A 568,623-nucleotide genomic window follows, 5' to 3' on the forward strand; every position below is an offset into this window, starting at 1 on the left:
ACAATGCGCTGACAGATGTAAATGTGTTTAGTTTATTAAAGCGTTGTCCCATCAGTGCCTGTATTGATTGCTGATGGACTTGACTTGTATTTATATTTTGAATAAGAGTTAGCGTATTAATAAAATGCATTATCTAATATGACAGTCATAGAAGTTGTTAAAACATCATTATAGTTTTGCCATTATAAATGAGTTCACAGTATTAGTGAAATGTGTAACGGACATTTTCTTATTATAAAACAAACGATGACATTTATTTCATGACTTCATGTAAGAGCAGGAACGGGATACGCAAACTACAGTAAAAACAACAAAGGTTCAGGTCAATTGTCGTGAAACAAAGAAGGAAAAAGTGAAGGAAGGAAGGGAGGGAGGGAGAATATAGAGTCCTGAAGTTGATTTCAGATGACATTTCTGCCGCGATTAACATACTGCAAATGGAGAGAACTAAGATTAAATCAAATAAATGTTGGTAGTTTGATAAAATTTAATAAATAAAAAACAAATTCATTAAATTATATTGACATGAATTACAGCCTGTAGTTACGATATATCTTAGGTGTGTGTTATTCAAGAGTCCGTGTGTCTGCCAACTTTGCAGCATCCACTTCCACGGGTATTTCAATACTTCTTCGATGCTGAAAAAAAGCAGAAATATTAGCTAATGCAATCCTTCTGCATCATAAATTCAAACCATTTTACTGTATATTCCAATACCACCCACTCACCAACAACGGAATTCACCCCACCCCAACCCCCAACACCTTACATTAACGAAGCAAACCTCGTTAAATATATGATGTGTTGGCTACAAATAAAAAGTTTGGTGAGAAAATATGTGAAAAATAAAATAATTTTAATTTAATTTATATGTATCAAACAACTGAACCGCTAACATGGAACCTATTGATGGGAACCAAGGATCAAGTCTCCCACTTTCATTTGGATACCTCAAGAGCAACACGACTACAAAGTTTCATGAATTTCCACCCAAGGGTTTAAAAAGAGTTTATTGATGGCCTGACGGATTGACTGAGAATATTCCAATAACCCCGACGCTTTCTAAAATAAACAACATGGAAGTAAATTTGGACAATACATTTTATTAAACAAATATCAAGCTTCTAAAATTGTATCTATTTTAAAAATGGCAATCTTAATAGTACTAGGAAAGATGACGGAAATTATATTATAAAATAATAGGGAATCTCTGTGGACCAGTCGAAGAATGTAATTCGCTTTATTGATACATAAAAGCAGTACATTTAAAAATCACACATACGTAGCCTTTGTGGAGTTTTCATGTAATTTTTTAGCAATCTAAATCATGATCATGATCTTCATGAAGAACGACGTTAAACAGCCCCAACATATTTCAGTGAATATGGATATATAAGTGTGTTAGACTGAGGTATGTGTGTGTGTATTTTCATCACTTTTCTTCCCTTTTTATGTCTCTATGCATATAATAGATGCAGTTGTACTAAAGAACCGGTTCAAAATGGTCGTAGGTATCGAACATCGGAAAGACAAAAAGGAAATAAAAGCAGACACAGTTATGTTTTTTATATTGCACGTGAAATTAACAGCATTATCGTCTGTATATTTTTGATGTAGAATAAATATTTTCCTTTTACAGAAAAAGATGATTTATCGTTTTAGCTTCCTTCAAATCTTTAAGGTACTTACGAAATTTCCAGCTATATCCGATTCCACCGCCATAACCTCCCCCATATCCACCTCCATATCCGCCACCATAACCTCCTCCATATCCAACTCCGTATCCGCCACCATAACCTCCACCATATCCTCCTCCGTATCCGCCACCATAACCTCCACCGTATCCTATTCCGTACCCACCCCCATAGCCTCCACCGTAGCCACCACCGTAACCGCCTCCATATCCACCTCCGTAACCGCCGCCATATCCACCCCCGTAACCGCCGCCATAACCTCCACCGTATCCAACTCCATAACCACCACCGTATCCGCCTCCATAACCTCCGCCGAATCCACCTCCGTAACCGCCTCCGTAGCCTAGATATTTCTTATAGAAGGCATTGGCGGAAGCCAAAAGGACAGCGAAAAGCAAAACTACGATCTTCATTTTGGATGGCTGCAAAAGGGAATATATTTTGTTGAATTCTTTCTTAATGTAAACGTTATGTATCCTCTATTTAAAATGTGTCATTCAAAGAGTTTTAAATATATTTCAACTGTTTATAATGCATTTAACTTTCAAAATATTTGCATATCTGTCAGAGTTTCAGTACAAGTTGTAATAATTAGATTAGAAATTTTCTTCTTTATTCAAACATTTAAAGACCTTTCAAGAGTAAAATCCAATTGCATGTATTTTAAAACTGACGGTGAATATAATCTTTTACCAGTATGTACCATCATCCATCCACACGCAGAAATTTTCAAATTCGGATTCTTTCGGCTAAGTGACTGAGAAGATTTCGCTAGCATGACGAAACGTCTGCATATACATACTAATTCGAAATAATGACGTAAGTCATAACTGTTACAACTTTGAATGAAAATAAATTTATAAAGTAATTTAATTCTGTGAATATTCAAATTTCGTAATGTTATTTAAATAAATCATGTAGTCCTTAAAAACCCACATTTACAAAAATAACAGAGTCAGCTCTCCCATGTGCGCATTTGGTAACGGTAATGATTTGAATACTATTCTTCTATTGCACCTTATTTAATCCCCAAAAGAGTACAGCTCTTTCACTCTATCTTTCAAAACATTTCATGTGTATCTCGAGGTTTATTATTGATAGGTGAATCAGCAAAAGTAAAGAAACAAGTTCTGTAATATTCATCAATGTTCAGAACTATATCCACGAAACAAGACTTTAGTAGTACTTAAGATTTTATCCAAAGAACATAATCTATAAATTAAACTTAATGGACAACAGGGTATGTCATCAGAACATCGTCCTTTCTCCCTCTGTCATTCTCACTCGTTTTCTTTCTCTCTGTGTTTAAAGTTCACTTTCTCTCTCATTCTGTCTCGTTCTCTTTCTTTCTCTTTCTCTCTCAGTTTCTTTCTCTCTCTGTCTTATTCATTAATTGTTTATTTACTTAACTACATAAGTGTTTCTTTGGTTATTTCGATATGTTATGTGTCTTTTAATATATTAAAATTTTCACGTTGCTATCCTCGAATCTTTGTAAAATGAATTTCATCTTTCGATCAAATTTGAATGTTGTGGGAAAGAACGTTGATATGTTAGACAACTCCGGTCCAATCCGATATTGTTTATGAAATTTAAATTATAATATGCTTACCTATGAATAATAATCATATTAACACTCATTACAAAATATAACAATTTTGCATCTTCTTGGTTTTTAAACATATTTGGTGACAATTTTTCCAGGAAACTAGATCGGTTACAAAACCTTTAAGTCAAATTCATCGCAATACATATGTCAATATTCCAATAGAGCCAATAAACAATAACATACATTTAAAACTAAATGATGCATCTAAATGGACATTGTAGAGAGATTTTATCAACTGTATATTTTTTATCACAGTATTTTACGTTTGAGCTTCATGTTTCCACAACTTGTTTTGTGTTCGATAAACACATGATGATTAGAGTTTGTTTGTTTAAAATCCAACGCTTCCTGCTAGTTGAGTTATAACTCACAAAAAATAGACAACGAGAAACCCAAATACGCAGTAAGAAAGCCAATAGAAACCCTAAACTAGTGACACATTTAAGTGTCAGGCGAATATAGAAAAGTGAATTAAATAATGGAGCTATGATGAAAAGAATCGTCATATCTATACATATATAAAGAGAGAGAGAGAGAGAGACAGGTCTGACAGAAAGACGGAGAGAGAAATATTACTTACCTCTTGGAGACGGTGGTCCTCTCTGATTTCACAGCAATCTAACGCTCTATTTATATAAAACTTTGTCCACTTTTTGAGCCATAAATTCGGCGTTTGTTATAATTGCGTAAATCAAACCGATTTCTTTATTTTAAAAAAAAGACCTGTGGTTTAAAGTATGTCATGTATGACCACCTGCACCCATCAATAAAACCCAGATCTGTCTCCTAAACAAAGACTGTGAAATCGGAAATTGTTTCCAAGCAAGCCCACATGTAAATAAATCAAAAAGCAAAACAAAGCCAGTAAAAGTCTCGTATGTCATTAGGTGGTAAGATTGGTATGTATAACGAGAAAATGTTTTACATCATCAGTTCAATGCTTTTTCCTTAAAGTCCTCATGTAAATTCCAGTTGAATTAATAAGAGAGCATTTGATGACCACTTGAATTAATTTCAAACTTATTTGGTCAGGAAAACTTCAACCTGATGATACGTGCTATTATTTTAGTGTTCAAAAAAAAAATAAACCAACTCGTAAACAAATAAATGTTCATGGATAAAAAGTCACTTATAATTTATTATGCGTCTATTGAAAACAGCCTCATGCCTTTCTGATTTCTATTTATGTCAGTTATCGTTATCGAGGAAACTCTTAACATAAGAACCAGTCAAATCGAAACGCAGTAGTAGTAGTAACAGAAGAAGAAGAAGAAGAAGAAACAGAAGAATTATTGTGTTAAGTTTGTACTGAACGTTAACCAATACCATAATAATTAATGTGTTAAGTGTGTACTAAACCTTAACCAATACCATAATAATTAATATCTTAAGATTGTACTGAACCTTAACCAATACCATAATAATTAATATCTTAAGTTTGTACTGAAGCTTAATCAATACCATAATAATTAATTTTTTAAGTTTGTACTGAACCTTAATCAATACCATAATGATTCAGGTTTTATGAAAGTCTACCCTTAAATATATTTTAATGAGCAATCCTGATTTTATGATTGCGTAACACGTGTTAGCTGTTATATACCTATATGCTATTAATATGTTAACCTTGTATACATTGGTATTCATTTCTGTTATATTTGTATTCTTTTATGCCGCAGATGATAACCTGTTATACACGTAATAGTTACATGTATATTTGTGTTAACTGCTGCGCCATCCTGTAAACGAGCAGTTATCTAACAAAGTCATCTTGGACAAATAAAGATTATTATTATTATTATTATTATTATTATTATTATTATCAGTGTAGTTTATGGATGCATAAATAAATTAATAGAGGAGAAGATTGACAAACGTAAATAAAAATATATAAATATTTAAAGATAAAAGAAACAACTTGTTTTGCTTGCTAATGGTTTAAAACAGGAATACATTTAAAAACATTTGATAGAATGTGGTTCGTCTAAAATATATAAATATCATTATCACGTGCAGAGCTGCAATATGCACATCAATTATTTTTTTTTGCATGCTTATATGCAGACACACGCATGCGTGTTGTGCAGATTGACCTATAGCATGATAAAGCTTTCAGTGTTAATGTCTGTTTATGAAATGTATTGCATCAATCATTTTGCCCGTGTTTATGTAACACCAGATTGGATGAGGTAATTCAAGGATGTAAAAACAGAGCCGATATCGAGACATTGCACAAGGAAAGACGATTATTTCAGTTCTTGATTTTAAATCGCCTATTTGCGACAATATTAGTGCGGAAGAATTTCACAATTTCACAAGTGACATTAACTTGCATTGTATGTTTTCTAAAAAGTAATTTACAGTGACATGGGTCGAGGACGAATTATGGCATTTACACGGAAAATTGTATGCATTATTCGTGTGTCGTTGACATTCCAACAATCATGTGCTACACTGAGCCAGCGTAGTTGATAATTGCTTATGATAATCTCGTTAAAGTATATGAAGGCAAGTTGTCGTTGATAATAGTCAATATAACTTCTTGCATTCAAAACAGAGGAATATTCTGCTCTTTGTTAAACTGCAAGCTAAGCTTTCATTTCTTACAAACTGTTGTTACTTCTCGGACCAGTCCGTGCTGGAATGCTTCCCAAAATTAGCATAGCATGTACTGATTTATCTATGAAGAATATAGTAATTTGCTTTATACGGCTAAAATTAAATGTTGTTGTTGTTGTTGTGAGGTTTAACGCCATTTTTCAGCACACGATAGGCTATACATGGCGGCCAATATTAATGGTGGAGGAAGAACCCGAGAAAACCCCGGAAAGAACCACCGACCCACGAAAAGCTGCTGGCAAGCTTTCTCACATACCCACATTGACTGAATCCGAGACTCGAACCGGCGCAGACAGAGGTGAGATGGCAGTGATCCGTAACGGTGAACGCTTTAGACCACTCGGCCACTCGGGTCCCCTAAAATTAAATCTTGCGGCACTTTAAGTGAGAAAAGAAATGCTGTTTTAGTTTATTTTGTTATGGCACAGTATTGAAATCAAAACTGATGAAATAAATTATAAGAAAATTTCATGCACTGTAGAAAACAGTTTTATAATAGGATGAATAACCAATAATAGGATGAATAACCAATGAAAAGTTTTTGGTGAATTTAGGAGCATCATTATAAAAACTACTCGATGAAGGAGAAAGAGTTATAAAACTTAATATTAAATCGAAAATTGCTGAATGCAATAAAATAACACACCTGCTTATCGTTATGAGAAGAAATTATCAAAAGATCTGAATGAAAAACCAAATTCGCAAAAAACTATATTGGCCATAATGTGTGGCTCATGAGGTAAAATGGACTATCAAACGAAATAATTTATATACTATTTACTTTGCAAATAATGAAATCAAATACTAAAACTATTACGATTGCGCATTGGGCAATCGCTTTGCTTTTCATAATATGTCCCCCACCCAATTCCGACTTCCACTCATCGGAACGTGACGTACAGGGCAGTCACACAATTATGTGACAAATATTATGTTTCCTTCCCCTACAAATGCATTCCCAACATCAAATAAATGTCACTGTAATTATAATTTTAATATTTTGATCTCCGACCATCTTCCAGAAACCCAAGGGAAGGGAACAACAATCATGCGATCTCTCACAGATGGCCCCTACAAGGATAGTCTATATGTCCATTGTTTTGTGAATCTCCACATTTTAATTTAGAAGGCGGTGTGATTATGATCACATTAAAGGAAAGACGGACGGACGGACGGACAAATCTTGGTTGTCATTATGTCCCCTTGCGAAAACGTAAAGATAAAAAGCATATAATTTGTATCAAGACTAGCAGTTGAGTATTATTGACTAACAGGATATCAAATTTATATTTCAAATGTCAAATAAACCGGTTTATGTTTAAATTTTCAAAATCGGTTATCTTGGATTAACTTGTAAACTTTCATTCACTCATGCATTCAAGAAGCGTTATGGTTCCATATTTACAAAACTCCTCATTTGAATATACACTCAAGCGTACATTTTACATGACGAGTAATGAACTTCATGTGCAAGATAAGTTTCAAATATTGTAACTTATTTATTTAATATGGCTTCTAATTAAGCATATTACACTTGGCACAAAGATAACAAACGAGGAGGTTCTGAAACAATAAACAAGTACAGCATTCCCTCATTATATAGCTCTCCCTGGGAGCCATACGATATACCGCCATAGAGACCGCCATATATAATTAAAGTACATTCTAAATCAATATCATTACTACATAATGAAATTTGACCCATGACCTTACAAGCTGTATAACAGGAACCGTGTTATAATGAGGGACATTATAGTAAGTGAGTACTATACTCCATATTCACTATTTTTGTGACGTATCAATATTTGTGGATTCCTGGTTTCAACAATTAGAAAATTTAAAGATTGAGTTAATCATAATATTTCTGTGGAGAGGATAGGACCCATCCCAAAACACGTAAGTAATTACTATTATGTATCATTTTTTGACAAACACGATGATTGATATCCACCAAAATTGACGAATTGGCGGTAGTTGAAAATCTGAAATCTTAAAAACTACTTTTTAGTTGCCAACGCTTTAACTCTTGCTTTACTTAATTGCATGATTCTTTATTTTATTATTGTTTTGGCATGGTGTATTTATTTGTAATTGAAGTATGCAGTATATATATATATATATATATATATATATATATATATATATATATATATATATATATATATATATGCACATTTGCTCAAATAGCGTCATTCACTTTATTGTTGCTGGTGCTATATTTATTTTATTTTATTTTAATTTACTTTCATGCTGGGTTAAGTTTCTTGCAGAATGTAATCTAGGCACAGCTTTGCATGGTTTTATACGATGTATTATTTGCATCATAGGGGAGAGCTACAGGTAATGTTTTGACAACTGATAGCCTCAGTGGCGGCGCGCGGATTCGAGACGCCTTGGGACTATGTTCTTTAGTGGCACTACTACAAATGACCCCGGAGGCAACATTCTTTAGCTTAGTGGAGGCAGTACTTTGCCACATAGAATGTCTTTTTTATGTCAGCTGCCAACCTCCATCTCCGGCCCCCTTCTAAATATAATTTTTGTGAAGAATTGACCCCATTACAGTAAAGTGAGGTGAAAAAATATGAATATTTCAGCTGCAAAAATGCTCTAGACGGCGCACCCCTTCGCCTGGCACCTAGGTGTAATTCGCCCTCCCTTGCGGATCTTCTTACGTTTCGTAGAATCCCCACTGCTACAACTATTTGGATTTCCATAGCAACCGGTAATATATGGATTTTTGTTTTCGTATCACCAACAACTGTATATCCATCGTACCATCACCTTACGGTTAGTCATTGTAGTAATCAGCATATGGATATTCAGCGTATACTGATATCAACCGTATCAGGCACGAGATGAATATTCTTCGTAACCACCACCATCTGAATATCTTTTGTTCCATCACCATACTAATATCCGTTGCTCCATGAACATATGGATGTCCATCGTATTTACAACTATATATCGATATCCGCCGTATTCACCAGCATTAAGATATCTATCTTATTCAAGCCCATACTGTAATCCATCGTGTCCCATACCCAAACCATCCGCCGTATGAATAACTCTACCCGTATCCACCCAGCCATTAAACCCGTACGGGTATCAACAGCTGTTTTACCATATTCATACGGACAGCCGCATCTACCTTAACTATCTAAAATCCATATTATCAGCTAACTCCTCCAGGATAATGGCTGTACCGACGTACACTATAAAGCATGGTAGACAATGTCTAATATAGAATGTAATGAACCATGGATTTGACGAGTGGAGAAGAATCCAGAAGGTGCCACTGCAGTTAAAAATACCTGATGCGAACTTCCTGAAATTCTGAGAGAATATCCGATCAGCTGAGATTATGGATGATAGAAAGAAAATTCACGTTGGACCATAACAAATACTGATTGGAACCGAGATGGATCGGCAGGCTAAGTACAAATGCTGTTCTTTATTTTTGAAATGATGATAAACATTACAAAACTTGTGCCATTAAAAAGCTTAAAATGCTGAGAGTGCACCGTAAAAATTTAAGCATATGACAAGCATACGAATCTTTGTCTTTGAAAACTATTCACAAATGTAGCCGAAAGAAAAGCTGAATCTAAACCCTGGGGGAAAGTCATTCTACAAGGTATCTATGTTGAAGAAAAGGATATTTAAACAACGTTCAAGACGTCAAAACGCTGTGACTAAAATGGTGGAAATAAGATAGGAATTTTCATATTATCTACCATTGCATTATTTGCTTTTTTCAACCTTAGAAATAACACGGTTTTCGAGCTTTTGGCAATCAGCCGATGCGATTGACAAATAAAAATGGATTAGTATTCATGAACAATCGTCATCTAGACATTGTACATCTTGACCAGCCTTTGCTTATGTAAAGACTCCTGCAGAAAATATGTACCATCCAGTATTCTCACTGATTACTACTTACGCTAGTTCCTTTTGGAGACGTTCCCTCAATGTATATACTACAGATATTACACTTTGCTGACATGGTCAAGTAACAAACACTGAGAGTAGAAAAATGAACGTCTCAAAAAGGCACTTGTACGATGTCTGCTTGACACATGTACCAAATTTGGTTGAACTACCTTAAACGTTTCGAGAGCTACTCTCCAGAAACCAAATATGTACGAAAAGACGGTTCTATTAAGGATATACAGATAGACGAACATGACGACAGCTATACCCCCTTTATCACATACCTGGGAAAACAAACGTCTATCTTTAATAATGAAATTGTATTTCTCATACCTTCTTTCCTATTACGGCTTAAGCAAACAACTTGATAAAAATATTACAGTTAGATATACATGAATGTGTATATCACTACAAGACAAGGAACCACTGACTGCCTTATCTTCTGCGTCTTCATCAAAAAACGAAACACCTCGATCGAATGTCATTACCTCAGGTGCATATCCGATTTCAATTCTATTATATTTTCCATCATCACCAAGCATCTTGAAAACAACGATCTGTCTCGAGGTTATTATGTGAGCCAACTGACCTGGAGGATCTAATGTAAAGATAGAATTAGACAGAGGAGAAAGAGATCCATGAAGCAATCTGCCGTATTTTAGGTGATGAGTTCCATTCTCGAAGACTGATATGAATACATTTCCGAAAAATCTGTGTCCATACATGCCAACATAGTTGTAGACGGGAATATTTTCTGTCGCTGTTTGGACCGTTTTTGTCAAGTCTTTGTTTCCGGACTCGTCCACGCTTACGACATTAAGAGTAGTCTGCAAAGGGAAATTCTGACTAACTCGAATTTCTTCGGTATAAGTCCTAGGTATTTTAGTGGATGGAAAATTCGTGATATTTAAACTCATTGGTGTATACGTGATATTCGAAGCACTCGTTTTCAGCGCATCCTCACCTTCCTGTGTAATGGAAGGAAATTGGCACACATTGTTGATGGTTATCCAGGGCTGGTATCCGAGAAGTAGGTCAGAAATAAAGTACAAAACGGGATGAAGGCTGTACCCTCCCCTGTATTCGTCAGGACCATTGACATTGCCAAAAATCCCAATTTCATTGTCTAGAAACAGCAAGAGTCTCGAAGCGTAGGAGTACAAACCACCACTGTGACTGAGCTTCAGGTAACCTAAAAGAAGGAAATATAATGGTTACTAGGTTACCAAGCAATGGTCGAATTTATAAATTTAGATAGACATGCTTAGAAACTGTCAAGAGAAATAAATTTTGTACATGGATGATCTTAATATAGAGTTCATTCAGCCAACCTTTCTGAAACGAGTTAATAAGGAATTTCATACGTGCTGCTTGCATTGATTAGTTTATTTATTATTTTACAAATTTCATAACTTCATCTTAAAGTGACACGTATTTGGGATTCTATTCATCACATAATTTGCATATCTCTATGATTAACTACACGATCTTCTTAAGTTTACTTTAAATAGTTGTGAACGATTTTCATAATGTGACGTTAGGAGGTGAACATTACTTGACCAATGCAACAGAGACACACACAGAACACAGCAAATCATTGCATAGCAATATCTGGATAATATCTATTAGTATTTCTATATTTGATTTTGCTGAAGATGTAAGAAAAGGACCGCACGAGATTTTATCATTGTCTTTATGCACAATGCATTAAATAATACCTTTTATTGATATTTTTTAAATTAAATAAAACAAAGCGATAAAACCAACATACGAGGAATCATTGATAATGTCGCAAACTTTTCTAAACCAACGGGTCACGTATCGAAATATAGAGCACAAAATGTTAGACATCACAATCGCTAAAATTTTATGGGACATAAAGCGCATTCTGGCATTCAAAAACTATGAAAGTGTAGTTGTCCCTACAGTTTATCCCCGAATGCAGGACCAAGACTATGATAGATGATGATAAATTACACAGCCTTGAGTGAAGATCTTTTGCGTTCTGTCGTTTGAAGTTTAATTTTCTGAGTTTCCTTTCTTTTCTTTTAATGGCAGATTCAATCAATGTACTGTTTTTGCTTAACTGGCCTATTCGATGTGAGAACTGTTCTGTTGTTCACAAGTCTTTAATTTCCCTGAACAATAATAATAAATTAATCTGGATGTCACATATGTACGTCTGACGATAAAAAAAATAATTTTAAAAAGATGTTTATTAGTAGGGACACCGCCAGATTTTGGGATTATTAGAAAATGGGATCACATTCGCAGTACACGTTAATTCTTGCTTAACAATCAAAGGGATATATTCTAGTTATATTCTCCCAAAACAACCAATCGGAGGGGTATATGTTAAATGGACATTATGTTCTCCCTTAAACGACAAATGAAAGAAATGCATGCTAGTTGGACGATCTGTTCTCCCCAAAACAACCAATGAGAAGAATGTATCTTAGTTGGACGTAATGCTCTCCAAAAACGACCAATGAGAGGAATGCATGTTAGTGGGACATTATGATCTCCCCAAAACGACCAATGGGAGGAATGCATGCTAGCTGGACATTATATTCTCCCAAAACGACCAGTGAGAGGAATGCGTGCTAGTTGGACCTAAGACACTGTACTAAAATGACCTCTTTTATTAGCAGGCAACAGTACGATACAACTTTTTGGATAACACACACACACACACACACACACACACACACACATACATATATATATATATATATATATATATATATATATATATATATATATATATATATATATATATATATATATATATATATATATATATATATATATATATATATATATATATATATATATAACAATTGTCTAATTCAGACAATAAGAGTTCCCAACAGATAGTTATTGCATATGCGCGTGTCTTAGGCGGCGTATTCAGTTAGGATTCCTTTTATTTCCTTGCTTCGGAACTCCAGTTCCGGTTGTAGCTGATAATAGTTAGAATAACATCACCGAAAGTATGGCCAAGGGAAGAGAAGTGTTCTGTTACTCGATTTCTTTTCAGCTTCTTATCAAACCATATCCGTGAAAATTTATCCTTTCTCATAGTCGTTTCTTTCTCTGACGTCCTTGAGACTGAAAACAAGTGGCTTAAACCGATCATTATCTGACAAGGGCCGAATTTATCAAACAAATAATTCCTTGAACTAATTCAGTATTCATTCACTTACTTAAAATAATACTGTTTATGTTGTTATTATTATAAGTATTGTTGCTATTGTTGTTATTACAGAAGCAACGAATTACTGGCGCTATACTCTACGGAATACACCATTTTATGTTCAGAAATTAGATGGGGGTATTCGCTCGTACTTTTTGTGCGTCAGTACCAGCTCGGATACCATTCTGTTATCGGAGTTCATACCAGTTAGGAGTAATATGTACAATTTTCAAACAATATTCGATTTTAACTACAATTATGTAAAACAATTTAAAGTTAATGATTTCTTTTGTGTTTATTGTTTCTGTTATGTAATTGTCTTCGACGAAGACGTAAAAAGGGCCGAAAACGCTAATGATAGTTACAAGATAGTTTTGCATTGCTGGTTATCAGTTGATTACGTTATTCAAGTTTGTTGTCATGTAAGTTAGTTGTTAGGTGATCACGTTTATATTAATCAAACACGAGATTCCTTGCTGGTTTCTGCACAAATTAATATACTGTAATTACCCATATGTTTTGTACAATGACAGAAAATGGAAAAGGCTCGGGGAAAATAACATTGTTACTCTACATTTCGACCTAAACGTAGGTGTTAATCAGGGGACAATAGAGCAAAGACAGACGGACACATACACACAACATAATGATGCGGCATAAATAGAACAATAATTATTTACATTTTTGCGCAGTGAAGGAAAACATTCCGAATAAAGAAGAGGTCTATACTGAAGTAAAATAACAAAATTACAAGATAAAACTACACAGTAAAGTTCTTTCTCTTCTTCTATGTTTCGTGAAACGTATTAAAAAGGGAAAGAAAAAAAACTGTTCCACTGCTAAAAAAAATTTTTAATATTGTTCAGCACCTCAGATCGTACGTGAGATGTATCCACATTTCTTCTGTACTGTACTACTCGCTTAGAGTGGATCGAGTTCTTTACGAATTCTCGTCGTAATCAATGAGACTGTACTCTAAATGGAAGTATGAAAACAGTATGAAGTATAAAAACAGCATCAAGTATAAAGCGGCATAACACAACTGTTGCAAGGAATTTTGACATTTGGTAAAAATAAATTATAAATAAGTATTTACGACGTAGTTATCACAGAACTCAATCGAACCTCTGTATCTAGATTGGAACCATCCCATCCCGTAGGTGATGACGTCATCCGTGACGGGATACCGCGGTTTCTGCAAGGACATGACTAGCTGATACAGCTCTCCTATAGATACCTGACCAATCATAGTGTCTCGTAGGAGTCTGCTGCTAACCAATCTTTCTCCTGCAGCGGTGACTCCTTTTGACAGCAGGAAACGTATCCATTTAGACATGTCTGTGGCAGAGGAACAGATGGTTCCAGCTGGACCTACAGGATATATGCTGTAACGAAGAGGACAATCGAAATTGTACATTTTGTCGGCTAGAGGGAGGAATTCTTACCTTCTAGTAAAAAGAATGTGAACAGTTTATAAAGTATCTCATACGTTATAAAATGAAAACAATTTGAAATAACATCATCTGTTTCATTGTTGTCAGGAGAATGACAAGGAGCTTTCATTTTCACAAAATCCAGCTCACTGAGTTTTTGTTCAGACAAACTTAGCCCTATTCCATTTTATCCGTATCATGTTGTTGACGCATGTACATACTTGTAGGTGCGTAGGTTAACTTGTGATACGCAGAAAGAAAACGGAAACAAATAAACAGAAAAATGAAATATGTTGCAGCATTATAAATTAGGTGTCCGTTTTATATTTGGCATGCATGTTTGGAGTGATATAGAGATGGGAAAATATTTGTTCGTACCTTGGATAAAATTTCAGTGTTCACAATTAATTTGTAACATCGTCTCATCCGATACTTAAACCATCTGAGTCACAAAAAAAATCATAAAAACCAGGATGTTCTTAATTACTCATAATAATCTTTTTTCAGACTTGTATGTATATATATATATATATATATATATATATATATATATATATATATATATATATATATATAGAGAGAGAGAGAGAGAGAGAGAGAGAGAGAGAGAGAGAGAGAGAGAGAGAGAGAGAGAGTTGGCCTGAAAGCACACTTTAAAATTTACAGTAAGTTTTCTTTTAACAAGAGCGTGTACTTGAAAAGGGATTCATCCAAGATTCCGAATTTTGCAGTGTCTGAGTCGTAGAAATAGGGACGAGCATGGTTGTCCACCTGGTGTACGTCAGAGATGAACATAGTATCTGACATCCCCAAAGGCTTAAGGATGCGAGAGGTCACGAGGTTCTCCCATGTGTCTTTGCCAATGATTTCAGTCACGTGACCAGCAAGCATGTACATAAAATTGTTGTACTGGAACTTGTTGCGGAATCCGTCCGTTTCCGGCAGATACTTGATTCGTCTGCAATTAGATGTTATAACTGAAATAACAGTCAAAGGATCACGGTGTGCTTAACGATTTGTTTTCATTAATCAAATTTAGTAACTTTCGATGCACGTTTTGTATAACTGATGCACTGATGCAACAACTAACAAGAAGTTAGATAGACACAAATAAAACCCCAAATCTCGTGATTTTGGTACAAGTATAAATTAGCGAGAGATCGAGGATAGCTGAAGATCATAATCATCAGTATTGGTTTGGTTACAGTTATATGCTATATAATACAATCGTATAACCATTAGAAGTTGTTTGTTGATTTTCGCTTTTAAACTTTGCTTCCTTATTGTATACTAATACATTATTAATGTGGACGTGAGGTGGAGACTGCGTTCCTGTAGACTAAACAACAGATCATTTAATTACGGGGTGGGGGTATGGATTGTGAAATTGGAAAGGTCGGAGGTCTGAAATTTTCTTTTCAACGAGTTTTTTTTCAATATAATTAAAACAGAAGAAAAAGCCTGGTATAATGAAAAGAGCAAAAATGTAGACAATTACAAAATATGTTACGCTGTACTTTGTTGTAAAGTAACATATTGTATTTCATTAATGTAAATGATGTTAATTCTTATTTATTATCACAAGTATATCTTAGCATAGAAAAGGTACAAAAATGTCACATAGACAATAATTTGTGACAATGACCGAAAACACTTCTCAAAACACATCTCGCTCATTACCGTCTGTGATAGCTTTCATTGCTCGTCTTCTATTTCTAATGCAGCTAGCAAGAAATGTGACAAACGTGTATAACATTACCTCGATTGGTAGTGAAATCTAGAATTCGCGTTATTTTAATATACTTACTATATTTGTATCAACACATAAATACATCAATCACCTGCTGAGCTTTGCTCTGGTGACATTGAAGGGTACTCCAGCTTGGATGACAAGGTCAGCTGCCATTAGCCCAACCCGATGGCTGAGTATGTCTTTTAGTGTTGTCTTCTGACTGCGATACTCGTCTACAAACTCAAAGTCAGAGCCTAAAATTGCCTGCAATGGAGTATCCCACGTAATCCTATAAAGGTAAGAATGTTTTCAAGATAAATAGTATTCAGAAATGACACACAAAATACAATATTATACCCATTCGTCAAAACAGGCCATGTTCACAAAAACAAAGGCGCATTTTGTTTTCCTCAAAATTGACAGATGGAATCGAAAAGACTGTTTTATAATATCAGTTTTTTACACAAAGAAAGTTACCTAGAGGTTTTTTTATTACTTAGGGACCGATCATTTCATTTTTCGGAGGGTGGCTGGGATATTCTTTCGAACTTGAATATTTCTTTTCTTTTACTTTAAACTATTTTTAAAACTAAAATAACTGATATAAGCAACTCTTTCTTCAACAGATCAGATCATGAATATTTTTTCAAACCATTTGGGGGCAGGAAATTAAAAATAAATCAAGATCATCCAATCCCGAACAGAAAGTTTCCTTAAGCAATCTCCCTTCCCCCCACCCCCTCGTCAAGCATTCATTATATCATGGGTATAGCTAGGCATACTGAAGTGCTTTTATTAATGCATGATGTTGCTTATTCCGAATATCGTCTGACCTTTCCTTGCAGATGGAGCATTGCTAAGTGAGTTTCTTTACAGTCAGTGGTTAACGTGCCAGACTCAAGACCGAAAGGGTGCGGGTTCGAATCCTATTATCAGACAAGCCTGGGTCTGCTACCACTTTTCTCCAATTACCTCGGCACTAATTAACCTACTTGTACTGGTGTGCCGTCAAGCATCAAACCAGTCCAAAATTCCTTTTCCTTTGGAATAGGGTTGTCGGTTTAAATGGAGGCAATCAAATTTAAGCTACATATATTAAACCCTACCAGCCTGATGTTGATCAAAATGAATATTTATCTTAAAATTATTTCGTCTGTTTAATAAAGCGACGTATGATTCAAATATACGACGATTCAAATAGACGGCGTTTACAAACTGGACGTCGTGCTTTTTTTCCATTTCTAACATTATGCATAATCAAGTGATCCAAATCTCGTAAGGTCGGAGGTCAAAGGAGCACATCATACAAACAATCTATATAACAAAAAGGCAATATAATACTGAAATATAATACTGATGGCGAGAGAGTTGGCTCTCTTGTGATCAAACAATGCTGCATGAAGGAGAAGATTGTTCATAAATACCGGATAACTGGCTCATGTGTCAGCTTATTAACATTACAAATTATATGCAAAGTGCCATGTTTATGAGAACATAAATGTTCTACATATACATGTCGATGTGATACTGCCAAAATTTGATAACCCCTTAAAGCGACTACCTTATTTCACTACTTTGCTATTGTGTCAGATTATGTTTTCGATTGGAAAGATGTTCTAACCTTCTCAAACCAATGTAACTGTTTGACCACTTAAAAAGGGATAGAAAAGTCAGAGAAACTCAGAACAAGTGTTTCCAAAATTTTAATGGAAAAAGTACTGTTTTATGCCTATAGCACCTGTGTTTGATATGCCATGCATACGCAACTTTCATACCATAATTACTCTACTTCATATCACTTGTCCCCATGTTGCTGGAGGGAGAAACCAAGGATTAGAGGTAGGTGAAACGTTTTGATCAATTGGACTTCTATTATACCCAGTTACAGAACAATATTTGCGTAATTGCATGATTAATGTGTGAATTTAAAAACTCGAACCAGCAAAGTGGACGCTCAGACTGCAATGACACTGCTTCATATAGTACAAAACAGTTTCCTATGATTTTTCATGGGTTCAATTGTTACTGTTAAGGGCGTGGGTAAGTTATTCCATAGAATTTCCATCAATATTAGTAAAGGTATCACGGATGTATGTCCACCTGCATTTATGGTCACGCTTGTTATGGATATCTGCCCAGCTCAAAAATAACAAGGAATATGCACCTACCTGGCAATTCTTAAAGTAAGTACTTTTGTGGCCAAAAATTAGTGGTCGACCTTTCTACCGATTTTTGCCTGATAAAAGTATACACCTGGCATTTCCTCAATTTCGTGTAATAGGGTCGAAAATGTAAACTCTATAGTTTTACTGACTTTCAGTCACTGTTGGTGTGGGTGGTAGGTGGATGAATGTGAAAATGGATGGGTGAAATAACCTTAGGAAATGTTTGTTACGCAAATTTTGTATTTACAGAGTTTATCCGCCCTCGCCTGAACATAAAATATATACATGTTGATGATTGAATTATAATTTATTGCTGGGGGAGGATTGTATCCGACATGATGCATGCAGGTACGTGAAGCTTGTCTAATGACGTTTAGAGTTATCTCAGGGATAATATAAGAAAAATAATTTTTAGCTCTCTACCAATCAGTCGCCAAGAGTTTTCTCCCTTGAACACAACGATAAGTTGAATGTACTCTCATTACTGCAGCTTGGCGACGTAATTATTTCATTTTCGTATTGCTAATCAAAGTGCTACATTGCGAAAACTTCGTTCACTGGAGATTTGTGAAATAGCCGAAGATCTAAATACATAAAACGATTCATATCATTACGAGGAAAGGAAGGAGTGTTTGTGAACAAGTCCGTTTAAAATATCCAACATCTTAAAATAAAATAAAATAAAATAAAATAAAATAAAATAAAATATAAAATTGGTTTAAATATTATTTTTAAAAATAGAGAACGAGGTCAATACATATGGTATTTTTTTTCCCCCTCGACATATTACAAGATTCCCTTTTTGTTATCGGGCCATACCGGTACCACGATTGAACTAATCACACAAATGTCTTATTGTTTACTTTGGTAACAGAGAAAACTGGTTTTCAGATCTGAAGAGTAGATATCGGTCCAAAGAACCAATATATTGTCTTACCCACAAACAGATGAAAATAACACTAGTATACTACACTTAAAGGTAAATATATGCGGCAATATTGCCTCATTAACGATATCCTTTAGTAATAGTTGCTGCATATATTTTTCTTGAAAACTAATTAGAAAACTTAATTTGTACCAAGAAAATTAGGGTATAAAACATAACAAACGAAAAGATGAATTGTTCTATGGAGTATTAGTATTTACTGCTTTTCTGTGATACCTCTGACCGAATAACAATTAGATATTTATTTTGTGATAACACTGACCGAATAACATTTAGATATTTATGGCCATTTAGTGATAACACTGACCGAATAACATTTCAATTCTGTAAAGGATCAAGTTTACATAATACTCGAAGGTGTCAGACTGTTCTCCAACAGCTCGAAACAGCTAACCCAGTTTTCTAAAACTAAATCCTGTACAAAGACTTCAAATGGTGTACAATTGGCCGTTAACATTTTGTTTCATGCTCAAATATATTTATATCATATAGGTACCGCTTTTTCAAAAATTTTCATCAGAGAGGCATTTAGCGTGAGAAATATGGCTTTTGTGACTGCCACTTTAGGAATCTAAATGATTCTAATTTCATTGACTTGAGCAACATATTAAAATATATTTATTTACAATAGGAAGTTAAATATAATTAAGTTACAAGTTAAATTAGGCCATGTACGATAAGTATTATATGATACATCATGATAAATAAATAAATAAATAAATAAAGCTACTTTACTTTCTGTTGGGATCTCCTTGCAGGTCTGTGAGCTGTATGGCCAGAAGCGTTGAGGTGAATGCTTTAGTCAGGGATCCAATACAAAACAGTGTATTGTTATTCACAGTCCTCTGGAGTCCAGCCATGCCGTAACCCTTGGTCCATACCATGTTTCCCTTGACGACAGAAAGCGTCATCCCTGGTGAAGATACGGATACAGCTGAAATTGCAGCCATCTTTTCCATAGCAACCAACTGATTATAACAACCTCCTATATTTCATATACCAAAATTTCGAACTTCAATCATACGACGTCTTCTGTGACTTTTATATTCATTATGCTGACAGTCGAACTTTAGCCATTGCTATTTACTTATAATCTTGGGGCCCCGAGTGGCCGAGTGGTCTAAAGCGCTCTCCGTCACGGATCACTGCCATCTCACCTCTGTCTGCGTGTGTTCGAGTCTAGGGCTCGGCCAATGTGGATATGTGAGAAAACTTGCCGGTAGCTTCTCGTGGGTCGGTGGTTCTTTCCGGGGTTTTCCCGGGTTCTTCCTCCACCATTAATACTGGCCGCCATGTATAGCCTACCTTGTCCTGAAAAATGGCGTTAAACCCTATAACAACAACAACAACAACTTATAATTTTGTAACTTTTTATGAAACATACAAGGATGGTTTGTTTTTGTGGAAGACTTGTTGGTGACGAATAGTGCGAAAATAAAACCATCACGAACATAGTTTGCTATAAAGCACGTGAAACCTGAAAAACGGTACGAAAACGAAAACGGTACACATATGGCAAAGCACTATAAACAAAAGGCCAGAAACAGCACGAAGATGAAATTGTACGATTTCGAAATAGGTTTCTTTTATTACACACTGATGAGCCGTAAACAAGCCACGTTATCTCCCTTAGCGTGACCGACAAGGCTCGTGTGTATAAAATAGTTGTTGTGGGTTTAACACCATTTTTAGCGCATGATGCGCTATTCATGGCGATCAGTATATCTGGAAGAGGAAGAAGCAGAGGAAACCCCGGGAAATACCACCGACCCACGGGAAGGTACTGGTAAACTTTCTCACATGCCTACGGGCCGAGCACGAGACTCGAACCACGCGGACAGAAGTGAGATGTAAGTGACCTGTAAAGGGCGAGCGCCTTAGATTACTCGGACAACCGAGGTCCCAGTATAAGACAGAACATATACCCTGTTATTCATTTTGACAAGGGCCAGTATCTATTTAACTAAACTTTCTGTGACTCGGAGAAACACTGATGATTGATATAAAAGACTTGTAAGTTCAATATTTATCAATACCTTACTATTTGGCGTACATAATGTATCGACATAATGTGTAATTGTGTTTTCAGCTTAGGAACATTTATTTTAAAGGTCCTGCATTATGAAAAGTCTTCTACACAGTCCTTAAGTTAATCAGTCATGGTAATCCGGAAGATTGTTTGTATTTTAGTTTCAGCAGAACTTCTAGGTCTCACTTGACGGTTTTAATTCTACATTAACGAAACAATAGAAACTAAACAATGATATTTTTGTAGAAAACATGCTTGTAATATTTACAGTTTTATTAAAGATTAATTTCAACTACAATATATTGCTTCGACTAGAGGTATTTGAATTTTTTTGAATATTTTGTTATAAGTTTTCTTGTGGCTTCTTTGCATTTGATAATAAATGCAGTGCCGATTGATAAACAAAATGATGTTCTACACAGGGATCTCTCACTGGAAAGATGGATCCTGCATTTACAGTGATGTTAAAATGTCCGAGAAGGAGATCAGTTCTTCAACTTCTACTTCAATAAAGTTTACGCAATTCATTTTCTGTCGTATCGTACGATTTTATCGTGGTTTCATCGTTTTAAAGATTGTTGCAAATCCTTGGAAGATGACCTCGTTCTGGAAGACCGTTGTCTGCGATGGTTGAGTGGTAAACGACATCTTCAAGGAAGTAGTTGATAAAGATGTTCGATACACAGTGGAAGATATTACTATAATCACTGGCATGAATTTATCAGTTATTTTGAAATATTGAAAAAGCATCTTAGGCTCAGAAAGATTTGTGCAAAATGGGTCACACATTTACAGCTGATCAAAAACAGACATGGGATGAACTAGCAAAACAGCTACTCGTCAGATCTGAGATGGGTGACCAGAGACGTTTGAACGAGGATGTCACAAGTGATTAAATATGGATTTAATTATTTAACATGAGTCAAAAGAAAATAATAAAGTTTGGATCAGAGAAAACTACCAGAGACCAAAAATCGCCCGGCGTAATCGAACTGTCAAGAAAGTTTTTATGCATTATTTTTCAATGTAAAAGGTCGGGTCATCCTGGTACCTGTACTTGACTCTGCTAGTGCCATGCGACATTTTTCTGCCTTCAAAGATTTGGTAGGATTTGTGAAACTTTACTCAACCACCCGTCCGTGCACCGGTGCACGAGGTATCCATCTACTCCATGACAAAACATCGGAGTAACAATCTTTCATGACATACTCCACGACAACACACCGGAGTACCATTCTGTCATGACATACTCCACGACAACATACTGGAGTACCAACCTGTCGTGACAAACTTCTGAAGGAGCACAGCATTCAAAATTTGCCACATCCTCCACGAAGCCCTGTTTTAGGTTCAAGTGATTTGATGTTTAGCTGAATCTAGTTATCAAAGATTCGCTGAGGAGTAGCAGATTCAAAATCCGTCATGTGGTTCGATGTTCAGTTTTCAAATGTATGAACAACATACCAAAACTTGATTACACAGTGGCAATTAATAATTGGATAATCAGACTGAGAAAGTGTGTGTAGGTGCATGCGACTTACTTTGAGGGGATGTAATGACGAACTGTTCACTAATAAAGAACTTTGTTGAACAGCACGCTAATATTCAGAACTTTTTAAATATTCCTCGTATACTTAATTGACATACTAAAACCATTCTTTAACAATTTTCAGTTCCGACAGCAAAGGGTAAATGTGGATATTCCCGTGACAAGGCGGCTCAGGCCCATAATACTGGACTTATCCATTATTAATATTCACTATTTTCGTAATAAAATGGTGAGCCGTATAGACCACGTATAAAGCCATGCATAAACCTTGCCTTGCCATGGTGTGGTATGGACTGTTTTAAAGTGGATTATACTTAATTAACAAGTATGAACTTTTCCCAAAACAAATACGGTGCTCAAACGAACAGACGGGAAGAAAACTTTTAGAACAGAGCGAAAAGGAAGCGATAAGCTAAGCAAAAATACAATACATAAATCAGTTATAAACTTGTCAAGTTCAGTTTCTGCAACTCCCGATATTGATCTTTGCAGAGAGATTTAATTATTCTACTGTTTTCTTTAAGTTCTTTGGAGGTTCTCATGCAAACAATATTCTGTTTTGAATCACAAAAATATCTTTACGATAGCAACAACTATTAGAAGTGCCGATTATTTTGGAAAATACCTCTGTTGGGGGTGGGACATTAATAGCTTTATTAGAGGAATAGATATTTAAATCGTTATTTGTAGGTGCATTTGTTTTAGTGAGAATAATAATTTGACTATATTTTTGAGCTGAGATTTAAAAATTGATTGCTTATGGTGCAAGGGACAGATATGCATTTATTTCGTATTAATTGATTTTGTGTGTCTGTGGTATAAGACAGTGATAACAAAACCCTGACAATAAATTCACAAAGTTAGTATTTTAAATCCATCTTTAAAAAATCCGTAAAACAAATATGACTTCTCTGAGCAAGAATTATATTTTTCTGACATTCAGGAGCCGACATACGATTGTTATCTTTCTTCGGTTATAACACATTTATCTTTACTTCCTTCCTGGCTTGATTTATGCATAAGATAACTTGAATGTCAATCAATGTAACCTGTTTCACGATTTTAAAAAAAAATATCTTATGGGGGGGGGGAATTAAACGTAGCTTTTACTAAAAACGAGAAAATCCGTAAAAATGACCATTTCCGCCTCTAATCCTCAAAATTGTGGAAATGGCTGTTTTTGTGGACCAATCCGTTGGTGTTGTCACCTTGGTATAGGTGAAATTAATGACCCATTCTCGGAAAAGAATCGGCTTTGCAAGTACATAATTTGCATTTACGACAGATGATAAATAGATGTTATAACTTGTATGCAAAGAGTACCAAATTTAATGTCTCAAATAAGAATTGTTGATTCTTTCTACGATATTCCATCACCATGTTTTACATCTGGTCTTTCATGCCGGGTATAAGATCATATCACAACTAAGGGTCTTGTATCACAGTAATTGTCATGTTCAATTAGTTATTGACATTTTGATAATAAAAAAATATCTTATTCCAGATAACTTTTCTAAACTATACGTACAATCTGCATGCCGTGCGTATGACTATTGATAAGTATAAAGGTTCGGCAAAAACCCGGTTACTATGCTAATATTATTTTTTTTTCACTCTCTGCAGAATGGCACGCGAAATCGTTCGAAATGGATGAGCTGGAGCGATCATAGCGTGAACAGGAGTAACTCGTAAGGTAAGCTGGAACGATCATAGGGTGATCTAAAGCAAGCTGGAGACAGCATTAGGCGATCTGCCAAGATAATACTTTTATCTGGAGTAATCCTAGGATGAGCTGGAAAGATTGTAGGGTGAACTGGAGTAATCGTATGGTGAGGTGGAGTTGGTTGTTGTTGTTGTAGGGTTTAACGCCATTTTGCAGCACACGATAGGCTATACATGGCGGCCAGTATTAATGGTGGAGGAAGAACCCGGGAAAACCCCGGAAAGAACCAATGACCCACAAGAAGCTACTGGCAAGCTTTCTCACATACCCACATTAGCCGAATCCGAGACTCGAACCCATGCAGACAGGTGAGATGGCAGTGATCCGTAACGGTGAGCGCTTTAGACCACTCGGGCACTCCGGGCCCCGAGGTGGAGTTGGAAGTGATCGCTTCATAAAATAAATGATTCTAACATGGCATGTCTTTTCATATCTGTCGTAATTGTGCTTGAAGTAACCTCAGGGACATTAGTTATATGAAATGTACATGTGTTCGGATATTTTGACTGTCAAAAGATTATGTACCGATTTTGACTAGCAAACATGAAAAATACAACTTATATATGGACAAAACCTACAGGAAATACATGTGGTATTGGTTGATTGTGATTGTATACTTCAATTTTCCTGTTTGCCACCGGTTTTGAATCACCCCTTGTATGATTTCTGAATACGCTTATATGAACTAATAAAATCAGTGAATTTTTACTAAGGTTCAGCGATGGTGTTTTCTGACAGTTTTTGAAGACCTTAATTTACAGTTTCCTGATAGAATTTTCCATCGATTCATTCCCCATTACAAATAATTATAATTATAAGATTACTTCAGTTTGTCCTCTCTTACTAATTACCCTCTCAAGCTGATCCACCCCAGCATACCCTGCGACTACACCAGCTCACCCTACCATCTCTCCAGTTCGTCTTCTGCATTTTACATTACGATTACTTTTACTGACCCGACGATGGCTCCAGCCCATACACTTTGAACGATTTTGGCGTGCCGTACTGCGGGATATTTTGAATTTGTTGATGGAGCATTTCACACATGGAGTATGTAACTAACAATATTATAACATATACTAATAAAATGAACAAGTGTGCGTTAACCTGTTCGGTGCGGTAGCAGGCCATCGTCTATAGACATACATCGGCACCGTGCTTCTAATTTATGATAGATAGATAGATAAAGATAGATAGATAGATACAAATAATGCATGAAGGATTTGCAAAATGAATTTTGCCTCGTAAATAATTGCAAATAAAGCATAAGCTTTTATTTATACAAGGGACAGTAGCAATTGCATTAAAATATGAAGTTTGCTTAGCTACGATGAGTATCTTTAGATAAATTATTTCAATGTCTTGAAAAGTATCATGTTTGTTGAAAATTTAAAAGTTTTCTGCCTTTGAAGTAAAGTTTATGAACCTTTTTGGTGTACAGATATAACTTTTGTCTGTGAAACTTGAAGATATCGGTTGACATACTCCACCATTAACTAATGCTAAGGAAATTTAAACATGATTTTAAAAGTTAACTCGAAAAAATAATCACCATTTTAAACAGTCACTTTTATAGATCCCTTGAATACAATTTAGTTTTAAACAAAACATTGTAAAACGTCATTTTTTTCTCTCTTCCAATCGGTGTTTGCTTGAGACATGCTTAACTGTTTGTTCTAAATTCTGGAAAGCTGCTGGGTGTTTAACTTACCTGGTACGTGCTTGCATTCCATTATAGTGTTAACAACTCTATCGATATTTTCGACCTCCGATTCTGTGAAAATATCATCTTCCTCTGCTGCTGCTGTTATTGTTTCCACCAAATGTACGATCATTCCCGACAAGAATGCACTAAATAACAAACAACAATCTGCTCTCAACATAGTGCATCAGCTAACAAGTTCTAATGTTAATGATCAAATGTGATGTTTTTCCTTCTTGACCAAAGTGTTGCATTAAAGTGAATTTTACTGTAAATCTCTGCTTGATTATTGTATGTGATATCAAGCACCCTTCAGCTCACGTCCGTATGTTGTCTGCATTCACTGGTTAGCAATTGTCTAAATCGCTTCCGTTCAGTCTGTTTTTAACTTCGGCTTCATAGAATGGAGTCTCAACAGCTGAGACTAGTTTTGTTGGATATCTCTAGAATGTTTCGCATTTTTCGCCGGCTGATTATTGCGTGTGCATAGCATATCAAGCCGAAATATTCAGAATAACCACGGCAGCAAATGGTGAACTGGCTGCCGATTCCTGTCTAACATCATTTTCACTAGTTCCTGTGTTTTCATCTTTGGTACCTTATATATCTGCGAATGAGTATCGCTATCATTCTATTCCTGTACATCTTTGAAGTGGAGAAATTGCAAATGTGGCAGTGTAAACACGAATCAAGAAGACATATCGGGTTTCTAAGAGAAATGTTTTAGTATTCAAAAACCACCATGCAGTCACTTTAGTTAATCGAATGCGTTTATCGTCTGCAGACGGCAAAATAGGTGTTGAAGTAGAGAGTACATTACACCTATCATTCTAATCCAGGGAGTCTTTATAGCACTTCATTTCTCGGAAAATACTGTTGAACGTTCTCTATTTCATGATGGAGATGAGAAGGAAGGGTTTATTTTACCATTACGTGAAAGAATGGTTTGAATTTGCCAATACGTGAAAAGGTGCTGTTACGTAATCGTTGACAGCATGAGTATGTCCGATTTGAACAACTTTGTGTCAAATTACTCTCAAGGCAGATTAATCGAACTTTAAGAACAAAATTCAGAATTTCACTCTGCCTGTCTCCTTCAGAAGTAACTTTCGATCGATCATTTATTTTATTCCTGACAGTACTGAACTGATTTTTGTTACCTCTTAGAACAACAAACTTATTGCATGAAATACACATTTTTTTAAAAAAAGATTTTTAAAAAAATCTGATTTTTATTTCCAAATGATGCAAGGAAGGCGACACCTATCTATATATTACAACCAAGGGACAGAACAACATGTCTGTTATACGCAGGTGTCCTTTATATGGAAGTATCTCCGAGACTGCCATTATGCTTACATTAACTGAAATACAAGTTTTTCTTCTTTTAAATGATATACTAAATGTCAAATACAGATTCATCTGGTACAGAAGTTATTATTAGCTTGCTAATTTAAGGTCCGAAAATGTATCTTTAGCAGAGATGTCCAAGGTAAAAACCGATTGCAGTTATCCTTTTGCGACTAGGTACATCTTCAATTACATGAAGAATAACTGTTATTTTGGTGACGAAAATAAGTGTTCTTCGTCCACCTTGGACAGGTGTCCCTTATTTAAATAACAATTACACCGGCACCTCATCGTGGATTCTGAAAGTGTCCGTTTTCGACATGGATGTTTTATTATAGCTTTTTTTGGTTGACATTGTCATCCAGTGAAAAGAAGTCGCCATTTTGAAAAGTTCTTATTCCAGAGTCTCGTCTCATTTTAGTTAGAATTCAATATCTTTGGCGAAAAGATGTATTTCATACATTTATTGAAGTCCTAAATATCTTGTTAGTATATGATTTGACTACGATAAAAAAATTATTATTATCTGTGGAAAAGCCTATCGTTTTGTCACGAAATTGTGAATAGTACCCGGATTGTATAGTTTAAGCCTTAGCTGTTTCAAAATACTGAGTTCCGTTAATCCACTGCTGAAACTACAAAGTGCCGGAGGTGAGAAAGCCTATTACCTCGAGTTTTTTGTCAGTGGATTTTACCAGCGTACGTATAGCCCAAATTCTCTGTATCGTCACAATATAAATGGGTTTTGTCAGGAATTTTGTCTTTTTTGTTGTCCGTTCTATGTAGAATTGTTTGTATATTGGCCGTTTCATAATTTAGACTAATTTTTGAGAGTCAGATATATGTTTGATAAAGTTGTTAAACAGAATATAATTTGTTTCAAGCTGGCAATCTTTATAGATGATAATACAAGTTGGATTTAATTAAATGATGCATGCATTAGATGAAGAGTTATTTCGAATTCTTATAATCCAATACAGTTATTCTGATCTTTGTATAGTTGTTAATTTTTTAAATAATTTCATGCGTAACGAAGTAGATTCAACTACGCGCATATGTAATGTATATGATTATATTCGTACTTGACCATAGCTCATGTACTACACGGCTCATTCATTGTATTTTTATCTGTTCACGGATAGTCATCAAACTCTTGGGATTTGTGTAACACCGATATTGCAGTCGATGGTGGCACTAACTCGAAGGACGGAATTAGTTTCCTCAGCGTGAGGATCAAAGGTTCTTGATCAGCTCGTTTGCGGGATAAGGAGACTCTCGATGGATTCTTCGGCAGGATGGGAGGAGCGGATCACCTTGGACAGGAGTTGTTTAATCGGAAGCTTCTTGTAATTGCCAACTGGACGGCACGAGATAAATATCATCATACATTCCATTTTGGAATCATATAATTCAATGTCGCTAGACTTTTGAAAATCTAATTCAACGTCGCCTATATGTATGAAAAATCAATAATATGCGTGTTAATGAGTCATATTTTGCTTATATATTTCGTACATTGATTATATCATGTCGATAGATCTGTATGTCAACCATATATTTTTAGAACTTCATATATTAATCCTATTTTATAATAGTTCCTTACGTTGATAATCTGTTGATATACGGGATGATTTTATTGTGTGGAAATTTGATACTTTGATCGGTTCCATTTCAGAATGATATAATTTTCTTATATCCATTGTTGAACGTCGTTTGCATCAATTTGCCTCATCCATTATTGAACTGTATGCGCATATCCAGTAAAAGCGGATATCTGGAACACATTAAGTGTCATGAGTCCATACTAGACAACATTCTTTACATACAAAATAACTGTCGAGTTCTTTATATGCAAAGCACAATCATATAAGCATTTTCATCGAGAATTCCGGTAATTATCTTTAATGTGGTATTTATGTAAGTTTTGCCACATTAATCACGTGCTGGGAGTATTTACAGCAGATTTCAACATACTAGCCAGGTGGTCACAGTATTAACGTTTGGTTTCAGCATACTAATCAAGTGCTGACAGTATTTACAGTAGGTTTCGCCATCACGCGATGGCAGCATTTACAGTAGGTGTCACTATACTAATCACATGATGGCAGCATTTACAGTAAGTTTCGCTCTACTAATAACGTGGTGGCAGCATTTATAGTAGGTTTTACTATACTAATCACGTGGTGGCCGTTTTTACAGTAGGTTTCGCCATACTAATCACGTAGTGGCAGCATTTACAGTAGGTTTCGCCATACTAATCACGTTGTGGCAGTATTTCCGGTAGGTTTCGCCATACTAATCACGTGCCGGCAGTATTTACGTTAGGTTTTACTATACTAATCACGTGGTGGCAGTATTTACAGTAGGTTTCGCCATACTAATCACGTAGTGGCAGCATTTACAGTAAGTTTCGCTCTACTAATTACGTGGTGGCTGCATTTACAGTAGGTTTTACTATACTAATCACGTGGCGGCAGTATTTACGGTAGGTTTCGCCACACTAATCACGTGGTGGCAGCATTTACAGTAGGTTTCGCTATACTAATCACGTGGTGGCAGCATTTACAGTAGGTTTTACTATACTAATCACGTGGTGGCAGCATTTGCAGTAGGTTTCGCCAAACTAGTCACGTGGTGGCAGCATTTACAGTAGGTTTCGCTATACTAATCACGTGGTGGCAGCATTTACAGTAGGTTTTACTATACTAATCACGTGGTGGCAGCATTTGCAGTAGGTTTCGCTATACTAATTACGTGGTGGCAGCATTTACAGTAGCTTTCGCTGTACTAGTCACATGGTGGCAGTATTTACGGTAGCTCTTGCTATACTAATCACGTGGTGGCAGCATTTACAGTAGGTTTCGCTATACTAATCACGTGGTGGCGTATTTACGGTAGGTTTCGCTATACTAATTACGTGGTGGCAGCATTTACAGTAGCTTTTGCTATACTAATCACGTGGTGGCAGCATTTACAATATGTTTTGCTATACTGATCACGTGCTACCATTATTTACATTAGGTTTCGCCACGCTAATCACGTAGTGGCAGCATTTGCAATAGGTTTCGCCATACTAATCACGTGGTGGCAGCATTTACAATAGGTTTCGCCATACTAATCACGTGGTGGCAGCATTTGCAATAGGTTTCGCCATACTAATCACGTAGTGGCAGCATTTGCAATAGGTTTCGCCACGCTAATCACGTAGTGGCAGCATTTGCAATAGGTTTCGCCATACTAATCACGTGGTGGCAGCATTTGCAGTTGGTTTCGCCATGCTAATCACGTAGTGGCAGCATTTGCAATAGGTTTCGCCATACTAATCACGTGGTGGCAGCATTTGCAGTTGGTTTCGCCATGCTAATCACGTAGTGGCAGCATTTGCAATAGGTTTCGCCACGTAGTGGCAGCATTTACAATAGGTTTCGCCAGAACATGACCCTTATGTGGTCGCTGTCAGATCTTCATGTATAGCAGTGGAGATCTGATTTCAATACGTTTGCAGTATTTACGGTAGGTTTAAGCAAGTGGTCACTGTATTTACGGTAGGTATTCATCAGGTTATTAACGGTAGTTCATAAACATATCTGATAACAAGTGCACTTATACACTAGTCTTGTACTGTAATGAAATCCATGTGTTTTGTGTAAACTGCAAGGAACAACTAACTGCTTTATGTCAAGTAAATTGTTTGAAACGGTGATAAGTTGCACCAACTTATCCTTAAAATAAACAAAGTGATGTGTTTGATTACAGATGTTGAGTGAATTGTTGGGGTCTTGATAATGTTGAAGGGTACTGACACCTGCATTGTTCACGTATTAATTTGCATTATATCACGTAGTAAATATTAACAAGGTTTTCCGTGCTGAAAAACACTATCTTATTTTCAGTTTTAAAATTTAATTCAACCTGCACAATCTCATACACAATTGTTATACGAGACCCAGAATATTTGCGAAAAGTATATTTATAGACTTTGCATTGTTTTGTAAATGAAGTCTCTAAGTAGCAGATATAACAGTTTCTGAGCAATTACTTAATTCAGTATTCTTTCTTCTTTCTTTCTTTCTTCCTTTCTTTCTTTTTTTCTTTCTTTCTTTCTTTCTTTTCTTTCTTTCTTTCTTTCTTTCTTTTTTTCTTTCTACCGTTACTATTTTCATTCTTGCTACCGGTTCTTTCTTTCTATCTATCAGTTCTTTCTTACTTTTCTTTTGTCGTTTTCCTTCCTTCACTCTTCTTTGTGTAACGTAAAATTTATGTACAATACACGTATTTTTGTCAAAAGCCGATTGATCTATTACTCGTTATTTTCATTGACGTAAAACTGCTATTTTTCATGTTATGTGTTCCTTTTCTTCCTTTTCTTTTCGTTTAATGACTGTTTCATTCAAGTCAAATTTCCTCAATAGGCAAGGATACTTGCATGAATTCATACATACGACTAGAAGGACAAACTTTTCTTTCTATTTTGTAATTATAAAAGTAGAACATGCCTTAAACGTTTCCCATATATATATATATATATATATATATATATATATATATATATATATATATATATATATATATATATATATATATATATATATATATATATATATATATATATATATATATATATATATTACGAGGCCAGCTTCTCTACTTGGATGAACAACACTTTGTCATGTTTGTTTCCTGCGTATTTTTCATTGACCAACGATATCCTGTAGGTGTAGTGGATTCGAACAGATTATTATTAGCTATCTATATATCTCGAAATTAACGGCATCTATCACACAGCTTTCATGCATCAGCGCCCTTATCCTCTCGGCAATGCACTCGTCACCAATTAATGGTGGAACAAGGTCGATAGTGACGACTGGAAGTGCACGAGAACTCACTATCTAGTCATGCGAAATTTAGTACGCAGCAAAAAGCACAAATGCACATGATTTCAGTTTTAGAAATACGAGGTATGTGCAGGAAAGTATATTTTTCAATTGATACGTGAATAACAAACACGGAGAACTGCACTCATCCCTGAATTCCACATTAAATGTTTGCGACATGACAACTTGAAATAAAAGAGTTATATATAAAATACAACTAATATAATCAAACAGGTTAGAGAGTTGTAACTCGTTATGTGCAGGAATCGGACCTGTGCCGAGTGTAACGGAAAAATGTACCGTCACAAGTACAATATAGTTAAATTTTATTTTGAATCTGTTAAGTATTATTAAAATGTTACCATTATGTTTTCCTCTATATCGTAATAATTAGATTTATGAAAGTGTGTTAAATGTTTGGTCTTGTACACCTAACGTAATGATTGCACAAAACCTTATGATCTGATTAAGTCTGATTATTCCCTGATCTGTTAATCCATAGCCATCTTGCAGAGAGAAAAATAAATGCATCCAATTTTGTTTTGTGGTTTGTATTTTTTTGCGCGCGTGTGTGGGGGTGGGGGGTGGAAGGAGAGGTCATCTATAGATGCATTACATTTGCTTCGTTACTTTTTACACCGTGTTGCTCTTCAGTGTAGTCAGACATTTGATCCCTTGGTATTTCCATTACCTTATTGAACACACATTTTTTTACCCGTCAGGTATCTCCAGTCATGTATATTGGAATTCAAAATTGTTGCAGATCAAATTAAACTTCTTTATATCGATGCTATTGTTATTTAATCTGAACGCATTGCAGTCCAATATAGGTGTTTTGCAGTCAGAAATCAGCTTATCATCTGAAAATACACTGCAATTTGTATTATGATTTGATTAATTCTAGTACAGTTTTGTTTATTAACTGAAAGTAGGAAACCTCGCAACCAAACTTTTACAATCCCCAATGCCAAGTTAAACTGATTCTGACAGAATCTTATATCCCAGTGTGATCTGTATATTTTTTACAGAGTCATTATTGTAAAGTTGTAAATCCTTGTTATAAAAATGTCAAGGGCTCATTGCATAAATTTTTTATTTTGTTGAATCTTTTAAATCATCCGGATTCACTATAGCATTAAACAGTTCCAGGGCAAGTGTAAGGTCGTGTACAAGACTTTTATATGAAGTCCATCTCAAGAAATGAGGTCTCCAGAAGGGAGAAATATTAGCAGTATAGTCTTTAGCACTGTAGTCTTCAAACGTTTCTCTTTGGATTACATAAGCAGTATTGTTTCTGCGCATTGAAGAAAAGTTTAGTTAAGATACAAAATTATCTTTGATAACTGGCTATATTCAAGAATTTTGTATAAACCTTGCTCACTTTATGCAAATATATTGACCATTTATTTACAGTTTTTACAGAAACAAATGCAAATCTGTAATTTTTCCCTTATTTTATTTTACACGTTCTCTGTTGTAATGCCTCGTTTGTTTAAGTCTTTACATCTTTCGTATAGTGTATTTCATTTTTCCTCCCATTTCTTCTGATGTTTTCTTTGTTACATTTGTAAATATAGTCGTTCCAAATTTATCTGCTGTCAAGAAATATAAAATAGTAATCCATACAGCTGATGAAGTTTCATCATCGCATGCTTTATTTGGAGTCATGTCTATTAAACTATGGTAAATGCTTCTGTCATCTTCATTTTTCGTTTTTACATTTTCAGTCCAAGCTTTTAATGACACAATAACTAGTATTGTCAAGATGATTCGAGTCATTCTTGTTCTTTTCCTATGCTTGCATGTAAAAAAATGTCCACGTGACAGACTCTTGTAAGGAAATCTGTCTGGCTTGCTTGTTTAATTTGTACGTGAACTGTTCAATAACCCATTCTTTCTTCGGTTCAGCGTAACAATCTTTCTGTCGCGTTTAATTATTCTCACGTTTGACTGATATTTGTGTACACAACTGGACTTTTAAAATGGTAGTAAATATCCCTTACATACTGTTACTTTTATTGATTTGTAAAGCGCACATTTAGTGAGGCTACGCCGGTGGCTATATACACCCCCCCCCCCCAACCGCCTCCCCCCGAAAAATCAGAGAATACTTTAGGCTTGGCTGTAAAAGGACATCAACGAAACGATTTTATTTTTAGTAATTGACAATGTTTTTTCGTGTATCTTAAACACGTGAATGATTTCAAATTTTTATGTCAAATTTATCCTTTTCTGTTGTTGAATACAAAATAGTTGCTTCATATGAAAACTCATTCTTGTTCGAAGTCTAATGTTGAAGTCTTCAGAAATTGACTTTGTCAAATTTGATAGAACTTCAAAATATACTCGACATCAACAATTTAAAATGTGTTTTCTCTTAAATCTGATTCTGTAACAGAGCTAGTTTTGGCCACATCTCATCCCATCCAGATTCTATGAAAACTGTTGAATTAAATACACTGTGGCTGTTTGTGTGCTGTGCTGGTTATGTCACGGTGCTAGAATTGGTTGTAACACTGATCTGACTCTTCAGAAACATTTAGTGCTGTTTGGGGAGTTAATAATTTATGTATCTGGATTTCAATGGCGAAGAACGAGAACAAAATTACAAAGGTCTTTGTGGTCAACACACACACACACACACACACACACTATATATATATATATATATATATATATATATATATATATATATATATATACGACAAAGTCGGTTTATTTTCAACAACGAAACGATTTTTTTTAAATTTTTAATTTTTTAAAACATATTTCATGTTCGAACGTTTTGCAAAATAAAACATACATGAATATTTTCAGAACTTTCAGAATTAGATGGTTTTATATGATTGACATAAATAGAGTAGAGGTTATATGAAATTACTAATGATTTTGAAATGTAAGGAAAAATATTCATACATGTGTTTGCTTTACAAAAGTGTGTATTGTGTAGTCATGTTAATTTGCTAAGCACCTTAACGCAAGCAGCAGAGAGGGCGATCAGACCACTTAAGGGAGTGGTCACCCTTGTGTTTGGACCAAAAAAAATAGTGACCCTTCATAGAGGTCAATACCACGTCTACGATTATTGTTTGTCCCAAACAGAATTGTAGACGCCCCCTCTCTGCTGCTATTCATGTTGTAAAATAAATTTTAAGTTTGATGAATATGTTTCTTTTCATCTGAATCATGGGAATCTTCGGAATCTTCGGAATCATGGGAATCTTCGGAATCTTCGGAATTTGTTCTATGTTTCAAGTAATATTCAAGTTCTGATGGTGGTTTTTCTATTTTTGGATTTATGTTCTTTCTGTGTTTATAATATATCATCAAACTTCTGTATCGATCTCCACCGCAATTTTTGCAAATCTGATATAATCCTCTAACGCCGTTGTTACATCCAACACAACTTTGTGGACCAGCATGAGGATTTTTCTTTATAAGATAATTATGTTTCTTGCAATATTCTCCACGACATTTTTTATCACATTTGTTAGTGGTTCCTTGACGCAGCCACGCACAGTTGTTCATTATATGAATGATATCTTTTTAATTAAATTTACACCTCTTCTGCTGATATTAATTAAAAGATTGTTATATTAAAAATAATGGTACATTCGGAATCTCATACTGCAAGAATAGCACGAGAACGATTAGAAGCAATTAAAAAATTTCTTCCTGTCAGAGACTCATTCAGAAAAAATCTGCAAGCGCAGCAAGAAGCACAAGTTGAGTATGAAGAGGACACTAAAAAACTGTTTAAGCCCGTCACTGCAGCTACTAAGAAAGTTACAACTGTTATCAAAGAGGATCTTCTTCCGGTATCAAGACAAACTGCAGCGCAGACTGAGGAGATAGCAAGAACAACTAGACAGACAGGGGAGATTTTACGAAATCTTCCACCTGGCATAGCTATGGAAATAGCTGCGGCTCAGCCTCCACCTGTTGGTGAGGAAATACTTGAAGAAATTGGAAAACTTCGTGCTGAGATAGGTGATATGAAAGATCGTGAATTAATAAAATCAGAAGAGGAGAAAGATGATGAAAGAAAAATAATTACGCTGAATAATAAATTTACTAGTGCGGGTATCAGATTCATAAAAGAAATTGGGAATATTGATACGTTATCAAAACTTGCAGTAGAAAGTTTTGATAAAAAAGAAAAATTTTTAAGACCTGAATATAGTCCCGCTCGTATTAGTAATCCTGAAATCTGGTATAAATGGATATATCGTATATATTACGATAAAGATAGAGTTTACTCCAATGATGAGGTATATAATGATTATCGCAGAAAAATAAACATGTATCTTGCACAAAAAGAACCAAAAATGTCACAATCTCTCAGAACAATAAGTGAGGAAGAAGAAGAAGTATCACCCTCAAGACTATTTAAGAAAACAACAGAAAAAAATCACCCTTAAGACTATTTAAGAAATCAGAAGAAGAAGGAGCAACGGGAAGTGGTCTGGGAAATAATTTTGTTTGTCCTGATAATATCATCAATGACGTGTCACGGTTAGAAGTTCTCATAGGAGGAAAACGAGCTGGAAATAATTCACCAGAAATAACTAATGAAGCAGCTGATATTTGTCGGCGATTATTTCAAGGTGGTATCATGGATATCGGCGTTTACCGAGAACTTATCGATGAACTTGCTGATGACTAGTTGTTAGATAAATGGTAAATAAAAATAAGATGATCATACATAATAATCATCGCAAATCTGTACAGGTCAGAGCGGTAAACTCACGATTACCAATCCATAGGGTTATTTACGGAGATGGACTTGGTGATGTTATTCAGGGTCTATTTAGAAGGATGGCTCCAAAAGCAATACCGATTGCAAAACAATTAGGTATGAAGGCTATTGAGGCTGTTCGTGATAAAGCTCCTGGTGCAACTGTCAATGTTGCTGGTAAGGCGTTCTCGGCGATCAAAGAAAGACTAGCACGATTACTGCCACGAAAACAACAACCACCAGTAAAATTACCAAGTACTGAGGTGATGCCTGCAGATGTCAGTAAAATAATAAATCAAGCTGCAAATCAAAAACTAGCGGAATTATCTGAAGAAGCGGAAAAAATATAACAGCAAATTTAATAGCAGGAAGCGGTCTTCGTCGACGATGATTATCATTTGGAAAAATGATAATTACAATAAAATGTTTAAACGCATATCCGACCCAGCATTTGACATGGATACACCGGTCCATAAAGATGAATCGGTACGTGATTATCAATTTTATTCCTATGACGCAAAACAACCAGATCAGCGGGTGAGAATCGAATTACAGGTTCATGATACAAGTAGATATTTCTTGCCCACTGAAGCGTTTATTGAAGTAGATGATGAACTTGTAAAGGAGGATAATACGGCATATGGTGACAATTTGCGTGTTGGTTTTGTCAACAACGGAATTATGGCACTGTTTGATAGCGCCACATACATGATTGATGGAAAAAATATTGAATCAGTTCAGAAGGATGTTGATGTTGCTACAACAATAATTGGTCTAGCGAGATATTCTGACGACTTTACAAGATCAGCCGGTCCAACAATGATGTTTGCCAAGGATACCACCGACAACGCCAACCATAATCAGTATATCAAGTTACTCACACCACGGGATACTTCTGTTGCTAATCAGGCAGAAGCTGCCAACCCCGATCGTGAAACTAGACCAGCAGGTGAATTTGAAATCATAAAAGATATTGCCCCGACTTTCAACCTAGGATTTGCAACACGCCGAGCAGCGTTGACGGAAGATAGAAGAACTTTTTCATGTGCAATTCCATTATCTCACATCTTTGGATTTTGCAGAAATGTTAGAAAGGTAATCTTTGGAGCTAAACACACAATTGCACTCGTAAGAAAGGGTAATGATAATGATTCAATCTGGCGAGGTGCTGGTGTTGCTGATGCTGGTAAAGTAAATATAACAAAACTTTCATTGTGGATGCCAGTAATAACACCATCAATTACTCAAGAACAAAAATTACTATCTTTTATGGATCAAGGCGGTAAATCATTGATATCATGGTTAACAGTAACCACAGATGCTGTTCAAAGCAATGTTAATGGTTTATTTGCATGGCATATAGCATCACAACAGGGTGTTTCTGCGCCGCGACATATTTTTATTGCGCTGCAAAATAATGACCGGATAAATAATCAAGGACGTTCACATATGATATTTGATAACTTTGGAGTTAATGAAGTTTCCTTGCGGATAAATGGACATCAAGAACCGGCTGAGGATATATTGTTAAATTTTAATCAAAATCATGTAGCGCGTGCATATCATCGTTTGATGTCATTTATGGGATGTGATCAAAATGTAGATACTGGTTTGCAAATATCACAACTAGATTTTAAAGGTCCATATCCGATTTATTATTTTTCGCTTGAGCATCTTGATTTATCCAAGCAATCTGTCGTTGATATACACTTTCGAGCTCATGTTACTAACCCGCCAGGTGGTGGTGGCTTCTACATAGCAATCGCGGTCATACTTAGCGATAAAGCCATGTTACTTGAAGGGGGTAGTGGTCGAATGAGAGTCGTTGATGCACCAGTGGAAAATCTTTAATTATTCAGAAAAAATATTATTTATATAAAAAATGTCGTATAGTCATGTTAATGTTACTCTGACTCCCGGTCAGGTCAAAAAGCTTCAATCAAAAACCGGCAACAGATGCGGAACTAAAATATCACTAAAACGAGATCAGATTAGTGGTGGTCCAAATAAATTATCGTTGACAAATAATCAGATTAAACATTTCAATAAAGCCCTGGAATCAAAAACTGGAGTTCAATTTCATTTTTCCCCGAGCGGCATCAAAGACATGGTTAAAATAGGTGGTATATTTCCACTTCTCGCAGCGCTACCAGCGATAATAGCTGCTGCTGCTCCAGCCGTAGCAAAAGCAGCCGCGTTAGGTGCTGTTGGAACAGCTGCTGAAATGGCTCTAAAGAAAGCAGTAGGAAAGGGGTACAAAAAAAGGGACGCGGTCTAAGATTACCGGGATCTCGTTGGGGGAGAGGTCTAAGGCTTCCAGGATCACTTCGTTAGACGTTCCAGCATCAAATTTTTATTTACTTGATGCTGCTAAAAAATTAAAAATAAAAGCTTTTAGAGGTGTTTTTATGCGAGATCAATTACCGAAACAACCAAACAAACTCGAAACAGGTATTATTAATCTAGACTCGAATTCAGGACCCGGTACTCATTGGGTATCATACGCGGTTGATCCACGTGGAATCGTTTATTTTGATTCGTACGGGTTAGCTCCACCCGTTGAATTTATCAAGTATGTTGCACCACTTCACGCAAGAACCAGAGTTTGGTATTCAACGTTACACACACAAACAATGACAGATCCGCCAACATGCGGCCGTGAAGTAATTAATGTACTCGACGCTATATCAAAATCATCCAAACCACCACATAATGTTGTGCATGATTATACAAGTAACCGATTCGTTGCGCGTAAAGCGTTTTAAACAACAGGTCTTATTATAATGGTTGACATTTACGGAAGATCTTCTACCAGTAAGAAAATAAAATCCGACGTTGATCTGTCGAAGTATGCGACTAAAGATGACCTCGCTGATGTCATGAACCTGGCTGGAGTTGACCCAGATGAGGTTGTTATTTTTCAAGATCGATATGGTAAACTAAAAACCAGCAATATCAAATGGAATGATATAGTTCGACGAGTACTTGGTGCAGTTACGGATTATATTCCCGTGTTTACTGACGGTGGTAGAATCAGAGATTCAAGTATATCGTTTACAACAATTAGAAATGAAATTGCAAAAAGCGTTGCTAATTGTATGAAAAGCACCGGCGACACAATGACGGGTGAACTCAGCACGAACGGAAATAAAATAGTAGTTTTAAGAGATCCAACATCTGACGAAGACGCAGCAACAAAAAAATACGTCGACAACGTGGATGGAAAACTATCCACACTGCGGGCCGAGTATGATGTTCACGTGGGCACTTGTGCAAGATTTCGCAGAAATTTTCAAAAAACCGACGAATCCATAAATAAATTCTTTGGCACTCCGCAAACCATTGATATAAAACTCGTTGATATCAAAAGTAACGTAGACACGATCAAACAAACACAGCAAAACATCGTAGCGGGAATTCCTGAGATCGTCAACAAAACCAATTTGATTAAAATTTCAGCTGGAATAACTCCCGGGCATATCACAAACATCGTATACACGGTATCATCGGGTTTTGCAACATGGTCCAAACAAAATAATACTATCAAATATACCGCAACAGTCACTGGCGTGTACAGGCTGTCTGTGTTTAGTGCTGCAAAATTTGAAATATTTACAACGTTTCCATGGCGTCATTCCACCGACAGGTTTTCCGGGGTTGTATCTGTTATATTAAATAGCGGAAACGAGGAAATATTTATTCTGGAAGCAGCTGATGAGAAATTAACCGCAACATCTTACTGGTGGTGTTTGGAATTTGTAGCTGAAACACCTCAATTGGTTACTGCATAAAAATATATATGGACGGTGCACAATACAGGTACAATCAAGCGCGTGAATGGCAGGCGGCGCTAAAAGATCAAGTCGATCAATATACAGTAAAAGTAAAAAAATATCGACGACGATTAGTTATCGTTGATGTGATGGTTTATTCAGTATCCGCTGTTGTTGCTGGGACCGGTGTCATATTATCAGCGGTGACAATGATGGCACCAGCAGCTGTAACTATTTGTATTTCAGCAGAAACAACTATTGCAGGTGTGCTTAATATCATCGCAAAAAAAATATGTACTTGCACGAACGAAAAATTATCCGATTACAAAATAAAATTACACACAGCGACGGTAGCATACTCGAAATTATCCTCGTTGTTATCAGCGAGTCTTAGTGATGGAATTATATCTGATTTCGAGTTTTCAATGATGACTAAAATATACGAAGAGGGTATCGGTATTAAAGATACAAGTATTAATAATGACAGAATTACTCCAGCAGATCGTGACCAACACAACTCCGCCAAAGATAACGATGATCTCGGTAAGTTCGTCTAATCCTGAATTTAGTGTTAATTTTCCTACTGCAATTCCAGTAAAAGAAATAGCACTAGCGCAATTACGGGTATATTACAGCTGGCCAAATATCAGATCAAAATCATTTCATGGTACACCAGCAAATAATTCGCTTGTATTTGCTAGTAAAAATAAACCCGATGGAACACCTGACTGGGTTGTTGTTGCAATACCAACTGGCAGTTATGAGATCGAACAAATCAATGATGAATTTGCGCGTAGAATAAAATCAATAACGGGAAAAGAATCAAAAATATCAATTAATGTTCATGAACCGACCCTGTCCTCGACGGTTGAAATACATTCTCCCGATTATGCCGTTGATATTTATCAATCCACGATAAGATCCGTACTAGGTTGGCCGGATGTCCCCCCGGTGTATCATGGACCACTAGAACCGAAAAAATCTGATTATGTCACAGATATACAATCATATCATGAAATTAATCCATCATACAAACAACATCTACTTAATATAAAAAAGCAACGTTGTTGGGTTATAGTTTTTTATTTGTTGATAAAGACCGCATACGGTGGAGTTTTATTTATGAACAAAAACCTGGAGTAAGAACCGAATCTTATGTTATTCACCTGATTGAACTAAAAACATATTTTGAGATCATTAATCGAGAACATAAGATACAGCTAGAAAAACTACAACTAGCTCTTCAAGAGTATCAACTTAATTTGTCATCAGGCAAAGTTTTCCTGGATGAAATTATCAAACAACAAGAAATATTAAATCAGCTTGTATCCGACATGGAATATTTTCACCAGCGAGTAATTGATGCAACAATAAATTATACCGACGGCGACAATAAAGATAAAGAAAGATTTTTAACCGCATACAATTTAAACCAACCTGACCTGGTGAATTTTGAATTTCCAGGATATAACGTAGACAAACTAAAAAAATGTGTCAGTGATGTCATTGATGAGAACTTTCCTAAAATACATGATGCATGGAGAAAAATAGCACCACCTCCAACTGTTCTTAGATATGATAATGATCCACATGGCGGCGGAAGACACGTATCTCCGGAAATCGTTAATATAACATCGACAATCGTGGTCAATCTGGTTTGTGACGTAATCGATGGCAGCTATCAAATAGACCTCGGAAAACCAAATCAGGCTCAACAAGGATACATCCTATACACATTTACACCACAAGTTTCCCCTGGAAGTTTAATCGTGCAAGAACCAACTAATCCTGTGTATCTACGGTGTCACAATAATATGTTAACACGAATAAATTTTAAACTCACAGACCACATTAATCGCTTAATTTGACATACGTGGAGAAGAACTTGTGATAAATCTGTATGTAAAATCTTAATTATTATGTAATGGAGTGTTTTTATACACGAGGATTTCAAACTCAAATTCGATCAACTTAAAAAAAAAATTTTTATTACTGATACAAATTAATCGGCCTTGCAAAAAAATATGTTTTTATTTTTTTTTTCTGAAAATTTGATCATTTTACACTACACGTTGACAGGGACCCCAGTTACCAAAACTTTCATTTTCATTATTACTTTGGATCTTTTCACGATCTGACATAATTTTTCTTAATTGTCTTATACGAGTACTAATCGTTTTCTTTGCCTCGTACTCTTGGGATAACAGCGATTTAATTCTTTCTACGGCGGCAGAGAGAGGAACGAATTCCTTCACCTGATTATCTTCTACGGTAGCTAGCGACTGAAACATTGCCGCTTGAATCCGTTTCATGAGCTTGTATTGAGATGATAGTGTGTGTGTTCCCTGGTTTTTACGTTCTTGTAAAATCTCAAAATCAGAAACTATTTTTTCAGGATTTAGTTCATCGGATACATTAATTCCATCTTTTTTCAATTTTTTAATAGCAATAATTACATCATTGATATTTTCATGGCTCATTATGTAATATATAAATCTTTAAAATAAAAAAAAATTATCCCTATAGAACCCCTATCGAGTCTTTAGCGAGTTCGTCGGGATGTTTCAAGGACAGCACAACATATACAATGAATGAAGAGCCCCTATCGAGTGTATTAGCGAGCTCAGATTATGAATGAAGAGCCCCTATCGAGTGTATTAGCGAGCTCAGATTATGCATTGGACGGCACAAACATATAACTTAACTAAGGAAATGTATATATACAATGAATATATGCAAGGACAGTACAAACATATACGCTCAGCAAAATCCCACCCACAATAATTAATCCAGTGGGTGATACGAAAATATGTATCAACCACCAGTCAATATTGTGGTTGAATTTTGCTGAGCAGGGGGTTTTGCGGTTCCCCCATTATTATAAAAATCGCAATTATGCGTACCACCGACAAATTGTCAGCGATGGGGATTCGATCCTGGACCACAGTCCAATACCATACTGATTGAGCTATCGAACCTTGTTACGAACATATGTTTCGGAAGTTAATATATAGCTAAGGAACCAATATTTATACTAAAACAGCGGTTTCTGAATAATAACTACTTCTGCATTAAAATAACGGTTTCTGTATTATAAAAACAGTTTCTGAATATAAAACAGCGTTTTTCCTAAGCAGACTGCAAATACAACCTGCGAATCAATAATAACAGCGGTCCTAAGCGGCATGAACACACCTGCAGATCGATTTATACCATAACAACGGTTTCTGTTCTGTACCTATATTACAGCTTCCTTGCGGATCAATAACATTATCCTGATTTCTCGTAATGTTGTATGATGGGAAATATTTAAAAACCATAAATATACTTCTACGAGTAATTAATTACGTCGTAATTAGTTAAACTGACTAATTACGATCATAAAAAATCAAAAATCTACGAAGAAAACTATATATTAAAAAGTAATCTCCCTTTTATATAATCAAAAATTCAGTAGTATACGATCAGACAGTACTGGGTCCCAATGGTTTTGTCTCGTTAACAATACTGAAAGGTAATTTTCTGTTTATATTTTTTCGAGAAATCGGTTTTATATATATTTTTTGCCACTTTTTGTACTGAATGCGGGTGAATATCAAAATATTTAGCAGCAGAAGATATTGAACGAAATATAATTGCTTCGCCAGTGTCTGTGTTTGTGGAATTTACCGCCCTTCTAGAAACTGTCTTACATCTTCCAGTATTACCACGTATATTATTCTCACTCCGTGATATAGCTTGAAGGTTGTGCAGGGAATTGTTCTGAGGATCTCCGTCAATATGATCAATAACAAGACCGTCTTTGATCAAACCCTTGTGACACTCATACGTGAATCGATGACAATGATATCTTTTCTTCCCAACTGTAAATCTAAGATAGCCAGTATTAGAAACAGTACCAACCGGTCTCTTCAACTTACAGTGACTGATGACACCATTAATAGTTGATTCATAGTTTGTTATGACAGGATGTGGGACAAATTTATTTTGCTCCATTATAATAATATTATTTGTTTAAATCATTGTTTGTCTGAAGTCTTGATATATAATCCTCCACGGATTTTATAGCGTTTTCACCGTTGTTATTTTTTTTGTCATAATATCTTTTAAGTTCTCTGAACCGTTTTCCACCGCACTTTCCACATAATCCTGTTTTTTCTCGCACTCCAATACCACACCGCAGACATGGTATTGGTCCTAGACTTCCTCTTCGTATGCTTTGTGAGGGCATCCAACAAAATTCCTTTCTGCAGGATTTGTTGCATCGATTTACTGAGCCGATCATCAACCATTTGCATTGAGACATTGTATATATAATATTTTCTTTATTTAAATATTTGTTTTAATTATATGAATGAGTTTGAGAGATTATCCCAAACTAGGCCTGTTAAATATAAATTCAACCTCGACAGATTATCTCACTTGCCAGTGCGAGATTTGGTTGATCCAAAAAATAAAAGTCTGATCTCGAAAATTCACGACGCCAAGAAAGAATTTTACACGGATGGTGCATCTCATACATGGTCAACGTTCAAGATTATACGCAATACTGACAAAGTCAGTGTCAACTCTGTCACGGACGCCACAATGAACAACAAGCGAGCGGCAACTATCATTAACTACATCGCTGAATACGAGGGCAATCAAAAATATTTCTTCAGAATTACCCGTACCGTTGTGTTATAGACCATCAGATACACGAAAACAGAATATTAATGTTGATATTCCAGGACAGACTGAAAAACAGAATCTCGTATTAAATGATATTGTCGCCGTTGATATCAGTGTGGTCGAAGATGCATTACGCGCTGACAAATCTCCATGGGTGTTGGGATACGCTATGACGATCCACTCTTCTCAGGGATTAACTATTTCTGATACACGAGTCTGGATTGTAGACGATCGTATCGCGTGGTCAAATTTAGTTTATTTAGTGGTATCGAGGGTCAGAAAAATATCTCAATTACGTAGAATTATAATTCCTGAAATCGTTGATAAATTTAACATCATCGATGATGATATAATAAGAAAAAAATTAATCGGATACAAACAATCTGATAAAAAAAATAAACGAGACTTTGATCTTGATGTTGAATTTATTATTGAGTTAAAACAGCAGCAGAATAATCATTGCGCAAGTTGTAATTGTATAATGCTGTGGAGGTATTCGAGTAATGATTCAAGACAATGTACCGTAGATAGAAAAGATAATAGTCGCGGTCATACACGAGAAAATACCATGTTGACCTGTCTTGAGTGTAATCGACCTAGAGGCGCTAGTTAAGTGATCGCGGTGGTAGTTGTGTATCCGCGGTGATTATTTCTGGTTGTTCACGTACAAATCCACGTTGAGGAGCAGTCGAATCTAATCTGTAGATTGCAGGTCTACCTGAGGATCTTGTCACGGTGGATATTTTGTGTGTGGTAACACTCCAAAAAGGATCAGTCGCTCTCGCGCTACCACCTTCAAGTTCACCAGGCTCATATAAATATCTAACTGTAACATCACCCAATATTTTTTGTTTTTCAACATCTTTTCGTTGTGTTGGTATATTTTTTTTTTGTAATTGCATTAATGGGTTTCATGTTGGTTGTTCGTGTAATCTCATTATTTAATGCAGCTATCACGCTTGGTAATCTTGTAACCCACTCGCGAGATCTCGTATCCTGAATAAATTCCCTCGCGTATTGATATCCAAATAACCGCTCAGCAAGTGTTCGATTAAATCGCTCAACAATTGCTTGATCACGATGAATTGCAGTATGACCTCGTCGTATTTTGGTATTATGTTGTTTCATCAGCGATGATACTGGACCAAGAAATTCCTTACCAGGATCAACCTGTAGTAGCTGTGGCCATCGTAATGGTCCTCGTTGATAAATTCGTTCAAACGCATCGGCTACTTCAGATGATGTTTTCGCTGATAGCGTCTCTGCTTCTTTATATCTACTTGCAACATCAACTACGGTTAACGCGTATTTGTATGTTTTTCTACGCACAGTATCATGCGGTAAAAACAGAATATCAGCTTGATGAACTTCATTAGGAACACTGACATTGAAATACGCATATTGAATTCGTTTCGGTGGTGGTAGATAAATTTGCCATATTGCTTGTTTGGATAACCACGTTTTAGCAGTAGAATGTTTAACCGCTGCTGCATCAGCAAGTTTACCAATTGCTGCTTTGCCTCTCCAGTATCCTCTTGGTGAATAATAAATCGATTCCATTATTAATTACCAGCCCCAAGCGCTAATTTACCTTTCATCGAGGATCTTACTAACCAATTAGCTAATGATTCTCTAATATTTTTATTTTTTATAGAATTTAATGCATGAATTAATTTCACATCTGCAATATGTCTATCTTGTAGATTTTTACTTTTATAAGCTACATCATGAGCGTGACAAGCTTTATCAATAGCGTTTATTGGTTCCTCGCCTGGTTTTGGTTGATCTTGATTATCGAGCCTGATATCAAGTCTGGTACCAGGACCGCAATAATTATATCCTGGTAGATGTTTTTCTCCGCTGTATTTAGCCCATGGAGCACCTGGAAACTTTGACATCAAATGAGCAATATCACCACCGCGCTTATTAGGTAAAAACGAAAATTTCTTTCTACCGCATACAGAACATTTTCCACCATATGCTATTTTATTTTTTGTTGTAACCGTAGCTAAATCAGTAGTTGGAGTTTTAACTCTACAACGTAAGCAATATAAATTCATGACATAATATATATATATATATATATATATATATATATATATATATATATATATATATATATATATATATATATATATATATAGATAGATAGATATAATTGATTTCTCAGCAACAAGAAAACGAGAGCCAGTTAAACACCACCCTGCGTTACCAAATTCCATCAGAATGATTATCATAGGACCACCTGGATCGGGTAAGACGCAGTTATTACTTAATCTGATAATGAGATGGTTGAAATGGGATAAATTGTATTTAGTAGCACCATCCGCTGATGATCAACGATGTTATGATGTACTTAAAGATTTCAATGAAAACGCGCGATTACTGGATGAGGGTAATGATGTTATAGAGTTTATAACCGATATTAATGAAGCACCATCCGTAGATTCCATAGACGGATTTATTAATAATTTAGTTGTATACGACGATGTGATGCTAGATAAACAATCAAATCCAGCCAGAATATTTTCCCGAGGTAGACATAAAAATACAGACGTGATCTATGTTACTCAACGATATACACAAATTCCGAAAGTGATCAGAGACAACTGCAACATTTTAGTTGTGTTTAATGGCGTAGACACACACACACTTAGAAATATTCATCAAACTTGGTGTGGTGGTGACATGGATATAATTAAATTCAAAAATTTCTTCTCACGAGCGCAAGCTACTCCGCATGGATTTATAACAATAAATTTACATGATCCAAAAACAAGATATCGTGTGGGTCTTGATAAAATATTTGGGTAAATTTAATTAAAACGATATCATTCACATAATGAACAACTATGCGTGGCTGCGTCAAGGAACCACTAACAAATGTGATAAAAAATGTCGTGGAGAATATTGCAAGAAACATAATTATCTTATAAAAAAAATCCTCATGCTGGTCCACGAAGTTGTGTTGGATGTAACAACGGCGTTAGAGGATTATATCAGATTTGCAAAAATTGCGGTGGAGATCGATACAGAAGTTTGATGATATATTATAAACACAGAAAGAACATAAATCCAAAAATAGAAAAACCACCATCAGAACTTGAATATTACTTGAAACATAGAACAAATTCCGAAGATTCCGAAGATTCCCATGATTCCGAAGATTCCGAAGATTCCCATGATTCAGATGAAAAGAAAAATATTCATCAAACTTAAAATTTCTTTTACAACATGAATAGCAGCAAGGAGGGGGCGTCTACAATTCTGTTTGGGACAAACAATAATCGTAGACGTGGTATTGACCTCTATGAAGGGTCACTATTTTTTTTGGTCCAAACACAAGGGTGACCACTCCCTTAAGTGGTCTGATCGCCCTCTCTGCTGCTACGCAAGATCATCAACAACCTTGTTGGACACTAAACCTAACCTGGTTGTGCAACCGCCTGATTCAGTAACCGAGTATATGCGGTATCTAAAATATATTTTAAAAAAAAACAATAAGTAAAGTATCAAATAGAATATAAATCATTCTTTTTTCAGGCTGCTTGTGAATTTCTCTTCAAATTCTTTCTTATGATGTTATAATTATATTATACAGATGGACTGTCGTTATAATACTTGTAAATGTATGGGGTTTGTAAAATTACCATTATGGAAACTTCACCTAGGTTGCCTCTCTAAGCCACGTTCTTCTATTTCTCTACCCTAGTTGTTTAAACGCCACCAGACAAACAAAATTTTGTTCCAACTGTTTTGACAGACTGTACATTTATTCCCTCGCAATTCGCATTGTGTAACTTTTTATAGTCCTAACAATCTAACCAAAATATAGAATTTCGTCGTTCAGTTAAATTCGTTTGTTGCGGCAAAGCTACGAATAAAACTGAAAAGTGATCGAACGAATCAAACACATTCGCACAGCTGCCTACTTATAGTGTATGACTTTACAGCGGATAGGTCAGATGATGCCCACCCATAAAAGAAACAAAGAAAACCCCAAAGCAAACCAAGCAAAGACGGAAAAATTAAAGCTCACACAGGTTGGAAGGGATAGTCATCATAAGATACGGAGTATGAACTTATGGGTTGTTATGAAGAAATGCTCCAGATTTATGTCCTTGGCGCTGGCAAGAGGGAGTGTATTCTAAAAAATATTAACCGAACAGGGGGTTTCAAACCGTAACGTCGCCTTCTTAATAAGAGGGGTGATTAATTCGATTTGGCTGGCGTTATCTAGAGGATGACCTCCCTCGATATTATAACCCGGTGGGAGTGGAAATATAGAATTTCAAAAGAGAACATGGCAATACTATTGGGAAGCAATAATGCAATACCAGCCCCCTTAGACCTAATAAATGACAAAATTTAATTAATAACAATTAATAGCAGCAGCTCCAATTCAGTCTAAGTAATGTCATCAGAATTTAATAGCAGTGTCTAATTTGGATTTATTTCATCATAATAGCGAGTGGTGAAAAGAGGACAATGTTACGACTAATTGCATCACCTTCTTCCCTTGACCGTATATCAACGTCTTATATTTCCTCGAGCCTTCCTATTCTCTACGCTTCGATCCTTTCATACTTCCTAGTCCTTAATTCTAAACTCGTCATTTCTATATTCAGACTTCCATCTTCGGACTGTCCTGTCTTTCCCAGAAAGCTGTTCCTTAATGCTGTTCTCTTTCAGAAATTGTGCGTCCTAGCAATAAACCCTGTCTTTTCTTACAAGACAGCCACCTGGTCCCCTTTCCTTGTTTAACGAGGAAAGCACTATTCATTTTAGGTAATGCATTCAACTTTAAGTTTCAATACAATTCAAAATGCGGCACTCTACAAAGAACAATACTTCCGCCATATGACGAATTCTTAAGTTCAGTTTATATTAAAATAGTGACTAAAATTCTATTTTTCTAAAAAAATATTATTTAATTCATTTACTATTTTTTTCTACGATCGAATGAAATTACATTAATCGGTTCATATCGGTTGCATGTCATGGTTGATATAAAATTTTAATTTCAAAGTGTGATCATTTATAGTACACGGAAGAAGATCATACTAATATATATAATATATATATATATATATATATATATATATATATATATATATATATATATATATATATATATATATATATATATATATATATATATATATATATATATATACATACATACATACATACATACATACATATATATATATATATATATATATATATATATATATATATATATATATATATATATATATATATATATATATATATATATATATATATATATATATATATATATATATATATATATATATATATATATATATATATTTCCAAAATGTGTCATCAATTTCTTGACAATTGTTGCGAAAACATACCAGGAATCATTATAATGGTTTATAACAGTGCCAGCAAACGTCTAAACGTCTAAAATATTTTGTGTCACAATACACTGAAGTCATTCAGTTGGTCTATATTACGATCAGTAGATGTCTAAAATATTTGTGTCACAATACACTGGAGTCATTCAGTAGGTCTATAATTGTGTCAGCAAATGTCTAAGGTATTTAACATCATTATGTCAACTTTTACAATTATGTATGCCTTCAAAATTCACGTCTTTAACGTCACTAAGTGCATTCACTAACTAAATATTAATCAAACGTATTTTTTGGTGTAAAAACTTACTTGAAAAGTATATATGTAAACCTTGATAGAAAGAGAGCGCAGCTACGGGATTGTGGTTTCAACGACAACTAGCTCTGCCAGCAGACTGTAGCTGAGTCATAACTAGCATTATGATTTGTAACTGCCTCCTATCGGAAGCAGTTCACCAAGAAGCAGAGGAAAAGAAAATATCGGCGCTAGTTATCTGTAGAAAATAAGCAAATGTCGCACAATGCTCATGAAATTTCACGGAAGAAACTTTTATTCTACACGTTCAAGTGCAAATTGTGTGACGTAACATATTCTAAAATAGAGACTATAACTAATTTTCCGATTAGCTGGACCCCTGCTGTCCCGATAAAATTCTTTCGTGCAAGGGAATATAGTTAATTTTTCTATATTCTGCCAAGGAAAAGCCAACATTCTGCAATAGCATTTAGATGGGGACAACAATAATCAACGCGTTTCCTACTGCACCAATTACAGAAGATTCTCCACTTTGCATCGTAAACCTTGGAAGCTGATTGACTCCTAGCCTGCTCAATGCCGTCGGCAACATTGCTTGAAAACTGGTATTGGTGGAACGATCGTATTAGATGAGACCAGAGTGAAGGTGGAGAATCTGTGGGATGTTGTGTAGGAGAGACCCCTTTGCTACGATATCAGGTCACTCTTCTGTGCTACTCTCCTCGGCTCATCTACCAGCTGGTTTGTATATTACAAGGAAAATACTATTGGCAGCATCGTACACTATTTTACAGTGATGCTATCATACATAAAACTCATTTACTAGTTTTGAGTGATGTAACGAAGCAAAGGCCTTTTTAAAAAATCGATAAAAACAAAAGTGAATCTGTAATCAGGTGTACTAATGCACCAAAGTTTGAAGAACTAAACTTGTTATCTACGGGAATGTACCCTTTTTGGAAAAGAGACTAAGGTTCGCCGACTACCTCCTTTAGTTTATCATGATGTTAATCTGTTATTTAAGATGCCGGTGAACATATTAAAAGCTGAACGAGTGAGATTTTGAAACCGGTAATCGCCGTGTATGTGCCTCTGTGTGTGTGTGTGTGTGTGTGTGTGTGAGAGAGAGAGAGAGAGACACACTGGGAGAGAGACGGGTTTGTGATGAGATTCTGTTTTAAAGTTTTTGAGATTAGTTGGAATCGGGGAAAGGCATTGGGAAAGTTGCTTGCTCAACTACTCCGATAGTGTAGAAAAAGTTAACATAAACTTACATGTCTTTTAATTTCTTGGGTTGACATTTATTATATATCACCATTAAGTGATGTCTGGGGAAGACGGCTGGCAAAAATAAATGCTTCTGTGTTATGGAGAAAGTTAGAAAGATTACATCAACTTTGCCTGACCGTGAAATACAGTATTGACTTTTCACAGTGTAGCCATTTTTTATTTTTTTTTCCATTTATTTAAGATAAAAAGAAAGGAAACCCCAAAGAAACAAACAAAACTTTAAAAGGATATCGGCTCGTTTTTTTTAAACATAATTATCTCAGATGTAAATGAGTGAAAATAGCCATGCAGAACTAGCATTATTCAGTTAGATGCACCTACCTATATTATATGAAATCCATACCATCCTTCAGATATCAAAATTAAAAAGTGTAGGTTCTTTAAACCTCTCATTGAATATATACTTTAATTTTCAAAGGACGGATTACCAGTGGGTAAAATGAGGGGAATTTCTTGACTTTAAATTTGAACCCCGTGCAAAAATACAAAACCCCAGAGCGGAGCCGTTAACATTAAGTGCATGGATGGGGTGGGGTGCGAGAAATGTATTACTTCAACACTTAACCATTTTATGCGATCAAGAAGTGTTCCGGTCCACATTAAACCGCTGGATTCGATTATATGGTCAAGGTAATTCCAATTAAAGGTCCTATCCAGGGAAATACACTTATTGTTTCGGATCTGAACATTTATTCACTGTCCGGTTCTGGTGGGTTTGGAATCTCAGGCTTCAACATAAATTGTGTTTTAAACAGCTCTGACGATCAAGAAACTGTCGCTGTCGCACGGAACTATGAAGTAAATGTCACTTGAAATGCGGAATCATATAGATAAAATAAAAAGGGACTAGGTGACAATAAAACAGTGTTATCCAATTCAGCATGTCCGTGAAACTGTTCCCCAATTGCCGTCCAACCGGACTGATGCATTTTCCTGGTTTTGCTATTGTGTGATTTCTCTCGTAGACTGTATTTGTTCCACACGGCTAAGGTACCTGGAATATTTCCCTCGTGTTTAACTTCCGGTTCCGTTTCATCGCATTTAATTCACACATGACATGCAGTTGCTTTGTGAATTTAATGAGATGTTTTCTTTTGTATCCAGATGCAGATCAGTATCACCAGAAATGAAAACACTTTCACAGAAAGAGCTGGAATATTTTTCCTGTAATGACCTATTCCCATATGGCAATGATGAAAGGTTTTTAGACTTGGCTCATCACACTTATAATTCGAATTCTTTTTTGTGATTCTCTTGCGCCCCCCCCCCCTTATTTTTGTATGTGTAATTCTGTCGGACTCCCGTTTATCTCACATTTGCATTCGTTGCTGAAGTTTGGATCTCAGCATGCATGTGTGCAATTGATCTCAGTTGGGTTGGTGCTAAAATTAGCAGATTATTTTATGAGGTAACTGTAAGGGATGACCCATCCATGCTTTTAGTCTTATCTTTGCTTGTCATTACATCCCTTGTGAAGAGTTTTGCAGTTATTTTCATTTATGTCACCATACGTGTTTCATTAAGGAGCAAACGCCCTGCGATGGAAATCACGAATGGTACAGAATGTCGTTCATAAAGAGACATTCTCAAATTTATGCAGTGTGTAGGAGGAAAGAACAATTAGCAATATTTTGGCTTATGTGCATCTTGAGTTTCCATTACAGCCGTCACAGGCCCTGGGGTAAGAAACACCCGGGCCTCTCCTAGTTCTTGTTCAAACAAAAATTTTCTTTTATAAAATTAAAAAGTGTTGTTCGGCTCGTGCCCCCTTACGGGCCAGTGCCCCGGGGATATATTTCTGATTGCCCTCCCCCTTCTTCGTGTAAGTACTCTAAGTCTTATCTTATGTACATTTTAAATAAACTGATCATAAGAAAAGCTTTGAGAATATATATATATATATATATATATATATATATATATATATATATATATATATATATATATATATATATATATTCATTTTTCAAGATAATTCAGTTATTGATTTACCATTATCTTGTTTCATCGGATTGCACGGAGAGCAACAATTAGGCCATATATATGTTTATACATATTACACGTCATTAATGAAGTTCAGAGTTTCACTTGCCTGTCAACACGTGACCAGACTCTAATTTGGGCAAGATACTCCTCACAGGTAGTGACGATACGACATCGCTTGATACACAAGGGCGTAATATAATGTTTCATGTGCAGCAGTTTTGGATAGGAAATTCCCACCAGAGAGTCAGAATTTTGTATCAGACACGGCTGTACCGAATCTCTGACGCACAGTTTTGATCCAAAAGGTGGAAGTTTCCTATACCATACTAACGCATAACGATGGATTCTTTTTTCATACATGTGTGGACAAAAAGTGAGGATCTTAGCAATAATAGCGTATTGTAATTACTGCTGTAATTTTCAAACACCCATTGAAGATTTTCATACCATAAGCCTACAAAGTTAGGTTTACAATGAAATGAAGTTTAAACATATTTTAGCTTTCTAAGAGATGTACTTCAGTAGTATTGGTAATACACAGCGTCTTTACTGTGCACTTCAGATAGCTTGCGCAATGATACACGCTTGTCTATAAGATTAATCAAGATAGACAAAAAAATAGTCCTCATTTCATCTTTGATGGATAATTGGCATACCTATAAAAAAACAATTATAAAACTATGAATTTAAAAAAACAAAAACATTAACAACAAATGCTTTTCAGGCTAGTTATGGACTTAAGAAGCCGTCCATGTTTAAGTCAGTCGGTGCGAAACGGCATATTTGTCAAACACTTAACTTCAACAGCTGCTGTTTTTAGAATCAATGTGTTACAATTAATATTTATCTTGATTATTGTCAGATGATGATTGACATTAGAAAGTGTTTATTACTTTATATACACTATGCTTGCAGTAAAAGGTCAAAATAGTCTTAGAGATTAGATTATGGTCACGTGCGGGGCAGGATAGATCTATTCTGCACCTGTGTTCCACACTGGAAAACACGAACCATACACATATTGGAATGTGAGAAAATGCCACTATCACCAATAAAGCAAATATTGTGGTCAAATGCCACCTGGAGAAAACCGTACGCTTTGATAACTGTATGAAATATAACTGAGTTTGCATTGCGACATTTTCTCCTGAATGGCTTTAGTACAGACTGGGAAAATTTTTCCAAATACGTAATAGGAAATAGTTAGGAAGTCTTTCTTTGCCACGATGGAGCACGGAATAGACTAAATTACGAGTTAACAAGTAGGAATGCGTCATAATATATTGAATACGTCATAAGGTAGCGCATCTGAGTAACCACAAATAGTCAAGACCTGTTTCCCTTGGTTTTGATTGAATTTCAATCTGATCAGAGATGTAATGTAGGATCGAATCAACCCATTAATGCGTGGAGACGATGTGTTGCAAGATTAGATGCCACAAGGTCAAAACAACCTTATGGAGTGCAAACCAACAAGTTTTGTAAAATTTACTTTATAATTTGATTTTACGTACCTTTAAATTGCAATTATTCACTTTATGTGGATCTTCATACATCCATATAACTATGTCAGGTCATTATTTAGACGCTCGGAGAAGTACATACGGCAAAATCATTGTTAAAGTAAGTGGACATTTTTAGACGAGATCAACCTAAAAGTGTGATATAGTACAATCCGGATTGAATATCACGCGCGTTGGTGTCGCAGTGAAAGCTACGAAAGTTGATAAAGAAACTCGTACTGCTCTGCATAGTGACGATTTGACTTGATGTGCTCATTTCTTGGCCCAGTTTTGTACCTGGCCAGCATTGTGAAAGTCCATAGCGAACGTTAATTTTCGTTTACAATAATTAGGATTGAATAGTCTTTGATTAAGCAAAAATATATTATATTTTAAAACAACAATTTCTATTTAATTTCAATTGAGTAAATACATGATTTGTGTGTTTTTGATTTTAAATTGATCCAACAGCTTTTTCCTGACTGACATAGTCTTACTTCAACTTACCCAGATTTTGTCAATGTGCATTGTTTGTTTTAATTGTTAAATTAACTAACCTTCAACATTCAGAGGACCGTGAAGCGCCCCAATATTTGGGACGCTACGCTTTTATTTTACTTCGTTGTCGACCAGGCCCTTTCTAGGGTTTTACTGCACAGCGATGCAAGCCAATACGGGCAGGGTGACCAAGACCAGCACGTAAAGAATATAACAGCATCACAATGGTATGCGTCTGAGCTGCTTCATTTGAATCTGGATCGTTTTCGCTGGATAATGATGGGATTTCATGCCAAGGGATCAATTTATTGACTATGTTAGGCTCCTCGTACACTTATCAATGGGAACAATGGATTATGTCTGAGGTGGCCCAATTGTGTGGGGGTGGGGTGGGACGGAAGTGGCATTGCTATGACAGTAACATTAGCGAGAACACCTTGTGCGGGGCAAAAACACTCGCGAAATTAACTCCTGGGATAACGCGTATATGCAAAACAGGGTATTACAAACTATTCCATGGCTGTTTGAATACAGCGTTTCCTGAAAATTATATAGTCTTTGCCATGATTTTCTGGTATTTCGCACATGCTTTATTACGGAAAAGAACCAAGAAGGATTGGTAAATTTACTTAAAGTTCGTCTTTTATTATATTCTTGGGCATGGGACCTATTCACCAGAAAAATATTTAAGATTTGATATCTGATTTTTAATGCAGCAACGGTGACAAAACATATTTCTTCCAACTCAGACACTTACTGTTCACAGGCAAAAGACACCCACGAGACACAATGCACCAAATCTATATGTCATCACCAGACACGAAACAGAACACGTGTGCCCAACAAGCTTTAATGGATATTAGATATTACCTATTTCATATCATGGTTTGAAAAAGTATCAGCTGAGAGGAGAGTGCCGGTTTATAATAATTTTATCCTTAGAGTACTTCAGTAGAGAATACCACTTTAAAAACCACAAGATCAAACAAAACGAAGAATATTTTTTTTCCTTTTACAAAATGTAATTGGGTTTTAAACATGTTGTATTTGTTAAGTACACAAAAGGATTCGGGCTACAAGTTATCACAACAATATAAATGTTTTTTTTTTCAGAAAAAAATGGTACAAAACAAGATAAGCGACAAAAGAAAGAAAAAGAACCACATAACAAATATGATGCTCTGATAATTAAAATATATTGGTTCGATAAAGAAAAAAGATATCCAAGGCAATTAAAGAATGGTGCTACCAAACTCATGAATATTTTTCCTTGAAATTTCTACTCAAAGAGTAATTTCATTCAACTCATACCTTATTTATGTCAATAATAAAAACAAACGAATTCTGTAAATTCTTATATATTCTTTATTTTGTAGAAGCTTTGAACATAAACTTTATTATTTAATAGAAATAATTAAAATTATCGATGTATCAACTGATTTTCATAAGTATATCTAAAACATTTCAAACAATAGATAGAAAATTACTATTGTACAACTAAATTAATAAATGTGAGCAATTCAGTTTCAAAACATTCCAGTTTATTTTGGATAATTCCATCTCAAAAAGTGTAGCATCATTTTAGAAACTATTTAAATATAGGTATGACTGGAGGATTTTTCATGGTGCATATTATATATGTATCTTTAATACATTAGCAATATAAAAAAAAATACACTGCATGCTTCTAACATAGCGACAATTATTCCAGTAACTGAAAAGGTATGAAGGAAATTAGTGTTGTTTCTATACCACTGGCTTAAATCATTCAAAAACTGCTTTACAGCTGCACAGTCCTAAAAAAAGGTGAATTAACGTTTCAGGTGAATCCATACAAAAAGAACATCTTGACACTAAAAATCCCTACACTATATAAAAATTGTACACAGACGGTATCTTACCTGTAACGATACAAGCCTCTTTGAGATTACGACGAACGGACTAATTCGTCAAACAAATCTCCTCGCTTTTTTATACACAATTTCTTAGGACCCAGCCAAATATGGTCATACGTCTATTTCTCGAGTTACCCAGAATCTCAAAGTGAGGCTTCATCGTTTCTTGCAGACTACCATCTGGATCTATGTACGTCATTAGACAATTTTGCCACATCAGCTTATTATCCACTCAGAAGGAAGTTTTGGAATTCGTGAGTTCAGCGACCTACACGACTTACCGAGTGTAGTTTTTTTCTGACTTTATGATACAAGGTAACTGTATAGTGCAAGAGACTTTTGCCTTTTTGCTTATAAGGGCGCAATCTTTATTAAATAGTATATAATTGTAATACCGAAATTAAATCTCAATATATTTTAATAGAAAATTACTTTCAATATAATTTAATGAAAACTTGCTTTTAATACAATTTATAAACAATTTCAATCTTATTACTCTGACTACAAAATTATGTCCTAATAGAACTCTACGAATAATAATGAATTCACAGTAGTTCATTTTAGGGGGCAATCATAACATTAAAACTAAAGCTAGTATATAGAGTTTATTATACAAGTGATCCCTTTTAATGATGACATGAGGAAAAAAACATATAGTCACAAGAATTAAAAGGTACAGGTTTCCAGAGAACATGGATACGTAGAATTGTAGCTAAACATAAGCCATGTCAGTAGCAAAAGAATCATCTTGCAGTATTATCTATAAGTTACGAGAAATAACCTAATAATTCTAGCGGTTGAACAATTACTCTAGGATTTCCACCTTCTTTATAAGCTGCAACAGCTGGACCATTTCTGTTGATATGAACATAAGAGATAAAAAGCTAGAATTTTTTTCTTAAAGTGCTCCTTTTATAACGGTGGTAAACAAAGCCACTGCTCTCACATACCTTTAGAGCTATGTATTGCTTTATTACGTAATTGGTCTATTTTTGTTTTCGATCTTTATAAAGAACGAATGTTAACAAAGACAGTGCAAGATCTCTTGGCTGATGTTAAAGTGTCTACATTTTCTGCCATCTTATGACACATCCCTAGTTATCAAAGGGAAAAAAGTAGCTTCTGGAAAGGAGTTTGATCTTCGACCAAGACAGAGATAAAATGATTCCACCTTTTCAATAATTCATGGAGATTTTTAGCATTCCGTTGGATTATTCTTAGTTATGTTGTCATTTGTTACGTAATGCTATCAAATACTAAATGCTAACACGAAACATTTATGTTGCCGTTTTAAATATAAATATATTTAAATTTGACATTGAAAGAACATTTTCCACACAACCACATCTTTTACATAAGACCAAGTAACGCATACGTAAATGACATTATGCTTTAACAATAAAAGGATAAATTTAAACGTTTTCTTACTTTTAATACGTAATCTCTTATAATCCTTTGTCTAAGTATTTAAGTCTTTAGAAATATTATTTTCGTTACTTTTTCGACGATGTTATTTCTGTATGTAAACAGACTGAAAAAACAATACATGACAAAAATCATCCAGGCAATTGTCCCCAAAATTTAAAAAAAATTCAACGTCTCAAAATTACTGTTATGTTCAAACAATCCTGACATTCTGCATTCCGTTGCCAAGGTCCAATAATTTTGTAAAAATTATTAAATTTCAATATTTAAACTTTGTTCCCTAACCCGTGCACATGCCGCTTCAGCTGTCTAAGCTTACCGATAGAAAGTAATTATTTTCGTTCTGTTTTTACTTATGAAATTGGATAAGTATCTTTCATATTCGATAGCCATTACCACTCTTAAACAGTCTGAACAGGAATAAACATAGTTTGAGCAGTATAAACACAAACATTGACATTTTCCCTGATTGGCAACTGGTTTAACATATAGAAAGAAATGCTTATTAGCTTCATACATACTGGATAACTAGTACCTCTTCTATCACTGTGAGTGTATTACGTTTATACAGGCCCTGAAGCGGGTAATTTTACCAGCAAACCGAAAACCGAAGCTAGAATGAACTCTAACGAAAATGAGATGCAGAATGCAAAATTCTGCAAGACGAATGCTATACGAAAAAGGATGAAAGGATTTGATAGTCTATTTACAAGCATTTTGGGCTGCCGCTAAATATTTATGAGGATCTGGAAGAAGATGTTTTATTTATTCCGTGGAATGTTTTTATTACTTTCAAGCTGTGAAATTGTTCTAAGAACAATCAACGACGTGACGATATCATTTCAAGTAACTGGATCTATACACATTCTATCTGAACGACATAAGATATAAAGTTTTTCTGAAAATAATTCCTAAAAGATATTTTTACATTATTGCAGTTGCTATTATGTTTTCATTGATCCTAAACATATTGTAGCCTTTGCATTGTATTTATTTTCTATGTTATGAAAGCAACTGAATAGCCCCCACTCCAAAAAAATAAAAACACAACCGCATTATCTCTTTCCATCTAATGCTATCACAACCAGAAATCCTGACGTTGACCAATTAATTTCATATGGAGGATAATAAAAAGGAAATGACAAATCAGAATGCATTTCAGAGAATGTAAAAAAAGGATGAGATAATATATGAGTGGAGCGTGAGTGGAGTGTAAATGGAATGCAGATGCAATGGTCAATAAACGGAAATGAAATGCAAAATGAAGCTTAAATGAGATGCGGATTGTGTAAAATTACCAGTTTTCAAGGTCTGTAGCTTTTGATTAATATTTCATTTACATGTATGAAATCTCAGGCTACTCTTCTGAGGTATATTCAGCCCACGAGGATGAAAGAATTGCTGTAAAACTCGTGACCTTGATCCCAAGGTCATTGAGTGAGCATTTCACAGAACGATGTTCACGTCATAATAATCCATCTACTGCATGAAGAAAATCCATCAAAAAGTTTATGAACTATGAGTAAATCTAACGATTTCATCAAGACCTTAATGCAAAATATTTCTCCGGCTATTCTTGACGCTTAGAAGAGACAAGAGGGCGTTGTGCTGTATGGACTGTATCAACTTTATTATGATTATTCCAAGTATGAAGAAAGGTTCATCAGTTTAAGAAAGGCAAAGAAAGATGTTAGCCAAAATCGCAACATAAGCTTTTTATGAATGTGACCTTGACTCCAAGTGACAGAGGCGCGGAGATATGTTGTATAATGAATTTTCGTGGATTCACAATGACTCATGCCAAGTATGATTAAAGATTTAGTAAAGGACTACCAAATATAAGCAAATAATAAACTTTAACCAACTATTGAAAACGAAGACGATATCCGCACAATAAGTGTTTTTGTCTTGCCTCCCGCTAACTATCAAAATCAGACAGAAATAACAAAATAACAGATTTCTCTACATATCCCTCCAGATAATCAACTGATTGCCTTAACCTTTTGATCCAGAGACCGACTTTATCTTAAATAAACACATGATGTTCGCTGCATTTCAAGAGGTTTTAAAAATGTTCGAATATTTGTGAAAGAAATTTTCTTTGTCACAAGATGTAATACATGTAACTCTTTGTTTAACCCTATATGTTTGTCTCTGTCAATACTTTACACAGTCAATACAACGTTTTCAATTGTTCCCTAACTACGACAGAAATAAGTCAACAGGAATTATTCATGTGGAAAAGTTGATCTTAATGGAACGAACTGGTGTTCAGTAACAGTGTCGAAATGCCCAAATTTGACTTGAAGACACCGTACTTTTTGCCATTATCAATAGCTTGATGAACATGATAAATGTCTTCAAACATACTGTACATTTCCTGGTAATAAATAAGCACATGAAAAAAGTATATAGTGTTTCTGGGCAGATTCTAGTGCTGTTGATCTTCATGGAGCTTATATACGTCTCCAAATCTTCATGTCGTCGAAACTTTTTTGAACATGGCATAATTATAATGATACATACATATCATCATATTTCATGTATTATATATATTTATCATAACAAACACAAATTTAACATAATACACGTGCACACCCATGCATCATATGGACACAAGCACGAATATAATTGTATGCGTGAACACATATATGTTTGTATTTTCAAACTGCATTTGTAAATCAGATCAAGACCGCTCCGGTGGCCTATTGGTTAGAGCGTCCGCCTCGGATGCGAGAGGTCGCAGGTTCGAACCCCGTCCGAATAATACCAAATACTTCTAAAAATGGTACTAACAGCTGCCTCACTAGGCGCACAGCACTATGAGGATAGTGTTAGGAATTGTCGGTCTGGTGTCAGGATAATGTGGCTGTGTGGGACATCATGCCACATATCTGCGGCATGATGCCCCAGTGCTAGACATCCCTATAAACTGCCACACTGCAGAGATCGCAGCGATATGACTGAAATTTTTTAAAAGCTACATTAAAAATCCAAATCACACACACACTAATAAATCACATAATCTTTTAACCGTATATATTGCAGTGATATGCGCACGTTTTGGAAAGCTATATATACTACAATACTGAACAAATAATAACATTTTTTCTTCTGTGATACGAGACAAAAGTTTCGTCCAGAAATTGTTTTGTAAGCATTACTAATTAGTACAAGATGCAAGTATGGCAACTGTAATGGACTATTTTACACATAAAGCTACTGCTACTACTACCATTGTGGAATACGAATTTCAACATTTGTATAAGTCAAAAAAGATTAAAGGGTAGGAAAAATACATATAAACTTCGTACAGTCAAGCTATTTTCATTACCTCATTCGTATATATATATACAGTATCTATGTATATTCTTTGCCATCGCATTTATAGTTTTTGATAATAGAGTTCTCTTACCTATCTAGCATCTCATGCTAATCTTGTGAGATCTACGTCATTAATTTTCTTCATGTAACCTGTAAATTGAGTATCAGTATGAATGTAATCGAATCTGGATGTTAGTACTGAAGTGAGTGTCAATTTTAATTTCACAAGGCATGGTGTTGCGGTGGAACTTCTTTTCAATCTAGCTGAATTTATAAATACACTCTTTGTAAGCCTAATTGTGTTTTTTTAATCATCCTTATTAGTCTTATGTACCAGAGACTAGCTATTTTCAGGGTTGACCCAATGTGGAATGCAAGCTGTTTTAATATCCTTATTTCATCGAATTATTTCCATTTAAGTCTTCACGACAACCAGTTTGCTTGACGAGTCGTAGTTTTGTACAGCATAAACCTGAAAGTAGAGAAGCGAAAAACAAAGCTATCCCCGTCAGACAAAACTGGTTAGAAACATAATTTGTAAATCAATGAAAGCTATATAATTATTTTCAATTTGTTTAGTAGTAAATAAAATTAACAATAGACCAGCTTAAGTCAAGATTTATAATACAGTATAAGGGTTATACAATCGTGATAAAACCTACACTTTATGGAGATATCAAGATATACATGAACCGTTAAAACATTAAATACTAATTTCTATTTCACAGATTCCCGAGTGGAATAATTCATATAAGGACTTATTGTAAAGCGGTCAAAAGGAACGTAGATTAGAAATTAATGACGCATTTTACACATAAAAATACGACGCTACAAAATCCGCTATAGAATAACTTTAAATTCAACTTCATTGATAAGCCTTATAAAAAAAAAATAAGCTAACTTCAAAAGGTCGCGTAACAACTCAAGGTTAGATTATTTGTTAAATGTCGCCTAAGTGGTATCAATGCCTACAGTATAGTGAAATTCACTTTCTTTACTATTCGTGTAGTAGGCCTAATGGGAAGCATGCAAACTTATGTATGTTCCTGCATTTTATAAAGTTACATTCATTTTAAATATATTTGAACATTTATGTATAAAATCCGTAAAGATAAGGTGAAAATAAGTTATATAAAATGGTTTCCTGTAAAACACTTTCTCTGGTTGTACTTGAACATAAAGGATAAAGGCTCTTCACTGTGCAAACATAACAATTTATATATAGAAATAAAAACAGGGACTTAGAATTCGTCTGTTTGTCCGGGAGATTCAGAACTTATTCTTTTCTCTCAGATAAGGCATATTGTCATATCTTCAACAAAGTATCACAATGATCTCTAATTCATCAGCTTGCTTCTAATATCATCTTAAGATCCTAATGCTAAACCTTGTACATTAAGAGTCTAAGTCACATGCCATATTTTGACCACGAATTCATCCTTACTTAGAAACAGCAAACCTCAGTCTTGTAGATATTGGCAAATTCTGTATTCCCATTTCACCACGGGAGTGATAAAAACCTCGCAAAGTAATATTAATGTTTGCCAGTTCAAAGTTCCTAATCTTTTTCAACAGCAAATTCAATGAAATCCGAGGCTCTTAACACCTCATGATATCATCTCAGTCTGGTCACAGGATAAAACCTTCATATTAAACGTTGAAATTACATCTTTGAACAGCGTTGATCCCCCGACACAAACACAAAACAACAAAAGCAAATAAACAAACAAACAAAAGCGAAAGAAAAAGAAAACAACAAAAAGAAATCCATTAAAAATATTATCTTTTCGGATTCTCTTTCCACACTGACAGCTGTGCACAACCTGAAATTTGAGACCCCGTTTTAAATCCAAGATGTTACAGAATATGATTTGCTCAAACGATCTGCAACAATTATTACGTACTGTTGGCTGCCTGGGCAGTTTCGTATTAAGGATATATATACAGCGTCATCGTGAGCAAGGTGCAGAGCCTGCAGTCCACCTGGGAACTTTGTCATTGACAGTTGTTCACAATGTGTGACATGGTCTGTATTGTTTCACAGCAACAGGGAGTCAGTGGCCTGGCCCAATCGGACAAGGTTGACTGCACAATGACCATGTCATGTCTGAAAGCGGTTCAGCATGGTCCACAGATGACGTGAAATGTTGAAGCCAGAAGGGCAGACATATGGCTCAACTATGAGGGCGTGGTTTACGATATCTGTTGAAGACCACTCGGCACTCCATGCCGAAATAGCTGTCATATCCTCCGACATCAAACCTAACCAGACTGGGCGTCTAGAGTCAAACGGACTGCTGGATATGTGGTGATGTCCATGTACAATGGAAGTTTCTGACTGGCATATACCTTAGCCAACACTTTTGTTGTTGCTTCCTGGCGACGCAGATGTGGAGAAGGAATGTTGCAGAGTACTGGCAGTCATGGTAAAGGAGCAGGGCGTATTGATTCAGAAATTATACGCATTACTGATGATCTAGCCCAGGCAGCAGCGTAATACTCGGCTGTTGAATAACAAAGGGCCACTGCTGATGTCTTGAGTGTCTGAGCACTGGCGCCGCAGGTTGAGCCAGCCAGTTTGTGGAGTAGGTTGTTTCGAGTACTAAGTTTTGCTGCAGTTTTCTTCAGGTGCTTGTAGAATGTCAGTGATCTTTCCAGAGTCACACCAAGGTATGTTGGTGTCGGGTCGTGTTTTATTTGCTGCCCCTTGAGGAGGATGCTAAGCTCACGGTTCACATTTGCTCTATTAAAGTGGAAGACGCTGAAGACTGTCTTTGTTGCACTTGACTGTAGACGCCATGTCTTGAAGAAATCCGTCATATCCTCCAGATCCTAGCACAGGGTAATGAATGGGTACACAAAGCAGCCAAAGCTGCCATGCAGTCGCCCGTTTCTAAATGAAAAATTTGATATTCTGACCTCGAATATTATTCATATCCGCATGTTTCTCATATGTGACAAGATATGTGAAATGAAAATTCACAGAAAAGGTTTGGACCATCACACCGATCAATGTGGCGAGTGGCATCCCTCATGTAGGTCTAATCGCTGATCTGAGGTGATATTTTACTGATCTGGTATTGGACATACCTGATTCATGCATACCTTGTGAAGGCTTAGCTGGGCATTATTCAATGGATCACACTCTCGAACGCTAGAATAATACAAAAGGTGCGCAATACAACAATATGCTGGGAAAGGACGGCATATACAATCGCTTGAGGAGACTAACTGTAGTCAAAAGATAGCTTTCACTGTCACGTATTTCAACTTCAATCAAAGACAAGAGATTCTAAATCTAAAGTTTAATAATAATCTTTTTGTCACGCTTAGCCTTATTCTGACTCCAATAAAACTCATATTTCATAAGAATGGCAAGAATAAAGAGTAGGTAGATTTTATAGAAAAACATTTAAGTCTAATGAAATAACATAAAAGAATACAAGAAAATAAAATATAGGTTGATATGATATGATTTAATTAATGACAAAGATGACATAATAGAAACACAGGTAATATCAAACGAATACATACCTCTTAACAGTACAGATCAGCTACTAAAACAATGTACCATTTGGCGATGAAGATGTGTCAGGGGGCTCCGCCGGCGATTTTGAACCCTCCTTGGATTCTGTAGGAGGCTCTGGACTAGTCATTATTTTCATCCCGATGGCTTAAACAGATGAATGGCATTTTTTATCTTAAAAGAGAAACATTTGCAATTGGCAAAATGTGATATAACTAAGATTACTGAAAAGTTGATAAAGTCACTTATCAGTCATTCGATCAGGAAAAGCATATGAATATGCAAGGACATATTTTATCACTTTTATGATATATTTTTCTTTTTATTCCTTCATCAGCTTGAAAAAGATAGTCCATTACCTTTCTTTGCACAAAATGTATTCACTCTGACCAATGCATGACAGGATTTGTACATACATAACAAAAAAGCCACTACAAGGCCTGGTATCAACAATGATATATCTACCTTTATGTTCAAGGTTTGCTCAGACAATCAATAACATTTGGCATGGTGAGTCACAAACTCCTAATGCTGGCACATACATTTTTTTGGAAAAGAATAAATTTCAGGTTGATTGCAGTGAGAAAGCGAAATGACGATAATAACTTTCCGAATACACTAAAAGTTGGAATTTTATAAATATAAAATATAACAATTCAGTATATTAATGCAAGTGGGGAAAAACGTAAAGAACACATGGTAGGAGAGTAAAATCATATAATTTAACTGGAATTATTGGAATGGTTATGCATTTTTAAGGGAACATATTGTCGGAGTTCTATGCACATATAAAATATACAATTAACCTTTTGAGGGTAGCCTACCAAATTAATAATATGTAAAGTTTACCATTTAATGAACATATTTATTCACAGATCTAAATGTATTGGTCAGAAAGGCCCTTCAGAGCAGACTAGGATGAATATATCATGGAAGAATATATTGGATCATAGACACAAATACAGAAAAAGACAAACTCTACATCACATTGACCTTATTTAGTTGAGATGCTGTAATACTAAAAAAAGATACATGAACGTCTCATGTTTCATGGAATAAACGCAAAAAGCTACAGATGAAATGTAGGTTACTGGGAGCTTCTATTGTAAGGATGTCATGGTAACAGCGATGCATTTCGTAATCAATATCATCATTCTAGCGTGAACAGTACCCGATATATGAACATCAAACACACAAAATGTAACTGAAGCGTAAAATATAGACCGCAATGTCCTATTACTGAAAAGAAGGAACGCTGATTCTTCCCTTATATAGTAGCATATACAGATCATGAAAAACCCGTGTGGTACGAACTCGTGCAAAAAAGTAAACAATGCCAGTAAAATGTGAAATGTAAGTCACACTGACTTTGAGGAATGGATTTGGTATTACAAGATGTATGAATTCGACCAGAATGATTCAAGCATGAAGACTAAAATCACAAAATTTCAATGAAGAAATATGGGTGAACCTACTTTTAAAATGAGGATGTAGAACACATCAAAACATTTCCCCTCACGATGATTCGTCATTCCAGGTGAAAAAATATGTACACGGGAGAAAGAAACCAGGTACATCGTAATGAGCTAAAGGACCCTCCCCCATTACCATAAGTCAGTAAAATGCTAAGTGCAGGTCACAATGAGTGTCTTTTGCTGTAAGCTTGTGGAACTAAAAGATAGTCATGCATTCTAATATGAATAGAGCTTGGGAAATAAACTTAAAACACACAAACTACCGAAGCTAGTGACGCATGAAAAATAGGTCGGTGCCTTTCTTTTGTGACAAGGGTGTATTATTCGATGATGACACCAAAACTGGTGGTACTATAACAAAGCTTTTCTGCTTTGTAGAGGTGCGTTAACATAGAGTGCTGAATAATAGGGATGAAAGCAAACCCTAGATGATTCAAGCTCATTTTGAACAAGCTGGACCAAGATGCAACCCTCATCAAGTGTTATAATCATTCAATGTTTAAGTGTATGTGTACACTTTGTGTGACAAAATGAGTTAACGAAAACGAATGTACTACTGATCTACATATAAAGGCAAAGTTAGCACAGTAACATGAGAGAGAAGGCATGCAGGTAGCTCTTCTAGATGGAGGTGAGCAAAATCTGACGAAAACTTTGCAATGAATTGAATCTCTTCAAATATGAAAATCATAAAAGACCCAGGAGAATGACTTTTGTATTAATATTCTACATCCCCTCCCCACAAAAAATGATACATGGAAAAAAAATCACAGAGAAACCACCCAGTGGCGTGGATAAGATGATAACAAAGGCATTATGGTTTCTTACTTTCACGCGTTCAAAAACTGTAAATAGAAATGAAGCAGACAGGCTAAATATGGAGATAATGCGTGATATTCTCCAAATTACCCGGTATGTTATAATGTGGGATATAGTTCTTATCAGGTCCGTCTGTCTCCATATGTATTTTAGTTTCTTGAGCATAGGCCAAACGATTCAAGGTATTCAACCAAACTTGGCATACACATTAAAAAAGTAGCGTGGCGGGGTCTTTTGATACTTAGAATTTTCTACCTAGTATTTTTATGATCCCTTGGAAATAAGGTATAGCCTAATTTTTATATTAATGACAGTACTAGGGACCATTGTACTAACGTGAGTATTATAAACGTTAAAAGTGAAACTGTTAAAGTTATATCGACCAAATGTGGTACACATGTCAACAAGAAGAACTATGTTAAGCAAGTAGGAAGAGGTGCCTTTTAACACTTAGAAATGTTCAGACTCCAATAATTTCATGATACATTGGAACCAAAGTGTATAATTCTTAGTATATAACTATGAATATTGGAAAATAATGTACTAAAATGGCTAGTACACAAATTAATATTGAAATACAGAAGACAATGCAGTACATGAAGATGGACACTTTAGATGTGCAGGAGACCAAGGAAATATTTTATTTCTGTATGATTGTTCTTCATTTTTGGCTTGAAGCAGTAAATGACATGCTGGAAATGTGGTAGCAAGATTACAGATCTCGTTATATATTCAAATTATGAGAATAAAGATAATTATTATTTTACTATTACTGAAAATATTTACACAAAGCAAATATGATGTGGAACCTTTCTTTCCCCTCCATATAAACAAATGAAATACACTTCACTCTCTAAAGGAAGTAAGATGCAAGTGAAGTGTATCGCCTAGCTATTAATAATGCAATACTGTCTCAAGATGATAGTGACACATAGAAATGTTACACCTGTATGAATACATTTCGAAATAAGTAAGGCATGAATGTGTGTATGTGTGATTAGGATTTTCAACGTAGCTTTTAACAATTTGTCAGTCAGATAGCTACGATGTCTGCAGTCTGGCAGGTTATAGTGATATCTAGCACTGGGGCATCATGCCGCAGACACAATGCATGATGTCCCATCCAGTCACATTATCCTAACACCAGGCCAACCATTCCTAACACTAACCTCTTAATGCTGAGCGCCAAGCGAGGAAGTTGTTAGCACCATTTTTGTAAATCTTTGGTATGACTCGGCCGGGGATCAAGCCCCATGACCTCCCGCTTCCGAGGCGGACGCTCTAACCACTAGGCAACTGGAGCGGTCAAGGCATGAATGGAATAGTCTATAGAATATTACAAATATCTATCAACACTGCAGAAACAGAAAGAATAGAAGAAGGCTTGTTACTGCTAATTACAAAGATGGTCACAAGAAATAATAACTTCCCAGAACCATTCTTTTGCAATACATATCATGTTACTAAGAAAATGTAGTTATATTTAATTATATAATTGATTTTGCAGAAACGAATTTGTGCTTCCTATCATCTTCTGCTGCGACTATCTTTACTTTTCTTTCAGATTTCTTACTTATTTCAGAAACGCTTAATTACGCGTATTTGGACGCCGATTTTTTAGCTGGGACACAGAAAATCACTATGGTGGGAGTCCTCCGTATGCATGTAATAGGTGTGCGGCACAATTCAAAGACTTGCCAGTCCTGCTTCAGCCACCTGCTTTGTGGGAAAATGTCTTGATCAGTTAGCTGTGCTGATATTTACAATGCCAGAATTCAGTGACTGAAAGACCCTTATATACATACATGTTGCCATTTTATAAGAGTACATAAAAAAGAACATAATGCAAAAGCTGGGCGGCAAGTTCAAAGGCTTTGACAGGCGGCCGGGTAGTAAATGTAGATATTTACAGTGATTGATTTCCGAGGCAGAAAGACCCAGAGATGTACATGTGGTCATTTATAAAAGCACATCAAATAAACAACTTTAGCTTTCGTTATCGTGTTCCTTTCTGAATGTACCGGAATAAGCAGTGCACGTGACCTCCAAATCAAGACATGTTGACAATTATACAAAATGCCATTCGTAAGTGGGTGTCACGTCGCCTAAAAATGTAAAACTTAGCCTTCTTCTGTTAAGAAAGCAAAAACGACTTCACCCTGTGATTATTTAAAAGGTACATTGACTGACCATACCATATTTTTTTTAATGCCCCTCGCTTTAGCCCGGTTATTTCTAGCGTTGTAGCGAAATGTATCAAGGCATCAGTAGCTAGGCTTAGTTTTTATATCAATTACGTTGACAAACAAACTCTTGCCCATTCACAAGCATTATGTTTTGTTAGCTGATTGACCATTAACCCTTTTCCGAGTAAGGTAGCAACTATCGATTTCCTGCATGCTATACTTTGATGATAAAACATACAAACTTGTGTTTTAAGATCAGAATCGGTGATCTGGATATATATTAACTGCCTCGTATACACTATTGCGTCATAAAATTAGTTTGAAACTGTAAGTGAACCAGTAGGTCTAACGGGAAATAATGGGATGTACCAGTTTATTTGATTGTCTGTTTTCTTAAATAATCATGCAAATATATTCAGAAAAAATATACAGATCATTGAAACCAAAGCCTAGATATTATTTTATTAAAGATTTAACTTTAAAATGCAAATTATATAAGTCAGAAAAATATGGGACAATGCAATGTTGATTAATAAACAAACACACACACACACACACACACATCGGTATCAGGGGCCCAGAGTGGCCGAGTGGTCTAAAGCGCTCTCCGTTACGGATCACTGCCATCTCACCTCTGTCTGCGTGGGCTCGAGTCTCAGATTCGGCCAATGTTGGTATGTGAGAAAACCTGCCTGTAGCTTCTCGTGGGTCAGTGATTCTTTGCGGGGGTTTTCCCGGGTTAATCCTCCACATTAATACTGGCCGCCATGTATAGCCTATCGTGTGCTGAAAAATGGCGTCAAACCCTACAACAACAACACATCGGTATCAGATATCACCCATTAACAGAGTACGTATAAGAGATCTAGACATGAAATATATAATGACAATGTTGTTCGCATCTCCAGTTAGACGATGACCATGACATCACTAACTGGTTTTGTTTCTGTGAGTACTTGAGTTACTGATTTGGCCAATTTGGTATCTTAACTGTTTGTCGGTACACGTGACAGGTGATGCCACTTGGGTTTGTTTGATCAGTAAAGGTGCTACAGATCTGAGATTTGCACTGCCACTGTAATCCCCCTAAATTCAAACCTTGTAGCTCAACTATAGATGAGGTTTCCCCAAGTAGAGATCCCGTGTGAGATCTTCCAAAAAATCAAGGTAAATTTTGAAGTGTTTCAAGGATGATTTAAAATAATCTCCGAAGTGTTACTTTAGATCACCATGAGATCGCTTTCCCTCCTTCATCTTGCCTTTGAAGAGCTTTTTGGTAGTCGCACTTCTGACACCCCAATAGCATGACCTGCCTATATGAATGATTGGAATGCCTGTCAGTGTGAGTACTTCAATGTCTGGGATCATGTCCTGCCATATAATTCTCACCAGTTTTCTCAGACAACTCATGCAAAAATGGTTCGGAATCTTGGCATGGCGTCTGTAAACCATCTAGAATTCGCAAACTTAAGTAGGGTCGGCAACACAATGTCTTTGCATATGTTGAGGTTTGTGTGAAGGCTAAACCCTTTGCGCTCACAGACACAGACACACACACACACACACACAGACATGTACATGTTGTCTACCAAAGATCAGAGTTGTGACGTGTGTGGGGGGGGGACCTGAGGAATATGGCATTTGCAGATCATTTATGTTAACACTTGCAACAAATGATTTATTGGATGACTGGCTGCACATTTTAAATTATGTAAGGTAGCATTGTTACTGCTGATTAAAAAGATGTTTGGAACAACGAACAACGACATGTATCATTTTAAGCCAAATTTTATGTTGTACAGGTTTAATAATAATAAAATTCTGAGATCACGTAGGGCGCACATAGATAATGAAAGTTGTTTATTGTTACTGATTTTGAAAGGGACTTTCAACCTTGTTTTGAACATGTGACTCTGCATAAGAGATGGACATGGGGTAAATAAAGAAAATGGACCATATGTCAGTACAATGTGAAAACTGTATCATGCTGTATATTTTATGTCACTGTGGCTCTAAAAGAGGTGTATACAATCATTGATTTTAAAGACTCACAATGAAGATTAAAAGATCAACCAAAATGCATGCTGAATTCAAGTTTCCTCTCAATTCTTACTCGTTCATAAAGTGATAATATCGAACAATGTATGTGGTTTGAGGGAAACACATATAATTGAAATATGTCTGTAAGGTATACATTTTAAGGTACATTAACGCAAGCTTGTTGTACGTTATAGTTCTAGTATAGATGGATACAATACTATAGTTCTAGTAGAGATGGATACAATATTAAGGATTCATAATTCAATTCTACACAACTCTTATGTGGTTCCACAATTTTGTAATCCAAATCTCTGTCAGAAGTTTCAGTTTTGTTTAGTCTTTCACATCAGCTTTCGTATGTTACTCCGTCTTGTTCAGTACGATCATCATCTCCAAAGTCATTCTAATTGATGTCACAATCTAAAAGTGATATGAGGGAAAAGGAAATATGTTATCCACTGTTTCATTTATACCTCTTAGTAAACCTTTACAGCTTACACACTAACAAATTGCGCTATGTCAAGGTCGCATCATGTGGCTGGTAACATGTGACTAAACAAAATGCCAAGACTACAGATTGGCTCAGACCTCAGTCGGAGTCAGACAGGAGTGCCTCCTTTCACCCATTCACGTCAACATCTACCTAGAAAGGATTACGTCAGATGGCACAGAAGACCATGAGGGCAGTGGCAGTGTTAGAGGCAGAACAATAAACAGCCTGCACTTTGCTGATGATATCGATGGTTAAACAGAAGATGAAGAAGAACTGGAGACTTTAGTGAACTGTCACAACCAAGAATCATTAAGGCATGGGATGGAGACAGCATAGAAAACACCAAGATAATGAAAAGTAGCCCGAGTGGCATCCAAAAAAACAAATAAGAGAGCATGGGCAGAAGCTGGACAAAGTGGCAAGCTTCAAGCACCTAGGTGTTTACGCCTCTGAAAAACAAGTTCCAAACCGAGCGTTGTTTCCAGGATTGCACAGACAACAGCTGCACTGGATAGGCTAAAGTCTATTGGGAAGGACAGCAACATCACGCAAAGTCATAGTTAGTGCCCCTACGAACAACCAGTTTAGGGGAGAAATGAAAAACTGAATTGACTTGCACGTTTGTGCATACCTTCAGACCATCGCTCATACCATTCAAGACATCTGATTCAAACTTTGCAAACTAAATGGCGAGGGGTACATCTTCATTCTTTACTACACTAAATATTTATTATTACACATTTGAGACAAGATGTGGCATAAACACCTATATAATTGAGAGTAATGAATGTAATAGAGCACTGGTACGAACAGTATAAAATCTGAGATTGAATGGAAATACAGTACATTGAGCGCGAGTCTTTATATATGCAAGGTGCCAGGAGAATCTCAAATCTATCTGATTTATGTTTACTTTGAATGAAGCGGTAGATGTCTTGTTGGGGATGTGGTAGCACGTTGCAGATTGGAAAAATGTTACAAAGTCTACATTATACATTACATAAACTGACTCTGAATCTGATAACAAAGTGAAAGGGATGTCACTGTTGTCATTTTGCACAAAACGTATATCCTGTGAAAACCCAAGACATATAGCAGAGGAAACAAAGTATGTTTGCTAAGGGATAGAAATGTAAGTGAAAGATATCACTGTGTCACTGACAATAATATGCTGTCTCACGAAAATCGTGAAACTAATATACCGTTATAAATCCAGTTTGAATTGGGTAAGGTATGATTGTCATTGCTGATTGTAAAGATGTTTGGAACAACGAAAGGTATCATCTCAAACCACTTCTTCTATAGTAAGACACACATCAGATGCGAAGATGCGACATGTTGTTTCTTGTTACTAATCGTGCAAGAGATATTCAACCTTGTTGGTAAATATGTTGCTCTATACGATAGCAATGGCAACGGGTAAATAAGAAAATTGATCCGATGCCAGTAAAATGGGGTGCATATAACATTGACCCAGTTCGATAGCTTTTGCGAAACACAGACAATTAAACTATGTTAGTGTGTCTGTGTGTGATTTGGATTTTTAACGTAGCTTTAACATATTTTCAGTCATATCGCTACGAAGTCTGCAGTTTGGCAGTTTATAGTGATGTCTAGCACTGAGGCATCATGCTGCAGACATGTAGCACGATATCCCACCCAGTCACATTATCCTGACCCCAGGCCTACCAGTCCTAACACTAACCTCTTAATGCTGAGCGCCAAGCGAGGCAGATGTTAGTACCATTTTTGTAAGTCTTTGGTATGACTCGGCCGGGGATCGAACCCACGACCTCCCGCATCCGAGGCGGACGCTCTAACCACTAGGCCACCGGAGCGGTACAGATTATGTTAGTAAAGTATAGACTGTAAGTCACAGTGACCCTAGCTAGTTGGAAGGAGGATTACTACGGTAGTAGAGATGCACAGAATAATAAATATTCGTAATACATTTATTCACACTGCATAGTAAGAGATACTGAATCACACAATTTGGATAAATTCACTAGTACATGAATTATAACTGAGATAGACATTTTTCGCCTATGAGGCTTTAATAATTATGAAGACGCATCATGTTGATAGTGGGGCAGAACTCATGAAGACGTTTCAGTGCACCAAGATTACTTAGTATACTGTTATGTATATTTAACTTGTATTGTTCGTTGGTTTTTCTCCATGATTATAAATTATGCATATTTGTATTTTGCAACTGACCTTAGTCCAAAATCAAGTTAATGGTCTACCTGACTAGTGACATTTATTTTGTAAACAACATAATACATAGGTAATATTTGTCTATTATCGTAGATTAGATATCCAGACAAATAGTTTTAGAGGTAAACATCCTTATTTGAATCTGAATCTTGTGTAGTTTTTAAATTCGGTGAGGAGCTCATAATAAGAGTTATGGAAGATAAAAGGGTTTGCATAATATTTTATTTTTCATCGTGTAACGTAAAGAGTACGTTTGGCTGCTTACATAGCCAGGGAGGTGTTTTGGAGATGGACGTTTTCTGAATTTTAGAAAGATCAATATTTGTACTATCAAGGCTGAATGATATTCTATTGCCAAACGAAGGTATGGCATTTGGTTTATTTTCGTAGAAGGTTTTGTATTTGGGTTGAAAAACAGCCGAAAAAGCAGGGTTCAGAGGGTTTGATTTTAATTTGAGAGCATACTGTGCGGAAAGCATTTCTTTACGATATGGTAACGATGGTTCGTTTGCTTCAGCAAAAAGGATTTCATACAGGAATATCTTAAATGCTCCCAAAGCGAGTCTTGTTCCTTGATGATGAACTGGATCAAGCATTTTCAAATATGACTTTCTGGCTGAACCATACACAACACAACCATAGTCCAGTTTGAAGCGAATATGACTTTTCTATCAGCACCCAAGTCAGTGTGCACTAGTACTTCAAGTAGATCTAGAGATTTTAAGCATTTAGCTTTTAAGTTCTTTAGGTGTGGAATAAAAGTCAGTTTTCTGTCGAAGATAATACCTAAAAATGTTGTTTCCTCAACAACTAGAATAGGTGTTCCGTCCAGCGTGAGTTTAGGTTCATCGTGAGGTCTTCGTAACTGACAGAAATGCATACATACCATGTTTTATTTCGAAAATTTGAATCCGTTAGTACCGGCCCAATCTTGAATCTTGTTTATATTTTGCTGTAGTTGTCTTTCAATTGTAGGCATATGCTTTGATCGATAACATATTATAAAATAATCGACATATAACGAGCAATCCACACCAGGAGCTAAACAATTTGTGATGCTATTGATTCTGATGTTGAAAAGCGTCACAGATAAAATACTGCCCTGGGGCACACCCATCTCTTGCTCGTGCAGATCTGAGAGGGTAGAGCCAACTCGTATCTTGAATTCTCTGTCTGAGAGAAAGTTTGATATGAAAGAGGGCAGACGGCGTTTTAGACCCAGATCGATGCAGGTCATTGAGTATCCCGTACTTCCATGTCGTGTCATAGGCCTTTTCTAAATAAAAGACAACCACTACTAAGTGTTCCTTCTTGATAAATGCATCGCGAATAAATGTTTCCAATCTAACCAGATGGTCTTTGGTACTCCTGCCAAATCAGAAGCCACTTTGGAAAGGAGATATTAAATTGCTAGTTTACAGGTACCATACAAGCCGAGAATTGATCATTCGTTCCATCGTTTTGCACACACAACTTGTGAGTGCAATAGGTCGGTAGTTGGCAGGATCTGCGCTATTTTTATCTAGTTTGGGAACTGGTATAACTGTTGCTTCTTTCCAAATCTTAGGTACATTACCAGTAATACAGAAATCATTGGAGATTTTCAAAAGAGATGTTAATGATGATTCTGGGAGGTGTTTCAAAAACTGGTAATGTATTTTGTCAGGCCCTGCGGATGTATCATGGGCCTTGTCTAAAGACTCCATAAGATCCAATAGTGAGAACAGTTGGTTATAACTTTCCGAGTTGTTGGATGTGAATTTTAAACGTGACTTTTCTTTTTGAGTTTTTAATCTTCGGGTGGCTTCTGAATAACTAGATGATGAGGAATTTTTAGAGAAACTGTCAGCAAGAATATTTGCTATGTCTCGTTTTGAACTAAACGTGTTATTGTTAAGTTGCAGATGTCGGAGAAAACTGTGTTTTTTCTTTCCGTTTATTTTACGAATAGTGTCCCAAACTTTCTTAATAGAGGAACGAGAGTTTAAAGAAGAAATATACTTCTTCCATGATGCTCGTTTACTTTCTTTTATTGTGCGGAGAATACTACATGAACTTAAGTTTTCGGTTGTCAGACGATTGTTAAATTATTTTCCAAGCTTCTCGGAGTTGTCTAATCGCTTCCTTACATTCCTTACTGCACCAAGGTTTTAGGGTTCTTTTACAGTTCGGTGAGGACTTAGGAATGGATTCCTTTGCAATCTCGGTTAATAGAAGTAAAATGCTGAATATGGTCATTAGCATTGAAAACTATATCCTCATTCAGCCTAGTTTTACATAGTGTTTCAAACTTAGCCCAGTCGGCCTTCTTTAAATTCCATTGTGGAATTGCGTCATCAATTGTAGAGTTAATATTTTCAAGGGAAATTGGAAAGGAATCACTGCTGTGAAGTCCCAAAGTGATCTGACAAGTTGTTTATTATTACTGGTCTTGAATGAGACCTTAGACGTCATTAAACATGCTACTCTAGATGTTAGAAATGGCAATGGGATAATAAAAAAGTAGTTCCTATACTAGTAGAATCTGCAGTTTATATCACATTGCATATTTTGTATGGCTGTGGCACTAAGAAAGATGTATATGATCATAGCTTTAAAATGTTTAATTATGATGATTAAAAAGATCATCTAAAATGCATGCTAAATTCTGGAATTCATTCAAGTGTTAGTCACTCCAAATGCACTGGTCATAATGTGGTGTATATAACATCGACAATTTCAATGGTTTTGGGGAACCATGGATAACTGAACTATGTCCATAAAGAAAAACTGTCAAAGTCACAGTGCCCCAAGCTTGTTGTAAAATACAGTTGTAGCAGAGATGCATCCAATGATGATGGAAGTACACAGCACATGATAAGAAACACTGAATCACAAAAACTGGGAAATTCACTAGTACATGAAATATAGCTCACAAAGACGTCTTTTTCCTCTGAGTATGTGTGAAGCGCCGTTATACACACACACACACACACACACACACACACACACATACATACATACATACATACATATATATATATATATATATATATATATATATATATATATATATATATATATATATATATATATATATATATATATATATATATATATATATATATATATATTGCATGCCAGATTTACAGCACGTATGAAAAAAATGCATTTAGTTTTGCCACTAACCTAGTTCTGCAAAATTTCTGTCACAAAGGGCAAAATCAATATGGATTAGATCCAGAATACAAACACGAAATATATTGAAAAATTATTTATGATGAACACTCACTTTAACGAGTCTACGTATCTAACTTATATTGTATGATCGCGAAATAGAATTTTGCAGTGCGCATTATCATGCGCTGTATTACAATGTTCTCATATTCTTCTTTTAACGTTTGTAAATGGTATTGATTCGTCCTTTTTCTGATCTGATATGTTTTGAGGTTTGAAAAAGTCCATCTGCTCTAATATGTTCCATCATATAGCATCCACAACTCACACAGCAAAGCCTTTTGTTAAGCACCTGGCGCCATGTTCTTTAAAAGTATAGACTGGTCTGCTAACTACCTAGCTTATCAATATCATCTATCCCGAGGCAAACTTCATGCTTGAAGAAGCTCTAAAATGCATGAAACATTTGATATTACAATCGTGAAAAAGGATGGAATACATTTTCTGCTACAAGTAAAAGCTTACCCCAGCCCACCACAGGTTATAAAGGTGATATACAGAAAAAAAATAATAGCAGATGAAAGATGCAGTTTCATGGGTAAGAAAATACTAAAATCTTTTTTCTTTTACCTTCCAAAGATCGTGTCAGGCCTGAAAAAAAAGAAATGAAACATTAACCTAAGGCTAAATGAGATAATACATCTTGTCTGGTCGTATCGGTGCTTAATGCGCACGCAGTGCATATACTTATCGGTGTACCCATCTAACTGTCTATATGTTCGAAAATAATCCAATGAAACTGCTCAAGCATCTGTGTCAAACTTTGTTCTAGGCTGAAAGACGTGGCGTAGAGGTGCGTCCTCAAACGTTTCCAAAACCGAACATTGATTTATGATGATAACTTGGAAACAACATTTAGCCCACTTTATATATAACAGAGAGTAATCGAGAAAATAACACCGGTAACTTGTAAGACTGGAGAGTGAAACAAATAGTATACGTTCATTTGGAGATATGACACGTATGGTGGTCCTGGGGATTATTATTATTATTATTATTATTATTATTATATTCTAACCTTTGAGACAACGTGTGGCATTACTCAATTATTAACTCCAAATGCACTGGTCATAAAGAGGTGTATATAACATGGAACAGTTTCTATTGTTTTGTCAGAGCACAGCTAACTCAACTATAAAAAGTATAAATTGTAAGTCACTTCACCCAAGCTTTTAGTAAGGTAAAGTTCTAATACAGAAGATTCCAATGATGAAGACTCATAGTGCAATTACGTACAGAACACAATAAGTTACAGTGAATCACTGAATTTTGAGACATTAACTAGTACATGAAATATAGATGACAAATACACTTTTTTCCTTTGAGGCTTTAGTAATTATGAAGCTGCATTATGTTGACAGTGGCACAGTACTGATCATAACGTATTAGTGCACCGAGATTGCTGAGTGTATGCGTAACAAGTAATACAGATTGACAAGAAAAACAAAGTCATGAGATCAATGTGAAAGGAAAACCAATGCGGAATGTATGTTCTAGGATGGATGGATGGAATGATCTAAGGTGATATTGCTAGCAACTGCACCGATTAAGACAAAGGACTTTAAACAAACTTTTATCAATGAAAGTGAAACGGGATACATAACTGAAAGTGACTGGCCTTAGTAATGTTCGGCTTATTGATAACTGTTCCGGTTTAATAGCATTCATAAATTGTACGAGAAAGATAGAATCTGCCATTACTGCCTATGTATATTAACATTTAACACATCTAGCCCCATCTTCAGGTTCTAGGGTCTATAAAATTCAAGACACACTGTTTGATACGTTCTATGTAGAAAGAATGTTTGAGATGAAGCGAGGCTGGACATTTGGATATGTATTCGTTTGTGCAGACGACAACGACTCTGGTGACGTCAGGGTTCTGCTAGGCAGATATTAGATTAAAATGGATTAAAACTTTAGAATACATACAAACATTTGACCTACTACAGTCGTAATATACCAAGGAGAATATATTTCTGGTTAGATGATGACCTTAACCCATGTACCAACTCCTACCAGCATCGGTTTAAAAAGTGATAAATGAATAAAGAAAGCAGATGAATCATACAGTGGAATGGATAAATGTATGAAACGGAACTGGTTTTACTACATTCATGTGCTCGTTGTAGGCGCCCTATTAACGAGAAATGAAACGTTTGAAAGGCTGAATAGTCATCACCGCGTTACCCACCTGCAAGCATTTTTAATATGTTGGGAGTGAATGTGTTGCTCTATCTCTTGACCTTTTTGCATGTCAGTTAATAGTTCCAGACCATATCTGAAACCGTTCAAGGCATTGGAATCAAACTTTTCAAAGATATAAAACTACTGGTGAGAGGTACTTCTTCATGCTTTTCTACAGAGAATATGTATTCTGATACCTTTAAAGGTGTGGCATTATTCGTACATAACCCAAAGTAATGGTTCACAAAGCAATGGCACGAACAGCATATAATCTGAGAGTGAATGGAAATACAGTACTTTCAGCTGGAGTATTTACATAAGCAAGGTACCTGGAGAATCGCAACTCTTGTCGATACTTGTTTATTTTAGAAGCAGTAGATGTCTTATTGGAGATGTGGTAGCACGTTGCAGACGTGAGAAAATGTAGGGCAATGTACATTATACATTATAGGAACTGACCTTTGAATCATATAATGAAGATGGGGAATCATTTTGCACTACGGTTGTCATTTTTCACAAAACGTATATCATGTAGAAATTCTAATTTCAAGAAACATAGCAGATAAAGCTTAATTGGCTGTATAAGGGTGGGATAGGCAAGTGAAAGATATCACCGAGGAACTGAAATTAATATGATGTCTCAAGCAAAATGTGAAACTGTTACACCATAATAAATCCAGTTCGAATTAGGTAAGTCTTTCCATGAGGCTTTAGCACTTGTGAAGATGCATCGTGATTTTCATGGCGCAGTACACCACAAGTTGTGTCAGTGCACCAGCTTCAAGAATATATGCATAAGAGTATATACTTGGTGACAAGTAACCCAAGTCATGCTCTTAATGCAAATATTAAACTAATGCAAAGAAATGGAGCATGTACATTACATCAACATTCATTTGTTGCAAGTGTCAGATACTAACAACAGTGGAAACAATCATCTAGTTTCACGCTTGTAATATCAATAGAGGGTGAGATAAAACTTGAACACATACTTGTGTCAATAACAGTAGAGGTTGGTATATAACTGAAAGTTACCTACTTCAGTGATGTTAGTGGTACGATACTATCCATTTACTGTACAGATACGATTGAACGTACAATCGATGCGAATGGATATAGAATCTTAGCAAACGAAGCAGTTTTCCAGGTACTAGGTGCTATAAACCTCTACACACTACACACCTTTGCATCAGTCCTGGAAATGTGTAGTGATGTGATTTGGATTTTTAACCTAGCTTTAACAATTTTTCAGTCAATGTGGCAGTTTTTTAGTGATGTCTAGCACTGGGGCATCATGCCGCAGACATGTAGCATGATATCCCACCCAGTCACATTATCCTGACACCGGGCCGACCAGTCCTAACACTAACCTCTTAAAGCTGAGCGCCAAGCGAGGAAGCTGTTAGTACCATTTTTGTAAGTCTTTGGTATGACTCGGCCGAGGATCGAACCCACGACCTCCCGCATCCGAGGCGGACGCTCTAACCACTAGGCCACCGGAGCGGTTAGTCCTGGAAATAAGAAATGTTTGAGAAGCAGTCAGAGTGACATATGTACACGCTTTAAATTGTGCGGGCGCTGACGGTAGCAGTGAAATCAAGGTCCCTACCATAAACACCCACTTGATAGAAATGAGATAAAACCTTTTGGAAACGTTATAATGCACGAACAATATTTCTGTATTACAAATGTGAATAAAGGAGGAAACACATTTTCTGCAACAAATAAAGACAAGTAAGTTTTTCTTCACCTCCACCACAAGCTAGAAAAGGGATACAAATTAAAGGAGATGAAAGATGGAGTTTCATGGGCAACAGTAGACAAGAATCGTGTATTTTTACCTTCCTTTTGTCGTAGCATTTATGAAAAGAAAACATTAGATCCGTTGAATAGAGATAATACATGTTGCCAGAGCCGGTCGGTATCTCAAATGCAGACAGTACATTAGTTCTCGTTTTACCATGTATCTGTAGGTATGTTTGGAAATAACTTATGTTCCAGACCATAGCTGAAAGAAGTGGCATAGAGGTACATACATTTCTAAAATTGAACATTTATTATCATACCTTTAAAAGAACATATAGTCAAATCAATATACGACGGAGAAGAGACAACTTGCACCAATAGTTTAATATTTGAGAGTGGAATAAAATATGACAATTTCATTAGGAGGCGTGACAAGTGCTGGGGTCCCGGGAGATATGGAATCTGTATATATTGTATACTGACTGTGGTCATGAAGCAGCAAATGGCTTATTTTTCTTTAGCAAGAACACTGAATCATAAAGAAATAGAACACCTATTGCCTTTGTTTTAACATCGATGACAAAATCTAAATACTATAGAGCATCCAGTTTGAGGCCCCCGAAGGAAATGAGAACATCTAAATACTATTGAGCATCCAGTTTGAGGCCCCCGAAGGAAATGAGAACATCTAAATACTATTGAGCATCCAGTTTGAGGCCCCCGAAGGAAATGAGAACATTTGGTACATATGGTACGAAGCAAGCTAGCGAAATGCATCACCTGTTATCATTATAAATATCACGGTGCTTGATGAAGGTGGTCACAAAAGAAATGATTCCACCTGTATAAATGCATACCAATCAAGGAGGCTATGAAATATTAAATGTAGGTCACAATAACTTTCACTTGTTTCAAGAGTAAGGTTCTAGAAAGGATGGAAAGAGTAATTTAGTTTTCAAATGTATATTAGCAGCATAGACTGAGACAAATTCTTGACATTCAAACTTTTATAAATGAGAGTACAACGTGATATATAGCTGAAAGTTGCAGATTGGAAAAAATGTTGAGAAATCTACATTTTACAGTATAGGAACTGACCTTTGAATCATATAATGAGGAACGGGAATCATTTTGTACCACAACTGGTATTTTGCATAAAACGTATATCCTGTAGAACCTGTAACCTCAACACATATGACAGATCAAACTAAATTGGCTGTATAAGGGAGCGATATGTAATTGAACGGTAATTGAACGGTATGACCGAGGCACTTGAATTAACATCAAGTCTCAAGAAAAACATAAAACTATTATAACATTATTAAATCCAGTTCGAATTAGGTAAGGTATGAGTGTCAATGCTGATTAAAAAAAAAACCGTTCGAAACAAAGAAATGTATAGTCTCAAAGGAGTTCTTCTATAGTAGGATTAAAAGGCCACACCGAGATAAGCAAGTTGTTTTTGTACTGGTCTTGAAGGAGACTTTCGACCTTGTTAGTATATCTGTTACCCTATACGATAGGAACGGTCATGAGCTAAATAAACAAATGGTTCTGAGGACAGTAAAATGTGAAAAGTATATCACATTGGAAATTTTTTATGGATGTGACACTAAAAGAGATGTAAACAATGAGGTTTGTGGAAGATTCAGCATGAATATTGAACTGATCAATAAAATGGATGCATATGTCATGTGGACATTGAATTATTAATAACTGCAAATGCACAGGTCGTAAACGGGTACCTTTGACATTGAGAATATTGTAAGGTTTATAGGAAACACAGATAATAAAACTATATTTTTAGTAAAGGACAAACTATAAGTCACATTGCCAAGTTTGATATAAAGCACAGAACTAGTATTGATGCATAGAATAATAAATATTCATAATGCATTAAAGACAGCACACAGTAAATAACAACATTTCGAAAAATTAACTAGTATAATAAATGTGGCCAACACAGCCATCTTTCCATATGAGGCTTTAGTACTTGCAAAGATGTATCAAGTTGTTAATGGTGCAGTACTCCTAAACCTGTGTCAGTGCACCAAGCTTCAAGAATATATGCATAAAGCATATAGCTGATGACAAGGAAAACAAGTCATGCTGTCAATGCAAAAATTAAACAAATACAAAGAAATGGAACATGTAAATCATATTAACATTTCTTGCTTGAATGTGTCAGGTACTAACAACAATGGAGTCAATCGTCTAATTTTATGCTTGTAGCATAAACACAGATTGAGACAAAAGCTACTACACTAACTTGTATCAATAACAGTAAAGGTTGTTATATAGCTGAATGTTACCTACTTTAGTGATGTTGGCGGTACTGATAATTCTTGAGGCACAATACTATCCAATCACTGTGCAGAAAAGATTAAAGGTGCAATCAATGCAAATGGATATACAAACTTAGCAAACTAATTCGCTTTTCCAAGTAGCAGGTACTACGAAACCATTACACACCTTGGCATAAGTTCCAGAAATTAAGAATGTTTAATAAGCAGTGAGAGTCACATTTGTATATGCTTTTATCTGTGCGGACGCTGACGGTGGCAGTGACATCAGGGTTCCTACCATAAACTTGACAGAAATGAGATAAAACTGTTTGGAAACGTTATAATGCATGAAACATATTGTTATAATACGAATATGAATAAAGGAGGAAACACATTTTCTGCTACAAGTAAAATTTTTGCCACCTCCACCACAAGCTAGAAAAGGGATACAAAATAAGGGATATGAAAGATGGAGTTTCATGGCCAAAAGCGTGCTAGAATCTTGTATATTTACCTTCCACGTTTCGTCGACGTTCTGAAAGGAAAACATCACACATTAGATCTTCTAAATAGAGATAATACATGTTATCCGAGCTTATCGGCATTTCATACGCAGGCAGTACATATTATATCTCGGTTTACCCATGTATCTGTAGGTATGTTTAGAAATAACTTGTGTTCCAGACCATAGCAGAAACCACTCATGCATTTCCATCAGACTGGAGAAAATGTCGGGCAATGTACATTATACATTATAGGAACTGATCTTTGAATCATATAATGAAGATGGGGAATCATTTTGCAGTACCGTTGTCATTTTTCAAAAAACGCATATTCTGTAGATATTCTAATTTCAAGACACAAAGCAGATGAAACTAAATTGGCTGTATAATGACGGGATAGGTAAGTGAAAGATATCAACGAGGAACTGAAATTAACATGATGTCTCAAGAAAAACGTGAAACTATTATACCATTATAAATACAGTTCGAATTAGGTAAAGTACGAGTTTCACTGCTGATATAAAAAATATATCGTCTCAAATGAAACTAGAATGAGATTAAAAGGCCACACAGAGGTAAGCAAGTTGTTTCTTGTTATTGGTCTTGAAAGAGACCTTCGAGCTTGTAACTAAACATGTTACCATCTACGATAGGAACGCTCATGAGCTAAAGAAGAAAATGGTTCCGAGGCCTGTGAATTATGAAATGTATATCACATTGGATATTTTGTATGAATGTGAGACTAAGAGAAATGTAAACAATGAGGTTTGTGGAAGATTCAGCAAGAATATTAAAATGATCAACAAAACGCATTCATAGGTCATGAGAGCATTTAATTATTAATAACACCGAATGCACAGGTAGTAAACGGGTGCCTTTGACATTGAATATATTCTACTGTTTATAGGAAACAGATAATTAACCTGTATTGTTAGTAAAGGACAAATTGTAAGTCACATTGCCATGCTTTATAGAAGGTTCAGAACTAATATTGATGCATGTAATAATAAATATTCATAAAGCAATTAATGACAGTACACAGAAAATAACAACATTTCGAGGAACTAACTAGCATCTTAAATGTGGCCAACATAGCCATATCACACTAGTACTTCAGAAGATGCATCAAGCTGTTAATTGCGCAGGACTCCTCAACCTGTGTCAGTGCACTAAGTTTCAAGAATATATGCAAAAGAGTATATACCTGGTGAAAAGGAAAACCAGTCATGCTGTCAATGCCAAAATTAAACAAATGCAAAGAAATGGAGCATTTAAATCACATTAACATTCTTTGCTTGAATGTGTCGGGTACTAATAACAATGGAGACAATCTTTTATGCTTGTAGCATCAACAGAGATTGTAATTTTACCTTTCATATGTCGTCCAATTTCTGAAATGAAAAAAACATCACACATTAGATCTTCTAAATAGAGATAATACCTGGTATCCAAGCCTATCGGTATTTCGTACGCAGGCAGTGCATATAGTTCTCGGTTTACCCATGTATCTACAGGTATATTTGGAAATACCTTATGTTCCAAACCATACCTGAAACCACTCATGCGTTTTCATCAAAAATGGTTCAAAGCTGAAAGAAGTGACATAGAGGTGCATACGTTTCCAACATTGAACATTTATTATCATACCTTTGAATGAACGTCTAGGTCAACCAATGCATAACGGAGAGCAACAGAGAATATAGCACTTGTACCAGTAGTGTAACATTTGAGAGTGAAAGAAAATATGATAATTTCATTAGGAGATGCAACAAGTGCTGGGGTCCCGGGAGATATGGAATCTGTAGATAATGTATACTGATTGTGGTCATGAAGCAGGATTGACTTGTTGTAGGTGCAATGTTCTAGAAAGGATGGAAAGAATCATTTAATTTCAAAATTTCTATCAGCACCATAGACTGAGACAAAGGCATGCAATACAACGTTTTATAATTGACAGTGAAACGTAATATATCTGAAAGTCAGAGGCTTTAATGATGTTGGTGCTACTCATAATCGTTCTGGTTTAATAGTAATCATAATTTGTATGAGAAAGATAGAATTGGCACTTACTGTCTACGTATATTCGACTTTAACAAATATAGCACCATTGTCAGGTAGGAAGACCTATGAAACCTACTTCACACTGCTTGATAAGTCCTAGGAAGATAGAATATTTCACATGCAGCAAGGCTGGACTCGTCGAGATAAGTAGATCTGTGCTTACGATGATGGCGCTGGTGACGATATTGGTGTAGTAGGTAGAATTTAGATTCAAATTGTGGACAACATTCAAATACATACAATACTGTGCTCTGTTAGAAACGTAAAATACCGAAGAGAATATATTTGTAGTAGAAGACAATCTAAATCCTTGAAGTACTCGTACACAATATCGAGTTCCAAAGTGAAAAATGAATAGGAAACTGACAATATGAATCATAGCTTGGAATAGATAAAAGCATGAAAACGAACTCTTTTTCTTACATTCATCCACTCATCGTAGGCGCTCTAATCAAGAGTAAAGAAACATTAGATGGGCTGAATACTGATCCGTGTGTAGCATCATCCGCATTGGTTTTTAATACCTGGTGAGTGAATATCTTGCTATATCTCTTGCCGTATCTGCCTGTCCGTAAATAGTATCAGACAATAGCTCAAAAAGCTCAAGGCATTGGAATCAAAGCTTGCAAACACATAAAACTAATGGTGATGGGTGTAGTATAACTCAAGTATTACTAACTCCAATTGCACTGGTCATAAAGAGGTGTATATAACATGGAACAGTTTCTATCGTTTTGAGAGAACACAGGTAACTGAACTATGTCCATAAAGTATAAATTGTATGTCACCTTGTGCCAAGCTTTTAGTAAGGTAATGTTCTAGTAGAGATGATTCCAATGAGGAAGAATTATAATGCAAAGAAATGTAGAACACTGTAAGTGGCAATAAATCACTAAATTTGGACATTTTCACTATTTCAAGAAATATGGCTGACATATACATGTTTCTCCTATCAAGCCTTAGTACGTATGAAGCTGCATTATGCTGATAATGACACAGTACTGATAATGACGTATTAGTGCACCGAGATTTCAGAGTAGTAATACAGAGAGAAAAGGCTTTAAAGACAAACGTTTATGAATGAAAGTGAAACGTGATAAGTAACTGAAAGTGAAAGGCCTTAGTAATGTTGGTCGTATTCATAACTTTTGAAAGTAGTCATAAATTGTGCGACAAAGATAGAATCTGCCATTACTGCCTAGGTATATTTAAATTCAACAAATCTAGCGCCACCTTCATGCACTAGGACCTATGAAATCCTAGTCACACTGTTTGATATGTCTTAGGAAGAAAGAATGTTTGAGATGAAGCGAGGCTGGAGATTTGGATATGTAATGGTTTGTGCAGACGACAACGACACTGGTGACGACCAGGTTATACAAGGTAGATATTATATTAGAGGAGACTAGAGTAAGGTTAAAAGACCACACAGAGGTAACCAGGGATACACAGATGCTATACTCAGTTGATAAATTTACCTATGATTGACCCGTAAAGCCACCGCCTTCTAGGGTCGGTAAAATTACCTCCTGAGTGACCTGTTAAGCCAACTCCTTCTAGGAAGTCTTCTAAGACTGGGGAAAGGGAAATATAAAGGAATAGAATGTAGGGGCAACTGTGGTATCAAGAGAGATACAAGAAGAAAGATAAAGAAGGTGAGCGAATAGATAAAAGACTTCATAGGGCACGGCGTGACCAGCCGATTTGTCGAGATCGGGTCCATCCCGACCACCCGTTTAAGAGAAGTAGAGGCCAAAGTAGTGTATTGCATCGGAAAGCCTCTGCTCAACTACCGGGATCCTTTCCTCCCGCGACACGGGACGCAATCCACGACAAACAGGTTGCCTCTACTTAGTCGCCTCTTACGAAACGTAGTGAGGCACGTCGGGTCAATTCTACAACCCCGGACCCGCAGGGGGATATAAATGAGAAAAAACCCGTTTGGAAACGTTATAATGCACGAACCATATTGTTATATCATGAATATGAATAAATGAGGAAACATATTTTCTGCGACAAGTAAATTCTTCCCGACCTCCACCACAAGCTAGAAAACGGATACAAAATAAAGGATATGAAAGATGGAGTTTCATGGGAAAAGCATAATAGAATCTTGTACATTTACCTCTATTTGCTCGTCGTATTGCTGAAATGAAAAACATCACGCATTAGTTCTTCTAAATAGAGATAATACATGTTATCCGAGTCTATCGGTATTTCATACGCAGGCAGTGTATAGTTTTCAGTTTACCCAGGTTCAAAGCTCAGAGCAGTGGCATAGAGGTACATCCTTTTCTAAAATTGAACATTGAATATCATACCTTTGAAAGCACGTGTAGGGCAATCAATATATAACGGAGAATTTCGCACTTGCAACAATAGTGTAAGATTTGAGAGTGAAAGAAAATATGATAATTTCATTAGGAGATGTGACAAGTGCTGGGGTGCTGGGAGATATGGAATCTGTAGGTAATGTATACTGATTGTGGTCATGATGCAGCAAATGGCTTATTTGATGTGAGCTTGCACGTTAAAGGTCTTAAACTGTAGGAAACTCTAGATAGAACATTCAATCTGTTGATATATCAAAATGATAAAGTAAGAGGAGAACACATCTGGCACTTGTATTGACATCGTTAACAAATTGTAAATGCTCTTTAGAATGTATTATCAACCCGGATGAAACGACATGTGGATATTTATTCATTTGTGCGGACGATAATGACGCTGGTGACGACAGGGTTGTACTAGGCAAATATTAGATTGAAATGGAAGAAAACGTTAGAATAGATACAGAGCTCCTACACACTATCGACGTCAAAACTGATAAATAAAACAAGAAAACAGATGAATCATACAGTGGAATAGACTAAAGCATGAAACTGCGGTATTTTGCCTACACTCATGTGCTCGTCGCATGGATTTCATTAAGGAGAAATGAAACGTTTGATAGGCTGAATATTGATCAGCGCGTTGCCCACATGAATGCATTTTTAATACGTGTGGAGTGAAAGTCTTGCTATATCTCTCTCCCTATTTGCATCTCCGGAAATAGTATTATACAACAGCTCATAGAGTTCAAGGCATTGGAATCAGAGCTTTGAAACACATAAAACTGGTGGCATGGGGTACTTCTTCACGCTTTTCTACATTGAATATATATTCTGATACCTTTGAGACAGGGTGTGGCATAACTCAAGTATTGCTATATACAAATCCATTATTCATACAGAGGTGTATATGATATGGAAATGTTTCTATAGTTTTGAACTATGTCCATAAAATATAAATTGTAAGTCACCTTGAACCAAGCTATTGGTAAGATAAAGTTAAATTATAGATGATACCATTGATGAAGACTCATTATGTAACTAGATACAATACTATACGTGACAATGAATCACTAAATTTAGAGACATTTACTAGTACGTGAAATATAGCTCACATAATATGATACATAATAATATATAAAACAATTTGTTTTATTCCAAACGTGAATAAAGGAAGAAAAACATTTCTGCACCAAGTCAAATTTTATGCCAGTCCCTCCACAAGCTAGAATACTGATACATATAAAAGGAGATGAAATATTCAAGGGTAAGAGGATGCGAAAACCTTTTATTGTTACCTGCCAACTTTAAATGCAGCTCTGAAAAGAAAGAAATGACACATTAGATCCACTACATATTAATAATGCGTGTTGTCCGGCCCTATTCGGTATTTAATACGCAGGTAGTGCATATAGTTCTCGGTTTATCCATCTGTGTGTGTCTGTATGTTCGGCAATAATTTATCTCCCAGACTATAGCTGAAATCAAATTGGGTTCAAAGCTGAAAAACGTGGCGTAAGGGCAAACGTTTCTAAACTTGAACATTATCATGCCATTCAAAGAACGTGTAGACCGATCAATATATATCGGATAAAAACAGAGAACGCAGCACTTGCACGTACAGTCTAACATTTGAATGTGAAAGAAAATAGTATACTTTAATTTGGAGATGTAACAAACGTGAGGGTCCGAAGGATATGGAATCTGTAGAAAATATATGCTTGTTATGGCCATGAAGCAGCAAATGGCTCATGCTATGTGCGATTGCACAATAGTGATTGAAAACTGAAGCTAGAAAATTAATCTGTTGATATATCAAAATAGGAAAGAAATAGAATACTTCTACCAGCATTAACATCGTAGACAAAATGTAAATGCTGTTGAACATATATTTTGAGCCTCACAGGAAATGGGATGAAACGTGCAAGTGAAATACATCACCTGGTTACTTTATCACTATACAATCACGCTTCTTCATGAAGGTGGTCAGAATAGAAATGATCCTTTACAGAGCAAGGAGGCTAAGTAATGTGAAGAAATATAGAGCACAGTAATATATATATATATATATATATATATATATATATATATATATATATATATATATATATATATATATATATATATATATATATATATATATATATATATATATATATATATAAATGAAATTGAGAAGCGTTTGTGATATTCGTGGTTCTCGTAACAGTTCAAGAGTATTAGTATTCATAAATTGTGCGAAACACACAGAATCGACACTTACTGTCTATGTATATTGAAACTTAACACATCTAGTGCACTGACAGGTACAAGGACCCACTTCACACTGTTTCATAAGTTCTAGGAAGATAGAAGTTCCTCTAGAGTAAGTTTAAAAAGGCCACACAGAGGTAAGCAAGTTGTTTCTTCGTTTTGGTCTTGTTAGTAAACAGGTTGCCCTCCAAATAATATGGATTGTCATGAGCTAAATAAGAAAATGGTTCCGACGCCAGTAAAATGTGAAATGTACATCACATTGGATATTTTGTATGAATATGAGACTAAGAGATATGTAAACAATGAACTTTGTGGAAGATTCTGCACGAATATTAAATTGATCAACAAATTCCATGATAGGTCATGGAAGCATTGACTTATTTATAAATCCTAATGCACAGGTCGAAAACGGGTGCATAAATAATTAAACTAAAATTCAGTAATGGATAAATTGTATAGGTTGATATAAAGTATAGAACTGGTGTTGATACTTGAAATAATAAATATGCATAATGCATTAAAGACATCACACAGTAAATAACATTTCGAAACGTTACATAGTATTATAAATGTAGCCAACATAGACATCTTTCCATACGAGGCTTAAGTATTTGTGAAGATGCATCATATTGTTAATGGTTCAGTACTCCTCAACCTGTGTCAGTGCACTAAGTTTTAAGAATATATGCATAAAGTATATACCTGGTGACAAGGAAAACAAGTCACACTGTCAAAGTTAAAATTAAACAAATGCAAAGAAATGGAGCATGTACATTACATTAACATTAATTGCTTGAAAGTGTCAGGTACTAACAACAATGAAGACAATCATCTAGTCTTATGCTTGTAGCATCAACAGAAATTCAGACAAAAGCTTGTAAACAAACTTGGATCAATTACAGGAAAGGTTGTTATATAGCTGAACGTTACCTGCTTTAGAGGTGTTGGCTGTACTGATAATTCTTGGTGTACAATACTATCCATTCACTGTGCAGAAAAAATTGAATATGTAACCTATACGAATGGATAAACAAACTAGGCAAACTAAGCCGCATTTCTAGGTCGAAGGTACTACAAAACCACTACACACCTTTAAATAAGTCCCGGAAATAAAGAATGTTTAAGAAGCAGTGAGAGTCACATATGTATATGCTTTTATCTGTGCAGATGGTGACGATGATAGTGACACCTGGGTTCCTACCGTAATCACTTGCTTGACAGAAATGAGATGAAACCGTCTGGAAACGTTATAATGTACGAAACTTGTTGTCATATTACGAAAATGAATAAAGGTGGAAACACATTTTCCGCTACAAGCAAATTTGTTGCCACCTCCGTCACAAGCTAGAAAAGGGATATAAAATAAAGGATAATACAAGATGGAGTTTCATGGGCAAAAGCATGACAGAATCTTGTATTTTTACCTTCCACATCATCTTCTTCTTCTGAAATGAAAAAACATCACACATTAGATCTTCCAAATAGAAATAATACATGTTATCTGAGCCTATCGGTATTTCATACAGAAGCAGTGCATATAGTTCTCGGTTTACCCATGTATCATTAGGTATTTGAGTAAATAAATACTGTTCCAGAGCTTAGCTGAAACCACTCATGCATTTCCATTAAAATTGGTTCAAATCAGAAAGATGTGGTGTAGAGGTGCGTAAGTCTCCATTATTGAACATTTATTATCATACCTTTGTAAAAACGTTGCTGTTGTCGGTGCAGGGTTTAACGCCATTTTTCAGCACACAATAGGCTATACATGGCGGCCAGTATTAATGGTGGAGAAAGAACCCGGGAACATCCCGCATAACAGTTCAACTAAATTGACTGTATAAAGGCAGGATAGTTAAGTGAAAGATATCAGTGAGGAACTGAACTTAATATAATGCCACAAGGAAAACGGCAAAAACTTTTATACCATTATAAATCCAGATCGAATTCGGTGAAGTATTTGTCACTACTGACTGAAAAAATGTATCGTCTCAACAGAGACTAGGGTATGATTAAAAGGCCGCACAGAGGTGAACAATTTGTTTCTTCTTATTGTTCTTGAAAGAAACCTTCCAGCTTGTTATTAAACACGTTACCCTCGACGATAGAAACAGTCATATGCAAAGTAAGAAAATAGTTCCGGGGCCAGTAAAATGTGAAATGTATATCACATGGGATATTTTGGTCTCATTTGAGACTAAGAGAAATGTAAACAATGAGGTTTGTTGAAGATTCGGCACGAATATTAGACAGATAAACCAATCGCATTCATAGGTCATGTGAGCACTGAATTATCAATAACTCCAAATACAGACGTCATAAACGGATGCCTTTGACATGGAATATTTTCTACGGTAAAGAACTACTATTGATGCATGGAATACCAAATAAATATTCATAATGCAATTAAAGACAGAACACAGTAAATAAAAACATTTCGAGAAATTAACTAGTATCTTCGATGTAGCCAACATAGACGTCTTTCCATATAATAATATAGCACTTGTGAAGATGCATCATGTTATTAATGACACAGTACTCCTCAACCTGTGTCAGTTCACGAAATGTCAAGCATATAAGCATAAAGTATATACCTGGTGACAAGGAAAACAGGCCATGCTGTCTATGCAAAAATTAAACAAATGCAATGAAATGGAGCATGTAAATCACATTAACGTTCATTGCTTGAAAGTGTCAGGTAATAACAACAATGGAGACAATCGTCTAGTTTTATGCTTGTAGCATCAACAGAGATTCAGACAAATGTTCTACACAAACTTGTATCAATTACAGTAAAGGACGTTTTATAGCTGCAAGTTACCTACTTTAGTGATGTTGGCGGTACTGATAATTCTTGGTGTACAATACTATCCATTCACTGTGCAGAAAAGATTGAAGTTGCGGTCAATGCGAATGGACATTCAAACTAGCAAACTAAGCCACTTTTCCGGGTATCAGGTACTACGAAACTACTACACACCTTTAAATAAGTCCCGGAAATAAAGAATGTTTAAGAAGCAGTGAGAGTCACATATGTACATGCTTTTATCTGTGCAGATGGTGACGATGATAGTGACATCTGGGTTCCTACCGTAAACACCTGCTCCATAGAAATGAGATGAAACCGTTTTCAAACGTCATAATGCATGAAACTTATTCTTATATTACGAAAATGAATAAAGGTGGAAACACATTTTCCGCTACAAGTAAACTTTTTGCCACCTCCGTCACAAGCTAGAAAAGGGATACAAAATAAAGGATAATAATAGATGGAGTTTCATGGGCAAAAGCATGATAGAATCTTGTATATTTACCGTTCATAAATCCTCGAGGTTCTGAAATGAAAAACATCACACATTAGATATTCTAGATAAAGATAATACATATTATCCGAGCCTATCGGTATTTCATACACAGGCAGTGCATATAGTTCTCGCTTCACCCATGTATCTTAGTTATGTTTGGAAATAACGTACGTTCCAGACCATAGATGAAACCATTCATGCATTTCCATCAAAACTGGTTCAAAGCAGAAAGACGTGGTGTAGAGGTGCATAAGTTTCCATCATTGAACATTTATTGTCATACCTTTGTAAAAAAAAAACGTTGTTGTTGTTGTTGTTGTAGGGTTTAACGCCATTTTTCAGCACACGATAGGCTATACATGGCGGCCAGTATTAATGGTGGAGAAAGAACCCGGGAAAATCCCGGAAAGAACCACCGACCCACGAGAAGCTACTGGCAAGCTTTCTCACATATCCACATTGGCTGAATCCGAGACCCGAACCCATGCAGACAGGTGAGATGGCAGTGATCTGTAACGGAAAACGCTTTAGACCACTCGGCCACTCAGGGCCCTTTTGCAAAAACGTGTAGTCCAATCAATATATAACGGAGAATATAGCACTTGCAACAATAGTGTAACATTTAAGAGTGAGGAAAATATGATACTTTTATTAGAACATGTGACAAATGATGGGGTCCCGCGAGATATGGCATCTATAGATAATGTATACTGATTGTGGTCATGAAGCAGCAAATGGCTTATTTGATGTGAGCTTGCACGTTAAAGGTCCTAAACTATAGGAAACTCTAGCTAGAACATTGAATCTGTTGATATATCAAAATGATAAAGAGGAAAAGACCTCTTGCACTTGTACTGACATCGTTGACCAAATGTAAATGCTGTTGAGCATGCATTTTGAGCCCCAGAGGAAATGAGAAAAATTCGGTACATATGGGACGAAGCATGCAAGCGAAATGCATCACCTGGTTACATTATCTTTATAAATATCAAAGCAATAAATCACTAAATTTGGACATATTCACTATCACAGGAGATATGGCTGACATTTACAGGTTTCTTCTATCAGGCCTTAGTACTTATGAAGCTGCATTATGTTGATAATGACACGGTACTGATAACGACGTATTAGTGCACCGAGAATGCAGAGTAGATGCATAACGGTAATATAGAGACGAAGGGCTTTAAAGACGAACTTTTATCGATGAAATTGAAACGTGATACGTAACTGAAAGTGACAGGCCTAAGAATCGTTGGTCGTATTCATAACTGCTCAGGTTTAAAAGTATTCATAAATTGTGCGAAAAAGACAGAATCTGCCATTACTGCCTAGGTATATTCAAATCTAACAAATCTAGCTCCATCTTCAGGCACTAGGGCCTATGAAATCCTAGTCACACTGTTCGATATGTCCTAGGAAGAAAGAATGTTTGAGATGTAGCGAGGTTGGACATGTGAATATGTATTCATTTGTGCGGATGACGATGATGCTGGTGAGGACACGGTTGTACTAGGCAGATATTAGATTGAAATGAAAGAAAACTCTAGAATACATACAAATGTTTGATCTACTGCAATCGTAATATGCCAAGGAGAATATATTTCTGGGTAGAGGATGACCTTAACCTTTGTACTCACTCCTACACAGCATCGATTTCATAAGTGAGAAATAAATAAAGAAGAAAGCAAATAAATCATACAGTGGAAAAGATAAAAGTATCAAAAGGAACTCGTTTTCTTACATTCATGTGCTCATTGTAGGCCCCCTATTAAAGAGAAATGAAACGTTTGATGGGCTGAATATTGATCAGCGCGTGCCCCCTGCAAGCATTTTTAATACGTTGGGAGTGAATATGTGTTGCTCTATCTCTTGACCGTTTTGCATGTCCGTTAATAGTTTCAGATCATATCTGAAACCGTTCAAGGCATTGGAATCAGACTTTGCAAAGACATGAAACTAGTGGTGAGGGATACTTCTTCATGCTTTTCTACACAGAATATGTATTCTGATACCTTTGAGACAAGGTGTGGCATTATATGTACATACCTAAAAGTAATTGTTCACAGAGCACTGGCAGGAGCAGGATAAAGTCTGAGAGTGAATGGAAATACAGTACTTTCAGCTGGAGGTTTTATATAAGCAAAGTACCTGGAGAATCGCAAATCTTCTTGATATTTGTTTATTTTAGAAGCGGTAGATGTCTTATTGGAGCTGTGGTAGCACGTTGCAAACTGGAGAAAATGTCAGGCAATGAACATTATACACCAAAGGAACTGACCTTTGAATCATATAATGAAGAAGGGAAATCATTTTGCACTACTGTTATCATTTTCCACAAAACGAATATTATGTAGAAATTCCAATCTTAAGACGCATAACAGTTCAACTAAATTGGCTGTATAAAGGCTGGATAGTTAAGTGAAAGATATCAGTGAGGAACTGAAATTAATATAATGCCACAAGGAAAACGGCAAAAACTTTTATACCATTATAAATCCAGATCGAATTCGGTAAGGTATTTCTCACTACTAACTGAAAAAATGTATCGTCTCAACAGAGACTAGGGTATGATTAAAAGGCCGCACAAAGGTGAACAATTTGTTTCTTGTTATTGTTCTTGAAAGAAACCTTCGATCTTGTTAGTAAACACGTTACCCTCGATGATAGCAATAGTCATAAGCTAAGTAAGAAAATTTTTCGAGGCCAGTAAAATGTGAAATGTATATCACATGGGATATTTTGGTCTCATGAGAGACTAAGAGAAATGTAAACAATGAGGTTTGTTGAAGATTCGGCACGAATATTAGACAGATAAACCAATCGCATTCATAGGTCATGTGAGCACTGAATTATCAATAACTCCAAATACAGACGTCATAAACGGATGCCTTTGACATGGTATATATTCTACGGTAAAGAACTACTATTGATGCATGGAATACCAAATAAATATTCATAATGCAATTAAAGACAGAACACAGTAAATAAAAACATTTCGAGAAATTAACTAGTATCTTCGATGTAGCCAACATAGACGTCTTTCCATATAATAATATAGCACTTGTGAAGATGCATCATGTTATTAATGACACAGTACTCCTCAACCTGTGTCAGTTCACGAAATGTCAAGCATATAAGCATAAAGTATCTACCTGGTGACAAGGAAAACAGGCCATGCTGTCTATGCAAAAATTAAACAAATGCAATGAAATGGAGCATGTAAATCACATTAACGTTCATTGCTTGAAAGTGTCAGGTAATAACAACAATGGAGACAATCGTCTAGTTTTATGCTTGTAGCATCAACAGAGATTCAGACAAATGTTCTACACAAACTTGTATCAATTACAGTAAAGGACGTTTTATAGCTGCAAGTTACCTACTTTAGTGATGTTGGCGGTACTGATAATTCTTGGTGTACAATACTATCCATTCACTGTGCAGAAAAGATTGAAGTTGCGGTCAATGCGAATGGACATTCAAACTAGCAAACTAAGCCACTTTTCCGGGTATCAGGTACTACGAAACTACTACACACCTTTAAATAAGTCCCGGAAATAAAGAATGTTTAAGAAGCAGTGAGAGTCACATATGTACATGCTTTTATCTGTGCAGATGGTGACGATGATAGTGACATCTGGGTTCCTACCGTAAACACCTGCTCCATAGAAATGAGATGAAACCGTTTTCAAACGTCATAATGCATGAAACTTATTCTTATATTACGAAAATGAATAAAGGTGGAAACACATTTTCCGCTACAAGTAAACTTTTTGCCACCTCCGTCACAAGCTAGAAAAGGGATACAAAATAAAGGATAATAATAGATGGAGTTTCATGGGCAAAAGCATGATAGAATCTTGTATATTTACCTTTCATAAATCCTCGAGGTTCTGAAATGAAAAACATCACACATTAGATATTCTAGATAAAGATAATACATATTATCCGAGCCTATCGGTATTTCATACACAGGCAGTGCATATAGTTCTCGCTTCACCCATGTATCTTAGTTATGTTTGGAAATAACGTACGTTCCAGACCATAGATGAAACCATTCATGCATTTCCATCAAAACTGGTTCAAAGCAGAAAGACGTGGTGTAGAGGTGCATAAGTTTCCATCATTGAACATTTATTGTCATACCTTTGTAAAAAAAAAACGTTGTTGTTGTTGTTGTTGTAGGGTTTAACGCCATTTTTCAGCACACGATAGGCTATACATGGCGGCCAGTATTAATGGTGGAGAAAGAACCCGGGAAAATCCCGGAAAGAACCACCGACCCACGAGAAGCTACTGGCAAGCTTTCTCACATATCCACATTGGCTGAATCCGAGACCCGAACCCAAGCAGACAGGTGAGATGGCAGTGATCTGTAACGGAAAACGCTTTAGACCACTCGGCCACTCGGGGCCCTTTTGCAAAAATGTGTAGGCCAATCAATATATAACGGAGAATATAGCACTTGCAACAATAGTGTAACATTTAAGAGTGAGGAAAATATGATACTTTTATTAGAACATGTGACAAATGATGGGGTCCCGCGAGATATGGCATCTATAGATAATGTATACTGATTGTGGTCATGAAGCAGCAAATGGCTTATTTGATGTGAGCTTGCACGTTAAAGGTCCTAAACTATAGGAAACTCTAGCTAAAACATTGAATCTGTTGATATATCAACATGATAAAGAGGAAAAGACCTCTTGCACTTGTACTGACATCGTTGACCAAATGTAAATGCTGTTGAGCATGCATTTTGAGCCCCAGAGGAAATGAGAAAAATTCGATACATATGGGACGAAGCATGCAAGCGAAATGCATCACCTGGTTACATTATCTTTATAAATATCAAAGCAATAAATCACTAAATTTGGACATATTCACTATCACATGAGATATGGCTGACATTTATAGGTTTCTTCTATCAGGCCTTAGTACTTATGAAGCTGCATCATGTTGATAATGACACGGTACTGATAACGACGTATTAGTGCACCGAGAATGCAGAGTAGATGCATAACGGTAATACAAAGACAAAGGGCTTTAAAGACGAACCACTTTTCCAGGTAGCAGGTAATACGAAACCACTACACACCGTTCCATAAGTCCCAGAAATAAAGCATTTTTAAGAAGCAGCGAGAGCACATATTTATATGCTTTCATTTGTGCGGACGTTGACGGTGGTAGTGACATCAGGGTTCCTGCCATAAAGATGTATTTGATAGAAATGAGATAAAACCGTTTGGAAGCGTTATAATGCATAAAACATATTGTTATATTACAAAAATGAATAAACAAGGAAACATTTTTTCTTTTACAAGTAAATTTTCCCCACCGCCATCGCAAGCAAGAAAAGGGATACCAAATAAAGGATTTGACAGATGAAGTTTCATGACCAAAAGCATGCTAGAATCTTGTATTTTTACCATCCTCTTCTCGTAGACTTTCTGCAAAAAAAACATCAAACTTTAGATCTTCCAAATGGAGATAATACATGCAGCCAGAGCCTATCAGTATCTCAGACACTGACAGTGCATATAGTTCTTGGTTTACCCATGTATCTGCACGTATGTTTGGAAATAACTTAAGTTGCATACCATAGCTGAAGCCACTCATGCATTTCCATCAAAATTGGTTCAAAGCTCAAAGAAGCGGCATAGAGGTACATCCGTTTCTAAAATTGAACATTTATTATCATACCTTTGAAAGCTCGTGTAGGTCAAACAATATACAACGGAGAATATAGCATTTGCACCAATAGTGTAAAATTTGAGAGATATGGAATCTGTAGATAATGTATACTGATTTTGGTCATGAAGCAGCAAATGTCTTATTTCATTTGAGCTTGCACGTTAAAGGTCCTAAACTGTAGGAAACTCTGGTTAGAACATTCAATCTGTTGATATAAAAAATGACAAAGAAAGAGGATAACATATCCTGCACTTGTATTGACATCGTTGACAAATTATAAGTGCTGTTTACCATGAATTCTGAACCGCGGAGGAAATGACATGTGGATATGTATTATTATGTACGGAAAACGATGATGCTGGTGACAACAGGTTTGCACTAGGTAGATAATAGATTGAAATGGAAGAAAACTTTAGAATAGATAAAATCTTTTCATCTTTCATCTACTGCAATCACAATATGCCGATAGGAATATATTTCTTGGTAAAGGAAGACCTTAACCCTTGTACCCACTCCAACACACTATCGACTTCAAAAGTGATAAATAAAAAAAGAAAACTGATGAATCATACAGTGGAATAGATTAAAGCATGAAAAGACACTCTTTCTGCTACAATCTTGTGCTCGTCGCATGCAGTTAATTAAGGAGAAATGAAACGTTTGAGATGCTGAATATTGATCAGCGCGTTGCCCACATGCATGCATTTTTAATACGCGTGGAGTGAAAGTCTTGCTATATCTCTCTCCGTATTTGCATATCCGGAAATAGTATTATACAACAGCTCATAGAGTTCAAGGCATTGGAATCAGAGCTTTGAAACACATAAAACTGGTGGCATGGGGTACTTCTTCACGCTTTTCTACATTGAATATATATTCTGATACCTTTGAGACAGGGTGTGGCATAACTCAAGTATTGCTATATCCAAATCCACTATTCATACAGATGTATATGATATGGAAATGTTTATATAGTCTTGAACTATGTCCATAAAGTATAAATTGTAAGTCACCTTGAAACAAGCTTTAAGTAAGGTAAAGTTCAAGTAGAGATGATTCCACCGATGAAGACACATAATGTAACAAGATAAAACACAACAAGTAACAATGATTCACTAAATGTAGAGATATTTACTAATACGTGAAATATAGCTCACATAATATAATATATAATAATATATATAAAAAATTGTTATAAATTCCAAATGTGAACAGAGGAGGAAAAACATCTCTACACCATGTCCAATTTTACCCCACTCCATAAATAAGCTAAAATACTGATACTTATAAAAAGGAGATGAAATATTCATGGGTAAGAGCGTGCTAAATCCTTTTATTGTTACCTTCCAACTTTAGTTGCAGTTCTGAAAAGAAAGAAATGACACATTAAATCCACTGAATATTAATAATGCGTGTTGCCCGGCCGTATCAATATTGAATACGCAGGTAGTACATATAGTTCTCGATTTATCTATATGTGTGTGTTTCTATGTTCGGAAATAATTTTTCTCCCATGCTATAGCTGAAACTACTCATGATTTCCAATCAAATTAGTTTCAAACCTGAAAGACGTAGCGTAGAGCCAATCGTTTCTAAAACTGAACATTATCATGCCATTTAAAGAACGTGTAGGCCAATCAATATATAATGGATAGAAATAGAGAACATAGCACTTGCACGTACAGTCTAACATTTGAGTGTGAAAGAAAATATTTTACTTTAATTTGGAGATGTGACAAATGTGAAGGTCTCGGAGGATATAGAATCTATAGAGGATATATGCTTTTTGTGGCCACGAAGCAGCAAATGGTTCATGTGATGTGCGGTTGCACAATAATGTTTGAAAAGAAAATTGAATCTGTTGATATATCAAAATAGGGAAGAAGTAGAATACTACTACCAGCATTAACATCGTAGACAAAATGTAAATGCTGCTGAACATCCATTTTGAGCCCCACAGGAAATGGGATGTGACGTGCAAGTGAAAAACATCACCCAGTTACTTTACCACTAAAAAACACGCTGATAGAATAGAAATGATTCTTTACCGATCAAGGAGGCTATGAAATGTGAAATATAGAGCGCAGTAATATATATATATATATATATATATATATATATATATATATATATATATATATATATATATATATATATATATATATATATATATATATATATATATATCGAAAACTGAAATTGAGAAGCTTTTGTGATGTTCGTGGTTCTCATAATTGTTAAGGTTTATTAGTATTGTTAAATTGTGCGAAACAGACAGAATCGTCACTTCCTGTCTACGTATGCTCAAATTTAACACATCAAGCCCTTTGTCAGGTAAATAGACCTATGAAACCCACTCCACACTCTTTGAAAAGTCCGAGGAAGTGAGAATATTTTAAATGCAGCGAGCCTGGAAATATGGAGATATTTATGTATGTGCGGATGAAAGGACATCTGGATATGTATTCATTTGTGAGGATGACGATGACGATGACGCTGCTAGCGACAGGGTTGTAATACGCAGATATTAGATTGAGATGAAAGAAAACTCTAGAATACATACCAACGTTTGATCTATTACCATCGTAATATGCCAAGGAGAATATATTTTTGGGTAGAGGATGACTTTAACCCTTGGACCCACTCCTACGCAGAATCGATTTCAAAAGCGATAAATAAGGCAGATTAATTATACAGTGAAAACGATAAAAGTATCAAAAGGAACTGGTTTTCCTACATGCATGTGCTCATTGTAGGCCCTGTATTAAAGAGAAATGAAACATTTGATGGGCTGAATATTGATCAGGGCGTTGCCCCCTGCAAGCATTTTGAATACGTTGGGAGTGAATATATGTTGCTATATCTCTTGTCCTATTTGCATGTCCGTGAACAGCTTCACACCATATATGAAACCGTTCAAGGCATTGGAATCCATCTTTGCAAACTCAAAAAACTAGTGTTATGAGGTACTTATTCATGCTTTTCACACTGAATATGTATTCTGATACCTTTGAGACAAGGTGTGGCATTATTCTTACATAACTTAAAGTAATGATTGACACAGCACTGGCAAGAACAGTATAAAATCTGAGAGTGAATGGAACTACAGTACTTTCAGCTGGAGTTTTTTATATAAGCAAAGTACCTGGAGAATCAAAACTCCTGTTGATGTTGCTTTATTATAGAAGTAGATGTCTTGTTGAAGATGTGGTAGCACGATGCAAACTGGAGAAAATGTCGGGCAATGTACATTATACATTAAAAGAACTGACCTTTAAATCATATAATGAAGAAGGAGAATCATTCTGAACTACTGTTGTCTTTTTTCACAAAACAAATATCCTATAGAAATTCTAATCTTAAGACTCATAGCGGATAAAACTAAATTGGCTGTATAAAGGCAGGATAGTTAAGTGAAAGATATCACCGAGGAACTGAAATTAACATGATGTCTCAAGGAAAAGTCAAAACTTTCATACCATTACAAATCCAATTTGAATTATGTGAGGTATGAATGTCACTCCTGATTGAAAAAATGTATCGTCTCAAATGAGACTAGAGGAAGATAAAACGGCTACACAGAGGTAAGCACATTGTCTGTTGTTATTGGTCTTGAAAGATACCTTCGAGCTTGTTAGTAAACATGTTACCCTCTGCGAAAGGAATGGTCAAGAGCTAAATAATAAAATGGTTCCTAGGGCAAAAAATGTGAAATGTATATCACATTGGATATTTGTATGAATGTGAGACTAAGAGAAATGTAAACAATGAGGTTTATGGAAGATTCAGCACGAATATTAAACGGATCAACAAAACGCATTCATAGGTCATGTGAGCATTGAATTTTAATAACTCCAAATGCACAGGTCATAATCGAATGCCTTTGATATGGAACATATTCTACGGTTTATAGGAAACACAGATAATTAAACTATATTTTCAGTAAAGGACAAATCGTTAAGTCACATTGCCAAGGTTGATAAAAGATTCAGAACTAGTATTGATTCAAGAAATAATAAATATTCATAATGCAGTTAAAGACAGCACGCAGTAAATAAAAACATTTCGAGAAATTCAACAGTATCTTAACTGTGGCCAACATACTTATCTTTCCCTATAAGACTTTACTACTTGTGAAGATGCATCATACTGTTAAAGGCACAGTACTCCTTAACCTGTGTCAGTGCACTAAGTTTCAAGAATATATGCATAAAGTATATACCTGGTGACAAGGAAAGCTAGTCATGCTCTCAATGCAAAAATTAAACAAATGCAAAGAAATGGAGCATGGTAATTACATTAACTTTTCTTGCTTGAATTTGTCAGGTACCAAAAACAATGGAGACCATCATCTAGTTTTAACCTTGTATCATCAACATACGTTGAGACAAAATCTTCTACACAGACTTGTATCAATAACAGTAAATGTTGTTATACAGCTGAAAGTTACGTACTTTAGTGATCTTGGTGGTACTGACAATTCTTGGTGTACAATACTATCCATTCACTGTGCAGAGAAGATTAAAGACGCAATCAATGCGAATGGACATTCAAACTTTGCAAACCAGGCCGTTTTTGCAGGTAGAACGAACTAGGAAACCACTACACACCTTGGCATAAGTGGCTAAAATAAAGAATGTTTACGAAGCAGTGAGATTCACATATGTATATGCTTTTATCTGTGCGGACGCTGACGGTGGCAGTAATATCAGGGTTCCTACCTTAAACACCTAACTCATAGAAATGAGATAAAACCGTCTGGAGATGCTATAATGCACACAAAATATTGTAATACTACGAAAATGAATGAAGAAGAAAACATTTCCTGATGAGAGTAAATTTTTCCCACCTCCATCACAAGCTAGAAAAGGGATACAAGAAAAGAATATGAAAGATGGAGTTTCATTGGCAAAAGCATGAAAGAATCTTGTATTTTTACCTTCCATACGTCGTACAGATTCTGAAATGAGAAACATCACACATTAGTTCTAAATAGATATAATACATGTTATCCGAGCCAAACGGTATTTCATACACAGACAGTGAATATAGTTCTCGGTTTACCCATGTATCTTTAGGAATGTTGGGAAATAACCTACATTCCAGACCATAGCTGAAACCACTCATGTATTTTCATGGAAGTTGTTTCAAAGCAGAAAGAAGTGGCGTAGAGGTGTATAAGTTTCCAACATTTAACATTTATTATCATATCTTTAAAAGAAAGAGTAGGCCAATCAATACATAACGGAGTATACTAGCTAAAACATTGAATATGTTGATATATCAAAATGATAAGGAGAAGAACACCTCTTGCACTTGTATTGACATCGTTGACAAAATGTAAATGCTGTTGAGCATGCATTTTGAGCCCCGCAGGAAATGAGAAAAATTCGGTACATATGGGAAGAAGCATGCTTGCGAAATGAATCACCTGGTTACTTTATCATTATAAATATCAAGGTGCTTGATGAAGATGGTCGCAATAGAAATGACTGGACCTGTATAAATGCATTACCAGTCAAGGAGGCTATGAGATGTGAAATGAAGGTCACAGTAATCTTTACTTCTTGCAAGTGTAAGGTTGTAGAAAGAATGGAAAGACTTATTTAATTTCAAATTCCCATCAGTAGCATATACTTAAACAATGGCTTGAAATTCAAACTGTATAAATGTATAAATGACATTGCAATGTGATACATAGCTGAAAGCTGAAGACTGGAAACATTGTTGAGAAATCTACATTATACATTATAGAAAGTGACCTCTGAATCATATAATGAAGAAAGGGGAATAATTTTGTACCACTATTTTTATTTTGCACAGAACGTATATCCATATACTTTAGAACCTGTAACCTCAAGACACATGGCAGATCAAGCTAACTTGGCTGCATAAGGGAGGGATATATAATTGAAAGATATCACGGAGGCATTGAAATTGATATGATGTCTCAAGAAAAACGTAAAACTATTATACCATTATTTATCCAGTTCGAATTAGGCAATGTATGAGTGTCACTGTTGATTGAAAAAAAATGTATCGTCTCAAAGGAGTTTTTCTAGAGTAAGATTAATAGGCCACGCAGAGATAAGCAAGTTTTATTCTTGGAATTGGTCTTGAAAGAGACCTTCGACATCGTTAGTAAACATGTTACCTTCTACAACATTGATTCTCATGAGGTAAATAAGAAAATGGATCCGATGCCAGTAAAATGTGGAGTGTATATAACATTGGATATTTTGTATGAAAGTGAGACTAAGAGAGATGTAAACAATGAGGTTTCTGCAAGATTCAGCACTAGTATTAAACTGATCAACAAATGTATGCATAGGTCATGGAAGCATTGAATTAGTAATAAATCCAAATGAGCAGGTCGTAAACGGGTGCATTTGACATGGAGTATATTTATATGGTTTATAAGAAACATAGATAATTAAACTATAATTTTAGAAATGGGATTCACCTTTCAAAGCTTGATATAAAGGACAGAACTAGTATAGTTGGATAGAATAATAAATATTCAAAATACATTAAAGACAGCACACAGTAAATAACAACATTTCGAAAAATTAACTCGTATTATAAATTTAGTCAACATAGACATCTTTCCATATGAGGCTTTAGTATTTGTGAAGATGCATCAAGTTGTTAATGATGCAGTACTCCTCAAGCTGTGTCTTAGCACCAAGCTTCAAGAATATATGCATAAGAGAAGACACCTTGTGACAAGAAAAAAAAAAGTCATGCTCCCAATGCAAAAATTAAACAAATGCAAAGAAATAGAGTATGTAAATCACATTAACATTCATTGCTTGAAAGTGTCAGGTAATAACAACAATGGAGACAATCGTCTAGTTTTATGCCTGTAGCATTAACAGAGATTGAGACAAAAGATTCTACACAAACGTGTGTGAATAGCAGTAAAGGTTGTTATATAGCTTAAAGTTACCTACTTTAGTGATGTTAGCGGTACGATACAATGCATTCACTGTGCAGAAAAGATTGAAGGTGCAATCAATACGAATGCATATACAAACTTCGCAAACTAAACCATTCATCCAGATAGTAGGTGCTATAAACCACAAATCACTACACACCTTTGCATAAGTCATGGAAATAAGAAATATTTGAGAAGCAGTCAGAGTGACATATATATATATATATATATATATATATATATATATATATATATATATATATATATATATATATATATATATATATATATATATATACATACATATATATATACATACATATATATATACATACATATATATATACATACATATATATATACATACATATATATATACATACATATATATATATACATACATATATATATATACATACATATATATATATACATACATATATATATATACATACATATATATATATACATACATATATATATATATACATATATATACATACATACATATATATATATACATACATACATATATATATATATATACATACATACATATATATATATATATACATACATACATATATATATATATATACATACATACATACATATATATACATACATATATATACATACATATACATATATATACATACATATACATATATATACATACATATACATATATATACATACATATACATATATATACATACATATATATATATACATACATATATATATATATATACATACATACATACATACATACATACATACATATATATATATATATATATATATATATATATATATATATATATATATATATATATATATATATATATATATATATATATATATATATATATATGCTTTTATCCGTGTGGACGCTGACGGTGGTAAGTGACATTAGGGTTCCTATCATAAAACCTACTTGATAGAAATGACATAAAACCTTTTGGAAACGTTATAATGCACAAAACATATTGTTATATTGCGAATGTGAATATAGGAGAAAACGCGTTTTGGGCGACAAGTAAATTTTTCTCCACCTCAGCCACAAGGTAGAAAAGGGATATAAAATAAAGGAGCTGAAAGATGGAATTTCATGGGCAAAAGCAAGCTAGAATCTGGTATTTTTACCTTCCTTTTCTCGTACTATTTCTGAAAAGAAAAACATCACACATTAGATCCGCTAAATAGAGATTTCATATGCAAGCAGTGCATATCGTTCTCAGTTTACCCATGTATCTGCAGGTATGTTTGGAAATAACTTATGTTCGAGACCATAGCTGAAACCACTCATGCATTTCCATCAAAACTGGTTCAAAGTTGAAAGTGGCGTAGAGGTGCATACGTTTCCAACATTGAACATGTATGATAATACCTTTGACAGAACGTATAGGTCAATCAATATATAACGGATAGTTATTGAGAATGTAACACTTGCAGCCATAGTTGAACATTTGAGAGACAAAGAAAATATGATAATTTTATTTGGAGAAGTGCCGGTTGCTGGGGTCCAGGGAGATATAGAATCTGTAGATCATGTATACTGATTGTGGTCATGGAGCAGGAAATGACTTATTTAATGTGAGCTTGCACGTTGAAGGTCCTAAACTGTATAAAATTTCAGTAAGAACATTGCATCTGTTGATATATGAAAATCGTAAAAAAAGAGAACACATCTTGTCTTTGTATTTACATCGTTGACAAAATCTAAATCCTGTTGATCATCCATTTTGAGGCCCCGAAGAAAATGAGAACATTTTGGTATATATGGGACGAAGCATGCTAGCGAAATGCATCACCTGGTTACTTTACCATTATAAATATCACGGTACTTGATGAAGGTTATCACAATAGAAATGATTCCACCTGTATCAATGCATTAGCAATCAAGAAGGCTATGAGATGTGAACTGTAGGTCACAGTAACCTTCACCTGTTGCAAGTGTAAGGTTCTAGTCTGGATGGAAAGAATTATTTAATTTCAAAATGTCTCTTCGCAGCATATACTGAGACAAAGGCTTGAAATTCAAACTTTTATAAATGACAGTGCAATGTGATATATAGCTGAAAGTTGCAGTTTGGGAACAATGTCGAGTAATCAACATTATACATTATAGGAACTGATCTTTGAATCATATGATGAAGAAGGGGAATCATTTTGTACCACTGTTATTTTGAACAACAGGTATATGCTGTAGAATATCTAACCTCAAGACACATCAAAGATCAAACCAAATTGGCTGTATTGAAACATATCACCGAAGCACTGCAATTAATATGATGTCTCAAGAAAAACGTGAAACAATTATACCATTATAAATCCAGGTCGAATTAGGTAAGGTATGACTTTCACTGCTGACTCAAAAAATGTTCAGAACAAAGAAATGTATCGTCTCAAAGGATTTCTTCTATCGAACTTGCCAGAAAACATGTTACCCTATACGATAAGGATTGTCTTGGGCTAAATAAGAAAACAGTTCCGAGGCCAGTAAAATGTGAAATGTATATCACTTTGGATATTTTGTATGAATGTGAGACTAAGAGAAATGTAAAGAATGATGTTTGTGGACGATTCAACACGAATATTAAACTGATCAAGAAATGCATGCATAGGTTAATAAATCCAAATGCACAGGTTGTAAACGTGTGCTTTTGACGTGGAATATATTTTAAGGTTTATAGGAAACAAAGATAATAAAACTATATTTTTAGTAAAGGACAAATTGTACGTCACATTGCCAAGCTTGATATATGGTACAGAACTGCCAGTAAAATGTGAAATGTATATCACTTTGGATATTTTGTATGAATGTGAGACTAAGGGAAATGTAAAGAATGATGTTTGTGGACGATTCAACACGAATATTAAACTGATCAACAAATGCATGCATAGGTTAATAAATCCAAATGCACAGGTTGTAAACGTGTGCTTTTGACGTGGAATATATTTTAAGGTTTATAGGAAACAAAGATAATAAAACTATATTTTTAGTAAAGGACAAATTGTACGTCACATTGCCAAGCTTGATATATGGTACAGAACTACCAATGATGCATAGAATAATAAATATTCATAATGCATTGAAGACAGCACACAGTAAACGTTTCGAAAAATTAACTAGTATTATAAATGTAGCCAACATAGACATATTTCCATATGAGGCTTTAGTACTTGCGAAGAAGCATCATGTTGTTAATGGTGCAGTACTCGTCAAACTGTGTCAGTGCACCAAGCTTCAAGAATATATGCATAAAGTATATAAATGGTGACAAGGAAAACAATTCAAGCTCTCAATGCAAAAATCAAACAAATGCAAATAAATGGAGCATGTAAAATCACATTAACATTTCTTTCTTGAATGTGTCAGGTACTAATAACAATGGAGTCAATCTTCTAGTGTTATGCTTATAGCATGAACAGAGATTGAGACAAAAGCTTCCACACAAACTTGCATCAATTACAGTAAAGGATTTTATGTTGCTGAAAGTTATCTACTTTAGTGATGTTCGCGGTACTGATAAGTTTTGGTGTACAATACTATCCATTGACTGTGCAGGAAAGATTGAAGGTGCAAGCAATAAGAATGGACATTCGTAGCAAACAAAGCCGCTTTTCCAGGTAGCAGGTACTACGAAACCACTACACATCTTCGCATGAGTCCCGGAAATAATGTATTAGAACCAGAGAGGGTCCCACATGTATATGCTTTTATCTGTGCGGATACTGACGGTGGTAGTGACATCAGGGTTCTCAGGGTTCCTACTATAAACACCGTTTTCAAACGTCATAATGCAAGAAACCTATTGTTATATTACGAACACGAATAAAGGAGGAAACACATTTGCTGCTACAAGTAAATTTTTCTCCACCTCCACCACATCCTAGAAAAGGGATACAAAATAAAGGATGTAAAAGATGGTGTCTCTTGGGCAAATGCATGATAGAATGTTTTAGTTTTACCTTTTCGTAGACTTTCTGAAAAGAAAAACACTACACATTAGATCTTCTAAATAGAGATAATACATGTTGTCCGCACCTATCGGTATTTCATACGCAGGCACTGTATATAATTCTCATTTTATCTATGTATATGCAGGTATGTTTGGAAATAACTTATGTACCGGACCATAGCTGAAACCACTCATGTGTTTCGTTCAAAATTGGTTCAAAGCTAAAAGAAGTGGTATAGAGGTGCATACACTTCCAACATTGAACATTTATTATCATACCTTTGAAAGAACGTGTAGGCCAATCAATATATAACGGAGAACAACAGAGAATATAGCACTTCCACCAATAGTTCAACATTTGAGAGTGAAAGAAAATATGATAATTTCGTTAGGAGATGTGACATGTGCTGTGGTCCTTGGAGATATGGAATCTGTAGATAATGTATACTGATTGTGGTCATGAAGCAGGAAATGGCTTCTTTGATGTGAGCTTGCAAATTAAAGGTCCTAAACTGTAGGATATTCTACCTAGAACACTGAATACGTTGATATATCAAAAACATAAAGGAAGGAGAACACCTCTTGCACTTATATTGACATCGTTGACAAAATCCTGTTGAGCACGTATTATGAACCCCGGAGGAAATGAGAAGAATTCGGTACATATGGCATGAAGAATGCTACCGAAATGCATCACCTGGTTACTTTATCATTATAACTATGAAGATGCTTGATGAAGATGGTCACAATAGAAATCAAGTAGGCTATGAAATGTGAAATGTAGGTCACAGTAACCTTCACTTGTTGAAAATGTAAGGTTCTAGAAAGGAAGGAAATAATAATTTTAATTGCAAAATTTCTATCAGCAGCATGGACTGTTACAAAGGCTTGCAATACAAACTTTTATAAATAACAGTGAAACGTGATATATCTGAAAGTCAGAGGCTTTAGTGATGTTGGTGCTATTCATAATTGTTCTGGTTTAATAGTAATCATAATTCCTACGAATCTGTTTCATATGTCCTAGGAACAACAAAACTGTTTGAGAAGCAGCGAGGCTGGACTCGTAGAGATAATTAGATCTGTGCATACGATGATGGCGCTGGTGACGACATTTGTGTGTTAGGTAGAAATATGATTCAAATTGTGGACAACATTCAAATACATACAATATTGTGATCTATTACAAACGTAATATACCGAAGAGAATATATTTGTAGTAGAAGAAAATCTAAATCCAAAAGTATTCCTACACAATACCGAGTTCCAAAGTGATAATTGAATAGGAAACAGAGAATATGAATCATACATTGCAATCAGTAACAGCATGAAAACGAAGATTTTTCTTCCATTCATGCGCTCATAGTAGGCGCACTATTCAAGAGAAAAGAAACGTTAGATGGACTGAATACTGATCAGTGTGTAACCCATCCGCATGAGTTTTTAATACCTAGCGAGTGAATATCTTGCTGTATCTCTTGTCGCATCTGCCTGTCCGTAAATAGTATCAGACAATAGCTCAAAAAGTTCAAGGTACTGGAATCAAAGCTTGCAAACACATACAACTAGTGGTGATGGATAGTTCCTCATGCTTTTCTACACTGAATATATATTATGGTACCTTTGAGACAAGGTGTGGCATAACTCAATTATTACTAACTCCAAATGCATTGGTCATAAAGAGGTGTATATAACATGGAACAGTTTCTATCGTTTTGGGAAAACACTGGTACCTGAACCAAGTCCATAAAGTATAAATTGTAAGTCACCTTGACCAAGAGCTTTTGATAAGGTAATTTTCCAGTAGAGATGATTCCAATGATGAAGACTCATAATGCAATGAAATACAGAACACAGTAAGTGGCAATAAATCACTAAATTTGGACATATTCACTTCTATGTGAAATATGGCTGACATATAATGGTTTCTTCTATCAGACCTTAGTACTTATGAAGCTGCATTATGTACATAACGACACAGTTCTGACAACAACGTATTAGTGCACAGAAACTGCACAGTAGATACATAACAGTAATAATACAGAGACACATGACTTTATAGACAAACGTTTATCAACGAAAGTGAAACGTAATACGTAACTGAATGTGACACTTCTTAGTAATAATGGTCGTATTCATAACTGCTCAGGTTTAAAAGTAGTCATAAATTGTGCGAAAAGACAGAATCTGCCATTACTGGCTACGTATAATCAAATTTAACCAATCTAGCCCCATCTTTACGCACCAGAGGCTATGAAATCGCAGTCGCCATGTTTGATATGTCCTAGGAAGAAAGAATGTTTGAGACGCAGCGAGGCTGGACGTCTGGATATGTATTCATTTGTGCGGATGACGATGATGCTGGTGAGGACACGATTGTACTAGTCAGATATTATATTGAAACGGATGAAAATTCTAGAAAACATTGGAATCAAACTTTGCAAACAAATAAAACTAGTGGTATGGGGTACCTCTTCATGCTTTTCTACACTGAATATGTGTTCTGATACCTTTGAGACAAGGTGATGCATTATTCTTACATAACTTAAAGTAATGGTTGACACAGCACTGGCAAGAACAGTATAAAATCTGAGAGTGAATGGAACTACAGTACTTTCAGCTGGAGATTTTATATAAGCAAAGTACCTGGAGAATCAAAACTCCTGTTGATGTTGGTTTATTATAGAAGTAGATGTCTTGCTGAAGATGTGGTAGCACGATGCAAACTGGAGAAAGTGTCGGGCAATGTACATTATACATTAAAATAACTTACCTTTAAATCATATAATGAAGAAGGAGAATCATTTTGAACTACTGTTGTCTTTTTTCACAAAACAAATATCCTATAGAAATTCTAATCTTAAGACTCATAGCGGATAAAACTAAATTGGCTGTATAAAGGCAGGATAGTTAAGTGAGAGATATCACCGAGAAACTGAAGTTAATATGTCTGAATAAAAAGTGAAACTATTAAACCTGTTATAAATCCAGTTCGAATTAGATAAGGAATGAGTGTCACTGCTGACTGAAAAACATGTATCCTCTCAAAGGAGATTAGAGTAAGTTTGAAAGGCCATATACAGGTAAGCAATTTGTTTCTTGTTGTTGTTGTTGTTGTTGTTGTGGAGTTTAACGCCATTATTTTGTTTCTTGTTATTGGTCTCGAAAGAGACCTGCGAGCTTGTTAGTAAACATGTTACCGTCTCCTAATGGACTGGTCATGACCTACATAAGAAAATGGTTCCAAGGCCAGTGAAAGGTAAAATATATATCACATTGGATATTTTGTACGCATGTGAGACTAAGAGAAATGTAAACAATGAGGTTTATGGATGATTCAGCACGAATATTAAACAAATCAACAAAACGCATTCATAGGTCAAGTGAGCATTGAATAATTAATAACTCCAACTGCACAGGTCGTAAACGGATATCTCTGACATGGAATATATTCTAAGGCAAAGAACTGGTATTGATGCATAAACTAATAAATATTCATAGTGCACTAAAAAAGCACACAATAGAAAACAAAATTTCGAGAAATTAGATAGTTTCTTAAATGTAGCCAACATATATATCTTTCCATATCAGACTTTAGTACTTGTGAAGATGCATCATGCTGTTAATGGCACAGGACTCTTCAGCCTGTGTCAGTGCACTAAGTTTTAAGAATATATGCAATGAAATGAAGCATGTAAATCACGTTAACATTCATTGCTTGATAGTATGAGGTACTAACAACAATGGAGACAAACATCTAGTGTTATGCTTGTGCATCACCTAAGATTGCGACAAAAGCTTCCACACAAACGTGTATCAATTACAGTAAAGGATGTTATATAGCTGAAAGTTACCTACGTTAGTTATGTTGGCGGTAATGATAATTATTGGTGTACAATACTATCCATTCACTGTGCAAAAAAGATTGAAGGTGCAATCAATACGAATCGATATACAAACTTAACATACTAAGCCTGTTTTCCAGGTAGCAGATACTATGAAACCACTACACACCATTGAATAAATCCCGGAAATAGAGAATTTTCAAAAAGCAGTGAGAATCACACACACACACACGTATATATATATATATATATATATATATATATATATATATATATATATATATATATATATATATATATATATATATATATATATATATATATGCTTTTATCTGTGCGGACTCTGACTATAAGTAAATTTTTCCACCTCCATCACAAGCTAGAAAAGGAACACAAACTAAAGGATATGAAGGATGGAGTTTCGGGAGGAAAGCATGGTAGAATGTTGTATTTTTACCTTCCGTTTCTCGAGGTGTTTCTGAAAAGAACAATTTCACACATTAGAACGTCTAACTAGAGATAATCCATGTTGCCAGATCAGTATCTCGTACACAGCAGTGCATATAGTTCTCAGTTTACCCATGTATCTTTATCTATGTTTGGAAATAACATGTCTTCCAAAGCATAGCTCAAACCACTCATGCATTTCCATCAAAATTGATTCTAAGCTGACAGAAGTGGCATAGGAGTACTTCCGTGTCTAACATTTATTATCTTACCTTTGAAAGCACGTGTAGGCCAGTCCATATATAACGGAGAATATAGCACTTGCACCAGTAGTGTAACATTTGAGAGTGAAAGAACATAAGATAATTTCATTAGGAGATGTGGCAAGTGCTGGGATCCCTGGTGATATGGAATATGTAGATAATGTAGACTGATTGTGGTCATGAAGCAGCCAGTGGCTTATTTGATGTGAGCTTGCACGTTAAAGGTCCTAAACTGTAAGAAACTCTAGCCAGAACATTCAATCTGTTGATATACCAAAAAGATAAAGAAAGAGGAGAACTTATCTTGCACTTGTATTGACATAGTTGACAATTGTAAGTGATGTTCAGCATGTATTATGAACCCCGGAGGAAACGACATGTGGATATGTGTTCATTTGTGCGGAAAACGATGATGTTGGTGACGACAGGGTTGCACTAGGCAGATATTAGATTCAAATGGAAGAAAACTTTAGAATGCATACTAACTATTCATCTATTACAGTCGTAATATGCCAGTAAGAATATATTTCTTGGTAGAGGAAGACCTTAACCCTTGTAACCACTCCTACACACTATCGACTTCAAAAGTGATAAATAAAAAGGGAAGAAAACAGATGAATCATACAGTGGCATAGACAAAAGCATGAAAAGACACTCTTTTTCCTACATTCATGTGCTCGTCGCATGCATTTCATTAAGGAGCAATGAAACGTTTGAGAGGTTGAATATTGATCAGCGCGTTGCCCACATGCGTGCATTTTTAATACGTGTGGAGTGAATGTCTTGCTATATCTCTCTCCCTATTCGCTTGTCCGGAAATATTATTAGACAATAGCTCATACAGTTCAAGGCATTGGAATTAGATCTTTCAAACACGTAAAACTAGTGGTATCGGGTACTTATTCATGCTTTTCTACAATAAATATATATGCTGATATCTTTGAGACAGGGTGTAGCATTAATCAAGTATTACTGAATCCAAATCCACTGGTCATACAGAGACGTATATGTCATGGAAATGTTTCTATACTTTTAAACTAGGTCCATAAAGTATAAATTTTAAGTCACACTGAACGAAGCTTTTGGCAAGGTAAAGTTCAAATTGAGATGATTCCACTGATGAAGACTCATAATGCAATTACATACAACACAATAAGTGACAATGAGTCACTAAATTTAGAGACGTTCTCTAGTATGTGAAATATAGCTCATATAATATAATATACAATAATATATAAAACAGTCTGTTATATTTCAAATGAGAATCAAGGGAGCAAAAAAAACATTTCTGCACCAAGTCAAATTTTACCCCAGACCATCCACAAGCTAGAACATTGACACATATACAAAAGAAGATTAAATATTCATGGGAAAGAGGATGCTAAAACCTTTTATTGTTACCTTTCAAATTTAGTTGCAGTTCTGAAAAGAAAGAAATGACATATTAGATCCACTGAATATTAATAATGCGTGCTGCCCGGCCCTATCAGTATTTAATACACAGGTAGTGCATATAGTTCTATGTTATCCATCTGTAAGTGTTTGTATGTTCTGAAATAATTTATCTCCCGGACAATAGCTAAAGCTCTTTTCCATCAAATCAGATTCAAAGGTGAAAGAGGTGGCGTAAAAATTGAACATTATCATGCCATTCAAAGAACATGTAGGCCAATCAATATATAACAGGTTGGAAATTGAGAATATAGCACTTGCACGTACAGTCTAACATTTGAGTGTGAGACAAAATCTTATACTTTAATTTGGAGATGTGACAAATGTGAGGGAATCAGAGGATATGGGATCTGTAGAGAATATATGTTTGTTATGGCAATGAAGCAGAAAATGGCTCATCAGATGTGCGGTTGCACAATAAAGATTGAAAACTGAAGCTAGAAAATTGAATCTGTTGATATATCAAAATACGGAAAAAAGAGAATATTTCTCCCAATATTAACATCGTACAAAAAATGTAAATGCTGTTGAACATCCATTTTGAGTCCCACAGGAAATGGGATGAAACGTGCAAGTGAAATACATTACCTAGTTACTTTATCACTATAAAATCACGCTGCTTCATGAATGTGGTCAGAATAGAAACAATTCTTTACAGATATATATGGAGATATTTAAGTCTATGCGGACGATGATGACGCTGGTGACAACAGAGTTGTCCTAGTCAGAAATTCGATTCAAATTCTGAGGAACCTTCGAATACATACAATATGCTGATCTGTTAAAATCGTAATTCCTGAAGAGATTATCTTTGTGGTAGAAGAAAACCTAAACCATTTAACTAATCGTACACAATACCCAGTTCCTAAGTGACCAACGAATAGGAAAAAGAGCAGATGAATAGTACATTAGAACAAGGGCGGGGGTCCAAAGAGATATGGCATCTGTAGATAATGTATACTGATCTGATTGTGGTCATGAAGCAGCAAATGGCTTATTTGATGAGTGGTTGCACGTTAAAAGTTCTAAACTGAATGAAACGTAGCTAAATCTTCTCAACTGTAACCATCACATGTCGCAAGTGTAAATTTCTATAAAGACTGGATAGAATCATTTCAAATTTCTATCAGCGGCATAGACCGACAGCAAGGCTTGAAATTCTAACTTTAATAAATGACATTGAAACGTGATATATAACTGAAAGTGAGAGGATTTAGTGATGGTGGTGCTCATAACTGATCAGGTTTAATAGTATTTATAATTTGTGTAAAAAAGATAGAATTGGCACTTACTGTCTTTGTGCACTCAAATTCAACAAATCTAATCCCATTGTCAGATACTAGGACCAATTTAATATACTTCAAACTGTTCGATGGGTAGTAGAAAGAAAAATGTGTTTAAGATGCAGCATATATATATCTTGTACATACAAGGAAGACGTTAGTGACGACATGGCTGTACAAAAGGCGGAAATTGGATTCAAATTGTGGGTAATCTTTGAAACATACAATATATTGATGTATTAGATCGTATTATTCCGAAGCGAATATATTTGTAGTAGAAGAAAATCCTAAACCCATGTACCTACTCCTACACAATACCGTGTACCAAAGAGATAAATGAATAAGAAATAGAGAATATGAATCAAATACTGGAATGGGTAAAAGCATAAAAACGAACTCTTTTTCTTACATTCATGCACTCGTCGGAGGCGCTCTATTCATGAGAAATGAAATTTTAGATGGGCTGAATATTGATCAGTATGTTGCTATCCACATCGGGTTTTCATGCATGGGGAGTGAATATCGTGCCATATATCTCTTGCCCTATTTGTATGTCCATAAACAGTATCTAAAATTAGCTCAAACAGTACAAGACGTTGGACGCAAACCTTGCAAACACATAAAACCAGCGGTGAGGCGTACTTCTTCATGGATTTCTACACTTAATATATATTCTGATACCTTTGAGACAAGTGTGGCATAACTCAAGTATTACTATATCCAAATCCACTGGTCATACAGAGGTGTATATGACATAGAAATGTTTCAATAGTTTTGAACTATATCCATAAAGTATAAATTGAACCAAGCATTTGGTAAGGTAAAGTTCAATTAGAGATGATTCCACCGATGAAGACTAATAATGCAATTAGATACAACACAATAAGTGACAATGAATCACTAAATGTAGAGACATTTACTAGTACATGAAATATAGTTCACATAATACAATATATGATATTATATAAAACAATTTATTATATTCCAAATGTGAATAAACGAGGAAAGACATTTCTTCACTAATTCAAGTTTCACCCCAGTCCATCCACAAGCTAGAATATTGATACATATAAAAAGGAGATTAAATATACATGGGTAAGAGCGTGCTAAAACCTTTTAATATTACCTTCCAACGTTAGTTGCAGTTCTGAAAAGAAAGAAATGACACATTAGATGCACTGAATATTAATAATGCGTGTAGCCCGGCCCTATATATATTTAATACGCAGGTAGAGCATATAGTTCTCGGTTTATCCATCTGTGCGTTTGTATGCTCGGAAATAATTTATCTCCCAGACTATAGCTGAAACCGCTTTTCCATCTAATTGGGTACAAAGCTGAAAGACGGGGCGTAAAGGCAAACGTTTCTCAAAATTGAACATTACCATGCCATTCAAAGAACGCGTAGGCCAATCAATATATAACGGATAGAAATCGAGAACATAGTACTTGCACGTACAGTCTAACATTTTAGTGTGCACGAAAATATTATACGTTAATTTGGAGATGTGACAAATGTGAGGATCCCGGATAATATGGAATCTACAGAGAATATATTCTTGTTATTGCCATAAAGCAGAAAATGGCTCATGTGAAGTACGGTTGCACAATAGTGATTGAAAACTGAAGCTAGAAAATTGAATCTGTTGATATATCAAAATAGGGAAAAAAGAGAATACTTCTACCAGCATTAACATCGTAGACAAAATGTAAATGCTGTTGAACATCCATTTTGAGCCCCACAGGAAATGGGATGACACGTGCAAGTGAAATACATCACCTGGTTACTTTATCAATGTAAAATCACGCTGCTTCATGAATATGCTCAGAATGGAAATGATCCTTTACAAATCAAGGAGGGTATTATATATATATATATATATATATATATATATATATATATATATATATATATATATATATATATATATATATATATATATATCGAAAGCTGAAATCGAGAAGCTTTTGTGATGTTCGTGGTTATCATAACTGTTCAGAATTATTAGTATTCATAAATTGTGCAAAACAGACAGAATCGTCACATACTAATATATTCAAATTTAACACATCTAGCCCATGGTCAGGTAAAAGGACCTATGAAACCCACTTCACACTGTTTGAAAAGTCCTAAGAAGAGAGAATATCTGAGAGGCAGAGAGACTGGAAATATGGAGATATTTAAGTCTGTGCGGAGGAAAGGACATCTGGATATGTATTCATTTGTGCGGATGACGATGATGCTGGTGACGACAGGGTTGTACTAGGCAGATATTAGATTGAAATGAATGAAAACTTAAAAATGCATGCGAACGTTTGATCTATTCCAACCGTAATATGCCAAGGAGAATATATTTCTGGGTAGAGGATGACCTTAACCCTTGGACCCACTCCTACAGAGCATCGATTTCAAAAGAAATAAATAAAGAAAGGAGATGAATCATACTGTGGAAAAGATAAAAGTACCAAAAGAAACTCGTTTTCCTACATACATTTGCTCATTGTAGGCCCGCTTTAAAGAGAAATGAAACATTTGATGGGCTGAATATTGATCAGCGCGTTGCGCACATGCAAGCATTTGTAAGACGTTGGGAGTGAATATGTGTTGATATATCTCTTGCCCCATTTACATGTCCAGGAATACTTTCACCAGATCTGAAACCGTTCAAGGCATTGGAATCAAACTTTGCAAACAGATAAAACTAGTGGTATGGGGTACCTCTTCATGCTTTTCCACACTGAATATGTGTTCTGATACCTTTGAGACAATGGGTGGCTTTACTCGTACATAACTTAAAGTAATGGTTCACAGAGCACTAGCAAGTACAGTATCAAAATCTGAGAGTGAATGGAAACACAATACTTTCAGCTGGAGTTTTTATATAAGCAAAATACCTGGAGAATCGGAACTCTTCTTGATATTTGTTTATTTTAGAAGCGGTAGATGACTTATTGGAGCTGAAGTAGCACGTTGCGAACTTGAAAAAATGTCAGGCAATATAAATTATACATTAAACGAACTGAGCTTTCAATCAAATAATGAAGAAGGGGAATCATTTTGCACTACTGTTGTCATTTTTCACAAAACAAATATCCTATAGAAATTCTAATATTAAGATACATGCCAGATAAAACTAAATTCGCTGTATAAGGGCAGGATAGTTAAGTGAAAGATATCACCGAGGAACTGAAATTAATATAACGTCTAAAGAAAAACGTCAACGCTTTCATACGATTTTAAATCCAGTTCGAATTAGGTAAGGTATGAGTGTTACTCCTGATTGAAAAAAAATGTATCGTCTCAAAGGAGACTAGAGTAAGATTAAAAGGCCACACAGAGGTAAGCAAGTTGTCTCTTGTTACTGGTCTTGAAATAGACCTTCGAGCTTGTTAGTAAACATGTTACCTTCTACGATAGGAATGGTCATGAGCTAAATAAGAAACTGATTCCGAGGCCAGTGAAATGTGTAATATATATCACATTGGATATTTTGTATGAATGTGAGACTAAGAGAAATGTAAACAATGAGGTTTGTGGATGATTCAGCACGAATATTAAACGGATCAACAAAACGCATTCATCGGTCATGTGAACATTGAATTATTAATAACTAAAATTCCCAAAGGTCATAAACGGATGCCTTTGACATGGAATATATTTTATGGTTTCTAGGAAACAGATAATTAACCTGTATTGTTAGTAAAGGACAAATCGTAAGTCACATTGCCAAGCTTGATATAAGGTTCAGAACTAGTATTGACGCATGAAATAATTAATATTCGTAATGCAATTAAAGACAGCACACAGTAGATAACAACATTTCGAGAAATTAACTAGTATTTTAAATGTAGCCAACATATAAATCTCTCAATATAAACCTTTAGTACTTGTGAAGATGCATCATGATGCTAATGGCGCAGTACTCCTTAACCTCTGTCAGTGCACTAAGTTTCAATAATATATGCATAAAGTATCTACCTGGTGACAAGGAAAACAAGTCATGCTGTCATTGCAAAACTTAAACAAATGCAAACAAATGGAGCATGTAAATTACATTCACATCCATTGCTTGAAAGTGTCAGGTACTAAAAACAATGGAGACAATCATCTAGTTTTATTCTTGTAGCATCAACAGAGATAGAGACAAAAGCGTCTACACAAACTTGTATCAATTACAGTAAAGGATGTCATATAGCTGAAAGTTACCTAAGTTAGTGATGTTGGTGGTACTGATAATTCTTGATGTACAATACTATCCAGTCACAGTGCAGAAAAGATCGAAGGTGAATTCAATACGAATGGACATTCAAACTTAGCAAACTAAGCCGGTTTTCCAGGTATCAGGTACTACGAAACCTCACACAACTTTGCATAAGAATGCTTAAGAAGCAGTGAGAGTCACATATGTATATGCTTTTATATGTGTGAACGCTGACAGTGATAGTGACATCAGGGCTCCTACCAAAAAGATATACTTGATAGAAATGAGATAAAACCATTTGGAAAAGTTATAATGCACAAAACAGTTTGTTATATTACGAAAATGAATAAAGGAGGAAACACATTTTCTGCTAGAAGAATATTTTTTCCACATCCATCACAAGCTAAAATAAGGGATACAAAATAAAGGATACGAAAGAGAGTTTCGTGGGCAAAAGCATGCATGAATCTTGCATTTTACCTTTCTCTTCTCGTAGACTTTCTGAAAAGAAAAACGTCACACTTTAGATCTTCAAAATACAGCTAATACATGTTTCAAGAGCCTATCATTATCTCAGACGCAGGCAGTACATATAGTTGTCGGTTTAACCATGTATCTTTGGGTATATTGGGAAATAACTTATGTTCCAGACCATAGGTGAATCCACTCATGCATTTCCATCAAAATTGTTTCAAAGCAGAAAGAAGTGGCATAGAGATACATACATTTCTAAAACTGAATATTTATTATCATACCTTTGAAAGTACGTGTAGACCAATCAGTGAATACCTGGGAATATAGCACCTGCACCAACAGTGTAATATTTGAGAGTGAAAGAAAATATGATAATTTCATTAAGAGATGTGACAAGTGGTGGGGTCCCGGGAGACATGGCATATATAGATAATGTAAACTGACAGTGGTCATGAAGCAGCAAATGGCATATTTGATGTGACCTTCCACGTTAAAGGTCCTAAACTATAGAAAATTCTAGCTAGAACATTGAATCTGTTGATATAACAAAATCATAACAGGAAAACAAAACGTAAATATTGTTAAGCATGAATTTTGAGCCCTGAACTAAATGCGAAAAATCCGGTAAATATGGGACCAAGCATGCTAGAGAAATGCATCCGCTGTTTATTTTATCATTATAAATATCACGATACTTGCTGAAGATGGTCAAAACAGAAATGATTCCATCTGTATAAATGCACTACCAATGAAGGAATCTATGAAATAAGAATGGTAGGTCACAGTAACATTCACTGCTTGCAAGTGTAAGGTTCTGGAAAGGATGAGAAGAATCATTTAATTTAAAATTTCCATCAACAACATATACTGAGACAAATGTTTGAAATTCAAACTTTTATAAAAGACAGTGAAACGTGATATATATAATTGAAAGTGAGAGGCTTTAGTGATGTTGCTGCTACTCTTAACTGTTCTGATTTAATAGTAATCATAATTTGTGTGAGAAAGAATGGGCACTTACTGCCTGTGTATATTCAAATTTATCAAATCTAGCTGCATTGTCAGATACAAGGACCTACGAAACCTAGATCACAGTTTGATAGGTCCTAGTAAGCTGTTTGATATGTCCTAGGAAGAAAAAATGTTTGAGATGCAGCAAGGCAAGACAGAGAGCGATACTTAGATCTGTGCGTACGATGATGGTGCTGGTGACGACATGGATGCAGTAGGTAGAAATTAAATTCAAATTCTGGGCAAGATTCAAATATATACAAAAATGTGATCTATTATAAACGTAATATACCGAAGGGAATTAATTTGTAGTTTAAAGAAACACTAAATCCTTGAAGTACTCCTACACAATACCGTGTACCAAAGTGATAAATGAATAGGAAATAGAAAATATGAAATATAGATTGCAATCGGTAAAAGCATGAAAACGAACTCTTTAACTTTCATTCATGAGCTCATAGTAGGCGCTCTATTCAAGAGAAAAGAAATCTTAGATGGGCTGAATACTGAACAATGTGTTGGCCATCTGTATCAGTTTCAAATATCTTGTTATATCTCTTGCCGCATTTGCATGTCCTTGAATAGTACCAGACAATAGCTCAAACAGATCAAGGTACTGGAATCAATGCTTGCAAACATAAAACCAGTGGTGATGAGTACTTCATGCTTTTCTACACTGAGTATGTATTCTGATACTTTTGAAACAAAGTGTGGCATAACTCAGTTATTACTAACTCCAAATGCACTGGTCATAAAAATGTGTATGTAACATGGAACAGTTTTGAACTATGTCCATAAAGTATAAATTGTAAGTCACCTTGACCCAAGCTTTTGGTAAGGTATCGTTCTGATAGAGATGACTCAAATGATGAAGACTCATAATGCAATTAAATACAGATCAAAATAAGTGACAATGAATCACTAACTTTGGACATACTAAGTATTACATGAAATATGGCTGACACATACAGGTTTCTGCTATCAGACAGTAGTACTTATGAAGCTGCATTATGTTGATAATGACACAGTACTGATAACAACGTATTAGTGCACCGAGATTGCATAACAGTAATACAGAGTGACAAGAAAAACAAGTCATCAGATCAATGTGAAAGGTAAACCAATGTGAAATCTTCAGGCTAGGAAGGATGGATGGAATGATCTAATTTGATATTTCTAGCAACTGCACCAATTCAGACAAAAGGTTTTAAAGACCAACTTTTATCCATGAAAGTGAAACGTGATACATAACTGAAAGTGACAGGCCTTAGCAAAGTTGGTCGTATTCATAAGTTGTACCCACTCCAACACACTATCGACTATAAAAGTGATCAATGAAAAAGAAGAAAACAGATGAATCGTATAGTGGAATAGACTAAAGCATGAAAAGACACTCTTTTTCCTACATTCATGCGCTCGTCGAAAGCGTTTCATAAAAGAGAAATGAAACGTTTGATGGGCTGAATATTGATCAGCGCGTTGCCCACATGCATGCACTTTTAATACGTGTGGAGTGAATGTCTTGCTATATCTCTCCCCTTATGTGTCTGTCTGGAAACAGTATTAAATAACTCATACAGTTAAAGGCATTGGAATCAGAGCTTTCAAACACATAAACTGGTGGTATGGGGTACTTCTTCATGCTTTTCTACACTGAATATATATTCTGATACCTTTGAGACAGGGTGTGGTATAACTCAAGTATTACTATATCCATATCCACTGGTGATACAGAGGTGTATATGACATGGAAATGTTTCTATACTTTTGAAGTATGGCCATAAAGTATAAATTGTCTCAGTGAACCAAGCTTCTGGCAAGGTAAAGTTCAAGTAGAGATGATTCCACTGATGTAGACTGATAATGCAATAACATACAACACAATAAGTGACCATGAATCACTAAATTTAGAGACATTCCCTATTACGTGAAATATTGCTCACGTAAGATAATATATAATAATATATATAAAAAATTGTTTTCTTCCAAATGTGAATAAAGCAGAAAAAAAAACATTTCTGCACCATGTCAAACTTTACCCCAGTCCGTCCACGAGCTAGCATATTGATAAATAAACAAAAGATGAAATATTCATGGGTAGGAGCGTGCTAAAATCGTTGATTGTTACCTTCCAACTGATGCAGTTCCGAAAAGAAAGAAATGACACATTACATCCACTTAATATTAATGATGAGTGCTGCCCGGCCCTATCGGTACTTAATACTCAGTTAGTGCATATAGTTCTCGGTTTATCTATCTGTGTGTGTTTGTATGTTCGGAAATAATTTATCTCCCAGATTATAGCTGAAATCACTTATGCTTTTCCATCAAGTTGGGTTCAAAGCTGAAAGACGTGGTGTAAAGGAAAACGTTTCTAAAATTGAACATTATCATGCCATTGAAAGAACTTGAAGGCCAATTAGTACATAACGGATAGAAATAGAGAACATAGCACTTGCACGTACAGTCTAGCATTTGAGTGTGAAAGAAAATACTGTACTTTAATTTGGAGATGTGACAAATGTGATGGTCTAGGACGATATGGAATCTGTAGAGAATAAATATTTGTTGAGGCCATGAAGCAGGAAATGTCTCATGTGATGTGCTGTTGGACCAATAATGATTGAAAACTGAAGCTAGAACATTGAATCTGTTCATATATCAAAATAGGGAAGAAAGAGTGCGATGTGATTTGGATTTTAAATGTAGCTTTAACAATTTTTCAGTCATATTGCTACGAACTGTGCAATGTGGCAGTTTATAGTGATGTCTAGCACTGGGGCATCATGCCGCAGACAAGCAGCATGATGGCTCACTAAGTCACATTCTCCTGACACCAGGCCGACACTAACATCTTAATGCTGAGCGCCAAGCGAGGCAATTGTAAGTACCAATTATGTAAGTCTTTTGTATGACTCGGTCGGGGATCGAACCCACGACCTGCTGCATCCGAGGCGGACGCTCTAACCACTAGGCCACTAGAACGAGAATACTTCTACCAGCATTAACATCTTAGACAAAATGTAAATGGTGCTGAACATCATTTTGAGCTCATGAAGGTGGTCAGAATAGAAATGATCCTTTACCGATCAAGGAAGCTATGAAATGTGAGACAAGGTGTGGCATTCTTTGTACATAACGTAAAGTAATGGTTCGCAGAGCACTGACAAGTACAGTTTAAATTCTGAGAGTGAATGGAAATACAGTACTATCAGCTGGAGTTTTTATATAACCAAAGTACTTGGAGAATCTCAAATCTTCTTGATATTTGTTTATTTTATAAGCGGTAGATGTCTTATTGGAGCTGTAGTAGCATGTTGTAAACTGCAGAAAATCTCGGCCAATGTACATTATACATTAATAGAACTGACCTTCGAATCTTATAATGAAGAAGGGGAATCATTTTGCACTACTGTTGTCAATTTTTACAAAACGAATATCCTGTAGAAATTCTAATCTCAAGACATATAACAGATAAAACTAAATTCGTTGTACAAAGCCAGGATAGTTAAGTGAAAGATATCACCGAAGAACTCAAATTAATATGATGTTTCAAGAAAAAAGTCAAAATTGTCAAACCATTTTAAATCCAGCTCGAATTAGGTTAGGTATGAGTGTCACTCCTGATTGAAAAAAATGTATCGTCTCAAGAGAGACTAGAGTAAGATTCAAAGGCCACACGGACGTCAGCAATTTGTTTCTATTTATTGGTTTTGCAGACTGAAGGTGAATCAATGCGAATGAACATTCAAACTTAGCCAACTAATGTATCAGGTACTACGAAACCACTACACACCTTTAAATAAGTCCCGGAAATAAAGAAAGTTTAAGAAGCAGTGAGAGTCACTTATGCATATGGTTTCATCTGTGCGGACGCTGACGGTGGTAGTGACATCAGGGTTCCTACTATAAACACCTACTTGATCGAAATGACATAAAACCGTCTGGAAACATTATAATACACCAAACCCATTGTTCTATTACGAAAATCAATAATGGAGGAAACACATTTTCTGCTGCAAGTAAATCTTCCCCACCTCCATCACAAGCAAGAAAAGGGATACAAAATAAAGGATATGAAAGATGGAGTTTCATGGGCAAAAGCATGATAGAATATTGTATGTTTACCTTCCATGCGTCGTCGAGATTCTGAAATGAAAACCATCACACATTAGATCTTCAAAATACAGATAATACATGTTATCCGAACCTATCGGTATTTCATGCACAGGCAGTGCATATAGTTCTCGGTTTACCCATGTATCTTTAGATATGTTGGGAAATAACTTATGTTACAGACCAGAGCTGAAACAACTCATGCATTTCCATCAAAATTAGTTCAAAACAGAAACAAGTGGCATAGAGGCACATACATTTCCAAGATTTAACATTTATTATCATACCTTTGAAAGAACTTGTAGGCCAATCAATATATAACGGAGGCTATAGCACTTGCACAAATACGTCAACATTTGAGAGTTCGGAAAATATGATAATTGCATTAGGAGATGTGACAAGTGCTAGGGTCCTGGGAGACATGCCATCTATAGATAATGTATACTGACTGTGGTCATGAAGCAGCAAATGACTTCATTGATGTGAGTTTTACGCTAAAGGTCCTAAACTATAGGGAACTCTAGCTATAACATTGAATCTGTTGATATATCAAAATGATAAAGAGGATAACACTTCTTTCACTTGTACTGACATCGTTGACAAAATGTAAATGTTGTTGAGCATGCATTTTGAGCTCCGGAGGAAATGAAAACAATTCGATACATATGGGACGAAGCATGCTAGTGAAATGCATCACACGCTTACTTCATGATTATAAATATTCAAGTGCTTGATGATGATGCTCACAATAGAAATGGCTGCACCTGTATAAATGCATTATCAGTCCAGGAGACAATGAGATGTGAAATGTAGTTCACAGTAACTTTCACTTCTAGCCAGTGTAAGGTTCTAGAAAGACGGAAAAAATTACTTACTTTCAAATTTCTATCAGCAGCATATACTGAGACAAAAGCCTAAAATTCAAACTTTTATAAATGACAGTGAGATGTGACATATAGCTGAAAGTTGTAGATTGGAAAAAATATTGAGAAATCTACATTATACATCAAAGGAACTGACCACTGAATCATGCAATGAAGAAAGCGTAATCATTTTGTACCACAATTGTTATTTTGCATAACACGTATATCCTGTAGAACCTCTAACCTCAAGAAACATGGCAGATCAAATTAAATTTGATGGATAAGGGAGGGATATATAATTGAAAGATATCACCGAGGAACTCAAATTGATATGATGTCTCAAGAAAAAAATGAAACTATTATACCATTATAAATCCAGTTCGAATTAGGTAATGTATAAGTGACACTCCTGATTGAAAAAATGTATCGTACCAAAGGAGTTCATCTTGAGTAAAATTAATAGGACACACAGAAGTAAGCAAGTTGTTTCTTGGTATTGGTCTTGAAAGAGTCATTGGACCTCGTTAGTAAACATGTTACCTTCTACAATATGGATTGACATGAGCTAAATAAGAAAATAGCTCCGAGGCCAGTAAAATGTGTAGTGTATATAACATTGGATATTTTGTATCAATATGAGACTAAGAAAGATGTAAAAAAATGCGGTTTGTGGAAGATTCAGCACGAATATTAAACAGATCAACAAATGCATGCATAGGTCATGTGAGCATTGAATTATTAATAAATCCAATTGCACAGGTCGTAAACGGGTGCATCTGACATGGTGTATGTTTCTATGGTTTATAGGAAACATAGATAATTTAACTAGTATCTTAAATGTAGCCAACATAGACATCTTTCCATATGAGGCTTTAGTATTTGTGAAGATGCATCAAGCTGTTAATCGTGCAGTACTCCTGAACATGTGTCAGAGCACCACGCTTCAAGAAAATATGCATAAAGTAGTATATACCTGGTTACAAGGAAAACTAGTCATGCTCTCAATGCAAAAATTAAACAAATGCAAAGAAATGGAGCATGTACATTACATTAACATTCATTGCTTGAAAGTGTCAGGTACTAACAACAATGGAGACAATCATCTAGCTTTATGTTTGTAGCATAACAGTGACTGAGACAAAGTCCTCTACACAAACTTATCTCAATAACAGTAAAGGTTGTTATATAGCTGAAAGTTACCTACTTTAATGATGTTGTTGGTACGATACTATCCATTCACTGTGCAGAAACGATTGAAGGTGTAATTAATGCGAATGGATATACAAACTTCGCAAACTAAGCTGTTTTTCCAGGTAGAAGGTACTATAAACCACTAAACACTACATACCATTGCGTAAGTACTGGAAATAAGAAATGTTTGAGAAGCAGTCGGAGTGTCATATGTATATGCTTTTATCTGTACAGACGCTGACGGTGGTATTGACATCTGGGTTCTTACCATAAACACCTATTTGACAGAAATGAGATAAAATCTTTTGGAAACGTTATAATGCACGAAACATTGTTATATTACGAATGTGAATAAAGGAGGAAACACATTTTCTGCGACAAGTAAATTTTTCTTCACCTCCACCAGAAGTTAGAAAAGTGATACAAATTAAAGGAGATGAAGGATTGAATTTCATCGGCAAAAGCATGATAGAATCTGGTATTTTTACCTTCTCTTTCTCGTACTATTTCTGAAAAGAAAAACATCACACATTAGATCCGCTAAATAGAGATAATACACGTTGCCCGAGCCTATGAGCATGTCATACACAGGCAGTGCATATAGTTCTCAGTTTACCCATGTATCTGTAGGTATGATTGGAAATAACTTATGTTCCAGACCATAGCTGACACCACTCATGCATTTCCATCAACATTGGTTCAAAATAGAAAGAAGTCGTATACAGGTGCATACGTTTCCAACATTGAACATTTATTATCATACCTTTGAAAGAACGTGTAGGTCAATCAATATATAACGCATAGTTATGGAGAATGTAACACTTGCACCAATAGTTGAACATTTGAGAGTGAAGGAAAATATGATAATTTCATTAGGAGACGTGACATGTGCTGGGGACCCGGGAGATATAGAATCTTTAGATAATGAACACTGATTGTTGTCATGAAGCAGCAAATGACTTATTTGATGTGAAGTTGCACGTCAAAGGTCCTAAACTGTAGAACATTTTGCAAGAACATTGAATCTGTTGATATATCAAAATCATAAGGAAAGAGAACATCTCTTGTCTTTGTTTTTACATCGTTGACAAAATCTAAATACTGCTGAGCATCCATTTTGAGGCTCCGAAGGAAATGAGAACATTTTGGTATATATTGGACGAAGCATGCTAGAAAAATACATCACCTGTTTCCTGTATCATGATAAATATTACGGATCTTGATGAAGGTTGTCACAATAGAAATGATTTCACCTGTATAAAGGCATTACCAATCAAGGAGACTATGAAATGTGAAATACAGGTCGCAGTAACGTTCACTTGTTGCAAGTGTAAGGTTCTAGAAAGAATTTAAAATTATTTAATTTCAAATTTCTAGCAGCAGCAGCATATACTGAGAAAAAGGCTTGAAATTCAAACTTTTATAAATGACAGTGCAATGTGATACATAGCTGAAAGTTGCAGATTAGAAAAAATGTCGAGTAATCAACATTATACATTATAGGAACTGATCTTTGAATCATATGATGAAGAAGGGGAATCATTTTGTACCACTGTTATTTTGAACAACAGGTATATGCTGTAGAATCTGAAACCTCAAGACACATCACAGATCAAACCAAATTGGCTGTATCGTGGAGGGATATGTAATTGAAACATATCACCGAAGCACTGCAATTAATATGATGTCTCAAGAAAAACGTGAAACTATTATACCATTATAAATCCAGTTCTAATTAAGTAAGGTATGAGTGTCACTACAGGTTCAACATATGTTCGGAACAAAGAAATGTATCGCCTCAAAGAAGTTCTTCTATCGACCTTGTTAGTAAACATGTTACCCTATATGATAGGGGCTGTCTTGAGCTAAATAATAAAACAGTTCCGAGGCCAGTAAAATGTGAAATGTATATCACACTGGATATTTTGTATGAATGTGAGACTAAGAGAGATGTAAACAATGAGGTTTGTGAAAGATTCCGCACGAATATTAAACGGATTAAAAATTGCATGCATAAGTCATGTGAGCCTTGAATTATTAATAAATCCAAATGCAAAGGTCATGAACGGATGCCTTTGACATGGAATATATCCTACAGTTTATAGGAAGCATAAATATTTAAACTATATTTTTAGTAAAGGACAAATTATATGTCACATTGCCAAGCTTGATATAAGGTTCGGAACTAGTATTGATGCATAGAAAAATAAATATTCATAATTCATTAAAGACAGCACACAGTAACAAACAATATTTCGAACAATGAACTAGTATTTTAAATGTAGAAAACATAGACATCTTTCCATATGAGGCCTTAGTACTGGTGAAGAAGCATCATGTTGTTAATGGTGCAGTACTCCGCAACCTGTGTCAGTGCACCATGCTTCAAGAATATATGCATAAAGTATATACCTGGTGACAAGGAAAACAAGTCATGCTGTCATTGCAAAAATTAAACAAATGCAAACAAATGGAGCATGTAAATCACATTAACATTCATTGCTTGAAAGTGTCAGGTACTAACGAAAATGGAGTCAATCATCTAATTTTATGCTTATAGCATCACCAGCGATTGAGACAAAAGCTTCTACACAAATTTGTATCAATTACAGTAAAGGTTGTTATATAGCTGAAAGTTACCAACTTTAGTGATGTTGACGGTACTGATAATTCTTGAGGTACAATACTATCCATCCAATGTGCAGAAAAGATTGAAGTTGCAATCAATGCGAGTGGACATTCAAACTTAGCAAACTAAGCCGCTTTTCCAGGTAACAGGTAGTACGAAACCACTATACACCTTTGCATAAATCACGGACGAAAAACGAATGTTTAAGAAGCAGTGAGAGTCTCATATCTATACGCTTTAATTTGTGCGGATGAGGACGGTTGTAGTGACATCAGGGTTCCTACCATAAACACCTACTTGATATAAATGAGATAAAACCGTTTTCAAACGTCATAATGCACGAAACTTATAGTTATAATACGAGCACGAATAACGGAGGAAACACATTTTCTGCAACAAGTAAAAATTTTCCCACCTCCATCACAAGCTAGACAAGGAACACAAAAGAAAGGATATGAAAGATGGAGTTTCATGGGCAAAAGCATGATAGAATCTTTTCATTTTACCTTCTCGTGCATGTTCTGAAAAGAAAAACATAATACATTAATTCATCTAAACAGAGATAATACATGTTATCCGAGCCTGTCGGTATTTCATACGCAGGCAGTGTATATCGTTATCAGTTTACCCATGTATATTCAGGTATGTTTGGAATTAAGTAATGTTCTAGACTAGAGCTGAAACCACTCATGCATTTCTATCAAATTTGGTTCAAGGCTGAAAGAAGTGTCATAGAGGAGCATACGTTTCAACACTGAACATTTATTATCATACGTTTGAAATAACGTATAGGTCAATCAATATATAACGGATAGTTATGGAGAATGTAACACTTGCACCAATAGCTGAACATTTGAGAGTGAAAGAAAATATAATAATTTCATTAGGAGATGTGACCTTTGAAAGAACGTGTAGGCCAATCAATATATAACGGAGAGAAAAAGAGAAGATAGCACTTCCACCAAAAGAAAATATGATAATTTCATTAGGAGATGTGACATGTGCTAGGTTCCCGGGAGATATGGAATCTGTAGATAATGTATACTGATTGTGGTAATGAAGCAGGAAATGGCTTATTTGATGTGAGCGTGCACACTAAAGGTCCTAAACTGTAGGAAACTCTACCTAGAACACTGAATCTGTTGATATATCAAAATCATAAAGGAAGAGGAGAACAGAACTTGCATTTGTATTGACATCGTTGACAAAACACATGTATGGTCATGTGAACATTGCACAATTACTATACCTCAAATGCACAGGTCGTGTACGGATGCCTTTGACATGGTATATATTCTATGGTTTGTAGGAAACAAAGACTATTAAACTATATTTGTAGGAAAGGACAAATTGTAATCACACTGCCAAGCTTGATATAAGGTACAGAAGTAAAACTGATGCATGGAATAATAAATATTCATAATGCAATTAGAGACAGCGCACAGTAAATAAAAACATTTCGAGAAATTAACTAGTATCTTCAATGTAGCCAACATAGACATCTTTCCATATAATAATATAGCACTTGTGAAGATGCATCATGTTATTAATGACACAGTACTCCTCAACCTGTGTCAGTTCACGAAATGTCAAGCATATAAGCATAAAGTATCTACCTGGTGACAAGGAAAACAGGCCATGCTGTCTATGCAAAAATTAAACAAATGCAATGAAATGGAGCATGTAAATCACATTAACGTTCATTGCTTGAAAGTGTCAGGTAATAACAACAATGGAGACAATCGTCTAGTTTTATGCTTGTAGCATCAACAGAGATTCAGACAAATGTTCTACACAAACTTGTATCAATTACAGTAAAGGACGTTTTATAGCTGCAAGTTACCTACTTTAGTGATGTTGGCGGTACTGATAATTCTTGGTGTACAATACTATCCATTCACTGTGCAGAAAATATTGAAGTTGCGGTCAACGCGAATGGACATTCAAACTTAGCAAACTAAGCCACTTTTCCAGGTATCAGGTACTATGAAACTACTACACACCTTTAAATAAGTCCCGGAAATAAAGAATGTTTAAGAAGCAGTGAGAGTCACATATGCATATGCTTTTATCTGTGCTGATGGTGACGATGATAGTGACATCTGGGTTCCTACCGTAAACACCTGCTTCATAGAAATGAAATAAAACTGTTTGGAAACGTTATAATGCACAAAACATATTGTTATATTACAAAAAATATTAAACAAGGAAACACATTTTCTTTTACAAGTAAATTTTTCCAACCTCCATCGCAAGCAAGAAAAGGGATAGAAAATAAAGGATATGAAAGATGAAGTTTCATGACCAAAAGCATGCTAGAATCTTGTGTTTTTACCATCCTCTTCTCGTAGATTTTCTGAAAATAAAAACATCAAACTTTAGATCTTCCAAATAGAGATAATACACGGAGCCAGAGCCTATCAGTATCCCAGACGCTGACAGTGCATATAGTTCTCGGTTTACCCATGTATCTGCAAGTATGTTTGGAAATAACTTATGTTGCATACCATAGCTGAATCCACTCATCCATTTCCATCAAAATTGGTTCAAAGCTGAAAGAAGTGGCATAGAGGTACATCCGTTTCTAAAACTGAACATTTATTATCATACCTTTGAAAGGACGTGTAGGTTTAACAATATATAACGGAAAATATAGCATTTGCACCAATAGTGTAAAATTGGAGAGAGAAAGAACATATGATAATTTAATTAGGAGATGTGGCAAGTTCTGGGTTCCCTGGAGATATGGAATCTGAAGATAATGTAGACTGATTGTGGTCATGAAGCAGCAAATGGCTTATTTCGTGTGAGCTTACACATTAAAGGTCCTAAGCTGTAGGAAGCTCTAGCTAGAACATTCAATATGTTGATATATAAAAATGATAAAGAAAAAGGAGAACACATCTTGTACTTGCATTGACATCGTTGACAAATTTTAAGTGCTGTTTAGCATGAATTCTGAACCGCGTAGGAAATGATATGTGGATATGTATTCATATGTGCGGAAAACGATGATGTTGGTGACACAGGGTTGCACTAGGCAGATATTAGATTTAAATGGAAGAAAACTGTAGAATAGATAACAACGTTTCATCTTTCATCTGTTACAATCACAACATGCCGATAAGAATATATTTCGTGGTAGAGGAAGACCTTAACCCTTGTACCCACTCCTACACACTATCGACTTCGAAAGTGATAACAAAAAAAGAAAACTGATGAATCTTCTGGTCGAATAGATTATAGCATGAAAATACACTCTTTTTCCTACATTCATGTGCTCTTCGCATGCATTTCATTAAGGAGAAATGAAACGTTTGATAGGCTGAATATTTATCAGCGCGTTGCCCACATGCATGCAATTTTAACATGTGTGGAGTGAAAGTCTTGCTATATCTCTCTCCCTATTTGCATCGCCGGAAATAGTATTATACAACAGCTCATAGAGTTCATGGCATTCGAATGAGAGCTTTGAAACACATAAAACTAGTGTCATGGGGTACTGCTTCATGCTTTTCTAAAATAAATATATATTCTGATACCTTTGAGACAGGGTGTGACATAACTCAAGTATTACTAAATCCAAAATCCACTGATCATACAGAGATGTATATGACATGGAAATGTTTCTATAGTTTTAAACTAGGTCCAGAACGTATAAACTGTTAGTCACCTTGAACCAAGCTTTTGGTAAGGTAACGTTCAAGTAGAGATGATTCCACCGATGAAGACTCATAATGTAACTAGATAAAACACAATAAATGACAATGAATCCCTAAATTTAGAGACATTTACTAATACGTGAAACATAGCTCACATAATATAATATATAATAATACATAAAACAATTTGCTATATTCAAAATGTAAATAAAAGAGGAAAAATATTTCTGCAACAAGTCCAATTCTACCCCAGTCCATCCACAAGCTAGAATATTGATACATATAAAAAGGAGATGAAATATTCATGGGTAAGAGTGCTAAATCCTTTGATTGTTACCTTCCAACTTTAGTTGCAGTTCTGAAAAGAAAGAAATGACACATTAAATCCCTTGAATATTATCAATGCGTGTTGCCCGGCCCTATCGAAATTTAATAAGCAGGTAGTGCATATAGTTCTCGGTTTATCCATCTGTGTGTGTTTGTATGTTCGGAAATAATTTATCTCCTAGACTATAGCTGAAACCACTCATGATTTTCCATCAAATTAGTTTCACACCTGAAAGACGAGGCGTAAAGCCAATCGTTTCTAAAACTGAACATTATCATGCCATTTAAAGAACGTGTAGGCCAATCAATATATAATGGATAGAAAAAGAGAACATAGTACTTGCACGTAAAGTCTAACATTTGAGTGTGAAAGAAAATATTATAGTTTAATTTTGGAGATGTGACAAATGTGAGGGTCTCGGAGGATATGGAATCTGTAAAGAATATATGCTTGTTATGGCCATGAGGCAGCAAATGGCTCATGTGATGTGCAGTTGCACAATAATGATTGAAAACTGAAGCTAGAAAACTGAATCTGTTGATATATCAAAATAGGGGAAAAAAAGAGAATACTTCTACCAGCATTAACATCGTAGACAAACTGTAAATGCTGCTGAACATCCATTTTGAGCCCCACACGAAATGGGATGAAACGTGCAAGTGAAACACATCACCTGGTTAATAAACCAGTAAAAAAATCACGCTGCTTCATGAATGTCGTCAGGATAGAAATGATTCTTTATTGATCAAGGAGGCGTGAAATGTGAAATATAGAGCGCAGTAATATATATATATATATATATATATATATATATATATATATATATATATATATATATATATATATATATATCTCGAAAACTGAAATTGAGAAGCTTTTGTGATGTTCGTGGTTCTCATAATTGTTAAGGTTTATTAGTATTCATAAATTGTGCGAAACAGACAGAATCGTCACTTACTGTCTACGTATATTGAAATTTAACACATCTAGCCCTTTGTCAGGCAATGGACCTATGAAACCCAGATCATATTGTTTGAAAATTCCGAGGAAGAGAGAATATTTGAGATGTAGCGAGGCTGGAAATAAGGAGATATTTAAGTCTGTGCGGATGAAAGGACATGTGGATGTGTATTCATTTGTGCGGATGACGATGACGCTCCTGACGACAGGGTTGTACTAGGCAGATATTAGATTGAGATGAAAGTAAACTTTAGAATACATAACAACGTTTGATCTATTACTATCGTAATATGCCAAGGAGAATATATTTATGGGTAGAGGATGACCTTAACCCTTGGACCCACTCCTAAGCAGAATCGATTTCAAAAGCGATAAATAAAGGAGATGAATTATACAGTGGAAACGATAAAAGTATCAAAAGGAACTGGTTTTCCTACATACATGTGCTCATTGCAGGCCCCTTATTAAAGAGAAATGAAACATTTGATGGGCTGAATATTGATCAGCGCGTTGCCCCCTGCAAGCATTTTGAATACGTTGGGAGTGAATATATGTTGCTATATCTCCTGTCCTATTTGCATGTCCGAGAATAGTTTCACACCATATATGAAACCGTTCAAGGCATTGGAATCAAACTTTGCAAATTCATAAAACTAGTGTTATGAGGTACTTCTTCATGCTTTTCACACTGAATATGTATTCCGATACATCTGAGACAAGGTGTGGCATTATTCATACATAAAGTAATGATTAACACAGCACTGGCATGAAGAGTATAAAATCTGAGAGTGAATGGAAATACAGTACTTTCTGCTTTTTATATAAGCAAAGGACTTGGAGAATCGCAACTCTTCTTAATATTTATTTATTTTTAGAAGCGGTAGATGTCTTAGTGGAGCTGTGGTAGCACGTTGCAAACTGGTGAAAATGGCGGGCAATGTACAATATGCATTAAGGGAACTGACCTTTGAATCAAATAATGAAAAAGGGGAATCATTTTGCACTACTGTTGTCATTTTCCACAAAACGAATATTATGTAGAAATTCCAATCTTAAGACACATAATAGATAAAACTAAATTGGCTGTATACAGGCAGGACAGTTACGTGAAAGATATCACCGAGGAACTGAAATTAACATGATGTCCCAAGAGAAAAGTCAAAACTTTCATACCATTATAAATCCAGTTTGAATTAGGTAAGATGAGTGTCACTCCTGATTGAAAAAAATGTATCGTCTCAAAGGAGAATAGAGGAAGATAAAAAAAGCCACACAGAGGTAAGTAAGTTGTCTCTTGTTATTGGTCTTGAAAGACACCTTCGAGCATGTTAGTAAACATGTTACCCTCTGCGAAAGTAATGGTCAAGAGCTAAATAATAAAATGGTTCCGAGGCCAGTAAAATGTGAAATGTATATCACATTGGATATTTTGTATGAATGTGAGACTAAGAGAGACGTAAACAATGAGGTTTGTGAAAGATTCCGCACGAATATAAAACGGATTAAAAAATGCATGCATAAGTCATGTGAGCATTGAATTATTAATAACTCCAAATGCACAGGTCATAATCGGATGCCTTTCACATGGAATATATTCTACGGTTTATAGGAAACACAGATAATTAAACTATATTTTAGTAAAGGACAAATCGTAAGTCAGAGTGCCAAGCTTGAGATAAGGTTGAGAACTAGTATTGATGCAAGAAATAGTAAATATTCATAATGCAGTTAAAGACAGTCACATTAAATAACAACATTTCGAGAAATTCAACAGTATCTTAACTGTGGCCAACATACATATCTTTTCATATAAGACTTTACTACTTGTGAAGATGCATCATGCTGTTAATGGCACAGTACTCCTTAACCTGTGTCAGTGCAAGAATATATGCATAAAGTATATACCTGGTGACAAGGAAAACAAGTCATGCTCTCATTGCAAACATTAAACAAATGCAAAGAAAATGAGCATGGTAATTACATTAATATTTCTTGCTTGAATTTGTCAGGTACCAAAAACAATGGAGACAATCATCTTGTTTTAGGCTTGTATCATCAACAGACGTTGAGAAAACAAACTTCTACATAGACTAGTATCAATAACTTTAAAGGTTGTTATACAGCTGAAAGTTACGTACTTTAGTGATACTGGCGGTACTGATAATTCTTCGTGTACAATATTATCCATTCACTGTGCAGAGAAGACTGAAGGTGCAATCAACGCGAATGGGCATTCAAACTTTGCAAACTAAGCCGCTTTTGCAGGTAGCAGGAACTACGAAACCAATACACACCTTTGTATAAGTCTCGGAAATAAAGAATGTTTAAGAAGCAGTGAGAGTTACATATGTATATGCTTTTATCTGTGCGGACGGGGACGGTGGCAGTGACATCAGGGTTCCTACCATAAACATCTACTTGATAGAAATGAAATAAAACCGTCTGGAGATGCTATAATGCACAAAATATATTGTAATACTACGAAAATGAATAAAGGAGGAAACACATTTTCTGATGAGAGTAAATTTTTCCCACCTCCATCACAAGCTAGAAAAGGGATACAAAAAAAAGATATGAAAGATGGAGTTTAGTTGGCAAAAGCATGATAGAATCTTGTATTTTTACCTTCCATGCGTCGTAGAGATTCTGAAATGAAAAACATCATACATTAGATCTTCTAAATATATATAATACATGTTATCCAAGCCTAACGGTATTTCATACACAGACAGTGAATATAGTTCTTGGTTTACCCATGTATCTTTAGCTATGTTGGGAAATAACCTACGTTCCGGACCATAGCTCAAACCACTCATGCATTTTAATGAAAAATGTTTCAAAGCAGAAAGAAGTGGCGTAGAGGTGCATACGTTTCCAACATTTACCATTTATTATCATACCTTTGAAAGAAGGTGTAGGCCAATCAATACATAACGGAGACTATAGCAATTGCACCAATAGGTCAACATTTGAGAGTGAAAGAACATAAGATAATTTCATTAGGAGATGTGGCAAGTGCTGGGATCCCTGGTGATATGGAATTTGTAGATAATGTATACTGATTGTGGTCATGAAGCAGCCAGTGGCTTATTTGATGTGAACTTGCACGTTAAAGGTCCTAAAATATAAGAGACTCTACCTAGAACATTGAATATGTTGATATATAAAAATCATAAGGAGAAGAACACCTCTTGCACTTGTATTGACATCGTTGACAAAATGTAAATTCTGTTCAGCATGCATTTTGAGCCCCAGAGGAAACGTAAAAAATTCGGTACATATGGGACGAAGCATACTTGCGAAATGTATCAACTGGTTACTTTATCATTAAAAATATCTTTATAGATATCTAGGTGCTTGATGAAGATGGTCATAATAGAAATGACTGCATCTGTATAAACGCATTGCTAGTCAATGATGCAATGAGATGTGAAATGAAGGTCACAGTAACGTTTACTTGTTACAAGTGTAAGGTTCTAGAAAGAATGGAAAGAATTATTTAATTCCCATCAGTAGCATACACTGAAACAATGGATTCAAATTCAAATTGTATAAATGTATCAATGACATTGCAATGTGATATATAGCTGAAAGTTGAAGATTGGAAAGATTATTGAGAAATCTACATTATACATTATAGAAACTTACCTTTGAATCATATAATGAAGAAAGGGGAATAATTTTGTACCACTATTTTTATTTTGCATAGAACGTATATCCTGTAGAACCTGTAACATCAAGACACATGGCAGACCAAGCTAAATTGGCTGCATAAGGGAGGGATATATATTTGAAAGATATCACGGAGGCATTGAAATTGTTATGCTCTCTGAAGAAAAAAGTAAAACTATTATACCATTATTTATCCAGTTCGAATTAGGCAATGTATGAGTGTCACAGTTGATTGAAAAAAAATGTATCGTCTCAAAGGAGTTCTTCTAGAGTAAGATTAATATGCCACGCAGAGATAAGCAAGTTTGTTCTTGGAATTGATCTTGAAAGAGACCTTCGACCTCATTAGTAAACATGTGTATATAACATTGGATATATTGTATGAACATGAGACTAAGAGAGATGTAAACAATGAGGTTTGTGGAAGATTCAGCACGAGTATTAAACTGATCAACAAATGCATGCATAGGCCATGTGAGCATTAAATTAGTAATAAATCCAAATGCACGGGTCGTAAACAGGTGCATTTGACATGGAGAATATTTCTATGGTTTATAGGAAACATAGATAATTAAACTATAATTTTAGAATGGATAAATTGGAAATCACCTTTCAAAGCTTGATATAAAGGACAGAACTAGTATAGATGCATGGAATAATAAATATTTATAATGCATTAAAGACAGCACACAGTAAATAACAACATTTCGAAAAATTAACTATTATAAATGTAGTCAACAAAGACATCTTTCCATATGAGGCTTTAGTAGTTGCGAAGATGCATCAAGTTGTTAATGATGCAGTACTCCTCAAGCTGTGTCAGAGCACCAAGCTTCAAGAATATATGCATAAGAGTAGATACTTTGTGACAAGAAAAAAAAAAGTCATGCTCCCAATGCAAAAATGAAACAAATCCAAAGAAATACATGATGAAAATCACATGAACATTCATTGATTGAACGTATCAGGTACTAACAACCGTGGACACAATCGTCTAGTTGTATGCCTGTAGCATCAACAGAGATTGAGAGAAAAGCTCCTACACAAACTTGTGTGAATAGCAGTAAAGGTTGTTATATAGCTAAAGGTTACCTACTTCAGTGATGTTGGCCGTACGATAATATCCATTCATTGTGCAGAAAAGATTGAAGGTGCAATCAATACGAATGGATATACAAACTTCGCAAACTAAGCCATTTATCCAGGTAGTAGGTGCTATAAACCACTAAACACTACACACGTTTGCATAAGTCCTGGAAATAGGAAATGTTTGAGAAGCAGTCAGAGTGACATATGTATATGCTTTTATCCGTGCGGATGCTGACGGTGGTAGTGACATTAGGGTTCCTACCATAAACACCTACTTGATAGAAATGACATAAAACCTTTTGGAAACGTTATAATGCACGAAACATATTGTTATATTACGAATGTCAATAAAGGAGGAAACATGTTTTATGCGACAAGTAAATTTTTCTTCACCTCCACCACAAGCTAGAAAAGGGACACAAAGGAGATGAAAGATGGAATTTCATTGGCAAAAGCAAGCTAGAATCTGGTATTTTTACCTTCCTTTTCTCGTACTATTTCTGAAAAGAAAAACATCACATATTACATCCGCTAAATAGAGATAATACACCTTGCCCGAGCCTATGAGCATTTCGTACGCAGGCAGTGCATATCGTTCTCAGTTCACCCATGTATCTGCAGGTATTTTTGGAAATAACATGTTCGAGACCATAGCCGAAACCATTCACGCATTTCCATCAAAATTGGTTCAAAGCTGAAAGTGGCGTAGAGGTGCATACGTTTCCAACATTGAACATTTATTATCATACCTTCGACAGAACGTGTAGGTCAATCAATATATAACGGATAGTTGTGAGAATGCAACACTTGCACCAATAGTTGAACATTTGAAAGTGAATAAAATATGATAATTTCATTAGGAGATGTGACATGTGCTGTGGTCCTGGGAGATATGGAATGTGTAGATCATGCACACTGATTGTGTTCATGAAGCAGGAAATGACTTATTTAATGTGAACTTGCACGTTAAAGGTCCTAAACTGTAGAAAATTACAGTAAGAACACTGCATCTGTTGATATATGAAAATCCTAAAAAATGATAACACATCTTGTCTTTGTATTACATCGTTGACAAAATCTAAATCCTGTTGATCATCCATTTTGAGGCCCCGAAGGAAATGAGAACATTTTGGTATATATGGGACGAAGCATCCTAGCGAAATGCATCACCTGTTTCCTGCATCATTATAAATATCACGGTACTTGATGAAGGTTGTCACAACAGAACTGTTTCCACCTGTATCAATGCATTAACAATCAAGAAGGGTATGAAATGGGAAATGTAGGTCACAGTAACCTTCACTTGTTGCAAGTTTAAGGTTCTAGAAAGGATGGAAAGAGGCCATTAATTTCAAACTTCTCTGAGCAGCATAGAATAAGAGAAGAACTTGAAATTCAAACTTTCATTAAAAAAAAACAGTGCAATGTGATATATAGCTGAAAGTTGCAGATTGTAAAAAATGTTAAGAAATCTACATTATACATTATAGGAGCTGATCTTTGAATCATATAATGAGGAAGGGGAATCCTTTTGTACCACTGTTGTTATTTTGAACAACAGGTATATCCTTGAATGTGTAACCTCAAGACACATGGTAGATCAACCTAAATTGGCTGTATAGTGGAGGGATATATAATTAAAACATATCAAGCAAGCACTGAAATTAATATAATGTCTCAAGAAAAATGAAAAACTAGTATAAATGCATTTCGAATTAGGTAAGGTATTACTTTTACTGCTGACTCAAAAAATGTTCGGAACAAAGAAATGTATCGTCTCAAAGGATTTCTTCTATCGACTTTGTTAGTAAACATGTTACCCTATACGATAGGGATTGTCATGAGCGAAATAAGAAAACAGTTCCGAGGCCAGTAAAATGTGAAATGTATATCACATTGGATATTTTGTATGAATGTCAGACTAACAGAAAGGTAAACAATGAGGTTTGTGGAAGATTCAGCACGAATATTAAACTGACTAACAAATGCATGCATAGGTCATGTGAACATCGAATTATTAATAAACGTGTGCTTTTGACATGGAATATATTCTATGGTTTATAGGAAACATAGATAATAAAACTATATTTTTAGTAAAGGACAAATTGTACTTCACATTGCCAAGCTCGATATAAGGTACAGAACTAGTAATGATGCATAGAATAATAAAAATTCATAATGCATTAAAGACAGCACACAGTAAACAACATTTCGAAAAATTAACCAGTATTATAAATGTAGCCAACATAGACATATTTCCATACGAGTCTTTAGTACTTGTGAAGAAGCATCATGTTGTTAATGGTGCATTACTCCTCAAACTGTGTCAGTGCACCATGCTTCAAGAATATATGCATAAAGTATATACCTGGTGACAAGGAAAACAAGTCATGTTCTCAATGCAACATTAACATTTCTTTCTTGAATGTGTCAGGTACTAATAACAATGGAGTCAATCTTCTAGTTTTACACTTGTAGCATCAAGAGATTGAGACAAAATCTTCTACACAAATTTATTTCAATTACAGGAAAGGTTGTTATACAGCTGAAAGTTACCGACATTAGAGATGATAGCGGTACTAATAATTCTTGAGGTAGGATACTATCCATTCACTGTGCAGAAAAGATTAAAGTTGCAATCAATCCGAATGGACATTCAAACTTCGCAAAATAAGCCGGTTTTCCAGGTAGCAGGTACTACGAAACCACTACACATCTTCGCATAAGCCCCGGTAATAACGTATTAGAAGCAGTGTGTGTACCATATGTATATGCTTTTATCTGTGCGGATGCTGACGGTGGTAGTGACATCAGGACTCCTACCATAAACACCGTTTTCAAACGTCATAATGCACGAAACCTATTGATATATTACGAACACGAATAAAGGAGGAAACACATTTGCTGCTACAAGTAAATTTTTCCCCACCTCCACCACATCCTAGAAAAGGGATACAAAATAAAGGGCAAATGCATCATATAATCTTTTAGTTTTACCTTTTCGTAGACTTTCTGAAAAGAAAAACATTACACATTAGATCTTCTAAATAGAAATAATACATGTTGTCCAATCCTCTCGGTATTTCATACGCAGGCACTGTATATAATTCTCATTTTACCTATGTATATGCAGGTATGTTTGGAAATAACTGATGTACCAGACCATAGCTGAAACCACTCATGCGTTTCCATCAAAATTGTTTCAAAGCTAAAAGAAGTGGCATAGAGGTGCATACACTTCCAACACTGAACATTTATTATCATACCTTTGAAAGAACGTGTAGGCCAATCAATATATAATGGAGAACAACAGACAATATAGCACTTCCACCAATACTTCAACATTTGAGAGTGAAAGAAAATATGATAATTTCATTAGGAGATGTGACATGTGCTGTGGTCCTGGGAGATATGGAATCTGTAGATAATGTACACTGATTGTGGTTATGAAGCAGGATATGGCTTATTTGATGTGAGCTTGCACATTAAAGGTCCTAAACTGTAGAACATTCTACCTTGAACACTGAATATGTTGATATATCAAAAACATAAAGGAAAAGGAGAACACCTCTTGCACTTGTATTGACATCGTTGACAAAATCCTGTTGAGCATGTATTATGAACCCCAAAGGAAATGAGAAGAATTAGGTACATATGGCATGAAGAATGCTAGCGAACTGTATCACATGGTTACTTTATCATTATAAATATGAAGATGCTTGAAGAAGATGGTCACAATAGAAATGACTCCACCTATATGAATGCATTACCAATCAAGGAGGCTATGAAATGTGAAATGTAGGTCACAGTAACCTTCACTTGTTGAAAATGTAAGGTTCTAGAAAGGAAGGAAATAATAATTTTAATTTCAAAATTTATATCAGCAGCATAGACTGATACAAAGGCTTCCAATACAAACTTTTATAAATAACAGTGAAACGTGATATATCTGAAATTCGGAGGCTTTAGTGATGTTGGTGCTATTCATAGCTGTTCTGGTTTAATAGTAATCATAATTCCTACGAATCTGTTTCATAGGTCCTAGGAACAACAAAACTGTTTGAGATGCAGCGAGGCTGGACTCGTAGAGATAATTAGATCTGTGCATACGATGATGGCGCTGGTGACGACATGTGTGTGTTAGGTACAAATATGATTCAAATTGTGGGCAACATTCAAATACATCCAGTATTTTGATCTATTAGAAACGTAATATACCGAAGAGAATATATTTGTAGTAGAAGAAAACCTAAATCCAAAAGTACTCCTACACAATACCGAGTTCCAAAGTGATAACTGAATAGGAAACAGAGAATATGAATCATACATTGCAATCAGTAACAGCATGAAAACGATGTTTTTTTCTTCCATTCATGCGATAATAGTAGGCGCTCTATTCAAGAGAAAAGAAACGTTAGATGGGCTGAATACTGATCAGTGTGTAACCCATCCGCATGAGTTTTTAATACCTAGCGAGTGAATATCTTGCTATATCTCTTGTCGCATTTGCATGTCCATAAATAGTATCAGACAACAGCTCAAAACGTTCAAGGTATTGGAATCAAAGCTTGCAAACACATACAACTAGTGGTGATGGGTAGTTATTCATGCTTTTCTACACTAAAGATATATTATGATATGTGTGGCATAACTCAATTATTACTAACTCCAAATACATTGGTCATAAAGAGGTGTATATAACATGGAACAGTTTCAATCGTTTTGGGAAAACACTAGTACCTGAACCAAGTCCATAAAGTATACATTGTAAGTCACCTTGACCCAAGCCTTTAATAAAGTAATTTTCTAGTAGAGATGATTCCAATGATGAAGACTCATAATGCAATGAAATACAGAACACAGTAAGTGGCAATAAAACACTAAATTTGGACTTATTCACTATTACGTGAAATATGGCTGACATATAATGGTTTCTTCTATCAGATAACAACGTATTAGTGCACCGAAACTGCATAGTAGATACATAACAGTAATAATACAGAGACAAATGACTTTATAGACAAACGTTTATCAACGAAAGTGAAACGTAATACGTAACTGAATGTGACACTCCTTAGTAATAATGGTCGTATTCATAACTGCTCAGGTTTAAAAGTAGTCATAAATTGTGCGAAAAGACAGAATCTGCCATTACTAGCTAGGTATAATCAAATTTAACAAATCTAGCCCCATCTTTACGCACCAGAGGCTATGAAATCGCAGTCGCAATGTTTGATATGTCCTAGGAAGAAAGAATGTTTGAGATGTAGCGAGGTTGAACGTGTGGATATGTATTCATTTGAGCGGATGACGATGATGCTGGTGAGGGAACAGTTGTACTAGGCAGATATTATATTGAAACAGATTAAAACTCTGGAATGCATACAAACGTTTGATTTATTACAATCGTAATATACCGAGAATATATTTCTGGGTAGAGATGACCTTAACCCTTGTAAACACTCATACACAGCATCGATTACATAAGTGAGAAAAGAATAAAGAGGAAAGCAGATGAATCATATAGTGGAATAGATCAAAGTATGAAAAGGAACTTGTTTCCTACATTCATGTGCCTGTTGTAGGCGCCCTATTAACGAGAAATGAAACGTTTGATGGGCTGAATATTGATCAGCGCGTTGCCCACCTGCAAGCATTTTTAATATGTTGGGAGTGAATACGTGTTGCTATATCTCTTGCCCTATTTACATGTCCGTGATTAGTTTCATACCATATCTGAAACCGTTCCATGCACTGGAATCAAATTTTGCAAATACATAAAACTAGTGGTATGGGGTACTTCTTCATGCTTTTCTATGTTCTGATACCTTTGAGACAAGGTGTGGCACTCCTGTTGATATTGGTTTATTTTAGAAGCGGTAGATGTCTTGTTGTAGATGTGGTAGAACGATGCAAACTGAAGAAATGTCGGGCAATGTACATTATACATTAAAAGACCTGACCTTAAACTCATATAATGAAGAAGGGGAATCATTTTGAACTACTGTTGTCATTTTTCACAAAACAAATATCCTATAGAAATTCTAATCTTAAGACACATAGCGGATAAAACTAAATTAGCTGCATAAGGGCACGATAGTTAAGTGAAAGATATCACCGAGAAACTGAAGTTAATATGTCTGAATAAAAACGCGAAACTATTATACCGTTAAAAATCTAGTTCGAATTAGATAAGAGATGAGTGTCACTGCTGACTGAAAAACATGTATCCTCTCAAACGAGATTAAAGTAAGTTTGAAAGGCCACACACAGGTGAGCAATTTGTTTTTTGTTGTTGTTGTTTTTGTGGCGTATAACGCCATTTTTTTCTTTCTTGTTATTGGTCTTGAAAGAGACCTGCGAGCTTGTTAGTAAACATGTTACCGTCTCCTAATGGACTGGTCATGACATACATAAGAAAATGGTTCCAAGGCCAGAGAAATGTGAAATGTATATCACACTGGATATTTTGGATGCACAGGAGACTAAGAGAAATATAAACAATGAGGTTTGTGTAAGATTCAGCACGAATATTAAATGGATCAGCAAAACGCATTCATAGATGAAGTGAGCATTGAATTTTTCATAAATCCAAATGCACATGTCAAAACAGAATGCCTTTGACATGGAACACATTCTAAGGTAAAGAACTAGTATTGATGCATAAAATAATAAATATTTATAATGCATTAAAAACAGCACACAGTAGATAACAATACTTCGAGAAATTAAATAGTATCTTAAATGTAGCCAACATATATATCTTTCCATATGAGACCTTAGTACTTGCAAAGATGCATCATGCTGTTAATGGCACAGTACTCCTAACCCGTGTCAGTACACTAAGTTTCAAGAATATATGCAATGAAATGGAGCATGTAAATCACATTAACATTCATTGCTTGAAAGTATGAGGTACTAACAACAATGGAGACAATCATCTAGTGTTATACTTGTAGCATCACCTGAGACTGAGACAAAAGATTCTATACAAACCTGTATCAATTACAGTAAAAGATGTTATATAGCTGAAAGTTACCTAACTTAGTTATGTTGGCGGTAATGATAATTATTGGTGTACAATACTATCCATTCACTGTGCAGAAAAGATTGAAGGTGCAATCAATGCCAATGGATATAGAAACTAGCAACCTAAGCCGGTTTTCCAGGTAGCAGGAACTACGAAACCTCTACACGCCTTTGCATAAGTCCCGGAAAAAATGAATGCTCAAGATATGTACCTGCTTTTATCTGTGCGGACTCTGACGGAGGTAGTGACCTCAGGGTCACTATGAAACGTTATAATGCACAAAGCATATTGTTATATTCCGAAAATGAATACAGAAGGAAACATACTTTCTTCTATAAGTAAATGTTTCCACCTCCACGACAGGCTAAAAAAGGAATACAAACTAAAGGATATAAAGGATGGAGTTTCATGAGCAAAATCATTGTAGAATCTTGTATTTTTACCTTCCGTTGCTCGAGGTGTTTCTGAAAAGAACAACATCACACATTAGAGCTTCTAACTAGAGATAATCCATGTTGCCAGATCAGTATCTCGTACACAGCAGTGCATATAGTTTTCGGTTTACCCATGTATCTTTATCTATGTTTGGAAATAACATAGCTTCCATACCATAGCAGAAACCACTCCTGCATTTCCATAAAAACTGATTCAAAGCTGGCAGAAGTGGCATAGAAGTACTTCCGTGTCTAACATTTATTATCTTACCTTTGAAAGCACGTGTAGGCCAGTCCATATATAACGGAGAATATAGCACTTGTACCAGTAGTGTAACATTTGAGAGTGAAAGAACATAAAATAATTTCATTAGGAGATGTGGCAAGTGCTGGTATCCCTGGTGATATGGAATATGTAGATAATGTAGACTGATTGTGGTCATGAAGCAGCCAGTGGCTTATTTGATGTGAGCTTGCACGTTAAAGGTCCTAAACTGTAGGAAACTCTAGCCAGAACATTCAATCTGTTGATATACCAAAAAGATAAAGAAAGAGGAGAACTTATCTTGCACTTGTATTGACATAGTTGACAATTGTAAGTGATGTTCAGCATGTATTATGAACCCCGGAGTAAACGACATGTGGATATGTGTTCATTTGTGCGGAAAACGATGATGCTGGTGACGACAGGGTTGCACTAGGCAGATATTAGATTCAAATGGAAGAAAACTTTAGAATAAATACTATTCAAATAATACAGTCATATTATGCCAGTATGAATATATTTCTTGGTAGAGGAAGACCTTAACCCTTGTAACCACTCCTACACAATATCGACTTGAAAAGTGATAAATAAAAAAGGAAGAACACAGAAGAATCATACAGTGGAATAGATTAAATCAGTAAGAGTCACTCCTTTTCCTACATTCATGTGCTCGTCGCATGCATTTCATTAAAGAGAAATGAAATGTTTTACGAGCTGAATATTGATCGGCGCGTTGCCCACATGCATGCAATTTTAATACGTGTGGAGTAATGTCTTGCTATATCTCTCCCTATTCGCTTGTCCGGAAATATTATTAGACAATAGCTCATACAGTTCAAGGCATTGGAATTAGATCTTTCAAACACATAAACTAGTGGTACCGGGTACTTATTCATCCTTTTCTACAATAAATATATATATTCTGATATATTTGAGACAGGGTGTGGCATAACTCAAGTATTACTAAATCCGCTGGTCATACAGAGGTGTATATGACATGGAAATGTTTCTATAGTTTTGAAGTATGGCCATAAAGTATAAATTGTAAGTCACACTAAACGAAGCTTTTGGTAAGGTAAAGTTCAAGTAAAGATGATTCCACTGATGAAGACTCATAATGCAATTACATACAACACAATAAGTGACAATGAGTCACTAAATTTAGAGACGTTCTCTAGTACGTGAAATATAGCTAATATACAATAACATATAAAACAATCTCTTATATTCCAAATGAGAATCAAGGGAGAAAAAAAAACATTTCTGCACCAAGTCAAATTTTACCCCCGACCATCTACAAGCTAGAACATTGACACATATACAAAGGAGATTAAATATTCATGGGAAAGAGGATGCTAAAACCTTTTATTGTTACCTTTCAAATTTAGTTGCAGTTCTGAAAAGAAAGAAATGGCACATTAGATCCACTGAATATTAGTAATGCGTGTGGCCCGGTCCTATCGGTATTTAATACACAGGTAGTGCATATAGTTCTATGTTATCCATCTGTAAGTGTTTGTATGTTTCAAAATAATTTATCTCCCGGACAATAGCTGAAACCACTCACGCTTTTCCATCCAATCAGATTCAAAGGTGAAAGAGGTGGCGTAAAAATTGAACATTATCATGCCATTCAAAGAACGTGTAGGCCAATCAATATATAACAGGTTGGAAATAGAGAACATAGCACTTGCACGTACAGTCTAACATTTGAGTGTGAGAGAAAATATTATACTTTAATTTGGAGATGAGACAAATGTGAGGGAATCAGAGGATATGGAATCTGTAGAGAATATATGCTTGTTATGGCAATGAAGCAGAAAATGGCTCATCAGATGTGCGGTTGTACAATAAAGATTGAAAACTGAAGCTAGAAAATTGAATCTGTTCATATATCAAAATAGGGAAAAAAGAGAATATTTCTCCCAATATTAACATCGTACAAAAAATGTAAATGCTGTTGAACATCCATTTTGAGCCCCACAGGAAATGGGATGAAACGTGCAAGTGAAATACATCACCTGGTTACTTTATCACTATAAAATCACGCTGCTTCATGAATGTGGTCAGAATAGAAACAATTCTTTACAGATATATAATGAGATATTTAAGTCTCTGCGGACGATGATGACGCTGGTGACAATAGGGTTGTACTAGTCAGTAATTCGATTCAAATTGTGAGGAACCTTCGAATACATACAATATGATGATCTGTTAAAACCGTAATTCCTGAAGAGATTATCTTTGTGGTAGAAGAAAACCAAAAACACTAAACTACTCTTACACAATACCCAGTTCCTAAGTGACCAACGAATAGGAAAAAGAGCAGATGAATAGTACATTAGAACAAGGGCGGGGGTCCAAAGAGATATGGCATCTGTAGATAATGTATACTGATCTGCCTGTGGTCATGAAGCAGCAAATGGCTTATTTGATGAGTGGTTGCACGTTAAAAGTTCTAAACTGAAAGAAACGAAGCTAAATCTTCTCAACTGTAACTATCACATGTTGCAAGTGTAAATTTCTATAAAGGCTGGATAGAATCATTTCAAATTTCTATCAGCAGCATAGACCAACAGGAAGGCTTGAAATTCTAACTTTCATAAATGACATTGAAACGTGATATATAACTGAAAGTGAGAGGATTTAGTGATGGTGGTGCTCATAACTGATCAGGTTTAATAGTATTTATAATTTGTGTAAAAAAGATAGAATTGGCACTTACTGTCTTTGTGCACTCAAATTCAACAAATCTAATCCCATTGTCAAATACTTGGACCAATGAAATATACTTCAAACTGTTCAATGGGTAGTAGAAAGAAAAAAAGTGTTTAAGATGCAGCACGGCTGAATATATATATATATATATATATATATATATATATATATATATATATATATATATATATATATATATATATATATATATATATATATATATCTTGTGCATACAAGGAAGAGGTTAGTGACGACATGGCTGTACAAAAGGCGGAAATTGGATTCAAATTGTGGGTAACCTTTGAAACATACAATATATTGATGTATTAGATCGTATTATTCCGAAGCGAATATATCTGTAGTAGAAGAAAATCCTAAACCCATGTACCTACTCCTACAGAATGTCGTGTACCAAAGAGAATAAATGAATAAGAAATAGAGAATATGAATCATACATTGGAATGGGTAAAAGCATAAAAACGAACTCTTTTTCTTACATTTATGCACTCGTCGAAGGCGCTCTATTCATGAAAAATGAAATTTTAGATGGGCTGAACATTGATCAGTATGTTGCTAACCACATCGGGTTTTCATGCATGGGGAGTGAATATCGTGCCATATATCTCTTGCCCCATTTGTATGTCCATAAATAGTATCTAAAATTAGCTCAAACAGTACAAGGCATTGGACTCAAACCTTGCAAACACATAAAACCAGTGGTGAGGGGTACCTCTTCATGGATTTCTACACTTAATATATATTCTGATACCTTTGAGACAAGGTGTGGCATAACTCAAGTATTACTATATCCAAATCCACTGGTCATACAGAGGTGTATATGACATGGAAATGTTTCAATAGTTTTGAACTATATCCATAAAGTATAAATTGTAAGTCACCTTGAACCAAGCTTTTGGTAAGGCAAAGTTGAAGTAGAGATGATTTTACCGATGAAGACTAATAATGCAATTAGATACAACACAATATGTGACAATGAATCACTAAATTTAGAGACATTTACTAGTACGTGAAATATAGCTCACACAACATAATATATAATAATATATATAAAAAAATTATTATATTCCAAATGTGAATAAATGAGGAAAAACATTTCTTCACCAATTCAAATTTTACCCCAGTCCATCCACAAGCTAGAATATTGATACACATAAAAAGGAGATTAAATATTCATGGGTAAGAGCGTGCTAAAACCTTTTCATATTACCTTCCAACTTTAGTTGCAGTTCTGAAAAGAAAGAAATTACACATTAGATCCACTGAATATTAATAATGAGAGTAGCCCGGCCCTATATGTATTTAATACGCAGGTAGAGCATATAGTTCTCGGTTTATCCATCTGTGTGTGTTTGTATGTTCGGAAGTATATTATCTCCCACACCATAGCTGAAACCACTCATGCATTTCCATCAAATTAGGTACAAAGCTGAAAGACGTGGCGTAAAGGTAAACGTTTCTCAAAATTGAACATTATCATGCCATTCAAAGAACGTGTAGGCCAATCAATACATTACGGATAGAAATAGAGTTGTTCTAGGGTTTAACGCCATTTTTCATCACAAGATAGGCTATACATGGCGGCCAGTATAACTGGTGGAGGAAGAACCCTGGAAAACCCAGGGAAGAACCACCGACCCACGAGATACAAATAGAGAATATAGCACTTGCACGTACAGTCTAACATTTGAGTGTGCAAGAAAATATTATACCTTAATTTGGAGATGTGACAAATGTGAGGGAATCAGAGGATATGGGATCTGTACGGTTGCACAATAGTGATTGAAAACTGAAGCTAGAAAATTGAATCTGTTGATATATCAAAATAGGGAAAAAAGAGAATACTTCTACCAGCATTAACATCGTAGACAAAATGTAAATGCTGTTGAACGTCCATTTTGAGCCCCACAGGAAATGGGATGAAACGTGGAAGTGAAATACATCACCTGGTTACTTTATCACTATAAATTCACGCTTCTTCATGAAGGTGGTCAGAATAGAAATGATACTTTACTGATCAAGGAGACTATGAATATATATATATATATATATATATATATATATATATATATATATATATATATATATATATATATATATATATATATATATATATATATAATTTATCACTAAATAGAGATAAATAGTTTTATCAATATCTGCATGATGTTTAATTCACACTTTTTAAAGATATAGAAAACAAATTTTAACATTTTTTTAAAAAAAAATGAAAAAATATATCTTAATATATTCTTGTCAAACGATAAATAGTTTATCAGAACTCAATTTATATAATAAAAATTATGGTGTGCATAACGCATACTATCAAGTATTTTATAAATAAATAATCATATTATATTCAGAATAATTTAGAATGCATTTATATTTTTAAAGAATTAGTAAACTTATTTTTATGATATCAACTTGTATTTTTACCAATTGAGTTTTTCTGCAAAGTAGAATAATATAAAAATATTCTTATCTAATTGTAAACAGGGGACATAATTCAGAAAAAGAGAGAAAAAGAACAATAGAATTAATGAATGTCATATAGTAGTTTTGAATTTAGATCTTTTGGATATACCGTATTAAGACGGTGAATCCAATAAGTTTCCTTTAGCAGACGTTCCATTTCAGAATCAGCTTTAACAATAGGTTGGAAGGAGAAATCTTGCAATGTATGGGAATTATTGTTAAAATGTGCGGCAACACGAGATGAAAATGATTGATCGATATAATTTTTTATATCTGAACTATGTTGGTTCATACCTTTAGATATTTGTTGACTGGTTTGTCCAACATATTGGATGCGACATTTTTTGCATGTTATCAAATAAATAACAATTAATATTGCACAACTAGTATCACAACGCATATTAAAAGTTTCTTTCCTATTATTACTATTGAACAAAGTATTTTCATTAATAAATGAACAGTGTGAACATCTGGGTCTATTACATTTAGTTGATGATCCTATTTTATATGGTGTTTTTTCTAATTTAGGATTAGTTAGGAAATCTTTATGATTTTTAGTTCTTTTATAAGCAAGTGTGGGTTTGCTTTCGTGTAGCGATTTAACACTTGCTTTACATGATAAGTTTAAAATCGTAAGCAGTGATATTGAAATCAGTTTGAATTCAGTCTGATGAAGCGAAACCGGTCACACATTCTACGTGTTGGTGTTGTTTATTTTATATTATATTATATTATATTATATTATATTATATTATATTATATTATATATATATATATATATATATATATATATATATATATATATATATCGAAAACTGAAATTGAGAAGCTTGTGTGATGTTCGTGGTTATCATAACTGTTCAGAATTATTAGTATTCACAAACTGTGCAAAACAGACAGAATCGTCACTTACTGTCTACGTATAATCAAAATTAACAAATTTAGCCCATTGTCAGGTACAAGGACCTATGAAACCCACTTCACACGGTTTGAAAAATCCTAGGAAGAGAGAATATCTGAGAGGCAGCGAGGCTGGAAATATGGAGATATTTAAGACTGTGCAGAGGAAAGGACATCTGGATATGTATTCATTTATGCGGATGACGATGACGCTGGTGACGACAGGGTTGTACTAGGCAGATATTAGATTGAAATGAAAGAAAACTTAAAAATGCATGCCAACATTTGATCTATTCCAATCGTAATATGCCAAGGAGAATATATTTCTGGGTAGAGGATGACCATAACCCTTGGACCCACTCCTACAGAACATCGATTTCAAAAGCGATGAATAAAGAAAGGAGATGAATCATGCAGTGGAAAAGATAAAAGTACCAAAAGGAACCGGTTTTCTGCACACATTTGCTTATTGTAGGCCCCCTTTAAAGAGAAATGAAACTTTTGATGGGCTGAATATTGATCAGTGCGTTGCCCACCAGCAAGCATTTGTAATAAGTTGGGAGTGAATAAGTGTTGCTATATCTCTTGCCCTATTTATATGTCCGTGAATAGTTTCACACCTTATCTGAAACCGTTCCAGGCATTGGAATCAAACTTTGCAAACTCATACAACTAGTGGTATGAGGTACTTCTTCGTGCTTTTCCACACTGAATATGTGTTCTGATACCTTTGAGACAATGCGTGGCATTACTTGCACATAACTTAAAGTATTGGTTCACATAGCACTGGCAACTACAGTATAAATTTGAGTGAATGGAAATACAATACTTTCAGCTGGAGTTTCATATAACCAAAGTACCTGGAGAATCGCAACTCTTGTTGATATTTGTTTATTTTAGAAGCGGTAGATGTCTTATTGGAGCTGTAGTAGCACGTTGCAAACTGGAGAAAATCTCAGGCAATATAAATTATACATTAAACGAACTGACCTTTGAATCAAATAATGAACAAGGGGAATCATTTTGCACCACTGTTGCCATTTTTTACAAAACGAATGTCCTGTAGAAATTCTAATCTCAAGACACAAAACATATAAAATTTAATTGGCTGTATAAAGGCAGGATAGTTAAGTGAAAGATATCACCGAGGAACTGAAATTAATATGATGTCTCAAGAAAAACGTCAACACCTTCATACCATTTTAAATCCAGTTTGAATTAGGTAAGATATGAGTGTCACTCCTGATTGAAAAAAAATGTATCGTCTCAAAGGAGACTAGAGGAAGATTAAAAGGCCACACTGAGGTAAGCAAGTTGTCTCTTGTTATTAGTCTTGTAATAGACCTTCGAGCTTGTTAGTAAACATGTTACCTTCTACGATAGGAATGGTCATGAGCTAAATAAGAAAATGATTCCGAGGCCAGTGAAATGTGAAATGTATATCACATTGGATATTTTGTACGAATGTGAGACTGAGAGAAATGTAAATAATGAGGTTTGTGGATAATTCAGCACGAATATTAAACGGATCAACAAAACGCATTCATAGGTCATGTGAGCATTGAATTATTAATAACTAAAATTCGCACTGGTCATAATCGGATGCCTTTGACATGGAAAATATTCTACGATTTATAGGAAACAGATAATTAGCCTGTATTTTTAGTAAAGGACAAATCGTAAGTCACATTGCCAAGCTTGATATAATGTTCAGAACTAGTACTGATGCATGGAATAATTAATATGCATAATGCAATTAAAGACAGCACACAGTCGATAACAACATTTCGAGAAATTAACTAGTATCTTAACTTAGCAACAGGGGATGGTTTTTTCTTAATTATAGAATATATAAAAATGGAATGTTTTCTGCTTAATTTGAGTGTGCGGATTTGAAACATGAACCCATCTTTATGATATCTTTGAAAATAAATTCACAGGAAGCATTCAAACACATGTACCGTCCACCATTTTTAATATTGATCTTTGGCAATGTTTGCAAATTCTTGACCTCATCTTATCTCAAGCTGAAATTTGCATATTTCTTACATATATTTTATATGGAAATGTTTTGTGAACATTCAGCTTTAAGAATAAATTGACTTTTTATATGCTCCAGGTAATTCAGAAGCCCCTCTGTGCCTTTTTAACACCCCCCCCCAACTTTTTTGCATGAAATACTAAATTTTGAGTCATACACAAGTTGAAATTATCTGTTGCTTTTAAATTGGAATGTTTTCTGCTTAATTTGAGTGTGCAGATTTCAAAAATAATCCCATCTTTATATCTTTTCAAATAAATTCACAGAAAGCATTCAAACACATGTACCGTCCACAATTTTTAATATTGGTCTTTGGTAACTTTTGAAAATTCTTGACCTCATGTTACTTCATGGTGAAAGTTGCATATTTTTTACATATGGTTATATTTAAATGTGTTGTGAACATTCAGCTTCAAGAATAAATTCACGTTTTCTATGTTCCATGTACTTCTGAAGACTTTCTGTGCCTTTTTATTACACGCACCCTAACATTTTGCATGAAATAGCATAATCATGAGTCATACCATGTTGAAATTGTACGTTACTCTTAAAACCAATAGTGCATATTCATTACAGTGTTGTTGTACATATATACATTTATCTGAAATCACAATTTAGTAAATAACAATTGCTATTTTAGAATTTAGTTATCATAAGATATATTTAGTCAGTTTTCATATCTATAAAAACATCAATGGAAAAAGGTTTTCCACCAAGTTTTCAATACAGTAAGTCAGGATTTCTACAGTGTCAACTCAGGATGGTGCAACATTAAATTTTGGATGTCCTAACTTTGCGATATTTTCATAATAATTCTGACCATTGTTTTGAGCAATATTACATAGTTCGTGAAGTAAAGACAATTGTGGTATCTGAGACAGAGAAGAAACTGGCACTGAGTTGGTTCTCAAAAAATATTTATGATTATGTATTTGTTTAAATCGAGAAATACTACAGATCGATTCTCTATTCTTTGGCTTATGATGACAATATTCATACTGATATTCACAAATAAATGGCATGATAATTTTAAATGAATTTGTTTTCATTCTTCAAAATTCTGAAAAATAGTTGAACTTTTATCTCTTTTCCTCCCTACTAAACATGAACATTTTAATTTTAATACCAGTGTCTCAAGATAAGAATCGCACGTAGAACAGATGACCTGACATTGATAATATCTCAGTGATCAAAATCACATACACATTATCAATACGTCTAGTATCACCGAGTCGGTGAGTGATACTCCCGACGAGTCTCTAACCTCGAAATTATATTACACAACAACAGTTGTACAAATATTTTGTAATAAGTTTGGTATAATGAATGACAGTACGTATGTATAATCCGATTCCTTGCTATAAACGTCTGCCTTTTCATACAATCAAGCTTTCGTGTTTTTCTCAACCCAAATTATGTCATATTGTTTTTGTTTACATTTTGTACGTACCCATGTGCCGGGAAGAGTTACCGTTCTTGCTGGCATGGGTGACCTTTGAAAAAGACGTAATTCGTGGGTTTTCCGCAAATATTAGCATACATTTTACCATTATTCTCGTAAAAGGAACTCCAAAGTATTTAAAAAGTAGGCTTAGGTGAGCGTATATGATCGTTTATTTAGTTTTTCAGCGTTTTGAAAAATTCGGTTTTCGTTTTTTTCCGCTAAATAAGTTATAGAAATGGCCCAGTGTCATATACGCTAAATATAGACATTTGACCTTTCAATCATGAATACATTCGGATGTAATAATGTCGGCTTTTTACATATTAAAGCGGAGAAAGTACCGGGTGTAATGAGGTTGACATTTTGAGAAAAAGTTAATCTTCATAGCCAGTGCCCTCTAGTGGCGTCCCCTGTTGCTACTTAAATGTAGCCGACATAGACATCTTTCCACATAATAATACAGCACTTGTGAAGATGCATCATGATGTTAATGGCTCAGTACTCCGCAACCTGTGTCAGTGCACTAAGTTTCAAGAATATATGCATAAAGTATATGCCTGGTGACAAGGAAAACAAGTCATGCTGTCCTTGCAAAAATTAAACAAATGCAAACAAATGGAGGATGTAAATCACATTAACATTCATTGCTTGAAAGAGTCAGATACTAAAAATAATGGAGACAATCATCTAGTTTTATACTTGTCGCATCAGCAGAGATTGAGAGAAAAGCTTCTACACAAACTTGTATCAATTACAGTAAAGGTTGTTATATAGCTGAAAGTTATCTACGTTAGTGATCTTGGTGGTACTGATAATTTTTGGTGTACAATACTATCCATTCACTGTGTAGAAAAGATGAAGGTGAACTCAATGCAAATGAACATTCAAACTTAGCAAACTAAGCCGGTTTTCCAGGTATCAGGTACTACGAAGCCACTCCACACCTTTGCATAAGTCCCGGAAATAAAGAATGCTTAAGAAGCAGTGAGAGTCACATATGTATATGCTTTTATCTGTGCGGACGCAGACGGTGATAGTGACATTAGGCCTCCAACAAAAAAGATATACTTGATAGAAATGAGATAAAACCATTTGGAAAAGTTATAATGCACAAAACATTGTAATAATACGAAAATGAATAAAGGAGGAAACACATTTTCTGCTAGAAGTATATTTTTCCACCTCCATCACAAGCTGAAAAAGGGATACAAAATAAAGGATATGAAAGATGGAGTTTCGTGGGCAAAAGCATGCTAGAATCTTGTATTTTACCTTTCTCTTCTCGTAGACTTTCTGAAAAGAAAAACGTCACACTTTAGATCTTCAAAATACAGATAATACATGTTTCCAGAGCTTATCAGTATCTCAGACGCAGGCAGTGCATATAGTTGTCGGTTTAACCATGTATCTTTGGGTATGATAGGAAATAACTTATGTTCCAGACCATAGGTGAAACCACTCTGCATTGCCATCACACTTGTTTCAAAACAGAAGGAGTGTGTGTGTGTGTGTGTGTGTGTGTGTGTGTGTGTGTGTGTGTGTGTGTGTGATTTGGATTTTTAACGTAGCTTTAACAATGTTTCAGTCATATTGCTACGATGTCTGCAGCGTGGCAGTTTCTAGTGATGTCCAGCACTGTGGCATCATGCCGCAGACATGTAGCACGATGTCCCACCCAGTCACATTATCCTGACACCAGACCGACCAGTCCTAACACTAACCTCTTAATGCTGAACGCCAAGCGAGGTAGCTGTTAGTACCATTTTTGTAAGTCTTTGTATGACTCGGTCTGGGATCGAACCCACGACCTCCCGCATCCGAGGCGAACGCTCTAACCATTAGGTCACTGGAGCGGTCCAAAACATAAAGAAGTGGCATAGAGGTACACACATTTCTAAAACTGAACATTTATTATCATACCTTTGAAAGAACGTGTAGGCCAATCAGTATATAACTGGGAATATAGCACTTGCACCAATAGTGTAATATTTGAGAGTGAAAGAAAATACGATAATTTCATTAGATGTGACAAGTGGTGGTGTCCCGGAAGACATGGCATATATAAATAATGTAAACTGACTGTGGTCATGAAGCAGCAAATGGCATATTTGATGTGACCTTGCACGTTAAAGGTCCTAAACTATAGAAAATTCTAGCTAGAACATTGAATATGTTGATATAACAAAATCATAACAGGAAAACAAAACGTAAATGCTGTTAAGCATGCATTTTGAGCCCTGAAGTAAATGCGAAAATTCGGTAAATATGGGACTAAGCATCCTAAAGAAATGCATCCGCTGTTTATTTTATCATTATAAATATCAAGGTGCTTGCTGAAGATGGTCAAAACAGAAATGATTCCACCTGAATAAATGCATTACCAATGAAGAAATCTATGAAATAAGAATTGTAGGTTACAGTAACATTCACTGCTTGCAAGTGTAAGGTTCTGGAAAGGATTAAAAGAATCATTTAATTTAAAATTTCCATCAGCAACATAGACCGAGACAAATGTTTGAAATTCAAACTTTTATAAAAGACAGTGAAACGTGATATATAACTGAAAGTGAGAGGCTTAAGTGATGTTGCTGCTACTCATAACTGTTCTGGTTTAATAGTAATCATAATTTGTGCGAGAAAGAATGGGCACTTACTGCCTAGGTATATTCAAATTTAACAAATCTAGCCGCATTGTCAGATACAAGGACCTACGAAACCCACATCACACTGTTTGATAGGTCCTAGTACGCTGTTTGATATGTCCTAGGAAGCTGTTTGGTAGGTCCCAGGAAGAAAAAATGTTTGAGATGCAGCAAGGCAAGACAGAGAGCGATACTTAGATCTGTGCGTACGATGATGGTTCTGGTGACGACATGATGCAGTAAGCAGAAATTAAATTCAAATTCTGGGCAAGATTCAAATATATACAAACATGTGATCTATTATAAACGTAATATACCGAAGGGAATTAATTTGTAGTTTAAAGAAACACTAAATCCTTTAAGTACTCCTAAAGAATACCGTGTAACAAAGTGATAAATGAATAGGAAATAGAAAATATGAAACATACAATGCAATCGGTAAAAGCATGAAAACGAACTCTTTATCTTACATCCATGCCCTCATCGTAGGCGCTCCATTCAACAGAAAAGAAATCTTAGATCGGCTGGGCTGAATACTGAACAATGTGTTGGCCATCTGTATCAGTTTCAAATATCTTGTTATATCTCTTGCCGCATTTGCATGTCCTTGAATAGTACCAGACAATGCCTCAAACAGGTCAAAGCTTGCAAACATAAAACCAGTGGCGAGGTAAAGTTCAAGTAGAGATGATTCCACGGATGAAGACTGATAATGCAATAACATACAACACAATAAATGACAATGAATCACTAAATTTTGAGACATTCACTAGTACGTGAAATATTGCTCACGTAAGATAACATATAATAATATATAAAACAATTTGTTATATTCCAAATGTGAATAAAGCAGGAAAAACATTTCTGCACCAAGTCAAAATTTTACCCCAGTCCATCCAGAAGCTAGAATATTGATACATAAAACAAAAGATGAAATATGCATGGGTAGGAGCGTGCTAAAATCTGTTATTGTTATCTTCCAACTGATGCAATTCCGAAAAGAAAGAAATGACACATTACATCTACTGAATATTAATTATGAGTGCTGCCCGGCCATATCGGCACTTAATACGCACGTAGTGCATATAGTTCTCGGTTTATCTATCTGTACGTGTTTGCATGTTCGAAAATAATTTATCTCCCAGACTATAGCTGAAATCACTTATGCTTTTCCATCAAATTGGGTTCAAAGCTGAAAGACGTGGCGTAAAGGAAAACGTTTCTAAAATTGAACATAATCATGCCATTGAAAGAACGTGAAGGCCAATTAGTATATAACGGATAGAAATAGAGAACATAGCGCTTGCACGTACAGTCTAACATACGAGTGAGAAAGAAAATACTGTACTTTAATTTGGAGATGTCACAAATGTGATTGTCTCGGAGGATATGGAATATGTAAAGAATATATATTTGTTGAGGCCATGAAGCAGCAAATGTCTCGTGATGTGCGGTTGGACCAATAATTACTGAAAACGGAAGCTAGAACATTGAATCTGTTCATATAACAACTTAGGGAAGAAAGAGTGCGATGTGATTTGGATTTCAAACGTAGCTTTAAAAACTTTTCAGTCATATTGCAATGTGGCAGTTTAAAGTGATGTCTAGCACTGGGGCATCATTCCGCAGACATGTAGCATGATGGCCCACCCAGACACCAGGCCGACCAGTCCTAACACTAACATCTTAATGCTGAGCGCCAAGCGAGACAGCTGTAAGTACCATTTATGTAAGTCTTTGGAATGACTCGGTCGGGGATTGAACCCATGACCTGCCGCATCCAAGGCGGACGCTCGAACCACTAGGCCACTAGAAAGAGAATACTTCTACCAGCATTAACATCTTAGACAAAATGTAAATGCTGTTGAACATCCATTTTGAGCCCCACAGGAAATGGGGTGAAACATGCAAGTGAAATACATCACCTGGTTACTTTATCACTATAAAATCCCGCTGCTTCATGACGGTGGTCAGAATAGAAATGTTCCTTTACCGATCAAGGCGGCTATGAAATGTGAAATATAGAGCGCAGTAATATATATATATATATATATATATATATATATATATATATATATATATATATATATATATATATATATATATATATATATATATATATATATAACTGAAATTAAGAAGCTTTTGTGATGTTCGTTGGTCTCATGCCTGTTCAGGTTTATTAGTATTCATAAATTGTGATAAACAGACAGATTCGTCATTTACTGTCTACGTATATTCAAATTTAATACATCTAGCCCATCGTCAGGTAAAAAGACCTATGAAACCCACTTCACACTATTTGACAATTCCGAGGAAAAGAGAATATATGAGGCAGGGAGGCTGGAAATATAGAGATATTTAAGTCTGTGCGGAGGAAAGGACATCTGGATATGTATTCATTTGTGCGGATGACGATGACGCTGGTGACGACAGGGTTGTACTAGGCAGATATTAGACTGAAATGAAAGAAAACTTAAGAATCCATGCCAACGTTTGATCTATTACAAACGTAATATGCTAAGGAAAATATATTTCTGGGTAGAGTATGACCTTAACCCTTGTACCCACCCAAACACAGCTTCGAGTTCAAAAGCGATCAATACTTAAGGAAAAAAGCAGATGAATACATACATGTGCTAATTGTAGGCCCCCCCCCCCATTAAAGCGAAATGAAACGCGTGATGAGTTGCATACTGATCAGCGCGTTGCCCACTTGCAAGCATTTTTAATACATTGAGAGTGAATATGTGTTGCCATATCCCTTGCCCTATTTGCATGTCCGTGAATAGTTTCACACCATATCTGAAACCGTTCAAGGCATTGGAATCAAACTTTGCAAACGCATAAAACTAGTGGTACGGGATACTACTTCATGCTTTTCCACACTGAATATGTGTTCTGATACCTTTGAGACAAGGTGTGGCATTCTTCGTATATAACGTAAAGTAATGGTTCACAGAGCACTGGCAAGTACAGTTTAAATTGTGAGAGTGAATGGAAATACAGTACTATCAGCTGGAGTTTTTATATAAGCAAAGTACCTGGAGAATCGCAACTCTTGCTGATATTTTACTTTAGAACGGTAGATGTCTTATTGTAGCTGTGGTAGCATGTTGCAAACTGGACAAAATCTTGGACAATGTACATTATACATTAAAAGAACTGACCTTTGAATCAAATAATGAACAAGGGGAATCATTTTGCACTGCTGTTGTCATTTTTCACTAAACGAATATCCTGTATCAATTCTAATCTCAAGACACATAACAGATAAAACTAAACTGGCTGTCTAAAGACAGGATAGTTAAGAGCAAGATATCACCGAAAAACTCAAATTAATATGATGTTTGAATAAAAAAGTCAAAACTTTCGTACCATTTTAAATCCAGTTCGAATTAGATAAGGTATGAGTGTCACTCCTGATTGAAAAAAATGTATCGTCTCAAATCAAACTAGAGTAAGATTAAAAGGCCACACTGACGTGAGCAATTTGTTTCTATTTATTGGTTTTGAAAGACACCTTCGAGCTTGTTAGTAAACATGTTACCCTCTACGATAGTAATGGTCATGAGCTAAATAAGAAAATGGTTCCTAGAACCGTGAAATGTGAAATGAATATCACATTGGATATTTTGCATCAATGTGAGACTAAGAGAAATGTAAACAATGAGGTTTGTGGAAGATTCAGCACGGATATCAAACGGGTCAACAAAACGCTTTCATAGGTCATGTGAGCATTGAATTATTAATAACTCCAACTGCAAAGGTCATAAACGGATGCCTTTGACATGGAATATATTCTACAGTAAATAGGAAACATAGACAATTAACCTGTATTGTTAATAAAGGACAAATCGTAAGTCACATTGCCAAGCTTGATATAAGGTTCAGAACCAGTATTGATGCATCAAATAATAAATATTCATAATGCAATTAAAGATAGCAAATAAAAACATTGCGAAAAATTAACTAGTATCTTAAATGTAGCCAACACAGACATCTTTTCATATAAGACTTTAGTACTTGTGAAGTTGCATCATGCTGTGAATGGTAGAGTACTCCTCAACCTGTGTCAGTACACTAAATTTCAAGAATATATCAAAAAAGTATATACCTGGTGACAAGGAAAATAAGTCATGGTGTTCTTGCAAAATTTTAAACAAATGCAAACAAATAGAGCATATAAACCACGTTAACATTCATTGCTTGAAAGTGTCAGGTACTAACAACAATGGAGATAATCATCTAGTTTTATACTTCTAGCATCAGTAGAGGCAAGCATCAAGTTCTATGCTTGTAGGATCAACAGAGACTGAGACAAAAGCGTCTACACATACTTGTATCAATTACAGTAAAGGACGTTGTATAGCTAAAAGTTACCTACTTTTGTGATATTGGTGGTACTGATAATTCTTGGTGTACAATACTATCCATTAACTGTTCAGAGAAGATTGAAGGTGCAATCAGTGCGAATGGACATTCAAATTAAGCAAACTAAGCCACTTTTCCAGGTATCGGGTACTACGTAACCACTACACACCTTTAAATAAGTCCCGGAGATAAAGAATGTTTAAGAAGCAGTGAGAGTCACATATGCATATGGCTTCATCTGTGCGGACGCTGACGGTGGTAGTGACATCAGGGTTCCTACCATAAACATCTACTTGATAGAAATGAGATAAAACCGTCTGGAAACGATATAATGCACCAAACATATTGTTATACTACGAAAATGAATAAAGGTGGAAACACATTTTCTGCTGCAAGTAAATCGACCCCACCTCCATCACAAGCAAGAAAAGGGATACAAAATAAAGGATATGAAAGATGGAGTTTCATGGGCAAAAGCATGATAGAATATTGTATTTTTACCTTCCATGCGTCGTCGAGATTCTGAAATGAAAACCATCAAACATTAGATCATCAAAATACAGATAATACATGTTATCCGAGCCTATCGGTATTTCATGCACAGGCAGTGCATATAGTTCTCGGTTTACCCATGTATCTTTAGGTATGTTGGGAAATAACTTATATTAAAGATCAGAGCTGCAACCACTCATGCATTTCCATCAAAATTAGTTCAAAACAGAAACAAGTGGCATAGAGCTACATACATTTCCAACATCTAACATTTATTATCATACCTTTGAAAGAACTTGTAGGCCAATCAGTATATAACGGAGACTATAGCACTTGCATAAACAGTTCAACATTTGAGAATTAGGAAAATATGATAATTGCATTAGGGTCCCGGGAGGTATAGCATCAACAGATAATGTATACTGACTGTGGTCACGAAGCAGCAAATGACTTAATTGACGTGAGCTTTTACGCTAAAGGTCCTAAACTACAGGAAACTCTAGCTAGAACATTGAATCTGTTGACATATCAAAATGATAAAGAGGATAACACTTCTTTCACTTGTACTGTCATCGTTGACAACATGTAAATGTTGTTGAGCATGCATTTTGAGCCCCGGAAGAAATGAGAAAAATTCGGTACATATGGGACGAAGCATGCTAGTGAAATGCATCACCAGCTTACTTCATCATTATAAGTATTCAGGTGCGTGATGAAGATGCTCACAATAGAAATGACTGCACCTGTATAAATGCATTATCAGTCAAGGAGACTACGAGATGTGAAAAGTAGTTCACAGTAACTTTGACTTATTGCCATTGTAAGGTTCTAGAAAGGATGGAAAGAATTATTTAATTTTAAATTTCTATCAGCAGCGTATACTGAGACAAAGGCTTAAAATTCAAACTTTTATAAATGACAGTGCAATGTGATATATAGCTGAAAGCTATTGGAACAAAATGTGGAGAAATCTACATCATACATTATAAGAACTGACTAATGAATCATATAATGAAGAAAGGGGAATGATTTTGTACCACAATTGTTGTTTTGCATAAAACGTATATCCTGTGGAATCTGTAACCTCAAGACACATGGCAGAGCAAACTAAATTGGATGTATAAGGGAGGGATATATATTTAAAAGATATCACCGAGGAACTCAAATTGATATGATGTCTCAAGAAAAACATGAAACTATTATACCATTATAAATCCAGTTCGAATTAGGTAATGTATGAGTGTCATTCCTGATTGAAAAAATGTATCGTCTCAAAGGAGTTCATCTTGAGTAAAATTAATAGGACACACAGAAGTAAGCAAGTTGTTTCTTGGTATTGGTCTTGAAAGAGACATTGGGCCGCGTTAGTAAACATGTTACCTTCTACAATATGGATTGACATGAGCTAAATAAGAAAATACTTCCGAGGCCTGTAAAATGTGAAGTGTATATAACACTGGATATTTTCTATCAATATGAGACTAGGAGAGATGTAAAGAATGAAGTTTGTGGAAGATTCAGCACGAATATTAAACAGATCAACAAATGCATGCATAGGTCATGTGAGAACTGAATTATTAATAAATCCAAACGCACAGGTCGTAAACGGGTGCATTTGCCATGGTGTATGTTTATTTGGTTAATAGGAAACATACATAATTAAACTATAAATTTAGTAATGGATAAATTGTAAGTCAATTTGCCAAGCTTGATATAAATTACAGAACTAGTAATGATGCATAGAATAATAAATATTCATAATGCATTAAAGACAGCACACAGGAAATACCAACATTTCGAAAAATGAACTAGTATTATAAATGAAGCAAACATACACATCTTTCCATATGAGGCTTAAGTATTTCTGAAGATGCGTCAAGTTGTTAATGGTGCAGTACTCCTGAACCCGTGTCAGTGCACCAAGCTTCAAGAATATATGCATGAAGTATCTACCTGGTGACAAGGAAAACAAGTCACGCTCTCAATGCAAAAATTGAACAAATGCAAAGAAATGGAGCATGTACATTACATTAACATTCATTGCTTGAAAGTGTCAGGTACTAACAACAATGGAGACAATCATCTAGCTTTATGTTTGTAGCATAACAGTAATTGAGACAAAAGCCTCTGCACAAACTTATCTCAATAACAGTAAAGGTTATTATATAGCTGAAAGTTACCTACTTTAGAGATGTTGATGGTACGATACTATCCATTCACTTTGCAGAAAAGATTGAAGGTGCAATCAATGCGAATGGATATACAAACTTCGCAAACTAAGCTGTTTTTCCAGGTAGTAGGTGCTATAAACCACTAAACACCACACACCTTTGCCTAAGTCCTGGAAATAGGAAATGTCTGAGAAGCAGTCGGAGTGACATATGTATATGCTTTTATCTCTACGGACGCTGACGGTGGTATTGACATTAGGGTTCCTACCATAAACACCTACTTGATAGAAATGAGATAAAATCTTTTGGAAACGTTATAATGTACGAAACATATTGTTATATTACGAATGTGAATAAAGGAGGAAACACGTTTTCTGCGACAAGTAAATTTTTCTTCACCTCCACCAGAAGTTAGAAAAGTGATACAAATTAAAGGAGATGAAAGATGGAATTTCATCGGCAAAAGCATGATAGAATCTGGTATTTTTACCTTCTCTTTCTCGTACTATTTCTGAAAAGAAAAGCATCACACATTAGATCCGCTAAATAGAGATAATACACGTTGCCCGAGCCTATGAGCATGTCATACGCAGGCAGTGCATATAGTTCTCAGTTTACCCATGTATCGGTAGGTATGATTGGAAATAACTTATGTTCCAGACCATAGCTGAAACCACTCATGCACTTAAAATTGGTTCAAAACAGGAAGAAGTGGCATACAGGTGCAATACCTTTCCAACACAGAAAATTTATTATCATACCTTTGAAAGAACGTGTAGGTCAATCAATATATAACGGATAGTTATGAAGAATGTAACACTTGCAACAATAGTTGAACATTTGAGAGTGAAGGAAAATATGATAATTTCATTAGGAGACGTGACATGTGCTGGAGATCCGGGAGATATGGAATCTTTAGATAATTACACTGATTGTGGTCATGAAGCAGCAAATGGTTTATCTGATGTGAAGTTGCACGTCAAAGGTCCTAAACTGTAGAACATTTTGCAGGAACATTGAATCTGTTGATATCTCAAAATCATAAAGAAAGAGAACACCTATTGTCTTTGTATTTACATCGTTGACAAAATCTAAATACTGCTGAGCATCCATTTTGAGGCTCCGAAGGAAATGAGAACATTTTGGTATATATGGGACGAAGCATGCTAGCAAAATACATTACATGTTTACTTTATCATTATAAATATGACGGAGCTTGATGAAGGTTGTCACAATAGAAATGATTCCGCCTGCAAAAATGCATTAGCAATCAAGAAGGCTATGAAATGTGAAATACAGGTCGAAGTAACTCTCACTTGTTGCAAGTGTAAGGTTCTAGAAAGAATGGAAGGAATTATTTAATTTCAAATTTCTAGCAGCAGCATATACTGAGACAAAGGCTTGAAATTCAAACTTTTATAAATGATAGTGCAATGTGATATATAGCTGAAAGTTGCAGTTTAGAAAAAATGTCGAGTAATCAACATTATACATTATAGGAACTGATCTTTGAATCATACGATTAAGAAGGGGAATCATTTTGTACCACTGTTATTTTGAACAACAGGTATACGCTGTAGAATATGTAACCTCAAGACACATCACAGATCAAACTAAATTGGCTGTATAGCGGAGAGATATGTAATTGAAAGATAGCACCGAAGCACTGAAATTAATATGATGTCTCAAGAAAAACGTGAAACAATTATACCATTATAAATCCAGGTCGAATAAGGTAAGGTATGACTGTCACTGCAGATTTGAAATACGTTCGGAACAAAGAAATGTATCGTCTCAAAGAAGTACTTCTATTGGCCTTGTTAGTAAACATGTCACACTATATGATAGGGACTGTCTTGAGCTAAATAAGAAAACCGTTCCGAGGCCAGTAAAATATGAAATGTATATCACATTGGATATTTTGTATGAATGTGAGACTAAGAGAGATATAAACAATGAGGTTTGTAAAGATTCCGCACGAATATTAAACGGATTAACAAATGCATGAATAAGTCATGTGAACATTGAATTATTCATAAATCGAAATGCAAAGGTCATAAAAGGGTGCCTTTGACATGGAATATATTCTACGGTTTATAGGAACCATAGATAATTAAACGATATTTTTAGTAAAGGACAAATTGTACGTCACATTGCCAAGTTTGATATAAGGTAAAGAACTAGAATTGATTCATAGAAAAATAAATATTTATAATCATTAAAGACAGGACGCAGTAACTAACAATATTTCGAGCAATGAACTAGTATTTCAAATGTAGCCAACATAGACATCTTTCCATATGTGGCCTTAGTACTGGTGAAGAAGCATTATGTTGTTAATGGTGCAGTACTCCGCAACCTGTGTCAGTGTACCATACTGCAAGAATATATGCATAAAGTATATTCCTGGTGACAAGGAAAACAAGTCATGCTGTCATTGCAAAAATTAAACAAATGCAAACAAATGGAGCATGTAAATCACATTAACATTCATTCCTTGAAAGTGTCAGGTACTAACAACAATGGAGTCAATCATCTAATTTTTTGCCTGTAGCTTGAACAGAGATTGACACAAAAGCTTCTACACAGACTTGTATCAATTACAGTAAAGGTTGTTATAGAGCTGAAAGTTACCAACTTTAGTGATGTTGACAGTACTGATAATTCTTGAGGTACAATACTATCCATCCAATGTGCAGAAAAGATTGCAGTTGCAATCAATGCGAATGGACATTCAAACTTAGCAAACTAAGCCGCTTTTCCAGGTAGCAGGTAGTACGAAACCACTATACACCTTTAAATAAGTCCCGCAAATTGAGAATGTTTGAGAAGCACTGAGAGTCACATATGTATATGCTTTTATTTGTGCGGATCCTGACAGTAGTAGTGACATCAGGGTTCCTACCATAAACACATACTTGATAGAAATGAGATACAATCGTTTTCAAACGTCATAATGCACGAAACTTATTGTTATACTACGAGCACGAATGACAAAGGAAACACATTTTCTGCAACAAGTAAATTTTCCCCACCTCCATCACAAGTTAGAAAAGGGACACAAAAGAAAAGATATGAAAGATGGAGTTTCATGGGCAAAAGCATGATAGAATCTTTTATTGTTACCTGCTCGTACACATTCTGAAAAGAAAAACATCACACATTAGATCATCTAAATAGAGATAATACATGTTATCCGAGCCTATCGGTATTTCATACGCAGACAGTGTATATCGTTCTCAGATTACCCATGTATATTCAGGTATGTTTGGAAATAACTTATTTTCCAGACCATAGCTGAAACCACTCAAGCATTTTGGTTCAAAGCTGAAAAAGTGGCATAGAAGTGAATACGTTTCCAACATTGAACATTTATTATCATACCTTTGAAAGAACGTGTAGGCCAATCAATATATAACGGAGAGAAAAAGAGAATATTGTACTTCCACCAAAAGAAAATATGATAATTTCATTAGGAGATGTGACATGTGCTAGGGTCCCGGGAGATATGGAATCTGTAGATAATGTATACTGATTGTGGTCATGAAGCAGGAAATGGCTTAGTTGATGTAAGCGTGCACATTAAAGGTCCTAAACTGTAGGAAACTCTACCTAGAACACTGAATCTGTTGATATATCAAAATCATAAAGGAAGAGGAGAACAGAACTTGCATTTGTATTGACATCGTTGACAAAACACATGTATGGTCATGTGTGTATTGCATAATTACTATACCTCAAATGCACAGGTCGTAAACGGATGCCTTTGACATGGTATATATTCTATGGTTTGTAGGAAACAAAGATAATCAAACTATATTTGTAGTAAAGGACAAAGTGTAAGTCACATTGCCAAGCTTGATATAAGGTACAGAAGTAGTACTGACGCATGTAATAATAAATATTCATAATGCAATCAGAGACATCACACAGTAAATAAAAACATTTCGAAAAATTAACTAGCATTATAAATGTAGCCAACATAGACATCTTTCCATATAATAATATAGTACTTGTGTTGATGCATCAAGTTCTTAATGGCGCAGTACTCCTCAACCTCTGTCAGTCCACTAAGTTTCATGAATATATGCATAAAGTATATACCTGGTGACAAGGAAAACAAGTCATGCTGTCAATGCAAAAATTAAACAAACGCAAAGAAATAGAGCATGTAAAAATCATTAACATTCTATACTTGAATGTATCAGGTACAAAAAACAATGGAGACAAGCATCAGGTTTTATGCTTGTCGGATCAACATAGATTGAGACAAAAGCTTCTACACAAACTTTCATCAATTAGTTACCTACTTTAGTGATGTTGGCGCTACTGATAATTTTTGGTGTACAATACTATCATTTCACTGTGCAGGAAAGATTGAAGGTGCAAACAATAAGAATGGACATTCAAACTTAGCAAACTAAGCCGCTTTTCCAGGTATCAGGTACTACGAAACCACTACACACCTTTACATAAGTCCCGGAAATAAAGAATGCTTAAGAAGCAGTGAGAGTCACATATGTATATGCTTTTATATGTGCGGACGCTGACTATGGTAGTGACATCAGGGTTCCTACCATAAATATCTACTTGATAGAAATGAGATAACACCGTTCGGAATCGTTATAATGCACGAAACATATTCTTAAATTACGAATGTGAATAAACTAGGAAACACATTTTCTGCGATAAGTAAATTCTTTCTCACCTCCACCAGAAGTTGTAAAATGGATACAAAATAAAGGATATGACAGATGGAGTTTCATGGGCAAAAGCACGATAGAATCTTGTATGTTTACCTGTAATAGATCGTTGAACTGAAAAGAAAAACATCGCACATTAGATCCTCTAAATAGAAATAATACATGTTATCTGAGCCTATCGGTAATTCATACACAAGCAGTGGATATATTTCTCAGTTTACTCATGTATCATTAGGTATGTGTGTAAATAACTTATTTTCCAAACCATAGCTGAAACCACTCATGCATTTCCATCAAAACTGGTTCAAAACAGAAAGAAGTGGCTTAGAGGTGCATACGTTTCCGACACTGAACATTTATTATCGTACCTTTGAAAGAACTTGTAGGCCAATCAATATATAAGAGAAAATAGTACTTCCACGAATAGCGTAGCATTTGAGGGTGAGGAAAATATGATAATTTCATTAGGAGATGTGACAAGTGGTGCGGTTCCGGGAGATATAGCATCTATAGATAATGTATACTAATTGTGGCCATGATGCCTCAAATTGCTTATTTGATGTGTGATTTCACGTTAAAGGTCCTAAACTATTGGAGACTCTACCTAGAACATTGAATATGTTGATATATAAAAATGATACGGAGAAGAACACCTCTTGCACATCGTTGACAAAATGTAAATTCTGTTCAACATGCATTTTGAGCCCCAGAGGAAATGAAAAAAATTCGGTACATATGGGACGAAGCATACTTGCGAAATGTATCAACTGGTTACTTTATCATTATAAATATGAAGATGCTTGACGAAGATGATCACATCATATAAATGACTCCACATGTATGAATGCATTCCCAATCAATAAAGCTATGAAATGTGAAATGTAGGTCACGGTTACCTTCACTTGTTGCAAGTGTAAGGTTCTAGAAAGAATGGAAAGAATCATTTAATTTCAAAATTTCTATCAGGAGCATATACTGAGACAAAGGCTTACAATACAAACTTTTATAAACGACAGTGAAACGTGATATATCTGAAAGTCAGAGGCTTTAGTGATGTTGATGCAACTCACAACTCTTCTCGTTTAATAGAAAGCATAATTAATTCCTATGAAAAAGATAGAATTGGCACTTACTACCTACGTATATTCAAATTTAACAAATCCAGCCGCATCGTCAGGCACAAGGACCTATGAAACCCACATCACACTATTAAATAGATCCAAGGAAGCTGTTTGATAGGTCCTAGGAACAACAAAACTGTTTGAGATGCAGCGAGGCTGGACAGACAGAGATAATTAGATATGTGCGTACGATGATGGCGCACATATGTACAGTATGTAGAAATCTGATTCAAATTGTGGGCAATATTCAAATACATACAATATTGTGATCTATTAGAAACGTAATATACCGAAGAGAATATATTCGTAGTAGAAGAAAACGTAAATCCTTGAAATACTACTACACAATACCGAGGTCCAAAGAGATAAATGAATAGGAAACAGTGAATACGAATCATACATTGCTATCGGTAACAGCATGAAAACGAACTTTTTTACATTCATGCACTCATAGTAGGCGCTCTATTCAAGAGAAATGAAACGTTAGATGGGCTGAATACTAATCGGTGTGTAGCCCATTCGCATTGGTTTTTAATACCTAGCGAATGAATATCTTCCTATATCTCTTGTCACATTTACATGTCCATAAATAGTATCAGACAATAGCTCAAAGTTCAAGATATTGGAATCAAAGATTGCAAACACATACAACTAGTGATGATGGGTACTTCTTCATGCTTTTCTACACTGAATATATATTCTGATATCTTTGAGACAAGGTGTGGCATAACTCAATTACTACTAACTCCAAAATGGCCTGGTCATAAGGAGGTGTATATAATATGGAACAGTTTCTATGGTTTTGCGAAAACAGGTAACTGAGCCAAGTCCATAAAGTACAAATTGTAAGTCACCTTGACCCAAACTTTTGGTAAGGTAATGTTCTAGCAGAGATCATTCCAATGAAGAAGACTCATAATGCAATGAAATACAGAACACAGTAAGTTGCAATAAATAACTAAATTTGGACATATTCACTATAACGTAAAATATGGCTGACATATAAAGATCTCTCATATCAGACCTTAGTACTTATTGCGCTGCATTATGCTGATAACGACACAGCGCTCATAACGACGTATTAGTGCACCGAGAGTGCAGAGAAGATGCATAACAGTAATACAGAGACAAATGGATTTAAAGACAAACTTTTATCAATGAAAGTGAAACGTGATACGTAACTGAAAGTGACAGACCTAAGAATCGTTGGTCGTATTCATAACTGCTCAGGTTTGAAAGTAGTCATAAATTGTGCGAAAAAGACAGACACTGCCATTACTGCATAGGTATATTCAAATTTAACAAATCTAGCTCCATCTTCAGGAACTAGGGCCTATGAAATCCCAGTCTCACTGTTTCATATGTCCTAGGAAGAAAGAATGTTTGAGATGCAGTGAGGTTGGACATGTGGATATGTATTTATTTGTGCGGATGACGATGATGCTGGTGACGACACGGTTGCACTAGGCAGATATTAGATTGAAATGAACAAAACTCTGGAATACATACAAACTTGTCATTTATTACAATTGTAATATACCGAGGAGAATATATTTCTGGGGAGAGGATGACCTTACCCTTGTACCCACTCTTAAATCATCGATTTCATAAGTGAGAAATGAATAAAGACGAAAGCAGATGAATCATACAGTGGAATAGATAAAAGTATAAAAAGGAACTTGTTTTTCGACATTCATGTGCTTGTTGTAGGCGCCCTATTAAAGAGAAATGAAACGTCTGATGGGCTGAATATTGATCAGCGCGTTTCCCACCAGCCAGCATTTTTAATACGTCGGGAGTGAATATGTGTCGCTATATCTCTTCCACTATTTGTATGTCCGTAAATAGTTTCACACCATATCTGAAACCGTTCAAGGTATTAGAATAAAACTTTGAAAACACATAAAACTAGTGGCAAGGGGTACTTCATGTTTTTCTACACTGAATATGTATTCTGACACCTTTGAGACAAGTTGTGGCATTATTGTAATGGTTCACAGAGCACTGGCAAGAACAGTATAAAATCAGAGAGTGAATGGAAATACAGTACTTTCAGCTGGAGTTTTTATACAAACAAAGTACCTGAAGAACGCAAATCTTGTTGATATCTGTTTATTTTAGAAGCGGTAGAGATCTTACTGGAGGTGCGATAGGACGTTGTAAACTGGAGAAAATGTCGGGCAATGTACATTAAAATTAAAGGAACTGACCTTTGAGTCATATAATGAAGAACGGGAATCATTTTGTACCCCTGTTGTCATTTTTCACAACACGAATATCCTTAGAAATTCAAATCTCAAGACACATAGCGGATTAAACTAAATTGGCTGAATAAGGGCAGGAGAGCTAAGTGAAAGATATCACCGAGGAACTCAAATTAATATGTCAAGAAAAACGTGAACCTATTATTCCATTATCAATCCAGTTCGAATTATGTCACGTGTGAGTGTCCCTGCTGATTGAAAAACATGTAACGTCCGAAAGGAGACTAGACTAAGATTAAAAGGCCACAAAGAGGTAAGCAATTTGTTTCTTGGTATTGGTCTTAAAAGAGACCTTCTAGCTTGTTTGTAAACCTGTTACCCTCTACGATAGGAATGGTCATGAGCTAAACAGGAAAATGATTCCAAGGCCAGTGAAATGTGAAATGTATATCACACTGGATATTTTGCATGAATGTGAGACTAAGCGAAATGTAAACAATGAGATTTGTGGAAGATTCAGCACGAAGATCGAACGGGTCAATAAAATGCATTCATAGGTCATGTGAGCATTGAATTATTAATAAATCCAAATGTACATGTCGTAAACGGATGCCTTTGACATGGAATAAATTCTACGGTTTATAGGAAACAAACATATTTAAACTATATTTTAGTAAAGGACAAATTGTAAGTCAAATTGCCAAGCTTGATATAAGGTACAGAAGTAGTATTGATGCTTGGAATAATAAATATTCATAATGCAATTAAGGACAGCACACAGTAAATAAAAACATTTGGAGAAATTAACCAGTATCTTCAATGTAGCCAACATAGACGTCTTTCCATATAATAATATAGCACTTGTGAAGATGCATCATGTTATTAATGACGCAGTACTCCTCAACCTGTGTCAGTGTACCAAGCTTCAAGACTATATGCATAAAGTATATACCTGGTGACAAGGAAAACAAGTTGTATGCTTGTAGCATGCACAGAGATTGAGACAAAACGTTCTACGCAAACCTGTATCAATAACAGTAAACGTTGTTATATCGATGAAAGTTACCTACTTTAGTGGTACTGATAATTCTTGGTGTACAATACTATCCATTCACTGTGCAGAAAAGATTGAAGGTGCAATCAATGCGAATGGACATCCAGCAGGTACTACGAAACGACTACACACCTTTGCATAAGTCCCGGAAATATAGAATGTTTAGGAAACAGTGAGAGTCACATATATATATGCTTTTATCTGTGCGGACGCTGATGGTGATACCGACATCATGGTTCCTACCATAAAGACCTACTTGATAGAAATGAGATAAAACCGCTTTGGAAATGTTACAATGCACGAAATATATTGTTTTATTACGAAAATGAAAAAAAAGGATGAAACATTTTCTGAGAAAAGTAAATTCTTCCCCACCTCGATCAGAAGCTAGGAAAGTTATAAAAAAATAAAGGATATGAAAGATGGAGTTTCTTTGGTAAAAGCATGCTAGGATCTTGTATTTTTACCTTCCAGATATTCGCGTGCTGAAATAAAAAAAAAAACATCACACATTACATCTTCTAAATAGAAATAATACATGTTATCTGAGCCTATCGGTATTTCATACACAAGCAGTGCATATAGTTCTCGGTTTACCCATGTATCATTAGGTATGTTTGGAAATAATGTATGTTCCAGACCATAGCTGAAACCACTCATGCACTCAAAATTGGTTCAAAACAAAAAGTGGCTTAGAGGTGCATACCTTTCCAACATTGATCATTTAGTATCATACCTTTGAAAGAACTTGTAGGCCAATCAATACAAAACGGAGAATACAGCACTTGCACGAATAGTGTAACATTTGAGGGTGCGGGAAATATGATAATTTCATTAGGAGATGTGACAAATGGTGAGGTTCCGGGAGATATAGCATCTATAGATAATGTATACTAATTGTGGTCATGAAGCAGCAAATGGCTTATTTGATGTGTGCATTCACGTTAAAGGTCATAAACTATAGGAAACACTAGCTAGAACATTTTATAAATGACATTGCAATGTGATATATAGCTGAAAGTTACATATCTAAAAAAGTGTTGAGAAATCTACATTTCACATTATAGGAACTGACCTTTGAATCTTATAATGATGAAAAGGGAATCATTTTGTACCATTATTGTTAGTTTGCGCAAACCGTATATCCTGTAGAACCTGTAACCTCAAGACACACGGCAGATCAAACTAAATTGGATGTTTAAGGAAGGGATATATAATTTAAAGATATCACCGAGGCACTGAAATTGATATGATGCCTCAAGCAAAACGTAAAACTATTATACCACTATAAATCCAGTTCGAATTAAGTAATGTATTAGTGTCAATGATTGAAAAATGTTTGGAACACAGAAATGTGCCATTGCAAAGGAGTTATTCTATAGTAAGATAACAAGACCACACATAGATAAGTTTAGACAAGTCGTTTTTTGTACTAGTCTTGAAAGAGACCTTCAACCTTTTTAGTCATCATCTTACCCTATACGATAGAGATTGTCATGAACTAATTAGGAAAACAGTTCCGAGGCCAGTAAAATGTGAAATATATATCACACTGGATATTTTTATGAATGTGAGACTAAGCGCAATTTAAACAATGAGGTTTGTGGAAGATTCTGCACGAATATTAAACTGATCAACAAAACACATGTATAGTCATGTGAGCATTGCATAATTACTAACCTCAAATGCACAGGTCGTAAATGGGTGCCTTTGACATCGTATATATTCTATGGTTTGTAGGAAACAAAGATAATTAAACTATATTTTGTAGTAAAGGACAAATTGTAAGTCAGATTGACAAGGAAAACAAGTCATGCTGTCAATGCAAAAATAAAACAAATGCAAACAAATGAAGCATGTAAAAATCATTAACATTCTATGCTTGAATGTGTCAGGTACTAAAACAATGGAGGCAAGCATCAAGTTTTATGCTTGTAGCATCAACAGAGATTGAGACAAAAGCTTCTACACAAACTTCATCAATTACAGTAAAGGATGTTATATTGCTAAAAGATACCTACTTTAGTGATGTTGGCGCTACTGATAATTTTTGGTGTACAATACTATCCATTCACTGTGCAGGAAAAACTGAAGGTGCAAACATTACGAATGGACATTCAAACTTAGCAAACTAAGCCGCTTTTCCAGGTATCAGGTACTACGAAACCACTACACACCTTTGCATAAGTCCCGGAAATAAAGAATGTTTAAGAAGCAGTGAGAGTCACATATGTATATGTTTTTATATGTGCGGACGCTGACGATGGTAGTGACATCAGGGTTCCTATCATAAACAATTACTTGATAGAAATGAGATAACACCGTATGGAATCGTTATAATGCACGAAACATATTCTTAAATTATGAATGTGAATAAAGGAGGAAACACATTTTCTGCGACAAATAAATTCTTCCCCACCTCCACCACAAGCTATAAAAGGGATACAAACTAAAGGATATGAAAGATGTAGTTTCATGGGCAAAAGCATGATAGAATCTTGTATGTTTACCTGAATTAGATTGTTGAACTGAAAAGAGAAACATCACACATTAGATCTTCTAAATAGAAATATCGTTTTACCCATGTATCATTAGGTATGTGTGTAAATAACTTATGTTCCAAACCATAGCTGAAACCACTCATGCATTTCCATCAAAATTGGTTCAAAACAGAAAGAAGTGGCTTAGAGGTGCATACGTTTCCAACATTGAACATTTATTATCATACCTTTGAAAGAACTTGTAGGCCAATCAATATATAACGGAGAATATTGCACTTGCACGAATAGTGTAACATTTGAGGGTGAGGAAAATATGATAATTTCATTAGGAGATGTGACAAGTGGTGCGGTTCCGGGAGATACAGCATCTATAGATAATGTATACTAATTGTGGCCATGATGCAGCAAATGGCTTATTTGATGTGTGCTTTCACGTTAAAGGTCCTATGCTGTAGGAAACTCTAGACAGAACATTGAATTTGTTGATATTTCAAAATGATACAGAAAAAGGAGAATACCTGTTCCACTTGTACTGACATCGTTGACAAAATGTAAATGCTGTTGAGCATGTATTATGAACCACGGAGGAAAGGAGAAATATTCGGTGCATAATCGCATCAGCTGGTTACTTTATCATTATAAATATCACGATCGTTGATGAAGGTGGTCACAATTGAAATGACTCCACCTGCACAAATGCATTACCAATCAATAAGACTATGAAATGTAGGTCAAAATATCCTTTACTTGTTGCAAGTATAAGGTCCTAGAAAGGATGGAAAGAATCATTTAATTTCAAAATTTCTATCAGCAGTATAGACTGAGACAAATGCTTGAAATTCAAACTTTTATAAATGACAGTGAAACCTGATATATAACTGAAAGTGAGTGGCTTTAGTGATGTTGATGCTACTGCCAACTGTTCAAGTTTAATAGTAATCATAATTTCAATGGGAAAGATAGAATTGGCCCTTACTACCTATATATATTCAAATTTAACACAGCTAGCCCCAACGTCAGGTACAAGGACCTATGAAACCCACTTCACACTGCTTGATAAGTCCTAGGAAGAAACAATGTTTGAGATGCAGCGAGGCTGGACACAAAGAGATAATTAGATCTGTTAGTACAAAAATGGCGCTGGTGACGGACGACATGGGTGTAGTAGGTACAAGTTAAATTCAAAGTGTGGGCAACGTTCAAATACATACAATTAGAAGCGTAATATACTGAAAGGATTATCTTTGTAGTAGAAGAAAACCAAAATCCTTGAAGTACTCTTACACAATACCAAGTTCCAAAGTGATAAATGAATAGGAAACAGAGAATATGAATCATATTTTGAAATGGTAAAAGCATGAAAACGAACTCTTTTTCTTTCATTCATGCACTCGTAGTAGGCGCTCTTTTCAAGGGAAAAGAAACGTTAGACGGACTCAATACCGAGCAGTATGATGCCCATCCGCATTGGTTTTTAATACGTGGTGAATGAATATCGTGCTATATCTCTTGTAGCGTTTGCATGTCCATAAATAGTATCAGAAAACAGCTCAAAAGGAACAAGGCATTGGAATCGAAGCTTGCAAACATAAAAACCTGTGGCGATGGGTACTTCTTCATGCTTTTCGAATATATATATATATATATATATATATATATATATATATATATATATATATATATATATATATATATATATATATATATATATATATATATATATTGTGATACCTTTGAGATAAGGTGTGGCATAATTCAGTTATTACTAACTCCAAATGTACTGGTCATAAAGAGGTGTATACAACATGGAACAGTTTCTATAGTTTTGGGAAAACACAGCTAACTGAACTATGTCCATAAAGTATAAACTGTAAGTTACCTTGACCCAAGCTTTTGGTAAAATATAATTTAAATAGAGATACTTCCTATAATGAAGGCTCATACTGCAATTGCATACATAACACAATAAGTGACAATGAATCACTAAATTCAGAGACATTAACTAGTACACGAAATATAGCTGACATGTACATGTTTTTCCTATGAGGATGTAGTACTTATGAAGCTGTATTATGTTGATAATGACACAGTACTGATAACGACGTATTAGTGCACAGATCAAGGCATTTGAATCAAAGCTTGCTAACACATACAACCAGTGGTGATGTGTACTTCATGCTTTTCTATGCTGAATAGGTATTCTGGTACCTTTGAAAAAAAGTGTGGTATAACTCGATTATTACTAACTCCAAATGCACTGGTCATAAAAATGTGTATATAACATGGAACAGTTATGAACTATGTCCATAAATTGTAAGTCACCTTGACCTAAGCTTTTGGTAAGGTATCGTTCTGATAGAGATGATTCCAATGATGAAGACTCATAATGCAATTAAATACAGATCACAATAAGTGACAATGAATCACTAACTTTGGACATACTCATTATTACCTGAAATATGGCTGACATATAATGGTTTCTTCTATCAGACCTTAGTACTTATGAAGCTGCATTATGTTGATAATGACACAGTACTGATAACGACGCATTAGTGCACCGAGATTGCAGAGTAGATGCATAACAGTAACACAGAGAGAAAAGGCTTTAAAAACAAACTTTTATTAATGAAAGAGAAACGTGATAAGTAACTGAAAGTGAAAGGCCTTAGTGATGTTGTCGTATTCATAAATGCTCAGGTTTAAAAGTAGTCATAAATTGTGCGATAAAGATAGAATCTGCCATTACTGCCTAGGTATATTCAAATTTAACAAATATAGCCCCATCTTCAGGTACTAGGACCTATGCAATTATTGTCACACTGTTTGATATGTCCTAAAAAGAAAGAATGTTTGAGATGTAGCGAGGTTCGACATGTGGATATGTATTCATTTGTGCCGATGACGATGACGCTGGTGACGACAAGAAAAATTATCATCAGATCAGTGTGAAAGGAAAACCAATGTGAAATGTATGGTCTAGGAAGGATTGATGGAATAATCTAATTTTATATTTCTAGCAACTGCATCGAAAGGGCTTTAAAGACCAACTTTTATCAATGAAAGTGAAACGTGATACATAACTGAAAGTGACAGGCCTTAGTAATGTTGGTCGTAATCATAACTGTTCCGGTTTAAAACTATTCATAAATTGTGCTAAAAAGATAGATTCTGCCATTCTAACCCAGCCCCACCAAAAGCTAGAATAGTGATACATAAAGAAAACTGCACATGAAAGAAAGTTTTGTGGGTAAGGGCATGCAAAATGCTTTGTTCTCTTACCTTTACGGTACCTTATCGTCTTGTCTGAAAAAAGAAATGACAGATTAAATCTACAAATAGAGATAATGCGTTTTTCAGACCTGCCAACCCTGACAAGTCCGTCTCAGTAAGGCAGTTGATTTTTTTCAGTAAGATTGACCACTTTTCAGTAAGGTGTAACAAAATATCAATAACTGCTATTGTAAGCTGGAGAACGTAATTAAATTTCGACACATCGACGATAAACATTATGTTTAACTAAAACGTTTGTAAAGTACACGCAGACTTTATTTACCACAAGAATAATTGCACAACTCTAGTTCCATGTCCTATGCAGCTCAATGGCTTGTTGCATTATCTAAACTTGACATAATTCTTGGAAATTCTTTTCCATTTCACATGACGACGGCAATCATATCTCCCGTCACGTGACATACTCAAGTTGGCACGTGATGTCCAATAAACGTAATTGTGTCCCTTCCAGCTTTTATTCACAAGAATCTGAATACTCCTTTTTATTCGTCTGTGTCAGAAGCTTATTACCCCTTGCGTCTGGGGTGCGGCTGTAACGTTAGTTTGGTTTCCTGACTAATTTCGTATTTCGCTATCGCTATCTGGACGCCATTTTTAAAAGTTCTATTAATAACACTTTGATCATGCAGACGCTTTGCATGAACAAATAGGTGCAATTTAAAGCGTCTGGTGTGCTGCTGTAAAGTTAGTCCGGTTCCCTGACTAATTTCACTAATTCTATAGATGAAACCCTGATCCAAATAAAACAGGGATGAACAAATCATCCAGATTTGTCGGCAACGATCAATTTTCCTACTTTTTGCTAGTATACCGTAAGTCCGTATTTTAAGGGCAATTTTCTTAAGATTTACTGAAAAATGGTAAGAGTTGGTAGGTCTGGTGTTGCCTGGTCATACTGGTATGTAATGCGCAGGCAATGCATATAGTTCTCGGTGTACCAGTCTATCTGTCGGTATGTTCGGTAATAACTTATGTTCCTGACCATAGCTGAGTCCACTCAAGCATTTCCATCAAATCTGGTTCAAAGCTGAAAGACGTGGCATAGAGTTACTAACGTTTCAGAAATTGAACATTTATTATCAAACCGTGGAAACAACGTGTAGGCCAAACAATATATAATGGAAAGGAACAGAGAATATAGGAAGTACATGAATATTTTAACATCTGAGAGTGAAAGAAAATTGTATAATTTTATTTGGAGATGTGACTAGTGCGAGGGTCCCGGGGGGATATGGTATCATTTATTGTCATTGTGGCCATGAAGCAGCAAAAGGAGTATTTGATGTGAGGTTACACAATAATGGTCCAAAACTGTAGGAAACTCCACTAAAACACCGAATCGTTTTACATATAAAAGTCATGAAGAAAGAGAATACCTCTTCTACTAGTATTGATATCGTAGACAAAATGTAAATGATGCTGAAGAGTCACGTTTAGCCCCATAGGAAGTGAAAAAAATTCCCTACATAAAGGATTAAGCATGCAAGCGAAATGTATCATCTAGTTAGTGTATCACGCTTAATATTACGCTGCTTCACAAAGGTGGTCAAAATAGAGACAATTCCACATGTAAAATATAGGTCACAATAACCTTCACCTTTTGCAAGTGTTAGATTCTAGCGAGGATGGATAGAATCATCTCAGTTCATATTTCTAGCATCAGCACATTTTGAGACAAAGGCTTCAAACACAAAATTTTATCAATAACATCATATTTCTAACCTCAGCACAGTTTGAGACAAAGGGTTGAAACACAAAATTAATCTATAACGGTGAAACGTGATATATCACTGAAAGTGATAGATTTCATTAATGTTGGTGTAATTTATATTCTGGTTTAACAGTATCCATACAGCATGGCAAAAAGAAAGAATCTGCAATTACTGTCTATCTATATTCATATTAACAACATATAGCCTCGTTACCATGTACTAGGACATATAAAAAATCCACATCACTGATTAAATGGTCATAGGACGCCGCCTCTGATGACAACAGTGTTGTTACAAGGGAGATATAATTTGCAGAAATCAGATCAAAACTGTCGCAAACTTTCGAGTACATACAAACTTTTGATATACCAGAGTTATAATACACGAAGGATAATACATTTTCTGGTGGGAAAAAAAAAACAAACTTGTACTAACTCTTGCACAATACCAAGTTCCAAATTGATAAATGAATAGAAAAGAAATCATACAGCGGAATAGATAAAAGCATAAAAAGACCTCTTTTTTCTACATTCATGCACTCATTATAGCGGCTCTGTTAAAGAGAAATGAAACGTTAGATGTGCTGAAGACACCAAAATGCATGTTGCCCATCGCCATCGGTTTTAATATGGGTAAAAGCATGACAAGTACGTCCTTTTTCCCTAAATTCATACGCTCGGCGTAGGTGCACTGAGAAAGTCAAATTAAACACTGGATGGGCTGAATATATATAATTCGTGTGGCCCGGCCGAATTTGGCTATTATTACGCGGGGAGTGAATATGTCTTGCTACATCCTTTTCCCTATTTGCATTTACTTGATTAATTTTAAGACCACAGCTCAAACCGTTGAAGGCATTTAGATCAAAATTGGGCAGCAAGGTGAACCTAATGGCGAGGGGTACTTCTAACAGATTTTTGTTTTTTTTTTCGACGTGACAAGGTAAATGTTTTCTTTGAGCTGTGGTAGCGTCTTAAGGTTTGAAAAATACAGGCAAGTCTACATTGCATATTATGTAATCTGACCTCTGAGACTTATAAGGAAGTAGGTGAATCGTTTTCTACCAATGTTGACATTTTTCAAAAACAAAAATCTGTGGAACCTCTAATGTCAAGACATAGCAAATGAAACAAAATATGCAATATAAGGGAGGGATATGTAAGTGAAAGATGAAAAAAAATATGCAAAGTGATATACATTTCACAATTTACTGGCATAGTATACATTGAATAAAATGAGGATAAATTACATATATTATAGCCAACATATACATCTAAGAAGATGCATCATGTTGATAGTGGCGCAGTACTCATCAAGATGCTTAAATGCACCAAGATTCCTGAGTATAATGTTAGGTATATGAAGTTTGTATTGTTTACTGGCTTTTATCTATGATTATAAATTATGTATATTTGTAGTTTGTAATTGCCCATAATCCATGATTAAATTAATGACCTACCTCACTAGTGACATTTATTTTGTAAACAACATAATACATAGCTAATATTTCTCTGTTATTGTAGATTCAATATCCAGATAATTATTTTGTAGGCAAACATGTGTGTTTGAATCGGAGTCTAGGACATTAGTTTTTCACTTGGAAATTGCTACACCTGTTGGTATCTTTGAATGTTTTAGAAATGATAATGACCTACATCCTGGCTCTATTATTTAGTGTAGTTTTTTATATCAATGTTGTTTAGTTAAAAAATTAGTTGATAAAGTACTCATTCCTACCTCAACATCCAAAGTGGAATCCGTCTTATTGTTGTATTCATTTTTTTTTAAATTTGGTTGGATTTATTTATTTAAATGATTCACCAAAATAAGTTGGAAACTCTACATTTATTATTATATTAACTGACATTTGAATTTTATAATGAATAAGTCGAAATAGCTTTTACCCTGTTGGCATTTTGAAAAAATTGTATATCCTGGGGAACCCCTAATCTCAATACTCATATCAGATAAACAAATTTTGCTGTGTAAGGGTGGGAAATGCAAGTGAAAGATATCACTGAGGCATTGGAGATTCCATGATGTCTCTCAAAATCTTTAAATTTTTATACCGTTATATATCCATTTCAAATTAAGTAAGGTATGAGTGTTACTAATGTTCGAAAAGATTTCTGAAACAATGAAATGTATCGTCTCAAACCAATGTTTCGATTGTACAGATTTTAACAATTAAGTTGTTTCTTGTTACTGGTCTTGAAAGAGACCTTCGATCTTGTCAAAAATGAGGTCACTCTATACCACAGAGATTTCCATGGGTACATAAAAAACGGATCCTATGCCACTTAGATGTGAAACGTATATCAAAATGTATATTTTGTATGACTGGGACACTAAGAGAAATGTATACAATCATGCTTTTAAAGACTCAGCACGAATATCACAACGATCACCGATGTTGCATGCAATGAGATTTTTCCTTTCAATTAATACCAGCTCCAAATGCACTGGTCATAACTTAATCTATATAACATGGAAAAATGTATATGGTTTTAGTGAAACAGATAACTAGACTATGTCAGTAAAGCATACATTGCAAGTTACAGTGACCCAAGCTTGATGTAATGAACAGTTGTAGTAGATGCATAAAATATTGAAGGTTCATAGTGCAATTATACACAACACACCATCATCTGCAGCATAGATTGTTTGTTCGGACATATGGGGAGAGAGATATTCAAAGATATACTTTGGAGTTTGGCTTATTTTAATGTTGTAGAGTACTTGTAATATTTCTCTTTTTCTTCTAGATCGAAGAATTTCCCACCATTTGTGTTAAGGACAGTAAAATGTCATATATGACGGAAAGTGACCTACGTTTCCTGATGTTCCTAAAAGGTGGTAATAACCTAATATTCTTAGTAACATCAAAATTTTAATTTATATGTAGAGTGGTGATCTGCTTTTCACTTGCCAGCTCCAATTCTTTTAATCTAAATTGATATTCCCTTTCTTCTCTCTTTCTCGCTGCAATTATATCTTCCTTTTCTTTTTCCATTTGCCCCGCTCTTTCTCCAATTGCATTTGCATTTGTTTCTCCCTCTACACTTTCTCCAGTAGCATTTGTTTTTCTTCCTTCTGTAACTGCATTTGTTTCTCTATCTCCTCTTTCATCACTATCATTTTTCTCTCTTTCCTCCTTATCTATTTGCATTTGCTTCTCCTTTCTCCAATTGCTTTCTCCTCTCTGTCCTCCATATCTAACTGCATGTTTCTCTTATTTCTCCTTCTGAAGCTTAAGCTTTCTTTGCTCGACTTCCATCTTGTATTTTAATTGTAATTCCCTTACTTTTATTTCAGAGTCTGATAGAGACTTATTAATCAAATCCAAAGCAAGCTGATGCAATTCATCTTTTCTTAAGAAATCTAACTGTTCCTGGGTTGCATTTGAAATAAAGATCCCCACTTTAGAAGACATTGTAAAAAGCTTGCTGAGTTAACTTTAGATTTCTAAAATGTGAAATAATACTTGGGATATTAAAAATTCCGAAAATTTAAATTTCAAAAACAAACTTTTCTCAAAATTTTTAGAGAAATTCATATCCCAAGGACAAGCGCCCAATTTTCTGTTACGAGACTATGCTCTTAAAATATGTAACACAAAAGAGTGGAGACAACAAGCTTTGTATAATTTACCAAATAATTTATTTCCCTAGAACACAAAGTGAAAATGAGAAAGAAAGAACTTAGGGTAATGCGAAAATTAAATCTAAAAATAATCTAAGAATTATAGACACAAGTCCTAATAATAACATATCCTGCATAAACTCAGTTCAAGTCCCTAAAAGATTCCAAACAGAAGGCGATGACGTATCTGTTATAGCCTACAGAGTGCTGATGTGTCAGAAGTCTCTTGCTGAATCACAGAAAAGATTTCCACCTTTGAATTCAGTATAAATTCCAGTGAATGTCTTTATCCAAGAATTTTATCAGATCACTTTTGTATTTCCAGAGAAAATCACTTGATTTCAATCATTTGAAGAAAATAAAATTCAGCCCAAACTGGTCACAACCTACTACAACTTGAAGATACTAGATGTTAAAGCACGAATGACTAAATCCTCACAATCACAAGATTATATAGTTCTCAAAAGACCTCAGGTCATAATAAGCATTTTCTAAAAAATAAACATTACCTAATGGAAAATTGCCTTCTAGAATGATCTAATGAGCCTTGTTTACTTACAACACAATAACCTGTAAAATTCACTGAGGAATCTCCAAACCCCTGATTCAAATCAACATATTTACTGCTTGTTTACCTGAATAATAATTCTGATATTAAGCTCATACACACGGATAATAATTTAGCCATGTATTAGTTCTTGACATAAATGAAATAAGAAAAGGTCAGTCATGTCAAGCAGAAATGACCTCAATTTTGGACAAGGTCAAAAGTCCAGCATACAATGTTACATTACAGTAGCATGTAATGAAATAAAATTATATTTTTTAAACTGCCAAATACACAATTAAATTAAATATACATAACAGTCAAAATCAATTTAATGGTCCACCTTAGGAGTGACCTGTATTCAGTAAACAACATAATACACAGTGAATATTTGGTTATTAATATAGATTAAATAGTGAGACCATTATTATTGAAAGTAAACATGTTTATCTGAATTTGAGTCCGGGACATTACTTTTTCTCTTGGAAATTACTAAACTTGTTGGTAACTTTGAATGATTTGGACAGGAAATTTGTCTACATACTGGCTATATTATTGTGTCTTAGTTTTATTGTGTCAATATCGTTTAGTTGAAAGAATACAATTATCCCGACCTTAACAACTGAAATAGAACCAGTCTTAGTGTTGTCTTTAGTTTTTCATTTGGGTGGATTTATTTATTGTAATAAGTCTAAAAGTCGACATTATATATTCTATGAACTGACCTGGGAATCGTACAGCGAAGATGCACAATTATTTTTCTACCAATCTTAACAATTTGCATAAAATGTATTTTCTGTGGAACTTCTAATCTCAAGACTCAAAGCAGATGAAACAAAATTTGATCTGTAAGGGACGGAAATGTAAGTAGAAGATCCCCCAATAAGACACTGGAGAAGTTACGATGTGTGTAAATGTTATACTGTTATTCATCTGTTTGAAATTATGTCCGGTGTCAGTATCAGTGCTATTAAACAGATGTTTGGAATAATTAAATATATCATCTCAAACCAAATTTTATTGCGTACAGATTTTAATAATTTAAATATCTTTAAAATGCTGTAGACCAGACAGATAAGTTAAATTATTTCTTGCTACTATTATACCATTATAAATCCCGTTCGAATTAGGTAATACATGAGTGTCACTGCTGCTCGAAAAAAAAAAGTATTTTACATGGAATATATTCTACGGTTTATACGAAACATAGATAATTAAACTCTAATTTTAGTAAAGGATACATTGTAAGTCATATTGCAAAGCTTGATGTAAAGTACAGAACTAGTATTGATGCGTGGAATAATAAATATTCATAATGCATTAAAGACAGCACACAGTAAATAACAACATTTCGAGAAATTAACTAGTATCTCAAATGTAGCCAACACAGACATCTTTCCATATGAGGCTTCATTACTTGTGAAGGTGCATCATGATGTTAATTGCTCAGTACTCCTCAACCTGTGTCAGTGTACCAAGGTTTAAGAATATATGCACAAGAGTATATACTTGGTGACACGGAAAACAAGTCATGCTCTCAATGCAAAAATTAAACAAATGCAAAGAAATTGAGCATGTAACTCACATTAACATTCTTTGCCTGAAAATGTCAAGTACTAAAACCAATTGAGACAATCATCTAGCTTTATGCTTGTAGCATCAGCAGAGATTGAGATAACAGCTTCTACACAAACTTGTATCAATAACAGTAAAGGTTGTTATATAGCTTAAAGTTACATACTTTAGTGATGTTGGCGATAATTCCTGAGGTACGATACTATCCATTCATTGTGCAGAAAACACTGAATGTGCAATCAGTGCGAATGGATGCATAAACTTAGCAACCTAAGCAGCTTTTGCAGGTAGTAGGTGCTATAAACCATTACACACCTTTGCATAAACCCTGGAAATAAAGAAATGTTTGAGAAGCAATCAGAGTGGCATATTTATATGCTCTTATCTCTGCGGACGCTGACGGTGGTATTGACATTAGGGTTCCTATCATAAAGACATACTTGATAGAAATGAGATAAAACCTTTTGCAAACTTTATAATGCACAAAACATATTGTTATATTACGAATGTGAACAAAGGAGGAAACAAATGTTCTGCTAAAATTACAATTTTACCCCAACCCCACCAAAAGCTTAAAAAGATATACATTAGGAGATAAGAGATGGAGTATGCCAAAACCTTGTATTGTTTTACCTTTCATCAGTCGTAACATGGCTGAAAAGAAAAAAATGACACATTAGATCTTCTAAATAGAGACAATACATGTTGTCGGAGCCTATCAGTATTTCATACGCATGCAGTGAATATGGTTCTCGGTTTACCCATGTATCTGTGGTATGTCAGGAAATAACGTATGTTCCAGACCCTAGCTGAATCCACTGATGCATTCCCATCAAAACTGGTTCAAAGCTGAAAGAAGTGGCATAGAGATGAATACGTTTCCAACATTCAACATTTATTATTATACCTTTAACAGAACGTGTAGGCCAATCAATATATAACGGAGAGTAACGTAGAATATAGCACTTGCACCAATAGTGTAACATTTGAGAGTGAAAGAAAATATGATAATTTCACTAGAAGATGTGACAAGTGCTGAGGTCCCGGGAGATATTGCATCTGTATTAATGTATACTAATTGTGGTCATAAAGCAGCAAATGGCTTATTTGATGTGCGGTCGCACGTTAAAGATACTAAACTGTGGGAAAATCTAGATAGAACATTGAATATGTTGATATATCAAAATCATACAGAAAGAGTAGAACGACCCTTGCACTTGTACTGACATCGTTGACGAAATGTAAATGCTGTTGAGCATGCATTTTGAGCCCCGGAGGAAATGAGAAAAAATCGGTAAATATGGGACGAAGCATGCTAGCGAAATGCATCACCTGGTTACTTTATCATTATAAATATCATGGTGTTTTATGAATATGGTCAGATTAGCAATAACTCCACTTCTATATATGCATCACCAATCAAGGACGCTATGAAATGTAAAATGTAGGTCACAGTAACCTTCACTTGTAAGGTTCTAAAAAGGATGGAAAAAATCGTTTAATTTCAAAGTTCTATCAGCAACACAGACCGAGACAAAGGCTTGAAATTCAAACTTTTATAAATGACAGTGAAACGTGGTATATAACTGCAAGTGAGAGGCTTTAGTGATGTTGGTGTTACTCATAACTGTTGTGGTTTAATGGTATTCATACATTGTATGAGAAAGATAGAATTCGCACTTACTGCCTATGTATATTCAAATTTAGGTTCTAGGAAGATGTTTGATCTGTCCTAGGACGCTGTTTGATAGGTCCTACGAACAAAAAAAATGTTAGAGATGCAGCGAGGCTGGACATATAATGATAATTAGATCTGTGCGTACGATGATGGCGCTGGTGACTACATGGATGTAGTAGGTAGAAATTAAATTCAAATTGTGGGCAACAATCAAATACATACAATAATGTGATCTATTAGAAATGTAATATACCAAAAGGATTATATTTGTAGTAGAAGAAAACCTAAATCCAGAAGTACTCCTACACAATACCGAGTTCCGAAATGAAAAATGAATAGGAATAGAGAATATGAATAATGCATCGGGATGGGTACAATCATGAAACCCAACTCTTTTTCTTACATTCATGAACTCGTCGTAGGCGCTCTATTCAAGAGAAAAGAAACGTTAGACGGCCTGAACATTGATGAGTGTGTTGCCCATCTGCATGCATTCTGATACGTTGAGAGTGAATATGTCTTGCTATATCTCTTGCCCTATTTGCATGTCCGTAAATATTATCAGACAATAGCTCAAACGGTTAAAGGCAATGGAATCAACGTTTGCAAACACATAAAACTAGTGGTGAGGGGACCTTCTTCATGTTTTTCTACACTGAAAATATATATTCTTATACCTTCGAGACAAGATGTTGCATAGTTCAAGTATTATTAAATCGAAATGCACTTGTTTAGAAGTATATATCACATGGAAAAGTTTCAATAGTTTTGAACTATGTCCATAACGTATAAATTGTAAGTCACTTTGACCCAAGCTTTTGGTAAGGTAATGTTCTAGTAGAGATGATTCCGGTGATAAAGACTCGTAATGCAATTACATACTGAACACAATACGTTGCAATGAACGACTGAAGTTAGAGACATTCACCAGTACATGAAATATAGATGACAAATACATCTTTTTCCTATAAGGCTTTAGTACTTATGAAGCTGCATTATGTTGACAATGGCACAATACTGATTGATGAGCATATGTGTGACAAGTAATACAGAGTGACAAGAAAAACAAGTCATCAGATCAATGTGAAAGGAAAACCAATGTGAAATGTACTTTCTTGGAAGGATAGATGGAATGATCTAATTTGATATTTCTAGCAACTGCATCAATTGAGACAAAGGGTTTTAAAGACCAACTTTTATCGATGAAAGTGAAACGTGATACATAGCTAAAAGTGACAGGCCTTAGTAACGTCATCGTATTCATCACTGTTCAGGTTTAATAGTATTCATAAATTGTCAATAAAGATGGAATCGAACACTACAAAATCCAAGTCACAATGTTTAATAGGTTCTAGGAAGAAATAATGGTTGAGATGTAGCGAGCCAGGACATGTGGATATGTATTCATTTGTGCGGATGACAATGATGCTGGTGGCGACAGGGTTGTACTAGGTAAGATATTATATTGAAATCGAAGAAAACTTTTGAAAATATACCAACGTTTGATCTATTGCAGTCGTAATATGCCAAGGAGAATATATTTCTGGGTAGAGGATGACCTTAATCCTTGGACCCACTCCTATTGAGCATCGATTTCAAAAGTGATAAATAAATAAAGAAGAAAGCAGATGAATCATACAGTATAATATATAAAAGTATCAAAAGGAACTAGTTTTCCAACATATATGTGCTCATTGTAGGCGCCCTATTAAAGAGAAATGAAACGTTTGATGGCCTGAAAATTGATCAGCGCGTTGCCCACCTACATGCATTCTTAATAAGTTGGGAGTGAATATGTGTTTATATATCTCACTCCCTATTTGCATGTCTGTAAATAGTTTCAGACCATATCTGAAACTGTTCAAGGCCTTTGCTTCAAACTTTGCAAACACATAAAACTAGTGGTGAGTGGTACTTCTTCATGCATTTCTACACTGAGTATGTATTATGACATACCACGTACATAACTTAGCGCAATTGTTCATAGAGCACTGGCAAGAACAGTATAAAATCTGAGAGTGAATGGAAATACAGTACTTTCAGCTGTAGTCTTTATATAAGCAATGTACCTAATAAATTTCAACTTTTGTTGTTTTTTGTTTATATTAGAAGCAGTATATGTCTTATTGGAGATGTGGTAGCATGTTGTAGATTGGAGAAAATGTCGGGCAATGTACATTATACATTATAGGAACTGACCTTTGAATCATATAATGAAGGGGAATCATTCTGTACTACTGTTGATATTTTGCACAAAACGTATATCCAGTAGAATCTCTAACCTCAAGACATATGGCAGATCAAACTAAATTGGCTGTATAAGGGAGGATATATAACTGAAAAATATCACCGAGGCACTGAAATTAGTATGACGTCTGAAGAAAAACGTGAAACTATTATACCATTATAAATCCAGTTCGAATTAGGTAAGGTACGAGTGTCACTGCTGATTTAAAAAATGTATCATCTCAAAAAAGTTCTTTTAGAGCAAGATTAAAATGCCACACAGAGAGAAGCAAGTTGATTTTGAATTGGTCTTGAAAGAGACCTTCGACCTTGTTAGTAAACAAGTTACCATCTACGATCGGGATTGTCATGACCTAAAGAAGAAAATGGTTCCAAGGCCACTAAAATGTGAAATGTATATCACATTGGATATTTTGTATGAATGTGAGACTAAGAGAAATGTAAACAATGAGGTTTGTGGAAGATTCAGCAGGAATATTAAACGGATCAACATCGCATTCATAGGTCATGAGAGCATTGAATTATTAATAACTCCAAATGCACAGGTAGTAAACGGATGCCTTTGATATGGAATATATTCTACGGTTTATAGGAAACACAGATAATTAAACTATACTTTTAGTAAAGGATAAATTGTTAGTCACATTGCCAAGCTTGATATAAGGTACAGAACTATTATTGATGCATGGAATAATAAATATTCATAATGCAATTAAAGACAGCACACAGCAAATAACAACATTTCAAGTAAGTAGTATCTTAAATGTAGCCAACACAGACATCTTTGAATATGAAGCTTTAGAACTTTTGAAGATGTGTAATATTGTTAATGGCGCAATACTCCTCAACCTGTGTCAGTGCACCAAGCGTCAAGAATATATGCATAAGAGTATGCAAAATATAAACAAATGCAAAGAAATGGAGTATTTAAGTCACATTGAGATCGATTTTTTGCAAGTGTCAGTTAGTAACAAGACAATGGAAACAATCATCCAGTCTTATGCGCGTGGCATCAATAGCGATTGAGACAAAAGTTTGAAGTACAAGGCTTATATCAATAACATTCATTATAGACTGCTTCATTTGAATTGTAAAATATGAACAAGTTATTTATCGGATGAATACTGTACGACCTGTGGGAGTGTGGTATCCATCCGACGAAACAAGCTCATGTTTTCGAATACAAATGGGGTATCGTCTTTATTATATACACATTTTATTATTTTACTTAAAGCTTAATTATATAAAAAAAACACACTACAAGAAACAAAGTAACTGAATTTATGCTTGTTCCAAAATAAATAAACAAGCGCAGATTCATCAATACACAACAACAATATTAATGTGCACATAACTCCGCCTAGCGATATTTGAACTGAATCACGCGCTCAGCATCATTTTAAAAAGTTGTCGCTTTGGTCTAATCAAAATTGAAATTTTCAGTTATGATATGAATGAACGAACATAGCAACAGCTTGTCTGTAATTAACTGATTTTGTTTTAATCTGTTTTTGTCGATTCTTCTCAATTTCCCTGATTATCGACCTTGATTTATTAGCTTGTCAATTCCACAAAAAATACATGTATTTGAGCACGGAGAGACGTGTCTTGACTCAGCTGCGTGTGTGTTTCCGTTCTGTCATTGAATGTTTGGAATCTTAATGTGGGGAAAAATATGAACTCTTTCAACTCTAATTATCAAAAAAGATGCTATGGAATATCACATTATTTCATTTTCAGTGCAGTAAGGAGAACGTTACTGCACTTGGAACATAGTCAAAATAACAGTACAATGTCGATAAATGTGTAAATAAGCTTTAGAATCTATGACATAACTCATGTAATTTGGATTTGCAGAACTATGAGAGTAAATTGTGATGACATTGCCATTCTTTTACCAGCTAAAGAAGACGTGTATGCGTGGTCACGTGCATGCTCCAACAGCTATGTTCCGACATGCATGGCGTCTATCGCTAGCCTAAATCAGAAACACTGTATCAATAAAGTTAACGTGCAAAATCGCAAAGCAGCTGGTGCGTCACAATCCATTCACCCAGCGGAAATAATAATTCTTCGTCTCGGCTTATTGGCTCTAAGGGTCCTTACTTTTCTACCAAAACCTTCAGTTACATTTCTTCCAACGAATTTAGTACTTTCACGTATAAAATGGTACATATCTGATAGATATGCAATACCCCTTACCCTCAATATGCTTTTCTAGCCTATTTTTATATACCCCAGAGAGCACTGGTCATAGTCTGAACCATTCCATTAACGAAAAGTTATGAACATTTTTTCTAAATAACTGTTGAAAAATATCAGAACGATATTTTTAATACTACGTCTGTCAAGTTTGCTATGGACGTTGCGAATATCACGTTCATTTATTTACCGTTCATTCATTTACTTGTTTGGAAGTTTCATTGGTGAATCAGTAAACTCGTTCACGTTGTTCACTTTATCAAATTTACTTTCAAATTGACGAAACAGCCATTTTATTTCATCCACAAACAATTCTAATAAACTGAAACCTAAAGTCTACTACATGAGTGTACTTGTTGTTTACAAGGTAGTTCCTAATGCACTCTGTTGTTTTTGGTCACACGCATTGTACACGTGCGTACAATATCAAGGTGTTCAGTACCGTAGAATACGGCACAATTCACACTACGTAAAATAATGGAGAACAAATGTAGTATATAATAAAAGCTGATATATAACTAATAAACACCTACTTGATAGAAAAGAGAAAAACCTAACGGAAACTGTATAATGCATGTAACAGCTTGTTATATTACAAATGTGAAAAGGGAGGAAACACCTTTTCTGCAAATAACATTTTACCCCCGTCCCACCACAAGCTAGAAAAGTGATACATAAAGCAAGAGACAAAAGATGGAGTTTCATGCTTAAGAGCATGCAAAAATCCTTTTCTTTTACCTTCCACAAGTCGTTCGAGGTCGGTTAAAAAGATATGACACATTAGAGCGGATCTGTTGGTATTTAACACGCAAGAAGTGCATTTGGTTCTTGATTTATCCCTTAATCTGTCCGTATGTTCAAAAATAATTTATGTTTCAGACCATAGCTGAAACCACTCATGCATTTCCAACAAATCTGGTTCAAATCTGAAATAGCTGCAAACGTTTCCAAAATTGAACATTATCATAGTTTGCAAACAACGTATAGGCCAATTAATGTATAACGGAGAGTAATGGAGACTATATAGCACTTGCACGGACAGTGGCACATTTGACTGTGCAAGAAAATGTCATACTTTCATTTGGATATGTGACAAGTGTGGGGTCCCAGGAGAGATGGCATCTGTAGAGAATGTATGTGTATTGTGGTCATCAAGCAGCAAACGGCTTCATTGATGTATGGTTGCATAATGATGGTTCAGAACTATAGAAAACTCTAGATAGCATATTGATTTTCTTGATATATCAAAATCATGAAGAAAGAGCAGAGTACCTCTTCTATTAGTATTGACATCGTCACAAAAGGTAAATGCTGCTGAACATCCATTTTGAGTCCCAGAGGAAATGAGAAAAATTAAGTACATATGGGACGAAGCATGCAAGTAAAATGCATCACCCTGATACTTTATCACTAAAAATACCACGTTGCTTCATGAAGATGGACAGAATATTAATGATGCTACCTGTATAAATGCAATATAACACAAGATGGCTACGAAATGTGAAATCTAGGTCGCAGTAATCTCGACTTATTGCAAGTAAAGGGTTCTAGGATGGAAGGATAGTTTCATCTAATTTCATATCTCTATCAGAAGCAGAGACTGAGACAAAGGCTCGAAACACATACTTTTATAAATGATAGTGAAACATGATATATAACTGAAATTCATGTACTAACGATACTGGAGACAATCAACCAGTGTCATGCTTCTAGTATCAGCAAAGACCGAGATAAAAGCTTGAAACTAACTTATATCAGAGCAAAGTGTGACCTACTTTAGTGATGTTTGTGGTGCTTATAACAATATATACAATAATAACCATACACTGTCCAGAAAAGGTAGAAAGTGCAATAAATGCGGATTTGTACACAAACTTAGCACACTAAGCCCCAAGTATTGGGTGCTATGAAACCAGTTCTTACCTTTGCAAAAGTCCTGGAGTGTTTGAGATTCATATATATATATATATATATATATATATATATATATATATATATATATATATATATATATATATATATATATATATGCTTTTATCTGTGCGAACGCTGACAATGGTGGTGGCATTAAGGTTCTTACAATAGTCACCTATTTGGTAGGAATGAGATAAAATCTTTTCGAAACTTTACAATGCAATATTATATTACATTTCTGCTGCATATAACTTTACCATAAGCTATTTGATGGATGGTTGCATGTTAAAGGTTTACAACGGTAGGAAACGTTTGCTTGAACATTGAATCTGTTGATATATCAAACTCATAAAAAAGAGAATAGCTCTTACACTATCAATGACATCCTAGACAAAATGCAAACGCCGTGGAACATCCATTTTCCAGTGTCAAAGCAACTGAAAAAATTCCCTATATGTGGGACGAAGTATATAGACGAAATACATAGCATAGCAAACCTGACCTATGCATGCGTTTCGTTGATCTTTTGAATATTCGTGCTGTATCTTTCAACACCTGATTGTATATATCTCTCATAGTCTCGGAATCGTACAAAATATGCAATGTGATATACACTTCGTATTCTACTGTCATCGAATCCATTGAAGCAAAACATTCGGGCAAATTCACTAGTATCGTATTTGCCAGCATATAAGTCCATGGGGGGAGTAAGTCGAATTCACTAATTTTGTAACTTTTCAATCTTTCGTCGATTCGGAGTGTAAGACGAGGCCAGGTTTTTTACACTAGTAACTTCCTGTTTCATGAATATTGGTGGTATCACTGCATGGTATTCCATATTACCGGCAATCGTGAAATTGCAACACCAATGTTAACATGCTTGTGATTTTTCTCCTGTACGAGGCACTGCTATATTCCGTTACCAATTGACACAGCTGAACAAACAATCCATGTCTGTTTTAATTATGATATCCATTTCAACAAGAGTCACATGGCTGTGCATGCTATGTACCTGTTAATTAAAGGTCTAAAGCTTTAACCTGATCATTCCAGTTGAAACCAGTCCTGAGTGCAAGATTCAACAGATGAGATAAACTCAATGAGGCTAACAATTGGGAAATGAGGCTATCCATAGGGAAATCAGAAATGTGAAGAAAAATAAGAGACAGAAAACAGAAAAATTACAACAACAAAAATAAATAAAAATACTTTTTATTATACTTTAACATATTATTGAAATGCTGTTTCGAATTTACACAAATGAACAACTTTATAATACATATTATTTAACATATCAATTATCACTGTTGTAATTCATTTTATTACATGTAGCAGAACTGTTCCATATTCTAATTAAGAAAATAATGATTAAGAGTTCACTTAATCATCTCCAATATCTGAAATACCCTCGAAGTCTTCATCTTCCGAATCGGAATGAAAAATGGCGGCTATCTCAGGGCTCAGATCATTGGAAATGTTCTCATTATTGTCTGTCTCCGTCTCATCATCCTCATCTGGCTTCTCTATCCTGCTGAAAATTTCTGCCCTAGCAAAGCAATTCACAATAGCCGATTCAGGAACCCTGTCCCATGCGTCCTTAACCCAATGTGCAACCTGGGAATGCGTAGTGTGCCACATACGTCCCATGTTTGTGAAGCTGTGCTCGCCTGCCTCATCCATTGTTCCCAAATCTTCCAAAGCTCAGCTCTGAAACAGCGATTAACGGAAATGTCTAATTGTTGTAATAACTTTGTCATACCACCTGGGATGATGCCTAACGACGTCTTCTTGGTTTCAATCTAACCTTTGTATGTGCACTGATGTGTGCACGCATAGATTCCATAATGAGGAGAAACTTCTTAGTGAGGAAAAATCCACCAACTTGATGTGCGAAACATCTAACCACTTCTCCCATCATGTTATTGTCCATCGAGCCTTCTGGATTTACTTCAATCATTATTCCACTGGGGAATTTCTCCTTTGGCATTGTTTTTCTTTTAAAAATCAAAATTGGTGGCAAGTTTCTGCCATCGGCAGAACATGTGAGAAATACAGTGAAGTTTGACTTCTCATGACCTGTTGTCCTAATAGTAGCACAGATAGATCCTTTAAGATCAACTGTTCTGTTCATTGGGATGTTGAATGTTAACGGCGCTTCGTCCGTGTTTATCACGTTAGTCATTTCCGAATTGCCAGTCTTAATCTTGTCTTGGACGTACTCATGGAAATTGTTCAATTTTTCCAGAAAGTCTACTGGTAGTTTCTGTGCTAGAGTAATGCGTTGTCTTATCCTACAGACCCTTCTTTGCATGAACCTAAAACACCATGACGTACTTCCACTGAAACTGAAACTTTCAATTCCTATTTCAGTGGCGATTTCCTATGCCTTGAGTCTGAGTTCAGCAGAGTTCATTCCACGCGTTGTGTCAAGACATATTCTTCAAATTTATCTTCAATAGTAATCCATCTTGCTTTGCAGCCACGATTTGCGTTCTTTTTTTGTTTGTTTTTTTTTTGTTTGTTTGTTTTTTTGTTGTTTTTTTTTTTTTTTTTTTTTTGTAGCGCATAATGCAACCTCAGCTTTACGCCAATCCCGGACACATTTTTCACGTACACCATATTTCTTGTAAGCAGCCATATTCCCACCTTTCTCTTCCGCAAACTTTACAACTTCCAGCTTAAAAGCCACTGTGTAAGACTTGCGCGATTTGATGGGAGGCATTGTGAGATAAGGTGTATGATTTGTACAGGGATATTTATATGAATGTTTATGACTGCAAAGATTGGTCAAAACATACCTAACTCATTAAAATGTGTCAGTACTATAGCAATGAAAACAATACCCATGGCTAAATTCATTATTTACATCCAAAGAAGGGAAGTGGGCATCATTTCCTGGAGTTCTTAATCCACTTGATAGTAAAACTGGGTAGCGTAATTGATGCGGATTAATGATAAAGAACTATGGAGGTACCAGCAATACGGTAACTAGTATCGGTAGCCAAAGCCAATATGGTTTAAACAATTGCGGCAACTGGCTTTGATTGTTGTTGGAAACTAGAGACCAATTTATCAACTACCGGTATGATCAAAAGAGAGACACCGAAACGACATCTGGTTAAGAATGAATATAGATGACGTGTTGACATTACAACTTGCTTTAAAATGAAATGCAAAATTAAAAATGGATAATTGATGATCTATGAGTAGTCCATCAATATATCTGATTTTAGTTTAGTTTAAACCATATTTATTTGAGAAACTTTGTCAAATACAACAATAAACATATGATTTTGGGAATTCAATAGAAAGCGAAATCTACGGTATTGTATCAAAAATCATAGAACGCTCGAGTTAATATGGATTACATCCCTCTGTAGGCTCAATTATATAAATGAAAAAGCTATACCGGTAATCGCTCGCGTGTGTCCAACAGTATGTCCAACAGTATACTGGAAAATCAAATATCAATGGACCAGTTGCTAAAATGTGATCAAGAAGAATGAGGTATGGTTAAAAAGGATGATTAAAACAAAATTATTTCATATCTTTTTTAGGAACAAACAATATGCTTTAAATTAGTACAGTACACTATAGAGTATAGACCGTAAGTGTGCTATGCGGCCAAGTGAATATTTTTTTACCGATAATTGTTTTATTTCATGTTTGAGAAATAAGAAAATACACGCAGAATGCAAACTAAATAATGACAAAAATTATAAATATAAACAACAGTCATATTAGTTTATAACAATTTATTGACAGTAATTGAACAAGAATTGGTACTTCTACGTGACCTGTTTTCGACTATGCCGATTATAGAGTAATTTTAATAGCATACCGGGTACCGTAATCCATAAATAAGTCGATGCAATTTAAATGAAATAATCCATATACAAGTCGATTTGGAGTATAAGACGAAGACCAGACTTTCAAGTAAATAAATATCGACTTATAGGCCGGAAATACCGTACATAAATTATAAATGACAGACATCTTTTCCTTATAAGGCTTTAATAATTATGAAGACGCATCATGTTGACAGTGGCGCAGTACTGATGAAGATGATTCAGTGTACCAATTTATCCTAAGGATATTGTTAAGTATATTAATGTTATGTTGTTTGCTGTTTAAACGGATATGCATAACATATAATCATAAAAAGTTTAGACCCGTCACAACACCTCCGACAGAAAAGTGATGCACACAAAAGAGAAGAAAGGAGAAGAAAAATGAAATACCAGGGGTAAGAACTTGGTAAATGCAATATGATCTTACCTTCAGGCTTAGGTTTCGATTCTGTAAAAAAAAAAAGAACTGACACATCAGATGGGTTACATAGAGATAATGTTTGAGCCCCGATATTCACGATACTTAATAAGCAGGTAAATTATATAGTTTTTGGTGTATCATTCTATCGATCTCATGTTCACAAATAATATATTTTCCAGACCATGGCTGAAACCTCTCAAGCATTTCAATCAAACCTGGTTAAAAGCTGAAAGAAGTGGCGAAGGTGTGCCTCCTCTAACGTTACCAAAATTGAACATATATTATCATGCCTTGGAAAACGACGTGTAGCTCAACCTATATACAACTGCAATTAATGGAGAATATAGCAACATTAAGGATTGTGTAAAAATTCTGAGAGTGAAAGAAAATATACGTTCATTTGGAGATGTTGCATCTGCAGCGTTCCCGGAGAATATGACATCTGTCAATTATTTATGTTCATTCTGGTTATGAAGCAGCAAATAGCTTATTTGCTGTGAGGGTGCATTAAAGGTTGAAAACTATAACTAGAATACTGAATCTGGTGATATATGAAAATCATACAGAAAGAATAGAATACCTCTTCTACTGACATTGTAGTAAAAGGAAAATGCTGCTAAACCTCTATTTTCAGCCTCGTATTGAAATATTAAAAAAGCCCTCTATACGGTACGAACCAAGCAAGCGAAATTCATAACCCATTTCTTTTATCTTTATAAATATTACACTGCTTCACGAAGGCAATCAGAATACAAATGATTCCACCTAGAACAATACATTACCGATCAAGGAAGGTATGAAATTTGAAATGCAGGTCACAGTAACCTTCAACTGTTGCAAGTATCAGGTTGTAGCAATAAAGGATGTAATGATTTAATTTCATATATCTAGCATCTGCACGGATTGAGACAAAGGCTTGAAAAACAAATATTTATCAATGACAGTGGAACATGATATACAACTGAGAGTGACAGGCTTTAGTGAATATGGTGGTACTGGGTTGTTGGTAGTTCACGTATAGAAGTATTACTGTCTACTTACATTCAAATTTAACACATCTAGCCCCATTCTCTGGTACAATGGCCTGTGAAATCCACTTCACACTTTGGGACTAAACATGCAAGCAAAATGCATCAACTTGTTACTTTATCGCTATATCCACTGCTACACGGCACCGAATTTTCGGGGGGCCCGAGTGGCCGAGTGGTCTAAAGCGCTCTCCGTTACGGATCACTGCCATCTCACCTCTGTCTGCGTGGGTTCGAGTCCAGGATTCGGCCAATGTGGGTATGTGAGAAAGCTTGCAAGTAGCTTCTCGTGGGTCGGTGGTTCTTCTCTGGGTTTTCCCGGGTTCTTCCTCTACCATTAATACTGGCCGCCATGCATAGCCTATCGTGTGCTGAAAAATGGCGTTAAATCACACAACAACAACAACCGAATTTTCGATTGATAAATGAATAAATCAAAGCAAGAAAAGGATATAGTTTTTCCTCAGTTCATACGCTAGTCAAAGACGCTCTGTGAAAGAGAAATAAAACGTTAGATGAGCGGAATATGGATCAGCGTGCTGCCCGTCGACATCAGTTCCAATACGCTGGGAGTGCGTATATATTTTGCTATATCCTTCTCCCCATTTGCTGAAGCTTCTGAACTTTGCCACCTACAATAACCTAGTACTAACGAACACCCTTGGCCCGAACAAGCCATTTAGAAGATAGACCTGGCACAATCCAGACGGAAAACAACAAAACCAGATTCACTGTATCTTGGTGAGGAAGCGCTTCTGCACAAGCATCAACCTTGCCAGAACATTTAGCTTCTCAGGAGCTGTCACTGGAAGCGACCATGACTTGCTAATGATGATTATCAAACTCTGTTTTAGGAAAATTAAGAAGCCAAGACAGGTTAGGATTAGGTTTGAACCTTAAAAACTTGGAGATCCCTGCGTGGCATAAGCATTTGAGGCATCAATAGGTGGCACATTTGTATCACTTACAATTCTGGGTGCTAAAGAAATAAATCTAGACCACCCACTTCATCACCACCTTCAACGCAGCAGTTATTGGCACAGCCAGCAAGATCCTAAGCAAGCATCGTAGGATAAAGAATTCCCGGGTCACAGCATATATCCTCAACCTCAATGAGGAGAAAACTATGTTAGTAGCGGAGAGACCTAGAAGAAGCTAAAAACTCCGGGGATATTGACAACAGGACTAAGAAGAGCTTCAAGAGAGTGAAGGAGAGCTTGTTACAGGACCAATGTAAGGAAACAGAGAAAAGCATGAACCAAAATAAAGTAAATAGGGATACCAGTTGGCGAAAGACCTAATAACAGAGATACAGGTGAGATCTACCACAATCCAGGACAAGGCTGGCAAGAGTCACACAGAAATATTCTTAACAGATGGATGGAATACTGTTTTGGTGCTTTACTATCAGGAGACTTCTAGATACCAAGCTGCACTAAACATTCTACTGGCCACAATACAGGTTAGCGTTAGGCACTAAAGAAAGGGAAGTCAGCTGGCGTAGATAATATAATAGCAGAACGTGTTCAAGCAGGAGAAACTTCAGTAAAAGATGTCCTCACAACAATCTGCAACAAATTCTGCTAAATAGGAGAATGGTCCACCCCTTGAATCCAGTTTCTGATCATCACTGTCTGTAAGACTGGAAATCTGCAGCTGTAACAGAATTACCGAACAATCAGCCTCATCATTCACCCAAGCAATGTTACCCTTAAGATCATCCTCAACAGACTGAAACCCCAAGAAGAGAACATCATTCCCGAAGAACAGGCTGGTTTCAGAGCAGGACATTGCAGCACCATAGAACAGAACTTCAACATAATAATCCTGTGTAAAATGTATCGGCAGTATTAATAAGATCTCTATGTCTTCATTGACTTCAAGAAGGCTTTCGAAAATGTATGACATGCAGCCTTGTTGGCCAACATGCATAAATGCAAAACTAATCAGTACCATAGAAAACCTGTATTACAAGGCGAAAATTGCAGTTCTCGTCAATGGCAGTGTTTCAGCCAGGTCTGAGATTCATTTGAAAAATGGGACCAATGTTGTGCTCAAAATATGCCAACTTCATAATAAAGTGAAATCATTTACATCTATTGTACCTGTTATTTGCACACAAAAAAACGATAAAATTACCTTCTTTACTTAAATATTCATCTCTTTATCATTGGTGCATCTGACCACGCAGTGACAGCATGGAAAAGTTTAAAAAATATACTGTCAGTCCTGCAAACGTCATGGTAATCAGTCCCTGCAATGTTTAACTTATAAGCAATTTCTGGAGGGTACATGGATTTTGTTTTGTCAGAAAAAGCACTGTTCACAATCAGCTGACTGCAAAACATCGTCTCGAAGTTACTGTTGATGATCGATGAACTTAATAAGTTAAGATCATACAGTTCTGACATCCAGTGGTCATGCAGTTATTTTTCATGAACTTCTGCATGAGTTACAGTGCATTTTATTTTCATCTGCATCATATTCTAGCCAGCTATACTCACGTTTCCAGCCTTACTGGAACGTGTTCGTCATGTTTTTATAATCCAACTCTTAGAAGTTTCGTGTTTGGTTCGTCTTTCATCTCGGTTTTCATAGGTTACTCCATCTTGTTCAGTGCCATTATGTTCTCCAAAGTCAATCTCAGTGCTGGCACAATGTAAGCATGATTTTGGGGAAAAGAAATCTGTTATTCACCGTTTCATATATGTCTCTTAGAAAAACTTACCACTCATACAATTGCAAATTGCACAATGTCAAGGTCTCATCATGCAGCTGGTAGCAAGTGACTTAAAAAAACTGCCTAAACTATAGATTTTCTTTGATAACAAATGTAAATTAAACAGAGTCGTAAATAACCTCAATACGTTATTTGAAAAAAATGTTTGGTATTTTCACTGAGGCTTCTACAGTTCTAAGCCTAGACTGGTTCCATGTCTATACATATGGATATTTACCGGTCTAACACGAGGCTGGAAATATGTGACACATCGCATGTTTTTTTTTTCTCTCCGGTGAATGAGGAAAATGGCCTGGTTGAGCGTAGGTGCAATTGGAAAAGATTGCTAGATGCAATTTATCCTTTTTCATTAAAAAAAACATAGAAAATTAGGATCTTAAATGATTGATTGGCGCAACGTCTCAAATTAAAAATAAAAAGCGCACCTGTCCATTTTATTTATGCCACATTTGGCGCATTGAATTTCTTTTTTCTGCGGGATATAGTGTCCATTTTACGCAAATCCCACAAGAGCTCATCCTGGTTGAAATAATGCAATGGCAACAGGAGATTGGTTTAGAACCACAGTCAGAGTCAGTCAGGGGTGCCTCTTGTCACCGGCTCTCTTAAACATCTACATCGAAAGGAACATGTCCAATATTATGGATGACTATGAGAACGCTATCAGTGTTGGAGGGAGAATAACTGCCAACCTGCGCTTTGCTAATGATATCGATGGCATAGCAGAGGTGAACAAGAACTGGAAACCTTAGTGTACTGTCTCAAACAAGTATCACTAAGGAATGGGAAGAAGATCAACGCTGAAAAGACCAAGCTAATAACAAACAATCCGAGTGCCATCTAAAAGGAAATAAGAGTGAATGGACCGAAGCTGTGCACAGTGTCAAGCTTCAAGTACCAAGGTGCTATCGCCTTTGATAAATTTCCAAACTTGAGGTTTTTTCCAACAATGCGCGGACAAAAAAATGCATCGGCTAGGCTGAAGCCAATTGGGAAGGACAGCAACAGCACATTTGGATCCAACATCAAGCTTATATGCTCATGTCCATATTCTTGTACGCATGTGAGACATGGACCCCGATAGCGGAACTAGAGAAAAGGATTCATGCCCTAAAGATGAGATATTATTGAAGGATCTTGAACATCACGCACTTAGACCACGTTTCTAACGAGGAGTGCACATTAGAATCTAACGTGCAATTGGGACATATAAAGATATGCTAACCACTGTAAAGAAATGCAAACTATTCGTGTCTGGTCATATCCAACATTCATCTTGCTTGTCAAAGACAATCCTAAATGGCACAATCAGAGGAAAGGGAAAATGAGGCAGACAGAGGAGATGAGAAGGTAACATCAAACAGTGGACAGGCATGGACTTTGCAAAGTCCCAAAGAGCGGTGAAGAACAGGACAACATGGAGACAGATTGTCGCAAAGTCATAGGTGGCGCCCCTACAACCATCAAGTTTACCAGAGAAATGTAATTACTGAAATGATTTGCCTGTTTGTAAATAGTTTCAGACCATAGCCCAAACCATTCAAGGCATCTGAATCAATCCTTGCCAAAACGTGACACTAGTAGTGAAGGGTACCTGTAACTGATTTTATTTTGGATATGAAGCGGTAGATGACTTGTTGTAATATTTAGCACGTAGGTTGGAAAAAATGTTGGCAATACTAGATTATTCGTTATATGAACGGACCACTGAATCTTATTAAAAGGAAAGCGAATCATTTTGTACCACTGTTGTCATTTTTCAAAACAACATGTATCCTGTGAAAACTCTAATGTCAAGACACATAGCAGATCGAACAAAATCTATTGTCTAAGGGATGGGAAATGTAAGCGAAAGATATCACTGAGACACTGAAATTGATATTGGGTCTCACAAACATCTTGAAGCTGTTATAGCATTATAAATCCAGTCTGACTTCAGTTAGACGTGAGTGTCATTGCTGATTGAAACGATGTTCGGAACAAAGAAATATAAAGTCTCAATAAGTTTTTTCTATAGTAAGATTATGAAGGCCAGACAGAGATTATGCAAGTAGTTTCTTGTCGGTCCATGTGTTTACCACAAACCACCACAGACCTAACGCAAATCACCAGTTTATATTGTTATGTATATCTGTATTTTTTGTAACTCCTGGTACATGATGCTATCAGTTTTATTCATGGCTGTTATTACTACAGAATATCTTTAGTTAAATTTTGCTTGCTTGACTTCAGTATCTTAAGAGCTTAGTATTGCATAGGATCTATAAATGAATGTATTGATAATTATTAACAATAATCTTAATAATAAGACTGAAATGGTGCTTATGGCTTAATTTCTCAGTATATTCTGTCACGTGGACTCCATTGCCAAGTAGCAATAGGCAGTAACAATAGACAGTGTATACAAAAAGCAATCAGTTTCATTCTGATTTTGGAGTCAATCACATTTCTTGTGCTTTTGTTGTATGTCTGCAGACGTGTTTATGTTGTGCTTAGATATTATTCGAGAGGAAAAGTATTTGTTTGGACTGTTCAGTGGAAATAGAAAGTGCTCATTATTTGGACTGTAAATTTAGGACTTTCATACCTTTATATGGATAAGTTGGGATAATACTTCATAATACTGCAAGTTCCTTTCACATTTTCATGTATAACCTTGATTATTAAATTGTTAAGTTTTGTAAAACTTCTTGGGTTTGCTTTTTTCTGTTACTTAGTTTGTGACAATATTAATATTGTTGTACCAATATAAATTTAATCTCATAAAATGTGCTTGGACGGATCAAAATATATAGACAACAGAGTATTAATGTTACTCAAATGCACTCAAATATACTTGAAAATATCAAGTCAATCTGAATAGGTGCATTATTTTACATTAGTTTCCAGTGTCAATAACATGGATCATTGGGTAGTATATGTGTGTGTGTGTGTGTGTGTGTGTGTGATTAAGATTTTTAACGAAGCTTTAACACCTTTTCAGACATATCGCTAAGATGTCTGCACTGTGGCAGTTTATAGTGATGCTAACACCAGGCCAACCAGTCATAACACTAACCTCTTAATGCTGAGCATCTTTGACATGACTCGGCCGCGGTTCGAACCCACGACCTCCAACTTCCGAGGAGGACGCTCTAACCACTAGGCCACCGGAGCTGTCTCATTGGGTAGTAGTTTATTGATAATAATTAGATGGGGGTTTTTTTCAAACATATGTCAATTGGCCGTACGGTATGGTACTGTCATGCTTAGTATAAACATTGATAGCACTATGCATGGGTCTATTTCTGTTGTAGTCTTTGCATACATATCTGGAGAAGATCTTAAATGAGTGAACTGAGGTGACTCGCCACCAGTATAATAAAAAATTGTACCCAGCCGTGTTTCGTCAGATAAATAAGCGTTTTCTCGACTCACAAATATATCTCGCTTTGTTGCATCGACGATTATGAAATCATATTCAACATCGTCCATAACTAATCGTGCATAATGTCGTTTATGATCATATGCCCCACCTTCAGTAAACTTACCGATAAATCTTCTGCTGAGATCTTCTGCAGTTGGTAACCAAACTTCGGTGTGCTTCTGATATGGTATAAATGCCTCACCTACAATCAACGATATCAGTATTTTACAATTAAGCATATATCGTAACAGCACTATTGGTGCCCAACGTTTTTCTGAAAAGTGTCTGCCAAACCAAACATAACAAATAGGATGAAGACTCTTAGCAAACTCGAATGATACAGTACGAGCGAATCCGGTTAGATCAAAATCAGGTAGTGGTCCATTTATCGATACTCTTGTCATCTCGTGTGTGGGGTGTCCAAATCTTTTAAAATATCCAGAACACTCCCCCAATCCAAGGAAACTTCCTGGATAACACGCAACCATAACAAAGGTAATAACGTCGTTGTAATTATACTTAGTATCCCAGAATCCGCCGTGTCCGTATTCACAACTTAATTGTACGTCTTCGAGAAATTCAAATCGTGTTGGCTTCCACAAATTTTTCTCTCTTCCAAATTGAGCTGCAACTGACGGAACGGTAAAGCAATTATTTAGTAATTGCTCGGTATTCTCTATTGAGAATTCCTGCGCAAGATTTTTCATTTCTTCGTGGAGAGATTCTTTACGATTCACTGTTAGGTCGTACAAATTGATCATATTGTTCATCATCTGAACTCTAAAATAGCCACACTGACACAGGATCGTTTTTACTTATTTCGTTAATAAAATCAAATATACCTCCTTGGTAAAATCTTACAGTTCGATCTCCTGGAAACAATGTGACTGCGTTGGTCCACGCGTGATCGTTACGATAAATTATATTTATCGGAGCTCCTTTCGATTTATATTTCGATTCATACAATACTTCTCCTGTTATTGTTTTTACAGTTATTGGGAATTTTAGTGTTTTTTTTTTCTAACTCGGCAACATCGTTTATTGTAGCTCCCTTATCCTTTCCACGCATCGCGTTTGTAAAATGTTCTGTTACTCGTTCGGCTACGCAATTTATTTTTGAAAATTTCATTGGCTTCAGATTATCAGCACTTGGTTTTTCATTTATCGGATAGAATCCATAGATAACTGCTGTTACAGGATACGCTTGCTCATAATACGGTTTGCCAATACCAGTCAATATTCCTGGTTTGGAATTTTTACTCAGTATGGCAATTTTTTCATTATGATGTTGGAGTTAGGAGGAAAAGGCAACTGTGTGCACATTGTGGTCGTAAAAAGTACAGGGAACTCAAAAGATATTATCATTTTAAAAAATGACAGTGACGGGGTTTTAAAGAATGTAGAGAATTATCTAACTAATTTCTCAAAGAAATCATTTAGGCAAATTATGATTTAAACAAATGATATATATATATATATATATATATATATATATATATATATATATATATATATATATATATATATATATATATATATATGGAGAAAGCAATAAATCAAGAGTTTGTGAAGCATCCTATAATAACGAACTACAAAACATCTCGTGATGATGTAATCAGACAATGTAGGTTGAAAAAACCAGTTGGTTTTGTTAATAATCATGATTATCTAATGTTCACATACGAAAGGAAGAAAAAGTATAACTGCCATCGATTTATATTCGAGTGTTTCAGGGGAGTGATCAAAGATGGTCTTGCGATCGATCACATCAACGGTATAAAAACCGATAATATTGTATCCAATTTACGAGCTATCACACAAAGTCAGAATTGTAGATTTGGAAACACTGGCTGTAATGATAAGAGTGCCAAAGCAGTTGTATCCATAAATTTAGAGACTGGCGAAGAAATAATATTTCAATCGACATCTGCAGCTAGCAAATATTTTGGTATTTGCAGGTTCTCAATATATTCCGTAGCAAATAAAATACACAAATCTGCATTCTCAAAAAATTAAACAAACAATTATCTTCCATTATTGTTAGAGATAATTATCAAACTAAATTATCTCTGGTAGAGGTATTATAAATAAATATGCCACTTATATTTATAAAACATCTTATTTTAAAAAAATTTTAAAAATTGTATTCTACATCGCTAAAATCCAAGGATATTTTTATACATTTTTCAGGGTTATTGAAGGGAGATAACTCCGTTGAGCAAACGTCATGCAATAGAGTTACCTCCCTGAAATATATATATATATATATATATATATATATATATATATATATATATATATACACACACACACACACACACATACACACTGTATAATGAACCATGAAAATATCAATGATATCATTTCTGCTATTAAAAAAAAGGAATTAATATATCTGCTGAACTGAATCCTGAAAAAATTATTTCTGATTTTTCAATTTTAGAAGAACATAAAAATGAGGAGGGATACACGCTACCATCTGAATACAAATTCGTAAAACGAATTCAAACGCAGATGTTTCAATCACTAGCTGCAATAAAGGATAACGAAGTGAGGGAATTTGTCCCTCTCTCTACCGCAGTAGAAAAAATTAGATCAGAATTATCCCGTGAATACGAAGCAAAGAAAACAATTAATACTCGTAAAAGACAATTAAGAAAAATTATGTCTGATGACCCAAGGTAATGAAACGACCGTGGCTGAGTACGTGTAATCTTTCCGATTTTATTTTTTCAAATATTGTATTATTATTCAGAATTTTCATAAGAAATATCATCACCATAAATATTTATCAGAAATATTTTTATTATTATTCTGAAATATTTATCGTCAGAAATATTTATTATTCTGAAATATTTATCGTCAGAAACATTTATTATTCTGAATTATTTATCGTCAGAAATATTTTCATTATTCTGAAATATTTATTGTCAGAAATATTTTATTATTATTCTGAAATACTTTTGATTATTATTCTGAAATATTTATCAGAAATATTTTTATTATTATTCTTAAATATTTAATATCAGGAATATTTTATTATTATTATGAAATATTTATCATCATAAATATTTTTATTATTATTCTGAAATATTTATCATCAGATATATGTTATTATTATTCTGAAATATTTTATTATTATTCTGAAATATTTATCGTCAGAAATATTTTATTATTATTCTGAAATATTCATTATCAGAAATATTTATTATTATTCTGAAATATTATTCTGAAATATTTTTATTATTATTCTGAAATATTCTGAAATATTTATTATCAGAAATATTTTTTTTTTCTCTGAATATTTCATTTCTGATGTTTACACTATCAGATCTACGATTAGAAATCTACGATTTCACATACAGATTTATAATCAATTCCTCCCCACGCAGGTCAATTAAGTGTCCTAAATGATCAGCGAGTTTGAAATTTATTTGTGATAATATACTATTATGACACCGTAGATAAACAGGATTGATTGGTTCTTGCAGAATCAAATCCGCAGGAGGTACTTGCGGAATGAATGTATATAAAATGTATACGTGTTGAGCCTGATTTGACTTTCCAGGATCTATTTGATAGCTGCCATCGATCACATCACAAACTAGATCAACCGCGATCGTTGATGTTATACTGACTATTTTTGGTGAGATATGATGGATCATTGTTATGTTTGAGAATAACTGGAGGTGGAGCTATTTTTTCCAGGACTCGACAATTTTAGGAAAGTTCTCATTGATAAGATTGTTGAGTGATTTTGTCAAGTCATCGGTGGAAAATCCTGGAAATACAAATGTTTGAAATTCAGCTTCAGTTGATTTATGAATATCAGTATATGTTTGCTTGATGCTTTTTCCGCCTGGGAGTATAATAGTAGAAGTATTATTTACTGACTCAATAATAACCTAATTAGTGTATCTGAGGTCTAAAATAATCTGATTTAAGTGTTGTTTTATCTCAATGATTTTCCTTTTCAGATCATTATTAGGATACTCCAGGATATAATTTCCAAATCAATTTAATAATAATGTGTATGTAGTTGTGTATTCAGTTTTAATATCACTTTCTAATGAATCAAGATAATTGTGATCAATAACATGACCATCAAGATAAAAATCAATTAGGTCAAATGGTACATTAAAATATTTTTTTCATCGGTATCAATACGAATAAAATTTATAAATTCAGATCATGAATAAGACCTTCGATATTATGGTTCAGTTATAAATTTTGCTTCATTAGTAAAAAATAATTCATCTCGTTTCGGTTCTGGTATTTCATACGCAGGTGCTACTTCAGGCCAACCTAAAATAGATCTTATTGATGATTGATAAATATTAGCAACGTAATCTTGCGAGTGTATTTCAATTGCAGAGGATAAAGTTGGCTCATGAACGTTTATTGATGTTTTTTACTCTTTTCCGGTTATTGATTTTATTCTGCGCTGAAATTCATCACTGATTTGTTCAATCTCATAACTGCCAGTGGGTATCCCAATAATTTGCCAGTCAGGTGTTCCATCCGGTTTGTTCTTATTAGCAAACACAAACGAATTATTTGCTGTCAATCCAATAAATGATTTTGATCTGATGTTTGGCCAACTGTAATATACTCGTAATTGTGCTAGTGCAATTTCTTTTACTGGAATCGCAGTTGGAAAGCTAACGTTAAATTCAGGGTTTGTCGAGCTTACTGATATCATTGTGGTCTTCAATGGAGTGGTGTTCGTTACAATTTGTTGAAGTAGCTCTTGCGATGTCATTATTGAATATACTTGTACCTTTAATACCAGTGCCATCATCATATATTTTAATCATATCTGAAAACTCAAAATCAGATAATTTGGAGTATGTTGTCGCTGTATGTAATTTTATCATATAATCATTTAATTTTTCATTTGTGCAAGTACATATTTTTTGCAACAATATTAAGAACACTGGCAATTGTTGTTGTGGCTGAAAATACAGACTGTTACATCCACTGGCACCATCGTTATTGTTGATAATAACATGCCGGTTCCAGTAACAACAGCGGATACTGAATAAACAATTACATCAATGATAACTAATCGTCTACGTTATTTCTTTATTTGTACCGCGTATTGTTCGATGGTATCTTTAATTTTGTTTGCCATTCACGTGCTTGATTATACCTAAATTTTTTAACGTCGATCGAGGTACTCATTATACTTTATACGGTAACCAATTGAGGTGTTTCAGCTACAAATTCTAGACACCACCAGTAAGATGTTGGGGTTAATTTCTTATCAGCTGCTTCCAGAATAAATATTTCTTTATTTCCTTTATTTCATATGAAAGACACAACTCCAGAAAACTTATCGGTTGAATGACGCCATGGATACGTTGTAAATATCTCGAATTTTGCAGCACTGAACACAGACAGCCTGTACACACCAGTAACCTCTGCGGTATGTTTGAGAGTTTTATTTTGCTGTGACCATTTCGAGAATCCAGATGATAATTTGTATACTATGTTGGTAATCTGCTTGTGTGGAATTTTAATCAGATTAACTTTGTTAAGGATCTCAGGAATCCCACTTACGATGTCTTCTTGTGGTTTTTTTTTAATCGTGTCAATATTCGTCTTGGCATCAGAGAGTTTTGCATCAATGGTCAACGGATCACCAAAGAATTCATCTGCGAGTTCATTAAGTTTTCAAGAATTTCTACAGAGATTTGTAAACACGTTTACGTGAACATCATACTCGGCCCGCAACGTGGTTAGTTTACCATCTACGGTGCTGTAGTTAACGTCAATGTATTTTTTTGTTGCGGCATCTTTGTCGGATGTTGGATCTCTCAAAACCACTATCTTATTCCCATTCATGCTGAGTTCACACGTCATTGTGTCACCAGTGTTTTTCAAATGATTAACAACGCTTCTTGCAATTTCATCTCTGATTGTTGCAAACGATATACTTGAGTCTCTGATTCTACCGTTGTCGGTAAATACTGGAAGGTTATCCGTGACCACACTGAGGACTTGTCCAACTATATCATTCGATTTGATGTTGCTCGTTTTTAAAACACAGTATTTATCCTGAAAAACAACAACTTCATCTCGGTCAACTCCAGTAAGATTCATAATATCAGCAAGTTCATCTTTAGTCGCGTACTTCGACAGATCAATATCTTTCTTTTTTTTAATGCTGGTAGAAGAAGATCTTTCGTAAATATCAACCATTATATTTTAAGATCTGTTTAAAACGAAGCAGTTACTTGTATAATCATGCAAGACTTTATGAGGTGCATTGGAAGACTCTGATATAGCATTAAGTACATTAATTACTTGACAGCCGCATATTGGCAGATCTGTCATTGTTTGTGTTGGTAGCGTTGAATACCAAACTTTTGCGTGAAGTGGCGCGACATACTTGATAAACTTACGCAGTGGAGCTAACCTGTACGAATCAAAATAAACTATTCCACGTGGATCAATTGCGTATGATACCCAATGAGTACCAGGTCCTGAATTATCATCGAGATTAATAATGCCTGTTTCATTATTGTTTGGTCGTTGTGGTAATTGATCTCGCATGAAAACACCTCTGAAGTTTTTCATTTTTAGTCGTTTAGCAGTATCAAGTAAATCAAAATTTGATGCTGGAATAATTAATGAAGTGTTCCTGGAAGCCTCAGACCTCTTCCTTGACGAGATCCTGGTAATCTTAGACCCAGCCCACAAGTGGACTGCTCTCTTTTTTTAATCCTTTTCCCATTGCTTTCTTTAATGCCATTCCAGCAGCAGTTCCAACAGCACCTAATGTGGCTGCTTTCACTATGGCTGGAGCAGCTGTGGCTATCAACACTGGTATAGCTGCAAAAAGTGGAAAATTACCACCTGTTTTAATCGAGTCTTTAATCGCACCCGCAGAGAGATTAAGGTTGACACCTGTTTTTGATTGTTTAGTGCTGTTGAAATGTTGAAATTGACGTTCTGATAATTTATTTTGACCACCCATGATTTGATCTCGCTTTAGTGATATTTTCATTCCGCAGTTCTTTGCTGAATTTGATTGAAGTTTTTTAATCTGACCAGGAGTCAGACTAACACTAATTTGATGATACAACATTTTATGATAATACTAGTATTTTTTAATTACGATGATTAAAGATTTTCCAGTAGTGCATCAACGACTCTCATTCGACCACTACCACCTTCTAGTAACATTGCTTTGTCACCGAGTATAACCGTGATTGCTCTGTAATTAACACCACTACCTGTATTCACGCTGGCTCTAAAGTGTATATCAATGACAGATTGTTTGGATAAATCAAGATGCTCCAACGAAAAGTAATAGATCGGATACCAAGTTTTAAAATCATGTTGTGAGATCTGTAAACCAGTATCTACATTTTGATCACGTCCCATAAACGTCATTAACTGATGGTACACACGTGCTATACGATTTTGTTCATAATTCAGTAGTATGTTTTCTGTTGGTTCTTGTTGTCCATTTATCCGTAAAGAAACCTTGGTAACACCCAGTCTGTCAAATATCATATGGGAGTGAGTGTGTGAGTTTACTCGATTATAATTCTGAAAAGCAATAAATATGTGTCGCGGTGCAGAAACATTTTGCTGTGATCCTATGTGCCATGTAAATTGACCGTTAATATCAGTTTGTAAACTGTCTGTGGTTGTCAACCGTGACAACAGGGACTTACCACCTGTATCCTCGAAAGATAATAGTCACTGTTCTTCTGTGATCACTGGAGTCATTACCGGCATCCAGAATGACAGTTTTGTTATTTACCAGGATCTCCAACAGGTCTCCAGATAGTGTCATCATCTGTAACCTTTCTCACAAAAGCAACAGTGTGTTTAGCTCCAAAGATAACTTTTCTAACATTTCTGCAAAATCCAAAGATATGTGATAGTGGAATAGCACATGAAAAATTTCTACGAGGCCCTTCCAACATTGTTAGGCGTGTTGCAAATCCCAAGTTGAAATTTTCATTAACACCATGAACCACTGGCCACACATCAGCTCAGCGTTATTGATGTTGTTTCTTGGTGGTCTTTTTTCATACTGATTGTCGTCGTGGGAATCATTATTATCTTTGTAAAACATCATTGTAGGACCAGCTGATCTTGTGTAATCATCAGAATCCCTTGCCAGTCCTATTATTTTTGTAGCAACGTTGACATCTTTCTGAATTGTCTCCATATTTTTTCCATCAATCATATAGGTAACGCTGTCAAACTGTGCCATGATAACGTTGTTGACAAAACCAACTCGTATTTCATTTGCGTATACAGTATTATCTGTTTTTATGATTTCACCTTCTACCTCAATAAAAACCTCAGTGGGTAAAAAGTATCTACTTGTATCATGAACTTGCAGTTAAATTCTTCCATGCTGATCTGGTAATCGTGCATCATAAGAATAAAACTGATAATCACGTACAGACTCATCTTTAAGAACCGGTGCTTCCATGTCAAATGCTGTGTCAGATATGCGCTTGAACATCTTATTATAATTATTTTCATCTAACACGTGGATTACCACCTTTCAAAAATCTCTGCTTCCTGATATTAAACTTAAAATATTATTCCCCAATTCACCGAGTCCTTGATCTGCTAGCACCAGTTTTTGATTTGCAGCTTGATTTATTATTTTACTGACATTTGCAGGCATAACTTCAGTGCTTGGTAATTTCACTGGCTGTGATTTTCGTTGTATTAATCGTGCTAGTCTTTCTTTGATCGCCAAGAATGCCTTACCAGCAACATTGACAATTGCACCAGGAGCTTTTTCACGAACAACATCAATAGCTTTCATCGATAATTGTTTTGCAACAGGTGCTACTTTTGGGGCTAACCTTCTAAATAATCCCTGGACAACATCACCAAGTCCATCTCCGTAAATTGCTCTGTAGGTTGGTAATCATGAGTTTATTGCTCTGACCATTACAAGTCCATAAAGACTATTGTGTACGCTCATCTTATTTCACTTGTTATTTATTTAATCACCGTGACAACTAGTCACTATGATAATCATCAACGAGTTCATCAATAAGTTCTCAGTAAATGCCGATATCCATGATACCACCTTGAAATAATTGCCGACAAATATCACCTGCTTCATTAATTATTTCTGGTGAGTTATTACCAGCTCGTTTTCCTCCGATGAGAACTTCTAACCATTGTACGTCACTAAAAATACTATCAGGACATGGAGTAATAAAACCACTTTCAGTAAAACCATTTCCCGTTGCTCCTTCTTTCTCACTTGTTGTTTCCGTCTTTTTCTCAAAGAGTCTTAAGGGTGATCGTTCAACTTTTGCTTTTTTAAGTAGCTCTTCATAACTTTTAAGTTCCGACATCAACTTATGCTGCGGTGAAGAAGATTGTTGTTGTTCTATCTGTTGCTGCAGTAGAGGCAGTTGTTGTTCATTAAGCTCTCTATCAAGTCTTTTTATTTCTTCAACAAGTGTATTGAATTTAAAATTATTACGTCTGACTTGTTTTTTGTTGTAATATATATGATATACCCATTTAATAAAATTGTCATTACTTACGGTTTCATAACCGGGTTTTAATTTTTTAGATTTACCATACATACCAAATAGTATTTTTTCAGGTAAATCATCTTGATTAGTATTTCTAATATCTTTGATAAACCCTTCCTTAAATTTTTTAATCAATTCAATGTTTTCTATTATTGGTTTATACGCAAGTACTTTTTTCAATTCAGCAACTTCAGTACAAATTTTTCCAATACCTTCAAGTATTTCTTCATCGACAGGTGGAGGTTGAGCTGCAACTATATCAGTTGGAAGGTCTCGTAAAATCTTTTTTGTTTTCTTGGTTCTTCTTGCTACTTTTTCAGTTTGTTCAGCAGTCTGTTTTGATATTGGAAGAAGATCCTCCTTAACAGCACTTACAACTTTCTCAGTAGCTGTTGTGACGGGCTTAAATAACTGTTCCGTGCCCTCTGCGTATTCAACTTGTGCTTCTTGCCACACCTGTAGGTTTTTTCTGAATGAGTCTCTAACAGGAAGAAATTTTTTGATTGCTTCTAGTCGTTCTCGAGCTAACTGGGCAGTATGATTCTGGATGTACCATTATTTATTATAACATAATGATTTAATTAAAGCAGTAGAGAGGGCGTGACCTCAAGTTGGTTCGTTTTGTAATATATTCCACCTATCTTGACGAGTTTTCAGTCAGAGAAAAAAAAATTTAAAAAAATTAACTAATCTCTTCTAGGGAATCCTCAACATGGTTAGTTATTTTTATTTTTTAACGTCATTTTACGTCATTTTAATCTTTTTTTAGGAAGGCTTATTTTGGTATTTGGACGCTTCTAAAATTGGTCTGTTTGCCCTCTCTGCTGCTAGGGGAAAGTGCACTAAACTGTTGTAATAGCCATGCAACAAAAATACAAAGGAAATAATAATAATAATAATAACAGAAAATGTGTATAGAACAAACATCATAAAACACTGATGTAAAAGTAAACAAGAGATTCAAGTTGGCCTGAAATCGCTCATCTGATAGACATTTGTCTAATAACCAAAAACAGGAACTTTGGCCAATAAATCTGGGTCAGTAGTGTAGATATTTCATCCATTGCTGCTGACTGCATATGTTATTAAGACAACTGCTTCAAAGTTTCTTTAGCTTTCTATATCTTTATCGATATCCATATTGTTTGGATAATCAGCATCATTTGGCAATATTTAAAGGTCTCTGTGACAGAACCCTTTGTGACAAAGTTGATCAAATTCTGTTCAGCAGCTTTTATAGACAAATAAAGTTGTCCCATTTTTTACTTTTTTAATGGGTGATGAATCTGACAGTGGATCAGCATCGTTTGCATACATATCTGAAAGGCCTGCAAGGTACAGCACTTTTGGTTAAATCTGGTCAAGTTCTGTTAAGTGTCTTTATTATAAATACTTAAATATTATTTACTTTTTTAATGGCAGATACAATTGATGTCAGAATGGAGTAAACTCTTAACAGCACCTCAAGCCAGGACTTCTTTCAAAATTGAGTTGAATTATATCTGGTGGTCTTGGAGAAGAATTTTATCAAAAGCTTGTCTAATTTTAGTAAAAGTGGCCATATTAGATGGAGAAACATTCTTAATATCCAGATTTGAAATACCTTAATAATAAAATGTTTTCTATCACATTTAATCATATTTTGCACAGCATTTTCTGGAAAAAGTCGTTTGAATTTCTTTTTTAAATTGTTTTAACAGTGGCTGTATTTTAGTATTTTCCATACATGGATATGACATTTACTTTAATTAGTCTACAAATCTAACCACATGCGTTGTAACATAGTGGCAAAGTTGGGTGGGGGAGCCATTCAAAATATTAGTAATACTTTACTCAATATGTTAGTGATACTCTCTGCTAGTATGTCCCTTTATATTTAGCAGCTTATTTCAATGGATATCCATGCATACCTGTACAGCCACCGTTAAAATATGGGAGGTCATAAAGTATTGTGACATGGTATTGGCATACATTAGTATACGTAATAGCAATGGTAATTTATCTAATATGTTATTATATATTACCACAATAATTTTGGTATATCACACATTGAATTAGATGCTGTGCAAGTGATGAAATGGTATTTGTGTTTCCTATTCTACTATCAAATAAATCCAGCCTGCAAGTTTTATTCACAAAATGATATTTCATGAAGTTTAAAATATAGTTCTTATCATAAATTACAAGAATGACATCTGTTACTTTTGAAAGAGAGTTCTTTGTTTGCCTTAGACAGCGAAATAAAATAATTATAGTCTTAGCTAGTTTCCATACAGATAATAGTTGAAAGATCTCTAATTTCATATTATTGCAAGTGTACGCAATAAAATAAGCCTTCATTTTATTTAATGTTACATCATGAGGCACCGGCAGAATTATTTTCAGAGATGGGTGGGGGCAAATATGCAGTTGTCAGTTTTAAGGTTGAAAGGCCAAAAAATGTTTACAGATGAAATCGGGGGGGGGGGGCGGGGTAGCAAGTGCCCCTTACCTGTATGTGCAAGCATCTATATTCCGATCTGTGTTTATTTTACTGCTACGTCATTTTGTACACATTAATATGATAACAGCGTCATAACTAAAATACAATATTTGACAACAATCTGATGGGATAATACATGGCTGCCTTGCTTAAATATAACTTTGGTAAAATGAATACTTGTCCATATTTTTATTCATGAAATAAAAGTATTACAGAAATGAATATAAGCCAAAGACTATGTAGAGTCTAAATATTCTCTTCTTCTGATAATTTTTTAATTGCCTACTTGTTACTGACAGGTTTGTTCCCTTGAGTGAGACCTGTTAAGTTCTTATGGGATTGACTGTTATTTTAAGGACAATGGGTATCCGCTCAGACAACCTGAAAAATTTTATTTCTGAAATCAAGTAGCAAGTATTTTGGTCTAATTATTTCAACCTACTGTGATTGATTTAATGACACAAAATTTTATTTTGTGGCACATTTATCTTTTTAAAAATCAAAACTTCATCGAAGCTACCAAGTCAAGATCTATAAATTAACTTTGTACAAAATCAATCTTGGAGTCTAATGTGCTTTTTTCAAACATAAATAAAGTAGGTTTGGTGATTTGCAACAAATGAGGTAAAACATGGAAATTCTTGCACAAATAGTCCATTTTTACAAGTCACTGTGAATAATGCTCACCAAGTATTATGGCTATGACTGGTAATAGATTATCATTTTAATCTGTCACTGGTGTTTAGATTAGCTAGTTAAAGTATAACATGGTACTATTCTACCCCAAATACCATGGAGACAAGTAACCCAAACTGAATTGTAAGAATGGTCAACTTACTTGCTCTGCTTTAAATAAAAACTTGTAATCGTTTTTAATTTTCATTTACCTATTCAAAATAACTGCAAATTTGTGTTAGTGGGGCTTTTAGCCATGATTTTCAACTTTTAGTAGCTTGTCAGTGCACTGGAAATATTTACCTACTAAACATTGTTGCACTAGACTTTAATCAAATACAAAAATAAATCTTTACATTTATTTTAAGAGCTTAGGAAAATGTTTGCATGTCTCATTTAAAGTCAGACGAGCACTTTCTTCATGTTAAGGGAGCAATTAATCAGTGTCACTAGAACAGAATAAAACTATTGTCCTTATCACACCAAATAACCACTCAAAAGTAAATGAATCTAACATATCCAGTCGAATTGAAGCAATTATAAAGTTTTAATTAGTATTTTGATGAAATGTAAGAAAATCAACTTGGCACTAATGAAGGAGCAAGTCTGGATAATGTAATTAAACGATCCAAAACCAAGAGGCGATTAAAAGGAAACTCCTGGTTTTGAAAGAAGTACAAGTTAGGTCCTCCGCTTTATCTGTCTCAACCCTGCAATACATTCCTATATAATGTTTCCATTTTACATAAACTTTAGTAAAGGATATGATATATGCGCTTTAAGATTTATATAGTGCATTGAAAACACATTACAGCCATCCTCCAAAGATTATTTGTTCATACCTTCATCAATAAATGTCATGGAGAAGGAAAAGAGTTTTTGAAGACCACCTCCTTTTTCATATGAAACCGCTGCTCTCTGTCCCAGCATCTCTTCTTCTTGAGAATGGAATTCTTGACGTTTCCCGAAGACTTTGTTGTATACATATGGATCATTCTTCTCACAGTATTTTTCAAGCAGTTCATTACTAGAAGTATAAATTACCAGCTTAAATGAGAGAGCTATAATCAAAATTATTTATGTGCATGCTTATCTTAAACTTATGTAAACACATGTTGTTCAATAAGCTATGTGTCTTGTTCCTTTGATTAGTTTCATTAGTTAGTTTCATTACATTATTTGAAAGTAATGCAAATGTAAACTTAGAATAATGAGAAACAGATTTTTTTAGCTACAAAAACACTAAATATTTTTGTGGCATGATTATGAAGCACATTTCAGATACCTAATACATTATGATCATTTTGCCTCATTTTTTATTTCAAAAAAACTTCATTATCTGATTTATAACATACATAAAAAGGAACCTCGTTTATGCAGACAATTTCATTCTCAAAATATATGACCCAATTAATATCCTACACAATCGAGTTACTTTGGAAGCATGAAAAATATGGCTCATGAAATTTTTTCTCTCTGCAGTATAAGCTATATAATCTTTTATATCAATACTAAAGAACATTAGGAAAATAGCATTTGAATTTTTTTCTGCAATAAAAGCAATTTCAATATTAAAAATTCAAATATAATATTGTTATTGTTCTGCAAATCTCTATTCAAACTACAAAATCAGTGCATTCACACAGGCCCTTGTCATTGTAGTACCAAAACAAAAAATGAAAATAGTCTGATACTTATTCCTGAAGTATCATATCCTTAAGTCATGTATCAAAATATATGGCTTTCAGAACTGTCAATTTCAGTAAAATCTGTTGTCTGCCTCCAATTTTTGTAATGTTTAGTCTTAAAATTTCTAAACAACTGAACAAATAAAAAGGATGAACTCTTGTATACATGTGTTCAAAGAGATATAACTCCAACATTTACGGAATTATTCAGATTATCAATAATGGGGAACTACATTATATTTACTGCTTGAAAACATACAATGCAAATAAGGTGACCATGTTGCTATGGAAACTCCCGTTTGATACGAAACACCAAAATGTTAATAGTGTTTGGACCCCCTGACGAAAATCAATTTAGAAATTATAAACTGATGAACTAAATGACCACGTTTTATGTATTTTTCACATCTCAGATGACTTTTGTTTATAAAATGTTGAGGAGAGGGTCAACAAACAATGGGAGGGTGTTTGAATACTAGAATTCAAAACTCAGTTTCAGGCAAGGGTAGTTTAAAAAAATTTTCAAAAATGTTTGTGAAAAAGTTCAAAATGTTGCACTATTTAAAAATTTATGTATTGAGCATGTTAGTGGATGATTAAAAGAAACAAATGTTCAATGTTCAATTACTCACCTTAAAACACATGCAAAAATTCTAGTAAGGCCATACGTCCAAGATTTTGGTTTTCTGCTTGCATAAATACTAATAATTCCATGCAAGATGTTATCATGTGAGTACATGGTATGTTCCAAATATAGACATATTGTGGACTCCAATGTTATTTTCCAAAAGGCCAATAGCTTGTCATGGGTTGATGGTTATAACTGGGATTTTTTCGGGTTCTTCCTCAACTAGTTATACTGGCCACCTTATATAGCATATTGTTAGCTGCAAAATGGCATTAAACCCAAAGCAACAACATTTTCTGAAAGGTGCTTAAAGTTACCTCCCTTGTAATTACGCCTAATGGGCTCAGGTTACAATTATTACTTCCGGTTCAGTACCCACGACTGTAGTCCGAGCCTATTTTTAGATCATTTTCTCTCTAATTTAGGCAATTGCAAGAAATAAATCTAGGCATTCTTGATATGGATTTAGAGGTAATTGTTTGTTCTTTAGAACATGATCACTACGGTTTGGTTGTCTGTGTGTATTTATGGCCACAGTGCACAGTGAGTAATGATGCAATGATACTGATTCAGAATTGAAATCTGTGACCCACTGCAGGTTGCTTTGTCTACAGTCCAGCCTCTCAAACATATGCTGGATAACCTATAACAAGAACTTCACTGTGAGTGCATCTTTGAAGGTAGTTTAGAGTAACATATGATTTATAAGGATTTGTACACAGCTGAAAAATCAGTACTGAGAAACAAATGTAAAGACTGTATAGGAAAAATAATTCTGATCTGAGTACAGATGATTCTGTCAATGGGCCGTCATCAACAAAGTCGTCTGCGATCCACTGAAAAGTCAGTATTCCGAATGGCATCTTCGAATTACATTTATCACTTAAATCAAAACTTTTCCATCCATTGTGTAGTATATGTCTTATTTCTATGAATAAATTACACGATACAATGACACACCATGTTGCTACAAAACCATATACTGTGTCGCATCCAACCCACAAGTGACACTATTGTCACCATCTTCCGGACTGTCCAAGAACACAGCTACTATTTAATTCTAAAACATAAACCAGTTTGTTTTTGAACTTGATTTGATTCTTGAAACCCAATACCACTCCAGTACTTTACATGAACAAGTTGAGGTAACCACTAAATCAATTTTCTGTGCAAGATTGGTGGTAGAATTATGATTAATTTAACTAGAAATTATGTAAATTAGTATTAATTTAACATTCAAGCTGATTTTCACTGGCTATTTGCCACTGCTATAATTTTTGTCATCTTAGCATTCTTTGATTACCACATATATGTTATATACAACAATTTGTATCGACCTGAAATGCACATTTCCAGATTATTTAATCAATATTTTCGTTAAAAATATCTTCCCCAACATTTTGTTCAGATTTGAACTTTTGAGATTAATGGAGCCCCCAGGCAATAATGTTACACTGTAGATACATGCATGCACGTGTATCTACTGGTTTTATTATGTGAACCTGGAAAAATTTTTTGGGATTAAATCAAATGCATAAAATAATTGCTATTATGATAAATGGTAACCAAGAAGTAATAAACACATTGCATTATGCAGTGTATGAAGACACTACTATGAAATAAATTCCCCAGTGTGAAGACATCCATGATAGAAGTAGCTGTTTGAGATAAAACTGTATAGTTTTCCCACCATACAAATGCAGGGTTTACATATCAACCAGATAGATTCGCGACTGAAAACTTACAAAACAACGATTTAGGATATTGTAACACTTGGTTTAAATATAACATTGAGGTTACTTTTAATTTATTAAAATGTTTTGTTATGTAATGGCATGTAGGATTTATATTATGTACTTGGTCATAACTTTCACTATTTGTTTCAAGTCATTATATTTCTGATAGCTTCTTTACCTTGTAAATTGTCTGCATTTTATAGAATGAGCTGATGCTGCAGCTACCAAATTTGTATTCAGCCTTTTCGTATTAGCAATGAATCTGCAAACTCATGGATTTAATTTTACAGAGTTATCGTCATTGTCTTATCATTGTCAAAACTGCACATATGCATGAGAAAAATGGGATCAGTAAATATGGTGGTTTTTAGTACTCTGCTACTTCTGAATCCAGCTATCCCTGACAGAAGAAAAAAACGTCTTTCCATCTATATATCATCTACACAAAGGGACCTAACTCTTGCAGGTTAAATCCCTTTGTTCACGGTCACCAGTAACCCAGATATAACCAGTTTAGGCTTAAACAAAACCTTTAACATGATGCTCATACTTCGGGGAAGAGACAGAGAGATTTGTAGTAATGTAATCCGTCAAATACATCGCATTAGCATTATAAGATTAAATAAGACACAGAGGAACTGTTGGAGCATCCAACCTTTACTTGCATCACTCTGTAGGAGCATGATGATTGTTCTGCTGAAGAATGAACTTGTCCTAACATGATTTTAGCACATATGAAGACCATATCTTTATGCATGAGAGAGGTAATTTCCTCTGGAATCCCGCACTTGGTTATTGCCTCACATTCTGACGTTTTACAGGTGAATACAGCAAAAGCTGTAAGATCATGGGCCGTGGTGAGGTTGTGCTTTCATGAATGACGCGTGGTAACAGTCTGGGCCAGACGAGATTCAACTTTCTTCTTTACGACTCAATGTCACACAAATAAACTCTGGAGAAAGTAAACAGGGAGTGGCAGTCCATTGACTCAAATACATATTGATTAGACCCATTACATTCGAAGGCCATGTAAATGGAAACTGTCCGTATTGCATGAGCTGAAATCTTCATGTGTAGTACCTAATCATGTGAGAATTCAGACCACACTGATTTAACACTGTAGTGCTGTGTTGTTTTGCTTGACCTTGAAACCAGTGCTGATTTGTTTCTAAGTGCCCCATCTGTGCATGCTGAATTGTTTCAGAACAATACATACTTTTTGGGCCAAATCCATATAATAGCTTCAGAACTATTATTTATAATCTGATTGCTGTGAAATTGTACAAAGTGACGTATATATGCATGCAGATTGCTAACACAAAAAAGGTCAGTGAAACTAGTGTGTGTTCATGGTTACCATAGCAACCAAATAAAGAAAAAGAGTGGAAAAGACATTTTTGACAATAAAATTAAATATAATATATACTTTTCCATCAAATATATTTATTCTGAATGTGTACATGGACAGTTAATTTTTTTCTACATATTACATATTCTCAGTTCATTACTGTTAGGCCTATGCTAGATAATTAAAACTTGACTTTCAACTATGTCTCTACATTTCAGTATGTTACAATATTTAGATGAAATATTTATGAAGTTATTATTCACAGATTTTCTCCATATAAAATATAATTCTATTCATTTATAATTCATTGATAAGGAGCCAATACTAATCATATTGAAAATGATAAATAATTATAGATTTACTTTAGTTGCCATAGCAACCAAAAAATAATGTTAGTGTTAGAAAGGTTTAATAGACTTTAAAATCATATTGTTGGCAGAATCTTTTATCCAACTAAATACAGCATTCATTTTTCAAAGAACTTAATATTATAAAGCTGTCATAATTATGAAGATAAAATACTAATTATCATAATGTTGAGAAAAAGGGTGAAAGAATAGAACAATTATATTTCCCATGGTTTAGTGTACAAGAAATACTGTTTCTGCAGTGTAGTCAAACTAATGGGAAACTAGTTTTCTCATCTGAAAATTGCTGAAAGGCAGATGTCTTACAGATGTTTAAATAAACCCATCTATAAGCAATTGCTATTGCTTGCAAGAATAAATTTGAGGAATACAAGTCTATGCATGTGACAGATGTAAAATCCATATGCAGGTTTGTCATCGACTACAGTGGGCTACTACTTTTTCATCATTTCATGTAAAATGAAACATAAATTTTTCTTTCAAAATAAAAAATACTGTTAAAAAAAGTTAGGATTTCATTCATGGATGAATGACTTTTAGGGTTATTTCTAGACTCATACTACATAAAATGTTATTTTGCCAGCTTCATTACTAAATCTTATGTATGTCTTAACTTTCCTTTACTATCTATTAACTGAATGATAATCAATAGTATCAGTTATATTATGTCTTTGATTTCCTTTAATAGCTTTTATAATAACTGTGTTCTTTAATATATGACAGCACTTACAGTTTTAGCTTAACTTTCTTTACAACTCAAGTTGTTTTAAAATCTTATTTGTAATGCATCTTCTGATGTTCAGCAAGTCTGAGCACAACTGTCAATGGCCTACCAAATACACATATTTAATTCTGTAATGTTCTAGTGTCTACATCTGAATGATTTTAATGTAATATCACCAGGTAGGGCAATATTATGACAGCCATTTGTTTGGGTCTTCTCTCTGCACAATAGAGTAGTGTACTATTTTTAGTTATATATGGTATGAAACATCCGCTGAGAAATTCCGCTGTGTTACGAAGTGAGCTCTTTGATCTTTACCGCCAAGTGTGGTAGATATAAACAGCAGTATGAACACCGAGATGCGATTTTGCAATGATGGATGGGAGTTTTTGTGTCCAGTACACATATTATATGATAGTGACATTGGTTGTCAGGTATTCTTTTTAGTGTAGATGTAGATCTGACAGGCCTGAAAGTAACTGTTACCGAAAATTAATTAACAATTATTTCTCACTGATTATAAATGACAGCAAGATTTGTGAGGTTTTCAATGATAATTATTAATTGCAACCTACCACAAATATTTGAAATAAAATAGATTTTTCAGCAACAATGTTAACATTGTTAAACAGTTGAGTAAAAAAAACCAAAAGAACAAGTTGTATATGTTCACTGGCCTTCATCTGAAACTAACTCAGAGTCTGTAAAAAAGGAACAAAACAAAAATCATGATGAAAAAATGAGAAAGATTTCCACCAAAGGGGGAAAGTACAGCAACTGAACAAAGGTCGTGGAAGTTAGTTTCCCAAGTCACATACATTTCACATTGCTGTCATAGGAATGGGTTAATTAAGAAATGGATCTCTCTCTCTTTCTTCCATTTCCTTTTTAACTTGATTGTTGAGAGAGAGAGAGAAGTAAAGCAAAATGAATTTTGTAGCATAAGAAGAGTATTGTCCTTTTTATTATAAAAAAAGAAAAGAATACCTCGGTATCAATATATGACACCCACAAAAAATGAATGGTTAGTCCCTTTCATGCAAGTACAATTCTCACTCTTGATACAATGTATCCCGCAATATAAGAAAAAGTTCTTTAGATGACAGACTCATAGATACACTTGGCCATTAGTTTAAGCTTGATTTAGTGGATCTTGAAGCTGTTACTGAATGGGATGGCCATGTCATAGCACTTGAATACCAACATGTGATAGTGTCAGAGCACTTTCATATCAACGTGTGTTGTATTCCTGCAGAAAATTAATTCTACACTTCCACAAAAAGCCCATATCAACTTTATTTTAATTCAGACTATAACATATATATATATATATATATATATATATATATATATATATATATATATATATATGGTAATCAGCAGCAACTGGCTATGAGACAGCTGCAAGACTGCAACTACTTAACAGCCACCGTACTGTTTACATCAAAGTCCACTGCTGACAAAAGTCTTTCCTGGGTAAACAAGTCTGTTTTAATATTTATTTCACTGATGTTCTGTTAAAGTGATGCAGATCCATGATCTTCGAGGCTATTACATATGCTATCTCCCTGCTATTATTAGCGCACGATCAGTGATTGCTCTAGATTGGACATCCTTAGACGTCAATGTCCTGTGCCACAAAAAGGCGAGGCGATGAACCTTGCCATCTCCATCTTGAATTTCCAGACAGTAATAGATTAACTGAGTCTGTTCAGGTCTACGTCAGTTCCCTCAGTATCCTGTTCGTAACCAGAAAGAGTCTGGAATATAAACCCTGGGAAATCTGGTTTTCGGATTACCTCCACCAACCTCTTTATGAGTAAAGGTTCTATCTCCTTTTGTAAACAATCTGGATTTGCAGGATCACTTGGGATCTCTGCAATGAAGGGGAGGGGTTAAATTAGGGTGGATGGATAAACGAGATCTGAAGCTCCTCCGAAACAACTTGCATTACCAAACCGTTTTTCGGAAATAGCCACAGGAGGGTCGCCATCAGGAGGATGGGAAGCAAGTCTCTGATGGTTGGTAAGAGGTTTTACTTACATGAGTAAATCATGCAGAGAAGAGACATTTGCAAGGTTGCAAAATCACAAATATTCAGAGACAATAATTAATGATTCTTATTTTTGTAGGATAGCGTTCCCCTTCCATACTTTACACAGACCTGTTAGTCATTTTCGAACTACCTAACATTATGCATGTTATAATTCAAATCATTTGACACTTTTATGGACAAGTTAAGTGGCATCTTAAAAAATCTTATACTTCTGACATCTTGTTACCTCTTTGGAAAACATATACCAAAAATGTAAGAGGTTGATAATCATTTGCCACATACTTCTTATGTATTTTCTGTAACTAAACTTACGGAACATCGCACTGTAAGAAATTTGACATTATTAAGCTGATTGTGAAGCTTTTATTTTAAAATCAAAAAGTCTTCCTTACCCATTTTCAAGTCCATAAATTATATCTAGAAGTACTGTCATCTCTTCTTTTCTAGAATGCCAATGTTCTCTAAGTTTGCTTTCCAACATATCCCTGTGGATCTTTTGTATGCAAGGTTGATCAAACATCCATTGCTTCAATCGTGCAGGGTTCATTTCCTCTGACATGATATTTCTGTTTCTAATTCTCATCTCAGCTTGGTGATCTAAAAGCAGAAAAATAAAAAGTTTCTATGAGTGACATTTGTAAAAGGGATGTGGATTTGTTTTTACTTTAATTAGTGACATAATTTTAATTCCATTTAGGTATGTATAGTCATCAAAATCTGATTCCTGCTCAAACTAAGAAATATTAAATCTAGAGTTTGTGCATACCTTTACATGCCAGTAAATACAAGCAACATAAACATAACCAAGAACTGTGGGGAATAATGTTGGGGAATAACATAAGTAGAGTTAAATAAATTAATTCTGGCATGTTTATCTTTGGATATTTTCATATCATGTACATTATTTTGTTTCTTATTATCATTATATGTTGATTTATTGATCACAAATGGATGTGCATACATACAGAACAGTCCAAATCAGAGACTACCCTGCTTCTAAAGCAGCATTTTTTCACAATGATCTGAGTAATCCATGTATCTTGTCCAAGACATGATGATCCATAAAGTATTAAAATCCAGAAATAACACATCTTATGAATGTAAGATAAGTAATCATGTGCTTAATGCAAGCTGGTAACACTGCTTTACAGTTATACAATTCCTTTCAATACAATGATCAGAGGAAGCAGCCATTGTAGTTGAAGTAATGTACCTGTGTGGCAATGACTACTAAAACCACATTTTTTTTTAATGAAAAGACAAGACTACAATTAATAAATCTGTAGAAAAATCAAGGCAATCATATGTGATTTTGTAAAAGAATTATTTATTATTTAGCTTTTAGTTTATGTCGATAATAAAACTAATTTCGTGAGTCATTAAAAGGTCAATAAACAGGTCATACATATAGAATCTAATTTGGGGTATGGACCGAGACAAGAAAGTCACAGTCAAGGGGTTACATTATTTGTCTCCCCACAAGGCTTGACGAGGGGGGAGACATATCAGGTAACACCACAACTGGGATTTCCTTGTCTCTGTCCAAAACCCAACATAGATTCTTTTTCTCACCCAATAATTTCCTTTAAAGTAAAAAAGACATCTCACTTTTGCAATATAGTTCACGCACAAATGATTACATGTGGTGCATTAATATAAATATGATTACGAAAACTGTGGCGTGACCGTGTCATCTGAAGTACAGTTTTTATGCGCAAGCCAAAAAAACAAACATAAAATGTTGCATAGTATTGAGGTATTATCACAATAATATATGGATGTTATATGAAATTAACAATAAATAATTAATATTTATTACAAGAAAATGTTTAATTTTCATCAGTTCCAATTTAGAAAATTATTTTGTAAATAATGAAACGATACTGGGCCCACGCTTCTGTTGTAGTAGAATAGGCTATTATTATAACAAAAAGTTAGATGTAGCGTGAGTGTCCATGCTTGGGTTATTCATAGGTAATTAGTGATCTGTGTCCCTATCATATATAACTCTTCTTTTCTTTGTAGGAGGTGAAACTGTTTGAGACATACTTGTGTTGTCCTTAATATTGATTGTCAAATTACCCCCGTGTATAAAACACTCTCCAAATATGGACCCTAGCAGATAACCATGTGCAAAACTTTCAAGTTCATGGATTCTTTAAAAATTTATTTTTCTGTCTTGGAAATGTGGCAAGTGCTACCATGAAATTTGCTTATGGATTAATGTGTTGATGAATAAATCATTTCTTCTGGCTGGTAAGTTCATTATTTATCATTAAATATTATAGGTATATTTTTTATTGAACTGAGGCACAAAGGAGATGCTTAACAAAATTAGAATAAAGCATGTTTGTTAACATATTTGATATAATTTATATTTTTTTTAATTTAATTTGATTGTTCTTGGGTTTTGGAATCTTTTTATTTTCTTTACATGTCAATATAATGCAATTTTGTTTACTAGGAATTTGATATTTCCCAGAAAATTCAGTTTTACCTAAGTTTTCCTTAGATACCTAATAACAGAAACACTTTTTTCTATTTTTGACTTAGTTCCTGGCCTTGAGGGTCAACTAAACAACTTTTTCTGAGAATAAAATGATTGGTTCTTATCAAGGACATACAGGAGCTATGTGACTTTTACGTGTAAACATGATCACGTAATCCTCTATTTCACTATTAGGCATTTCCGAAATTGCAAAATACTTAGTATTAATAGTGATGTTTAGAGAGATCGATCTCAGAGAGTCCATTCTTTTAAACACTTGATGTCAAGTTTTCTTCTGTTGTGACCAACTTTTGAGTTTTTTAGTTACATGTTAATTTTTCTTCAGATTACTTGGACTCTAAATGATTAATTCATTTCTCTGGAAATATTATTATATTCATACAGAATTCTTCAGCAAGGACATTTCTTGAAAATTTTATTTGGATTTCCAAAACCGGAGGATAAATTATTGGGTTTGTACAAGGAACTGTAGATTTCAACACAGTACAGGCTACAGCATATGTCATCACCTTCCATCTTGGATTCTTCATCGGGACTTGAACTTGGAATCATTAGAACATTTCAATATTAGGACTTTAAAACTTTTATTAGTGGTTTATAATTGGATTTTTTGGGGATTCAATTCTGGAAACCATAAGCTCATATATTTTCATTTTTTTACAGAATTTTTCCAGGGAAATAAATTATTTATTATATTTTTCAAAACTTGTTGTTTTCACTCTTTCTTGTGTTACTGTTTATTCGAGCCTAAACAAGTAACATAAGATGTTTGACATAACACATCTTCTGGCTGTTACTAAGTTTTCTGTAGTTGTTAAGAGTGTTGGGAGGCTGTGAAGTGTATAGGTCTATAGTCCATGCGCATGGATCAGTGTTTTCTGTCATAGTTCATTTCACACAGCATTGAGAATTTTATCCTATCTGTAGCAGTCATTTTTCAGGTCAGCATCATTAAATGTAGCTAACAGTATATAATTTGTTTCACATGAAGTATCTAAAACTAGTTATGTAGCTTTAGCTACATTTAATGATGCTAACCTGAAAATGTATTGAGCTAGGCCTGCATATGGAATAAAACTAACCATGCTGTGTGGAACGAACTAACATAATACCAAAAAGTTTGACACTGTATGTGTGTGTGTCTTTGTCTCTCTCAAAATGTTTTTGTATGGTGTGTTCTCAAAGATGGATTTAACTTAAGTTAATACATTTATATTATATATCTGTTGTTCTTGTTGTTTGATTTTAGAACAACTACGTTAGGCACAGCAGAAGATAACAAGGGTTTCTTTTTTTAAGAGACGACTGGTCTGAGATGACTAGACTGAGATAAGAAAAATAAGGTTAGCAAAACAGCTAGATTTCTCTCTCTCATGGGTGAGAAAGATGGATATCCATTGAGTCCTTTCATTTTCCCAATGTTATTTTCAAAAAGTGCAAAGATGTTAATACTTCAAATGATCAGCAAAAGAATTCTAAAGTAATTGATAATATTATCCTCCATGATATCAATAACACAAAAGAATCAGTCATAAATAGTGCAAGCTTAACTGTATATCCCTAAATTTTGATTATGGTAAAAACATGATTGCACATTCTTTATAATTTTAGGGAGAAAATAGTCGCAAGCTGAAAATCAGAAATTGGGGTAAAGATCATATGTGGAATATATCCATGCAGTTAAGGTGAAGATTTGTTTGATATAATCAATTTGTACAAAACAGAAGTGTAATACTTACTCTTAAAAATTGCAAAAACAAACATTTATAGTTTTTAGTCCAAATATTGCTTAGCAGTTTTTATAAAATGGAGCTTAACACACCTCTTATGACCAGTCACAATTAAGGATTCAGCAAAATTAAAAGAGTTCATGCTAGCACAAGACACCCATATACTCATCAATGCATGTATTTAATTTTTTTTCTTCAAAATCACATATGAAGCAGGAGTTCAAAAATGAAAAGATCAGACTGTATTTTGGTAAGAAATATAAAAAATGTCACTTGCCTTCTGTTTCGATAGGCATGTTGATGGTATCAAAATTTATGTAGATATGGATATCTTCTTGCCCTGTAAAAGAAACAGCTTTCTTTTGTCTATTCCACTGTCATAGTTCTATATGCAATACAAAATTAGAATTTGTTTAAATTTTAAATTTGGAACAAGAACTGCTGGTTATCTTTATTCTTGTCAACATTGTTCACTTTTTACAAAACAAAATTTAATACTGCACCATCGTTAAAATTTGTCTTCTAAGTTTAAACTGTATATATGTTTGTCATCTCAGAAGGCTTAATATGGTCTCTCAAGGCATGGCAAATTAAAAACTCACAAGTACTTTTTGTCAATATATGCCTCCTATGCATAGATGCCTTAGCTTCACCCTGACTAGGATGTCTTTCAGGTCTAAACAAACGAACTGTAATGACCTACTACAATATATAGAGAGAAGGTAAAGGTTGATCCCATACCATTTATCCTGACCAACCATCCAGACAACCCCTAAGTAGGTAAAATCATAGGGAAACACTGGCCCATAGTGGAATCATATGGCACACTAAAGTTAATCCTCCTGAACAAACCAACAGTAGCCTTCCGGAGACCAAAAACCCTCAAACCCCTCCTAGTCAGGGCAAAGCTAATGGCAATCACTAACCAAGACCACCGTTGTAAATCTGGCCCCTGAGGCGATAACAAGTGCAAAATCTGTAAACATATGATAGAGACCAGCACATTTTCTAGCACAGCAATTAGCGAAAAACTGAATTTAAATGGTCCAAACAGAATGTGCAAAACAGAGAATGTAATTTACCTCATCACATGTAAGAACTGTAGCCTACAATATTCAGAGAAACTGAAAAGTTACGCAAAAGGATCAATCTTCACAGATCTGATTGCATGACAAAGAAGTTTTATAGAAGTCCCATTACAGGACACTTCTCCTCCCATGGCCACACATTCAGTGCTGAAACACTTAATGCAATTGCTCACAACTACAACAGGAGTTCCGAAACCAGGAAGAAAAGGAATCTTACAGGATTCCCCACCTTAGAACACTGAAACCAAGCTGTTTAAACCAAGAATACTAGAAGACAAAAATGCCACACAAAAATAAATTCATATTTTTTAGCCAGCACATTTTAATTTCATTTTAATTTCAAGAATTCAATAGTGTAAAACTGCTATATAAAAAAAAGGGCTCATCGATTTCTACGTCAAATGTAAAATATGTTTCAGCATCAGCATCAAGTCAAAGCCAACTAGTAAAAATTGTCTCAATGCTTTTTTGTGTATTATGTTTGTCAAGTCTGTGTTTTGTATTTGCCTTTGAAAAAGACCAATTTAAAGTCAAAAGCACTCTGACTATTCAGAAACTAGTTTTGCACTGTTCTTTGTCAGTTTATTGCATTGATATATTGATATCAATTATTTCTGGGGTCCCGGGTGGTGGAGTTGTCTAAAGTGCTCGCCTTTACCAATCACTGTCATCCCACCTATATCTGCGTGGGTTCGAGTCTCAGCCTCGGCCAATGTGGATGCGATGGTGGTTCTTACCGGGGATTTTCCTGGTTTCTTCCACCACCTGCTTTACTCCTTGCAATGTATAGCCTATCATGCGCTGAAAAATGGTGTTAACAACAGCTGCCATGCATGTATTATATATTGTAGAGCTAATGTCCTATATATTTCCAAATTCTGTATAAGCATACCCTTTTTTCCAGGAGACTCAATGTAGACAGTTACATGTGCAGTTTCATGTTCAAGAAACAATCTCTTCAAAAGAATTCTTATATTCCTCTTCAATGACTCTGGATTCAGTAAATTTACTGAAAAATTCTTTCCAGCATGAAATTTCAAAATAATGGAGCCAATTTCTGCTTCATCGAATTCTATTTCCTCATATTCAAAAATGGAATTCATCACACTCTTAGATGAACATATCCAACGAAGAACAGATGCCCATCGACCTGTATGTTAAAACTGTGTATTAGAAAATGCAATAAAAAGAATTTAATAAATGTTGTGTTCTTGAAATAGTGTGGTAGTTCAGATATCATATTGATAAAATTACATCCACTCATCTCAGTAAATAATCAAGTTGCATACAGTTATATCCCTTAATCTATTTCAACACTGTGCACCATAAAATAGTAGAAAGTTAGTTGACTAACTATAAATGTAGTTACATTCTCTCAGGTACATCAAAAATATATGCGTGTTATGAAATTCCAGCACATATATGGGTAAAGGCTATATATACCTAGTCGTAATATTACACACAAAGTAGACAATGAGTCACATGTAGGGTTTATGTTGAGTCACACGTACGGTATATGTCGAGTCACACATAGGGTATATGTTGAGTCACTCATACAGGTATATGTCGAGTCACACATAGGGTATACTTTGAGTCATGCGTACTGTATGTCTTCTTATATGTTGGAAAGATTCATACATGCAATGAAAGAATAAACCATTCCAGATCTGACTTAATGATAGAATATTTGGAAGATGCATGGCGGCAAAGCATTTCTAATCTCGCATTCATACTTTAGATTATATTGATGTAACTTGACTTGCCCACAACCTCCATCAGACTCCAGAAACTAGGAAAGAAGAACCATAATGGATCCACAGACTATGGATACTCAAACCAAACCAGGAAGAATAGAAGTAGAAGGGATATTTTAAAGCCCATGAAACATTACTTCCATTCATCATCATTCATTCATTCATTATTAATATTATTATTAGGGGTAGTAGCAGTAGTATTTAAATGGTTATCATACAGCTGTATTTATATGATTACATAAATAAATACTACTATGATAATAATATATCCAGAATAAAATTTAGAAAAGGACTTGTATGTACCCCTTTTGCAATCGAAAATTATTTTTTTTTTATATAAATGATAAACAATATCTTTACATATATATATCATGAATTAATGAATAATGCATCGACTGTCAAATCAAGAACTAATAAGAAATAATAAATATTGCAAAACATTTGGCACTTCTTCCTATCATACTTAGGAATCTTTTAACAAGCTTGTGCAGACTGCATGGTAATACAGAGAAATACTGACATAAAGAGACCAGTTCTACCATTTGTAGACGGCAACCGATTTTTCCCATGGAGGCAAACAAGACTATATGGGGTTATTTGATTTTAAGACATGTATATGGCCGACATTCTACTTAGTGTTGAAGTAATGATGATATTTATCATAAAATGCATTGAACTCATGATGTCGGGAAATATTTTGTCATAATTAGGCAAATATCTATCCTGTCTGTTTTCTAGATTACATTAGTCTCTGTTGACGGATAATTATCCTATAATAACCGAATAAAGAACAGTAGAGCTGAGTCGAGTACCTTTGTCTTGAAAATTATATGCATACACCTTCATTTAAATTTGCAAGTCTTAAATTATTTATAAGAGGCTTAATGTTTCAAAAATGTATTTTTAAAAGCCAATATCAATCTAGACAACTCCTAGAGCAAGTAGTTTTGGAGTTTTGTCATGATCAGTTACTATTTACACAGTAATCCAAATGTTTGAGACTATTACACAAGCAAAATTAATTTAAAATACCAAATACAAATTACATTTTTCCTATTTCATTACCTGCTCTTCTTCTATGATGTATCCATTCTTGATACAATTTAGGATTCAAGAAGCCCTGAAGCTCTGATGCAACATCCAAGCTTCGTGACTGCAGTGTACTGAACAAAGCCGATATCTTTTCTACAGTTGATTGGCACCCAATTATAATGGAGTGATCCAGTATACTTAAGTGTATGCGAGATAGCAAGACATCAGCTATATTATCAACAACCTCCTCAGATTCACACAGATGGTATTGGAAAAATTTGATATCACGATCATCAATGCTGGAATTCGTTGTTGGAAGTAGCTCTTTGGAACCAATTACATGTCTCTTAAGCTCTATAAACCCTTTAACAAGACAGAGTACATAATGATATTTAGTCATTTCAAAACATTTTTTCAGTAGAAAGTACTATTCATTATGTTTTAATGTTTCTAGTATAACCTTGGAAATATCATGCTCTTCTGCACTTCGCAAATATTTTTTTCTTTATTCCTTTCTGAATCCATTGGCCATATACAAGGATGTTTATGATAGGTTACAAGAAATTATTCATATCCAGCACTGAAAATTATATTTCCTTCCCTTGATCATTTCAAATGATTAACATTGTACTGTATGATTGAAATTCTCTTCTTTTCCTTCAATCCTCAAAGCTCTTGCATGCCTAAGAGTTTCATAAATTTTTAATTTAAAAAATCTTCATGGCAAATAGATCATAAGGTAAATTTTACAAATTCAATCTTATTGTTATTCATACAGAAAGGGTTAATAACCATCATTTCCCTATGTGCAGCCTTTATTATACACCTAGTCCCTCTTTAGCATCTGTCTGCATATAAAACAACTCATTTCTTTGCAAGGATTTACAAGCAATCTCTATATAATAGATCTACATATCTATTAACCACAAATAATGAAATTATTTAAGCGGAAAATAAGTAAATAAAGTGAGCATACTTTAATTTTATTAAATAGAGGATAATGAAAGATAATTCAGCATTCTCAGACTACATTAGTCACTATGAAAAGCTATGTACTGCAGTATATCATCAGACCAAATGAATAATTATAGATTTGTAACAATTTGTACACTCACTGATTTTGTTAGGTTTAACATTAAGTTTTGCACTCTTTCATGATCTTACTAGAATTATGCAGAAAATCTCGATGCACATGAGTATATGCTTTATATGAGGTAAATTCTGAATTTTTACATGGGCATAAGCATGTGCTTTTCTTTACGTTGCACTCTTTCTATATCAATTAAAGACTTCTGATGGCAATTTGTTTTTTAAAATGGGTAACTTAAATAAAAACCACTATCTTACTTAATTTCTCCGTACGTGTAATTTTGGTTTCTTTCACTGCTCTGGCTATCTCTGGGCACTCAACTTTCAGACTCTTGAAAAAGGCCCCTAACACTTCATCTGAGTTTCCATGAACGACCTTCTTTAGTAGTATATCAATTGGATGCCTTCTTGCACAGCATATGTTTCCCATCTGGTCAAATGCATCTTGACTGAGAAGCTTTTGTTCCCAAAGGCATTTAGCAATTACCAATCCACTCTCTCTTGACAAATTGGATTTTATAAAAGCATACTGCTTTATAATGGATAATTTACCATCCAGACCTGAGGCAAGATCTGAAATTAAATGAACCACATTAGATAAAAACAATGTAATACTCCTTGTTTCTTGAGAAAGCATTAAGTTTATGCATATCCAATGATCATTTGTATCAAATAAATCTTGAATATTAATCAAATCTTCATATTCACAGAAATGTTTTCAATCCATCTAAGTCCTATATATACCTTTTTAAAAAAACAAGTAAATACATGTTTTCTACTTTCAGTGACATAATAGGAAAACTGCTGCTGAACACTGAGTAGTGCAATTGATTCTCATCACATTGATTTGGTTCAATCCTGATGACTTTTCAAAATGATAAGAAACATTCTAATAAATTAGTTGCATATTCCACTCCTTTCAAACCATACAGTAGTATCCTGCTTAATTAAGCTTCCAGTTCCTTATAAATAGATTTATTGTTTTTCTTCGATCTAAAATTATGATGAGATTTCAATTTTTCTTGTGTACAAAGAAAACATTAATTTATTTTCCAATTTGAGGGAAAATCTTTATCAACAATTATATTTAATGTTAAGGGTTTCCTAAAATGGCGATACCTGATCAGAAGATCTTGACTGCTGATGACAATTTATACACTATTATTTGTTATAAATTTCAGTCAGAATAACCATAAAAATGTTTAGATTTATTGCTTTAATATACCCCTCAAAATATCCAGAGAAGTTTACAGTCACTATGTACTTTTCTAAGATGTTTGGTTTCAAAATACAAATGATCATGTATGAATTTCAATTTTCTTTGTCGTTTGACACGCATTTTAAACTTTGTATTGTAATAAAGAGGACTACTGTACTGGTTTTTTGTACATTTTTGTTATTTATGAGTAAAACAAGTTAATGTTCCTTTCAGTTGATTGCGGTATTTTCCAAAACCATTTTGCATACTTAGCCTGTGCCATAGCTTCCTGATCAACATGTTTGCAGAAATATACAGGACTAAATATAACCACTAATGTTCCTTTGCCAGACAGTTTAATAAAAAGAAATAATTTGAAGGTAATTGAATGATGTTCCTCTTTCTATTCCATGTTGCTAATAAGGGCATGTATTTATGTCGTTATTATATTTCATCCAAATCGTAAACAATGACAGACCCAACATTTCTTCATCCTGTTTTGTTGGAAATTAATAAACCATAACAATCATGAAACCAACCGTTTATGTTTCTTAAAGCTGACCACTATTATGATGTGTGCTGAAATAATACAGAGTATGTCATTGGCACAAACAATGGAACATGAACCAGTAACAGTGTTCTAACAAGCGTGACCATTTTGTTTGAACTCCTGTGTAAAATTGTGCCTATGAAACCAAAATTAGCTAGTACGGTGGGCAACCATGGAATGTGTGTGTGTGTGTGTGTGTGTGTGTGTGTGCGCACATGATAAATCTTATGAATGATGCTGTGTTACGCTAGAAATTGACCTCAATCAATGTTTCATCAAAAAAATCACAAACCAAATTTGGTTTAAATCCAATAAAACTTGTTAAAAGTATGTCATGGAAATCATTGTCCTGAGGATGGGTAACCAGGGGCCATACCTTATGTAAATGATCTCTTGAAATGCTGGAAATAAAACTTATTCAAGTTTTATAGATAGAGAGCTGTATAAAAAAGTCTGGTTGGAATCCAACAAATCCTGGTAAAATCAAGCTGTGGAAACAAAAGGTTAGGAGGACGAGAAATCGGGGGCCATAATTGCTCTAAATTAGGACATGAAAGGCTGGAATTTGAATTCTGTTCAGGTCTTATTAATATAAAGGTAGATACAAAATTTGGTTATAATCCAAGAATTACCAAGAAAGATATCTCGTATAAAGAAAATAGTTAAAGGACGGACAGACAGATGGATGGACAGCATGAATAGCAGTCTAGTTCTTAAAGTGTGCTCATAATAAATGCTTTTTGACAGATTGGAAGTCAAAGACATGTTTACTTTATGATACCTGATGATTGTTAACTGATATTAATAACTTCATAGAAGTAAAATCCAAACAGTCTAATTGAGGCAACGACTCAAATCATTTTACTAACGACAAACAAAACATTTATGGTGACATGATTAGATTACTTTATTCCTTTTTATCCAGGTGAATGAAATTCATCATATAATACTTGTTTGCCAACTTACCACCAATTTCTTTTTCTCCAATAGTATCCTGATTTGCTTCAGTATGAGAATCGTTCTTTTTTAACTGGACCTGTGCAGCTGAGGATCCATTCTTGCTGCCTCCATCTACATCTGTTTTTTCTACTGTTTGCTTAGTGCTATCAGTGGTATTCTCTGATTCTCCATCGTGATTTGAAGTACTATTTTCAATTCTTTCTGCTTGGGTAGAGCTTAACTGTGATTGTTTTTGATCAGTTTCTTCAGCTGAAAGGCAAAATATATTGAAGCAGATGTAGAAATAAAACTAAAGTTAGAACATGATTTTCACATGTTATCTGGTTTTATACGCTTTTTATCCAGCACATGACATGTCTGCTAGTGATCTGTATCTAATCTTGTCCGATGATACAGCAGTAGCAAAATGTATGAGATGCCTCAGGATGAGCCTGGCATATACATGTATTAAGTCTGCCCTTCAAAATGCAACACAGATAATAATCAATATCAAAGACAATACCTTTGACCATTCATAAAGCAAAGCTTCTAGAACATAGAATATTAGGTTTTTAAAACAAAAACCATTGGCATGCTAATATCACTGAGTTTTTACTTAGGTCTGAATTAGTGTCGGAACCTATGACAGATATTGGCAGAGCTACAAAACTACAAGTTACCCTTAAAATACATACACTTAGATGTAAAATCTCTTTTTGCACACAAACTGTCTAATAATCAATTTTTAAAGAAAATTAGCAAAATTATTAGTTTTTGGCAAAATCTTGATCAACATGTTTAGGAATGTGTCCAGGATTTTATAAAAATTATTGTCCAATATGAAATGCTTAAAACAGAATATTTACTTCCAACTATCTTCTTAGAAACATCCCATGTATTGGGTCACTGAAACTTTTCTTTCGTAGTTTGTGTCTTTACCGGTCTTTAAATAATGTTTTGACACATAGCCATTGGAGGATATACATGACTTTAAAGTACATATTTGTTACAGTATAAAAATACATATAAATATAAAAAAACTGATTACGACAGGTCTTAACATTATTGATAAAATTGAAAGATCTGTTACCTTAAATATGTTGATAGAAAATAATTATGTACAGAAACAAATTTATAAATTATGTGTACAAAAGACTTTTTAAGGCACATGAGTCATTGTTTAAAGGACGTTAAAATAATAAATGGTTTAGGTTGACTTTCAGATTAAGATTTCTTTTTCATGTACATTCTACTGTTACACAATGAGACTTTTGCAACGAAATAGATAAAAGTCTTTTATGTTGCAAATATATACAACATATATAAAATGTCACATTCATGGCGACTTTCACATAATCCAATAGTGACCATATTGACAGATTTAATTCGGTGACAAGCCCCCACCTTTCTCACTTGGATATATTTTCTATGGACTTATTTCATTCAATATGAACAATTTCTGGATGTATATAGATCTGTATTTGGAAAAATAAAATACAAAAACTGAGAAGATATATGGCATGAAAATTTATTCTGGTCTTCCATTTAGGCATACAGTATAAACAAGATACAAAATTTAATTTCTCTCCATCAATTTTTTCCTAACGTGAGTCACAGAGTTTGTATTGAAACTTTTTAAAAAAACTTCAAGAATTAGTTCAAGAATTAGTTTTTTATTGTTATAATGGCCTGAAAATCCAATTAGGTCATCTACATCTGAATAAAACAAGACTTTTGAGCTTTTATTTCTATATTGCAAGTATTATTTGCTAATTGTACTAACAAGCTTTCCTCTGAAAAAATAGAACTTCAGAATATGCCCATAATGTTAAGAAATACTGCCTGTAAATCTAATAAGGTCATCTACAAAGACCTTTCAGATTTTAATTGCCTATTAGTAGGTAGTGCTACAAGGTTTTTCTCAACAATGTCTTAAGTCAAAAGAGTTTTAAAAAAGAATATAACAATGAAAAAATGCAAATTTTAAGTAAATGATGTTTCTCCAAGAATACTTACATAATCACATTATATTAAGAATACTTACCCAATCACATTACATTAAGAATACTTACCCAATCACATTACAATAAGAATACTTACCCAATCACATTACATTAAGAATACTTACCCAATCACATTACATTAAGAATACTTACCCAATCACATTACATTAGGAATATTACTTCATGAATCCAACCCTACTAAAATATGAAAATTTGTCTTTCATTGTCTATATCCATAGACAAATGGCAATATCTCTTGTTCATTACCTCCCCTTGATACCACCAGGTGTCACCAGTTTTTAGCTGAGTGACATACTAACGAGGATGTTCGCATGTCAGGTTGGTTGGAAGGATTTTTAAGTAATGTGATTGGGTGAGTAATCACGGAGAAACATAACTTACTTAAAACTTTGCTTTCTCCTTTGAATGCATTCCCCAATCACATTAAATTAGAAGAATAAGTAACAATAAGAGCTGATGCTGAGTATCTGACCTCTACCTCGAGTATCTTTTGAGGGAAGAATGACTGAATCATAACCCGTTCTCCTAACTACATAAGCAACACAACCTGGGGTGACTTGACCTGTGACCCTAACACTGAAATATTCTAACCTACAAAATTTCACCAGCAAATCAAGCGAAGCTAAGAGACTGTGTTGATTGTTCCAGTTGGGTCTGGTGGCCGTCTGTGCTGCTGCCACTGGACCCATCAGAGTCTAGGTTTCCTCTGCGATGCCAAATCTCTGAAATGGAGGCATAAGAAGGTTGACTCTGCCTGACAGCCAACAGCTTCTATTATATCTCGAGTTGGAACACTGCATTCAAATGCAAGGCTGCAGATATTGCTTGAAACTTCTGAGCAGTAATCTATGTAAGACATCTCTGATCGGGTAAGATGTCAGAATACACCAAGTGTACGACCTACTTCAGCAAAGAAGAAAGGCTTGAAGGCTTGAAGCATGATAACCTGTGTTCTGGGTAACAGACATTGCTTGAAACTACAAAGCAGTGAGTTAAATGAGCGACGCAAGTGACTCTGATCTGGTGAGACAACTGAGTACACCTAGCGTGCAACCCATTTCCGCCCCAAAGAAAGGGCTTGAAGGGTGATATCCTGTGTTCCAGCTCACATATGAAGGAAGAAGCATTTGCTCATGCCACAACCTGTCTCTGTGCGCTTCAAGTTAGTTAGCGTGAACAAGATCTTGCATGGCTGCTGTCCTTGACCTAGCTATGGAAGAGAGCAAGTGACGACTGTTTGACTACCAAATGACAGTAACCTATTTGAGGCTATAAAGCCCGATGAACCTTTCAATCTGAACTTAAGCAAATTCGGGTCAACATAAAGGGGCATGCAGTTCTCTTACCCTGCATGTAGAAGCTAAAGCTGTCAGTAAACATGATCTGTATGATAGTGACTTTAGCTAAGTGTAGGCTGGTAGTTCTAAGGGATTCGAATAAAGTCATGTTAAAACCCAGATTGGATCCATTGAGGGTTATGGGTCAATTAAGACCAATATTATCTAAAAGATCCGATAGGTCTCTATCCCGCCCAAAAAACATGTTAATGCCAGAATGTGTCCAATATCATTGGGCAGTAGCCTTTGGTAGCGATTGAGAAAACTGTTTCTCCTCAAAGAGCCAGAGAAAAGTTGGCCAGCTGAGGGATTGAGGCACTCAAAGGGATGATGTGATGGAACTGGCACCAGTCCCTAAACACGTGACACTTCCCCTCGTTAAGCCTTCAGAGTGGAGGGACTTCTCACTCTCCAGATTATCTCCATAATCGAAGGTTTATATTGTTTGTCTCATAAGGTTCATAAGAGCCAAGTGTGTAAAAGAACAGGATCTGCACATGGATGGAACACCCTTGACCGTAGTTACATAAGAAGATTCGGGTTGGCCAGGGCATTCCTGGCAAGATCTATCGCTAGATCCAGTAGATCGGTCACCCAGGACTTGTCCCATTGTTGAAGGGCGATCAGAATCATCTTGCAATTCTGACCCCGTAACTTCTGGATTATTTTTGGTATCAGGACTATGGGAGGGTAGGCAAATCCCTGCAACCCCTTCCAAATGATCGACAATGCATCCACAGCCCAAGCTTCTGGGTCTGAAACTGGAGAGACGAAGTATGCAACTTGTGAGTCCACCTCATTGCTAAAAGATCAAACATTGGGCGTCACCAAAAGGTACAGATCTGATGGAAGACCGATGGGTGGAGAGATCATTCTATGTGAAGGACTTTCCCTATCCTGGATAGAGTATCAGCCAAGACATTGAGTCTGCCGATAATATGTCTGACATGTACTTTGATATGGAGATTGTCACACCAACATAGAAAATGCCAAATCAGGACTCACATTTTGGGTGATTGGTACCCCATGTTTGATGAAATAAGTCACACTACCGAGTTGCTGGGCATCATGAGGAAGATTGTGCCTGACAGTCAATTTTCCTAGAAGTGAGAGGCCTTGATGACAGTCTTCATTTAGAGGATGTTAATGTGCAGAGGCCGCTCCTCTGGCTCCCATGTGCCACTGACGGTAGTAAAGCCTGGCAACAGGGCGCTGATGTTGATGCCAAAGAGAAGAATGGTGAATTGATAGACAGTGTCATGGTAAGCAAAACGGAGAAACTTGTGAGAGACGGAGTGGATAGGGACGTGAAAATATGCATGTCAGATTGAGACTGATGGCATACTCGCCCCATCTGATGGAGAGGCAGACTGACCTCACCATCTCCATCTTGAATTGGGTGAAGCGACTCCAGTCGAAGATGGGCCTCAATTTGCTGTTTGCTTTCTGAAAAAGAAACAGCCTTGAGTAAAACACTGGCTATTGTGGATCTTGCACAAGCTCCATAGCCTTTGTATTTTTTATGAGCGACCGTATCTCATGTTGTAGAAAGGCATCCATCTCCCAATCTGAAGATGTATTCGAGAACAAGGGAAAGGGGATCATTGATGAACAAAACCTGAAGCTCATCCGAATGACCTTGATCAGTCCGCCCCCTTCTACAGAAATGGTGAGGTCCAGTGGGCTCAAAATCTGGTTTCATACTGCCACTGTATGATTGCTTCCTAGAGATCGATGTTGGTACATGTGTGACTGAGGAGATTCCCTGTCTTCAGGCCATTTAACATCCCTTCACACTGACGGGATTGAGTGGTTACAAACACCTGTTTGGGTTGAGCTGTGAGGTGGAGGGGAAGTTACTGTGCTGCCTGCCTCCGAACTTCCTCTATTCTTTGTCCAAAGTAACGTTGACCTGAACAGGGTTGTCCAGAAGAAAGGGTATGATAAGGTAGGAGCGACATGGATGCATCCATGTGACATGTCATATCAAGAGTAGAGTTGCTGAACCCGATAAATAATTGGCCATAGTATGCTAAGGAGGTCTAGTAATTGACCCTAGCACTCCTGGCCATCACCTCCCAAGCATGGCTATTGCCAGTTGTCTGCAACAACATCCCAAACCAGCTCTGATAGGCATGGATCAGATTTCTCCACCATAAAACATAGACAAGCGTATTAAAACATACGTAGTATTCTTGTCAAATGCTGATGGGTTCTGAAGGCGTCTGTCACTGAAAGTCCATTTCTTCCTCCTCAATGATATCTACTGATTCTTTAGAGCAACTATACGGGTGGGGGGCATTCTGAAGTAGCCAACACCTAAAAAAGAAATTGTCCTATACAGCGGTTTGAAAGCTAATTTCAGTACATTCCATGGTCGGATCTGATTAAGATGAGAAGGATGATGGATTTGAAGAAGTTCTGTCGCATGCACTGTGCGACAAGGTTTAAGTGGGTCTACTTACAGTGCTAGAGAAAACATACCAGGTAGTATGAAGACTCAATTCCACCCCAGTAAAACGTCACTATCTCTCCTTTGAGGACAAGCAATGAACATATTATGTCCAGCACTACCAGCAATGTTGGCTGGTTTGCACGGCAAATGGTCAGCCTGGAAGCTGGCGGTATAGAAGGTGGTCCGGTTATCACCAGTACTGCCCACTCCAAAGGCCTGGCTGGACTGACAGATTTCTCACTGAAATCTTCATCATAGAAAGGGCATGTCGCTGAAAGTACAGTTGGACGGTCGGATCTGTCACTAAGTACCCCATAAATCACAGTTGGCTGGACATTCTCAGACATGAAACGGGGACTTATGCCTCGTGGGCTGCCTATAATTGGTGCATTCTCCCCAATGAGGTGGTATCGCAAACAACGAAGTACATTTCAAGAGTATAGTAAACATTCCTCCTAAAACAATACAAGATGAAAAAAAGCATAAATTAGCAAATTAATGTGTGACTAACTAGCAACTAGCATAAATTGTCAAATCAGCATATGACCAACTGCCTAACAAGGAAACCCAGACTTCCACTCACTATGCAGACGATGATAGCAGAAACAGTGTATACATAGTATAGACAAAACAAGTGTCATGGTAGACTTCCAAGTCTGCATTTAAATTGACATTATGCTAAAATGAACACAAAAAACACAAAGTAAAGCAAACACTAGTGATGTCAAGAAATTACTAGGTTGCTAAAACACTGGTGTAACTAACCTAACTAACAGTTCAGCAAAAATGTCATCATAAACCTATGCACCATGCTTAGTTAATAATTAAAACATAATTCTATCAAAACAGCATGAAATATGAATAAACTAAGCACAATTATCAAGTAGCACTTCATAATTTCAGTTACAAGAGCTCCATAATGGACAGAGTAAGCAAATAAAGTCAAAGGTACACTACCTCGTAATGACCTTGTATAAGGTTAACTATAGCGTGGTGGGATGGTGGTCATGCAAGACCAAGTCCCGACAAGTGACAAATCACTCAAAAATTGGCAGAAATTGCAAAATAACGCATACAACCGACAATAGATCGATAAATTGACACAAAAAATCCAAAATGAACGTTAGATGGGCTAATAGGAACACAAAAAAAGGCTGCATTATCAGAGGATAAACTGTACACTGTGTGGTCTGTACAGCAGCAAAGCTAAAAATTTGTGACACCACATGGTATCAAGGGGAGGTAATAGGCAAGAGTCATTGCCCTTTGTCTATTGACATAGACAAGGAAAGACGAATTTTCGTCTTTTAGTAGAGCTGGATTTATTCGTAAGGTAGCAGGCTAATATTCCTAAAGTAATGTGATTGGGGAATGTATTAGAAGGAGAAATTGCTACATTTTCACTAAACTTAAAAAAGTCTGAAAATGACTATAGAACCTTTAAAGCTTGCTTATGTTGAATCATACATGTACAGTGTGAAATCCATCATTTACGGACTGCTATAATAAACTCTTTGTCAAAATGAAATGTAAATTTTAACAACCTTGTCCCAAGACGTTGTAAAAGAAAATAAAATCACTAGTTGAAATAATACAATTTCCTAATAAAAATCTGTATTTCTTCACTATACAAGTTTCATTAAAAACTACTGACAAATGTCATCTAATCACTAATATCTCACGTTTTTCTATCTTTTAGTGCATTGTTCAATACCTGAAGTAAACATAAATTGAAAATTGGAAACTGAAATAAAGACATATTATACATCTTTTTAATTGTGTTTGTTGTGAAGCTGGGGATATATGTAATAACATTGGCAAGAATAAAAGATAAGAAAGTAAAGATGAAGTCACACTGAACTTGCATTTTTACAGGTATATAAAGTACAAATGAATCAAAATGGGACTATGTCATACAAGTGCCTTGAGATGTTGATTACATGGAGCAATAAATTATGGGTTACCATGACTGATTTACATGAATGGATATCAAAGGTTATAACTGCTGTACCTTTTTTAATCGGGATTATTAGTTACATAGTTTATTATTATAAACTGCTACGAATTTACCCCATCCATTACATTACTCATCTCCCTGTGAACTATCTCCTGTTTTTTGTAGTAGAACCGCTCCGGTGGTCTAGTGGTTAGAGTGTTCGCCTCTGACATGGGAGGTCATGGGTTAGACACACCCCCAAGTCATATGAAAGACTTATAAAAATGGTACTAACAGCTGCCTCGCTTGGTGCTCAGCATTAAGAGGTTAGTGTTAGAACTGGTTGGCCTGGTGTCAGGATAATGTGACTGGGTGGGACATCATGCTACATGTCTGTGGAATGATGCCCCAGTGCTAGTCATTACTATAAACTGCCACACTGCAGACATCGTAGCAATATGACTGAAAAATTGTTAAAGCTACGTTAAAAATTCAAATCTCTCGCACACACACATACATTTCTTGTAGAAGAATGGCTGGAAAATATTGAGCGACCTCATGACAAATTAACGTCATCTGTGACATCAGGCACCTAGCTGCCGTTTTTCCAACTGACTGGTATGGTCTCAAACTAGATCTATACATAACTAACTTAGACTAATTAATATGCATGAAACTAGTCCAAACTAGAATGAAATTACTAACGTATGTTTCAGTCATTAATTTTACAAGCTTGACATGAATGCCTTTTGTGGAAAACATAAAATTAGCAAAGATCCAATCTAGGAGACATGAAATTGTGCTTATTCTAAAAAATCTAAAATCTTGTCGACATACTATGTTGCTCAGAATATTTTAATTCTAAAGTAAAGGTAAGGCGATGCATAAAAAGGAACAATATATCATCCTGCATGTAACTGCAGTGTCCTTTAGAATACATTGGCAGGATTTTTATCAACCGAAGGAAACCATTTCAAATTTCAGTTCAGAATTGTACATGAACTATTAAATTGTTCTAAATATCACAAGATTTATGTTTGTGTTACAAGCATGAATTTGAAACAAGAATAAATCCACAAACAATTCTGTAAATATGCATGTTGCTAGAAAGGTACGAGCATATGTGAGATCATCAACAAAGATAGTATGATTACGATTTTGTTGAAGAATTAAAGACAATTTTCTTCTTTGTTTCGTTACAAAATTGTATACCTGTATAATGGGTGAGGATAATGGTGACATATGTAGATCAAAAACATCTTTTCTAAGCTTATTTATATAATGAAGTATCTATGGTAGCGATTTCTGTTGTAATTAAAATATTCATTTATCTTGATGATCATTATCCTTCATGAGCACCAGTCCATAAAAATAGATAATCTCCATTATTCTCAAACTTAAGATTTCTTTCTTCCTACTGACAAATATTGGTACCTACATCTGCATTCCAGGAGTTCATGGCTCCCTTTGAAACCATCCTTGTTGTTGCAATATAAGATCTGCTTTTTCTTCATTTCCTTTACGTCTTCAGCAATTCGACATAAACCACGTTCAGGATCCTTCAGTAAATCTAATACTTCACCGAAATTCTGATTCTGATGATCCACAGATGTCTTGATATCTGGCAATATTTCAGTTCTGGTCTGCACAAGGTAATGTAACTGTTCATTATTTGCTTTTATTTCAACAAATCCTTTGCTTTGCTCTGCTTTCAAATCCAGCAGAGCTTGACCTTGTTGATGTTGTTCAGCTAGATTACAAAGGAGAAAGTTATACACAATGTTTTGAATAATAAAATATAAATATTAACCTATGCATTGTTTTTATCATTTGCGTTTAATATTGACTTACTTTGCTGCCTACAGTATGCACTAATGTGTGTGTGTATATATATGTGTATATATATATATATAAAATAAAGAATTTCAGAAGGAAATTACTAAAGGTAAAAACTCAGTTAAAAAAGGAACTTCATTTTATATTTCACTGCAGTTTTCTTTTTGCAAATATTTATTTGGTTATTTATTAAGTCAAGTCTAATAACGACGTTTTTCATTTCACTGTATCAATAAATTGAATGTACAAAAATAAAACTAATTCCAGCAAGAACAAACCCTGAATGCAAAATTTTAAAATACAGTATTTAACATGGAATTTTAATATAAATGCCATATTTTAAATTACTGTTTAATTGAAATCATCCTAAAGAAGAAAATTCTCAAGTAAGCAAAAGAATACAAAATGAGATCACTCTATGACAAATTCGCATAAGATTACACACTACCTTGCAAAAGTTGCAATTCGTTACGGAATGTTTCAATTATCCTGTTGGCGTGTTCTAGATTCATATCATCTGTTCTTAATTGGTCCAATCTCTGCTGGTACTTTGTGCCCCCTAATACTGTTTCAATATCAGCGATACATTTTCTCATTTCAGTCCAGTGAGAATTAAAATCCTGATTCGATAGTCTCGGCTCTTTTAAATGAATGACAGTATTTCTGAGTTTATGTAATCGCTCCACATTGGCTCCAAGGGAGATGTCTTGTGGGTTGTTTTTGAAAAGCTTCCCCCATCCTAACAAAGGTGGCTGTACTGAGGTAACATTTCTTATAAGAGAATAGAGCAGAGACATGTCACACTCTGAGACTGAAAAGTTGGGATGGAGCTGACTGTTTTGGAAGATAACAGAGTATTGATATTTCTCCAGATGCTGTTGTAGCTGAGGCCTTTTAAATGAGATTGCCTGATTGATGTCTTTAAACCCTAGGGGGATATTACGTAGTATTACATCTCTAAGACTTTCAGCACATATTTCGGTAATAGCTACACAGAGACGAGCATAACTAATTTTCTCTGGAGTAACTGACTGTGCAGCCATGACAACTGTCACATCTGTAATATCTAAAGGGCACACATATTTATGCCAGTGGTTTACTAAACCTTCTCCATATTCCACACCAACAGATTTAAATCGTATATCTGCCTCTTCCTTTTATCGCATGCTTTCTCTGCAGAGTTCATCCAAACAATCTTCCATGAAATATCTTTATGACAGGCAGACTAAACACCAACAGTATTTTCAAGTGAACCTGAAAAATAAGTGATATGCAGTATTTATTATGTTCCTATAAAGAATAAATTCTATGATTCTGTCATGTTTATTGGCTCATTACATAATATGTAGTAAGTTCTCCAGTGGACAAAATTTATAGCGACTTTTTCCACAGTATTTAGTGTGTTCCCATGTCATAAAATGTCTTTGATGTAACATGTTTAAAGACCTGCTGTACTTAAATTAACAAGACTCTACATCGTTCAAAAGAGTTGTGTAAAAAAGTTGACTATTTGAAATGACCATGCTCAGCTTTCTATTTTCCCATACTCCACCGTGTTTCTCTAATCTACGTGGTACGTTATTTATAAATTTAATCTATTTATTTTTGCTTGTTTTTGATCATGCCCTTTAACAGAAAGCAATTGAAATAACAAGCATGTCATATTCAAACAACATGTGAATTAATCTGATTTCGTAAACTTTTCATTTTTAAACATTATTCCTTCTTTGATTGGTGACTCTTCATTTTCAAGCAATAGCTATTGCAACATGTGCATGTCAAAGAAAAAGTAGCGGGTCAATTTTGCTATTACAATCATAGCAACGTTCAATACTGACTATAGTTAGTACCTTTCTCTGCCTAGTTAAAAGAATGATTTCAGTAACGATGATGTAATACTGAATTGAATACATGGTAAACATGAATTAGACATAATGCATCGTTACTCACTTGGTCACACCAAAACATAAAAATAAGTTCCCCAAGGGTCAAAACATCGTTGAAAGAAATGAACAGAGGAGCTAATTTTAGTTCTAAATTTGAATTCATATTTTCATATCCAGTAAGTATTGTTAGGACTAAAAGTTAGGCTCTCAAAGGTTTACACATTATGACAAAGGAATTCAGTCCCTAGGGGTTGCAATGAACTCTGGTGTATATAGTAGTTGAATATGTCTCTTCATGCTAAGTAAGAGTATAAGTGTTAAAGAATAGAAATTGTAGTCCCCAGACCTGAGATCTATTTATCTGCCCTTTCATGTGTGGGTTAAAAAAAGCTAGCTATTGAAATTTTTGGTAGAATTCCCCTTCAGTCAATGACAGACTTCTGGAAGGGATACTCAGATTGAAGCAAAGCTGTGTCGCCCGTGTAATTCCAATAGGGTGCATGAAAACCCTATTTATGCGGAAACTGGACTAAGGGGTTGTTTGGTGTTGAGATGTGTCAGCTCGTAGAGGTCAAACCACCTAGTTAGAGACCTATCTGGCGTAAGATATATCCAGACAGATGACATATATTGACGACAATGTATATAGATTTACTTTAGTTGCATTGGAAAGGTGCATTCAGCAAACAGGATCTCAATGAAGTGTGAAAACGTTTACACAGAGTTATTCTGTACTAGTCAAATCAGAATGATGGACTGTGGTGTTTGAGAATAACTAGGTCAATTTCAGGCTAAGGGCCACACAAGGGGACTACACTAGCATCTCATAAAATGATCCAGTGTACGACCTTCTTGATGAAATCTGCAAAGAAATAGCAAGATGACAAATCTCATGACGTCAAAACCAATCCATACATGATATAACTTTATACTGCTCTCAGCAGTGTAGTTCTATCAATGCTGGGATAACCCAAAGATCTGGTTTAGAAACAAACTTCTTCCTGGCATCGCAATTGATATTCATGGTAAAAGCACTGTCCGCTTTGAGCCAGAACTGTGCAACACAAATTCAAAGCTGTCTTTGCCAACAGAACAATTAAGACTGAGTTCCCACCATGAAAGGACATGGAAAAAATCATCTCATACCAGTGGCCTCGTGCTAGCCACAAGAAAAATATAGTCATTCTTATCTACAGGGCTGCCGTGAGCTTCCATTTTCTGGAGTTGGAGTCTCATTGGCTATTGTTCCCTCAGACTCCACAATTCCAGTGGCACAAACTGCTGCTGGTTCATCATGCATTTTTTTCCTTGGTATTGCATAGCCAAGTGAGCTGCTTCTGTTTTCAGGTCTCTGCAACATTTTGTCCAGCCTCCACCGTTTTATTATCTCCAGTGCAATGTCAGTGTTACCCTGTTTTTGTAGCACCATCCACATATATCTACACTTATGCTTGCTGCTGTTGTCACCCTTGTTGAGTGTCATTCTGATGATCTCAGTGGCATTATTCAGTACATTTTCTTCATGTCCTTTTGTTGATATTAATCTCCAAATTGACAATGTTTGTAACTGATTAGTGCCATGTAAAAGGTGATAAGAGCATGCCTTAGCATTGATAAAAATCGCAGGAGGCTGAAATAAGCATGCATGAAACAAAGAGATATTCCTAGAGGTCACCTTTTAGTTTAAGACAATATATATAAGAAAATTCAAAGGAGCATAGATTGGGCAATCCATCGAAAACTGTCGGACTAAGACTGTGTGCCATATGGAAGGACTGACAGACCCGAGATTTCCATACTTGAGATTTTCAAAGCAACTGAAGTAATGAAATAGATTATTTCGCTGAGAGCATTAGCTGTATAAAAAATAAAAATATTCAAATTTTTACAAGTGATGGATTTTCTTGAATAAATCACACCCTATTAGTGCTTACATACAACACTCCTACATACTGGGTGGGCGTATACTGTACAGTTATTTGAGTTTTTTTGACATGCTGTAGGCTGAAAGAGCTCCATGTAGATAAGTAATTTAGTCAAGGAAAGGAAATATACCGTGAACAGTGTATTATACGTCTGTTCCTTGATAAGTTTTCATGTCGGCACTTGTAGGGTATGATTTACTCAAGATAATTCAGCTCAGTATCATGCAAAAACCATTATTTTATTATTAGATGCATTGCAAGTCCTCCATTAAGTTTGGTCAAGATATGTGAAAAACAACTGAAAAGTCTGTGCACAACATATATAATAAATAAATAATACTCAATAGTGAGATATATAATTCGATAATATTTGCAGTGATCTGAAAAACGTTTTAAATGTCGGAAATATGCAATGGTAGGAAGTAAGCAGTTCTGTAAAACGAGAAATGTTTCCCTTTTGAGCACAGCAGAAAGTTTCTCTATTTATTTTAACTATAGTTCGTTGCGAACTTCTGATCAGACATAATTAGCTACGATGTCGTAGCCTCCTCTTCAGGTAGGAGTAGGGGTACTATTATTAGTGCTAACATAATAATGAGAAATATTTTAATGATTTTTTTGTATGTAAATACATCAATAAATAGAAACGATGAACTTTCGAAGAAAACGATCTTAAAGCCCGTAGAAACTTACGTGAAATTTGCTGCTCTCACAAATAACGGATTTGCGTTTCTCCAACAACCACTTAGTCGCACGATAGTCGCCATTTTTCCCCAATCAGCAAACAAGGTAAATATTCAGGGTGAAATGGGACGACTAAAAATGCCATTGTCCAGCACTTGTTTGAATTATATGAATTATCTGTACTCATACAGTGTCATAGATACCTTTTTGAGCCCAACAAATCGTTTTAAAAAAAAACAACAGAAGAATACAGATGGTTAAACCGTGTACATTGACGTCAAAATAGTCGGTTCTAACCAGTTGGATTACCCAAGGACAACCTTGTTAAGCGTACTCGGTGCATAGGTAGAAGGAGTAAACAAAGACAATATTTATATTTTGTGTGCCGACATGGGTGTTCTTTTTCTACCTGATCTCGCAGTTGGTTTCTTAGACTTTGAGGAATTTAAACTTAATGCGCTTGATGCACTGGCTGAAAAACTTAGATCGTTTCTTATTTTAGCTAGATCGCGAACGAATTTTGAAAAGAACGATAAAAGTGGCACTGAGACTTTATTCTCATCTTTGTTTTTGAACCTTGTGAGATTCATTTCTCTTGTAAGCAGTGTGGCCATTTTACCACGCTGGGGTTTACTTCACGGGTGGTGTCTAGATAACTGACGCCTGGTAGGCGTCGATCCGCTTTACTAACTCGTGTTCCACTAACACATCCTCAAGCTCTCTTAGCTTTTGATTGTATTGTTAGGAGTCTTAGATAAATTCTATGGTGCTTTGAAGAGTGAATTCCCGATGACTTTTGGGCGGCCATAACTCTCCTCCACTCTATCCCGTACTATCTTCATTCCGGCTGTAGGGTTATTTACATGTACTGACCTGATCCTCTTTACAAGCTCTGAATTATCATTTCCCATCCATTTTGCCAATGAGTTGAGCTCCTCACTTGCAGTAACATTGAAAACTCTGATGGCTTTTGTAAATGTTGACTTCCATGCTATGTTGTTTTTCAAGATGGTTGTCGAATTTGAAGCACACCGAGTTGACAAGTTAATGGCGAACAAAGTATTTTGACCATGTCTGTCATATCTTATACTTCAGCATGTGAGCAGCGAGACACGTGCGGGGTGCGATCAGTGGGCGACGCAGCATTGAATGGTGGGTTTGGGTGTAATTGTTAAGATGCATCTAGTCTGAGAACAGGAACAAAACCCAACTCCCTATAGCCATAGAGATAGTCTCATGTTAACCTGGAGAAAGGGAGGAGGGATATCAGCTCAATCCCTGTCTCTAGAGCACCAATCAAAGCCCAGTGTCCAGTTGCTCAAAAAGCATTAGCAAGCGCCTGGCACCCAGTGAAGAATATCTGACAAGAAACTGTCTTTCTGGCGATCCATAGAATTGAAAGCGCTGTTTTTTTTACTGTCTTCGGGCAGGCTTAGTTGGCTAGCATCGGTAACCAGCGCTTTACCTCCTGCCATTAAATAAATAAGCAGACTTGGTGGAGAGAAAAACCTGCGGTAAAGTTGGACATATAAAAAAAACACAGAAGAAAAAAAATAACGTTTCAGTCCACGAAGCGGACATATACATTGGATTATTTATTAAATATGTCCAGGTTAAAAGATAGCTGATGATTGATCAGGTTCATTCTGAAAGACGTGAGCTTAGGAACTATGGGTTGGAGTTGGAACAGTTGAATCTGATTGACGGTGTTCTGTATTATAGAAAGGTGGATCCTGTTCGAGAATAAGATTGTCAGCTGGTAGTACTTAGGCAGTTCTTATACTGGTCACCAAGGGATTAACAGTACGAAAGATGGGGTGAAGCAGAACATGTACGGGTATTGCTTGACTCAGGATGATGAAAACGTTTTGTCAAAGGTTGTGACCTATGTTCAAGGTACGAAAACAAGCAAATCAAATTGCACTTCAGACGTACCTGTGTGCATCATCCAAGGAACCAAACACACTTATACATGATATAGTCATTAGCAGAGAGCACATGGGTAACACATATTGGCTTGTTATCATTGGCCAGTTCACTAAATGAGTGGACTCGTTCAGTGTGCACAGTTAGTGGCAGAGAAATTCGTTGATGAGTTTGTGGCACATTTTGCTTCACCATTAAAACTCCACACAGATTAGGTAAGTAATTACCAAAGCAACTTATTGAAGGAAGTGTGTCGATTATTGGGAATGTTACAGATTTGAACGAAACCCTATCATCCAACCTCTAATGGCCAAGTGGAGAGGTTTCTTCGGACAATTTTGCCCATGATACGTTGTGTCACAATACTAAGAGTCATTCATATGGTCATTTATACCGTATACCATATTTCAAAATATGGTTTGACTTTGTTGGGATACAGAAGGTTATTCACTAGGTTGACTAGTTACTCACGTTATGCACTTGTGCCCAATAAGCACATACAGTGATTGAGTACTATGTCCCTCATACAAGTCCCTGCTTTTATAACTAAGGGCTGATTCTTAAAAAGAAATGCCTAATGTATTTTTAGATAGATAATAGAATCCATCTGGCATGTTAGTGTGATGTTTTATTTTATATGTATCCTTGTCTCTTTTGTAAAATTCACTTATTCAGAATAATGTACAGTCATTTCACTGTTTAATTATTAAATATGTTTGTTAATATTGTTCTAATCGAATTTTGAATCCATGTCTGAGTATTTGTTAACAAATAAATATTGTCAGGTTGTATATAAATTCTAATAAGGTTCAAGAGAAACTAGATAATTTATGTAACTTGTATGTAACTCACGTTATGGTAGAATATTACGTTTTCAGCTGATAATTTCAGGTCTGCCGCTTTCTCTCGTCCTGTATGATTACAACTATATGCCATGGACCCATAACAATAGTACCAACGTAAACATGTAACTGAGCACATATTTTCAAATGTTGTTAAAGTTGACAGTGAACGACTTAAAACTTGACCAGACTTAGAAAGCTTGGTTCTTTCAAGCACTATCCATATATTTACTGAATAACTGGTGGCAGGATCTCAAGACATTAACCATTCCAACTGGAAGGGATAACAGGCAGCAGACAAGTCTCTTAGACGAGTTATTTATTGTATGACTCGGAGTAACCTATCAAGAGGTGACAAGTTAAAGATGGAAACTCCCGAGGTAAGACGTTATTTCTTAAAATGGAAAATAAAACGGGGGCTTGTCAATGGAGTTCTTTATCAAACTTCCAATATCCTAGGGGAAACCACCGGTCAACTCATTTTACCACTTGCATACCGTGACCTTGCTTTGAAAGGACTAAGATAATCTTGGTCACCAAGGTGGCGACAGAACTATGTATCTGGTTCAGTCTAGATTCACCTGGCCTTGACTTGAGACAGATGTTAAGCACAAGGTTAGAACCTGTCCTTGTTACATACAAAGGAAATCGTCAGTTCCGACTGCAGAGTTGATCACAATATGGACCACCAGACTGATGGAATTAGTCTGTATTCCCTTTCACTTGAGAAGTTCAAGGGTGGTTATACAACTATCCTGGTGATGACAGACCATTTCACAAAATATGCCCATGCAGTTTCAACTCGAAACAATGCTGCAAAACCTAATGCAAACGTGGGGGGGGGGGGGCGAACACTTTGTTGTACACTATGGATTTCTAGAAAGGATGCACAGTGAACAGGGACCAAACTTTGAAAGCGCACTCATAAAGGAACTGTGTAGCCTGGCTCTTGTTGAAAAGACCCGAACATCTCCATATCACCCCATGGAAAATGGAATGGTAGAGCGTTTTAATCAAACTTTACTGGGTATCTTGGGAACTCAAGCGAACAACCAGAAAGTTGATTGGAAGTTCTATATGGCTCCTTTGATCCAAAGCACGATAGCACAGGATACGCACTGTACTATCTAATGTTCGGGCGGCACAGAAAATGGCAAACAAAAACATTCGAGTTCAAGAATCCACTCTTCAGAAAGGTGATGGTGTTCTAGTAAGAAACGTTGGTATTAATAGGTATACCGAAATTAGCAGATAAGTGGGATAGAGATACTTATACTGTCATTAAATAGTCAAACTCCAATATACGGGGCAGCGAGTACAAGGTGAAGAGGGAGAGTTACGCTACTCTCATATTTGTTTATTTACAATCATGATGACGATGCCATACAATCAATACGACGTAACATTTCAAAACAATAGAGTGCAAACCAGGTAACTGAAGAAGATAAAAGTATGATGGGTGAGCAATATGTGCATAAACCCAATGAGTCAGTGTCTGTGTTCGATTCTGACTCATAAACAGATGCTTCTACTGGGGTATGTAAGTTTTATGAGCGTTGAACACGTAATCAGACCAATTTCAGTTCTGCCTCTTGCCCTCTTTCTTTGTATTTACAAATATATGACATGGACCCATAACGTTAGTAGATGTTATGCTTTTCCTCGCTGAATATGGATGGAAATGTATCCTGTGACAGTTGCTAAATATATATATTTATCACATAGTGGGTACACCTTGCCTATAGTGTGTGCAGTTTCATGTTTTTAATATTATAACATGTGAACATATCACTTTATGTGATTGTAAATGGTCCAAACAAGCCCATGAAATTATTGTGCAGTATTCTCTTTACTGATTGGCTGCGATCGTGGGAAAACTTTTTTTAACTCCGCCTTCTGGAATGTTTTGATGTCAATGAACATTCTAACCGCCATTTTTTTTTATTCGATTCATGAAAGGAATTGGGGGAAATATGGTCTCGTCTGTTTCAGTTTGGCCAATTTACCCCCAGATGAGTTTGTTATGTCATAACATGAAAAATGGCTAAAACCCCCAAGACAAGAACAATAGCGAAAAAAATAAATTAAAAAAATATGGATAATGCTTAGTTGATGGGGTGGGGGTGGAACATGGAATCCACCTTATATACAAGAGTGGATTAAATGTGACCTTACAGAAATAAAAAAAAACTCACCTTTGTTTACAGAATAATGTGGACATAAACCGGTCACCACAACTGACAACTTTATCCAACCACTGCATATTTACACGGTAGATAGGTGATGCAAGTCTGACTCAAAAAGAGATTTCTTTAGGTCTTCTGTACAGTCTAATGTTCCATACTAAATACTACAAATACCTGGTCACAAACATATTACGGTAAGTATGTGTATTTCTGCATCCAGTAATCTTCTTTTCACAAAAATATTGCAACAATGTAATGTTTAATTGTGATGTAGTATTTAAAGGTAAACACTGGCACTGTTTTGTATAGGCCAACTCGAACTGGTACTATGCGCACTGTTGAACAATGTGACATCACACGCACAGGACATTTTGTGTTGAAAAATGATTTTGTCTTCTGTAAAATGTTATGTTTATTTGGATGGATGCTCATTCTTTGATTTAAAGTTAGCAAAATGTATAATATACTTTTACTATTTCAGCTTTGCTTGGGACTATTTTTATGCACAACAAATGAAAGGTACAGCATCTGTCAGAATGAATGAAATTTTTATTCATTCTTCTTTCTAATGAAATTTTTATTCATTCTTCTTTCTATCTAAATAATTTCTACTGAAATAAAAACTGATAAAAATAATCTCAAATGGGTAATGATTTAATATTACATCTATGAAACTCATTAAATAATGTCCAGCGTTTGATTGCCAAAGCTCAAAAAAGCCGGACATTATTCAACTCATTTCGTGAATTCAATATTAAATCATTACCCATTTGAGATCCCCTATATACAAGAGGATAAATAGGATGATAAAATACCCATTTCTTGCTGTATATAGAAGCAGTACACACCCAGCTTTATACTTAATGTTGTATCTACTTTCCCTTGGTCAGGATGTGTTGTGACCTGAGAACTTAATCTTTGGACACACAGAAGACAGATGCATTGACTTGGTCTGAGCACCTTGTAGATGACAAGAGAGTTGAAAGAGAATCTATGTTATCAATGTCAGCCTGAAAGAATACAGAGATGGAGATCTGGTTCTTATTACTAATGAATCAAGGAAGGAAGGAAGGTCCCCTAAATTGAACAATGCTTCAACTGAACTTGATGTTATCATAAGAGAGATTGGCCCAGAGCTTTATAAAATCAAGGTTGTCTAGAGGGCATCGGTAATTCATAATGACAGGTTCATGCAATTCAACTTTGAAACTGCATACATGTAAATGATAGACTTCCCTGGTATCTCAAGTCCAACATCCTGATTTCCATGGAATAGAGATCTACTAAATGTCCTCTGCAACAGAGGTCTGTTTTACTGCTAGTCAGAAAATGGAAGAGGTCAGGAATGTAGGTGAACAAAGACCACGATAAAGGCAAACAACCATATCATAAAAATATTCCATTGGAGAACCATGGTCAAAGAGCCCGATGAAGAGCAGATGGCCCATGATGGATGTTCACAGCAAACTTTATCAGTGGGCACGTCAGAGGTCAAGACATAGTAGAGCTGTGGCATAAAGCCAGCATGGAGCGTGAACTTTCAGTTTCACATGGATACAGGGTGAACCTTTAATTCCACATGGATAGAGGGTGAACTTTCAGTTTCACATGGATAGAGGGAGAACCTTCAATTCCACATGGATTATAGATTTTACCTTTATATTTTCTTTCATACACATTTTATAGAATTTTGTCATCTAGGTGCCATCAAACATCAATACATTTAGTTCTTTCAACATTCTTTTGCTTTTGTATCCTCACATCCAGTGGTACATCAGCATCTTTTGTCAAGTATTGAAAGAGCCCTTTGTCATAATGCTTTGCGCCAAATCTAATTGTGTCAGTGTCCTTCTATCTTTAATCTTAGATTGGCATCATTATGTACAAATCTGAAAATCTATTATGCCAGGATGCTGTCTATAAAGCTTGCAGAAATTCTGTACAGCAGTTATCTGAAGAAGTAATTTAAATGTTTTTATTTTTATTTTTTGCAACAGTAGCCATATTGGATAACGGATGAGCATTATTTGTATACAGTTGAAAGTTGTCAGATATGGTCCAATTCTGCTTAGTCATTTATGTGAAAAAGTCATTAGAATGTTTTTCTCCTTTTAGTAATGGTGGCCATACTGGATGGAGGATCTGCATCAGTTGTACCAACATAAAAGCCCTCTGCCAGTATGCTTTCTGTCAAATCTGGCCAAAGTTGTAATTTAAATGTTTTATCATATTAGTAAGATTTGCTCTATTTTAATGAAGATCATTTGTATGAGTTTAAAAGGTCTTCATTCAAGAATACTTTATATCAAGATTCATATAATTTTATTCATCAGTTTTGGAGAAGACAAAATTTAAATGTTTTACTTCTTAAATAATAGCAGCTATATTTGATGGCAGATCAGTATCATTTTTATTGATCTAACAGGACTCCATTCCAGGATCCACTCAACAAAATTAGTCTAATTCTATACAGTTTTGGAGAAGAAATTGTTTCAGGCATTTCTATTATAATTAATGGCGGCCACATTTGCTGGCAGCTCAGAATCACTGTTATAAATTTGAAAGGTACTTATTCCATGATGCTACCAAATTTGGTTAAATTCTAATTGGCAGTTTTGGAGAAGCAATTCAAAGAGATTTGTCTTCATTTTTTTTAGCAGTGGTAGCCATATTTGAAGCTAGATCATCTCATTTTAAAAACTGAAAGGTCTTCCTTGCATGCTTTCTGTCAAATTTGATCAAATTCTGCCAAGTGCTTTTTAAAAAGAATTTTTTTAAGGGTTCATTTTATTTTTAGTAATAGTGTATAGTATTCATATCTGATAACAAATCAGCATCATATGTATTAATTTCTGAAGTGATTCATGCCACAATGCTCTTTTCCAAATTGGACTAAAACTGGTCATTTTTCTGAGAAGTTCAAAATAGTGATTGCTAACAGATGCAAAACTCACAATACATGACAGATGCATGGTCATTCCGCAGTAGCTCCTCTCTGCTTATGTTCAAGTGAGTTAAAGATAGAGGTAGAGAGAAATGACTCAACATGATGATTATTTTATTTTTCCATGATATCCAAGCATACACTATAGTGTATCAATGAACATGCTATACAAACTTTTATGGGCATGACAAACCTACACAAAACATTTCTAAAAAGAAAATATTCATGATAATGGTATTTCACTCAACTTATAAAATTCTCACAGAGAGTTAATGATTTGAGTTTATTAATAACAATAATAATAGTGATTGATGATAATAATAATCTTAGTAGTACAGATCACTGTGAAAGGACATCAAGAACTTACTTGATAAACTGATGTACTGATAGAGACCCAAATGTAACCTTTGCATTTTAGTAATAAAATGGAAAGGTGGAAAAGCTGTTACTTAAACAAACTGGCATTTGCATTTGTGTATTTCAAGAGAATGCTAAATTTATACAGTCATATAAGAGAAATAATTTAAACAAATGATGTATCTTTATTAAGTTACTGTAAGACATCATGAAGGTCAAATGTTGCTTCAGGTGTGCTGTCATACAGTATGATTTTCTGTAATTAGCCATGACTAATGATTCCTCAAGCTCCAGCTACATGCCACCAGTTATCAGTCGATTGTTGTAAAGAATTCTAACTGACTGCTACCCACTCTCATCCTCTGTTTAATTTCTTAAGTAACTAGAGCTAGTAGCCTTGGAGATGACTGCATTGCAAATTATCCCTCAATACTGTTTTACTAGGAAGGTCCTTTAACACAAACTCTGTGGGGAAAAACGGGCATATTCAATAATATTGAGCCATGTGAATCAACTGCTGTAAAGCCTTAATTTATTTTAAAACAAAACTGATTATTTAAGATGTAAAATGTTAAGCAGGATAAGCAATCAAGGGCCATAACTCTTTTAAATGACGTTTTGGTACAATGAAACTCAAAATTATTCAAGGATGACCAATATAACACTGCATACAGAAGCTATCTGAAACACAGCAATCCTTGGTAAAGTTATGCAAAGAAACCAAACAAAGAAGAAATGTCAAAATGATGCAATATCTTCTTTAAACAATAACCTGGGAAATGGAAAACAAACTCTTTCACATCTCATTAATAAAAAGGTGCCAACCATGTTTAGCAAAGTTATAAACTAAAGTTTGGAGAGCAGGCAATCAGGTGCATAGTTCCTCACAATGATACTGAAGAATGTTTTAAATCACACTAGATCAAGAATAAATAAAATCTGAGGACCAAAAACAACAACTGATTGAAATCAAACAATCTTTGGTAATGTTACACTGTAGAAAGCCAAGTTTGTTGGACAGGCAATCAAAAACTGCAAGTCCTGTGAATTATGCTGTGCAATGATGACACTAAAAATCAATCAAGGTCTAATCAATACTACATCTAGTAGCATTGGGTACATTGCAGAGCACCTAACTGTCTTCATTTGGCTTGGAAGGGCCCTAAACAGTAGAACTTCTCATGGAAAGCCATAATTTGGAGAATCTGGATGTTCAGGGGGAATAACTCTTTTACATAATAATGCAGAATTCTAAACTTTAATCAATTATGGTAAAGTTATATTGCAGAAATAAAAGTCCAGAGGATGTGCAATCAAGGGGCCATAACTCTTCTAAATGAGACCCTACCCATAAAAGGTACATATATATCTATGAGACAGTGTTGAAACCAAATTATATAAGAATATGTAGAATGATTCCTGAGCTATGCTGGTTACAATAATCTGATGTAGTGAGATTTATTACTGGTGGAACATGGGCAATAACTCTCAAAACTGGACCTGAAAGACAGAACCTTTACAAAGCACATCTATACATAATAGGCAACTCAGTTATCAAATGGGTTCCAATTTTGTGATTACGTGTACAAGTTACAGAGCTGTGCTTGTTACCAGCAGCAAGGCATGTGATAATATTCAAGCAATTGTCAAAGGCCATAACTCTATTGAAACAACTGTTGACGAGACAAAATCCATAAAATGCCTATCTAGGGCTATGAGACGACAAACACACCAAAGTGCATCACAATATACTGGAAGGCTCCTGAGCTCTGCTGGTTACAAGGACCTGTTGTAGTAGAAGTTTAATATTAAAGGAAAAAGCACAATAGCTTCATCAAAAGTTGACTTCAAAATACAAAACCTTAAAAAAAAAAACACATCTACCGGTATTCATTATGGTCAAATCACTTGCCAAATGACATCCAATTATGTTTAAGCATTGTAAAGTTAGGCTATTTATAATAAGTGTGAATTGACAAACAGATAGACTGAAAAGATGCTTACTGCAGGGAAATTGCATCTCAATGATGGGATCTAACAAGCGTGCATGCCAAGATTTTGTGCAAAGCTGAAAATTAAACTAAAAGTCTCATCAATATAAAAATGTAAGCCAAATTTGCCCAAAATCCAACAAACAGTGTTGTAAGCCAAATCTGCCCAAAATCCAACAAACATTGGTGCAATTTGAGCAAAGGATCATAAGTGTCTTGCAACATTTTGTCAAATATCCCCCAGATCTAGATCCCTGTGCATGCTTCTTCATCAGCTGCTGAGTTTGAAATTTGAACAAGATGACATTGTTTGGGACCCCTTGCTAACAGTCATGTTAAAAATGATAAATTCAAGAATAAAAGATTACATTTTGTGCACTTTTATATCCTAGAGGCTTTCATTTGTAAAATTTGGTGGACCCCTCAGTGACAGTCAGATTAGAAATGATAAATTAATGAATATAAGACTAAGTGTTGTGCATTTAATATCCTTAACACATTTTGTTGGTAAAATCAAAAAGTGGGATTCTAAGTGCAACAGTGAACAAACCTCAGTTGTTGTTGTTGTTGTTGTTGTTGTGGGGTTTAATGCCATTTTTCAGCACACGATAGGCTATACATGGCGGCCAGTATTAATGTTGGAGGAAGAACCCGAGAAAACCCCGGAAAGAACCACCGACCCACGAGAAGCTACTGGCAAGCTTTCTCACATACCCACATTGGCTGACAAACCTCAGTAAAGTGATGCTAAATAAACAAATACAAATACTATGCAATCATAGAGCCATAACTCTATAAAGTATGTAGCAGAACTCTTGTAGTAGAACTCCTTAAATGTCGTAGCAATATAAAACTATGCCAGATATGGTTAAAATCCAACAATTCTTATTAAAGCCAAGTTGCAGAAGTGAAAGGACAAATAATCAGGGGCCATAACTCCTCTAAGGCTGAAAATTTAACCCTTCTGAGGTTTTATCACACTGCAAACCAAATTTTGGTTAAGATAAAATTGTTCCCTGTAAAACTTTTTTTTCTATACAAAAAAAAATTGTTGGCATACTGATAGATGGACTAATGGATGGACAGAAATGTGATTACTATATGGCTATACTGGCTTCACTGAGGAGGCCCTAACAATGTCTGGGGCAGCTAAGCTTGTCCAGCTATAAAGCCATGTCATTCAATCATGGTCTGACACCTTAACAAACTTTATTATATAACATGTACAAATTCAAATAACTTTGCTATCTTTCAACCATATTTCAATATCAACCAAAATATTACTGCAAGTGATATAATTTTCAAAGGAAAATCTCTTATTTTATATAATATGAATTGCTAATCATTAGGCAAGTTAATCTTTGTGAATTTATGATTCGACAATTCACTTAGCATGATTCTGCTATAGTATTTGCATTCTCTCCCATTTGTTGTACCCTCTACCAATTAGAACAACAAAAGGATCAAGGACATAAAAGGTGCATAAAACCTGGTTATTTCATTCACTAATTTATAAGTTCTAAACTGATTGTTGCCAATGGGTCCCAAACACTGTCAGCTTGTTGGCATTTTGAATCAGACAGGTGTTTCTTTAGCAATACGGTCACCATATTTGCATGGGTGAATCTATGTTTCGAAGCAACAGATTGACGCAGTTCACTATGTTTGAGGTCGTCCATTAATTATGTCAACAAAATGGGGGGAGGGGGTTTGAAGAAGTTTGACAAATGTTGACATGGGGGAGGGGGGAGTTCAAGATAAATTGACGTCAACAATGTTATTTTTTACAAAAAAATCAGCCACTATGCCCATTATAACAATTGAGGAACATTTGGCTTCTCTATGGGAAGATGATAGAAGCTAGCATATAAACTCTTGATTTTTTCATGAATTCAAAGTGTTATAGTCAATTTGAAATCTGTTAAACAAGTAAACAAAATGTATTAAAATTTATTTGTAGACCTTTTAATTTCCACAATTCTATTTTTAGCATATTTTTAGCATAAAAGCCAGCTGTATAAAATATTGTTAGTTTGTGGGGGGGTAAAATTTTATTGGGGGGGGGGTCACTGAAAGTTTGACAGTTGTTGACAAGGGGTGGAGCGGGGGTAAAAAAATTGCCTAAAAATTGTTGACATAATTAATGGACGTCCCCTTTTGATAATCTCCATAATATAATTCCATACATTTTGGAGGTACATCTCTCTGAACTTGTATATATATATATATAGGTTTCTCCTTTCTATGTTAATTTGTTTCAGAAATATTAAAACTAGACATTGAATATTTTGGACACAGACAACACAGTTTTTAATGAAATAGATTGTTCTAGAAAACAGAAAACAGTAAAGCAGTCTGTCTGCTTCTTTACATTGATAGCTTCTGTTTTCTTTGAAATGCCAATAAGTCAACGGTGTTAGGGATCCCATGGTAACAGGTTAGAAATTACAAATAAATTAATGAAATGACCAATTTTGTTTGCATTTTTTACACCCCTGATGCTTTTCGTTTTTAAAATCTGTAGCAGGGGTAGAAACAAATGGGAGGGTGTGCAAATACTATAGCTGCAGTGTACCATATAGGAGTGAAAATGACTGTTTATATTAAGATGTTCCAGTATCACTTTTTTATTATATCTGCAACTTTACATCATGAAAGTTGTGTCAGATAGGATATCCTCAATATGTGTGACTCACAAATCTTTATTTGTGTAATAAAATATATCTGTTGGAGTTGTGGAATTCATGAAAAACTTTATAACAAAGCCATATATATATATATATATATATATATATATATATATATATATATATATATATATATATATATATATATATATTATTCTTTAGATCTAGCAGAAATAAATGAGATCTGCATTCAAAATATGACATTTCATGTGTTTAAAAACTAGGTATTAAAGATGAATGTCAATATCAGTCTTATGTGCACACGAGGACTAAATCTATTTTTTCAAAACTGAAGAGTAGCCATCTGCATGTTCCTTGCATTTAAACTCATTAGTATATCCAAGTACTGAACCTAATGAACCTAATTATTAAACGGATGGCAAATCATCTACATGAACAATATATTAAAGTTAATGGCAAATTACTCAGTTTAAATTAAAGTCAAATAAAACAGCAATATTAGAGTGTGTGAAATCGGAACATGATACACAAATGGAACATGAGATGAGAACAGTATCAAACAGTTTAATATCATCCAAGTATTTTCTTGTGATACTCCATTAGGTAGTGATGAAAACAAGGCCTATATCTGCAAGTTCCTGACAATATCTTATTACAAATACAAGCATATGCAAATCTTCATTTTGTCACAGATCAAACCACTCTTTAATTTTCAACATTACCACCTAAAGAGTTAGTCAAGTTTATTGGATTTATCACTAAAACTGGATAGGAGCACAACAAAATGAACTGAGTTGTCACCCCATCACCCCACTGAATATGGAACTCTTATGTGAAGCAAGCAATGAACAGTCATCTATTGTATCATTTCAGAAAATATTTTTGAAAAGAAAACATTTTCGTGGCCACCAGTATAAAGATACCATACAAACGATACACACATATTATTTAAAAAACTGCCATGAAAAATAGTCAAGTGTACCTCTTTTTAAAATGTTTCTTTCAAGAGATGCCTCCCCTTTAATAGAACCTGTTTGATGTTAAAATAGTACATTTTATTTAGTCCCCATCATGACAGGCCACCGCTGTTTCCAATGCCATATTTACATTACAGAAAGGGTGACCTCTCATTATGTTACAGCATTTGGTTTTGCCCAATACATGTTTCTCACAATGACCAAGTCTAGTAGAACAATCACAATTACGCAATCATTGGTGATGGCATAAAATATTTTCCTCATACTTGTTGACAGTTTTCAATATATGTATTCATATTGTTTTCAATGTTTTTTTTCTGTTATTTCACTATCAAATAAATATTTTGTATGCTGTTCATATGCAGTCATGTATAACAGACATTATATGATAAAACTGAAACTTGACAATGATTTCAATATTAAACACAATGCATTTACTTGGGTTAAAGATAACGTGTTTGTGTCACCTTTAAATGCAATGCTTACAGACTAAAGGTACTAGCAACAATAACAACAACAAATAAAACAAATATTGGAATTAATATAGGCATGATTTTATACACACACACACACACACACACACATATATATATATATATATATATATATATATATATATATATATATATATATATATATATATATTAAATAGGATTTTATAAAAATTATGACATTTATCCAGAATCTGAGATGAAAGCAAGCATTCTATCTATAAAGATTAAATACAGTGAATTCACTATTTTTGTTTGCAGTATCAATTTCTGTTGACTTGTAGTTGCAACACAGCATGAACAAAGACTTAATTAGCAATCCACAAATTAAGTAACAACAAAAATGTGGTTTTTAACAAAAGCATAGAACTTTATACACAGGAAAAAAATTAAATTTAAAATATTAAATACATGAAAAATCATAATTGTCTGATCACAGCACAACTCTGTTAATGGTTTGTCAGTAATAAATATTATGACCACCAAACATATCATTAAATAAATATGTCAGAACATGCTATAAACTGAAGTTTATAGGACCAAGTTGATTCGTCAAAATAGAGCATAACTGAAAACAAAAACAAGTACACAGACATACCCATAACATATATCCCTGATATCCTCCAATCTTTTTCCCCAAAAATATCACCTGCTTAACTCTCTCTCTCTCTCTCTCTCTCTCTCTCTCAGGAATGACGAGATTAATGAGAGTGTATTAAATAAAATAAACATTAAAGTTTATATTCTATCACTATAACCCTCCGAGAGAAGGGATGTAAAGTCAAAGCTGCATTTCTGAGAAAATGAGTTGTCTCCCTTACCTTTAATTGGCAGTACTCCTTAAGAAGTTTGAATTGTGGCACTTACAGAAAATTGTTATGAGTTACAAGTTTTGTTTTAAATTAAAACAGCAGAGATGCTGCCAAGAATTTATCTAAAGTAGGAATCTCCCCTCTTCGCACCAAAATAAAGAGATGTCGAAAAAAAAAGTTGGGTGTTGGTGGTGGCTTCAAATGGGCATAGATAAACATTTAACTAACACTTAAATATCCATCTCTTTCTTCCACCTCCTCTCTGTTAGTGGTCTATTTAAATAAAATTTATCAAATGATGTTCCGTCTAGTGTATAAGCATTAATCTGTTGACTGCTTCTGATGAGCTCAATCAGTTTAGATTATCTGTGTCTGTACATTGTTCTATGCTAAGACCTCTGCTGTTGTATTAACATCCTTCACTTCAAGGTCACTACAGAACAATGTTTCTGCATCTAAAATGTTACTGAAAACATTGCTATTAACAACAAGTTTTTCTTCACAGATATGTCTGTACTGTCATTAGTAATTATTGTGACAAATTCACTTTCTTGAAGTATTTTGTCTATGTCTGCCTGTAAAACCTCAGCACACCTGTACAAATTCATCCCCAGAGCTTTGTGACTTGTATGTGGCTTTGTTACCAACCTGATGAGATCAAAGTGCATCACATCCATTTACTCACTGCAGTTTAAACAGAGAAGGGAACCTCAAAACAGGAACATTTACAAAGGCTGTAAAATATGTCTCATTACACCAACAACTGCATTTGATATTATTCACTCTTTCTTTAAAATACGGGAGGCAGTGGCTTCAAAAATCAGAGTTGCATACCTACAAGTCTGGCAAATATCACACAACACACCTCCCATTTTGGTGGTCTTGCAACCATTTGTACTCTGACACCAAAGAGTTCTGAAATTGTCTTTGCTTCATATTTTTGCTTCTTTCATAGTGGTTCATCTAACCCAGCATTTGACATTGTTTTTGAATCATTATCCTCCACTTCACAAGAAACTCCATTACATCACATCCTTCACTTTGTTTATTCTACCATTCACCTTCCACATTCCTGCCACTACTGACTTGGAGTTGAAAATAATCAGTAATTTTATGTGCTGCCATACTTGATTTCAATTTCAAGAAATAGATAAACATTTGTGCATGTGCAAATGAGAGGAAAGATCATCAATTGTAGAACCCTCTATGTTGTTATAATAAGGATTTCAAAGCATCCTTTTCTATTAACATACTTCAGCAAACGATGGAATGAAGAGAGCTATTTTGATCAGATAAATATGGGACAGCATAGATTTTCATTTCTTCAAATTATCTAACAGTTGAATAAAACTGTATAATGGGCTGAGTACATTTCTGTACGAGTGACTTTGAACTAAATAACTGCAGTGAGCAAATTCATACAAATTTATGTGATTCGTACATTTGAGCACCCTGGCATCATCTCTAAAACCAAAAATGCATTAATTTTTGTGGGTATCAATTTTCTTGGTTTTGCTAACTGTTACATTTCACATTAGTAAATAAAGTTAATGATTTAAGGAATGGGGGTCACACTATTGCATAGAGTGATCTTTTGCACTGTGTCTTTAAATTTGTGGCTATTAGCAGCCTTGAAATCTATGAAAATTGGAACCCATTAAATATGTATAGTCTAACCAGCATGACTTGTCCATTTGACCACATATATGAATATGATATATACACCACTCCCTCGATAACTCACTCTGATAACTCACAAACCTGCTTATAACGCTGGGTCAGGCGTGGATCCCATTTTTTTAAAGCAGAAAATACCAAAAACATTTATCCCTATTTCCTGAACTTGATGAAAATCGTGATCAAAATTGGCACTATTAAGTACCATTCTGGGAACAAACAAAAACAAAAGCAGTGACGTAATACATGGATGTTTTAGCATACATGAGCAAGTTGTTGAAACCAGCTGGAACGATCTTTCACATGTTGGACATTTTGAAGAAAAAAATGCTATTTATACAGAATAACTAACAACTTCATTAGAAAAATCGTGTTATTAACAATTATTATCAACGTGATTGTAAAACAAGGATTCAATCATTAAACAGCCCAGTTCCCTATCCCTATCTCCCTTGCAGTTTTCTTGATGCCTAACTTGCGCCCTTGCTTATAGTGTGGTCTATGTTTGTGGACCCCATTGTGCGCAAGTTATCGAGGGAGAGGTGTATCCAAAATCTGATTTTCTGTTTTTTCAAAATAAGTCATAAAATTCAATAAATATTTCTTCTACTTTATTTATTTCATTTTAAGTCAGCACACTTACTCATAATAACTAACATGAAATGTGGTACAGTATAATCATTCATAAATAACTAGTATGAAATGTGGTACAGTATAATCATTCATAAATAACTAGCATGAAATGTGGTACAGTATAATCATTCATAAATAACTAGCATGAAATGTGGTACAGTATAATCATTCATAAATAACTAGTATGAAATGTGTGACAACATAATCACTCATAAATAACTAGTTATGAATGTGGATGCCATACTCCCTCATAAATAATGTATGAAATGTGGAACAGCATAATCCCTCATAAATAACTAGTATGAAATGTGGGACAGCATAATCCCTCATAAATAACTAGTATGAAATGTGGGACAGTATAATCCCTCATAAATAACTAGCATGAAATGTGGGACAGCATAATCCCTCATAAATAACTAGTATGAAATGTGAGATATATTCCCTCATAAATAGCTAGCATGAAATGTGAGACAGCATATTCCCTCATAAATATCTAGAAAGAAACATTGGACAGCATAATCCCTCATTAATTTGTATGACATAACCAAATCAACTTCACTAGAATGGGTCATTATGCTATGAAACGTTCTGACAGTTTATGAAGAGTTTTACTTATGCGAATTTAGACACTTGACCAAAAAGTGTTACATATGAAGACCTGTATGAACTGATTGTTGTATGGTCATGGTTCACACAGCTTCAGAGGTTCTTTACTGAAGTACTTTCAATAAAGTTTTCAAGGACACCAAAAAGGTTTCATTAAGTGTTTTCTCATAAACAATTTAACGTTATCTATGTTATTTGTAAACTACTCGTGTTATGTGTCATTTGAACCACCAAATTTTATCTCATTTTATTTATTTATTCACTATTTTTGGACAATACATAAATAACAGACCTTATTTAAAAGTATTATTTTCTTTAGTTTTAAGAAAGCTGTATTCCTTCAGGTAATATCAATGAGTTTTGGACATAATTCAAGCAGTTTAATAAAGAAAAGTGAAGAACTTTCCATGGATAAAACCCTACTTCTTTTAATTTAAGGATTTTTCAAAGTTGTACGATCTGAGCTATGAAATGACTCTTAACTGTCTTGACTGTACCCCTGACTCTTAGTTCTGGAAAGAACTAGATATATATAATGATTCATGGTTATCTGTCTTACTAACAACATGATTACCATGTACAGTGATCACAAGTGTTTGATCCCAACAATGTCATTCCCATCTTTCTTGCAAAGATTAATCAATATTCTTAACTAAAGATTTTCTTCCAAGAAAAATGGTGCAAATCTGTTCCAAGTCTTTCCAACTGGAATCTGAATTAAAGAAGTCTTGACCATTGTTTTTAATTACCACCATGCCTATGGCTTCCTTCTGAGGATGAATTTCAGGAATGTCTGGCACTATTTCATGCATCACAGCAGCACTTTGAGCAAATAAATTAAATACAAAAGCTTCTGAACTAAATTCATTTTCAAATCCTAGCTTTTTTCCAATTCTTCCATACATTTCTTCATGTAACCTTGCAAATCCGACATCTCTGTCAGTGAAGAATATACCATTTCATAGAATATTTGTGGCCATATTTTGAGTAGTTCATTGCGCTTTCTGTCAGTAAATATGGCTTCTTTTGTAATTTCATTGATGTAACTCCTTGCAAATGCCTTCTTGGACTCCTGCAAATAGATATTAAATCTCTATGGTTTCTTCTATGACTACATTCTAATTTTATACCAAACACCCATTTATAAGTCAAGTAAGCTATACATACTGAACACTGTGAGAATACTATATATATATATATATATATATATATATATATATATATATATATATATATATATATATATAAAAATCAGTAAATCCTGTCTTGAGAGACCACTGTTATGTGAGATCACCTGTCAGATCAGCACTGATGGACTAAATACCCTTATACAGCGATATGGAACAGATAAGAAATTTGGCATAGTAGTCAGTCAACTACTGATTTTAAAAAAGGAAGTTTATGTTAGCGAAGAATCATATTTTGGAGCAGATGTATCCAAAAGATAATATCTGTGAGCTCTGGGATAGAGTACATAAGAGTCATAAAGATGAGTTTCCCAACATATTCAACCTGACAAAGCTAGATATGTATATGTCCCTTCAGAAAGAAGCATAGAACAATATTGACACAAAGAAAAGGAGCACAGTATGCTCACAATTAATTAACAGATTTTAATGCCTGAAGAACTAGAAGTGATATTTGTCAAAGATGTTGATTTCAGTAGAGCTTTAAGAAAGGGGAGCAGGAAGAAAGAGAGACATAACTGAAGTTTAGATAAATATTAACCTATGACTGTTTCTTCCTCCACCTCCTTTTTCTGTTTTTATACAGAGGGAGGTCTCCCTAAATTTAAAATCCTATCATCATCTCTACTTAAATTGTACATGGAGAACAAATATGGAATTTCTCTTTTTTTATGCAGAGATATTTAACCAGTGCTGATGGAATAAATGAAATTAGCACAGAATGAGCTATGGGGCAGATTTCAAACTGCTCAAGTTTATCACCTTGTGTAAGTTGAAAAATGTGTAGAATAGGACTGGGTGTAGTCAACAGTTTTCCTTCTACACTAACAAATACAAGTACCTGTGGCTGCAACAGTCTTTTGCGTGTACAGGAATGATAGATTTTCTTGGTAATCAACCTTATTCCCATGCCCATATTTGTTCTAGATGAGATTTTCTTTGCTTGAGGAAACCGCATTATTCCTTCTGTTTTAAAGATAACATTGTAATGTCTTCCATGTGTAACTGAGACACAAAACTGGTAATAAGATGTTTTCAAATCATTTATGTTGTACAAAACAAAGGGAATTAAATGGCCTAAAATGTTGGATAGAACTCACTACAACCAACTGGTTGTTGTTGTTGTTGTAGGATTTACCACCATTTTTCAGCACACGATAGGCTATACATTGAGGCCAGTATTAATGGTGGAGGAAGAATCCGGGAAAGAACCACCGACCCTCGAGAAGCTACTGGCAAGCTTTCTCACATACCCACATTGGCCGAATCCGAGACTCGAACCCACGCAGACAGAGGTGAGATAGCAGTGATCCGTAACGGAGAGCACTTTAGACCACTCGGCCACTCTGGGCCCCTGCAACCAACTGGTAGTCTGTTTGAAAGTATTGTTATCTTCTCATCAATGAGACTTGCATATAAATATGTGATAACTATATGTCTATCTGTAGTCTGCATTATCGGGAATTGGACCAGAATGTCAATATACATGAAAGGGCACCACCTACCTTCCAAAGATGGAAAGACCATCAAGTTCTTTTATGTGTGTCGATATGCATCTATCGTATTGCAGGCTGTGTATCATGAATCATATCAATACACAACACACATGTATTGTTTCACCCCTAGTCCTTACTGTCAAAAGCCAGTAAAATACTTGCCAGAACTCTGCTGAATAACCTTGTGCACCACACTGAAGATGGGCTCAGGTCTCAGAGTCAGTATGGCACCAGGATAGGATGAGGGACCACATACAAGTTGTTTTTAGTCTGTCAACTCCATGAGAAACGCCAGGAACAGAACTCTGATCTATACAGGACATTCATCAACCTGACAAAAACCTTTCACAGACAGCTGTAGGAGGATCTGGAAGATCCTGGCAAAAATTTGGTTCACTGTAATGCTTTGGCAATTCCATGATGGCATGCTTGCTAGTGTCATGGATAATTGTTTCATCTGAACCATTTCCAGTCAACAATGGAGTTAAGCAAGGCTGTGTGTTGGCCCCAATCCTGATTAGTATGATGTTACCTGTCATGCTTACTGATGCCTTCCATGACTATGACTATGACAATGGGATTGAAATCAGATACCAGCCTTATGGCAAGCTCTTCAATATGATGAGACAAAAAGTCTTGATGATAATAGTTTACAAATATGATCAGAAATATGGCCTGTACAATGTCCACAAGCTCTGCCAATCAGATCCCTCATTAATATACATGGATGTCACTTTTAACTTAACTCATCCAAGATTCTGATATAAGCCTACATACCAAACATGATTAAAATCTGATCAGAAATAAACCTTCTTGAGTGTTCACAAAATCAGCCAATCAGATGAAAGATCACCTCATTAATATGTGTGCATGTCACTCATAATTACTCATGAGGTCAGAAACTTACATACAAAATCTGATCAGAAATATGGCCTCTAGAGTGTTCACAAGCTCAGCCAAATAGGGATGGACTTATTGTCAAACATAGGTTTATCATTATAAGGTACTTTTAAAATAACGATCTCCTATTCTGTGTGTTGGGCATAAACTTTCTGAGGGCTGTTCCATGAAGGCTGCATTTTCTTTATCTACACTTGTCCAAGTGATGATATAAAAAGAACTAAATCCATAAAAATGTTCTGAAGTCCTCAACACATCAACTAAGATACATATTTGACCCCTTTAAAATTATATTCCTACCTGATATCATACCTGTACTTATAAACAGTAATGTTGTCAAAATCCTTGTTATGATTAAAATGTTCCTACTCTTATGTGGCCACTCCTTTTGCAATGAACTGAGTGACATCACATATGATGGAAAGCCAATGGTAAAAAAGCACTACCTTGATGAAGAATATAGTGTCTGGTCTTTCTTTAGAGAGCCTATTAAGAGTGTGATTGCTGTGTTGTGTGAGATATGACAATGGATCGAACACTACCTTGATGAAGAATATAGTGTCTGGTCTTTCTTTAGACAGCCTATTAAGAGTGTGATTGCTGTGTTGTGTGAGATATGACACAAGTGTTCACTGGATATAAAATACATGCAACAAGTTCAATATTATATGCCATATGACTCTGCAGCCAATACATATGAGAAAAACTTGACTGAGGTCACTACAGCATGAAATATTGGTCACAATGACCCACTTTTTGTGGAAAAAAGATTTGCTTTTACCAAAAAGTGTCCATACAGAAAACCTATTCTGATGTTAAAATAATGGATTGACAAAGGTGGTACTGTGTGTATGCTCCTTCCATATTAGGCCTAGGCCGCCTAACAGTTCCAACATGTACCTTATTTGCTGAAGATTCATTAGTTTGGTAGGAGAGGCCTGCCCTGCCCACAAACTCGCCTTGGGCCTTGTCAAGTTTTACTGTCCCTTCCAAGACTTTACGACTCTTTTCTTCACTCATTGCAAGCAGCTGCTTCCGCCTGAAAATAAAAAATATAATAAAAAAGAAAATGACTCTTAACTGTCAACTGTTCCTTGAATCAATACACTATGTTATTTTAAATTCCAAACAGCTGCACTTTGAGAGACCTATTATGGGTATAGTTGAGACAACACTAAGTTGCATCTGGTCTATCACTGATACATGGATCTCCTGATTTGTTGTTGTGATAGAAGTTATTTTGGAACTGTTGAAAACAAATAAACACAGAATGAGGAGGCCAAACTATATGGTAAATAATATGAATGAATTCCAGTTATGGAGATATATGGGGAAAATGTTTACAAAAAAAAAGTCAAATTTGTGTAATGTAGTCTGGTAATCCAGTTTTCATTGAGGCAAGATTTTATTGATTTATTAGAAAAACTCTCAATTTTATCAAAATACACTGGGACACTGCTAAGATATGTAATTCATAATAAGAAATCAACTCATATCCCAATTATTTTGAAATTTTCTAACATTACCAAAACTTTTAGTCTCATAATCAAAATAGTTTTGATACAAACTATATGTTGCTTTATAGGTGAAGAACTTACAAATGTGGTGATAAGATAAGAATTCTTTATTTCAAACTACATAGTCCATACATCTAAATTAAAATAAAGATATAAAATAAAAGCAATTTAAACATAAAAGTTCATTGATATCTTTTGTACAAGTATACAAACACATCTGCAACAATGGACTGTGTCCGGCATTGTTATGAATGAATGAAATGTAGTAGGTTACCCTATGCATTGGAAAAGTCAATGATTGCAGAAACAAAGTGACAAATTATCCCTTAAAACAGTACTTAAAACCAACTTCTGTAAATACCAAATTTTCTGTATATTTCACACTGAATACAAATAGTTTGTCACATGCATTTCCATGTCTTTGAAGTCTTTAGTAGACAAATTTGAGATTCTGCAACAGGCTGCAGCTGCTAGAAGTAGAACTATGTATCACCTGCAAGCATTTACCATCATACAAATCAGTCATTATTTTCTACATATAAATAACAATAAAAAATTGCTCCACCTCCAAGAATACTTTTGAAATGATGGATGAACAGCATTACTGTGGTATGCCAGATGCTAGCATTTTCAACCAGGCATTTGCTCAAGAGACACTGACAATAAAAAATTTGTGTGCACCTTTGACTTTTCCTATTTTGACGGGGAAGGGGGCTTAACTAACACAGAAACATTATCATTGGGAGGATTTATACATGCTCAGATGAATATTTTCTTGGGTAATTTATCAAAGTCAACTAAATTCAGCTCCGTTAACCTTTGCTTAAACCCAACCTTGCCAGTTGACAGACCATCAACAACGTAATTCTTGGAAGATTTATCTTCCTTTACATGTTTTTACTAGTCTGACAATGACGAACTTGACAATGCTAGTTTTAGATGCATATTTTGTCTTTTCGAGCATGTTCTTTTTTCCCTTATCTAAATTTCTGCAGTTTTATTTCCTATCCTCGTAATGGATACTTCCCTGTTAGCTCCAACATCATTGATATTATACCCTGGCAAGCCTGGCATCTCCGAGTCGGACAAAACGAGTACTAGGGCATCATCCATGTCAGTGTAAGAGTCTGAACGTCAGTTGCTTGATTAAGATGTCACAAATGTATAGAGGAGTAAGACATAATATACTATTTAATTTACAAGAAACACTCGATAAAACAATGACATGCAGTTGTCAGTCTCTGTCTGCAGAATAAGGTTACACTGTTTACCGAACTTTCTGTGTGCATGGCTTATAATAACCCAAACAATGATGTTTAATTAGTTCTGGTCAACTTCTGTATTTTCCCTGTGATACCTCGGGCAATGTGAAAACTGTAGATATGTATATTTAGAAAAGAATTAACAAAACAATCTTACTAAACAATCTTACTAATAGAAAATTTAATTGGAACTTGTGAATGACAGCCATATGCATGTCTATTTACACATTTACAAATTCTATTAATGTTTAAGGCAGTAAGCTGAAATAAGCTGTTTACATGTGTAATCATTGCCGCATTACCGTAGTCTTACTTGTCTAGTGCTTATTGAAATATGAACATGTGGAGGATGAACAGCTGATTTTACATGACCTGTGTCACATGATTTTATTTCTTTTTAAAGAGTGTCACTCATGCCTGGGTGAAAATACATGAAAAGCCAGAGGCTAATGATATGCTGCATAAAGCCGCAGTACATTATAAATTTGAAGACAGATTCACATCTCAAGTTTCGTACTACTCTTTAGGAGTTTCCTATGACTTACTCAGCATGTCTGACCAATATTTATATAATGACTTGATATATTTAATGTTTTATATATGCAATTAATGATGTTATACTTGTCAAAACATGAGCACCCCAATGACTATGGACAGTTTGCATGTACAAAATAAAGCATATTTAACATACTTTTTTAGGTTCTATGAACGGAGTTAGTGTTAATGAGACAACAGGCATGTGGTATAGGTTTTAAAAAAAGCCTTTACTTTATTCATAAATTGTAGCAGCAGCTTCCCTCCTGTAAAAAATTCTAAGATTGAGACTTGTGCACTTAGAAATGAATAATTTTCATGTGAGTTCTGACCAAAAGGGGTGTGCATTTAAAGCATTTGTATGTATAACATGGAATATGGGATGCTGCACATAAATGAGTTGAAGCCGTAAAAGCTTTGTTATCATATATATATATATATTGTGATGGCATAGGAAAAAATACTTTTTTTATCTGTGCATAATGCATACCTGATGGTGAACAGAATGAACCCAGATCTGCCATCATATAAGGCATTGGAAGATCAGTATAGCATGATGTTTGCTTTAAATTATGAACAGAATTAACAGCATAGACCTTGATCTACCTGCACATTTTCTGAATCAGACCCTGGTCAATGCTGTTTACAGTTTGGTACATGTTTATGTACAAGAAAATACTGCACACTGCATGGTCTATTCTCAAGTTGATTGCAAGCCTCACATAAAAAATTTCAATCCAGTGCATGAACATCATATAATAGTTGCCAAAATGATGAATGTTTACTTTGGTGAATCCCATTTTTTTTATAGAAAATACTAAATTTCTGAAACAGAAAAGACCATAACTGTGCATAGACCAAAGCATGCAGCAAAATCTTAAATGCACATTTTGCAGTTAGAATATAGCAACTAATTACTCGTATGATAAAGAGAACAAGAATTCTATAGAATATTCTCACTTGCTTTGCTTTGGCATAATCCCAAAACCTTGAAGAAAAGCATAAAAGATAGATCAATTTACCCATTGTGAGAAGTACCCTCCAAAATGAATGCACACAAGTTTTATGACTGTTCAGATGTACATACACGAGATACTGAGCTAAATGCTGAAGTGTGAAATATACATTGCCATGACCAACTTTTGCCTGTGGTGAATAGTACTCTCTCCAAGATATACAAAGTTTCATAAAAGTATGAACAACAGTGTCTGAGAAATAAAGCTACATGCAAGAAATAAACATTGACACTCACAGCAATTACAACATTTTTGGAATGTGATTCCTGTGCCTCACCTATTCTTTTGAAGCAAAGAAAACAACTTTCCAGTAAGATAAATCCATTGTAGAAAGAAGAAAAAACCTTCCAACCCCAACATCTTTATAATATTCAATTTGTTACCATAATGCCAAAACAATGATAAATGTCCTTCAGTTGATATTGTTCACAAAACATTTAATACAGCTTCAACTCTCTCTTACAAGAGTATTCAACAGATCATTTATGCCAATCATATTAAATTATTCCTACAAAGTACACTTAGTTAATTGTGTTAAAGGGCTCAGTTTTCTGAATGTGATTCTAATTTACACTGAAAAACATCTTCGGTTTTTAGCTAGCACAGTAAATTATTATATGCTCATTTTTTCTCCGTTAACTTTACATTGTCAGAATCGTTCAATATTACCCGACACAGAACTTGCGTGCAAATACACATATTGCATTCATGTGCATAAAGGAACTACTTTCTATTGTAAACAAACAATGGACACAGATGCCAGCACTTTCAATTTGTAAACTAATCATGTACACTCGCATAAGAGGTGCTTTACATTGTGGTTGTTTAACTTTGTTTCTGAATGTACTAAAACAGATGTTTTGTGGACTGCCTCATACCAGCTGCTTTGGCAAATTCTGCGTTAACTTTGTTGACACAGTGTTTCGGATTTAGGCTACCTACAGTATACAACAGATGCAAAAAAGGGTCCTTACAAATGACATACAAGTGATAAGTCATATACTGTCTTCTTTAGCTGGTGACAAGAATGGAAAAAAAATACACTTACAGTTTTATACCCTGAATTTCCTCAAAATGTATTTTCTTAGTTCTGTAAATCCGAACTACATGAGCTATGTCATAGGTTCTCAGTCTTGATTACACATTTCGAAATTGTACTGTAATTTCAATGATAAGTGCAATTACATCCTCCTTACTGCACTCAAAATGAAATAAGCATTAAATTCCATAGCATCTTTTTGATAATTGCAATTGAAAGACTTCATATTTTTCCCACATTATGATTTCAAACATTCAATGACAGAAACAGAAAAACATTTGCAGACGTCAACACGCTTTTCCCTCGCTTCTTCAATCCCATGTATTTCACGTGGAATTGTCATATATAAATCCAGTCCATAATCAAGAAGTTTCATAGAATCGAAAAAAATACCAAAATCTATTCATTCCTGATCAAATGAAAAAGTTGTTGCAATGCGCATTCATTCACAATATGACTCCAAATTTTAATTTTAACTAGACACGCCATTTTCTTTCAAAAGTTAAGTTGAGCGCACAACTAACTTCAAATTTATCTGGGCGGAGTTATGTGCACAGTAATAATGTTGTTTTTGTGTAATGATGAATTTGCACTTGTGTATTTAGTTTGGATAGCGGCATACATTCAGTTACTTTGTTTTGTGTAGTGTATTTTGTTAATATAATTAAGCATTAGGTAGAATTAAAAAAATTAGCATATAATAAAAAGGTTACTGCATTTGTATGGGAAAATATGAACTTGTTTTGTCGGATGGATATACTGCACTCCCAAGGTCATGCAGTATTTTTATTCGAAAAACTCGGTCCATATTTTCCCATACAAATGCAGTAACCTATAAATCTGAGTTGGTAGGTCCCCCTGAGGCCTCAGGATGTAGAACAGGCCTTATGCACAAACTTGTATGTCATAGTCTTGACTAATGGCTATAACCTATTTGCTGTGGGATGCATCCTGTGATGGTGTTTCCAACTGAGAAGGTCTTAGAGTTTTTAAAAGAATGCAGTTTAAATAGAAAAACTTATGAGTGTGTATCTTAGGGATTTTACCCTTTCTGACCTTTATCTTTGTGCCCCTGTTCTGGGAGTTTTTTCAACATCTTTACCTTTTATCTTTCATCTCATACTGGGTTTTTACTTCTGGTGACATTTGTCTAATGGTTTTGGTTACTGTCCATAATCATTTATAAGACAAGTCCAACTGCAAAATGCACAGAGAAAGATCTTCCATTGCATAATGTGCCAGCAGATATGCATCTGTGCAGTTTATTAGGAGTAATTAGTAGAACAAGCAGCAAAGATCCTGATCTGCAGGTGCATTATGCCATGGAATATCAGGATCTATGCTGTTTGCAGCTGGACTTGACTTATAGGTGAGTACATATGATAGATATTTGAATTTGCCATTTTTGCTAACTAGGAATTGCTTTGTACTATACAGCCAGGACTGTCACTGTGCAGTTAAACTCTGTGCATACATACACACATACACCGACTTGAAAGATCACTGTTTTGAAATATCGCCTGTCATGACAAATAAAAAAAATTTAACGCATGGACAGACTGTTGTATTTTGTAAGACCACTTGTCTTGAGACGCAGACAATTTGTTGGCATAAGTTGTATTCTCTCAAAATAGTTTAATGAATCAGATTAAGGTGAACCATTAAAATTATTGTTTCATTTTATACAACTCTAAGAAGGAAATATTGGGTCCCACTGAAAAGAATGAAAGTCATGAAAAAATTATTAATAAGAACCATCACTCTTGTAATTAGCAAATCATCCTCTGATGTACTATATTTTTAAGAATGTATTAATTCAAGAAATATTATCCAGGGTGCGGTATTAAACTGGTGCTGTGGGAAAAAATGCGTGAGAAAAATATGTCTGCTGGATAAAATGTATTACACTGAAGCGTGGGTAAACTATTATATGATGTTTGACACACTTTTAATTCAAAGTCCACTTGCAAACAACATGGATTTTGATATGCCAGCACATACTGTGCTGGCAGATCAAGGTCTGTTCAGTTTGCGGTTGGGCTCAAAAGTGGGTATATATATATATATATATATATATATATATATATATATATATATATATATATATATATATATATATATATATATATATATATATATATATATTGGAGTATATATGGTAAGTGATTGGTATTAAGTACTGGTTGGGCAGTGCTCATTGTAACTTACACAGATGGTTCAGTAGGATGTCCCCTACAAAATAATAAAGTCAACAATGCATGAAATATGGTGTCATGAACATTCTTTTTAAAATTACTACTGTCATTTGCCAGATGAATACATGTATGCCTATAAAGCTGCATTGCGAATGTATCAATGTCAATATTACTAGTAACAATAATACTGTATACACGTACTTATAAGTTGGGTCCAATAGCAAACAACATAGACCCTGATCTGTCACTGAATAATGTGCCGGCAGATCAGGGTGTATGTTGTTCTACTAACTACTTCTAACAAGCTGCATAGACCCAGACCTGTTGGCACACTATGCAGTGGCAGATGTAGTTTGCAGTCTGCAGCCAGACCCAACTTCTACGTGAATGTATATGGTACCTTACATAAATTTATACCTGGTGCTTACCAATGCTTTGGAAGTGAGACAAAATTACATGTCGGAAGATGGTATCATGTGACTGAGTTTGTTGCAATAATTATGATATACTAATCTGTAGGTTCTGTAATGGTTGTGAGGACAAGGAACTTGTGGTCTTGGGATTTTTTTAATTATACTTTTTTCCCCCTTTATCTTCCAGTCATGGAAAGTATTACATAGCCTACTTAGGTACATCATGGTGCTACAGTGTACAGCACAACATGAATGAAATCAAACTATGAATGATGGGAAGTTTATATAGCATCAAGGGCCATAACTCAGTAGTGTATTGCAAGTAATCATCTAATAATCTGAAGAATCCAAAACTTTGTTAAGATACAGGTTTACTGGAAATCTGATTACTAGTCAAGGATAATTTGTAAATTGAGTGTACATAGATTACCATTAAGTCTCATAAGGGCAATGACTACGGGCAATGCATATGAGCAAATTATCATAAACAGCAAATTTCATCCAATCCCATGCTGAGATAAAACTTCACAGAAAATGTTATTAAAATCGAATGAGTTGCCTATTCTAGACCATTCTAAATATCTACTTTACTTCCCTTCAATTTATTTTATTTTCCCACAAGCCTGCTCTAGCAATACATCAAAATGCCAAGGCCAAATAAAAAAATATTTGTGGTTCTGGTTTTAAAAAAATGAAGGTGGGTAAGTTGGTACAAACTTTTTTGTTTTTATTGGTCCAGATGAATTTAAATGAAGCATATATTAGAAAACAAGTGTCACTAGCACTATGAATTTAACTTCATGCATAGTCACATCCCACTGTTATGTTTTTTCCTCCTAATTTTTTTCCTTTTTTTATATAAACCCCCTGCTTGTAGCTTCAACAGTACAAAAAAGTGTTATCGGGTAACCAGAAGCAACATACATTTTTATTTGTCCTAATCATCAAACTTGTCTAGAAACACATCAAAGTGTCAAATCTGCAAACTTGTCCAGAATCACATCAATATGTCCTAATCATCAAACTTGTCTAGAAACACATCAAAGTGTCAAATCTGCAAACTTGTCCAGAATCACATCAATATGTCCTAATCATCAAACTTGTCTAGAAACACATCAAAGTGTCAAATCTGCAAACTTGTCCAGAATCACATCAATATGTCCTAATCATCAAACTTGTCTAGAAACACACCAAAGTGTCCAAATCATCAAACTTTATGAGGATCAGTTGTACAAAATTTGAATATCCTCCGTGTCAGGCTGTTTTCTGTCAGACATTGTCAAAATTCTGTTAGAGGTTTTGGGAATAAGTCATTTTAAGTTTCTTCTGTTCTAAAAATGGCTGCCATATTTTATGACGAATTTTTATAAACCTGAAAGATCTTCAAGCTGAGATGTTTTCTGTCAAGATTGGTCAAATTCTATTTAGCAGCTTTGGAGAAACCATTCAAAGTTTTTCTATTTTTAGTAACAGTGGTTATTGTCTCCTTAGTAACTGTGTCCTTATTTCAAAACGGACTGGCATAATATATATAAACTGGAAAAGTCTTCCTGCCAGGATGCTATCTGTCAAATTTGAAGAAATAATGGCCATCAATTTTTTAGATGATATTTAAATGGTCTGTACTATTTTTTTAATGGCAGCCATGTCTGATAGTGGATTAGCATCATCTAAATAAATAGGAAAGCTCTTTATGCCAAGACGCTCTTTGCAAAATTTGGTTAAAATTAGTCTCATGGTATTTGACAAAGCAATTGTTGATGGATGGACAACAAATGATGCATGATGGATATACTGCATACCATAAGCTCATTTTGCCTTGCATTCTAGGCAAGGAAGAAACCTGTTGATTTTAAGCTTAAAAGGTCAAAGGCTAAGATCCCTTACTAAGAGAAGAAAAATTATTTCTGCCTAACTAATTTAATTCTAGACAACCAACACTGATGAAGCTTACTAAGGGTTTGCACTTACGATATGGAAGAGGCCCACTGATTTTTTTGAGTCAAAAGTCAAAGGTTAAGGCCATCCACAAAGATTTTTCATAGTCTATGATGCTGAACACATGTTGTGCAGAAGCCATTTTTCTTCTCTGTCACAGTGACCTTGACCTGCCAACCAATAATTTTTGATCCCCTAATTAACAGGCTTCTTTAACTGCTCCTGTGGCCTAGAGGTTAGAACATCTGCCTCGGACGCAGGAGGTCGTGGGTTTGATCCCCAGCCAAGTCAAACCAAAGACTTACAAAAATGGTAGTAACAGCTGCCTCACTTGGCGCTCAGCATTAAGAGGTTAGTGTTAGGACTGATGTCAGGATAATGTGACTGGGTGGGACATCATGCTACATGTCTGCAGCATGATGCCCCAGTGCTAGACATCACTATAAACTGCCACACTGCAGACATCGTAGCGATATGACTGAAAAATTGTTAAAGCTATGTTAAAAATCCAAATCACACACACACAAAACAGGCTTCTTCCGTACACCAAGTGCAAACCAATCACAAAGTTATGTCACTGTAGATGGTGGAGAACTTAAGTTATTGTGCAGAAGCCAGTTTTCTTCTTTCAGTAAGTGACCTTGACCTTTAGACCTTGAAATCAATAGGTTCTTTCCATATCTCAAGTACATGTAATCCCCATAGTGACCTTGATATTTTAGCCTGAAATCAAAAGGGTTCTTACTTAATCCATGTGGAAGACATCTACAGAGTTTGGCAACCGTAAATAATGAACAGCTAAAGTTGCGAATAAACAGAATTGGTAAAAGAAGGATGGATGGATAAGCAAATGGACAAGCATCATGATATAATATGCTCTGCTTTATGGCTGGAAAACAAAAAACAAACAATACTGAAAAGGGAATGTGACTGATCTACTTGATCAGCAATCTGCTTATTAGTCTGTGACCAATACCATTATTTTAAGACCAAATATTAGTGTGCAAATTATCTAAGAGTGTATATGGTACATAAACTGTTTGCATTACAAATTAATTCTTTAATAAATGGGCTTGGGGTGGGGGAGGAATACCAAGACTGTATAAGCTATTTCTAATACCTCATTACATATTGCTCAGATGAATCAATACCAATATAAAATCCACCATAGCATTGCAGAGAATTACCTGCATTGAAAATCAAACCAGTCAAATATATGTAAGAACTAACTGTGCAGAAACATTATATCATACCTATTATAGTCTGATAATACAAACCCGTTTGATTGTAACCCCCTACCGATTTAAATAATGGAAATCTTTAATGTGATAAAAAGTGCAAGGAGCTTAGTCAATTCATTCATTGATTTATAGTTTCTAACCTGACTCTGAGTAAAGTGGCCCTAACACCGTCATCTTATGCACGTTTTATGCTTAACGGAAGTTTTCAGTGTAACAGACGGACATGCTCGGATCAATTTCCAGTTTCTGGACAAGTCCATTTTCAGCAAAGAGGTGTATCATGACTACAGATGTACATACGTAAGTCGTCTGCTTCTGATATTTACAATGTCGAATCAAGCAAAGGAAAATAATGACAACTACAAATTTGCTTTTCATGTGGATTTAACAAGCGGTTTAATTTCTATGTTCATGTATGCAGAGGGATATAATTCCAAACTCTCAACATTATGTTATTTACGAAATTATTCAGCAGTTGCCGAACAAGATGAACTACGTCATTATGTTGTCTGATGGAAATAAACTAGCCTATAGTGTACGCAATATGGGGCCGTGTTAGTAAGGAAAGTCCGTTAAGCATGAAATGGTACAGGGGATGTCAGCATTAGTGCCATTCTGGTCACAGTCAGGTTAGAAATTATAAATCAATGATTCAATTGACTTAGTTCTGTGCACTTTTTATCACATTAAACGTTCTCATTTTTGAAATCGGTAGGGGGGTACAAACAAACAGGAATGTACAGTCAGACTATAGATAAATATCTCTTGATAATCTACAATATCTTCAGTGTTTAATTTGACACAGCTACATTTATGACATCAGTAAAAAGCACTCTGATCATAAACCTTATCAATTAACAACTGGAAATCAGAAAAAACTGGCCATTACTGTACCTTGCAGACAATTATGTCTTCTTATTATGATCAAATATTACCATCCAAATCATTGCATGCAATGAGTAAATGTTGCATGATTTTTATTTATCTCCATTAAACTGATCTCCTTATTTTGCAATATAAATCAAATTTAAATAAAAGGCAAAATCCCAAATATCTGACTGCTTTTTCTGCTCTGGTGTGACAAAAGGAAAAATGGAAAACGTTCAGGGGTGGGGGAAGGTTGGGGTTGATAGAGACATGAAAATTCTACAGCTCTGAAACATGGGTTATAGCTATCATTGTGTATTTTTGGTGACCCCCACCATAACCACAGCAGACTGGGACAAAACTTTACTTGGGGATGTGTGCTGCATTTCAGGTATGAAACCTTGATTGTGATCTATTCAAATACAGTAGCTACTTCTTCTAAATGTACCACTTGATAATTTCTTTCAACATTAGTCTTTTATTTGAATCCAATTTTGATATTTCCTGTTTGGAGAGACAACTCTGGAAGGATTAGTGTGATGTATCAGTATTGTTAAAATCTGATAGTATTTCTAATGGTTATCAGCCGATGATCTACAATACTGGTTAATGTGAGACATCTACTGTATATATTCCCTTATAAGTCATATCCAACTGCAAACAACAAAGACTGGATCTGCTGGGTCTTTGTTGTTTATCCTAAAAATTGCTTCTAATAAATAAACTGCATTAATCCAGATGTGTCAGCACATTATACAATGGCAGATCTTGGTCTGTGCAGTTTGCAGTTGGACTCCACTGGTAAGTGAGTATACACAGTACATTTATGTCACCATGGTGTCAAGGTATTAACAGGAGGTGTCAAATATTCTTACACCATGGGATTGCAATTAATTACACAAAGCCAAATTTTACCGGAGCCTTTCTACAGGTAAATGTAAAGATAATATAATTTTGGACTACAAACCACTGAGACAGAGGTTAGTTACCTGCGTTAAAAAGAGGATAATACACAAGTGCTGATTTTTTTAAAAAAATTATTAAGCTATTTAAATAATCTCAATCTTCATGATCTCTCTTGAGCAAATGATTGAGATTATTTATTCATGGCATTTAATAAACTACATCTGAAATGAGCACAAATGTTATATTCTATTTATCACCTTACAAGAATCACTGACGTTGTGGATAAAACTGTAATGTAATCTTGAAAACTATCGGACGGATCAATAAGATGTTATATCTATAAATAACTTTTCAGGGGCAGATTAAGCACATTTGCCTACAATTAGGGGTTGATTTAAAGTGGTTGTTCAATTTGCTTAAAATGGTCTAACTTTTACAATTTTCACTGCAATGAGTACTATATAAATTGAAAAAGATAAGAATCCCAACACTCTTGATCCATAAAAAGTAAAAATTAGATATCAGTGTGATGTTATCTATAAGTACATATATCTAACCACTAATATATCCAGTCTTTCCAATTACTAATTTGGCATTGCCACATTCATGTCAGTATATAATTTAAAGTTTTTGCAGGAGGTGTAAAAGTTTTGGAACATTATCTGATCAGAAAATCATAAGAAACAGTAAAACCTGCATATAGTGACCACCTGCCCATAATAACCACCCTTTTTCATTCCCTTCAAAATTTTCAATAGAGTATGTTTGCATATAATGATCACATTCTTAATATAACCAGCAACAATTATATTTCAGTCCTGTGGACCCAAGTACTGCATATAGTGGCCAGTGATTATTATGGGTAAATGACAACTTCAGAGTAAAACTTATACCAGGTGTTCTGAGCTTTTTAGATGAGTCTTTACAACAAAAAGTAAGTGCTATTTCTGACATATCTTCTATTTATTCATATTTCTTACTCTCCATGTATCCAGCAATTTACCTATCTCTATCTGGCTTTTTATTTTCTTTGTTTTTTCTCTTTCTTTCTATCTATGTTTACATTTCTCCTTATAAATCTATCTACTTATCTATCTTCATCATTTCTTTCCATTCCACTTCAATGAATCTCACCTGTACAAAACCACCATCTGTCTTTAAAGTCCACTTCTATCTGGTTCCTTGGGTGGTTAGTACACGCAGATTTGACTGTATATGGATATGCATTTTGATAAGGGACCCTATCCAATGCTGAAATTTTCTTTGTGAAAAACTGTCATTATAATCGGTGTTTGAAAATGATGACTGCTTGGAACGTTCTGTAGCTTTTTAGAAGATTTGGCTATTTGTTTCAGTAGCTGGAGGCCTTAAGTTCAAAAAGTCTGTAAGGTTAACCGGAACCACCCATAATCATATACCCTTATTCAAGTTATAAAAGCATCATAGATTAATTGCTATGTAATTATGTAAACAACAGAATCAATCATAAGCATGGATGTGAGATTAAGAAACCTCTTCAGAGAGTTTAGAATCTGTATGATGAATTTCTGTCCATAAATTCCACCCCTGAGGATAAGACTGTCCAATACAAACACTAAAACAATGTGATTGGTAAAACATTCTGCTCTTAACTGTGTTATAGTGGTAAAGATCAAAATGGTGGATTAATTTGAAGTAATTGTAACAGACATCATAAGAATGCAAAGGCAATCTCAAGCCGATTTAATCTTTTAAACTACACTCATGTGAGAATGCGGTATTTATGTGAGACAGAGGTATCCCACATGGCTTTCTCACATGGGCAAACAACATATCACAAATATGTCAAAGAGACAGCAGATACAGTGAAAATCTTGAGGTGGGTCTAGAGCACAAAATTCACATGACATGCAAGGGTCCTGATATAAGTAACATATAGGCAGATCAAAGAATCTGATCACAAGGAAACAGGTAAAACTACAATTTTATGAGACTTTTTTTATTCTTAAAAGTCAGCCTAGTCAAATTCTGTGATAACACAGTCAATAACTGAATATCTCCAAAGTTTCTAAATAATAAAAACAAATATGGCATATTGAGTGACTAAAAACAAACGGAGAAAAGGACACAACCCTTAAAAAGTCCATGAGACAAAATAAAAGATTCACTGCTCCATGAAAGTTTGATTCCAATTACATGTATATAGCTGACTGAAATATCTTTTAACAAATTGTATTTATTGATATAGGTTCTTGTGTATCTATCCACTATGAAACAGAGAGGTATGAGTCATGTATGATATGTGTTACATGACTGTCAAAAACATAAAAACGAAATCCTAGCCATTTCAACAGCCATGAAAACACAACCACAACCATAGTATAGGAGTTGCATGTAGCTCCTATGTTGCAGCTCTCCATTCTAGAGTTTTTTTTCTTCTCCCTACCAATAGGTTTCTAAGACAAATTTTAATCCACAAATTTATGTGGTAATGATACGTCACACATACACTGTGGTATGTTCTAAGACTGATTTTAATCCACAAAGCTAAGTGGTAATGATACACCAGACATGCATTGCTGTAGGATCCAAGAATGATTTTAACCCACAAAATGATAACGATACACCAGACATGCATTGTGTGCTGTTCTGAGATCGATTTTGACCTTCAAAGTTAAGTGGCAATAATACACTAGACATGCATCAGGGGATGTTCTGAGACTGATCTTAACCTACAAAGTTAAGTGGTAATGATACACCAGGCATACATTGTTGGATGTTTTAAGACTAATTCTAACCCACAAGATTAGTGTAAATAATATACCAGACATGCATTGTGGGATATTATGAGACTGATTTTAACCTATAAGATTAGTGTAAATGACACACCATACATGCATTGTGCACTGTGGGATGTTCTGTGACTAATTTTAACCCACAATATTAGAGTAAATGATACACCAGACATGCATTGTGGGACGTTCTGAGACTAATTTTAATCCACAAAGTTAAATAGAACTGATAAATCAGACATGCATTGTGGTAGATTCTGAAAAACAATCACAATATTCCAGACAGATTGTAGCTGCAGCAGCTTCCCTTCTATCAGGTATGCTTTGACAGCAACACATACAGGAAGATTTGCCATTTTTATGAAAGTTTGAACCCAAAAAGCAGGTTTTATTGCACTGAATGCAGATCATGACATTTACTTACCTTGTCTCTCCTAGTAAAGATAACAACCTTGACTGAGGCAGTTGAGATGTAGTGATATGGGCCACTGCACCAAACAGCTTCTCGGCATTGACAATATCTGAGGAACTCACCTGTAAAAAAACAGCAGAGTGTATTGGCATAAAATAATGACCATTTTTGTCTCAAAGTTGTGTTTAAATTAATCAATTTTAATTCTGTCCTTAATATTCTGTGGACCATTTAGAAGACTAGCAAGAATGATATTTTCATGATGGCTGCCATTGTGGCCATTCTGGGTGTCAGATTGGCACCATTTTCACCTACTACCAACTATAACATCATACAATATCTTGATTTGACTTTCCATTAAAAAGTAGTGATACAATTTTCAAGACTGCCACTGTGGTGTCCATATTGGATATCAGATTTTGCATTTAAGACCAATTAGACACCAAAGAAAACTGGTGAAAACACCATGCTCATATGACCATCTATGCAGATGGAGTAGCAACAACAAAAAACCACTGTGGATACCTATACAAGATGTCGGTGCAGCAGGATTTACATCTAGGATAAACCATACCTTGGGACGAATGTGTGTGTAAAGTTTCATAGTTTAAGGAGTACCGTATTTATGGCATGTTTTCGGACTGCAACAAATAATTACTTTTTTTGTCATCCGAATACATATCAAATTCTTTAATTAGGTGTCCGAAAACATACATTTGAAGATAGATTTACCCCCCCCATGTCTGTAACGAAGTTACCGTTAGCTCACATGACGACATGCTGCCATGAAGTAAAACAAGTATTTTGTCAAGCACCACGGAAAGGATAATGAATGAAAATCAGACATTACTTGCCTTTTTGTCTATGTGATACATGTCCATCCACCAGAAAACACAGCCATACATGTATTAGAGCCACGATTGTGTGCATATTTTCCAAAAGAACCACCATATTACTATATAATCTTGCAATCCACAGTTTAACCCTCTGCTAATCGGTGATCATTAAAATCTACATTACCAACGTGCGCAAGCTTAATTTCTGTGTAATTAATATATCAATGCAAACTAAATAAAAAGATTTTGGAATTATAATTTTTAAGATATTTATGACAGAAACATTAGTATCGAGAGTAGAAATACCGGTACATGTATGACGGCTAATCTTAGAGCACCAAAGGTGAGAGGCTTCATATGGGGTGAGTGTTGTATGCATGCATAGGAAGGGCAAAAATAACAAGCAAGTTGCAATATACGAGTCAGCGTGTTTAATATGTTGGTATTTTTAAAAAAAAATAAAGGTGGTCAATTTGTTGTGGTTCCCTCTTTTTTTTTTCTCCCCACCTAGCCGAGGGTAGCTTCAAAATGAGTAGAGCTTGCTGACTCGAAACAATCGACTGCTCAAAGATTGTTTTGATGTACCAGTATGTCGGAGATTTCAAGGTGTCTAGGTGATAATTGTTAATAATAAAACTTGTGGGATTTCTTTGACATGTGTGTTTGGAAATAAAATGCAGCCATCTGGATTTCATTAAAAGAGCACACGATGTACCGAACATTTAGCACCCATAATCAATATTTATCGTCTACAAAGAGGTTTACTACCAATAGAACAATAACTATGTTTAAACCTTGGTATATAATGCCTCAGGGATAAGGGGTTTGTTTTGTTGCACCATGCCAATGAATTTTACTAATCCATACCGACTCTCCAATGTATTGTTTAATGATATAAAGCAGGGGTCATGGTTTCTAATCAAAGCCATAACTGTCACACCTGTTTGATGTGGTTTCATGTGTAACAATGTCTACACCCACAACCAATTATACTCTTTTAGTCGAATCAAGCTATTAAAATATAAAGTATAAATAAAATAACCACCACTATCAAAAGTTTATATACTGGATAGCTGTCATTGTGAAACATAATATTGTTAGTACTGTAATAATTCTGATGGACAAGTTTATTATACGTTATGCAACAAGCGAGGAGGCACTGCCTAGTTCGTGGAGGGACTCTCCCTTGCCGAAATAGTCTCCAAAGAGGCCAGTAGGCCGTCCACAGAAGTGATTTCGAATTAATGATTCTGAGGATGCATCACAAAAAGAACCGCCTACGAAGAAAGCTGCTCTAGATAACAAGTCTGATTATCTTGAACCCGAGAATGCTCCACCCGGTTCTGTACGTGGTCACTATAAACATTATACATTAAAGCAAAAGCAGGATATCGTTAACAATGCAAAATGTCTGGGAATTAGACCTACAGCAGACAAATTCAAGATTCTGAAATCCACGGTGAGTACCTGGATGAAAATTGACTTTTCTGCTGATCTTAACTTGAACGGACATTAGCCTAAGTGTGGACGACCCATTTCATATGGACAAGCTATGGATGATAAGATAGCTCAATGGGTGCTCACTCAACGTGACTTGCAAATTCCAGTCAGTGTAGAGGGAATATGTATATATGCCAAGGAGCTTGTCTCAACAGAATTTCCGGAGAGCAAATTCCATGCCAGTCGTTCATGGGGAGAGAGTTTCATGAAAAGACATGACTTTGTGCTCAGAAGCAGGACCTCTCTTGCCCAACGTTTGCCAAAGGATTTAGAAGAAAAGACTGCTTCGTTCCACAAGTTTGTGATGGATAAACGTGAGGAGGACGAGTTTGACAATAAGTTTATTATTAACATGGACGAGACACCGATGTACTTTGATCTTGTACCAGGGAAAACGGTGGACAAAGAAGGAACGAAAAGCGTTCTCATTCGTACAACTGGCGCGGAGAAGAGACACATTACTGTCGTTCTAGCCATTGCAGGTTCTGGCGACGTATTACCTCCAATGATTATTTTCAAGGGAAAGAGACAGCTAGATCTGAAGGCTCCAAAAGGGTGGATTATCGCAGTTCAAGAGAAAGCATGGATGGACGAAACGCTAATGCTGCGATGGATTGAAGAAATTTATTTGCCATTCACCAGAAGAGAGCGATCACTATTTAGTTATGGACTTGTTCCGTGCTCACATCACTGGTGACGTGAAGAAACAGTTGCGGCGCGGAAACGTTGTGCCAGCAATAATACCTGGAGGCTGCACATTCAAATTGCAACCTCTTGATGTGAGCATCAATAAACCTGTTAAGAGCTACCTCCGCCGCAGCTGGACGGAATACATCAGGGATGCTACGAATGCATTAATATCATCTAATGAAAGCAGCAACGGATGGATCAAGACAGCCAGCAAACAGACTGTATTGGACTGGGTTGTAAATGCCATGGACACATTGAAGGAAAAGCGCACAATGATAATTAAATCTTTCAAGGTGTGCGGCATCAGTGTCAATCTGAGCAGAAGTGAAAACGCGCTGATCAGAAATGACAAACAATTAAACAATATGGATGATGATAGTGATACAGAATTTGAGGGCTTTTCGCCCGAGGACCTACAAAAGGCTATGGACAAGCTACTTGATATTGAATAATATATTTAAATATATTACAGCATTAAATCATATTTCTTTTCATTCTTTGATATTGCGACTTATTGTGAATGGCTTACATACAGACATAAATATATACATACGATTAAAAATTTTAAATTATATTAGTTCATGGAAGCTCATGATCACAATAAATAATTATCTACCAAATGAAGCGAATTTTGTATCAGTTCAATCAACGGTAAACACGCTATGAATTTTACAACAAAACGAGGCAGCAGATCTTCCTAGATTGTGTCCGAAAACATAAATTCTAGAAAAAATTATAGCAGAGCAATGTCCGAAAACTTACAAGGTATTTAAATATTATATTTTCCAAAAAAAACGGTGTCCGAAAACAAACAGTGTCCAAAAACATGTGGTAAATACAGTAGTGGTAACAGATTTGTGTTAATGGATGAATGTTATAAGATGGACGTCAGACGATGGACAACACGCCATCCACATAAGCTCTTCTAATCTATAACCAGTAGAACTGAAAATTAAAAAAATGTGCAAACACATTAATTTTTCTACTTGGCAAATCTGCACATACTTAACAAAGAGAAAATTTGTCTGTCTAAAGGCATGTACTAAGTGAAATAAACATACCTCTATGTCATTAACTTTCTTGAGAGCAAAATGTGCTAATCGGAAGATTGTGTACAGTCTCCATAATGTGAACTTGGTGACTGGGTTTCCCTCCTCATCAATCGTGAGATTATCAAGCCGCCGCACACTTGTCAGGGCATTAATCTGATTTAAACTGCGTATATTTGTCGCACTAAAGACTAGTGTCTGAAATGAATCAAAAACAAGAGACAATGAGGGTGCATTTCCTCAAAGGTTTTTGAAACAATTACATATATACTTACATGACAGTACCTTGTTGCAATTATGAATAACTTCACTGAACACATATGGTTGGGAATCTAATACAGAAGAATTTAATGTATAGCAATTACTGTGAAAACATAAAGGTAATGAGTCTGGTGACTACCCTTACCTCCCCTCCTCTTCATCACTGACAATAGCTACCCTCATCTTTCTGATTCAGTTTTGCCTTCATACAGAGCTTATTCACCTCTCTGAATACCTTTCTTAAGAACTACACAGAAGTAAATGACCAAGAATAAAATCCAGAGTTTGAGACATAAAGCCAGTATTCTACTTTGCCTTTAAGTGTCACAAATTATGTTTCCAAAAGAAAGACAATAAACCTCAAAAGAGAAAATCCAACAAAAATGTTCCTAAAATTGTGCCATTAGTTGCAAGTTGTTTTCATTTCTAAGTCATGTTAGATAACATAACTCAGGGTTGTTTGCAAGAAAATGGAGCGTGTCTGGACCTACCTTTTAAATATTAATTATATAACATTCTTATGATCTGATTTAATAATCAGAGGCAAGTGTAATGATTATTAGTCAACAAAATTGCATCATAAAATATGTAAACTTCTTTACAAAATTTTAAACACAAGTCACAGGTAGTGCAGATTCATGTATGGAGCCAAAACAAATTTACTAATGTCCATCAACAGTTTCACCATCAATATGCCTTACTTAGCAACCCATCACATTACCAATGACTAACGGAATCTGAACCAGCTGCTACCTGTTATTAGTGACTGCACAGTACTACTATATATGCAATTTATTTTTACTTCAGAATATAATTACTTTTATTGCTGTCGAGATGATCTGTGTGTGAATGAAATCATTCATTCTTCCTGAATATCTTGTCTGGAAGATTAATATCTCTCTTATGTACTTTTGTGCCTGACATGTCCAATGCTGACTGGCAAGGGCAGTGTAGCAATGCTGATTGGCAGGGGCAGTGTGACGATGCTGACTGGCAAGGGCAGTGTAGCAGTGCTGATTGGCAGGGGCAATGTAGCAATGCTGATTGGGAAAGGTAGTCTAGCAATTCTGATTGGCAAGGGAAGTGCAGCAATGCTGATTGGCATGGGCAGTGTGGCAAACAAAATTAATTGGTCAGATGCTTTCTGTTCAAATTTCCTCCAGTGCAGTCCAATACATATGTTGTGAATAATATTGTTTCAAGGTTTCTCTAGTTTTAAAATCTTCATCCATATCTAATGGGACCAATCTGGTGACCTAAGTGGTTAGAACATCTGCCTCAGATGTGGGAGTTTTCGGGTTCAAACCCAGGCCAAGTCATATCAAAGACTTATAAAAATGGTACTCTCAGCTGCCGCACTTGACACTTAATATTAAGAGGCTAGTGTAAGGACTAGTCGACCTGGTGTCAGGATAATGTGACTGGGTGGGATATGATGCTACATGTCTGCAGCATGATGCCCCTGTGCTAGACATCACTATAAACAGCCACACTGCAGACATTTGTAGTGATATGACTGGAAAATTGTTAAAGCTATATTAAAAATCCTAATCACACACACAAATTTCTAATGGTACATTAGCATCATTCTAGTCAGTGGTTTTTTTTTTGATAGTTGTGCAAATGTTCATCAACTTTTTGTGATGGATTAGCATCTTTTGTACAACAAGAACGGATTTATGCCAAGATGCATTCTGAAAAGTTTGCTCAAATTTTCAAGCAGGTTTAAAAAACAAAATTGCTTAAATGACTGTCTGATTCTGATGAAAAAGCCCAGTCAGGCAAAAGAAGGGAAAAGTTTCTTTAATGAATGCAGCTGTCTAATGACTTTTGTCAACATTAGTATTTTTTTCTTCAAATCGTTAAAGAAACATAATCTAACTGCAACCGACTTTAGCATTCCTCAGCTACCTTCGCATTTCAAAACACTGATACATACATACATATACATATATATATATATATATATATATATATATATATATATATCAACAGAACTTGAAAACATGTCCACTTGTCAGAATCTGATGGGTTGCCAAGTGTGTGAGTTATTCATGAAAATTTGGGGAACATATTACATAATACCATTTATTTTGAAAGCAAGACATCAGCCCAAACAACACAATATCAGGGTGGATGTGTTACACTGTAGGATAAGGACTATGACAATATGGGACACAAGAGGTGAAGAGCACGGCAAGGCCATAAAATATTACCACTTATATTTATTTTTAGCTCAGACTTGAATGCAAACTTTCATTCAATTAAGGCAATAAGCATAGAAAATTGTACAACTTGTATTCAATTAAAAAAGGTGTTATGCAAAGGGGTGTAGGTGTGGTTTAGATCAAATAGTCAATCATCTGTGGACTGCTTGACAAAGTGCTAATTTGTCCGTTTTTTAATTACAATAATGTTAGTTATATGAAAATGTGATGAATTGAGCATGTCTACCTGTACACCTGGGAATCGTGTTCTAATTTTGTGCAAGTGTTTTGTAATCTCATCCATATCCATGAACTTGAAAACAATTTTAGTAACTGCCCCAGCAGCCTGAATGCCCCAATTACGATCAAGCGCCTCAAGGGACTGATGTCCATACATCGTCAAAGTGTCTCCATCCAAATCAGCAAGATTGTTCAGGTCTGTACTTCTATTATCCTGGCCACTGAAAAATATATGTGATGCACTTTTAGACTGGTTTTAATTTCCTTGTCTGTAGAGAAATAAATTATGTAAACATCAATGATCAGTGTATAATTTCTGTCAAAATATGCATACTTTACACAGGGTATGTATAGCATACACACAAGTAGAGTCATAAGATTTCCTTGTAAATGACCCTCCAAAAATTCTTTCACACTGTGCTTTTGTACATATTCATTCATGGCACCATCATCAATTTCAAAAGATTGCATTATGGAAAGAGATACAAAAGGAGAGGGATGGAGAACAATATATGCCAACTTAAAAATAATTTTTTTTCTCTCCTGAATAATCATATATATTCCTTTCTTTGAATAATGTAATTATATATTAAAATATGGTATATATTCTTTTCTTTGATAACATACCTGTATTAACCCTGAGCTCACTTACCCAAATATCATTGTTTCCTTGTAAGAACCCTGTTTATTTTCAGGCTTATTAGCTTTGTTAGCAGTCCTTGGTCTTTCTCCATCCTGAATGCCACTGTGGGCACTTCCTGGGCGACTCTCAGGCTGACTGCCTGGCTTCTCATTACTGAAAGTTAATAAATTAGTAATCTTTAAATTTCATTCTGGAATGCAATTAGTGATGCTCAACACTGTAATTACATAAACTGAAAGGCATTTATGAGGTAACAAGTTAAAAAATGGGACTAACTCTGGCAACAGATACTAGCTAAGAAGGTCCATGTGTTGTAATTAATAACAGTGAGATTTTCGGGATATCACATGTGTTAGCCCAACTAAAGTCATAGTTTCCAACAGCTTTAACAAATTTGAAATTTTATTGATCTTTAAGGAAAAAAAACCTGTGATTTAATAACATATTTGACATAATACACAAACTTTTTTTATTTTGTTTAAAACAAATGAGATTAAGTTTCTTCGTAATAAACAGACAACAATGAAATCAAAAGAATGTCCCCATCATGAGTATGGTCATACTAGAAGAGTTAATTCCCTTTTTGTATTTTGTGAGCTTTGCCAGTGAACAGATTTATTCTTCCACCCAATATAACCATGATTGAATAAAGCACATGTACATGTGAGTCCTGTTTTTTTTTGACACTCATTAAATAAATAAAGCACATGTACACATGAGTCCTGTTTTTGAGACTCATTAAACAAATAAAGCACATGTACACACGAGTCCTGTTTTTTTAAGACTCATTACCAAATGAAGCACATGTACATAGGAGTCCTGTTTTTTTTAGACTCATTAAACAAATAAAGCACATGTACACATGAGTCCTGTTTTTTTTAGACTCATTAACAAATGAAGCACATGTACACAAGAGTCCTGTTTTTTTGAGACTCATTAAACAAATAAAGCACATGTACACATGAGTCCTGTTTTGTGAGACTCATTAACAAATAAAGCAACAGTATTTCTTCCAAAGCTTGAATTGACAGCATCTAGTGCATTGCCAAGATCCCTGCTCAGTACATTTTATCTAGCTGGGTATTAATGTGAGGAACCTGTGCTGGAAAACTCAAGTCACACAATAGGCAATAAGGGGCTGTAACTCCTCTAAATGAATTTGTGAAGTGCTGGAAATCCATCTCTGGCTAGTCTCATCAATTAGTGCCAAATTAGTTGAATTTCAACAATCAATGAGAATGTAATGATGCAGAAAGCAAAGTCAGGAGATAATGTGGTTCCATGATCATTATCATGTAATTTCACCTTCACTTTTAATATTATGTGACAAGCATTTGTATTCTTACCATGTTTTAGTAAAGTGTTTTTATGGCGCAGCAATTGCAGTCAAACTTAAGTAATCACATATGGAAATAGTCCAAACTGGTCAATTAACACATGTAAGCTCAATATATACGTATAAATAACAAAATTGGTTCTTGAACGAATATCATACATCAAACACTACTATTTGTATTTATTGTTTATTATTGTTATTATTATTATCATTATTGTTTTTGTACTTGTTACTATTTGTGCAATCAACTGTAGTTGATTTTAACATAAATCTTCAATCTATATTCCTACAAAATTTCAGACTTTTTTATTTTTTTTTAAAAATAGTTGTAATTGGCATAACTTCCAAGTCAAAGAATTCATTGTAAATTTATAATTAAGAAATGTATCAATGCACTTCTGTTCTAAAAATGGGAACAATTTACCATGAGTATTTACCACAACCAATATTTTTCTACGCAATAATGTGGCTTTATTCAGTTCTTAAAATAATTATTGAGTTTGGCCAATTTAAAATTTCCACTGAAAGACTGAGTATAGTGAATATAACTAAGACAGGATTCAACCACCTTAGACGTGACATAATTCAACGACTTTTGAAGAACATTATCCAATTTTTTCAAGGACCCCGAAACCCAGTGCAATTTAGGTATATTTATCAATGGCCACTTAATGAATTAGTGAGAATGATGTAATTTCCTGACAAGGGGCTTCCAAATATTTGTGGAATAGGCTTGAGACTTTATAATAGAGAATATATAAAAAAACAAATCTTAGGAGAATAACAACAACTTAAAATTGTCTGCTGTGAAAGAATGTCGCTTGTCGCTTGTCACTTGTCACTGTGTCTAACTTTTTATATTTGCTGTTGTTTGATCGCTCATTGAAATATTACAGGTACATTTACACATAGATGTAAGCACATTGTGTAGAAAGCAGCCTTTCTGTTAACAGGCATACACCTGTAATTTACACCCAAAGTTTGGTTGCAACACTGAAAAAGTCAATAATGGACTTCCAGCAGACCTCTGAATTTTAGATCATACACTGAAAATCAGAAGCTTGGACATACAATAAGAATAAATTGTGACCATTTTTGTGTATACCTTTCATTATCTTTTGTTTTGCGAGTTTGAACAACTGATTCACCATGATTTAAAGTACAAAGATGTACAGCTGCCGCAGAAAATAAATCAACGAATAAGAATGATCGTTCAAAAGGATTTGCGCATTTTTTAATGCTCTCTATAATCAGGTCCATGCACAATTATAAATACCATACTTCATGTATTTTTTCATACCCTTTAATTTTTCATACACGATTCAGTTATCAAAATAATAATTATTAAAATGTATCATAATTTTTCAAACATATCACTTTGTATTTTTAACAAAAATCCATTAAATTATCAGACATAAAAGTTCTACTAAGATTAACATTTTATTACAAATCTATTCTACGATATACCCCACTAGAATCTTTTTTGTCGAGTTCGAATAACAAGTAATGCATATGATTGCTTGTCCTTATAACATCTCCTGTATGGACAATGGCTTCAATAGCACATTGACATATTTTCATTTCCCTACTTGCAGCCTCACTGATTTGACATCTTCTGTCGATTCTTGCACTCAGTCTGGTTTCAAGTGGAATAACCAAAGCGCTAAGCATATTTAATTACCATGTAAATAACACTGCATAGCCATGTGGTTGTTGTGACAATGTACATCATAATTAATACAAGAATGAATTGTTAATTTAGCAGTGTTTATTGATAATGGAATATAGCAGGGTCATAATACATGAGGATTATCACAATCGTCAGGTAACAGTCTTTTTTCTCTTTGCAAAAGCTACAAAAAACCACTCTGAATAAATACGATGTTGTACATTGAAAAAATTTTGTTTCATCTCTCTCTCACTCTCTCACACATGCACACATTAACCAAAACATGATTTCAAGTTTATTTTTTATTGCAATTTGATAATGAGATTACTGTTGCTGTAAAATTACAAGCTGCACTTAATTTTTACAATGTGGTCTCATATTGTTGCGTACAATTTACCAATAAATATTACCCGTAACTAATACATGTTCAAATCATGTTAATCATTTCGCCAACATTACACAACAGCTACATATGTTCTAAATGCAGACGAGCTTGCACATTGAGACATAATCCTCTTTCTCTTGTTCACTAATAACAACAACTTTTATTTTTATTGTAATTAGATTCTTGAGTTGAGAGCAGAATGAGACAGAAAAAATACATTTACTTTGTACATTTGTACCGTTAGGTTGTCGAGTAGCGTGTGTTCCACAGAACTTGTTCAGGTACAATCCCATTATTTTTTGTACACGGTCAGTTAAACCAACTGATAATTATTTATTTTAAATATAATTTTTCAGACAGTGAAATTATAAATTATTTTTCCATGTACAAAAAATAACATGAAATACGTTATCTGATTGGTCATGTGTTGTAAACCACCCAATAGCAAACAGTTTTATTTCGATTACATGACATAATGATATGAAAAGAAACTTTCAAACACTCGTTTGTCAATTAATTTTATATTTTTCAAGGACTGAGGCTAATCTTCAAGTACTTTTCAACGTAAAAATGATTTTCAAGTACTTTTCAAGGATGAATCAAAATTCAAATACTTTTCAAGGTACCATACGAACACTATAAGATAAGACATGGTTACACATCAATTCACATGGCATGTTTTTACCTAAATGATTACTTGCTTGGGAAACAACTGCTTTATCTGCATAGCTGATATGCTCAAGTGACCATATAAAGCAGCAAGAAACCCCTGTTTGGTTAGAAAACACCTGGCTGTTGACTGCATACAGCAAGTAACCATTTAAAGCAGCAGGAAACCCCTGTTTGGTTAGAAAACACTTGGCAGCTGAATTCCTACAGCAGGTGACCATTTATAGTAGTAAGAAACTGCTATTTGGTTAGAAAACACCTGGCTGTTGACTGCAAACAGAAGGTGAACATTTAATGCTGGACTTTCACAGAGGAAATACCAAAGGGAGAAGGGGAATGGCCATTTAGACCTGGTGACCATTATGGCAGGTGTGATTCAAGGTTATTTAGTGCTGTGGCAATTGGACTAAAGTGCCTTGTTTATGAATACATCAAGGTAGCCAACCCAGGCTGATCTGATTTGATTCTGATCCATTTGGTTATGAGCCCAGCATGCTGACTGACCAATAACCCAGCGTTGTTACTGCCTCAATCAGCCGAATCTTACAACAAGCCTGAGGGCACATCAACACATCAGGCCTATTCAACATCCCTGAGCCCACAGGGGGTATTCTTACCCTGGAAGTGACAAAAAAAAGCCAACAGAAATTGCAAGACTTAATAACTTGCAGACACAGCTAAATGAAACTTTTTATCAGACACGATGATGCATATGAGATGGGCATGGGGTTAAAGAAAAATCTTGTGTGCTCTCTAAGACTACGTGGCCATGTATCTACCCTGCACCAAAGAAGCACAACAATTACAGCAATGGTAATGGCTTCAATGTTCTTTACAGCATATTCGAACCCCCAACCCCCAACTAACCCCCAATCCCCAGACAATGGCCTTGGGATCAAAATTAAAATCCATCACACATGTGATGCTTCTTTCTGCTATCACTCCAATTGTACATTTTGGTCAAAAATATCTGAAATGTCATAATTGTTTTTGTACATTTCACATCTGACACCCCACCCCACACTCATGGATTCCTGGGGTGAGAACCATGGATAACAATTCTCTTACAAGTGTTAACTGCAAGAACAATGTAACTGCAAAGTTTTGTGAATTTCAACTCAGCAGTTTAGGAGATGTTTTAAGAGACTGATGGACAAATGGATGTACAGAGAGAATGGACGGTAACACACTATTACCTTCTGAAGTGTGAGAATAATGAGAAAATAGGTTTGCATGGTGAGAGGTTCCCAGAAAATTTGGTTATTCTCATTAGTTATTAGCACCCATTCCCATCTTCAAGGTATGCTGGGAGTTAGTCACATACACTTAGCACTGGATATTGGTTAATAGCTTGATCAAAAGGGGGGGGGGTTGCTTATTAGGACATATGCTATTATTTCACTGAATAAGTGTCTGATGATTCTGCCATTGTTCATTTGATAGATTTTTAACTCTATTGGAGCAATTTTTTCCTCAAACATAACATTAGTTGCTTCCTCTGAAGCAATTGGGGATGGGAGGGTACTAAAATTGTTGTTAGCTACAAATGGCTTTGCAGATCCAAATTGAAACACTTTGTCCATTTTAAAGGAAATTGTCTTTTGAAGAAAAAAAAACAGACATGTCAGTTGTTTGTAGTAAAATGTGGATGCATTTACATATGGATTTTTCAACAAGTAATTAGAACAAATTAGCTCCTACAGAAATCTTTTGATACTGTCCCTCTTTTAACATAAAATACTATAAATTTATTCTAAATAATTTCACAATCAACATGGAGAATACATATGGGAACCAGTCAATTTAATTAGAATCAATCTCTTTCTGGGTTCGCATTCCGAATATGGGAATGGAAAATCTTTTAGTATATTTAATCCAGCAAACTCGAAATTCACCCCAAAATAAGTTTTTTCACAATGTCAATCAAGATGATGTGAAAAATATAAGCCATGGATGTAACTCACCTTTCCAGAGAATCCAGATCATTATCCTCTCCATCCAGACTCGGTGTCAACATGAGTTCCGAGTTTGGCACAGATCCAACAAGATTGGCATACAATTCTGGAGTTTTCACGAGCTTGCTTGTCTTGCTCATCAAGGACCCTTGCATGACCTCCCATTGCCTCTTGGCATTGTTGATGGCCAGTCTCTTTTTCTCCTGAAATAATTCAAGGAATGATGTAACATGCACAAACAAATATAATTATTTCTAGCATTGTTAGCATCATTTGTGTGCAAAAGTAAATTATTATTCCCTGTGAAAATCATACACAGAACATTTATATTTCTATTGCGTACTGATGCGCCCTGCATGATGAATGCTTGTTGGAATGTGCCCAGCATGTTTAATTGTAGTTGGAATGTGCCCAGCATGTTTAATGGTGGCTGGAATATGCCCAGCATGTTTAATGGTGGTTGGAATGTACCCAGCATGTTTAATGGTGGTTGGAATGTGCCCAGCATGTTTAATGGCGGTGGGAATGTGCCCAGCATGTTTAATGGTGGTAGAAATGTGCCCAGCATGTTTAATGCTGGCTGGAAGTGGGCTAGGTTAATTACCGTAGGCACTTGCTTATAAGTCAAGTCAAACTGCAAACAAAGATCCTGATCTGCCATAGCATAACACACCAGCAGATCAGAGTCTATGCTGGATATTCTACTGATAACTCATAACAAACTGCATGGACCCATATCTGCCGGCACATTATGTGATGGCAGATCTGGGTCTGTGCAATTTGCAGTTGGAATCATCTTATAAGCAAGTATATATGGTGGGTTGTATTATATCCTTGCTCATACTCAACTGGGTTAAAAGAATTTTCAAGAATCTGAGATAAAACTAATTTTTCTTTCCTTTCTTCTTTTCAATTGCTGGGTATTGAAACTACATGTGCTATTCCTTAGAGTCTCCAACATACAAAATCTGTAACAAAAGTATTTTCTTGGATGTTAACAGATTTACAAAACAGATTCAAAACCAAATTCTTTATCTTGGCCTTTTGACCCTGAATATCGAAACTTATTAAAGTGTCATCATTCAATGTGTTCATCAGATATATCCATATGATGGGTTTGATAAAAAAAATATTCATACTTGTTTGTGCTGTCATGCATACCACTTAGCACAATCCTGTTAAAAAAACAACAAGACTTTTGTCTTTAAAATCATTCACAATTTTTTTTATTCAAAGAAGCTAAATAAAAAGTCTTCTATGAATTCATCTGTACATGTGCATGCCATTTGAGTTGATAAAATCAATGAAGTAATAACAGTGGCACTGAATCAATGCAAGCAATGACGTGTGATTGACCCCAAGGTCAATTAGGCCTGCTTAACAAACCTCATTCTCAAATATGAAGATGTGTTGGTGGACATATCTGCTCCACTTTCATTCACAACCAATTAAATATTGCAAGAAGTGTACTAGTGGAAACTCCCTGTAGAGACAATTAAAAGCAGTGGTAACACAATTTTTAAGATGGACACTATGGTGCCATGTTGAGGGACAGATGAGTACCATTTTCATTCAGAACCAGCTACATATTTATATAACAGAGTTTCAGAGAAAAACCCATGTTGATAAGACCATCTGTTCAGGAGAAGTACATGTACTCATAAAATTCAGTTGAATGGCTATAAAAGCAGCCATTTTGGAAGTTAGATCAACTTCATTTTATTGCAAGATAAATCATGTCTTATTTCTAAATGCTGGGATGGTCATCAATACCTACATTTTGCAGCCATTACAAGATTTTTCAAATTTTGGGAGGTCACTTTTTGCATATTTTCATTTAGAACACACTGAATATAGTGAGAGATGCTGTATTAAAAACTCCAAGTCAATATGACCATCCTTTCAGAAGGAGAAGAGATAACAAGATTTTCAATACAGCCACTATCGATCTGCACCATTTTCATTTTGAAATCAACCAGAAGAAGTTTTCACTAAAAACCGTGACTATTGGGCCATCAGCCATCTGTTCAGGAAAAGTAGCTATTATAACATTTTCAATATGACTACCATATGTAACCATATATACAAACAAAAGAACTTGTCTTTAAAAAAAAACTTCTGCCATTCAGTACTGGTCTCATAACTGGTCTCATAGCAGTGGTCTTTCAAGACTGGTTTTATCATAAAAAGGAAAGTTTGGCTACCCTAACAGATTTGGACCACCTTGACTAGCTACACTAACAGATCCAGACCAGCTTGGTTGGCTTTGCTAATAGATTTGGACCACCTTGATTGGCTACACCAACAGGTCTAGACCAGCCTGACTGGCAATGCCAATAGATTTGGACCACCTTGACTGGCTACACCAACAGGTCTAGACCAGCCTGATTGGCAATGGTAATAGATTTGGACCACCTTAATTGGCTACACCAACAGGTCTAAACCAGCCTGATTGGCTATGCTAATAGATTTGGACCACCTTGACTGGCTACACCAACAGGTCTAGACCAGCCTGATTGGTTATGCTAATAGATTTGGACCAGCTTGATTGGCTACACTAACAGTTCTAAACCAGCTTGATTGTTCAATAAGTAATTTTCTCTATTCTGACTTCAACAATACTTTCAAATGCAATATCTGAGTACATTATAGCAAAGTCAACCTTAGTGCAAACCTCAACAGAATGGACACCTACTCATGCATGACATTATTAGCCCATTGTACTATGGATGTAAAATCAATGAGTGAACAGATGAACTTGTGGAAGTGACCTCAAGATAATGTTCTGATTGATAATTCATAATTTGCTATTTTTTTTAATATCCCTCAGTGTTGGAACAGAGTCATATTATACATAGTTTGATCATGTACTGGAATAAAATTAATGTACTGTATTTAATATATCATTGACATAGCACAGATCACAAGTCCACATCAGTCTTCATTTCGCAGGTAAAAACTACCACCAATCATAATTTATTCTTTGTCCACTGGTGATTTGCTGCAACATTTTTTCACTAATATGCTTTAAAAAAATATACTATAATTTTATAATGCTGAAAGATTTTGATTAACATTAATGAATTACTGAAATACATGTAGATAGTTTATAATGCATTAAACCTGCATGACAACTTCACACAGCATGAGTTAGTACTCCTCTTCTACGGGATGTGATGACGACATACTTAACTGTAGACAAAAATGCAAGGTATTATCAAACAGAGCAAAGCCTAATCTTTTTCTAAATAATGTTGAGTAATATAAATTTTCTTTGTTCATTACAAAGATCCATCTGAAAAAGCAGAAATTCTGAGACCCAATTTTTCAGAGTAAATGACAATGCCAGTACTAGATTTAGATATGGATTTTAGTCTTCCTTTTGTTGGATCAAAAAATCAGTTTGGTCAAAGTAGCACAGTTGGTATAACCTTTGCAAAAATCAGGATACATCTGATATTTGTCCAAGAGTATAGCTAGAGGACTGGAATCTTGGACAAAACCATTCTCAAGCAACTTTCTGAAGACATGCAATCGACTATCAATAAAACAACCAAGCACAATTAGATTTTCTTTCATCTGCTAAAGAGAAATGAAGGATTGTTTTAACCCACCCCTGAAATGGGTAACAACTCTAAAATTCTCTCAGGGCCACCGAGTAAACCAGCAATAATACAAACAGTTTTTATTCTCTACACATTATGTACTACATGTGGTATATCCCATTCAAATCCTATTGTATATGTAAGCATGAATAGGGCTTAACAACACATCAGCACAATCCCAGCTATATAGTGCCTAGTAAGTTCAGGCATCCAAAAAAGGCATACAAAACAATGAAAAAGCAAAAAGAGTAAAATCCTAAAAAAAACAATAAGTGAGATATTTTATATAAACTGTTTTTCATTTAATATTTCTATGACCTTAGCTGAAAATGGGAAAATGTTATTTCCATTTTCTACCTCTAATAATGTGCAGAAGACACATCTGTCTATTCTACATTGACAAGCCTGAAGAAAAGAAGAAAGAAAAAAAAAGGGGGGGGGTTCTACAGAAGAATATGAAACAAATCTGAAATGATAAATTTCAATCAAAAGGAGGTATGGAGAATGGCCATCCATTGTATGGTATCAAATGAGTATACATTACATGTTAATTACATTCAATTAACAGAAAATTCACTTTCCACAGTAATGCATACCAATACTTAACAAATAGGATAGAGAGCTTATAAATAAATCAATTAACTCAAACACTAAATGTCATGATGCCAACAGAATATTTGAGAAAGTGAATCATAAACAAACAGTAAAACAAATACTTACAAGAATCATTGCTGAGATAAGCATTTTATGTCACTAAACTCTTCCTCACCCTGAAGATTTATAAAATCATTTAAGATACTCCCAGAACTTTCTTGGATGCCCAACATATAGCTTTTGCATTAAATGCAAACATAACAGGAACATTTTCCAACAGTCACTGTTGATACACTTTGGGCTCCTGTATTGACATTGATTGACTGCTTGGGTTTTCTTGATAAATATTGTAGATAAAAAAATGACCGATTCCAAAGAAAAACTAGCTTCAAAAGTTTACTCCAAAAGAAAGAATATACAACTCAAAAGGAACCTATAATAATGTTTTGACTGAAACAAGCTATAATGCCATGCCCCATATAATGTTGATATAATGCACAATTCAGGTTTGTATATAAATACTTAACAGTCAATATTTAATGATTTTTAAATTGCTAGCTGCTCTAACAATAGTAAAATATTGACAGCTGGATTCAAATGAATGTAGTCTAATGAAATTTACCCCGACAAACTATGATCAATTACTGCAATTATCAGACCAGAAATAGCTTATTCACATCAACAACAGCTGATACAAATTTGTCAACAGACGATTGAATGTATGAAAAATGAGTGAATTGATGAAATTTAATGAACAAATGAACAAACAAATCAATGAATGAATAAAGACTGGATGGCTCAATGGATGACGAAACGAAAATAAATGAATATCAAGTGAAACCAAAGTATAACAACTACTCAGGGAACCAGTAAAAGGCGGTCTTCATTATGATACAGGTAAAACTGAAATCCAATGGCAAACTGCTGAGATCCAAATCTGCCATAATATTATGTGCCAGCAGATCTGTGTCGATGCAGTTTGTTAGGGATAATCAGTAGAACAAACAATATAGACCCTGATTTGCTGACATTATGATATGGCAGAAGAGGGTCTATGTTGTGTGGATATGGAATCAACATGAAAAATGGAATTCAAGGAACAAATAGTTAAATAAATATAAGATTCAATGAATACATTTAAAAAATTACTGAAAAATGAATCAATGTGTTTCATTGCAGTATGATGAATGAATGAATGAATGAATGAATGAATGAATGAATGAATGAAAAAATACAAAAATAGCCACTTTAATTTATGTATTAAAAAAAATACACCCACAAAATGCATGATATACTTTGTCATACAGGTTTCTAACTGCATCCACAAAGGTCTATGAAAATCTATATTTGTTGTTATAAGTGTGGATCCTGGAATTCCATGAAGCTATGATGTAGCTCAGTGGTCAGCATGCCAGACATGTGACTGAAAAGGGTGTAGGTTTGAATCTTACCATTGGATCATACTGAGTCTGATAATGTGGCCAAGTCATTTACTCTGGATTCAAGTAACCTACTTGTATTGCTGTGCCATAAAACACCAATACATACCATCTTTCAACAAGAGATGACAAAAAATCACTGGTCTGGTATATGGTCTTGAATTCACAACCACCACACTCAGAGATCTTCCTTCTAATTCAATCATAATCTTAAATCCACAACCACCACACTCAGAGATCTTCCTTCTAAACCAACCATAACCTTGAATCCACAACCACCACACTCTGAAATATTCCTTTCAAACCAATCATACTCTTGAATCCACATACACCACACTGAGATCTTCCTTCTAAACCAACCATAACCTTAAATCCACAACCACCACACTCTGAAATATTCCTTTCAAACCAATCATACTCTTGAATCCACATACACCACACTGAGATCTTCCTTTTAAACCAATCATAATCTTGAATCCACAACCACCACGCTCTGAAATATTCCTTTCAAACAAATCATACTCTTGAATCCACAACCACCACACTCCAAGATATTCCTTTCAAGCCAATCATAATCTCAAATCCACAACCCCCAGACTCCTTCCAAGATATTTCTTCCAAACCAATTATAATTTTGAATACACAACCACCTGAACCAATCATAATCTTGAATCAACAACCACCACACACTGAGATATTCCTTGCAAACCAATTTTAATTTTTAATCTACAACCACCACACACTGAGATATTCCTTGCAAACCAATTTTAATTTTGAATCTACAACCACCACACTCCAAAATAACCCTTTCAAGACAATCATAATCTCAAATCCACAACCGCCAGACTCAGAAATATTCCTTTTAATGCACCCACCTAACAATCTCAGCTAAGTAACTGACATACCTCACAGAGAAAAAAGTTACAAAGTGCAAAAGTGGTTGCAGCTGCAGTACATAGCCTATATATTTTACACCAAGGAAATTTTACAGAAATCAAGATAATATATGAATGTGTATAAATGTTGATTAGTAATATTTTGTTTTACTGACTTTTAGAAATCATAATAAATTGATCTTTACAAACAAAAAGTAACATATAAATTGACTGAAATTTAAATTCTCTAAGAAGGTTAAAAAAATAAATAAAAATATGAAAGCAAGAAGGGAAATGCAAAAGGTCAATGAATATGATTGATAATATAAGTAACAAGGTCAATGATTATGATTGACACTCCTATTAAGGTCAATGAATATGACACTCCTACTAAGATCAATGAATATGACTGACACTCCAAGAAGGTCATAGAATATGATGACACTCCTATTAAAAAGGTCAGTGAATTTGATTGACACTCCTATTAAGAAGGTCAATGAATATGATTAAACACTCCTATTAATAAATTTTATATGCAACTCATAGTAAAAAATGTAAAATACACCTACCACATATGAAAGGTTTTATGTACACAATAAATAAAACAAATGTGGACCTGGACATCATCAAAATCTCTCTGCTTCTTTCTTCATGTACATATAACACAGCTAATTCATTAAAAATTATATCTCTACATAAGTTTCAGAAGTTTTTATTGTCGATGAATTCTTCCAAAAAATGTCTTTACAACCACTGCATCCAGCCAAGAATGGATCAAAAACATCCTACAACATAATGAATAATTAGACCACAAAATGAAACATTTGCTTGGAACTTTGACAAAGACTGGATACCACATCTCTTAACATGTTGTATGACCACATTTTTGGTCTCCCTTCAAACAACATTCACCCACAGTCTATGCCTTCTATACCATACATGTACATATAAGAATGAAATCAATGCAGGTCAACTAGAGACTTCAAACATTTCAAATATTGTAAAATCAAAACTGTTCATGGGGATAAAAGTTTGTGGTTTCAGAGCAAACAGATAAATTTGTACAGATAAAATTTTATGGCATCACATTGTTTATCTTAACACCCAGCAAAAATAATAATATCTTCAGTAGTGGCTTTAATTTGGTGGATATTAGTATCCGAGAAAAACAAAATTAATCCTGCATGTATATTTCTGATTCTGACAGTAAATACAGAACTCATCTATTCGCATGACTGTATATTGATGAGTGTGAATAATCAAAATTGTACTATATCTTGGTTTATATGGCTGAATTATATAATGTACTTGTCACAAAATTCTCACAGGCATACAATGTCTGCAAATGCAGCAATATCTGACTGACAAACTATTGGCAACTAATCTGTTAAAATTATATCAATATTGCCAAAACTTTACAAGGCTTCATTCTTTGCCTTTTAAACAGTAACAATCTGGTGCTATAACTTTATAACTTTATAACTGAGTTGACACCAATGTGGGGGCTAAGGTAGCCAAGATGGTAAAGTGTCATACACATATTCCATGGGTTGTGGGTTAGGCACAAACCCAGGCCAGTCTGGCTTGACTGCCTTTGTCTGTCCTTGGAATGGCACATAGCTCTGATTTCTCTGGCAAGATATGACCAAAAATGTGTTAAACATGCTGTTAAACCAGCCAATCAACCATACATCCATAACAATGATGACATTGCATTGCTATCTCTCATATTTTTCTCCAGAAATGCAAGACAATATAATGTGTGTGTGTGTACAATTTACAGAGTTATATCACAGTTAAGTATGTGTGCACCCTCTTACAAATTTTAAAAAAGAAAAGCATCAAAGATATAAAAAATGCACAAAACTTTGTCATTTCATTCATCACTTTATAATTTCTAAATTTCACCAGGCAGTCCCTAACACTGTCTTTTGCTTCATTCAAACCAAATGGGAGTTTCTTTACTAACATGGTACCATATCTGTGTAATTCATCATCTTCAATATGCCACATCCCTAAGAACACGCTTCCTTAAAGTTACACTTTTTTTAATTTTGTTTAATTATTTTTGAAATTTTAAAACAAGGTATTGTGAATATTTGATGCAGACATTTTTGTCTGAAAATGGACTCGTTGCAGAAACTGGAATAGGATGGTGAATAGTCTGTCTAGTTGTTTACAATGACAGCTTCTGTTTGGTTTGAAAAGCAATCAAGATGTCAACGCTAGAGACCACCTGGAAACAATCATGTTAAAAATTATAAACTGTTGAATGAAGTGTCTAAGTTTTCTTCATTTTTTGTATCCTCGAAGCTTTTCCTGTTTATAATTGGGGGGGAGTATACAAATATACAGGATGGTAAGGGAATACTATTGCAGAGACAATGTATTTAATTATAACATTAACAAGTGAGTCCATCAATTGGACTGACACTCAAATGTTTGAAAAGATCTTACAGGAATCCAAGTCTGTGTTTTCTGTATAACTACAGAGTGCTGAAACCACCTCTGATATTCATGAGTGATAACAAGATTTTCAAGATGGTAAAAGTGGTGGCCATATTGGATGTAAAATCCACACCATTTTCATTTTCAAGCAGATACCATCAGAATTCTTTTTCTAAAAACCAAATATCAATAAGACCATATATTCAGAAGATGTAGTGACAAGATATTTAAAATGACCACACTGGTGATCATATTTGATGCCAAAAGAGTAATGGTCGGCATATATGGAATGTGTGTGCAAAGTTTCATGGCAATTCTCCAAGTAGTTTCAAAGAAGTACCAATAACAACGTTTTGCTAACAAAAGTATGGACAAACAGCTCAACAAGTCTATGACAAGTAGAACAAAAATGCTACAACTGCATCTATGTGGTAAGTTTCTTACAAATAACAGTATGTATGGTATACAAGCAAATTAAAAGCAAATAACTAAAATAAATAAATTACATACCAAGAAATATTTTCACAGAAATGAACAGGAAGTGCATTAGTTATTAAATATATATTATTGATTGTGTGAAGGAGATAACTATTAAACTTGTACATTATTAGCCACATGAGAAAGATGATATAAACAATTACAGGTCCAATATTCATTCTATATAAGATTTCAAAACTGCTTGAAAAATATATTCATGACTGTATTATGACTTATCCAACAAATCAAAAATATCATTCTGGTGGGTCATTCATGTCATGTGAAATAGGACTTGCTTCAATGGCTGATCAATGGTTGATCAATGGCTGATCAATGGTTAGATAAAGTTATGTTAGTGGGATAGTAGTAATTGATTTTAGAAAAGCTTTTGATCTTAATGATTCAATATACTGTTACAAACACTTAAGAGGAGCCATTGTGGTTCATTTTGTAGAGTATTGGACAACTAATCAATGGATAGCTGGTTTGATACTTGCCCAGGCCAGTTGTCTTAGGTACGTCCTTGGGGAGGCACTTAGTTCATATTCCTTCAGCATATATTGAAATTGCCATTAAAACCAACAAAAACCAAAGCAAACTTAAGATCTAAGAGCTGGAACTTAATCTTGAGTTGGTTTGAGTCATATTTAACAAACAGGTTTCAAAGAGTTGATTCTAGGGCAATTATGTAATATCAGAAGAAAAAATTATGCAATATGGAGTTATCCATAAATCAATTAGAGGGCCTCTATCATTTTAGCTATTTTTAAATGACCTGCCACCCACAGGTAAATAGTTGATACAATATCTTCAACAAGCCTGTACACAGATTAAGCTGTATTGTGAAACAATATCCTCAATGGATGAGACTGTATTGTCATACAATATTCTCAATGGATGAGACTGTATTGTCATACAATATCCTCAATGGATGAGACTGTACTGTCATACAATATTCTCAATGGATGAGACTGTATTGTCGTACAATATCCTCAATGGATGAGACTGTCCTGTCATACAATATTCTCAATGGATGAGACTGTATTGTCATACAATATTCTCAATGGATGAGACTGTACTGTCATACAATATTCTCAATGGATGAGACTGTATTGTCATACAATATTCTCAATGGATGAGACTGTATTGTCATACAATATTCTCAATGGATGAGACTGTATTGTCATACAATATCCTCAATGGATGAGACTGTATTGTCATACAATATTCTCAATGGATGAGACTGTATTGTCATACAATATTCTCAATGGATGAGACTGTACTGTCATACAATATTCTCAATGGATGAGACTGTATTGTCATACAATATTCTCAATGGATGAGACTGTATTGTCATACAATATTCTCAATGGATGAGACTGTATTGTCATACAATATCCTCAGTGGATGAGACTGTATTGTCGTACAACATCCTCAATGGATGAGACTGTACTGTCATACAATATCCTCAATGGATGAGACTGTATTGTCGTACAACATCCTCAATGAATGAGACTGTACTGTCATACAATATTCTCAATGGATGAGACTGTATTGTCGTAAATTATCCTCAATGTATGAGACTGTATTGTGGTACAACATCCTCAACAGACTTGTATGCAGATAAAACTGTATGGTGAGATGAATAAAATTCAAAGCATGAGCTTGAATCAATACTAGACAACTCTCAAAATGCTAATGTTTGGTGTGTGGAAAATGGGATGATAATAAATACTAATATAACTAATGTGCTTCTCATAGTAACTAAGCAAAATGATGGCAAACAAAAGTCTCAATATCAATTATAATAATGGTATCTTCCTGATGGTAGTACATGACAAAATTACTTCTCTTGATAACAAACTAAAGTGGTCTCCACACAATCCACACATAACAAAGACAGTAAATTTAAACCTGTGGCTCTTATGAAAACCAAAATAGTACATACCTGTAAAACATATAATTACTTTTTAGAAAAGCTAAATCCAGTTTCAGACTGATTATCGCAATATCATCAGGGATGTAATGAAGGTTTTTATACTAAAATAAAGTACCAGCCAAAGTTTGTATGACAAAAAAAATAACTACTACTGATACAATAAATCTTCTGAATGTACTCACTGGTAAAGAAAGAATATTTAATTAAAAAAAGGCAAACACATTGTTTCAAGTTTCAAATATCACTGTTCCAAATTATGTAAACACCCACAATGGGTAATTTTATAAGTAAAATGGAAAGCAAACAATGCTGAATGAATGCAAACAAAATGCAGAATCAATTCAAATAAAATGATGACGGCAATCTGAAGGAAATAGAAAATGAAAAATGATTTAGAACAATGAATGATAAACAGAAGAGTTAAAAACCAGAGTGTAATCAACAATTACATAGGTCACCTCCACTACTGCTGGTCTCCATGGACTATTGTAAATATTATCATGCAGAAGAAAAATAATTCTAATTAATTTCTTTTTTCAATCTGGTGCTGACAAACTGTGAAACACCTATCAACCTTCCTAACTACCAATCCAGCCACCAACCCATCTACCTACTTACGTCAGTCTTACTATGACTGGACAAAAACAACTGTTCCTTGAGGGGTTGATACTCGACTGGCTGAACAAATTTCCTGGCATTAAAGATGAGACCCTTTTTCTTTTTAATTGCTGAGTTTTGAAACCATGTCTTATATTTTTTAGCAATAACATGATATTCATATTAACCACCATTAGCAGCCATATTGGTTGTGAGATCAACATCATTTTCTTAGAAGTCTTTTGGTTAAAACCCCATGTGAGTATCGCCATTCATTCTGGAGTAGTGATAACAAGATTTTCAAGATGGCTCCCATGGTGGCCATATTTGATGTCAGATCTGTGCCATTTTCATTTAGGTCAAAATAACTATCAGAAGAAGTCCTTTGGTGATGACATATATGTCTATATGACCAGCCATCTAAGAGGAAGAGAAGATGTTCAAAATGGACACCATGGTGGTGAATTTGAGGTCTAATCAGCACCGTGTTAATTCCAAACAACTAGATATAATGCATTAGTTCTGGTAGATATCCCATGTTGATCAGCACAATTTTCATTTAGAATCAACTAGTCATTATAATAAACCTTATAAGTAACACTAACAATATTTTCAAGATGGCAACCACATCTAACTACAGATCAGCAACATTTATATTTAGGATCGATTAGGCAGCAAAGGAAGTCTTTTAGTGAAAACCCGTTGATGATAATGACCGTCCACGCAGGAGGAATAGCAATCACAAGATTTTCAAGATGGCTGATTTGATGGCAATACTGGCTATATGAGAAGAACCATTTTTACTTAGGACCAATAAGACATCATAAAACGTTTTCTGGTGAAAACCCAATACTGATATGACTTTCTGTTCATCAGAAAATTCCATATCAAAAGACTATCTCTTCACAAGAATTAGCAATAACAAGCTTTTCAAGGTAATTGCCATTGTGGTCATATTGTACGTCAGATCTGCAACATTTTCATTTAAGATCAATTAAACTTCATAAGAAGTCATTGAAGTGATAACTTCAAGTCAATATGAATTTCCATGCAAAAGGAGTATTAATAAAAAGATTTTGAAGATGGCTGCAGTGGGACTGTATTGGATGTTTGATTGGCACTAATTCATTGGGGACCAGCTAGACATTATAACAAGTCTTCTGGTAAAAATCACATGTCAATATGACTTTCTACCCAACAGAAGTGGCAACAACAAGGCTTTCAAAATGGCCTGATGCTCACTTGTGGCCATATTGGCTGTCTGCACCATTTTCATTTAAGACCAACCAGATCATGGGATGAATGTGTCTGCATAATTTCATTACAATCCTCCAAGTAGTTTGGAAGTAGTAGCAATAACAAATTTGGGTGAAAGGCTGGAAAGACACTGAACAATGAACACTGGATAACAGACAATGGACAACAGTCCATCCTTTAAGCTCTTATGACCAACAGATTCTTTTATATGATATCAAAGAGGTAAAATACCAAGTAGATAATGCTCTGATTATTTTTGATTTGCATTAATTTTATAAATTTAATGTTCAAAAAATTTGCTTGACAAGCCAATGTCATGGTCCACCTCTAGAAGCCAAAATTTACTGGCTTAAAGTCATAGGCTCTGAGTAACCTTGATGTGACAGCCAACAGTACATAGTTCATGTATCAATAATGAACTGGATTAGCCACTATAAGTAGTGCTCACCTGAAATGCATCTAGTAAGCAGTCCACTGGTATGATTTCTATACTGATCCCCATATACAAGTGACAATTAACCTGTTGAGGGTAGCATATTAAAATATACAACACAGTATACAGTCATTAATACAGCATCTATTCTAGTACAGGCTATCATGGGATCTGTGCTTATTTTTTTAAAAATCATAGAAAAATCAACCAAATGTGCGAAATTTGCACCTAATATTTTCAAGCCCTACCTTTATTTCTTCCTTTACAAAATTCCTATTATCAGGGGTTTTTCCCCGCCCATTTTAACAAATGGAGTGGTAGTTTTCATTCCAAGCTTTCATTTCTAGAATAGACACTGAATATGAGTATAAAAAGTTCACCATTTGATATGAAAAGTTCACCACTGAATAAACATATTTATTCTACTTTCAACTGGACTGGTCGCAAAGGTCATTCTTAGTAGGCTGGGACATACTTAACCCATGTAAGCAAAGCCTATAATGTAGATCACAGTGATCTTTACATTTTAGGGTGCAATAGTAGCACAACTTCATTTAATTATCATGTTTTATGGCTGGAAAATAAACAGCACCCAAAAATTTAACAAACTTCAAACAAAGTCACTGAAGCATAAAATATAGGTCACAGAAGCCTCTTCTAACAAAAAGGCTGTAGAACTTGTCTAGATGTATCTACTTGCCAAGTTTCATTATGTCCAGGTAGCGACAGTATGCATATAACATGCCAAAAACTCATGTGGTCATCAGGCAATGGAAAACATTTACCGAAGCCAATACAAAATGAAATATAGGTCCTGATGAGCCTCTTTTCTCGTAAGGGTTTGGTACTAAAAGAGAAGGGTGGGATAGTAATAGAGGGGAATAACATCATCAACTTCACAATTCTAGCAAGCCTGAGAAATGAACACCAAACACAAGTCAGAGAAGTGTAAAATATCAACCATAATGACCTACTACTGAAATGAGGGAGCAGTGCTTATCAAGATACATTCCCAAGTGTCATGATTCTAAATAGAAAAGGGGGCCCCGAGTGGCCGAGTGGTCTAAAGCGCTCTTCGTTACGGATCACTGCCATCTCACCTCTGTCTGCGGCGGTTTGAGTCTAAGATTCAGCCAATGTGGGTATGTGAGAAAGCTTGCCAGTAGCTTCTCGAGGGTCGGTGGTTCTTTCCGGGGTTTTCCCGGGTTCTTCCTCCACCATTAATACTGGCCGCCATGTATAGCCTATCGTGTGCTGAAAAATGGCGTTAAACCCCACAACAACAACAACAACAACAACAACTAAATAGAAAAGTATGTACATATCATGTCAAACACTTAAGTACCGTAGTCATGAGCTAAATGAAAAAATTAACTTGATCCAGTAAACTGTTAAACATAGGTCAGTGACATTTATGGTATGGGTGTAGTACAAGAGATTTATACAAGCATCCAGTTTAACAATTAAAGCATGCACCATGACAACATCAAATTGAGCCAAAGTCTGTGAAATGTGAAATGTGGGTCACAGTGAGATACATCACCTCACCATGTGTCATGACTCCAGGTTTAATAATTGTATTATGAACTTAATGCAAAATCCTAACATAAACCAATCAAATGTAAATTGTAGTTCACAACAGCATTCTTTTGTTGTAAGGGTGTGGTCCTAACAAAAATCTAATTTTTTTATTCTGGCAGGAAATGTACTTGAGATCAAACTCAAGTCAGTGAAGCATGATATATAGTTCACAGTGACCTACTTTTGTGATGAGGGTGTAGTATTCGTCAAAATACCTCTCCCTAATGAGTTTGATGAATCTGGGTTTTGCTGATGTATACAAGGTGGTTAGGAGCAATGTGCAAAAAAGGTAGGTCACAATATTTGTCTGCTCCTATGGTATGGTTCTAATAGAGTTTGAAGATTCTGCCATGAACATATCTTGAAAATTAAACTTAAGCAGAAAATTTAATCAAAGTCAGTGAAGCAAGCATCCCCTCACAAAGTTTAATGAATTCACATACACACAAACACACACACACACACACACACACACAAAGAATCAAAAAAAACATACTTTGTTAATGAGCTAAATGCAAAACCTTAATGTAAACCAGTAAAATATGATTGTATGTCAGTGACCCTCCTCTGTGATAAGAGTGTGGTACCAACAGAGTTGCATAAAATCACCCAGTTTGGTGGTTCTATTATGAATAGGGCTTGAGAAATAAATTTAAAACAGAACATTTAATCAAAGTCAGTGAAGTGTAAAATAAAGGTTACACTGACCTACATAATAGTTTGGGTGCAGTAATTATTAAAATGCATCCCCTCACCATGTTCCATAATTCCATGTATACTAGTATTTTGCATAGTGTACAAGAAACTAGAGCTAATCACAAATGTTTAACCCAAGAATGCTAATCTAATGTACATGTATAAAGAGTTATCCCCTCCCCTGAGGCATGGATAGGTGCTATGAAACCCACTCCAAACTGCTGCCTAGGACATAGGAAGAAAGAATGATTAAGAGTGTGCATACTATGCTTTTATTTGCATGGATGCATAGTGTGCATACTATGCTTTTATTTGCATGGATGCACAGTGTGCATACTATACTTTTATTTGCATGGATGCATAGTGTGCATACTATACTTTTATTTGCATGGATGCATAGTGTGCATACTATACTTTTATTTGCATGGATGCATAGTGTGCATACTATGCTTTTATTTGCATGGATGCATAGTGTGCATACTATACTTTTATTTGCATGGATGCATAGTGTGCATACTATGCTTTTATTTGCATGGATGCATAGTGTGCATACTATACTTTTATTTGCATGGATGCATAGTGTGCATACTATGCTTTTATTTGCATGGATGCAGAAGCTGATGTTGATACTGGTTAGTACAACAGCTTACCTCTACTTCACAGAGGTGAGCCAATTATGACATCATAGCTAACATGCAAACATGAATGGAATTCAAATGGAACACTAATGAAATGAAGAATAAATGCAAAAGAAGCAAATATGAAATATAAATGACATGCAAGTTTCATGAAATTACCATTTTTAAGATCTGTAAATGATACGTTTCACTACAGAGAATCTGTCAATACACCAAATGTACACTCAATTATTGCTGGAAATGTCAAAATTCCTAAACAAAGCACAGAACAATTTAGCAAAATTAACTGCTATAGAACTACCTTACAAAAGAAATTAAGCAAGCCCCCCTCAATTTCCACATTTTAAAAGAGTTATTACATGGATAAAATAAAACCTTAAATATGAAGTCAAACCTTCCTGCTCCCCCAATTTATTGTAGTAACATCCATCCATGGTGCATTTATTTGTAATTGCTTTCTTGCCACATATAGAGAGATAGAGAGTGAGAGAGATAAAGACAAAACAAAAGAGACAGACAGACAGACAGACAGAGAACATACACTAGGATACTTTGTCTTTATGAGTGGTAATAATTTGAAGATTTTGTACAGAGCTGATGGCATCAAGGAAGATTAGTTATCTGTACTTAGCTAACTCTGCTTCATTTAAAAAATATTGTCTTCTTCATCTTATTAAAGACCAATCCTTCTGCCAACAAAATCCTGGACTCTTAAGACAGGTGGTCTTTAATAGCTGTGGTCTTTCAAGACAGGTTCTACCATATCATTATTATTATTATTATTATTATTATTATTATTATTATTATCAGCAATGAACTTTTCGTTTCTTCCTTAACTTATGATCTACAAGAATATGTCAAAAAATATTTTTCTTATATTTTTGCCTTCCTTTAAATTCTTTTAGTGACACAAGAATGGAGTGAATGATAAGAAAGGTGTGTATTATACAATCGGATCTATCAATGAAACGTATATCACAAAGAACCCAGCTCACTACAACTGTTCCAAGGAGTCTTGAACAGAAGCACTTGTATCCAGAAACCAAAGCTAGGATAAGATGGGCATTCAGGGACCATGATTCGTGTAATGATAATACAGAATGACTCAAATCAAATTCTTTCAAAGGTTTCATCAATACCAGCAACATTGCCAAAACTCTTTAAGTTGAAGAGATCATATTTTTACCATATTCCATCAGAATATGTTAAATTGTTGTTATTGTAAAGAACATTCCAAGTCTAAATCTGAAGACAAGAACATGATTGAAAAGGACCATAGCTCCAAAATGGAGCAAACAAGATCAAAATTAACCCCATAAAATGTATATTGTGGTCTATGGGTCTATATTCTTACCAAATTTATTCTGAATATGTTGAATGGTTCTTGAGCTATACTGGTTTTAAGCAACATTCCCTGTGAAGATCATTAGTTAATTGTCAAGGGCCAGAACTCTGTTAAAAATGGGGTTGAAAAGATAAAACCCATGAAATGCACATCAAGGCTCATGTCACAATGTTTACTGACAATATGTTGAATTGTTTCTGCACTGTGCCAGTTACAAGCAACATCTATTTGAATAAGTCAAGTTATAGTGGCCAATGTTAAGTTAACTGTCAAGGAGCATAAGTCTATCCAAACTGGCATTGAAAAGACAAAACCAATAAATGGAACATCTAATTATCATTGGCATTTCATCTACCAAATAGCATCCATTTATATGTAAAGATTGCAGAGGCCTGGAGATTAGAAAATGTGTGAACAGATAGACAGATGGGCAAATGGGTAGATGGGAAAATGAACAAATGAATAATATAGGTACAGAAGATCAGCAAGATCTCAAGGAAATGATATAGTGATTATGTTATGCAAACTCATTACCAGATCAACTCCTTAAACCTTATAAGATATTTTGCTGTGCAACTTTTCACACATAAGTTAAAGCAACCTTTTTTTTTTGCTGGAGGGTGGCCAAAACATAAAATATTTAAAGGTCGCAGGCCGCATGAGCAAGAACATATGAATAGTAATTAAAATGCATATATTTCAAAAAGAATGCTTATCACAGTTCGAGTTGTTTGGTCTATTTTTAACTCCAAACAAACTACATATACCCACATCTGCTAGTGCTCTGTGGGATAGCAGAATTGGTCTATGCAGTTTGTGTTTGGATCCAATTTATATATGAGTACATAGAGCAACATGTGTCAGTTGGAACCCAGTCTAATTGGTTGTTGGAGGTTAACATAGAAAGAGTTTTTGATAGTGTTTCAATGGGTCAATTATCTCTCATACCTTCATTATTGCCACTTTGTTTCCTTCTTTCTTCTTTTCTTCATCTTTCCTTGCCATTACAAGTGCTATTCTTCTCTCCTCCTCCTGAAATGATAAAATTTAATATAATTATGTCATTTTAACAGACGTGCGCATTTTGTAAAAACTCAAATATCAGACACAAAATTACATGATTTAAAATTTATTGACTGACAATGTACTTGCTCATATTTTGTATGGGGCTCTGGATTGCAGAGTGATCTAAAGCACTTGCCTTTACCAATCACTGCCATCTCACCTCTGCGTGGGTTCAAATCTCAGGCTCAGCCAATATGGGTATGTGAGAAAGTTTGCCAGCAGATTCTCATGGCTCAGTGGTTCTTCCTGGGGTTTTGCCAGGTTCTTCCTCCTCCAGTTATAATGGCCACCATACGAAGCCTATTGTGTACTGATAAACGATGTAAAGCAAAAACAACAAAACCAATGCATTTTGTACAAATTCTGGTATAAACAAAATGAATTGTTTACAAAATATTATATCAATGACAACATACAACAAGACTGATTACCATGATATTGTCTATAAATTTTTCTTTGTATAGCACTGGAAAGTTTCTTCAAGAACTTTCTTAGGAGTTTTCTTAGGAGTTTTCAAAGTTTTCTAAAGTTTTCCAAAGTTTTCTCTTGCAGAAATTGAACTTTATGTGTAGCTTTCTTTATCACTGCATCAAAGGTAGAAGAAAAATATAACTCTGTCACAGCAGCCTTTATCCATGTATAATTTTGTTTATCATTGCTTCAGTAGGTACATACGAACCCTGGCAAGTGATAGGAAAGACTTATAAAAATGGTACTGGCAGCTGCCTTGCTTGGCCCTCAGCATTAGGAGGTTAGTGTTAGGACTGGTCGACCTGGTGTCAGGATAATGTGACTGCGTGGGGCATCATGCTACATGTCTGCGGCATGATGCCCCAGTGCTATACATCACTATAAACTGCCACACTGCAGACACTGTAGCAATATGACTTAAAAGTTTTTAAAGCTATGTAAAAAATCAAAATCACACACATGTACATACTCATTAGGTACAAAAGTAGAAGAGAAATATAACTGGCACATCTGCAAAGGGACTCAATCAGGCAACTACTCGTCCAGGTATCATTTTTGATCCATTCAGTTTTATCCAAGTTTACTTAAAATCTAGTATTATGAAATCAAAAAGTTATATTTATTTCAATTTATTATTTAATATTTGGCAAAATTAAAATTTATTTTTAAGGCAAAGTGACAAATTTAAGGATAAGGATTGCATCCAGGATACCAAATCTTTGTTGTCATCTTTCTGAAACATTATACCAAATATGAATACTCTCCATCAAACAATGAAGATGGAGTTTACACATCAAGGAAAACAGTGACAGACAGACAGACAGACAAACACTAAGGCACAGACAGATGGATGAACATGGCTAATCACAATATATTGACAAAAGTGCAAATATATTGTCACTGGCAGATCTGTTTGAAAAGATGAAGCAATAAACAAAACTATGTCTAAAGACCACATATACACCCTGCCAGTGCCAGTACTAAAAAACTGATGAAGCCTCAGTTCATATCAAGATGCAAGGGCACACATTTAGTCAGACAGGGGCAATAACTCAGACAACTTTAAGAACTAAAATAAAGGGTGAAAATCTAAGCTAACCAAGGACATTTCATACTAAACTTGTTTACAAAGTTGATTACAATCCATTAAGTCCTTAAAAACTTACAGAACAGAAAAGAAATTAGTGACATGAGGGCAAACTTCTAAAGTGTACATCAAAAAGGTCATGGCAGGTGCCCTTATTGATCTTAAATAAAATATTAATTGTTGGTCTAAAATTTAACACTAGTTTAGTATCACCAATTGTTTTTCTAAAGCGTAATACTAATGCAATATTATCAAATGTTAATATAAAAATTAATACTTAGATATTATTACCAAAGTCTGTTCATTCCCAATGTTGAGTGATAAGTACCAAATCATTAAAACTTCCAAATGAAAAATATAGACAGCTAGGAACTTTTACGCCAGTTGTGTAATAAACTGGGTGAATAAATTTTAAAACTGAATCTGCATAAAGTGATCACCTGTGTGCAAAGGCCAGTTCTGGCCATTTCCCATGGGTGACCACTACTGATAGGTTTGACTGTACTTGATTCAAAAACATTCCTAGGCTGAACATCATGGAATGCATCCCAGGGCAAAAAATGGTTGCCTTCATTAGTTGCTTCTTACTATATGCAGGAGGGTGCAATGAGCCTACTTTTCATCTCCAAGCCTGTATGGTGGGAGGGACATACATAAGTAACAATACAATATATGTCACCTCCATAGAACAAGACAAGGTTATAAAATCAAAGGTTCAATTTCATGACCCTATGAAGTAGAAACATAAACTAAATAAATGTATGATTCTTTTGTATAAATATAACTAGGTATTCCTTGACTTTCTTACAGAGGGTGATAGGCCCAAAACTAAACTGGTAAATGTAGCTGCCCTTTCCATGGCTCGTGTGTGAGATCTTTCTGTGCTATGTGGGAATGTTCTCTCAACAATTTCACTTCCACCCAAATAATGGGCTTCATCAAACGTTTGAGTTCCATCAACTGGATCCATTCTATCCACTGTGTTAGATGTTTGTATAGTATGGGCTCCAACACTAGCAAGATCTTTATCAAATGTTGGGGTTCTATGTACAGTGCATGTTCTGCCATTTTTATGGGTTTTATTTGTAACCTGGGCCCTAACACTAATTTGGGCATCATCATTGGTGCAAGCACTATCAATAGTGTGACTTCTCTCTCTATGGTTGCTTCCCCACTTTACGCCTTTCACAAAAACCAAACTGGTTCCCATAATTCTTCAATATGTGACCCATAAATATAACATGACTGTCTTCTTGGGCATGACCTTTGATACTACTATGGTGTCTTCATGACTCTCCAAAAACATTTTTAAATGACACTGAGTTTACAGACACATTCTCAATAACTGGGCATGATTAATTCAAAATCCTTGGTCCCAGAGTAACTGACAAATTTCTAAGCATCTGAATTTAGCTTCATGGTTGCCAAACTATTTGCCGATGCATCATTTTTGCCTGGCTCAGATTTTCTTCATCTTTGATTTATAGATGGCCGGATGGCATATTTTCTTCTATGTGAATATAAACTTCATCAAGATGTAACAAAATTTGATTGTGCTGACATGAAAAGAATCCAATTGCTTGCAACTGCTGAACTAAATCTTTCTGCTTGTTATTAGTTGTTACATTTAGTATCAACTCTCACAACATTGAATACAAGGAACAATGCAAGTCTTTCTGAGCACCATCCTTTCCTTCATACGTCTAATAATTACATGTCATACCAGGTCTGATTTTACATACAATTCTCCCTGGAAACAAGATTATTTTCTAGATATAGAAAATATTTCATGTATATTTTCCCTTGTTGTGTACCAATGTTGGAAATGTAATTATCCAAAGAATAACAAAAAACAAAAACCTTAATGTTCCAAGTCCATATTCACACATAAAGAAAAATAATATACAAAATTTCAGCCATATTTTGAATTCCTCTTTATCCTTGAATAAAACCATGATCACTGTAGAATCCTACCAAAAGTATGGCTACATGTTGTATCATTCACGTGAAAACAAAAACAAATCCTACAGATGTAATATCTGCTTCTCCTATTGTTGTTTAGACTGAGTAAATAATGGACACTGAACATCCTCAAATTAAGTCTAAATCAAGTTCACACAGGAATGTAACTCCTTAAAAAAAGAATCCTTAGCCAGGTTTGATTTCTTAGCAGTTATAATTCATGTTAAAATTCCATATAGTATTGGCCCCATAATTTACCATACAAATTACTGACAATGGCACTTGTGATATTAACCAGAGTTTTAATTCAGGCAGGAAACACATAATCATTAACATTATTCTGCAATTTTGAAACTTCAATAGCCTGATGGGAGAAGCAATTTAACTGATTCAAAGAATGGAGATTCATGCACCCTGAATTTGACCCACAAAACTTAATTCAATAGTCAACTAATAACATTCAAGCAGTGATGGCTTGTGAACCAGACTATTACTAAACCTTTTCAATGAAGATCATGAAATTGCAATTTTCAGTCACTTGCCGCTGAGAATGTCTTTAAAAGATAAGAAATTTCAAAAGAAAGGTAATATTCAATCCCAGTTTGTAACATTTGCCTCAAACACAATTGAATACTTTATTATCACAACACTGTCAACACAGGTTAATTAAATCTTTACAAATTGGAGGGATGAACTACATTATTTGTTACGAATAGCCATCCTTTTTGGTACTTGGTATCCAACCCAGTTAAATTTATAGGAGTATCAGGTCTCAGTAATTGTATTTTAAAATCATGCCTAATGGATCACAAATTAAACTTTATTTTAATTATTTAATACAATTTGTAGCAATTTTAAAATTATTAAAGATCATGAGTGTCTTGGCAATTCTTCACACATATTTTCATCAACTCTTTTTTTTCTGATTTTACAAATTATTATACATAAAAGTATTAATTATGGTACAAATAAGTTCATTGTACATTACAAAATATTTGCCATTAAGCAATAACAATTAATGTTTCTTTGTATGAAAAATTAAAGATAGAAAATAACCATAAACTATTCCAGGAGTCTATTCAATGTCGGTTTCATTCTGACAAGTGAATGCTATGTTTTACGTAACTTGATTAAGTGCAGTTTGCCTGACCCTTCCCCACCCTCCAGCCTCTAAATTTGCCATTTTGCATTTTATGAATGATGACATACCAATAAATGGAGTGTATTCAAACTTATGAATAATAGACATACCATATACACTCACTTATACGCCAAGTCCAAATGCAAACAACATAGACCCTTATCTGCACTAGAAGGTCTGCGTTGTCTGTTCTACTAACTACTCCTACCTAGTTGCATAGACCAAGATCTGCCAGTGCATTAAGTGATGGCATATTCGGGTCTGTGCAGTTTGCAGATTGACTCAACTTCTAAGCAAGTATACATGGCAACCTAAGAAACCTGACTAACATTGACAGAACAAAATGCAGTCAAACCTGACAAACTAGATATAGAACTGTTTCCAATGAAATCTTAGAGTTAACTCAATTGCTGTTCTTAATGATTTTCAACATCTTTCAATAAACCGATCCAAAGTAGTACAAATGCATGCAATGGAAGTGGGCATTGGATTCAAAAGAGCTGACTAGCTCATTATATAGTCCAATTGAAAAATGTTGAAGCTGTCAATATACCCTGGGCACTGATAACATCTATCTTGATATTTGATTTCAATAATGTTATCTGTCAGATCACTGCAAAACTAATCCTATATTCATACAAATTTTTGTTTTAAGAACGCTATTGAAATGAAAATGATTTAAATTATTCAACTGTAAATGATACTTTTAATACTTTTCAAAATACAGGGATCATTGTTCTTATTTTATAAATACCTGGACAACCATATTTACCCAACTGTAAACAGGAAATGACCAAGTTCTGCTGTTTTTAAGGTTTATATTCCTACTTTGGTCATTATGCCATAACCATACAAGTTCAAATGAGTACAGCAAAAAGTATACATTACACCCTGTACTGTAACCATACAAGTTCAAATGAGCACAGTAAAAAGTATACATTACACCCTGTACTGTAACCACACAAGTTCAAATGAGCACAGTAAAAAGTATACATTACACCCTGTACTGTAAACATACAAGTTCAAATGAGCACAGTAAAAAGTATACATTACACCCTGTACTGTAACCATATAAGTTCAAATGAGCACAGTAAAAAGTGTACATTACACCCTGTACTGTAACCATACAAGTTCAAATAAGCACAGGTAAAAAGTATACATTACACTCTGTACTGTGACCATACAAGTTCAAATGAGCACAGTAAAAAGTATACATTACACCCTGTACTGTAAACCATACAAGTTCAAATGAGCACAGGTAAAAAGAATGCATTACACTCTGTACTGTAACCATACAAGTTCAAATGAGCACAGGTAAAAAGAATGCATTACACTCTGTACTGTAACCATACAAGTTCAAATGAGCACAGTAAAAAGTATACATTACACCCTGTACTGTAACCATACAAGTTCAAATGAGCACAGTAAAAAGTATACATTGCAATTAATTCTAACTACTAGTAGGACCCAGATAACTTTCTGTTGACAAGCAACTTCCTACAATGAAGGATTCCCATAAACCCCAACTTGCTTTCATTACTTGATCCCACTAATATGGAGAGAAAACAGTCTGATACTGTAACAAACAGAATCACCTTTCTAAGCTCCACTGGTTCACTGTTTTCAAGTTCTTTCACTTCTTTAAAGATCTTCTTTTTCTTTTTTACCTTCCTAGGCATCTAAATTAGTTTTGCTGACACAAATATCTTTCTGTATATTCTTAACATTCAGTGAAATCTCTTCTTCTTTATAATCATTATCCTGAAGAACAGTTTTCACATCTTGCTATTTTCAGGTGACCCTTCTTGTAGGTCAGTCTTTTCCCCTTCAATCAATCATTAAATTTCAATTCTGTAAAACCTATATTCCTTCATGTTCTGTTATTCCTTGAAATAAATAATATATTTTTTCTCTGTAAAGATTCACAATGTAAATATGTCCAAAGCAAGGCAATATGCATCTTGCACTAAAAATTTGTAGATGGCAAAACAAAACAGTATAAATCTTTCACCACCTTGAATATGACATAATGTTCTCTGAAGAAAATGGTATTTACATTCACTGAAATATATTCTTCTTTAGAATTATTATCCTAGTTGTGCACTGCCTCTATCTAGAATGCTCTCTCTCTCTGTTGTCAGTCTTCTCAAAATGTCCTCCTGTATGTTTAATCAACTGTAGTCTTAGTGAGGCAGAATGTCTTCCTCCATCTTGAAGTATTGTGGTTCATATTATTCGAAACCATTTGAAAGTATTCTTTTCTTTACCTGCCTTGTACAGTATGCATGCAGTTTCATGTTTATCATAACGGATCAACAAGTTCATATAATGATCTTCAACATTCAATATGATCTTCTGAAAGATTGCCTGACTGGTGTCTAATGGCACATCAGTACATGAATGACTATCTACTGCCAAGGCAATGTAAGTAAAGTACCTCTGAACGGAGACACACAGAACAGGGTCTCATCCAACCTAGTCTGGTCAGGATTTGTACCTGCAACCCACTGACTATGAATCAAACTAGTATACCACTGCAGCTTTCTGATGACAAAAACAATAAGTACAGCTTATACATGTTCAGCTCCAGCTGCCAGTTTTCAGTCTTGATAATCTTTAAGGTTATTCTTCTGTCTCGTGAACCCACTTCTAAGTCATCATTTATTTTCATCATGTTCACATCTTATTTTTCCACTTGTCACAGCCTATTTTCATTTTTGACACCAGGAAAATTTCACTTTACATTTGCAATGAAACATTTTTTAAATGTTATATACCAACAGGTGCATCTTTGCTTTCAAATGTCTGCCATATTTCCTTTTTGTAAAAGATATATATTATTCTGAAGTAAGAAATGGACCACTATATTCCACTTCCTATTAGACGAAAACATTTTGAAAGCATGGTACATGAAATGGTTTCAATAAAATTGTACAATCTTTTCTTGTGTCAGCACCACATCAATCATATTTTTGTAAGTTGAATCTTGTAGTCTATATTTTCAGCCATCAAACTTCAAAATAATTGAAACTTTGTTAAAAATATACACAAAAAAAGAAATTCCATGAATACTTGACAATACAGTAGTCCTATTACCTCAGTGAAAGATTGTCTCTGCTCTTAATTTTTTTTTACAAATCTTGACCTGAACATATAAATCAATACTGGGCAAACAAAGTTAAGTACAGATAAGAAATGAACAGCTATGGTGTAGCAGTTTATTATTTAAATATGAGCAAGGTCAGATCTATATGATGAGATCGATTTCAATTCAGATACCATGTGTATTGATTATCACCCTATCATTAGCGAGTCTCGTGACCTCCCCCACTAGTGCCTTCAATCACAGCTATTTACCTTATTTAACCCCATATAATGTGCATGCAACTTAACAACAGTATAGACCCATATCTGCCTTCCCATAATGCACTGGCATTAAATAGGGTTGACACTTGTTTGAAACACTTTGAAAATTATCAGCATAATCTATTATCTTCTAGTGCATTATGGGTTCAGAGATCTGGGTCTATCCTGTTCAAAGCTAGGTGTACATTCAACATAAACAAAAAGATCTGTATTCATAGCTGGCCTGGTCCTAAATGTATTGTATTTAACACAATATCTCAACATGCCTTAATAAGCACACACCCCTCTTCTTGTCATGACCCACTTACAAATATCCATTTCTACGCCAATGAGCAAAGTTTCTTTAAGCAAATTAGTAAATATGGCAATTCTGCATTATTTTCAAATACTCATTAAAAAAGACACATTTCCAGCCCCTAAAGCCCTAACAAATCTCTTAGGCACATGTGTCTTAATCCCAGCATGCCTCATGGCAAGGAAGCAGCTGTTAAAACCTGTGTAGGTAGGTAGGTAGGTAGGTAGGTATGAATCAATGCATCGGGAATCCTGAGTTTGCTGTATTTGCTGGACATTACATTTTACTGGCACATATAGTAAGCAACTGGATATCAACAATATCTGAAATGTTGTCATGAATGTACACATTTTATAAAAGTCAGCTTGCTGACTGCAAAATTGAACCTACCCTTGGAAAATCTGGGCTTGACCGAACATGAATTAAGCAATGACATAAAATATAATATGAATATATTTTAATGAAATCACATTATATTCACACTTTTTATATCTATATTGGCACCTTAAAACATATGCTGATAAATAAAGTTATAAAATAAATATATGTAAATAATACATGGAAATATATATGTGGATTAAAAAGAGTTGGTAACACCTATTCACCATAAAATGTGTGGCATGCATCAAAACAATCTTTGACATGCCAATCATTTAGAGTCAACAATCTGACAAACTGCTTGAGGCTAACTTTGGACCTGAAAGTTGGCAAATCCTGGATATGACACAAATATTACAATTAACATATAACTGATAAGTTAAAATATAAATATGTACCAGTATTCGTCAAAACTTGCTTTAAAGAGTAAATATTCACATTCACATTGTTACATCTGTGTGAGGAAATGCCACACTGACCTTGACATTGACTACATGATAGAAACAATGTCTATGATAGATAAAAGAAACTGTGTCCAATTATGTAGAAGTAGAATGTGCTACATATATATGATGAATAAAGGTGTTGATATGTATACCGTGATGAGATCATGGTGGTATAAAACTTGCAGAACATAAAGCATTTAAACTGAACAAGACCCCGTCTCAGTAAAATAGTCTGCACTGAGCTAATGTTTTATGTATTTGACCCAGACCACCTTTTTTCAAATAAAATTTATTGTAGCTATGTCCCAATTTTTCTGGACATGCCTGTGGGCAAGTGCCTTGCAAACTTGATCTTGCCCAAACCTAATCTGAGCTTTGTTCCTGAGTGGGGTAAGTGGATTTGTAAATTCCTGCTTGTTATATTCAACTGTCTTTGATTTGTTTATCCATAAATGTGTCAAATAAAAGAGCTTAAAGTAAAATTCAAAGGTCATAAGGTTTTACAAATTGTTTCTTTGTGGGACAACCAACACAGGTGTACTAACTAAACTCTCTACAGCCAAACTGCTTGAGGACTATACCAGTCACGGTCAGATGGTTAAATGGGGGTAGAGAAGTACACGAACTTTTAGTGAAAAATAGTACCATAAATTTCATTGTTTGCTACTCATTATAAGTCCTGCAAAGGAATTTCTTTTAAAAATAATCCCATAAATGAACAATTATCTCAAAGTCTATTCTAAAGACATAGCACTAATCTGTCAATCAAACCATGTGCTTTTTAACAGTCACGGTCTGTTGACATTAATCAGACCTTTAGAACAGAATATTTGTAGCCAAGGCACTAAATAAACAGAAAAAAATATACTTGTAGCAAGAACTAACCTTTATTATCATCCTCAAACTTACATTGTTTTGAGGACCTGAGAGAATAAATACTGTCACCTGAAATCCCCATTAATTAAGAGTTACACATTTTCAATGATGTAGATCTAACTGTTGTCAAACAACAAAAAAACTTTTTTGAAAATCTCAACAGTAAAATATTATTTTAGGGTGAAATTTTGAAGTACAGTTTTAAGAAAGAAAAAACTCACATTGATAAATGAACAGTTTAATAGAAGACTATGAAAGGATAATATTATAACTGAAGCAATAGATAATCTGGAACTGAAAATGACACATATTTCAAAACAATGAATACTTAAATACACAAATGTACTATTATTTGTCAGAACTCTCCATACCAACTTTGAATGCTTGTAAAGAAATTTTCACAAATATCTTTCTGCCACAAAATATTTTGGGGGGCGGAAAAATGTGAGATGCATGAGAACTTGGGGACCTATAGGTAGGTAGGTAGGTAGGTAGGTAGGTAGGTAAGTGCAGTCCAACCTGTCCCAAAGGTCACTTGTTCATTACTTTTTGTGTCTTTCAAAATAAAATGTCATTAACTTAACAATGATGAGTGAGACTCTTCTGAGAAAAAATTTTTAGAAAAATTTAAATCTGAACCTTTTTCATGCAAGAAAAATGAATGCAGAAAATTAAGGTTCAGTGTCATGAATAGACTTGATATAAGTGTCAACTCATGGTGTATAAACCTTGCATTACTTAGCATATTGAAAAAGGTATTCTACATCCAAACACAACCATAAAGTAGCAAATTAATGATATAATGAAAGAGTTTCTTCATCCAAATAAACACCGTTTTTGTTGTGTTTACAATAAAGTTTCTGCATGCCTAAGTAGCTTTGGAACAGAAGCAAAATTAAACACCTAGGTCAGCAAGATCAAGGATTGACTCAGGTAATAGTTTTGTATTAGTCTAACAGAACACAATTACCACTTTAGCAATCGGCAAGTCTTCATAACTGGCAAATTTACCCAAATAATAGCATGTGTTTGATAAAAGTTGTTATTATCATTCTTAAATGTATATAAATTACTGCAAATCATTATCATTTGTTTTCATTTTTAAATAAACAAATGCATTATAATTATATCTTTAGAAAATTATTGGTAATATTGCAGAATATATATTCATGACTTATTATAAACTGGATCAAAGTATACTACATCACCTTGCAAATACTGCATATCAGGCACTAAATTACATCAACCCATGTTGCCTTTTGTAAACTACATGCAGATCAGGGTCAACGTCAATTGAATGCTGTTTGCTATAATGAACTAGCACAGTAATGAATTAGTAATGGTGTTCATTTTTGTTAAATTAATTCTCAAAGCACAGCTTGAAATGATGTCATCATTACACTAATGTCACTGTTGTGACATCATTGTTTAGTTATGTTTATCACACAACAGACTGGAACTAAAATAATCTGGTTACGGCTCCTGTCTCTTACTTTTTAAATAAATGCTTACACAATTTTAACAATTGCTATAACAGTCCAATGAAAGAAAATGATTTAGTCAATGAAAAATAAACAAGACATTTATTAACTGCTATAAATGTTCCATGCAAACTTTCTGTTGAAAAAAAACAAAGTGATCTCACTCGTGTCACACTGACAAAATTCATAGAACAACATATTTCTATATGTGTATTTCACACAATGAGTCTGTGGTCTTCAAGCTATGCAAAGTGGAAGAATCTGTAAATATTCAGTCAACTATTATTCTGTATACAATTGATGACAGGGTACTTTTTCCCAATCTTCTCCATGTAATTACCCTTACTTTGTAATAAGCATTCAACTATGAGAAGCACAAGAAAATCAACACAATCTATACATTTCTTTACTAATTTTTGATTTTTTAATGCTTAGCTATGTACAAATAACAGTTGTTACAACTATTAAATACTCCTGCATATCCTATCATCACTAATATGCCAGCAGCTTAACAGCGTGACTGAATGTACACTATTCACAACTGGATGGGCATTACATGCAATCATCATTAATCTGTCAGCAGATTAACAGTGTGACTGAATGTACACTATTCACAACTGGATGGGCATTACATGCAATCATCATTAATCTGTCAGCAGATTAACAGTGTGACTGAATGTACACTATTCACAACTGGATGGGCATTACATGCAATCATCATTAATCTGTCAGCAGACTAACAGCGTGACTGAATGTACACTATTCACAACTGGATGGGCATTACATGCAATCATCATTAATCTGTCAGCAGATTAACAGTGTGACTGAATGTACACTATTCACAACTGGATGGGCATTACATGCAATCATCATTAATCTGTCAGCAGATTAACAGTGTGACTGAATGTACACTATTCATAGCTGGATGGGCATTACATGCAATCATCATTAATCTGTCAGCAGATTAACAGTGTCTGAGTGTACTCCATTCACAGCTTGATAGGTATTACACACACACACACACACAATCATCATTAATCTGTCAGCAGCGTAAGAGAATGTCTGATTGTACTCAATTCACAGCTGGATGGGTGTTACATAGATGCAATCATCATTAATCTGTCAGCAGCTTAACACTGTGTCTGAGTACTCCATTCACAGGTGGATGGGTATTACACACACACAATCATCATTAATCTGTCAGCAGCATAACAGAATGATTGTATTCAATTCACAGCTGGATGGGTGTTACACAGATGCAATCATCATTAATCTGTCAGCAGCTTAACACTGTTTCTGAGTACTCCATTCACAGGTGGATGGGTATTACACACACACAATCATCATTAATCTGTCAGCAGCGTAACAGAATGTCTGATTGTACTCTGTTCACAGCTGGATGGGTGTCACATGCAATCATCATTAATCTGTCAGCAGCTTAACACTGTGTCTGAGTATTCCATTCACAGCTGGATGGGTATTACACACACACGATCATCATTAATCTGTCAGCAGCGTAAAAGAATGTCTGATTGTACTCTGTTCACAACTGGATGGGTGTCACATGCAATCATCATTAATCTGTCAGCAGCTTAACACTGTGTCTGATTGTAGTCTGTTCACAGCTGGATGGGTGTCACATGCAATCATCATTAATCTGTCAGCAGCTTAACAATATGTCTGAGTGTACTCTGTTCACAGCTGCATGGGTGTTCACAGATGCACTCATCATTAATATGTCAGCAGCTTAACACTGTGTCTGAGTGTGCTCAATTCACAGCTGGATGGGTGTTACAAACATGCAATCATCATTAATCTGTCAGCAGCTTAACCCTAAGTGTATGCCATTCACAGCTGGATGTGTTGTACACATGCAATCACCATTAATCTGTCAGCAGCTTAACACTGTATCTGAGTACTCTATTCACAGCTGGATGGGTGTTACACACAAGCAATCATCATTAATCTGTCAGCAGCTTATGCAACAATGTACTGGATTTACAGATGGGTGGGTGTTATGCACAAATGAATATTGAACATAGGAACAACTGCATTTCTGCTTCAGCAGCACAAAGAAAGATGGTCTACACAAAATAATTGGCACAAATTTAACATATTTCAGCATCTACCATGTTTTTGGAGTGAATTTAGTCCTTAAATGTTCATCATGTTGAAGAGTGTTGGACTAACAATGACTGGCTTAGCAAGATTGGGTATGTCAGTGAATTTATATTTGACATCATGAAAAACAATAACCTGGTAGATCATATGCAACCAAATGTCTTTATCACAGGTGATTTGCAAACATGAAGAAGACATTTTCACCCAAAATATTTCCCAAATTAATAAATCAAGTAAAAATATCAATCAAAGTATTGTCTAATGAACCTTCTCTGTCTTTATCCTGTCCACCTACGGAACTGAATAAAATTAACATTTAGAAAGAAAATTAGATTGGTAATAAAGTCAGCAGTACAGGCATGGTACAACAGTGCTATGGATAATGTCAAAGTCACAATCTGTAAGGCAGACTCTCTCATGATAAAGCCAGTGCAATTAATCAGAAATCTATCGTAATGAGACATCTACAGAAGACGAGAATCAAATTTATATATAATTTAAATATTTTCTTTTCAAAAGGATTAGGTTGCAATTCAATACAATTTTGTCTAAGAAAAAGAACATATCAGCCATGAACAATAATTGCATCAAACTGGCTGACAAATGGGTAAAGAACCAAACATAAATATGATTAAATACAAGAAGTGAAAAAACTTTAAAATTCCATATGCTAGGCATGGCTATGCTTCATCCCCACAATAGGAATGACTATCCTTCATCCCTACATTAAGAATGATTATCCTTCATCCCTAAATTAGGCCTGACTATCCTTCATCCCTACATTAGGCATGACTATCCTTCAGTCCTACATTAGGCCTGACTATCCTTCATCCCTACATTAGGCATGACTATCCTTCAGTCCTACATTAGGCATGACTATCCTTCATCCCTACATTAGGCCTGACTATCCTTCACTCCTACATTAGGCCTGACTATCCTTCACTCCTACACTGGCATGACTATCCTTCATCCCTATATTAGACATGACTATCCTTCACTCCTACATTAGGCCTGACTATCCTTCACTCCTACATTAGGCCTGACTATCCTTCACCCCTACATTGGCATGACTATCCTTCATCCCTACATTAGGCATGACTATCCTTCACTCCTACATTAGGCCTGACAATCCTTCACCCCTACATTAGGCATGACTATCCTTCATCCCTACATTAGGCCTGACTATCCTTCACCCCTACATTGGCATGACTATCCTTCATCCCTATATTAGACATGACTATCCTTCACTCCTACGTTAGGCCTGACTATCCTTCATCCCTACATCAGGCCTGACTATCCTTCACCCCTACATTGGCATGACTATCCTTCATCCCTACATTAGACATGACTATCCTTCACTCCTACATTAGGCCTGACTATCCTTCACCCCTACATTGGCATGACTATCCTTCATCCCTATATTAGACATGACTATCCTTCACTCCTACGTTAGGCCTGATGATCCTTCATCCCTACATTAGGTATAACTATCCTTCATCCCTTCATTAGGCATGAGTATCCTTCATCCCTACATTAGGTTCGACTATCCTTCATCCCTACATTAGGCATGACTATCCTACATTCATATAATTGGCATGACTATCCTTCATCCATACATTTGGCATGACTATCCTTCATCCCTACATTAGGCATGACTATTCTTCATCCCTTCATTTGGCCTGACTATCCCTCATCCATACATTAGGCATGACTATCCTTCATCCTTACATAAGGCATGACTATCCTTCATCCATACATTAGGCATGACTATGCTTCATTCATATAATTGGCATGACTATCCTTCATCCCTACATTAGGCATGACTATCCTTCATCCCTTCATTATGCAGGACTATCCTTCATATAATTGGCATAATAGGCATGACTATCCTTCATTCATATAACTGGCATAATAGGCCTGACTATCCTTCACTCCTACATTGGCATGACTATCCTTCATCCCTACATTAGACATGACTATCCTTCATCCCTACATTAGGCATGACTATCCTTCATCCTTACATTAGGCATGACTATCCTTCATCCCTAAATTAGGCCTGACTATCATTCATCCCTACATTAGGCACAATTATGCTTCATTCATATAATTGACATAACTATCCTTCATCCCTATGTTAGGCATGACTATCCTTCATCCCTACATTTGGCATCACTATCCTTCATCCCTACATTAGGTTCGACTATCCTTCATCCCTACATTAGACATGACTATCCTTCATTCATATAATTGGCATGACTATCCTTCATCCCTACATTAGGCTTTACTATCCTTCATCCCTACATTAGGTTCGACTATCCTTCATCCCTATATTGGACATGACTATCCTTCATCCATACATTAGGCATGACTATCCTTCATCCCTACATTAGGTTCGACTATCCTTCATCCCTATATTGGACATGACTATCCTTCATCCATACATTAGGCATGGCTAACCTTCATCCCTATTCTAGGCACAACTATTCTTCATCCCTATAATTGGTATCACTATCCTTAACCCCCACATTAGGCATGACTATCCTAAATCCTTATATTAGGCATGACTATCCTTCATCGATATAATTGGCATGACTATCCTTCATCCATACATTAGGCATGACTATCCTTCATCCCTACATTAGGCATAACTGTCTTTTATCCCAACAGTAGACATGACTATCCTTCATCCCTACATTAGGCAAGATTATCCTTCATCCCTACATTAGGTTTGGCTATCCTTCATCCCTACATTAGGCTAGACTATCCTTCATCCCTACATTAGGTAAGACTATCCTTCATCCCTACAATAGGCCTGACTATCTTTCATCCCTACATTAGGCAAGACTATCCTTCATCCCTACATTAGGCATGACTATCCTTCATCCCTACATTAGGAGTGACTATCCTTCATCCCTATAATTGGCAGGACTATCCTTCATCCATATACCTGGTGTGACTATCCTTCATCCATATAATTGGCATGACTATCCTTCATCCCTACATTAGGCCTGACTATCCTTCATCCTTACATTAGGCATGACTATCCTCATCCATATAATTGGCATGACTATCCTTCATCCCTACATTAGGCATGACTATCCTTCATCCTTACATTAGGCATGACTATCCTTCATCCCTACATTAGGCCTGACTATCCTTCATCCATATAACTGGCATGACTATCCTTCATCCATACATTAGACACAAGTATCCTTCATCCATACATTAGGCATGACTATCCTTCATCCCTATAACTGGCAGGACTATCATTCATCCATATACCTGGTGTGACTATCCTTCATCCATATAATTGGCATGACCATCCTTCATCCCTACATTAGGCCTGACTATCCTTCATCCTTACATTAGGCATGACTATCCTCATCCATATAATTGGCATGACTATCCTTCATCCCTACATTAGGCATGACTATCCTTCATCCTTACATTAGGCATGACTATCCTTCATCCCTACATTAGGCCTGACTATCCTTCATCCATACATTAGACACAAGTATCCTTCATCCATACATTAGGCATGACTATCCTTCATCCCTATAACTGGCAGGACTATCATTCATCCATATACCTGGTGTGACTATCCTTCATCCATATAATTGGCATGACTATCCTTCATCCCTACATTAGGCCTGACTATCCTTCATCCTTACATTAGGCATGACTATCCTCATCCATATAATTGGCATGACTATCCTTCATCCCTACATTAGGCATGACTATCCTTCATCCTTACATTAGGCATGACTATCCTTCATCCCTACATTAGGCCTGACTATCCTTCATCCATATAAATGGCATGACTATCCTTCATCCATACATTAGACACAAGTATCCTTCATCCATACATTAGGCATGACTATCCTTCATCCCTATAATTGGCAGGACTATCCTTCATCCATATACCTGGTGTGACTATCCTTCATCCATATAATTGGCATGACTATCCTTCATCCCTACATTAGGCCTGACTATCCTTCATCCTTACATTAGGCATGACTATCCTCATCCATATAATTGGCATGACTATCCTTCATCATTACATTAGGCATGACTATCCTCATCCCTACATTAGGCAGGACTATCCTTCATCCATATAATTGGCATGACTATCCTTCATCCCTACATTAGACATGACTATCCTCATCCATACAGTTGGCAGACTATCCTTCATCCCTACATTAGGCATGACTATCCTTCATCCCCACATTAGGCATGACTATCCTTCATCCATATAAATGGCATGACTATCCTTCATCCCTACATTAGGCATGACTATCCTTCATCCATACATTAGGCATGACTATCCTTCATCCCTACAATAGGCATGACTATCCTTCATCTCCACATCAGGAATGACTATCCTTCATCCATATAATTGGCATGACTATCCTTCATCCATACATTAGGCATGACTAGCCTTCATCAATACATTAGGCATGACTATCCTTCATCAATACATTAGGCATGACTATCCTTCATCCATATACCTGGCATGATTATCCTTCATCCATATAATTGGCATGGCTATCCTCATCCCTACATTAGGCATGACTATCCTTCATCATTACATTAGGCATGACTATCCTTCATCCATACATTAGGCATGACTATCCTTCATCCATATAACTGGCATGACTATCCTTCATCCCCACATCAGGCATGACTATCCTTCATCCATATAATTGGCATGGCTATCCTCATCCCTACATTAGGCACGACTATCCTTCATCCATACATTAGGCATGACTATCCTTCATCCATATAATTGGCATGACTATCCTTCATCCATACATTAGGCAAGACTATCCTTCATCCATACATTAGGCATGACTATCCATCATCCCTACAACAGGCATGACTATCCTTCATCCCCACATCAGGCATGACTATCCTTCATCCATATAATTGGCATGACTATCCTTCATCCCTACACTAGGCACAACTATCCTTCATCCCTACATTACACATGACTATCCTTCATCCCTACAATAGGCATGACTATCCTTCATCCCCACATCAGGAATGACGATCCTTCATCCATACATTAGGCATGACTAGCCTTCATCCCTACATTAGGCATGACTATCCTTCATCCATATAATCGGCATGACTAGCCTTCATCCCTACATTAGGCATGACTAGCCTTCATTCCTACATTAGGCATGACTGTCTTTAATCCCAACAGTAGACATGACTATCCTTCATCCGTACAGTAGGCATGACTATCCTTCATCTAAACAGTAGGCAAGACTATCCTTCATCCCTACAACAGGCTTGACTATCCTTCATCCCAATATAAATTAGGCATGACTATCCTTCATCCATACAGTAGGCAATACTATCCTTCATCCCTACAACAGGCTTGACTATCCTTCATCCCAATATAAATTAGGCATAACTACCCTTCATCCATACAGTAGGCATGACTATCCTTCTTCCATACAGCAAGCAAGACTATCCTTCATCCGTACAAAAGGCTTGACTATCTTTCATCCCAATATAAATTAGGCATAACTATCCTTCATCTGTACAGTAGGCATGACTATCCTTCATCCATACGGGATGCATGATTATCCTTCATCCATACGGGAGGCATGACTATCCTTCATCTGTACAGTAAGCAAGACTATCCTTCATCCATATAGTAAGCAAGACTATCCTTCATCCCTACAACAGGATTGACTATCCTACATACCAACATAAATTAGGCATGACTATCTGTCATTCCTACATTAGTGTAGGCTTGGTTATCCTTCATGTCTACATTAGGGATCACTATCTCTTATACCAGAAGTAGGCTTGACTATCCTTTATTCCTAAATTAGGCATGACTATCTTTCATCCCTGACTAACCTTCATCCCTATATATATTAGCCCTGACTATTCTTCATCCCTATATAAAGTAGGCACATTACTATCCTTCAGCCCTATAATAGGCAAGACAATCCTTCATCCCTGCCTACGGCATAACTATTCTTCATCCCTATATTAGACATGACTATCCTTCACTCCTACATTAGGCCTGACTATCCTTCACCGCTACATTAGGCCTACTATCCTTCACCCCTACAGTAGGCATGACTATCCTTCATTCCTATATATATATATATATAAGGCATAACTATTCTTCATCTCTACATTAGGCAAGACTATCCTTCATCTCTACATTAGGCATGACTATCCTTCATTCATATATATATATTAGATAAGACTATTCTTCATCCCTACAGTAGGTATGACTCTCCTTCATCCCTACAGTAGGCATGACTATCCTTCATTCCTGTATATATTAGGTATGACTATTCTTCATCTCTACATTAGGCATGACTATCCTTCATTCCTATATATATTAGGTGTGACTATTCTTCATCCCTACATTAGGCATAACTATCCTTCATCCCTACAGTAGGCATGACTATCCTTCATTCCTATATATATATATTAGGTGTGACTATTCTTCATCCCTACATTAGGCATAACTATTCTTCATCTCTACATTACGCATGACTATCTTTCATTTCTATATATATATTAGGTATGACTATTCTTCATCCCTACATTAGGCATAACTATCCTTCATCCCTACAGTAGGCATGACTATTCTTCATTCTTATATATATATATATATATATATATATATATATATATATATATATATATATATATATTAGGCATAACTATTCTTCATCTCTACATTAGGCATGACCATCTTTCATTTCTATATGTATATTAGGTATGACTATTCTTCATCCCTACATTAGGCATAACTATCCTTCATCTCTACATCAGGCATGACTATCCTCCATTCCTATATATATTAGGTATGACTATTCTTCATCTCTACATTAAGCATGACTATCTTTCATGCCTACAACAGACATGATGTATATAAAGTAGAATTGCTAACGCTCAAAGGGCTGTGGGCCAAACGTTTTTGTTTGAGTTCATGGCTGTTTCATATAAACTAGAACTGAAAAAGCTCAAAGGGATATGGGCCAAAAGTGTTCGAGTTCATGGCTGTTTCATATAAAGCAGAAATGCATAATCTCGAAGAGCTAAATGTCAAAAGGATGTGGGCCAAAAGTCATTGTTTGAGTTCATGGCTGTTCAAGATTTCAGGGATGCAGGAAAAATGATGTTTAATGATGATACTGAAGAATAAATTACTCTAATGGAAATCTGTTAAATAATTAATGTTGATGTTATCAAGGTTATAATGTTCTTACAAATATTGATACTTTTATGAGTTTTATTTTATGTCAGTTTTATGCCTGCTATAATCTAATCTGAGAATTAACAAAGAGTCTCTGACTGACCGTGACCCTCTTCATGTCAAGCTGTTTGAGCTGCTGCATGTGTCGCAGCACGATCTGCTTGTAGTACTGGTCATTTGTCAGGGGGTTCCCATCCAGAGTCACCTCTGACAAGCTATTAGACTCCCCTAGACAGGCAATGTCCTCAAAACTGAAACATACAAAAGGAAGGCTTCATAAGCAATTACAAATTTTAAGTGACATCATAAGCTTTCATAATTATTTCCATTGAAATAAATCACTGACCACCATTATACAGGTCACATACCGATGAGTAATAGGAACTCAGTACAATTTAATAAAGCCTAAGTGTCTTAAGAATAGAAAAATGTGGGGAGAGAGGGTTAACAACACATCTGTACAATCTTGGCCACATGTGTTGAATAAATTTCAGTAACCCCAAAAAGGTGCACAGAACAAAGATAAAGGCAAGAAAGGAAAAAACTCTTAAAATACAAAAGTCAAATTTTTTAGCTCTTTTAAAAATGCCCAAGATCTCCTTAGCTGGACATGTTCCTGGGTAAAAATGTCACCTCTTACAACATCTGACCTATTCTACATCCCTGAGACTGACAGAGGGGTAGGGGGTGGGATACATATGGCCTATTCTACATCCCTGAGACTGACAGAGGGGTAGGGGATAGGATAGATATTGTGAGTATCTTTTCAGAGTATGACTGGTCTCTTGAAAATAAAATAAATCTATGTACAGCTATGCTAAAACTTGTATACCAAGGAGACCAGAACAAGCTGTCCTTTATGGTCAACCTATATTATGGTCAACCATATACCGGGGGTGTGTGTGTGTGTGTGTGTGTGTGTGTGTGTGTGTTAGAACCTCAGAAGAAGTTGCAAAATTCCATATTTTCTAAACTAAAGTACACCAACATGATGGCAACAAATCATTTCAAGCATATATTAAAATAGGAACAAAACCACACTAATAAAAATTAGCATTTACCCTGAATCTGTTCCTTTGTAAATAATCTGTGACAGTGGGAATATTCCTCCTCCAAAACTTGGAGATTTGTGATCCATTCTAGCCAGCTAGCTAAGAAGCAAGCTTGCTAAACACACAACAGATCAGAAATATCAGATCATGCATGTTGAAGTATACACTTAAAGAATATGCATGGAACTGAAGATTCCATTGTCAAACCATAGCATGACATGATGTGATCCAACACCACTATTTTGAAGAACAATTTGAAGGAATTAATATTTCCTGCTATCCAACATAGGAGATACAATTCCAACACATGCTGAAAAATACACTGATAATTTTGTGTCAAAAACTGGAAAGTGTAAAGCTTTTTACTTCTAGAATGCAAGTAATACCAATAAATGCTATATCCTCACATTGCATGTGATCAGCATATTTCTCCAAGCTGCCTGATCTATTACTTAAGGATCAAGAATTATTGCACAAGACACAGGGTTGAAGAAACGTCAGATTTTTATACTTTTCCAGAATCAATACTGCATAGTTTTCCTTTTTCTTCTGCATAAAATTCTGTGCAAGTATGCTAAAATTTAACTTGCCCTTTGCAATTATCAGCTTGCCCAGGGCTGCTGGGCAGCGTATTTATCCACCACTGCTTTGCATTGTGAAAACAATCAAATGTTCAACACATACGGCATGTTCTTATTTACCATTTGGAATCCATGAATATTATGATATTTGTTCTTTCTTGGCTTCATATCAACTTATTAATCTATATCAAACCACAGGTGACTAGAATAAATCTAAATGTAGTTCAACATAGTAACATTTACACCTACAGATCTCAATTCCATTTCTATAAATCTTTCTTTCATTATCTCAATGACAATCTAGCCAAGTCTATCAATTGAATCAGTACAATGTAGCCCCTTTCTAGAGGTTCTAATTTATACATCAGGTGAAGGCAACTATGAAACTTTAAAGGACAGTATTTGATCAACTTAGTGTTAAAAAAGTAGAGAAAATGTCACTCGGTATCCAACAGGTCATACAATATTCAGAGGCTATTATCAGGAACAGCCTTGTGAGTATACATGAAAACTGGTTCATATTTAATTTATCAAATATATCTGCAAAATCATTATGCATAAAGCTCAATAAAGATATTGACATATCTATCCTAGTAAAGAAATGAGTAAACATCTGCCAAGATATAACAAAAAATCACAATTCTTCTTTCATATACACTTGCTTTGACATGCACACCTAAGAATAAACTTCAAGTGTAGTACAGCAAGCACATTCTCTACAACATTTCAGTGTAAGACTGTCTTAAATATGATGACTTTTTAAGCACCTGTAGGACCTGAATTACTGGCAATCCAAAATTAAGATGCTGTTTCATATAAAAATCGTAAAGTTCAGAAAACTTTCAAGAAACTGTTCCTAATATCTCCATGTTTTTTCCCTTTTGCATTCAGCTCAATGAATGTTGGGAAAGGATCCATCACAGTTATGAATACATCTTTGACGAAATCTTCTCAGTATCAATGTATTAATAAATAATCCATGTTTAGTTTATAAACATGTATTTCCTCTTCAATTGGGCTACGAAACAATTTGACATGTTTTGTATATGTCATATTCAAATTGTACCTAAACAGATTCAACATATATGAATCATTTAATTAGCTCCCAACAGAACATAAATACATTAGTTAAATGCGTGTCTCACATGGATCTTTAAATACACATGGTCAAATAACTTAATTTTATCAATTACAATGACACTCTATTCACCTATTTCTTTACCTACATTTGTGCTATTATAATTAAAGACTGTCAAAACGGTAACTTCAATCCAAATTGTCAGAAACCCAAGCAGTTGTACACCATACCTTGAAATAAAGACTGGAGTATTTTCTTTCACAGAAGTTGAACTCTAAAAACATTTCTATCTGTGGTTTGAACCTTAGAATAATACTGTGTTTCTATCTGACACTTCTTTTGTTTAACTTTAATTTGATGAAAAGAAATAATCAAAACCCTTGAGCTAGACACACAAAACAATTGTAAACAAACCATGTTTTGTTCTTTGATGGGAACTGACAACTGCTGAATAAGGAAAATTACTGGTTTAGTACTGAAAAAACATCTATCGGACAAAGATTTTATTTTTCTGTCAGTTAACCATAATCAGTGTGTAAAATTTGACTGAATACACAACTATCCTGCTGATCTTCACAGAGCTGTAACAAAAAACCCGATTATTCATTATAGAAACAATTATGACAAATCAAATTATTAACATTAATTTTATCTTGCATATTAAGGAATAAGAATACTTTGTACAGAATGTTTTAGTTCTGTGTATTAGTGTTTTATGGCATATCAACATGTGTACAGAATGTTTTAGTTTCATGTATTAGTGTTTTATGGCATATCAACATGTGTACAGAATGTTTTAGTTTTATGTATTAGTGTTTTATGGTATATCAACATGTGTACAGAATGTTTTGGTTTTGTGTTTTAATATTAATAGCACGTCAATATGTGTATAGGATGTTCTGGTTTTATTTTTAGTGTTGTATGGTACATTGATGTGTAAAGAATGCCTTCATTTTGTTTTTTAGTGTCTGATGGCATGTCAATATGTTTACAGAATGTTTTAGTTTTGTTTTCATATTTTTAGTGTTTTATGGCAAATCAATACATGTACAAAATGTTTGGTTTGTTTTTATGTCAGTATGTTTACCGAAGGTTTTGGTTTTGTTCTTTAGATTTTCTGGCATAACAATACATGTACAGGATGTTTTGATCTTCTTCTGAGTGTATTATGGCTCCTAAATACGTGTTTTTACTGCTGTATGGCATATAAATACATGAAGGTTTTATTGTCCTGATGAAAGCCTAGGAACAATCCAAGACAGCCGATCAAGGCTAATCTGATGGCAGGATCTGACTCCCCATCCCTCTGGTCTCAAGTCTGACATAATAATCACTGACGTACATCCCCACCCCTCTGGTCTCAAGTCTGACATACAAATCACTTGCATACATCCCCACCCCTCTGGTCTCAAGTCTGACATAATAATCGCTGACATACATCCCCACCCCTCTGGTCTCAAGTCTGACATAATAATCACTGACATACATCCCCAACCCTCTGGTCTCAAGTCTGACATACAAATCACTGACGTACATCCCCATCCTTCTGGTCTCAAGTCTGACATACTAATCACTGACATACATCCCCACCCCTCTGGTCTCAAGTCTGACATACTAATCACTGACATACATCCCCACCCCTCTGGTCTCAAGTCTAACATACTAATCACTGACGTACATCCCCATCCTTCTGGTCTCAAGTCTGACATACTAATCACTGATGTACATCCCCACCCCTCTGGTCTCAAGTCTGACATACTAATCACTGATGTACATTCCTGCCCCTCTGGTCTCAAGTCTGATACTATTCACTGACGTACATTCCTGCCCCTCTGGTCTCAAGTCTGACACAGTAATCACTGACATACAAGAGCTCTTTTTGGTATATACAACTTGACCTTTAACCTCTTAGCTCTATTTTGCTTCCAACCCATGGACAAAGAATTAACTTTTCATGCTAGCATCCAGAAAACGATTATAGTATTCAACTATCACAAAATTTTCATAAATTTATCTAGCATACTGGAAAGAGAACATTTTCAAAAGTGACATAGAATATGTACATTAGGTAAAATACATAGAATCCTAACTTAAAATTCACCTCTAGTTAGTAATCCACAATCTCAAATGCCTGGTTTTAAAAAAAAAAATCCCTTGCATCAAATTATTGCAGTCACTATAATGATCCTCTATTAGTCAATGTATAATGTAGTACATTATAAGGTGGTCTCACTATACGGTGGACTTTTCTATGGCTCCATTAACAATATTATAATAAGGGAGTACTGTACATTGTAAATTCTCTACAATCAATATGCCTAATTCATTTTCTCACAAATTTAACCTTGACTTATCTTCATAACTCCAAACTTCAAAGCCACCTTTCCCTCAGTCATTAAAAATGCCACATTTTAAAGTCTGAAATATCGATCAATATAGAGAAAAAAACCTCTCTAATTAAGCCTATAGCACTTTTTTCAGTTGAGTGATGAAAAAAAGTAAAATTAAATCTTACAACTAGTCTCCAAACCTAATAACTATAAAACAGAAGATCTCAAATGGGTAATGATTTAATACTCATTACACATGAGATTTTGTTTCATTCAATATTAAATCATCATTGCCCATTTGAGATTCTGTTTATCACAAAGTTCTAATTTAATGGAAATAGGAGTGAAAGAAGAGAAAATATCTCCATTCATTCCAACTCAAATGCTGCTCCTTTCATTTTTGTTGTGTGAAAATAGTCCCTGGAATTTTGTGTGTTCTAAAACTAGTAAAATGTATTAGGATAATTTTAAACAAATATAACTGAAAGGGAAACTGTCATTCCAAATAAAAAGAATACTTGACTCAAACAACATAATTTTTCAACACTGAATGTGTGTACAAAAATTCAATATGACGCCACATACATTAGTTAGGTTGGAGAATGTTTAACGACGAGAGTGTCTCAATATCAGTTTCACTTCTAAGGATTCAAACTGTTGGATATTCATGTGATGGGATGATTATGGATGCAGATTTTCCAGATCTACAGTAATGTATTTATGGATATTTGCATTATTTGATCTGGACAGTAGACTAAAGCAGACACAGAAAAATTCAGAACTGCATCACATGATAAGAGCTATTTTATGGCGTAAACATGCTGTGGTATGGATAACATTCTTTCAGTTTGGACACTGGTTTATGTCCACATTCTTCTGTTAACAGAGGTGAGATTATTAATCCTGTAAGTTAATGTTACAATTACTTTTATATATAGGGTTGATTCCATGTTACAGATATACCCCCAACCCCTTCAACATGCATGTTATTAATTAACCAATTCCCTAAGTTTTATTTGCTGTTGTTCTTGTTCTTGTTTGGGGCTTAATGCCATTTTTCAACACATCATGATCTATACATGGTGTAACGAGCCCATGTGGTAGTACATGGGCCATTTTCTGATAGGTGTGACCTTTTCCACAATTTCCTTTGGGCAGCTGATTCTAAAAAGTGGCTGCCAAAATGCTATTAATACAGTAATTAATAATACTAACAACAGAAAGTTCCAGGAAGGGTAAGGGTGATGAAATTTTCCCATTATCGCAGCCAATCAGTGAAAAGAATACGGCACAAGAATTTCATCAGCTAATTTGGGCCAATCAGAATCACATAAGGTGATATTTAACATGCTGTCATATCAAAAATATGAAATTGTACAAATTACTATGTGATATTGTACCAGTATGAAACTGATGCACCTGCCCATTTGATGCAACTGAAAGGCAAAGTTCCAAATCAAACAAGTTGCTGGAAAATCGTGAAAATCAAATTTTACCAATGTCTATTAATGTAAAGCCTCATACCAAATTAAAATATCAGGTTTCAATTCATTAAAGCATGCATAAACCACCAAGTGGAAATTGAAGGGTTAATTTCTAAGTCAAACAGGAACCATGACTCTAATATTTTGCTGAAAAAATTTGAAAATCTAAACTGATCTAGGTGTGTTTTTTAATAAAAAAGGTTCTTTAAAGTTGGTTTCATTCCATAAAGTTCTTCAAAAGTTATTGAGCTGAAGCTAAATGTGTAATGGAGGACTAAAACATGTTGAACTCTGACCTCAAACTTTGTATAAATTCACAGGTTTCTGACACTTAAACTGCTATCCAATCCAAGGAAGCTGCTTACTTCTAACCTGCTTAGGCATGTAGAGGATGCTAACACTAACCTACCATATTTAATCACTTATAAGTCAAATCCAACTGCAAACTGCACAGACCCAGATCTGATGTCACAAATGTACCTGCAGACTTTGGTCTGTGTAGTCTGCTTGAAGTAAGATAAGCAACACAGACCCAGATCTGTATGTGCTTTATGATATGGCAGATCAGGATATTTGTTATTAGCAGTTTTACTCAACTATAAACAAGTATATACGGTCATCAAGAATGCAGAGTGTTGCCCTTTGATCTCTCACCAACGATATGATGCTGAGGGTGCTAATCCATATCTTTTTCTGAATTTTCACAATGAATAGGTTAATTACCAATTAGCCCAACTAAAAATAGCTAAGATCATGACTATCCAAAATTGCCGCATGGGTTTTTGCTCTGAATTTTAACCAACAAAGGATGCAAATAAAGTACAATTTTGACATCTGGGATGTTTAATGATGTTTAAGTTGCTGACTCTAGCCTCTGGATCATCTTATGGTACTAAGAACATTTAAATTTATCCAACATACTGGGTAACTACATATAATTATGGTGGCATTTCCTGATCCCAACACATCATGCTTTTTACCCCTTTTATAATGCAACTGGAGCTGACACTGATCACTGATTACTGGTGGGTTTCTCATTCTCCTTTATCTGCTTCAATTAGAGTAATTAAGCAAAAACTTGAAGTCTGACCTAAATCTGGCAAGGTAAATAAGGTTGCAAGCTGACTTCTGAGAACCACCAAAGACAGTCATCAAGTCTAGCCCCTTGCCCACAGTGCTACTGAGAACCCTTGCCAATCCTGCAACTTGACCTACCTAAGGATGCTAATGGTTGATGTTGCAATAGGAAACTGTGTCTTGTTCCTCACCATTCTGGGATATTTTGTCACCACTGGCTTTGGATTTTTAGTTTTTTCTGATGATGGTAATGATGAAGCTGGTGGTGGCTCTGTTGATGGTACAGGTGGAGGTGAAGCTGCACGGATGTTTGAAGGTGACGATGCATGTATGCCACGCAAGCAAAATTCAAAATCTGTCTTGCATCGATACATTGTGACATGAAGGTATAACACGAAAACTTTCCTTTGCACGTTTAAGTGAAATATCCAGTTTCTTCAGACTGATCTTTTTGTTTTGGATTATTTATAATCAATCTCTCATAATAAACTGCTGCAAGATGAAAATAAACTATCAGAGTTCACTATTCCTCAGCTATATACAACAAAAAGAACACTATCACCTTTGTTGTAGAATTCTGATTTGGTCAGCAGATCATTTGAACACATTACAATTTCCACTGAATTTTAAGGTCCTGCATGTGAGCCCTGACAAACAGCCCGACTTGAAAAGCAAACATGCTGAAAGAGTGTCTTATCTAGCATCCATGAATAAAAGCCTGCAAGTTCTCTTGTCCTTGTGTTTACAATTGTTGACAATAATTCATGTCCACCTGCAGTATTAATGAAGTAAGCCCATTTTCAGGAATAACCAGGCAAGCCAATTTCCAGTATTAATGAAGTAAGCCTATTTTTTAGAGTCAAGTAAGTATGCAAATTTTCACCAAAGACATAAAATACAATTAATTATTGAAACACTGAATAAAAATCATTTATTGCAATCTATGAGAAAAGTGAAGAGCCAAAAAATTCAACAGAACTTCCAACATTAAACCACAAGTATAAAATTCAGTCTAAGCTGATCTGACAAATTAATAAGTCCATTAAACAATATAAGCTGAGGTAATTTGTTTCTAGGATGATCACTACACACTATCTTTCTTATTGTTGTCCATAACGTGAATGATTTATGAGTACAAAGCTGGCTAATTGAGACAATATCTGTAATATAGTTCACTAAGTTATGAATACCAATGCTTTGTACACCTGTATGTACGAAAATGCTGATACATACAGGTCCAGTAAATTGTGCATCACAATAAAGCACATAAACACATGGAAGGCTATAAAATGCTTATTGTATGTTTGTTAAATGAAGCATGGCTGTAATTTAAACCATTCTCTATCTAGAGGAAAGTATATTTAAAATGGCATGACAATGTCAGAGGTAAATGATCACATCTATGTAAGACAAGTCCCAGGTTCTTGAGATGAGGTAAAAATGCCTGTTCAGCCCGCAAACATATCCTGTTTCTCACTTGTGAAATTCATGAGTAAGGAACATTACTCCATACCTTTTAGAGAAGGAACAAAAAAACTTCACTGAAAAAAAGCTGCATGTCATTTTTGTCACAATCAGAAAGTACTCATTCCAAATTATGAAAAATAAAAGTAAAATGAACTTTAGAGAACACACGGACTTCATGAAACACAAGGACTCCTGAGAACACTGAAAATGAATTTCCACACTCAAGTCTTTTGGACCCTAATGTCTGGTCGGGGTTTTAGTGTCAACACAAAGACTAAATTGCAAATTCCAGACATGCTTTCAAAACAATTAAGTGAAAATAAAAAGAATGGAAAATGTCATCAATGGCAAGGATAAAACCATATAATCAGCTCTGAAAATTATAACTTTCCTAACGGCACTTAGGTCATAATAGCTATGACAAAACAGAAAACATCACCAGTCCTTTGAACACAAAAGAGTTTGGAAAAGTAATTACAAAATTACTCTTGTTATCTGGATGAAAGAGAAAATAACTGTTGCACACTATTGTACACTCTTATTAGTACATGTATATATAACCATCTCACCCAGTCTACATCGATTGCGTGGATTTAATGACCCATAATAATCCATCAGTCATAAAGCAGTAACCAAAAAACGACTGCAAACAAGTAAATGATAATACATGGGAGGTCAGCATGTATATTTTTTATCTATCCACTGTATGGTCAGGTCTATAGTTATGCTAATATAAGCAAGCTTAGTTACTGAATCAGGTGGCTTATTGTGTAAGAATTCACGTTAAATCTATGGCATGAAAAACTGGCAACTGATACTTGTAACAGAACCAATACAATCAATACAACCAACATGTGATAAATTGAATATAATTTAAATACAAAATGAAGATACATGGTCCTGGTGTAAATGTATTTGCCATATTGATGTACATGAAATTAATTTTAATACATGAATGGAAAGAAACAACATATTAATTTCTACTTATATCCTAGTGACAATATATTTTTCTTTCTTATAATACTTATAGTATCAAGAAAAATCAAATAAAACTAAAAAATTTTGATTTTAAAATGCAAAAAGAATGCAGTCAAGATAGTGGAGTGTCTGCAACCTTATCTGTGCACTTCATTATTGATTTTAATTTCATTGCACACTTGATTGATGTTTTTAATTTCACTGCATACTTGATTGATGTTTTTAATTTCATTGCACACTTGATTGATGTTTTTAATTACAGTGGACACTGGACTGGTGTTTTTTTAATTTCATTGTACACTTGACTTGTGTTTTTAATTTCATTTCACAAAAGTGTTCTTTTTTTTGTACAAAACAAAATACTGTACATTACAAAGTTTTAAAGCAATCTGTTGCAATACTCTTGCCAATGTTTCTTTTATTGGAAAAACCTTACTTATTTTCAAGAGCTAAGTTACCTTTTTGACTAATAACTAGTCACTGCTGGTGCTACAAAATTTCACATGCAAGGTCTGTGTCAATTAAATACTGTATTACTCACTTAAAAGTCGAGTCTAATGTGCAAACAGATCTGAATGAGTGCAGTTTGTTTGGAGTAATTAGTACAACAAAAACACTGACCCTGACCTGCCAACACATCATGTCACAGTCGATTAGGGTCTATGACCTTTGCAGTTGGACTTAACTTAAAAGCAAGCATATAAGGTATCCAGATTTAAGAGAGGCTGGTGTTATAAAAAATATATTGTTTTACAGTGCATTCTGCCTAGGGAACCAGGTCTCTTGAAGAGTTCAGGATTCGCTTCAGAGAATGAAATAATGAGTGCAGTCTGTCTAGGGAACCAGGTCTCTTGAAGAGTTCAGGATTCCCTTCAGAGAATGAAATAATGAGTGCAGCCTGCCTAGGGAACCAGGTCTGCTGAAGAGTTCAGTATTCCCTTCAGAGAATGAAAAAATGTGTGCAGTCTGCCTAGGGAACCAGTTCTCTTGAAGAGTTCAGGATTTGATTCAGAGAATGAAAAAATGAGTGCAGTCTGTCTAGGGAAACAGGTCTGCTGAAGAGTTCAGGATTTCCTTCAGAGAATGAAATAATAAGTGCAGTCTGCCTAGGGAACCAGGTCTCTTGAAGAGTTCAGGATTTGATTCAGAGAATGAAAAAATGAGTGCAGTCTGTCTAGGGAAACCGGTCTGCTGAAGAGTTCAGTATTCGCTTCAGAGAATGAAAAAATGAACCAACAATATGGTCTTGGCTCTCAGCAGGTACAGGTCCTCTATTCTGTTTATTGTATGTGGACAATACGACAGGACCTCTATTCTGTTTATTGTATATGGACAGTATGACAGGACCTCCATTCTGTTTATTGTATATGGACAGTAGGTACAGGTCCTCTATTCTGTTTATTGTATATGGACAGTAGGGCAGGACCTCTATTCTGTTTATTGTATATGGACAGTAGGACAGGACCTCTATTCTGTTTATTGTATATGGACAGTAGGTACAGGTCCTCTATTCTGTTTATTGTATATGGACAGTAGGACAGGACCTCTATTCTGTTTATTGTATGTGGATAGTAGGACAGGACCTCTATTCTGTTTATTGTATGTGGACAGTAGGACAGGACCTCTATTCTGTTTATTGTATATGGACAGTAGGACAGGACCTCTATTCTGTTTATTGTATATGGACAGTAGGACAGGACCTCTATTCTGTTTATTACTCTATTACTGTCATGAATCATTGTATTCACATTCCTGTTAATGTGACTTGTGTAATTTTTATCTCGGAAAAACATGTTGCACATCAGTTTAAACAAAATGTAACCAGAAAAATTGCAAGAAAGATAAATCTGAACAGAAAAAATGCTTATCAATGGTAATTCAATATAATGAAAATGATGCACATAAAGAAACAGCTAAAATCAGGAGGTTAACATTTGAAATGAAGGCACTTTTTCTTCTTCACAAATTAAAGCAGCATCAATGTCTGCAACCATAAAACAATAAAGAACAGTGTATAGGGCAAAGTATATATATGATGGTCATGGGGCAGTCTGGTATGCCAGAGCTTTCCAGTTCACCTCAATAAAAGATGAATTCTAATTACACCATAAGGGTATTTTCCATCCAGAAAAAAAGCCAACTATGCAACAGCAACAGGTTACATTTTAACTGCAAATAAGAGTAAGGTCCAAATCAATGTTACTATGAGATTTATCTAACTGTGCTATATATGGAGAAATTTACCGACAGTTTCATACCAGCAACTTTTTTGTTGAGTAGTAAATATAAAAAATTTAACCTCACATACATTTTTGGAACAATCAAATGCCAGAGTCACTACAATTAAAAACCGAGAATTTTCCAAAACCTTACATTCATTGAAGTTTACCAGTACAGAAACTTCTCATCATATGGTATTCAAATGCATCCAATTACACACATTTTAGAGGATTTTCCCATTCATAATCCTCTATCAAAGAATTTTTTAAAATTTATTGACACTTATGATGCTTCCATCTCAGACATCATTCACTGTACATGTATGTAATTACATCTAAGTAAAAACACAATGACATGAAAGATCATGATTATATCATTACAGTAACATCTCACTATAATGTTCACATTCATATAGACTAGCCCCCACCCCACCCCAGGGCTGAGGTAAGTAATCAACCAGTCTGTATATGGACAGTATTAGGACAGGATCTGCTAATTTTGTGGATTCCAGGGTTAATGAAACTTTGCCGCTGATCACAAACTTGCCAATAATCTTAAATAAAGATGAACAATCTCATTAAAGGTAACAAAGATTATTTATTTGAACTATTCTTTCTTCAACATGCATGTCTAATTTATGAAACTTTCAACTAATTGGGTCATTTCACTTCGTAATCCTTACCTATGCATATTAGCCTAATGATGGGCTCTGGCAAGGTAAAGCTCAGAGGAATAAGGCACACAAATTACTCTAGCTATTGTCATTCAAGTAATGTGTGGAGTTGTTGTTGCTTTTTACTGACTGCCTTTACCTTGTACTCACCTCCATGACAAATGCCTATAAACTGCCTTGGGGTAACAGTATTCCATGAGCATTAAGTGTGAAACAATGTAAATCATGACTGTGTAGTTTATACAGGCCAAAGGTTACAGGAATATCTTGCAGTGTCAAAAAAGGGATCTCCCTCACTCTTGCTTTTATAATTAAACCAAAATATGAGTTTCATTGAAAATCATGTTTTTATAAACACAGGCATAAGAAACTTATATGAAATTTGGATTGGTAGATGAAGTTTAGTACATCTATCACTGTTAACTGACTGCAGACAAAGGTCAATGACCAATTTGTTTCATGATTTGTACATCTGTTCGATAAAATCTCTGTTTTCTTCATCATGAAAATATTTCCAGTGATTGAAACAAGATTCATAAATACAATGGGGCTATATGAAAATTGGATGAAAAATGTTAAAGTTATAAAGAGTTAAATTTGTATATGCTACAGAGTAAATTCTCTCAATCTTCCCTACTTGGTCAGGAAAGTTCTCAACTGTGTTACAGTCTACATCTGGCTGGTAAGAATTAGTCAGAGTTCTTGTATGCAACATGTGAATGACAGATGCAACACTTGGTCAAAGGGTCAGTAAGCCTAATATTAATCACATACTAACTTTGACCAATAGAAGGTTTTTACTCGCACTATGTTTCAAACAGTTAGGCAACATATTTCTAGTCATTCAACTGACCATTGTCTATGAATGACATATGCTACCTACCTCCTTCTATTGATCAATGGTTGTGGACCACAGCCCTTAACTTTCTCAAATTAAACCTAGAATTCATTATAACCTATATAATGGATCAATATTGACAGATCTCAATTTTAACTCTTTAGCCCCTGGAGGATTGTCATGTTTGCCTGAAAAGTAACAAACACATTTTGGGGTCTGTTTCTGAATACATCCTAATACATCAACTTCCAAGAGATTTCCCATTAACCTAATGCCTAGTTGTGTTAGAAACATCATTTTTCATTGGCTATTTCACTCACGCATGAGCAGAAGTGCAAAAGTTGGATTTTGTTAAAAAATTTTGCTTTACAGACCCATCATTTTCATATCGAGACCACTCTTTATTCAAAATGTCCATCTTATCCTACTTTTTGCAAAGGTTTGCCTGTCTGTGTGCAGTTCAGACTGGTCTACCACAGATCTGAGGCCCTAAAGTCTAAAATCCAGACATAAAATCGGATTCCAACCACAAGCAAATTTTGGGTGGAAAAAAATCTGGTCCAAACCATAGTTTTTTCCCTCTGTATTTTGTAGTGCAACCAGAACATCCAGATTATTTGGTATCATTGTAGAGCTACAACTGCCTACCTTTCTATAATACCACCCACTTTAGTGTATCATACATGACCTTGATGCTACAGAGCTCGGTAGTAGTCTACTACCTCCAGATGCATAAAAGCGGTGCCAGGGGTTAATGAGTTAATCAGATAACATAACAGATAATTATAATTACAGTCTGATCTTAATCACACTGCTGACAAAATGGATTATTACTAGCAGATTAAACAAATTAAAATAAAGAAAATATTTTATTAAAAATCCAACACAACACATTATTGTAAGTAAATCTTGATTTTATTGTGAATGCATGTAGATTTAAGGAAACCAGTAGGCAAGCTCAACTCCTTCCTTGATTTTCCATCTGGTTTCTGAATAATGTGTACCCTGCCTGCACACAATTCTCATGACTGAGTTTACAAAGATTAAATAAGGACAGCAGTTATTATATCTGGTTCTGCTACAGAGCTGTTCACAGCTGTGTTGAAACACATTTAGCCTAAAAATTGTTGCTCATTACATTTAGCAGGTGGCCCTCACAGCAATTCATTTATATAATAAAACTGATCAATGCAATATAATTTTGGTTGCAAATGATGGGTGGTTGCTTAAATCAGGTTTTACTGCATAATAATTTGAAAACCTAACCAGGTAATCTACATATGAACACAAATATACCTAATAAATTCAAAGGCTTTCCTTAACTGTCTTAAGAAAGTTTTTTCCCCAAAAAGTCTGCATACAAAAAGTTGAAAAATGTCCCAAAGAAATAGAAAAATTTAAAACACCTAAAAGTCTAATAAGGTAATGTATGTATGAATATAAATATGCCTGCCATATTTCATTTGTCTCTCTCTAGTGGTTTGGGGATGTCTTGCTTAATGTATGTATGAATATAAATATGCCTGCCATATTTCATTTGTCTCTCTCTAGTGGTTTGGGGGATGTCTTGCTTAATGTGTGTATGAATATAAATATGCCTGCCATATTTCATTTGTCTCTCTCTAGTGGTTTTGAGGATGTCTTGCTTAATCATGTAAACAAGGTTTTGTCCAAAAAAGTACAAAAGTTAAAACAATTAAAACACTTAAAAGATAAGTAAAATGGTCTGAAAATGTAATTAGGTCAAACACTCCTTTAAAAAAATGTTTGTTAGTATTTGGTGGGTTTTTTGTACAATCTTGCTAGCAAGCTTGTTGGAATGGAGGTATGAAGGTGCAGATGGATATGAACAAATCAAGATGTCCTCAATGCAAGCAATGGGTGAATAAAAACTGCTGTCATGACCTATGAATACAGTCAGGAAAGATCATCCACTCATGACTATAATATAGTGTGCAAAACTTCAAGGCCCAGAAATAAACATTTATTTGGCTGTTGTGCTAAAACAGATCTGGGATGCTTGTTGCGAAATAGACATCTGAAGAGACATACGGTTTTCAAAATAGTCATCTGAAGAGACATACGGTTTTCCTTACCTTGCAATTTCATTAAAACTGAGAAAAAGCCTCTGCAGACTAGGAAGACTGTCAACATCATTCTGCAAATTAAAATAGTCAACAGTCAACAAACAAGTTTAGTATTATATACTATACACTGTGTGTGTGTGTGTGTGTCAGAGGCAGGCAATCAATACATTAGCTTTATCTGATAGTTGAAAACAAGAAGCTGGTCATGGCCTGCATGATACCCTCAAACTTTTGGTAACTTGGCAGCACATATAAAGCTGTATTCACATACCAGTTAACATGACTATGTGGCCAACTGTAATTGAAAATATGACCACAAAACTTTAATGTTGAAGTTAATTTTCGGTCTGGACAGACACATATGGGTACCAAAGTGATCATTGTCAATCTACCACTAATGTGGGTTTGATGCTTGATAATAGAATTAAATACACGAAACATTGATAAGAAATATAGCTTGAAACAAATAACCCATCCTTTATGGGTATGACTGTGTTTTCTCAAATACCTATAAGTCTATGATCATGTTTTCTCACACTCGTATACTTCAATGATATCCAGTGTAGAACACTGGTACAGGATATCTCTACCCTACCTCACTAATCCTGACTTGTGGACTATTTTGTTTACCTACTGCAAGCATTCTGCACAAAAAGTAGCAAAAACTTCTCAATTTCCATCATCACTTGAACAGTCTTTCATAATAATCATAATAATATTATTTGCAACATATCTGTGTACCAAAATGAGCAATGTCTGAAGTTAAGTGTCCCACAAACAGGCCATTTTGTAGTGATTCACCTAGATAAAGTAAAACAAAAAGTTGTTGCTGTAATTATCATTTTTGTTTTTTCTTATTCTCATCAATATTTCTATCTGGAATTTAAATGTTATCATTGTTATTGGGATTAATGCCATTTTCAGCACAAGATAGGCTAAATATGGCAGCCAGTATAACTGGTGGAGGAAGAACCCAGGAAAACCCAGGGAAGAACCACTGACCTAAGAGATGCTACTGGCAATTTTTTCATGTACCCATGTTAGCAGAGCCTGAGGCTCAAACCCACACAGACAGAAGTGAGATGGCAGTTACCTGGAATGGTGAACACTTTAGACCACTTGGCCAGTCAGGATTTTTATCAGACTTGCTACAGTCAATGCTTAGGAAGTGGAAGTTGATTTCTATCATCAAAGAATATCCCACCCAATTGGGGTCAGGTGTGAGTGTGAAAGTTCACCTTCCAAGTTCTTTATATATTGAGAGAATTTAATGCAAATATGCTCTGATACATGTATGTGCTTTAACCATCTGAATTTTGCATGAGTTACAATCTGGAAACCATTGAGATTCCCACCCTATAACTACCTAGATACACAGCCTGGGCACTGAAATGTCAAGTCAATGACATGGGAATCATAGGGGATCTATGGCTTTGCCTTGGGATAAACTTAAAGAACTGTTACTAAAATAATGACATGTCTACTGCAAGCTGGAACCTGAGTAGCAGATATGCTTCTTGCAATCAGCTGCAAACAAGTCTATGTTGATCTGGCTGAAATGTTGTGACTTACCACAGTCCGTATCTTATTTCTCCGCAAGTTGAGTTCTGCCAGTGAGTCCATACCAGCAAGACTGTCCACATGTACAACCATATTGCCAGCCAGATTTAACACTCGCAATTCTGTTAAATGATTCATATTTTCTATAACAGTTATCTGCAATAATAAAAAAGTGAACATATGGTTACATCTGAGTTAAATTAACTCCTTTCTGTCCATGGTTAATTTGTAAGATGAAAGAAATAGCTTCCCATTGTTCAGTATTGCATAAAATCAACATCAATCACAATAAAATATGTTTACAATTACAGAATGATTGTCTATAAAAACACAAATAATTATATATCAGAAAACTTGTGTAAACTCTGTACTTTTAATCTCAATGAAATATTTGTTATTAAGAGAGAAATTATATGTGTCATTAACATGATTTATCTGATAGATGTTCCTCCTATTCCTCCTGCTGATCATCTTCCTTTTCCTCCTCCTTATCATCTTCCATTTACCACTACCTGTATTAGTACTAGTACTAGTACTACTACTACTACTACTACCACTGCCTCTGTTGATATTGTAATGTGTACTAAAATTACCAATTCAACTTCTTAAACCACTACAGCCATATTTCTGACAGTAAAGTTTTTTTTATAAACTGGGGATCCAAATGTTAAAACAATCCTCCTATGTTGACATACACTTCAACTCAACAAAAAATGAGAGAGACAATATGTAATTAACAAACCTGGTTACCATGGAGGTCAAGCACGTCCAATTTATTTAAAGAATCCAAATTTTCTATTCTCTTAATTCTGCAATAAATAAAGAATTATTTTCATTACTGAAACTAAAAACTTTTGTACTCTTAATAATTAAATTATTTCAGACACTTAAAAATCAACATTATTATAAGCAAAGTAAGAAGAAAAAAATCTTAATTTTGTAAACTTATCCAAATATCCATGACTGAATGATAAAATACCAATATAATATATATACTGATAAGTTATCCAAAACACACATGACTGAATAATAAAGTACCAATATATATATATATACTGACAAGTTATCCAAAACACACATGACTGAATGATAAAGTACCAATATATATATATATACTGACAAGTTATCCAAAACACACATGGCTGAATGATAAAGTACCAATATATATATATATATATATATATATATATATATATATATATATATATATATATATATATATATATATACTTATAAGTTGTACAGAATGACAATAAAAACTGATAATTGAATTTATAATAATTTTTTGTTGGTTAAATAGCCATCATAATGCATTAAGAGGATTGGAAATAGCATTACAGGAGTATGAAATATATTTACAACTGTAACACTGATCTTCAAGTGCTAATAACTTCTGTTTCTTTTGTCAAGCAACAGGACTGTGAGCAAAGTCTGTGAATGTAAAAAATTGGCAATTTTCTTCTTAAACCAAAAGCAAAGTATTAGGAATTCAGAAGAAAATTAATCTTCTTTATTAATACAAAATATTCACATTCATCCATCCTCAATTTACCCAACAGCATTATATATGGTGCAAAATGATGTTTTTAGAAGTTATTAGTAAATTGCATCTGTTTAGCTGAGAAAACAGGGTTAGATCGTACACTGCATACAGGTAAAATTATAATGTTTTGATCAGGAAGTGTACTCTAAGGGCTATTCCATTGAAGTGTACACTAAGGGCTATTCCATTTAAAATACATGGTACCCAGGGAAGGCACTTTTTAAAAATCTATGCTAGGGTACTAAGATTACCCAAAGAGTTCATATGAAAACAATACAAAATTCTAAATAGCATCTATGAGTGACTATTCTACATTAATAGTGCCTTCTCTGGGTCCCATGTATATTTTACTGGAACAGCCCTAATGTACAAGACCTAAAATATTTGTTAATTTCTTTTATGCATTATTAATCTGTGTGCAGTCCATTATCATGTCAATCTGGTTGTCATACTGAACTCTTTCCAAGGTTCATTGCACCAAATCATTGCCAAAAAAATGTCTGGTCTTAAGAGGCACTTCACTGAGGGGGCGGCTTAAAATAAATCTGAATGTGATACACATTTATTCTCCTGAATAATATTCATCTGCCCACCAACCTATCATATTCATCCATATATCCCATTGCCAGACATGCAAAAAGAAAATTGTGCTTATTTCTTGCTAAATTGTTTAATAAATGAACTAAAATACACATACAAGTTTTGCTATGCATACAAATGCAGAAATCGGCATACATTCCTCCAACATTGTAACACCTTATTACAGGAAACGTGTGATAATAAAGTATCTTAAAGTAGGGGAGTAAACTTCCGTGCAACTTTACATGTATGCAATTTGTTTCTGCACTATGTCCAGAAATGGTGGAAATTTACATACCATCCAAATTAACTTATGCGTGCAGATCTATGCATATGAAAAAATTTACCTAAGTATGCAAATGTACATATGTAAATTTTGCACACATAAGAAAATTTGTGAACAGGGTACATGGAACTTAAGAGCATCAAGTCCTGACATCTCCATAATCCAGTTGCTACAGAGGTCAAGAAAATAAGTCACTTACTGACATCAAAAGTGCCATCGTAGAATTGATGGGCTAATTTAACTTACTTATTTTTGCCAAGCATGAGGACTCTAAGGGACTTAAGAGCATTAAGTCCTGATATCTCCTCGATCTGGTTGTCATACAGGTCAAGGAAAATGAGCCGTTTCAGACTGCCAAGATGCTGGATCTTGGTGATCATGTTGTGTTGGTAGTTCAGCAGTCGCAGCTGCTCCTCGCCTTCAAGAATCGGGCATACTGTCAGTTTCCGCCTAAAACATATTCAGTTCATAATCAATAGTATAGACAATAGTAACATTCTTACATCTGTGAATGCAATGTACTATCTGATTGGTAAATGTAACATGCTTTCTGACTGGTGAATGTCAGATCTGGCAGTAGTAAAATCCACAATTTATTGATTTTGAAACTTTGATGTTAATATGACCTCATGATTCCTTAGTTATGAAAAAATTGCCTGATTATATTTTCTGCTAATTTTCAAATTAATTTTCTAAAGTGCATTAGAATGAGATAACAGTCTTGTGTCTAGAACAACAATGGTTACACTATTACTCATATCCATTTTACCGACTCTGCTGAGATTGCATCAACTGTCTACAAATTTGCAACATTCCACTATGACAAAATATTCAAAATATGGTGTTTAAATCAGGGTCATAAGTTCAAATTTGTTTCCTTACCTGAATAGCTTCATGACTTTGGTGGCCAGACTACCTGAAGAACCAACCAACCCTGGAACCCCTAACTCTTGACTTGACATGGTTTTCATTTGATCTTTTGCTTTTACAATATACTTCAAATTATTTATTTTTAAGGGTACAAATCATTGTGGATTTACACAAAATTACATTTGATAAGTGATCAAAACTTGTGAATAAGGCAAACTTTGAGAAGTGGGGGAGTCCTACTGTTAGCATTACACTACTCTCATTACTATAATGTACCTCGTTATAAGACAGCAATTTTCATTAGGTCGGTATGGCCATGGATACCATATTATTATTTAATAGAAATATTATGAACAAGAGTCTCTTGAAAGTACTGACTCCTCTGGCCAAAAAGAATTTTGAGAAATTCAAGAGATGACCATTTCTTCCTTTTAACTGCTGAGTCTTAAAATCACCTCTGATATTCTTCAGCAGTAACAAATTAATTGATGTGGTGGGCATACTGGATGTGAGATTGGCACCATTTTCATTTAGAACCATGTAGACAACATTAGAAATCTTTTGATGAAACCTCAAGTTGATATGACCATCCATTCAGAGGGAGTAGTAACAGCAAGATTTTCAAGGTAGCTATCCTGACAGCCATATTGGATGTACAGCTGGCACAATTTTAATTAATTGTGGTGAAACTGAATTCTGATATACTCATCCATATGGGAGTAGAGTTAACAACATTTTAAAGATGGCCACCATGGTGGCCATATTGTGGGTCAGTTTGCATAATTATTCATTAAGGACCAAGTAGATACTGTAAGAACTCTTCTCATGAAAACCTCATGTCGAAATGACTAAGTTTAAGAGGAGCAGTCACAACAAGATTTTCAAGATAGTCACCATCATGGCCACATTGACTGTCCGATCAGTGTTGTTTTAATTTAGGACCAAATAGACATTATGATACATCTTTTGCTGAAAAGCCCACATCAATATAACTTTTGTTTAATAAGGTTTAGTAACAAAATAATTTTCAAGATGGCTGCTGCAGTAGCCATATTGGACAACAGATCTGCACCATTTTCATTTTAGATCAACTAGACATCATAGAAGCCCTGTGATCACCAGTTCCAGAGGAGTAGTGATAATAAGATTTCCAAGATGGCCCCAGTGGACATCAGATCAGCACCACTTTCATTCAGAACCAACTAGGCATTATAGAAGTCTTTTGGTGAAAACCCCTTATCAATAAGTCTTTCTGGTCTGGAAGGGCACCAATATCAAGATTTTCAAGATGGCTGCCATACTGGATTTCAGATCAGTACCATGCTCATTTTAGTGAAAATGGAATGTTGGTATGACTATCCACTCAGAAGGAGTAATGATAACAAGATTTTCAAGATAGCTATTGTGGTGGCCATATTGGAGGTCAGATCAGTACCTTTCATTTAGGATAATTTGACATCATAAGAAGTCTTTTGATGAAATCCCAAAGTCAATATAAATTTTTCAATCAGCTGGAGAAACAAGAAGATTTTCAATATGGCTGCCATGGTGTCAATATTTGACTTCAGACTGGCACCTACCAGACATCATATGAGTGAAAACCCCATGCTGATATGACCATCTATTCATCAGGAGTAGCAAAAACAAGATTTTCTAGATGGCTGCTGTGGTATCAATATTGGATGTCCAAGTGGCACTATTTTCATTTAGAACCAAACAGATCTTGGGATGAATGTGTATGGAAAGTTCATTGAGGAGAGGCAGCTATAACAAGCCTGTGCTTATGGACAGATGGACAGTGGATAGAAAGAAAAACCATCCCATAAACTTTTCTGGCATATGACAACTTGAGTTAATAAGAAATCTAAATAAATGGCAAATGGACTCTTATCAGTTGGTCCATTTTTACGGTTCTCATAGTGATGTAATCCTGTAGTTGAGAGACTTGAAATGTGCAAATTTAGCGTCCACAGATAAATGTGAATTCAGAGTATGATCAACCCTTGCAATAACCATGCATATTACAATGTACTACAATAAAAAACTGATGTGAACAAATGTGATCATTGGCAAATGATCTTTTATAACAAATTATACTGCCTTTGACTCTTTCAGTGATTTTCCAGTAACAAATAAGCAACTTTCCTACTATAATGTTCTTTAAAAGGACACTGTCATTTCCAAAGGCTTTAATGTAACCAAACAAGTCAGATAATAACATGTGAACATTTAATGTCAAAGGACATATATTTTTCATGTTGGAAACATTTAATTTCAAGGGACTATATCTTTCATGTTGGAAACATTTAATTTCAAGGGACTATATCTTTCATGTTGTTAACACATTAACCCCTGGTGATTTTTGTCATTTTCGCCTGGAAATCGAGTAGGAAACACATTTTGAAAGCTATTTCTGAACAGATCCGAAAACACCAAATCCCCGGTGATCTTTCAATAACATACTGCCTAGTTGTTTTAGAAACATCGTTTTTCATTGGCTATTTGACTCGCACATGAGCAGAAGGGTAAAAGTTGGAGGTTATTTTTGTTTTTTTTGTTTGTTTTTTTTTTTTTTTTGCTAAACGGAGCCATTATTTTTGTATCGAGACCACTCTTTATTCCAAATGCCCATCTTATCCTACTTTTTGCAAAGGCTCATCTGTCTGTTTGCAGTTCATACTGGTTTGCCTTAGATCTGAGACCAAAAGGTCTAAAATTCGGACACAAAATCGGAATCCAACCACGGGCGAATTCTGGGTAGAAAAAAGTCGGGTCCAAAAAATGTTTTTTTTAAATCTGTATTTTGTAGTGCAACTAGATATTCCAGATTATTTGGTATCATTGTAGAGCTACATATGTCTACCTTTCTATAATACCACCCACTTTTGTGTATCATGCATGACCATGAGGCTACAGAGCTCGGCAGTAGGCTACTACCTTCTGCCATGTTAACTCATTGCTAGGGGTTAATGTGTTAACATTTAATTTCAAGGGACTATATCTTTCACGTTGGAAACATTTAATTTCAAAGGACTATATCTTTCATGTTGGAAACACTGAATTTCAAGGGACTATATCTTTCATGTCAGAAACATTTAATTTCAAGGGACATACATCTTTCATATCAGAAACATTTAATTTCAGGCGACATATATCTTTCATGTTGGACAATATATATCAGATTTGAAAAATAATTGCTTTAATATTAAAAATGAAGTAAAGATTTATATTGCTGAAACAGTTTTGTTCATTTATATTTTCAAGTCTGACAATGATAGGACACGGAAGACAACTCTATCTCTCTCTCATTTTTCAGGACATGGAGTTTTCTTTTTTATGATGGCTGCTGTACCTATCAAGATTGAGTCTGTCTTGATTAGAGGCTCGCTCCTCTGATGTCCGATACACCACTGGAATACCTGGTGCTGATGGGCTTTCAGCAAATATTACACGATCACCTGAAAAGGCAGTAAATAAATCTCACCATTTTTCACAAGTAGTTAAAGAACCTGACACACTAATATTCCATTTTCTGGTAGGTTTCATACACATACTAGAAACTGGCACCTGACATTTACCATTTGATGCCTTATCATGTCCAGATCCTGCCATTTGAGATTTCAGTACAAGGCACATTTACCTCCCTTGAAATGATTATGCTCTATACTTGATATATACATTGCATAAAACAAATATTTGAAGACACATATCTCAAGTATCTTGTAAATGTACTTTTCATGTAGTATATATTGTATACTTAAATTGTATAATACAGGACTCATTGCTATTATAGGTACAAATTTTAATACAAGCAGAAAGACTCTTTCCAACTAACAATCTTATCACTTTATTTTATTCATGTGTATAAAATGCAAAAAAAAAAAAAATATATATATATATATATAATCTTCAAGTATGTATGCATGTATCTATGTATGTGTGTGTAAGTGTGTATGTATGTATGTGTGTGTGTGTGTGTGTGTAAGTGTGTGTGTATGTATGTATGTATGTATGTATGTATGTATGTATGTATTATTATCTATCACGATCTGCAAGTATTCGTGTATCTATCTATCCATCTACATGTATATATCTACTCACCTATCCTCATTTCATCATCAACCTGTCTAATTATCAACCTCACTACCTACAGATCTGTATATTGGTGTAGCTATTCATGTATCATACACAAATCTCACAGGAATATAGAAATTATGACTACAGTGGATTCAAGAAAGAAAATGTGAACTCTCATGCAAAAAAAGCCTATCCAATACACATAAAAGGCTGTGGGTCTGATCGGTTTTTCTAATCGAACCAAAACACTGATACAACATGGAATATTTTTTTTGTACATAATTAATGTCTGTCCATTCCTGTGACATATATAATCACTGAGAATTGTAATACACATATCACAGCAAAAGAATGCACAGGTACACAGGTATGAAAATGAAGGGAATATGCCATAGAAATGATACATAAAAAAAAACACTGTCATAAATGAATAAAAGTTGTATGCTGTACAAGAAAACATGTACAGTATTTCAAAAAGATGTAAATGTGTAATAATGCACAAAACTCTATCTTTAAGTAAAGTTAAAGCAAACAGATTTAAAGGCTGACAGTCAATGCTTGTTCTATGCCAACAATGTCATATTCAGAAAAGTAAACAAATCATATTGGTCCCATTTATTAAAAGTTTGGCACTTTTTAATCTTTACCAATAACTATCACACCCAGCATAAAGTAAAATGAAAATAAGCTATTCTTTCAATAATGGATACAAAAGTATGTATCATATTCTCAAACAAACACACAAAACTCAATAATTATGTTGAGAAGTTTTCACAGCAATGCTTTCTTTGATTCTGCTTTCATTTTTAAATCACTCTGCTTTACCTTTTATCCTCCATTATTTAGACTCATTCCTGAATGAAAGATTCCCAAGTCACTTCAAAAATTATACACAAGACCTCCTTTCTTTGCACTCAGTTTTTACTCAGTTTGAATAGACATTCATAAAATGAAAATATAAAACTTTTAGAATAAGATTAATATAGTGTCGACACATGTACATAGTACAATAGAGAGAGTTGGGTACCATGCACCTTTGTACCATGGTATTTCTATACACGCCATGGTATACCACAATTATATTACATTTGAAGAATGTATTACCAATACAGCTACTTTGTAAATAATTTAATAAGTATTTAAAGTATTTTGCTTTTAATATCAATAGATTCATAACAAGATTACTTGTGAATTTCCTTATGTTCCCTACCAATGGAAACTGCTAAAGTACTGGTATGGTGGAAAAGTACCATGATAGATATGACCTTAACAAAATACCACAATAAACCAGAATACCAATATATATATATATATATATATATATATACCATACACCTCTACTGAACAAACACAAATGATTAAGTCGAGTTTCTGACAAGATGGTCTTGACAACAATAAATTGATATGATGGCAAAATAAGTAAAATGAGAACTCCATGAACTTCTGAACATCACAAAGAGATACTGTCATTAAGGATCAAAAAGAATAAAGAAATAAATGGTATTAATATAGATGAAAATGAATTTGTAATATCTCTGTATGCAGATAATACAACATTGTTTTTGGGATGGATCTGAAAAAGCTCTTAAAAATATAATACAAATATTAAAATTCTAAGCCAAGATCTCTGGCCTTAATGTAAATATAAAGAAAACAAGAATAATATGGCTAGGAAACATGAAAAACAGCAACAGCCATTTATGTATAGAGTCTAATTTATGCTGGATAGATGATAGTTTCATAATGAAGCATTATCTTCTCTACAGATTTAAATCTCGTAATTAATCTTAATTATGAGAGTAAATTAAATGACATCAAAATACTATTGTCTAAGTAGAGAATTCTTACCCCTATGGGAAAATTATTGTCATAAAATCACTTGCTTTATATTAATTAGATCACATATTAAGTTTACCAAATCCTCCAGCACAGGAAATATTTTTTTAAAAACAACCTTCATAACATCAAAGTCAATGGTAGGATACCATTAGTGAAATAGAATAAATCAGAGATGAGGTGGTACTGTGCAGCTCTGCATACAAGACACACATTCTAGACGCATACTTCGAACAGGTGAACCACATTAAGTGCCTTGCTAATAATGTCCACTGATAACAGAACCCATTTTTGTTGAGTTTATCAACTTCAACCCTACCATACTGAATTTGCTTGATGTGAACCAACCAAGAAGCTATCAGATGCTGTATCACCTACAAAATCTTTCACTCTTTAAAAGAATGTGGTTTTTCAAACTTCTACTTTTTCACCTTTATCTTTTACTGTATGCACCTTTTAAAGAATTTTAAACCTTTAACTTTTACCCATTAACTTGCAGGAGTACATGTTTAAGTTGATTGGAAAGGTATATCTCTGGAACTTTTTTTGCAATATTTACCTTTAAATTTTTAAAACTTTAACTTTAACCAGTACAAAAAAAACAAGATAGCTCTGGTCTACCATTAAACCTAATACATAGACACATACATAAAAAGCTTTCAGCATCCCTTGTATATCCTAAAGATTTCTTAAGTTAATAATATGTTGACCATTATTGCACAATACTCTAATCAGGCATTGATAGTTATGAATTTAAATGTTATTCTCTTCTGATATTTCACTCCATATTTGAAACAAACTCTGTTCAGAGCAGAATTGTTTGAATTCAAATATACCCCAAAACAGGATGTCCTACCCAGGCATTAAAAAACTTAGCTGCCAGAACTGTTTCAAAGGAAAATAATCCTTTGATTAGTTTTGACTATATTATTGATGTGTACTTGACCAATGTTATTTCTCTTCCATTAGCCACAATGACCTTGACCCTAAAATTAAAAGGCTTCTTCCTCTGCCCAAGTGCAAGCCAGCAGCAAAGCTTGGTAATCACAGACAGCAGAGAACTCTAAGTTATTGTGCAGAAACAAAATAGGAACTGACACACTGATGGATGAACAACATCACAATTGTGAATATCTTACAGTTAAAAGTTATGGAATAATTAACAAATCACTTGTACTGGAAACTGTAATTAAATGTTCTTCACTGGTATTCATTTCAATAATTGTGTTTATTACATAGTATCCACTTCAACAATGGTGTTAATTTCAGATATGGTGTTTATTACATAGTATCCACTTCAACAATGGTGTTAATTTCTGATATGGTGTTCATACACCATTGATACTCATTACATCATTAATGTTCATGGTAGCAATGGAATCAATAACATGATGTTCATTACATCAAATGTGTTCAAAACATCAAGTTTTGTATTTTTTAAAAATTATGTTCATTACGTTGTATTCTTTCATTAATGGTTTTCATTACAAAACAACAATGGTGTTCACTCTGGTACATACATGCATAATGCTACATTGCTACTGATACATACCTTTCACTTGCAGAAATGCAGTTTTCCTCAAGTCCTTTACTTCCATGGCATCAACATAACCAAACAGTTCACTATCATTCTGTATCTACACCCACAATTAAACAGTCAATAATTAACTAAGCATCTTAAATTTTAACCTTAGATATCTGCTCTTATGCTATTTGACATGAATAGTTCAACACCAAACCAAGTCAAACTCTTCTCTGTCACTGTATTACAGAAAATTCAATCATATTTTCCAGCTTGTATATATCTTTTTTATATAAAAAAAATTCTCTCCTTCTCTTATTTCACTGCTAATAATTCGCTCACAAAAGAGTGATATTCCCAATATAATTGAATTTAAAATATTGATCCAGTTAGGACAATTGTATACCTTGCATACAGGTGTATAATCCAAGTACCCACCAGGTGAATATATATATATATATATATATATATATATATATATATATATATATATATATATATATATATATATATATGCAAACATACTCAGAAGAAAAGTGAATTATGCACAAAAGGATATTTGATCTGCACAGGTTACCTTTATTTCAATTTAAGGGAGCAGGACATACACAATTCAATGAATATCATTGATTATCAAAACAGATTGTACTTAACCTCTATTGTAATCTTGATGAACTATATTCTTCAATTGCGAACATGTCTGCATTGAAAAATTCAGTTAATTCTTTTCAACTTACGTAAAATTCGTGGAAAACTGTAGGTGTGTGACAAGAGTGATTCATTAATGGATATACATGTACATGTAGCTTACAACCATTTTAAAGAGCTGTTTAGAAACAATGATGTCATCTATCATAATTTCACAGTCTGCAACTATCATAAATGACAAATTTTAGCACATTTAGTGAAAAGGATAAATTTACAAAAACACATGTCATCCAGAATAATATAATAAAGTATTCTGAATAATACTGCTAATTTGAAATGTTGCAAACAAGCTGAATTGTCTGCACTCAAAAGAATTCATACAAGTGTAATAACAGTAAAGCTAAAACTGTGCACAATAAAAGGTAAGTTATTGTGACCTTGTTTAATGTACTATCAACTATTATACAGTAGGATAAAAAAAAAAGCTGAAATAGGCCACTGTGACCTTGTTTAAAGTCAGTATTTATTAAAAATAAGATTACCATTAACTAAAGGGTTATTTACCTCACATTAAGAAATTCAGGTCCCTGTCATGTAGTCCAGAATATCATGGGTGGTACAAAAAAAATATATTTTAGTCAAAATCTGTTTTCCCCTGTTAAAAACATCCATTTTCTAGAAAGAATAATTCATCAATTTGGAAGTGATTCACAAGTACTAGGTTACCAAAAGGAAACCTAACATGCCTGTAATTTAGTAGCAGGAAAAACTATAAATGGTGAGTTTTGAAAAATGATAACATATATACTCACTTATAAGTCAGGTCAAACTGCAAACAACAAAGATCCTGTCCTCCATAGCATAATGCGACTGAAGATCAGGGTCATCATGTTGTTTGTTCTACTGACTGCTCCTATCAAACTGCACAGACCCAGATCTACCAGTACAACAGGCAATGTTAGATCTGGGTTTGTGCCGTTTCAGCTGTACTTGACTTATAAGAGAGTATATATGGGTAAAGCAATTACATGTATACTACTTTTTTTACTTTGGCAATGCATTTCCTGACCTTCATATTGTAAGTTCTTTGCTAAGTCTAAACACTGTAACAGATGTAAACTAACAAAAAAATATCTGATGGCATGTTAGCATTAAAATTGTCCAATATTTAAAAGGTCCCTACATCTGGATACTTTGTGCCAAAATTAGGTCTAATTCTGTTCAGCAGACTTTTCAGAGATAAAGTGGTGTAAATGTTTTTTTTTTATCTTTTAGTGGTGGATTGGAATCATTTGTACAAATCTGAAAACCTAAAAATCTGAAACACTTTTTGTAACATTTGGTCAAATTCTTGTTAAAAAATTTTGAGAAGTACTTTAAAGGTTTTTCTGCTTTTAGCAATGGTGGCCATAACTGACGACAGATTAGCATCATTTGCATAAAACGGAAAGCCTTCTATAAGGATGATTTCTGTCAGACTTGGCCAGATTCTGTTGAGAAGCTTCATGAAGAAGTCACTAAAAGGTTTTCCTAATTTTCGTATGGCATCCTCTGTTCACATCTGAAAGGCATTCAAGTCATGACACTTTCTGTCAAATCTGACTGAAGTCCAATAACTCATTAACCCCTGGTGCCCCATTTAAGCATAAGGAGGTAGTACCCTACTTCCGAGATCTGTAGCATCAAGGTCATTTAAGACACTAAAGTGGATGGTATTACAGAAAAGTAGACAGATTTAGCTCTACAATGGTACCAAATGTTCTGGACGTTCAAGTTGCATTACAAAATACGAAGGGAAAAACGCATTTTTTAGACACAATTTTTTTCCCCCCAAACTTCGCTTGTGGTCAGAATCTGATTTTGTGTCGGGATTTTAGACTTTTTGACCTCAGATCTAAGAAAGATCAGTCATAACTGCACAGGAGAACCTTTGCAAAAAGTGGGATAAGATGGGGATTTGAAGTAAAAAGGAGCCAGAAAACAAAACTGATGGGCCCAATAAGCAAAAAAAAAAAAAAAAAACAACAACCCAAGAACTCCAACTTGTACCCTTCTGCACATGTGCAAGTGAAATAGCCAATGAAAAACAACATTTCTAACAAAACTAGGCTGCAGGCTAAACTAAAATCTCTTGCACTCCAGGGGTTAATGAGTTAAGTGGTCTTTTAAGTTTTTAAATGCTTATTTTTAGTAACAGCAGCCATATTTGATATTTGATCGGTATCACTTTAACAGATTTGTAAGACCTTCATGCTGTGATGCTTTCTGTCAAATTATATCCAGTGGATTTTTCTTTTTAAAAAAGTTAAAAGTGCTTTTTGTTTCAAATTCTCAGTAATGGTGGCTATACTTGATGTGGAGCAGTTTTTAAAAAAATAAATCATTTAAATTTTTACTTACTTTTATTAAAGGTGGCAATATTTGATGGTGAATGGGCATCATTTGAACAAATATAAAAGAACTTCATCGCAAGATCATTTCAGTCAAATTTGGTCAAATTCTACTGAGCACCTTTTGAGAAGAAATTGTTTCAAGTTTTTTCTATTTTTAGCAATGGTGGCCATATTTCAATGGCAGATTATCACCACTAAAACAATTTCAAAGAGATGTATTCCAAAATGCTTTCTATCAAATTTGGTCCAATATTTACCAGGAGACATTTGCACAGAAATCATTTGAAGGTGCTTCTATTTTTAGTAGTAGTGGCCATGTTTTTCATGGTGGACTGGCAAATCCGAAATAGCTTGTGTCAGGATGTATTTTTTTTTTTTTTTCTTTTAAAATTCAGACAAATTATGTTGAGTGGTTTTTGAGAGGTTGTAAATAACAGCTGTGAAAAGATGATGCATGACAGCCAAGGAACAACTTTTGATGGATGAAGGATAATACCATAAGCTTACACAGCATTATGACTAGGTGGTCAACCAAGAATTTTGTCTTTCTTTCTCAAAACTTTATGACACTAAAATTAACTGAAAATCTGCCCAAAGCTACATCAACTATTATTTTAGCCATTGCCAAAGAGGAGAATGGATCAAACTTTCAAACTTTCCTAAAATCACACCAATCAAATGTTGTATTACAAATTTCCATCAGCCCATTATTTCTACTGTTTTGCCAATATACACAAACATGTCATGGTCATAATGTGGACTGAGATACAGGAATATTTACTTACAACAGCTTAGAAATAATCTACATATATACAGCTCTCCCTTTTTATGATGTAGTAGTTGGGGTCCATTATCACCAACCGTGTTATGTACTGAACCATGCTATACTGAGAACTGTAATATATACAGAACAGTGAGTATATTGTAACATAAAGAACCATGGTAAAGCAGGCACTGTATGTACTTGTTAAATAATGGTGTTTTGCAAAAGAAATGACGATACAAGACTAAGTTTCACCTTGTTATTTTTCTGCCCTTATAGTAATACACTGGATCATTTTTGGTCATAGGGTTCATAGTAGTTGCATGTTATATCTGGAATCGTACTAAAATGAGGTGCATTATAATGTAAGAAAGCTGTAATATGGAAAAATATAATACTGATATGCAAAGAATGCCTTGAGAAGGCAATTTTTTTCATAGCTGTCTGACATAGATAGTAGTCCTGTATAATTAAGGAGAATATGTTTTTTAGTACTGTATATACTCATATTCATTTATAAGTCAAACTGCAAACAACAAAGATCCTGATCTGCTGAGGCATAATGTTCCTGCACATCAGGGTCTATATTGTTTATTCTACTGATTATTCCTAACAAATTGCACAGACCCAGATCTGACGGCACATTACATGATGACATATCTGGGCCTGTGCAGTTTGCTGTCGGACTCAGACTTATAAGCAAGTATATAATGGTATGTAAGTACCTCTTCATTATTACCTATATGCAGTTGTACTTATCCCTGTATTATTGGTGAAACCATTAACTAACTTAGCAGTTTTGAAAACATGGAAAATCCTTCATCATGATGGAGTGTTCTTCAAACAAAATACTGTTGAAAGGAGCAAAACATTTCAAGGCTTGATTGGAAACATGAATTCTTTGTATTCAAGCAAAGCTATCAATCTTTAAAAAATTTCATCCTATGTTTGACAAATGCCTTATATTTAAAGCTATACTTTTGTGGAATTTATTTTCTATCTATCCAAACAGAGACAAAATCCAAGCCATCAGCAATAAAACTGCATACCGTAAGACACAGTTTGTTTTTTGTGAGATGTCATATTGATAATGAAATACTTCTGTCAAATCTAGACATTTTATGGTCTATGAATTTGCCAATTATGACATTCATAAGTAATATCTTTTTAGCATTATTTGGGTATAATTTCTCAAAACAGTCAAATCAGTTTTCCTAAATTGTTTTTATGGCTGTAAATTCCCTGATTACAAACTTTTTTTTCAGTATGTGATACACAAGGCTTAAAAACAAGTTAGGATCACAGTGCCCCATTTATGTTTTGACAATGCCTGGAAACATACTGGCAACAAAAAAAAACTCTCAGCAACCACACCTTCCCTGAATTTGGGGGAAATTTTGCGAGAAAAAAAAATATTATGCAAACTTTTGTTATGCTGCTATAGTAAACACGATGACATTTAATGATGATGAAACATCTTCCAACATGAATCAAATCAAATTTTTTTCAGGAAACGAAGTAAATGGAAACCACAGTACCATATTTTTCTGATGATAAGACCTGGGGAGCCAGGAAAATATATTTGTCAACAAGTATGGAGTGGGCTTATTATAAGAATATCTTTAGTATATCATTGCCAAAAATGTTTGGAAATGGAGGATGGGCTTATCACTGAATACATATGGTAACTTAATGCTATATTATGTACATGAATAAATAAAACGATAGTAGACTCTAAATCACCAACTGAAAAATTCACACTTCCTATTTATGTAACTTTTTAGAACTTGAAAATTCTACTTTACTGAATAAAAATATTTTCTCTCCAGCAATTACATCATGGAATGAAATCTCATATACTTAAGAAATGTAACTTTGCAAGTTTAATTATGCTCGTGGATAATTTCAGCAAATAAATGGCAAACTTAAAAGAAAGAATTCATTTAGTTTGGACTGGTGTGTTGTTTAACAGCACAGCAACACAAGTACTGTGAGGAAATTGAAGTAAAGTGCTTTGCCAAAAGATGCACTATGGTATTTATTCCATGCTGATCCAATGGTAGGATTAAAACCCACATCCTTTTGGTCACATGTCCAGCAGGTTAACTACAGAAGCACCATAGCATCTGCTTCTATTAAGAACCTCTTATGACATGTGAGAATGCCCATCAGGTGAACTCTACATCCCTGAGACCACAGGTGGTAACGATTGGGTTACATGATTAATGATTAACTTGAAAACTTCAACATGCTGAGACTCCATGCTGGTTTTGATGAAATAACCTAAAGCTATTTCTGTTAATGACAAATTATTTTATCAAAAGACATTTATCTAAAAAGTATTTTATATTAAAGTGATAATTTATACTCACTTCTTGTAACATTCTAAGAAATGTTAATTTATCCAATTTATTTTGAAAAATGTTTCGTGAAAATAGGTACCAGCCAATTAGTGTTTTCTGAATTTAGGTCCACTTTTAAAGCTTAATATCTCTTCTTGCAAAATAACTACTTTTTCTTAAATAACATAGGAAGAATTAGATGCATCATGTGCATTCATGTATGAACTTGTACTGATATGCAATGGTCTCCATGCTTTCTTCTAAAATGAGGAAAAGGGCATGGGCAAAGGGTAATCCATGCACATTAAGCCAATTTAGAAGTGGCATCTGTCAATTTAATAGATATATTTTTGTTAACTTTATTAGACTCTTCAACTTATTATAAATTTTTGCTCCTATCATAACTATTCATCAAAATATATGTATAAGATAGAATATCTAAGATCTAAGATGATTTGTGTGCTGATGCAGCAGGAGCTGACAATCCTCCAGCCCTACCAATCCTTGGATTTATTTGAAAAAATCATTCTTCAACAAGACATATTTTATGTAAGTAGCCCACGTTTTACAAAGAGAAGACATAATTACAGTAATACTTTTGAGATCATCTTCCCTACAACATCCTTGCTATGCTAGTAGATCAAAAATAGAACTGCTGCCACCTGAAGATATATGTTGGTATAAATGCTGTCTTGAATGTACATCTGTTGCTAACTGCAAATAACAGACTGGTTATAGTCTTTCTCTAGGTTAGATTGCAATTTCTTTCATTTCACGGCCAATACTAACAATTATGTGTGGGGGAAAAAAATATATGTAAAAGTTTGGTGGTTTTTTTTTTCATGCCATAACAGACTGTGGAGTATATTAGATGTAAAAGTCAAATTTCATACAAATTATGTATACTCATTTAACCACAGTAATTTTAATATGATAATACATCATACAAATTATGTATAGGATGACCCTAGTGGTTTAATATGATAATATATCATACAAATTAAGTATACTAGGATGACCCTAGTGGTTTAATATGATAATATATCATACAAATTATGTATACTAGGATGACCCTAATGGTTTAATATGATAATATATCATACAAAATTATGTATACTAGGATGACCCTAATGGTTTAATATGATAATATATCATACAAATTATGTATACTAGGATGACCCTAATGGTTTAATATGATAATATATCATACAAATTATGTATACTAGGATGACCCTAATGGTTTAATATGATAATATATCATACAAAATTATGTATACTAGGATGACCCTAATGGTTTAATATGATAATACATCATACAAATTATGTATACTAGGATGACCCTAGTGGTTTAATATGATAATACATCATACAAATTATGTATACTAGGATGACCCTAGTGGTTTAATATGATAATACATCATACAAATTATGTATACCAGGATGACCCTAGTGGTTTAATATGATAATATATCATAAATAATTATGTATACCAGGATGACCCTAATGCTTTAATATGATAATATATCATACAAATTATGTTTACTAGGATGACTCTAATGGTTTAATATGATAATATATCATACAAATTATGTATAGGATGACCCTAGTGGTTTAATATGATATCATACAAATTATGTATACTAGGATGACCCTAGTGGTTTAATCTGATAATACATCATACAAATTATGTATACTAGGATGACCCTAGTGGTTTAATATGATAATATATCATACAAATTATGTATACTAGGATGACCCTAGTGGTTTAATATGATAATATATCATACAAATTATGGATACTAGGTTGACCCTAGTGGTTTAATATGATAATATATCATACAAATTATGTATACTAGGATGACCCTAGTGGTTTAATATGATAATATATCATACAAATTATGTATACTAGGATGACCCTAGTGGTTTAATATGATAATATATCATACAAATTATGTATACTAGGTTGACCCTAGTGGTTTAATATGATAATATATCATACAAATTATGTATACTAGGATGACCCTAATGGTTTAATATGATAATATATCATACAAATTATGTATACTAGGTTGACCCTAGTGGTTTAATATGATAATATATCATATAAATTATGTATACTAGGATGACCCTAGTGGTTTAATATGATGATATATCATACTACAGTAAGTCTGACTTTAATGACTGAAAGTTGAGAAAGAGAGATACCAAGATATACAACCAGGCATTTCGATAGATCATTATCAGCATGAATAAAGAAAAAACCTGTGATAAGACAAAAATGTTTTCATTATAGAACCAATATACATGTAACTAAAGAATGAAGTTAACATTAAAATGAATAATTACAAGATGGACTTCAATTTTAGGTCCTTTTCAAAAGCTACCGTTAATGGTAAAGACTGCCATTGAAAACTTAACATTCAGCATGTGGAAAAATCTATATTTTATATCAGCTGTTTTAATCATATATGCTCTTTTCAAAGTAAACACTGAATCAGTCAATTCTAGCACTTAACATAATAAATCATTTCTGAGCTTGACTGATGCAAACAAAAATGAATATCTATTTTTCAATTCAATTCTAAACATTTTCCCCTGTTGCCATGATGGAGCATATCAAACTAGACAGTTGGAATCTCTCCCCATTGTAGGTTGAGTATAAATATTGATAAGATTCAATACCATCAATCTGTCAAGAAATCTAAAAACAATCTCATTATTCCATTTTGAGTGAACTGAAACAAGCATACAATAGGCTTACTGTATATATTCGTGCATAAGTTGGATGTAACTGCAGGCAACATAGACTCTGATCTAATGTTGCATAATGCACTAGCAGATCAAGGTCTATGTTGCTTGTTCTAGTGCTTTACTGCTAAGTGTCAATAAACTGCATAGATCCAGATCTACCAACACAGTATGCAACAGCAGATCTGGGTCTGGTTAGTTTCAGTATCTTACTTGTATGCAAGTGCATGTATATATGGCAAAACTCTATTTTAAGATATAAGTAGGCTGTACATGTATTGGCAATATTCTAAATTCAAAAATTTTTGTATTGAACTCATTTAACAGTACTGTTAATCATATTGTGAATGTGAGTAATCATATCACACACAACACACAAAATGAATAGAAAGAATTAACTTCTAAAATCTTTTACATGTTTATAGTTCAAATCTTGTCAAGCATACTGTAACTCTCCATACAAAGCAATGACAAAAACAAGTATCTTTTTTTTTGCTTCCATTCTAGCAATATTCGAATGGAAGATATCATATATACCTGCTAATAAGTAAAACTGCAAACAACAATGATCTTCTGCCATAGTGTAATCCACCTGCAGACAAGGGTATATGTTGTTTGTTCTACTGATTACTTCTAACAAACTGCACAGACCCAGATCTGCCCTCACATAATGTGCCAGCAGATCTGGGTCTATACAGTTAGCAGTTACATAAGTTACTATATACGGTATGGAAAATATCAATATTTTAACATCAAAAATGATGAGCACATAGTTCATTTTACAATATTAGGGAGATAAAACTGCAGCAAATTACTAATTGGCAAAACTAATCAGTTAATGTGGATTTTACCCTACCTGTACATAATTAAAGCAAATTTGTGTTGGCATGCTGCACTATGTCACCACTGATGAAATTTAAGTGTGGTTGCCTTATTTGAATACAAGGGATTATCAAATTGTATGTAACACGAGTAGCTGCATCCTGGTATGGTCTGGTGTTTGACACACAGCAACATGTGGAGGTTATTTAGCGATGAGGCAATTGGTGTAAAAGTGCTTTGCCCAAGGACATAGTAGCTAACCTAGGATGATGTCTAAATGCATTTACAAAATACCCACCCACCCATCAAAAAACTAATTCTTGTGGGGAATCCACAACAACTGATTGGAATAAACTAATGGTTTCCTACTACCACCTGCCGAGCCTATATACGTAGGGGTCAAAACATTATTTTTTTTAAAAATTAATATATATTACAGAATATCAGCTTCATGTACATCAGTGGAATCTATCAAAATGTCCAGTTGCACTCTGGAAAATTAAAGTATATAATCTTTGTGAAAATAAGTCTGCATCCTAAATTCACTATAAATTTGTGATTTACTGTGGATTTATCTTTTTCCAGACACTGGCATCAGGGGAGATAAATCTGATGGAAATAAAAGTGAAAAACAATATGCAGTGCTAAAACAAAGTCAATAAATAAGAGACACTAAATAGGGGTTTTGACTTGAACAAAGTTTCAAAGTCTCTGACTCCCTATCCATTTCTAGACAATTTCATGAATTTCCATTGTTTTTCAAAACTGTCAAATCTTTATTGTCAATTGATCTACATGTATTTTCCTATATAGTCATAATTGTGTAATCAACAAGAAATATATAAATGTACAAAAAAAAATTTACTAGTCTATTCCAAAACATATCCTACAAGAAAAACAACAATGGAGTAATTTCTACATGTAGTTTTCTGTTACTCTACTTTTACAACTAAAGCTTAATTTTATTTCAAACTCCTTCAAAGAAATGGGTTGGGGTATTTAATACTGCTAATAAAGTAGAATTTTACTATACTGTATTTATTAGTAATCAGATTGACGCCTTACTGTTATTAATAGGTACTTTATTATACAAACTGCATGCAGGGTTATATTAATATCTAACCTTTCAATCATTATATGAAATGAATTCACATGTATCTATATTACTATGTAATATTTCCATTATTGTTTCTTGCACAATAGTCAGAGATTTATAAGAATTTCACTCTTTGCAAACTGCATGCAGTGGATTAGCATTACAACATTTACCACCTTCTTCTTCATTTTCAACTGCAAGAAAATAGAGCTATAAATAATTTAATTGCATTACCCAAAGTTAAAACATGGGCAGTAACTCCTACAGGTATAAATGACATATGACTAAGACTTATTTGAAAATTTTAAGAGATGAAAACAGACAGGCAGAAAAGGTGATGATTCAGAATAAATTTGTATTTTAAGTCTCATATGCTAAAGTATCTGGATTTGTCCAGGGAAAGAAATCTGATTGAATGCATATATATATATATATATATATAGTATGTATGTTGTATCAATGATATACTATGAGAGGTATAACTTTTTCATTAAAATGAAACTCGGCAAGCCTCAATTCCTTTTAATGAAAAGTTTATATGAGTGGCATATGATTCATACAGCATACATACTGTACATATATTTTTTTTATATCACATATAAATACATATATTTGCCCTTTGAATGGAGTTAAGATTTACTACAGGCAGCTGTGTATTGACCGAGTGAATGAATGAACTCACATCCCCGAGTGTATCTGCTACAAAATGTAGTTCTATGCCTTTTGTGGCTAATCACAATCACCTCTGCATATTGATAAGTTGATTGTTTGTTTTTTTAGTTTCTATTTTTCTTCACATTGATGAAATCAATATAATACACATGAAATATCATTTTAAAGATAAAAGTAGAGCACTAAAAACACATGGTTGGCTATGCCATTAACATGAAAGCTTAGCCATTAACAAACTTAAAACCACATGGAAATTAATGTGGAATAGAAACTAAGTGAAATGATGAACCAAGAAGAGGTAATAAACAAATATTTTAATATGTTTACAGTTGATCTAAGTCATTATTCTGACCATAAACTATAAACTCTCTCTCTCTAAGTGAAATGATGAAACCAAGAAGAGGTAACTCTCTCTTACTCTCTGACACACACACACACACACACACAAACACATACTTTGATCGGTTTTACTTAACTTTTATTATCATTCATAAGTCCAGAGACATCATGGGTTGACACAAACGAAAATCCTCTATGCCTGTCATTTCATACATTTTAGCCCATATAATGTCTACACAGTTTGCAACTCTGTACCATTGACAAACACTGTAGATAGTTACCAAGGAAAATGCGCACATATCATTACAATGAACCATATTCTTGTAGGTTACTTGGTGTAATTTCTATTGGTTTTAATCCAGTCCAAATTCCTTTTCTCTCTCACTCCACATTTCTGCCTAGTTTGTCCATTACGCATGAGAGGGGTGAGGGAAACAGAAAGCAAAAAGGATTGTGATGAAATTGTGTACCATATTAAATTCATTTAGAAAACAGGGATTATTAATACTTTTTCTCATTTTTTTCATATGTCACTAATGAGTAATGTGTGCAACCATTGATCTAGAACCAACCGCACATGCTAGCAAGAATGTTTATATATGAATATTATTGTGCCATGGGCAGATCACAGTTTGATATACCAATAGTACTGGTATATCAAATTGCTTTATACCAACACTTTAAATGCCACATTATTTTTAATATATATATATATATATATATATATATATATATATATATATATATATATATATATATATATATTAATTATTCAAATACACAAACCAAACTTTTAATATGTATTACTAACCTACCTTCTAAACCTCTCCCTCTCACTCTATAACAACAGGCTCTTTATCGGCTGTACATAAAATTAATATCTGTTCCGTTAAATACACTTGAGAGTTCGGAAATTTTTAAGTACTATAACTACATTTGTTTCTACTGATACCATTTTAATGTAAATTTACCACTTGGCAGAAGCTGACAAAATGAATTCATAACCTTAATTGAAAAAGCATGCAGAAGAAACTTGTGATCTGGCAATATAACTTGTTATTACGGCATCACTCACCTTATAAAAATGAACAACAACGGGCTAAAATACAGATGTACAAATGTCACTGGTACAAACTGAATTAATGAATCAGTCATTCAAATTTGTCTACAGGTCAAGTGAGATAAATCTGCCAGATGTTTATCTAAATATTAGTACACAAAAGGTAATACTGATCCAATTAGTAAGGACTTAAAGTAATAATCAGTATGCAATTATTCACCACTGTAGCTCTATGACTTGAGACTGGTCCCATATATGTTTTGATCACTACTCTACAGTGAGGATGAAAGTTCATAGTAATGGACTAGACCCATTCCATTTGTTATTGCAAAATTACTTCCCGTGAGCTATAGTACTTGCAACAGCTTTTGCAACCACTGAAAACTGCACAAAAATATGGTATGCAAATAGTATGGTATTGTATGAAAACTGTTGGAAACTGTATGAAGACAAGTTGTTACAGCTAAGATGACCATAAAGTATAGCACAGATTGGTATGATACAGTATGAAACACTACAAAACAGTATGCTTATCTGGTAACATAGTAGGGATATGAACAGTTTGGAACTTGTACTTATTTTCACATAATTTGCGGAATCATTTAACTTTGCTAAAATTTAATAAAAGGTGAAAACAGAATTTGAAAAACCACATTTGAAGAGATGCTGAGAATCTATTCTGAAACAGTATGGTGTGAAATGGTAAGGAAACAAAGAGATCATTGACAGTCAATGGTATAACTGACTGAAATTATCAGAAATAGTATGGAAATAGTATGAAAAAATGTTTACCAAACATACTAAAATACAGTATACCATTCCATTTATGCTTCAGTAAAATGTATTTTTACAGAAATTAGAAAATACTTTGAAAGCATGCATCAAGATTGTAGATATTATGTGGAAATGAGAAAACACCACAAAAAAGGAACAAGGCTGAAAAGCTCTCATATTAAATGGATAAGGCATGCATAATAAAAGCATCACCATCAACAAGAGTCTGGTGAAATGACCAACACAATGGTGTCCAAAAAGAATATCCTGGAATTCAACATAAGACATTTCTTCTTTTCAACTGCTGACTGTTCAAACCATCTCTGATATTCTTGATTGAGAAGAGTTTCAAATTAGCCACGGCAGCAGTCATAATGAATGTTAGATCAGCGCCATTTTCCTCTAAGACAAACTAGATATTGTAGCATTTGAAGACTTGTGGGTAAAACCTCATGCTGATATGACAATCCATACACGAGAATTAGTAACAACAGTTTCAATATGTTCATTGTGCCAGCCATATATGAAGTCTGATTGGCACCATTTTCGATTCTGGACCAAACTGAAACCATAATTAGTCCTTTGGTGAAACCCCATGTCAATATGCTTTCCAGTTGGGTAGAGTGACAATAACAGAGATGACTACCATGGTGGTCATAGTGTTCATGCAGGCTATCAGATGAACATAATTTTCATTTAGTGCCAACTGTACACCATATTAAATCTGGTGAAAACCCAGTTTTTTATGTCTTTCCATCTACAGGGAGTAAAGAAAAGATTTTCAAGATGGCCACAGTGGGGGTCATACTGAATATCAAATTGGCAAAACTTTAATTAAGATAAACTAGACCCAAAAAAAGCATTCTTAAATATGACTTTCCACTCAGGAAAATCAGCAACAGCAAGATTTTCAAGATGGCTGCTCTGGTAGCCATATTAGATTTCAGATTATCACTATTTTCATTTATGACCAACTGGACCTCATAAGTGTCATCAGGTGAAACAATCATGTTGATATGACTATCCATTCAGGAGGAGAAGCAATAACAAGATTTTCAGGACAACTGCAACAGTGGCAATATTGGATTCCAGACCAGTACCATTTTAATTTAGGACCAACTAGACATCATAAGTGTCATCAGGTGAAACAATCATGTTGATATGACTATCCATTCAGGAGGAGAAGCAATAACAAGATTTTCAGGACAACTGCCACAGTGGCAATATTGGATTCCAGACCAGTACCATTTTAATTTAGGACCAACTAGACATCATAAGTGTCATCAGGTGAAACAATCATGTTGATATATATGACTATCCATTCAGGAGGAGAAGCAATAACAAGATTTTCAGGACAACTGCCACAGTGGCAATATTGGATGCCAGACCAGTACCATTTTAATTTAGGACCAACTAGACATCATAAGTGTCATCAGGTGAAACAATCATGTTGATATGACTATCCATTCAGGAGGAGAAGCAATAACAAGATTTTCAGGACAACTGCCACAGTGGCAATATTGGATTCCAGACCAGTACCATTTTAATTTAGGACCAACTAGACATCATAAGAGTCTTCATGTAAAAAACCCATGTCAATATGACTTTCCATTCAGGAGGAGAAGTAATAACAAGATTTTCAGGATGACTGCTATGGTGGCAATACCTGATTTCAGATCAGTGCCATTTTCATTTAGGACGAACAAGAGATTATAAAGTCTTTTATTGTTGTTGATATGACCAGCCATTCAGGAAGAGTAGCAAGAAGGCTGCACCATTTTAATATAGGACTAACTTGATTTTCGGAAGAATGTGTTTGTAAAGTTCAGGCAAACAAGTTGTCCATAAGCAGCAGCTATAACAAACTTGTACCAAAAGATGGACCAATGCTGGAAGATGGAAATCTGTTATCAGACAACATACCATCTCATAAGATCTTCTGATACACATGTAAGAACAGTATGGCTAAAAATGGGGCGTCTAGTTCAGTAACTACAAATATAATACATACATCATTATGACATCAAATTTAATGCATACAACTCTAGCAATGCGACAATTCCTCATTCCCTCTACTGCTACATTTTCTTGCACATGCTATTTACACATAAATATATAAGTTACTTGTACTGATACTTGTCTATAACATTATATATTAAGCTCCAAATGTAAACTGAGGAACCAGAACAACTGCCTTCAAAGTCCTACTTGTCATGTGATAGGGGTTGTACATACATGTACAGTGAATCATATAGGTCACTGTGATCCCTATTTTATACTCAGGACAATCTTTCCAGCAAGAACCCTTGCAGGAATTCCTTATAAATAAACAGCAGAACTTCAAAAACTCAATGTGCAGCAAGCCCTAATATTTTTGGTCCAAATTTTAGGTATGAGTAGTTCAAGTTTTTGAGGTCACAGGCAAATGAAGTCTTAGCATGGGTCAATACTGCAGGCCATGGAAATGCATCTTCTTATAAAAGTTTATATTTGTAACTTGTTTTTTCAGGTAAGTCAATACCAATCACTACATTTTGTTGTCAGCACCATTTTCATTAAGGATAAAAATCTATATCATAAGTCTTTCAGTGAAAACCACATGATGCTTTAACCTACAATTCTTCTGGAAAAGTAGCCATAACAAGATGACAACATGTCCATAAGATTGTGGTCTGATTAGCACCATTTTTATTCAGAACCAAACAAACATTTTAAGAAGTTTTACTGGATGTCCAATGGACATCGTTTTCATTTTGTACCAACCTGACATCATACTAAGTCTTTCAGTCAAAACCACGTGCAGGTTTAACCTTCAATTCTTCGGGAAAAGTAGTAACAACAAGATGGACAACATATCGATAAGATTGTGGTCTGATCAGCACCATTTTTATTCAGAACCAACCAAACATTTTAAGAAGTTTTACTGGATGTCCAATGGACATCGTTTTCATTTTGTACCAACCTTACATCATACTAAGTCTTTCAGTGAAAACCTCATGTCAATATGGTCATAAATTCAAAAAGGAGTAGCAATATCAAGATTTGCAAGATGGCTGCCACCAGATCAATGTGATGCCACTGAAGCAGAACAATTTTCTACATGGGGACACTTGGAAATATTCATGGAAATGTTGTGAATGCTGCATCTATAATCATAGCTGAAAAAACTGATCTGCAAAATCTATGTAGGCACCGGAAGTCATTATTTGATTCTCAGTTACAAATGGAGTTGAATATACCTGTCAGCTTACCTCGACACACCAAAAATGCACCAGCTATAGAAATGAGAGCAAACAGTTAGTAAGAGGGAGGTCAATATAGACTGGATTACACACTGCTCTTCAAAGGAGTCGAATTCCCTGTGGGAAAAGGTTTTGGCCAGAAAATGGTACTATGCTGATATAGCTTTCTGCACATACAGGTGAGACAAAAATCCTAAAATATATTATAAGGGCATAAACTTGGAATCCAGCAGTTGATGTTAATTATATACACTTTAAAAAACAAAAAACATTAAATACAAGATCATAACATTGTTGATTATGCTGTCAATACTGGAAAGGTTACACCTATGTATTGCAAGTCAAACAAAAGACAATACTGTAGCAATGACCACATTTTAATAATATCACAAATATGTTTTAAAAATTTTACTGCAACTTTGTGTTTGGAACTCAGCCCTTAATCAGTGGTGTAAAATAGTATGGTAGGTGTCAGCAACATTTGCCATCCCAGACTCTTTGGAAAGGCATGTGGTTTGAGTTGTATTTGTGTATCATATGTAACAAAAACAATGAATAAATCAACAGGGACAAACATGACTAGGCATACAGCACTCTAAAACTGAGTGGACCAGAAACAGCAGTTGTAGAAGGCTGCTGATGCCTGCCACAAGGTTCAGTATTCTGATCATGGTAATTACTAACCTTCCATAAAACAACTGCCGAATAGCATTTCCAACATAAGAAGATCATGGTAATTACTAACCTTCCATAAAACAATTGCCGAATAGCATTTCCAACATAAGAAGATCATGGTAATTACTAACCTTCCATAAAACAATTGCCGAATAGCATTTCCAACATAAGAAGATCATGGTAATTACTAACCTTCCATAAAACAATTGCCGAATAGCATTTCCAACATAAGAAGATCATGGTAATTACTAACCTTCCATAAAACAATTGCCGAATAGCATTTCCAACATAAGAAGATCATGGTAATTACTAACCTTCCATAAAACAATTGCTGAATAGCATTTCCAACATAAGAAGATCATGGTAATGACTTACCTTCCATATAAAATGGTTGAATAGAAGTTACAACATAAGGACAACAATAATTTAAATGAACATCTCTTGTCTATGAAGATCCATTACTATTCCTTTACTAAATCACTTAGGATACACTATCCCGCCCAGAAATGGGTGACTAATTAATGATGTACTTAATTATCCTTGGTATAACATGCACTGACTTGCAAACGCTCTAACATTTGCTTTTCAGCTGAAATGATTTAAATAATTAACTGTGTTGACCACTCAGCTGAAATGATTTAAATAATTAATTGTGTTGACTGTCAGCTATTGGAGTCCTAATTGGTCATCATGATCAGGTCTGGGTTATTCATGAGCAAATACAGTGATCATTGAACGGAAATGTTAAAAAAATGAATCAAATGTACAATGTAAATCATACAAAGAAAGAAACTGTAAAGGTCATCAAGTTTACTATTTAACCCACCAAGTATATTTTTGATTTCATCCAATAATTAGAGTCGACGTATTTAATGTGTGTATCACATTCATTTTGTATATCACTTTTAAATATTAACAATAATAATCTATTCATTTTAATATTTGAGTATACAAAGTATACTTATTTCTGACTAATTAAATGTTATCAACATAAAATCAATAAATTTAAAAAAAAACAACATAAAAATATTTGATTAATATACAAAAAATATCAAAGTCCATATTTTTACTGGGAAAGTGTTAGCAGTTTATTTTACTTGTGCCTACTGCACTGCCTGGAAGCAGTATTCATACCTCTTTGTTTAAAACAAATTGCAATTAAAAATAAAATATATGCATAGAAGTAACTATTTTAGTGCTAATGGTAACAGGCTTTTGTATGGTGCTTTATGGCACTGCAACACAAGTTGACTATTTAGCAACAAGGCAACTGGAGAAAAGTGCCTTGTCCAAGATGGTGGCTGGTCAAGACTGATGGAAGGATTCAAGCCTATAACCTTTAGGTTGTGAGTTCAACATGCTAACCAATGCACCATCACAGTTCCTGTATCCATTAGTTACCTCTTACTACAAACAGAAGGATCCATCAGGCCTATCCTACATTCTGGAGTCCACAGCAGGACTATCAGCAATTGGTAAATTGCATACAGTAGGTGTGTATGTATATATAGTAATTAATGGCAATCCTGGCCATAAAGTGTCAAATTATAAGTTTAGTTTTCAAAACATAAAGGGAAAAATTGCTAAAAACTGTAGCATAACACTCTGCTCAAGAAAATTTACTTGGCTTGACCTAAAAAGAAGCACTTGTAAAGGGAAACAAAAGATAGGAATATGGACAATCCAGGGACATAACTCTAAATAATGATATGGAGTGCTTGAAATCATACATTCAAGATCTCATAAATATAACAGTACATGAATCCAAAATTCCCTAGTAAAGATGCAAAAACCGATGGAGGACAGTCAATAATTCTTCAAAGAAAAGTTCTGAAAAATCAGAAATGAAATTGGTTTAAGAACTTATTGATACAAAAGGACACATTGATTCTGGTAATGTAACAATGCAGAAAGGGGAAATAACTCCTGTAAATATTGTAACAAACATTGCAAATTGAATTAAATTAAGGTCTTACTGTTCTCAACCCCCATAGTTCCATACCAAGTTTGTCTCTGAAAAAAACAAGCTTTCTGGTCAAGTTAGGCTGTAAAACCAAATTAGGACAAGCAATCTTTGGGCATAACACCCATAAGTGATGTCCTGGACTATTGGAAACTGAACTTATATTCAGGATGTCATTAATATAAAGCTCAATAACAAATCTGGCTATAAATCAACACGTTTTGGTAAATTAATGCTGCAGAAACCAAAGTCAGAAGAACTGGAAATCAAGGGGAATAACTCTTGTAAGTGACGTCCAAGAATGTGGGAAGTCAATATCATTCAAGGTCTTATAAATATAAAGCTCCATACCAAATGTGATTCAAATCCAAGAAAACTTGGTAAAGTTATACTATGGAAACAAGCAAAGAGGATAGGCAATTGGTAGCTCAACTCACATAAATGATTTATTCCAGTTGTATTAAGTGTGGAATGCTGGAAACTGAACTTAATCAAGGTCTATATTAATATGCAACTGTATACCAATGTTCATTGGTAATCCAACAATCTCTGTAAAAGTCAAAATTTGGAAACAAAAGTTAGCGGTTAGGCAACCATGTACCGTAACCCTTCTAAATTTTGACAGAAAAATCAGGAAATATAACTCTTTTTATATCTCATCTAAATAAAGCTGTGCACTAAATCTGTATATATTCCAACAAGTCTGTAAGTTACCCTGCAAAAACCAAACTGATGGTGGATGGATGGATAGGCTGACTGAGGAACAACATGATTACTACTGTGCTCTGCTGACTTCACTGAGTCTTACGCTAACTACCAACTACAACCCTGTCAGGAACCGACTGGAGCTTGCATAAACATTTAAGACATCATATTTATGGTACCAAGAAACAAATATTCATGCAAAATGTCTTCGCAGTTTGGCTTGGAATTCACTGAACATTTTAATTAAAATACCTAAGGATTTTATGGGCATTACAAATTGGATAGCCCAAAGCACAGGATTAGTCCAATTCTTCTGTTGAACAATTGCCAGATGGCAAGTGGAATTTTTCAAGAATGAAAAGCTCCAGCTTCAGTCACCAGATTTATGTAACACTTTTGTATGGTACCATCCTCTTCAAGATCAGTATTTTCCATTTTGTCTGCATGCAGTCTGGACCAACAAAAATCTCCTAAATAATACTCTGGCAGGTGACCATAAGTACTGTGATGTCCATAATTCTTCATAATATTTTCAGGTGTACACATTTATTAGGTAAAAATATTAATTAGATTTTTCTTCATATACAAAATTTGCCCACCTTTAACAAGGAAAAGGCTCTTTGGACACAAATATTTTTGGCAATAAATAATTACTTTTCTTATTAATTAAAGATGTACAAAACATTAAAGGGTATGAAAAATTGTGCAATACAGTATCTGACTGCAATGAGACCTGGTTTAACATGAATTCTAAAAACATTTTGAGAAGAGTCTCAAACTCAAGGTTAAAAATCAGACAGTTTTGACAATTTGCAACTATTAATCTAAATACAGTTACCATGTATACTCGCTTATAAGACAGGTCCAACTGCAAACTGCACAGACCCAGATCTGCCATTGCATAATGCACTGGTTAAATCTGGGTCTACGCAGTTTGTTAGTAGTAATCAGTAGAACAAACATGACAGGCCCTGATCTGTAGGTGCCTCATGCAACAACATATAAGGATCTTTGTTCTTCGCAATTGAATTTGACTTATAAGCAAGTATATATGGTATAATTTTAGAGCTATCAAGAACTTCATGCTGCATCCCAGAGTTTAAAGATATGAACGTGTCAGCATTTGGAATTTTGATCTTGAGTTCAAGGTTTGTACTCAAAAAGTTCCAAGAACAGACTGAACATCATACAATCACTATAGTTGGAACCTTTAATTTACAGTGCCTACAATGACACAATCAAGCATGAAAAGACCGATCATTTTCGAACAACACAAATATAATAATCTCTATATTTTTACATACTAATAACTGAATAGAATTTTCCGAGAGAAAAAGTATTAAAAAACTGATACATCTCATTAAAGTTATTTTTTATTTATATATATTTAATAGGTTGTGGTCACCCTACCATAATTTAGCCCTTCTAATTTTCTAGAAAATGTGTCAATCAAATAATAAATAATCATCAACTCTCTTGAACAAACTACTTTTTGATGGTATTCACAGATGAAACTTTCAGACTGATAACCAATTTTATAATTAAACAGAAGAAAATCCAGTTACCAAGATGGTACCATTTGTTATGTATGGCGTATCTATTCAATTAGCATTTGTCTGGCATATCTATTCAATTAGCCATTTGTCTGGCATATCTATTCAATTAGCCATTTGTCTGGTATATCTATTCAATTAGCCATTTGTCTGGCATATCTATTCAATTAGCCATTTGTCTGGTGTATCTATTCAATTAGCCATTTGTCTGGCATATCTATTCAATTAGCCATTTGTCTGGCATATCTATTCAATTAGCCATTTGTCTGGCATATCTATTCAATTAGCCATTTGTCTGGTGTATCTATTCAATTAGCCATTTGTCTGGCATATCTATTCAATTAGCCATTTGTCTGGTATATCTATTCAATTAACCATTTGTCTAAAAGTAGGTAATGATTATTCTTCCAATGTATGTTATACTTTTTGAATAAACTGTCAGAAAGACTGAATCATGGTGCAGAATACAATAATTTCTATGTAACCTAAATATACTCCATATTTTGAAAATAATTTTAAAATTCTAAAGTTTCCTTTCCAATCGGAATGAATTTTGAAAGCCTAATTTTTCAATACAAGATTACTTCTGAACGTAACACACACAGATACAGAAGGAAAGGAAACCGTGATATATACTCATCATTTGTTTGATCTACAAGAGGAAAGATAACAGTAAAAAATATTTAAATAAACACGAACAACTAATAGTCAAAATAGTGAGAATACTAATTCCTTGAATGTTCTAGGTACAATTTAATGGGATTAAAATGGTGAGAATATAAATAATAATATTCCTTTTGATCATATTCAGGTACAAATATCTCTCCAAATATAAGTGATATAAACTCTAATATGTTTGAAGTAATATTTCTTTCTATTCAATTGATTACAAAATTCTTAAATATTTAAACAATTACCTTTGATGAGCATTTCTTCAACTGAAATAAATTTGTATGCTGCTAGTGAAGGTGTCAAACTATATGATGGGAGAAAACTACTTTCACTAGAATGAGTTGTGTTTCTTTAAATATATTGACTGACCTTTCAAATTAAACGTTATATAGAAAATAGATACCATGCCACATGCTTGCATGGATGAAATCCTCTCCCTCCCCCAGTAAACCCCAGCCCCAAACCCCACTCTTTAAGATTTTTAAGTAAAGATACATGTGGTATACTACCACTCAGTGTCAGTGCTATCATCCAACAGGTTCTAACAAGCATATATATCCATTTTGGAAGACAGGTTCTCAAAGAGGAAGATGGAACAAGAAAATATAATATTTTTCAAAATGTGAGGTCACACAAAGGGTAAAGCTAAAACTCACTAGCAAGAATGTGCAGCTTTGCTATATTCTCTTGAGTATACCTTTTCTAAGCAGAGTATACAAACTTTGACAGAACTGAAAATAAAATTGGAGTAGTACTATTTAAATTCTCAATTTTTCAACAATGTTTAGGTCTAGATCAAGATTTTTTATCAACATACATGACCCAAGAATTACCCTGGTTTTCTTTGCACAACTTTTTCAACAAATGTACCAAAACAAGTTCACTACATAACCATCTTATAGTAAACAGTAAGTAGTAACATTAAACCTATAAAAACCCTCTTTCACTGGTTCTATACTTCAGGTACTAAAAGACATAGTACCCGCTTAACTAATGTATGATGCCATTGCAACTATGACCTTGACCTCTAGCCCTTTGACCCTAAAAATCAACAGGTTTCATCCTTGTCTCATGTACAAGCCAGCCATGAAGGTTGCCAATAAACTTTCGACCAGGTATATGCTGTCCTCACATTTTTGAAATAGCTAGCTTAACATTAAAAGTACAAGGCCAAGTCAGTTTATATGTGAAAATAGCCAGCTTAACATTAAAAGTACAAGGCCAAGTCAGTTTATGTGTAAAGGTAGCCAGCTTAACATTAAAAGTACAAGGTCAAGTCAGTTTATGTGTAAAACTAGCCAACTTAACATTAAAACTACAACTCCAAGTCAGTTTATGTGTAAAAATGGGCAGCTGTTAATCTGGATGCCAGCAACTCATGACAAGACTATAAATAACATAAAGATGGCTCTGTTAAACTGGATGCCAGCAGCTCATGAGAAGACCATATATAGCATAAAGATGGCTCTGTTAAATTGGCTGCCAGCAGCTCATGAGAAGTCCATATATAACATAAAGATGGCTCTGTTAAATTGGCTGCCAGCAGCTCATGAGAAGACCATATATAACATAAAGATGGCTCTGTTAAACTGGATGCCAGCAGCTCATGAGAAGACTATATATAGCATAAAGATGGCTCTGTTAAACTGGATGCCAGCAGCTCATGAGAAGACCATATATAGCATAAAGATGGCTCTGTTAAACTGGATGCCAGCAGCTCATGAGAAGACTATATATAGCATAAAGATGGCTGTTAAATTGGCTGCCAGCAGCTCATGAGAAGACTAGATAGCATAAAGATGACCATTAAACTGGATGCCAGCAGCTCATGAGAAGACTATATATAGCATAAAGATGGCTCTGTTAAACTGGATGCCAGCAGATCATGAGAAAACTATATATAGCATAAAGATGACTCTGTTAAAATGGATGCCAGAAGATCATGAGAAGACTATATATAACATAAAGATGGCTCTGTTAAACTGGATGCCAGCAGCTCATGAGAAGACTATATATAGCATAAAGATGGCTCTGTTAAATCAGCTGCCAGCAGCTCATGAGAAGACTAGACAACATAAAGATGACTGTTAAACTGGATGTCAGCAGATCATGAGAAAACTATATATAGCATAAAGATGGCTCTGTTAAACTGATGCCAGCAGATCATGAGAAGGCTATATATAGCATAAAGATGGCTCTTAGAATCTATGTGACCATGACTGATTAACTTTTGAAACCCAAATAACTGTCTTCCTGGTCTCAAATGAAAGCCATCAACAAAAAACACAGAACACAAGTTAATTACAGAAACCTTTTTTCTTCTTTCAATCTCTGTTAAGAAAAAGCATGTGAAAAGCATGTAACTATTACCTCCTCTGCATGATCAAATAAAGTGTCAAAAACGCCATAAATAATGAACAAAATTTCTTGGAATCCCTCTGGATTTTGACCATTTAACCCCAAAATCAATAGGCATCATCTTTATGTCAAATGAAAGCCATCTATAAAGTTTAGTCAAATAATGTGGTATGGAGCTCACATAGTTTTATAGAAATTGTTTATTTTTCTTCCAGTCCCTGTAACCTTAACCTTTGACCCAAACTGACAATGGTATCTTCCCTGTCTAAAATGCAGATATCCACAAAGACTGAGCAAAGTAGATGATAAAAAAAACCAACTCAAGATATCACATGCGAACCATTTTTTTCTTACAGTAAATTTGACCTATCAATTAACAGGATCCTTTCTTATCTCAAATACATACCATTACAACACTTGATCAAGTTATCTGGTATACAAGTCAAGTTAATGTGTTGAAAAAGTTTTCCTCTTTTCAGTAGCTGTGACACTGACCTTCAAGGATGAAATCTATAATTTTACCCCATAAGACCTCTATTTACAAGGTTTAGTAATGACACATGATGGAGAACTTAATGAAACCGTGCGAAAATTGAATAAGAAACAGCTGGAAGGATTGATGGATGGACTGAAAGATGGACATCATATAATGCTAAGCTCCACAGTCAATACAAAATTATTTTTCATCTACAAAATAAAAAGAATTTACAAAAAGCAAAGAAAAAGTAACTGTCTACATAATTTAGTGACATTTCAATGTTTCTCATATAGCAAATGGCAAAATACTACAGTGAATGTAAATGTGGGCAAAAGTACATGAGCTGTGTATACATGATTCTCCTAATGAAGTTTCCTTCTTAATTAATAACCTCAATTTAAATCAAAACTTTGCCAAATGAAGAAGGTAGTTCAAACAAATCTTCAATGAATTAAAGGTCTCAAAAAACAGGAAAATCAGTAATATGCAAATGTACTTTCTCAAGTTCAAACAAAACAGTGGCATTCTTACCAGGATCTGTACAAATAAGCAGAAAATAGAATTGAAATTTTGTATTAGAAGATAATAATCTTTGATGTTGCTAAGAAATGCTGAAAATAATACCTGAAAAGACACCCATTAATTCATTCCTTTTTTGCAGGTAGAGTTCAGTAACAGTATACTGGATTACCAAAGTATTTTTTTCCACTTGTACATACCACAGTCCCTTCCACTATATTGGTACTTTTGTACTTTCCATCAGTAAGGAATATACCAAAATGACTTACGAATCTTGTTATTAATTTAATAATGTTATCACCAGATTTTCATTTTCATGACAAAATAATTCGAAAACTGATTACTAAAGCTGTTGTATTTGTCACAATTAATTTTTAATATTAGAAATATAATTATATGTATCATCCTTTAATACCATGTTTGACATGTGTCACATAGTACCAATGTGGTGACTGAATGGGATGTGTGTTTTTTAAAGTTATTATGCATATTACTCAATTTGAACTTGGTTTAACTGCATGCAAGATGACCATATTTACCTTTAGGCCATATAAACATCTTAAAAGAGCTTAAATTTCTTGGTTATAATGTTATTGAAGCAGCAGTGAAAATATTTATTACATTTCACTCTACTGAATTATCAAAGTTACTTCAACCAGGAAATCCTGTATTTCAAGGCCTAGCATAAACTTTTATTCATAACAACGCTAACAACTTCCAGGTTTTACAACTGTAAACTTTATGATAAAAAGCAGAAGCATTAAATGTCCATAAATCAAACTACAATTGTAAGAATGTTAATACAAATTCATTTAAAGACAGGTGAGATATTAAATGATGTTTATTGCTTTATAGTCGTAAGCATAATTCACATTACAGTGCTGGTAAGAATGCCAAAAAAAGCAGTGAGTCAAAGACAACCCAACACCAACCTGGAAGAAAAGCCAGTGCTTTTTGTGCCTGGGATGAGAAAAGTGAATTACTGGAATTTTGTCCACCACTCTCCCCGACGCCACTGCCACCACCACCACCATGTTCAGGCCCGACACCATCCCCAGCCATGAGGTCAGGGGTTACTGGAGCTGAGGACGAAGCATGCACATCCTGTGCACATGCTGATGCTATAGGAATTATCTGTTTCCTACTACTTCTATAATGAATGGGAATCTTCTCTGCAACAAAAGATGGTTAAAGACTACCACATTAACAAAGAAGAAAACTGAAAGAAAGAAAGAACAAAAACAGTCAAATACCTTTCAGTGCAAAGAAATATTACAATTAATCATAATACAGGGAAATCCATGCAAGACACAACTTGTCATAACATAAATTTTGATTTAACCAGGCTGCTTCATGACTCCCCTATTTTTTGTTTAGATGTCCCTTACTCCTTGACTCTGTTCAAAACATTAGCCAAACTTACAAAATAGTAATTCTGTTAAGTTTCCTAAGTTAAAGATTTAAATCAGAATTAATGTTTCTACACAAAAATTACTAATTTTCATCAAGCATGAGGCTATCTTAATCCCACTTGTTAGATAAACTGGCAGACAGTAACATTATTACTATGCATTTGACTTGCTCTTGTTGATTTGCCTTCCTCTCCACCACCACCACACCCATGCATATAATTTTCAATCTCTCAATAATGCAGTTCAATACAATACATTCATCAAATTTTTTAAAGTACATAACACAGTTATCAAATTTTTGTTATTCTAATTATAATGGTATATTAGGCTAAGAAAAATATGTGTGTTTCCTATTGCAATGGTTTTTAAAATTAAGGTGGATAAGTAGGTTTGGTGGTGGGGGATAGGGGTTGGGCTTTTTTTAAACACTATATGTATATTATATTGATTAGCATATATAATAAACTAAGCACTTAAAGTACTGGGTTAAACTGGATCAATTAAATACACAAATCAATTTGGGATATTTAATTTTATAATGACTGGTATATATAATGTACTATGTGATTCAAGTACAGTACTAGGCTAAACCAGCTCAATTAGATGCACAAATTAATTTCAAGATTTTTTTGTTTTAATCCTGGGAGGAAAAAGTGCTAGGAGTCAGCAATGAAAAACAGGGATGGTCAGCCAACAGGAAACACAGTTCTTTTGTCTTATGCCTCATTACTGGCTGATAACTGAATTTATATAAGTAAAATGTCAGACAAAAAAAACTGGATTGGCTAAAACAAAATATAATTACAATTTGTTGCATCAAATTTTACTGTTTAATATGAAACAGTGATAAGTTTAGTCAACTTGCCAAACCTGCCCAAAATTTAATGTTCTTTAAAGTTTTGTGATTGGCAACTTACATGCATATGTAATTTGATCCTAACCTTATAATGAAATTAACTGAATTCAAAATCTGAAATAGTGCCATGAATAAAATGATGATGCACACATTTTACAATACTATCATACAACCCTCCATTTATAAAAATGAGCAAATGGTCCAAAAGCCAACATTTTGGTTAATACTAATATTGTAGTTCACGGGAGACAAATATAGCTAGCAACTTTCATTGATATGAGCAAACTGTAATTTCCTTTAGTCCTACACAAAAATTCATACAACGGATTTTAATACAAGATATTACATCTTAAGAAGTCAATTTAAGTTCATTATTGATAACATTTAATATAAATCAAACTGACAAGCATTGCTCAAAATATTTGCTTCAGCAAAATCCAAATTTCCTCTCTCTCAATATTAAAAGCACATGAGTCCATCAGAAACAAACACCAATGAACCAAAACTTCATAGCTAGAAATACACTCATAAACAGCTGACCATTTTTCCTCATTCAATCAGTAACCTTGACAGTTGACCTTTTGAGGCTGAAATCAATAGGCTACTTTCTTAACCCAAGTTTAAGCAATCCATGAAGCTTCATAATTCTAGATGGCAGAGAACTCAGGTTATGGTGCAGAAAACATTTTTCTTATTTTTGTCACACTGACCTTGATCTTTTATCCTATATCAATCAAGTTCTTACTTACCCCAAGTACGAGCCACCTATAAAATTTGGTAACTGAGGATGATGAACAACTCAAGTTAATGTGCAGAAAGAAAACTTGTAACAGACAGATGGATGGATGGTCAATATACATGCAGTATGCTCAGCCTTAAGGATGGCAAACACAAATATTAATGTGGAAGATTCTAAGTATCTTCAAAATTTGCTTGACATATGTACTCAACCAAAATTTTACGGGGCTGGGGGTGTATGTAAAAAAATGCATTGGAGTAACAGTAAAAGTATCATTATATTTCTTTTACCCCATTCCTCATTTGTAAACAATAATGACAAATATTTAAAATATCTTTGACTGCAAGCCTACACCATGCAAAAAATTATCAGACTGGTCCACAAGGCTTATTTATAAGAGAAATATTATATATAAATTAATCAGACTGGCCCCCAAGGTTTATTTATAAGAGAAATATTGCATAATACTGTATATGCTTTTTCTGCACTGAAAGGTCTATTAAAAGACTGAAAAAATCTAGAGTTAAATAAAGAAATAGAGGCCTCATTACAACTAAAATAAAGATGAAGGAAAGTTTACTAATAAGAAACTGAAAAAATAATGGCTGGTTCTGAATTTTAAAATTGTTAAAATTAAAAGTTGGTTAGTAGTAAGCATGATAATGCATAATGCTAATTATTAAAGTTGAAAATACTATCTGCAACATCATTCTGACATGCATTCATCTTCATAATTGCTCATAATCCATATTAACAGCTAGAAACATGAAATCAATATAGAAAAGATAACACTTCAATTAACAAGACTCTAGCCATGGCCCATGTGTCGAACTTGCCCCCCAACCATTGACTATAAAGGCATTTATTACCAAGATAACGGTACCTGCATACTGAAGCTATATTGCAAACCTGAAGAAGGTGTAATAAAATGTTATTTAAATAAAATGAAAGCAAAACACTTTAACACTTAGGTGAACACACTGTCTGGACATATGGATGGATGCGGACAGACATACATGCACAGAGACGCATGGCAGGCTCAATAAAAAGAAAGCTTTGACTAAGAAAGGCATAACAAACATAGAAAACACAAGTATTCATATCCATTGTACAATGAAACCTGTCATAGCACACACTTCTACATAAAGGACATATGCTCTTAAAGAACAACATGTATCTGCCCAATAATTTTAATTATTTGAAACTTCAATATAAAAAATCCCATATAGGAAAACATTTACTGACCTTATAAATATGATCATTTGTAACCCCTGTAATAATGAACCCCATAATGGACAACAAGAATGCATCCTTTTTATCATAGTCATAATCATTTGAAACCTCAGTATGAAGTATCCCATAAAGCACAACATATAATTATGATCATATGTAACCTCAATATAAAGGACCCCAGAAAGAGCAGTATGTATGAGTCTCCTCTCTTATAATTATAATGAGTACCCTAAATAGAAAGGACACCATCGAAGGCTATGTATTCCTTCTTAAATATTATGACTGCTGTTAACCTGAATATAAAGGACACTGCAAAGAACAGGTACAGGTCCCTTCTCTTATAATTATGATAATTTGTAACCCTAATATAAAGGACACCATAAGGGACAATCATTTATGGCCCCTTGATTGTCCTTTACAAACAGGTTGTATTGTACAGTTACACAGTACAGTGATGGAATTTGGTGAGAAATTACCTGTAAAATATTTCCTTATGTGCTAAATAATTCAGAAAGACACTGAAACTACTTGACTCCATCTTAAGCCCCTAACAACTACTGAAAGGGCCATTGGGGACTTATTGCAATCCTACACCACACCATTCCCACCAATATGGGTTTGTTTCTGCACCATTTTAAAAATGATTTGAGAAGAGTAATATCAATTAAAGAACTTACTCTTAATTTTACTAAGTACATGTGAGGCCCAGAGTGGCCGAGTGGTCTAACGCGCTCTCCGTTTCGGATCACTGCCATCTCACCCCTGTCTGCGTGGGTTTGAGTCTCAGATTCAGCCAATGTGGGTATGTGAGAAAGCGTGCCAGTAGCTTCTCGTGGGTCGGTGGTTCTTTCTGGGGTTTTCCAGGGATCTTCCTCCACCATTAATACTGGCTGCCATATATAGCCTATCGTGTGCTGAAAAATGGCGTTAAACCCTACTACAACAACAACAACAACAACTAAGTATGTGTAGTTTGCAAAGCAAAGCAAAGTTTCCAATGAAATCATGGCCATCACAAGGTAATTATCAATCAAAATCACAAGGTAATTATCAACCAAAATCAAAAACATGGTCAACATTAGATAACAATGGCATTTAACAAGCCTAAGCTGTAACCTAACCAAACATATAAACATTGTGCATGTTTACAGTCTGTGGACAATATATTTTGATTTACTTGTGAACATGAAGTCAACAAGAGGTTTGATGTACAGATAATCCAAATGATCAATTAAAATTGTGCATCATCATGTACTTGAACATAATGCTTACTCTTAGAAATGTCCTAGGTATTTCAAGTCCGACATCAGAGCAACTTGGATGACTTGCAATTGCAAATTTCCATGCATTTAACTGAACACTGTCTTTTTTAACAGATTTTATCTTGTCTTTTTTTAACAGATTTAATCTTAACATGTGTGCTCCCTCTAAACCCTTCCTTCAAGCATGTTTTAATGAGTTTACGTTATACCTTTATCTTCAATTTTATATAACTTATAAGTGGAATAGTTTACCTTCCAGAAGTGTTTGTATAAATTCTCATTTTTTGAGCATTATATAAGGCACCATATAGCCATAATTGTACTGAGATGCTTTTAAACACAAATATACACATTCAAACATGTCCTCTCAATACACAGTGGTAACCCAGGGAGTCATGACACATATATATCTTATTTTATGAATGCATATTAATTTTTTAAACTTTTTTTTTAAATAAGAAAATTTTTGTTTTTACAACTTCTGATACTTCCCATGGCTCCTGGGGAAAGCCTGAAGCATATGGTTACCATAAGGCCATTATCAGAAATGGTTGCACGATGTCACACTCTCATGGGTACAAAAACTATGGCAGCCCAAATGGAAAATAAGCATGTCAATACATCATTACTATATGTAAAACTGGTAAAATAAATTTGTTAATAAAATGTGGAAAGAAATAGTACAAAACCACTATAAAAATATACAGTAGTTGATCCAGAGTAATTTTGGCAGTAATTTACTTACAGCAAATTTAAATGCACCATGTAGACAAGGGTCAAGAGAGATGGGGTATTTTGTGTATGCCCACAATATTGTTAAATTAACTATTCTTATGATAATCATTTAAAGTAATAATTTATGTTAATAATATTCACATGATGTTAGGACTATATGCTATCCATCTAGCATTTTGATGTATACCCAAAATATTTCACTATAGGTTGTTGTTGTTGTAGAATATAATGCCATTTTTCAGCACGATAGGCTTTACATGGCAGCCAGTATAAATGGTAGAGGAAGAACCGGGAGAACCCTAGAAAGAACCACTGACCCACCAGAAGCTACTGGCAAGCTTTCTCATGTACCCACATTGGCTGAGCCCGAGACTTGAACCCACACAGACAGAGGTGAGACGGCAATGATCCATAACTGTGAGCACTTCAGACCACTTGACCACTTCCCTATAGGTTTCCATATGTGAATGTTAATGTGTTTGGTTAAATTGTCCTCATAATGCATTTTTTGCTCTTTGCAAACAAAATTGTTCATCAAGATGCTAAAGAAGTTACAATTCTAGTTCTTTATTTTAACAAGGTGCTATATTTTTTGTGTATGTTTGGTTTACAAACAAGGTTAAGAAAAGTATTATTTACAGATAATTGAAATTTTAGTTAATTTTCAAACCAAAATGATGTACTGTTATTTATCAATTCTTTATTTTACTTATACTCGATGACTGCCATCAATGATGTGTTGATCTGCTTGTACAGGTGGGTGATGCCCCAATATAAAGCAGATGCCAGTGCCATACTTTATGATAATGTCCATAACCCAGAAAATGACCATGTTGGGTGAACTGACCTTTCTGCTGGCCATGGCATATGTCAATCAACTAGCATAGAATAAAACATTTCAGAGGGCTACCTAATCAATCTAATCACCCAGACAGGTGTAAACATTTCCTGATTGCATTTTGACAAGTGTATACTGCTCAACAGAAAAAAGTTTGTCCAATTAGGCAGGTAACATGGACAATTAAGGTTATACTGTATGGAGAATTTAAAATTGTTTTGATTCCAAATTTTTTTATAAAATTTTAATGATTATTTTCACAACTTACTTAAATACAATCTGCCAATTACAGTGATGTTTTCTCAAAGTGATAAATAACTATTTTAAATAAATATCTATGTTAATTAGTGGCTGGAGCATTCTTGTCAAATCTGAAAGGTCGGCTGCCATCCATTGGTTTTGAGGGTCTGCACCAGTTACCTCATGGATCCATGTACAGCATGATCATTACTTACTGGTGACTGTGCAGTATATTTTGAACTTGCAACAAACAACACACACTGCAAGGTACATTTTGCATCTGAAACTTACAAATCCTGCACACATTTGAACTTAATTAGCAATCATTCTGAAACTGGTTCCATCCAGTAACTGGCGTATTCCCTCAAGGAGAAGACAGGGTAATAAACAGGAAGATGGATGGATGGATGGATGGATGGATGGATAGGGGATAAACTGAATGACATAAGTATTTTAATAGAGCTGGTATGACAATGTGCTCTCTGTGCATATTGTTGTTGTTGTTGCTGTTGTAGGGTTTAATGCCATTTTTCAGCACAAGATACATGGCAGCCAGCATTAATGGTGAAGGAAGAACCCAGAAAACCCAGGAAAGAACCACCAATCCAAAAGAAGCTACTGGAAGCTTTCTCACATACCCACATGGGCCGAATCCGAGACTCGAACCCACGCAGACAGAGGTGAGATGGCAGTGATCTGTAATGGTAAGCCCTTTAGACCACTCGGCCACTCTGGGCCCCTCTCAATGCATATTATCTCTATATAAAAATATATAGGTGACCTTTATCACATTGTAATTCACAGATAAAGTGGTTCTGATTCATGCCATTTTATTGAAACTCCTAAAGGATCATGAAATCTAATATTAAGTTGGAAATTATCCACAAAAATCTAAAATAAAAATTCAATTATATTATCAAAAAAGAAGAAGAATCCTCAGGGATTGAATACACTATAAAGCAAGTTATTTTTTAAATAATAAATAATAATTCTACTGAAGGCTGAAGGCAAAATGTAATGAAGACAGCAATCCTCTGGAATAGTGAACAATAAGAAATGACAAAAGACTAATAAAAAATATACTGACAATTTTTTTGGAGTAAATTGCTTTAATGCTTCTCTATTAATAAAAACATGTTGAGCATTTAGTTTCTAAAATTTCCAAATTAGAGCATAATGATTGTGTATTTTGAAGCCAAAGAAGTACAGAGTTCAATATAAAGACCATACCCCTCTATAATCCAGTAGCGGCATTGAAAAACTGTTGTTGATGTTGCTGTTTAGACTTTAACGCCATTTCTCATTGCTAGATAGCCTATATGTTGCAGCCAGGAAAACTGGTGGCAGAAGAACCTGGGAAAACCTTGTAAGAAACACTGACCTACCAGAAGCAACTGGCAGCTTTCTCAGTACCTACACTGACCACAGGCCTGGCCCTAGGGCAAGGTGAACAAGGAAATCACCTTGGCCCCCAAGCTTAAACTTGCAATGCAATTTATTTGCTTGGGGCCCCATGCTCATCGCTTGCTGCCTTGGGCCCCGCACCTCCAAGGGCCAGGCCTGATTAACCAAGCCAGACACTCAAAACCATGTGGAGAGAGGTGAGATGGCAGTAATAGCTAAAGGCAAGTACTTTAGACCACTCAGCTACCTGGGGCTCCATCAACAACTGCTGAGAGCATTATGTACAAAACTGTAATATAGCAAGAATGTTACAAAATGCAATGGATGTGTGTATGAAGGAAAGGAATGAACCCAGCAATAATTTTACTAACTGACAATTTATATAACAGGATTAAGACAGCCCCATCCGCAATAAAAAAAATAAATCAGTCCGATGTAAGAACAGTAGATTATTATCTATAAGCTATAGGTGTCTCCATGTAACTGAACTATCTTGCACTGTCTGCCAGCTTGGCTGATGTTTTGAGAAGTGTCAGGGAATGAAGGACATCCAAGACCAAAAATAGGGAGCCATAACACGACCAAGTTATATCCAAATTCATGTTAAATAATGGATTATAATGGGTTCCCCAGTATGAAGAAAATATTACCATGGAATAGAACCTAGAATTAATGTCAGTGTCAATCAGTATCAATCTGAAAGTGCTTCCATAATTACTGAAAATTATACACCTACGATTTATGCCACAACTCCGTACTAAATCCAAATATTAAAATAATGTACCTTTAATACAAGATTAAAGAATAATTGTGATGTTAGGTTCAATATTAAGACTTACCTCCTGTTAAACGAGCAGGATAACGCATCCATACAACACGGAATGGCACAGCAGTAATATGCCTGGCTGGATGTTGATAGCCAGACATTTTTCTCTTTCAACCATTATATCAAAGCAAACCATATGTATCATGAAAGTATTTTCAATTAAAATTGATAAGGTCTCATTTGATTCACAATGTTATCCAATGAACATATAACTTTCTTATCTTTTTGTCAAAACAGAAAACAGTCAACTTTTCACGTCATAAAAGCAGGATAATATTAACAGCTCTTTAAATCATCTCTTCTCCATGTTATAACAGTGAAATGACAGATTTCCTTTTGAATAAAGCATTATCAATTAAATATCACAAACATTTGTGCAACACAGAGCATGAAAGGATATACAAGTAGATAATTTATTGATCATGTCTGTGTTCACAATTGCCATACCTGAAATGCTCAAACAAAATTACTTTCCCATACTGCCTTTCCACTGACCAAAACAGAAATAACCAATACAACACTCTGTGATTATGAAAAGACCATGATAAGATAACTTGAACCAAAATTTTATTTGAAATATTCAGAATAACTAGTAACCTGTGTTAAATAAAACTTCTTGAAGCTGATGAAAGGGCAATAAAGATAGGTTGTTGACCTACCTGAAATAGACTTTAAATATTGCAATGTCATAATGGTATGACTTACTAACTCTAACAATATAAATTTTGTGTATGCATAGACATAAATTCAAACATCTGAGAAAGCTGTTAAATTGAACGTAAACACTTCAGCCAAATGAAAATTTGGTACATGGAGAGAACAAGGTTTTCTCAGTAGTAGCAATCAACACTTTTGCCTAAATGTTTCAGCATAAATTAATCAATGTCTAACATGATATAGTGTATATACAATATCTATATGAAACTCAAGTGTTTAACAACCTGGAGAGAGTTATAAGGTAGAAATCTAAGCTTTATAATGCCACCCAAATCCAGACAAAAATATGGACCTTACCCCAACAACTACACCCAAAATTTGGAACCTAAACTGTCAGCAAACTATTACCATATATACTCATTTAAATGTTGAGTTCATCAGCAAATAACACAGACCCTGATCTGCCATAGCATAATAAGCCAGCTGATCAGGGTCTATGTCTTTTTCTACTGATTACTTCTTTTTTAAAAAAGCTGCATAGACCAAGATCTCCTTGCACATTATGCCACATCAGATCTGGGTCTGTACAGTCTGCATTTGGACTTGACTTATAAGCAAGTATATACATCATATAGCATCGTTTGGATGACAGGTAGATATTTTCTCCACACTATAAATTTTTTATCACAGTTGTGAATATACAGGCATCCAATCCAAAAGTACAGCTTTCTTCATTTCATTTTCAAAATGACAATTTTAAATTTTACCATTTCCTTTTCTCCAAATTCCTGCATCAAATGCTTTGCTGTTTATCTTACCAAACTATTGACAAAAGTAAGTATTTTTTGGTAAAATCTGTGTAATTCATGTGCATGCTGACTTGGTACTGTCTATACTCACTTATAAGTCAAGTTCAACAGCAAAGTGCACAGACCCAGAATGTACTGGCAGATCTGGGTCTGTGCAGTTTGTTAGGGGTAATTAGTATAACAAACAACACAGACCCTGGTCTGCAGGCACTTAATCAATGGCAGATGATGATCTTTGATGTTTGAGTTTGACTTGATTTACAAGAGTACATATTTTAATCTGGGACTCAAAGAAAGACATGGTGCTAAGAATCACTTTTCCACAGCATTCCATGAATATTAATTCTTATCTCAATAGATTGCTCTTCCCTAGCTTGGTGTAAATTGTATGGCATATCATCTAATCAAATAAAATGACAGAAATGATTATTTAACTTCATACATTTTTTCTTCAAGCAAAATCGTGATTAGATAGATTTAAACTTTGTTAGCTGATTTACAGCTGCCTCCAGCTGAGCTAAACTGTAAGTGTACAATAATAATGGATTCTAGTAATGCCTCATGTACAATGGATTTTTTTTTACAACAGATAAAAACTGTACTAAAATCATTTATTCTCATGGCTATCAATTTCATATTTTGTGATAAAGTATTTGTCCATACATTAATTCATTGATTAAGAAAGAACCCTTAAGGTTACTATACACAGATAAATGTCATTGGGTTTTTTAATTCATGATCTGAATTCATGGATTAAGAAGTCCTATAGTTTCCACAGACTGATTAATGTCATTTGGTTTTTAAATTCAGGATTTGTAGTAATTGTAAAATCCATGAAAACTGATAACCCACAACAAAATAGTGAAACTACAGTATTTTGTTTAACTTAGAAATAATTTATGAAAATATACATGTTCAAAAGATGTCATTCAACATCAAGAATGAAACCTATTGTGAGAGAAACCTTGGTAAACTGAAATCTCTCCATATCCAGGTAACTTTACTGGTCTTGATACTTTTTTTAATGTCAATAAACAAGAATTCAGTAGGTGAAACCCATTTACATTGAAAGGCAAAATAAATGTTCAGTCCCAATTATTAATTTAAAACAAATATTACACCCATAAAATACAAACTATATTAATCCTATAAACAGGATTATAGGGTTTAACTACACATCAGCACAATCCTGGCTATAAAGTGCAGAATAAGCTGAGGCATCCCAAAAATATAAAGTCCATATACTCAATTACAAGTTTGGTCCCAATGCAAGCAAAAATAGACCCTGATCTGCCATCATATAATGAGCTGGCAGGACAGAGTCTATGTTGTTTCTTCCACTAATTACTCCTAACAAACTGCATGGACCCAGATCCACAGATGTACTGTATTAAACAATGGCAGATCTGGGTCTGTGCAATTTGCATATAAAGCCAACTTACAATGAAGTATACATGGTAAAAACAGATAAAGGTATAAAGGTGGTAAAATCCACTAAAATAAAGAATATAAAAGTGTTTTAAATTTTTTTTTAAATACGTCAAGTTTTACTTTTAAAAAATTCATTTTTAAAATTATAAGACCTTCTCAGCAAAATCATCACTGCAGAACACATCTCAGGTTAAAAAGGTTGCCTCCTTTAGTCAATTCTTATGACACGCAGGAAGCCTTATCAGGACTATAAAACATTCCTGAGCCCTTAGGGGGAGCTTTCGGTCACATTGAGGAAAGTAGAACACAACACAGAAATAAAATGAAATTGCAATGAAATACTTATTACTGTATTTTTGAATGCATGGCTACACTGTATATTTCAGTGAACAAGAAATAAATTGAGAAATTGCCCCCAACCAATCTTCATTGCCCTTCTGGTCCATTACCTCACCTCCAACAACTCTGCTTCTCTAACACTCACTAAAACATGATTAATCTGTATTGTTTTCTATTTATTCCACTTGTCTGTTGTTTATTTAATACAGATTAAACTTATAAATGTGCTTTGGTCTGTTTATACTTCCAATTTCATTACTCACATCACATCTTTTTATCAAACAAATGCCTTCTGTATCTAGAAGTGCCTTTTAGTGTCCCATCTGCTAAAATTACCCCTCTTTCCCTCCACCCTCACCCCAAAAATACAATAATGAATTTGTACTTGAAATTAAAAAAACACATAGCATGGATATCATACTACTCGGACATTTAACAATGTGTTTCCACTATCAACCAATCAGAAACAAGCCTTTCAAAAGTAACATCATTTATGATTGGTTGAAACAAAATCTTAAGCCCAAAGTCTAGAGTTTTATTATTTTCAGGCCTGATCACTGAAATCCCTCTAATCATCTTGTGATGAAACAAAGAATTCTAGTAAACCAAAACCCCAACAAAACAAAATTTTAATTTGGTCCTGACAGGTTTTGGTATAACGAGGTTTCCTGGTTCTGTTTTCAGGCCTGCAATTTCCAAAATTTGTATGTTGTGAATTTGCCTAAGAATAATTACTTGTGTAATGGTACGAATGCTGGAAAGGCTTTTTTTTAGTATACAACTAAATCTTTACATTTAAGATTCAATCTTAACAAATTAATGTGATAACAACTGCATGTATGAACTGCAGTTTAACTGCAAATCAGGGAGCTCAAAGTTTTCTAGGAGCAAGTGGTAGAAGTTTTGGTAATTAAAATTTATTTTAGATTTCAGCTGCATATGTGAATAAAAATATTCATTTTTTTAAAAATCAGACCCTACTGTGCAGTTCAAAATGATGTGACCATTACATTTCGATGTCATAAATACTTGTAGCTGACAAAACAAACTGACCCTGATCTGCCCATGTACTATATGATGCAAATTAGAGTCTATGTTTTTTGCAGTTGGACTTGGCTTGTATGTGAGTATATATAGTAAACAACAGTGTTCTAGCTGTATACACAAACTACATGAAATATTTTTGTAACACATACAGAACAAAAAAAATCCAATATGGACTGGGTACAGTCAATAAATAATACAACCCAGTTTTATCTGAGAATGTGTAATATCAATATCTTTTTTAAAGAGATTTTTTTTCTTCATCTTTCATAAGAAATCAAACTGTAACACATCTAAAATGTATTTTGAGTTTACTGTATCTTCTTATCATGGAAGAAACAATTTACAGGTAAGTAATTTTTTTCTTAGTGAGATTGTGTGCATTTGGTCTTTAAACAGACTGGCAGTATATTTAATTTAGGTAAATAAATTAAATAGTATTCAGTGTATGCAAATTTCATATTAAAAAAGGTATAGGTAGCTCTAAGCAAATTAATGGGTTTTTTTTCAATATTCTCATGAATGCTTACTAAAGTCTGCTGTTCATGTGTACCATGGATTAAATTTGATTTAATAGTTAAACACAATTTGCAAGCAAACTGAACAAAACTGTATTATACCAAAAAAATAAGATGCATTATCAAGCAACAAAACGCCTCTCTGAAAAGAAGTCTTTGGGAGTCTATGTTGAATACAGTATACCTATGTGTAGTGTTATAACAATTACCTATCAGGCCATACAAAAAAAATATGTTCTGACCAGCATGTTTCTTAATGCCGACCCTAGCACCTTATTATCCAATGATTTTTTTTTAAAATCATATTAATTATAAATCTAACTTAAAAAAAGAAGAAAAAAACAAGCTGCCTACCATAATTTTAAAACCAGTGTAACCAGAAACACATATTATTTTGTTTGGCCACATTCAGTCAGCAAGCCTTAATCATGCAATAAAACTAATAATTGCTATGAAAACTGCCTTCTTTCAAAGTTTATAGGTCGCTGATTTCACTTGACAGGCACCAAGCTACAATAAAACATAATTGCTGACCGGTTACCATCATTAATAAATGCATAGACTACAAAGTTGTCCAAAGTATTCTACAGGCCATAATTTTTGTACTTGTCATTTAACAAAAATGTTCAGAGCATTAAAAACCTCTGAAATGTAAAACACTCCTTCATTATAACACTGTCCGTGGGAGTCATAGAATATACCACCTTATAGTGAGACTGCTTATAATGAAGTACATGTACAGTACTCTGTTATAATGCTATGCAAGCAACAAAAGATAATGCCTTATGGTAAGACTGCTTTATACTGATATACATGATACAATATTCCCTCATTATAATGCTGACAATGGCAGCCATACAGCAGAGCACTTTATAGTGAGACTACCTTATAATGAAGAAACTGATGGATGTAATTTTACTAAAACCTTAATGAGATGGGGTTGGTGACCACACTCAACTCACAACAGGAAGCTGTTATAAATATAAACCTTATTGGGAGAGAATTTCCTGCATGTTAACACATTAACCCCTGGTGACAAGTTAACGTGGCAGGAGGTAGTAGCATACTGCTGAGTTCATGGTTATGCATGATACACTAAAGTGGGTTGTATTATAGAAAGGTAAACAGATGTAGCTCTACAATGATACCAAATAATTTGGAATTTCAAAGTTGCACTACAAAATACAGAGTGAAAAACCTCATTTTTTGTACCCGATTTTTTCTACCCAAACTTGGCCCGTGATCGGAATCTGATTTTATGTCCGGATTTTATACTTTTTGGTCTTAGATCTAAGGCAAACCAATATGAACTGCAAACAGACAGATGAACCTTTGCAAAAAGTAGAATACGATGGGCATTTGGAATAAAGAGTGGTCTTAATACAAAAATAATGGATCTGTTTAGCACCAAAAAAATTCCAACTTTTACCCTTCTGCTCATGCGCGAGCCAAATAGCCAATAAAAAACGATGTTTATAACACAACTAGGCAGTATGTTATTGAAAGATCATCTGGGATTTGGTGTTTTTGGATGTATTCAGAAATAGCTTTCAAATTTCAGGTGAAAACAACAAAAACCTCTAGGGGTTAATGTGTTAAGTGAACAACTCAATCATTCATTCTAATTTATACATGTAACTTTCTTTGATCTTGATATGACAGTACACTGACAGATCAAGTTACTTATTTTACTCATTTTTTATGTTTTAAGGTTAAACAATTTTATTAATAATAGCAAAATGATGGCTAACAGAAAGAAGATTACAAATTGTAAGTGAGGATAAAGTCATCTTTGCTAGCTATGGTTCTGATAACCCTATCTACACCTTGGCATATCGAGCAGGTATTTCTGTGCTTCAGCTCTGTGAATTTCAAGCCACCACATCCAATCAAAATTAAGTTCAAATTTTAATACTGCTCCTATGTGATCAAGACAAGGGGAGCACACAACTTTAATTGACTGATAAATAAGCACTTTTCCAGTGCCCGGTCCGTGTTTGCACAAATACCTTTCACCCAAATAGACCTGTAATGGCTTCCCTCTGGTACATGGTCATACTTTTGATGTTAAACTTACAATGTATCCTTTTTAGGTCAAATGCCACCACTGTTTTCAGCCGATGTACAATGCACCATGCAAATGGTTAGTTGGAATTATATACTATGGGAGGCAACACATGAAATCCAATAGATGTCGCTTTGACAAAGCACCACTATAGCAGTTTGATCCAACAAGGTGTAGATAGGAATATCGGAACCTTGGATAGTGATGATGGGCTAGAGTCAGAATTCTGACTTGATTGCTCAGTGTATTTGGCATTAGAGAAACACAACTAACTTTTGCATTACTTAAGACTTATTTTGAACAGGAGTATGTTTTATAAGCATAAGTGCACAAATTATCCTAAGACATCATGAGGCATAAATACAATAAAACCTGTATAAGAAAGCTACCTCTTATTATGGACAAAAACTGGCTGCAATACCCCCGTCAATACATTCTAAAAAAAAAAAAATAACTGACAAATGCTATTACATCGCTGTGCAATAAATCTTAAGTCACTCGGAAACAATGCATTACTCTAATTGTAGTGTTCATTCAAATGTGTCAAAAAATTACAAATTTTACAAAATATAATTTGGTTTAATTTCACAATAAACAGATTTTCACACAGCATTTAATTGTCTGCTTACCACTACATGTATTAGAGAAATGACTTCTAAATATAGATGGATTTTACCCTGGTGACTTCTGGGCTATTGCAAAGGGTCTTCTGTCATCTCAAGAACTTTATAGACTGGGTTACATGTATATGGAGGTGGTTGTTATATGGAAGTTGGTCTCTAAGGAATATATAGTAGATCACTGATTATTCTGATGCTGATAAAAATAGACATCTCTCTGGATCACAAATTTCCTACAAAAATTTGAATCCCCAACTTATCAAAATGATCTGGATGATCAAACTCCATTTCCCACTGGATCAGGATAATCAATGTTTTACTGTGGCATGCTGGGTCTTGAGGAATGTGGCCATCTCATAAAGCTGGCTGTGTACAGAGGTGACTGTTAGAACCAAGTTTGATTATAAACATAAATCAGATAAACAGAATGTAGTCTTAACATAACTGTACATCTTAAAACAGTCAATAATTATTAGAAAATAAATTACAGTCTAAAAGAAATCGCTTGGTGCAGATTATAAAATTATAGGTTTCAAGCATACAGAGTAATCAATGGTTTTTTTTGCAAAATCTGTACAGGATTTAACGAATTCACAAAAAGTAACAACAAGGAAAAAAGATCTTTAAAAACTGTAGCAGTGCTTAACTCAGTACCCTAGAGCAGGCACTTTAAAAATGAAGCTGGTACATGTGCCAGAACATCTGGATCTCTACAGCTTGCTTGGAGTAATCAGTAGAGCAAACAACATAGATCTGATCTGCAGGCTCATTATGCGATGGTACATCAGCATCTTGGTTGTTTGCTATTTACCTCAACTTATAAGTGAAAATATATGGTAAGAAAATTATTTTCTTGTCCTAGATACAATATACTTTAAATACAGTACAAAATTCTTTATCGCGGCCTTTGCCCTTGAACCTGATATCATTCAATCATGGACAAAAGTTCAATGAACTTGCCTCAGACAATGTCACAACATACCCATATGCTAAGTTTGGTTAAATCTATAAGTAATATTTTGCAGGAGGAAAAAGAAGTTACAGAAGTGGTATCATTCAAGGTATTTTCCAGATATATTTACACACTGGGTTGAATGATATAAATCAGTCATACTTGTTTGTGTTAACATGCTCACAAGTCACAACACTAAACTGCTGAATTCGGATACTGCCATTAAAATCCATGTCAGAGTGGGGACTATCCACCTGTTCATCAGAATGCAACTAAATACAAAACCTGATGAAAATTCACTTGTATGTATAAATCACTGTATTCATAAACTTAGTGAATTACCACATTTAACCGATTCAGCCCCGATCCCGTCTGTAGGCGTGATGAGGCTGTACCCTACTTCAAAGCCCTGCAGCATCGAGGCCATTTAAGATAGACCAACGTGGGTGGTATTAAAAAAAAGCAGACAGATATAGCTCTAAAATGGTATCAAATAATCTGGAAGTTCTAGTTGCACTACAAAATACAGAGAGAAAAAGCTCATTTTTTGGACCTGGTTTTTTTTCACCCAAAATTCGCTCGAGATCGGAATGCGATTTTGTGTCCGGATTTTAGACCTTTTGGCCTCAGATCTAAGGCATACCGGTCTTAACTGAACACAGACAGGTGAACCTTTGCAAAAACTAGGATAAGGTGGGCATTTGGAATAAATTGCGGTCTCCATACGAAAATGATGGGTCTATTAAGCAAAAAAAAAAAAAAAAAAAAAAAAAAAAGAACTCCAACTTTTACCCTTCTGCTCATGCGCAAGCAAAATAACCAATGGAAATTGATGTTTCTAATACAACTAGGCATTATTCTCATGGATAATCTGTTGAAAACCGCTGTATTACGATGTGTTCAGAAATAGCACCCCAAATCTTGTTCCTACGCACATTTCAGACAAAAATGACAAAAACCTCTGGGGCCGAATGAGTTAAAGAAATAACTTTTGACTCCAGGGTTAATTAGGTCTGGTTTCCAAAATTCCTTCACAACAGTACATATATGTTGATCCAAACTGTAACATTTTAATGTAAAACCATTTAAATATTACAAGAAGTGTTTTAATGAAAACCTTACATCAATATCACCATTCATGCAATAGTTGTGATAAGATTTTTATGATGGTTATGGTGTCATTTTGGACCATACATACAAAAGGAGTGGTGATAAAAAGATATGCGAGTTGGCCATGGTGCTATATTAGAGGTCACATAAGGACCACTGTCATTAAAACTATGTTGCTTCAAATGTTGATACATGTAAATTCATCCATTCAGAAGAAGTAGCATATAAAGATTTTCAGGATGGCCATCAAGGCAGCCATTTTGGAAGTTGCATGAGCATCATGATGACTAGTGGTAATGATTTTCAAGATGGCCACTACTGCTGTTGTCAGAGTCCTGATCAGTGCCATTTTTATTTATGTGTAACTATATACAATGTCTTTTAGTGAAAACCCCATGTCACTACGACTACCCATTCAGGAAAAATAGCTATAACAAAACTTTCATGATGGCCACCATAGCAACTATACCGGATGTATCACCATATATTTTATTCAGGATGAATTAGTCTTTTAGTGAAAAATCCATGTCCCTACAAGTTACCTTTGAAAGTAGTGATACTGTTCTCAAACATGTGTACCATGTTGGCCATGTTGTTTCCTATTGTACTGGTTTTAAAATTAGGCTAGGCAGGTAAACATTATATATATTTAATGTGACTTTTTTTTTAGCCTATAGAAAAAAGTGATAGGGTCAGCATTGAGAAACAGGGATAGTCAGCCAATGGAAATACATATTTTTGTGAGACTGACCAGTAAAGGTAAAAAATTTATATTTTTAAAAACAAAGACCAACTTGTGGTACATGTATATAATGCAGCAGCCTAGCCAAGCCCCTTGGGGTACCTGAAAACAGCATTGCAAAGCCTTGTTAAAACTAAACAATTATGATAGATTCTGGGCTCCAAGCACACCATTTGTCAGATCATGACAAGAAAGCCCCATCAATTCAAACAGAATTTCCATTTCAACGGAGTACACAAGTTTCAATTTTAATATCACTGATCCCAATTTTATCACATGCAGTGCAACATAATCATTACAGTCAACCAAAATGCATTATTTTACTATTATGACACACTACTCAAATGTAATTTCCTTGGCTGCAAAATATATTTAAAGCACCGCTACTAAGTGAAAACATTTTGAATAGTCTTGTGCTATTAGGATCAATGATAAATCAACCCAGCATAAATTCAATCATTCAACTTTAGCAGTATTATTATATGGTAACAAAGAGACTGAAATGATAATCTCAGTCAGGCTTTTACTCTTGTATGTATATTGAATACACTGCACACTTTATTATAATACAAATCAGAAACACTTATCTGATAAATGACAGGGATTTATTTGAGTGACAAATCACAGCTGCATATATAAATAGTAAGCTTTGAAGATAATATCCAACACTAAGGTCTGAAAGAGATTTTATTCAGCTAAAGAGCCCTACACACCAGTAAGACCACATGTGGCCTTAAATATAAGTTTCTGGTAATCTTTAAAACACATTTCTTCTACCTCAGACTATTTTCATAAGGAACCCAATTTTGCAAGAGCTTAATGTACATTTCTTTCATTTCAACAATCTTATTGCCTATGTTGTTACACACAGCAAGGGTATAGGACCAAAAGTCTGCAAAGCTTATCAAGGATTCTCTGACCAATGCTTCTAACAGCTTAGTGACCAATGCTTCTAACAGCTTTGTGACTAATGCTTCTAACAGCTCAGTGATCAATGCTTCTAACAGTTTGGTGACCAATGCTTCTAACAGCTTAGTGACCAATGTTTCTAATAGAATAGTGATCAATGCTTCTAACAGCATAGTGATCAATGCTTTTAACAGCATAGTGACCAATGCTTCTAATAGCTTATTGACCAAGACTAATTTAGAGGAAAATCAATTATATGGCTCCTTTTAAGTGACTCTTCTCTCATTCTCTCTGATCAAGTACTATCACCTCAGATTAGTGTGTAACATGCAAACACTGCTTACCTTAAGTTGCATGCCATGATATTTTGAAGATGACTTTCGAAAACAAAAAATTAAAATACAGGAAAATAAACAATTTGATTTTGCTGCTGGAGAAGTGATACATGTGCACGTACCTACAGTACACATAAAGTGTACTGTCCACTAATGTCCGTATGGTATTTACTTCAGTATACAGTGAAATCTCAACGATTTACAGGTGGAGACAAGAATAAGGTACACCATGCTGTCAAGTAAAAGACTTGATCTATGACCATTGATGTAACCACCTGCATTAAGTACTCTAGAGATCTATAGGTAATTCACAAACTAGCCACATAAAAGCTACTAGTGAAGTGCAGTTGCATGCAAATTAGGTTTATTGAAAAAAGTACAGCAAGACTGGAGATTTCAAATGCCAAGTTCACCAAACTACATACAACAGCACTCTCCACCAGCATGAGTGAAATATGGTCAATACACTTTGTGTGCACACATGAGCCACTGATTGCTAAAACAGACAAGACTATAAGTTTCTTTGCATTTACTGCAATCATCTGTAATAAGTTTTCTCCCTTGCACAGATCAATAGGCAAAGTGTGCACAAAATAAGACCTGCAGTGATGGTTTATTATTATGTGCCAACATTACTGATATTCATCTTGTTTGCGATCCTATTTCACACAAAGTTAGTAACTTGGAGATACAATAATGAATGAAGTGCACAACTTGAGCACTGTAACTTTAACAGAATACAGGACAAGAAACCAAATAATGCTGGTACAGTATCAATGTACTTTTCGAAAATCTAAATGCAGCTGCAAATTGAATATGTTGATGGAGGCACCAATGTTGTGTTTAATTCATAATTTGTATGATTTCCAGTCAGTTTTTCCGCTGTGTTTCAATAAACAACATAAAAAGTACAACTATTTTACTGTTAATAAAACAACCTGTTTATGTTCTATACATTGGCTGTAATTATCATTATTAAACATCTGGTTTTACATAATAATAACTAGTAACAACAATGTCATACTTTAAATGCTAAAACTTAACAAGTGAAGAAAAATGAGCAAATAATATAAAAATAATTAACCAAACTAATGAACAAAATGCATGAAAAGAATGAAAAAGAACATGGACAATAATGTTTAGCAGTGATAAACACTGATATGATTAGTAACTGAAAATTACTAAATGGTAATTGCCAAATGTAATTTAAACATGAGAATGGAAAACTTACTAAACATACTCAAATAATTTTCTTTTTCTTACTACCTTTGATAGCATCAATTATATTTATAAATATGAAATTATGCTTCAACTTTAAGCATTTAGGTAATGGATTTTGTAAATTTGACCACTGCTACATACCCAAGAGCATGCAACCAAATCAACTATAAGCAGTCAGGGGGAAATCAGTTTTATATGCAAAATTATTATGCACTTTGCTACCACTGCCTTAAAAAACAGCTACTACATTATCTAAGATATTATCTCACAGTCAACTAAATTACCTATATAGTTACCAAATTTTGATTTGGCAATACCTCATAATAAAACTCATAAAAAGTATTTATGAAATACAGTACTTTTCAATTACAAAAAAAATATTTTCAGCAGTAATAATAATTCATTGTGTCCCCTTTCAGTCCATTTTAAGTTCCTTTTATGTTATTGTGTTAATGCAATTCATTCAATTTTTGGCTCTATTAAATTCATTTCTTGTTAATTTTGTACATTTTTCCTCATTTTCCTTTACTAATGGTGATTAGGTATTTTTTCCTTTACTGATGTTATTAGGTATACCTTACTTTGAGCCACATAACCTTTAAAAGCCTTCCAATATAACCCAATAATATTGGTCAGAGCACTGACAGAACTTGATGATTACTGTATACAATTTATATGTAAGTAACTTAAGCAATTCAAAGCAATTTGGTCCACATTATTTTAATGTATCTAAACAAAAAATGTAAACATTGTTCAAACTACCCCACTGTAAACCCGCATTAACACCGCCATCTATACCAAAAGCTTTCTGGTAAGTCATAGGTGATTTAAAAAACAAACTCTAAGAGCAGGTGTCTGGTGGGGCTCCCAGAAAGAACCTATTTTGCCATTAGGCATAAATATATGATATCCCTGTCATCACCAACCAGTGTCACTCTAAGTCCCATACAGTATTACAACAAATTTACATTGGCTTGTTAGGCTTCACCTTAGAAACTTCTCCCAATTTAGCTACTCTGTTTTATCCAGTGTGTCTTGACTTTCTCCCTTATCCAGAAGGCACATTAATGACTGTTTGACAACCTTACCACAGGGTTTGTCGAACTGCAAGTTCCTTTCAGTACAGCAAAACTTCTAAAATCAGTTTTAAAGAAAACCAAAACAAGACCAGAAATGTGTCATATCATGCAGATGCCCTTGCCAATAAGAAGCAATTGATGGGTGCAGTTTTAAGTAAAAAATTAAGGGCAATAATTCTGTCAGAATTTGCTGAAATAAGGAAAAGATAACTTGACCTAGATATTTAAAACGTGAAGCCTTATACTGCAATTAATTTGAAATCACGAAGCCCTTCAAGAGGAAATTTTATGTAAACGAAAACAAAACTTTGGCTACAACTCCATTAAATGTTCTTTGAAAATGCTGAAAACTGAACTTCATTGAGATTTCCTTAGTTTTAAGCCACATATTATTTCTGGATTGAATCAAGTCATTCAAAAGTTTCTGAGATATGTGAAGCAGCATGACATTATGTGACTTGATGGACACAATTTTATAGACATAGCAGCAGCTTCAATAGCTTATACATTCTGTTCATGCATACATTCACTTAGGTAATAAGGGAAAGAACTGAACATAAATTCTCTCATACTTTGTTAGATTTCTCCCCCTTGTCACAGACCAGGAATAGTTGGAGCTTGACATCATATCTTCATAAACTTGAAGAGTATTATAATAAGGCCTAATCAACATTATCTTTATATACAACAGCTCATCAACAAAAAAGACTACAAGTTATATTATAAATAAATATAAATATTGCTTCTCTACCCTAATAGGATATACATTAGCTACATGCTGTATAATGTGTGCAATTATTGCATGAAAAGTTGTTATGGGAGGGAACTCTATTTTTCTAAATTGTTTATTAAATTAACTCACCATCAGCTCTTGCCAGCAAAGCTGGAAATCAACCACTCATTTGACAGGAATGATTTTTTTCATTAAAATTGTTAATGAAAGATTAATGTTAAGAATAAACTATTATATCAAAATAAAAACAAATTCTCTAACTCTACTAATTAACAGAGTTCATCATAAATTATGAGAATCATGAGAATTAATAAGTGAAATAACCTGTGTTTATGGACCATTTAATTCTGAATAGTGTAGTACATGTGACTGTACCTACAGCATACTGGTCACAGTGATAACAAACAGCACAGATGGAAAATAGCATGTGAGTGATAATCGAAGGGTGTAGAAATTGATTTACAATATATACTTGCTAATAAGTCAAGTCAAAATGCAAACTGCACAGACCCAGATCTTGCATCATATAATGCGCTGGCAGATCTGAGTCTGTACAGTTTGTTAGGAGTAAACAGTAAAACAAACAATATGTACCCTGGTCTTCAGACGCATTATGCCAAGGTAGATCATGATCTTTGTTGTTAGCAAGTTGACAAGACTTACAAGCGAGTATATACGGTATGTAGTTTAAGTTATCAGATTTCTGATGGATAACTGTACTTAGAGTGATTATCCAAACCAAGCGATCATTTTGCTCCATTATTAGGAACAAGTATGACCAGCATGCAACAGTAATAATGGATCTAGCATCTAATATCTAGGCAATAGCCCACCACATTAATAACTTCCAAAAGTCTCCTACAGAATCATTGTGTGCTAAATAGCACTATATTATACATGTCTTGTTTATGGACAAAACAACTTCATGAGCACAGAAAAAATCTGGGTGCCTCAATATTTGATTCAAATGAGCAAAGAATCATCCCTTGCCACTTACAACAATCCTAAATAAGGAAGTTGAGATTCTTCACTCCTAGGATTCAAGTAATTAAAAATTATTTTACAGAATTGAAGTCCTTAATGACCTCAATAGACCAATACAAAATATTGATAATCATGCAATTTAGACATGTTACTCACACGATTATTTTAATTAGTAAAAAGTATGATAGTGATTATTTATGACTTGCCTTCAAATTAATGACTTTATATGAGATGATGACGGTAATAACCACAATCTGTACCTTTATTCTTGCTACCTATGTTGTTCAACAATTGAAGTTATATTCATTATTACATAATTACATTACAACAATGATCTGCACTGATCCAGTAAATGGTTAACTGTTAAAATTAAACTCACTGACGCATTAACACTATAACTGTATGGGATCAGAGACCAAGCTTTCTTCCGTCATTCTGCCTTCCATTGTGGACATGTATGGGCATACATGTATTGATATTACAGTCTTTTGTCAACATGTCAAAAACATATCCAATTAATATCAAACTAGTGCCGATTTCAAACATATCCAATTAATATCAAACTAGTGCCGATTTCAAACATATCCAATTAATATCAAACTAGTGCCGATTTCAAACATATCCAATTAATATCAAACTAGTGCCGATTTCAAACATATCCAATTAATATCAAACTAGTGCCGATTTCAACCATACATATACTCACTTATAAGTCAAGTCAAACTGAAAACAAAGATCCTGATCTGCCATAGCATAATGTGCCTGGAGATCAGTGTCTATGTTGTCTGTTCTACTGATTACTTTTAACAAACTGCACAGACCAAATCTGCAGGCACATGATGCACTGACAGATCTGGGTCTTTGCCATCTGCAATTGGACTCATAATCAAGTACATACAGCAAGTGGGATCATTACTTTCTTCAGTCATTCATAAAGTTTCTCCATTTTTGTAATGCCACAATGTCTTAAAGGGCCAATGTATCCCCAAACAGTTTCTGATTGGACAAACTCTTGACTGGAAGGACTTAAAACAGAAGGGAACAGCTGGTTGAATAAATTCATTAATGTTATCCATAACAGTAAATAATAGTAAAATCAATGTACAGCTGACAGAATAAAAAGAAGGCTGGCATTTTGCTGCCATCTGGCAGTTTAGAAAACCCCTTTTAAGACAATACATGACCAATTAAATTCCTTGTATTTTTCCTCCTTCTTATATATATATATATATATATATATATATATATATATATATATATATATATATATATATATATATATATATATTGATGCACCAAAACTATCATGCTTATGTTAGGCACTAACCTGGACAAAACAAATATGAAGAAAAAAAACAGCAGCATATTTTATGTTGCATTTTATAAAAGTAGAGCTGTTTTATTTAAATTAAACCACTGTTAATTTTAGTGCAAATGGTCTTTCTGGAACTGAGATAATCACACCTGTTGATTGGTCATCCTAATGAAAAGCAACAAGGCTGAACTTAATAATAATAATAATAATAATAATAATAATAAAGACTATTTAGAAAAGGTAACTCAATTAGTTGCATTTTATAAAAATAGAACTGTTTTATTTAAATCAAACCACTGTTAATTTTAGTGAAAATGATCTTTCTGGAACTGAGTTAATCACACCTGTTGATTGGTCATCCTACTGAAAAGCAACAAGGCTGACTCAATTAGTTACAGAACTAATCTACCTTGAGGCCTTCTATCTGTTATGTACAATATATACAAGATGTGAAGAATCTGGCTTGACACTAGATAATTAAGTGATTTTAAAAATTAAAGTATCAAGCCTGGAACATAAACACTTTATTCTGTGTTCAGATTTTAATCCTGCTTTCTCTTGAATGCAAGTAACATTCTTCACTGATTACCAAAATCTCCAGGAAAAATCTCTGAGATCTGAGAAAAACATAAATGACAGAGAGACCACAACAGCATGCAGTAACAGCTGATTCACACAAATAGCATTGTGATATGTGTTCAAGCTACCATGTTTGTTTCTCTGCTAAAAACCTTGAAACTATACAACACGTACAATAATGCAAAATATTACCCTGCTATCCATACCTTAAAATTGCATGTGATAATCTAGACATAACATATAATCAACATTGCAATATCAAAGTAACAATGAAATTTTAATTTAATTTATAAAAGTACACTTCAACACTTCTAATCTGAGATATTTAAAACAAAAGAAAACATCTGTGTAATTTCTATATCTGTGTTCAGTGCGTATTTTTAACTTACCAGCCAGGTGGCCAACAGGAAAGTCAGGCTGTGGTTGAGTATAACGCTTCATAGGAAACTCTCCACTTATCTGTGTAGGTCGAAAAACAATGTGTTCTCCACCTCCTTCAGTTGTAGGCTGAAAAAGAAATACATAAGCAAGGTTGAGGTCTGTGCATCAATATTTTTTATTTTTTATTTATATGGCTCAGATCCGAGAATATGGTACGAAGTTATATATTATGACCACAGGCAACTTAATGCTTTATTGCTACCACGTTTTAAAATTTCCTTAGTCAATGTTATTGAAATCTAATGATCTTAGGCATGATATGTTATTCAATGCTGTAATCTGAATAACTTCAATGAAGATAACCTTCATTAACAATATCATCATGGAAATTGTTATTGAAACATTCAAAACCAACAAAGTAAAACTGACCAATCTTCCAAAAGCATTCAAAACCAACAAAGTAAAACTGACCAATCTTCCAAAAGCAACTTGGGTAAGATTAAGTCTTCTGAACAGTATCAATGAATTACGGTCTCCAGAGTGGTAACAAGCTCAGACAATTGGATTCAGGATTATCTCACTAATATGCATCACCCATTATTGAACCCATACAAGATCTATAAAACCCGTATTGCAATTGTCATCCAAATCAAATCAGAAATATGGCTTCCAGAAGCAAGCTTTGCCAATCAGATACAAAATCTCCTCATTAATATGCATGTATCTGGTTCATCATTAAACTCATCTGACATCTTTAATTGAAACTGGAGTCCGCATGGATGAAGAGGGCATTATGATTTATCATCTAGCATACACTCAACTCCAGGGGAGTGGCTAGACATCATTATGTCCCTTAGTTGTGAAGAGGGCATAGAAGCATCCTGTGTACTAAGTGCTATTAATTGTAGATGGGAGACAAGATCACCAGTCAGCCCTGGTGATGTAAAACCTCCAGCCTTCATAGCTGATATGACCTGGTGAGGGAGTGATGGTGGGGCATGAACTGCATCATCAGGTCAACTCTGCCAGGTATGGTCCACAAGCACACATGGATATACAAGACCAATGACCCTGAGGTGGAAGGCCTCACATACTGTAAGGATTATTTGGGATAATAGGGAAAGGGGGAATACTGATCCAATCCCCTTCCCTAGTCTGAGACTGGTGGGCAGACACCAAATCATCCACAGGATGGGATGGTAGAGACAGGTACTCAGTCCGTACCCTAGCCCATTAGCATGATGCCATTGAGCGATAATCAGGGAGTAAATAATACTAAATTGATTCATCATTCAAAAAGGTGCAGTGCTGATCCATAAAATGCTACATGCTGCCCTTAAAATACTGGAAGTGCTGCATCACCTCCCATGCTAGAAGGAAGAACATGCTTCCCTGAATATGCAAATGTACAGTATACCATATTCTTAATAGAAGGGATCAACATGATGCGATGGGCATAACATATGTGGTGTGCCACATCCCTAATGGAAGAATAAACATGCTACTGTGGATATAACGTGTGTGATGACCTACTCCCTAATTATTATTATCATGGGCAATGCGTGCTCAGTAAATTTAACACTATCATCATCAGAAAGATGTAGAGCCTGTAGTCCACCTGGGAACTTTGCCAGTGGACAGTTGTTCATGATGTGTGACATGGTCTGAAGAGCTAGTGACCTGGCCCCATCGAACAAGGTTGACACCTCCCTAATGGGAGAGTGCTGTTGTTGTTGTTGTGGGGTTTAACGCCATTTTTCAGCGCACAATAGGCTATGCATGGTGGCCAGTATTATTGGCAGCGGAAGAACCAGGGAAAACCCAGGGAAGAACCACCAACCCACAAGAAGCTACTGTCAAGCTTTCTCACATACCCACATTCTTCTTCAAGATTATTAACAAGCTAATGTCAAGGAACAAATCAACACCACTTCCAACTACCTTCTCTCCAGTCTTCCTTCTGGCCATGTTTGCAAATTTCTTCAGTGACAAAGTACAAACCATCAGAGATAAGCTTGACACCACAATTTCAATTGACTCGTCACCATACAGTTGGGATACAGAATTTGTGTGGCAACCATTAGCAGCATTTGAACCTGTCTCTATGGATTTCATACGTACAATCGTGATGAAGAGTACACCAAAGTCAAGTGAACTTGATCCAATTCCAACATCACTGCTGCTTGAGTGCTTAGATCCAGTATTGCCTTCACTAACTGATGTTATTAATACCTCTCTCTCATCCGGGGAATTCCCATCATTTTTCAAAACTGCCATTGTAAAGCCTCTGCCGAAGAAACCAACACTAGACCATAATGATTTAAAGAACTACCGCCCAGTTTCTAATCTCCCATTCATATCAAAAATCTTAGAAAAGGTTGTTCTATCCCAGCTTGTATCTCATCTAAATTCAAAGTCTTTTTAGCAATGTACAATCTGCATATCGCCCTTGCCACAGTACTGAAACTACTCTTCTAAAAGTAGTTAATGACATTCTCTCTGCATTAGATAGCAGAAAGATTACAGTCCTCACCCTCCTTGATTTGTCTGCAGCATTTGACACAATAGACCATGATATATTACTTCAGCGTCTCCAGCATGTATATGGCATTCATGATATAGCCTTACTGTGGTTCAAGTCCTACTTGGTCAACAGGACACAAATTGTATCTGCAAATGGAATACACTCCAGCCCAGTTGATCTATGTTGTGGTGTTCCATAGGGGGTCTGTTCTTGGACCTGTTTCTTCATTCTGTACACTCAGCCGCTCTCAAGTGTCATAGATCATCATCCAGTGTCTCACCAATTGTACGCTGATGACACCCAAATATACAAATCTAGCCACCCAACTGAAGTTGATGCTACCATCCAAGGTGTAGAGAGGTGCATTTCTGATGTGAAATCATGGATGACACGGAACAAGCTGCAGATGAATGATGATAAAACTGAGGCCATTCTGATCACAACACAAAGGCTTTCTCATTCACATCCTTTACCTCAAACAATAAAGATCAGCAACACCAACATTAAATTCACACAATCAGTACAAAACCTAGGTGTTACTCTGGACAGTACTCTCACATTGCACCAACATGTCATGAACATATGCAAGGCTGCATATCTTGAGCTGAGACGCATCAGCTCAATTCGCAAATATCTTTCAGTTGATGCCACTAAAACACTTGTGTGTTCATTAGTACTTTCAAGACTGGACTATTTGTAACTCAATTCTGTCTGGTTCATCTCAATATCTACTCCAGAAACTTCAAAACACAGCTGCTCGGATCGTACTAAGAGTACCACTACCACGATCAGAGCACACCTCCCCGCTGCTCTGTATCCTACACTGGCTATCCATTCAATCCAGAATCAAACACAATAATTTGTTCTCTGTGCTACGTTTCACTGTCTGACTCTAGTCCAACATACCTATCCGATCTCACTCATGTGTACAAACCAGCAAGATACTTACACTCCTCTTCTGACAATCGTATACTCATTATTCCCACTATGAAAACAAAGTCATATGGACAGCGTTCTTTTGCATACCAAGGCCCAGCAACGTGGAATGAATTGCCCACTGAACTTAGACACAAAGACACAGTGATCACATTCAACAGGGCTCTCAAAACTCACTTATTTCAACTGCAAAAACAAACTTAAAGACCTAATGTTTCCTACCTGAAATATTCAGCATGTTCTTTATTTTTTAATGCTTTTCCAATTTCATGGTGTTTGTTTTTGTAATAATATTATTATATTTTTTTTAACTTATAGCTGTTGTCTAATGTTGTAAAGCGCTTAGAGCTTCTAAAGATTAGGCGCTATACAAAGTCCTCATTATTATTATTATAAGCAATCCTACAAAGTGAAGTAATCTACTGTAGTATCATCAATTTTCATGGGGGGTCAATTTTCGTGGTTTTTGTTGTTGCCCCAAACCATGAATTTAAATCCCCAACGAAAAATGAGCCACATAGGATGATACCCCACCCACACCCATTTTCTTACAGTGTTTCAATCCTAGAGATTAACACAGCTACTGGTATTTGATAAATCAATAATGTAATCTGGTAATTAAATATTAGCTTTTACATGTGTTTGTTTTATTTTTTATTTTAACCTTTTGAAACAAGAATTATAAATCATTTTATACTGTTTCAATGCACATGTTCAATAAGGTTTCCAACAGCTGTAATTTTACACTCACTGCCTTAAATCGCTATGTGAGGTAACTAAGGATAGAGAGAAAATAGAGAAAATGCATAAGGTATTCAAACAATAGTAATACTGAAAGTGAAAGAAAAAAATAATACAAATAACAGTATATGAAAATTAAATTTAATACTTATTCAGATTGATCCCTCATTCAAGTACAACTGTTGTTGAAACATTTAAATCCTTCTGAAAGCACATTTCATTTTATCCATGCATTTTTAATCCAAAAGAACAACAATCCTGTAAAATACTTTAACTATTTCTTGAAACACTATTATTAATGAAACACTATGTATATACACTAATTACAGCAGAGTATTAAAGCTCACACGTCACAAATGTTTGGAAAAAGCCATTGCATTAACACCGTGTCAATCAAGTCTCATGGTACTCACAAATGCTTCTCAGGTAAATAATCCCCAAATTGCTGAATTAAACAAGTCCAGCTTTCTCAAAACTACTGATAATTATGTCTGATCTTTCACTCATTGTCGTATGAGCTGCAATTATCCATTCAGCATCGATTGGCTTGATTAATGAGGTTGCAATGTTTACTAATACTGTGCACTGATCATCACCAGTAATATCTTTTTCTGTAATGGTGTCCATGACCTGTTTAGCATACCACTTGTGGAAGTGTGACTTTAATTCTTCTTTAATAACCAATTGGCTGTGTTGGCTTCCTTTTGATGTTAGATTCTTTCTGATGAAGAGCACTCAAACAAAAACATGGCGAATGTGATTAATCTTGACATGTGTTTTATTTGTGCTCATAGAGAGGGAAGTATTGTTTAAGTGTTGTTGGCTGTGTCGGCTTCAACTCATGTTATTCACTTGGTCAAAAACACTGTAAGTATTGAACCTGCCATGTCTATGTTTTGTGCTCATACAGGTGGTACTATTGCTTTAAACATGAAAGTGACTGCCATTTGATTCGGCATAGTTTTATTCTTTTGTATTCTTTATTTTGGGTTATTTGTTGAGGTAAAACCATGCAATTAAATACCTACTAATATGCAAACTTTGACAGGCAAAACCACGAATTTAAGTACCCACGAAAATGCCTTTTGTTTTTACAAAACCACGAAAATTGAGCCCAATGGAAATAAATGATACTACAGTATATGAAAAGACACATTTGATATGTATAAATATATTAGGCACATTACCAGCATATACTTAAATAACTGTCATATATTCATCAAAGAATTACCCTAAAATAGGTTACAATTTGGAATATACCAGTAGATCACCAAGATCATCATTAATTCATGTTAGTTTTGTGTTTGAGCTTCAAGCAAAATCATAACTGACTACACATTATTCATTTCACTTTTGCTTTTGGCAAACTGGTTGTTTGGTAGCTCCTTTTGCTTGTACCTGGTGGGATTGCAAAAAAAATATGATAACACAGGGCCCCTTCTAATTTCGGATCAGATCCCTCCTGTATTCTAAATGAGGTCCCATCGGGCATGTCAAAAATAAATAATTTGTCTGAGAAAACATCAACTGTGCTGATGAAATGCGGAAATTTAGAGTCCGACAGTGAAACGTAGCACAGAGAAAAAATTTTGTGTTTGATTCTGGATCGAATGGATAGCCAGTGTAGGGTACAGAACAGCGGGGAGGTGTGCTCTGATTGTGGTACTTTAGTCAGTGAGAGAAAGATTCGAATGGACCATATACAGTTGACAAGATCATATGAATGCCTGGTTTGTTTTGCCTTTATTCAAAATCTAGGCGAGTCTGGTCCTCGAAGGAATTCCATCAGATGCTACTCAGCAAGTCGCCAATACCTTCTCGAGGACAGTGTTCGCCACAATGTTCAAGAACTGACAAACCGTACAAGAACCTGCTAAGCAGACTGACACGTAACAAATAATGATTTTAAGATCAAATAAATTATCTGTATATACCAACATATCTTTTTACAAAATATTTACACAATCAATGATTAAAACTCAACTGTCACAGCAAAGTATTATAGTAACGTTACCTCACGACTTGGAATTAATTTATTCTTGGGTTTGTTGTACATCGCTGTCAAAAAGTCTGTATATGAACTGTTACATTTAAATTTATACACTTCATTTTAGTTACGATACCATAACGATTTTTGGTAAACTGTCCTCTTAAAGTTTACGGATATTTCCCACAACATCCATTAAATATCAGAATGCAACTTCAGAATGTGAATGCCGCCATTTTGAATCAAAGGAAGCTATTGAACCGCGCTTGCGTAGTTGCCCATAGTTTATCCAGACTGCTTCAAAACAAGTATAACGTTAGCCATATAAATATAACGTGCCTTGACCGAAATGTACCCAAAGCTAAACGTACTTAGGTCAATAGTACCCAAGTCAAAACGTAATCAAGTTAAAAAAAAAAAAGTACCTATAAATGCTGAAACTTACCCAAGTCAAATCGTACTCATAAATAAAAGCTTTACCCAACCAAAATTAACCGATTAATGCGATTTGTTATAAATAAATTATAATATTTTTTGCTGTTCTCCCACCAAATTAATATAAGCAAAAGTATATTATCATAGGTATAAAGTATGCCATTATAATTTGGGCCAATTCAGCTTTGGCTTCCTTATTTATGCAGCTGATCAGCTTGAATCATCAGTGATAACTTTTTTCCTGCTTCTCTTTCTGTTAAACACCGGATAAGTTAAAGATGGATATAAAATATTTAGATGCATTACAATCTATTTATTTATACAAAAATTAAACCTTTACATTAATCAGATCAGCGTTTAGCGACAAAATGAACTAGAAAATATTATTACCTACCTACAATAATCGACCTAAATCCAAATAAACTTTCGGCAACTTTTTATCATGAGCAGCGATTACATGATGTTGTCAGTATCATAACTTTACCACGTTCATTGCTGTGATTTTCGCAGGAATGGTAATTATGCTTTAATAAAGAAAGAAAAAAACAAAAGTTTAATTGTCTTGCAATAGGTGCTCTTGCAGCTGTTTGCACGTTAACGCTATAAACTGATTTTAAAAAAAAATGATCATATTTAGCGCTCACCGAAAAGTAAATTGGAAATATACGCTAAGACAACAGCAAAATTCCACCTAAGTCCAATTTAATTTGTAGCACTTTTTCTGTTCTCCTTTCAGCATTTATTCATCATGAGAAATTAATTGTCACAGTATTCTAGTTGCGTATACATGGGGTGGGTGGGTAACAAAGACATGACATTTGCTTGATATATATCAACTGCATTGTATTGTAATAAATTTGGAGTTTGCGCATTTGGTTATAGCGCCCCGTTTTAAGGAATTCTTAGATTTTTGTGATTACTGGTCTGATTATTGGAATTTGGTGCAATAGAAACATATTCCTTAGCCCGAAATTATTAGCCAATTACTAGGTACAAACGTCACGGAGTAAAGTGTTAGTGAGTTTCCATGATGCCATGGTTCACTAGTAGTGAATTCAGGTCAAAACCGAATGAGTGTCCCTGTCGTACCATAGTCCCTATTAAAATTCAGTGGTGTACTTTGGTGGTGTGACAGCAGTGGCAGTATTGACGGTAGGAAACCGATAAATTACACAAAGAAATACATAAGAAGGCACTCAGCAGATACCGTTTATGTCGCCGTGGTGGCAAATGTGATGCAGTTGTGCTGGCGAAATGTGCCTGGAAATCATGGATTGACTGGCCTAAGGTGGCGTAGTTAAAATAGTTCACTGTGTTAGGGGATAGCTGTATTGTTTCTACGGCGTGAACTGCTGCCTGTACGGAAACCTAACGAAGAGAAACCATGCAGATATGCGGTTGATATATATATATATATATATATATATATATATATATATATATATATATATATATATATATATATATATATATATATATTGTCAGGTTGTGAGATCTGTGGTCTTGCATTGATTAGAGTAAACTTTATGTATAGAACGGGCTTTCTAATTTACAACTGAAGTTGATGTAAGTCTTTGGAAATTTGGGGTAAACTTATGACTTCTAGCGGGACTCGCGTCAAGGTTTGACACCGCTCGGTCAAGTAATGACCACTGGCTTGTAACAATATGCAATTGCATTATCCAAATGAACCTATACGATGCCAAAATTTTACTTGTTTTTAGGAAAAACTAGAAACTGGAAAAGAGATTTCAATATGAACTTTTGGAGATATTATTGTTGTGTTTGCTTTAATAATTATAAAAAAATATATGTACGGATGCTTATACTTATGGTAATGTTGGGAACATTGCTGCATATTGTGCATAAAGTGTAAATGAACTCAAAAAATGTATGCTGCTTTCATGGCACTCATTATTCCGTCTGTGTCCTCTGTAATGGTGACAAAATTTTTTAAATATTTTATCAGTACATTCTGTCGTCCTCAGCGTGACACGTAACAATTAAGACTGATATATGGTTTAGTCTCTCAGTAAATTGGTTATGTGCGATGGTTAGGGGCATAATTTCATTTTAATTGAGACCGTTCAATAACACATATGTTAACGTAAGGTCAAGTAGCGAAAAATGACAAAGTTTAGAAAAGTCAGAGAAAATTTGGGGAAATCTTGGGCTATTTGAATTGGGTTTCATAAAATTATATTTTCCAGAATTGTTGTTAAAAAAAGGCGGACTAGAGAGTGTTAAAATGTTGGCGGTTAGAGAAAATGAATCCTGATTGTCTAAGCTAAACGAGGGCTGTGCTTCCCAGACAAAATTAAATGATTTAAGTAATTTCCCTTACGAATTTCGACAGACCAAGTTGTTCTGCCCAAAAGACGTCTGACTGACTTAAACGAAATTAGCAAGTACATTTCTTCGTTAAATAAATTCTCCAACGACAGGTGTCTGGACGAATTTGATAAACCCAGAAGAGAAGAGAGAGAGAGAGAGAGAGAGAGAGAGAGAGAGAGAGAGAGAGAGAGAGATTCGTGCATAATAAAAGCGAGTCTCAATAAAGTACAAGGTTAGTCTCAATCACATACAATATGTTCAATGACGGAAGTTTGTAATTATTTGTTGAATTTATTCAAATTTCTTTGCGTTCAGAAGTTAATCGTGCATTCGTCTTGAATGTTATATAATTAATGTATTACAAGAATGTCATACAATATTTCATTGATCTGAATGTGTTCGGATTCAGTGCTTTATATGTATCAGAAGTCGTGTATTGTAGAAATTTCATGCATCAGCCTGATGCGAATTGTGAGAATTAATTTCTCAGTTATATGCATCATGTATGACTTTACTATGTCTATGTCAATGAATCGCTAGTTAGCAAGTAATGTAATTAAGACAAAGCTTGAAGTCCATTAATTTATTCGTGTATTTGACTTCGGGGTTCTTTTGATCGAGAGGTCGGCGTATGTCGACCGACATCGTTCAGATATTGATTTACAACCCACATTGTGATGTAATAATTTATCAAATAAGGTCTAGTTATGTCATGATTCCAGTTAGGAATGTAGTTAGCAGCTAAAAAGACATTAACTTGATGATAATAGGGTTGTGTGTGTATCAGGTTGCGCACGGTCCCGTATTAGTTCAGTTCTGTTGAATTACACGAAGATAATATATGACGTAAACAGAGTGGGAATATTGTTCAATCCCAGAAGGAAAAACCTGACAAATATTTAGGCTGCATATTATATTGTATTTTAAGGAGGGGATAGCTTCATGCCTGTGTTACACAGTGGGAAAAGAGAGCAGACTGCAACTCAGACGGTTCATGACCCGATGAGGCTAGAGAAAGACAGACAGAGAAGGAAAATAATTACGGCAACGCTGACCTGTCACGAACAGTGATTTGGAAAGGATCGGACGCAACCAGATTATGTTGACGTACCGCCAATTTGAGTTCGATCATACACTCGATTCTGTGATGAAATTTGTTTTATCGTGAAATTTGTTTTATCGGCATAATAGAACAGCTGACCGAATTTCTCATACATTTTTAACTCTATTTCTAAGTGAAAGTGTATAATTTATATGTCATGTTCAATTTCATTTTGTTGATGTAAATAATTAAATTGTTCTATTCTATATCCCCGTTCAGATCTTATTATTCCATTCATGAATTTCATATTTTATTTTATTGTTTACTTGATCCGGGCAATAACATCGTGATCGATCATCTCCTTCATAATGATAACCAAAACACCGAACGGAGTGGCGATCACTTCCCACCCCTGACACCGTCCAACAACAGAACTTACCTGAGAGAATGAAAGAAATGCCTCTGTAACCACTTCTGACAGGGTAGTGGCGCCGGGATTGTCGGTGTGAATGGACCCAACTACATGGGCATCAAAGTTTTTTCTCACCACAGACTGATTTAACAACTCTGTTCCAAAGAAAGTAATAAATTATGTACAGCCAAGTTTTATAATCAATACCTGTCAATTTCGAGAGCAATAAGAACTTACGAAATACAACATTAACATACTTAACAGTTTTACTCTTGTGTGCTACTATAAATTTGATCCCTTTATTCTTACAAATATGGCTTTCGTTAGACCAGCAAGTAGATTTCCGCTTTTTTATTTTGGTAACATTATTGCTCCACTAACAGTAATGTCAGAAGAAGAAAAAAAAAAAGCGGATATCTAGTTGCTCATGTGATCTGACTCTTGTATAACTTCATTGGACATTAATCCTATAATGTAAAACATAGCACATGTTATTTTTGTTTTAGTGCTATCTCTTACTACCAAAATAACGGGCTTATATAGCGTGTTCCGATGTCGGTTGACATCGGAACGAATAGTCAAAGTTTCAGGAATATCCCACACACTTGGCAGCCCATATCAACACTCTTCCACAAATTGATATGTAATTAATATATTTACTGTGCTGTTTTTTTGTTTTTTTTTATCCCGGTGGAATCAAAATCTGACACTAGCAAATGGACGCATTTTCATGTTCCGTTGACATACATTTGAATTTGTTGAAAAATGCGACGGTATTCCAAGTATGCCGAGGTAGGTTCAATTTGCGGATACATTTCCTGAACGAAACGAAACGTTGCTTACAGTTCCCATATGCATCATATAGTTTTATTCATTTTTTAAATGAATAATATTTCAACTAAACCAGATTTCGGCATTTCCGGCTTTCATCGCTTTCCAGCCAACTGAAATGTAGGCCAGCGAAACTTGAAATCAGGTCCATTGCTTTTGTGAGAATTTTAATTTATTAGAGAAAAGACATCAGAGTAAGTCAAGTCTGACTAAAACTTTATGATTTTAGTTGCCAGTTGTGTGAGATATTCCTGAAAATTTGACTTTCGTTACGATGATAGTCGAGATCAAAACACGCTACATAGCGCCGTTAGTTAGGCTGTAAGATCCTGATGCCCAAAACATAAATATCAGCGTCGAGTTCTTACAAATACGACTACATTGGAAAAACTGGTTAACTAAGTTGTAATAGTGATATCGATTTTAAGAAGATATCGATTATATTTGAGAACATGGGGTAAAGTAATGTTTGAAAACCGTGATATTCATGGCTGCATGTTTAAAAATATTGTACAAATGTTTAAAAATAGTGTACAAAATGTTTAAAAATGTCGCAATGGCCACATTTTACAGAGATCCGCTGGTGATGGAGAACTAGGAACTTTTGTTTATCTAGTGTATATGAAATAAGCACACGATAGGTAGTAACATATAATACTAAAATAGTACATTTCCGAACCTCAACGTGTTGGGACTTGCTTTAATTCGGGGACGTTTTGGCTTGGATACATTTTGACATCAGGTTCGTCTTCATATATAGAAATTTCAGAAAACCAGTCCAAACTCCAAGGCACATTCGGTAACCTTGGTTATTACGGTTTCAGCATCAAGGTGCACTCAAAACAAATCTTTGAGGTCCCATTAATTGTATCGGTTGATAGTTTTGTATCATCATACTCTTTTTTAATATGACAACATTTGACCCAGATGGTAAACCTTTATCCATAATAGTATATAATACTGTATACGCCCATTGTCAACGATAAGAAATTTTGATCTTGGTTGCAAGAGTTCCTCCGGTCTCTGGAGAACCATAAATCTTCTGTTCCCCACAAAAGTAATGCTTGAATTAAAAAAGGCAATAACCAGAAGTACAAGTATCATAACGAGTAACAAAATTACCTGAGACTACCCCCATGACCTGTTCTGACATAGGGGTCGTACTATGAAAGTCTCTTTTAATAAAAGTTATAGTATGATAAACAGGGTCCGTTGTCAGAATGAGTTATGGGGGGTAATCTGAGGAAATTTTGTCTCGTGGTATAATATTTTCCCTTCAGGTTATTGCATTTTTTTTTAAACATTAAGCTCGTATCGAGCACCTGTGCTCTCACGTCGCGAAATCCCAGCTCTGGTCAGTTCTATGCTTATTTTCTTGGTTTGGTTATTTTTGTCACTCATAACTTAAAACTGTTAGAGGGCATTTCTAACTTTCTTTTTTTCCCCATGGCATGTAACCTGGCGTGCTTTAATAATAGCTGCAGTACTAAGTAAGTAACGACTTGTACTCCATAAGTAACGACTTGTACTCCGTAAGTAACGACTTGTACATAAAAGAGATACTTGACATGCTAATCATAGTTCAGTACTTGTTTATTTACCATCAAATACACCTTTGATTCTGCTGTTTGCAATATAATACCAGTTTTGAAATAATTTACATCCAAAGGTGAATACTATGTTTACCACCAGTGTTTTTTTTATTTGTTTAGAAACAATTGAGATCCACATTCTATATCCTATAACCATATATACACTCATGAAAATGCAAATTTATACATGCAGCTTCCATAGCCTTAGGATTTATTCTTACCCACCAAAGAAAGCAGGCCCTGATTGTAGCTTGAAAACTTGTAAGATCCACATTGACCTGATTTTTTCTTCTTGAAATTTGTGTTTTGCTTGATTGATCTGATACTACTAGCCATGAAACCAAATGTGCATTCCTTTCAAGCAGTAAGCTTCACATTAATGAAAAGAGGGTGGTAGTGACCTACTTTTCTCTGGACAATTGAGAACCATGTAATAGTTGCCTGGGGATATTGTGATAGAGTCTGTCCATATGTACATATATGTATAATATCTTGATCTCCTTTTGTCCTCATGGGTTCAAGTCACCACTCCACCAATGTGAAATGAGAGAAACTTGCCAGTAGCTTTTCATGGGTCATTGGTTTTTCTTGTTTTAACTGGCATAACAGATAGTTAGTCTGATAAGTTACACAAGTGTTATCATCTCAGGATCCAGGGTCATTTCCTGTATCTCAGGAACTTGGCACTTATGTTGTGACATAGCAACAGTTGAAATCCCCATGCTAGAACAATATATGAAAAACAAAGGCATTAAAAAATAAATTTATACATGCATAATAATGATAATAATAAACCAATATTAATGACTTTATTTAAAGAAGAAGCTCGTTTGGTTGTTACCCCCACCCCCATCCACCCCCCCCCCCCAACACACTTATCCAGGGTTGGGGTGGGGCCATCCCCATATCCCTACTCACTGAACAAGAAGAGGCAAATTTAAACTTGCAACTGCTACTGGCCCTGGTGTCCATTCTAACCTCTACAAGGGACTTAGCTTATGGGTCATAACTTGGAAATAACCTAGAACCCAATCATATGACCAATGTACATGTACTTATTTATTGTGCATGAAAAGATAAATCTATATACCCCATTGATATCTGCCATGGGGACAGTCCTTGACCTCAGTAATCAACCTGAGAGGTTCAAAATTCAAAATGAGAAAGCACTTTGATATATGCTTTTATATGGAAATTTCATAAAACCAGTCCAAACTAGTTAAAACTGTTCTTTTCCTTAGAGCATCAACATGTACGATACAACCCCTTGCAAAACGAGTGGGTCCTAGTGTGTCCACATCGCATGAAGAGGCCATGGAAGGGACAGGTGGAGAAAGTAGAAGAAGAAACCATCCCTCATCATGATCCCCAAAACCCACTGTGTCCAGGAGCAACCAGGCCTAATGGACAGGTTTGTGAAGAATAATGGACACATTAGTGGGCCATCTTACAGATTTGTATAGCTGTCTATAGGAACGTGAAATGAATTGGAAAACTTAGAGTCAGGACCAAAAATGGAAATCCTGGAAATCGGGACTTCATTACAGAGAACTCTACTGAATAATGAGAGTTTAAAAGCAAGAAGTATTGAGGAGGAGGAGAGGAATGTGTTTTATGGTGATTGGGAAGAGGAGACATGTGTCATGTTGGAGAAGAAGAGTGGTAGTGGTGGTGGTGACTAGGAGAGAAGTATGGTTTTGGTTAGGAGGAGAGGAGTGTGATGGTGGTTAGAAGAGGAATGTATTGGTTAGGAGGCAGAGTATAGGAATATTGGTAGTGGTTAGCCTAGGAGAAGGAGAGAAGTGTAGTTTTGGTGGTTTTAAAAAGACTGTGATGGTGGTGGTGGTGATTAGAAAAAAAGGATGATTAAAATTAACTAGACTTCAAAAAATATTCCACTTAATTTCTTTAAACCAAATAGATGTTACAGATATTAATACTGTTGCTGCATTTTTACCACTAGTCATGTATATTGCTGCTGTGAGAACGGTAAGGATGTTGTTGTTTTTTTAAAGTTAGTTTTGAACCTTTTAAAAGCACATTACATCATAGAGGAGACCCCCTTGTGTCTAAAGTTAAAAGGTTTTTATGTGTTTATGTTTTCCCCCAATGTGTCTTTTATTGTATCAATTTTAATAAAGTTGGATTTTATTAAATTTTGTTCTCGGGTTTGTACACCTCCCTAACTAGTGTTTAAATACTCCTTGACTCTGGCTGGTCTTAGAGTTTTATTTACATAAGTGATCCATGCCAGGGATCAGTATTGTCAGGTGCTTGCTGTGTGTTTTATGCTATATTGTTTTGTATGTTACCCCTTGTATTTTTATTTGGACTGGCTGGTAAAAATCAAGTTTTTTAAAAATTATTATTTAATTATACAAAATTTAAGTTTGTAGAAGCAGTTTAATATAAGTTAAAGAGAAGGAAGTAGATGTGATTGTTTGATGCAAAGGGGAAATAAGGAAAATGCTTAACGCAAGAGTTCAAAACAATGGTCGCCATGAAAAGGGTCGATAAGTTAAAGCATGGGCAGCACTTACGCAATGCATGAGCCAGTGAGCACTATTCATGCTAGGCTACTGCTGCAGATTTATTGTCAATATATCTGGTTAAGTATATGTAGGTATTAGTTCAGAAAATTTCAGCTATAGCAGTTAATAGTAAATATGGTGACATCAGAATAACAAATATATATTTTAGGAATAATTTTGAGACAAGTCTAATGTGATTTGGGCAATTTTGAGAGTAATTCTTTGGTACAAATAAAGAAATAATGTGTCTAATAGTGTGTATGTTTGTTTGGTGTTTGCATATTTCTGGAGCTAAATGACTTTATAAACACAGATAGTTTATTTCTATATATAATAGTTTAATTATTAATTAATCAGTGAAAAAATGACATCCCATGATTATAGTAAAACCTATATGAATTATATATGGAAGCATAAAAGAGAGATTGAAAGTTTCCTCAACCTGTATTTTTTTCTTCTTCAGGTAAATCCAAATTATGAGAGTACGTTTGTGTTTGACAATGACTTTCCTGCACTCCTAGAGGAAGGCGCAGTGCCAGGTAATGGCTCTTACTGTCAGGAATTCGTTTAATCTTATTATTCCCATTGTTTTTTTAAGAAAAGGTGGGGTTTACATTATTTAGCCTGTCCAGACATACATGAATAATTTCATAAAACTCCTATTACACTCTTCAAAATAGAGAAATAAATGTGCAGAAGTTTTAAAATTTTGAAGCATCCCCCTCAGATGGGGCTAGAAGTGGACTGATTATATTAAATGAATCAGAATGATTCTAAAATTATGACACTATCATATTTGAGAATTGGTATGTGTGTGTGATTGTTGTCATATGATGCAGATTTGAATGTGTTCTCAGGGTCTTGTCCTGGTGGGTATATGGTTGTGGCTACTGGGTCCAATTTAGAAACAGTTTAGGTCCGCACCCTGGAACTATATGTACACTTGTCGGGCATGTAGAGATAAAATTCAGACATGTAATACCCCTGGGTTTCTTCCTGCCCAAAGGGACATACCTTCAGGGCCATAACCTTGAAACTATTAGGATGAGAATGTAACTGTTTGTACTGGGTTATAATTTGGAAACCCCAACCATATTATCACATGTATACTTACTAAGAATTAAAAGATAAATTTAAAAATGCAAATGACATTTACCTTAGGGTCTATTCCTGATACCTTTGATTTAATCTATTTGTTTGTAGCATAAAAACTGTTTGAAATCCATACAATATACCCATACACACACTTGTCATGAATATACTAATTCAAATATGCAACTAAAATTGGCCTCGAGATTGATTCTTACCCCAGGGACTAGACCCAAGGATCACAGATTTTTAGATGGGTGGCTGGTTGGGAGAAAGTGGTGAGTGCAGGAATGTGTCTTTCACAAATACTGGTGTTTTTAATGTTTCATGTATTTTAGTTGATTATACAAAAGTTATGACAACTTATACAGTGTGCTCTCACTAGCTCACATGTATGTTTGATGGAAGTTCAGAAAACCAGATGACCCAGAGATAAACACTGACCTTGGATTGGCAACATCCACCCTTGCATATTGCAGAGCTGTGACAGCAGAGATCCCCATACTGTTGTAATGTGTTGTGGGTCAAGGCCAAATGAAATAGAATAGACGGACAGCTCATATCTTCATTTCCGATGTTTTTTTCAGTGTATTTTAGTGCCAGCAAATGATGCTTGCACCACATATGTTCTTTCTTTGAAAATACTTGCATAAAACAAAACAAATTAATAGTCAACCCAATTTATTTAATTGCATCCTAAACTTGGAATGTATTTTCTTACACAAATTTTAGTGTTCAAATGGTAAAAACTGAAATCAACATATGTTGCATGACAAAAATGAATGTATTGTTAAATAGCAGGTGAAAATCAGCATAAATATTCAATTAATCTCTAGTTCAGGTAATCCTAATTCCAAAACTAATCTTGAACTGGATAATCATTTAATAATTACCAAAACTTGTTCATGTAATTTAACAAAGTGGTAGAAATTATGTGAGTCAAATCAAGGTTTGGACCCAGACTTGGGCTTATGTGTTAGAATTAAGTGATAAATCAAAAAGAATTGCCCCAGATGATGAACATTTGAAGAAATCATTCATATACAATATACTCATCCTAAAATAAGAGTCAGTATTATTAGCATTTTAAACAAAGGTACAAACATTCCATCATGAAGGAAATGTAAAGATTATACATTATCTCCATAAATAAGGATATATGCAGATGCAGTGGATAAGATCATCATTTGACAGGTCAGGTTTGTCTCACAATAACCATATAACTTTTTATATTTTACACAACTTAGGTCTGTTTATGATATAAATGCACTCAAGAGTATCATCAAATGTTGAGGTTTGAATTTGAGTGTCATGCTCAGAAAATGTTTGAAAAATATTTGTGCCAAAACTAATTCATTCAGATCCTGACATTATTTAAACCTAATAGTCGCATAGTTAGAATTTGGATTTTCATTTAATAGACTGTAACATGACTTTTCCAGCCCCAAGTGATAATGAACTGTTTCGGGCTGCTGCGGCACATGGAACGTGTAAAGTAATGTGCTTCCACCCTTGGTCTGATATCACCCTGCCGCTTATGTCTCTGAAGGAAATTCGGGCAGTGATTGACACATGGGCAGAGATCAATGTAGACTTGGGGGAAAAATATACATGGGTTCAGGTACCATAAATCATAGTATTTTAGATGTAGATATGCCTCATCATTTCTGTATAAATTTTGACAGAGTTATTGGCCTTGTTGATCAGCTTCGGATGTTGACATTGCTGGTTGTTTGTCTGAACCCCATCATAGCTTGGAAATGTTTTGTTTTATTTTTATTTAATTTAGTTTGCATGTTATGTGATACATAAAACTTGTTTTTAAATTGTGCTTTTGTCTTTGCATTTTCCTTCAATCCAGGGCCCTTTGTGATTCTGTTATTCATGATTTACTGTAACTTTTAAAAACAATTTAAAACATTAAAACTGCATAAAAGATTGCTGTTCACTGTAACACTCATTAATATTAACCAAAAGGTAGTGATTATGTAAAGTTTTTCAGATTTCAGTATTTTGTCATATAAGTGATTATCGTCATAGACATTACTATTGCTTGGCATCAGTATTGTTCAGAATATGTGACATTTTTTAACATCATACCTAAAAATTATGTACATCAATTTTTTCTCTCTGCTTCATCTTGTTCTTTACAGATATTTGAAAACAGAGGAGCTGTAAATGGGTGCTCCAATTTGCATCCACACTGTCAGGTATGCATCCACACTGCCAGGTAATGCATCCACACTGTCAGGTAATGCACCCACACTGTCAGGTAATGCATCCACACTGCCAGGTATGCATCCACACATGTAGGTAATATATACATACACATGTAGATTTGTACACAATTTTTATGTTTGCTCAGATATTCTCCCCTGAACTCTATACAGTGTAATGGCACTGTTTTGCCTAATATCAGATTATTTTCATGAGTGCCCTATATTGTATTGGTGGTGGATGTGGTGTATTATAATTTCCTGAAAGCTGCATAAAGTATTTTGGAATTTGCATAGTACAGTAATCTAGGTTTCAAATCATCCACTCACTAGAGTCATAAGCAAGGTAGTATTATACCTGCAATGTTCTAACTTTATTATGCATGCGTATTACAGAACAGTAAAAAGGGATGCAAACAAAACAAATGAAAGTAAGAAAGGCCTGACAGAGCATTGTGTTTATTATGGTTCAATTTTCTATTGATATACTGTTCGTTAGATCATTTACATGATTTTCTAAAATTCTTTAACACCATTCCTAATGACAGAATACAAGGGATAACAAGGAAAATAAAAAAAGTGAAAAACAAATTTCCCTTGGTCTCTTCTTTGCTAGTGTTTCTCTTAAAGACACCAGGAGAAATGAAAGTAATAGTCATGCAGTCTTTTCTTCATCACAGGTGTGGGCCAGTTCCTTCTTCCCAAATGAGCCAGCAGTCAAACACAGGACACAGAAGGAGTACTTTCAAAAACATCAAGTTCCATTGCTAGTTCACTATGTTAAGCAGGAGGTGGAGAAACAGGTCAATTCCCAACATTTTCCCTTTTTAAAATGTGCTGATCTGTGTGATAATAATTTTCTGATTTAGCCATTTTCAAAGATTTATTGTAAAAGCTGATCTGGTTCTCAGGATGTTTGTAACATGAATGAAGTAATGATATTGTTTTTGGCTTCTGTTTTGTTTAAGGCAGAGCAATGTGGGTAGGTGGTTAAAATTTTACGAATAAACATGGTTAGAGGCATTATTGTTGCAAGCATTCTGATCATTCAGTGATGAATCCCTTATTATGAAACGATATGAACCAAAGGTAATCACTCTTTCAGGGAAGGGTGGGGGGGAATCAGTTGCAAGACACATTTGGTTCCCTAAAGTTAAGGACAAAAGGAACCATAAATATGGGTGGGGAAATAAATGACTGCAGACTTTGTATTTTGGTTTTGGTATTTACTGTCCATTAGGTAGGTATGATGAAAGGGAAGTAATCTTGTACTCTGTCCAAAAGCTATAGTTGAGTTGCAGTACTTGAACATGTTTATTATATTATGACACAGCAGCAATTACTGAAAGATACTGAATGATCATGGAGATATTCATTCCATTTGTGTAATATTACCATAGTTATGGATGAAACAATAAATTGGGATACTGTCTATAGTAAGTTACAAATTCATTCTACCATGTTTAATGAGAACAAATGTTCTACTAGGCATTCTCAGTGCCAACTGTTTTTTTGTTTGGGGGATGGAGGGGAGAAATTTCATTAAATAGCCAAAATTTTGGTCCACACATATTTCAGAGGGAGATATATTTGTAACAGGAATCTTGTACCATCTTAAACCTTACTGACAGGAATCTTAAAAATTAAAGAATATGCATGTTTTTAGACAGAGTGAACTTAAGCATCATGCAGAAAAAAGTTTGAACAGTTCTTGATGGGATCTAGTACTTAGATCTATCATAATGTGTGTAATGGTTGACTTTGTATAGTAATTCTCTTAATTTCTAAACCTAGGAGCGTATAGTTCTGCAGAATGATGACTGGGTATGGCTAGTACCATACTGGGCTGTATGGCCATTTGAAACCATGCTTATCCCCAAGAGACATGTCATAAGGATTGAGGACCTCAAAGATGAAGAGAGGAACTGTAAGACCTTTTTGTTTATATATTGGTAAATTTAATTTTTGACCTGTAATTTAGTTTTCTATACACTGCTGTAATACTTTTGTCAGATATATTTACTTTGTCTAATACCTCGCCCAGTAATGTGTTGCCAATTTTGTTTTATTTAAACATTATGCAAGACAAGAAAATCACTTTTCCATCAGTCTTATTGTTGCTGTTGGTAACACATTGTTTCCAGGAATGGATGTCCCAGCAGATCACACACCTGACTTATCCAAAACATAGTGAATTTTAGAGCTGGATAGCCAGGGGAAAAGGATCCCTTTTTGTTCCAGCTGTTAGGTCTGGAAATGTTTATTTTTTGGTCTGGATTTTTTTTTTTTAAAATTTGTGACAGGAACTCTGTATGTAGTTCTGGAATGACTTGAATAGACGCAATACATATTGGTAACACATGTAGCTTGCTTCATTTATTTTTACACAAAGTATGGAAATTCAAACATAAACAAATGATTTTATTTTATACATTGTGTCATAAACCAGTATATATGTGGTGTATCTGTAAGGATGTCATTAGGCAGAGCAAAGCAGTATTTGAATTCCTGAAATCCTTAAGGAATAAAAGGATTTTGCAGTTACTGACAAAATAATTTAACAATAATTCCACAATTTTTTTTAAAAAAATGCATCACATGTTGCATTGATAGTATGACATTACATGATCAAGATATTCAAAATACAACAATTACAGGAAGATAACGAGAATTTGCATAGTTTGAAAGGGGGAGAACACTCTACCAGGAAAGGGGAGAGAACACCACTTTTGTTATGTAATGCCACCACTAGAAAAAAAAGTGAAAGAAAATGAATTTAGAAACCAATTTTATTAAATGTTTAATGTGGAGAAACTTGGGTATTTATCCAAATTTTGCTTTTTGGTACTATTCTTAGGGTAACTGCTTTATTTCTTTCCACAGTCGATGACAGTTGCCACGTCTGTTAGTTCTTCATCTTTGAAGGCAGTAATTGTGTCTACCTGTGACGTTGTTTAGACCATTCTTTTTATATGACAAGATTATAGCTGGTTGCAAGGGTGCAAGGGACTCAAAGTTTTGGTAGTTGTTGGAAAGTTTGGATTCAGTTTGAATTACTATTTCATTTTTTTTTATGAAAAAGTACAATATCAGAGAGTAGGTTCTCAGAGTAGGTTGCATAAATTTGACAGCTTTATAAACTTGTTACTTGTTTATCTACATAATCTGATTTTATCATCATTTATTGTTATATAGTTTAACATTTATGTGATTGTTCCAGTAATGCACTTTATGGCAACAACAGTTTCATAGACCATTGAGTCAACAGTAAACTGGATATGACTTAATAACATTACAACAATATCCATCCTAGTGGCTTTCATGTTCCAGGCTACCTATCTGAATGTTTAAAATTATTTGGTCATATCTTTAAAACAGTTCAGCAAATTTGAATGTTCAGGTATTCATCTACATTCACTTAAATACATTCTTTTACATAAAAAAAGATAATTTTCCATTAAATTAAACACCTCTAAACAGTGTATCCCTTAGGGGTGCAAGATTGGGAGTCAGAAATCCCCTTGGTGTCACAATCATGGGTCATACTGAGTAGAAAACAAAGTCTGATATCAAAACTGGTTGACAAATGAAAAATTTGGGGACTCAGAAGCAGTAATGAGGATAAAGGGAAACACTTATGAAAAGGTACATGCTCAACTAGTACAGAAAAAAATTATCTTTCATACCCTTTTCCCTTAATTGATAGAGAATAGCCCAAAATATTGTACATTGTCACAAAACATAAGAATATCATGATATCCTTTTCATCTTTTGCAGCATTAGCTGACATAATGAAGAAACTTCACATCAAATATGATAACATGTTTGAAGTTTCTTTTCCTTACTCCATGGGATGGCATGGTAAGTGTGATCTGTTGGAAGAATGATACATAGACAAAGCATGTATGTCTGAGTTTTCATTTAATGATAGACAGCCAAAGCATGTATGTCTGAGTTTTCATTTTTATTGATAGACGGCTAAAGCATGTATGCTTGAGTTTTCATTTAATGATAGACAGCCAAAGCATGTATGTCTGAGTTTTCGTTTAATGATAGACAGCCAAAGCATGTATGTCTGAGTTTTCATTTAATGATAGACAGCCAAAGCATGTATGTCAGAGTTTTCATTTAATGATAGACAGCCAAAGCATGTATGTCTGAGTTTTCATTTAATGATAGACAGTCAAAGCATGTATGTCTGAGTTTTCATTTAATGATAGAGAGTCAAGGCATGTATGTCTGAGTTTTCATTTAATGATAGACAGCTAAAGCATGTATGTCTGAGCTTTCATTTATTGATAGACAGCCAAAGCATGTATGTCTGAGTTTTCATTTAATGATAGACAGCCAAAGCTTGTATGTCGGAGCTTTCATATACTGATATAGGCAGGGAATGTATGTCTGAATATAGGTAGGGCATATATGTCAAAGCTTTCCAATAACAATAGACAACTACGGCATAGATGTCTGAGCTTTCATTGAATCAAACTAGGGAGAATAGTAATGTCATGCAGGGTTTAGGTGATACTAACCTGTCAAATCAGATGGAAGAAGAGATATTCAGTGAACTATTTACAATCATAAATGTACTGCTCTAAAAAAAATTTATTTGTATACATTCTTCTTTTCTTTATGTGTCATGAGGAAACTTGTGTCAACATTTGAAACATTACTGCTGGAATAATTGTGGTGATTTTATTTTAACAGTCTGCCTCACTTGGTGCTCAGCATTAAGAGGTTAGTATTAGGACTGGTCGGCCTGGTGTCAGGATAATGTGACTGGGTGGGACAACATGCTGCATGTCTACTTTTCTACTGGTTTGAGCAACAGCGACTTAAATATTTTGATAGAAAAATGTCTAAACAAAAGCTGGTTTGGACAGTTAACATAAACTTGCAATTTAGAACCCATCTTGATAGAATATATTAAATTACGTTTCTGAATCCGAAATAAAACTAAAAACTAATTGTTAATTTAACGCATTAGGTTATTAAAATATACTACTTGTATTTGCATTTTCCCCAGATGCATGTGTGAATCACAAGTCTGATTATAGCTTGTTCCTTTTCAGCCAAGGATACATCTTGTTTATTCAGTTCAGTGTGAAGAAGTCAAGTTTTGCAATATAATACCAAAATGTAGAGTAAGCTGTATGTTCAGGTCACAAATATATTAGATATAGTGACTTCCTACAAACATTACAGATATTTTATTGTTCTTTGTTTTAATTCAAATTTTAATTTAATTTCAAAGATCTTTCTGACTATGAAGAAATAAAATCTGCAATAAAAAAAATGCAAAATGATGCATTGAATTATTTGATGACTTTGATGTGTTATTGACATCATATTGGACAATGCTTTTTGTATCCACTGGTTACTCTCATGTAGAAAGTTAACTAATCTTTATGATTTAAATGCGGCCCATATATAGGAACACATGGGTTAATTATCTGTTACTCGTGTTTCAGGTGCACCAACAGGTAACTTTAACAAGGAAGACTGTAGTCACTGGCAGCTACATGCACTGTACTATCCACCCCTCCTGGGGTCTGCAACAGTCAGAAAGTTCATGGTGGGATATGAGCTACTTGCAATGCCCCAAAGGGACCTCACACCAGAAAAGGTACAACTCTTTTGGAATCTCAAATCTTTAGACACTTTAATTTTTTAATCTGGAATTTTTTTTAAATGGTCTTTAAGTCTTTGGACAGTGTGGTTCAATGGTTTTATTCAAGATCATATTGCATATAACAACAGTGAGAATGTTCTTTCCACTGCTGTTTAATCAGAAAGCAATAATTATTTTTATTCAATTTCTGTATATACTCCTGTATAAGTTGGGTCCAACTGCAAACAACACAGACCACGAATCATCACTGCATAGTGTGCATGCAGATCAGAGTCTATGTTCTTTGTTCTACTGATTATTCCAAACAAACTGCAAAGACCTAGATCTGCAGGCACACATTTTTGGGACAGCAGCTCTGGGTCTGTGTGATTGCATGTTGGATCCAGCTTGTACAAGAGTACATATGGTTTAGCACAAGTTGAGGTTTATTTTGGTGTCTGTTATAAATTTATATTTGGAGTTTGCTTTACAAGAAAGACAAATATGATGATGTTCATCACCAGTAAAGAGTCGGTAACATTTACCATTAGAAATATCTCCAACCATTTCATGACATCTGTATCTTTAGATCACTTAAAAAATTACATTTTTATTTAGCAGAAATCACACAAATCCCCAAAATAAACTGTTAATAAATTAAAGAATTGACAAAAGCTATTTTTCAAAAATGGAGAAAATTTAAATATATGTGCAATAGAACTTTGAAAATTCAAAACACTTTTAGACCACATTGACACAAGAATGCTTTATACCAGGAGTGAACAAACCATTTGAGTAACGCCATTTCTTAGAACAATTGACATTTGATTTATCTATGTTTTACTTATACTTTGCTTATTCATAAGATTTAAATGTACTTAACATCTTCATTTGTTTCAGGCAGCAGAAAAACTTCAGAGTCTGTCAGAAGTCCATTACAAAACAATAAAATCTAATAATGCAGATAAATAGGACTGATTTATATGGCTTTCAAATAACCACTCAACGGGAAGTACAGATCCTCAGTCAGTACTTAATATGTGAATAGAAATGTTAAGGCTAAAATAAGTAGCCAAGAATATATTAACAAAACAGATTCCCCTGTAAAGATGAGTGCATTCTAAAGCTACATTCCTAATCAATGAGGAATATAGCTAAAAATTATTTAAAGTAACAAAATGGCAACCTAATCTAGGGTATGGATAGATGAAAAAATTCACATGGACGCCAAAGTGATCACAAATTTCAGCCCAAGTGGCTCAACAAAGAACAGATCACTGTGACTTGTGTGATGGTTTAAAAATGATGCAAGGAATACTCCAAGTTCCAAGAAGATATAATGCTTTAGACTATGAAGTTTAAAAATATTAAACATGCTTGTTCAAATGCGTGGATAGGGTGAGGGCAAGCCATTGATTGACATATTTTGATTAATGTGTTCACAGACAATATTAAACTTCACTTCATCTATCAGTCTTACAAATGACCATTTTAGCTACTTTTCTAACACTTAAAAACTGCTGAAGACAAAATAAAACATTTTAATAAAAAAGCAAACAAATACCTTGGGGTTGTCCTGCTGATCCAATGCTGACAAACAATTTTGTATTAAGAAGTGCCTTCTGGTGAGGATCTTCTTCCATTAGCAACACGCTATAAGACTGTGTCTGTGATATTCTTTAATATTTTGTTTCTCTGCAATTACAAATGCTGTAATTGTTTGGGGGGGGTTTGCTATTCTATGTGGAAACTGTATGAAAAAAACAGAATAGCTTTGTTCCCTTCCAAGAAAAGCAAAATTTGGTGTAGTCATGGAAAGGAATGAATTTTTAGACACCTACCGATTGCAAATTGTCATTTACCACATTTTTTTGAAATTACAGAACTCTTGTCAGTCACTGTATGAGCATCAAGCAACAACTAATAGCTAAAACATGTATTGTGTAGGCTGAGCTGTTACTATTTTTTGCAAGACTGAATATTTGTTCCTCAGTATGTATATGCATGTCACGTGAGTAGTAGTACCGTAAATGTTGTTGTTGTAGTAGGGTTTAATGCCATTTTTTAGCACACATAGGCTATACATGGTGGCCAGTATTAATGGTGGAGGAAGAACCCAGTAAAACCCCAGAATGAACCACCGACCCACGAGAAGCTACTGACAAGCTTTCTCACATACCCACATTGGCTGAATCCGAGACTCAAACCCACGGAGACAGAGGTGAGATGGCAGTGATCCGTAACAGAGAGCGCGTTATACCACTCGGGGCCCCAGTAGTAATTGTAGTAGTAGTGTTTATAACCATGTCAGCACAATATTGGTTATTTGGTACCAATTTAAAAGAAAAGTTTTGAATGCAACTATTTGGCCTAAAAAAGCTTTGAAGTGGCAGCCTTCCAAATAAATATGAAAAGTACTAAATAAAATGAGAAGTTAAAAGGTAGATGTTTCAATTCATAAAGTGTATATAAAAGATAAAATTTAATTATGTTACCTTTCCAAAATCAATCATGGTATGGAAATGAATATTCACTTTCAGTGGACACTAGCTGGGCATGCACTCTGCCTGAGAATCGCCCTTCAGAAGGCTGATACATAATTACAATAATATCACCTCAGTTCTGCAATTTTGTTATAAATGAGGGATGACAGTCTCCAATGTTTGATGTTGGGGAGTTTTCATTCTTGCCAAGTATGTTGTATTTACCAGTTAATATTGCTCATAAAAAGTACGGAATCTTCCATTTGGAAATGGATGACTATAGGTAGGTTTGGCTGCTTTTGGCCTTTCATTAGCAAGGTGACTAGGTAGCCAGCAGACAGAATACATTTAGGAGACTGTATAAGCAAATCCTGCTTTGTCAAGATTTGGATGTTAACAGGTTCTGACAGTAAAGGTTTTTCAAGATTTTCAGTGTGGAATGGAAATACAAAAAACTGACAAATGTTTTTTTTGGGAGGTTCCAATATAGTTCAAAGATTCAACAAAGACATTTGTAACGTGGGTAATTGTATTTATCAGTTGGAAAGGTATAGAAAGTGTAAAAAGATTTAGTCAACAACCAGATAAATTATTACAAGAAAAAGAACACATGGTTCTCTCACTTTTCAAACAACAATTTCCAGGTTTTCTCCAGGGTAAATTTACTCTGATGACCTTTGATCCCCCAAGGTTTTCAAGGATCACTCATAAATATTACTAAATGGGGAAGACAGACAAAAATTCTGGTTTAGAAAATGTGCTGTTAGACAGACCCATAATTTTATTTTGATAGATCCCAATCAGATATTAGTAAATCTTACTTACTTCAATGTTCACATCATTTCATTCAGCTTGGCAGATCATTTAATTAGAAGTCCAGGTCAAAGCTGGACTCCAATACCAGTTGAAATTGCATTTCCCAAGCTAGAATGAGTCGAAGTTGGCAAAAGTATGGCAAAGTAGGTGTAGAGATTTTAAAAAAGTCACTTAAATTACTGCTTTTGTGTACTGACATCAGATGATAAAAATTCTGATGAAATACTACTAGAAGTTATAAAAATAGCAACACTTTTCTTGTACTGCTTCACTCCAAATGTTGTAAAACATAAAAATGGTTACATGAATAATAGTAAAAAAATCAACAGCAGTTTCCAGACCAGAAGGCACTTTTTCATGTCTCTATGATGAAATGAGCGATACAGTGGCTATTTTTTTAATTAATAATGCCCTTGGATACATCCATAGAGTCATAATTTGCATCAAACCAGGCCACAATTTAATTCTTCAATTGCATTTGCATTGCAATTGCATTTCATGATTCTTGTTGAATTTCCAGCTGGAATTCCATAGAAAGCATATATAATTTCTGGTATTTATGTTCATCACATTAGCTGCAAAATTGACATCAGAACATAAAACTTATTTTTCTTTCTTTCTACCTTCCTCTTTGGGGATAGTTTTTTTTTAAGTTTCAGTGCCATATTGATTTTTAATGCACTGTACTGCATCAAAATGGGGTTGGGGGAACATCTTTAAATGAGTACAAGCAAACTTTGCATTTTAGCTCATTACGATGAAAGCTATGATGACTATTTCACCAGAATTACCCCTTAGCAAAACATGAAGTATTGGATTCTCCAACATGTGCATTATTGAAAAGCTGACATAGAAGAAGACAGTTCCTCTGTTTTCATAGCAAAAGATACACGATTCTTCCTCAATTACTTTTTTCTCGACTAGCTGTTTTCATAGCTGACAATACATATTGATAGTGATATATGCTTTTGTACTTCAAATTACTTAAATTCATCACCGCTTCGTTGGCCTAGTGGTTAGTGGCAGCATCAGATGTGGGAGGTCGTGGGTTCGATCCCGTGATCACTTGGCACTCAGCATTGAGAGGTCAGTGTTAAGACTGGTCGGCCTGGTGTCAAGATAACTTGACTGGGTGGGACATCATGCTAATGTCTGTGGCATGATGCCCCAGTGCTAGACATCACTGTAAACTGCCACATTGCAGACATCATAGTGACATGACTGAAAAATTGTTAAAGCTACATTAAAAATACACATCACATTACATCACTTAAATTCATCACATGGCTAAGATTCTTCTGCCAAGATATGTAGAATCTATGTTGGAGTTTGGACCGAGACAAGGAAATCCCAGTCAAGGGTATATTATTTGACTCCCCATGAGGCTTGCCCGAGTGGGGAAACATAATATAAACCCGCGACTGGGATTTCCTTGTCTCGGTCCAAACCCCAATGTAGATTATTTTTCTCACCCAATATTTTCCTTTAAAGTAAAAAGAATTCTTCACTAGTGTTCATGTCCAATGTTTACATGCAGCACATGAATATAAATATGTTAATGAGGGCTATGGTGTGACCGTTGCATGCGAAATACAGAGTTTATACGCATGAGCAAAGAAAAATAACATAAAACGTTGCATAATAACGAGGTATTATCACATTTAATACATGGATGTTATATGAAATTTACAATAAATAATTAGTATTTATTACAAGAAGCTTTTATTTTCACCAGTTCCAATTTTGAAAAGTTATATTGTAAATAATAAAACGATATTGGCTAATCAGCTCTACTGTAGTTATACTTAGTACAAGCTGTAACGAAGAGTAACATCTTGCTTTAGATTATTCATGGGTAATTGGAGATCTGTGTCACTATCGTATATATAACTATTCTTTTCTTTGGAGGAGGTGAAACTGTGTGCGACATACTTGTGTTGTCCTTAATATTGATTTTAAAATTACCCCCGTGTATAATAGACCCTCCAAAAACGGACTCTAGCAGATAACCATGTGCTAAACTTTCAAGTTTACGGATTTGTTAAACCTTTATTTTTCTGTCCTGGAAATATGGCAAGTGCTACAGTGAAATTTGCTTATGAATTAATGTGTTGATGGATAAATGATTCCTTCTGGCTGGTAAGTGCATTATTTGTCATTAAATAGTGTACGTATATTTTTGATTCAGTCGGGGCACAATGGTGATGCTTAACAAAATTAGGATAAAGCATGTTTTATATAACACTTTTATGGATGTTACTAAGTTTTCCGTAGTTGTTAAGAGAGTTGGGAGGCTATGAAGTATATAGGTCTATAGTCTATGTGCATGGATCAGTGTTTTCAGTTATAGTTATTTCACACAGCATTTAGAATTTTATCCTATCTGTAGTACAGTAATTTTTCAGGTCAGCGTCATTAAATGTAGCTAACAGTACATAATTTGTTTCACACGTGGTATTTAAAACTAGTTAGATAGCTTTAGCTACATTTAATGACGCTGTCCTGAAAATGTACTGAGCTAGGCCTGCATATACATAAAATTGACCATTCTGTGTGGAAAGAAATAGCATAATACCAAAAAGTTCGACATTGTATGCGTTTGTGTCTTTGTCTCTCGAAATGTTTTTTATAGTGTGTTCTCAAAGATGGATTTACCTTAAGTTAATATGTTTTTGTTACAGATTTGTTGCTGTTGTTGTTGTTTGATTTTAGTACAACTGCGTCAAGCAGAGCAGAAGACAAGGGTTTCTTTTTTAAAAAATAGTTCTGAGCACGTGGACACCTTGACAGAGACGACTGGTCTAAGATGACTGAGATAAGAAAAGTAAGGTTAGCAAAACAGCTAGATTTCTCTGTCACATGGGAAAGAATTTCTTGTAGTGGTCTATTATCACAAGCAACTTTTATTAAACCAAATTATGTTTAATGCATTGTAAAGGAAATATACTTATTAGCAGTGTTCACTATTCTCGTTTGTTGATTTGTATTCACTTGATAAATATGCTGCAAAATTATCTGTCCTTTAAAAAATAACACAACTTTTAAGTGGATGTGAAACTAACAATGCCATATGATCATAGGTTACCTTTATTCCAGTAACACTTGTAACGGACTAAATTATTATAATCATTAATGCAGTCTCAATTTATATTATGTTAGATGAATCAATATAAGCTTGTTTCCTACATGTTATCAAAAAGCTATTTTTGTACCAAGGACACAATAAATTCTACAACAACCGATGTTTAAGAAGGCACCTTTTCTATACGACGAGAACAAACTTGTACAACTAATTTTGGTTTACACTATACACAAACCCTTATAATATTAAACTTGTGATCTCCAAAACAAAAATCACAACAAAAATTGAGTAATGAGGGACAGGGGGGTAGAAACTAGAAGACAATATATTAAAAATTAAATGTGTCACAATAATCTTAAGTTCCCCCAAATACTTGCTTAATGATGAAAATTCACAACTCAATGATAGGGACCCCCAAAATTTTATTCTCCCTGAAATATTTAGCAAGGTCTGAATAAAATTCACCTCAAAGGTAAGTTGGGAGAGGGGAAAGTCGTTATTAGTGACTGCTTAACAAGACAAGATTTTCAAGATGGCTGCCATAACAGCCATAATGGATTCAGATTGGCACCATTTTCATTTTCGGTAAACTAGACATTGTTGCAAGTCTTTTTGTGGCCCCCCCCCCATCTGATTTTCTATTGAGGAGCACAAATTAGTAGGCATAGGGTAAACAATATATTAATTCGGGACCAACTAGACAGTACAGGAAGTCTTTGGTGAAAACACAATGTTGACATGACTTTCCATTCAAGAAGAGTTACAATATTTTCAAGATGCTCAGTGTTGACTATATTGGATGTCCAAATCAGACCATAGGATTAATGTGTATGAAGTTTCATGGCAATCCTCCAGGTAGTTCAGAAGTAGTAGTTATTACAAACTTGCACTAATTGACGGACATCAGGACATTCCTCAAGCTATTCTGGTCTATGTAGTTACATTTAATAGGATAACTTGTATTAATGGACAGATGGATACCAGACATCAAACAGACCATCCTATAAACTCTTCTCATCTATGACCAGGAGATCCTCAAATTTACTGTAGGTCAATAAATAAAATTTGGCATACATACTTGTATAAATGTGTACATGACCTGACTATTGTTTCTGGCCTTTATAACAAGTCCTCCATTATTTTAAACTCCTGAACTGGACTATATTGCCAAATTCTTGTCAACTAGATAAAGCAATAATTACCAGTGGTATGAAAACGAATGCATTTTTATGTAAACCAAGTAGATTTTATGGCAATTTCTGGGGTTTTGGGGTTGTTTTCATTGTTATACATTTTCATCTTTTCAGACTAGACTTTTCTACAAATACCTTAACAAATTTACCAAAAAGCATTAGGGCATAAAAATAATATTTTGCAGGTGCATGTAGATAACTTTATTAGATTATCATATCAATTTGTATACATTTATGAATGATTTCTCAAACTTGTTTGGTCTGTCATGTTTTTACAGACAAATCTAATTTCTGGGTCCAAGATTTTAGCCTCTAGACCCCTGTTCGAACAAATGCTAAACCTGTCTCTGTTTCCTTCCATCAAGTACCATTGTCAAAGAATGACAAACTATCATAGTCCGGAAAGATAAGACATGTTATATTTTTAAAAAACAAATTCCTTCCAGTTGTTTATATTATTTTGTTTTATGACTTCTCATTATTTCTTCTGAATTATAAAAGCTGATACCAAAAAGTCTAGTTCATCCCAGACAGTATTCAGTTAGCAACCAGTACTATAAATATATTTATGCTGCACAGTTAAATATATATATATATATATATATATATATATATATATATATATATATATATATATATATATATATATATATCTGTGTGTGTGTGTTTAGGCAGCCAATCAATCAATTTGTAGCATATCTGACTTGTAATGCTAGGATCACATGTTCAATACCCACCCAGGCCATCCCAAGTTGCCATGACGAGTCCTTGGTAAAGTTCCTTAGCTGCCATTTCCTCAGCATGATACAGTATATAAATTGTATTAAAAGTGCCATTAAAACCAAAAAAAAAATGTACTTGTTTTGTTACAGCTATATTTGTTTCTAAAGACACTTCCTAAGTCCTTTAACGCAGAATCAGACTGTCTAACTTAGTACTCTCAAAACAAAAAAAAGAAGCAAAAAATGCATGTTCTCTATGCCAGAATGTAGGTTTATTCCATTTGGTAAGGTCCAATTTAACCTTGAAAATAGTACATGCCATCCCCAACCCCTTAGGAAATTTTGTTTCAAGTGTTCACTGTTTAACTCATTAATATATCAATTAAATGCACATTGGTTTTTAAGTTAAGTTAAATTAAGATGTTCAAATCGTCGTCTTTTATCCCAAATGTACATTCTTATGTAGTGTCACAATTTGTGTATCTCAGATCGACCGGTTTCTTTAAAATTTCTTTACACATACCATGTAGCAGCTAGGGTGACACAGTTTTTATTTTCTCTCTTTAGACAAAGTTAAAATAAATTTCTCCCATAATGCATCTCAAGCAAGTGATGCCCAATTTGGTATACTTTCTATTGAAAATAGTGTAACCTAAGTAGATACCTCCATAGAGCAGACTCCTGTTCACAACAAACTGGATCTGCGGTCTCCATTGAAAATCTTTCCATAAATATCTTCTACACGACGGACACTAATGTGGAGTGCTTTTGTAGATATAAATTTTTTTTGTATAATGGAGAGTGTGACCCAACGTGTGGATTTGCCTCTCTTGCAGCCTACCATCAAATGCACACAGATTTATGAAGCCCAGCTAGTTGACAGTTTAGTACTTCGGGAGCAATGAATATTGACCATTCCATCTTTAACAACACAAGCTTACTTTAATAGCATTGATTTCATAACATTTCTTTCTTCAATCATATCAGATTCAGATTATCATAAAATGGCAACTCAGAATATCTTTTAAATTAAATGGTTCATAAAAGTGGTTATAGTATCTTCAGTTTAAATTCTTGCATGTCAAAATACAATGTATAAAAATGTCAACTTGAGTAGGAAATTTTATTTAAATGCAAGTAAATCATACCAGATAGTTTACTTCTATTTCAGGTCAATTATTATTAAAATGCCTGTATTTTTGTTGTTGTTAGTGTGATCTCTGCCTTTTAAAAAAGATTGTAGGTTACAAATAAGAGTGGATGATATAAATTATTTTACTTTAAATTATATGTCACCCAAAACCAAAAACTTTAGATGTGGTCATGTTTTAAGTATGTCTATTTTTTACTTTTAAAACCGTTTCATGATGATATGGATGAAAAGTCCTAATGCATTAATATTTTCAATACAATTTTTAATTTGTAACGTGTGCATTCCATTACAAAAACTTTGCTACTACGAGCAGACCTGCCAACCCTGACGAGTACTTCTCAGTAAGGCAGTTGATTTTTTTCTGTAAGATTGACCAGTTTTCAGTAAGGTGTAACAAAATATCAATAACTGCTATAGTAAAGCTGGAAAACATAAAAGTTTGACGCATTGATGATAAACATTATGTTCAACTAAAAGGTTTTTTAAGTACGCGTAGACTTTTTTTACCACTAGTTAAACAAACTCTATTTCCAAACCCTATGCAGCTCAATGTCTTGTTGCTATCTCTCAACTTGACATAATTCTTGGAAATTCTTTTACATTTCACATGACAACAATCATATCTCCTGCCACGAGACATACTTAAATTGGCATGTGATGTCCAATAAAGGTAATCATGTCCTTTCCAGCTTTTATTCACAAGAATCTGAATACTCCTTTTTATTCTTGTGTGTTGATTATTAACACTTTTGTAGAAGCTTATTTTCCCTTTTGTCTTAAACATGCATCGCTTTCTGGACGCCTTTTAAAAAAATTCTATAATCAACAGTTTGATCATGCAGACGCTTCGCCAGAAACAAATAGGTGCAGTTTAAAGCGTCTGGGGGGCTGTTGTAAAGTTAGTTTAGTTCCCTGACTAATTTCACTAATTCTAAGATGAAGCCTGGATCCAAATAAAACATGGATGAACCAATTATCTGGATTTTTCGACAACGATAATTTTTCCGTAGTTTTTGCTAGTATGCCATAAGTCTGTAGTTTATTGGTAATTTTTGCAAGACTTGTGGCAAAATCGTAAGACTTGGCAGGTCTGTACTAGGTGTGCCCAGTTAGTAAAGTAGTATAGAGTTGCACTCACAATCCAAATGCTGTGGGTTAGATACCCATCCATCGCGCTTGGAAAAGGCAATTGGCTCCCATTTCCTCTGTATGATATAGTCAGCAGTGGGTTAAAAATGCTTTTAAAACCAAGTACTAGGTATTTTCAATGTTAATTTTTATTTTCAGTAAATCTAATAGTACATTTTTTTATGAAATCCTCTTATCCCTATAAAGATCCTAACGATATAAGCAGTACTCATAGTATTACTGTATCAGCAGTAAATCACATCAGAGTAATTTTCCTATATGTAAAGAATATCTGTCTACAAAGGGCAATTTTTTAATGTCCACTGACTGTCCTTTATATGTAAATCTAATGCATTTGCAGGTTTACTGTACTTGCTTTAGATTTTAGTCCCTTCGTGAAAGAATCCCTTTAACTCTATGAAAGAAACACAAAATCAGCTGAACTCTTATCAAGTCCTTTTATTGTTTATCATCAATATATAACTTCAAACAAATCTTTCTTGGCATGAAATCGTTTCAGCCATAAATATTACTATCCTCAGTGTGTTAGTACAAGTCACTCGTATTTATATCAACTGTCTCTAAAATACAAAAAATCTTGTGTAATAACAAAACGATTCCTAGGATGTCTTTTAATTAAGCATTAAATGTTGTCAGGAAACTGGTCACTGTTTCTTTCAATTTGGCTTCATTCTGATCACTGATCTTGCCTTCTTCTCTAATGGCTTTAAGGAGGTCCTGCTTAGTGGCCCGAATGTGTTTCACAAATTCTTGCTCAAATGTCGTAATCTTAGATGGGTCCAGCTTGTCAAGGAGACCCCTGACACCAGCATATATCACAGCTACTTCCATAGGTACTGAAATCTGAAGATCAAAATGACATCAATGGTCTATCATTGATTTGCCCTGTGTCTAACAGTGCACTATGTAAGCATTAGTAGAGCATGACTGAGTCTGAAGATTACTAACCGAAGGGTCTAAAAAATCTTGACCATTTAGTCCTGGTCAGCAGATTTGAACTAAATTTAATGTGCAGGAAACCATTATATTCTCATCCGATTTACCTAGAATGTGACCTCAAACTTTCTTGACCTCAATGTCAAGATTTCTTTAATACCCATGTACAAGCCACCCCAACCCCCATTTCTGTCAAGGAACTTATTCAAAAATAGAAGTTATTCTGAAAAATCAATTTTTCTTCAAGCCAGTGACCTTGACCTTTGACCCTAAAATCATGCCTCTTTAAGCGGAGCCCTCTGCCAGCATTAGTCTAGAGTTAACCATTATGCAAAACAATTTATCTTCTTTCAGTGACCTTGGCCTTTCATTTTTTTATACCCCCATATGAACAAGTTTCTACCTTGCTACAAGTGCATGGCATCAATGAAGTTTTATCAAAGGTCTGGAATATAAAATAAATGTTAAAGTGAATAAGCCATATTGTTCCTTTCAGTGACCTTATCTTTTAACCTCTTGATCTCAAAATCAACAGGCCTTTTCCTTACTCCAAGCCATCCAAAGATTTTGATCCTGATATGTTATGTATAACTAATGTTATTGTACAGAAACCATTTTCTTCTTTCAGTGATCTTGACTTTTGACTAAAAAATTCATTATACTTTAATTCTAGTAACTGACTGAGTACCCCAGTTATTGTGCAAAAATGAACATGAGAACAGATGGGCAATGGACATAACAAAATATGCTCTGCCTCATCTCTGAAGGATACAAATTAGATATGCTTGTGAACAATGAAATATGAGCCAGAGAAATGAATTTAAATCTGAACTTTAAACAGTGAAACGTGAATTGTTGTTGATCAGTGATCTAATTTTCTGCAGTGTATGTAGCATGTTCAGATACATCTCACAAAGCTTCACAATTCCAGACAGTATGTATACAGTACGGAAATAACCCAAGCTAAATGCGAACACTTCCAAGGGAATGTTAAAGTAATGTAGGTGCATGTACAAAGTTACCCCCCCCCCCCATGTGGGTAGATGCTATGAAACCTCCCAGCTGTTGCACAGGATGGTAAAGATGCAGTGAGGATGTATGAATGTATATGCTTCTGTATGTGTGGACACTGATGCTGCATGAAGAATTTATCTTTTAACTCCAGAAAGGTAAGCTAAAAACACAAAACAGAGTTGTAGCAGACTGAAAATTTAATAGGGTAAACTAAATATGTACTTGAACACTCCGGTGGCCTAAGTGGTTAGAACATCTGCCTTGACTGTGGGTTCAAAACCCCAGCCAAGTTGTACCAAAGACTTTAAAAAATAGTACTAACAACTGCCTTTCTTGTCACTCGGCATTAAGACTCACTGCCAGGCTGGTGTTAGGACTGGTTGGCCTGGTGTCAGGATAATGTGACTGAGTGAAACATGATGATGCACATCTGAGGCATGATGCCCCAGTGCTGACCAATATAAACTGCCACATGGCAGACATCATTGTGATATGACTGGAAAATTGTTAAAGCTTCATTAAAGATACGAATCACACACTCATACACACACATGTACAAAGGTTAGCCAAATTTAATGTCTAAGTTATGTAGTTTTCTATCAGGTTAATCTTGCCTACAAGCTCTAAATAGCATACCTATGTCCAGATTGAGACAAGCAAACAAACATGCAGGACCAACTCAATATATCTCTGCTGCAAGCAGTGGGATTATACAAATGGCAATGAAAACACTGGCATATTTTGTACAGGGGCAGAATATAAGGCTTTTCAATGATCATGGAAAAGCAACAAACATAAGCATTATCTTAATTGTCAACTAAATTTGAAATTCATATTTTAAATACATAAATGTATCTTACCATACTGTCCCTGTTTAAGAAGCTCGGTGAGACGCACGCCTCTGTTCAGGAGGTTCTGGGTTGCCTGATCCATATCGGAGCCAAACTGGGCAAATGCTGCTACTTCTCTGTACTGGGCCAACTCCAGCTTCATGGAACCTGCAACCTGTATAAAAGCAATGATCTTAAATCATATACACAGATCATTATGGTCACCCAAGAACAGAATAATCAACAAACAAAAAAATATCCTTTGTCCTAACTACCAGTGACAACTCTGTCAAAACAACTCCCTCCCTAATCTTGGGAGCCAACAGCAGACCTAGTCACAAGTAACTGACTTGCAAAATACTACCCATAAACTTTTGGTAATCTAAAACATGTATTATATTGAACAGATTGAATTCTACACACAATATATGGCCTAGCCTATCAGCAAAATAATTTTGCTGTAAAAAGAACTTTTTTCCACATGCAGTTTCTTCATCAAGATTTGGCCTAATATATTTATAAGTGGTCTTCATCATGCAAATACAGGTACAAGATGACTGTGTTCTACCCAGTATGACAACCTCTCATCCCAAATCTGCAACCTATGAACCTAGTTAAGATAGACAAACCTGTTTCATGGCTCTGATCTGAGCAGCTGATCCTACTCTGCTGACAGACAGACCGACATTAATGGCTGGTCGAATTCCCTTGAAGAAAAGCTCAGTCTCCATGAAGATCTGTCCATCTGTGATGGAGATCACATTGGTTGGGATGTAGGCAGATACATCACCAGCCTGAGTCTCAATGACAGGCAGAGCAGTAAGGGAGCCACCACCATGGGCATCGTTCATCTTGGCAGCACACTCGAGCAAACATGAGTGGAGGTAGAATACATCTCCTGGGTAGGCTTCACACCCTGGTGGACGCCCCAACAGTAGAGACACAATATATGGCCTAGCCTATCAGCAAAATAATTTTGCTGTAAAAAGAACTTTTTTCCACATGCAGTTTCTTCATCAAGATTTGGCCTAATATATTTATAAGTGGTCTTCATCATGCAAATACAGGTACAAGATGACTGTGTTCTACCCAGTATGACAACCTCTCATCCCAAATCTGCAACCTATGAACCTAGTTAAGATAGACAAACCTGTTTCATGGCTCTGATCTGAGCAGCTGATCCTACTCTGCTGACAGACAGACCGACATTAATGGCTGGTCGAATTCCCTTGAAGAAAAGCTCAGTCTCCATGAAGATCTGTCCATCTGTGATGGAGATCACATTGGTTGGGATGTAGGCAGATACATCACCAGCCTGAGTCTCAATGACAGGCAGAGCAGTAAGGGAGCCACCACCATGGGCATCGTTCATCTTGGCAGCACACTCGAGCAAACATGAGTGGAGGTAGAATACATCTCCTGGGTAGGCTTCACACCCTGGTGGACGCCCCAACAGTAGAGACATCTGACGGTAGGCAAAAGCCTGAAATATGGATAAGATATCTGCAATATCACTAAGAAACCAAGTTCTTTCAAAAGATGTATAAAACCAAAGCATGGTAAATTTTATTCTGAGCTAAGCAAAAAATGGAACATTTACAAAAATGCAACAGACCAGAGAAAACCAAATAAAAAATATTTCTTCGATAATACTTACCCAATCATATCCTTACCTCTCCCCCTGCAGACTTGAGGATAGAGAATAAGCAAAAACAAACTCCTATGCATGTCACAAAAAGGCAACTAATCAGTGTTCCAATGCCCTGGCTGAGCTGTCCAGGAATGTTCAATGTATCCCCCCACCCCCTGTAATGACCAAGATGTAGGGATCTGTCAAGGAGGGAGGAGGGAAACTCTGGCAGTTTGCAGTGGAAAAATGACCATTGGAATCACTCAAAGTGCCAAAAATGCTAATGGAGGTGATCTTTCTGCCCTCGGATGCATCCTATGAAGATTTTCAAAGTTAGGTACTAGCTAGTGAAGGAATACTCAACAGGGCCAGAACAGGGGTGTACATCTGATGTGTTGTCCAAAGCTAGTCAAAGCAGGCCATCATTTTCATGTTGGTACTGTGTTCAGTGCTGATATGCTCTGGTTGTGGTACTATGTGCAACAGCAAGGTTGTTGGTGGTGGGGGGGATAAAGGCTGTCAAAGCTTGTTCACAACTAGTGATCTTTCTGTCAAAAGTGACTCAGTCATGAAGATGCTAAAAATTCAGGTGGTGTCAATGTCAATGCTGATAATGTCTTCATCCCAGTGCAAGCTTATCTTGGCTCTAGCAATAGCCCTGTCAATTACCTGGCCATAATGGTTGCCCTTCACTCTCCATACCAGTGTAGCCAACATCACAGTGCGATTCAAACAACAGACCATACAGCTTATACAGGTAGTGTGATCATCTCTGCCATTTTAAATCACTTCCTCTCCCCACCACATTTAAACCTACCCATCACTGCTGATACTTGTAATAAGCAAAAGCAAAACAACAGAGTATACAGTTAATAACCTACCAAGTTTTCACACTCGGCTTACAATAAGTACAACTATTAACAAATGTATGCTGTCTTAAACCAAACCCAATTTGTTGAAACCGTTAGTTTTGTTCAACTTGTCATGATTGTGATCTCAGACATTTAGACTATTATTCTATGGATTCTTTACAACCCTAACTGCAATCCATATGCAAAGTTTGTACAACAAACGCTATTCTGTAAAACCCATTTATCCTCGAGACACAATGATCTTTACCCCAAATGCAATTCATCCATAAAGATGGGTCTTTGTTATGTGGAACTAATGCTATGTGCAGAAACCATTATTGTTCTTGCAGTCACAGTTACCTAGGCCTTTGGACCTCAAAGTCAGTAGGCTTGTAGCTTACATACTGACCAGGAACAAATACAAGCCATGCATTAGTTAGTCCTGGTCTGTGCCATATAACTGAGATAACACTATATTAGCCATTCTGGTTTCAGTCAAACTGACCCTAACATGAACTTTTGATCCAAGAATCAATATGCTTCTACTTTACCCCAAGTATAAACCATCAACAAAAGTTTGTTCTCGATCTTTGATGCAGAACTAATATTGTGCAGAAACTATTTTTTTTTCTCTCAGTCATTGACATTGAAATATAACTTTTTTTAAAGAATGTTTTCTATAATTCCAAATGCAAGTTATCAACCAAGTTTGGTTGACATCTGTTAAGCAGAACTAATGTTGCTGTGTGGAAACCATTTTTCTTCTTAGCCACATTGACCCTGACCTTCTGAACCCCAAATCAAGATGATCTTCCTAACTTCAACATTATGCTTAATGAAGAGTACACATGATGTACAGGCAGATGATTACATAAATGCCAGTGATCACTATGTCAAGCTTTTGAGGCCCCACAACAAATGATGTTTCAGAAGATATCACTGTAATGAACTGCATGTACTAAAGAGCACAAGAGCACGCAATTATGACAGAACTTGTTTAACTTGCACAATGGAGTTTAACAGCATACTGATCAATGCTTCTAACAGCTTGGTGATCAATGCTTCTAATAGCTTAGTGACCAATGCTTCTAACAGCTTGGTGACCAATGCTTCTAACAGCATAGTGACCAAAGCTTCTAACACCTCAGTGATCAATGGTTCTAACAGCCTGGTGATCAATGCTTCTAACAGCTTAGTGATCAATGCTTCTAACATCTTTGTGAGCAATGCTTCTAACAACTTTGTGACCAATACTTCTAACAGCTTAGTGACCAAGACTAATTTAGGGGGAATTTAATTATATGGCTCCTTTTAAGTGACTCCTCTCAGTCTCGCTGATCAAGTACTATTACTTCATCTCTGTGTGTAACATGCAAATACACTGCTTACCTTACGTTGTATGCCATTATGTTATGAAGATGACTTTCAAAAACAAAAAATTATAATACAGAAAAATAAACAATTTGATTTTGCTGCTGCAGAAGTGATACATGTGAACATACCTACAGTACACACAAAGTGTACTGTCCACTAATATCTGTATAGTATTTACTTTAGTATACAGTGAAATCTCAAGTATTTACAGGTGGAGACAAGAATAAGGTACACCATGCTGTCAAGTAAAAAACTTGATCTATGACCTTTGAAGTAACCACCTGCATTAAGTTCTCTAGAGATCTATAGGTAATTCACAAACTAGCCACATAAAAGCTACTAGTGAAGTGCAGTTCCATGCAAATTAGGTTTGTTGAAAAAAGTACAGCGAGACTGGAGATTTCAAATGCCAAGTTCACCAAACTACACACAACAGCACTCTCCACCAGCATGAGTGAAATATGGTCAATACACTTTGTGTGCACACATGTGCCATTGATTGCTAAAACAGACAAGACTAGAAGTTTCTTTGCATTTACTGTAATCATCTATAATAAGTTTTCTCCCTTGCACAGATCAATAGGCAAAGTGTGCACAAAATAAGACCTGCAGTGATGGTTTATTATTATGTGCCAACATTACTGATATTCATCTTGTTTGCGATCCTATTTCACACAAAGTTAGTAACTTGGAGATACAATAATGAATGAAGTGCACAACTTGAGCACTGTAACTTTAATAGAATACAGGACAAGAAACCAAATAATGCTGGTACAGTATCAATGTACTTTTCGAAAATCTAAATGCAGCTGCAAATTGAATATGTTGTGTTTAATTCATAATTTGTATCATTTCCAGTCAGTTTTTCCAATCTGTGTTTCAATAAACAACATAAAAAGTACAAATATTTTACTGTTAATAAAACAACCTGTTTATGTTCTATACATTGGCTGTAATTATCATTATTAAACATATGGTTTTACATAATAATAACTAGTAACAACAATGTCATACTTTAAATGCTAAAACTTAACAAGTGAATAAAAATGAGCGAATAATATAAAAATAATTAACCAAACTAATGAACAAAATTGAACAAAATGCATGAAAAGAATGAAAAAGAACATGGACAATAATGTTTAGCAGTGATAAACACTGATATGATTAGTAACTGAAAATTACTAAATGGTAATTGCCAAATGTAATTTAAACATGAGAATGGAAAACTTACTAAACATACTCAAATAATTTTCTTTTTCTTACTACCTTTGACGGCATCAATTATATTTATAAATATGAAATTATGCTTCAACTTTAAGCATTTAGGTAATGGATTTTGTAAATTTGACCACTGCTACATACCCAAGAGCATGCAACCAAATCAACTATAAGCAGTCAGGGGGAAATCAGTTTTATATGCAAAATTATTAAGCACTTTGCTACCACTGCCTTAAAAAACAGCTACTACATTATCTAAGATATTATCTCACAGTCAACTAAATTACCTATATAGTTACCAAATTTTGATTTGGCAATACCTCATAATAAAACTCATAAAAAGTATTTATGAAATACAGTACTTTTCAATTACAAAAAAAAAATATTTTCAGCAGTAATAATAATTCATTGTGTCCCCTTTCAGTCCATTTTAAGTTCCTTTTATGTTCTTGTTTTAATGCAATTCATTCAATTTTTGGCTCTATTAAATTCATTTCTTGTTAATTTTGTACATTTTTCCTCATTTTCCTTTACTAATGGTGATTAGGTATTTTTTCCTTTACTGATGTTATTAGGTATACCTTACTTTGAGCCACATAACCTTTAAAAGCCTTCCAATATAACCCAATAATATTGGTCAGAGCACTGACAGAACTTGATGATTACTGTATACAATTTATATGTAAGTAACTTAGGCAATTCAAAGCAATTTGGTCCACATTATTTTAATGTATCTAAACAAAAAATGTAAACATTGTTCAAACTACCCCACTGTAAACCCGCATTAACACCGCCAACTATACCAAAAGCTTTCTGGTAAGTCATAGGTGATTTAAAAAACAAACTCTAAGAGCAGGTGTCTGGTGGGGCTCCCAGAAAGAACCTATTTTGCCATTAGGCATAAATATATGATATCCCTGTCATCACCAAGCAGTGTCACTCTAAGTCCCATACAGTATTACAAAAAATTTACATTGGCTAGTTAGGCTTCACCTTAGAAACTTCTCCCAATTTACCTACTCTGTTTTATCCAGCATGTCTTGACTTTCTCCCTTATCCAGAAGGCACATTAGTGACTGTTTGACAACCTTACCACTGGGTTTGTGGAACTGCAAGTTCCTTTCAATACAGCAAAACTTCTAAAATCAGTTTTAAAGAAAACCAAAACAAGACCAGAAATGTGTCATATCATGCAGATGCCCTTGCCAATAAGAAGCAATTGATGGGTGCAGTTTTAAGTAAAAAATTAAGGGCAATAATTCTGTCAGAATTTGCTGAAATAAGGAAAAGATAACTTGACCTAGATATTTAAAACGTGAAGCCTTATACTGCAATTAATTTGAAATCACGAAGCCCTTCAAGAGGAAATTTTATGTAAACGAAAACAAAACTTTGGCAACAACTCCATTAAATGTTCTTTGAAAATGCTGAAAAGTGAACTTCATTGAGATTTCCTAAGTTTTAAGCCACATATTATTTCAGGATTGAATCAAGTCATTCAAAAGTTTCTGAGATATGTGAAGCAGCATGACATTATGTGACTTGATGGACACAATTTTATAGACATGGCAGCAGCTTCAATAGCTTATACATTCTGTTCATGCATACATTCACTTAGGTAATAAGGGAAAGAACTGAACATAAATTCTCTCATACTTTGTTAGATCTCTCCCCCTTGTCACAGACCAGGCATAGTTGGAGCATGACATCATGTCTTCATAAACTTGAAGAGTATTATAACAAAGCCTAATCAACATTATGTTTATATACAACAGCTGATCAACAAAAAAGACTACAAGCTATATTATAAATAAATATAAATATTGCTTCTCTACCCTAATAGGATATACATTAGCTACATGCTGTATAATGTGTGCAATTATTGCATGAAAAGTTGTTATGGGAGGGAACTCTATTTTTCTAAATTGTTTATTAAATTAACTCACCATCAGCTCTTGCCAGCAAAGCTGGAAATCAACCACTCATTTGACAGGAATGATTTTTTTCATTAAAATTGTTAATGAAAGATTAATGTTAAGAATAAACTATTATAGCAAAATAAAAACAAATTCTCTAACTCTACTAATTAACAGAGTTCATCATAAATTATGAGAATCATGAGAATTAATGTAAGTGAAATAACCTGTGTTTATGGACCATTTAATTCTGAATAGTGAAGTACATGTGACTGAACCTACGGCACACTGGTGACAGCGATAACAAACAGCACAGATGGAAAATAGCATGTGAGTGATAATCGAAGGGTGTAGAAATTGATTTACAATATGTACTTGCTAATAAGTCAAGTCAAAATGCAAACTGCACAGACTCAGATCTTGCATCATATAATGCGCTGGCAGATCTGAGTCTGTACAGTTTGTTAGGAGTAACCAGTAAAACAAACAATATGTACCCTGGTCTTCAGACGCATTATGCCAAGGTAGATCATGATCTTTGTTGTTAGCAATTTGACTAGACTTACAAGCGAGTATATACGGTATGTAGTGTCACGGAATGGTGTAAATGTTGTTAATTAAATACATGTACTCGGGTTTCGTTTCTTTTCTCTGTACAACGATACCCGAGGGTGATTATAATATGGTCTATGTATTTCGAAATCGTGAGTACGATTTGTCCTGTGCCACACGTGCAAGGTGCTTTTGATAAAGAATAACGAAAATTCTAAAGGTATAAATACGTTACTACATGTAAAGGACCTTTACAATTCTAATGGTTTTGTCAGCAAGCAGCCTGCTAAAAGGATTCGCTCAACTCCAGCTGTAGGGGTAGGTAATTTTTGGGTTTTAAGTGATAACTAGTGTATTACCATATTTGCCTTTGCATGTTTGTTATAGTTTTCTTTACATACCATAATGCGTGCATTTTTTATTCTTGTTGCGACGTAGTGCAGGACTTATATTGGTAATGTAAAGCTACATTTTTTAAAAGAATTGTTTACTATTGTCTTATCAAGCAGGGTTAGGTTTACTATTGAACCTCTGTTTTGTAATTGCCATAATAATATAATCTTTTTTACCATGTATAACGTCCTTACGTTATGTCTGTATCAAGTGTAGTACACTGTATCGGGTATATTTTCAGCTGAGTGTGAGTGAGGTTTTGATGGTAGGAATATCCGGGGTGTCCGGTGTTGTCCGAGGGTAGAAACGTCCGTGTGTCCGGAGCGTTTAAGGTGCCGGAGCGTCTAATGTCTAGCGTCCGGAGTGTCCAGAGGGACTAAGGTGACCCAGCTGTAGAGCCGTCAAAAGACCAGGGGGTCCGGAGGGTCTAATATTTCAAGTGTCCGGAGGGTCTAATATTTCAAGTGATCATAGTATTCCGAGGGTCCGGAGTCTATATTGGTTGTGAAATTGATTCAGAGGAGCTGTGGAGCGGATATGGTGCACGGGTAACGGAGTGCATCTCCACACATGTATTTTTAGCTGTATGCTAATTTTGGGTTAGTAAGACCCAGTGTATTATTCAGGACTGGAAGGATAGATTGTATATCCGTTCTTGTTTAGTGACATAATTTCGCTACCTGAGCGAATACATTTTTTTTACTATGTGTAAACACTTACATTGTTTACTATTTGAGTGAACTATATTCATTTTTCCATTATTGAATCATTTGTGAAATCATTATCCTGTATTTTAGGGTTACTGAACTAAATTTATTTGTATATTTTTTCCATCTTTGAAACTGTGCGTTTTTATGTTAAATAGATCCAATATTTGGATTATAAATACGCACACATCTTCATAATCCACTACTCATATAAATCGCCATATTAAACCATATATCTGTATCGTCAAAACGTGTTCTGTTGTTAATCCGAGATATCCCACCCGGTTATCTTGTTACATGTAGTTTAAGTGACCAGATTTCTGATGGATAACTGTACTTAGAGTGATTATCCAAACCAAGCGATCATTTTGCTCCATTATTAGGAACAAGTATGACCAGTATGCAACAGTAATAATGGATCTAGCATCTAATATCTAGGCAATAGCCCACCACATTAATAACTTCCAAAAGTCTCCTACAGAATCATTGTGTGCTAAATAGCACTATATTATACATGTCTTGTTTATGGACAAAACAACTTCATGAGCACAGAAAAAATCTGGGTGCCTCAATATTTGATTCAAATGAGCAAAGAATCATCCCTTGCCACTTACAACAATCCTAAATAAGGAAGTTGAGAGTTTTCACTCCTAGGATTCAAGTAATTAAAAATTACTTTACAGAATTGAAGTCCTTAATGACCTCAATAGACCAATACAAAATATTGATAATCATGCAATTTAGACATGTTACTCACACGATTATTTTAATTAGTAAAAAGTATGATAGTGATTATTTATGACTTGCCTTCAAATTAATGACTTTATATGAGATGATGACGATAATAACCACAATCTGTATCTTTATTCTTGCTACATATGTTGTTCAACAATCGAAGTTATATTCATTATTACATAATTACATTACAACAATGATCTGCACTGATCCAGTAAATGGTTAACTGTTAAAATTAAACTCACTGACGCATTAACACTATAACTGTATGGGATCAGAGACCAAGCTTTCTTCCGTCATTCTGCCTTCCATTGTGGACATGTATGGGCATCCATGTATTGATATTACAGTCTTTTGTCAACGTTTCAAAAACATATCCAATTAATATCAAACTAGTGCCGATTTCAAACATATCCAATTAATATCAAACTAGTGCTGATTTCAAACATATCCAATTAATAACAAACTAGTGCCGATTTCAAACATATCCAATTAATATCAAACTAGTGCCGATTTCAAACATATCCAAATATCAAACTAGTGCCGATTTCAAACATACATATACTCACTTATAAGTTAAGTCAAACTGAAAACAAAGATCGTGATCTGCCATAGCATAATGTGCCTGCAGATCAGCACATGATGCACTGACAGATCTGGGTCTTTGCCATCTGCAATTGGACTCATAATCAAGTACATACAGCAAGTGGGATCATTACTTTCTTCAGTCATTCATAAAGTTTCTCCATTTTTGTAATGCCACAATGTCTTAAAGGGCCAATGTATCCCCAAACAGTTTCTGATTGGACAAACTCTTGACTGGAAGGACTTAAAATAGAAGGGAACAGCTGGTTGAATAAATTCATTAATGTTATCCATAACAGTAAATAATAGTAAAATCAATGTACAGTTGACAGAATAAAAAGAAGGCTGGCATTTTGCTGCCATCTGGCAGTTTAGAAAACCCCTCTTAAGACAGTACATGACCAATTAAATTCCTTGTATTTTTCCTCCTTCTTATATATATATATATATATATATATATATATATATATATATATATATATATATATATATATATACATTGTTATGAAATTCAGTGCATTATTTATAAGTTTTGATGCACCAAAACTATCATGCTTATGTTAGGCACTAACCTGGACAAAACAAATATGAAGAAAAAAAACAACAGCATATTTTATGTTGCATTTTATAAAAGTAGAACTGTTTTATTTAAATTAAACCACTGTTAATTTTAGTGCAAATGGTCTTTCTGGAACTGAGATAATCACACCTGTTGATTGGTCATCCTAATCAAAAGCAACAAGGCTGAACTTAATAATAATAATAATAATAATAATAAAGACTATTTAGAAAAGGTAACTCAATTAGTTGCATTTTATAAAAATAGAACTGTTTTATTTAAATCAAACCACTGTTAATTTTAGTGAAAATGATCTTTCTGGAACTGAGTTAATCACACCTGTTGATTGGTCATCCTACTGAAAAGCAACAAGGCTGACTCAGTTAGTTACAGAACTAATCTACCTTGAGGCCTTCTATCTGTTATGTACAATATATACAAGATGTGAAGAATCTGGCTTGACACTAGATAATTAAGTGATTTTAAAAATTAAAGTACCAAGCCTGGAACATAAACTTTTTATTTTCTGTTCAGACTTTAATCCTGCTTTCTCTTGAAAGCAAGTAACATTCTTCACTGATTACCAAAATCTCCAGGAAAAATCTCTGAGATCTGAGAAAAACATAAATGACAGAGAGACCACAACAGCATGTAGTAACAGCTGATTCACACAAATAGTATTGTGATATGTGTTCAAGCTACCATGTTTGTTTCTCTCCTAAAAACCTTGAAACTATACAACACGTACAATAATGCAAAGTATTACCCTGCTATCCATACCTTAAAATTGCATGTGATACCCTAGACATAACATATAATCAACACTGCAATATCAAAGTAACAATGAAATTTTAATTTAATTTATAAAAGTACACTTCAACACTTCTAATCTGAGATTTTTAAAACAAAAGAAAACATCTGTGTAATTTCTATATCTGTGTTCAGTACGTATTTTTAACTTACCAGCCAGGTGGCCAACAGGAAAGTAAGGCTGTGGTTGAGTATAATGCTTCATAGGAAACTCTCCACTTACCTGTGTAGGTCGAAAAACAATGTGTTCTCCACCTCCTTCAGTTGTAGGCTGAAAAAGAAATACATAAGCAAGGTTGAGGTCTGTGCATCAATATTTTTTATTTTTTATTTATATGGCTCAGATCCGAGAATATGGTACGAAGTTATATATTATGACCACAGGCAACTTAATGCTTTATTGCTACCACATTTTAAAATTTCCTTAGTCAATGTTATTGAAATCTAATGATCTTAGGCATGATATGTTATTCAATGCTGTAATCTGAATAACTTCAATGAAGATAACCTTCATTAACAATATCATCATGGAAATTGTTATTGAAACATTCAAAACCAACAAAGTAAAACTGACCAATCTTCCAAAAGCATTCAAAACCAACAAAGTAAAACTGACCAATCTTCCAAAAGCATTCAAAACCAACAAAGTAAAACTGACCAATCTTCCAAAAGCATTCAAAGCCAACAAAGTAAAACTGACCGATCTTCCAAAAGCATTCAAAACCAACAAAGTAAAACTGACCAATCTTCCAAAAGCATTCAAAACCAACAAAGTAAAACTGACCAATCTTCCAAAAGCATTCAAAGCCAACAAAGTAAAACTGACCAATCTTCCAAAAGCATTCAAAACCAACAAAGTAAAACTGACCAATCTTCCAAAAGCATTCAAAACCAACAAAGTAAAACTGACCAATCTTCCAAAAGCATTCAAAACCAACAAAGTAAAACTGACCAATCTTCCAAAAGCATTCAAAGCCAACAAAGTAAAATTGACCAATCTTCCAAAAGCATTCAAAACCAACAAAGTAAAACTGACCAATCTTCCAAAAGCATTCAAAGCCAACAAAGTAAAACTGACCAATCTTCCAAAAGCATTCAAAACCAACAAAGTAAAACTGACCAATCTTCCAAAAGCATTCAAAACCAACAAAGTAAAACTGACCAATCTTCCAAAAGCATTCAAAACCAACAAAGTAAAACTGACCAATCTTCCAAAAGCATCTTGGGTAAGATTAAGTCTTCTGAACAGTATCAATGAATTACGGTCTCCTGAGTGGTAACAAGCTCAGACAATTGGATTCTGGATTATCTCACTAATATGCATCACCCATTATTGAACCCATACAAGATCTATAAAACCCGTATTGCAATTGTCATCCAAATCGAATCAGAAATATGGCTTCCAGAAGCAAGCTTTGCCAATCAGATACAAAATCTCCTCATTAATATGCATGTATCTGGTTCATTATTAAACTCGTCTGACATCTTTAATTGAAACTGGAGTCCGCATGGATGAAGAGGGCATTATGATTTATCATCTAGCATACACTCAACTCCAGGGGAGTGGCTAGACATCATTATGTCCCTTAGTTGTGAAGAGGGCATAGGAGCATCCTGTGTACTAAGTGCTATTAATTGTAGATGGGAGACAAGATCACCAGTCAGCCCAGGTGATGTAACACCTCTAGCCTTCATAGCTGATATGACCTGGTGAGGGAGTGATGGTGGGGCATGAACTGCATCATCAGGTCAACTCTGCCAGGTATGGTCCACAAGCACACATGGATATACAAGACCAATGACCCTGAGGTGGAAGGCCTCACATACTGTAAGGATTATTTGGGATAATAGGGAAAGGGGGAATACTGATCCAATCCCCTTCCCTAGTCTGAGACTGGTGGGAAGACACCAAATCATCCACAGGATGGGATGGTAGAGACAGGTACTCAGTCCGTACCCTAGCCCATTAGCATGATGCCATTGAGCGATAATCAGGGAGTAAATAATACTAAATTGATTCATCATTCAAAAAGGTGCAGTGCTGATCCATAAAATGCTACATGCTGCCCTTAAAATATTGGAAGTGCTGCATCACCTCCCATGCTAGAAGGAAGAACATGCTTCCCTGAATATGAGAATGTACAGTATACCATATTCTTAATAGAAGGGATCAACATGATGCGATGGACATAACATATGTGGTGTGCCACATCCCTAATGGAAGGAGCAACATGCTACTATGGATATAACGTGTGTGATGACCACCTCCCTAATTGTTATTATCATGTGCAATGCGTGCTCAGTAAATTTAACACTATCATCATCAGAAAGATGTAGAGCCTGTAGTCCACCTGGGAACTTTGCCAGTGGACAGTTGTTCATGATGTGTGACATGGTCTGAAGAGCTAGTGACCTGGCCCCATCAAACAAGGTTGACACCTCCCTAATGGGAGAGTGTTGCTGTTGTTGTTGTGGGGTTTAACGCCATTTTTCAGCGCACAATAGGCTATGCATGGCGGCCAGTATTATTGGTAGCGGAAGAACCAGGGAAAACCCAGGGAAGAACCACCAACCCACAAGAAGCTACTGTCAAGGTTTCTCACATACCCACATTCTTCTTCGAGATTATTAACAAGCTAATGTCAAGGAACAAACCAACACCACTTCCAACTACCTTCTCTCCAGTCTTCCTTCTGGCCATGTTTGCAAATTTCTTCAGTGACAAAGTACAAACCATCAGAGATAAGCTTGACACCACAATTTCAATTGACTCGTCGTCACCATACAGTTGGGATAGAGAATTTGTGCGGCAACCATTAGCAGCATTTGAACCTGTCTCTATGGATTTCGTACGTACAATCGTGATGAAGAGTACACCAAAGTCATGTGAACTTGATCCAATTCCAACATCACTGCTGCTTGAGTGCTTAGATCCAGTATTGCCTTCACTAACTGATGTTATTAATACCTCTCTCTCATCCGGGGAATTCCCATCATTTTTCAAAACTGCCACTGTAAAGCCTCTGCCGAAGAAACCAACACTAGACCATAACGATTTAAAGAACTACTGCCCAGTTTCCAATCTCCCATTCATATCAAAAATCTTAGAAAAGGTTGTTCTATCCCAGCTTGTATCTCATCTAAATTCAAAGTCTTTTTAGCAATGTACAATCTGCATATCGCCCTTGCCACAGTACTGAAACTACTCTTCTAAAAGTAGTTAATGACATTCTCTCTGCATTAGATAGCAGAAAGATTACAGTCCTCACCCTCCTTGATTTGTCTGCAGCATTTGACACAATAGACCATGATATATTACTTCACAGTCTCCAGCATGTATTTGACATTCATGATACAGCCTTACTGTGGTTCAAGTCCTACTTGGTCAACAGGACACAAATTGTATCTGCAAATGGAATACACTCCAGCCCAGTTGATCTATGTTGTGGTGTTCCATAGGGGTCTGTTCTTGGACCTGTTCTCTTCATTCTGTACACTCAGCCGCTCTCAAGTGTCATAGATCATCATCCAGTGTCTCACCAATCGTACGCTGATGACACCCAAATATACAAATCTAGCCACCCAACTGAAGTTGATGCTACCATCCAAGGTGTAGAGAGGTGCATTTCTGATGTGAAATCATGGATGACACGGAACAAGCTGCAGATGAATGATGATAAAACTGAGGACATTCTGATCACAACACAAAGGCTTTCTCATTCACATCCTTTACCTCAAACAATAAATATCTGCAACACCAACATTAAATTCACACAATCAGTACAAAACCTAGGTGTTACTCTGGACAGTACTCTCACATTGCACCAACATGTCATGAACATATGCAAGGCTGCATATCTTGAGCTGAGACGCATCAGCTCAATTCACAAATATCTTTCAGTTGATGCCACTAAAACACTTGTGTGTTCATTAGTACTTTCAAGACTGGACTATTGTAACTCAATTCTGTCTGGTTCATCTCAATATCTACTCCAGAAACTTCAAAACACAGCTGCTCGGATCGTACTAAGAGTACCACTACCACGATCAGAGCACACCTCCCCGCTGCTCTGGATCCTACACTGGCTATCCATTCAATCCAGAATCAAACACAATAATTTCTCCTCTGTGCTACGTTTCACTGTCTGACTCTAGTCCAACATACCTATCCAATCTCACTCATGTGTACACACCAGCAAGATACTTACACTCCTCTTCTGACAATCGTATACTCATTATTCCCACTATGAAAACAAAGTCATATGGACAGCGTTCTTTTGCATACCAAGGCCCAGCAATGTGGAATGAATTGCCCACTGAACTTAGACACAAAGACACAGTGATCACATTCAGAAGGGCTCTCAAAACTCACTTATTTCAACTGCAAAAACAAACTTAAAGACCTAATGTTTCCTACCTGAAATATTCAGCATGTTCTTTATTTTTTAATGCTTTTCTAATTTCATGGTGTTTGTTTTTGTAATAATATTATTATATGCTTTTTAACTTATAGCTGTTGTCTAATGTTGTATTTTAACCTTTTGAAACAAGAATTATAAATCATTTTATACTGTTTCAATGCACATGTTCAATAAGGTTTCCAACAGCTGTAATTTTACACTCACTGCCTTAAATCGCTATGTGAGGTAACTAAGGATAGAGAGAAAATAGAGAAAATGCATAAGGTATTCAAACAATAGTAATACTGAAAGTGAAAGAAAAAAATAATACAAATAACAGTATATGAAAATTAAATTTAATACTTATTCAAATTGATCCCTCATTCGAGTACAACTGTTGTCGAAACATTTAAATCCTTCTGAAAGCACATTTCATTTTATCCATGCATTTTTAATCCAAAAGAACATCAATCCTGTAAAATACTTTAACTGTTTCTTGAAACACTATTATTAATGAAACACTATGTATATACACTAATTACAGCAGAGTATTAAAGCTCACACGTCACAAATTTTTGGAAAAAGCCATTGCATTAACACCATGTCAATCAAGTCTCATGGTACTCACAAATGCTTCTCAGGTAAATAACCCCCAAATTGCTGAATTAAACAAGTCCAGGTTTCTCAAAACTACTGATAATTATGTCCGATCTTTCACTCATTGTCATGTGAGCTGCAATTATCCATTCAGCATCGATTGGCTTGATTAATGAGGTTGCACTGTTTAATAAGACTGTGCACTGATCATCACCAGTAATATCTTTTTCTGTAATGGTGTCCATGACCTGTTTAGCATACCACTTGTGGAAGTGTGACTTTAATTCTTCTTTAATAACCAATTGGCTGTGTTGGCTTCCTTTTGATATTGGATTCTTTTTGATGTAGAGCACTCAAACAAAAATATGGCAAATGTGATTAATCTTGACATGTGTTTTATTTGTGCTCATAGAGATGGAAGTATTGTTTTAAGTGTTGTTGGCTGTGTCGGCTTCAACTCATGTTATTCACTTGGTCAAAAACACTGTGTAAGTATTGAACCTGCCATGTCTATGTTTTGTGCTCATACAGGTGGTACTATTGCTTTAAACATGAAAGTGACCGCCATTTGATTCGGCATAGTTTTATTCTTTTGTATTCTTTATTTTGGGTATTTGTTGAGGTTAAACCATGCAATTAAATACCTACTAATATGCAAACTTTGACAGGCAAAACCACGAATTTAAGTACCCATGAAAATGCCTTTTGTTTTACAAAACCGCGAAAATTGAGCCCAATGGAAATAAATGATACTACAGTATATGAAAAGACACATTTGATATGTATAAATATATTAGGCACATTACCAGCATATACTTAAACAACTGTCATATATTCATCAAAGAATTACCCTAAAATAGGTTACAATTTGGAATATACCAGTAGATCACCAAGATCATCATTAATTCATGTTAGTTTTGTGTTTGAGCTTCAAGCAAAATCATAACTGACTACACAATATTCATTTCACTTTTGCTTTTGGCAAACTGGTTGTTTTGGTAGCTCCTTTTGCTTGTACCTGGTGGGATTGCCAAAAAAATATGATAACACAAGGCCCCTTCTAATTTCGGATCAGATCCCTCCTGTATTCTAAATGAGGTCCCATCGGGCATGTCAAAAATAAATAATTTGTCTGAGAAAACATCAACTCTGCTGATGAAATGCGGAAATTTAGAGTCCGACAGTGAAACGTAGCACAGAGAACAAATTTTGTGTTTGATTCTGGATCGAATGGATAGCCAGTGTAGGGTACAGAACAGCGGGGAGGTGTGCTCTGATTGTGGTACTTTAATCAGTGAGAGAAAGATTCGAATGGACCATATACAGTTGACAAGATCATATGAATGCCTGGTTTGTTTTGCCTTTATTCAAAATCTAGGCGATTCTGGTCCTCGAAGGAATTCCATCAGAGGCTACTCAGCAAGTCGCCAATACCTTCTCGAGGACAGTGTTCGCCACAATGTTCAAGAACTGACAAGCCGTACAAGAACCTGCTAAGCAGACTGACACGTAACAAATAATGATTTTAAGATCAAATAAATTATCTGTATATACCAACATATCTTTTTACAAAATATTTACACAATCAATGATTAAAACTCAACTGTCACAGCAAAGTATTATAGTAACGTTACCTCACGACTTGGAATTAATTTATTCTTGGGTTTGTTGTACATCGCTGTCAAAAAGTCTGTATATGAACTGTTACATTTAAATTTATACACTTCATTTTAGTTACGATACCATAACGATTTTTGGTAAACTGTCCTCTTGAAGTTTATGGATATTTCCCACAACATCCATTAAATATCAGAATGCAACTTCAGAATGTGAATGCCGCCATTTTGAATCCAAGGAAGCTATTGAACCGCGCTTGCGTAGTTGCCCATAGTTTATCCAGACTGCTTCAAAACAAGTATAACGTTAGCCATACAATTATAACGTGCCTTGACCGAAATGTACCCAAAGCTAAACGTACTTAGGTCAATAGTACCCAAGTCAAAACGTAATCAAGTTAAAAAAACAAAAAGGACCTGTAAATGCTGAAACTTACCCAAGTCAAATCGTACTCATAAATAAAAGCTTTACCTAACCAAAATTAACCGATTAATGCGATTTGTTATAAATAAATTATAATATTTTTTGCTGTTCTCCCACCAAATTAATACAAGCAAAAGTATATTATCATAGGTATAAAGTATGCCATTATAATTTGGGCCAATTCAGCTTTGGCCTCCTTATTTATGCAGCTGATCAGCTTGAATCATCAGTGATAACTTTTTTTCTGCTTCTCTTTCTGTTAAACACCGGAGAAGTTAAAGATGGATATAAAATATTTAGCTGCATTACAATCTATTTATTTATACAAAAATTAAACCTTTACATTAATCAGATCAGCGTTTAGCGACAAAATGAACTAGAAAATATTATTACCTACCTACAATAATCGACCTAAATCCAAATAAACTTTCGGCAACTTTTTATCATAAGCAGCGATTACATGATGTTGCCAGCATCATAACTTTACCACGTTCATTGCTGTGATTTTCGCAGGAATGGTAATTATGCTTTAATAAAGAAAGAAAAAAAACAAAAGTTTAATTGTCTTGCAATAGGTGCTCTTGCAGCTGTTTGCACGTTAACGCTATAAACTGATTTTTTTAAAAAATGATCATATTTAGCGCTCACCGAAAAGTAAATTGGAAATATACGCTAAGACAACAGCAAAATCCCACCTAAGTCCAATTTAATTTGTAACGCTTTTTATGTTCTCCTTTCAGCATTTATTCATCATGAGAAATTAATTGTCACAGTATTCTAGTTGCGTATACATGGGGTGGGTGGGTAACAAAGACATGACATTTGCTTGATATATATCAACTGCATTGTATTGTAATAAATTTGGAGTTTGCGCATTTGGTTATAGCGCCCCGTTTTAAGGAATTCTTAGATTTTTGTGATTACTGGTCTGATTATTGGAATTTGGTGCAATAGAAACATATTCCTTAACCCGAAATAATTAGCCAATTACTAGGTACAAACGTCACGGAGTAAAGTGTTAGTGAGTTTCCATGATGCCATGGTTCACTAGTAGTGAATTCAGGTCAAAACCGAATGAGTGTCCCTGTCGTACCATAGTCCCTATTAAAATTTAGTGGTGTACTTTGGTGGTGTGACAGCAGTGGCAGTATTGACGGTAGGAAACCGATAAATTACACAAAGAAATACATAAGAAGGCACTCAGCAGATACCGTTTATGTCGCCGTGGTGGCAAATGTGATGCAGTTGTGCTGGCGAAATGTGCCTGGAAACCATGGATTGACTGGCCTAAGGTGGCGTAGTTAAAATAGTTCACTGTGTTAGGGGATAGCTGTATTGTTTCTACGGCGTGAACTGCTGCCTGTACGGAAACCTAACGAAGAGAAACCATGCAGATATGCGGTTGATATATATATATATATATATATATATATATATATATATATATATATATATATATATATATATATATATATAGTCAGGTTGTGAGATCTGTGGTCTTGCATTGATTAGAGTAAACTTTATGTATAGAACGGGCTTTCTAATTTACAACTGAAGTTGATGTAAGTCTTTGGAAATTTGGGGTAAACTTATGACTTCTAGCGGGACTCGCGTCAAGGTTTGACACCGCTCGGTCAAGTAATGACCACTGGCTTGTAACAATATGCAATTGCATTATCCAAATGAACCTATACGATGCCAAAATTTTACTTGTTTTTAGGAAAAACTAGAAACTGGAAAAGAGATTTCAATATGAACTTTTGGAGATATTATTGTTGTGTTTGCTTTAATAATTATAAAAAAATATATGTACGGATGCTTATACTTATGGTAATGTTGGGAACATTGCTGCATATTGTGCATAAAGTGTAAATGAACTCAAAAAATGTATGCTGCTTTCATGGCACTCATTATTCCGTCTGTGTCCTCTGTAATGGTGACAAAATTTTTTAAATATTTTATCAGTACATTCTGTCGTCCTCAGCGTGACACGTAACAATTAAGACTGATATATGGTTTAGTCTCTCAGTAAATTGGTTATGTGCGATGGTTAGGGGCATAATTTCATTTTAATTGAGACCGTTCAATAACACATATGTTAACGTAAGGTCAAGTAGCGAAAAATGACAAAGTCTAGAAAAGTCAGAGAAAATTTGGGGAAATCTTGGGCTATTTGAATTGGGTTTCATAAAATGATATTTTCCAGAATTGTTGTTAAAAAAGGCGGACTAGAGAGTGTTAAAATGTTGGCGGTTAGAGAAAATGAATCCTGATTGTCTAAGCGAAACGAGGGCCGTGTTTCCCAGACAAAATTAAATGATTTAAGTAATTTCCCTTACGAATTTCGACAGACCAAGTTGTTCTGCCCAAAAGACGTCTGACTGACTTAAACGAAATTAGCAAGTACATTTCTTCGTTAAATAAATTGTCCAACGACAGGTGTCTGGACGAATTTGATAAACCCAGAAGAGAGAGAGAGAGAGAGAGAGAGAGATTCGTGCATAATAAAAGCGAGTCTCAATAAAGTACAAGGTTAGTCTCAATCACATACAATATGTTCAATGATGGAAGTTTGTAATTATTTGTTGAATTTATTCAAATTTCTTTGCGTTCAGAAGTTAATCGTGCATTCGTCTTGAATGTTATATAATTAATGTATTACAAGAATGTCATACAATATTTCATTGATCTGAATGTGTTCGGATTCAGTGCTTTATATGTATCAGAAGTCGTGTATTGTAGAAATTTCATGCATCAGCCTGATGCGAATTGTGAGAATTAATTTCTGTTATATGCATCATGTATGACTTTACTATGTCTATGTCAATGAATCGCTAGTTAGCAAGTAATGTAATTAAGACAAAGCTTGAAGTCCATTAATTTATTCGTGTATTTGACTTCGGGGTTCTTTTGATCGAGAGGTCGGCGTATGTCGACCGACATCGTTCAGATATTGATTTACAACCCACATTGTGGTGTAATAATTTATCAAATAAGGTCTAGTTATGTCATGATTCCAGTTAGGAATGTAGTTAGCAGTTAAAAAGACATTAACTTGATGATAATAGGGTTGTGTGTGTATCAGGTTGCGCACGGTCCCGTATTAGTTCAGTTCTGTTGAATTACACGAAGATAATATATGACGTAAACAGAGTGGGAATATTGTTCAATCCCAGAAGGAAAAACCTGACAAATATTTAGGTTGCATATTATATTGTATTTTAGGGAGGGGATAGCTTCATGCCTGTGTTACACAGTGGGAAAAGAGAGCAGACTGCAACTCAGACGGTTCATGACCCGATGAGGCTAGAGAAAGACAGAGAGAGAAGGAAAATAATTACGACAACGCTGACCTGTCACGAACAGTGATTTGGAAAGGATCGGACGCAACCAGATTATGTTGACGTGCCGCCAATTTGAGTTCGATCATACACTCGATTCTGTGATGAAATTTGTTTTATCGGCATAATAGAACACCTGACCGAATTTCTCATACATTTTTAACTCTTTTTCTAAGTGAAAGTGTATAATTTATATGTCATGTTCAATTTCATTTTGTTGATGTAAATAATTAAATTGTCCTATTCTATATCCCTGTTCAGATCTTATTATTCCATTCATGAATTTCATATTTTATTTTATTGTTTACTTGATCCGAGCAATAACATCGTGATGAATCATCTCCTTCATAATGATAACCAAAACACCGAACGGAGTGGCGATCACTTCCCACCTCTGACACCGTCCAACAACAGAACTTACCTGAGAAAATTAAAGAAATGCTTCTGTAACCACTTCTGACAGGGTAGTGGCGCCGGGATTGTCGGTGTGAATGGGCCCAACTACATGGGCATCAAAGTTTTTTTCTCACCACAGACTGATTTAACAACTCTGTTCCAAAGAAAGTAATAAATTATGTACAGCCAAGTTTTATAATCAATACCTGTCAATTTCGAGAGCAATAAGAACTTACGAAATACAACATTAACATACTTAACAGTTTTACTCTTGTGTGCTACTATAAATTTGATCCCTTTATTCTTACAAATATGGCTTTCGTTAGACCAGCAAGTAGATCTCCGCTTTTTTATTTTGGTAACATTAGTGCTCCACTAACAGTAATGTGAGAAGAAGAAAAAAAAAGCGGATATCTAGTTGCTCATGTGATCTGACTCTTGCATAACTTCATTGGACATTAATCCTATAATGTAAAACATAGCACGTTATTTTTGTTTTAGAGCTATCTCTTACTACCAAAATAACGGGCTTATATAGCGTGTTCCGATGTCGGTTGACATCGGAACGAATAGTCAAAGTTTCAGGAATATCCCACACACTTGGCAGCCCATATCAACACTCTTCCACAAATTGATATGTAATTAATATATTTACTGTACTGTTTTTTTTTTATCCCAGTGGAATCAAAATCTGACACTAGCAAATGGACGCATTTTCATGTTCCGTTGACATACATTTGAATTTGTTGAAAAATGCGACGTATTCCAAGTATGCCGAGGTAGGTTAATTTTGCGGATACATTTCCTGAACGAAACGAAACGTTGCTTACAGTTCCCATATGCATCATATATTTTTATTCATTTTTTAAATTTTTTTTTTTTCATTTTTTCAACTAAACCAGATTTCGGCATTTCCGGCTTTCATCGCTTTCCAGCCAACTGAAATGTAGGCCAGCGAAACTTGAAATCAGGTCCATTGCTTTTGTGAGAATTTTAATTTATTAGAGAAAAGACATCAGAGTAAGTCAAGTCTGACTAAAACTTTATGATTTTAGTTGCCAGTTGTGTGAGATATTCCTGAAAATTTGACTTTCCTTACGATGATAGTCGAGATCAAAACACGCTACATAGCGCTGTTAGTTAGGCTGTAAGATCCTGATGCCCAAAACATAAATATCAGCGTCGAGTTCTTACAAATAGGACTACATTGGAAAAACTGGTTAACTAAGTTGTAATAGTGATATCGATTTTAAGAAGATATCGATTATATTTGAGAACATGGGGTAAAGTAATGTTTGAAAACCGTGATATTCATGACTGCATGTTTAAAAATATTGTACAAATGTTTAAAAATAGTGTACAAAATGTTTAAAAATATCGCAATGGTCATATTTTACAGAGATCCGCTGGTCATGGAGAACTATGAACTTTTGTTTATCTAGTGTATATGAAATAAGCACACGATAGGTGGCAACATATAATACTAAAATAGTACATTTCCGAACCTCAACGTGTTGGGACTTGCTTTAATTCGGGGACGTTTTGGCTTGGATACATTTTGACATCAGGTTCGTCTTCATATATAGAAATTTCAGAAAACCAGTCCAAACTCCAAGGCGCATTCGGTAACCTTGGTTATTACGGTTTCAGCATCAAGGTGCACTCAAAACGAATCTTTGAGGTCCCATTAATTGTATCGGTTGATAGTTTTGTATCATCATACTTTTTTTAATATGACAACATTTGACCCAGATGGTAAACCTTTATTCATAATAGTATATAATACTGTATACGCCCATTGTCAACGATAAGAAATTTTGATCTTGGTTGCAAGAGTTCCTCCGGTCTCTGGAGAACCATAAATCTTCTGTTCCCCACAAAAGTAATGTTTGAATTAAGAAAGGCAATAACCAGAAGTACAAGTATCATAACGAGTAACAAAATTACCTGAGACTACCCCCATGACCTGTTCTGACATAGGACCCTGTGCATCGTACTATGAAAGTCTCTTTTAATAAAAGTTTTAATATGATAAACAGGGTCCTTTGTCAGAACGAGTTATGGGGGGTAATCTGAGGAAATTTTGTCTCGTGGTATAATATTTTCCCTTCAGGTTATTGCATTTTTTTTTTAAACATTAAGCTCGTATCGAGCACCTGTGCTCTCACGTCGCGAAATCCCAGCTCTGGTCAGTTCTATGCTTATTTTCTTGGTTTGATTATTTTTGTCACTCATAACTAAAAACTGTTAGAGGGCATTTCTAACTTTCTTTTTTTCCCCATGGCATGTAACCTGCGTGCTTTAATAATAGCTGCAGTACTAAGTAAGTAACGACTTGTACTCCGTAAGTAACGACTTGTACATAAAAGAGATACTTGACATGCTAATCATAGTTCAGTACTTGTTTATTTATCATCAAATACACCTTTGATTCTGCTGTTTGCAATATAATACCAGTTTTGAAATAATTTACATCCAAAGGTGAATACTATGTTTACCACCAGTGTTTTTTTATTTGTTTAGAAACAATTGAGATCCACATCCTATATCCTATAACCATATATACACTCATGAAAACGCAAATTTGTACATGCAGCTTCCATAGCCTTAGGATTTATTCTTACCCACCAAAGAAAGCAGGCCCTGATTGTAGCTTGAAAACTTGTAAGATCCACATTGACCTGATTTTTTCTTCTTGAAATTTGTGTTTTGCTTGATTGATCTGATACTACTAGCCATGAAACCAAATGTGCATTCCTTTCAAGCAGTAAGCTTCACATTAATGAAAAGAGGGTGGTAGTGACCTACTTTTCTCTGGACAATTGAGAACCATGTAATAGTTGCCTGGGGATATGGTGATAGAGTCTGTCCATATGTACATATATGTATAATATCTTGATCTCCTTTTGTCCTCATGGGTTCAAGTCACCACTCCACCAATGTGAAATGAGAGAAACTTGCCAGTAGCTTTTCATGGGTCATTGGTTTTTCTTGTTTTAACTGGCATAACAGATAGTTAGTCTGATAAGTTACACAAGTGTTATCATCTCAGGATCCAGGGTCATTTCCTGTATCTCAGGAACTTGGCACTTATGTTGTGACATAGCAACAGTTGAAATCCCCATGCTAGAACAATATATGAAAAACAAAGGCATTAAAAGATAAATTTATACATGCATAATAATGATAATAATAAACCAATATTAATGACTTTATTTAAAGAAGAAGCTCGTTTGGTTGTTACCCCCCCCCCATCCCCCCCCCCCAACACACTTATCCAGGGTTGGGGTGGGGCCATCCCCATATCCCTACTCACTGAACAAGAAGAGGCAAATTTAAACTTGCAACTGCTACTGGCCCTGGTGTCCATTCTAACCTCTACAAGGGACTTAGCTTATGGGTCATAACTTGGAAATAACCTAGAACCCAATCATATGACCAATGTACATGTACTTATTTATTGTGCATGAAAAGATAAATCTATATACCCCATTGATATCTGCCATGGGGACAGTCCTTGACCTCAGTAATCAACCTGAGAGGTTCAAAATTCAAAATGAGAAAGCACTTTGATATATGCTTTTTATATGGAAATTTCATAAAACCAGTCCAAACTAGTTAAAACTGTTCTTTTCCTTAGAGCATCAACATGTACGATACAACCCCTTGCAAAACGAGTGGGTCCTAGTGTGTCCACATCGCATGAAGAGGCCATGGAAGGGACAGGTGGAGAAAGTAGAAGAAGAAACCATCCCTCATCATGATCCCCAAAACCCACTGTGTCCAGGAGCAACCAGGCCTAATGGACAGGTTTGTGAAGAATAATGGACACATTAGTGGGCCATCTTACAGATTTGTATAGCTGTCTATAGGAACGTGAAATGAATTGGAAAACTTAGAGTCAGGACCAAAAATGGAAATCCTGGAAATCGGGACTTCATTACAGAGAACTCTACTGAATAATGAGAGTTTAAAAGCAAGAAGTATTGAGGAGGAGGAGAGGAATGTGTTTTATGGTGATTGGGAAGAGGAGACATGTGTCATGTTGGAGAAGAAGAGTGGTAGTGGTGGTGGTGACTAGGAGAGAAGTATGGTTTTGGTTAGGAGGAGAGGAGTGTGATGGTGGTTAGAAGAGGAATGTATTGGTTAGGAGGCAGAGTATAGGAATATTGGTAGTGGTTAGCCTAGGAGAAGGAGAGAAGTGTAGTTTTGGTGGTTTTAAAAAGACTGTGATGGTGGTGGTGGTGATTAGAAAAAAAGGATGATTAAAATTAACTAGACTTCAAAAAATATTCCACTTAATTTCTTTAAACCAAATAGATGTTACAGATATTAATACTGTTGCTGCATTTTTACCACTAGTCATGTATATTGCTGCTGTGAGAACGGTAAGGATGTTGTTGTTTTTTTAAAGTTAGTTTTGAACCTTTTAAAAGTACATTACATCATAGAGGAGACCCCCTTGTGTCTAAAGTTAAAAGGTTTTTATGTGTTTATGTTTTCCCCCAATGTGTCTTTTATTGTATCAATTTTAATAAATTTGGATTTTATTAAATTTTGTTATCGGGTTTGTACACCTCCCTAACTAGTGTTTAAATACTCCTTGACTCTGGCTGGTCTTAGAGTTTTATTTACATAAGTGATCCATGCCAGGGATCAGTATTGTCAGGTGCTTGCTGTGTGTTTTATGCTATATTGTTTTGTATGTTACCCCTTGTATTTTTATTTGGACTGGCTGGTAAAAATCAAGTTTTTTAAAAATTATTATTTAATTATACAAAATTTAAGTTTGTAGAAGCAGTTTAATATAAGTTAAAGAGAAGGAAGTAGATGTGATTGTTTGATGCAAAGGGGAAATAAGGAAAATGCTTAACGCAAGAGTTCAAAACAATGGTCGCCATGAAAAGGGTCGATAAGTTAAAGCATGGGCAGCACTTACGCAATGCATGAGCCAGTGAGCACTATTCATGCTAGGCTACTGCTGCAGACTTATTGTCAATATATCTGGTTAAGTATATGTAGGTATTAGTTCAGAAAATTTCAGCTATAGCAGTTAATAGTAAATATGGTGACATCAGAATAACAAATATATATTTTAGGAATAATTTTGAGACAAGTCTAATGTGATTTGGGCAATTTTGAGAGTAATTCTTTGGTACAAATAAAGAAATAATGTGTCTAATAGTGTGTATGTTTGTTTGGTGTTTGCATGTTTGTGGAGCTAAATGACTTTATAAACACAGATAGTTTATTTCTATATATAATCGTTTAATTATTAATTAATCAGTGAAAAAATGACATCCCATGATTATAGTAAAACCTACATGAATTATATATGGAAGCATAAAAGAGAGATTGAAAGTTTCCTCAACCTGTATTTTTTTCTTCTTCAGGTAAATCCAAATTATGAGAGTACGTTTGTGTTTGACAATGACTTTCCTGCACTCCTAGAGGAAGGCGCAGTGCCAGGTAATGGCTCTTACTGTCAGGAATTCGTTTAATCTTATTATTCCCATTGTTTTTTTAAGAAAAGGTGGGGTTTACATTATTTAGCCTGTCCAGACATACATGAATAATTTCATAAAACTCCTATTACACTCTTCAAAATAGAGAAATAAATGTGCAGAAGTTTTAAAATTTTGAAGCATCCCCCTCAGATGGGGCTAGAAGTGGACTGATTATATTAAATGAATCAGAATGATTCTAAAATTATGACACTATCATATTTGAGAATTGGTATGTGTGTGTGATTGTTGTCATATGATGCAGATTTGAATGTGTTCTCAGGGTCTTGTCCTGGTGGGTATATGGTTGTGGCTACTGGGTCCAATTTAGAAACAGTTTAGGTCCGCACCCTGGAACTATATGTACACTTGTCGGGCATGTAGAGATAAAATTCAGACATGTAATACCCCTGGGTTTCTTCCTGCCCAAAGGGACATACCTTCAGGGCCATAACCTTGAAACTATTAGGATGAGAATGTAACTGTTTGTACTGGGTTATAATTTGGAAACCCCAACCATATTATCACATGTATACTTACTAAGAATTAAAAGATAAATTTAAAAATGCAAATGACATTTACCTTAGGATCTATTCCTGATACCTTTGATTTAATCTATTTGTTTGTAGCATAAAAACTGTTTGAAATCCATACAATATACCCATACACACACTTGTCATGAATATACTAATTCAAATATGCAACTAAAATTGGCCTCGAGATTGATTCTTACCCCAGGGACTAGACCCAAGGATCACAGATTTTTAGATGGGTGGCTGGTTGGGAGAAAGTGGGGAGTGCAGGAATGTGTCTTTCACAAATACTGGTGTTTTTAATGTTTCATGTATTTTAGTTGATTATACAAAAGTTATGACAACTTATACAGTGTGCTCTCACTAGCTCACGTATGTTTGATGGAAGTTCAGAAAACCAGATGACCCAGAGATAAACACTGACCTTGGATTGGCAACATCCACCCTTGCATATTGCAGAGCTGTGACAGCAGAGATCCCCATACTGTTGTAATGTGTTGTGGGTCAAGGCCAAATGAAATAGAATAGACGGACAGCTCATATCTTCATTTCCAATGTTTTTTTCAGTGTATTTTAGTGCCAGCAAATGATGCTTGCACCACATATGTTCTTTCTTTGAAAATACTTGCATAAAACAAAACAAATTAATAGTCAACCCAATTTATTTAATTGCATCCTAAACTTGGAATGTATTTTCTTACACAAATTTTAGTGTTCAAATGGTAAAAACTGAAATCAACACATGTTGCATGACAAAAATGAATGTATTGTTAAATAGCAGGTGAAAATCAGCATAAATATTCAATTAATCTCTAGTTCAGGTAATCCTAATTCCAAAACTAATCTTGAACTGGATAATCATTTAATAATTACCAAAACTTGTTCATGTAATTTAACAAAGTGGTAGAAATTATGTGAGTCAAATCAAGGTTTGGACCCAGACTTGGGCTTATGTGTTAGAATTAAATGATAAATCAAAAATAGTTGCCCCAGATGATGAACATTTGAAGAAATCATTCATATACAATATACTCATCCTAAAATAACAGTCAGTATTATTAGCATTTTAAACAAAGGTACAAACATTCCATCATGAAGGAAATTGTAAAGATTATACATTATCTCCATAAATAAAGATATATGCAGATGCAGTTGATAAGATCATCATTTGACACGTCAGGTTTGTCTCACTATAACCATATAACTTTTTATATTTTACACAACTTAGGTCTGTTTATGATATAAATGCACTCAAGAGTATCATCAAATGTTGAAGTTTTGAATTTGAGTGTCATGCTCAGAAAATGTTTGAAGTATATTTGTGCCAAAACTAATTCATTCAGATCCTGACATTATTTAAACCTAATACATATAGTCGCATAGTTGGAATTTAGATTTTCATTTAATAGACTGTAACATGACTTTTCCAGCCCCAAGTGATAATGAACTGTTTCGGTCTGCTGCGGCACATGGAACGTGTAAAGTAATGTGCTTCCACCCTTGGTCTGATATCACCCTGCCGCTTATGTCTCAGAAGGAAATTCGGGCAGTGATTGACACATGGGCAGAGATCAATGTAGACTTGGGGGAAAAATATACATGGGTTCAGGTACCATAAATCATGGTATTTTAGATGTAGATATGCCTCATCATTTCTGTATAAATTTTGACAGAGTTATTGGCCTTGTTGATCAGCTTCAGATATTGACATTGCTGGTTGTCTGTTTGAACTCCATCATAACTTGGAAATGTTTTATTTTATTTATATTTAATTTAGTTTGCATGTTATGTGCTACTTAAAATTGTTTTTAAATTGTGCTTTTGTCTTTGCATTTTCCTTCAATCCAGGGCACTTTGTGATTCTGTTATTCATGATTTACTGTAACTTTTAAAAAAAATTTTAAACATTAAAACTGCATAAAAGATTGCTGTTCACTGTAACACTTATTAACGATAACCAAAAGGTAGTAATTATGTAAAGTTCAGATTTCAATATTTTGTCATATAAGTGATTATCATCATAGACAGTACTATCAGATGTTGCTTGGCATCAGTATTGTTCAGAATACACATATGTGACTTTTTTAATGTCATACCCAAAAATTATGTACATCAGTTTTTTCTCTCTGCTTCATCTTGTTCTTTGCAGATATTTGAAAACAGAGGAGCTATAAATGGGTGCTCGAATCCACATCCACACTGTCAGGTATGCATCCACACTGCCAGGTAATTCATCCACACTGTCAGGTAATGCATCCACACTGCCAGGTATGCACCTACACTGTCATGTAATACATCCACACTGCCAGGTAATGCATCCACACTGTCAGGTAATGGATCCACACTGCCAGGTAATGCATCCACACTGCCAGGTAATGCATCCACACTGTCGTGTAATGCATCCACACTGTCAGGTAATGCATCAACACTGCCAGGTATACATCCACACATGTAGGTAATATATACATACACATGTAGATTTGTACACAATTTGTATGTTTGCTCAGATATTCTCCCCTGAACTCTATAATGGTACTGTTTTGCCTAATATCAGATTATTTTCATGAGTGTCCTATATTGTATTGGTGGTGGATGTGGTGTATTATAATTTCCTGAAAGCTGCATAAAGTATTTTGGAATTTGCATAGCACAGTAATCTAGGTTTCAAATCATCCACTCACTAGAGTCATAAGCAAGGTAGTATTATACCTGCAATGTTCTAACTTTATTATGCATGCATGTTACAGAACAGTAAAAAGGGATGCAAACAAAACAAATGAAAGTAAGAAAGGCCTGACAGAGCATTGTGTTTAGTATGGTTCAATTTTCTATTGATATACTGTTCGTTAGATCATTTACATGATTTTATAAAATTCTTTAACACCGTTCTTAATTATAGAATACAAGGGATAACAGGGAAAATAAAAAAGTGAAAAACAAATTTCCCTTGGTCTTTTTTTGCTAGTGTTTCTCTTAAAGACACCAGGAGAAATGCAAGTAATAGTCATGCAGTCTTTTCTTCATCACAGGTGTGGGCCAGTTCCTTCTTCCCAAATGAGCCAGCAGTCAAACACAGGACACAGAAGGAGTACTTTCAAAAACATCAAGTTCCGTTGCTAGTTCATTATGTTAAGCAGGAGGTGGAGAAACAGGTCAATTCCCAGCATTTTCCCTTTTTAAAATGTGCTGGTCTGTATGATTAAAAATTTTCTGATCTAGCCATTTTCAAAGATTTATTGTAAAAGCTGGTCTGATTCTCAGGATGTTTGTAACATGAATGAAGTAGTGATATTGATTTTGGCTTCTGTTTTGTTTAAGGCAGAGTAATGTGGGTAGGCGGTTAAAATTTTACGAATAAACATGGTTAGAGGCATTATTATTGTAAGCATTCTGATCATTCAGTGATGAATCCCTTATTATGAAACAATATGAACTAAAGGTAATCACTCTTTGAGGGAAGGGGAGGGGAATCAGTTGCAAGACACATTTGGTTCCCTAAAGTTAAAGACGAAAGGAACCATAAATATGGGTGGGGAAGTAAATGGCTGCAGACTTTTTATTTTGGTTTTGGTATTTACTTTCCATTAGGCAGGTATGATGAAAGGGAAGTAATCTTGTACTCTGTCCAAAAGCAACAGTTGAGTTGCAGTACTTGAACATGTTTATTACATTATGACACAGCAGCAATTACTGAATGATCATGGAGATATTCATTCCATTTGTGTAATATTACCATAGTTTTGGATGAAACAATAAATTTGGATCCTGTCTATAGTAAGTTACAAATTCATTCTTCCATGTTTAATGAGAACAAAGACTACCTAGGCATTCTCAGTGCCAACTGTTTTGTCACATGGGATGGGGGGCCAAATTTCATTAAATATCCAAAATTTTGGTCCACATATATTTCAGAGATATATATATTTTTAACAGGAATCTTGTCCCATCTTAAAATTTACTGACAGGAATCTTAAAAATGAAAGAATATGCATGTTTTTAGACTGTGAGGGTGAACTTTAGCATCATGCAAAAAAAGGTTTGAACAGTTCTTGATGGGATCTAGTACTTAGAGCTATCATAATGTGCGTAGTGGTTGACTTTGTGTAGTTATTCTCTTAATTTCTAAACCTAGGAGCGTATAGTTCTGCAGAATGATGACTGGGTATGGCTGGTGCCATACTGGGCTGTATGGCCATTTGAAACCATGCTTATCCCCAAGAGACATGTAATGAGGATTGAGGACCTCACAGATGAAGAGAGGAACTGTAAGACCTTTTTGTATATATATTGGTAAATTTCATTTTTGACCTTTAATTTAGTTTTCTATACACTGCTTTAATACTTTTGTCAGATATATTTACTTTGTCTTATACCTCGCCCAGTAATGTATTGCCAGTTTTGTTTTATTTAAACATTATGCAAGGCAAGAATATCACTTTTCCATCAGTCTTATTGTTGCTGTTGGTAACGCATTGTTTCCAGGAATGGATGTCCCAGCATATCACACACCTGACTTATCCAAAACATAGTGAATTCTAGAGCTGGATAGCCAGGGGAAAATGATCCCTTTTTGTTCCAGCTGTTAGGTCTGCAAATTGTTATTTTTGGGTCTGGAAGCTTTTTTTTTAAATATGTGACAGGAACTCTGTATGTAGTTCTGCAATGACTTGAATACATGCAATACATATTGGTAACATATGTAGCTTGTTTCATTTATTTGTAGAATAAGTACAGAAATTCAAACATAAACAAATGATTTGATTTTATACATTGCATCGTAAACCAGTGTATACGTGGTATATCATCTGTAGGGATGTCATTAGGCAGGGTAAAGCAGTATTTGAATTCCTGAAATCCTTATGTAATAAAAGAATTTGCAGTTACTGAAAAAATAATTTAAACAGTAATTCCACAAATTGTTTTTAAAAAAATGCATCACATGTTGCATTAATAGTAAGACATTACATGCTCAAGATAATCAAAATACAACATTTACAGGAAGATAAAGAGAATTTGCATATTTTGAAAGGAGGAGAACACTCTACCAGGAAAGGGAGGGAGACCACCACTTTTTTATGTAGTGCCACCACTAGAAAAAGGAGTAAAAGAAAATGAATTTAGAAACCTATTTTATTAAATGTTTAATGTGGAGAAACTTGGGTATTTATCCAAATTTTGCTTTTTGGTACTATTCTTAGGGATAAATGCTTTATTTCTTTCCACAGTTACCACATCTGTTAGTTCTTCATCTTTGAAGGCAGTAATTGTGTCTACCTGTGACATTGCATTGTTTAGACCATTCTTTTTATATGACAAGATTATAGTTGGTTGCATGGGACTCAAAGTTTTGTTAGTTGTTGGAAAGTTTGGATTCAGTTTGAATTATTATTTCATTTTTTTAATGAAAAAGTACAATATCAGAGAGTACCTTGATAAAACTTGAGTTTATATAATAAATTATTTTACAGTTATCTTACTGCAGCGAAAAGCAGTAGGTTCTCAGAGTAGGTTGCACAAATTTGACAGCTTTATAAACTTGTTACTTGTTTATCTCCATAATCAGATTTTATCATCATTTATTGTTATATAGTTTAACATTTCTGTGATTGTTCCAGTAATGCACTTTATGGCAACAACAGCTTCGTAGACCATTGAGTCAGCAATAAACTGAATATGACTTAGTAACATTACAACAATATCCATCCTAGTGGTATCCATGTTCCAGGCTACCTATATGAATGTTTAAAATTATTTGGTCGTATCTTTAAAACAGTTAAGTGATGTTCAGGTAGTCATCTACATTCACTTAAATTCATTCTTTCACATAAAAAAAGAGATAATTTTCCATTAAATTAAACACCTCTAAACAGTGTATCCCTTAGGGGTGCAAGATTGGGAGTCAGAAATCCGCTTGGTTGTCAGAGTCATGGGTCAAACTGAGTAGAAAACAAACTCTGATATCAAAACTGGTTGTCAAATGAAAAATTTGGGGACTCAGAAGCAATAATGAGGGTAAAGGGAATCACTGATGAAAAGGTACATGCTAAACTAGCAACAGAAAAAAAATTCTTTCATATACTCTTCTCTTAATTTATAGAGAATAGCCCAAAATATTGTACATTGTCACAAAACGTAAGAAATAATGATATCCTTTTCATCTTTTGCAGCATTAGCTGATATAATGAAGAAACTTCTCATCAAATATGATAACATTTTTGAAGTTTCTTTTCCTTACTCCATGGGATGGCATGGTAAGTGTGATCTGTTGGAAGAATGATACATAGACAAAGCATGTATGTCTGAGTTTTCATTTAATGATAGACAGCCAAAGCATGTATGTCTGAGTTTTCATTTAATGATAGACAGCCAAAGCATATATGTCTGAGTTTTCATTTAATGATAGACAGCCAAGGTATGTATGTCTGAGTTTTCATTTAATGACAGACAGCCAAAGCACATATTTCTGAGTTTTCATTTAATGATAGACAGCCAAAGCATATATGTCTGAGTTTTCATTTAATGATAGACAGCCAAAGCATATATGTCTGAGTTTTCATTTAACGATAGACAGCCAAGGTATGTATGTCTGAGTTTTCATTTAATGACAGACAGCCAAAGCATGTATGTCTGAGTTTTCATTTAATGATAGACAGCCAAGGCATATATGTCTGAGTTTTCATTTAATGATAGACAGCCAAGGTATGTATGTCTGAGTTTTCATTTAATGATAGACAGCCAAAGCATGTATGTCTGAGTTTTCATTTAATGATAGACAGCCAAGGTATTTATGTCGGAGTTTTCATATACTGATATAGGCAAATGTATGTCTGAATATAGGCAGGGCATATATGTCAGAGCTTTCCAATAACAATAGACAAATAGGACATATATGTCTGAGCTTTCATTGAATTAAACTAGGGAGAATAGCAGGGTTTCGGTGATACTGACCTCTGCCAAATCAGATGGAAGAAAAGAGATATTCAGTGAACTTTTTACAATCATAAACTTGCTGCTCTAAAAAAATCTTTATATTTTTATGCATTCTTCTTTTCATTATGTGTCAAGAGAAAACTTGTGTCAACATTTGAAACATTACTGCTGGAATAATTGTGGTGATTTCATTTTAACAGTCTGCCTCGCTTGGCACTCAGCATTAAGAGGTTAGTGTTAGGGCTGGTCGCCCTGGTGTCAGGATAATGTGACTGGGTGGGACATCATGCTACATGTCTGTGGCATGATGCCCCAGTGCTAGACACCACTATAAACTGCCACACTGCAGGCATCATAGCAGTATGACTGAAAAATTGTTAAAGCTACGTTAAAAATCCAAATCTCACATACACGCTCATTTTAACAGTATTTTCTGCTATTGTTTCAAGGGAGATAGCCACCATCAGCTCTAACAGGTAGCCTAAATTTGAGTTGTCTCCATTGACGTAATAACTCATCTGTAGGCCAGTGGTTCTATACAGTACTTTGTTACTAATCTTAACAAGACCATAAAGTTTATTACTGCAGTTAGAAATGCACACTATATTTGGTGGAAGAAAATGGGCACTGTGCATAAGGCTTGGAGTGATTGTACTCTAAGTGCAAAATTTGAAGTACATAGCATTTTTTATCAATGTCAGTGGCAGTAGTACAGTATGGGTTGAAATGTATTATTTGATAAAATCTATTTGTCAGGGTCAGTTATTGTTTTTAGCCCTACTGACTATAGATCAGTGGAGCTTATATGATCCTTTCATCTGGCATCATGCATCAATTATCAGTATGGGGTCACTCTACTGTGCAAAGTGGGTGACTAGGTTTGCCTACAAAATGTAAACTTCACCTTTTTTCTGTTAGGAAAGTGAAAATGGCATTGACCTGTAACTTTTTTAGATGTACAATGAGTTCCAATACTTTGCTTTTGAGATGCTCCTTCACGCTATCCAGGAAGTGGATTCGGCCAATGTGGGTATGTGAGAAAGCTTGCCAGTAGCTTCTCGAGGGTCAGTGGTTTTTTCCGGGGTTTTCCTGGGTTCTTCCTCCATCATTAATACTGGCCGCCATGTATAGCCTATCGTGTGCTGAAAAATAGCGTTAAACCCTACAACAAGAACAACTATCCAGGAAGTTCTGATAGTGTGGTTTTATTGCCCAAGGCAAAATGTATTGTATGCAATATTACTACCAGTTTATACAAATTTTGTGCAAACAGACCCTTGCACACTCACAGGTGTGTGTGTTTTAGTAGCTGACTGACCATTCACCCTTTCTCAAGCAAGTTATCACTGTTCAGTTTCAACAAGTTTGGCCTACCATTTGATGATGAAAACATAAACAATTTCTGTTTCGATACTTAAACATCAATATGTAAATAGTTATTTGTGTCTTAAGAATATAATTGGTGAAGAGCACTTTTTAAGTTTATTTTTTTTAATGAGGATTTTAACTACCGTGTTTGCATCATTTTCTTTATGAAATCAGTCTGAAACTGTAAGTGTACTGTGTCTAGGAAATGCTACGTCATTTGATTGTCTGTTTTCTTAAATAATTTGGCAAATAGATTTAAGGAAAATATACAATTTGTAGAAAGCAAAGTCGAAATGTTATGTGAGAGAAGATTTAGCTCAAAAATCTAATCATGTAGGTCAGCTATTTGCTGTGTTGTGGAATTCAAAAAGCATTGCAATTTAGTACGGTCAAGTTTATTTTTGGACGTTCATTTTTGTAAAAATATGAAAAAAGCAGTGAAGCAAATGCTATTTAATACACGATGTTCATACAAGTACGTAGGCAAATAATAAGACCATAAATTTGAATCCTGTCAATGGATTGTCATAAATTTGAATCCTGTCAATGGATTGTCATAATGAACCTCGAAAGTTAGTGGTTATATTAAGAAAATCCCTCTTTCTAAAATTAGATGCACTCACACGTTATGCATGGAGCCACGATCTTGACTGTGTCAGGTTGGAAAGTTGGGTCTTGTTTGTTAATGCTTCATTGAGTTGTCTATGAATTGTTAGAGTAATAATTAATTGGCAACAGTGAAATTAGGATGAACAGTGTGGAATGAAGTTTCTTGTGCCTTTGCTCCATGTACATGTTACAGGGGGTTGTTTCAGAGCATTTTGGAAATCTTTTTGACTGCCATTTTTACAGAACCTAAATAAAATGAAATTAAGATGTAGTTTATTAAGCATTTACCAAGACTACAATGTCATTACTCCTATTAGTTGTAATTAATTACAATGTGCTCTTTTAAAGTCATATTGCCAGAATACACTGCATATACCTCCATCCAAACAGACACTTTCAAGTATGAATATAGTAAATTTTATACAAGTTCAAACATACAACGCAGATTCTTCAACTTTAATATAAAGTGTTGATTAAAACCAATCTTAAATGGATACTGAAAAATAGAGAACATTATTCAAAAATAAGAGAAGAAAACATATACATATGCATATATATATATATATATATATATATATATATATATATATATATATATATATATATATATATATAATATTGCATTTCTTGCTTTACTTCCCCCTTCTCCATGTTCATCTCCAAAACTAGAGGTCACTTCTCCCTAAAATTTAAGTCCAGCTTGACCACTGATTTATTAGCACAAGTTTGTTATTGCTGCTTCTCCTAATCTTCTGGAATGATTGCCATGAAACTTGGCGCACACATTCACTGCAAGGTCTAGTTGGATTTTTGCAGTCGAGCCTGTCAGGACAGTCACATGGTCTCAACAACCATTCTGCTTGATGAGGAAGGCATTGTTTAGATAAAGGAATATTACATGGATTGTCAGTGCAACTCAAAGGTTTCCATACATTAAAATCAAAAGCAAGGCAATTTTTATCAGTAGGGTGGTGGGTCAAAGCAGTGTGATTGCTGAATGATAGAAAAAGTTGTCATGTTATCAGGAAAAGAAAATAATTGAATTAAAATAAATATTTTTTTTAAAATACTGATAATTATATGACAGTTTGATTTGAAAAGTTAAGGTAGTTAAATAGTAGACAAGTCATAAAGCATGCACTCTAATAGGCCCATTATTTATTGCATCCAAATCATTATTTTGTTGATTTGTAGTTACTGTTTTACACTACAGATTAGTACTAAACTTTGCTTTAATTTTTTAAAAATAATTTTTAGTTTTTATTAAAATACAAACTAAAGATGTTTTTGTTTTTACAAGACCCAAATGAAGACCATGATGTATGTATCTTACCAGGGTACAAGACTGATCATTAGCTATTGTTTTGAGTGTGGCGTTTTCAACGTTTCCAAGGGGAAAAGGATATTGGAAATTTAATACCCAACTGTTGAGGAACATTGAGTATACTGATTTGGTCAAAAGGTGTATAACTGACACTGTAAATGAATATTATGTAGGGGGAAATAAAGATGACTCTCTCCATGTTTCTCTTTCCTGTAATGACCAAATGTTCTTTGAAATTTTGAAAATGAAAATAAGATCTGAAACTATATGTTATTCTATTAGGAAATCAAAAGAGAAACGGGAAAAATTAAAGAAAATTGAGCAGGAAATAATAGAAATTCAGGGGGGACTGTCGAATAACATAAATGGGGAAATTCTGGAAAACTTAGAGAGAAAAAAAGCAGAATTAGAGGAATCTAGGAAAAAATACATAGAAGGTGTTATGTTAAGATCTAAAGCTAGATGGTATGAATTTGGGGAAAAAAGCACAAAGTATTTTTTAAATCTTGAAAAAAGAAACTATGTTAATAAGACAATAAAGGAAATTATTTTAGATGATGGGACAAATATATCTGACCAAATAGATATTTTAGAAGCACAAAAACAGTTTTATATGGAATTGTTCAAAAGTAGAATTGCTCAGCCTGATGACGAGGCTACTCAAGAAACTCGAAATAGATTTTTTAATCACAATATTAAACTTAGTTGAGAGGAAAGAGAATCATGCGAGGGTCTGCTAACAATTAAAGAATTCGGTATGTCTCTAAAACAGATGGAAAATGGAAAAAGTCCTGGCTCGGATGGATTCACTGTAGAGTTCTATAAATTCTTTTGGAAGTCTCTGGGGGGATTTATATGTAGATCAATAAATTACGGATATACTGTAGGAAAACTTTCAGATTTTCAGACTCAAGGAGTCATCACAAGTCTACCAAAGGAGGAAAAAGACAGAAGATATTTTAAAAACTGGAGACCTATATCACTTTTAAATACTGATTATAAGATTGCTTCGGGAGCAATTGCAGCTAGGATTAAAAAGGTTCTTCCATCAATAATCAGCGATACTCAGAAAGGATATATGAAGGGTAGATTCATTGGAGAAAACACCAGGCTATTATATGATACCATGGACCAACTTGAGAATGAAAACATACGGTTTGTTATTGTTAATAGATTTCGAAAAAGCCTTTGACTCGATTAACTGGATCTTTGTGGAAGAAGCTCTACAATCTTTTAATTTTGGTGATTCCGTTTGTAAGTGGTTTAAACTGTTTTGCAGTGACTCTAATAGTTGTGTTATAAATAATGGACATATGTCATCTTTTTTTAGACTTGAAAGAGGATGTCGTCAAGGAGATCCCCTTGCACCTTATTTGTTTATCATTGGGGTTGAGATTTTAGCTGTAACTTTAAAGCAAAACGTGGATGTACGGGGAGTAATCTTTGACGCCAGTGAATATAAATTGGGTCAGTATGCCGATGACGCTTTTATTCTTCTTGATGGATCTAGTTTTTCTCTTGAAGCAACTATGAATATCTTGCAAGGTTTCTCTCTATTATCGGGACTTAAATGTAACATAACAAAAACAAAAGCTATTTGGATTGGAAACAGGAAATTTTCTAATGAAAGAATATGTCCCGAAATGGGCCGAATTTGGTCCTCTTCGAACTTTACACTCCTTGGCATAGAATTTTCTCCAGATTTACAACAGATGGTGGAAATTAATTATATGAAGAAACTAACAAAGGCAAAACGAATACTGGCAAGCTGGAGTCAAAGACATCTGTCAATAGTTGGTAAAGTAATTGTTGTAAAGACTCTTGTCCTGCCCATATTCATACATCTTTTTTCAGCACTTCCTAACCCATCAGCAAAAGTTGAAGCAGAACTAAATCGCACGTTATTTAAATTTGTATGGGGTGGAAAAGTAGAGAGAATAAAACGTGATATACTAGTTTCCCCAGAAAACGAGGGAGGACTAAATATGATACACATATTTTCATTCATTAGGTATATTAAGATAAGATGGGTTAAAAGATTGCTGGAAAAGGAAAATGGAACATGGCAGAACTTAGTCAATACAACTATACTCAGAAATAAAAAGGATATTTGGAATTTAGCGAGAAGGAAATTAGAAGAATTTAGTAAGTTCATTAAAAACAGTTTTTGGAGAGATGTAATTTTGGCAGTATCTAAATGGAAAGAAGAACCGCAAAGTCCTAACGAGTATCTATCCATGAGTATTTTAAATTTTGTCCCCCCTAAAATGATTTATCAATACAAATCCTGGACAGAAGCTGGTTTTGAAATTCTGAACGATCTAGTAGATGATCACGGTAATTTAATACTTTTTGAGATAATAAAACAAAAAACTGGAAGCGATGATTTCTTGAAATACTTCTCCTTAATATCCAGAATTCCTAAAGCATGGAAAGATGCCATAAAAAAACCACCTAGTACATAATAAGTTTGATAAGCAGGAGGATAAAATAACGAACTTGCGAAAACAAGATTTACTCAAGTTTGTTTACAAAGATCTTTTACAGGAAACTAAAAGGCAACACACTGCGAAGTAAGAAGCTTGGATGCAAGTATTTAATAAAAATATAAGTAGTGAGGAGTGGTCTGATATATATAGCTGGGCAAAATGCTGTACCAAGGATACCAATTTGATCTCTTTTAACTTTAAATTAATCCATAGAATAATCGCTACTAATGATTTTCTTAAAAGAATTAACATATTTGATGACAACAAATGTACTTTCTGTAAGAGTGAAACTGAAAGTATTGAGCATCTCTTTTATGACTGCAGTATTACTTCACAGTTTTGGTACCGTTTTATTGAAGTTTTTGCACCTTTTTGCCCAAATATTGTACATCTGTCCAAAAAAGAAACATTTTTAGGAAGTGAACAACTGGACAGTTTGGGTAATTTTCTGCTTATTTTGGCAAAATATTATATTTATACTTGCAGATTCAATATGAAAAATCCTTCTATTTTTGCATTTAAGCAAATAGTTGCAATGCATAAGAACATTGAAAAATACACTGCTAAGGTAAATAAAAAAGAGGACCAATTTCTTCAAAAATGGACCTCAACAATGAACATTTAACTTGTCTCTGACTTGATGGTAAACAGGAACAAAATATTGTAATATAACAAAGGCCATGTCACCTAGATTGTGTGCCATATGCATGTGTGTGTGTGTGTGTTTTCTTTTTTACTTTCTCTGTAGATTATATTTATTATCCCTAGATTATCTGATAACCAGAAATGTTTGATTGTAAGGTGACCCTGGGATGGTTCCCCGACCCATTGTTCAACTTATTACGGGGTTAATTAAAAAAATAAAAATAAAAAAATAAAAAAAATTGAAGACCATGATAATAAAATTGTATTCTATCCCCATGCTTTTAATTCTGACTTCATGAAAGGATGTGTGAATTTTCCCAAGCACTAGCTGAAACCCTCAGGTATATGATACTGTACTATTACAACCTTATTAGTGATCCATGCTTATTGTATCACATAGCTCAACATGCTAATGTATGATAAAGCCAGATAGTTTACAATAACATTTTGATAAAGAAAGGGGACATTTTTATAACACTTTTTAATGACGGTGAAGGACATCCAAAGATTTCAGTTCCTGTGGCATATTTTTAGTGTTGAGTAGAGTACAACAAAGCAAAGTCCTGTTTGAGCAAACACAGAGCAGGAGCTTTAGCTGAAAGTACAATTTCCTTTTTGACAGCTTATTTCTTAAAGCTTTTAATAAAATGAAAAGTAAGAAAAATAATGATTGCCTAGCTATGTGCTTATGATGTCTAGTTGGTCCTAAATGAAAATGGTCCACCACAGTTGCCATCATGAAAGTGTTATCACTACTTCTTCTGCTTGAATGGTCGTGTTATATCTAGTTCGTTCTAAATTAAAATGGTACCAGTCTGACTAGCAATATGGCTGCCATGGTGGCCATTATCAACATCAGGTTTTCAACAAAGGATATTTTATGATGTTTGGTTGGTGTTAAATGAAAAGATGCTTATCTGACATCCATTATGATCACAATGGCAGCAGTTGTGAGGATTGTGTTATCAATACTCCTCCTGAAAGGCTATATTTATTTGGGGTTTCAACAAAAGACATAATGATATCTAGTTGGTCCTAAATATAAATGGTGCCGATCTGATATCCAACATGGCTGTTAAGGCAGTTAATTTGAAATTGTATTGCTGAAAAATATACTCATGGTTTAACACACAGCTGTTATAAAAGATAATGGTCTTGCTTTGAATTCCCAGAAATTCAGTTAAAACCAGTAGTTGTGCATCAGTTTCATCAAGGGACTCTTGTTTCTGTTTGTACTGGCTTTAAGCATATGATACAAAACTATCACTGGACTTTAATCAAACCCATTTATGGATATATTAGAAGAAACCTTGAACAGTACCACTTAAATAACATTATTTTCCTCAAAATAATAATCATAGAATTTACCAAACGTAGCTTAGAGCTACATCTTGTTTCAGACTAGTTCACTGATTTTCTATCCATTTTATTAAGATCGGTGTCAGTGGCCATTACAAAGAATTATACAGCTGTTATGTGAACATGTTAACTTGCAAAGATAAGAAATAGTAATTTATTTTGGGGTTTTATAGGTTCTCAGATGTGGTTTCAATATTCAGCAGTGAAAAAGAAGAAAAGAAAGACAGAAGTAAAGTTGTCATCAATTCCTGTAAATTCTTTCTGACCAGCAAAACACAAATCTCTTTAAGGGACTTTTCTACTGGTTTGAGCAACAGTGACTTAAATATTTTGATAGAAAAATGTCGAGACAAAAGCTGGTTTGGACAGTTACCATAAACTTAAGATTTAGAACCCATCTTGATAGAATATATTAAATTACGTTTCTGAATCCGAAATAAAACTTAAAACTAATTGTTAATTTAACACATTAGGTTATTAAAATATACTAATTGTGTTTGCATTTTCCCCAGATGCATGTGTGAATCACAAGTCTGATTATAGCTTGTTCTTTTTCAGCCAAGAATACATCTTGTTTATTCAGTTCAGTGTGAAGAAGTCAAGTTTTGCAATATAATACCAAAATGTAGAGTAAGCTGTACGTTCAGGCCACAAATATATAAGATATAGTGACTTCCTACAAACATCACAGATATATTATTGTTCTTTGTTTTAATTCAAATTTTAATTTAATTTCAAATATCTTTCTGATTATGAAGAAATAAAATCTGCAATAAAAATAATGCAGAATGATGCATTGAATTATTTGATGACTTCGATGTGTTATTGGCATCATATTGGACAATGCTTTTTGTATCCACTGGTTACTCTCATGTAGAAAGTTAACTAATCTTTATGATTTAAATGCAGCCCACATATAGGAACACGTGGGTTAATTATCTGTTACTCGTGTTTCAGGTGCACCAACAGGTAACTTTAAAAAGGAAGATTGTAGTCACTGGCAGCTACATGCACTGTACTATCCACCCCTCCTGCGGTCTGCAACAGTCAAAAAGTTCATGGTGGGATATGAGCTACTTGCAATGCCCCAGAGGGACCTCACACCAGAAAAGGTACAACTCTTTGGGAATCTCAAATCTTTGGACACCTTAATTTTTTAATCTGGAATTTTTTTTAATGGTCTTTAAGTCTTTGGACAGTGTGGTTCAATGATTTTATTCAAGACCATATTGCATATAACAACAGTGAGAATATTCTTTCCACTGCTGTTTAATCAGAAAGCAATAATTATTTTAATTCAATTTCTGTATATACTCCTGTATAAGTTGGGTCCAACTGCAAACAACACAGACCTTTGGGACAGCAGGTCTGGGTCTGTGTGATTTCATGTTGGATCCAAAGGCACATATGGTTTATCACGAGCTGAGGTTTATTTTGGTGCCTGTTATAAATTTATATTTGGAGTCTGCTTTACAAGAAAGACAAATATGATAATGTTCATCACCAGTAAATAGTCAGTAACATTTACCTGTAGAAATATCTCCAACCATTTCAAGACATCTGTATCTTTAGAACACTTAAAAAATTACATTTTTATTTAGCACTTGCATTCTTTTCAAAGATTATCTAAGTTAAATTTGTATCAATCATGGAAAGAAATTACAATTTTTAAATAAATTTGCTCACTGTAGAAATCACACAAATCCTCAAAATAAACTGTTAATAAATTAAAGAATTGACAAAAGCTATTTTTCAAAAATGGAGAAAATTTAAATATATGTGCAATAGAACTTTGAAAATTCAAAACACTTTTAGACCACATTGACACAAGAATGCTTTATACGGGGAGTGAACAAACCATTTGAGTAACGCCATTTCTTAGAACAATTGACATTTGATTTATCTATGTTTTACTTATACTTTGCTTATTCATAAGATTTAAATGTACTTAATGTCTTCATTTGTTTCAGGCAGCAGAAAAACTTCGGAGTCTGTCAGAAGTCCATTACAAAACAATAAAATCTAATAATGCAGACAAATAGGACTGATTTAAATGGCTTTCAAATAACCAATCTCAACGGGAAGTACAGATCCTCAGTCAGTACTTAATATGTGAATGGAAATGTTAAGGCTAAAAAAAATTAGCCAAGAATATGTTAATAAAACAAATTCTCCTATAAAAAAATGTGCCAGATGTTTTAACTAGACCCTTTGAAGTAGAATTTGGATTAAATTTTATTTCAGCTCACCTGCTACTATATCCTTTAACATGAGAGGTTCTCAGGCAAGTCTGCGAGTGATTGTTTCACAAAACCAGTGTTATAGGTCATGATGGAAGATAATTGTGAGGATATGTTTAATTTGAAGTCTATGCTGAAATCTGTGCACAGCATGTTAAGAAAATATGAAAGATATTGTTTGAGTGGATGTAGCTCAGTACATATCAGAATATTTCCAAACTCTTTTGAACAGGCACAAACACTGTAACCCATATTTTGTCATTTTTGTCCATATGTAACTTGAAACACATTGCACAGGGAAATCAGTTAACATATCAGGCTACCACCCAAAAAAAATGGTGGGGGGTGGGGGCACTTGATCAATACCCTAACAACCTGTCAAGTTTTAGTTGAGAATACCATTTTTGGGTAAAAGATATGAAACTTAACTGACAGATCACCTACAAACTTTTCTTAAATCTACCTTCCATCTCCCTGATGCTGTACTTTCTAGAATAGCCCTTACTGTCTTCATTTTGTATCACCATCACTGGTTGGAGTGGCTACTCTTGCAGGAGTTTATAGTGGAAAAACCTCTTGAAAAACCTAAAATGATGTTTGTCTCTGTGTGTGCCATTGTGATGAAGCTATTTCATACCTATCCGACCTCACCCATGTGTACACACCAGCAAGATACTTACGCTCCTCTTCTGACAATTGTATACTCATTATTCCCACTATGAAAATAAAGTCATATGGACAGTGTTCTTTTGCATACCAGAACGTGGAATGAATTGCCCACTGAACATAGACACAAAGACACAGTGATCCAATTCAAGAGTGCTCTCAAAATTCACTTATTTTGACTGCAAGAACAAACTTAAAGACCTAATGCTTCCTACCTTAAATATTCTCAGCATGTTTTTTTGTTTTCAAATTTCATGGCGTTTGTTTTTGTAATCATATCATTATATGTTTTTTTATCTTATAGGTGTTGTCTAATGTTGTAAAGCACTTAGAGCTTCTAAAGATTAGGCGCTATACAAAGTCTTTATTATTATTATTATTATTATTATTTCCACATTACATAACTGGATTTCATAATAAACATCATAAGAGTCAAATGTAGAATTATACTAAACGACTGTTGCAAATGAGATTTTCATATTCAGACACCAGTATGCTATTTATGGAAGGATTGCCCATGTGCCATTACTGGAGATTTATTATTATTATTATTATTGTTATTAATGTTGTGGTGGTGGTTGTGAAATCACTCCCAGTAGGATCGGACGTAAAATAGACCTGATGTAATTTACTGCATGTTATAAAAAGCAGCTAGTGGTGGCAGGAGCCACAGCAACTCGGAGGTTAGCATGCCAGACTTGCAATCAAAATGGTGAAGGTTTGAATTCTTCCATCAAATCAGGTCAAGGTGGCTACCATAGCATGTCCTTTGGCATCTCACCTTACTCTGATAGCCTCAGCACTAAATATCCTGCTTTGTGTTGCTCTGTTTTAAATAATGGAATTAATTGTAAAGAGAGGTTTTATGTTTTTAAATTTGCTCCAAAGTTTTATATCCACAATATGATGCTAACAGTTTACCTTATTGTAAGGAACAGACAGATTTGCTCATTTCAGGTGAAATGTATGGGGGAAAAAATGTTTAATGGTATCTGCTATTTTGTTATTGTTGTTTTGGGTTAAACGTCATTTGTCAACTCTAGATGGGCTATACAAGGCAGCCAGTATATATGGTAGTAGACAAACCCAGGGAAACAAACCACTGACACAAGGGAAGCTACTGACAAGCTTTCTCACATACCCGCATTGGCCCAGCCCCAGACTGAACCTATTCGGAGTGAGGTGAGATGGCAGTAATCAGTAAAGGTGAATGCTTAAAACCACTCAGCCACCTGGGGTCCTTTGTGTATTTTTGTTATCCATGTCAAGAAGATTTGCAAAAAGTTATATTTTTGTTATTATCTTTTGCTGTAACTGTTAATCAACTTTTAGAATCCAGAAATCTAAATGGTTTCTTCAATCTAACCTAAGTGCAACCATACACAAAGTTTGGTGAAGAAAACTACTGTAAAAGAAGAGTCCCTCAAAAAGTCTGACACTACTGGCTGAAAAGAATTACCAGGAAATTCAACATAAGACCATTGCTGAGTGTTGAAATAATTTTTGATATTCTTCAGTGATAGCAAAATTATCAAATTAGCTGATGTGATGAACAGAGAGGATATCAGCATGGCACGATTTTTATATGGTACCAACTTGACACCATAGGAAGACTTCTGTGTTAATGTGACCATCCATTTAGGAGTAGCACCCAAAAAGATTGGTGGAGGATCACTGTGGTGGTCATATTCAATGTCCAAGTAGCACAATTTTCATTTAGGACCAACTAGACAATAGGATGAATGTTTGTGTAAAGTTTCAGTGGCAATCCAATTAGTTTATGAAGAGTTGCAATATTAAACTTGTGCTAATGGATGGACTAATGACAGACAACAGTTCTTCTTAAGTATAACCAGTATAAGCTGAAGAAAAAAGTTTGATTCTGCTAAACCCATTTTTCTCTTAACCACAATGACCTGGATCTTTGAGCTTTTGGCCCCAAAATCAATAACCAGCTTCATTCATGCAAAATGTCTACTATGGTCAAGGTACTATGGAACTGAAGTTATCAACAACAACAAAAAAACGTTTTTCCTTCCTTCTGTAACAATGAGATGGTATTAACCACTTAAATCAATAGGCCAACATGCAATTCATCTATTAACTTGCATCAATGTATATGGGCAAGAACTCAGATTTTTGTGCAGAAACTTTTTTCTTCTCTGATGACCTTTGAACCCCCAAAATACATTTCTTTACCCAAAATGCAAGCCATCCACAAAGACTAGTCCAGGTTTATGATACAGAGCTAATATTATTGTGTGGAGACCCTTTTTCTTCTCAATCACAGTGACTATGACCATTCAACTCCAAAATTGTGTGGAAACTGTTTTCCTTTTTTCAGTCAGTGACATTGAACCCAGAATCAATAGGGTTCTTCACTACACAAAGCAAAAGGCATCCACAAAGTTTTATAACTGTACATGGTGGCAAACTTGAATTATTGTGTGGAAATGAACTCGATATCTTCAGTATCACAACATAATACACTTGGCCATATGGTAGGCAAAATAACAAGTCCTCCCCCTGAGCTTTTGCTAGTGAGGACATTTATTTAACTAAAGATGAGTGCATTCTTAAGCTACATTCCTAATCAATGAGGAATATAGCTAAAAATTATTTAAAGTAACAAAACGGTAACCTAATCTAGGGTATGGATAGATGAAAAAATTCACATGGATGCCAAAGTGATCACAAATTTCAGCCAGAGTGGCTCAGCAAAGCACAGATCACTGTGACTTCTGTGATGGTTTAAAAATGATGCAAGGAATGCTCCAAGTTCCAAGAAGATATAATGCCTAAGGCTACGAATTTAAGTTTAAAAATATTAAATAGGCTTGTGCAAATGCATGGATAGGGTTAGGGCAAGCCATAGATTGACATGTTTTGATTAATGTGTTCACAGACAATATTAAACTTCACTTCATCTATCAGTCTTACAAATGACCATTTTAGCTACTTTTCTAACACTTAAAAACTGCCGAAGACAAAATAACACTTTTTAATAAGAAAGCAAACAAATACCTTGGGGTTGTCCTGCTGATCCAATGCTGACAACCAATTTTGTATTAAGAAGTGCCTTCTGGTGAGGATCTTCTTCCATTAGCAACACACTATAAGACTGTGTCTGTGATAATCTTTAATATTTTGTTTCTCTGCAATTACAAATGCTGTAATTGTTTGAGGGGGGGAATGCTATTCTGTGTGGAAATTGTAAGAAAAAACAATAGCTCTGTTCCCTTCCAAGAAAAGAAAAATTTGGTGTAGTCATGGAAAGGAATGAAGTTTTAGACACCTACCGATTGCAAATTGTCATTTACCAGAATTTTCTGAAATTGCAGAACTCTTGTCAGTCACTGTATGAGCACCAAGCAACAACTAATAGCTAAAACATGTATTGTGTAGGCTGTGCTATTACTATTTTTGGCAAGACTTTGTATTTGTTCCTGTGTGTGTATATGCATGTCACGCGAGTAGTAGTAATTGTAGTAGTAGTGTTTATAACCATGTCAGCACAATATTGGTTATTTGGTACCAATTTAAAAGAAAAGTTTTGAATGCAACTATTTGGCCTAAAAAAGCTTTGAAGTGGCAGCCTTCCAAATAAATATGAAAAGTACTACATGAGAAGTTAAAAGGTAGATGTTTCAATTCATAAAGTGTATATAAAATATAAAATTTAATTATATTACCTTTTCAAAATCATATATATATATATATATATATATATATATATATATATATATATATATATATATATTTCCTCAAAAAAATTTCCTCTGGTAGTACATTATCATAGAGGTTCACCGAGTTCACATAAAAAATATTGGTGTTGTGTTGGTATGGAAATGAATATTCACTTTCAGCGGACACTAGCTGGGCATGCACTCTGGCTGAGAATCACCCTTCAGAAGGTAGATACATAATTACAACAATACCACCTCAGTTCTGCGATTTGTTATAAATTTGGGATGACAGTCTCCAATGATTGATGTTGGGGAGTTTTCATTCTTGCCAAGTATGTTGTATTTACCAGTTAATATTGCTCATAAAAAATACGGAATCTTCCATTTGGAAATGGATGACTAAAGGTAGGTTTGACTGCTTTTGGCCTTTCATTACCAAGGTGACTAGGTAGCCAGCAGACAGAATACATTTAGGAGACTGTACGAGCAAATCATGCTTTGTCAAGATTTGGATGTTAACAGGTTCTGACAGTAAAGGTTTTTCAAGATTTTCAGTGTGGAATGGAAATACAAAAAACTGACAAATGTTTGGGAGGTTTCAATATAGTTCAAAGATTCAACAAAGACATTTGTAACGTGGGTAATTGTATTTATCAGTTGGAAAGGTATAGAAAGTGTAAAAAGATTTAGTCAACAACCAGATAAATTGTTACCAGAAAAAGAACACAGGGTTCTCTCACTTTTCAAACAACAATTTCCAGGTTTTCTCCAGGGTAAATTTACTCTGATGACCTTTGATCCCCCAAGGTTTTCAAGGATCACTTATCAATATTACTAAATGGGGAAGACCGACAAAAGTTCTGGTTTAGAAAATGTGCTGTTAGATGGCCCCATAATTTTATTTTCATAGATCCCAATCAAATATTAGTAAATCTTACTTCCTTGAACTTTCACATCATTCCATTCAGCTTGGCAGATCATTTAATTAGAAGTCCAGGTCAAAGCTGGACTCCAATACCAGTTGAAATTGCATTTCCCAAGCTAGAATGGGTCGAAGTTGGCAAAGTAGCTGTTGAGATTTTAAAATGATCACTTAAATAACTCCTTTTGCGTATTTTGACATCAGATGATGAAAATTCTGATGAAATACTATTAGAGGTTATAAAAATAGCAACACTTTTCTTGTACTGCTTCACTTCAGATGTAAAACAAAAATGGTTACATAAATAATATATTACTAAAAAAAATCAACAGCAGTTTCCAGACCAGAAGACACTTTTGCATGTTTCTATGATGAAATAAGCAATACAGTGGCTATTTTTATCAATAATGCCCTTGGATACATCCATAGAGTCATAATTTGCATCAAACCAGGCCACAATTTAATTCTTCAATTGCATTTCATGATTCAAGTGTGAATTTCCAGCTGGAATTCCATAGAAAGCATATATAATTTCTGGTATTTATGTTTATCACATTAGCTGCAAAACTGACTACAGAACATAAAACTGATTTTTCTTTCTTTCTATCTTCCTCTTTGGGGATAGTTTTTTTTTTAAAGTTTCAGTGTTACATTGATTTTTAATGCACTGTACTGCATCAAAATGGGGTTGGGGGAACATCTTTAAATGAGTACAAACATCGCATTTTAGCTCATTACGATGATAGCTATGGTGACTATTTCACCAGAATTACCCCTTAGCAAAACACGAAGTATTGGATTCTCCACCATATGTATTATCGAAAAGCTGACAGAAGCAGACAGCTCCTCCATTTTCATATCAAAAGATACACAATTCTTCCTCAATTACTTTTTTCTCGACTAGCTGTTATCATAGTTGACCATACATATTGATAGTGATATATGCTTTTTGTACTTCAAATTATTTAAATTCATCACCGCTCAGGTGGCCTAGTGGTAAGTGGCAGCATCAGATGCGGGAGGTCATGGGTTCGATCCCATGATCGCTTGGCACTCAGCATTAAGAGGTCAGTGTTAGGACTGGCAGGCCTGGTGTCAGGATAACTTGACTGGGTGGGACATCATGCTAATGTCTGTGGCATGATGCCCCAGTGCCAGACATCACTATAAACTGCCACATTGCAGGCATCGTAGCGATATGACTGAAAACTTGTTAAAGCTACATTAAAAATCCACATCACACTACATCACTTAAATTCATCACATGGCTAAGATTCTTCTGCCAAGATATATAGAATCTATGTTGGGGTTTGGACCGAGACAAAGAAATCCCAGTCAAGGGTTTATATTATCTGGCTTCCCACGAGGCTTGCCCGAGTGGGGAGACATAATATAAACCCTTGACTGGGATTTCCTTGTCTTGGTCCAAACCCCAGTGTAGATTATTTTTCTCACCCATTATTTTCCTTTTTAAGTAAAAAGAATTCTTCACTAGTGTTCACGTCCAATGTTTACATACAATGCATGAATATAAATATGTTAATGACGGCTGTGTTGTTTGCCCGATGTGTGCAAAGTACACAGTTTATACGCGTGTATAATAGACCCTCCAAAAGACACTATCAGACAACCATGTGGTAAACATTCAAGTTTACAGATTCTTTGAACATTTATTTTTCTGTCCTGGAAATATGGCAAGTGCTACAGTGAAATTTGCTTATGGATTAATGTGTTGATGCATAAATGATTCCTTCTGGCTGGCAAGTGCATTATTTGTCATTAAATAGTGTACGTATATTTTTGATTCAATCAGGGGCACAATGGTGATGCTTAACAAAATTTGAATAAAGCATGTTTTATATAACACTTTTATGGCTGTTACTAAGTTTTCCGTAGTTAAGAGAGTTGGGAGGCTATGAAGTGTATAGGTCTATGTCTATGTGCATGGATCAGTGTTTTCTTTTATAGTTCATCTCACGCAGCATTTAGAATTTTATCCTATCTGTAGTACAGTCAATTTTCAGGTCAGCGTCATTAAATGTAGCTAACAGTATATAATTTGTTTCACACAAAGTATTTAAAACTAGTCGGGTCGCTTTAGCTACATTTAATGACACTGACCTGGAAAATGTACTGAGCTAGGCCTGCATATAGATAAAATTGACCATGCTGTGTGGAACGAAATAGCATAATATCAAAAAGTTCGTCATCGTATGCGTTTGTCTTTGTCTCTCTCAAAATGTTTTTTATGGTGTGTTCTCAAAGATGGATTTACCTTACGTTACTATGTTTTTGTTATAGATTTGTTGCCGTTGTTGTGGTTTGATTTTAGTACAACTACATCAGGCAGAGCAGAAGACAAGGGTTTCTTTTTTTAAAATAGTTCTGCGCATGTGGACACCTAAACTGAGACGACTGGGCCGAGATAAGAAAAGTAAGGTTAGCAAAACAGCTAGATTTCTCTGTCGCATGGGTGAGAAATTCTTGTAGTGGTCTATTATCACAAGCTACTGTGAATAAACCAAATTATGTTTAATGCATTGTAAAGGAAATATACTTATTAGCAGTGTTCACTATTCTCGTTTGTTGATTTGTATTCGCTTGATAAATATGCTGCAAAATTATGTCCTTTAAAAAATAACATAACTTTTAAGTGGATGTGAAACTGACAATGCCATATGATTATAGGTTACCTTTATTCCAGTAACACTTGTAACAGACTAAATTATTATAATCATTAATGGAGTCTCAATTTATATTATGTTAGATGAATCAAAAAGCTATTTTTGTGCCAAGGACACAATAAATTCTCCTACAACTGCTGTTTAAGAAGGCACCTTTTCTATATGACAAGAACAAACTAATTCTGGTTTACACTATACACAAATCCTTATAATATTGTTAAACTTGTGATCTCCAAAACAAAAATCACAACAAAAATTGAGTAATGAGGGACGGGGGTTAGAAACTAGAAGACTATATATTAAAAATTAAATGTGTCACAATAATCTTAAGTTCCCCCAAATACTTGCTTAATGATGAAAATTCACAACTCAATGATAGGGACCCCCAAAATTTTATCCTCCCTGAAATATTTAGTAAGGTCTGAATAAAATTCACCGCAAAGGTAAGTTGGGAGAGGGGAAAGTTGTTATTAGTGACTGCTTAACAAGACAAGATTTTCAAGATGGCTGCCATAACAGCCATAATGGATTCAGATTGGCACCATTTTCATTTCATTGCAAGTCTTTTTGTGCCCCCCCCCCCCCCGATATAACCAGATCCTCAAATTTACTGTAGGTAAATAAAATTTGGCATACATACTTGTATAAATGTGTACATGACCCGACTCCACTTTCTGGCCTTTATAACAATTCCTCCATTAATTTAAATTCCTGAACTGGACTATATTGCCCAATTCTTGTCAGCTAGATAAAGCAATAATTACCAGTGGTATGAAAACCATTTTATGGCAATTTCTGGGGGTTTTGGGGTTGTTTTTTTATTGTATATTTTTATCTTTTTGGACTCTACCTTTCTATAAATACCGTAACAAATTTATCAAAAGGCATTAGGGCATAAAAGTAATATTTTACAGGTGCATGTAAATAACTTTATTAGATTATCGCATTATATCAATTTGTATAAATTTTTATTAATGATTTCTCAAACTTGTTCGTCTGCCGTATTTTTACAGACAGATCTAATTTTTGGGTCCAAGATTTTAGCCGCTAGGTCCCTCTGTTCGAACAAATGCTAAACAAGTCCTTCTCAGTAAGGCAGTTTATTTTTTTTCCGAGCTGGAAAACATTATTAAAAGTTTGATGCATTAACATTATATTCAACTAACAAGTTTGTTAAGTATGCATAGACTTTTTTTTAGCACAAGTACAGTTCAGCACTCTATTTCCAAACCCCATGCAGCTCAATGGCTTGTTGCTATCTCTCAACTTTATATAATTCTTGGAAATTATTTTACATTTCACATGACAACGGCAGTCATATCTCCTGCCATGAGACATACTCAAATTGGCATGTGATGTCCAATAAAGGTAATCGTGTCCTTTCCAGCTTTTATTCGTAAGAATCTGAATACTCCTTTTTATTCTTCTGTGTTGATCATTAACACTTTTCTAGAAGCTTACTTTCCCTTTTGTATTTAACATGCATCGCTTTCTGGACACCTTTTAAAATATTTTTTATAATCATCAGTTGGATCATGCAGATGCTTCGCATGAATAAATTAGGTGCAGTTTAAAGCGTCTGGGGGGCTATTGTAAAGTTAGTCTGGTTCCCTGACTAATTTCACTAATTCTAAGATGAAACCTGGATCCAAATAAAACATGGAGGAACCAATTATCTGGATTTTTCGGCAATGATCATTTTTCCGTAGTTTTTGCTAGTATGCCATAAGTCTGTATTTTACAGGTAATTTTTGTAAGACTTGTGGCAAAATTGTAAGAGTTGGCAGGTCTGTACTAGCTGTGCCCAGTTAGTAAAGTAGTATCGAGTTGCGCTCACAATCCAAATGCTGTGGGTTAGATATCCATCGATTCCTCTTGGAAAAGGCACTTGGCTCCCATTTCCTCTGTTATGATATAGACAGCAATGTTTTAAAAATGCTTTTAAAACCAAGTACTAGGTATTTTCAATGTTAATTTTTATTTTCAGTAAATCTAATAGTACATTTTTTTATGAAATCCTCTTATCCCTATAAAGATCCTAACGATATAAGCAGTACTCATAATATTACTGTATCAGCAGTAAATCACACCAGAGTAAATTCCCTATATGTAAAAACATGTGTCTATTAAGGACAATTTTTTAATGTCCATTGACTGTCCTTTATATGTAAATCTAATTCATTTGCAGGTTTACTGTATTTGCATTAGATTTTAAACACTTCGTGAAAGAATCCCTTTAACTATGAAACAAACACAAAATCAGCTGAACTCTTATCAAGTCCTTTTATTGTTTATCGTCAATATATAACTTCAAACAAATCTTTCTTGGCATGAAATCGTTTCAGCCATAAATATTACTATCCTCAGTGTTTTAGTACAAGTCACTCGTATTTATATCAACTGTCTCTAAAATACAAAAAAATCTTTGTGTAATAACAAAACAATTCCTAGGATGAATTTTAATTAAGCATTAAATGTTGTCAGGAAACTGGTCACTGTTTCTTTCAATTTGGCTTCATTCTGATCACTGATCTTGCCTTCTTCTCTAATGGCTTTAAGGAGGTCCTGCTTAGTGGCCCGAATGTGTTTCACAAATTCTTGCTCAAATGTCGTAATCTTAGATGGGTCCAGCTTGTCAAGGAGACCCCTGACACCAGCATATATCACAGCAACTTGTTCTTCAACAGCCATAGGTACTGAAATGTGAAGATCAAAATGACATCAATGATCTATTATTGATTTGCCCTGCGTCTAACAGTGCTCTATGTAGGCAATAGTAGAGCATGATTGAGTCTGAAGATTACTGACCAAAGGGTCTAAAAATCTTGACCATTTAGTCCTGGTCAGCAGACCTGAACTAAATTTAATGTGCAGGAAACCATTATATTCTCATCAGATTTACCTAGACTGTGACCTCAAACTTTCTTGACCTCAGTGTCAAGATTTCTTTAATTCCCAAGTGCAAGCCACCCCCAACCCCCATTTCTGTCAAGTAACTTCCTCAAAAATAGAAGTTGTTCTGAAAAAAAGATTTTTCTTCAAGCCAGTGACCTTGACCTTTGACCCTAAAATCATGCCTCTTTAAGTGGAGCCCTCTGCCAGCATTATTCTAAAGTTAACCATTATGCAAAACAATTTATCTTCTTTCAGTGACCTTGGCCTTTCACTTTTTTACCCCCATGTGAACAAGTTTCTACTTTGCTACAAGTACATGGCATCAATAAAGTTTTATCAAAGGACTGGAATATAAAATTAATGTTAAAGTGCTTACGCCATATTGTTCCTTTCAGTGACCTTATCTTTCAACCTCTTGATCTCCAAATCAACAGGCTTTTTCCTTACTCCAAGCCATCCAAATATTTTGATCCTGATATGTTATGTATAACTAATGTTATTGCACAGAAACCATTTTCTTCTTTCAGTGATCTTGACTTTTGACTAAAAAATTCATTATACTTTAAATCTAGTAACTGATCGAGTACCTCCCGTTATTATGCAAAAATGAACATGGGAACAGATGGGCAAGGGCAATGGACATAAAATATGCTCTGCCTCATCTCTGAAGGATAAAAATTAGATATGCTTGTGAACATTGAAATATGAGCCAAAGAAATAAATTTATATCTGAACTTTAAACAGTGAAACGTGAATTGTTGTTGATCAGTGATCTAATTTTCTGCAATGTGCGTAGCACGTTCAGATACATCTCACAAAGCTTCACAATTCCAGACATAATAGTATGTATACAGTATGGAAATAACCCAAGCTAAATGCGAACACCTCCAAGGGAATGTGAAAGTAATGTAGGTGCATGTACAAAGTTACCCCCCCCTCTCATGTGGGTAGATGCTATGAAACCTCCCAACTGCTGCACAGGATGGTAAAGATGCATTGAGGATGTATGAATGTATATGCTTCTGTATGTATGGACAGTGATGCTGCATGAAGAATTAATCTTTCAACTTTAGAAAGGTAAGCTAAAAATACAAAATAGAGCTGTAGCAGACTGAAAATTTAATAGGGTAAACTAAATATGTACATGAACATTCCGGTGGCCTAAGTGGTTAGAACGTCTGTACTTGGCTGTGGGTTCAAGCCCCCCAGCCAAGTCGTACCAAAGACTTAAAAAATTGGTACTGGCAGCTGCCTTTCTTGGCACTCGGCATTAAGAGGCTGGTGTTAGGACTGGTTGGCCTGGTGTCAGGATAATGTGACTGGGTGAAACCTGATGATGCACATCAGCGGCACAATGCCCCAGTGCTGACATCACTATAAACTGCCACACTGCAGACATCATTGTGATATGACTGGAAAATTGTTAAAGCTTGATTAAAAATACAAATCACACGCTCACATGTACAAAGGTTAGCCAAATTTGATGTCTACATTAGGTAGTTTTCTATCAGGTTAATGTCGACTACAAACTCTAAATGGCATACCTATGTCCAGATTGAGAGAAACAGACATGCAGGGCCAACTCAAGCTGTCTCTGCTGCAAGCAGTGGGATTATACAAATGGCAATGGAAACACTGGCATATTTTATACAGGGGAAGAATACAAGACTTTTCAATGATCATAGAAAAGCAACAAACATAACCATTATCTTAATTGTCAACTAAATTTGAAAATCATATTTTAAGAACATAAATGTATCTTACCATACTGTCCCTGTTTAAGAAGCTCAGTGAGACGCACACCTCTGTTCAGGAGGTTCTGGGTGGCCTGATCCAAATCGGAGCCAAACTGGGCAAAAGCTGCTACTTCTCTGTACTGGGCCAACTCCAGCTTCATGGAACCTGCAACCTGTATAAAAAGCACTGATCGTAAATCATATACAGAAATGATTATGGTCACCAAGGAATAGAATACTCACAAAAAAAATCCTCTGTCCTAACTACCAGTGACAACTCTGGCAAAACAACTCCCTCCCTAATCTTGGGAGCCGATAGCAGACCTAGTCACAAGTAACCGACTTGCAAAATACAACCCACTAACTTTTGAGAATCTAAAACAAGTATTATATTGAACAGACTGAATTCTACACACAATATATGGCCTAGCCTATCAGCAAACTAATTCTGCTATAAAAAGAACTTTTTTCCACATGCAGTTTTTTCATCAACATTTTGCCTAACATTTTTATAAGTGGTCACCATCATGCAAATACAGGTACAGGATGACTGTGTTCTACCCAGTATGACAACCTCTCATCCCAAATCTGCAACCTATGAACCTAGTTAAGATAGACAAACCTGTTTCATGGCTCTGATCTGAGCAGCTGATCCTACTCTGCTGACAGACAGACCGACATTAATGGCTGGTCGAATTCCCTTGAAGAAAAGCTCAGTCTCCAAGAAGATCTGTCCATCAGTGATGGAAATCACATTGGTTGGGATGTAGGCAGATACATCACCAGCCTGAGTCTCAATGACAGGTAGAGCAGTGAGGGAGCCACCACCATGGGCATCGTTCATCTTGGCAGCACGCTCAAGCAAACGTGAGTGGAGGTAGAATACATCACCTGGGTAGGCTTCACGCCCTGGTGGACGCCTCAACAGTAGAGACATCTGACGGTAGGCAACAGCCTAAAATGTGGAAAAGATATTTGCAAATATCACTAAGAAACCAAGTTCTTTCAAAAGATGTATAAAACCAAAGCATGGTAAATTTTATTTTGAGCTAAGGAAAACATGGAACATTTAAAAAAATGTAACTGACCAGAAAAAACCAAATAAAAAAATATTTCTTCGATAATGCTTACCCCAATCATATCCTTACCTCTCCCCCTGCAGACCTGAGGATAGAAAAGAAGCAAAAACAAACTCCTATGCATGTCACAAAAGGCAACTAATCAGTGTTCCAATGCCTTGGCTGAGCTGTCCAGGAATGTTCAATATATCCCCCCACCCCCGTAATGATCAAGATGTAGGGATCTGTCAAGGTTTGGGGGGGCGGGAATACTGGCAGTCTGCGGTGAAAAAATGACCATTGGAATCATTCGAAGTGCAAAAAATGCTAATGGTTGCCATCTTTCTGCCCTCGGATGCATCCTATTTAGATTTTCAAAGTTAGGTACTAGCTATTGAAGGAATAATCAACAGGGCCAGAACAGAGGTGTACATCTGATGTGTTGTCCAAGGCTAGTCAAAGCGGGCCATTATTTTCATGTTGGTACTGTGTTCAGTGCTGATATGCTCTGGTTCTGGTACTATGGGCAACAGCAAGGCTGTTGGTGGTGGGGGGATAAAGGCTGTCACAGCTTGTTTATAACTAATGATCTTTCTGTCACAAAGATACTGAAAATTCAGGTGGTGTCAGTGTCAACACTGATAATGTCTACATCCCAGTGCAAGCTTATCTTGGCTCTAGCAATAGCCCTGTCAATTACCTGGCCATAATGGTTGCCCTTCACTCTCCACACCAGTGTAGCCCAAATCACAGTGCGATTCAAACAACAGACCATACAGCTTATACAGGTAGTGTGATCATCTCTGCCATTTTAATCACTTCCTCTCCCCACCACATTTAAACCTACCCATCACTGCTGATACTTGTAATAAGCAAAAGCAAAACAACAGAGTATACAGTTAATAACCTGCCAAGCTGTCACACTCTGCTTACAATTAAGTACAACTATTAACAAATGTATGCAGTCTTAAACCAAACCCAATTTGTTGAAACCGTTAGTTTTGGTCGACTTGTCATGACTGATCTCAGACATTTAGACAATTATTCTAAGGATTCTTTACAACTCTAACTGCAATCCATATGCAAAGTTCGTACAACAAACGTTATTCTGCAAAACCCATTTATCCTCAAGATGCAGTGATCCTTACCCCAAATGCAATTCATCCATAAAGTTGGGTCTTAGTTTGTTATGTGGAACTAATGCTATGTGCAGAAACCATTATTCTTCTTGCAGTCACAGTTACCTAGGCCTTTGGACCTCAAAGTCAGTAGGCTTATAGCTTACATAATGACCAGGAACAAATGCAAGCCATATGCTTCTACTTTACCCTAAGTATAAACCATCAACAAAAGTTTGTTCACAATCTTTGATGCAGAACTAATATTGTGCAGAAACTTTTTTTTTCTTCTCTCAGTCAGTGACGTTGAAATTTAACTTTTTTTTAAAGAGCATTTTCTATAATTCCATATGCAAGTTATCAACCAAGTTTGGTTGACAGCTGTTAAGTAGAACTAATGTTGTGGTGTGGAAACCATTTTTCTTCTTAGCCACATTGACCCTGACCTTCTGAACCCAAATTCAAGATGATCTTCCTAACTTCAACAGTATGCTTAATCAGGGTTCATACAGAATTCTGAATGATAAATTCAAAGACTTTTCCCAAACTTTCAAAGACCACAAACATAGATTTCCAAGACCTATTTTCGCTGACATTTTGTATACAAGTTATATTATATGAGAAAACAACGAATGCACAATACAACTATGTTGTTTAATGATGAAATGAAACTGAACAGGTCATCAAAAGAAAGAAATCAGGAAAACTCGCCTACATCCAAATCTAACAACTTTGGACAATTTTATTTGTGATTATGGAAAGAAATTAAAAGGTCTGGGTTTATTTCAATTTTCAGAGTCTTTTAAAGACCTCAAGGTAATCTGCTTGATTTTCCAAAACTTTCAAGGCCTTGAAAATGCTACCACATTTTTCCCAAACTATCAAAGACCTTCAAAGACTGTATGAACCCTGTTAATGAAGAGTACGCATGATGTACAGACAGAGATGCTCACACAAATGCCAGTAATCACTGTCAAGCTTCTGAGGCCCCACAACAAATGATCATTCAGAAGATACTAATGTAATGAACTGCATGTACTACAGAGCATGCAATTATGACAGAACTTGTTGTACAATGGAGTAGATAAACTGAAGTGTAAAATATTCGTCTTTGATGACAACAGTAAAAACAAGCAGAAATTAGATGCAGTATTCCAATTTGGTGAGGAAGCCAACAAAGGATAGCTCATACTGGGAAAAAGGCCTTGTAGCATAGTGTTGGTGCCAAATCCTCTATCCATGCAGAGACCAATCTCATCTAACTTTAACCTCAGAATGCTGACAACTTTAGGCATTTTGATTATAAAAAACATACAAATTTATTTGGTTAATGTCCTTTTTTTTAAGCAAAGGACATTTCAAGGTAGTGGCCGCTGTCTTAACATAGGATAATCAGATAATGTATCTGATTAACATTCTTCACCAACAGTCCAGAAAAATGAACATGATAATTTTCTGGGCCACTTGCCTACATTTTTTGCAGATCATAAAGCTCAGATTTCTCAACAACATTACAGGAATTTTATAACCCGAGGTAGCTACATACCTGTTTGGACAAGTCATCATAGATAATAAGGGCATGTTTTCCATTGTCCCTGAAATGCTCTCCCATAGCACAGCCTGAGTAAGGAGCCAGGTACTGCAAAGGAGCAGCATCAGAAGCTGTAGCACTGACCACAATGGTGTACTTCATGGCACCTATGGGGAAGAGACGAAACAATTGCTTTCAACTCGTATACCTGCAAATTTTGTTTTTACAACTGTCTGTTTAACACTGCTATAAAACATCAAAGACACCAAATCTATGTTTAATGTGTTTATGAATTCTTTATTTACAGCAACAGCAGCTCCTTCCAAAAAATGTATGATTCAAGCTTCATAACAAGGCATTTAATATGTAAAACCATGTTATGCCAGTATATTTATTTATATTCCAAAGTGAGAAAGTCAATCTCCAGTCATTATGGAGAGGTTACTTAGGAGAGAAAAACTTCCAATACAATTTTTGGATGCAGAGATGTAAATATTGCTATCAATACTGCTACAATACATTTTAATCCTTTTCCTTACATATATGTAATATTATGTTTATAAGGAAATAAATCTATATCAAATCCAAGTTTCTGGCAGAATTTGATTGTATCAAACCATAATGCAGACACTGAGACAACCATCCTTCAAATATAAACAGCATCCATTACTTTCAAAATATTATGTGCCTGAAGGAGCATAAAGTAAAAGCAAAACTAGTCATAAATTTATCAATGAATTTTTAAAAAAATTATATACATGAAACCTCTCAAAACCAAAAACCCTTGGGCCCCATTTTTTCCCTTGGTTTTGAGAAGTTTGTGCTTTACAGTCTTTTGCAGATGTGGAAAAAGTCTCTTTGAGTACTTGTGTGATGACAGAGATATAATGCAGTTACAAAAGTATCATCTCAGTATGTGTATCAGTGCAGAAAATTAAGGAAGCTGTTATTTTTTTAAGTTTAATTTAAATACATGCATTTAATGAATAATTAGCTGAGCAATATACATTCATACTGAAAATCACATCCTGTCACATTATTAGATAGTTGCTCCACATCTGAGGAATGAGATACAGATTATTGAACTGGACTCCAAGTTCATTGGAATCATGAATGATACTACGAAATGTTTAAATACTCTGTATAATTCATAATGTTCACAGTTCAAGAGCCTGTCCTGAGGAAGGCATGGAGCATTATCTGTTTCTTGTATCATTCTTTAACTAATGTGGCTGGTGTTAATGACTCTGATCATTTGAGTGAATCTGATATTTAGAATACTGCATTGTCAGTCTCCATTGGCACAGCATCAAATCATGAGGCCACATGGCTGGTTAATAAAGCGCTGATATTTAATTTAAAACAACAAATAAAACAATCTTCCACTGATCTTTTATCCGAAACGATTACCAATAATCACAATTAGATTATCAGCAGATAAACATTCATTCTCAAATGGCTTACCTATAAACATTTTGTTTTTAATATATTTAATTAGTCTTAATAGTTGACTCTTGTATGGTGCAAAGAGTTCAGATTAGCTGTCAGTCTTAATCTGTGTCTCAGGTGTTTTAACCTCGTATGCCCTTGGGGCATTTTCCGGGTCCATGTCTTATAGATCAGACCACTACAGTACCTGTTAACCATAATTAACCTGTTCCAACACCTGTCAGGAATTTGGCTGCTAAAAGATATTTCCAACTTTCAACTGAGTTTCATATTTTATGGGGTATTTTTTAGTGTAAAATTTAAATTTGCGATCATAGTTTGTTTCAGTATTCAGAACTAAGGGATTTCAGTTAATTGGGGAAAATACACACAATACTACTATTTATTCTTGCAAGAAACTTATTCACATAAATAAAATTATCCTCTGTAGCTTTGCAAAGTGTCAGACTCCAAATCCAGGGGTTGCTGGTTCAATACCCACCTAGGTCAACTTGGCTCACCAGCCTCAGTATGTTCCTGGGAATGACATTTCACTCCCATTTCCTTGGCATGATATAGCCAATGTGTTAAAAATGCTGCCAAGTGCAGCAAAAAAAAAAAAAAAAAAGTCCCTCAATTTAGTAAACTTTGATTCTATTTGTAAATGTTGTATTTGTGAATGTATTAATGCACACTAAACAGCAGAGCATGCTTATCAGGGATCCAACCATTTAGCTTTTACAACACAGACAGCCCACATAGGAAGTTCTATACAATCACAATGTTATCTTCCCATCAGCCAAAACACAATCATTGACAATGAAGGACCACAGAGAAAAAATACTGTAGTATCATTTATTTTCCTTTTTTATTTTTTAAAAAGGGATTTTCGCGGGTACTTACATTCGTGCTTTTGTCTGTCATAAAGTTTTGAAAGTTTTTTTTTCTTTCTTATTTGGAAACTGTAGCATCATTTATTTTCGTTGGGCTCAATTTTCGTGGTTTTGTATTTTTAAAAAAGGCATTTTCATGGGTACTTAAATTCATGCTTTTGCCTGTCAAAGTCTGCATATTAGAAGGTATTTAATTTCATGGCTTAACCTCGACAAATACCCAAAATAAAGAATACAAAAGAATAAAACTATGCCAAATCAAATGGCGGTCACTTTAATGTTTAAAACAATACTACCACCTGTATGAGCACAAATCAAAGACCTGGCAAGTTCAATACTAACACCGTGTTTTCGATCAAGTTAATAACATCAGTCAGCCGACACAGCCAATCAACACTAAAACAATACTTCCATCTCTATGAGCACAAATAAAGCAACTGCCAAGATTAATCAAAGGAAGCCGACGCAGCCAATAACAATAGGCCAATCGGTTATTAAAGTACATATGAATGATCTCTTACTTAAACCACTGTCCATCAAGCTGCACCATCAGCACCTTCTGACGATCATGGCATTAACACGGTGGCTTAAGAGGTAAAATTCAACTTAGACCCTCCCCCCTCAGTTCCTGGACTTCCTAACCCATCAGAAGCTGCAAACATGGTGGAGGCGCTTGCTTACCAGGCAGCTAATGTTAGTTCCTGCCTCTTGTACAGACCAACTTCAACCACTAGACTTGACAGTAAATAAAACTACTAGACTTGACAGTAAATAAAGAGTACAAAGAAGAATCAAAGTCGCACTTCCACGAGTGGTATGCTAAACAGGTCATGGATGCCATTACGGAAAAGGAAGATGTTACTGATGACAATCACTGCACAGCAGGAGTAAACCTTGCAACCTCATTAATCAAACCAGTTCACGCTGAATGGATAATTGCAGCTCACATGACAATGAGTGAAAGATTGGACCTAATTATCAGTGGTATTGAGAAAGCTGGACTTGGTTAATTCAGCAATTTGGCGATTATTTTGCCAGAGAAGCATTTAAGAGTACCATGAGACTTTATTGACATGATGTTGATACAGTGGCTTTGTCCAAAAATCTGTAAAGTGTGAGCTTTAATACTCTGCTGTAATTAGTGTAAATAATGGCTGAATTTTTTTTCCTGAATTCAAGATAAGACCATATCTTCCATTTAATTGCCAAGTGTTTAAACCATCACCGATATTCTTCTTGGTAACAAAATTTTCATTTAGAATTAAGTGGACATCATTAGAAATCTTGCTGAAAATTCCAAAGTGATATGAACAGCCATGGGGTGGGGGGTGGGGGGTGGTTTTAAAAGATTTTCAAGATTACCACCACGATAACCACACTGGATGTAGGATTGGCACCAATTTCATTTAGGACCAACTAGATATCATAAAAAGTTCTATATGTAAAAACCCCATGCTGATATGGCCATCCATCTGGGAGTAAAGATATTTTAAAGATTGCCATTATGGTGGCCATATTAAAAGTAATTTTGCATCATTTTCGTTTAGGATGAAATAGATCCCACAAAAAGTCTTCTAATGAAAACCCCATGTCAACATGACTTTCCATTTTTGCATAGCAATAAAAAATAAATTTCAAGATAACCACTATGGTGGCAATAAAGCATGTCAGATCAACACTATTTTAATTCTGGTGAAAACCCCATGCTGACATGGCTTTCCATTTTTTAGACGTAACAATAACAAGCTATTCAAAATGTCTGCCACTGTGGTCATACTGGATATCACATTTGCAAGATTTCCATAGAGAACAAACAAGACATCATATGAAAGCACAATGTCGATATGACCATCTAGACTAAGTAACCAAAAGATTTTCTAGATGACCACTAAGATGCCAGATTGGCAGTTTTCATCTATGACCAATCAGACACTTCATACTAAGGCATCTTTTGGAAAACTGATGTCAATACAACATTAATTCAAAAGGAGTAGTATAGCAATATTTTAAAGATGACTGCTCTGGTGGCCATATTTAATATCAGATCACCACCATTTTCATTTAGGACCCACTAGACATCATAAGAAGTCTTTTAGTGACAACCACATGTTGATACAACCATAATCCATTCAGGAGTAGCAACAGCAAGAATTTTCAAGATGGCACTGTAACAGCCAAATTAGACATGGGATTAGCACCATTTTCACTTAGCATCAACAATACATCACAAGAAGCCTTCTGGTGAAAACTGCATGTTAATATGACTTTCTGTTTAGGGAGAGTGGCCATAAGATTTTCATTTAGGACCAATTGGACCATGTGTGTACAAAGTTGTATGGCAACGCTCCTGATAGTTTAGGAGTGGCAATAGCTAATGGACAGATGTTTTACCCCATCAGCTCTTTTGATCTGAGAGTTGTTGTTGTTGTAAGGTTTAATGCCATTTCTCAGCACACGATAGGTATGCATGGCGGTTAGTATTAATGGTGGAGAAAGAACCAGGGAAAACCACGGAAAGAACCACTGACCCACGAGAAGCTACTGGCAAGCTTTCTCACATACCCACATTGGCCGAGATAAGATGGCAGTGATCCGTAACGGACAGCGCTTTAGACCACTCGCCCCCCCCCCATCTGAAAGACCATTAGAGCTAAAAATCTGCCTTCCATGGTTAACATTTTTAATCTAACATCACTCATGAATCATCTTGTATTTATTTTTTCTCCATATTTGCTGCCATTTTTCACCAATATAGCTGGATCTACTGGTTCATCTTGATATAGATTTTTTTTAAAGGAAAAGTACATTTTATCTACCTATTATAATACGGAGGTAAGTATTTTTCTTCCTCTCTTTGTCCACACAGACAGCTCATGTTCAAATTTGAATCCCTTTTTAAAAAAAAACTTAATTACATCTATATTAATCAGTATGTGGAACTTTCACAATAAATTTATAAACATCCTGCAAAATATGGAATGGTTGGCACCTTTTTATAACATGTTAGCAGTTGTGCAACCACAGATTAGCTCAGTGCACACGAGTAAAGTCAGTTCATACCTGTATCTGTTAACCTCTTGACAATCTGAGCAACAGTTGATCGCTTCTGCCCAATAGCTACATAAATACAGTACAACTTCTTCTTTTCATCAGTTCCGTCATTGAACCTCTTCTGGTTGATAATTGTGTCAATAGCAATAGCAGTTTTACTGAAAAACAGGACAAGAGGAGAGGTTAAACACAATTATTCTCTTTTAAATTCACAACGTACAGAAAATCAATGGGAATGTTCCACTTATTGACATTTATCCAATTTTCGGGATATATTAAAAGTTATTACTTTTCTTGCTGTCTTGGCAATTTGTGTGCAAATAAAAATCATCACTTTCCCTAATATCCTGTCAGGAAAATTAATATCTCTATGGTGTATGCATGCAAATTAGAACACCAATATGATAATGCCTAATGGTATTTCTTTTACATATGAAGCCTACCAACTGCAGTTCTGGTGATATTTTTTCTTTTAGTTCATGTAAACATACTACAACTGGAGATGAGTGTTCACAAAGATCTAGTTGTCATGATGTTGTATGAAGTCTTTAAGTGAAAACCAAACAATGATAAAACCATCCATTCAGAGGAGCAGCTGTAACAAGATTTATCAAGATTTGGGGAGGGGGCTGCTCTGCTCACCGTGCTGTATGTCAGATTAGCACAATTTTCATTTTGAGATCCTGATGATATTAACTGGGAGAATACCTTTCTTCAACAGCAAAAAGTATTAAGAACTATTTGACAAAATACAATTTAAATACGTATTACAACTCGACAAAAGAAAGCACAAGAGAAATGTCTGATTTAACTAATAACATTTTTGTATAAAGTTTGTGGCTCTGGAGTGAGTGTTAGCTGTTCAAGTCAGGGCCACTGTTCACGTCTGTTTACTGGACTTTTTTTATTAGCAGAAAGCCAAGACATTTTTGTCACGGCAAAGACAACACAAAAACTTGGGTTACCATAACATGCACTTCTTATACCTTGTTAGGAACAAAAATGAACAAATTTCACTCAGGGTTCCTGTCACAAATTTATAAAAAGATTTAAGACCGTTTCCAGACCACCCCCACCCCCAAAAAATTCCAGACCTAATAATGTGAAAGTTTATTGACCTGCATAGCCGACATGATGCTTTATTCTTATGTTTGGATGGCCCTATCCAGGCTTTGACATCAGCTTCTTCCCATAAGGGTTATGAACACAATGTCCAGGCATTCTTTAAATATCAGCTCCACATAGGCACACAAAAAGATCAGTCAAAGAATGTCAAATCAAATAAAATTAAAATAAACACTCACTAGTACTACACAAAACTTAAGTAATGAAATAATCCATTGACCAGTTTTCAGTGACTATTCACGGTATCAAGTGTTCTGCTTCAGTTACTAATTTAAATACAAGAAACAAATACAAAACCAATACAGAAATAAATAAATGTAATATGAGAAGAGAAATGATATTTAAAAAGAAAGTCACTGTAACCCAGATGTTAACCATTGCCCTTTAGCTTCTATACTTTCTTCTCTAGCTGCAACTCCATTGCTTTCACTTCAGAGATGCTGCCAGGATTTTATCTAATGGGGTGATGTGGGGTACCCACTTGTTATGAAAATGGGGGAGAGTAGAAAAAAAAAAGTGATAGGAGGAAATGGCCATAGTTCACATATCTAACACTACAATATCTATCTTTTTATTCCAGCTACACTTTGTTAGAGTCCTAACTGAAATAAAAATCTTTAAAAGATATTACCTTGAGTGGTATATGCATTAATCTCTTGATTTTTCTGAGCTTAATCTGTTCCTCATCAGTATATGAATAACTGTTCTATGCTGATACACCTCTGCTGATGGGGCATATACATTGCTAGTTTAGCAAGCTGGAACAAGTTTAGAAACTGTTCCTTATGTTTATTATGTACATTTTTTCACTGCTCATGGGTCATGTCTTTTCTATAGTTTAGCTCCAAAATAAGATTTGTCACTAACATAAGCTCTGCTTACGTTTCACTTTCTTAAATCACTTGTTCTGGTAATGGTATTTTGATCAAATAAATATATTTACTTCATAACTGTATTTTTAGATTATTTATTAAATTGATCTGAACCCTTAAAAGGCTATATGTAGCTAGGCTCAAGGTATTTGAACAAAGTATTTTTTAAGAACTGTTAACATTTTTGGAATTACCCTCATTATTACATATTTACTTTTTTTTTCTTCTTTTTTCCCCACTCATACATGTTAAGATACTGCAGCAAAAGCTGATTAAAAATATAAATACTTTTTATAGTCAACTAAATTAAATAAATTTGTGATATCTCTGCATTTCTTGAAGTGAATTAGAAGACAGTGAAAATACATATCCCCATGTTATTTGGTTCCTATCCAGGATAATTTGGCGGTAAATAGTCACCTATTGTACATTAGAATTCACCTTGCATTGATTTACTCCCCCCCCCCAATAAAATCCATGTGAATCAAATATGATTCTGTGTCACTATTCACTGTTTAAATTATATTCGTTACTCTACCTGTAAACTGAGTAGTAAATAAAATATCCAGGCATTACATTAAAATACTCCTCAAGAATAAGACGGAGTTAATCTGCGTTTATAAGTCCAGAGATTTTTTTGCTAACAATAGCCAAATGAATAGTGCAGAAGTTTACACCTCTGCTGGTGATCAGACATATTAAAATTACAATCTAATATTTGAAAAGTTATAAATTTGTTATATGGTGTGCCAATTTTGGTCAAAAAGTGGACACACATTTGCAGTATATATTTTTGAGCTTTCAAAAAAGACATCAGTTCCTGTTCTGATTACATGCATGACCCACTCAGTTCAAAGCTCAATTTTAGTAAAGCTGCATCAGCAAAATTCTCACTTTTAACACTTTTATAGCTCCAATAATTTTGATGTAATTCATTGCTTTGAACTAAACTGCCATCACTATCATCAGCTAGTAGGCCTATTTGCCGAACTGAATCATCTAGTATGAACTGCGCTAGGATTTAGCTTTTAGAATTGTCTAGGTAGCCCATATTTTAAACATGCATTTGTAAAACTTCCTCGATGCATGGTTCGAACAACGACAATGTCTTGTCCAGGACGCAATGTGACAATTAAACTTAGTGAAGGGAAAGAGTGTTAATGACACTGAGTGAAAGGGAACAACGAAAATGTAAGACTTTTTCCAAACTTTGTAGTCATTTTTAAAAAATTTCCAGACCTTTCCAAGGCATGGACAAGCAATTTTCAAATCTAAGGCTTTTCCAGAATTCCAGACCCACATGGGAACCCTGTTTCACTGAAATATTTAAATATATGGGAAAAAAAAGTCTTTGTTATTTTATAACACAGAAAATAAATCTAATAAAAATTTACCACATCTGTAAATGTGGCAATTTTTGCACGAAACTGCTATAAAAAAAACAAAAAAACAGATGGGTTTCATGAATATGAAAGCACTTGCCCTGGATGCATTCTATTTTGACACTACATACATAGCGCTCCAGTCTAAATTGAAAATAAATGGCACCAGATATCACTAAAAAAAAAGAAGAGGGATGCATCGATGTGACTGATGGATGTTATACGACTAAAAAATATTAGAGGAGAGGGATTTTGTTAAACTTTGAAACATGTTGCATCGGATAGTCAGTATGGGACGAACCATGGCAGGTCGAGGATAATACAGCTATCATCATTTGTGGACTTTACAACTATTCACGAATGTTACTGTAGACATGTGAGTGTTATACATAAATAATTAATCAATTTTTTTTTGTCTATACTCTTGTAATAACTACTAATCCACATGAATTTAGTTGATTTGTGACAATAATTTTAACTGCAGCTCCAGTAAGTAGCAAAATTAATTGTGCATTTTTCAAGCTGTTTTCTGTAAGTATGGCATGTAATATATAGATTGCTCTTTTTAAGCTCAGATTACGGTTGTTTGTCACTTATATTAGTAATAATTACGCTTATACCTCTCTTGGGGGTTGGAACATATGAACCTACAACAAAGCAGTTCAGGTTCACATTTAATACAATTTCCCTTTGATTGGGTACCCAGGTAACTGATCGTCAGGACTAACGGGTATCAGGTAGAAATTTCCCCAAATTTTGACATCTCTAAACATAAGAGCTGTGGTCAGCACTTTGCATGTATTTAATGACTGACCCATTGTTTCACTGCTTACCCCGTCTGTCTGTCACCAATGATCAATTCTCTCTGCCCTCTACCAATTGGCACCAAACTGTCCACAGCCTTGATTCCAGTCTGCATTGGTTCCTTTACTGAAATCCTAGGGATAATACCAGGGGCCTTGACTCCCACTCTGGCTCTTTTCTTGGCTTCAAGTGGTCCCTTTTGAAAAGAAAAACATTACAAAGCTGATTAAGAACAACAGAATTCTTGTGCAAGAGTAAAAATACACCATAAAATTGCAGAACTGTTTAACATTTTGAATTATACACATTTTATGATAACCTGGGAAAAAGTAATTCTCTTACAAATATCACACAGATCAATTAACAAATTGCCACAATTAGATAAAAAATGGTTGCCCATCAATGAAATTCATCTGATGCAGATACCCATCACTATCACATCATGACTATAACAAGCAAAAGACGGATTCAAGATTTACTTTTCATCATCATGTGTTCAATGTAGTCTTCATCCTCAAAGTACCAAACAATTACTGTATTTTTTCATACATGATCAATACCAGGGCTAGAAAATTTATTCATTAAGCACTTGACAACTGGAAAATATGGGTTTCTTCTTTGCCCTAAATGCAAGTTATTTACAAAGTTTGATAACAGTAGACAGTGGAAAACTTCAAAAATTACTGCAAGTAAACATAACAGGGAACTGATTATGGTTACTTTCTTCCTTTTAAAAACATTTAAACACATCTGGCTTTATTATACATGCTAAATCTGCTAAATCAGGCTAGCCTAGACAGTTCACAAACTGACAATCCCTGAATTACAGATCCATTGCTCCACCAACTGCACCCATGGATGGATGAACAACATCAAAACATGATACGTTCTGCCTTATGACAGCAATGTAAAATCTGTTGGGAGTAGGAAGGGTAAATGTTAGATAATCAGTAAAAACATGATCACACTTACCTTACCATCAATGGGATTACCCAACGCATCTACTACTCGACCTAAGATGGAATCTCCTACAGGTACATCAACAATGGCACCAGTTCTCTTAACAATGTCTCCTTCCTTGATCAACCTGTCATTACCAAATACTACAACTCCAACATTGTCCGCCTCCAAGTTCAAGGCCATACCCTTAAAAAAAAAAAAAAGATGTTATTTGTTTTAGTTGCTTTTAACAGCACTTAACACATTATTGTCTATAGTATGCCTGGGAAATGGAGTCAAGTCTCTTTCTTTATCTTGTTCATTTCATAGTTTAGCCGAATAAGTAGTGCATATGACCTCAAACATGTCAAGACTTAGACTAAATGCTGTTTGCAAAGAGATTCAAAAGAGTGCTAATGTTGCTAGAACTGATAGTTTAGATGGAACAGTAGCCAAGTGTAAGAACGTGTGTGATGATGCCTGACTTAGTGCTTGGAATAAGGCCTCTTCTTTAATTGACAAAATTCAGTCTGATATTAATGGAAAAACTATAACTGTTACGTCAGTGGTGTAAAGAATGTTGAAAATTAAATTCTGTGACAACTAATGATTCTTCTCATCTGGACAATTAGCCACTTCAGGTATACCCAATATAGGGGACTGCAGCATTTTTGCTGGTGGGACTCCTTTCATTACCAAAATAAGTGTCCTGGACTCCTATTTGTAAAATCTTAGCGTATATATATATATACACACACACACACACACACACATATACCCTGGGCCTGAAAATTACAGTGGTACAACAAGGTCTATTTAGTTACGGAAATGTCCTATGTTAGTATGTTAGCAGCACTAGTCTCTTAGACCAGTAAACTTTTTACTATCTTGTTACCATACACTGAAAAAATGTGCTGCTTAATCCTTAAATCATCCAAAAAAGATTCACAAATTTCAAGTCGACAGACAGTGAGAGACTGATGGAGTAAATGGTTACTGGAAACTGGCAAATACAACATACAACAAGCAGATCACCTGTCCAAGTTTAACCCTTGTGAAAGATGTTTCTGTTCTCAAAGTTAAAACTAAGCACCAACAGCATTCGCTTACCGTATGTTCTAGACGAATGACTGATATGGATTTACTGGTAAAGTAAAAAATCAATGACAAGGAATTTGTCTGCTATAAGAAGTGTTGCACTGCAGGACCTCAAATGGCCAAACTATTATAAAAGTAAACGTATTCAACTTTCCAGGATCACTGGAAAAAGATTTGGCCATGGGTTGAGTATGACGAGCAGAGGTCATTTATATTTTGTTAGCATGCATTGCATTCCCAAAGTCAGCAAATCATTTAAGTGCCTTATTTAAACACATCAAATTTTAATTTGACCCACTGGTAACACATGAAACAATCAGAGAACACATTATTTGCACCAGAAAGGTTATTGCCAGTGCATCAATTATATTCACTCCATCATCCAAACTCAAACTGCCCAAGCCTTTACAAAGCTGAATGAAGATCAAAGGAAAAGTCATGAACATCTTTTCAACACTCAAAGACCTCCTTGACCCAAGAGAATTTTCATAACCAGCGATTCACCATGTTATATTGACCAGAACCATCCAACTACAGTGCTGACGAATCCATCAACACTGGCTACTGTCTTCTGAGGAAACACGATAGTTGACAAATTCTCAGGCTCATGACAGAGTTCATCTGAGGCTGAGCAACCTGCCAAGTGAATTGTGTTACTCAAAGATTTACCGACTATATAAACCTACTTTATGGGTTGTTTTCCTGTTTTATTCAACAAAATTTTGATTGTAAATGTATTTTGTTTTATGCCGTTTTTCATCTGATTTTGAGAAATTTCAAGTTTCTGTGAACTATAGAACTGAAATTCAAAGAGGCTCCACCGATGAAAGGCATGCTCATGTGGTTTGAAAATTTGAAACATTATGGCTAGTAAAGTATTTATAGGATTGAATAAGCAAACAAATTGTTGTCTGAATGTTCAGTGTGTTGTTATCAGTCTTGTTTGTATTAACAAACTGTAGTAAATATTTGCTTCTCAGGCTAAGCTGTTGGACTCGTCTCTTTGGTGGAGGCAGACCTGGGTAGTATAGGGTCCTGCTGGTACTGGATCAGCATTATTAGGCCCAGACATACATACATAACAACTGTGTGTGTATATGTACGTATGTGTTGTGATTTGGATTTTTAACATATCTTTAAGAATTTTTCAGTCATAATGCTACAATGTCTGCAGTGTGGCAGTTTTTAGTGATGTCTAGCACTGGGGCATCATGCCACAGACATGTAGCATGATGTCCCACCCAGTCACATTATTCTGACACCAGGCCGACCAGTCCTAACACTAACCTCTTAATGCTGAGCGCCAAGCGAGGCTGCTGTTAGTACCATTTTTATAAGTCTTTGGTATGACTCGGTCGGGGATCAAACCCATGACCTCCCGCATCCAAGGCGGATGCTCTAACCACTAGGCCACCGGAGTGGTGTATGTATGTATGAACACATGCACACACACAGATAGTTCTGCACTGCAAAACCTGAATTGCTATGGGACACTGATTACCTTCAGCCCACTGGAGAATTCAACCATTTCCTCTGCCTGGATGTTCTTAAGGCCATACACACGAGCAATACCATCTCCAATGGACAGCACCCTGCCAGTCTCTTCTAGCTGTGCAGATGTCGACTGGCCTAAAATCCTCTCTTCCAATATTGAGGATACCTCGGCACCTATTTGAAAAAATAAGGTGTAATTCATATATAAAGGCTTATTAAAACAACAATCAAAATAGATTTTCTGGCAACAAGCTTTTTAATTATTTGCAATCTGAGAAATATATGGACAACAATGTGGTTAAATGAACTTGTAGAGTGCAGACACATTTTTCTCAAGTTCACGTCTAATAACCATTATAATTAATTTTACTTGCTTTGTTATCTAAGATATGTTGTGATATTTTAAATCCCATCATTGATAATTCATTAGGCATGCAAAAAAGCGAACTGTAATATATATTACAACAAAAAAATAATGTCAAGAACAACAGAAGTGTAGAAACATGATTGCAAGCAAAGGTCTCAGAAATGCTTAATCATGCGTATTTGGATGCCAAATTTGTATCTGGGACACAGAACATTACTTAGACAAGAGTCCTTCGTACACATGTAATTGGTGAGCGGCACAATTCAAAGACTTGCCAGTCCCGCTTCAGCCACGTGCTTAAGTGAGAAAATGTGTTGATCAGTTAGCTGTGCTGATGTGTACACTGACATAATTCAGTGACTGAAAGACACACTGATGTAGATGTTGCCACTATAAGAGTATAAAAAAATAACACGATGCAATTGCTAGGCGCCAAGTTCAAAAACTTAACTGGCGGCTGGGTAAGAAAATATGCTGTGCTGATATTTACAATGACAGAATTCAGTGGCTGAAAGACCCCCTGATGTACATTTTACCATTATAAGAGTACATCAAAAGAACATGATGCAGTGTTTCCCTTTACGCACAGTTGTGCGTCAGGAACGCACACTGGAGATAAATGACGCACACATTTTGTCGCCGTGCGTTTTTTTGACGCAAAGGATTTTCATAATATGATCATGATTTATTTAATAGCCAATGCATTGAACGATGGATGGCATCGTATATACTTTGAGTATAGGCATTGACTGGTTCCCCGCTTTGTTTGCTCCCGCCTTGCGCTCCTCTATTCATATAGCAAAGTGCAATGCAGGGAACATATAAAACAATGAACCAGACTAGCTTAGGCAATGTTATGACAGAGTAGCTTCCCCTAATATTGCGAGCTTCTCCATCGAGCTCAGCAAGCTGTCATCTAGATGTTCAACCTCAAGGCTTGTTGCACTAGAAAGTGATCTCCAGATTAAAACGTCATGCACTAAAAAGCATTAGCAAAGAAAGTGAAAGAAGCAGAACACAAAAGAGTCATTGTGGATATAATTTTAATGAAAAATGGAGAAAATAATTCGCTTGAATGGAATACGGCACATTCATTATGATTACCGGTGTGATTTCTGATCGCGCGATTGCAAAGACTGCAAAAGTGAATAATCCTTTCATGACAGGATTTTAGAATTTTAAAAAATCTGCCCTCGTTCACCACAAGATATCTGGAGAACACGTTATAACCTAAGACATTATTTCACAACAAAGAAATCAGTAAACTTGCAGAGACAAATGCATTATTTGGATTACAAAGTCAGCGGGTCATTGCAGATTTTGTTGGTTTTTAACTTTTGCTGCAATAAAAGAAAGATCTTAAAGTTCAAGTGTAACTTATTAGAAAGAGGATGAAGCATTATCCTACTTGATATTTGGATAAATGTGTTCTAGAATGAAGTACAATGAAACCTATGATAGTACACATTTTATAAAAGGCAGTAAATTAACTCCCATTTGGTTAAAAAGATTTATTTGGCTTTTTGTATTGGCTTGTATGTAATGTGTTGGGCAATAATATTGCTTGAGGAGACTGTTAAAAGTACGACTTTAAAAGAAATATAAACTAATAAAATTATTCTTTGAATGGATAATGCATTTGTTTGTTAATTGTGCATGTTGGTGTATTTGTATGTTTAAACAAAGAGAGAAAGCGAGAGAGAGATAGAGAGATAGTATGTTGTGCAAGTTGCAATATCCTATTTCAAGCTGAAAAAGTAATAGTCGTATGAAAATTTGTCAGTACATTTTTGACCCCCAGTTTTGACACCAAGGGGTTTTTTGTACCCTCAATTTTACACCCCTGGGGGACACACTGATGATGCAATAACTGGGTGGCAAGATCAAATGCTTTGACTGGCGGCTGGGTGGGAAAATGTACTGATATTTACAATGATTGAATTCAGAAGCAGAAAGACCCAGAGATGTAAATGTGTACATCAAATAAACAACCTCAGCTTTCATTATCGTGTTCATTTTCAAGTGTATCAGAATAAGCAGTGCGCATGACCTCGGAATCAAGACATGTTAAGACTTTGATACAAAATGCCATTTGCAAATTTGGATAAGTATTTTGGGGTGAAACAGCAAACTGATGAAGATTGTAATGAGATTCAGGTGAGTGCTAAAGTTACTATAAGTGATAGTTCGGAAGGGTCAGCAGCCAAGTGAAAAGAAAGTGTGATGCCTAGCTTAGTGCTTGGAATAAGACCTTCCTTGGATTGACAAAATACCGTCTCACTTTATGGGACAAACAAGAGCTATGTCAGTGTTATAAAGAATGTAGAAATTAAACTCAATGGCAACCAATAGTTCTTCTAACTTGTATAATTTTCTGGGAGGGGACTGCAACTTTTGCTGGTGGAACTCCTATTTTTACCAAAATGGGAGTCCTGGACTCCTAGTTTTAAAATCCTACAGAGACCTAAGTGCAAGCATTTATGTCCTTCTCTCAATTAGTAACACTATTTAACCCACAGACAATGAAATTCAATGAAAGATCAAGAACATAAATCACATGCTAATGCAGCAAAATGCTTGGAGATTTTTATGGTTATGTAAGAGTAATTAAATTTACCAAGGTCAGACTGATTTCCAGAAATATTCATAAAATCAAAGCAGGGTCATCTTTGAGGAGTATAAAGCATCTTTCAAGTAAACAAAATTGGATAAAGGTTATACAGGTTCCATACCTGCTGCACATGCTGGTCGAGATGTGCTGACATTTCTGCAGGCTACAAAACCAGCTCCCAAGCCATGGCAGCACACCTAAAAATAAAATAGCGTAAAGCATCAACAGAAATTTAATATATACTCAGTAGATACATTTTTTCTACTGGCTGAAAAGAAGTTCAAAGAATCCAAGACTATTTCTACTTGCACTTAATTAAGCAACATGAAGATTTTCAGATCAGCCACTGTGGCAACTATACTGGATGGAATTGGATTCATTTTCACATTTTCATTTATAACCAAATGGAGATCATACATTATTTGATGAAAACATGGTAGTATGACGAAGGAGAAGCAATAAGTCTTTCAAGATGGCCATCATGGTAAGCCTTACTGGATGTAAAAGTGGCACCTTTTACACAGGACAAACCATATTACAAGTTGTTTGGTGAAAACCACATGTGGATGTTGACATTCATTTAAATGAGTTTCATGGCAATATTCATTATATAATACTTGTATGTACATTTATTTGGATTAAATACTACCCAATGCAAAGTGACATGTCTGCCAATATTGTTTACCAAGGGTATTTACTACAACATATATTCCTTCTGTTTTCATTTAAGTAATAACAATCTGTATTTATAGTAATATTTAATTTGCTGTATAAATACTGTATTGGATGCAATAAATTTTTTGACTTAAGTTGTATTTTCCATTACCAAAAGTTACATTTTTAATTCCCAAGTGATAATTCCCAAATTTTCTGCCACTGCTTGTGACCCAGCAAGCCCTTGTTTACAAGCTGATAATCCTTTTATCGAGATGCGAATTTAGTACATGTATTGGTTAAGTGCCAAATAGAGAGCTACATCTTCCAGTTTATGTCTGACCTTAACCCTTGGCATCTTTATTTACTCACGTGTTAACCATTCAATTGAGCCGCTAAGTTTGATATTAGCTCACTAACCTAGTATTAAAGAGTGGTTATTTGAACTCCTTGTGATCCTGCAACACAGATGGCACCTTCAGCTGCAGCCTTTAATAGATTTCATAGACTGTATGATCAAAGTATCACTTATGGACCTCTAGTCTCTACACAAGTAATTGCATTATGAAGTGAAGCTGAGGAAACAAAGTTGGATGATATTTACGATGCTAAGTATTATGAAGTGAATCCAAAATAATTCTGAAATAGTTACTTTATATTCCAAAAGAATGAAAAGTTCCACGTAAAGTTAGACCCAGAAATGTACTGGTCGGCCAAGAATCATGATGCTGCCAAACGTCATTGTCCAGAATGCCTTTGAACAATGAACAATAGTTGCTAAAAAAATTACTTTTAATCTAAAAAGTGAACACTATTTCCAGTGAACAGTCCAAACAAACATTTTTTGTCTCCAATAATATCAAAGTACATCTGCAAACTTGATGTTACAGAAAACACAATTATGCAGACCATGAATCAGATAATTGCTTCTAATAAAATCTTGGTACAGTAGTCCCCTTCTTGAACGGCCCCAATGACCAGCGGCCACCCGCTCCTTACGGCCAGAATCCGTTGGCACCAACGAGTTTGTGTTCAAAAGTACCCCTCGCGAAAGGCCACCCTGCTAACGCGACCAGCATATTAGTGCAAAATCATAAAATTTACCCCTCACAAGCGGCCGCATTTTATTTGAATATGTATCCAGAACCAGTATTGTATTCATAACGTGTGTTAAGTAATCCGATTTCTGTTTCCCGATGTCGGGTTTTCATTACTGAAAGAAGTGTTGAGTAAAGTACATTTACCACTAAGGTTAATATTATATCAATTACGCCTCACGAGAAGCGAAATTTATTCCATAAAAACCAGAGAAAGACTCAAATTTTAATCCATACAAAAGGGTACGTACATGTAATCCAATTAGCCTTACTGCTGTGTTATCATAAGATGTCCAGTTTAGTCACTCTGATAATTGTTAAGAATACAATTATCGAACAGTAGTAACAGCTGAGAAGTGGCAGTATCGATGTACAATACCCAAGTTAGCAGGAAAATGGTTTGATAGCCTTTATGGCTTCCCTTAGTAAGATGTTGACCTTGTTCACTTTGGTAATCAGTGGCTATTACTATTGACAATAATTGTCAAAATTACGAATCCTAGCGGCCGCGAGGTCAAATCTGCGTGATGTTAATGGTACATATCGAAGCCGTTTTGGCTTCTCTCACCGAGTTTCAAGAAATGTATAAAAACAATAGGCTACCAGACTGTGACTAACAAATCACGTGACAAGATAATTTCTTTTAGAAACACACGGCAATTTGTTTAGATGCATATAAAATTGTTTTATCAGTATTGTAGTTGGCAACATGAATAGCTTACTGCAAAAAGATAAACATGTCATCGAGGAAAATAAAAATTCTCAGTTTAGAGGAGAACGTGAAAGTAATTCAACTGACGGTGGGGCGGGGGGCGGCGTCGAGGATCCTTGCAGAAAACTAACGTTGGGAAGACTCAGATAAACAATATCGTGAAAGATAATGAAACAATTCTGCAGAAGTGGAAAGGTGAAATGGACGGAGAAAGGAAGATTGTTTGAGCCAGGAGACGTTTGTATCCTGATTTGAAAGACAAGAAAAAGCAAAATTTTGTCAGTTGAACTGGGATATGACGACTTTACCGCAAGTAACGGATGGTTGCACAGATTTCAAGTGCGACACAATATCAAGTGTTCTGTCATTAGTGGCGAATCAGCTGATGTTAATAATGAAGTTGTCGAAGATTGGAACAAAAGACTAAACGATATATGCAGGGGATATGACAGCAAGGATATTTTTATTGTGATGAGACCGGTTTGTTTTTTAGACTGTTACCAACAAAGTGACGTGATGTGAACTGTAACATAATTAAAAAGACAGTTTTAAAACTGTATCAATGGTTATTCATAGCATTCTTTTGCAAATGATGACAAAGTTTGTTTTACATTTATTTCACATCATGTATGTGATTTTTTAATTAAAATATTAAATATCTAAAATTAAATGTACTTGTGACTTTTTTCATATGTATTTACTATTCGCATTTGTCATTCCCCTCTAGAAAGGCCACCCGGATTATAAGGCCACTTCCCTGCTGCATTAGGGGTGGCCTTATAAGAGGGGGACTACTGTATATGCACATGTATTTCAGAAAAGCTCCGACACAAACATTAAGCATCAAAAAGGAAATGTACCTGCAATGGATAACTACAAAAATATAAGATATTATGAACTAAATATTGATAAAATTAAGGTGCTTGTTTATATATATATATATATATATATATATATATATATATATATATATATATATATATATATATCTCTTATGCAGTACAAATCTGCTGAGATCAAACTGGTTATTCTATCTTTTCTAAATGACTCTGCATCCAGAGGTTCTCAGCATGAAAGTCTGTCACCATATAAATACACTGTATAAAGCTGCTGAAACAGACAAGGCATTTTCCTCCATACAGGACTAGCAGTCTGGACAAGTAGTCAATTACACTTGAAAGTTTCAACTCAACTGTCTGTAAATTTAGCATAGGCTTAATTCCAATCATCCTGACAGATGACTACCAAGCCATGTTAATGGAAATTACTGAGCAAGGAGTACGATGAAGCCTGGGTAGAAGACTTTTCATGGCAAAGAAATGAGAAGTCAGATGGAAAAAAATACAATTATTTCTGTAGTGTGAAAAAACAAAGAAAGTTAATGGATTTACAAAAGGATCTAATAACTCAACAATCAGCGCCAGTTGATCATCAAAATAGTTCTAGCCATATAAGCGCAGTTACCATCCTTAAACTGAAAAGAATGGACGCTGTTGTGAAAAACATTCAAAGCAAGACGATAACTGTTTTAGAAATACACCTGAAGGCTGCACTTTGGCTGGCCGAGTACATGGTTCCCCCACTTTTCTAGAACAAAATAAATTTTTTCAAGGTTCAAACATGACCATTACTGAATGGTATTAAAGAACTTTTTAGATTATAAAACATGCATTTTCTAAATCTACAAATGTTTCTATTTCAAGACACTCCAAATCATACAAGTCAGAAAAGATGATCATGTACAAAACCATAAAAGATGATCATATACAAAAACATAAAATGTATCACACCAAAATAAGCTGGACTACAGTCCTATAAATTGGCATGCAAAGTCATTTCAATGTAAGGAATAAAAATTCTAACTTTACTTTGCTTGACCAGCACTATGTTGCTATGTGGTAACAACATGATGGACATAAATTAGTTTTGTTTCCTTTCAAAACTTTAATTGTAAAGAATTCTAGAACAATATAAATGCATGTAAGTAAACTTTTTATATCATGGTATGAAAAAATAATAAATGCAAAGTATTAGAATCTTATCTTGTAACAAAGAAAGTTTAACCCTAAATTAATCTGAACCAATTAAAACCAAGCAAGATTTTTCAAACAACCCAAACTCCCTAATAGGATTTTTTTAAAAATCCATCATTTAAAAAACATTTACAAAAGGCTTAATTTAAATTTTGACAAAAGACCTTCAAAAATTATATATTGTTGTATAAACAAGGACTGAATTTCCTGCAAAATCAGGTCTTGTAATTTGATAAACCAGTCCCCAAACCTGTATTGATACAGGGACTCGTATCGTTGTTTAATACATGAGATGACAATGTCCCCATTTCTCCTGCATTGTAGTTAAGATCTGAAACCAATGCTTCATCCTACATGTCACTGTGTAATAGTTTCGCACCAAAGTTCAGCTTGGAGATTCAACATTTTGTACAACAAAGTTGGCTTAAAACAAATAGCAGTCCATTTTCTAATCTGGGTTTCCTCCGAATATTCCCACCCATTTTTTTTTTCACATTTGGATATTTAGGTTGGAATCAGAAATTGAATGTCAAAATGTTTAATTTCCACAACTGTGTGGTAGCAACATATGCAGGGTTGCATCTAGGATTTGATAAATGTGGGTACTTGCCCCCAATGAATCTGAAGAAGAAAAAAAAAAAGGGGGGGGGGGCCACATAGCCATAATGGGGGGGGGGGGGCTTGCAGTATGATGTACAAAAAAAAACTCAATTCAAAAAGAGCAATAGCAAGTATAATAAGTGCATTAAATGCATCTCATGTCTTCTGTATATTAAAACACTTCGAATTCTTACCAAGTTTTATGTTTTCTAATAACATTTTATCTACACACTAACCATTAAAGAATCAAACCATAGACTGCAAATAGTATTACTTCTCTGGCCATTCTTAAAAAAGTGTCATGTACTTCCTGCGTGTCACATGCTCAATTCTGATTGGTTACAAATCCATACTAAGAAAGATCAGAACAGTACATATTTTCGTTTCATGGATGATTGTTGTTGTTGTTGTTGTAGGGCTTAACACCATTTTTCAGCACATGATAGGCTATACATGGCGATCAGTATTAATGGTGGAGGAAGAACCCGGGAAAACCACGGAAAGAACCACCGACCCACAAGAAGCTACTGGCAAGCTTTCTCACATATCCACATAGGCCGAATCCGAGACTCGAACCCACGCAGACAGAGGTGAGATGGCAGTGATCCGTAATGGAGAGTGCTTTAGACCACTCGGCCACTCGGGGCCCCCCTTTCATGGATGAGAAAAAATAATTAAGATAAAGTTCAAAGCTCAAAACGAATTAGGAAAAGTAATAAAAGTTTCAGGAACATCTCACACACTTGGCAGTCTATATCAACACTCTTCCAATAATATGTGTAATTAATGTACTTACCCTGCTGTCTATCCTGGCGGAATGAAAATATGATACTAGCATATGGACACCTTTTCATGTTCTGTTGACATACATTTGAATTTGTTGCAATGTGAGGGTAGTCAAGGTATGCTGAAGTAAGTTCATGTAGGTGCATGTTTGGGATATGTTTCTTGAACCAAACGAACCGCTGCTTACAGTTCCAATAGGCATACTATATTTGTATTTGATTCGTTAAAGAATATTTCAACTTAACCCGATTTCGACATTCCCGGCTTTCATCGCTTTCCAGCCAAATGAAATGTAGGCCAACAAAAATTGAAAAGAGGTCCATTTCTTTTGTGAGAATTTGAATTTATTAGAGAGAAAACATCACAGTAAGTAAAGTCTGACTAAAACATTATGACTTTACCTTGTAGAAAAGCGTCGTTATTTCAGTTGTTCAGTTGTGTGAAATATTCCTGTTAGTCTACATCAAAACACGCTACACAGCGCCGTTAGTTTGGCTGTAAGACCTTGACAACCACAACATAAATATCAGCCTCAAGGTCTTACAGGTAGAACTAATGCCAACCGACATCGGAACAGGCTATACTAGGCCGTTATTTGGCTAGTAAGACATAGCACGAAAACAAAAACATATACTATGTCTTACATTATAGGTCTATACCCACCTATACCCCTATGTCTACCATCCAAGGAAGGTGACATTGAAGGAAAACAAGGATCATGCGATGAAAAGTGGGCAACCTTATGCTTCTACAATATCAAGCTATTAAATATATATATGCATTCTTCAACTATCGATAGGTGCGATATATGGATAGGAAAATATCCGAAAACACCCTTAGCACTCCACAATAGAGGTCAACGGATATCACGCGTGTAATAAACCGGCAAGGACACATAAAATTAACGCAGATTTGCAGTGAACCTCGACTCTTTGCAATGCACTCTTTCACAAATTGTCTTTTCAATATTGCTAACTGTACCTTTGGTGCAGACTTAGGAAGCTGTCTTACTAGTGATGATGCTAATCTGATGGACAACATTTCTGCCGGTCGAGCGATATTCTACCGACCAATATGGCCGCAAAAACCCATGCGAAAATCCGGGCAACCCCGTAGTATTGCGTGTAAAGTACGATTATAATATTGAAGCGAAACGATTTGTTCACAAACTGGTGTGCTGTGTTTGTCGCAGTGAGATAGATTTTTACTATACCAAAGACTCCTGTCAGTTACAAGTAGTTGTAGTAGCAGTTGTAGTAGTTCTTTAAATTCGGCATTCTTCATCACAGAAGAAAATTAATGTAATTGGCAGGAATCCTTGAAGTGTATAATAAAACATTTATGAAAATTGGGCAATATATGTTGGAACCTGTGCAAAATTACAATAAAATTGTGTTATATAGTAAAACCGTAAAATATGACATACCGCCTGGATTCGTGTCAGATCGCTTTATCTGCCCAACACTCGGTGCGGCTGCGTCTAAATGAAATGGGCGCAACACTCACACCTAGGTGGATGATTAGATTGGTTAACGTGACATTAGAATGTATTTTATGACACTGGCAAACACACATCTTTACCATAATTGTCAATTAATTTTCGTATATTTTAAAATTCCACTAAAGCCCTTATTCGCAGGCAAGTGTCAATTATATTATAATCTCGCACAGAACGTTCAGTTTATCTGTCACCTTAGGAGCATAGTTATAGTACAAGTCACACGGGTCATGTATGCGCATTTACTCATTTTAAATTAAATATAGATTGTTCTTTTAAAATGTAACACTAATTTTCTTTAACCAAAATGTATTCAATTCTAATTACTGAATGCTCTACACTTTAACTGTCACCAAGAGACTTCCAGACGAAAATTATCTATCGATATGGACTTTTACAATGGTGGCCATGTACTAAACTTGAGTGGAATCAATCTTCGCTAACCAAGGTCCCGATAACGCTAAGCAGCAGGGAGGGCGAATCGGACAAGTTTTTTTCGTGAAAAAACCATTCTATCAATAATTTTACAAAAATAACTCTTATTTTGGAAAACAAACCCTTATTTTAGTAAATATGACAATAAAGGTGTCTATTTACTAAAATAAAAGGTTTTATCATGTAAATCTAATCTTGGGAACGTTATTGCTGCACCGATTTCATGTTAAAACCGTCGTGGATTTGCGTCCTCCCTGCTGCTCCCGGGGGGAATATTTTTTAACTAAATAACGTATCAAGTCCGATACGATACCGTGTCCGAGGATCATGTAAATTTATTGTTACAAATCCGTGTGGGTTTCGCTGTGCATGACTGAAGAAATTTCTGAATCTATTTATGTCCATGTCTCCGCTGCACCAAGTCTGATGAATATTTCGTAGCGTGTGTACGTCAACTCCGTTGAACACTGCAAGAATGTTGCAGTTGTCCCTGATTACTTTCGGAATTTGTGTGTACCGTTGTGTGACATAAATGACATCAGTGTTTTTGTGTCTGCCTCGGGAAAATATTCTTGCAGGGTTGGTTTGTTTATCCAACATCACATCATCGTACACAACTAAGTTGTTAATTGATCCATCGATGTCATCAATGCCAGGTGCATCACTGACATCAGTTATAAAATCAACTACGTTTTCATCATTCTCACTGATTGCTTTTGCACTCTCGTTAAAATCTTTTAACACATCATAGCATCGCTGATCGTCCGCAGATGGAGCAATCAAATATAGCTTATCCCATTTCATCCACTTCATTATCAAATTCAACAACAGCTGTGTTTTACCTGATCCGGATGGTCCTATGATAATCATTCGGATTGAATTTGGTAGCACACTAACATGTTTAACTGGTTCTTTTTTCTTCGTCGCAGAAAAGTCAGTAACTTCCATTTGTATACAAATAAATAATATTATGGATTTATATTGTGTGAAGTGTAGCGCACGAACCCCAACAAACGACCTAACAACGATTACAACAAAGAATAACCGACAAGCACTTTCTGGCAAGTGTGCGCGATGTGGCACAAAAAAATTTAGATTTCAAAAAAAAGCAAGGTTTTAGTGGAGGCGACATCGCAGCCCAACTTGGAAAACTCCCTGGAACTCCCTGGGCAAAGTATCCCGGATACAACTACTGCGGCCTTGGAACCAGACTTGACATCAGACTCGATAGCGAAAATCAACCAAAACCTGGTGAATATCCGATAAACGCTATCGATGCAGCTTGTCATGTTCATGATGTAGCTTATAAAAACCCTGATTTGCAACATAGACATATCGCAGACGTGAAATTAATTCATGCGCTAAATGCCATCAAAAATAAATCCCTCAAAGAATCACTTGCTAACTGGATAATAAAATCCGCAATGAAATCTAAACTAGTATTAGGCGCTAGTAATTAAATATCATGGAGGCGATTTATTATTCCCCGATCGGATACTGGAGAGGTAACGCAGCAATTAATAAACTCGCCAAGTCAGCGTCGGTGACAAGCGAGGTTGCCAAAAATTGGCTGTCGAAACAGGCAATATGGTAAATTTATTTACCACCGCCTAGCCAAATCAACTTTGCACATTTCAATGTTAGTGTGCCCAACGAAGTTCATCAGGCTGACATACTATTTCTGCCACATGATACAGTTCGTCGGAAAACGTACAAATACGCGTTAACAGTAGTTGATGTTGCAAGTAGATACAAAGAAGCAACGCCGTTGACAACAAAGACAGCATCTGAAGTAGCCGATGCGTTTAAACGAATTTATCAGCGAGGACCTCTGCGATGGCCACATCTGCTACAAGTTGATCCTGGTAAAGAATTTCAAGGTACAGTATCATCGCTGATGAAGCAACATAACGTTACCATACGAAGAGGACATACTGAAATTCATCGTGATCAGGCAATCGTTGAGAGATTTAATCGAACACTCGCCGAAAGATTATTTGGATATCAATACGCGAAAGAATTTATTCAAGATGCAAGATCGCGCGAATGGGTTACAAGATTACCAAGTGTGATAACTGCGCTAAATAACGAGATCACCCGAGCCACCAACATGAAACCTGCCATCGCGATCACAAAAAAATATATACAAATACAACGAAATAATATTTCAACACAGCCAGTGTTGGGTAATGTCACAGTTAGATATTTATACGAACCAGGCGAACTTGAAGGTGGTAAACGAAGAGCGACTGATCCCATTTGGAGTGTTACCACACATAGGATATCCACCGTGACAAGATCCACTGGCAGACCAGCAATCTACAGATTGGATTCGACTGCTCCTCAACGTGGATTTACGCGCGAGCAACTTCAGGTGATTCCCGATGATACACAATTACCACCAAAATCACTAAAGTGATCCACACTTAAATAGCTGCAGCAGCGCCTCTGCGTCTATTACACTCAAGACAGGTCAACATGATATTTTCACGTGTGTGACCAAGTTTGCTATTTTTTCTATCTAACGTAAACTGTCTTGGGTCATTTTTCGGATATCGCCATAACATTACACAATTGCAATTCACGCAATGATTACTTTGTTGTTGTCGCGGCGTAATAATAAATTCAACATCCAAACCTTGATCAAATTCCCGATTATTTTTTTTTTGTCGCTGTGTTTGCAATCGGTTAATCTTTTTCTTATCGTGTCATTCATCGTTGACTCATCAACGGCTGATGTCGTTGACGTATCTAATACAATTCTTTGCAGTTGATACATTCTTCGCACTCTTGACACAGCTAAGTAAACTAAATTTGACCACTCGATGCGATCATCAACAATCCAGACTTTTGTGTTTTCGATGGTTAATCCCTGCGCGGAGTGAATTGTCATAGCATATCCTAACATCCATGGGGATTTATTCATGCGCAGTGCAGCATCGACAACATCAACATCAACTAACACAACATCATTCAACACTAACTGCTGCTTCGTTGATTTTCCTGGAATATCAACATCTATATTTTGCAATCGTGTATCATCTGGTCTATAACACACCGGTACCGGCAACGTTGGGAATTTTTCTTGATGCAGTTGAAACAATCGCCGCTGAAGTGTGTCTCTGACTATTTTTCTACTTGCCACTATGAGATCACTTGGGTTCCATTTTTCCCAGAAGTCTCTCATGGATGTTCCAGGGATTACCTTACGCATAACTATGCATTGAATTTTATTATTCTGCAGCCTAATCAGCTTTTTAAATATCTTTAAATTTTCATCAAGTGCTCTAATATCGTCATGTATTTCTTCGTAATAATCAACAAAATTCATCAACCAATCATGCGGAGATTCACCTGTAAACGGCGGTGGTTGGCCATGATCGCCGCACATAATAACTGCAGTATTCTTCGTCATCAACCATTCAAGAAACTGCTTTAGCGTATCTAACGGTACAGTGTCTATTTCATCCCACAGGATATTTGCGGGAATATACTTTGTGCCCATTCGTTCAGGAGACCATGTACCTCCGCTGTATTTGAAAAAACTGTGATATGTACAAGAATTAACTCCGCGTTGTTTCATCTCCCTGGCAAGTCTATGTGTGGGCGTTAACACTATCATGTCAGAATTTCGAAATAACTCAATTACTCGAGTTGTCTTACCACAACCACCTGGTCCGTTTAGATAAACAGTTCTGTGTCTGGCAACAGGATCATACACAGATGGTAGCAACTTGTTAGAAGATATTTCAGTCATTGTTGATTCACGATAATCATCTTTAATTTCAACATCAGCTGATTCACAATATCCGTGTAATGTTTCATTTTTTACTCTCCAGCATCCCCATGAAGATTCCGTTACGACGCTATTCATCAGCGGTAAGTATTTGCCATTTATGTAAAATGAATCTGTTGAAACTCTCATTGCGGTATCAGGAAATCTATTTATCATCGACAACAAATTTATAGAAACATAAGACAGCATTGAAGATCTCAAATGTGTGTATTGACATGATTCTCCATCAAGGTAACTAACAACCGTGCCTAATTTTTTTCCGTTCGACAACAACGCATCTTCGCGGTGACAAAATACATCTCTTGCGGCGGCGTCAGCTATTATAAAATTCAATTCGGCATCATCGAAAATTAATCTATTGTGATGTATTTTGTGATCATACGCTCCTCCTTGAGTAAATTTCCCTATTAATTTTCGTCCGAGATCCTTCGCTACACTTTCACTGTTTTTAAGGTAAATCTTAAGCATTTCAGGAGCTCCCGCGATGATAACATCCATGGGGGTTTCTGGACATTCTCGAGTCCATCTTTCGATAACTTCTTTTTCAGTAACAACGATTGGTGTTGGTAACCAAACTTCAGTTTGACGACTATAACATATAATTGCTTCGCTGACTGTCAGCGATGTTAGCACGCCGCTGTCAAGCATGTATCGCAGCAACACCATGGGAACCCATTGCTTCTCAACGAAATGTCTACCGAACCATACATAATTGATCGGATGCAAATTCTCAGCAAATCGAAATGATGTCACCCGGGCGAACCCAGTCAAGTCAAAATCAGGTAGCGGTCCGTCAACGGATACTCTTGTCATCAAGTTGGTCGGATGTCCAAATCTAGTAAAATATTTATTACATTCGCCGTACCCGAGAAAGCTTCCCGGGTAACACGCAATCATATCCACGGATATCATATCGCGGTGATCATACTCGGTATTTCACAATCCGCCATGACCATATTCAACACAGCTCAGCTCGATATCCTCGAGGAAATTACCGCGAGTTGGTTTCCATGAATTTCGTTCCCTGGCTATGTGAGCAGCAACACTTGGAACAGTAAAACAGCGCGTCAGCAACTGATTAATGAAAAACTCATCAGATGAAACTGAGTATTTTTCCGCGAATGTTTTCATTTCGTGTTGTAACGACTCAGTTCGGTATACTTCTCCGCTGGGTCTCACAAACTGATCATACTCGGAATCTTCATTACTTTTAAACAACCATACCGACACAGGATCGGTTTTGCTCGCTTCATAGATACAATCAAATATATTTCCGTGATAATATCTTACAACACGGTCTCGCGGTTATATCCTAACTGATTCAGTCCAAGCATGACTGTTATGGTCAATAATTGTTATTGGTGATCCACGACAGTTGTATTTTGATTTGTATAATTCTTCTCCGGTCAGCGATTTTACCGTTATAGGAAATCTCAATAAACGTTCTAGTTCAGCAACATCCGCTATTGATGCTCCGCTATCTCTGACTCGATTAGCCCATGCTGTTATCTTGGATTTTCTCGACGGCGTTAAACCGTTGCCTCGCATTGCGTTGCTGAAATGTTCTGTTACTCGTTCGGCTACATAATTCAACGTCGACGCAGTCATTCGCATCGGGGAAAGTTTATCAATTTTTGGTTTTTTTACAGGATATATTCCGTAAACAACTGCAGTTACAGGATACGCTCTGGCATAATATGGAATATCAATTCCAACGAGCATTCCTGGTCTGCAATTACGACTTAACAAAACTGTTTTTCCGTTGGCAAGGACAGGATCACGTTTATCACGGATAATCCATGCATCTTCGCCGGTTTCATCGACGACACCGACGATAAATTTTATCAGAATATAATATTTTTTATCATCAAGATATTTAACAATGTTGTCCGCGCGCGCATCGGTCATTGTGCCGTCGATGACATTTGCCCGGAAAAGATCTTCAAAGATATCTTCGGAATTCTCACGGATAATTTTATACGTCGAGAATACGTGACTTGCACCATCATCACGAAATTCCTGTTTCGCGCGTCCGATGATGCTATTCAGCGTTGTTAAATCCTTTCGTTGCGCATCGGCGGTTAATCTATCAAAATCAGATCTTCCCCCGGCTGGTCTTATCGATGACAATCTGTCAAATTCTTCCATATATAACATTAGGACAAATATGTTTAATTAAAAAAAAACAAATTAAATATATGCCTGAAAACTATTGCAAGTGGAGAATCGCAGGGACTAAACAATGTTGCCAGCGAAGATGCATCAATGAATATTGTGCATCTCATAATCAAAATTTCAAGCGAGGATCCAACGGTGGAGTTACTTGTATGGTATGTGGTATTGCAATCCGTGGAAAAACAAAAATATGTTCAGATTGTGGTGGTAAGAGATTTCGTGAGCTTGCCAGGTATTATCGACGCAAGAATGGCACCACACTGACCGAACAACAATATCTTACACGAACCAATAGACTCGCTGAAACATCTCCCGCTGTTTTTTGCTTAAGTGATAATGAATTACAAACAAAAAACATATAAGTATATGAACGACGAAACCATTGCGCTGTTGTCTGCGGAACTTGATTTACTTAAAAAATTTACCACATCAAGTGAAATTTTCAGCTCAACATGGCTGAACAACGAATACGGCAAAGTCATTGATGCTCGTGCACAAGGTTATCGAACTCACAAGAATGAATACCGGATAATGAAAATTCTCAATGAAGAACTTAGGACTAAAATTGTTTATCAGCACCGAGACAACATTGCGTTGTTCGTGCCAATAGCTCGCACGATAAAGAAAATTCTTGATGAAGTCGGTAAAATATTTGAACAGGAAAAAATGTCAAAGACTCTTTCTGAACAGCTCGATAAACTGCTTCTCGATAATTAATTACCAGTAACAATTTCCCGATAACAATTTCCCGATAACGATTATCGGATAACGATTATCAGCAATAAAGTCAGTGTTTTTCATCGAAATATTTTTTTTTCATGCCATTTTTCAGCGACGTAAAAAATTATTATCGGTAATTATTTCCGGAAATTATTTCCCGGAAATAAAATAATGAAGATCACTCTTACGCCGACGCAGATCGAACAAATTCAACTTCAACGAAATGTTACTCCGATCGCTGAACTTGCGAAGCAGTTCCACATCGGATACAACAGAATATACGAAATATGGAAACAGGCCGATCCTGATTCTATCAGACCAAAGATATCAACGAAACCCAATTCCGAGATAGCATCGTTGACACGTCAGCGAGATGCCGCAGAAGAAAAATGTCGTCGTCTACAACAACAACAACAACAGTTGAACGACGCCTATAACAAACTCGTCATCGATGACGTGCAGTCCCGCGAAACAATAACGAAATTAACTGCGCAGATAGCATCCATGGATGCAAAATGTTTCCAATTAGGAGTAACCATGGACCTCGAAAAAACTTTTCAACAGCTAAAAAAAAACAGAGCGGCGATTGAAGAGCAATTTACGCGTGAACAACAGCGCAACGCCGACCTTACGTTGAAACTTAACGCGTTGAAATCTGATAACAAAGCAGCGCAGGCTGATCTCGCGAAACGGAAAAAGAAAAAACACAGCAAGGTAGCGTCAAATACACAACTTCCAAAACTTTGCCTTCCTGGACAACGAGCTGTCAAATACGTATCATGATCTGCATGATTTTATCAATGTATTTAAGTGCGTCAGCGGCATAACGCGGCTGAGGAATTTCAGATTCTTCGCATCGATAACACTCTTGATAATCTGCGTCACCGCGCCAATCACACCTATACGTGATTCTGAAGAAAATGAATAAATTTTCATCGTCGTCGTATTCGCACATGCAACAAGGACCATCATCGAATATACCGCCGCGTTTTGGATCTAACCTGGTTAGCATCGACGACGACGAGTTGGAATCGTAATCATATCTGAGCTTGTCAAACACTGATTTATGTTTCGGAGAAATCACTGATATACAGCCATCACAACTATCGCATGGAAATCCATCAACGTAAGAGAATCTCATTATATGTTTGTGTTTTGTTTAATTGTTATATTAATTGTCAAACATACGTCAAGGGCATCTTTCCGCGACAACATCGCGAAATGATATCCTTGTCGGCGAAGATACCACAGATCTGTATCTGTCAGCGGCATTGTTACGTCGTCGCCAACAGTTACACGTACACATACATGTTTGTCATCGCTGACGCATGCACGGCGAATTGCATCAATGAAAGCTTGTTTATCTTCAACGTGTACTGGATGTGCTTTTTTCATTATATGTTATACTTATGTCTAATTGTGATATTTAGGAATCTCTCCACCTGCAAGAACTTCATCCAGCTGCGGTCGTGTCAAACATGAATGTGCATAATTTAAAATTTCATCATCGCTGAAGAACACGTAAATGTAATCGCGGTCACGCAACCGTGCTACATCGTCAGGACTCAGCAGCATGACATCGTTGCCGTCGCGACGACACTGTATCCGGGTTTGTCCTAGCCGATGAAGAAATGGTGCATTAAATGCGGCTCTGATTGCATCGGCAAATTCTTTTCGGTCATAAATATGCACGCGAACATGCTGGTAGGTCATTATATATTCTTTTTTATTTAATATAATTTATCACGACGGTGCTGTCGCTGATGGTAATGCTGTTTCCCACCGGGCTATCATCGGAATCACTGTCGGAATCACTTTGTGATTCACAAACACTTTGTGTTTCTTCATCTGAATCACTGACAATAAAATCACTGTCAGAATCACATTGTGCTGTCAGTGATTCATCATCGGTGACGGCACAATCACTGTCGGAATCACTGTCATGTTGCTGGTAATTCGAAGATTTTCTTGACATGCTATTATTTATGATATCGTTAATTGAAAGATTTCACCAGCAAGTTTACACTGTTGGTCTCACCACGCAAGTCTAAAAGTCTACCCTGTTGGTCAGTGACTTTAAAATTTATTCTTGTCAGCGTAGGGTTATGACACCGCAGAAATACAGGATTGATTGATTCTTGCACAATCAAAAATCCAGGCGGTTCTCTAGGAGTAAATGAATACAATATATATCCTTGCTGGACTTGATTTGATGCTGTCGTGGTTACGCTGTAACTGCCATCGATGACATCGCATACAAGATTGACCGCGACGACATCAGTGATATTTACTATCCCGGGAGAAATATGTCTGCCATCACCGCTGGTGGAATTATCGTGTTTCAAGATAGCGGGTTCTGGGAATGATTGCTTGTGCGCGGCAAGAATATCCTCGAAGGATTGATCGATGAGATCACTAAGGGATTTTTTCATTTCAGGTACGTTATATTCGGGAAATTTATAATTTGGTAATTCAGCTTCTGTTGTTTTAAATTCTCTTAGAAATTTTTTTTTTGTCTGCACTATTAATTACCATTTGAATTGCTTTCCGGTTAAAATATTCCATGTCGTCGATTATCTGATTTAATATCTCGATGTGTTTAATGATTTCGCTACGTGAACCGGATAAATCAGAAATATGTTCCTGAAAGGATTGTTGTAGATATTTTAGATGTGTTTCATAACGCTGATTCATTTCTGGATTATACCTTTTATTAACATTAATATTATAAGAAGTAAAATAATAACCCGGAATTTCTGAACCATAGTCGGATAAGGGTTTAATAGCATTCTCCTTAAACGAAAACTCCCACATAGGGTAGTATCCTGAATCTTCGGTATACTCTTCCATCAAATCTGGATTTCTCATCGCAGATAATACATCAGCGTATTGTGGGGTAACATCGTGATATGATTTATTATCTGTTACGTAATCAGATTTTTTAGGCTCTGGTGGGCGTGGTATCGTTGGTGGTTTTTCCGCTGGCCATCCTAGCACGGTTCTGATTGAACTGTTATAGATATCAACGGCGTAACCCGGTGTTGAGATTCCAATGACCGTGGACAACGTTGGCTCGTGTGCTGATATGCTGATCTTTGATTCTTTTCCGGTGATACGCTTTATTTGACGCTGTATTTCGTTGTTGATTTCTTCTATCTGATAACTCCCAGTTGGTAACGTGATAGTATCCCAGTCTGGGGTTCCATCCGCGCTGTTTTTATACGAAAATACAAATGAATTATCTGGCAACTGTCCGTGAAATGATGTCGACCTGATATTGGGCCAACTGTGATATACTCGTAATTGTGCCAGCGCTATTTCGGTGACTGGAATTGCAGTTGGAAAATTAACATTGAATTCAGGTTGCGTCGAGGATATTGATATCATTGTGGTCCTTACCGGAGTTGTATTTGACGCTACCAGCTGAAGTAATTCGTTCGGTGTTGACATGATTGCTATTTATTTGTTTAGTTTTCAAATTGGAATTGAAATTATATGTGTCTGACATCAGTTTAAACTCAGAATCTGATATTGTTGTGTCGTCAAGGCTGGATGATATCAGCGATGACAGTTTCTTGTACGCGGCCGTGGCTGCATTTAACGCCATCAGGTAGTTGTGTAATTTTGTGTTTGTGCATGATGATATTTTTTTTGCGATGATCCCGAAAACTACAGCAATTGTGGTTGCCGTGGAAACACATATCGTGGCGGCGATTACTGCGGTCACCGGAGTTACCGCTGATAGCACAACACCGGTAGATGCTACCACGGCAGATACCGAATAAACTAACACGTCTAACACGGTAACGCGTCTACGGTATTTTTTTACCTTCGACTGGTACTTGTCGATGACAGTTTTTAACTCAGATTGCCATTCGCGTACCTGATCATACCGGTATTGTTGAGCATCTAATGTTGTCGTTGATGCTGATTTCATTTTTATTTTCAATTACGCGGTAACCAATTGAGGTGTTTCTGCGACGAATTCCAAACACCACCAATAGGATGTTGCGGTTAATTTCTTGTCTGCGGCTTCAAGTATAAATATTTCTTCGGTTCCGCTGTTCAATATTACAGTTACAACCCCGGAAAACCTGTCAGTGGAATGTCTCCAGGGATATGTTGTGAAGATTTCAAATTTAGTGGCGGAAAACACAGAAAACCTGTACACGCCAGTGGCTGTTGCTGTATATTTGATAGTATTATTTTGTCGGGACCATGTTGCAAATCCCGATGATACCGTGAATACGATGTTGGTGATATGCCCGGGAGTAACTCCAGTGGGGACTTTAATCAGACTGGTTTTGTTAACGATCTCAGGAATCCCCGCTACGATGTTTTGCTGTGTTTGTTTGATCGTGTTAATGTCGGTCTTGATTTCAGAAAGTGTCATGTCGATGACTGAAGGAACCCCAAAGAACTTATCAATGGACTCATCAGCTTTTGCGAAGTTTCTTCGAAGTCTTGTAAACGAGCCCACGTGAACATCATACTCTGTCCGCAACGTGGCTAGTTTACCGTCAATGGTGTCTACGTATTGTTTGTTTGCGGCATCTTCGGGGCCTTCCGGATCCGCTAACACAGTTATTTTGTTACCGTTCATGCTGAGTTCACCTGTCATTGTATCACAGGTCTTTGCTACACGTCTTTCTGCAGCCTTCTGTGCATCATCTCGAAGCGCCGCGATTGATATCAACGAATCTCTGATTCTGCCGCTGTCAGTGAATACAACGATGTTGTCCGTGGTAGCTCCAATAACCCTGCGAATTATGTCATTCCACTTAATGTTACTGGTTTTTAGTTTGCCGTGCCTGTCCTGAAAAATAACAACCTCATCTGGGTCTATCCCGGTTAACGTTAAAAGATTATCAATTTCATCTTTGATCGCATACTTCGATAAATCGATATCTTCTTTTTTTTCCTTGGTTCTGCTTGATCTTCCGTAAATATCAACCATTATCAATTATGATGTTATTTAAATCTGAAAATCACATCTGTGATTGGAAAAATCATTGATTTTTCAGCGTGTATTCATGCACGACTTTGTGAGGAGGACTCGCTGATTTTGAGATCGCATCAAGAACATTTAATACTTCACGGCCGCATATCCGAGGATCGGTTAGTGTTTGTGTTGGTAACGTTGACTGCCAAACTGGAATGTTGGAAAATCTTTGGACGTACCTGAAAAACTCAACTGGCGGTGCTAGCCCGTACGAGTCAAAATAGATAATTCCACGTGGATCGATCGCGTAAGCAACCCAATGAGTTCCAGGACCTTCTTTGTTGTCGAGATTAATAATACCTGTTTCTGTGCTATTCGGTCGTGCTGGTAATTCATCTCGCATAAATACACCTCTGAAATTTTTTATACGTAACTGCGCGACAGCATCAAGTAAATCAAAATTGCTTGCTGAAAGCGTTTTTAAAACCGTTTTGGATACCATGACGCCGAAGTTCCTGGGAGTCTGAGACCGCGGCCTGTTTTTTTATAACCTGATCCTGTTTGTAGTTGTCTTGATGCTAATGCTCTTGCTATAGCTGATGCTGCTGCTGCTTTTACTTTTGCTAGAGCTGGTCCAAATTTCTAGATGTTGGGATACTAGATTGTTGAAATGCTCTAGCAGCAAGCAATGGCCCCGCTAGGAGTGGTGCTATTTGTGATATATTTCCTCCTCGTTTGTTATATCCTTTTCCAACTGCTTTCTTAAGGGCCATTCCTGCTGCGGTTCCAACTGTTCCTAACGCTGCTGCCTTTGCTGCTGCGGCTGCTGCTGGTGCTAGTGTTGCGGCAAGTATTGGAATAAGTGGAAATATTCCACCGGACTTAACCATGTCACGGACAGCTGTGGCAGTAAAATCAAGTCTAATTCCGCTTCCTGATGCTCTTGCGCGATTGATTTGATTAAGCTGTGTTTGAGTAACAGATAACTTATTTTGACCACCACTAAGTTGTCCGTGTTTAAGTGTTATTGACGTTCCAGACGCTGATGCTTGCTTTGATTTTAGTTTGTTGATCTGACCAGGAGTCAGAGCGACGTTAGCGTGATGATATGACATTTTATTTATCAGAGATTGATCTAATTGACATGTTTTCGAAAACTACATATTTTTGGAAAACCTATAAGTTTTCCACGGGAGCATCGATGACTCTGATTCGGCCGCCAGTACCTTCAAGCAACATTGCTTTATCGGAAAGTATGACCGCGACGGCTCTGTAATTAGCTATAGCTCCTGCTGCTGTTAGGTCTCTATATACAGTAGCCCTGAGGTGAATATCAACGACAGACTGTTTGGTTAGATCAAGATGCTCCAGCGAGAAGTAATAGATTGGATAATGAGATATAAAATCCAATTGCGATATTTGCAAACCAGTATCGATATTTAGATCACGCGCTAGATACTTTGTCAATCGTTGATATGCACGTGCAACATGGTTGTTATCAAAATTTAATTGTATATTTTCAGCTGATTCTTCATGCCCGTTTATTTTCAGAGAGATGTCAGTGACACCAA

General features: G+C 35.0%; 10 protein-coding genes across 23 annotated transcripts; 2 read left to right on the forward strand and 8 right to left on the reverse strand.

The window, feature by feature from the left end:
- Window positions 1-469: 469 nt before the first annotated feature.
- Window positions 470-4,035, reverse strand: LOC149801350 (uncharacterized). Its single transcript, XM_089955407.1, has 3 exons — window positions 3,884-4,035; window positions 1,690-2,116; window positions 470-638 (listed from the first exon to the last, which is right to left on the reverse strand). Exons 2-3 carry the CDS (start codon window positions 2,105-2,107, stop codon window positions 622-624), a joined length of 435 nt encoding a protein of 144 aa, XP_089811533.1. The 5' UTR covers window positions 2,108-2,116; window positions 3,884-4,035; the 3' UTR covers window positions 470-621.
- Window positions 4,036-5,181: 1,146 nt separating this feature from the next.
- LOC149801351 (uncharacterized) lies at window positions 5,182-27,116 on the reverse strand. 6 transcript variants are annotated; one of them, XM_089955404.1, is made up of 7 exons: window positions 26,340-27,086; window positions 20,063-20,240; window positions 16,326-16,505; window positions 15,179-15,442; window positions 14,177-14,436; window positions 10,820-11,047; window positions 5,182-6,300 (listed from the first exon to the last, which is right to left on the reverse strand). In XM_089955404.1, the coding sequence occupies exons 1-7, from the start codon at window positions 26,509-26,511 to the stop codon at window positions 6,254-6,256; spliced, it is 1,329 nt and encodes a 442-aa protein (XP_089811530.1). In that variant the 5' UTR covers window positions 26,512-27,086; the 3' UTR covers window positions 5,182-6,253. The 6 variants fall into 6 exon arrangements, with proteins under 6 accessions (XP_089811530.1, XP_089811531.1, XP_089811528.1 ...); XM_089955405.1 differs by having other exon boundaries at window positions 5,182-6,279; window positions 26,340-27,085; XM_089955402.1 differs by having other exon boundaries at window positions 5,182-6,279; window positions 10,189-11,047; window positions 26,340-27,084.
- Window positions 27,117-57,981: 30,865 nt separating this feature from the next.
- Window positions 57,982-144,540, reverse strand: LOC149801352 (uncharacterized). Its single transcript, XM_089956790.1, has 24 exons — window positions 144,507-144,540; window positions 141,892-141,912; window positions 138,316-138,336; window positions 136,652-136,672; window positions 134,823-134,837; window positions 132,176-132,196; window positions 129,646-129,666; window positions 124,513-124,533; window positions 120,957-120,977; window positions 118,497-118,517; window positions 116,843-116,863; window positions 109,722-109,742; window positions 106,575-106,595; window positions 102,979-102,999; window positions 99,814-99,834; window positions 95,951-95,971; window positions 94,061-94,081; window positions 91,679-91,699; window positions 90,176-90,196; window positions 87,360-87,380; window positions 86,001-86,021; window positions 79,839-79,859; window positions 66,831-66,969; window positions 57,982-63,768 (listed from the first exon to the last, which is right to left on the reverse strand). The coding sequence occupies exons 2-23, from the start codon at window positions 141,896-141,898 to the stop codon at window positions 66,854-66,856; spliced, it is 537 nt and encodes a 178-aa protein (XP_089812916.1). The 5' UTR covers window positions 141,899-141,912; window positions 144,507-144,540; the 3' UTR covers window positions 57,982-63,768; window positions 66,831-66,853.
- Window positions 144,541-145,193: 653 nt separating this feature from the next.
- Window positions 145,194-260,372, reverse strand: LOC149801353 (uncharacterized). The gene is made up of 25 exons (XM_089956791.1): window positions 260,091-260,372; window positions 256,035-256,840; window positions 255,189-255,500; window positions 246,026-246,268; window positions 243,570-243,884; window positions 242,256-242,585; window positions 240,329-240,586; window positions 238,626-238,688; window positions 234,502-234,706; window positions 226,404-226,588; window positions 212,993-213,070; window positions 205,701-205,721; window positions 194,015-194,035; window positions 185,894-185,917; window positions 182,624-182,641; window positions 180,581-180,598; window positions 175,831-175,848; window positions 174,158-174,172; window positions 171,522-171,542; window positions 168,870-168,890; window positions 162,625-162,645; window positions 155,703-155,723; window positions 153,132-153,152; window positions 151,501-151,521; window positions 145,194-145,264 (listed from the first exon to the last, which is right to left on the reverse strand). Exons 2-25 carry the CDS (start codon window positions 256,627-256,629, stop codon window positions 145,194-145,196), a joined length of 2,916 nt encoding a protein of 971 aa, XP_089812917.1. The 5' UTR covers window positions 256,630-256,840; window positions 260,091-260,372.
- A 7,704-nt stretch (window positions 260,373-268,076) lies between these two features.
- On the reverse strand, window positions 268,077-438,904 carry LOC149801354 (leucine-rich repeat-containing protein 49-like). Of its 4 annotated transcripts, none has more exons than XM_089955411.1 (19): window positions 438,696-438,904; window positions 432,489-432,606; window positions 406,096-406,284; window positions 375,208-375,313; window positions 371,232-371,435; window positions 369,320-369,386; window positions 368,590-368,733; window positions 367,027-367,088; window positions 351,256-351,403; window positions 330,178-330,261; window positions 311,315-311,508; window positions 305,301-305,444; window positions 304,656-304,869; window positions 301,953-302,138; window positions 297,878-297,987; window positions 289,331-289,354; window positions 282,655-282,793; window positions 271,060-279,243; window positions 268,077-270,877 (listed from the first exon to the last, which is right to left on the reverse strand). In XM_089955411.1, exons 1-18 carry the CDS (start codon window positions 438,735-438,737, stop codon window positions 279,049-279,051), a joined length of 2,370 nt encoding a protein of 789 aa, XP_089811537.1. In that variant the 5' UTR covers window positions 438,738-438,904; the 3' UTR covers window positions 268,077-270,877; window positions 271,060-279,048. The 4 variants fall into 4 exon arrangements, with proteins under 4 accessions (XP_089811537.1, XP_089811534.1, XP_089811535.1 ...); XM_089955408.1 differs by having other exon boundaries at window positions 406,045-406,284; XM_089955409.1 differs by lacking the exon at window positions 289,331-289,354 and having other exon boundaries at window positions 406,045-406,284.
- A 5,613-nt stretch (window positions 438,905-444,517) lies between these two features.
- On the forward strand, window positions 444,518-458,322 carry LOC149801355 (galactose-1-phosphate uridylyltransferase-like). 4 transcript variants are annotated; one of them, XM_089955413.1, is made up of 11 exons: window positions 444,518-444,652; window positions 446,556-446,725; window positions 448,309-448,384; window positions 450,377-450,555; window positions 451,088-451,144; window positions 451,831-451,953; window positions 452,945-453,077; window positions 454,928-455,011; window positions 455,858-455,887; window positions 456,622-456,776; window positions 457,662-458,322. In XM_089955413.1, exons 1-11 carry the CDS (start codon window positions 444,631-444,633, stop codon window positions 457,731-457,733), a joined length of 1,101 nt encoding a protein of 366 aa, XP_089811539.1. In that variant the 5' UTR covers window positions 444,518-444,630; the 3' UTR covers window positions 457,734-458,322. The 4 variants fall into 4 exon arrangements, with proteins under 4 accessions (XP_089811539.1, XP_089811540.1, XP_089811542.1 ...); XM_089955416.1 differs by lacking the exon at window positions 444,518-444,652 and adding an exon at window positions 444,707-444,779; XM_089955415.1 differs by lacking the exon at window positions 444,518-444,652 and adding an exon at window positions 444,802-445,076.
- A 9,460-nt stretch (window positions 458,323-467,782) lies between these two features.
- On the reverse strand, window positions 467,783-471,065 carry LOC149801356 (ATP synthase F(1) complex subunit alpha, mitochondrial-like). Its single transcript, XM_089955418.1, has 3 exons — window positions 470,769-471,065; window positions 470,170-470,314; window positions 467,783-468,202 (listed from the first exon to the last, which is right to left on the reverse strand). The coding sequence occupies exons 1-3, from the start codon at window positions 470,988-470,990 to the stop codon at window positions 468,147-468,149; spliced, it is 423 nt and encodes a 140-aa protein (XP_089811544.1). The 5' UTR covers window positions 470,991-471,065; the 3' UTR covers window positions 467,783-468,146.
- Window positions 471,066-471,132: 67 nt separating this feature from the next.
- LOC149801357 (uncharacterized) lies at window positions 471,133-488,307 on the reverse strand. The gene is made up of 3 exons (XM_089955417.1): window positions 488,101-488,307; window positions 481,693-481,740; window positions 471,133-471,622 (listed from the first exon to the last, which is right to left on the reverse strand). Exons 1-3 carry the CDS (start codon window positions 488,140-488,142, stop codon window positions 471,275-471,277), a joined length of 438 nt encoding a protein of 145 aa, XP_089811543.1. The 5' UTR covers window positions 488,143-488,307; the 3' UTR covers window positions 471,133-471,274.
- Window positions 488,308-493,864: 5,557 nt separating this feature from the next.
- Window positions 493,865-515,189, forward strand: LOC149801358 (galactose-1-phosphate uridylyltransferase-like). Of its 3 annotated transcripts, none has more exons than XM_089955419.1 (10): window positions 493,865-493,998; window positions 495,884-496,053; window positions 497,637-497,712; window positions 499,711-499,889; window positions 500,430-500,486; window positions 501,310-501,432; window positions 502,413-502,545; window positions 504,448-504,531; window positions 513,962-514,116; window positions 514,975-515,189. In XM_089955419.1, the coding sequence occupies exons 1-10, from the start codon at window positions 493,977-493,979 to the stop codon at window positions 515,044-515,046; spliced, it is 1,071 nt and encodes a 356-aa protein (XP_089811545.1). In that variant the 5' UTR covers window positions 493,865-493,976; the 3' UTR covers window positions 515,047-515,189. The 3 variants fall into 3 exon arrangements, with proteins under 3 accessions (XP_089811545.1, XP_089811547.1, XP_089811546.1); XM_089955420.1 differs by lacking the exon at window positions 493,865-493,998 and adding an exon at window positions 494,303-494,431; XM_089955421.1 differs by lacking the exon at window positions 504,448-504,531.
- A 10,279-nt stretch (window positions 515,190-525,468) lies between these two features.
- On the reverse strand, window positions 525,469-554,603 carry LOC149801359 (ATP synthase F(1) complex subunit alpha, mitochondrial-like). The gene is made up of 10 exons (XM_089955422.1): window positions 554,468-554,603; window positions 547,726-547,801; window positions 544,634-544,800; window positions 542,068-542,241; window positions 541,125-541,291; window positions 536,922-537,070; window positions 531,556-531,707; window positions 528,456-528,788; window positions 527,862-528,006; window positions 525,469-525,898 (listed from the first exon to the last, which is right to left on the reverse strand). Exons 1-10 carry the CDS (start codon window positions 554,525-554,527, stop codon window positions 525,666-525,668), a joined length of 1,656 nt encoding a protein of 551 aa, XP_089811548.1. The 5' UTR covers window positions 554,528-554,603; the 3' UTR covers window positions 525,469-525,665.
- Between the last annotated feature and the right edge of the window lie 14,020 nt (window positions 554,604-568,623).

The sequence above is a fragment of the Sinohyriopsis cumingii genome, chromosome 4, assembly GCF_028554795.1.
Source record: "Sinohyriopsis cumingii isolate HCF-2022 chromosome 4, ASM2855479v2, whole genome shotgun sequence".
Classification (NCBI taxonomy): Eukaryota; Metazoa; Mollusca; class Bivalvia; order Unionida; family Unionidae; genus Sinohyriopsis; species Sinohyriopsis cumingii.

Bases quoted from the DNA above. Each gene is read 5' to 3' on its own strand.
- LOC149801357 (XM_089955417.1), bottom strand. From the start codon at position 488,142: ATGTACAACAAACCCAAGAATAAATTAATTCCAAGTCGTGAG. The intron at 481,741-488,100 runs GTAACGTTACTA...TTTCTTTTTCAG, and splicing joins AATTAATTCCAAGTCGTGAG to CCTACAACTGAAGGAGGTGG. The intron at 471,623-481,692 runs GTAAGTGGAGAG...TCCATATTTCAG, and splicing joins TTGTTTTTCGACCTACACAG to GCTTTTGCCTACCGTCAGAT.
- LOC149801354 (XM_089955408.1), bottom strand. From the start codon at position 438,737: ATGTACAACAAACCCAAGAATAAATTAATTCCAAGTCGTGAG. The intron at 297,988-301,952 runs GTATGTTTATTT...GTTTTTTTACAG, and splicing joins AGAAAGTTAATGACATAGAG to GTGAGTTCCTCAGATATTGT. The intron at 279,244-282,654 runs GTACATGTTGGA...ATCTATTTGCAG, and splicing joins ATGAATCTTCAGCAAATAAG to GAGTCCAAGAAGGCATTTGC.
- LOC149801352 (XM_089956790.1), bottom strand. The intron at 120,978-124,512 runs GTAAAATGCAAG...CTTTCTTTTCAG, and splicing joins AAGTCTACGAGAAGAGAAAG to AACTGCAACTAACGTTGGAA. The intron at 116,864-118,496 runs GTAACAATAAAA...TGTTCTTTTCAG, and splicing joins ACTGCAACTAAATTTGAAAG to AAACACCTCGAGAAACGGAA.
- LOC149801358 (XM_089955419.1), top strand. From the start codon at position 493,977: ATGACAACATTTGACCCAGATG. The intron at 496,054-497,636 runs GTTTGTGAAGAA...TTTCTTCTTCAG, and splicing joins CAACCAGGCCTAATGGACAG to GTAAATCCAAATTATGAGAG. The intron at 500,487-501,309 runs GTATGCATCCAC...TCTTCATCACAG, and splicing joins ATCCACATCCACACTGTCAG to GTGTGGGCCAGTTCCTTCTT.
- LOC149801359 (XM_089955422.1), bottom strand. From the start codon at position 554,527: ATGTTGTCCATCAGATTAGCATCATCACTAGTAAGACAGCTTCCTAAG. The intron at 541,292-542,067 runs GTAAGTGTGATC...TCTTTTCAAAAG, and splicing joins GTAATCCCATTGATGGTAAG to GGACCACTTGAAGCCAAGAA. The intron at 528,789-531,555 runs GTATGTAGCTAC...TCCACATTTTAG, and splicing joins ATGATGACTTGTCCAAACAG to GCTGTTGCCTACCGTCAGAT.
- LOC149801353 (XM_089956791.1), bottom strand. From the start codon at position 256,629: ATGGCTGCACAGTCAGTTACTCCAGAGAAAATTAGTTATGCTCGTCTC. The intron at 238,689-240,328 runs GTATGCTTATAC...TTTCTTTTACAG, and splicing joins TGAGTCTCCTGGAAAAAAGG to GGCAAGAAGATATCCATATC. The intron at 151,522-153,131 runs GTAACAATAAAA...TGTTCTTTTCAG, and splicing joins ACTGCAACTAAATTTGAAAG to AAACACCTCGAGCAACGGAA.
- LOC149801351 (XM_089955402.1), bottom strand. From the start codon at position 26,511: ATGTTGAGAGCAGATTGTTGTTTGTTATTTAGTGCATTCTTGTCGGGA. The intron at 20,241-26,339 runs GTAAGTTAAACA...TATCTTCACCAG, and splicing joins GGAATGCAAGCACGTACCAG to GGATGACGCTTTCTGTCGTC. The intron at 15,443-16,325 runs GTGATTGATGTA...ATCTAATTGCAG, and splicing joins ACCAGAGCAAAGCTCAGCAG to ACGAATCAAGTATCTGCCGG.
- LOC149801355 (XM_089955413.1), top strand. From the start codon at position 444,631: ATGACAACATTTGACCCAGATG. The intron at 444,653-446,555 runs GTAAACCTTTAT...TCTTTTCCTTAG, and splicing joins GACAACATTTGACCCAGATG to AGCATCAACATGTACGATAC. The intron at 451,954-452,944 runs GTCAATTCCCAA...TTCTAAACCTAG, and splicing joins AGCAGGAGGTGGAGAAACAG to GAGCGTATAGTTCTGCAGAA.
- LOC149801350 (XM_089955407.1), bottom strand. From the start codon at position 2,107: ATGAAGATCGTAGTTTTGCTTTTCGCTGTCCTTTTGGCTTCCGCCAAT.
- LOC149801356 (XM_089955418.1), bottom strand. From the start codon at position 470,990: ATGAACGATGCCCATGGTGGTGGCTCCCTTACTGCTCTGCCTGTCATT. The intron at 470,315-470,768 runs GTTTGTCTATCT...GCTTTTATACAG, and splicing joins AGATCAGAGCCATGAAACAG to GTTGCAGGTTCCATGAAGCT. The intron at 468,203-470,169 runs GTAAGATACATT...TTTGATCTTCAG, and splicing joins TCTTAAACAGGGACAGTATG to ATTTCAGTACCTATGGAAGT.